The sequence below is a fragment of the Ochotona princeps genome, chromosome 20 (assembly GCF_030435755.1).
Source record: "Ochotona princeps isolate mOchPri1 chromosome 20, mOchPri1.hap1, whole genome shotgun sequence".
Classification (NCBI taxonomy): Eukaryota; Metazoa; Chordata; class Mammalia; order Lagomorpha; family Ochotonidae; genus Ochotona; species Ochotona princeps.
Window position 1 is genome coordinate 9,073,889 of NC_080851.1, and position 574,149 is coordinate 9,648,037.

The 574,149-nt window shown below is 43.5% G+C and overlaps 11 protein-coding genes, 2 long non-coding RNA genes and 1 other non-coding gene across 31 annotated transcripts; 7 read left to right on the forward strand and 7 right to left on the reverse strand.

Moving 5' to 3' along the window:
- Positions 1-47,927: 47,927 nt before the first annotated feature.
- Positions 47,928-108,972, reverse strand: MTERF1 (mitochondrial transcription termination factor 1). 3 transcript variants are annotated; one of them, XR_009247256.1, is made up of 4 exons: positions 108,910-108,942; positions 108,599-108,672; positions 49,020-49,101; positions 47,928-48,040 (listed from the first exon to the last, which is right to left on the reverse strand). XR_009247256.1 is itself a non-coding variant. In XM_058678077.1 (3 exons), exon 3 carries the CDS (start codon positions 103,300-103,302, stop codon positions 102,169-102,171), a length of 1,134 nt encoding a protein of 377 aa, XP_058534060.1. In that variant the 5' UTR covers positions 103,303-103,333; positions 108,599-108,672; positions 108,910-108,968; the 3' UTR covers positions 101,911-102,168. The 3 variants fall into 3 exon arrangements, 2 of the variants coding, with proteins under 2 accessions (XP_058534060.1, XP_058534061.1); XM_058678077.1 differs by lacking the exons at positions 47,928-48,040; positions 49,020-49,101 and adding an exon at positions 101,911-103,333 and having other exon boundaries at positions 108,910-108,968; XM_058678078.1 differs by lacking the exons at positions 47,928-48,040; positions 49,020-49,101; positions 108,599-108,672 and adding an exon at positions 101,911-103,333 and having other exon boundaries at positions 108,910-108,972.
- A 694-nt stretch (positions 108,973-109,666) lies between these two features.
- On the forward strand, positions 109,667-109,770 carry LOC118758190 (U6 spliceosomal RNA). The gene has a single exon (XR_004995583.2). It is a non-coding gene; the product is annotated as a U6 spliceosomal RNA (small nuclear RNA).
- Positions 109,771-111,941: 2,171 nt separating this feature from the next.
- Positions 111,942-118,665, forward strand: LOC131482740 (uncharacterized). The gene is made up of 3 exons (XR_009247257.1): positions 111,942-112,099; positions 116,656-116,894; positions 118,352-118,665. It is a non-coding gene; the product is annotated as an uncharacterized LOC131482740 (long non-coding RNA).
- A 15,712-nt stretch (positions 118,666-134,377) lies between these two features.
- On the forward strand, positions 134,378-257,692 carry AKAP9 (A-kinase anchoring protein 9). Of its 10 annotated transcripts, none has more exons than XM_058678301.1 (50): positions 134,378-134,661; positions 156,275-156,520; positions 161,741-161,785; positions 171,042-171,095; positions 171,464-171,634; positions 172,961-173,116; positions 173,921-174,118; positions 177,019-179,406; positions 181,110-181,323; positions 182,855-182,934; positions 184,260-184,398; positions 184,882-184,967; positions 190,681-190,792; positions 191,482-191,665; positions 193,710-193,806; positions 194,458-194,550; positions 197,932-198,288; positions 199,660-199,884; positions 200,917-201,057; positions 201,512-201,618; positions 204,018-204,223; positions 209,352-209,584; positions 216,839-217,001; positions 217,959-218,171; positions 220,408-220,640; positions 221,460-221,579; positions 223,708-223,884; positions 224,482-224,586; positions 229,466-229,618; positions 230,110-230,232; positions 231,147-232,214; positions 233,379-233,519; positions 235,334-235,663; positions 236,193-236,256; positions 236,384-236,493; positions 237,316-237,507; positions 237,714-237,902; positions 239,060-239,204; positions 244,301-244,520; positions 245,215-245,365; positions 246,952-247,620; positions 247,865-248,073; positions 248,368-248,473; positions 249,421-249,603; positions 250,481-250,681; positions 251,941-252,173; positions 253,638-253,723; positions 254,486-254,615; positions 255,145-255,284; positions 257,167-257,692. In XM_058678301.1, exons 1-50 carry the CDS (start codon positions 134,614-134,616, stop codon positions 257,202-257,204), a joined length of 11,472 nt encoding a protein of 3,823 aa, XP_058534284.1. In that variant the 5' UTR covers positions 134,378-134,613; the 3' UTR covers positions 257,205-257,692. The 10 variants fall into 10 exon arrangements, with proteins under 10 accessions (XP_058534284.1, XP_058534280.1, XP_058534281.1 ...); XM_058678297.1 differs by having other exon boundaries at positions 134,379-134,661; positions 230,053-230,232; XM_058678298.1 differs by having other exon boundaries at positions 134,379-134,661; positions 201,515-201,618; positions 230,053-230,232.
- A 4,575-nt stretch (positions 257,693-262,267) lies between these two features.
- On the reverse strand, positions 262,268-278,037 carry LOC101517639 (lanosterol 14-alpha demethylase). Its single transcript, XM_004582516.3, has 10 exons — positions 277,517-278,037; positions 276,042-276,140; positions 271,901-272,077; positions 270,821-270,947; positions 269,368-269,542; positions 267,060-267,179; positions 266,609-266,804; positions 266,122-266,217; positions 265,409-265,577; positions 262,268-262,619 (listed from the first exon to the last, which is right to left on the reverse strand). Exons 1-10 carry the CDS (start codon positions 277,688-277,690, stop codon positions 262,441-262,443), a joined length of 1,512 nt encoding a protein of 503 aa, XP_004582573.2. The 5' UTR covers positions 277,691-278,037; the 3' UTR covers positions 262,268-262,440.
- A 302-nt stretch (positions 278,038-278,339) lies between these two features.
- LOC131482791 (uncharacterized) lies at positions 278,340-304,861 on the forward strand. Its single transcript, XR_009247286.1, has 3 exons — positions 278,340-278,435; positions 285,752-285,828; positions 304,731-304,861. It is a non-coding gene; the product is annotated as an uncharacterized LOC131482791 (long non-coding RNA).
- On the reverse strand, positions 295,126-311,056 carry LRRD1 (leucine rich repeats and death domain containing 1). 2 transcript variants are annotated; one of them, XM_058678248.1, is made up of 5 exons: positions 310,933-311,056; positions 303,202-303,356; positions 300,072-300,270; positions 297,196-297,357; positions 295,126-295,362 (listed from the first exon to the last, which is right to left on the reverse strand). In XM_058678248.1, the coding sequence occupies exons 1-5, from the start codon at positions 310,976-310,978 to the stop codon at positions 295,349-295,351; spliced, it is 576 nt and encodes a 191-aa protein (XP_058534231.1). In that variant the 5' UTR covers positions 310,979-311,056; the 3' UTR covers positions 295,126-295,348. The 2 variants fall into 2 exon arrangements, with proteins under 2 accessions (XP_058534231.1, XP_004582574.2); XM_004582517.3 differs by lacking the exon at positions 310,933-311,056 and adding an exon at positions 295,912-296,029 and having other exon boundaries at positions 303,202-305,185.
- Positions 311,057-317,005: 5,949 nt separating this feature from the next.
- KRIT1 (KRIT1 ankyrin repeat containing) lies at positions 317,006-351,930 on the reverse strand. Of its 4 annotated transcripts, none has more exons than XM_058678249.1 (17): positions 351,618-351,930; positions 348,051-348,154; positions 347,002-347,161; positions 343,819-343,911; positions 340,563-340,692; positions 339,761-340,004; positions 339,481-339,596; positions 338,704-338,847; positions 334,072-334,228; positions 333,086-333,193; positions 330,628-330,784; positions 329,737-329,888; positions 325,439-325,605; positions 324,748-324,835; positions 324,061-324,267; positions 318,444-318,560; positions 317,006-317,969 (listed from the first exon to the last, which is right to left on the reverse strand). In XM_058678249.1, exons 2-17 carry the CDS (start codon positions 348,150-348,152, stop codon positions 317,901-317,903), a joined length of 2,211 nt encoding a protein of 736 aa, XP_058534232.1. In that variant the 5' UTR covers positions 348,153-348,154; positions 351,618-351,930; the 3' UTR covers positions 317,006-317,900. The 4 variants fall into 4 exon arrangements, with proteins under 4 accessions (XP_058534232.1, XP_004582350.2, XP_058534233.1 ...); XM_004582293.4 differs by having other exon boundaries at positions 351,320-351,930; XM_058678250.1 differs by lacking the exon at positions 324,061-324,267 and having other exon boundaries at positions 351,320-351,930.
- A 30,909-nt stretch (positions 351,931-382,839) lies between these two features.
- On the forward strand, positions 382,840-459,126 carry ANKIB1 (ankyrin repeat and IBR domain containing 1). Its single transcript, XM_004582518.3, has 20 exons — positions 382,840-382,995; positions 388,876-389,158; positions 397,888-398,188; positions 407,134-407,316; positions 415,192-415,309; positions 418,883-419,091; positions 420,221-420,309; positions 424,210-424,354; positions 427,798-427,964; positions 437,703-437,791; positions 442,865-442,995; positions 448,246-448,380; positions 449,165-449,251; positions 449,347-449,413; positions 451,352-451,497; positions 452,377-452,555; positions 453,336-453,387; positions 457,136-457,247; positions 457,916-458,049; positions 458,392-459,126. Exons 2-20 carry the CDS (start codon positions 388,971-388,973, stop codon positions 459,124-459,126), a joined length of 3,267 nt encoding a protein of 1,088 aa, XP_004582575.2. The 5' UTR covers positions 382,840-382,995; positions 388,876-388,970.
- An 11,634-nt stretch (positions 459,127-470,760) lies between these two features.
- Positions 470,761-487,977, reverse strand: LOC101518375 (protein lifeguard 1). The gene is made up of 10 exons (XM_058677957.1): positions 487,834-487,977; positions 481,591-481,856; positions 480,003-480,081; positions 479,416-479,469; positions 478,368-478,458; positions 476,883-476,920; positions 476,709-476,796; positions 474,599-474,688; positions 472,807-472,854; positions 470,761-470,913 (listed from the first exon to the last, which is right to left on the reverse strand). The coding sequence occupies exons 1-10, from the start codon at positions 487,842-487,844 to the stop codon at positions 470,761-470,763; spliced, it is 918 nt and encodes a 305-aa protein (XP_058533940.1). The 5' UTR covers positions 487,845-487,977.
- A 943-nt stretch (positions 487,978-488,920) lies between these two features.
- Positions 488,921-496,337, forward strand: GATAD1 (GATA zinc finger domain containing 1). Its single transcript, XM_058678043.1, has 5 exons — positions 488,921-489,368; positions 489,679-489,804; positions 490,703-490,762; positions 493,735-493,918; positions 496,039-496,337. Exons 1-5 carry the CDS (start codon positions 489,126-489,128, stop codon positions 496,227-496,229), a joined length of 804 nt encoding a protein of 267 aa, XP_058534026.1. The 5' UTR covers positions 488,921-489,125; the 3' UTR covers positions 496,230-496,337.
- A 7,289-nt stretch (positions 496,338-503,626) lies between these two features.
- PEX1 (peroxisomal biogenesis factor 1) lies at positions 503,627-538,597 on the reverse strand. Of its 2 annotated transcripts, none has more exons than XM_058678106.1 (24): positions 538,377-538,597; positions 537,699-537,842; positions 536,005-536,088; positions 535,553-535,667; positions 534,701-535,461; positions 533,271-533,390; positions 530,751-530,874; positions 530,106-530,215; positions 528,555-528,637; positions 527,346-527,478; positions 526,506-526,602; positions 525,408-525,578; positions 523,200-523,354; positions 520,569-520,758; positions 519,887-520,053; positions 518,738-518,872; positions 516,116-516,180; positions 512,794-512,936; positions 512,602-512,705; positions 510,556-510,732; positions 508,932-509,162; positions 507,184-507,342; positions 506,872-507,002; positions 503,627-503,711 (listed from the first exon to the last, which is right to left on the reverse strand). In XM_058678106.1, the coding sequence occupies exons 1-24, from the start codon at positions 538,503-538,505 to the stop codon at positions 503,627-503,629; spliced, it is 3,813 nt and encodes a 1,270-aa protein (XP_058534089.1). In that variant the 5' UTR covers positions 538,506-538,597. The 2 variants fall into 2 exon arrangements, with proteins under 2 accessions (XP_058534089.1, XP_004582353.2); XM_004582296.3 differs by having other exon boundaries at positions 507,184-507,340; positions 508,903-509,162.
- A 108-nt stretch (positions 538,598-538,705) lies between these two features.
- On the forward strand, positions 538,706-545,088 carry RBM48 (RNA binding motif protein 48). The gene is made up of 5 exons (XM_004582297.3): positions 538,706-538,939; positions 539,402-539,592; positions 541,490-541,635; positions 542,302-542,846; positions 544,694-545,088. Exons 1-5 carry the CDS (start codon positions 538,829-538,831, stop codon positions 544,778-544,780), a joined length of 1,080 nt encoding a protein of 359 aa, XP_004582354.2. The 5' UTR covers positions 538,706-538,828; the 3' UTR covers positions 544,781-545,088.
- A 4,370-nt stretch (positions 545,089-549,458) lies between these two features.
- FAM133B (family with sequence similarity 133 member B) lies at positions 549,459-567,573 on the reverse strand. 2 transcript variants are annotated; one of them, XM_058678186.1, is made up of 12 exons: positions 567,252-567,573; positions 561,158-561,255; positions 559,266-559,344; positions 558,692-558,766; positions 558,521-558,553; positions 558,154-558,216; positions 557,344-557,436; positions 556,294-556,344; positions 553,507-553,599; positions 552,063-552,110; positions 550,054-550,182; positions 549,459-549,891 (listed from the first exon to the last, which is right to left on the reverse strand). In XM_058678186.1, exons 1-11 carry the CDS (start codon positions 567,486-567,488, stop codon positions 550,096-550,098), a joined length of 957 nt encoding a protein of 318 aa, XP_058534169.1. In that variant the 5' UTR covers positions 567,489-567,573; the 3' UTR covers positions 549,459-549,891; positions 550,054-550,095. The 2 variants fall into 2 exon arrangements, with proteins under 2 accessions (XP_058534169.1, XP_058534168.1); XM_058678185.1 differs by having other exon boundaries at positions 549,459-550,182; positions 567,252-567,571.
- Positions 567,574-574,149: the final 6,576 nt, after the last annotated feature.

Sequence of the window (574,149 nt, forward strand, 5' to 3'; positions counted from 1 at the left end):
CTGGTTGTCTGCAACAGTGTGCACACCCACACAGCTGGTTGTCTGTGAACAGTGTGCATACCCACAACTGGTTGTCTGTTAGCAGTGTGCACACCCACACAGCTGGTACACAGCCGGTTGTCTGTAACAGTGTGCACACCCACACAGCTGGCTGTGTTAGCAGTGTGCACACCTACACAGCTGGCTGTCTGCAACAGTGTGCACACCCACACAGCTGGTTGGTTGTCTGTTAACAGTGTGCACACCCACACAGCTGGTTGTCTGTAACAGTGTGCACACCCACACAGCAGCAGCCCGAGCAGATTGCTCTGCTTCTAGCCTCTCCATTTCTCTACTGCCCCTCGTGAGCCACAGACTTTCCCACAGACCCCAGGCTCACACTCACTGTTTCTCTCACTGTAGCCATTTCTTTTTTCACTGACTAAAATGGCTGGAAAACACTTTTCACTCCACAGTTTAACACACAGCACTGTTAATTTTGAGGATGAAAAACACATAAAACCATGTATTTCACTACTCTGTTAGGCTAGTATTCTACTGCTCATACCATGTACACTATCCAGAAGTGTTAAAACCTCACTGACCTTGTGGAGCTTTTCTTGACAACTGTATCATCATAAAATGTATTTTTGAAATATGATTGGGAAGGACACTTCCTATGTCTGCTTAGCAGTGTCCTGGACCTTTGTCAGGTTTGTTTTTTTTTTTTTTTAATCTGCATGAAGAACAATAAGTTTATATACTACAAATTAACAGCTTGTCATTCACATCACTGAAAGATGCCACCAGAATGAAAGGTTAAGATCCTTGAATAGGGGGCCAGCGCAATAGCCAAGTGGCTAAAGTCCTCGCCTCGCATGAGCCAGGATCCCATATGCGTACCAGTTCATATCCCAGCTGCTCCACTATCCTTCCAGCTCCCAGCTTGTGGCTGGGAAAGCAGTTGAGGACGACCCAAAGCCTTGGGATCCTATACATGCATGACAGACCCCAAGGAAATTCCTAGCTCCTGGCTTTGGAACAGCTCAGCTGTGGCCCTTGTGGCCACTTGGGGAGTGAATCAACGGAAGGAAGATCTTTCTCTATTTCTCCGATCTCTGTAAATTTGACTTTCCAATTAAAAAAAATCTTTAAAAAATATTCTTCTGGACTCTATGTTTGGTATATGCTTGCAATGAAGGAAACTCAACTGAACTTGAACTGTGGTTATGCAACAAGGTGGAGGAATCCACCATGGGGGGGAGGGTTTGGGGAGCGGTGGGGAGAATCCCAGTACCTATGAATACTACTCAGCTATTAAACAAAACAAAATGCAGTTCTTTGTGGCCAAATGGGCCAAACTGGAAACCATAATGCTAAGGGAAATGAGCCAATCCCAAAAGGTTAAATACCACATGTTTGCCTTAATTTAAGATGATATGATGTTATGTATAACAAGTTATGTTATGAATGTTATATGTTGTGTATAAACCTAAATTGAAATGTCAATGAGGTGGTCACAGAAGGTGGATAAGAAATCGCATTTACTTTTACCATATTGGTTACTCGTTACTATGTCAATTAATTCCATGGTGATGTAAATTTTTGCTGATGGTATGTCGGAGCTTTTAATTGATCGGGATGATAGTCTGCTGGCTCTGTCTTCAGACCAGAGAGTGTATACCTAAGAAGCCGTTGAACTTATCTGGACAATAAGATGCTGGACTCTATGTTTGGTATATGCTTGCAATGGGGGAATCTCAACTGAACTTGAACTGTGGTTATGCAACAAGGTGGAGGAATCCACCATGGTGGGAGGGTTTGGGGAGGGGTGGGGAGAATCCCAGTACCTATGAAACTGTGTCACATAATACAATGTAATTAATGAATTTAAAATAAAATTAAAAAAAAAAAAAAAAAAAAGAAACTATGTTACATAATACAATGTAACTAATTAAGAAAAGGGAAAAAAACAATAAATAAAATCTTACAATAGAAAAAAAAAATATTCTTGGATTTTTTTAGCTTTTACAAGTTATTTCATCCAGTAGGCTGGATTCCAAGAGATAGGAAAAGACTGGTGTAAAACAATTGCTTTCATATAGTTTCCAAAACAGAGTCACTCCAAACACGGAATTCCTCTTAAGTTCCTCTTAAGCTAAGAATGAAAATGTTGATCACCAAGTTACCAAACTAGAGACATTGAACATTATCTGCAAAGGCCTTTAAGACCACTCAGCAAAGATGGATAAGCCTTAATTAGAACAATTCCTCAGCCCCGTTTACTTTGAACGTTACATCACAGGCTCCTTCTTTTTTGCTTCATCTGCCTAAGTGAAACAAAAGCAATCTGGCCACTGCTTTTGTTGTTATTGCTACAATCACTACATTAGTCTTTCAGCCCACATAGCATAACTTTCCATGAAAGGCACTGAGCCTACGTGAGGTTGTCAAAAATCCTTTAGAACACAGGTTTTAGTGGGAGCAACCTGCCAATAATATTGAGCCAGCTAAATAAAGAAGAAGGGGTGAGGCAGACAAACATGCAAGCTCTGAACACACTGTCAATGTGGCAAGACATCAGTTCAAAAGATCATCTCCTCAGCAGCGGAAAAGCCAAGTTCAAAGTGAATGTTCCAAGGAAGCTAATTTCATGTTTGCGTTTAATCTCCATATTAAAGAAACATCAGACAAGTGGAAACTCTAAGGTTAAATCCAAATTCTAGGACTTGAATTGTGTTTGCCATTTGGGAAAATAACCATTTAAGAGAAATAACAATAAATTCATAAATATTTTCACAAAGGACATTAGATTTCTCTACACTGTGTGCACCCAGAAGAAGAAAATGAGAGCGTTCTGTCTCCTGATGCACTGCACTAACAACATTCATGACTCATGAGGGATGGCTGTATTTGATATCTTTCATTAAAGGCTGCCTGGTTCATTCTACCTTCTAGAATATTCCAAATGTACCAGGCCGCTGCATCTTCTCTTCAAAGTGTAAAATATTTCTGGACAGGTAAAACAGTCTCTGTCATGTGCCTTTTACCTTGAATACTTGTATTCCCTATGTAATTTTAATGTCTCCATGAACCAAAAGCATCTATTGGGAACAAAGTGGTCCTGAGGTCTACTGATAGTCTATGGTATCAGGTTTGGAAGCTGCTACTGCCTGTCGAAGGATTTTACATCTTCAAGGTGGCTTCTGTGTGAGCTGAAATACTGAGCTGCCAGCGACCACTACTGAACTACATTTTCATGAATAAAATTTGGTATTGACAACAAAATGACTTTCACTGAAGCAAGTCTTCGATTTGAAATAATGGGAACAGCCCAGACAAAATTCATGAGCAAAGCTTTGTTATACATACAATTGAGTCAATTCAGCCCACTTTACATCCTGCTATTGATTCTGCAGGCCCAAGTACTGACCAGTTCTAGCCAACTTCAAATGCCTGAGGACTGGTTCACTGATATTTCCCAGGGTACAAGCAAAAAGTTGGTCCTGCTGAATACAACTCAGGAAGGACATATTGCTATAGCTACACAGAATATATTCATATTCAAGCAGAAGAAAATGGATTTGTTTGATTCTTCTCAAGACTTTAGAAAGGAGATAAAAATAAACATAATTTTTATTCAGTTAGAAAGTGAAGAAAACACACAAACCCAGCTCCCAAAACTGAGGCAGGAGAGATGAGGGCCAGTGCTTGCGTTGCTAGCATCTTCTATCAGAATGCCTGTTTGAGAATGCCTCTCCTCTTCAGAACCAGCTCCTTCTAATGTGCTTGGGAAGACAGTAGAAGATGGCCCTCCAAAAACCAGGGTCCGGACTTTGAACTGGCCCAGCTCTGACCATTGTAGCCAGTTGGTAAGTAAAGCAAGGGATGGACAACTTTTCTTTCTGTCACCATGCCTTCCAAATAAATAAGTAAGTATTTTTCAAATAGAGAAACAGAGAAAGGAAAACAAGAGGGTAGAAGTTAGCTCTATCTTGCTTTTTTCCACAAAGATGGAAACTGATGTAGAAAATGTTAGTGAAGTGATTAGGTGTGACTAGGAAGAAAGGCTATAATTCAACCCACATGACTACCACAACTGAGCTCCATGCTTCTTTAAAAGTGTATCAAAAGAAGTGCAGGATGGCAGTAGAGCCATTCTCAGAGAACAGGAAACATGCCAGCATGGAAGTGAAAGCAAATAACTTACTACTTGCAATTTTTCATCAAATGTTCTATGAATCACTACTGGTTGTAGTGATAGAGATCGGTGTGTCTGACAACACTCTCAAGGCAAATGTGGCCACGGGTTTTGTATGTGAACCCATCACAGTTCTTCAGAGACACAGATTCCATGGAAGACAGATTTCCAGAAACTGGCACATGCCGTTAGGCACATGGGCAAGTCCATAGCCTGCAGTGAAGGATGACAGGCTGGCAAGGTGGGTAAGGGGCCACATTAAAGCTGAATGTCTGACATTTGTAGGGCAAGTCAGAAGACTAGAAATTCAGATAGAATTTCTAGGACACAGGCTTCTTTCTTCTCCAGGAAACTTTCAACTGATTGGAGGAAGCTCACCTCATGACTAGAAATCTCCTCTACTTGCAGTCAAATGGATTATAAATGGATTATATATTTTGAACACGTCTAGCACCAACTAGACCACTATTTGACCAAATAACTGGGTACCACAGCTTAGCCAAGTAATACGTAAAATTAACTACAACAATTAGCCTTGTTTTAACAGCATCTCATAAAATTTGAGGACACGCAAGCAGAAAGCAGTTGTATGAGTCATAGTAATTAGAACCATAAGGAATCACGTGAGTAAATTAAAATATATTCATGCAATGAGGTATGATGCAATCAATAAATGCTACAATTCCTATTCTGGACACAAGGAAACATTTCTGATTTAAGAATAAGTACAAGAAACAAAATTTTTAGAAGTATATGTAGTATGATTCCTAAATTACACAATAGTTATTGATGTTTAAAAACAGAAGGAAACGATCCAAAATTCAAACAGCATTATGTCTGGATCACAGATCTATGAGAGATTTCTGCTTTTTTATATGTTTTATGATTTGCTTAAAATACTCTCATAATTAGAAAAATATATTTAAAAATAAACAGTTTGAGATGACGGAATTTTAAGACCGTAATCCAGATTGTTTCATGGCACACTGACCCAGCTCTTCAGAGAGGGTCACCGAGTGCTAGCCAGTCAAGACAAGGTTCTCCTGCAGAAGCAGCTCCAGACATACATATTCAGTAAATTCAGAGCTTAAAATCTGTCATCACATATCGTCTCCAGAACTAGTTGACTCAAAGTTGTTTTCAACACAAAAGCTGTCTATCAGAGTAAATAAAATTGTCAGCACTGCACCAAGGAAATGCCTGGTTGTCAACAGGCTTCCAGGAAGCACCTGGCAGCTGTGGCTGCTCTCTAGGTTTCAACAAGGCCGCTCAGCCGGGTGGTGAAAGCTCCAGGCCTAGGATCAATGAGCGCCCTTCCCGTGCATCTCAGTCTCGTTTAGGGCAGGGGCTTTTCCCTTGCCACAGATCTGCTACTGCCCTCCTTAGGGGGTTCCTCCCTCTGGAAGGCCAGAGCTCCCAGAGGCCTGGCACCCAGGAACCATGGTTTGCCTTCACTTTCTGTCATTCAGACCTCACCCCAGATGGAGGTTGGCTGCCTCCTTCACGATGAGGTCTTTTGCTAGATTTCTTTGGACTCACATAATTCTGTAGAATCTACAATGCAGGGGCTCCCAGAAACAACTCTGACAAGTAAAGCTTACCACAAACTATAGTACCCACCCATTTGGATTTATTTCAGCCTTTTCACAAAGGACATTCACCCCCCAAATTTTCTCCCCACTGATCAGCCACAGTGGATGAAATTCCGATCATAGCATCTATTCCTTTGGGTTAAGATATTGTCTACAAGACACTTCTTTTAAAATGTAAATGACCCACAGGCTAATTTCTTAGCATCCTTTATATTTGTTTTACTTTGGAGGGGGGAAAAAGTAAGTAGAATAGACTCCAAAAGTGATTTAAGACTTCAGAGTTTCACATAAATGTGTCCCTAGTACATTTAGTCAAAGTATACTGCCCATGGATGTCCAAGAGATTCTCCTATAACAGATGTCACTTTAGATAAACATGTCCTTTTTTCGTCAAAAGCTACAGCAACTCCGAAAAGACATCACCAGGATCCACAATTCCATCACTGCTGGAAACAAGTTCCATCCATATTTATTCCTGGAGACATTTCACGAGGTTTGTTTGCATAGACATACAAGCAGTTCGGTATGTGTCAAGGCTGAGCTGCATTCCATTTTATACTGGCTTATGTACTAGCTCCTGCTATTGTGCTCCTGGGGGGAGACAGCAGCCCTGGCTTGCATATGGTGCTGGAGGCCAGCTCCAGATGAGTTCAGAACTCAAGAAGGGTGCGTGGAGTAGGCGTAAAGAAGAAAGAAATGGATCACTACAATTTCAGGATCATAATGGACAATGTGAGAAAGCTGTCCCCTTTATTTACACAGAAGCAATCACAAACTCTGGCATCAACATTTTATGTCATGGTCAAGTGGGTGTTTCCCAGGATAATTCTGCTGTTTATTTTACCTTAAAGCAGGATGTTAAACATCCTGACCCTGTGGTCAGGAAGTTCTCAATAGATGGTGCATGTCAACCAGTAACACATTCCTACTACAATCCTCGTTCTGCAACTTAACCTTGAATCAGTTAAGGGAGGAAATGCATTACAGAAGGAGGGACCTAAAGGTCAAGGATGGTCAGTGGGGGCAGCAGAACCAGAGACAGCAGGAATTGTAAAAGGCCCTTTTGGTAAGACGTTCTCAGCAACATCAACTTCCAAGCTCACATTGATAGCAAAAACCAACTACTTGGGCCTGACGGAGTGGCCTAGCAGCTAAAGTCCTCACCTTGAACGCGCCGGGATCCCATATGGTTGCTGGTTCTAATCCAGGTTACCCTGCTTCCCATCCAGCTCCCTGCTTGCAGCCTGGGAAAGCAGTCGAGGATGGCCCAAAGACTTGGGACCCTGCATCCGTGTGGGAGACCTGGAAGACGTTCCTGGTTCCTGGCTTCAGGTGGGCACAGTACCGGCCATTGTGCTCACTTAGGGAGTGAATCATCGGATGAAAGATCTTCCTCTCTGTCTCTCCTCCTCTCTGTATATCTGACTTTCTAATAAAAATAAATAAATCTTTAAAAAAAAAGACAGCCCCCCCCCTCAAAAAAACCCAACTACATGGCAAATGATGCCTCAATAGATTAGAGAATTCTCAGCGGGTTGGTCCAGTGTCCATGCAGAGGGAGGTACACCTGCCTTAAAGTGGTTGCAGAGACATCCACAGGGCTCTGCCATGCAGCGGGAAATTCCTTGCAGCCTTGCCTGCAATGTAACGGTTCTCTTCACACTTTCATGTCCTCCACACCCACTGCACAGACCCCAGCAATATGGAAAATCTGGATTGAGTTCCCAGCTTCAACTCAACCCAATCCAGCTTTGGAAGGCATTAGGGTAACCAATCACAAAATGCAAGATATCTCTACCTCTATCTCTTTCTCTCTTCCTCCCTCTCCCTTTGTCTCTCCCCAGAAAATATTTTTAAGAGAGAAAGAAGGAAGGAAGGAAGGAAGGAAGGAAGGAAGGAAGGAAGGAAGGAAGGAAGGAAGGAAGGAAGGAAAGAAAGAAAGAAAGAAAGAAAGAAAGAAAGAAAGAAAGAAAGAAAGAAAGAAAACAAAAGAAAAGGAAAGGAAAGGAAAGAAAAAAGAAAAGAAAATCAGAGAAAGAGAGAGAGAGAGAGAGAGAATTCTGGTTTAAAGGTTTGAAGAGCTTCATGGATTGTATGAGGAGTCCATGAGAGCTCCTCAAACATTGGCCTGTGCATCAAGTCTTCCATATGTCCCTCAGACATATCTTTTTATACTAAATGGGAGAAGGAAAAGCACTCCCCTGAGTTCTGTGAGCCCCCCTTTATAATGTGTAAAAACCCATGGAGGGGGCACAGAAAACTGCAGTTGCAGCACAGGTTAACAATCTGAAGTTGTGATTCACTTCTGAAGTAAAAGGCAGTCCTGTGGGACTGAATCCTTAGCCTAGGGGATCTGTGCTAACTCCAGTAAGTGTCAGAATTGAGCACACCCAGCTGGTGCTGAAAAATTGCTTGATGAAAAAGAAACCCACACATCTGGTATCAGAGATGAGCATTGAGAATGGTCAGAGTGGTGAGCGGGAGAAAGCTATTAGGTTTCCTTAGTTTAACATCACCCAAACTAAGTGATTTTCAGCAAATTCTTCAAAAACTCCATCCCCTAACTTCCTCATTTCTAAACAGAATGTCTGCTTTCCTAACCAACTTGACTTTTGTAAAGATTAATCTGAATTCTAAATAAACTTGCAGAGTTGCTTAGAGATGAGTGCTATATATATATAACGTTTTATAATACATTTTGGATCTCTGTGTGCTTGCATCTTACCACATCAATTCCAGATTTCCTGCGAATGCATGGCCATTGTGACTTCTGTCTTACAAGCCTGCTGCATCTTCCTCCCTGCTGTTTTTGTGAACATTCTTTTCTTGTCCTACCAACCACTCATTATCTCCTCTTCCCTGCAACTGCTCCTTCCACAGACACACTCCATCAAAAGTCCCTGCAGCCATGCTTGGAACTCTTTAAACCACTGACATATATACTATTAAATAGATTATGATTTGTCCCAGAGTAAAATGACCTTTAAATCTCTCTTTTTATAGAATAAGAACTCAGGTCTTTCTGAGACCTATAAATACAATATGCTTATTTCTGGCTACAAAAAAATTAACTAAAACATATTTGCATCAGTTCCCTGGATATGCCACACAAAGCCATATTTGATGGTCAACCACTACATGACAGGGTGAAAGGGCATGCTCTCCACTGCCCAAGGGAACAACAGAGTGTCCTGCCTCATAGGTTATAACGTAGGGCCCACTAGGAGAACCTGCCAGTGCTATACACGGTAAAGAATGTATTTCTGATAATATTTCAGTTGGGTTTGGACCAAGGCCAAGCGTTTCTCTGGCAGACTAAAGCAACTTGACTAACGCTTTACTTTTAGCAAGAAGAGTCATGATAAGGAAATATAAACAAGACATCTTGGGTCCCCCAGTCACACACTCTTCTACCTCTTTTCACGGGTGAGGAAATGTTCCCAGGCAATTAGTCACGACCCCTCTTCTACCTCAGTCTCTCTTCTGATAGTTTTTACTAAGAAAGTTTGCTTCAAGGGCTTTAGAAATTTAGGGTCTATTTTTGGAAGATGTCTTATAAATATTTGAATATCAGCAAAATGCCATCTGTTTTAACATAACAATCCTCCCCAAATGCAAAACATTGTCTTTTTAAAGGAAACTTTTATTTAAGATACTGTATAAATGAAAGATTTCATAATATAAATCATAACAACGTTTAAGAATGATTTCCAGGAAAAGAAATAAAACCCATGTGAACTGTGTATTACTTTGTTTTGCTACTTAACATACTCAAGAATTGTGATTTGCCAAACCAAGGGGGCAAAGCCTCCAATTTTTTATCTTCCTTTAGCCAGGCCAAAGTGGGAAGCCTTGACTCTTGTGATAACCATGTCAAAGGATGAGAGTTGAATCTTACGTGAGGACACAGCTGAACAATGCCTTCACTTTAGGCATGGAGACACTTAGGTTCACCAAGGCTAAGATTCCTTAGAAGCAATCCTGAAAGGGGAAAAGAAGTACTGATTATAAATGCTTCCCCTTTCCCCACTTATGTGACCATAAGCAAAACGCAGAGCTTCTGTAAGTCTCAGCTTCCTCATTAGTAAAGAAGGGCCGAATGATCATGCCATCTCTTACAAGTTGTGGAGGGTGACACTTGCAAAGATGTGAACCGTTTGGCCTGGTACAGGGGAGGAACTGAATGAAAAGACACCAGTATAATTTTAAGAGGTAGGGCAGGAGGAAGAAACAGAATAAGGGAACTAAGCCTATGTGTTTTGTTTTGTTTCATTTCTGATTATCTCCCTCTAAGATTTAATCTTGCATAGAATAAGAGAACAAGAAATACAGTTCAGAAAAATCTTTAGTATAACACCCAAATTTGGATGTAAACTAGAGCATTATTACCTATTACACAGATAATAGTCTGGTTATTAAAAGCACGATCTCTTGAGCCTGGGTTCAAGTTCTAGCCACTTTCCTTTTCAGTTGTGTAACCTTAAGCAAGTTATTTAAAATTCCTGTGCCTCGTTTTCCTCCTTTGAAAAAGGAGATAATACAAGTACCTATTTCTTAGGGTGGAATCAACTGAATTAATATTTGGAAAACAGCATAATGTCTGCGCCAGTGTTGTAAAATATTAGCCATTATTACATTCATATCACAGGACTGCTTGGCCCACCATCCATGATACTTCTGTACTACAAATACACAAAGAAATGTATCAGAACAATTGTGCATTTAACAGCATCTGGAATGCGGTCTTTGATGATAAGATACATATAAATATTAAGCATAATATAAAAATAGAAGCATACATAAATATTGTTAAGAGATATTTTGGGGTTAAGGTGTATTTTTGTACATTAAAAAAACATAAGATGACTCCAATATAACAAGGTAGAAATAGAATTTGACCCACTCAAAATTTAAGATGCTATTTGCCAACTTCTGGTCAGTAAACTAGTACAATTGAACATATGTACTTGAACTATGATTAAGCAACAAGGTGGAGGAACTCACCATGTGGGGAGGGTGTGGGGAGGTGTGGGGAGAATCCCAGTTCCTACGAAATTACAACACAATGTAATTAATGAATAAACTTAATAAAAAAATTGAACATATGTGGAAACTGAGATCTAGGAAGGTAATTGACTAGCCAAACACAGCTTGTGAATAATGAAGGCTTTGCAAAATAATATTTTAAGGACATTAGTCTTCCATCTCTCATGATGAGCGTTCAACCTTCAAACTATAAATCTGATTAACTTGGTACATATTTTATAAATAAGTAGCTAAAAGAGTAGCAGTATTTTGCCCAGTTGAACTTCAAATTACTTTAGATCAAAGTAACATATCTTTTTTGGGTATCAGACTCTTACTTAAAAATTTATGTACTTTAAAATTCCTGTTACAGAGAACATAAACAGTACATTGAGTTTGATCAGTCAGTGAAAAATTAATCTCAGGGGGTAAATGTTTCATCTTTCAGGGCATCGGAGAACTAAATAACAAGTACTTTAGTGAATTCTGGCCTAGTCCTGAAATCATATGCTGATGTCATGTGGATGAGTAGTTGCTCCTAGAGGCAGGTAACTCCCTAAAGAGCCCCCTCTAAGGCAAGGCTTTGTTGCAGACAGTCATTGCAACACAGCACCTCTGCTGTCACCACAGTTCGAGCAAGCCATAGCTTTTGCCTTTTTCTAACCTAAGGTTTTCAGTTGACTTGATCATATCTCTCAATTCATGGTACACCATGCCCTAACTTCACAAGACCTAAATCATGTTTTATTTATTTTATTGCTTTTGCCTTTACTTCTCATCCCAATTTCTATTCTCTTCTCTGCTAGAGACATCTATTCTAATGCTTATAAAATATAAGTGTATTTAGCTATTGAGATGGTTGAGTCTGTAGCCTGAGGATAAGCCACTTTCATCCAGTGTGAAGAAGTACCATCCAGTCAGCTGAGGTTCAAGAGAGAATAAAAAGGCAAAAGACAGAAAAAAAGCATTCTCTCTCTCTCTCTGCCTCTCCCTCGCTTTTTCTCTCTCAGCATCCTTCCTCTCCTGACCTTGAATACCAGATGGCTGATGGATCCTGGGATTTTTCTCGGTGGTCTCCAAGTTCTCAGGCTTGGGAGTTACATACTCAACTCTCCTAATTCTGGTGCCTCTGAACTTGAACTGAGCCACATTACCAGTTTCCCAGGTCCTGCAGGTTGCAGACAGCTGTCATAAGGTTTCTCAACTCCATAATCACATGAGACAATTCCTCTAGTAAACTCTCCTACATGTATATCAATATCCATGTTTACATCCACAGCTACAGCTATTTTTGTACCTACAGCCATAACTGTATCTATTATCTTCTTACTGTTTTCTCTCCAGAGAACCCTGAAAGATGCGTGTTTGCATTCTTCAGGAACAAATAACGCCTTTGAGTTATTATATGTATTTTATTTATGTAAGTATAATCATGCTATGGGAATGTTTCCTTTTTCACTCAAAATGTTTTTAAGATCTATCATGCTACTCTGTGTACATCTAGATCATTAACTCTGAGTGCAACAACAGAAATCTCTATACACAACCCAGAAATAACTAGTACTTCCACCAGAGATGGACAACAATTGCCCCGCAACACCCTCATCAAGTAGAGCATCACTAAGCTTGTTCCTCTGAGGCCCTTGGAGAGAGGGGTCTAAGGTATACCAGGAGTAAGAACACTGGTTCTCAGTGTGCATGACCTGATTTCTCCAAGCACAGCCAGATAATTCCCCAGTACAGAGGAGCCAGGTTAGACTTCCACCAACACAGCAAGCGCATTTCCCAACTTCACGGGAGTTGTGACTTTCTGACATAACAGAAAGTTCCTGGCCCTGTTCTGGATTAGTTACTGTACCAGTTCTCTCAGGTTTCATTTTCCTCCCCTTTGATTCATGACAAATTCTGGATCCTGTCCAGTCTTGCTTAGGTCCTGGCAACTAGAAATGCTACCTGGGGCCATCTATGTAGACCCTTCCCTCACTCTGTTTTCTTTGTCACGCAGCACCATGCATATCTTAAAAGCTCTTGGGGAAAGGGAATTCTAGAGTCCCTTAAGCCCTTTTATGACATTCCTACCCACCATGGCGCTTACATCACCACATGCAGCCAGCACCCTTGTGCATAATCTTGTCCTCTGTCTCTTCTTCCTCCCTCCATTCCTTCCTCCCTTTCTCCCCTTACCAACTGACATCTAATCTCCCTTTGACAGATAAAACCTGTCTCCCTTTCTTATTCTCCCTGTGCACCCTAGGAAAAAGAATGGATAGAAGACGGTAAGAATGAGGTGGGGACACTGGAATAAAACAATGGAAGAATGCTGAGATAACAGGGACTACATATATTTCCCATTTCATATGAGTAATACTTTGACCATTCCAAAGCACATTTGCATATCATTTGACCCTCTGAAAAATCTAGATAGTGAAGTTAAGTACCATGAGTAATCAACAAAAACTAAACAACAAAAACAAGGCAGTAAACCAAAAAATTTTGTGGAGGGAAAAGAGAAATAACATGTATATAATCCATTTTGAATGAGTTTATATGTCAGCTATGATTTCCCTCCTCAACAGACTGCAAATCTTTTGAGAACAACAAAATCTTCCCTGTTTCCTTCTGTAGATCTAATCTTGAAGGTAAAAGAGGTTCTGGCACAAAAAAAGAAGGCTGTTTTATCTCTGCTTTGCCGCAATAAGCTCAAGTTAATGTAATGTTAGTGTTAAGCATTTACAAGAACCTCTGAGTTTTGGAGGCATTACTGAAAGTTCTCTTATAACTTGAAAATACTTTAAACTATTATTACTGTAATTTTAGTAACCAAGCAAACAGCCTACATTTATTAAATGACAGCTCACATTAATATAGATTGTGAGTTTAATTATTTATGTGAGAGGATGTTTAATTCTCTGGGTATAGACATATATACAATTTATTTTAATCATGTAATTATGTTTACTTTCAAGTAACTTAAGCTTTAAATTTTTATTCAGAATCTGGAAAGCAACATACTTCTCCTACCTATTTCTATTTAAAAAAAAAAAGTTAAATAAACTCAAGCCTAGTGGTTAAGGTGCCTGTGTTCCATTTTGGGTCCCTGGGTTTACTTCCCAGATCCAGCATCAGCTCCTGACTTCAGAACCCTGGCAACGTTCTCAAAGGCAGCAGATATGCCTTAACTCACTGGGTTCCTACCACTCAGATATAGATGCAAGGTCAGGATTGGGTTCCCAGCTCCCAGGTTAGGCTCAAGCTTAGTTCCAGCCTCAAGAAACACCTGGGAAAGAACGAGAGGATGGCAATGCTGCAGTGCCTGTGTGCCCACGTATTCTCTCTCTCTCTCTCTCTCTCTCTCTCTCTCTAAGTAAATAAATACCTTTTAAAAAATTGATCTGTGTAGGGCCTGGCATGGTAGCCTAGTGACTAAAGTCCTTGCCTGCACATGCCAGGATCTCGTATGGGCACTGGTTCTAATCCCGGCAGCCCCTCTTCCCATCCAGCTCCCTGCTTGTGGCCTGGGAAAGCAGACAAGGAAGGCCCAAAGCCTTGGGACCTGCACTGCCTGGGAAGTCAGGAAGAGACCTGGCTTCTGGCTTCGGATCCACACAGCTCTGACCATTGAGGTCACTTGGGGAGTGAATCATTGGATGGAATATCTTCCTCTCTGTCTCTGCTCCTCTCTCTGTATATTTAACTTTCCAATAAAATAAAGACAAATCTTTATTTCCAATAAAAAATAAACCTTTAAAAAATTCATCTGTATAACAATTTTGTATTTATCCTGACAATTTCTTCTTGATGGTTAACAAAGATCCCCTTCGTCTGAAAGGAAACAGTTTGGGCTAAGCAGTCCTCTGCATTACAATCCCACTAACTGTGCAGCTTTAGGTAAATGGTTTCACCCCCAAACCTCAGTTTTCTGGAATAATACCTATTATGCTCAAGTATTACTATGACAATTAAATGAAGGTGAAATAACAGACATGCAGAAAGCACTAAGAACATAAACACAGAATCATCAAGGACCCTCCTGGTTATACTCCAGAGGTTAAGACTATTTCAACTCTGACATAAACAATGGTATCAAGTTTTCACATGATTTGGTCTCTGAATACATGGTCTGGTTTTGCCCTCAGCACACAACAGAAACTGTACGCTTGCTGAAGATGTGGCATCAGCAGCAGCAGAAGGTAAAAATCTACATCAGCCCAGACCATCGATGAATTGTTTTCAATCAAACTGAAACACATTGGGCATATCCTTTCCTCGCTACACTGTGGGAATTTCATGCAGATGAAAAACACCCTTTGAAGTTAACAAGAGCCTCTCATACGGATGAGCTACCCAGGAACTAAAGGGAAATAAGAGAAAATACAAGGCCTTATGTATTTTTTAAGGTAGATCCAGGTATTTAATGTAGACATGGTTTCTTTTTACATACAGGGCTGAGGGCTGGATATTTTTTAGAGTCATCTAAACAGTAAAGTCCAAGATCCTACACAAGCACTATGTGACTGCCATTTATATTCCCATTGTCTTCCTCAATTTCCCTTAGCCAAGCATGATAAACTGTTTTAGAAATACCTTTATTCTTAACTTGTAGCACATATCCTTTTTAGAAAAATTATCTTCTTTTTACATATCCTTTTTAGAAAAATTATCTTCTTTTTACATTGAGTAGGCCAAAAACAGCATCCTGCTTTTATTTCAAGAAAAGAGGAGTTAGCAATTAGGTCAGCAATTAACCAAAATAAAAGCTCCCCTCAATGGTTGCCCCACACCCTGGCCTTGCTCCTGAGAACTCAGGCACCAAGAGCCCCTGGAAGAAGCACCGCAAAGTTTACTCTGGATAGAAAATAATGTGTAACCAAGCCAGTCTAGATTATCCCAAAATCTGCCAAGATCAACAAAATTATACTTCAACACAACAAATGGCTAAATACTAAAATGAAATAGACACGAGACAGCTGAATGGTACCCTATAGCCATTTTAAGGTATATAGCAGCCGGTCCGGTCCTGTATATAAACTAAAATTGAGATGTCAATGAGCTAATCATAGGTTGTGGTTAGGACTTGTTTTTTTTTTTTTTTTTAACATACTGGTTACTCAAAACCATGTCAATTCCATAATATTGCAAATTGCTGTTGATGTTATATTGGGACTCTTAATTGACTGGGATGATATTATACCAGCTCTGACTTCGGACCAGAAATGGTCTCCCCAAGAAACTGTTCAACCCATCTGGACAATAAGTAGCTGGACTCCATGCTTGGTATATGTTTGCAAGGAAAGAATCTTGATTGAATTTGAACTGTAATGCTGCATCAAGGTGGAGGAATCCACCAGTGGGGAGGGGAGGGGGAGGGGTGGGGGGATTCCCAGAGCCTATGAAACTGTCACATAATGCAAAATATTAATAAAAATATTAAAAAATAAAATAAAATAAATAAAATGCATCACCAACTTAAAAAAAAAAAAAAGAAAAGAAAAGAATGTGTGACAACACAGAAGCTTCACTCTTCCTGCAGCCCAGAAAGCAGCTGGCAAGAAAGGGAAGCTCAACTCAATATTTATCACCAAGCACGATGTTTTGTTGAAGGTTCTAACAACACAGAACATTCTACTCAATTCCTAGAAGGTCTTAATAAGGAGTTTTGAACCATCAAGACACAGCCAGTTGTCCTCACTGAACTTGATCTCCTCACTTTATGGCCTTAGACTTGATGGGTGAACAGCAAATTTGCCTTGAACAACCCATAGATTTCTAAGCAGATCCAGGCTGAGCATTCCCACCACTGCATGACACACAGTAGGCACCACCCAGTGAGTTGGGCTTCCCTCTTACATATGAGCCAAATGTTTCTCACACTGTTTTTTGTTTGTTTTAAAGATTTATTTATTTTTATTAGAAAGTCAGATTTACAGATACAGGAGAGACAGAGAGAGAAAAATCTTTCGTCCATTGGTCCACTCACCAAGTGGCCACAATGGCCAGCAGTGAGCCAATCCGAAGTCAGGAGCCAGGAACTTCTTTCGTGTCTCCCATGTGGGTGCAGGATCCCAAGGCTTTGGGCCATCCTTGACTGTCTTCCCAGGTCACAAGTAGGGAGCTGAATGGGAAGTGAAGCAGCTGGGATACCAATAGGTGCCCATATGGAATCCCAGCGCATGCAAAGGGAGAACTTTAGCCACTAGGCTACCTGTCAGGCCATCACACTGCATTATTAATAACAAAATGCAATGGGTATGAGAAGCTCCAAAGTGGGATGTGGGCCAGGGTGGCTGAAAGGGCTGAAAACTCAGGTCAGTGGAATAGATGGTGACAATGGGTGAGAAAAATAAAATCAGGTGACCAAAGGATATTGTCACTGCAACGATGCCTGCAGAAGGGAATCTGTTCTAAATGGGAGTACCGAATGCTATGCTACTGTTGAGGCCAAAAAGCAATAAAAGCATCATCATAGCTTTCATTCATTATTTACTATCCTGTGCCAGGCATTGCTTTAAGACATGTAACATTCACTAACATACTTTATCTACCCAGCAACGCTGAGAGAGCCATCATTACTATCACGACCCTTCTATAGATGAGGAGACTGGTGCACAAAGAGGTAGAAGTGACACAGCTAGTAAATGGTGGAACTTGGGTAAAGACTCAGATAATGGAGCTCAAACCCCCCTTGTTTCACTGATATACAAGCTGGGGGCCTGTAAATCTTGGTTTAACTTCTATGGTAATAGCTCACACTTGTGTCTGGGTCACTTAGTTACAAGCGGAAGCAAGGATCCCAGGCAGCATGGTGGTCCTCTCCAACCCCTCACTTTCTGAAAATTGCCTGTCACCACCCACAGGAGGAAACAGGCTCTCTTTCAGACCAGGGTAAGGGTAAGGTATGGGTTATGAAAAAGTCCTATTTCATCCCTTCTTTTTGACCCACTATTTAGCTCCCCCATAAAGCTTCCTGGTGACAGGAAAGCTTCCTTAATGAGAAATTCCCCATGGGGGCAAAAGTGTCAATCTTTCAGGCCAGATTGTCATGGAAACTTTTATGAAGAAGAGCCCAACACTCAAGTTTTCAGGCAGCAAAAGAATCCACACAGTTGTTCTTTTGTAAAATTATACAAATTTATTCATCACAACAAGGAAGGCAATGACACAAGTTCCTTTCAGTGATGAACAAAGTTAAAATATAATAAGAGGAACACAGTATTTCATTTCTCCAATCTTGTGCCCCTTGGATAGTGCCCATCTTGCCACCCTCAAATGGTCCAAACTATGATTTTTTTTAAATAACAATCACTGGGTCAGAATTATAAAACAATTGTGTGTGGAGAAAAAAAAAATGCCTTGCTCTTCAATAAAATACTCACACATTTTGGTGTATAATAACAGGCTCTTAAAAATTCCAAAACAGGTTCATCAAGCAAAAACTATGGCCCTTGGGCTAATTTTGACTCATAGTGTGTTTTATGCAACCCAGAACTTAACCTGATTTTTGCATGTTCAAATAGTTGAAAAGACAATGAGAGGAAAAATAATATGCTGTTTATAAGAAATACAATGCATAATACATGTAATACATAAGGCTTAATTGATTGAAATACAGACATACTCATTCATTTATTTATCACCTATCCTTACAAACGTTCTAAGCCTGAAGTATTTTCTCTCTGGCTCTTTTCATACAAAAGCTTATGGGCGCCTTTCTAAAGTGATAAGTGGTAAGTATGTTTTCCTGACAAATTTCTCACCATCTCACCATAGTTTCTAATTGTTGGGAAACAGTGAGACATTTTTTTTTTACAGTGAGACATTTTGTGACCTGTTCCAGTAATTAATTTCTAGAAACCCTTTCTAAGTTGACGTTGTCATCTATTATTCATTCTAATGGTAAGTTCTAAGTCCTTAATCGTTTCGGGGTGTGTGTTCTCCCTAATGCTGAAATGATATATGACTGAGTGATACAGACCAGGGCATTTCTCAAACACCTAAGTCAAACAGAGCAGAAAACCTCCCGTGCACATGTACACTCCCTTGGCAGGAACATTCTGCTGCTAAGCCTGAAACCAAAACAATTAAAGCTAGTAAAGACAGAGTATGTGAGCTTCTGTTCCTGCCTCTTGTTCCAGAATCCTTAAATCCACCGATTTTTTTTTTAGTGGTGCAGGTTTTCATTAAGCATTTCAAACGAAAAACTGGGTACCAGCCTTCCTTAGAAAATGTGTGGATTGTTATTGTTTATGGCTACCCTTTGACAGTGGTTGAGCATACTATTTGTATTTTTCTTTAAAAGGAATGATCTGTCACAGCAGTTGACTATCCTGTTGTCCTTTTATATGACATGTGCTCAGTGCAAATGTGTAATGTTCTGCAGTCTGCAGATCCAATCTGATTCTCATCCATGCTGCTCCCTGAACACGCACCTCGAGAATTCTTCCAACTCAGGCCTCGTCCTTGACTTCAAAAGTTGCTCCCCAAACAAAGGGTTTGGAAAAGACACAAAACAGATTAATCAATTATCATAATCTGGCATCTCTGAGGACTTCATAAATATGCTGTAATAACTTACGGATTTTATCTCCCTGTGCTATATTAAAGTTTTATTTGTTTTTAAAAGCAGCATCTTCTTAATGGGAGAAGCCAGCAAAAACAAGTCCTCAACGGAGAGCCTGGGAACCTGTGCTCCAGTCCCAGGTCCTCAGTGAACTGGGACACTAGAGAAAAGGTTTTACGCTAATGTCAAATCCACATTGTTCAAAAGTACTTTTAAGGGTTTGTAAAATTCTGTGGAGACCTCTGTCTTGTGATCTTAATCAGAAAATTATTCATGACTCAAAGATCCCAAACATTCCTGTAACTTTGGGGAAGTTATTTTTAAAAGATTTCCTTGTGCTCGCTTCAGCAGTACATATACTAAAAGAGTTCCTTAAAAAATTACAGTCAAATGCAACATTTTTCCAGAGAAGATAAAAAAAAATTATTTCCAACTGCCATTCAGTCACTTTAAGAGATATTATTTTACTCCAGAAATACATTAATTCATTTTCAGGAGTTTTTCAAAGAAAAAGATCTGCAAGAAAATCTACTTAGCCAGCAAAGAGTTTTCACCGTTGTGCTGAGCTACTAATGCCACTGTTTGCTTTTGCTAGTCAGTACCAACTCTGAGTCAAAGAGAAACAGCTTTCTACCACAAAACCAGATTTTTTTTGTTCAAAATCGAGCCAAAGGGAATCCAGCACATACTTAATTAGGTCTAGGCTTGCTGCCTGATTTTCATTAGGCTCTGCCTGACTCTGATTTGGCCCACGCTGTCCTTTAGGCCACTGGGCATGAGGACCAGTGCTCACTTTCATGGCTGTTTCAATTCATCAAGAAAATCCTTTGAAAGATGAAAGAAACTTCACATTTTTTCACCTGTTGTTCTTTCTTGTGTGCTTGTCACTTCGCTAGCCAAACTCGCTTCAAGCCAAACCAAATGCTTTCCAAACCTCTATAGTATGCCTTTGAAGATCTTAAGTATTTTCTTATGCTGACCGGCATAGTTTCCAAATAAGGAATAAAAAAATAACGTAGCTCTTTAGTTATTTAAAAAAATACCAGAAATGCAAAAACACATTCCAGTGTGTGCATAAAAGCAAAATTTCTCTTCCCCAAGTTGAGAGGTCTTGAGCCAAATACACCTGAAGTTCATTACCACACCCACAGTACATTGCTTACGTATGACAGAGTTCCTGCAAAGACCAGATGTTGATTTTTATTACTGCCACTTCACAAATTATCCCAGGCTTGCAAGAAAATACAAGTATTCTATAAGACTAACTCACTGAGTGGGCTCATCTTACTGCACTGATGAGATTCAGCCTCATATTTACCTGATTAGCAATACACATCTTTCCTTATTTCCAACAGCACGGCAATTAGGACCCTAATCTGTCACCACTAGCTTCAAGTTTTGACTTTCATGAAAAGAAAAGGAATTTGCCAAGGAGGGAAAACACAACCCTGCCTTTCAACTAAAAATAGTACTGCTTCTAGACACTCTACACTTTCACATGGTTCCAACAGACCTTCCTTCACACAGTTCGCAAAGGAGACACTTGGAAGAGTAGATGGTAAACCTTCAGTTTAGGTGCTCGTTTAGCTGAAACAGATTCAAATAATCAAAAGTGGATACAAAAAGGCAGATCAGACAACCCTGCTGATGCAAGAAGAAATGAGTCCTCTAATCCGTTGATTACTTTCGGAGGCAGGCAGAAGGGATGAAACAGAACCACTAGGTATGGCAAATACAGCAAAATGTAACACCAAAGACCTTATAAAACTTCTAGAGTTCTGAAGGTTACATTAGGTATTTATTCCTAGGCAAAAGGCCAACTAAAAAACAAAGTGGAGCCAATACCATAAAGAGATTTTATTTATAATAGTTTTATTATCTAAAAGATGATTAACTGTTAAATACCATCCAAGGACCAAGTACAACTATATATACACATTGTCTTTTTAATAATTTCCCTAGGGAAATTAGGCAGTAGATATTACCTTAATTTTCTAGAAGAATCTGAGACTCAGAGATGTTATTTAACTTGCCCAAAGACACACGGTTAGAAAATAACGCTGATTAAAGTACTATTCACCAGTACATGTCTTCACCTGAGCTTTCACATTAACAATGTTATCTAGAAATCAATGGGTGTTTTTCTGTCACATGAGTTTATTTCTGTGAGACACAGCAACTAAGAAAGAAATAATGACTCCCTCACCCCAGAAGGACAAGGCATTCCTCATCAGTTAGTTACGCAATTCTTACTCTTAACATTTATCAAATGTAAATAAAACAAGTTCATTCTGTGAACAGCTGGTGTGCGCCTCCTATGGACCAGTCTATGCCTATCCTAAAATCGTCTATGGAAAAGCTAAAAAGCTGTCCCTATCAACCAGAATGCTCTCTCATTTTCCCACTTTTCATCAGCCTGTAAGAAGCCTGTAATCAGCTACTCCAGATTTCAGTTTTTCTCCTCAATACCATCCATCAAACAACCACTGCTCCAGAAACCCTGGCAGAACTTCCTGGGGCTGTCTCCCCTATACTAACGAACCTTGTGACTCCAAGTCCTGCCCTTTCCCAGCTCTTCCCGAGCACACCACTGGAGCCTAAAGAGAAGCCTTCCTTCTTCTCACTGTATTACATTATTAGCAGGAACTCGCAGTAGTCTTGCTTGTACCTCAATAGTCCATCAGCTTTAGCAAAGTAACTTCCTGAGTATTTGTTTCTAGGAGCACTTCAAAAATACATAACCTGCCCCCAGCCCTTGTCTCAGACATGACTGAGAGAGAACCCACTCTACCCGTGTCTTCTTTCGGATAAGATTTCTTTCAAACCAACCCATTGTATACTTGCACAAGAAAGTAAAAAGAGTGTAAAGAAAGGAAAACTAATTTCAGAAACTTGATGACTTCACATGAGCCCAATTTCATCACTTAGGAAACGAATTTATTTCAAAGTTAAAGAAGAAAGAAAAAACGGACAGCAGTGTGGCAAAGCAAGTAATACCCTGCTGTGATGCTGGCATCCTATATGGCCTCCAGTTCATGCCCTAGCTGCTCCATTTTCCATTCAGATCCATGCTAACGACCTGGGGAAAAGCAACAAAAGACAGTCCAAATGTTCAGGCCCCAACACGCATCTTCTCACGGCTCCTGTCTGCAGGTTGGCCCAGTCCTGGACTGTGCAGCCATTTGGAGAGTGAAGCAGTGGACAGGGGGGAGGAAGGAGTCTCTTTCTCTCACATAACATATATATTATTATATAAATATAATAGGGATATATGAATATATCCCTATAACTCTTTTCAAATATGAAAAATACAGGTCTCCAATCCTTCCCGCACCCTGGCCAGCTCGCTTGTGAAACATAAAAGAGCTTATTTGAACATTGAGTGGCTCATGAAATGAGTAGCTCCAGATCACAAGCAGTTTGAGGGCTGCATTAAAGGGACATGAGGAGGAAGACTCTTTAGGATGCAGAAACTAGATGAAGAAAATACCTGATTGGGTAAAATGGAGAAGTAGCCTCTTCCAAATCATTCCACTGCAAAGTCCTGGTTTTTATTGGGTCAGCACTTTATTATTTATAAGTTGGGTCCATCCCCCCTCCAGTTTGCTGCGTAAGAACGCAGGGCAATGGAACTGCAGTCTAACCGGCACTTTGCTCCACATGGAAGGTCAGGGGATGTGTAGCACGCATGTGCTGCTTTATATATACAGCTGGAAGTGTTGATCTCTGCCCTTGTTGAATTCTCAGTGCCTTGTAGTTCTGAGAATCTAGTCCACACAGGTCTTTTCTAAATGTATTCCTAAAGGAAATGATATTTTCTCTACCAGCAGTTTGCAAATCTTCTGTTCACATTCCCCAAAGTGCCAAGCCCACCTACAATTCCTTATAAAGTCGTTGGTAATAAAGCATATTTAGTCATTTAAGTCACTGCCTTTCTTTTTCACACTGTTTTCTTTTTTCCATAACCAAATGTTTCAGTGCTGACAGACAGCCCAACCATCTCATTAAATCTAAGTATCACTACAGAGTTTTCCAATGTAACCTTGCTTTTTAACAAAATACAACTTTCAACAGCAGTTACTCCGGTGAGGTCAGCTGGAGTCCTGTGGAGCAAGTGGAACTCTGAAAGTGTTCTGAAGCTCTGGAAAATGTGCAAACCTCTGCTCTATGCATGCACTGGCCGCAGCTCCTGTGTTGCAGGCCCATGGCCCCTCTACTCATTTTCATGCACCTACCCTCAGCCATAGCAAATTTAAAATGCGAACAATTTGTGTCAATTATCTTGGCAACAAGTTATGACTTTACTGAGCAAGGAGATATTTCTTGCTGCTGTCTCTTAAAGGCTTCCTGCTGCGAATACTGATCAAGTGTGAGCATCACGCAGTGGGGAAGGTGACCAAGGGAATGAGTGAGAAGAAATTGGAATGCAACTCCACTGCCTGTTCCTCTCATAAATGGTGGGCTCAGCAGCTGCAAGGATTGTCATTTATTGTCCTTTATTTTTCCAAAGGCCATTTTGTCTTATCTGATGTTGAAATTCTGCCACATGGCTTTGAACATCAAAACGTAAGAATAAGAAATCAGCTGGAAATGTGTTCATGTCTCTTTCTATGGTTGACATTTCCACACTGATAAGGTACAGTTAAATATTGACTTTTTGGTTAAGTTCAGATTAAGTGTCTGGTCTGTAAGCACTGACTGTGAACCACTGTCTTTCTTCTCCTTTAGGGCACTGAGTTCTGTTACAAAAATACAAAGGACTAAGAGGTGAGGGAGAGAGATTGTTAGCTAAATACTGTCCTTAATTACCTGAAGGTCTTTCCTGCACTATGACAAAGAAATCACCACTGACTTTGAAGATACAGATATGGGAACATATTCAAGATGGTATTGGTAAACATTAGTACATACTAAAAATCAGATTTTTGTGCTTGTAGCTTACTTTGGATTCATCCACTGAATCCAAAGTGTTATGCTATTGTTAACCTCAGTGCACACACCCGATAACCGGCTGGTTCGGTGTGCTCTCTGTTCCCAAGGAGTTTATAATTTATTGAAAATGCAACAAAGAGTTGCTCATTTCAAATTATAGTAGAAAGGAATAATCACTGAGTTTGGTTGGAAGGACCTTCCCAGGCCTGCAATGACAATGATGGGTGAGATTTGCACTGAGTCCTCAAAGCCTGGATCTAAATGAAGGATGAAGGCATCCCAGTATTTTGGGGAGGCAGCACGTTCCTGTTGCAGTGTTTTAACCATAATCCCTCAAAATCAAAAATATTTTATGTGAGAAAATAACCTAGGTTTTAAGATCCACGTGACTAGCTTGCTTTTGTTGCTTTTGTTGTTGTTGTCATTTTCTAAGGAAAGGAAACTAGACATTATTCTTTGTTATTATTTTGATATGGCAGCCAAATCTGAAATATACATGTAAAAACATACATGAGCCTATATGAGCTCCTGATATTCATGCACTTTTGGCCTGCAAAAGCTCCAGTGTCACATGATTCAACCATGCATATTATATATGTGTGAGCACACACACAGATACAAATACCTAGTCAATGTAAAATTTACTACCTTTATTTGAGTAAAGTTCCCTTATTGTGCTGATTATTGGTTATATTAATATCTAACAGGCAAGTGATAAATTCTCAGTAAAGTCAACATTATTAGCACATATCAACGATAAAGTTTGCTCTGGTTGTTTGACCCTGGTTTACCAAAAAGAATATTTGATGATCCAGGTTGTGAATAATGAAACAAAGAAATTTATTCATTTTCAGACAGGCAGTTGCATTAGCCCTTCACACTTAGAACTTCATACCCAAATCCACCAGAAATCATGACGGACAGAAAATAGAAGTCTTAAATATGTCATCCGTGTCACAAAAACACCACTGCACAGATTCAAGAGATGCAGCAAATGAATCTAAAATAAAAGAGGTGACTTACATTTCTTGAGCTGACAAGAGCAGAAACCACAGGGAAGTCTGACAATACAACAAAAGACAGTCCAGTTCCCTGATTTTTTTATAACAAAGAAATTGACTTACACCCAAACCAGGCAAGCCAAGCAAGAATTCCAGAATGTCTATGTAGCTCACCTGTTTGGGTAATCACTTGTTCTTGCAAAATCAGTTTACTCCAGAAGTCATGGTCAAGGTCAAGGTCTTCCTTGAGCTCTAAATCTATAGATTTAGATCAGAGTTTCTCAAACTGAGCTGGCTGATCCATTGGGGCAGACAGTGAAGAATCACATGTCCTATTTAGAATATATTATGAAGAATTCAATAATTTGTGCTATTTGTCTCACTGAATAAAGTAAGTCCATTTGAATCATGTTAGTGACCTCTTGATAAGCTATGCCAATTCACAGGCCCAGTTCCCTTTGGAGGCCCACTTTAATTGACTCCGGCTAATTAGCAAAGCACATAAGTAGAATTCAGAGGCAAATGATGCTATTGTACCACATGGGCCAAGATGATTTCACCTGCACTAAAGGAACAAGGATGTTGTATTGTTTCAGGTAGAAAAGAGTGGCGGGGAAATTATATCAGCTCTAACAGGGAGTGGAAAACACCAGCCAGATCCAAGACAACCTGAGCCACAGTCCTTGACAGGATGCAGCATGTTGAATTACTTACACTGATTCAAAGTGGTTTTGCCAAGGAGATCCTTACAGGTAATTTGTATTTTTGTTTTGGTAAGAGGTAAAAGCATACATTTCTTCCTAGTTTCATATTTAATGAGCATTTTTAATTCAGAGCATTTAAATAATCTATTAGGCAGCATGAAAAGTCTTAACAGATGCTTTAAATATAAACATTTTCTTTTTTTTTTAATATAAACATTTTCAATGCCACCATACAAAACCTGGCAAATCCCTTCACATGTCTACTTCCCATCACGTACCCTGGTTTTCTTTCTTCAGAGCACTTTTTCTTATCAAACATTTTATTTGTTGCAATTATTTCCAGTCTTCCACTGCACGACTAATAACACATTCCTCCAAATCATACACTTCATGACAAGAGGAATTTTCACCATCTCATCTATGTACAACAGAAGGAAAATTCAGGGCCCAGCACAATAACCTAGTGGCTGAATCTTTACCTTGCACATGTCAGGATCCCATGTGGGTGCTGGTTCATGTCCCAGCTCCCTGCTTCCCATCCAGCTCTCTGCTTGTGGCCTGGGAAAGCAGTCGAGGATGGCTCAAAGCCTTGGGACCCTGTATCCACATGGGAGACCTGGAAGAAGCTCCAGGATCCTGGTTTCAGATCAACTCTGTTCTGGCCATTGTAGCCACTTGGGGAGTGAACCAGTGGATGAAGCCCTTTCTCCCTGTCTGTCCTCTCTATAAATGTCTTTCCAATAAATATAAATAAATCTTTAAAAAAAATAAAATTGGAAAAATCTTAAATGTCCTCAGTACAGGAATGAATAAGTAAATGTTGATGCATTTATACAAGCATACTAGCTTATCAATTAACACAAATTAAACTGATTAAATACAAAAAATCAAAAGTTGTGCTGGAAGAAAAAAAAAGCAAATTGCAAAAGCAACATGTAGTGACATAAACACGTCCACATAGTTAGGTTCACATCAGAACAAGGGTAACTGAGGAACGGCATGGAAGGTCAAGGAAAATTTAAGCGTAAGTTTTTATTGTAATTGTTATTATTACTTTAAATGTTTTTCCCAGAAGAAAATAGTGTGAAGATTATCATTGCTTAAATCTTCACAGATAGCACGATTGCATGTATGTTTTTCTCTGCAATTTTCTAACATTTAAAAGTGTTTTAAAATAAGTTAAAATCCTGCTAATTTCTTTTCTTTCTCTAACAGCAACACCCATCTTTTCTATGATAATAATGGAGCAAAGAAGACAATGGAAGAGGAAGAGTGCTGTTCCTATTCTTTTTCTTCTGTAAATCCTATCAATACCCACTGTCCCATTCCTTTTTATATCATACTCCTTTCCAAAATTGAGATGGCTTATAATAAAAGATATAAATAAAAATCTAGCAAGGTTGAAAGGAAGGTAAAATCTAAATAAGCTATTATTCAACATTAGTGCCATAATTGAGCTTTAAATTTTGTTCCAAGCTTCTTTTTAAAAATTTATTTATTTTATTGGAAAGGCAGATGTACAAAGAGAAGAGACAGAGAGGAAGATCTTCAGTCCACTGCTTCACTCCCTAAGTTGTCACAATGGCTGGTGCTGCGCTGATTTGAAGCCAGGAGCCAGGAGCTTCTTTCTGGGCCTCCCAGGTGGTGCAGGATCCCAAGGCTTTGGGCCATCCTCAACTGCTTTCCCAGGCCACAAGCAGAGAGCTGGATGAGAAGCGGGGCTGCCAGGATTAGAACTGGTGCCCACATGGGATTCTGGCACATTCAAGGCAAGGACCTTAACCATTACACTATTGTGCTGGGCCCTGTCCCAAGCTTCTTGAAGCTGAGATTACAAGCAAGCACAAGCAAGCAACTACATAGCCCTCATTGTCAAAAAGGGTACCTTGGGAAAGACAAAGCTTTATTCCTAGGATTCAATTCCCAAAGAAATTTCTTATGTGTGACTTTACACTGGAGACACTAAATAGGCAATATCCTTAAGAGCATTTTTACTAAAATTAGAGGTTGATTTCATATGCTTTTTATTGCAGCCACTTTTTTTTTGAAACTAAGGATATTATATCTTAGTGCAGTTCAAGGAAGGACATTCATTCTTTGGAAGTTAAAATAACAAATGTCTTTAGTCATCAAAATAATGCAAAGATAAAATCCCCGTGTGAGTAGATAGGCAGGATGTCTTTTAAATAATTGTTCCTAAATGTAATTTCTTTTAGATAAATCAATGATAGATGGAAACCACACATCCATCATTAAAGATTGTGCTCATTTTCTTGGAACTGTAGCTAAGTTTCTGAGCAAGGGTAACTGGCAATAATGTTAAACATCACTTGCCTCCTTTAGAAATAATTTTTACAATAAAATTACAAATAAAGACCTGATTTATTATAGCTTCCAACTGATAGGATTCTGTGTTTCTTTTATTTGTCTATTTCTTAAGTCTAAAATAAACTGTTATTTGAAAGTCCAAAGTCCAAACTTGGTAGGGCCAAATACATACCAGGGGATACTATGGTTTCTTGGTACCATTTTTTGTACATCTTTTCAATCCATGTAATATGAGGATAAATTACAGGAATTTAGGACTGGGTTTATCCCAATAGATTGTAGATAAAAACACTGATTGTTTATGCTATCACCAGAAAGTAAGGGGGAAACAGCTTACATGCAACAGCATTGTATTTAATAAATACATAGACCTGTGGTGAGAATAATCATTTAAGGCTATGTATGGTCTCAACCAGTCCTCAGAAGAACCCTGTAAGATGGTTAGGAATGGTGAAAAGCATTGAAGAGAGGAGGTTAGGTGAATAAAAGATTCTTTTATAATTTTTAATTTGTTTTTAGCAAATTCAATATAGCTCAAAGTTCATAGATACAATTTTAAGAATATAATGATCTTTCTTTTTTTAAGATTTATTTAGTTTTATTGGAAAGACAGATTTAAAGAGAGAAGGAGAGACAGGGAGAAAGATCTTTAATCCACTTGGTCACTCCCCAAATGGCCACAATGTCCAGAGCTCAGGCAATCCAAAGCCAGGAGTCAGGAGTTTCTTCCAGGTCTCCCATGTGGGTCCAGGGTCCCAAGACTTTGAGCCATCCTGACTGCGGTCCCAGCCCACAAGCAGGGAGCTGGATGGGAAGTGGAGCTGCTGGGACACAAACAGACACCCACATGGAATCCCAACATGGGCAAGGTAAAGATCTAGCCACTAGGCTACCACACCAGGCCCATAATATTTCCTTTATCCCTGTCCTCTCCAACCCTACCTCACTTTCTCTTCCCTGCTTCCTTTCTTTTGTTTTGAAGATAACATATTTTAAATTCATATTATGTGAAAACGGCTTAATGCTTCACCAAATAAGTGTAACAAGTAAAAAAGCAGGGCCCGGCGGCGTGGCCTAGTGGCTTAAGTCCTCACCTTGAAAGCCCCGGGATCCCACATGGGCGCCGGTTCTAATCCCAGCAGCTCCACTTCCCATCCAGCTCCCTGCTTGTGGCCTGGGAAAGCAGTCGAGGATGGCCCAATGCATTGGGACACTGCACTCGCGTGGGAGACCTGGAAGAGGTTCCTGGTTCCCGGCTTCGGATCGGCGCAGCATCGGCCCGTTGCGGCTCACTTGGGGAGTGAATCATCGGACGGAAGATCTTCCTCTCTGTCTCTCCTCCTCTGTACATCTGACTTTGCAATAAAATAAATAAATCTTTAAAAAAAAAAAAGTAAAAAAGCAAAAAGATCCTAGCTTAGTGAGAACATAGAAAACAACTATAAACAGTCACTGAATGGAAAAATGACCATCTCATGCAAATACAATAAATTTTTAAGTAACCACAGTTAACTAAAAACTTCAGTAATATCATTTTTAACAACTCATTAACATTGGTTAAGATGATTAACTATTGTGGGCAGATCTTGCGCTGGTCTAGGGTGGAGGCTTGGGATTTTTGCTCCCCCAGCTGTTTGTCTGTGGCTGGGGTAACTTGGGCAGGGCTGGGCTTTAGGCTCAGGATTTTAGCTCCATCCATCTCAAGCAAGTCTGGGCTTCAGGTCTGGAATTTTTATCCATCTACTGCTGCCATGCAGTGAGTGGATCTTGAGCTGGTTTGGGCTGGAGACTTGGGATTTTGGCACCCCTGGCTACGTGTCTGTGGCTGGAGGAACAATGACACCAGACCAAGACCTCAGGCTACAGGTAGGAGTGACCAGGGACCTAAGGGTTCATGTCCAGGTAAGGAATGACTTCCAAGGGACTTCCATGGACAAGGTCACTGTGCTCAAAGGCTAGATCATGGAATCCACCAGTGAGTGTTGGAACAGGTAATGTGAGGCTGCCATGAAACCAACAAACACATGAGTGAATCATGTCTAGGGGACAGAATCTGCAGGAGTATGTGGGCTCACCCATGTGGAACAGCAATCTCTTTTGGCACACACAAGATCTGTGGCTGGGAACAGGCCTGGTTGTGGAGCTTAGGGGACACCCACCTGGGTTGGAATTCCCTCTGATAAGCACAAGAGCCAGAATCGGGGCATTGGATTGGGTTGCAGTCTCCCTCAACATGGGTGTAGACTGGATCTTGGCCACCAGACTGGACTACACTCCAGAACCCATTGGTGCTCATGAGAGCCAGGATGGGTGTAGGATGGGCTGGGCTAGGTCTCGGCTCCTGCTGAACCACGTGAGAGCTATGTCTGGGAATGGACCAGGTGTGTCTGAGCTGTAACACCCAACAGTAACAACCTTAAAGAGTATGGGCCAATTGGGCAGGGATACCGTTCGTGCAAGGACAAGAGGTAAACAAAGTCAACCTGGGCCAAGGATCCACTGGTGTGCAAGATCTGCCACGGGAGGAGATCTGATAGAAGAGCTTGGGGAACTCCTTTATCAGGGTGCAGTCCCTGCAGGTAAACACAAAATCCAAGGCTGGGAACAACCCAAACCAGGCCAGACTAGGTCAGTTCATAACATCCACTGGCAGATCTGAGAACCAGGATGGGGTGCAGGAGGGACTGAGTAGGGCTGCAACACCAGCCAGTTTACACTGGAGCTGAGATGGAGGGCTGACTGGGCAAGGTTAGGTTGCAGCACCAACCAGCATAAGCTGAAACTAGGGACAGGCTGGACCAAACCCTGCTGAAGCACCCGAAGTGAGTAAGCCATGTCAGTTTGGGGGCGGTGGGTGCAAGGTCAATGAGCCCTAGAGCAAAGGGGTTCAGTGGGGCCCAGATCAGCCGACCCAGGCCCTCTGGCCTGCCTGCGAGGCAGGTGCTGGGTCCGTGAGTCCCGGGTGTGGGTCTGACGAGGCCCCAGTTGCTTGCCCAGGATCCTTGGGCCTACCTGTGTAGTAGGTGCCAGATCCATGAGCCCTGGAAGTGGGAGATTCAGTGGGTCCTGGGTCGTCTGGCTTGGGACCTTCACTCAGACTGTGTGGTGGGTGCTAGATCCATGAGCACAAGCATCATGGGGGCTCCAGCTGGGCTTAGGTCGCCTGATCCAGACACTTGGGTCCACCTGCATGGTGGGTGCAGAGTCCATGAGCCCCAGATTTGGCTAGGGTTGGGAGTCCAGTAGGGCCTAGGTCACATGGCCCAAGTTCCATGCCCACTCATGAGAACTGGTCCTCCTCAGTATAGAGGATGGAGTGTTAGATGGCAATCCATGGTGCAAAAAGAGGATATGGCAATCCACTGGGGCCTGCAGAGAACATCTAGTATCATAGTAGAGAATGGAGAATTAATTGTATGGACAACTACTGCAACCAAACAATGACAGCAAATATCTGGGTGAATGGAGACTATACTATTGAGCAATGTGGACATTGGAAGGGTTACCTCATACATAATTCGGTGAGATGAACAGCATTTCAGAACTATAGCATCTACCTGGGCAGAACCCTCAGAGCAAGTGTCATATTAGGATCCTGGGTTGATATCAGGCGGCTGTTCCCCAGCCCTGGGTACTGGGATGGTAGAGAGGCTAGGAATAGCTTCTCCCCTTATCTCCCCAAGAAATGGGAAAAAGAAATAGAAAGTTTGGAAACAGTGATCACAACCACTTTTCCCTAACCCTAGATCCTGCCCATACTGATCAACTATGTAAATATCATCTAAAATTTAAAAATGAAAATAAATTAAAAAGATGATTAACTATTGGTTAATTATTCTCAATCACTGGCTGGACAAAAGCACAAAGCACAATTTTACAAAATTGTATTTGGAGCAATACTGATACATAAAAGCATGCCTCTTTTTACTTTTTGCTTTTTCTTATTTTTTAAATTTTCACACCCACATATCATGCTGTGTCCCATGTCATTCAACATGATGTCCTCCAGTTGCAATCATTTTAATGTAAGTGCCGGAAATTGATTTTTATAGATAAGTAATATAGGTCCTATATACCAGATTTTCTTTATCTATTCATCTTGACTGATAACAAATTCTGACTATTGTAAACTGTTGCTACAAAACACAGTTGTGCAGGTATCTCTGCTACAACACACAACATGTTCTTTTAGTTATCTACCCAGCATTGGGATTGCTCAATCAAATCTATTTCTGGTTGGTTTTTTCATTTTTGCAAAAAAAAATATCTATTTATTTTTATTTATTTATTTGAAAGTAAGAATTAAAGAGAAACCGATCTTCCACCCTCCGGTTCACTCCTCAGATAGTAATAAGGCTAGGCTTGGCCAGGCTGAAACCAGGAGACAAGAGCTTCATCCAGGTCTCCCATGTGACTAACAGAAGCCCAAATACAGTGGCTGTGGTAACTTACATTCCCATCAACAGTGTATAGGAGTTTCTCTTTCTCCACATCCTCACCATCATATGTTACCTTCTAGGTTTAGGGATTTTAGCCATTCTGGCTAGAGTAAGATGACATCTCATTGTGATTTGGATTTCATTTATCTAATGACTAGTGACACTGAACATTTTTTTTCTTAAATTTGTTTTTCTTATATTTCTTATGTATTTCTTATATTTGTTTCTTATATACATTTTATTTCCTTTTTTGAGAATTGTCTTTTGAGATCTGCTTCCCCCTTCTCCACTGGATTGATTGTTTTTTTGTTACTAGGTTTTAAAGTTGCTGATATATTCTGAATAGTTTTCCTTTGTCAGATAAGTAGCTCAGAAATATTTTTTCCCAGTTTCCCCAATGTTTCTTCAACTGGAAATTCTTTCCTTTACAGTGAAAAAGCTAACTTTGCTATAATCCCATTTGCTTAGTTTTTCTTTTGTTACCTGTGCTCCACAAGTCTTATTTAATTAATTGTTCCCTACACCAATGTCTCCTCTATGCTTTCTTCCAGCCACTACATAGTCTCTGATCTTAAATTTAGTCCATTAATGCATCTTGAGTTGGTTTTTGCGTACATTAAAAAGTCAGAATCTAATTTCATTCTTCTACATAGATAAATCAAGTTTTGCCAGCACCCTCTGTTGAAGAGATCATCCTTATTCCACTGCATGGTCTGATCACTTTGGTTAAAAATCAGTAGGCTGTATATGTGTGGGCTAATTTCTGGGGTCTCTATTCTTTTCTATTGGTCTATGTGTCTGTTTTAATGTCAGTATCAAGCTGTTTTAATTACTACAGTTCTGTTATATACTTTCAAGTCTGGTATTGTGATGCCTCCAGCTTGATTTTTCTTGCTCAAGATTGTCTTAGCTAGTGTCTTCTGTGATCTCATGAATTTTAGAATTGTTTTCTAATTCTACAAAGATTGTTGGTATTTTGATAAAGATTGAATTGAATCTGTAGATTGCTTTACATAATATAAACAATTAAATTATATTTATTCTTCCAATCCAACAGCAAGTTGTATCATTCCAATTTTTGCTTTTTTATTAAATTTTGAATTTTTGTGTCTTTACTGATTTCTTTCATCAATTTTGGATCATTTTCATTGTAGAGAATTGTTACTTCTTTGGTTACATTGTATTCCACATATTTTTCTTTTGTAACTTATGAATAGAATTTCAGAACTTTTTTTTTAATTCTTTGGTGAACTGGAAACACAATTAGTATAATCAAAAATATGAACAGACACATATCTAACAGCGGATGGGTGCTCGCATCCTGAATAACACGGAAAGCCTGGTCCTTCAGAAAAAAAGTTCAGAGCCATTAATGGGTTTGCAAGCAGATTTACAATGATTATTTTCAAGCTGAGTTTGTTTCTCCTACATTTGAAACTCAATGTTATGAGATATAATTAATACCTTCAAATATGGGATTTAGCTTCAAATTATTTGTTAAGGGTGTATAAGATCATAGGGCTTTGCATACCTGAAATGAGCATATTTTCAACCTCTAGATTCTCGATGTAATATTTTCAATCTCTTTATATTTCCAAGGAATGAACATCCAGGCTAAAACAACATAGGAAGGTTTGGGAACATACTGCATTGTGGAAGCAAGACATTCTTGTCTATAAGTATCACAATCATTTACCTTCAAATGCCAGATCAACATATCTAAGGAATGGGACAGAAGACCTAAAGTCTAGCCAAGAAATAGAATAAGTAGTTTGTTTAGTTTTAAACTAATATTTACTTCTATACAAATCCGTAAGTCCCACTAGTTTCTGTCACATTCATACACACATACACACACACACATATGCACTTTCTTTTCCTCAAATGAACAGTTGTCACACTTAAGAACACCAGATGTCAAAGGTACCTAAACTAGGTAACTAGTTAACTAAGGTCTAGTTAACTAGAGGTCTGTTACTTGTCAAATTTAAAAGTTAAGGGAGGAGTCCTAGTGCAATGGCCTAGTGGCTAAATCCTCACCTTTCATCCACCATGATCCCATATGAGTGCTGGTTCAAGTTCCACTTGCTCCATTTCCCATCTAGCTCCCTACCTGGGGCCTGGGAAAGCAGCAGAGGATGGCTCAAAGTCTTGGGACCCTGCACCTACATGGGAGACCTGGAAGCTCCTGGCTCCTGGTTTTGGATCAGCTTAGTTCCACCTTTGAGTCCGCTTGTGGAGTGAACCAGTGCAGGAAAGATCTTTCTCTCCATCTCTCCTTCTCTCTGTATATCTGCTTTTCCAATTCCCCGTGGTCTCCTTGGCAGTTGGGATATAGCCCTTGGTGTCCATACTGATAGTTCTTGGTGAGGATCCGGGAGACTCCTGCTTTATGCTAATGCACCTGGGAAGGCAGCAGGATATGGCCAGGTATTTGGCACCCTGACATCCCTGTGAGAGACCCAGAGAAAGCACTTAGCTTCAGATCGATTTAGCTCTAACTATTTCAACCATTTAGGGAATGAACCAGCAGATGGAAGATCTCTCTCATCTCTCCTTCTCTCTGTAACTCTGTCTTTCCAATAAAAATAAATAAACCTTTTTAAAAATATTCACTAAAAATATGATTAAAGTAGTATTTAATGGAAAAGACAGTCCAAAGAGCTTATATCCTCCTCTTCTTCATTCTGTTTGATTCTTCACCCCACCAATTATTCCACACTCTGCCCCAAAGACTAGTTAATAGTCCCTAATTGCAAAGCCAGACAGAACAAGGTTTTGGAAAAAGCATATTTGTAAGACTGTGACTTCAAGGAAAAAAAATAGAAGCAATAAATAAGAGAAGTAAAAGACAAGATATCCCAAATAATAACAGAGCCAGCAGATGGGCAATCTCATGCTCTTAGCCATGCACATTCTCAATCGCCAATGCATACTTTAACTGTAACTCTGCCAAACAAACAAACTTAAAAATAACATGTCATGCACCTTGAGAACTACTCTTCTGAGGTGATCCCAGGTAGGTAGGTAGGTAGGTAGGTAGGTAGGTAGATGGATAGATAGATAGATAGATAGGAGTATATAGATAAATAGGTATGAATGTTTATAATTTGAGCTGAGAGACTGACCACATATTTCAAATCATTTTTGTCTCACACGAGTTTAACACCTCAGAAATGAAACTTTAGTCTTAAAAGTGAGTTTTTCCTTGTTTTTCATCTCTTTCAAGTTTTATATAAACAGTGCATATTATTTTTTCAATTAGAAAAATATATGCCTTTTTTATAATAACTTTCCTTATCACTATAAACTACCCTTCCCAAAATATTTCTTTTAATTTTAAATAGACTGTCTGGTGAATGTCATTGCCCCAAACCAGGGTACCAGCAGGGAATTTAGCAATGAGAACAACAGTTCTGTTCAACATAATCCAGAAACAGAGATGATCAGGAAAATGGATTTAAAAAAAAAAAAAAACTTCATGCCTGAAGAGAAGCTGTTACTGAGCAGTAAAATAATATTCTAGCTAATCATCTTAACTTTTCTTATTTCTGAAGAAGTTTCACGTATAATATTAACATTATACAGCAAAGAAAGCATCTCTAGAGACCATCTGCTTCTAAGCAACTGAACATCCAAGTCCTCCAGGGTGAAAAGTCGTCTAACTCCTGAAGCTCTCTGTAACCTCCCAGGACAATCCATTCCAGTACTCTGAGGTTATAATAGTGACAAATTTCCTATCATATACTTGATTGCAAAATAGATACTATAGGAGCAAACAGAGGAGAGACAAACAGATTATGTCTGAAGTCCTAAATCCTGATGGATGCCTGGCTGAGAAGGCAAAATGATGTCCACATAGTACTGTGTACAAAAATCTGAGAAATCTGGGGTTAGAAGCAGAGTAGAAGAGATGTTTCCTTTTACAGGATCCTAGCTAAAGGATATCCGAGAGCATCCAGTTCTGGTGATGAAGTAAGATGTAAAGATGAGCAGTGCTTTGGGATATTCAGTCATTGCCAGTTGGAGAGGAGGCTACTTGCTTTTTTTACAACTCAGGGAAACTCATTTTCTATGAATAAACTTACCTTCAAAGGGCCAATGAACATCATCAAAGGAACTGTGCAAGACAACTACTCATCTCCTTTTAATGGAGTGATATTATAAACAGTAAGGATGTACTTGATTGCCAAATTGTCATTCTCATGTAGCAAAGCCAAATAACTAATCTTTGCTATGTGTGTGGGCAGATCAATTATCACTTGAAAGCCATTTAATTATTATCCCTTCATTATTAATTAAGGTTTAGATTACTTACGGTACATTATTTTGTGCTCCCAACAGTTCTGATGAAATCATTACTACTTTTGTGAACTGTATTAAGTAGATGATTGTCCTTGGAAAACTGTCTTAGTTTGTCACTGATATAATATAGTTCTTTGGAGAGGTGTCCTCTACAAGAATCCAACAATGAATCAAGTCCTCACAAGCAACTGCTTTTATTAATGAGCATTAATTAAATGTTTATCAATATTAATAATTAAGTGGTTTCTCCTTCTCCTTTCTAGACATTGCAAACAATAAAGATCACAGATTCCATTATGGTTTACAAAGTATACATTAGCAAAGCAATCATAGCAGCTAAGAAAACTGGAAAAAGAAAGATCTTCAGCTGCTAAAACGGGCCCTTTAGCACACATTTTTGGTGTTTGTTTGTTTTAAGCAAATACCTAGATCTTTCAGACGTTTTTGCATTAGCATGTTGCAGGGTGTCTGCAGAGGTGCCCTTCAGAGTATCTGCAGTATCATTATCATTTCTCAGCATGTTCAAACAGCCAGTTCTTAGGCTTTCTTTCCAAACTGTTGAAAGACTGGCTTATTTTCAATCCAAGAATGTATAATGATAGGGGCTGCATGGAACCGCTTTATCTAACATCGCTAATAATACACCACAAACTACTTAACTAATATTTGTTGACTTGTCCTTCTGACAAGCTCAAAGTTCAAATCACCAAAATAGTACCATGTATTGATTCAGAACATTACTCAACAGCTGCAGGTATATTATATGCCCATATCTTCCTACTGCATTTCATACATTCATGATTAACCTCCTTTGGGGCTCACAGCTGGGAAAGAGGCAGACAGGAGCCTGTGAAGGATCTTATGTGAACTCTCAGTCATGCTCTCTGTAAGTCCTCTCTTATTTAGATAGCTGTGCAGATGGACATATCATAAAATGTGCTCACAGCCTGAAAGTGTGCCAAAGAGAACAAGCAAGTCCTAGCTTTGGTCTAGAGTCAAAGGTAGGAATGTGGATATGATCCAGGGCATTGCAGTGCTGAGCAGGCAGAGTGGACAGACATTCAATAATTCATCCAACCAGTTCGCTTTCAGCAGAGCTGGAAAGGCATCAGCCACTGGCACACTTAAACAGGTTTTATTCCCCCTTCCCCCAGAACTTCAGGCATTGAAACAAAAAGCATAGACTAGGAATTAGGCGAGTAAGACAAGAAAAGAACTGTAGTGTTATTTGGGCACTACCTTATTCTGCTCATCTGCGGTTAGAGAAATTGTTTCCTTGAATTACACAGGCCCATCTTTTCGAGTTATATCAAGGATAAGATATTATTCTTTTTTTCTTTTTAAGTGAAACTCCTTTCAACAAACCTTTATGTTAAAACTTTCTAAACTCCATTCTAGGGCTTCATTCCAAAATGGAAAAGGGGCCCTTGTCTAAAAAAAACCAAAATCTTTAAAATGAATTATCACCCAGGAAAAATATTTGTGGTTTTTTTTTTCAGAGAATTTTATCAGCAGTGGAAGGAAGCACCAAGAAATAACTGGAGAACCTCAAGCCCTGAAAGTACTTATGTGCACACACAAACACAGTAGTCCCTTCCAAGTCACCCCAAATTAGACACACACTCCTAAACAGAAACCCTAGACTGGTTCCTCAGTGACATCACCCTGTACCTACTCATCTGCCAGCCACCTCAAGCATGTTGTATCCGGGATTCCTAAGTCCTAACAGCTTTGCTTTTCTTCTTTCTCTCCTCTCTCCATCTCCACCTTTCTTAAAAGTTTCAAACAAAAAATTCTTACCATTTCCCTTCAAACTTCCTGCTACAAAGATGAAGGCATTAACAGAAAAAAAATCGGTGAAATGTTTAGTGGTTATCCCTAAACTTCAATTAACATCTTGTTTTCCTTTTTTTTCCCCTTAGGATTTATCTTTGATGAGCAAGATGCAATACAATATCATCATTGCTGTGGCTAATAAAATGTCAAATGCTGGCTAGGAGGTTGCAGTAAATGATAAAATACAGAACTAAAGGGTCATCATGACTTACCAGTGCTGAGACCATTGCCCTAAACATGCTTCAGAGGTTCTCTTTATAGGTATCCTTGCTTGATGTCAATCCTCTGGCAGAATGAAGTTCTCCTCTGTCCCTACAGCACTTCATTTGTGCCATTAATATATTATTTTAGAGGTAGCATCTTGGTGCAGTTATAATAATATCACTTGAGGTGCTCATATCTTGTGAGGTAGAACCTGGGTTTGAGTCCAGGCTCCACTCCCAATTCCAGTTTCCTGTTAATGCATATCCATGGGGACAGTAAATGACGGATAAAGTGTTTGGATTCCTGTCCCCCACATGAGAGACCTAGACTGAGTGGTCGTTGACCTAGTCCAGCCCAGCTGTTGTGGGCATTTTAGGAATGAACTAGTGAATCGGATATCTCCATGTCTTCCTTTTCAAATAACGAAATAAATAAAATTATTTAAATAGATGTCACTATATATTGTACTAGCTATTTATTAATATACTATGTCTCTCCTGAGATCATGATATGCCTGAAGGCAATACCCATAACATATTTATCTTTCTATGACAACCTGTTTATAGAAACCTTATCAATAAGGAAGACATGAAAATATGTTTTGATTAAATCTATACAATAAATGAAATCTACCTCTCAAAAAGGAACCTTTGAACCAAATCTGACAATTTTAGAAACTATCTTTTCAAAGTATGGTAGATGGGATACAGATAGATTTAACTGGAAAAAATTAATAATATGAAATCAAAAAAGAAATAGAGAAAGCAAAGAGTATGTTTTTCCAAAATCTCTATGAAGTATCAGCATTACAACCTAATTAAAATCACATGTAAAGATATATATGCTTTAGAATTATTCATCATGACTTCATTATCTGAAAGTCTGTCTGGAAGTAGACTCTACCACCTGGAAAAGAAAACAGAAATATTAAGTGGAAAGGACAGATGAAATCAATTGGAGGTATTCACAACAGTCCACCTATCACCATGGTTTCATCTGCTGAAAGTCCATCTGTCATCTTGGTTTCCTATGTTGAAGGGATCACTGGGCACGGTAAGAATCCACCAAGAAGCAGCAAGATGCTAGTGCATTTCCCAGAAGAGATCAGTCTACTGGGTGAGAAATAGTTGTTCCATTTTGGAGTCCTTTTTTTTTTCTCATTTTGGATTCTTTTTCCAGCTTCTATCATGTGAATCCAAATAATCATTCACAAGCCATGAGAAATCATGGCAGGAAAGAAGCAAGGTGGCACCAACCATGAGAACCACAGGCATCAGTTGGCTCACTTAGGTGAGTGTAAGAAGGAAACCTGGAAAAAGAGATATTTCGAAAAGACAACGGGACTGAATAAATGGAAACATCTAAAGCAACCAGATGTAGATTTCAAACATGTACTACCCAAACAATTCAAAACTGGAAACTCTGACTTATTGTTACTTAGATTGTTTGAGGGTTGATTTCATATTACAAAATAAATTTGTGTATTACTATAAAAAGGAATTTTTTTCATGCTTTATTATCAAAAAAGAACAAACCTCTAAGAGTCTACATTGGCCAAGACTGATCCTTCAAGATATGAAATCCAGCTGTCCAGAAGAGATGATCTAAGACTTGCTTTAAAAAAAAACTCTCTCATTTTTATTTTAAAGTCAGAATTACAGAGAAAAGGAAAGACACAGAGAGGTCTTCCATCTGCTGGTTCACTCCTCACATGGTCGCAACTGTTGGAGCTGAACCAATTCAAAGCCAGGAGCTTCTTCAGGGTCTACTATGTGGGTGCGGCAGACAAGTAAATGTGGGTTGAAATACATTTTTCCTTTAACTCTCTTCCAAAATATGTTTATTGAGGAAAAAAAAACTTTCAAGTGTTTATCTAGAATGAGAGATAACTAAACTCTACCTTTGAGAATCACCATCAGTCGCAAAATCACTGTAGGGATTTAGAAACCAGATGAGTAGATTCTACATCTTTGAATGCCAGAAAATTCAACATGAACCCTAAGTGTGAAAAAAGATTGTTAAGCTGATTTCAAATCACAGGCATATGTTTGGCTGGAAAAAACATACTGGAGAACACACACTTCAAAGCAAAATCCTTTAGAAATGGAATCACTGGCACTATACCCAGGCCTGTTATTTGCCCAGAAAGACTGCTTCACAGATCCTCAGCCCTGTGCCCCTGTAACCAAAGCAGGGATATTTGGAAACAGCCTTAAAACTGTAACTTCACTTGTGATACAGTCCTTTTTCCATAATTCTAGCCAAAAAGTCTAACTTTCTAAGGAACCTAGAATGAAACAATCTCTTTCCCTTGATGTGTCCCCAATCAAGCAAAAAGGAATTTTTAACAGTGATTAATTTTGAGACAACCATAACATAAAATCACTCCACGGTTGCAACACTATTTTTATAGCCATAATCCTATCATTTTAGAGTTGTGATTTTCTTGTAGGCTCATTTATATGCCATCTTTGTGATTAGTATATACTTGTATCTGTGTGTATATATATGCACCCATATGTACAGCAAAAAAACTTTAAAGACTTAAAATCAATGACCGTTTTTATACTACATGACAGAAGGCCTAAGCGAAGTTTTATCTTTCAGTTGCTTTCTACAAATCAAGTATATATTTAATTCTCTGTATAAAACAGCATAAGCTTGGAAGAAAGAAAGTAAACAGTAGAAGACTAGAATAAATTGTCTTAAAATATTTTTAAGATTTTTCACACATGCCAAATGACAAATAAGCCATCCAGACAAAAACACTCTCAGTTGGAATATAAATTATACATGTGAACAAGAATTATAAATGGAAAACTCATTATGTACATATATGCACATTTCTGGGTGTTTACGTTCCTAATAAAAAGACAACTCCCATATCTCTATGTGCTACAGGGATTGAAATCATTGAGCAACATAAATTTCTGCAGGTTTGTACAACCAACCCTTTTCTGTATATTTTACACACACTAAACTAACTTTTTACACAGAGCTTTGAATTACAGCACTTGTACCCATGGAACAAGAAAAGTTCCTTGAAAGCTAAATGGTCTTTCTATTACTTTTGCACAAAAGCACATAAATTGGTAGTCTTTGAAAGAGTTTGCTCCTTAAATTTTTTCCTTCTATGCATATTCATTCAAACAGGCAACTATGTCTTAATCCCTGCTCCCTGACCTGAAGAATTCAAGGCATGGGAAAAAATCAGCAGAATATGCATAGGTTCCAAATAGCCACATCCTTGATACTCAGGAGTTCTAACTGCCTTCAGTACCAAAAGCAGCAAGGCAAAGATTCCAAAAGCAGTTGCATTGCGTGCTAGGAAACAACAGCCTTTTCAACAAAGGGCAATTAATGGCAATGAAGCACAGCGAGAGACCCTCACTACACCATCACTACATTCCAGAAACTGTCTCTTGATATTTGCTTATTGCTTAAAAATGTAATCACTGTCCTGGAATTCATCATCCTCTTTCCATGCTCAGATAACCCGCACAGTGACATTATGACAGGCGCTCTTTGTGAACCCAGTTAGATAATGTGGAGTCTTGGTTCTGCTTTTGCCAAGTGAAATGCAAAGCAATGGAGGAAAGAGGGTGACATAAGACATTCACCACCCAGACGTGTTCTGATTCTTCAGTCTCAAGACTGGATGACAATAGGACACAAAGTGATAGAAACTTAGCCTGCTCTCATTACACGCATAGGTTATCAACATTAACTACATGTCTCAGCAATTAGTTGTAAAAACTGCAACTTTGCTGATCTTTGGTTTTCAGAGTTTTTGAAATGAAAAAGAAACAGCCTTGAAAGAATAAAGATAAAGACCAACTGGCAGAAGAAATTAGTTGTCTGGCAGACATTTCCTTCAGATTAACGTGCATATTTTTGTCCTTGTTTGGTAAAGCTCAGATCTCTCACATTCCCACCCCCCAACTCCTTTCCGTCACCCACACTCCACCACCAAGCTGGAATGAAACTCATTCTTAGATTCCCACAGCATTTTGCTCAAACCCTCATTTCCATCCTGCACTACCTCTATCATAATTACATGCATATCTTTTCTCTCCCACCAGAGAAGTTGGTTATGATTAAATAGTCTTCATTCCATCTTCTGCTCTCCAATGGGCACAGCAATAAATGTGTACTGGATTAACTCAAATTAAAGACTATTAAAGGTATCCAAAGTAGTTGAATCCCTCCTGTAAATAGGATATTTCTTATTAATGGTCACTGAAATTGAAAAAACGTTCATGTGAAAAATTTGTAGAAAAAACTGAGACCAATAAATAACCTATTATGAGGATCAGGAATGCTTTTAAGAACACAGGCTCATATTCAGAAATCAAGATGGGCCTCCTATTAAAAACCTATTAAAACCAAAACTGACTAGGAACCTATTAAAAGCAAGATTTCAGGGGGCCTTTCTAAGGTAAATTAATACAGCTACCAACTAAGTAGCAGTTAAGAATATGGGGTCTAAACCAAAGGATCTCCAGGGACAAAATTAGGGTATATCTGAGTAATAACATAATTACAGAGCTTAACCTATAGAATAAATAATGCAATTCCTACTGATTCTTTCAAAATTATAAATGAAAACTACTCTTGCCTACAACAGAACTATACCTAATAAATGTGGAAGGAATGATGGAAACAGAAAATCACACAGTGAGTATCATCAGCACTATAACTGCCATAAGGTGAGTGTTGGCAATAAATAGTGAAATTGGGGATGAAATAAAAAACTTAGATGGTCTTGGGCCCGGCGGCGTGGCCTAGCAGCTAAAGTCCTCACCTTGAATGCCTCGGGATCCCATATGGGCGCCGGTTCTAATCCCAGCACCTCCACTTCCCATCCAGCTCCCTGTCTGTGGCCTGGGAAAGCAGTCGAGGACGGCCCAGGGCTTTGGGACCCTGCACCCGTGTGGGAGACCCGGAAGAGGTTCCTGGTTCCTGGCATCGGATCAGCGCGCAACGACCATTGCGGCTCACTTGAGGAGTGAATCATCGGACGGAAGATCTTCCTCTCTGTCTCTCCTCCTCTCTGTATATCTGACTTTGTAATAAAATAAATAAATCTTTAAAAAAAAAACCTTAGATGGTCTCAAATGTCAGTTAACAGCAAAGGAGACTTCTTTAACAAATTAAACTCTACATCTAGTGAGTGATCCTGAAACACTGCTTTGAGAGACTAAATATACTTACCCCCACAAATTAAATTTTTTAAACTAAATGTTCAAATGCTAAGATCAGAAATGGTATATTTTGTTGCAGAATAGGGTGATGACACATTAAAATGGATAGAGAAGGATTAACCAAGGAGAGACAGAGAGAGTGTGATCCTGGCAAATAGGAGGTAGCGGGCTGATGTCAGAGAGACACCTGGAGACTCATGGACACCGAGAACCAGCAGAGACAGCGGAGCGGTGCTGCAGTGAGCAGATAAGCCAGCAGCAATCGGAGCTCCAGGAGCAGTCAAGTGGGAAAAGGGAGATCACCAGGAACATAGGAGGTGTATCCAGCCATAGAATTGTGCTTCCCAGTGATTTTTTAGACCAATCATGAGCATGAACAAAGTGTCTGTGCCTTATCAGACGGGTGTGGGAACAGGATGGATTTCACAGCTCAGAACCTCACTAATGCCACAACAAGTGCCATTTTTACTTCTGCAGAAAAGTCCCTGTTGGGGGAGCTCACTTCTGCACAATGTATTGTACTGGTGCTACCAAGGAAATAATGCTAACTTGGCATCCCAAGACTTCCAATCAAAATAGGTCCAGGTTACACCCAGATCTAACTGGGTGTAAGTAAGAAGAGGAAAGAGAAAAAAAATCCATGCAACAGGTACCACTAACAGCCTTGTGATCTAGTTTAAAGTCACAACTGGGGTCTCCCTAATCCCAGGTTCTGCTGGAACTGTGAGTGGGAGAGAGGCTGAGCAGACAACCATGTGGCCACAACATGGGAACACAGAGGTGGAGAGTGGTGACTTGGGAGCCCCAGCTGTGAACTGTGGAAGAAGCATAGCACGGGAGCTTGCACTGAACCTTGCAGGAGAGAGTGGTGCCAGTGATGCAAATGGAGACCCAGGCAATGAATGGGATCAGTAATGTCCACCTATATACATGTAGATAAACAGCTTAAAATCAGCCCTAAGGAAAAGAATCTGCTACTCAGAGTTGCAATTCCCCAGGGCACAAGAAGAAGCATAGTCACAACCAGTGAGGTTCCTAATGTCTCCTCTGCAAAGTAGCAAAAGACTATTTCAGCTTCAGAATTAACTGAGGAAAACATTGAGGAACTGTTGAATTAACTTTTTTAAATCATCATAAAGCTCCTTAAAAACAATAAGAAGCATATACAACAGTTCAAGGAATTTAAGGAATGTTATACAAAGGAAATCATAACACTGAGACAAAATCAAACTGAATTATTAGAAATGGAGATGCAATACAGCAAATTAAAAATTCAGTGGAAAGCCTCGAGCGTAAGGACATGTTTAAACAGACAAAGAAATATTAGCCAGCATGAAGCAGAGAGGGCACATACCAGGAAATAGGAGAGGACAGAACAACAGCAGAGGAGTACCTGGAGACTGACAGACACAGGAAAGCAGCAAAAACAATGGTGTGGTGTTGCAGTGATTGATAGCCAGTAGCATTCAGCTAATGGCAATCTGAACTCCACCAGCAGCCCAAACCCCACCAGCGACAAGTTGGGAAGGGACTTTACCGGGAACTCTGGAGGTGAACCCAAAGAACTGCTTGTCCTGCTGGTTTACTTGATTTGACCATGAGCAGAGACAGAGTTGCAAGTTCCAGACAGGCTCTGCGGAAAAAGGGTAGATTTCACAGCCCTGTCTGCCCCCCTGGAGCCGAATTATGCACCATTTTGTTTAAGGAGGCAAGGGCTATAGGGCAGGATTGCTCATGCATGGAGCTGGGAGTGAACTGATTTCTGACTCAGTGCACTGCAATAACGTGGCATCCTACAGGCTCCACCCAAGACAGGTTCAGATAGCCCTCAGACCTGACAGCTAGCAGATCAAGAACTCTAGTAATGGTACATCAGGCGCCATTTCTTACAGTGTGGCAAAGAATTTAAGACTGCAGGGAACAACAGTGAGCTGAGCATGCACTGAGTTTGGTGAGAACTCACTCAGCTCAGTCTTATATAGGAAACTCAGAACTGGAAGACACCTCCTGGGAAAATGCTGAAACAGTAATGAAGCTGGAAGCAGAATTGAGCAAAGATAAGAAAAGCACCTAGGAATTAAGGGACACCATCAAAAGACAAAACATAAGAATAATGAGAGCTCCAAAAGGTTCAGAAAGAGAAGCTGAGTTAAAAGATGCATTTCATGAAATAACAAAAAAGAACTTCCCTAATATGGAGAAATGGAAATCAAACACAGGAGGGGCACAGAACCCCAAACAGGTTCGACCAAAAGCCATCCTTGCCAAGAAGAACAATACCAGACTCAGAGCTGATCCTTGAGAGGAAACCTTTCAGGCCAGAAGAGAATGGAGTGATGTATTCCAGAAACCAAAAGAAAAAAAAGGTTAGCCCAAAATTACACACCCAGCAAAACTTTCCTTTGTACTTGAACATGAAATTAGATACTTTCAAAGCAAACAAAAACTGAAAGAACTGGCATCTGCCAGACTTGCACTACAAAAAATATATAGATAAAGGGTACCTCAGGCATACATAGAATAATAAGGAACTATTACAAACCACTATATGCCAACAAATAAGAAGACCCGAAAGAAATGGATAGATTTCTGGGCACGTGCAAGTTACCAAAACTGAATCAGGAGATAATTAAAAATCTTAATAGACCTATAATGAGGACAAAGATTGAATCAGTAATTAAATCACTCCCAATAAAGGAAAGTCTATGGCTTTTTTCAAACTGCATGGCTTCACTGCTGAATTGTACCAAACATTTCAAGAGGAACTTACCCCAATTCTCTACAAGCCATTCAAAGCAGAAGAAAGGAAAGCAAACCTTCCAAATTTCTATGAATTATAATATCTTGACATAAAATGCCAAACCTGGGGGCAGGCAAGGCATACAGCAGTTAAGTCATCACCTGGTACAGCAATATCCCATTCCCAGATTGCCCAAGTCAAGTCTCAGTTGCTCCACTTCCAGTGCAGCCCACTGCTAATGTGCACCTCGGGACGCAGCAGACACGGTGTCAAGTACTTTGTTCACTGTAATCCCTGTGGGAGACTGAGCTGCAATTTCTGGTTCCTGATTTCAGTCTGGTTCAACCTTCATTATTGTAGGCATTTTGGGAAGTAAACCAGCAGATGAAAAACTTCTCTCCATCTCTTCCTCTCTCTCTTTCTCAAATCAAATGAAAACAAAAATGTTCCAAATATCCATTAGGAAATATCAGAAAAGCCCAAAGCAAAAGAGCATACAATGAATAATTGGTCAATAGGCTTGAAAAGTGCCATGACCATGAAAAATATTAACTTTTTAGACTAAGGAGATTAAGGAAACATAACAACCAAATACAATGTGTATTTGATCATGGACCAGAAAAATTCTTAGTGGAGTAACTGTCAAATTTTTAACTAGGTTTTCAGATGAGCCAACAGTATGGCAGCAATGTACATTTCCTGATTTTGATAACCATACTTTGATGGTAGAAGATGTTAACATTTTAGGAATCAGAATAAAGAGTTTACATACATTATTTGAGTGATTTTGGCAAAAACAGAAGAGTGAGGCTTCATAACTATTCTGATTGACATGGTAGCCACTAAGTCACATGTGGCCATGAACTGAAATGTGCCTAACTCAATTTGAGGTGTGCTGGAAACATAAAAAACATACACACTTCAAAGACTCACACCTTGGGGCTTTGGAATATTTTTTAATTCCTTCTTCAGATTTTCACTCAGGACAGGTTGCTGTAAAAAAAGAAAGATTCTTTCTGTATATCTGTCTTTCCAATTAAAAAAAATGGAAAGAAAAAGAAAAGAGATCTATTAATTTAATAGGTTAAGGAGTTTTTTATTATTTTAATTGTAAAATGAAAATTATATATAGTATAGACATGTTATGAATTATGAACACAATATTTCTTTTCAAAAGTCAGTGGTATGCACCCATACTGACCACATAAACCACTTTCTAGACTTAGTTCTTAATTGCTGCACTTCTCCAAAAATTCAGTCTCTGCCTTTAAAATATTTCTGCTTTCTTGAGGTTCTAAAGAAATGCCTTGTTAAACTGAAATAAACATAGTCCCTGAAGAAGAGAGCTTTGAACGAAAAATCATATTTCAGGCATATAGATTCTAAATTAACGGGTTTTTTTTAAAGAAGAGTACATTTTACACAATTTTATTTTTGTTAGAACCATCAAACTTTATGAAATAGAGGAATAGCACTTTCTGCTTTTTTATTGTACAAACAATATACAATTGCTGCTGTTAATTTGATGTACAGATAAAATCAGGGATCTTATTCTTAAATATTTTAAAGCAAATATTTTACTTTTTGTTTAAATACATTCAAACTGAGGCTTGGGATAGTGGGTTGTGGGATGGGGGGTTGTTTTGGTTTGGGTTTTTTATTGTTTTTTGTTTTTGTTTTTGTTTGTTTGTTTGTCTCCAAAGAATATACTGTACCCCTTGGGGTTGCTGGCAGGGCTTTCACAAAACCTGAGCTGGAAATTATACTCCTGAACTAAGACTCCAGCAACACAGGATTACGGAAAATCACGGTATTATTTCAAGTCAGGATTTCCTTCCATATCCAATTTCACCCAAAGTCGAGCATTAGTCAGCCCGCACCTTTCACATAGCAGAAAGGAGATTTGATTAATGTGATTTCTTTGTAGAAAATTCTAAGAAGATTAAGGCACAATGATATAGGGAAAGCATACCCTTTCTCAACTCTGCCTTCTTCAGCACTATTACAAATGTCTGAAGATTTCCTAGTCATTAGATTGCTCACACTAGCTGCACCTGAAAGAAGAAAAAAATCTATTATCAGAGAAAACTTTCAATTTTTCACATTTCAGTTTCCATCTCATGAACAGGTCAACAAATCTAGAGGTCAGTATTGATTTCACTCCATAACTAAGCAGGAAAGGGCATCATTCAAGGAAACATTTGCCAATTGTTTCTCTAACTACCTCACCCTCTATTTGATGCTATGTTGTGATGATCTGTGGGGAAGTTAGAACATTCCAGATTATTTCTGTTCTCAGTGAAACAATGTAAAATAAATTCATCTGTGGTTATTTCCATTAACTATTTTCCATCTGTCTGATCTGAAAATCTAACACTAACCAGGAGACATGCTTTCTGGAATAAGGAAACTAATTTAAACCCGGATATAGGGCCCAGCGTGGCAGCCTAGTGGCTAAAGTCCTCACCTTGCATGCGCCAGGATCCCATATGGCCACTGGTTCATGACTTGGCTGCTCCACTTCCCTTCCAGCTCCCTTATGGTGGCCTGGGAAAGCAGTAGAGCATGGCCCAAATCCTTGGCACCCTGTACCCACATGGAAGACCCGGAAGAAGCACCTGGTTTCAAATCAGCTCAGGTCTGGCCATTGTGGCCACTTGGGAAATGAACCAGTGGATAGAAAATCTTTCTATCTCCCCTTCTCTCTGTAAGTCTGACTTTCCAATAGAACAATAACTCTTTTTTAAAAGCTGGACACACACACACACACTCACACACATATATATGTATCAAATTCCATCTGCCTTTTCCATTTTCATTTTGTATGTTTATGTGAAAAGAATATATGTTGAAAACAAAACAGTAAAATTACAATTCCTTGCCCTGAATTTTTAATGTTTAGAATATGAATATTATATTCCACTTTAGACCAATTAACAATGTGATAATGAGGAAGTAAATTACTTTCAATAGACCATTTCCAGAGTTGTTTCCTCCTTAGACTATCACATGTCAATTTGATAGATATGAGTTTGAAGATTCAGTAACAAAAGCAAGGGTTACAAGGCAGAACTCACTGTGCAGCCGTCTTTGCACATCTCCGCCGCCCAACCAAGGCACCTCAGTGCTCACAACTTAAAGAACCCCTACTATACCAGTGAAGGGCCTCTTGATCCCAGACTCTTCAGAAATCTGACAATCCACACATGGTTACCTAAATGGACTCCAAAACTATCTTAGTTCTGGAGGAAAAGAAATTGATAAAGGTAGTATAAAGTGTCCATACCCTCAAATACAAGGTATACTGTGAAGTGATGACACAAACATTTAACTTTTGAAGCAATACAGGTTTTTGATAGTTGCATTTCTGACATGTTTTTCTTTTGTACGAATCCCACAGTTTATCCAGTCCATTGTTGATGACCAAAGTGATCTTTTTAAAATGTAAATAAGATCAGCTAGTTTCCCTAGTTAACCCTTCATATATTTAATTTTACTTTTTTTTTAGGTTTTGTTGTTATTGTTGTTGTATGTTAAAGGCAGAAAAACAGAGACATACAGAAACATCTTCCAACTGCTGGCACATTCCCCCCCCCCCCCCGCCCCATACCCAAGTCAAAGCCAGGAACTCAGGATGCTGTTCAGGATGCTGTTCAGGATGCTGTTCAGGATGCTCACTTAGGTTTCAGGACTCTACTGCCTGAGACATCACTTGTGCCTCCCAATGCACATATTCGCAAAGGAGCTGGAACCAGAAATGGAGCCAGAACTCCAACACAGGCACTCCAATACAGGATGAGTGTTCCAGTTGATGTTTTAACCACTGGGCCAAACACATATCCCATTAATTCTTTTTAAAACAGAGCTCCAGGCCCGGCGGCGTGGCCTAGCGGCTAAAGTCCTCACCTTGAACGCGCCGGGATCCCATATGGGCGCCAGTTCTAATCCCGGCACCTCCACTTCCCATCCAGCTCCCTGCTTGTGGCCTGGGAAAGCGATCGAGGACGGCCCAAAGCTTTGGGACCCTGCACCCACGTGAGAGACCCAGAAGAGGTTCCTGGTTCCCGGCATTGGATCGACACAGCACCGACCCGTTGCGGTTCACTTGGGGAGTGAATCATCGGACGGAAGATCTTCCTCTCTGTCTCTCCTCTCTGTATATCTGACTTTGTAATAAAATAAATCTTTAAAAAAAAAAAAAAACAGAGCTCCATATGGGACAAAATATAAATGAAATTTAATATCTAGGATGCAGCCAAACTTTAATTCATAAATTAATTCAATCAATCCAGTAGAAACATCATTCTAGTTGGCTTATATAACACAGAGCCTTTTGTAACAGTTAATAATTTTTTACTTTTCAGCATATGGCTTTGAAATTACCATCATTCAATGTAAGAACTAAGGGATCCAAGAGTTCCACAACTGGAGAAATGGTCAGACAAAAGCATTAAGAGTGCATCTCCAAATTCCCACAGAACTGTAAAGAGCTCCGGCAACAAAAAATGACCTCCTCTGAAGAAAGGGACATTTTACATGGGGAAGTATTTACAATGTTTCTACAGGGTACAAAGTATTTTTACATAGGGAAAAAAATGAAGTAATTTTTTTACTCAGTTTTCCAAAACTAAGCATTTTCAATAGCAAATAGAGAAAGTAAACCAGTACATTTACCCAATTTGCAAGGCCTGGACAATTTTAATTAAGCAATGAAAATTATTTTTTAAAGTAATGTATTTTTGAAGAGTAGTAGGAAAATTAAATATGTTCAGTTGAGTTTAACTTCATGAAATAAGCTTCTTATCCTGGTAAGAAATGGGTCATAGCAATAAAAGTATGCTGTAAATTCAACCTGACAAATGAGGAAATGAATTCCTGAGGGTAAGGCCTATTAAAGGAATATTTTAATTTAATCGTGCAATGAATATTTCTGAGTAGCTTCTATATATGCAAGAACCTGCCTTACATATTTTAATGGGGTAAAACATAATATTATTTAATATAGTAATGATTTGTTCTATTACAAACTTCTCAGTCATAATATAGAAAGATCAAATATAAGGAAAAAATTTAAACACTTCTATTGAGATGCCAGCTTCTAATATTTGCTTATAAACTCCAAAATTCAATAATGTGTTTCACCCACAGCTTAACGACATATGCAATACATTAGTCATTTCAGTGAACAGAACACTGACTGCTTCCTCAGCATAAAATGTGATACAATGCCACCTCATGGCTGAAAACTAAACACTACGGTTCAGGATTGATAAATAGTCATTTTCAGGTGTCCTTTATTTGCCAGGAAGCAATGTTGAATTCAACTAGGTCTATAAATTCTGCATAAATGGAAGCAACTGAATCCTGAAATGAGAATATGAAACACTTAACAATATAAGCACATGCTATCTGGGAGATGGGGGAGTGCCGATTTAGGTAGCACTGTGCCCACATTGCTCATGACTGCCACTGTAGGTATTTTCACAACTGTCAGCTGGATTTTCTTAATCCAAGTGGCTATTTTTAATACTAGCTGCTTTGATTTCCAAGTTAATCAGAACAACAAAAATATATGATGAAGGTAAGAGAAAGTTTTTCTTTAATTAGCCAGACATAGTTTACAAAATATTAGGTTTAATCATTTAAGAGTGCTGTTTTGGGGCTCAGTGTGGTGGCCTAGCGGTCTAAGTCCTCTCCTTGAATACACCAGGATCCCATATGGGCGCCAGTTCTAATGCCGTTACCCTGCTTCCCATCCAGCTCCCTGCTTGCAGCCTGGGAAAGCAGTCGAGGATGGCCCAAAGCCGTGGGACCCTGCACCCGCGTGGGAGACCTGGAAGAAGTTCCTGGCTCCTGGCTTTGGATTGGTTCAGCTCCAGCCGTTGTGCTCACTTAGGGAGTGAACCATCAGACGGAAGATCTTCCTCTCTGTCTCTCCTCCTCTTTGTATATCTGACTTTGCAATAAAAATAAATAAATCTTTTTTAAAAAGGTGCTGTTTTGTGAATCAAATACTGTCAATCACTGGAAATTCCAAAAAGTTCCTTATATTGTTACCTTAAATATCAATTCAAACTTAATAAACTCACATAATAAGTAAGCATAACTGTAATGTTATCATCCAATATTAAATGTCAATCTCTCCTCACTAAACCACTACACCCGAGAATCCTGCATGGTCCTTCCCAAGAACCTTTATCTATGGCACTGTTCCGTGGCATCTTACCCTCACTCACCTTGGGCACCACTGTAACCCCAAGTCCTATACTGGCCTACCATTTGCAATGAAGACATTTCCCAGTCTGCATTGCTCCAAGTTCTTGGAGCCTTAAAGTCGAGCACCATCAAACAAATATTTGTAGTCCTGGTTAACTCTGTTTATGTTTACTATCGAAAAAATCCAGGGACTTCGAGAACACAGTCTATAAAGTACTGTTTCCAAACTTCTTTGTCATTTTGATATTGCCATAAAGCCTCAATAGCTCCTGGGAGATTAAGTAACTTCCAGCCTAGATACTACCTTAAAAGGTTCTAAATTACTTCCCTTGTCACACTATCAAGTATTTTTCCTCCTTATCACTTTTCCATCAATAACTGTGGTTAAAGCTTTCCAGCGACTTCATAACCACAATTTCCAATGTTCAATATACGGGTTATTCTATCTTAGCACTAACTTTGAAAAGTCCAGAAATAAATTCATTTGTAAATAATATTATATTTAAGAAGCAACTATGCATATAAAATTATTTCAGGAAGCAGGTGCTCAGCCTAGCAGTGATGACTTCCGTGTCCTACATGCGAATACCTAGGCTCAATTCTCTGCTCTGCCTCCTGAGTACACTTGCGAATGCAGACCCTGGGAGGAGGTAGCAGTGACAGCACAAGTAACTGAGTCACCGCCACCCAAGCGGAGATGATCGCCAGCCCAGCCCACAGCCTCAGGCCTGCCCAGGCTCAGGTGTGGTGAACATTTGGAGAGTGAGCCAGAGATGAGAGGATTCTCTCACTGTCGCTCTCGCTTTCACTCTCAATCTTTTTCCTTTCTTTATTCCCCCCTTCCCTCCCTCAATCATTTATCCATCCATCAATCAAATTTATTGACAGGAAAACAAATGTAAAAACTTGGATTGGGGTCCTGGGAACTCTGAAGAACCTTTGCAAATCTTCCACATAATTGAAATTATTCCAAAAGTTTACTAAAAAAGATAAACAAGTCAGGGAGTCAGAACCAAAATCTCAAAGATTAATGTGTCTCCTCTCCAACAGCTTTTCCAGATCAAGATCTCCTTCTTTCCCTTGCAGAGAGATTTATGTATTCTACACACAGAGACTTCTTTACAGCTGGTAAGGGGTTGGAGCTATCACCCTACTCCTGAAGAGAAAGACTGGCTTGATGGCCTCTATGCTCAAATTCCCTGTTCAAATGCTCTGTGAGCTCAGGCAGGTCACTTCCCTCTCTGTGCTTTGCTTTCATTCTGTACCTAAAGGAACAGATAATATGTACAGTCACCCTCTGCAGGGAAGGTGGAAGAGTTATTCTGACACATTTTAAGTGTCCATTTTGTACACAGTACAGAATGCTAAGATGTACAGTTTATATCAGTACAGACACTGAGAGTGGACTCTGTCAAGGATTTCTGGTTCCATGAACTAGTGAATTCTTCGGAGTGCCTTCACTGCAGTGATGCCAATCCTTCACTCTCCAGGTTTACTCCTGAACTTGCAGAGCCATGTGTAGCAGTCTTTGTAGTTACCCACGGGTACACCAAGATTAAGCATGTACCTGTTTCTCCCTAAATATGTGTTTTACTTCCAGTAGTGTATCTTTGGAACACCAAGTCCTGGTAAAGGGCTGCACTATCAGAGACATCTACTCCAGGGCATACTTGGGAGTGCTCATTTGGTTCCTGCCGCTCCTCTGTGTAAGCTTGTGGCTCCTCCGGAGAAGTGGCAGAAGCCACAGCATGAGGAGCAGAGGCTGTTAGAAGTTACTGAGATCAAAGAGCTCCACCCTGTGTGAACAGCACTTCTCTCTTCCTGGGCAGTTTTTGCTATTGCTAACTGTGGGGCAGAGAAGAGAAGAGAGAATTTCTTTTATTAATCCCAAGCTGACAACTTCAGAGGAGGAATTTAGAAGTTTCACAATGAGAAAAAAATGCATGACTTCATGCTTGCTGGTGATACATGTGGCCAACTCAGGGTGAGAGACAGAGCTTAAAGATTCTTACCCCAAGTGAAATACCGCCTAGGTCGTGGAGCAAGAAATGTGCTCACCAAATGTTAGCTCCCTGCCCTCCTCTTTCTGGAGACCGAAGATGTGCTGCTTCTAGGAAATGATAAACTTTGCTTTCCTATAGGCCGAGATCATACATCATTGAGCCTGGAGAAACTGAGAACTTCCTGCGGCATCACTTCCAAGAGCCCCTTTCAGTCCTGTGCTACTCCACCAGACAGGTGATTGTCACATTCTAGAATTACTCGAGGACAGGTACCAGTCCTTCCCTAGCAGATGGAGCAGCAAAAAGCTCCTCCTACCTTCTCCAGGTGCCAAATAAAATCTAAGCCCACCCCTTCACTTGTGCTTCGCCTCAAGGGGAGAAGTACAACACAGTGCAATATGCAAAAGAAAACAAAACAAAACACTATCACCTTGGCAAGAAGGAAAAAACAGTGAGATGTACCAACAAAAAGAAAAATCTTTTAAAAATCAGGATTTAAGGATCTGTCATAGTTCAAATATCTGAAATTTAGAGCTTTGACTTCTAACACAATAACCACAAGCCATCTGGCTGCTATTTAAATTAAATTACAGTATATTGAAAAGTCTGTCCCCATTCCCAAAAGCCATCAGCAACTTGTGCTGGACAGCCCCGATTCAGAACACTTCATTTCTTATACAGAGTTGTACTGGACAGACTGATACAGAGAGTACAGGGAGGTACATTTGAGCACTTCAAATCCTTCTGTCAAGTCCCAATCCTTTCAGTTAATACTGATTTAGCATCTCCTAGTGCAAGATTATGGACAAGGTACAGGAGAGCATTAAAAGATGAACATGGCATAAATGACCTTATGTAGCTTATATTTGGGACAGAAATGTGTAAATATTACTATTATTATGATGATAGACATATGGCAGCAGAGCAAATGAAGTGCTATATTCACATAAGAGGAGACTCAGGAGGGGGCCACCCACAGGGATCTTCAGAATTCCAAGACAACGAGCACTGCCCTGGTTGAGGAGCTGCGTGTTTTCACTGTTGGCTCCATGGAAGCACAGTCACTGGATGCTTCATTGAAACTGCTTTGAAAGCAAGTCTAAAAACAAGCATCAGACCAAGAGAGATGCCATTTGAGAGAGACCCTTACTGTGTGACCTTTGGTAAATCACCTAACATGTCTGAGTTTCAGGGTCCTCACTTTCAAATTGGGGAAAATACACCCCAGCTCATCGTTCCCATAAGTGAATATGGTAAACAATAAACAGTATACTGAAAGCACCTCAGAAACAATAATATTACATTGCTATTGTTATTACTGAAAGCAACATGAAATTTGGATGGTCATATAAATCCATTGCAGGCACATATATTTAAAACTTCACGTGGAAGGTTCAGGTTTTGCAAAAAGAATTCAATCAAATTTCCAACTTACAAATCTGTTTAGATTTTTAAGTGAAAACACATACTCCGCACCAGCACTCTTAGCTCCCGTTCTGGGGCTAAGCCAAGTTAATCACATCTTAATCCACAGCGCAATTTGCCCTGTGCCAGTGTGAAGGAGTCTATAACACCAAGGATGGGTTTACCTTGGATGACAAATAATTAAAATTATCCAGGGGAAATAAACCAATGAGCAGGAAAAATAGTGTGGGTTTGTTTGACATGGAGAGCAGACTGGATTTGTGGGCTCATCGCCATGCTGTAAAAAGTGGCAGGAATGGACAACTTGGCCCAAGTGCTTAAATATGTGTTCTGTTGATTTCACGAGGGATTTTAATAAAATTTCGCACTTTGGAACCACAAGCTTTTGAGTCTGTCCATGAAAATGCTATATGCTTCTGTAAATGTAAAATGACACCACTTTTACTTTTTCTTTTCTGAAACTACCAGCAATAAATAGCATGGGATGATCCCTTTCAAGCTGAGAGTGTGACTGGATGGTTTTCTCCCCCAGATGTTCAGAGAATGGTTTCAATTACATGGTGCTGTGCCGTAGTGTTTGAGCACCCCCCTAGAAACTATTGGGTTTGGCAATTCCAGCAAAGAGTAGAGCACAGAGGGAAGGGGCCAGTCAGCCATCCAAGCTATGGTTTTACCAGGCTCACCAGGGAGCTGGCAGAGACTCACACAGCACAGAACAGAAATGCTTATGCTGGGATTCAAGGCACCAAATAGCATAAATTTTAAACAAGGAGGTCTAAGGTTAAAATAATAAACTTTAAATGATGTACGCCACATGTGACATTTTGATTCCAGACGTAACAAACCCAAACCAAAGTCTTCTGCTTGACAATTCCAAGACAATATTACTCTCCGAGGTTTCTGATTTTGATTTGGCCCAATTGCTCACAGATTACACTCTGGCAAACGTGGAGACAACACAGTACTGTTTCAAATGCACATGCCGGGAAGCCTGCATGGTGATCTGCACTAAATCATCCCTGAATTCTTCATTACTGTGGTCACTTACCCATTTCCACAAATGTGGCACCAGCTTTTCCTTCTGCAGGAGAATTTTAGATAATAACTCTAAGTAGTACAGTGAGCTCTCTCCTTCCTCAGACACAATAAACATTTGTTCCAATATAATTGGCTCATTTACCATGAAAAAATTTTCAAAAGAAAAGAGACTTTTGACAGATACAGTTATAACCTTTTTGACTTGATGTACTGTGATCCCCCTAGAACAAAATTGGAAAAGAATCACTAAAATGAAAACAAATGCAAATTATAAAAATAAATAATTAATTGGCCTATTTATCCACAATCTCAGCAATTTGGAGTTCAACTGCCTAAATTGCAACCTTCTAATAATAAATTATTATAGACTTAATGTCTTAAAAAATACCAGAATTAGGTTCCAAACTTTGGTATGTATTTCATAAACCAGTTGAAAGATCCAGTAGTCCTTCATTTCTTCTCTACTTTGAAGTTCTATTGTTAAATGGTTTTGAAGGCTTTGATATCTGTATTTTACCTTGAAATGCTTTACCCTTAATGTCCTGGAGTTTAAGAATATAAAATAATCAAGGGGATAGCTATCATCTGGTTTTCTGCTCTATCCCCAGGTCTTGGAGAGGAAGCAAAGTCACTGAGAACCCTCTTTTCATTATATTATAATGAAGTTCTACTGTGAAACCTAAGATAAAAACAAGGCATTAATAATGAAACCAAACAGATGTGAGTATTTAGAGACTTGAAGGTCACCTTATTTAAAAACATAGTGCTGACTTATTTCATTCTTTAGTTGAAATATATAAGTATAGAAAAATACATAATAAGACAATAAGTATAAACATGAAAATAAACCTGAACATGAATATGAGCAATAATAAAATCAACCAGACTATTCCTAAATCATTGTATAGTAACTAGCTGAATGTTTGTTTAAAAATACTGCTTGTCTGTTGAATTGATCTGGACAATAAGATGCTGGACTCTATGCATGGTACATGCTTGCAATGAACGAAACAAGACTGGATTTGAACTGTAACACTGCAATAAGGTGGAGCAATCCACCATGGGGTGAGCGTTCGGAGAGGGGTTGGGGGAACCTCAGAGCCTATGAAACGATGTCATAAAATGAAATGCAATAAAAAAAAATATTACTTGTATCAGTAAAATACTGTAAGAGTGAATAATATACTGTTAGAAGAAGAAAAATGAAAGTCAAATACCTGAAATTTCAGAGCTAGAAGGATCAACAAGCTCATCTTTTCTAGCATTTTACACATGAGCAAAATGGGTCCCAGATAAGACCAAACCTGAGAATACAGCAGCAGAGCTGGGAACTCTCTTCAGCCAAAGCTCACTCTATTGGACCTGGTCTTGATTCTACTTCTGGCCATGACACCCACTTGTCTATGAGTAACACTGAGCAAATTGCAAAATTCTGCCATGCCTCTGTTTTCTCTTCTGTAAGAGTAGGATAATATCAACTACTCTGTTGTCTTCATAAGATGAATGTGCAACGTTGTTATATAAATAATTAGCATAATAAAGTTACACACTCAAAAGGATGAAAAGGAAGCATCAAAGCAGTTTGTTTTTTAAAGACTATTTGAAGCTACAAATAGAAAAGAAATTCTCAAAGTTCAAGGCCCTAAAGAAGAACATAGTAAATCCACAGACCGGCCACAAAAGAAAGATGTTTTATCTTCTTTCAAATGCTAGTCCAAAGCTACCCAAAGAAAACCATGGCATCTGAGTTAATAAGCATTGGACATTTAAAACAAAAACTGCAATAAATGTGCAAATTTAAATTTAGGAATTCTCCTCTGTATTCTCCTCATAGTTATTCATGATACAGGCAATATCACTTGCAAGCAAATATAAATACTCTTTACTGATGCCAGCAAACATTCTTTGTAGCAAAAACTTACTAATGAACATCTTCTCACCAGTGGGCCCCTACCTCTTACCAAGAAGAAAAGTAAACTAATTATTTTCTTGAAATTTTTCAGTCTTATATTATCTTTTATATATTAAGCAGAAAGATGGCTGGATGCCTCCGAGTCCTTTTAAATTTCTGCTTCTTGAATTTTTCTTCATCTAGCCCTATCATAGAAAGAGACCATTCTTATTGCTATTTCTTTATGGAGTATAACAAAATATAATCACTTTATATACTCTGGTTGCTCTTCAGATTGTATAAATCTTTCGCCTTTTACAAAATATAATCACTTTAACCTCAACATATATTGATATTGGCACATAAATTAGTTCATAGCCTTTTTCATCATAATATGCTTATTATGAAGAAGACAAAAAATCTGAAAGATCTTGTGCCTGGAAGGATTTCTTCCATACCCACACACATACACACACACAGTCCTTTCCTAAGTAGGCCTTCCTAGACTAAAAACATGCAAATGAGCACAAATTCCAATAACAAATATAAGCAACCAGTAAATTGTTTAAAATCAAGCCTGATTAGAAATGAGCCCATCATATAACCATTATGACCTAGAATCTCAATACATCAAGCATAAAATTGTGAGCACTGTTTGTTACACAAGACTTCAATCGCTCTGTTTGCTAATGATAGAGTTATTCTCAGATCCATAGCCACTATGCCACTTAAACCCTGAGCTTCAGAGTAGCTTGGGGGCCCCACACGGTGGCCCAGCGGTTGAAGTCCTTGCCTTGAACGCGCCGGGATCCCACATGTGCACCGTTCACGTCATGCCAGCCCTGCTTCCCAGCCAGCGCCTTGCCTGTGGCCTGGGAAAGCAGTCAAGGACGGCCCAAAGTCTAAGGACCCTGCACCCACGTGGGAGACCCAGAAGAAGCTCCTAGCTCCTGGCTTCGGATTGGCTCAGCTCAGCCATTGCGGCCACTTGGGGGAGTGAATCAGCAAATGGAAGATCTTCTTTTCTGTATTTCCTCCTCTGTATATCTGACTTTGCAATAAAAAATAAATAAATCCTTTAAAAAAAAAGAAAGAGAAGTTTGGAAGGAGTGTGCGGTGAGAGCAAAACAGTACTGAGGGGGTTTCTTCAAGGTCAAGGCTCTGTGGCAAAGTAGCAGGGACCAAACGTAGGAGAAAACTTCCACCTCTGGCTATGGCAGAAAAACTGTTCCTCTTAGACTATTGTTACACTAGACAAGACATGTGAAACAACCACATTCAATTTTGGACAGCAGGCAAAATCTAATCCATGAGAAAAGGCAAGCAGATAAAGTGACCCCAGAAATACTTCACAAAATTCAGTGTAGGGTTCTGATGAAAGAGAACAGAATTAAGGATTCCCTGAGGCAGCTGGAATTCACTGGACATGAAATGGGAGAGCTCTGAATGCTCTGTAAACTGCTTGTACAAATTTGTAATTCACAGTTGAGGAAGTACTATAAGTGGATTAAAAGGAGTTCCAGAAATCTGCACTAGGGTCCCCACAATTAACACCATGCAATAGATATGTTGAACATTTTCTTTTTTCTTTTTTTTTTTTTAAGATTTTATTATTACTGGAAAGCCAGATATACAGAGAGGAGGAGAGACAGAGAGGAAGATCTTCTGTCCGATGATTCACTCCCCAAGTGAGCTGCAACGGGCCGGTACGCGCCAATCCGATGCCGGGACCAGGAACCTCTTCCGGGTTTCCCACGCGGGTGCAGGGTCCCAAAGCTTTGGGCTGTCCTCTCCTGCCTTCCCAGGCCACAAGCAGGGAGCTGGATGGGAAGTGGAGGTGCCGGGATTAGAACCGGCGCCCATATGGAATCCCGGGGCTTTCAAGGCGAGGACTTTAGCCGCTAGGCCACGCCGCCGGGTCCAATATGTTGAACATTTTCACAAAGCCTTGGAAAGAACTACAGGGGGCTGTGGAACAGCCCTACAAGACTGTGCAAGAGCCCTACAAGACAACCTCTGGAGCCCTAAAACACTAAAATGTCCAAGTTCAAGCTGCGAGGTGGAGAGGTTTCACTCAACACCATGAGTGTCACACAGATCCTGGAAAGGGAGACTCCACTGTCCCAAAACAGGTACACTCTGCCTCTGTAACAAATATGAGACAGATCTCAAAAGGATCCAACAAGGGCTGCATGCCAACCATACCACATACTCTGTGAACACTTTATCAAATGTAAGGTGCATCTTGCGATTGATTTAAGGACAGTGTGTATTTTTCAATCTTACTCCAGATCTACAGGAAAAATCCCAAGTGATCAGAAGTACCCTGGACAGAAAATAAACAGTATGTGTTGTTTCTTATTTGGTGGTTGTCAAAACCAAGTCAGAAGATGTGGTTTGCAAATACAGCATAGTCTAGCAGGATCGTGAATTAATCCACTGATCTTCTCAAGCAACCCTAAAACCCATCTCAGTTTTTTCACCAATCCTCAAACTTTCAAACAATCCCTAAACTCCCTTCTCTTGATAATACTAACACTTGAAGGGGTTGTCCATGACTGGCATATGCTGAGTTCTTCTTCCATACACTTTCATCTCAATGATCTCATGAGTTGGAATTAGTACTCCTCTGATTAGGACGTGAGAAAAAAGGGGTCGAGAGGGATCGGGTGTCAGGTACTGAATGTCCCAGAAGTGGTAAAGAATAGAAGAATGCTTGTTAACTCACAGTCAGGTCCTTAATTAAAACTCAAGTGACTCCCTGTGCTGAGGTTGACATAACAGAGTCTACTCCCAGACACTCACAATCCATTCCCACCCAAAAAATCCACAAAGATATAGCAATCAGGTAAGTAAATAAACTTAAAACTTTGCTTTATGCTGCTTGCCTGAATTTTTCCTTGGACAGAATAACTGCATGCATTTTCATTTTGATATGGGTATGTGCAGAAAATATGGTAGCATTTTTAAAATTATGGGTTCTGAAACAATTTATTGTGGCTTTTTCTTTTTAAATCAAAAATGACCATTTCCATTGGGGGCTAAATTCTTTAATCAGTCTGTTCTAAGTTCTCATCTGCAATTTATTCTATACATAACTTTCCCTATTAATTTGGTTAATCATTTAAATATGCCATAGGCACTATTTTTTTAAGATTTATTTATATTTATTGCAAAGTCAGATATACAGAGAGGAGGAGGAACAGAGAAGTAGATCTTCCATCCGATGATTCACTCCCCAAATGACCACAACGGCTGGTGCTGCGCTGATCCAGAGCCAGGAACCAGGAACTTCCTCTTGGTCTCCCACAGGGGTGCAGGGTCCCAAATGTTTGGGCCGTCCTCAATTATTTTCCCAGGCCACAAGCAGGGAGCTGGATGGGAAGTGCAGCTGCTGGGATTAGAACTGGCACCCAAATAGAATCTTGGTGCGTTCAAGGCGAGGACTTAGCTGCTAGGCCACAGCACCGGGTTCTGCCATAGGCATTCTTAAACATTGATTCCTACAAAAGCTCACAGTGTAACTTTACCCAAGTCAGTGAATCTTCCTGGGTCTGTTTCCTTATATAATAATGACCTTGAGCTACACTGAACCACATTGGCATTCCTTGAATTACACACCACAGAGTATTAGTCCAAAGGGATACTTCCCTCAGAAAAGAAGTTCCAGGTCAAAGAAATAGGAGGAGGACACCATTTAGAGATTCATAATGTATTAATAGACAACCTGTTGGCAGAAAAGTCTCATGGTAAGGAAATCTTTTCAACTTTGTCTGATCAAAAATGTTTCAGATTTATTTCATCCTGAAGCTACATTCTACAAAACCTGTCTAGGAAATGCTCATGGAAGTAATGTCCACTCATTTCCCCCTGAGGAAAAAAAAACTATTTGTTAATTATCTGCTGTGTGCCAGACACTGCACGGGGTGTTAGTAATCATCCTTGTTCTCTCAGAGCCCAGAGCTTTGTTAGGAAGACAACAAATAAGCAAGAGGTATGAGTTCCAGTTGAGAAAAGTATGACAAAGGAGATGGACATGTTTTGTTAACATGAAATAATGAGAACAGTAAGAACAGGCCATTCTAATGTCATATCAAGAAATCATAGTACCTTAAATAATGTAACTTATGAGATAAATGTAATTATTATCATAAGATCGTATTTGAAGAATGAGACTGGGTCTGAAGGAATTTGAGACAAACTACCAGCATCTGTGAAAACCTCAGGGAAGGAAACGCCATAGCAAGTTTAGAGAATGAAACGGCCAGTGAGACAGAAAGTACAAGTGACTCCAGGAGAGAGTAGGGAAAATGCCAGAAGCCAGATCATGCACACCTTCTGGACCAGAGAGAAGAGCTGAGATTTTACTCCAAGTACAACGGACAAGAGTTTAAGCTTGGAAGTAACCTGACAGAATTTTCTTTCTTAAACTATATTCTCTCCCTTATATGTGGGAGTTAAATTCCCCTCCCCCAAAAAAAATGCTTGTGTTCAGCAGTTTTGCTACAAATGTAGGGTTTGGCAAACTTTGCTTTAAATATTAGTAAAAACAAGTTACTAAGAACTATGTGCTACTTACTGTACTTCTAATAATCTGTCTTAAAATTTATTACATAGCAGTGAAATTGATCTTTTAATTTGACTATTATACTATAGCCTTTGTTTAGATTTCCGCTAAACCTAAGTGTTTTTATTTATTGAATTCTTTATGTAGTGGAGCATTAAATCTTGAATATAATATAAATTGAAAATGTAACCTCAAAAATTAGAAAACTATAGATATGTTTAAGGCATGTTTGGGACACAGTATCAACAGGTTATATAGTAACCATATAAAAGGTGGATAAAAGAGAAAGGGGATCAAGACAGTTTCCTAAATGTCTGAACCTCCTCTCTATAACTCTACCTCTCTAATAAAAATAAATAAAATTTAAAAATAAGTAAGAGAGGGCCCGGCAGCGTGGCCTAGCGGCTAAAGTCCTCACCTTGAAAGCCCCAGGATCCCATATGGGCGCCGGTTCTAATCCTGGCAGCTCCGCTTCCCATCCACCTCCCTGCTTGTGGCCTGGGAAGGCAGTTGAGGACGGCCCAGGGCTTTGGGACCCTGCACCCGCGTGTGGGAGACCCGGAAGAGGTTCCTGGTTCCCGGCATCAGATCGGCGCACACCGGCCCGTTGCAGCTCACTTGGGGAGTGAATCATCGGACAGAAGATCTTCCTCTCTGTCTCTCCTCCTCTCTGTATATCCGGCTTTCCAATAATAATAAAATCTTTTAAAAAAAAAAAGTAAGAGAGAGAAAGGAGACAGGGAGGAAAGTATTATAGTCTTATATAATAGTGGCATAGCAGGCTTAGATGCTACCTAAAACATCAGAATCTCATATAGTAGCCAATTCAAGTCCCAGCTATTTCACTTATCACCCTGTTCCCTGGTAATGTGCCTGGGAAAGCAACAGAAGATGTCCCAAGTGCTTGAGCCCCTGCACCCACATGGGAAACCCAGATGGAGTTCGAGGCTCCTGGGTTTTGGACTGGCCCAACCCTAGCAGTGAAGCTCTATGAACTTCATGAAATCTGTCTTTTATATTAATAACTAATGAACATGAGAGTAGATAAGAATTGTGTTACAGAAATTATCATGTATTTGCTTATGAATGAGAACTGTATTAGAGCAATTATCATACATATGCTGTGATCCTGAGAACCTACTTTAATATCTTTAAATACAAAAACTTAAAATTGCTCAACTATAAATAAAGAAAGGGACAGTAAAAATTTTTTTTTAATTGCAGAAATAAGGACAAGGATCACTCACCTAATCTTGAGAATCACCTATGACTGAGGAACTTGAGGGGAAAAAAAATAGCTTCCAGGGAAGGCAGTTTCTTTAGGGAACGATCCCTTCCCACAGTCACCTGCAAATCAAACTTTGTCACAAGCAAATCAAACTTTCAGCAATTCACACTTGCAGTTGATTGTGTGGTGACACCCCAAATGAACAGTGACCTGCTAACACAAACAAAAGTAACTGAATGAAAAGTGCTGGAGTACAGCAGGGAGCACACCCAAGGTGCCTGCCCAGGAGGGGGCACATCTGAGCTCAGCCATCTCATTACCCAGGGCTTCTCCCTTTGGGGGACCTCAGTGGCTTCCAACCTTGCTGTGGACAACCACAGTCTTTGATGATGGAGAATCCTGCATTCCTCATAAGCACTGAGTCCAAATGAGGGAGCTGCCTGAAGTTCACACAAACAGACTGCTTCAGAGCAGAAGCTCGTGTTGTCCCACCCCTTCCAGTGCCCATCTGGAGACCGGAGCCACTTCAAGAGCACATCCTGCTTTAAGGGGCAGCAGCATTCCTGAGGCTCTGCTATCACTAACCATGTCCACACACACATAGTGGCATACCAGTCTCCAGTCAACATGCTGCAGCTCCATACCCCTACAACAAGCTGCCTGAGGAACTTGACCTTCCCCTTCCCTTGGCCCCCTGCACCTAGGTATTCAGTGTAAGTTCAGGAGAGCGACTATACCTTCAGTACTCAAAGCAATACGGTGCTGTGCCCCTGGGAAACAGGTAAAGAAGTCATAACCCAACAAGAGGACCTTGCATGCCCCCTAGGCATCTGGATGAACCTGACCCTCCAGCTTCAAGGAATTGGAGATTCTGCCCAAAGGAACCAGTATAATCCCAGCATTCAAGCTCCCACTTCCAGCTTCCGGCTTCCGATTTTTAGTATATTGGTTTTGCTTTTTTAGCTAATACAAAGCGAATAATACTGGGCATGTGAGTTTTTCGAAGGTATACTTTTTCTCCTTGGTGAAATCTACAAACTGAGTACATGATCTTCCAAATCTATCTTGTGTTACTGTTCTAAAAGCTCAAATATTTGGGGGGTGGGAAGGAAGAGTGGATCTAGAAAGACTGGGGTATTTCAAAAAGGATTGTATTATAATTAATATTTTTCACACTGCATTAAGAAACAGTTTCCTCACCATGTCATAAATGTACCCAGTTTTGTTTTGTTTTGTCATCACCACGATTTAAAGTCATTCTCACTCTCTCACAGACTCAGAAATCCTATAGGATCATGCCACGGTCCATCGGTCTCATGCCCTTTTCAGTTATCCTGGGCCTTCATGGACCCACTCCTTGCCCAGTCTAAATACCAAAGTCAGTCATTTAATTAAGCTTCTGTATGACTCTCAACTATCATGCTCCCAGCCCCTCCTCTCCAAGTCACTTTGCAAAATCTCAACCCTCATTAAATCCTATCCTGCCTGCTCCTAACTGATGGATCTCACTTTAAATTCATGACTACTAACTCCCAATGGGTCCTCTATGCTACCTGATAAAGACAGTTCATTTCCTCATCAAATCATTTCTCCCACTCTGCTAGGAAACTGCATGACAATCTCCCCTTCAATCTTCTGCCAAGTTCTCCCTTATCCTTCCTCTTAGCAGTTGACCTTGGTTCCTATTTCAATGACATAAATCAGAGAGTGTTCTTAGTGTACAGTTAACTCTCCAGTGATTCTGTTTCTATTGTATAGTAAATTCCAGAACCATTACAATGACCTCCACGGTTTGACCCCATTACACCTCTCACCTTTGCAGTCTGGCACATCACTGCTCCCGTCCTGCCAGGCTCGCTCTAGCTCAGCTGACACGGCCGTGCACTTCCCGACTCCCAGGCCTTTGCACTTGCTGTTTCTGATGCCTGGGACACTCTGCTCTCACCCTTGTACCTCATTTCCCTCACTCCAAATATCTCCTCCGTGAGATCTTCTTTGAATTTTGTATTTGAAGTCCTTCCTTCACCCCTTTGCTGCCTTATTTTTTTCCATTGTCATCAGCACACTTACTGCAGCTGGTATACTTTACATTCTATTTACACATTTTGTTATCTACATCACTCAATAGCAAGTAAATGCGGGCCTATGGGCTAGGATGGTTTCCTATGTTATGCACCACTGAAATCATAGTGCCTAGAACAATATTTGGTAATGTGGTTGGCTCTTAATAAGTATTTGTTGAGGGAATGACCAAGTGTGAATGAATGAAGCATCTTATTAAAGGAGATATGTTTTAAGTTTTGTCTGTCAAATGTCTGGTTTATGTCACACTGTTTCCTGTGTAATTACTAACAACAATGCTTACATCTAAATTCATATGTGATTGGCAAAAAACAAACCAGTAAAATCACAGTTATAGGGCCCGGCAGCGTGGCCTAGCGGCTAAAGTCCTCGCCTTGAACGCCCCGGGATCCCATATGGGTGCCGGTTCTAATCCCAGCAGCTCCACTTCCCATCCAGCTCCCTGCTTGTGGCCTGGGAAAGCAATCGAGGACGGCCCAAAGCTTTGGGACCCTGCACCCATGTGGGAGACCCGGAAGAGGTTCCTGGTTCCTGGCATCGGATCGACACAGCACCAGCCGTTGCGGCTCACTTGGGGAGTGAATCATCGGACGGAAGATCTTTCTCTCTGTCTCTCCTCCTCTCTGTATATCTGACTTTGTAATAAAATAAATAAATCTTAAAAAAAAATCACAGTTATAATTATGTTGTGCCAGAGTGGGGCAGCTGTCACCAATGCGGTGCCTACCAACAACCTCAGTGAGCAGTGTCCTTGACCTGGAAAAGAGACATCCCTGGTTACTGCAAATACACAGATATAGGTAAATATATGTTATCAATGCTAAATAAATGTGACTGAAATTTACACTACCATTAATTACTGAAATGTCTCTTATCCAGTTTATTTTTTCAAAGATTTATTTTATTTGGGAAGGCAGAATTACAGAAAGATCTTTTGTCAGCTGGTTTACTCCCCAAGTGGCCACAACAATGGAGCTGAACCAATCCAAAGCTAGGAGCCAGGAACTTCCTCTGGGTCTTCCTTATGGGTGCAGGGTCCGAAGGCCTTGGGCCATCCTCTACTTCCTTCTTGGGCCACAGTAGGGAGCTGAATGGGAACTGGGACATGAACCAGCACTCATATGGGATCCCAGCAGTTGTAAGATGAGGATTTGGACACTGGGTCACTGTGCTGGGCCCTTTTATCTAGTTTTAAAGATAGAAGCAAGTTGTATAGATCTCTGTCATTGATACATACTAATCTGAGATAATGGGTAAAAGATTTTAATTAGGTAACAGTTTCAGTATTTTTTGAAGGGAAAAAAAAACAGTAAGTTTCCTTTGCAGCCTTATAGGTAATAGGGTGTTACATATAATACTTACTTTATAAACCAATTTTTAAAGTTCCCTCTTCCACTTCAGTACTCAAAAAAACTACCAACGAAAACACTGAAAAACGTCAAACCATTAAAATAAAATTTGCCTCTTAATTTTTGAAAAAATGTACAATAAAAATGTCAGTCTGATATTAAGTCAATACAATTAATAAGTCTCCATCCTAAAGGAGGAAAGTATGGACTGAGGTATAGAGAATCGGAAAATGCTAGAAAAACTAAATCTGCCCTCAGAGAGATATAGTTGGGGATCACTGTTAAGTCACAATAGAATAGCTACATTCAGATATTGTTATTCAACTTGTAGTGTTCTTTTTTTCATCATGGCATTGGAGGTACTGGCATTGGTGACAGCTGTTGTATTGCAACTGATAGCCATGACTATGAAAACAGCTGATCTGTCATGCCTTCTACATGAACCATGGCGTTGATTCAACAATAGGCAGAGTTATATGGGAAGACATGGAGTGCAGAGGTGAGAGAGGTAGCCCTTATCCTGCTTATAACCCTTGCCAAAGGAGTCATGCAACTCAGTTACCATCTTCGCGTTTTCCCTATATTGTGAGCACGTCTTGCCCCCAAAACTTGTGCCCAAGAGCTGTGCTGGGAGTTTCCTTATGTCTTCTCAAAGGATGCAAGTTCCTTAAGGTTAGGATCATGACTGAGTCACCTCCAGTTAATCTCTCAAAATGAGTTTCATTAAAGGCATAAAAGTATATGCTCCCTATTAAACAATAAGCCTTTAAGAGGAAAGAAAATCTGGTCTGATTGATCTTTTATTCCCTAGCAGAGTAACTTAATCCTTGCTGGCACTGAATAAATACATACATAAATGTGGGCTCAACGTTGAAATGAATGACTGGGTAACAAATGAATAAACAGCAAAGGCTCTCCAGCCTCTTGACAACAGAGCTCAGGGAAAACCTCTGTACAGCAGAGCAACTTGGTGGCCCTCCCCTCCCTGCCGCCTCCTCCCCACCTGGAGAATTCAGAGCTGGGTATGCTACCTTGATTTCAATATGGCTATGACTATTCCTGGAAGAACTTACAATAAAGTATGCCATCCATGTTCTAGAGCTAACATTTCGAGCTGATAAGAAGGAAAGTCAAACTTTTAGTATTTCCCTATTTTTTTTAAAGATTTATTCATTTTATTACAGCCAGATATACACAGAGGAGGAGAGACAGAGAGGAAGATCTTCCGTCCGATGATTCACTCCCCAAGTGAGCTGCAACGGGCCAGTGCTGTGCCGATCCGATGCCGGGAACCTGGAACCTCTTCCAGGTCTCCCACGCGGGTGCAGTGTCCCAATGCATTGGGCCGTCCTCAACTGCTTTCCCAGGCCACAAGCAGGGAGCTGGATGGGAAGTGGAGCTGCCAGGATTAGAACCGGCACCCATATGGGATCCCGGGGCTTTCAAGGCGAGGACTTTAGCCGCTAGACCACGCCGCCGGGCCCTATTTTCCTATTTTTTTATATATATATTTTTATTAATTATTTTGCATTATGTGACAGTTTCATAGGCTCTGTTTTCCTATTTTGTTTTAAGCAAAAACTGCATTTACCACTAGAAGGCATTTGTAGGCGGGTATACTTCAGAAGATCCATGGAAAAAAAATGGAAGAGAAATAGATTATTTGATGCAGAAAAATTTTTAAATTCATGCAAATTTTTTTTAATTTATTAGCATCCCATGAACATTGTGAAGACCCTGGACATTAGCCAACTCTCTGGTTTAGGAAGAGACAAAGTCTGAAAGTTCTTTGGTGAATATGGTAGCTTGAAACTGTGAAAACATTCATTTAAAACGAAGTAAGTAACAATAAAAGAGTCTCCCCAAAAAGCTTATGGAAGATAACTAAATATATAATTTGTTAGTATACTAAAATCTATTAAGATTAAATTACATTAAATTACAAGGTAGTTATTTCTTACAGTATTGCCCAAACTGTGGCTCCAAGAGTTTGTAAAAACAAAGAAAAAGAAGAAGAAAAATGAAGTAGAATCCAAGGCTTGTTCTAGACTTAGGAAATCCAAATCTTTGCATGCGATCTGAGAAGATTTTTTAAAAGAATTTCGTTAGTTAGTTAGCTAGTTAGTGAGTTAATTGGAAAACAAAGAGACACAAAGAGAGAGACTGTTGGAGATGAGGAGAGCCATCTTCCATCTGTTGGTTCACTTTCCTAATGGACACATGGCACAGGTTGGGCCAGGCAGAAATTAAGAGCCAAAAACTCCATCCTGGTCTCCTACATGAGTGACAAGGACCCAAGTACTTAAGCCACATTCCATGGCCTCCCAGGCAAATTTGCTGGGAGCTGTATCAGAAGCAGAACAGCTGGGACTGAAAACAGTGCTCAGGCATGGGAAGCCAGCATTACAAGGAGCAATTTAGCTTGCAGGGCCACAACATCAGCCCTGAGAATGTATATATAAATGAATGCCTAAGGGATTTCTTGATGAATCTTTTCCATAGCACATTTCTACTAAGGAGTAAAGGAATGCATTCTCCACTACTGAAGCATTTTCTTATCACATTAGAAATTTCCCATTCCTATCTATGCTCCACATTCCCATTGACACCTCTCACCTATAAGACAGCCTCCAGCGGCCAACATCATGACATCAGAATCCCTTTAGGGCAGTCATTTCTATCCCAGCTGCCCCACTTCAGCTCCAGCTCCCTACTAACAGTTTGGAAAAGCAGCAGTGGATGGTCCGAGTGCTGTGGTCCCAACAACCCACATGGGAGACCCAGATGAAGCTCCTGGCTCTTGGCTTTGGCCTGAGTGAGACCAGTTCATTACAGCCATTTGGGAAGTGACCTAGTAGATGAAAGATCTCTCTTTACCTCTCTTTCTGTTACTCTGTATTTCAAATAAAATGGATAAATGGTGTTTTCTGTGCTATAACTATGTCCCACTTGGTATTTGGAACATTATGAGGGATCTGTATGTTTTAAAAACAGGAAGAGTGTCTCCAACAGGGCTGAAGGACAAAAGCGAAGCTGAGGAAGATTCCAGAGCACGGATGAGGGGCCCTGTAACACTACAGAAACACTGCTTCCCTGTCGTGCCTCTTCTCTCAGGTCAAGGCCATTTCACCCTCAGCTACTGATTGCCTTACTACCTTCCATGGATATGCAGCATATTTTTTTCTCTTTCAGTGCTTCTTTATAAAACATGACTCTCCCAACTTTTTTCCAACACCTGAATCTAATAATGCCTGTCTGATTTCCTTATTATCAGCACCCAGGATGAATGAATATCAGCTAAAAAAAAATCTCTTGCCTCACTCATTGTAAGTAGGATTATCAATAAAATGTAGTTTGTCCAGTTAAATATAAATTTCAAAAAATAATTATTTTAGTGAAAGTATGAGGGTACTTCATAAAGTGGTGAAAATTTTTAAATTAAAAGGTAAGTTTAGGAATAGGTTGGGCCAGAATAATTCATTAAGCCCCCACTGTGGACACTCACATCCCATATAGGAGTACCTGATTTGAACCCATTATTCTATGCTTCTGATCCAGCTTCCTGCCACTGTGCCTGTGAGGCAGCACATGAGGCCCCAAGTACCTGGGACCCTGCTCCCTGTGTGGAAGACCAGGATGGAGTGCATAGCTCCCAGCTTCAGCATGGCCAAGCCAAACTATGGCAAAATTCTCTCTCTCTCTCTCTCTCTCTCTCTCTCTCTCTCTCTCTCTCTCTCTCTCCTTCCCTCCCTCCCTCCCTCCCTCCCTACCATCCTACCATCCTACCTCCCTCCCTATCTGTTTCTCTACCTATCCCTCTCTGTCACTTTCAAATACATAAATAAATCCTCTTTTTAAAAATAAGCTTTGGCCTGGTGTAATGGCCTAGTAGCTAAATCCTTGCCTTGCAAGTGCCATGATCCCATACGAACACCAGTTTGTGTCCTGGCCACTCCACTTCCCATCCAGCTCCCTGCCTGTGGCCTGGGAAAGCAGTCAAGGATAGCCCAAAGCCTTGGGATCCTGCATCTATGTGGGAGACCTGGAAGAAGTTCCTGGTTCTTGCATTCAGATGGGCCCAGCTCTGGCTGTTGTGGCTACTTGGGAAGTGAACCAACAGATGGAAGACCTTTCTTTCTGTCTTTCCTTCTCTCTGTACATCTACCTTTCCAATAAAAATAAATAAATATTTTAAGAAAAAAGCTTATTTTTGTGGAAAATAATATTGAAATCCATACATTGTTTTCCTTTTCATCATATGTATTTTCCACAAACTCTTTAATTATCACTCATAATGCTCCAATATTAAGTGGGGCATAGTTTTAGTACAGAAAGCACCATTTGTCCAAAATTCAAATTTAATCAGAAATCCAGTATTTTTATTTGCCAAATCTAATAAACTCTAGTTGTAAGAGAAGAAAGTAGAGTGGCCAGATGCTGGCAAGGGTTTGGTGCCTGAAGGACGACAGAGGGAACCATCACACTTCAGGGAATCCAGACTTGAACCCCTCAGAGCATGCCAACACTCTGCTGAAGATGGAATGAGCTTCCTAAACTAGTGGAACCCAGTATTGAAGCAGCCAAGACTATAGAATAGAGCAATACAGAAACAGCACAGCACAAACAACACAAACATATAGCATGTTCAGCAATGGCAATTATTGTTCCATTAATAACAGCCATAAAATTCTTATGTTTGCATGTAAGAATTGGTGTTGAGTCACAACAGTGTAAAATACATTTGCTACTGGAGTACAAACAAAAAGATGTGACAATGGCTGCCCTGTGGCCACCTTGAAAAGCAGCTGTCCTTAGGACTGCCTTAACCGTAAAGGGCAAATGAGAGGGCCTCAGAAAATTCATGGAAAATGTAATTAAAAGATAAGCTTATTTGGGGCCAAAGAATTTTTAAATCCATGCCTATAAGAAAGTCTTCAGAAAATTTAGAGAAAATGCATATGATGAAAAAAGCATGCATGGATTTCCCTGTTGTACCAGAATGAATGTATTTCAAGTTTCATTTCCACAAACTTTTGATACACCCTCACAGAAATTAGAAAATATCTGCTATATGTCAATTTATTTATTTATCAGTTCCTTCTCCTGAGTACATATGTTTGAAATGAGCAACTTAAAGAATAAATCAGCAATTGTGGGAGATCAGTCCACAGCTCCCAGATACTCAAAGTCCAGAGAGATCTTGGGGCTATTTCACGGGTGGGATGTAGGAGAGGAGTAGTATGTGTCACCTCCAGGGAGGTGGGTTAGAGCTTGTGTGCCTCTTTTCCCCCATTGGGAAGGTCAGATGTAGACTAAATTTCAAGTCCTTAGCAGGCGCAGGATGGGTACTTGAAAAAAGTTGTAGTCCCTGCATGAAGTAGAGGTCCAGTGTGTCACTGAGACCTGTGTGGGCTAGGATGGGAGTGCAAAACCATCCTTCATCAGACTGAGCCACATTTGCAATTGTTTCAGAGACTAAACCAACTATCCCAACATTTTACTCACACAGAAGGCACATACAAGAGCCCAGAGCAATGGCTCATTGCCTAACCCTCCAGCTCCAAGCCCCGGGGTCCCATAAGGGTACCGGTTGTGTCCCAAATGCTCTACTTCCCATGTGCCTCCCTGCTTATGACCTGGGAAAGCAGTGGAGGATGGCACATAGCCTTGGGACCTGTACCCATCTTGGAATTCCAGAAAAAGCTCCTGGCTCCAGACTCTTGCCCCCTGCCTCTTAGCTTCAGATCAACTCAGCTGCAATCATTATGGTCATTTAGGGAGTGAATCAGTGGATGAAAGATCTTTCTGTCTCTTTCCATAAATCTGCCTCTCCAATAAAAACAAACAAATTTTTTAAAAGGCACATAACTTATAACTGCAAATATTCTCAAATCAGATACTAAACTGCTACTGGATAGATTAAACAAAAACACAAGAGCCTTGAACCAACTGTGTCAGGAATGTTTTTCATTTCTTTAGCATACTGACAAATTTACAGTTTCTTATGGTTTTCTCATTGTGAATGTGAATTATCAATAGTATTAGTTTGTTCCTGAGTTTCTGTTTCTATACTTTAATTTCTGTAGGAATGATAATAGGAAAACAGAGTTGCTCAAATGGGTTGTTATTCACACACACAAAAAAAAAGAAGAAAACTCTAAGTGCCAAGAGAGTAAAGAATAGACCGTAGATATCTGATAGTCTTCAAAATCATCTTCCGTAAAAATACAATCCTAAGTCCATTTAGCCCCACCTAGCTTTCTTGATAGCAGGATTAACTCTCTTAAATTATTTATAATAGTAACTAAATGAAAGCAGTTGATCTGTGTTGCTCCCAACCTCCAGGATAAGATCCAAAACCACAGCATGTCATGCCCTTCATGTCTCTGCTCATCTCCTTTGTCTCTTTCAGGGTAGCAAGGCTGAATGACCTGCAGGTTGGACAAGTCAACATATAGGCTCCTGTAAAACACAAATTTCTGGGAAGTCCGCACTAGGGCTAACTTGGTATATCTAAGAAGAGACCTAATAAATACCTCAGTTGACTCTGATGCAAGCAGATTGAAGATTTATTTTTGAGAAATAAAGTTTAAAACAAATGATAATACTTAGTACTTGAAAATATTTTATATAAAGGAATTTTAATGAGAAAATCTGTACAAATGTATTTCTTTCTATTATTTTAAACACATGAACAGTTTATTTTATTCATGCATGAAATTGCAAAAACAGATGTCACAGTGCCAAAATAACTACTGAATTTATTTCTAACTGCTAAAGCCATTTTCCACATTAACATAGCACTAAAATGTTCTCTAATATCAATGTCTATGCTTTTAAAAATCATAAGCCTGTTTGTTAAAATATAAAATATTGGGGATGGGCATTTGGCACAGAGGTTAAGATCTTGGGATGTCCCTCATCTCATATCAGAGTTCGTGGATTCAAGTTCCAGCTCCGCTCCCAATCCCAGGTATCTGCCCGCACACATGCAGCCCAGTGGACAGGCAGATAATAGCTCATGTACTTGGGCTCCTGTGTGCCTGGCTCCAGGCTTAGGTCTAGTCCAGTTGTGGCTTTCATGGGCATTTGGAGAATGAATCAGGAGATGGAAGATATCTCTCTTTCTGAATTTCAAGTAATTGAACAAATGAACAGTTTTTAAATTTTAAAACAATACAGAGAATACTGGATCAATTTCTATATTACGCTGATCTTTTAAATAATACGTAGTAGTAATGTATATCAATCATTTGAAACATCAAAAAGCATCACAATGGGAAAAAAATCCTCTGACAGACTTCACTAAGAGAGTATAAAAAACTGTTTTTCAAAATTGGATTTTCTGGGGCCCGGTGCTGTGGCCTAGCAGCTAAAGTCCTCGCCTTGAATGCACCGGGATCCCATATGGGTACTGGTTCTAATCATAGCTGTCCCACTTCCCATCCAGCACCCTGCTTGTGGCCTGGGAAAGCAGTTGAGGACAGCCCAAGGCCTTGGGAACCTGCACCCGTGTGGGAGAGACCCGGAGGAGGTTCCTGGCTCCTGGCTCCGGATCAGTGCAGCACCAGTCGTTGTGGTCACTTGGGGTGTGAACCATTGGACAGAAGATCTTCCTATCTGTCTCTCCTTCCCTCTATATATCTGCCTTTCCAATAAATATAGATAAATCTTTTTTCAAAAATTAGATTTTATTCAGGAGGACAGCCCCATACATACAAGCTATCCAGGCCTTAGTATAACTTCTTGACTACTGGTTTAGCTCCCAGTTGTTGACTATCCTTAGTGAAATTTGGAAGCACAGACCTTAACTGTCATTCCTTGTTTCACTTTCATCTATGGTGTAATTGTTTACAAATGACTCTTCTTTCCTTTTTATATTTTTCATCCATTAAATAAGAATAGTTTTATGTCAATAACCTTGAGATTGAAAAAAAATAGATAATCATGTCTCTAACAGAATTTGAGACTCCAGGAAATAAATCACTGGCTTGAAATGCAGAATGTACTTATCCTGAAAGTTTTCCCTGTTGCAGTTCCCTGTTGCAGTATTGGTAGAGTACATATTTCAAACATAAATATTGAAAAGGATTATTCTTATTAACATTAATAAATATTTATTGAGGTATCTATTGGGTATTGGGCTAGTTAATACTCTTACATCAATATTGAAATAAAATTAGAGTGTCAGAAACTGAATATTGGTCATATTTCCCTCCAGGAAGAAATAATTTGAACACATGAAGATTGACTGGCTACTTGCGAACTGGACACAAATCTGTTCAGCTGAGATGAACCACTTCCCCCATGTCAATCCAACAAGAGAAGCACAACCACAATCCCCAGAGCCCCTGAAGGAGCATCTCCCCTGCACTTCAGGACTTGGTTCTCTGAAGTCTGTGCAGTATATCAGCTCTTCTCCATGGCCCACAGAGCCTGGTGGCCTAGGGTAATCTGTTAAAATACATGGCTTCTCAGATTAAGCCAATTTGTAGAGATTTAGTCAAGACAGGAAATAACACGTTGCAGGAAAATCATGCCAGGAATTCCATGTCAGAGGCTAAAAGCCTCCTTCTGCCTTTGACTCATTCTGGGAGCTGTGAAGGTGACTTCACTTCTCTGGAACTCTTTTCTCCCTCATTTAGAAAATGGAAAGATGAATACTAGCCTGCTTTGATCACAATCTTGTTATATGGAGGGAAAAAAAACCTATAAAGGTCTTTGGAAAATACAAAAAGCCATAGAAATGCTAAGTAACAAAGTTTTTGTCTAATCAAGACTAAAATGGCCAGTTCTTCATTTTCACCTTCTGTTGAACCACCTTCCCTTTTAACCACAAAAGGAACAGCCTGCTTTTCCTCCTCAAGGATGCTTTCTTAAAAACAAAATGTTAAGTGTATTTTATGTTCAAGCTCCCAGTTCTCCTGGAAGTGGGTTTTTACCCTACTGTCATGCATCCAAGAGAATGAGACTTCAGAAGAAGCACAGCCTGGCCCCATGACCAACAAAGACAAGCCCAGTTCATGAGAAACTGGAGAAATCTACTTCTTTCCACAGAAGCACCTAGATCCCTCATCTTTTCTCACAGATTTAAGGTCCTGAGCCCTTCCACAAACCTTCATGGAAGAAAGACACCTCTTCAAAGGAACCTGAATTTCGAATTGGTTGAATTCCTCACCAATTTGGGAGGTTTTCTTTCTTTGGGTTATTTCCTGAAAGTAACTTGTTTCCTTCCAGTCTATAGTTTACAAAGCACTTCTGTATGTTTTAACATGTATATAACCAATGCAGATCACAAGGAGTATTATTTTAGTGGCATCAACATATGTATGAAGTTATCTGTCTATGTAAGTAATAAGTGGACCTTAAGACAAGGAAATGAAAAAAATAAATAAATAACCAGCTGTTCTTTCCCAGCCCCCAGTTGTATGCGTGTTTCTGGTGGCAGAGAGAATGAGTTCAGCCACGATATTTCTAGTATTTCATTTCAACCTTATGGAAACAAACTGAAAAGCACCAAATAAAAAGACAATTCTTGAGTTTTAAAGAAAAGTCTTACCTTAATCCCTTTTACCAATCCTGAAGTACTAGGTGAACATTTGACAATAACTGTCATTTTTCACATGTCAGTACTTTTTTTTTTTTACTTTTTTTTTTATCATGATAGTTTCTTAGGTTCAGGGATCTCCCTATTGTCCTCTTTCCCTCCACCCACACATTTTTCCCTATATTATAACAACAGTATACTCCTTCAACAACAATCACAAGACCACCATTCTTTTTTTTAAGTGTATCATGGCATTGTATGTACAGACAGTGGCAGAAACGCCAGCATTCTACGTCCAGTTTTACTGGGAGTCCATCTTTTATTCAGAAGCAAAGATGCATATGTGACGTATCTCTGCTACACAGCATACTTGCCACACGTCACTACTTAGAGGAAACATGCTTTTTACAAATATTATGGCAATACATCACAGTAAGACAGAAACACGAAATCCTTAGGGGATAAATTATTTTCAACAACCTCATGAGGCAGGCAAAGCATCTATACATATCCTCGGTTTTCCAATCATAAACTCAAACTACATGACATGCTCTTGTCTGCTTAGCAGCAAGAAGAGCTACAGATCAAACCTACGGCTGCGTTTTCTGTGGTGCACAAAGATGCTCACCTCAGTCACTAAGAGGAGCAGAAAACAGGCAGGGACTTGATCTTGGAGTGCCTTGAGTGACAGGAATGCACAAGCATCCAAGGATTCTTGTTGGTTCTCATTGGCTGGGGGGAGGGTACTGTGGTGGTGGTATTTTAAATCAGAGGTGATTAGTCTAATCTGGCAAAACATAATAGATTAAGGAAAAGACAGTATGTCAGCTAGAGTGAATTGGGAGACAGAAAAGCCACATAGTCATGTGAGTAAAAGTTTAGTTTTAAAAAAACTATGATAGAAATGTAAGAGGATCCTGAAGATAATGTTTGATGGAGTACATGAAGGAGAAATGTGAAAGCAGGGCCTCTTCCATAAGCAGTGTCTCAGACACTATAGCAGCCCAGTAAAAATGAGGTTTGCTGGATTGCCCAGACTGGCGTTGGACTACAATCACTGACCAGCAAGAGATACGCTGGTAGGGTGCAACTGAGCCAAGACTGACAGATGGGCACACACAGAGGGGATCAAGGCATTACCACCAGCACAAGGCTTACAGTACATGTTACGGCAGCATGTCCCATAGCAGAACAATAACTGAAACCAACCTTCTTTTCCAAAGCTTTTTGTATCCTCCCGTACTAGTAGAAGGCAATTATAAACAGGGAAAGTAGAGGTGGCATTTGGAGATGTGTCTAGCAAAGGCTTCTGTCATGTATGCCTGAAACTGACTGACCATGCAAGCAAGACCAACTGGGATTCCAGTTAACAACTTCTCTGTGCACCAGTCACTGATTCTCTTACCTGGCTCACAAATACTTTTGGCTTAAAAAAGGAGGATCAAAAACTTTTCCCTATTGATCTCTTCAAACTTGGTTACACCCATTCAGGGAATGAAAGAAACTAAAGGCATTGGGGTGATTAAGGCGGATAGTCTTATTAGGCAGGCATTGCAAAAAGTTTATCTTTGCTCATAGGTCTGTAAATAAAAGAAATATCTGGTACAAGTTTCTCCACCCAGAATGTATATAAATGGATTTCTAGAAACTCTTTAATGTTCAGTACTCTAAAAATCTTGATTGAGGCAAGAAGTACAAAGAGGGAAGAACAAAACAAAACTATGAGATCTTCCACATATGTAAGACATGAACTGTTTTTTCCGCAAGTCATCAAGTCCCTTAATTTTCTGTTAAAGTGATTCATGCTTTACTGTAAGAACACCACCCCAAAGTTTAACAATATGCCTTCCTCCAGAACTTTAAAAAGTCACGATATTCTTCAGTGAAATAGTTCCATTTGAAAATGGTGGGCCTGGCATGATAGCTTAGTGGCTAAAGTTCTCGCCTTGCACACACGGGGATACTATATGGGCTCCGGCTCTAATCCTGGCAGCTCAACTTCCCATCCAGCTCTCTGCTTGTGGCCTGGGAAAGCAGTTGAGGACAACCCAAAGTCTTGGGTTCCTGAACCCACATGGGAGACCTGGAAGAAGCTCCAGACTCCTGGCTTTGGATGGGCTCAGCTCCAGCCTTTGCGGCCACTTGGGGAGTAAATCAACAGACAGAAGCGTTTTCTCTGTCTCTCCTCTTCTCTGTATGTTTGCCTTTCCAATAAAAATAAATAAAATCTTAAAAAAAAAAAAAAGAAAATGTTGACCACTAACTTCTTCTAGTTAAGTCTATAGTGCAACAGTCTCCTAATTTTCTTCCCATTTCATTCTTAAAACTTTGAACTTCTCAGAAATTTTCAGCAAGCCTCCTCTCTTCACCCTGATCACCTAGCTCTTCAGTTACAAATTCCATAATTTATCACCAACATTCTGATGCTGTAAACCTGTTTCTGCAGCCTACATATGTCTGCTAAGCAACAGACATCTCAATTCAATCGATCAAGCAAAAGGGAAATCTTTCCAAGCACCTCAGAATCAATGTATCCAAACCTACAGTCATCATTTTGTCCCCAAATCTTTTCTTAGTCTTCTATTCTTTAACTCAGTAAAGAGCATCAGCTCTCGACCATTTACCAAGCTAGAAACCTAGAAGTCATTCTTCATTTCTCATCACCCCTCACCTCCCCAGGAAAGTCCACTTCCTGAATATTCCAAAAATTGGCCCACATTTCTCCATCCCCCTAGTACTATAGTTCCTTGGCATTATTATCTGATGCCACTTGAGAAACTCTTTTCATACAACCCAACAGTCCAGGACATTCTTATAAATCAAAATTACATCACATAATTCCATGATGTCAAGAGCTTAAAACCCTCTAGTCACTGTTAGGATAAAATCCAAACTTTAATATGGCTTTAATATTTACCTCTGTTGCTACAGAATAAACTCAAAAACTACATATTTCTATTAATTAAAACTTTTTCCTATCCTTGATAAACATAAAACACAAGAATATTTCATCAAGTGATTATAATTAGTAACAATATGGAGGTATGACCAAGCCCTTTATACTTGACAACCATCATTTTGCCTGCCACATTCACAGCCTTGCAGGTGGCCATTTTTACACCTTGTGGTTCAACTTTTTCCATGCTCCTCCCTTTCAGCATCATGTTCTTATCTAGAGATAAGCAAGGGTACCTAATCCCCAAGAAGCAAACTGATCAATCACAACCTTATTAGTAGAGTCCTGGATAGCAAAATACTGAAACTAGGCAGATAATAGAGAGAAATGAAGCTGAAATGGTGTGGAAAAAAATATTACAAAGTGAAACAAGCACAAAGAACATTCTAAAGATGACTGAACAAGGTAGCTAAAAGAAACTGAGAACATCGTGATGGGGATCACATACTGACAAAAATCGGAATTACCTGTGATGGCTCTTTAAAGCTATGGCCTGTCCCATAGAATGGGATATAACCAATATGTATATTCTGAACATCTGGTATGTGCCAAGAACTGTTATAGGCACAAGATACTGTTATTAAGAAAAAGACAGGGCCTGACACAGTAGCCTAGCAGCTAAAGGCCTTGTCTTATACATGGCAAGATCCCATATGGGCACCAATTCATGTCCCAGCAGCCCCACTTCCCATCCAGCTCCCTGCCTGTGACCTGGAAAGCAGTAGAGGACGGCCCAAAGCCTTGGGACCCTGTACCCACATGGGAAACCCGGAAGAGGCTCCTGGTTCCTGGCTTCAGCCCCTGCCATTGCAGCCACTTGGAGAGTGAATCATTGGACAGAAGATCTTTCTCTCTGTCTCTCCTCCTCTTTGTGTATCTGTCTTCTCAATAAAAATAAATAAATCTTACAAAAAAGAAAACAGACAAAAACCCTTCATAGAGCTCTAGTACATGTCAAAATCAACAGGGATAGGACTAGACATGTGTATGGGTTAAAGCTCTTTAAGTGGCTTTGACTCAAAGTCAAGACAAAGTTGGAAGGAGGAAAATGGAGATGACTAAAGAAGAGATACTGAGACTCACTAAGCCACATTAAAGGAAAGAACTGAGTTTAAACACCTGTGAACATGTTCACTCCCATGTTATTGGATAATTCAACAAGCCACAGAGTACCAAACATGCCAGACACTAAGACAGCTAGGAAAATAACAGTTCTTATCCTCATAGTGTATAGGTCAATTAGAGAAAAAGAGAAAAGAGTAAACAAAGAAATTGCCAATATGACAACAGATTTTGAAAAAGACTGAAAATAGTAAAGAAGTGAAATTAGCTCTAGACGGGTTGTTTAGGGGTGACATTACTGGACATTCTATTAGAAGATCTGAATAAAGGATGAAAAGAAGCCAGAAAAGGAATAGCAAATACACTGAAGTCAAAAAATTAAAACCTCATTCAACTGAGAAGGGTTAGGAAGATACTAATTTGATCAGACAATTCAATCTGGGTTGTTGCTTTTATGTATATGTAAACTATGACTTCCATATTTTATTTCTTTTTTTACAATGCCTTACTTTCAGTTTATTTCATAATCACAAGCTCAACCCCCCACTAAGTAAAGAATTCAACAAATATTAAGTAAAAGAATGAAACACACTGCCCTCAAGAATCTATATAAAGGACTATAAGAAAATCAAATCTCAAAATGTCAATTTTGCTCATACAGATCATTTTTTTTTATAAATACTTTTTCTTTTTTTTTTTAAGATTTATTCATTTTATTACAGCCAGATATACACAGAGGAGGAGAGACAGAGAGAAAGATCTTCCGTCCGATGATTCACTCCCCAAGTGAGCCACAACGGGCCGATGCGTGCCGATCTGATGCCAGGAACCAGGAACCTCTTCCGGGTCTCCCACATGGGTGCAGGGTCCCAATGCATTGGGCTGTCCTCAACTGCCTTCCCAGGCCACAAGCAGGGAGCTGGATGGGAAGTGGGGCTGCTGGGATTAGAACCGGCGCCCATATGGGATCCCGGGGCTCTCAAAGCGAGGACTTTAGCCGCTAGGCCACGCCGCCGGGCCCATACAGATCATTTTTTTTACTCTGTATCTTAGTTACGACAAATTATGGAAATAAGCCAATATACTTATTTCACTAAGCATAATGGCTTCCAGTTGCATTCATTTTGTTGCAAAGGACAGGATTTTATTATTTTCACAGCTGAATAGTATTCCATAGTCTGTGTGTGTGTGTGTGTGTGTGTGTGTGTGTGTGTGTGAACCACATGTTCTTTATTCTATCATCAGTGGATGGACATCTGGATTGATTTCACATATTAGCTATTGTGAATTGAGCTGCTATAAGCATGAGGGCACAAATAACTCTTTCCTGCGCTGGCTTCATTTTAGGGGGTAAATTCCCAGTAGTATAATGGTTATATCATATGGCAAATTTATTTTGAGATTTCTGAGGAATCTCCATACTGTCTTCAATAATGGTTGTACTACTTTAAAGGGTATCCCCACACACATACACCATCCTCACCAGCATCTATTGTTTTTGACTTCCACAAGATAGCCATTCTGAGTTGAGCTGAAATTTTAGTTTTTATTTGCATTTCCCTGATGGCTAGCAATCCTGAGCATTTTTTTCACGTGTCTATTGGGCATTTAAACTTCATCCTTTGAAAACTGCCTGTTCATGTCTGTTATCCATTTCCTAACTGGGTTGGTTGTTTTGTTAAGTTTCTTAAGCTCCTTATAGATTGCGGATATTCATTCCTTATCAGTCGCAGTTTTCTAATATTTTCACCCATTCTGTAAGTGGCCTCTTCACTTTCCTCAGTGCTTCCTTTGCAGTACAGAAGCTTCTCAGCTTGAAGTAATATCATTTTCTGTTTTTCCCTTTATTCACAGTGCTTCTGGGATCTTTTCCAAGAAGTCTTTACTTATGACAATGTTTTGTACAGCATCCCAGATGCTCTCCTCTAGTTATTTGATATTAGATCTGAGATTTAGATCCACTTGAATTTATTTTGTATAAAGTATAAGGTAGGATTCTTATCTAACACTTCAGCACACAGAAACACAATTTTCCCAGTAACTTTTTTTTCATTATTGGAAAGTCTGATATACAGAGAGGAAAAGAGACAGAGAGAAAGCTCTTTGGCCCACTGAATCACTCCCCAAGTGGCTGCCATGGCCGGAGCTATGCCCATCCAAGGTCAGGACCTTCTGTCAAAGGTGATGGCTAACATGATCAGGCTCCTGCCACTGAAGTGAGATGCCTGGACTGAGCCACCCTCTCAGTTTCTTTAGCCACCTTCCTCTATACCTCCCCTCACCCCCACCCCACACACACATCTGGTTGTGAACAGTTGGGGAATGAATGGTAGCTGGGAGCACGTTGTCTCTCTTCAACAGGTAGATGGGAGCACGTTCTCTTAAAACAGATTTTTTTTGAAACTTTAATCAGTCATGTGGTCATAACATTAACAGGAAAAAATACAGATGGGGGAAAAAGTGACCAGAAGCTAAGTCAGCCAGTCTGGGGCCAGTTGTGGTAGGAAGGTTTCTCCAGAAGAAATGTTTCATCAGGAAAATAAAACCTCTACTTTCCTAACATTCCCCTACAACTCCTAGATGTTAGAAAACAGTTTGGATAAGCTTCTCTTTGGAGATCTGAAAACAGTACCCTAGAAAAGGTCAATTCTAAAGGAAGCACACACATACACACACACAACAGACTACATAAGAAGCCAAGCATAATCTTTCTTTGATGGTACTCACTGGGCATCCTCTGAATTTACAATCAGGAGCTTCTAATTGATAAAGCTTTGATAGCACCAAAGGTCATCACAGATAACTCAGTCCTGCTTTGCAACATACTGTGCTCTTCACATTAGCAATTAACTGCAATAAATAAAGGCATGAGACACCCCCTACAAACACAGGACAGCATCCAAAGCTCTTACCTGCAGTAAACAGCGGTTGGAACTGGCCTTTGATGTAAGCACTTTTCAGTTGCTTCCTAAACCACAGTTAAATTCACTTCTGAAGCTTTTCTGACATTTCTATCCATCTAATATACATATATTTGTAGTGGGGTCTACTCCTATTGCCCTGCATCATAAAAAAATAATCATGTTTTAAAATTTCTGCATCATAAGAAATGTTTGTATGAACCTGCCATTTTTGTAAATCTCTTTAGTTAAATTATTCCTCTTTCAAGCAAGAACTCTTTATTGTCCTAATGATTTATTATTTTAATTCAATCCAACTGGCAAGAAGAAATTAGGTACCATTCTTTTGTAACATGTCTCTTTCCTATTCTAATTTTGTTCATAATAAATGAGTTACAGTTCCTCCATTGGCAGTCAAGGAAACTTCATACAAAAGCAGCATTTACTTGTAGTTATAACAGAGCCAACCAATACATACGCTATTTGACAGTTTGGAATATGTGTTTTCCAGCATTCATGTGGAGCTGTTATTGGAACCATTAAAATTATTCTTTTACAGTTTTTAAAGGTCCAAGGCATATTAATTTACCCTGATGGATGGTAGAATGTGTTCGTGTAAAAGAAAAACAAGTGTTACATAAAACATGACTAAACTGTCAACCACCTCCTCTTTACCTTGCTTTTGACTGTTTAATTTACTCTCATTGAAAATGGCAACTAGCAAAAAATAAAACCCCCATTTTGATTTACTTCTTACTTTTCACACTTATCATGCTGAGCAATGCCATTTTTAATCTGAAATAAGACTGAAACTTTACTTTCACACAAAAGTAAACACAGATGTTCTGATAATGTTAGAGAACTTACACAAACTGCCTCATTTAAAGCAGGCCCATTTGATGCCACGTTTCATTAAACATTGCCTGACTTAAATCAGACAGGCTCTCCTACAAGGAGCCAATCCCTATCTTTATTTAAACACAGAGTGTGTGGCTTGCCTGTCACATAAACGACTTTGCCTTCTTTATACAGGGGCAGACATTCAAGCTAAAGAGCAGGGTGGGCCTCTTGAATCCAGCCAGACCAATCCAACTGACAGACTGCATGCAAAAGTTCTTTCGTGTCTATTGTGGAATTCATAAATTTTGCATTTTGTCATAGAAACAATGTTCTATTCAGTGGGTTAGGTTTCTAGTAAAAGCCAAAGCAGCTAATTCACCATTAATTGTGCTAACAATTTAAGAACCAAAATTCACCTGTGCTAAATTATATTATAGAATGGTAGCCAATACTATTTCTGTAAGAAATACATGACAAAGTCCAACCTTGTGTGCCTGGAACACAGCTTCGCAGGAACATTCCCCTAATTTTCTTTTGCATACACCCCTCACCAGTGGGCAGCAGGAATTGTACTTCCTTGCCCTAACCACAAGCCACCAGTGCCAGTCACTGTCATGAGAAGCCATGAATTCAGCCTAGCAGAAGATTCACATGATGGCTGAGGAACACAGACACTGGGTCTGAGGGGTGTGTGTGTGATACGGGGTCTCAGAGGCCACACCTAAATGTCTCCCCAGCAATACCCTTCAGACCACACTTGCTGATCCACCCCAACACCACCATTCTCCATCATTCTTCATGTCACATGAACCCTGGGATTGCTCTGGTTCCCCTTCAATGGCTACCACCTGTTGCTTCCACCAAGGTCTCTGGTCTCTTCCTCTGGACTGTTAAACCCAAGGACAGCAGTGTCAGCTTTTCTTCCTTCTGGGTTTCCTTTGACATTCCCCGAAGATTGCTATGGTGGTTAACAAGAGCAGTCAGGAGATAAAAGTGCTCTCCTAAGCTCACCTTCCACAACTTTTCTTTTTTATTTAAACTAAGTTAAGAAAGACAAAAGTATACCTGGATGGACAGTAACAGTAATTTGAGGGGGACAAAAAGAAAGGTATGGACTTGTTCCACAGCATTCAAGACCAAGAAAGTTCAAGTTAAACAGACAGGTTCTGTTCATGAAGAAGCTGGCTCTGCTCTCACAGGCAAAGGTATCAAAATATTCCAAGTGACTCTGAAACTCTCCCTTCTCCTTGTCATCCTCCCTCAACTCCAGAATGGCAGTCCAGGTAGCACCCTGAAAGTAGAATAAGTAACTCCTGTTCCTATGCCATCATGGTCAAACATAAGAAACCCATTGCTTAAGCCCATCAGTATATTTTGAGATGTGACCTCAGCCTTGGGGTCAGGGAGTTTTTGAGCCTACTTTCATGTCAATGTTCATTGGCCACTGCATCAACACGCCGCCGGGCCCTGTAATAACATCTCAAGATGGAGAGTTGAGGGCCCAGCGCGATAACATAGTGATTAGAGTCCTTGCTTTGAACGCCCCGGGATCCCATATGGGTGCCGGTTCTAATCCCGGCAGCTCCACTTCCCATCCAGCTCCCTGCTTGTGGCCTGGGAAGGCAGTCGAGGACGGCCCAAAGCTTTGGGACCCTGCACCCACGTGGGAGACCTGGAGGAGGTTCCTGGTTCCCGGCTTCGGATCGGCACTGCGCCGGCCGTTGCGGCTCACTTGGGGAGTGAATCATCGAACAGAAGATCTTCCTCTCTGTCTCTCCTGCTCTCTGTATATCTGACTTTGTAATAAAAATAAATAAATCTTTTAAAAAAAAGATGTTATTACAAAAGCAAGGTGGACAGGCTCCAGCCACTCATAAAATTGTCAGCAATCTCCCCCATCTCAGAAAGCTAATTCCATTCCTGCCATTCTGTATTCACTGCCTTCTGCCCACTGAAAGGCTCCACGTTCCTTCTCCCATGCTACCCCTTGCCTCCCTTCAGTATTTCCAATCCCAAAACAAAATCACAGGCAGCAGCTTTATCCCAGGAGCCAAGAAACTTCCATTTTCCTCCATGATCTTTATCAGGCCTGCCATATAAAATCTGTTTATAATCCTCTAAAGATAGGAAGCCCAGAATAACAGCTTCCAGGGACGGTGGAAAAAACAAAACATATGCCAATAAATTATCCTGCCAAGTATACTTGAGAATAACTTCCAGGCTCAGGGTTTTTCAGCTATTTTATGATAGGTCTTCTGGGAAGACCAGGCCAGGACCTAAGATATGGGTACTGAGTGAATGGCATCGGGGTGAGGGTGTTGTCAGAGAGAGGAGCATACTGGGCCTAAGAGTACCCATCAACCACAGAAGAAAAAAATCTGACTCTACTCTTTTCTTTTCAACCCTCTTTCTCTCTCCCTTATAATCTTGCTATCCACTAACCTGTAATATAATCTCTACAGCCGGCATTTATAGCAGGTGTACCATTTGCCAGGCAGTAAAATAGATGATTACTCTGTATTATTTTAATCAGTTCTCACAACCATTGAATGAAGTAGGCTACTACACTAATTTTCAATGAAGAAACTGTGACGGAAGCCTCAGGGAAAAAAAGCAAAATATTATGTGAATTTATAGTTACAAAAATGCATGAAGAGAATAATAGCCCTCCAAGTTATCAGAAAGAAATCAAAGAAAATAAATCAAGCATAAGGCAAGGGCCCGGCGGCATGGCCTAGCGGCTAAAGTCCTCGCCCTGAATGCCCCGGGATCCCATATGGGCGCTGGTGCTAATCCCAGCAGCTCCACTTCCCATCCAGCTCCCTGCTTGTGGCCTAGGAAAGCAGTTGAGGACGGCCCAAACCCTTGGGACCCTGCACCCGCATGGGAGACCTGGAGGAGGTTCCTGGTTCCTGGCTTCGGATCGGCGCAGCACCGGCCATTGCGGTTCACTTGGGGAGTGAACCATCGGATGGAAGATCTTCCTCTCTGTCTCTCCTCCTCTATGTATATCTGCCTTTCCAATAAAAATAAATCTTCAAAAAAAAAAAAGCATAAGGCAAAATGACTTTTTAAAGTAATAAACACAAAAAGCATAATCTAAAATACAATGTTCAAAACAGAGACAAAAATGCATGTTACATATCTAAATGAGTACAGGATGAGCTCTATTTAAATAGAAAGGCTCTGTTTCCAATAAGTCTAGGATTTGTACCTCACTGAGAAAGCTGAGCCTTTGTTTGGAGGGTGCTGCTGTCCCAGGAACATTTAATGATTCTGACAGGGACAAATGGGAGGACAGACAGGCTCTTGACGGCACTAACCAAGGGACAGAGACTAACCTACAGAGCCTGAGCAGAAAGGAAGGCTGATGAATAATCTTTATCTTGGGTTCAGACCAAGAAGAGAGATACCCTAGAAGCATGGTAAACCAGAAGGAGACAAACCTTCACAGTGTCTCAATCCTTGAAATTGGGTTGAGGTAAATCACAGATTGCTACTGCCCATGGGCATCTGGCAGAAATAAAACCAAATCTTGTTCAGCTTTGTGACATTTGGAATTTATTTGATTATTTGCAAAGCTGCATAAAAACTACTGAGTCTTAATGCATCCTTCATAGGAATATAATTTATACCCTATGAAAAGGATAGGACAAGACATATTATTAGGGACTACATAGATCAATACCATCATTAATTTATACTTTATTAAGCATCATTTAAATGCATACAGTTGTTTTCTTAGACTGAAAAAATTTTAAAACATCATACATAGCAAATAATATTTGTTACACTAGCATACTTTAAATACATGTGATTACTTTATAATTTACTGTACCTAGGTGAAATGGTCATTTTTCTATTCAATTGTTGTTCACGCCACTGTCTCGATTCCCATTAAACTCATGCCTTTTGCTTTTTACTTTTTAAACTTCATACTTAGTAAAATATTATACCTTCTACTGTGGTGGTACTCCAGAGTATGTTTTTCTCAGAAGTTTAAAAATAAAGACAAGAGGGGGAAAGAAAAACAGGAACTGGAGATGGAGGCAGAAGGGGAATGTCATTGTGTCCTTACAATTGTATCTAGTCTGTTAAATATTAATTAGAAATTAAAGTTTTAAAAGAAAAACCATAGTTCCCACTAAGACACAGTGTTTATAATAAGCCAGTGTATTATGATACCAATACTTGTATTAAAACTTATAAGCAACCATGTTTTTGGCATGATAAAATCATAGAATTAAAAACATTGCTATGGTAAAATCATGTCAAGTATGTGTTATCCATATAGAAAAAATATGACTATATATTTGGATAAATGTTTAACTGTATTGTCCATGAATTTGGCTAATTTATGTTCACTTTTTATTTAGGTAAATTTCTATTTTTTATTTTAATTTAAACTTCATTTTATTAAATTCACAAAACATATCATTAATGTCTTTAAATGTGATGGTGGCTCTGAAGACATATAAATCCAAATTAATATTAACAGGTATTACAGTTTGGATATATAAGAATGTTTCCAAAAGTTTATGGAAAGACATAAAAGAGGAGTTTACTCCGGTGCCAGAAATTCTGAAGTCCATGAATATTTATACTACACATTTTCCATGAAATTTTTGAAGGTGTTTCAAACATAATTAATCTGAAAAAATTACTAAATGATGTCAAAGTAATCTTGGTTTGCAATGGTAAGTAGGGACACAGGGTCCAGTATTGTGGCATAGCAGGTAAAGTTGCTTCCTGCAACACCAAATCCATGTGGATACTATCTCATGTCCTGACTGCTCCGCTTCCCATCAAGCTCCCTGCTAATGGCCTGGGAAATGCAGTGGAAGATGGTCAAAGTGCCAGGGTCCCTACCACTACCTACGAGGTCCAGATGAAGATCCTGGCTCTTGCCTTCAGCCTGGCCCAGCCCTGGTCCTTGAGGACACCTGGGGAGTAAAGCAGCAGACAGAAGATATCTCTCAATCTCTCTCAATTTCTGTCTCTCTGTGTGTGTGTCACTTTTCAAATAAATCTTTTCTAAAAGAGTAAGTAGGGATTTAAACAAAAATGTCCAATCTTAAGTAGATAATTGCTGAACCAGATGATGATACATGGGTAAGTCAATACAGAAATTGAGAGAGAAAGCCACTGGGTTTTTCTAAAGTAAGCCTGAGGATTTATGGGAGTTGCTCAGCTACTTGAGTTCGGAACCTTGAGGGTCAGAGTTGAAATCAATACTGCAGATTCCTTCAATCTGCTTCTTTAAGTTTAGCTGATATATATGCTTCTGTACAAGACAAAGTGAATGGATTTGGTTATAATTGCAATTGTTCAGATTAAACAGAGTAGATGACACAGTGGTATATTCATGAGGAGAATCACTAGAAACCAGAACATTGTAGAAACAAGGGAGAGATTTTGTTGGGAAACAATGAGTCTCTCTCATTTGTGCACATCTTGCAAGCTGAGGCACTAACTTCATGTGTTCTACCATCTTTCCAAGGATGTTTGCAGTTAACAGCCTTAGAATACGGAAACAGTAATACCCTCCAATACTTCAAAGGATGAGCCCATCTTTTGGGATATGATACAAGTTTCAGATTTTCTAAGCTGAGGGCTCCTTTCTTACAGTGCAAGTCAATGTGTATGCAGAGCTTACCTGTATCACTCCACACTGTCCTGGGGAAAGTGGGCCCTGGAGAATTGGAACAAATGTTCATTTTCTGGCTGCTGTTATTGCTGTAAGGAATGAATAGCCCTTTGTCCCTGACCCTGGAGTTTCAAGTCTTGTGTCAGCATTTGTGAAGTTGTGGCATGCTATCTTATTAGGTAAAATCTAAAACCTTTAACCAATCTTGGCACATATCTAGACAAATAAATGACAAGCAGATTTTTGGCACAGTGATTAAGATGCGACTTTGAATGCCTGATCCCCAAGTAGGATGCCGGGGTTCAACTTCTGGCTCCTGGTAATGGGCACCTAAAGGTAGCAGGTGGCAACTCAAGTACTTGAGGCCCTGTGACCCATATGAGAAATCCAGACTCCAGCTTCAGCCTGCCCATTTGTTGCAGGCATTTGAGTGTGGGGGCAGTGACCCAGAGGAGGGAAGATCTCTTCTGTCTGTCTCTCTGTCTTTCAAACAAATTATAAAACTTAATTATAAAACCTTTTTATACCAGCACCTAAGAAATGCAGTTATTATTTATTTATTAATAATAAACCCTTTAGGAATTGAGAATTTAGAAACGAATGAAAGCATCACACTAAACGTACACAAAACAGATATAATCTTTATACATCAAAAATAGCATACGAAGAATATTTCAAAAAGCTGTTTGAGAAATTGGATTGGAAGAGAAGCTTAAAGGTGGGCAATCTGCCTAACAGCTAAGACACTTGCTGATGCCCACGTGCCATGTCAGTGCCTGGGTTTGACTGTTAGCTCTCTTTCCTAACTCCAACATTCTGTTAATGCATTAGTGAAGCCAGAAGCAATGCCTCAAGCTTTTCAGTCTCAGCCATTCTTTTTTTAAGATTTTTTTTAAAAAAATTTATTATATTTTTATTGGAAAGTCAGATATACAGAGAGGAGGAGAAACAGAGAAGATCTTTTGTCTGTTGATTCTCTTCCCAAGGGGCCGCAACAGCCAGCACTGAGCCAATCAGATATCAGGAGCCAGGAGCTTCTTTAGGATCTCAAGGTTTGGGGCCGTCCTCGTCTGCTTTCCCAGGCCACAAGCAGGAAGCTGGAAGGGAAGTGGAGCACCCAGGATACGAACTGGCAATCATATGGGATGCTACCGCATGTAAGGCAATTTTAGCCACTAGGCTATGGCACCGGGCCTGGTCTCTGTCATTCTTGTAGGAGACCTAATTGAGATCCCAACTCTGAGCCCACTCAGCTGGGTCATTTCTGGCATTTTTTAAGCAAATTTAAATGGATGGGAATCTGTCACTTTCCAAAGTGAAAAAATTACTACAAATGTTGTAAATAAACAAAAGCTTATGCCCCTTAAATATGTACGTTTACTTTGATACAAAAAAATTTTTTTTGATCCATGCAGGTTTTTCAGAATACTTATTTCCCAAGAACCTTTTGAAGTATACAAGTTGGCACCAAAATAAATAAATAAATAAAAATAAATCACATAGCAAATCAGACAGCTCTCTGCTGCTCTAAACCACTCTCAAAATTTTGAATATAATTTGACACTTTATATAGTTCAGTATCAATTCTCCAAGCTCCTCTCCTCCCACATAAATATGATCAAATGGCCTATCTGACATGCCCATTCACATGTTCCAGAAGAATCTTGTCCAGAAAAGGGATTCTGATATACTAGAAAGCATCACCTGGGGAAGAACAGAACCAATCCAAAGGCAAAAGGCCTATCAGTTACATGGACTTCTCATTCTGTAGCCATCCTGTGGAGAAGCAAGCTTAAGCCAGTGTACAACTGGACATTCTACGGATATATCCTCCAATAAAACCAACTCTGCCCCATTTTCTCTTAGTCTTTAGAGAAGTGTCTGGGTACAAATAAAATACATGTCAAGCATCTGGTTTTCAACAAAGATGTGCACCAGTGCTGCGAACAAGTTGATGATACCTGGAGATCTTTTGGAGAGGGACATTGAAGTTTGGCTCCTCTGACCAATGGGAAAAAAAAAACCAACACTGACAGCTCATTGCTATCCAATCATCAGTCTTTTTCTCCATACAACTCAAGTTTTAACAAATCCTTTCTCTTCCCAAATTTGTTACCACAAAAGGTATTACCCATGTTCATAGCTTAAGCTAAAACCCTAGGAGTTATCCTTGGTTCCTCCCTCTCTCTTCATATCGAATCCATCACCAAATTTTTTAGGACTATATGTGCAATATGGTGGACATAGCCATATATAGCAAGAGAGCACTTGAACTGAGGCTAGTCCAGCTGACATGTGCTTCAGGTAAAAAGCAGACAGCAGATTTTGAAGACTTAGCACAAAAAAGGAAATGACAACTATTCCATTAATAATTTAATGACTGTACATTAAAATTGTTTTTATATTGGGTTAAATATATTTTTAATAAATTCCACCTACTTCCTTTTTCTAATTGTGTTTACAAGCAAACTTTAAACACATGTTTGGCTTGTATTTCTGGACCACTTTATAATCCTATGAGACACGCTTCAATGGGACATACCCAGATGGGACATACCCAATGGGACATACTCTTACCTCTATTTTCACTACCCTAATCCAAGTCACCAGCATGTTTTGCCTCGATTACTACAATGACCTCCTTCTTGGTCTCCGTCCTTCCTCAACTGCTCCATTCCAAATGATTCTCCTTTCCAAATGCAAATCCTTTTCCAATTCTTATTTGCTTGACATGGCTGAATAATTTCTCATTGCCCTTAAAACCCAGTCTTGTGATCCTGGGCTCTGAGGCCCTAGTATATTATAAAAACATGACTCAGCCCTCCTATCCACACTTACCTCTATGACCTCATCTAAATCCAAATGCCCCTGCTCCTACTATTCTCTAACCACATCTGACATCCTTCAGTTTTTAAGCCGTACCACAATCATTGTTTCCTGTGTCCTTGGCTCTCTGGCCAACTCAGCTTCATCCTTCAACTGTTAAGACTGTATAATGGGGTGAGCACTGTGGAGCAGTGAATTAAGGCACAGCTTAGGATTCCCATGTCTCATATTGGTGTGCAGGTTCAAGTTGCAGCTCCAGTTCCTATCCAGCTTCCAAGTAATGTGCACCCTGGGAGACAGCAGAAAATGATTCAAGTACTTGGATCCCTGTACCCACATGGGAGACCCAAATGAGCTCCTGGCTATAGTGCCTCTGCCTGGCCCAATCCTGACTATTCTGAGCCTTGGGGAATGGACCAACAGATGGAAGCTCTCTCTCCCTTTTCCTTTCCTCCCTGCTTTCACTCAAACTTTTAAGTAAAACAATAATCTTCAAAAGATTGTATATTAAAATATTGTAAACAAATGAAAATGCAAAAGCACCATAAGTATATAATTTCAGAACTATCAAATTATAAAGTGGTATTTGTTGAAGTGAAACGAATAGCCATTAAAAGAAAACAGCTTTTACATTCTAACGACATTAAACTAAGAAAGAAAAACAAGTACTATATAACAGTATCAGTTTCTTTTCTTCCAGCTTGAAGCTGACAGAAACTTCAGATACAACAGACTACTGCCAAGCCTCCTCTGGTGTTTATGGAGTTGAATTATTAGCCAGCCTTACAGCTAGCTGCATTTAGAAAACCGTAAAGTCAAATCTGTCTGCAGTTCCCCCTACAGTTCAAGAAGTTCTGTGCACAAATAAACATGGTGACTAAGAACAAATTTTAACCCTTTTATAGTTACATGTAATCGACAGTTTTCAATTATTAATCATACTCTTCAATTCTGGACGTTTGTCACACTGAGCTAACACAGTAAGGTGGAGTCATATGTGTTTTACATCTATTGGATACAGTCACATAGTTTGTCAGAAAACTTGGGCTTTTTAAAGAAGTCGAAGATAGCTTCAAATACAGACTGTGGAATCGAAAAAGGCTGACCTATGGGTGCTAATTCTGTTACAGACACTTGAGTTAATATTAAACAGCCAGTATTCCCTACCTGCAGGGAAACCAAATGAAAGGAATGTCTCTAACTTTGGTCTGTGTGTCGTATCTTCCTCAGAAAAGGAGGCTGTGTGTGTGGCTGTCAGGGGAGTAAATCGAGTTTACTGAATGGAGGAACCTACCACTTCTGCACAAGGCATGGGACTTCACAGGAACCTATGTTTGCTCTGGGAATGGTCAGAGTGAGCAGCGGCAGCTATTCTCTTGGTAAGTCCCAGTCCACGTGCCCCAACCTAGTGTACAAGTTCTACAGAAGGATGCTAGGAAGATACTGATGCTAGACACAATGTCTGACTCATGCTTCACCCCGACTTGACCAAGATCAAGGCAGGGGCTTGACTAACTCAAGGTTCATGGTCGCTTCACTGGGATTGGTATACAAAGATGAATCCATCAGTACTTTTTCTAGATGGCTTTCCAGCCCTCCTTACTCCTTTACTGAAGAGATACTGCTGAATTCTTCATGTTGATTAATACAAGGAAGCTTTGAAACGTTCATGAAAAACGGGTGCTATGATGAAGCTATGCATGGATTTAAAACATTTTTATACAAAACTAAGTAACTCTTTAACAGTTTTCATATCTGTTTATTTGAAAGAGTGTCTGAGAAAGCAAGACAGAAAGAGATTTTCCATCTGCTGGTTCACTCTGCAAATGACTGAAGTAGCCAGGGTTGGGCCAGGCCAAAGCCAGGAACCAGGAACTCCACCTAGGTCTCTCACACAGGTGGCAGGGTCCCAAGCACTTGAGCCATTATCCATTACCTTTCCAAGTACATTCGCAGGAAACTGGATAGGAAACAAAACAGCTGGGAGCTGAACTGGCACAGTGACATGGGATACAGGCATCACAAGTAGCAGCTTAAACAACTACACTACAATATTGACCCCTAAGCTTATCTTTCAATTTAATTTTCCACAAACTTATTGGGAGTATTTTCACATAAAGTCAAACATAATTGGTTAAAAGAGTTGAACAGGGTCTAGAAACAAATACATACAGATACGGAAATTTACTATCGGGTAAGGATGGCATTTCAAATCAGTGTTCAATGGACAGATTGTTCAACCTCACTAGCTAATGCTCCACCTTGCCCATTTGGGGAAGTTTGGCTGCTCCATGTCCCATGCAGCTCCCTGCTTGTGGTCTGGGAGAGTAGCAGCGCCATGGGACCCCACCAGTGTGGGACACCCAAAGGGGGCTCCTGGCTGTGAATCAGCTTAGCTTCAGCCACTGCAGACATTTGGACAGTGAACCAGTGAATGGAAGATCCTTCTGTCTCTCTGTAAATCTCCTTTCCAATGAAAATAAATAAATTCTTTATATATATGAGGGGGCCAGCATTGTGGCAGTCAGTAAAGCCACCTGTGATGCCAGCATTCCACATGGCCACCAGTTCAAATCCCCGCTACTCTACTTCCAATCTAACATGCTGTTAATATGCCTGGGAGGGAGGGAGGAAGGGAGGGAGAGAGGGAAGAAAAGGATGGGTCAGTGTTTAGGATGCCACCATGCCATATCAAAATCCCTGAATCTGAATCTGAGCTTTGCTCTCCTTTCCAGCTTCCAGCTAAAGTATGCTCTGGGTGATAGCAGGTGATAGAAAACCTGGGCTGAGTTCCCTGCCCAGTCCTGTTTGTTGCTGTAAGCATTTGGAGAGTGGATCAGCATATACAAGTTTAGTGTCTATTTATTTCTCTCTCTCTCTCTCTCTCTCTCTCTCTCTCTCTCTCTCTCTCTCTCTCTCTAATAAACAGCCTTTACACAGAATAATTGTTCACAATAACATGCAAAAATTTAATCATTTGATACAGTCTAACCTATGTATACATGAAACTATCTCAATCAAGATGATGAGTACCTAAAACACTTTCAAATTGTTCGTTGTGTTTCTCTGTGGTCCTTCCTCAGCCTTCCCCCATCCACCCTTATCCCACTACCTATTGTCTTTCTGTTACTAAAGACCAGTGAGAATTTCCTAGAATTTACATAAGAGAAATTATACTGTAGTACTCCCTAGTTTGACCCCTCTCATTCAGCTTAATATTTTGACATTCATCCACACTGCTGCACTAACTAGGAGAAAGCTTTCTATTTACCAAACAGATAGAAGGCAAAAGACTTTATCTAAGTCTCAACAACAACTTTCCGTTAATGTCAATAGCATATCCTGAGCAAGACATCAGGCCTAGATAATTTTAAGAAAGAAGTTCTGCCAAACTTCAAAAGAATGGATAAGTCTCACCATTTTCAAACAGTTGCAAAGTCTAAGTGTAAATCTATAAATACATCAGTAAGCTTCCAAATCAATTTTGTGAGGATAGTACAACACTTAACCAAAAACCTGACAAAGTGTCTTACTCTCCCCTAACAAAAAAACATTCCCACAGAAAAAATTCTACACTTAAACAGGGCAGGGAGCAATTCACAGAGCAATCTTCTTTATGATTACAAGTGAAAAAAATCAAAATAAATTGAACATGGCATATGTTTTAATAAAACAAAGGATGACATGAAGAAATCCACTAATGTTATTTATGAAAGAGTTAACAGATGATTTCTACACTTTTTTCAAAAGTCATTCATCTTTGATTTAAATAAATGAAAACCTCCTATGAAATAGTAACAAAAGGACATGATAAACAAGTCAGCTAAGACTTTGTTTTGGGCATTGTTCAAAGATTTTCACAATGATTCTGGACTAAAAGGGAATAGATGAAAATGAGCAAGATACAGATGACCTAGTTATAACATCCACCACAGTACCCTCTCCAACTCCGGAACATCAGTCTTATCACTCCTTGGTTCTACACCAGGTTCCTAAGGTTCCTGGGACAATGACAAATAAATTAGAGCACGAATGAACAGTTTTAGCACAGGGAGATGGCCAGTCCAGAGCTCATTATCTCCCAAGCCACTCGGACGCCAATCAGCTCCAGGAGCCTCATTTCCAGAGTTTGTAGCTACATTTCTGCCATCAGCAGATTCTCCCCTAGATTGCTACTAGATCACACTTCTGGCTATGGAGTATTGGGGCATTGAAGTCTAACAAAAAGAGGGCCAATACTCAAGTGTTTCACATGAAAACCATATGACTGGATCAGCAGTCAAAGACCATACTCCTCGTCTTAGAAATATGTGAGGAAATGACAATCTGCCAATAAACACTTTTATAAAATTAATTTCTACTTAAATACACTATGAAAACACTCACTTTTATCTTTTTCATCCTTGATATTGTCCCATTTCTTAGTTATTAAGTCTCAAGGCCAATACAGGATTCAGATGGTCCCCATTAATAGAAATTTCATAGACCCATATAACACATAAAAAACAGCAAAATGCAGTACTCTTTATCATTTGCATTTTCCAGAGAAAATTCTTACTATATAAATCTATCATTATTTGCCACTTGGACAACTGTATCCCATTATCACAGTGCTGGCATTTGAACCCAGCTTCCTGCTGACACACACCCTGCGAAGTAGCAAGCGATGCGTCAGTATCTAGATCCCTGCCATCCGCATGGGAATCCTGGACTGTTTCTATCTCCAGGTTTGGCACAGTCTAACTGTGGTCATGGCAATCACTTAAGGAGTAAGCATGCACTCAGAAGGAAACATGCTCACTTGCGTCTCCCAAGTTGTCCCTTCCCCAGTCCCCACCACCTGATAGTCAAGTGCTGCATTGTGCTTCTGTTCAGCACAGTTTCCATGGACACTTGCAACAATTGTCGTTCCTCCATTTCCCATCCATCGAATGTGCTGACTCCACCCCTCCCGCTCAAAATCCTTATAAACTTGTTAGAATCCAAAGGAGCATCTCAGAAAGTGCTACAATTAAGAGGACTTACCGAATATTGAGTTAACTATCAAGAAAATGTATTCCCAATGCTACTACCATATCCACACATGGAATATAATTTGGTAACTGCAAGTAATTAAACAATGATATGAGCCACATGGATGAACCTTGAAAACATGCTCAGTGAAAAAGTTAGATGCAAAAGACCGTATAAATACTACATGGTTCCATTTATATGAAATGTCCAGAACAAATAAATTTATCCATATTCATTCTTGCTTAGTGCTACAGAAAATAGGAAGGAAATAATGGAAATTGGCTAATAGCAGTCTTCTTTGGCGAGCGCAGGGAAGAACTTATTCTAAAATTAGATTACGGCAACAGTTGTACCCTAAGACTGTTTTTTAAAAGGAGTTGTGTATTTAAAAGGATGAATTGCATGGCAAGTGAATTATCTATCAATAAAACTGTTAAAATACTACTGTAACTTTGTATTACTATCCTTGAACAAACAGCTATAAGTATTATGTGCAAGGGACTGGCCCTGGTAGTACTTCAATCCTACCAACATTACACGATCAATTTTCAGTCTTACAGATAAGAAAACAAGTTTAGTGAAGTTAAAATATTTATGCAAAGTTAAGAGTTACAGATGGCTCCCAGATACAGCAGTCCAAATAAATGAATCAAAGGCTAAAGTTTTTCTAAAGTACGCCATGCTCGCCATTGGTCAGTTTAATAGAAGTAAGAGTATTATTAAACATGCAAATGACCTTAGAAAAGCAAGCATTTTATATCTATCATTAGCAACTTTTTTTTTTTCTTTGAGACATCATTGAGAGCAAACAGGGCTTAACTGGGCATCATTGTGTAATTTAACATTCCTATTTAAAAAAAAATGCCTCCAGAAAAATAACTGAAACCAACTGAAGGCATATAATCTGTCTCCTTAAGCCTACAGACTATATGTTCCAAGATAATGACATCACCTTACCTGTCATTTCTTTAAATCAATGCCTCATTCTTTATATTACATGAAATGCCAATATACAAATTATTTCTCTAAACTATATTAAACAAAAAATGCTTTATCATTTAGTTACTACTCAGATTTAGTTGTGCGTTAATATTTATTTATTTGAAAAGCAGAATGACAGAGAGGCAAAACAGCTCTCTCACCTGCTATGTCACTCTTCAAATGTCTGCAGCATCCAGAGCTGGGTCAGGCTGAAGTCAGGAGCCTGGAATTCCATCCAGATTTCCTACGTGAGTGGCAGAAACCTGAACACTGGAGCCATCAGCGCTGCCTCCTATAGTGCACATTATCAGGAAGCTGGATTGGAAGCAAAGAAGCCAGGACTGGCTTCAACCAGTACTCTGATATAGGGCACAAGTGTCCCAAGCAGAGGCTAACCCACTGTACTACAATGCCTGCCCACTCCCACGTCTAGTTTTTGGTCCACACATTCAGATGATTTCTAACTTGTTAGCAATTCCAGAATGCCAAACAACTGATTTACTGAAACATAGTTGATCTTATAGATGAAATATTACATATTATATATTAGGACAGCATTTTATGGCTACTCCTACAAAGTAACTAGTCACCTATTTGGTTACCTTATTCATCTATTTGCAGCTATCACAGAGTCACTGGTTTAACACAACATAAATTTCTTAGATTTCTCCAGGTCAGATACTTGACACAGGTCTCACTGGGCTAAATTTAACGTGCAGCATGCCTGCACTCCTTCACTTTTAGGAAAAATCTGCTTCCTGGCCTTTGCCAATTTTGTGTAGGCCACTTGGCTCCTTGGCTCACAGTCAATTCCTCCTTGAAAACCAGTGAGTCATTTGTACTGCATCACTGTCATCTTTTGCCACCTCCTTCTTCTTTTAAGAACCCCTATGATTACATTGCTCCACCAAGTAGTCTCCCCATCTCAAAACACCAAAAATGATTCACATTTTGACGTAATCACATCTGCAAAGTCCTTCAGAGATGCTAACATGACATCTTTAGGTGACCATTGTTCTACCTATCAGTTACAACTGTATTTAAAGAAATCAGGATACATCCACAGTAAATCCTGCTGGACATGACAGGAGGATGCACGCTGATGGTTACAATGGAGAATGTGGAACTCGGATTTTTTTTTTCAGATTTTTACAATTTTTACTGGTATTAGACTTTGAAGATGAATCATAATTAGATACATGAGAATAACAGAAGAAACAAGTTGTCACTAATAGGAAACTGTATTATCTAAATCTGTCAACTTCTTAATCTAAAAAGAAAACCACAAAAGCTTATTTCATATTTTCTTTTTATGTATTGTTCTGTCAAGGCACTCAAACAGAACTGCGTCTTCACAGCAAGATAGCCCATACCACATAAAGGTTTCACACTTGAGCATACCAACTGGTGAGTTTTTACTATCCCACAGAACAAGGTATCCACAGGATCATTATGTACCTGTGGCCAACAAACCATACCTCTTCTTTCTGACAGGCCAAAATTCAAAATGAAATATTACTAAAGAGACTTTTTACAATCCCCACAATGCTCTATTTACTTAACTTTTTCAATTTAGCTTTATATCTTTTCTGACTCCAAGACAGAAGATTGATATTCGATGTACTTAAGTCATAGCCAGCATGTATCAGTTCCTTGATTCGACTTCGTAAAGTACTTATGCTTGAATCTAGAATGCGAGGATTTTCAATTATTTGTGAAATACTAATTTTTTCTTCTATGAGACAGTCTATTTTAGCATTAAATTTTTTCTCTGCCAAAAAGATCATATCAGGATAACTTAAGACAAACTTCTGTACCTCTTCTTCAGGACATCCAAGAGAAAACAGCTTCTCTTTGATATTTGCATAGTTTCTTTTGGCATAGTCATTGGAGAGGTCTAAGATTTCAGCTCCTGAACCACATAACAGAACGAGCAGTTCCTCATTGTTCAAACTGAAAGTTGACTGTAAAAATTCAATGTTAGCTTTTACCCGCTTGGTGCTCTGAATTAAGATGAAAGGGTTTTTAGAAATTATCTTCCTAACAAAATCAGTAGGATCCTTGTGACCCAAGCACACACAGACTTTCTGCAAAAATTCCACCATCTGTTTATTCAGATCAACACTATTAGAGAAGGTACGAGGGGCATTAGTCAACAATCGACAAAGGCATTTTCGGGTCAATCCAACTGAGTAAAGGAACTTGATATTATTCTCTAAGTTCAAGTTGTTATTGGATCGAAAAAAGGATTCAGGAGAACGTTCCAAGATATTTACAATTTCAAGGTCTGATGTCATAATTTTCCTCCATATATTCCACCGTTCCGAAAGACTGTCAGCAGTGCGGGTTATGGCTCGTGGATATCTTGATATGATGCTAGCAATTGCTTCTTTGCTTGCTCCTTTGGAGAGAAGGAACATCTTCAGATCCTGCTCATTAGTAACCATCCTATGAAAAACCCCAGGCTGCCGTTTCTTTGCCATGTCAACATCTACTCCCATGGTGAGCAAGTTTTTCAGTAGGTCCTCATTCTCCAAAGGCTCACCATCCACATGATGACACTTGACACCAAAAAGCCTTAAAGAAACGGATTTAAAGATAATTTCTACTGAAAGTGGAACCATCCAACATCTTGAACGAAAGGGAAAGTTAGTTCTCATATACCAGAGGTTTCTTGACGCCATAATGATCAGGTGGCCAAGACTTTTTGGAATTCTGCGTAAAACAAAACATATTGTATTATATTGTATAAATACATGTGGCAAACAGCTATGATGCCAGGTCAACACTGTGATCCCACAAGCACATGGTTATTTCAATCAGCCAACACTTCTACCTCAAGCTTATGGTGATGTGGTGACACTGAAACCTCCCCACTCACCCTCCCCAGCCCCCGCTCACTCCTTCTGCTGATTATCCAGGGACCCAAACATGCCTCCACTTTTAATACAAAGAAAAGCAAAAATGACACTATCACAGCTCCCAGAATTACTCCTTCTTAAACCTTGTTCTTATAATGTGGCCTGGCCTGTCTTAGCTCCCCAAAACCAATTGTCCCTTTCCATCTCAGCTCTCTCCAGCTTTCATTTTTACCTTATCATCCAACTTCCCAAACCTCTGACACTCCCCTGCCCACACCCAGACTTCTCTGCCTCTGGCCTCTTGGTTCTCAAACTCTAAACACAGCCCTGAAAACAACACCTCAGACTACCCAGTCTTCATCTTGAACAGCTTTTTTCTAGATTCATGATACCCTTTTGCTATCATTACTCTTAATTCTTAGCTTATGTAAGACTCTGGTTCACAGTTCCTGACCCCAATCTCTACCTCATTCAATCTACCCAACCGCTCCCTTGATGAAGTGCATTATTTCCAAACCCATTTTCATCTTCAAAATGATCTCATTGGGATATATAATCTACATAGTCTATTACATGTGGAACTGTGCTGAGACAGCATGTAAACACTAAAATGTTACATTTACCATTCTCCTCTACCCCTTCATCATACCACACAAGCTCAACCCAGAGCTGTTGGCACCTGTCTATAGCGCTCAGCAACATCCAGCGCCCAGCAAGTGACTAAAAACTCAGTTAACTCATTTCCCTGATCATTTAGAAATGGAGCACAGTGATAAACAAGGCTGAACATTCAACACAGAATATTCAACAGAAATTCTACTCATGAAAAACCAAAAGCAGGGGCCAGCGCAATGCATCAACTGGCTAATTCTCCACCTTACAAGCATCAGCATCCTATATGGAGCATAAATTAGAGACAGATGGTGACTACCCACCACTAAGGTTTTGGGCATTGATATGCCTTCAATACTACTTTCAAGAAAGTCTTTTTGTTTCTGTAATTCCCACTGTAATTTTAACAAAAAAATTTTCATTACTCACAAAGGCTTGAAACTTCCCTATGGCTTACATAATCTACAGATTCTCAAAGAATCAGGAAGCAGTTCCAAAATAGAGAATCAAGTAACAGTCCACTTCAAAAGCAGGATACTTACAAAGTAAACATCAAGAACAGGCACATTTTAGACTAACCCATGCTCTACAGAGTTCACTATCCTGCTCTTCCCCACAGTCACATCTAACTCCCCAACTATGTGTACTTCCAAAACCAAGAACCTGAAAAACAACCTCCTTCTGACTAGCCTGCCTCACAGAGCTGAATAGCCAGTTCTGTTCCAGTTGCTCAAGGGTGACCTCTGCTGGTTAACAGGAGACAACAGGGCTGCTGGTCAAAGAATGTGGTGCAAGATGATCCAATAGGATGGGGTGGGGGGCGGAGTAAAACTCTATATTTGTCCCAGCCTTCAGAGTCCCACTTCTTATACATGTTTTACAATGTGAACAATATAACAATATTAACATATGGAATGATCAACAAATAAATACACAACATATAATAGGTACATTCATAGTTTTTATTAATCGTGTACATAGTCAAAACAGTTTAAAGACTACTGCTCCAGAGAACACCACAGTGGCATAACAAGCTAATCCTCTGCTTATGGTATAAGCATTCCATATGGGTGCCACAAGTTCTGTTCCAGCTCCCTGCCAATAGCCTTGGAAAGCAGTGGAGGATGGCCCAAGGCTTTGGCCCCTGTATCCACATGGGAGATACAGAAGAAGCTCTTGGCTCCCAGTTCTGGACCAGTCTAGTTCTGGCCATAGTGGCCAATTGGGGGAGTGAACCAGTGGCTGGAAGATCTCTGTCTCTGTCTCTCCCTCTCCTTGGTTCTGACTTTAAAATAAATTTTTTTTAAAGAAGACTATACCTCCAGACAACACAGTCACCCCTCTTGAAATTATTAGCATCATGATAAACAGGGCTGAACATTCAACATGGAATATTCAACAGAACTTCTAAGAAAAAGACTAAAAGTAGGAGATGGCACGATGCCTCAACTGGCTAATTCTCCATCTTGCAAGCACCAGTATCCCACATGGGTGCTGGTTCATGTCCCAGTTACAACACTCCCCATCCAGCTCCCTGCTGGAGGCCTGGGACAGCAATAAAGGACAGCGCAAGCCTTGGGAACCTGCACCCAAGTGGCAGACCCGGAGAAAGCTCCTGGCTCCTGGCTTCAAATCAGCTCAACTTTGGCCACTGCAGTCATTTGGGGAGTCGATCAGCTAATGTAAGATCTTTCTCTCCTCTCTGTAAATGTGCCTTTCAAATATATCTTAAAAACAAAACAAACCAAATAATAATAATAATAATAATAATAATAAAATTAAGCAAAGGTAAATGGCAAAATTCTCAATGGAAGAGTAATAAGCCTATTAAAGCGTCTCCTAAATCCACCCCAAGTAGATCTTTGTATACTCATTCTCCCCTTCCACATGAACTGATATGTGTAAAATCTGACCATCTTCCTTCCCAAGCTCCCAAACTTTTCCCCTGATTAATTCTATTACTATCCACATCCTAAGTCTTGAGAAAAATCCAAGTGAACTCTGCCTTCACCCTCTCCCAGCCAACAGTGAACAAATCTAGGTATTTTTAGCATCTCTGAAAACCCACGTCTGCATTCTCGTTATTCTCACCCTTCTAAACCTGTATTCCTCCCTCTAGGCCTGCACAGGTCATATAGCTTGCTTTTATAACACCAACTATTCAAAACTGCTACCAACTGATTCTTGTGAAGTCAAGATGTGATGACGCTCATTCTGATTAGAGACCTTCTGCAGTGCTCCCCCAGAGAGCAGAACCTTCAGGCTGACTTCCAAAGCCCTCACATTTCAGTCCAATCTTTCCAGCTACCCCTTTTATTCTGAAAACTCCCCACCCAACACCACGGCCTGTCAAATCTCTCATCTAAACATCCTTGTCCATCCCAGCCTAACTTTGCTCTTACTTCCCCAGAAAGACCAATCCTCATAATGGCTTCCTAGAGTAAAGATCTCATACAAATTCAATCCTCCCTGAAATCTTCAATTTCATTTAAAGTATTTTCAGAGTGAATCATCTATTTTGTAACAATTTACCTCAAAAGTAAGTATGGTTTATATACATGGGAATAGAGGAAAAACTGAAACTGACTTAGAACTGGTCGATAAAGCTTGCTTTCATTTTGAAACTGAAACACACACATACACACAACCACCAAAATGATTTGAGTGGTCTCAGCTATACCGAAAATCAATAGTAACTAATAATATTGAAAATTGGCAAAAATATGAGGGAACAGAGAACTCAAATTGACACCATAGATCACAATCTTAGGTGCTCATAACATTTTATCTTGCATTCCCTCTTTGGAAGTCTGTATGGATATAAAAGGACAAGAATACATGTTTACTATGAAAGAAGGTGGATGCCCATAACATTGTCTGGTATTACAAAAAAAAAGAACCCCAAATGATTAGCAGCAACATGCTCAATAAATTTTATAATTGTACATAGGGTGGTATGATGGCTCAATTAGCTAATTCTCCCCCTGCAAGGGCTGGGATCCCATATGGGCACCGGTTCATGTTTTGACTGCTCTACTTCCCAACCAGCTCCCTGCTGGTAGCCTAGGAAAGCACCTTTGTATCTTTGGTGTATGGCCCAAAGCCTTGGGACCCTGCACTCACATGGGAGACCCAGAAGAAGCTCCTGGCTCCTAGCTTCTAACCTGCTCAGTTCTGGCCATTACAACCATTTGGGGAGTGAACCACCAGATGGAAAATCTTCTATCTCTCATTCTCTCTATAAATCTGCCTTTCCAATAAAATTAATCACTTTTTTAAATTGTATGTAGAGGCACTAAAAATGAGGCATTCCTATAGTGATGGCATAATAGACTATCATATCCAGATATGAAAATACAATGCAGTATGCATCTCTACTTCCAAATCAAAGATGGACTCCCAATGAAACTGCTGTACATATCTAGACAATAGGATACTGAACTGTCTGACATTGTCTGTACCAACAATGTCAGGGTACATTTAAATAACAGACTGATGAACTGCTTAAGAAGGACTACTACAGTAGTAATATAGGGTAATCAGCCAAGGAGTGGGAACTTGGGGAGGGGGTAGGGAAATCCCAGACCCTATGGAATTGTACCACAAAATTCAAAATAAGAGAAAGATATCCTAAGTGACAAACTATCTAACAGGAAGGATAATGCCACTTCCGTCCATAGTGGGTGGAGGCCAAAGATATGCAAAAAACGGGAACAATAGTTATCTCTGAGAGAAGAGATAAGTTCTGTTGAAACACTGGGATTGTATTAAGTGAGTATTTTTTTTTTCAAAAGACGAGTTAAACTGGCCCAGGGGTGCAAATAACACTAGAAAACATATATTACCTTTATTCTTAAATTTTCGCCACAAAAAGAAAACAAAAAAACAAAAACCAGTGATGTGGGGCTAGAACTTGGTGCAGCAGGTTGGGCCACATGCATACTAGTCAGGTTCAAGTCCCAGCTGCTCCACTTCCAATCTCTTCCTGCAAACGGCCTGAGACAAGCAGCCCAATCCTTGGGCTCCTGCCACTCACTCAAGAGACCCAAAAGAATCTCCTGGCTTCTGCCTGGCCTAGCCCTGGCCATTTTGGTCATTTGGTGTAGGAACAAGCGGATGAAAGACCTCTCTGTGTATAACTGTGCTTTTCAAATAAATGTCTTCAACAACAACAAAAAAAGAGTATCAGTGAGGTGTTATATCAGCAGCTGATCTCCACTCAAAATATTCCTACAACATCCAGTAAGGTTAATGAATATCAACAGAGCCAAATGCAAGAGGGACTGACAAGTTTTACAAGTAACTTCATGACTGACTTCTCTCAGATTTGACAGTCTTAATAAACCAAAACCATCGTCCCAAGAACTAATGCCCCAACTGAAGGAATCCCGTGGAGATCCCTGTCTTGGCACCTGAGGCGTCTGAGGGACGCAGCAAGAGGACCCACGTTCCCTCTGCCCGCGACCCGGGCAGCGTGGAGCTGTCTCCACACCAGTGCGCTCCTCACCTCGCTTCTCTTGAGGAAACATCCCCTCACACCCCGCCAGAAAGGCTGCAGGACAGCTGTCTCTTCAAACGACACTGAAGAGAGAGAGAGGGTACTGTCAGGACCGTGTCACACGGGACAGAGACCCACCCCGCAAACACTGCCCACAACGACGACTTGGCGGGAGCTGCCAACATGACAGCGTCACAACTCGGGAGTGTGCGACTCAAAACCACAGCCACCGCGCACCCTGGAGGCTCTTCCACCCTTCTTCCCGCCTCAAGGACCTGCGCTGTAGAGCAGGCTCACCCAAACGCAGAACAACGAACCACCTCACGCGGATCCGGCTCCACAGCCACACGAAGGAGGAAGCGGGGAGGATGAACTTCCGCCCTCCCGCGGCGCACAGAGGTGACGTAGCAGCGCTCCGCGCCCGGGCGGCCGTGCCTGCGGCCTCTGTGGCCTGAGCGAAAGGACCCGGTAGGGGGCGACAAGAGACAGCCGAAGCAGGCAGGGACCTCGAAGTAGGCGGGGTTTGAGCGCGTGGGAAGCCCGGTTCCCCCCAGGAGCAGAGTGGTACCGGAGTTGTGCGACCTGGGACGGCCGTGGGCAGCACAAGTTCGCTTCTGGTTGCTTCAGGCTTTCTAGAGAGTAGGGAAGGGAGGTGATCTTGATTTCAGCAAGAAATCGTTTCAAAGCTACATTGTCTTTCTCCATGTGGGCGTCTGACAGAATAGTCGTCCCACCTCTATAATGACGAAACAATTACGTCTTGTTTCTCAGTTTCCCAGAAATTCTTCCCAGCTGATTTGTCGACTCCTGGTTTTGAATTACCTTTATTTTGTTGATTTCTGAGGATAAACATTTATCTCTAGATACCTGATTTACTAATAACCACTCTAAAAACAGCAACTACTTATTGCTGGTAGCAGTAGGAATCCAGAAACTACTTCCTAAGAATACAAAGGTAATCAGAAAAGAATTGGAAAGGATTTCTTAATACGTACAAAATATGTAAATCTCTGTGTGTGTGCAAGCAGAATACAAGCATGTCAAGAGTCATTACGTTTCAGAGTTTAAGAATATCTAGTGCTCGCTTCGACAGCACATATACTGCAATTGGAACGATACAGAGAAGATTAGCATGGCCCCTGCGCAAGGATGACAGAATTTAAGAATACTTTGCTGTTATCATCTTACAGAGAATGCTGAAATCCTGGCATTTCTTACTCATCCGTGGCTTTGTTACACATCCTTGGCAGCAAGTCTTCTTGTTGGACTGGCTGTTGGGTTGAGCCACTCGTTTGCCGGGTTTCCCCTGATGCTCCAAATTCAGAATCTTTTCTTTCATACTCCCCATTCCTTTCCTGAAACTTTCCCATCTTATATTTTAACAGTTGACCTAACGTTGGGCGTTTGTTTATTTGTTTTTTCAAGATCCTGCTTAGGAGAGCTGCCTTGGGGCCGATTCCAAGCTCCTCTGATCCCAGCTTACCTTGCCAGCGCTCCTACCACCAGCTCTCTCCTGCCTCAGGCCGAGCTTTCCCTAGACCCCGGAGGAAGGCAAATTTGGGTCCTGCTTCCTTCATCCATTACTGGTCTGTAGTAAACCTTCCCCTTCTCTGAAGACCAGCGTCACAGAGGATCAATGTGTGCACAACGGACAGCCGTGGACCAACCCCAAGAGGTGACAGGCTGACGTGGGTTATGAAGGGATGCTCCTGGCTTACTAAACAGACATCACTTTGTTTTTAATGAAATCTTGTAGGTAAAGGTAAAGTTCTTGGGAATAAATAAATAAGTTCTCTGCAAAAATTTTGTTACAAATATATTTTAGTGGCATATCATAAACTCCTGAGTGAATAGCCATGAAAGTTGAAAAACAGATGCTGTATTATCAATTGGGATTTTTCTTCTTATATTTTTACAATGACACTTGAAATGTTTCCATTGCCTGTAGGAAGAACAATGCCCTCTACCTCATTGTCGTTTCTGATCTGTGAGACCAGAACCTCTGTTTTCTTCGCTTATGCATGAATATTTATTGAGCACCTGCACACATCAGGCCCTGTTTTAGATGCGGATGCACGGTAGGAAAGAAGACAAAGCCTTTGCCTTCCTAGACCTTCTTTCCAGTGCTAGGTCTCATTCACCCCCGGCATCCGCTCCTCTGCAGGCCCCTGTAACCCTTTCCCAAGACCACCGCAGGTCCAAGAGATTGCTAAGGTCATGAAAGTGGAGTTGAAACATTGGAGAGCTTAGGATTAGGGACAAGAAACAAAGGTAGGGAACGGCGAAGAAGCTAGGAGGGAAGCAGGATGAGACCAGGCATACGGAATTGTGAAGACCGAGTTTTTCCCAGCGGCTCTTCTAAAATCTTTACCTTTCTGTGTTTTGATGAAGGCGAAGTTAACTTTCTATGTAGAATTTGTGTTGTCACTAAGTATGTCTCTTTTCTGAGTCCCTTTATCTTCTGAAACAATAGTGCTGTGGTCTGACCCTACTGGGGAGAAGGCAAAGTTCAACAGTCTGTATTGGAGCAATCTACTCACCTACCCCGCCGCCCTTTTGCGCAGGAGGAGCACACAGCTCTAGGGCCTGCCTGCCCACACTGGGCCAGAAGGGAAGTGCAAACACAGAATCTGGACTGTGTGCACCGTCGCCTCTGCTGTCTCACAGCTCAGGATTTGTGTGTTGTGCCTGTGCGACTCACTGTGTCCCAGAGCTTCACAGAGGCTCAGCTGACTACTCAGCTTTCGGTCTCAGCACACCCAATTATTCTCAAAAAAGGAAGTGGCCCTGAGTTTCCCTTACCTTCGCCCCTAATTTGATAGAACAACCCCCACAGACTCATGAATTCAACAGACACGTGTCCCTGCCCCCTGTCACCTCGGCTTTCCTGACAGACGTGCCAGCTTCTGCCAGCCTCGCTTGAAGGCCCTGAGAGGAATATCATGTTTCCTCTCTGTTCCCCATGATAGCTTGTGGCTGTTTTGTTTGTATATGAAATGTGAAAATATATTTGTATGTGAAACCAGATGAAAGGCTGGCTTAAAGCAGGAAAGTTACCCAGAAAGTGTCAGGCCAGACAAACAAACAAAAATAAAGCTATCCTCCCCTTTAAAAACAAATATATTTTACAATCTTGATTTTTTTTAACAGTTTGACTTCTGACCAACTTTCTTTCTCTGAAGTGTGCCCTGGCAGTGACTAGAAAGAAAACATCCTGACTCAGCATTCCTACTCCCACACTGTTTCCCACGGGGTCTGTGGTAAAGAATTGGAATTTGTCCTGGTAGTCTCACGGATTCCAGATCCAACAGAGTCCCGTGTTCCCACAGTGATGGGGCTGCCTGCAGCAGCAGCACAGGGGTCTTAGAGAACCCATGCAGCTCCACGGGTTGGTCTTTTCTGGAGTGTGATCGTACAGTTCCATGCCTTCAACCCAGTTCTGTGAAGTTGTTTCACTGGAGAACGGGGGCAAATGTTCACAAAATGAAATAAAATCTTCCTTTTCCAGAGGTGAGTGTTTGACATAGTGGTTATAACAATGCTTAGGACATCAGAAATTTATATTAGTGTGCCTGGTTCAAAACCAGGCTCCACTTCCAATCAGGCTTTTTGTTAATACATGCACTAATATGCATAATTCAAGTGCCTGAAGAGACCTCGGTTGAGATTTGGGCTCCTGACTTTGGCCTGGTTCTTGTGAACATTTGGAGTTGAGTCAACAGGTGCAAGCTCTTTCTCTCGCTTGTTCTTGCTCTCTCCATATCAACAAAAATGAAAATAATTTTTTTAAAGATTTATTTATTTTTATTACAAAGTCAGATATACAGAGAGGAGGAGAGACAGAGAGGAAGATCTTCCATCCGATGTTTCACTCCCCAAGTGAGCCGCAACGGGCCGGTGCGCACCAATCCGAAGCCGGGAACCAGGAACCTCTTCCAGGTCTCCCACGCTGGTGCAGGGTCCCAATGCATTGGGCCATCCTCCACTGCTTTCCCAGGCCACAAGCAGAGAGCTGGATGGGAAGTGGAGCTGCTGGGACTAGAACCAGTGCCCATATGGGATCCCAGGGCATTCAAGGCGAGGACTTTAGCCGCTAGGCCACACTGCCAGGCCCGAAAATAATTTTTTTAATTTTAATCTTCCCTATCCAAAACTGTCTCTCTTCCTATTTGCAGTATGTTTTGAAATTCCATCATGAAAGATGTGTTCCTTGTTGTTTATACAATGTTAATTTTAAATTGCAATGTATTTGAAAAAGAAACAGGCTGGCGTTGCAGTGCAGAGAATTAAGCTGCCCCTGTGACACCGGTATCCCACATCAGTGCCAATTCAAGACCTGGCTGCTTCTCTTGCAGTCCAGCTCCCTGCTAAGCTGAAGAAACACTCCCTGGAGTGAGTGTTTGGTACAGTGTTAAGACAATACTTGGGTTACCTGTATCCCATAATGGAGTGCCAGGGTTCTAGTCCTACCCCTGCTTGATTTCCAATTTCCTGCTGCTGCACATGTGGCTAAAGTACTTGCACTGTTATATTCATGTGTGAGACCCTGATTGAGTTCCTAACTTCTCACTTCAGCCTGGCCTAGACCAAGCTATTGCAGGACTTTAAGCAGTGAATCAACAGATGTGTAATCTCTGGCTAATCTCTTCAGGCTAAAAGAAGAGCTAAACCAGGTGATACTATGCTAAAGTTCTGAGACTCTGTTAAATGGGGATTTTCCCTCTAAGTGGTGGAGTTATTTGCCAACAAAATGGCTCATTTTCCCTCTGCTAAGCACTCAAGTGAATGCGAAGAGATGGTTCTGATGATTCCTGCTTTTGTTTGGCATCGGGAAGGCAAGACCAGTGCTGTTTATCAAATAACCAACTTACTAAGAGGAGAATACAGGGCTGTCCCAAAGCAAAATAACAAAGAATGGGAAACCTCAACCAAGCTTTCTTCACTGTGCCCTACCTCCAGTGTCTGCTACATGACTGGGGTCCTAAGATCCCCTTTGACCAGACCCGCCAAGCATACAGTGCCCTGCTCTTGTACACCTGTCAAGATTCCTTTTCCCTTTTACTCAGAAGATGGAGCTTGACTTCTTCACCTCTGTGTGCCTTGTATCTTTCAGATCTTGGTCCTAGTTGCATATTGGCATCACCAAGGGAGCATGTGAAAACCACTCAAGCCCAGCTCTCCATCCCCAGAGATTCTGATTTAATTGGTTTGGCACAAAGTCCAAACACTGGTCTGGACCAATGTTTTTGTGTTTTCTTTATTTAGTTTAAAATGTATCACCAGAATTGAGATCTCAGGCTTTGAAACCAGAGTTGCTCTATTTTCACCTGCCGTTGAAGTCCCTAGTCTGGATTTTGGGCCAGATTCCATTTCCATCAAGAGAGAATTCAAAGTCTATAAGGTTTAGCAGCCCAGCAACTCAATGTTCAGGGCCTAATCCCACGGTGGCCTGGTCCCCACAGTCAGTAATTACAGGCTGTTGTTCGTAGAATTAAGTTCCTGCCCTTCCCAACTCCCCAGGGAACATAAGAGGTGGAAGAGAGACTGTTGTCGAGCAGGCAATACAGCAGGTATTTGATGCTCAGCCACTTATTTCAGCCCTGGCTCAGACCATGTTAACAGTGAGCAACGTCCCTTGGTGACAGGCATGGGTTGGAAACCTAAGCTAACACCTCTTCAGCCAAGCTTATGTCAAGCTGACAAACATTTGTTCTGTTAATTTCACTACCTGCACCTGTATTCAAGATACCTTACTCAAGTCTTCCCAGAGACCCTTCTTTCTTTCCCTTTCTTTCTTCCCTTCTTTTTCTCTCTTTCTCTTTCCTTCTTTCTCTCTTTCTTTCTTTCTTCTAATTTGTATGTAATTAATTCCAGTATCTTATCTTCTCTCTTAAACCATTTTTTTTAAAGATTTTATTATTATTGGAAAGCCGGATATACAGAGAGAAGGAGAGACAGAGAGGAAGATCTTCTGTCCGATGATTCACTCCCCAAGTGAGCCGCAATGGCTGGTGCGCGCCAATCCGAAGCTGGGAACCAGGAACCCCTTCCGGGTCTCCCACGCGGGTGCGGGGTCCCAAAGCTTTGGGCCGTCCTCGACTGCTTTCCCAGGCCACAAGCAGAGAGCTGGATGGGAAGTGGAGCTGCCGGGATTAGAACCGGCGCCCATATGGGATCCCGGGGATTTCAAGGCGAGGACTTTAGCCGCTAGGCCACGCCGCCGGGCCCTTGAACCATTTTTTAAAATAATTGTTTATATTTTTATTGGCAAGGCAGATTTATACAGAGAAGGAGAGGCAGAGGCAGATGGAGAAGAATCCTCCATCTACCAGTTCACTTCCCAAATGGCCACAATGGCAGGAGTTGAACCAATCTGAAGCCAAGAGCCCCCTCCAGGTCTCTCATGCTGGTGCAGGGTCCAAAGGCTTTGTACCTTCCTTTGCTGCTTTACCAGGCCACAAGCAAGGAGCTGGGCGGGAAGTAGAGCAGCAGGAAACACAAACTAAGCACCCATATGGGATGCCAGCCCTTGCAGGTTGATGTTTGGCCAACAGAGTCATCACACCAGCCCATCCCTTGATCCATTTTTACAAATCTCCACTATATGACTGTAACCTCCTCCATATCTCTGTAACCATGTGCAAGTATGACTAGTGTCAGTGGTATATTTAAGCCAAATAAATGGGAAACTGCATTTTTTCCTTCCAATTTTAGTATATGTGCTGCCAAAGAGAGCACAGAAACTGCTCTCTCAGAAATGAGAGACAGAGAGGAAGATCCGTTCATTGATCCACTCCCCAAGTGGCCACATCAGTTGGAGCTGAGCCCATCCAAAGCCAGGAGCCCAAAGACTCTTCCAGGTCTCCCATGTGAGTGCAGGGTCCCAAGGCTTTGGGCCATCCTCCGCTGCTTTCCCAGGTCATAAACAGAGAGCTGGATGAGAAGTGAGGCTGCCAGGATTAGAACTGGCACCCATATGGGATCCTGGCATGTGCAAGGTGAGGACTTTAGCCACTAGGCTACAGCGCCCGGCATGGAAACTGCATTTTTTAGGGATGGAATTTTGACATGAAATTAAAGAACAACCTCTTTAGTTCCTAAAAATGCTAATAAAGTCAATATTTTATTTATTGCTCATTAATTAAACCTCTTCAGAACCAGCATTCAATAACACAACATCATGACATAATGACATATTTAATCAATTTGTCATTTTCTACACATTGACACTTATTTTGCATCTGTTTTTTTCCTTAATATTTTTTCAGCTGTTTTTTTTTTAACAGCATTTCATTTTGTTGGGTACTTGCAGAACATTAATACTATCTATAATGTTTTTACTGGAAAGTCTCCAAGTACCATAAAGCTTTGGAAACCAACCCATCAGTAAATGGAAGACTGTGGGAACAGACCCAGCACTCTACCTGATCCTGCCTTAACTAGGAAATCCACCTTTGCAGAGGGACAGTCCCTCAGGACTTCCAAAGCTGAGGGGTGAATATGAGGGCAGATTTAGTGACACGCCTTTCTGTTGCTAGGTTACTTCCCTTCTTCAGTGAGATGAAGGGTTTGCCCTTGTCTGCATTCCAGTAGAATCTGCTCAAGATGAGTTTCCTTGCACCAACGGGAGTGTTATAGACACAGTACCCTTTGTACCCAGTTAGAACAGCGACCTGAAGAAGCAGTCCCTATTATAATGACTGGAACTGTTCTCAAAAACGTACTTTCAAAATTCTAATATTTTCTATTTGTAGACAAGAGCTCCAAAATATGTCCATTTGTCCTGACATCACATATAAGCCTGATTGATTCTATTTTCAGTTTTGTGATCCTGTGTGGTCCTGCAAAGTCAAACAAGAATTTTAAAATGTCTTTCAGGACGTCAAACAAGTAAATTTTTCTCATTTGTGCATTCCATGTTGTCCTTTAGAATATCACAGTTACAATTTGTGATCTGCATGCATTCCTTAGTAGATATTTAAATTAAATTCTTTGAATCAGGTACCCCAGGATCATCTAATTAACTGCCTGCCTTGTCTACCCCTCTACTTAAATTTCTTCCCTAGACATAGTACTCCTACAGACTGAATTATTCATCTTGTCAAGTTTCTGACCCAACAAGATCACTAGCTTTCTAGCTAGGCTGCGTTTGTTAAAGCAAGTGTCAACTCAATAAATACTTTTGTTTAAAGAGAAGAGTAAGGATCCACCATGTCTAAAAATAGACACTTGGAGCTTAGAATCTGCCAGACCATATGCTGTACAACTCCGAGATGCAGGACCCACAGACACCCTTCTCCTGGGGGTAGGTATTATTACAGTCGTGCTAGGGGCTTAAGTGCCAGTTCTGCTCTGTGAATGTGCAGTCATGTAAGTGTCTTTAGAAGAAAAACACATACGAAATCCTGGGGAGGGCCTAGGGAAAATATTAGCGAATTAGCACTAATCTCATCTGTGTGTATTTGTGCCTGTTATGAAAGTGTGAATGTTTTTAGTGCTCTTACTATTATTTTCACAAAATGACCTTATTTCTTACCAAGAGTCGATGAAAAGGCTGTGAGATCATATTCATCAATACTCAAGATAACAGTTACATGTTGTATGTGTATTCTGTTTTGAAATCTTATGATTTTTCTGTTGAGTGTATCACTTTACTCTTTTGAAGTTTAAAAACTTCTCTTAAAATTTTCTAATACATTTTTCAAACCTTTTACCAGTCACCTCTAAATATGTTTTAGGTATACAATGTACATTTGATAATATTTTGAATGCTTCAGGTGGAGTAAACTCAGACTTTTTCTGAGATGTAATTGCAGTTTATGCTAGCCAGTCATTCTAAGACTGTACATGCTAGACCTTAGTAACATAGCAGTTACTGAAGGTAGATCACCAGCAGTTCCAACACCCAGGGGGTACTCTCTTTGTAACTTTCTTTTTTTTTTTTTAAGATTTTATTATTATTGGAAAGCCAGATATACAGAGAGGAGGAGAGACAGAGAGGAAGATCTTCCATCCGATGTTTCACTCCCCAAGTGAGCCGCAACGGGCCGGTAAGCGCTGATCTGAAGCTGATCAGGAACCTCGCGGGTCTCCCACGCGGGTGCAGGGTCCCAAGGCTTTGGGCCGTCCTCGACTGCTTTCCCAGGCCACAAGCAGGGAGCTGGATGGGAAGTGGAGCTGCTGGGATTAGAACCGGCACCCATATGGGATCCCGGGGCGTTCAAGGCGAGGACTTTAGCCGCTAGGCCACGCCGCTGGGCCCTCTTTGTAACTTTCAAATCTCCACTTTTCTTTGACTTGAGAGACCCAATCACATCCATGTAGTTACAAAGCCAAATAAAGTAGAAGCACCTGTTATTTGTCAACTAAAGAACTTTAGGACTTACCAAGTGAAGGAGGAAATACAAGGAAATCAAAAGTAATATCACATGACATATTTGAAAATTTGTGTACAGTTGCGTGTGTGTAAAAATACATACGACAGTGACATGAAAACCTTTGTGCTGGCAGCTGAGTTTCTCTGCTTTTCCTCAGTTAGCCAGTTTTGCTCTTTTGAGACAGACATTGCACCCAATTTAATGGAGGTTTTTTTTCACATGACAGTCCAGGCAATGGCCAACATACATGCATAGGCTTCTCATTTCTCTCTCTGTTCTCACACAGTGTGCCATAGTCTTTGCTCTCTCCCTGAATTTTTAATTTTGTGAGGGTTGTTGTTTTAGTGTCTAATATTACTATTCTTTCCTGCCGGCTAACCTCCAGGTGGTCCAGGAGTGGGTTGGATACACCCACATCACACACAGAAGTCTAGACCATGCCCTGTCAATACCATTTCTTAGCTATTTCTGTATCAGAACTCAGAAGCGGCATTAGAGAAAATCTGCTCTTCCGGTAAGATAAAACCAAAGCCTAAGGAGATTAATTCTTCCAGGAAGGTCATTTCTATTCAGGTGGATACTAGATTTAGATTTTAGGATGGGAAACCATTATGTTATCATATTAAAACACAAATAAGTACACTTTCTCAAAGTGGTTAGATTCTTTCTGTTAAAAAAAAATATATCCTGTCAAGGTGGTCCCACTGAGAACGACTAACTCACAATTACTTTTAGTCCTATTTTATTGTAGTCCATTCTCACCTGATAGGATGATCAATTTTGAGGGGGGTCTCATCCACTTATTTGTAATTTAATTGCAATCATGCCTGTGGTTGGCCCCTGGTCCCACTTTCTGGGGGTAACCACTTTCTCCTACCACCTGTGTGTAATTCTTTTTATTACTTCTGTAATTCAAAATAACATTTCTAGCATGATCTTTTAAAAAAAAATTTAGATTAACTTGTTAAAATTTAATTTTATATTTATCAAATTGTATTTGTAACTTAAAAAAAAAGATAAGCCTCTAGAGCTTATCCTAAAGAATTGGGGCTTTTTATGACTGCTTATGAAGGACTATACTATTGTAATAATATGTGGAAATCAGTTGGGGGAGGGAACTTAGGGAGGGGATAAAGGAAATCCCAGAGCCTATGGGATTGTATGATAAAATTAAAAATAAAATAGAAGGGAAAAAACAACAAAAAAAAGAATTAAGGGTTTTGGGGGGCCTGTCCCTCTCCATATCTCACAACTAGTCTCAACTTTTCTTGTCTCTGTTTTAGCTTTGTGTGTTCGCAGTTCCAAATGATACACTGATACTGCTCTTTACAGTAGTCCAGTGCGGATATTTGTAAATGAACTTCTTACTCTGGAAAACGTGGATTTGGCTCCTGTACTTTACCTCCCCACATTCTTCTCTACCCAGCCTTACATGACCATATATAAATAAAGTCACATATGGTTGTTTAATTTTCTATTTACTTATTATTAACTATTCATGAACTTTCCAACAGGTCTGTGGAAGTCTTCTTGTTCCGAGTAAACATGAGCGTGTCAGGGGAGCTATCAGTTCTGGCCTTTTTCTTGGAGCCATCCCACTTAAAAGCTAAGTCTTCCTGCAGTAATCTGTAATGCTTGTTCTTTCTAGACCTGCACAGCAACAGCGTAAAAATTTCCTAAATACTCATTCCTGCCCTTCCCTTTATTTCCTGTGTTGAAATACCTTCCTGGAAACTATGCCTTCTTTATTGATTTTCTTCCTCATTTTGGATATATCACCTGATATTATCCTTTAAAAATAGTTCACTGGGCTTGGCACAGTAGCCTAGTGGCTGAAGTCCTCACCTTGTACACACTGGGATCCCATATGGGCACCGGTTCTAATCCCGGCAGCCGTGCTTCCCATCCAGCTCGCTGCTTGTGGTTGGGAAAGCAGCTGAGGACAGTCCAAAGCCTTGGGACCCTGCATCCACATGGGAGACCTGGAAGAAGCTCCGGGCTCCTGGCTTCTGATTGGCTCAGATCCAGCCATTGTGGCCACTTTGGGAGTGAATCAACGGATGGAACATCTTCCTCTCTGTCTCTCCTCCTCTCTATATATCTGGCTTTCCATTGAAAATACTAAATAAATCTTTTTCTAAAGTTCATGAGAATATTTTTTGAAATCTTGCAAATCTAAAAGTGTCTTTAATTGACCCTTGTACTTGATTACGATTTTCTGGATATAAAGTCCAGGGAGGCTGGGAATCAATTTAGCCTCTATTTTTTATGATATTGATCACCTGTATTGCAGCTTCCAATGCTGAAAGGCACGGCGCCATTCTGCTTCCTGGATTGCTTCTTCTTTCTGTCAGGGCTTTTACTGAACTGGGCTCCATTTTAGATGCTGGGGATCACAGCATTGAAACAAGAAAGGCACACATCTTTGCCTTCTAGGAACACATATTCTAGTGGAGGAACAAGTAAAAAATAAGTAAAGAATCTTCTGTATCAAACTAAGATATGTTCCCAAGCAGAAGAGGAAAGTCTATGGCATCTGGGTGGAAATCTTGGTGAGAACGAGCTTTCGTAGGAGGAAGCTGTGAGTAAAGACCTGAAAGAAACAGGTAAGCAGGGCTTGCAAATAGCCAGCACATCATGTTCTAAATCGAGAGAACACGAAGTCAGCGCGCTGGGGCAGAAGGCAAGAAGACAGTCCAGAAGCTTGAACTGAGATGTAAGCTTAAGATTCAGTCAAAATCCCCTGGTGTTCAAAGTCACGTGACTAAGTCAAGTCACCCAGACAGATACAGAAAATTAGATACAGAAGTTCAAACACTCAAGCAGTTAGAACATATCGAGAAAAAAAAAAAAAGAAAAAGAAAAGAAAGAAAGAAAATTAGGGCCCAGCCTGGTGGCCTAGCGGCTAAAGTCCTCACCTTGAACACACTGGGATCCCATATGGGCGCCGGTTCTAATCCCGGCAGTCCCGCTTCCCATCCAGCTCCCTGCTTGTGGCCTGGGAAAACAGTCGAGGACGGCCCAAAGCCTTGGGACCCTGCACCCGCATGGGAGACCCGGAAGAGGAGCTGGGCTCCTGGCTTCGGATCCGCGCAGCACTGGCCATTGCGGTCACTTGGGGAGTGAATCATCAGATGGAAGATCTTAAAAAAAAAAATTTCATATATATACGCGCACACACACACACACACACACACACCCCTTGGCAATAGGACCCTCTGGCATTGTCATGCCTGCAATAATGGATGATGGACTTATGACTATTTATGAAGAACTATACTATTATAATGTTACAGAGAAAATCAGTGGGGCGGAGGAGATATGGGGAGGGGACAAGGGAAATCCCAGAGCCTATGGAACTATATCATAAAATGCTAATAATAATAGAAAAATAACAATAAATGAGATGTAGATTATGTTAAGAAACCTAAGGAGAGGGCCCGGCAGTGTGGTCTTGCGGCTAAAGTCCTCGCCTTGAACGCGCCAGGATCCCATATGGGCGCCGGTTCTAGTCCCAGCACCTCCACTTCCCATCCAGCTCCCTGCTTGTGGCCTGGGAAAGCAGTTGAGGACGGCCCAAAGCCTTGGGACCCTGCACCTGCGTGGGAGACCCGGAAGAGGTTCCTGGTTCCCGGCTTCGGATTGGCGCAGCACCGACCGTTGCGCTCACTTGGGGAGTGAATCATCGGACGGAAGATCTTCCTCTCTGTCTCTCCTCTTCTCTGTATATCTGACTTTGTCATAGAAATAAACAAAATCTTTAAAAAAAAAAAAAGAAATTTAAGGAGAACAACGCAGGAAGATAATGGCAGATATTGGAGACATATCTGTAAGCCAACAAATGCCAGATAATTCAGCTAGTCACCAGAACATAGGCCACATTCAGTCTGCCAGCCTCAATAAGGACCAACTCTACCAGCACCTTAATCTGAGACTTTTATCCCCCAGAACTGTGAGACAGTAAATTTCTGCTGAGTCATCCAATTTGCTGTTCCTCATTAAGACAGTCCCATGGTGATACCCTGGACCTTGGTAAAGCATGAACTTAACTTTTCATCCTCTTTTTTATTTTCCCACAAAGGAAGGTAGAAATGAGATGGCAAAAATCTAGGTGAACTAGCCAGGCAAGCTAGAAAGAGAAGACCCAAACACATTATGAGGAAATGGCTGTTTGTAGCTCCTGAAGCCATCTTGACATCCTCGAATACTGACCAATGCATGAGCCTGATAAAAAATATTAGTGTCTCTGGCCCTGCTGCTCTGCTTTCTACAAATCCCTCCTACCCATGTCCTTGCCCTGCCCTTGCGTCTTCATCCAATGAATGTTCAAACTCTTTTAAACAAAAAATCTTTTTTCTCATATTAAAATGTTCTATTTTTTTCTTCCTTTAACTAGCTCATCTTTCACTTCTTCAGCAAAAGTGCTTCATCCTAGAGGACAGCTGCACTTAGGAGGAGTGACATAATTCAAAGTAAACCTCTGATGGAATTCGAAGGAGAACATTTTTGAGTTTGAAAGTTCTCCATTGTTCCTTACCTATTACGTTTTTCCCCCTAGAGCAGTTGTAACCGAGTGCTATAATGAGTCACGTCTTTGCCTTCTAGCAACCTGTATGCGTTCCAATCCCAACTTACTATATCATGGAAAAATGATTTCAACCTTCTCAGTCTATTTCTTTAATTGCAATATTTACTTTCTGATAATATTTCTTTCACAAAGTTGTTATGAGGACTAAATGAAATAAAAACAAAAACTTCTAGACAGTGCGCAATGTTATGTCGCTTATAAAATGAATGTCAGTTCCTGTGCCTTTCCTCATGAGTCAGAGTAAGATTATGACATCAGCCATAACACAGCACCCCCACCAGTCATCACTGGTTCTCAACAAGGAGTTATGGCTTAAAGGGAAGTCATGCATCCATCCAGAGCATTATGCTTGTTCCTATTATCAAACCAGAATTTCAGTAAGTGCATGACAGCTTACATGAGCAATGCTATATTCTCAGTGGATGGGAGTTTTCACTATAATCATTTAGTGGCTGCTGTTACACATCTTTCTGTGACATATTTTAATATTCAATCACTTGGGTATAGGCATTTAACCTTGTAGTTAAGCTGTGTGTGCCCCATATGGGAGTATCCAAATTCATGTTCCTTAATAAAAAGTAGCTTAATGTTCTTGCAGATTCTGGAATGCAGCAAATATTGGCTCAGCTAAGTGGCTCCCCGCTGCGTCTGTGGGAGGTATGGATGGGACCCTCAGCTCCTGGCTTTATTCTGTTCCACTGTAGGCATTTAAGGAGTGAAACAGTGGGTGGGAGCCTGTGTCTACAGGTCTCTCTTTAATATGACGACGATGATGGTGATATTGATGGTAAAAAATCTCTTGGATTAATATAGCATAGCAGCTAAATTTCTTCCGCTTATTTCTTTCTCATAAAGGTAGAATTTTCTTTTAAGATTTATTTATTTTTATTGGAAAGAAAGATTTACATAGAGAATGAGAGACAGAAAAATCTTCCAACTTCTGGCTCACTCCTCAAATGCCCCCAAGAGCCAGAGTGTAGCTGAGCCAATCCGAAGCCAGGAGCCAGGAGCCTCTTCTGGATTCCCCATGCGGGTGTAGGATCCCAAGGCTTTGGGCCATCCTCTACTGCTTTCTCAGTACATAGGATCCCAGCACCTGAAGGTCAGGATTAGCCAACTGAGCCATTGCACCGGCTCCAAAGGCAGAATTTTCACATTTAGCTTTATGACTTGCTGAGCAACAAAGATTAAGATTCTGAAAACAAAATGAAGAAGTAATTTTACCTAAAGTTTCAATTTCAATAAAATCTAATTATTTAATCCCTAAATGACATCTTTTTCTTTTTATAACTGTTGAAAATGCTTCAATATGGGTGACAACTTCCCTGTTATTCTAAACCATTTTTTTTTTGGCTTATTTAGTCATGGGAAATCATTACTATTTTTGTGCCTTGGAAATTACTGCAGAAATAATATCTTCTCAATAATCAAGTAATGCCAATGCATGTCATGGTCTCTGTTGTCATCAGGTCTAGTTTTGCTACATTGCTGGATTTTTTTCAGTGAGGTCATTGGAGCTGGACCATTAAATATATTCAGAGTACCTCGAAAAATGGTGTAACTGGGTTTACAAAGCAGATTTATTTTGATAGGAAAAAAAATGAAATGCCTGTATAGTATTTGCATAACATATATTTTATGAGCTTTTAAAACTACTCATATGTATGGATTTTTAAAAAATTTGTACCAAAATGAACTTATTTTTAATTCCCATTTTCAATGAATATTTGAAGTACCTTTGTATCTATATAAAACTTACAGAAGAAATTAAAAAGAATTCTATTAAACAATACTTCTTAACTCCCTGTCTCTTCCCATTCTCCAGCTCTGCAGAAAATAAACAGCCAGTTGTAAATGTTGTTTCAACTTTTTACGAATGAAGGGAGGATTTAGTATGTTAGTGAACTTCAAGACTTGACAAAGAAATACATTCACGGGCCCGGCGGCGTGGCCTAGCGGCTAAAGTCCTCGCCTTGAAAGCCCCGGGATCCCATATGGGCGCCGGTTCTAATCCCGGCAGCTCCACTTCCCATCCAGCTCCCTGCTTGTGGCCTGGGAAAGCAGTTGAGGACGGCCCAATGCATTGGGACACTGCACCCGCGTGGGAGACCCGGAAGAGGTTCCAGGTTCCCTGCATCGGATCGGCGCGCATCGGCCCGTTGCGGCTCACTTGGGGAGTGAATCATCGGACGGAAGATCTTCCTCTCTGTCTCTCCTCCTCTGTGTATATCTGGCTGTAATAAAATGAATAAATCTTTAAAAAAAAAAAAAAGTAACCCCCTAGTTCTGTGTCTTTAGTGAATGTTTTTGCAAAAATCTTCCAATTTTTTCTTAATTGACAAAATTAATTGTATTTTTTGAAAATTCATTTATGTTTATTGCAAAATCAGAAATACAGAGAGGAGGAGAGACAGAGAGGAAGATATTCCATCCGATGATTCATTCTCCAAGTGACTGCAATGGCTGGAGTTGCGCCAATCGGAAACCAGGAGCTAGGAGCCTCCTCCAGGTCTCCCACTTGGGTGCAGGGTCCCAAGGCTTTGGGCTGTCCTCGACTGCTTTCCCAGGCCACAAGCAGGGAGCTGGATGGGAAGTGGAGCTGCCAGGATTAGAACCGGCGCCCTTATGGGATCCCAGTGTGTTCAAGGCGAAGACTTCAGCCTCTAGGCCAACGTGCCGGACCCTATTATATCTTTTGAAATAATTTTATCCTAACTTTGATGAATATTTTTACAGTTATGCTTCTAATAACTTTGAAAGATTGTAAAGATAAAATTGCAAAGCTGAACTATTCTAAATATATTTAGAAAGTTTTACTGTAAATATTATACATCATATTTTAAGTCTCTGAAACTTTATAATTTAACTTATTAGGAAATCATTACTGCTCATTATTCTAATATCTCTTTTCTAACTTTACTGAATCATATTGATATAGAATATTCTGAAATCTTATGTCAATTTTTACATTTAAATGCTAAGTTGAGAACAGATTATAGAATGTGTTATCAAATTGTGATGTGATCTATACCAATTGTGATTATGAGTCATGATATTGTCCTTCAGTTCAAAGTTAGATTATCTTTCAGTTTTTCTAAGGAGATCCAGCATGTGTTTAACTGTAGTAAGAAAGCCTCACAAGGTCAGAAATTGTCGAAGTCCTTTCCGTCTATTTGTTACGGAAAAAAATTCTGTCTTAAGCACAGTAAGCTGTGATTCATGAGTCTGTGTGGCAAGGACAGAATAAACACAGCTTTGGTTAGTGTCACTCACCTTACGGTCTGAGCAGCCCAGGCTGAACGCCTACCTCCATTTTGTACTATCTCGTGACTCTGAGAACATTACTCTCTGGCACTCGAAATGGAGACACTACATTCTTCATTGAGATGTTAGGATTACCTGGAGATAATGCATAGAAAGCATTTAGTACATGACAGGCACTTAGGAAGCATTCACCAAATGTCAACTCTTGCAATGATTTTATGGTAGGCAATTTGAGCTTTTTCAGCCTGTATCATTTCTTCTCATTTTAACAACTGTAGTTTTGTTCCCAGTTAGAAACTAAATTTTTTTTTTTTTAAAGATTTGCTTATTTTATTGGAAAGGCAGATATACAGAGAGGGGGAGAGACAGAGAGGAAGATCTTCCATCCGATGATTCACTCCCTAAGCGGCTGCAACGGCTGGTGCTGCGCTTCAGCCAGGAACCAGGAACTCCTCTGGGTCACCCAAGCGGGTGCAAGGTCCCAAGGTTTTGGGCCGCCCTCCACTGCTTTCCCAAGCCACAAGCAGGGAGCTGGATGGGAAGTGGAGCTGCCGGGATTAGAAGCGGAGCCCATTTGGGATGCTGGCGCGTTCAAGACGAGGACCTTAACTATTACGCTATCGTGCCGGGCCTGAAACTAAATTTTCAAAACAAAGGTTTTATCACATCTTGTTCTTTATTCTAATTTGTCCTCTTTATTATTTTTTTTTCCTCCTATTTATTTTTAAAAGCAATAGTTGAGTTTTACAGGTGTGTGTTCTAATTTGTCACTAGTAATGTTTACTCAGTAACAAGACAAGTGTCTCTTCCACGGCTGAGCAAAAACCAAGGTGAGGGACATTGGTGGCTTGGACGTAGGTGGAGCTTGTGGAAGTGGGAACAAACGGCGGGACTACAGATGTGTCTGAACACAATTTGCTACTGGACTGAGTGTGGATTATGAGAGAAGAGACAACAATGACTCCGTGAATGGCATCTGAGGAACTTCCAAAGTAAAACTAACATTTATTGCGATCGAGAAGACTATTGGAAGAGCAGGTTTTAGGGGGAAAAAAAATCAAAAATTTGATTTTGGATATACAAGGATACTTCAAAAACTTTGTGAGAAAACAAAATGAGTAAATAAGCATATTTAACTGCAAAATGTTTTTAAATCCATATAGAATTTTCTTTGTTCTGTGCATTTTCCATGACATTTTTGAAGCATCCTCTTAGTTGGATGTATATAAGTCATTCAGGTGCACGGGTCCGGGGCCAGTATTGTGGCGTGGTAGGTAAAGGCTCTGCCTGTGAAGCCAGCATCCCATACGAGCACTGGTTTGTGTCCCAGCTGTTCCACTTGTGAGCCAGCTCTCTACAAGACCCTGGGAAAAACAGCAGAAGATGGCATAAGTGCTGGGCTCCAGCCGCTCACAAGGGAGACCAGATGAAGTTCCTGGCTCCTAGATTGATCGCAGCGAAGTGGGAAGGAACTTGCAGATGGAATCTCTCTCCCTTTCTCTGTCCCTCTCTCTCCTTCTAATTCTGACTTTCAAAGTGAAAAACGCATTTGCAAAATAAGTAATATGATACACGAATTTGGAGTTCAAAAGGAAGATCTAAGTTTGAAGCATATAGATGGCATTTTAAACAATTGCACCAGATGAGATCACCAAACTAGTGAGTAACACAGAGGGGAACACATGAAGACAGATCCTAAGTACTGAGCATTTAGAGGCAGAAAAAATCACCAGGACCCGGCATTATGGCCTAGTGGCTAATCCTCACCTTACATGTGCCAGGCTCCCACGTATGGGCGTGTCCCAGCTGCCCCACTTGCCATTCAGCTCCCTGCTTGTGACCTGGGAGGGTCATAGATTACGGCCCAAAGCCTTAGGACCTTGCACCCATGTGGGAGACCTGGAAGAAGTTCCTGGCTCCTGGCTTCGGATGGCCTCAGCTCTGGCCATTGCAGTTACTTGGGAAGTGAACCAGTGGACTGTCTCTCTTTTTCTCTGTAAATCTGCCTTTCCAATAAAAAGAAATATTATTTTTTAAAGAAAGAATCATCAGTGAGCATTGTATTTGGCAAGATGTCAAACACAGATGACCTTGACCAGAACAGTTTGGGTAGTGAGAAGCCTGCTCCAACTGGGTCTAACAGGGAAGAGAAACAGGATACGATCAACAGATCCTCTGAGCTGTTTTTATTGCAAAAGGAAGCACAGGAATGATATGATAACTCAACTGACATGTGGCATCAACAGGTGTTTTTAAACATCATTTGTTTTAAAATAGGAGGTGCTATGTAATTTATGCATGCTGATGGTAGAGGGGAAAGTGCCCCCAGAAAAGACAAAATTTCAGGCAAAAGAGGAAACAGTTGTTAAACTGTTCCCTGGAGCGTGAAGGGCATAAGGGAACCTGTGAAAGGTTTAATAGAAATCATGTCATCAATGTTACAGGAGGAAAGGTTTGGAGAGTAGTTACAATGCAGATATATATACAAGGATGCTGAGTGTTGTGTAGGGGCTGGGGTGTGTGAAACTTTTCTTCTAGCTATCTATTTTCTAAGTGATTACGACTCAAAATCATTATATAAGTGAGGATTGTGTAAAAGATGACTAGATAAAAAATTAACTGAAAATATAGTAAGCAATAAAAAATAAAAGGGTACAGGAGCTGGCATGATGACATAACAGCTTGATCTTCTACTTGCTGGTTCAGGCATCCAATATGGGCACTGGTTCATATCTCAGCTGTTCCATTTTCCAATCCAGTTCCCTGTTTATGTTTCTGGGAGAGCATCAGAGGATACCCCTGCACCCAATGGGAGATCCGGAAGAAGTTCCTGACTCCTGACTTTGAATCGATTCAGCTCTGGCCATTGCAGGCATCTGGGTAGTGAAATAGAGGGTGGAAGATCTCTTACTCTCTGTAATTCTTTCTAAGTGAAGTAAATAAATTTTTTTTAAGATTTATTTATTTTTATTGGAATGGCGGATATACAGAGAGGAAGATCTTCCATCCGATGGTTCACTCCCCAAGTGGGCACAATGGCTGAGCTGAGCCAATCTGAAGCCAGGAGCCAGGAACTTCATCCAGGTCTCCCTGTGGGTGCAGGGTCTCAAAGCCTTGGGCCATCCTCGATTGCTTTCCCATGCTGCAAGAAGGGAGATGGATGGGAAGCGGGGATGCCGGGATAGAACTGGTGCCCATACGGGATCCTGGTGCGTTCAAGGCGAGGACTTTCACCACTGCGCTATTGCGCCGGGCCCCAATAAATAAATCTTAAAAAAAAAAAACCAAAACCAAAACAAAATAAAGGTGCAAACTTCACTATTGTAGAACTCGGCAATGTAACAGTAGGTGAGCACGGCTGGGGTAGGACAGAAAACAGGATCACTGCAGATAGAACACCGAGTAGCTGAGAAGTTTGGGATGCTAGAAGGCTGGTCTATCCAGATGCCGACTTCACTAGCAGCTGTGTCAAGTCAATGATAACAGATCTAAAAGGAATAGTGGCTGGGAGCTGCCATTTGGAGAATGGATAGGTAGAAAATCTGATGGCATGGAATTTGAAAGTGTCTAGGGCACTAGTGACTTAGGGTGCAGTAAGGGGCAAGGGTACCCTTACTCCACCTCAAGACCCAGTCACACAGAGTTCAGCAAGAACTGTGTTTGGGAAAATAGTGTTCTAGGAGAGAGCTGATTGTCAACAGACCAGGAAAAAAGGGGGGAAACCAGAGGAAAAAACTTGGTAGCTGGGCTTTTTCTACTATTTGTGAATTCTAAAGGTGACATTGGAAAGGTTTGATTCAAAAGACAAAAGAGGAAAGGGTGAGTGAGCAAACATGTCTCTGAAAGCATGTGCAAGGTTCTCTTGCATTTTAATTTTGTTCAAAGAAAAAAGAAAAATAAAGCTATTAGGTAGACGATTCTGTTGTTTAGACTGCCAAATCTTCTTTATCATTTTAATTCTCCAGTTTGGCTTGTGTTATAAAAACTTTCACCAAAGATGAAATATAAGATTAAAGAAAATAAACCAAAAACTATATACAGGCTCTATTGATCCATTCCTACTACCTTCTCATCTCTAGTTCCCAGGAACTCCAATGATCACTATAATAGTTTGAATTGAAATACACATAACGGGCCCGGTGGCGTGGCCTAGCGGCTAAAGTCCTTGCCTTGAAAGTCCCGGGATCACATATGGGCGCCGGTTCTAATCCCAGCAGCTCCACTTCCCATCCAGCATCCTGCCTGTGGCCTGGGAAAGCAGTCGAGGACGGCCCAAGGCTTTGGGACCCTGCACCCATGTGGGAGATCCAGAAGAGGTTCCTGGTTCCTGGCATCGGATCGGCGCGCACCGGCCCGTTGCGGCTCACTTGGGGAGTGAAACATCGGATGGAAGATCTTCCCCTCTGTCTCTCCTCCTTTCTGTATATCCGGCTTTCCAATAACAATAAAATCTTAAAAAAAAAAAAAAAGAAAATACACATAACAGAAATTGCCACAAGAAACTTATCAAAAGCCAACTCATGGGCCCAGCGTGATGGCTCAATGGCTAAATCCTTGTATCTGCACCAGGATCCCATATGAGCTTGTGTCCTGACTGCTCCTCTTTCCTACCAGTTTCCTGCTTATGGACTTGGAAAGCAGTAGAGGATGACCCAAGCCTTGGGACCCTGCACCCACATGAGAGACCCAGAAGAAGCTCCTGGCTCCTGGCTTAGGGATTGGCTTAGTTCTGGCTGTTGTGCCCACTTGTGGAGTGTGCCCAAGCAGATAGAAAGTCTTTCTATTTCTCCCTTTTTCCATTAATTTTTAAATGTTAAAAATGAATACACACAACAGAAATTGCCACAAAAACTCATTAAAAGAAAACTCGGGTTTTTAATTAACTAGAAAAGCGATAAAAAGTAAAGGGATCACATACTGCACGGTAATATTGATAATAGAGTGAATGATTTACCCCCAATTTTATGTTTTTATATCCAAGAGTTTTTTTAGGGAATCTCTTGGGCAATATTTATATGCAGGGTTGAATTTCACTGATATAATAATCAGCATTATAAGAATGCAAAAACAATGAGAGATGAAAATAAATTTTGTGTAAAGCACTACCTATACCAATACATACAAATATTTTATTATATTTTGTATTTTCTGTAAAAAATAAACTTAAACAAATGAGTTATATATACTGTTTTACTAGAATTTTTGAAAACTATTTCGGTATCTTTATTAAAAACTGGTTGATGGTATGCTCAGCCAAAGACTTTTATAAAGAGTGAATATCTGGGGCCCGGCACAGTAGCCTAGCGGCTAGAGTCCTCACCTTGCACACACTAGGGTTCCATGTGGGTGCTGGTTCTAATCCCAGTAGCCCCACTTGCCTTCCAGCTCTTTGCTTGTGGCCTGGGAAAGCAGTCTAGGACAACCCAAAGCCTTGGGACCCTGCACCCACATGGGAGACGCGGAAGAGGCTCTTGGCTCCTGGCTTTAGATTGCCTCAACTCTGACCATTGCGGCCACTTGGGGGAGTGAATTAGTGGGTAGAGGATCTTCCTCTCTCTCTCTCTCTCTCTCTCTCTCTCTCTCTCTCTCTCTCTCCCCTCCACTCTGTATATCTCACTTTCCAATAAAAATAAAATAATGAGTGAACATCATGCTAACGAAAATACTTTTTATGCAGGAGGATTGGGAACTGGAAAAATTTGATGATATTCTCTTCTTAAAGTCATATAAATACCTTTAAAGTAATAAAATGTATTTATGAATGCCTCCTGTATTAGTTTATTTTGCTTATAAAAACTTGCATTTTATAAAATTAGTAAAAAAAGTAACATCTGATACTCAGTTCATGTCTTATTAACTTGTATTATCTCAAAATGAAGTTGTTTGAATTCAAATAAGGCCATACGAACATTATTTGGTTATGTATCTTCTACTTTTTTATTCCAGAATTATTTCCTTTTACCTCTCCTTTACAACAAAAACCATGTAGAAAGTCACATGGAATGTCTCGTGTTTGGGGTTTGGACAACTGCTTTCTTATGATACCTTTTAAACCTTTTAAAAAAGATTGATTTCTTTTTATTGACAAGACAGATGCACACAGAGAGAAACAGAAAGATCTTCCATCTGCCAGTTCACTCCCCAGGTGGTCACAACTGGCTGGAGCTGAGCTGATCTGGAGCCAGGAGCCAGGAGCTTCCTCTGGGTCTTCCAAGAGGGTGCAGGGTCCCAAAGCTTTGGGCTGTCCTTTACTGCTTTCCCAGGCCACAAGCAGGGAGCTGGATGGAAAACGGAGTAGTTGAAACACGAACCCAGTGCCTGTATGGGATCTCAGAGCATGCAAGGCAAGGATTTCACCACTGAGCCATAAAGCCAGGTCCCTTCTCATGATATCCTTTAATTTATTATTTATTACTTCGATTTCCAATAAACCATTGTTTAATTTCATAGGCTTCGGCAGGTTTTAGTTCTTTTTGAATTAGTTGATTTGAGTGCCAGGGAGATACAGACAGACAAGGCTCACATTAACTAGTTCTTTCCCAAGCACCCATGATGGCTGGGATTGGGCATTCTTACCAGCAACCGGTGAGAATAACTGCTACCCCAAATCCTTGACAAGCTAATAGGTCATAAACTTCTGGACTTTTGCTAACCTTGAAATGGTACTGTAGGTACCCAGCCTTTTCTCCTTGTAGCAGCCAGATATCATTTAATAATGTAAGCTGAACCTGTCATTCCTCTACTCAAAATTCCCCCCAATCACCCCTGATGGCAAGCAGAAGAAAAGCCAAAGTGCTTTGTCACCATGAACTTCTGAACGCTACAGAATCCGACCTGTTCCCTCTTACTCTAACACCTAGTGCTCACTCCACTCCTGCCATCCCAGGCCAGCTGTCCTCCAGCTTCAGTGCCTTTGGATTTACCAACACCTCACTCCTCTCCATGGTTCACTCGCTCTTCTTAAGTCTTGGTGAAATAGCATCTTCCTTGGGAATGACTTGAATGAATGAGTGATATGACATGAACAGGTGTCAGAGGGAAGAGTCGGACTGGTAGGGCCACATACTTGCCCATCTAATAGAAGTCAATATTTAACGTTCTTCAAACACTCATTGTTTGTGTAACAGACACATAAATGATTGTGATTGGTGAGGGGAAACATTGAAACAACTTCATTGCTAGTTCTAGCTCTATTTTAGCTTGCTGGTGACTGAGTAAATCACTTCTCCTTTTATTACCTTGATTATTTGATCCCGTGATAAAATGTTTAATCTTACCAGTCTCTCGTTCAGGTTGAGATAATGAGACAATATATACTGGGGAGTTGTAAGTTGCCACTATTTTGTATATGTACTGTGGAACTTGATGTTTTTAAATATAAGAATGTCTAAACTGGGACTATATAAAAACCAATCTTTGTGGTAGACTTGAGGTCTTTGGTTTTTCCCTTTTTCTTTCCTAACTCCAAGATTCACTTGCTAGCAGCATGTCTATGGTGGGACTCACAGTCTTTTCTCACTCCGGCAGCTTTTTCAGCCCAACCTCACTCAGAACAAAGGAGGGGCCATGTGAGACTTAAGACATTAAAATCTGTTCCCCTCTAGGTTGGAGAATAGGGAGAAAAAAGGAAGGATTGTGGGGAAAAGGAACAAGTAATGACCAATTTGTAGACATGGCTGAGTCACTCCAGCAGTGTTTACTCGCAGCAAAGGGCTGTTCTAGCCATCCTACTGTCGCCAGGACGGAGCTGAGTGCTGGTTGTCAAGGCGCGGGCAGTGTCAGGTGACCCAGAAAGCATATAAGCTGTCAAAAGGCCTTGCAGAGGACACAAAGGAAATTCAAGAAAAAGAAAGCCGACACTAACTCGGGACGAGTTAATGTAACAGGGGCAGTCATAAATATTAACCAGCCTCCCCCCAGCCCCAGGTAAGCTCCGGGAGGACATGTTCTGGGAGGACATGTTACTAGTTTAATGTAAGAAGACCAAGAAATCTAGTTGGAGTGCACTGGCCTCGTCCCCAAGCACCGCTGTCAAAGGGAGGCTCCGCAGAGAGGGGATGGGAACGTAAGTTTTTGGCAGGGACGAACAAAGAGATAACAAAAGCTGTGTGTGGGTGGAGACCTGTGAGGTGGGACTTGAAGGACGAACCAGAGCGAGGGCAGGAACCAGACACAGATGAAGGGCCAGGCAGGCCAAGGAATTCATCAGAACTTTCGGGGTTCCTCTCCCAGCTTCCATCTAGGCTGAAAAACTGAGGTCCAGCGAGTTTGTCTTTCGCTTCTTTCCCACCGGGTTTCTCAATTCCTTTAAGCATCATGCTTTCGTGACTTGAAAAAACTGCACAGCTTAAAGAGCACTGAATCCCTTGCACAGTTGGGAGCCCCACCGGCCGAGGGCAGCCCAGGCACGCCCCCGCCTCAGCCCCTCAGCCCGGCCGCCTTCCCGGGGCCGCCCACCCGGGGAAGACGCTCGCTGCCGCCGCGCGGCCCCGGGAAAGCGGAGGGGCGGGCCCGCGGCGCACCTGCCCGGCGCGGCGGCTGCGCGGGCCGACGTGCCCCCTCAGCCTCCGCCCGCCGTGTGTTTACGTGGAGACCAAGATGGCGGCGGCGGTGACGGCGCCGGCCGTGCGGCCCGGGGCGATCCGCCAGTGAGCGCTGAGGCCGCTCCGCTGCGGGTGGGGCCGCGCCGTGCCTGCTCGCCGGGCCGCGGAGCTCGCCGTCCCGCGACCGCCTGAACCGACCTCTGCTTTCTCCCCCATCCCCCGCCAGCTGCTCCGCCGCCTTCCGCAGAGGCCATGGAGGACGAGGAGCGACAGAAGAAGCTGGAGGCCGGCAAAGCCAAGGTAGGAGAGGCGGAGGCTGCCGGGCCCGCGGAGGGAGGCGGCGGCCTGGCCGGGGTGGGAGGGCGTCTGGGGAGCCGAGTGGGCGGCGGCGGGAGCCCCGGGTACGCTCGCGGGTCTGAGTCTGCCCCTGCACCCGCTTCTTCCACCAGGAGGAAGAGCCCGGCGCGCCTTCCTCGCTGGCCAGACTTCGGCATGGAGTGAGGGACGTGGTTCCTTTCTCGTAAATGCCCAAAGAAAACACGCTGCTTTACGTGATTGCCATCAGCTGGCATTTAATTGCTGCGAAATCCTCAGCCTTTCACATCTGAGAGCGGGGTTTGTGGGAAGCGCCCGGCATTGTGCTTCTCAGGGTGGGGAATTCGGCTTTTCTTTATTTGGGGGGATTGGTGCGCGGCGGCCGGCTCGTCCTCGTCGGTGGCACGCTGGCACTCCTGGGCGTGCGTGATTGGCCTGTGACAGCTGCCCCGACAGTGGCTCGACTGTGCCACAAGTGCCACTTGTGAACTTGGCTTGTAGGGGCGTTGGTAGGAACGTGTCTTTGTATGTTTGTGTTTGGAGGTCTTTGTCACGGCACGCGTTTTTTTTTTTTTTAAACGGCACGCGTTTTTGTATCGAGTGGAGAGCAAAGGCTGCCTGAACGGAACGTGTGGGGACCGGGACGTTCTGTATTCCAAATGACACCTATAGATTTTCTGTTTTAAATAATCTCATTGTCATCTGTTTCTGTATGGTGAGCCCTTGTGTTTGTGTGTGTGTGTGCATGCGCGCGTGCATGAGAACGCATGTAAAGCAAACAATACAGTCATGCACAGGTGTCATTCGTTGGGCTTCATGAAAAATCTGACGCAGAAGGATACGTGGAATAATGGAATTGTTTAAAAAATGACACGTTTGACATGTCCTTTGGTTGGTCTCAAAGGCCCGTTTGTTCCTTACAATGAAATGACCTTTACATAGGTTATCTTCTATCTCTTTTGAGGTAATTGTTAGCAGTCCTCCTTGAACCTCGGTTAAATTAGAAGGGAGGTAGCTAACTGTTTCCCTTGTCTTCCCCTCTCCCCACTTGGAGAGGAGGCTGGGTCCGTGGCTTCAGTCCCCAGGGCAGGTCCGTCCTGCAGAGGTGCAGGCCCAGTGCAGCCCGCCATGGGGAATGTGTGTGTGTGTAGCTTTGGATTGCTGAAATTCAGCCGGCTTTCCAGGACGCTCCGTGTGCCTGAGGTCAACGTCTGTGTGTGGCCAGGGGGATTTTTAGGATTTATAAAGGGAGGAAAGGGGCCCCTGGGGTTCCTCCAAAGCCCCCCAGATGGCTCACATTCATTCCTTCAGTGAGGGGGACCAGCTGTGCTCCCTTCCAGAGCCCTGAAGTTCTAGTTTGTCTCCTGATGGAATTTTTACTGCTTGTGTCGAACACGTGTGAAACAGTCCCATGGAACATGGTTTCCTTTGCACAGACACATGGCGGATTCAGTTAAACAGTTCCAAGTGGTTGATTGGCGAAATCGACTTCTGAATCACTGTGTGTTTGTGTGTCTTTCAACATTCTACCAATGGGATAATTTTTTAAGATTAATTTGTGTTTCAGAAGTTTGTCTTCTTCTGGAGTTAAACCTGTGTTTTCCAGGGAGAAGTAAATCTGGGACTTACAAGGTTGGTACGTTTGGAGGCAAATGTGTTAGCTCCGCAGTGAAAATACTGAGAGGTCTTCAGATACAGTGTGCAGAGAGTGGTTTTCTAAGCTGTAAAAATGCAGTGGAATATTATGTAGCCATTAACATCAGGAAGACACAATAGAAATGGCATCATCAAATATTCCACACAAATTATTTTCCTTATATAAATATGTGCTTTTAGGACCTAAAAACTCTGGATTCTAAATGTGGTCATTCAGCAAAGCCATCTTGAACTGCCATTGTATCCCTGGGTTGGGAGTAAAGACATGGTGACATTCTGGCGTTCCAGTTGGGTTGTGGTGTGTTCCACTTGACACCTGTCAAGTATTTGCTGAATAAGTGACTGAGAAAAATGACTGATGATTTTTTTTAATGTTGAATGTATCTGGACAGTTAGATGCTGGACTCTTTGCTTGGTAGATGCTTGCAATGAAAGAATCTCAACTGAATTTGATCTGTAATACTGCAACAAGGTGGAGGAATCCACCATGGGGGGAGGGTATGGGGAGGGGTGGGGGGAATCCCAGAGCCTGTGAAACTGTTTCACATAATGCAATGTAATTAATAAAAAAAGATTTTAATTTGAAAGGCAGATTTTACAATGAGCAGAACTAGAAATAGAAATAGTGCCGGTTCACATCCCAGTTGGCCACAGCGGCAAGAGTGGAGCTGAAGCTGGGAGCCAGGAGCTTTTTCCCAATCTCCCACATGGATGCGGGGTCCCAAGGATCTGGGTTGTTTCCTGCTGCTTTCCCAGGCCACAAGCAGAGAGCGGGTTGCACGTGGAACAGTAGCACGGGAACTGGCGCCCGTATGGGATGCCAGCACTAGCAGGCAGAGAATTAGCTCCTATACCACAGGACACTGGCACCATGAATTACTAATGAGTGCTACTTTACTGGAGTGGCTGTAATTTAGTAACAATCATCCAGAACCCTTATAATTAGAAGACTCACTGCTGGCATCAAAAACCGCTTAGAGTGATCGTTCTCCAAAATTTGTTCAGAGGCTTGGCTTTTCAAATGTCTGATCTGTGCGGTAGATTTACCTATGTATTGCATTCAGTAGTCTAGTTTTTGTCTCGTTTTTTTAAAAAAAAGGTTTATTTATTTGAAAGTCATCATGGAGAGAAAGGGATCTTCCAGCTGCCAGTTCACTCCCCAAATGGCACAATAGGTGGACTCCATGAGTGCCAGTAACCCAAGCACTTGGGCCATGTCCCATTGCTTTCCCAGGCACATTAGCAGGGAGTAAACAGGACTTGAACTGTGTTCATGTGGGATGCCGGTGTTACATGTGACAGCTGAACCCACTTTGTCACAACACTGGCCCTGACAATAGTTTTGAAACTACTACTTTTAAAAATATTTTTCTTGTTGATAAGTTCTTTCATATGAAAATTTCCTTTTTGTATCTAGACCTAATAAATGATCATTTTGAGTTTAAAAAATGCTCACAAATAATAGGCTGAGAAAAAATTACCATAACGTATTTATATGTGTATTATAAAAATACACCATGATAGAATTGGTGATTATTTGTGGGTAGTGGTTATAAGCAATTTTCATTTCCATTTTTAGTATTTTCCAGTTCTCTATTTTATATAATCAGGAAAGGCATTCAAATGGCATTTTTAAAAATAATAAAGGTTTATGAGCTGCTCTATTATGAAGAACATGTTAGGTTTATGTGACCACTCAACAGAACAGAGAACGAGCAGGGTGGAGTGGGCAGTGCGCTGTGCTAGCACAGAAACTGTGACGGCGCTTGCACCAAACCTGAACGTTCCTGGGTTTCAGACCTCACTGTAGCTCCCTGTTAATGTTGGCCATGGGATGCAGGGTGACCGCTCAGGTCACTGACTTCCTGCTACCCATAGGGAGATGTTCCCAGCTCCTGACTTCCTGCTACCCATAGGGAGATGTTCCCAGCTCCTGACTTCCTGCTACCCATAGGGAGATGTTCCCAGCTCCTGACTTGGGTGTTTGGGGTAGTGGACCCGCAGATCCATAGCTCTCTGCTCGTGCTCACATACGCGCGCGCGCGCACACACACACGCACACACACACACACACATTTTCTGTTTTAGCATAGCCCAGTGCTGTTTGTGTTTACTTGGGATCCTGTATCACCACACTTAGGTCTCTTGTTACTTTCCTTCCTGCTTGCTGACAGCTCTCATGGCCGTGGAGAGGCTGATGTTTTGGCTCATTCCTTCTCATCCGCTCCCCCTGATTCACTGCTTCAGATGTGCTGTGACGAAAGAACCTAGAATGAGGTTCATAGGGTGCTTTGTAGAAACAATCCAGAGCCCCTGGAGCTGCTGGGGTGTGTGGCAGTGGAGTCTGCTGCTTGGCGGTGTTTGGTTTGGAAGGAGCCGCAGCTAGGTTCCCAGTGTGGTGCAAGAGCCTGCCGCGTGGACCCTGAGGTGTCGGCAGGTGATGCAGGAAGCGCTGGCAGAACAGGGCTCCCCCGTGTCTAGCCTGCTGGCGGAAGCAGCACCACAGGAGTAGCTTTGTGTTGAGCCAGGCTCTAATCCTGTCAGCACTTCAGGTGACTTAATTGTTCTCAAGTAAATGTGTTATTTACAAATTATAATAAAATTGCAGTATTAGTTTCAAAATTAAAGGTCAGTTTTGTATTTAGTATAATATTAATACTCAGATTCACATTAGATGTACTTTTTAGTGTTCACTGACAAATTCCAACAAAATATTTATACCATTTATCATTTTGTGAAATTAATATTATTTGTTGAATAATTCTTACAGTTTTTACCTGTTGGATTCCATGATCGATAGGGCCAGTATGTGTAATGAAGGACCATATTCCATACAAGCCGTGTGTTCAGTTATTGATGGCTGCACTTCTCATTACTGTTTGTACTTGACGAAGTTAATTATGTTGTGAAATTGTTCTTTGCATATTTCAGATAGACTGTTAAAGACTAAGACAGTGTTTTTCCTCCCTATTTCCTCTGAAAAAATTTTTTCCATTTATTCATTTAATGGCAGAGCATACTTAGCTTTCAGCCCGGAAGGAGAGTTGGTGCCTTAGTCAGCATTTATTGCAGCAAACACTGGTGCATTCCTGTGACTTAGAACTGCTTTATGCCCTTGAGGCTTTGCTGAAACAAACCACGGTGTTCAGAGAACAGGGCAAGGGAAGAGTGGGCGGGACAGGCTCTGGAAGTGGGATTGGAAGCAGGTGTTGCGGGCACACAGGAGTGGCAAGCAGGAGTTGGCTGTGCATGGTAACAGTGTTCGCCGCTCTGCAGTCCTGTGTCTTCACTTCCTCGCTTGCATGCACTGTCATTGAACTTTGTTTCACTGGCAGGGCCCCGTGGGTTTCCCTCGCTGAATGGTAGCACAGGGAAAAGAGGAAGGGAACGTGATAGGATACATCCAGGGAACTAGACAATGAGTGAGGTGGGACGAGCACTGTTTTCGAGAAAAAAAAAATCTACTTTTATAAATAAAAAAAGTATTAGAACTAAACTGTGATAACAAGATATGTTTCTTTTATGGTTTACTGGTTATTTAAATGTGAGTGAATTTCTTCTAGTGTGGCAGCTACGAAGTTTTCCTGCTGGATTATAAAATATTCAGTGATAAGGGCAGTTCTGCTAAAAACTAGGCATCTTATTTAATTGGTTAGCATTTTTTTAAAACGTCTTTAAAAAGCTTAAAATGGGAAAGCTATACAATTTTTGAAAGTTTGCTGTTAAAGGTTGTTTTGTGTTTGCTTGTGGGAGGAATGTGTGTGAGGGAGAGGAAGAAGGGAGTGGGAATGAAAGGATAGGGTTTATGTGGTGCTTTTTGATCTGGTAGGAAAACACCAGACTGCGTTTATGCGCCTGTTTGTTAATGCAGCATTTTTGAATAATTACAACTGAAGATATGGATTTTCAAGCAAGCATGTGTTTCAAGTTCTAAACTCTGTGTATTGTGGGTATAATTCTGTCACATGATATAGGAATCTCAGCAGGTGTTTTGAAGGACAGATTAAATCATGATTGAAAACTCTTTGGATCCTTCTGGTACTAGATATAAAGAACCTATAGTTATTTTTAAATTGAAGTGAAACTCACTTAACAGAAATTAGCCATTTTAAATAGCAGACATCGTGTCATTGTAGTGTTATGTAACTGTTGTTTCTATCTAATTCTAGAACGTCTTTTGTCATCCAGAGTAAAACCTGTACCCATTAAATAGGTGATCTTGGTTCCCTCCCCCTCCAGCTGCTAGCAGCTCTCAGGTTGCTCTGTTTGGTTGACCTGTTGCCAGTTTCTCATATAAATGGAAACATGCCCACGTCTGCATCTGGCTGCTGTAACTTGGCATGACGAACATAGGTTCATCCGTGATGCAGCATACATCAGTACTTCATACCAGTTTAAGTGTGAATAAGAATTCATTGTGAGGCTATCACAACTTGTTTATCCATTTATCCATTGGTGGGCATTTGATTATTTCAACCTTTTGGCTATTTTGAATATTGCTGGTGTGAAAATTTGTATATGAATATTTATTTATTTATTTATTTTTTCAAAGATTTATTTTTATTACAAAGTCAGATATACAGAGAGAGGAGGAGAGACAGAGAGGAAGATCTTCCGTCCGATGACTCACTCCCCAAGTGAGCCGCAACGGGCCGGTGCGCGCCGATCCGAAGCCGGGAACCAGGAACCTCTTCTGGGTCTCCCACACGGGTGCAGGGTCCCAATGCATTGGACCATCCTCGACTGCTTTCCCAGGCCACAAGCAGGGAGCTGGATGGGAAGTGGAGCTGCCGGGATTAGAACCAGCGCCCATATGGGATCCGGGGGCGTTCAAGGTGAGGACTTTAGCCGCTAGGCCACGGCGCCGGGCCCTGTATATGAATATTTAATACTAGTTTTTCTTTTTCTTGCAAACATACAGCTAAGAGCGGAACTGTTGCATCATATGGTAATCCTGGTGGTTTTCCAAATTTATGTTTCCATCAGCAGTGTATGAGGATCCACTTTCTCTGTATCCGTGTGAACACTTGTGTTGTCCAGGTTGTGTTACAGCCCTCCTGGGAGTTTGAAGTAGTATCTTGTGGTTTTGATTTGCATTTTCCTAGTAACTACTTATGTCAGTCATCTTTTCATGCACCTCTGAGCTACTTGTAGATCTTGATCAAATTTTTTATATCTTTTAATTGGGTTGTTACTAATTTTGATATAGTACTGCATCCTTTTGGATTATCTTCCGTCTTGATTTGTTTAGTCATTTGGGCTCTGCCAAAGTGTAAACTGTTGCTTGCTGTACATAGTAGTTTCTTGGTAAAGTGATAGATCCTGATGGTAAAGTTTGATCGTTTTGTGGGCCAGTAGTTATTCCATTCCATGGCCAGCTGGTTTTGCAAGTACATGCAGTTGGTCAAAGGGGCACCTGTTTGGGATTTTGGTTTGATCCTTACCACCCCATACCCACTGTGGAGGAAAATGGCTTCGTTTTTCGTAACAATCCTGGCATTTTTATACAAGAGCATAATAGAGCCGTGGGGTCCTCGTATCATGTAGCATGTTCTTTCTGTCATATTGGCTCTTCTGGCTTCTCATGGCAGTTTTCATCAAAGCACACCTCAGGGTGCATAATGCTTTTTAGGAACACTGTTTTCACTTAGGTTGATTTGCACATGGTTTAACACCATCCAGAAGTGCTGATTGTTTAGGCCATTGAAAAATTTAGCATTGTTTCAAAAATAGTTTGGCTGGTTCACAAGCATACTTCACAAAGTTCATGGAAAATGGAATTAAGGATAAATTTATTTTGGGACAAAAAATTGAATCCCGTGTATGTGAAGGTCTTCAAAAAGTTCATAGATAGCAATATTATGAAAAGCTATGCATAGGGCCAGGCGGCGTGGCCTAGCGGCTGGAGTCCTCGCCTTGGATGCCCCGGGATGCCCCGGGATCCCATGTGGGCGCCGGTTCTAATCCCGGCAGCTCCACTTCCCATCCAGCTCCCTGCTTGTGACCTGGGAAAGCAGTCGAGGACGGCCCAATGCATTGGGACACTGCACTCGCGTGGGAGACCTGGAAGAGGTTCCTGGTTCCTGGCTTCGGATTGGCGCAGTACCGACCGTTGCGGCTCACTTGGGGGGTGAGTCATCGGACGGAGGATCTTCCTCTCTCTCTGCTCCTCTCTGTATATCTGACTTTGTAATAAAAATAAATCTTTGAAAAAAAAAAAAAAAAAAGAAAAGCTATGCATAGACTTCAGATTTTTGAAACCAGAATAAACTTGTAACTACATTTTTCATAAACCTGTTGAAGTTCTCTTGAATCTGTTTAAATCTGTAGATGCTTTTGTCACGTGTAAATTCTTTTCTCTATTCATGAACAATGCAATATTTGTTTTTGGTTTCCATCAGGGTTATGATTTCTGGTTGTTTACTGAGATTTTTATGTGTAGCAAAAGTTCCTCTGCCAATCTAAGGATTCTTCTCTTTTAAGAAAGGATTCCTTAAAGCCCCCAGTATTATTCTGACTATTTAGAACGGTACTAGACTTTTATGAAGTCTTAATCTGCGGAGCTTTGAATGTATAAATGGTATTGGGTGACTAGGTTTTCTGTTTTACGCATCTCTGAAAAACTAACAATATAAAATCCAAGCTTTCTTTCCTTCTCTTTCTTGGCACTGATCACTGTGGATTCCTTGTTGTTTTATGAAGAATCACTCATTGTGGGCTGTATGCTTAGGCTGCATTTATTCGTCAGGGGCTCAGTTCTGTTCAAGTTCAGATTGTTTTACTGTTTCCCAGGGAAGATAGGAACAGGGACCAGTTATAGTTGTGATAGTAGTTTGCTGTATTTACCAAGAATGAAGCTTTCTTAAGATTTCTTTTTAAAATTTCTATTGGAAAGTTAGATTTACAGAGAGAAGGAGAGACAGATCTTCCATCTGCTGATTCACTCCCCGTTGAAGCTGGATGGGAAGTGGAGCTGCCGGGAGTAGACCCGGCACCCATATGAGATCCCAGTACATGCAAGGCGAGGATTGAGCCAACTGAGCCATTTGCACATAATCCAAGAATCAGATTTAATTTGTGAGGAAGAAGGGAAATTGTGGCTTTGGGAATGTGATCTCAGTTAATTCCCATGTCATTTACAGTCTGTTGATTATCCATGTTCATTTCTTGAGAATCAAATTGATTAGATATTCTAAAGGGCAGGGTATCAGAAATGTGTGAAACTGCATTAGCAAGTATCTACTGGAAGTTTATGTATGAAATATTGGATTTTGGCTGAAGGTTATAGGAACCTTCTATTCATTGAATCTTTTAGAAATTTTGGAAATATTTTTGGTGTGAAATCTTTCGTATTTGCCAAACTAATATTTAACTTTGTTTTGTATACATTCCTTTCCTAAATGAAAACTCATGACTGAGCATGTCTAATGATTTCCCTTTGATGGGAGAATTCATTTTTCTACCAGAACCAATAACAGTTTTTGCAATTGTCCCTTTTGTGAAAAAGAAAATTTTATATTTTTATTGAGAATTTGTTTTATAAATTTATAAGGTGAAATAAGCAATTCTAATAGATTCAGAATTTTAATCTCATGACATAAGAGTCCTAATATGCTTCCTTTTCTCTAGGATTTGGACCTAACTTTTTTTTTTTAATGTTCTAGCTTTTTCTGTTTTTTGTTTGTTTTTATTATTGTTGTTGCTGCAGTTGTGTTAAGGTTTGTTTGTTTATGGGGCCAGCGTGGTTGTATAGTAAGCTAATCCTCATCCTGTGGCACTTTATCCTATGTGGACACTGGTTCATGTGCTAGCTATTCCACTTCCCATCTACCTTCCTGCTATGGGCTGGGAAAGCAGCGGAGGACGGTCCATGTCCTTGGGACCCTGCACCCATGTGGGAGATCCACTTCCCATCTACCTTCCTGCTATGGGCTGGGAAAGCAGCGGAGGATGGTCCAAGTCCTTGGGACCTCGCACCCATGTGGGAGATCAAAAGGATGCTCTGGCTTCAGACCAGCTTAGCTCTGGCCATTGTGGCCATTTAGGGAGTGAACCAGGGGTGGAAGACCTCCTCTTTCTTTCCTTCTGTCTGTAAACCTGCCTTTCCAATAAAAATAAATAAATCTGGGCTTTTTTTTATGATTTATTTGAAAGTTAAAGTTACACAGAGAAAATAATCTTTCATCTGCTGGTTCACTCCCTAGAGGATGACAAAGGGCAAGGGCTGGGCCAAGTTAAAGCCAGGAGCCAGAAGCTTCATCTGAGTCTCTCACATGGGTGGTAGGGGCCCCAAAACTTGAGTCACCTGCTGCTGCTTTTCCAGGCCATTAGCAGGGAGCTGGATCAGAAGTGAAGCAACTGGGATACAAACCGGTGCCCAAAGGGGATGCTGGCATTGCAGGTGGTGGCTGTATCCGCTATACCAATGCCAGTCCCAAGGTTTTAAGTACTTTCCTTTATCTAATGGGCCATGAAACTCTTCAGCTTGATAGTCATATATACTCTGAAAACATCTTGTTTGAAAACTTCCTGAATTATTTTGTTTATTTTATTCTTCAAATTCACAGGCAAATTCAGTTTTAAATTCAAAATGTATCTCGTGCTTATTCTTTTTCTTTCCATGTTAGCACCACAACCCAGTAAAACCATGCCCATATTATCTCCCTTATAGCCGCCAGTGTCCAGCCTTTTGCTCTCTTCAGTTCTGTCCATTGTCACTGCACTAATCTTTTATTTTATTTGGGAGAGTTAGAGGAAGACAGAGATGGAGATCTTCTGTCTGCTGGATTGTTACCCAAATAGCCACAAGACCCAGAACTGGGCCAGTTGAAGCTGGGGGCCTGTAGCCTATTCTGTGTTTCCCACCTGGGTACAGAGGCCCAGCATCTGGGACAGGAACAGGCACCCATATGGGATGCCGGTACTGCAGACAGATTAGCACGCTACACTACCACACTGGCCCTTACTGCATTCATCTTTTTTTTTAGGATAGATTTATGTTTATTGGAAAGGCAGATATACAGAGAAAGAAAGATCTTCAATCTGTTAATTCACTCCTCAAGTGACCACAAAGCCAGAGCTGAGCTGATCCAAAGCCAGGAGCCTCCCCTGGATCTCTCATGTGGGTGCAGGGTCCCAACGCTTTGGGCCATCCTCAACTGCTTTCTCAGAGCACAAGCAGGGAACTGGATGGGAAGCGTAGCAGCTGGGATACGGGCCAGCATCTTTGTGGGATCCTGGCTTGTTCATCATAAAATGTTCCTGTGGAGGCCAGCATTGTGGTGTTACTGGTTAAACTTCCACCTGTGCTGTCAGTGTCCCATATAGGCTCTGGTTCACTGGTTCAAGTCCTAGCTGCTCCACTTCCAATCCAGATCCCTGCCAGGTGCCTGAATAGCAGTGGAAATGGCCCAACTGTTTTGCCCCTGCACCCACACACACTGGAGAATTTTCTGGCTCCTGGCTTTGGCCTGGTTCAGCTCTAGCTGTGCCTCTGTCTGGAGAATGGGGATTCCTGACTGGTATTGGGATCTAGCAGGTAAAGATGCAGTCTGCCCTGCCAGCATCCCACATGGGTGCAGGTCGCGCCACTTCTAATCCAGCTGTTTGCTCATGGTCGGCAAAACAGCGGAGGATGATAGCCCAAGTGTTTGGTCCTTTGCAGTGTGTGGGAAACCCTGGAGAAACTGCTGGCTTTGGTTTGGTCCTTCCCTGGGGAATGAACCAGCAGTGGAGTTAGCCAGTTGCTTCCTCCCTCCTTCCGTCCCCCCACTCTGCCTTTCAAATAAATAATTTTAAAAACTAGAATAATAACAGTACTGCTAGTGCCTGGGTACTTGGGGTGTTCTGAGAATTCAGCTAATGACGGTAGCACACTTAGGACTTTGTGAGAACGTGAAAGGCTCAGGAAATGTTAGCAGACTGGTTTATAGGATTAAATTATGTAGTAGAATATTAGATGGAGAAATAAGGCTGGGATCAGATAACAAGGAGTCATGTGTCACTTAAATTAGTCTTGTTTTTACTGTGAAAGTAGCAAAAATCTTAATGATTTGTCATATTTAATCCAAAATGTCAAAAATCACACTTAAGTAGGTATGCTGCCACCAGGTGGTGGTTATATGCAATTGCTACGCAAAGGAAGCAGTTAAGTCGTAATTTTCTAAAATTATAAAACGCTGTTTCATTAAGACTGATGGAGTTAAGACACTAGTTGGGATGCCAGCATCCAACACCGGAGTACCAGGGCTTGATTGCTTGCCCTGCCCTGCCTTCCGGCTCCTGTTGAGGCAGCAGCCATGGGTCAAGTAATCGGCTTCCTACCGCCCGTGTGGGAGACCTGGGTTGAGTTTCTGCCTTCCAGCTTTGGCTCTGGCCCAGCTTACGTCTTGGTGACATTTGAAGAGTGAATTGCTGGACGGGGATTCCCTCGCCTCCACCGTCTCCTCCTTCCCCGCCTCTCTCCATCTTTGTCTCTTCCTTTCTCGCTGGTAGATAGAAGCAATCTAAATCTGGTAGGGTTCTTTTGTCTCTTTCCCCAAATAAATATTGAAAAAGCACTCCTGCATTAGTTGAGTGAAATAGGGAAAAAGATGCAGAGGCTGCGAGGAAGGGTGGGGATGGACAGAAGAGGCTGGTGCTGTTCCTGCCGCCACCTCTGCGCTGACAACACTGTGTTCTTTCCCTACAGATTCCTTCGCCTGCATGCCACTTGGTGCTTGAGTAAAAATTATGGATGATTCCCGGAGTCTGTTCTTCCAGTGGAGGTTTTCTCGCAATAAAGACACTTTTAAAAGCCAGGGAGGTGGACAGAATTGCATAAACAGCAGCAGCAAGTCCGCTTACAGAGTAGGCAGCTAGCGATCTGGCTCCAGATTTTGACTGCATGTTAGAAGCACCTGCGAGGCTGATTGTTTTCTGACCCATGCCTTGGTATTTTTTTTTTAAATTTTTTTTTGCATCTTTAGACTTTTTTTTTTTTATTGTTTACATTGCATTATGTGACACAGTTTTATAGGCACTGGGACTCCCCCCACACACTGGTATTTCTTTTTTAACATCTCAATGAGCAGTGGGGTTTAGGACACAGTTTCAAATCTTCTCTGCGATTCTGCAGCACACAGTAATTATGACTCCTGACCTCTTAGGAGGCAGCAGCCTCTTCACGTGGTGTGCAAATGAAGGAGCAGGAAAGAACACTAGATGCAGAGATGTGTCTGTGTGCAGACAGCTCACTGGGCCGTCAGAGAGACTGTCATTTGTGGTGATGCTGGGAGTATCTGCAGGTTTTTATTGTTTCCTGCAGTGATTTTAGAATCCCTTGTATAATGTGCCTCTCCGGCATGGTGTCTTTCTGGACGCCCTTCCTCCTTCCTTGCTGCCTGGTGCGGGGGAAGAGTCTAATTGGCTTAGCTTTGTTCTCAGCAGACGAGAGCAGGAGGAGCAGGAACTTCAGGGTAGCAGGGGCTGGGGGCACTGGATCGGATGCCTCAACAGTGTATACTTAACATTTAAATACTTGAGTCCTGCGCTTAGGAAAGATATATAAAAGGTACTTAGATGATACAGATGAGTGATAAAAAGCACCCTGTGTCTGCCTGTTTTTCAGCTAAGAAGCAACCATGTACAAATACATCTAAAACCATAGCCTGCCCATTCTCACCCGGATGTGTGCATAGGTAATTGATCAGTTTTGCTGGGTCTGAGTTTACTCATGGCATCCTGCATGCAGTCTTCAGGGATGGCTCTCTTCTGGTGTCAGGATCTGCTCTTCCTGTGAGGATTTGGGTGGTTTCCATTTTCCCAACTGTTGCAAGTATGTCGCTGCTGTATTCATGCATGTGCCAAGGGTTCAGAGATGTGCAGGGTTTGGAATCCCATGATTCAGCAGTCCTTGAGGAGTAGGAAGTGTCTGGGGAATGAGGGAGGAAGGGGGGAGGAGGTAACAGTGATGGATGTGTGTTTACTGTGGGCCTGATTGCACCCAAGGGACATCCATCTTGGACTGTTGAACTAACCAGATGTAGCAGGTCTATTATTTTCATAGTTACTGTTCCTTACAAAAACTGTATGTGTGTCAGAAGAGATCATGTCCAAGCTAAGAGTATAAACAGTGTGGCTTCAGGTGGTAAACTTGTGTGAGTCCATTTCAGAGGGATATGCTTCGCGTAAGCTATTCAGGGTTATCTTTACTTACTCTTAATGATGATGAATTTTAAATAGGCATAAACTAGATAAGGTTGTGGACAAAATGCCCCCTCCTCACTCTCCAGTAATCACAGTTGCTAAGATGGTTTTGGGCTGCCCTCCACTGCCTTCCCAGAGCGCAAGCAGGGAGCTGGAAGGGAAGTGGAGCAGCTGGGACATGGACTGGCACCCATACAGGATCCCAGCACACGCAAGGTGAGGATTTAGCCACTAAGTTATCGTGCCTTGCCAAGGTGCTACTTTTTTTTTAATAATTTTTTTATTGATTACATCGCATTATGTGACACAGTTTTATAAAGGTACTACTTTTTAAAAAGTTTTAATTTATTTGGCAGAATTACAAAGAGAGAAAGAGATTGATTTTCCATCTACTGATTCACTCCCTGAACAGTTGCCACTGCCAGGGGTAGGCCAGGCTCAAGCCAGGAACCAGAAAAGGTCTTCCCTGTGGGAGCAGGAGTTCAAGCTCGCGGTCTGCGTTCCACTATTTTCCCAGGTGCGTTAACACAAAGGTAGATCGAAGTGGAGCAGTCAGGACGCAAACCGGAACCCATATGGGATGCGGCTACTGCAGGCAGCCACTGAGTCACTGTGCTACAACACTATCCCCAGATTTTTTTGAAGATTTATTTATTTTTAGTTGGAAAGGCAGATATACAGAGAGGAAGATCTTCTATCCAGTGGTTCAGTCCCAAAGTGGCTGCCACTGCTGGAGCTGAATCAATCCAAAGCCAGGAGCCAGGAGCCTGGAGCCTCTTCTGGGTCTCCCACGTGGGTGCAGGGTCCCCAAGGCTTTGGGCCATCCTCAACTGCTTTCTCATACCACAAGCAGGGAGCTGGATGGGAAGCGGGGCTGCCAGGATTAGAACTGGAGCCCATATGGGATCCCGGTGCACTCAAGGTGAGTGCTTTAGCCTGCCGGGCTATCCTGCCGGGCCCCATCCCCAGATTTTATATGTATTTTTTTTCTCTCGGTATTTCCCGACTTCTTTTCACATCTCTGTCAAAGTTGGAGCTTTCTGTTTTATCTCCTGTTAGTATCTCTACTTTTTCTTGAAGGATTTTTTTCATTGCTTGACAGAATATTTTGTCACTTATGTGTGTTTGTTTGTCCTCCATGGATTGTAGTTCAGGGGGTAGGATGTGTGTTTATTTTACCTGTAACTACCTCCTGCCCTAACGTGGCTGGAAACAGCGTAAACAGTTGGTAAATCCGTGCTGCAAAGGTGAGTGACTGCTTCCTTCCTAACACACACAGCTACTCTGAAGTCTCCTCGGAGAATTCTGGGACAATGAACATCCCCATTCCATCTCTTTTAAAGTGTATGTAGCACTGTTGAGTTTGTGAAATTGTATTTTTTCATTTCATTTATTTCTCATAATTCAGCAAGTTAATAGCCTGGCCTAGACACGCATGTCCTCCTGTTAAGAATATTCTGTATCTTCCACCTCATGCCTGTCATATGTGTGGCATATAGCGAGTCTTCATCAGCCCCGTGAGACCCTGAAGGAGTCCGGTGAGCCGTTTCAGAGTGCCATTGGAGAAACGGTGTATTTTTGCATGTTGCGTAGAGTCCTTGTTTTATTGGGAATTATTTATAAAGTTACAAATCTTGAGTTTTAGGAATAAATTCTTTCTGTTTAGTCATTTACTGATGTTCTGGTCAGAATAAGACATTTGCTTAGTATGAAAGAAAAGTGTGTATGGACATAATATCTTTCCAGTAAATCTTGCAGCTATTTCTGTAACTACATATGTTAACATTTTTATGACTGGCTTCCAAATGACAAACACAGATGGCTGTAGTCTGAATTTTCAGCATGTTTTAGAATAAATGTTTTCTCAGTCATTTAAAGCGCATCATTGCAGTATCAGACGATTACCCAGTTGAGTAGAATTTTTTGGCTTATCTGTTTGCTTGCCATTTTTCAGATTTAAAATAAGACTCGCTTGGGGCAGACATGTGACCCAGCAGGTCAGATGGCAGTTGTGACATCTGCCTCCAATAGGAGAGTGCCTGGCCCAGGTCCCGGCTTGCCTCCCAGTGCCTGCTTCCTGCTGCTGTGCACCCTTGGGTGCGGTTGGCCCTTGTCACCTGTATTGGAAACCTGAACGGAGCTCTTGGCTTCTGGCTTTGGCCTGAACCAGCCCTGGCTTCTATAGGCATTCAGAGATTCAGTCAAAAGGTGGGAGTTTGCTTTGTATGCCTTAAATAAATGAATAAATAAAATTCTAAAACAATAAAAACTAAAATAGCCTAAATAGCTATAAGAAATTGAAAGTGTGCTGTGCTGTTATTCTTGCTGTCCCATTTTGCCCAACATAGCTCTGATAAAAAGCTGTTGCAGAGGCCAGTATTGTGGTATAACAGATAAAGTCACCACCTGTAATGCTGGCATTCCATATGGGTGGGCACTGGTCCATGCCTGATGTTCCATTTCTGGTCCAGGTCCCTGCTAATGTCCTGAGAAAAGCATAGAAGAGCCCCTGGTATATGGTACCTACCAGCCAAGTAGAAGACCTGGATGAAGCTCCTGGCTCCTGCCTGGTCCCAGCACTGGCTGTTGGCCGCCATCTGGGGAATGAAGCGTGCACAGATCTCTCGGGGCAGGTGTGATAGCTCAACTGGCTAATCTTCTACCTTGTAGTGCCAGAATCTCATATGCAAGTCAGTTCATGTCCCGGAAGATCTTTCTCTCTGTCTTTCCTTCTCTCTGTTAATCTGCCTTTCCAGTACTTTCCAATAAAAATAAAATAAATCTTTCCCCCTGCCCAGCTACAGTCAACCACCTACTTTGCAGTGTACCTAGGCAAGTGTTACAGTGTTGGGAGAAAAGCAGCTAATAGCTGATGGGCATCCTGGGCCTGGTTAATGCCAAATTTGTGTTAACTTGCCAGCGTAGTTGCCTATTCTGCTTTTTACTTCTTCTTTCATGGCTTCTTGGCTTCTTTTTTTTAATCCCTGTGGAGCAGGTACTGGGACACCATCAGACAGCATCTAGAGACCCATGTGTAACTTTGTGTGGGCTCTGGGTAGGTAGGCAGGGCTCCAGGTTGTCATGGCTTGCTGCCACAAGGCTGTGCTTCGGCATCTGCATGCTTGTGGGCATGGAGTCATGGAGTCGGGGGAGGGGGTTGTGGATTACTCGGGGAAGGGATGGAGGGGTGTGTGGGAGGGAGGACTGCTCAGAACATGACAGGCAAGAAGTGGCTTCTAGGGGACTTCTGCCAACTGCACTTGAGGTAAATGAGGGGCTGAGACCTGGTGGTTTGGTGGAGGGAAACCAGAGGACCTTGCAGGGTCAAACCAACACACCCACCCACGTGGGAGACATGATCTGGGCTTATTGGTATCAACCAACACCTACTGGCATACATGAAAGTCATGGCTGAGGGGCCTGCCTGGCAGGGCTTGACCACAGAACCCACCAGTGAGTGTCAGGGTAGGGTGTGGACCATGTTAGGCTGGGCCACGACACTCATCAGCTCACAAGAGAGCAGATTCACCTGCCATACCAGCTGATTTCCTGTACCAGCTGGCAGTGGTGATAGGCTGAGCTAGGAATGACCTTGGAACTCACCAAAATTCCCGAGTACTGGGGTTGGGCTGGTTCAGGCTGTAGACCCACAGGCGCACCCAAGAATTGGATGTGGGGCTAGCTAGACCATAACATCCACCAGCAAACACAAAGGCCTAGCCTAGGGGGCAGACTGTGCTGGGTAATGGCTTAGCACTACTGGTGGACCATTGATCCTGTTAGTGAGCATGTGGTTCAGGCCTGGGTGTTGGTCAGGCTGTCGGCAGGTGTGTGGGTTCACTCTGGGGGTACGGGGCAGACCAGGCAGGACTGGAATGACCAAATTGTAGCACACTGGCATCTGCAGGAACCAGAATGGAACGAAGACCATGCTGGGCTAGGCTAGGCTATCAAAACTATAGGTTTGCGTGAAGTCCTGGAATGGGGGCAGGCTGGGTAGGCTGGGTGTGGGCTAGGCCAGGTGAGGCTGTCTGAGGTGGGCAGGCATGGGCTGAACCACAGCTTCCGTTGGTTTGCATATGAGTCCCTTTTCTTTGGAGCATTGAAATCGGCAGCAGCTCAGAACTATGAGAACCACTTAAGCAATGTCCTCAGAAAATGCTCCACATCAGGGACCCTGGGATGACATCAGGTGGCCGTCCCCCATTCTGGGATTGCTGGGAGCAGCCCTCTCCCCTTCTCTCCCTACCTCCCCAAGTGCAGGAAGGAGGTTGGAGGCAGTTGTCTCATCCACTTTCTCCATTCCTCATCCCTCCCCACCGTAATCCGTGGTCCACATGGGCATGCCTCTCCCAACTTTGTTAACATCATCAAAAATAAAATGAACTTATTATTTTAAAAAAATCTCTTTCTCTGTAACTCACATAAATAAAAATACTTTTTTTTACAAAAATATTTTGGTTTTTATTTGTCCAAGAATTTGATGTCTAAGAACTTGATGGAGGAAGGAAATTGTACTGAGAGGAATTGTTTAGGTTTTAATTCACTTAGTACTAGACAGATGTTCGCTTTAATTTTGAAACAGTGAAACTATTAGATATGCCTCTTATATCTTAATTCTCAGGCTCTGTGAAATGCTGCTAAAAATTATTTCTTTTGGTGACTTTTCTGTAAAAAATAAATTGCTTTCTAACTCAACTTGTGTTTATTGAGTAGTGAAGAAAACACAAATCCGTAACCTCAAGAAGCCTAGCTTTGGATGAGCTGTCCCGGGGAAAAAAAAAGATGACATATAATCAATTAACACAGGCCTAAAATAATGTCATTGATTTTATGACCTGAGGAATGACTTGTCCTTAATACCACAATAGAAACTTTCCACTTTTTATTCTATTTCTGTTATGTTCATCACTTGGATTCATTTAATGTGACACTAATGTCTCATAACTTTTTAAAAATCAAACCTTTTATAATGCAAAGCATTTGTTTGGTAATATATGTGTACATTGTAATAATTGTTAAATATAGATTATTAATATGGTCTAATAGGGTTTAAATTTTAAACAAAATTTCATCCTTATCCAGATATATTCTAATTTTTTCTAAAGCAAGCAACATAAGGGTTTTAAAAAGTTTCTGCAGTTGTCATTTCAAGAATGATGTTATTTTTGGTTTTGACACTCTGCCTGAGGAGTGTCTCTAAATGATGTGCTTAGATTTCTGATTCTGTTTGCAGACAATACATCCAGTAGTGTTCTCGTTGGTTTATTTGTAAGAATGAGCCTGCTGTCCACAGTAGTAAGGATGCATTCCAGTGGCTTAATCCTGTATCAATACAGGCAGCTGGTCTTGCACCTGTTCCTGAGGGAGACAGGAGGTGGGATAACAAGGTCATTGCTAAATAACTTGGAAAAGATTTAAATGTGATATAATTTATATTCTGCAAGGAGGATGGTTAGCTATGAGAGTGCTTTAAGGAAGTTTTGGAAAGAAGGAGTTAAAGACAAGTTTATTTTAGTGCAAAAATTTTGGAAATCCTGCAGTTTTTTTCATACTACACATTCTGTGAACTTTTATAATATTTTTCTATTTTCTTGTATTATTGTTCTTGTGAATTAAACATCTTTGTTAATTAAGCTACATTTTTTCACCTTCCAAAAATAATATAAAATATTATGTTTTATCCTATCAGTAACACTTATCATATTTTGATTATCATCAAGATTTTACTGGCCATCTTTGTAATTGGCCTAATTAACAGTTACGGTAATTCTAGCAATGTATTTCCTCTTTTGAAGACACAAGGGAGCTTGCAATTCTTTGTTTATTTTGTTTTTAAGATCTGTTTATTTTATTGGAAAGGCAGATTTACAGAGAAGAGGAGAGACAGAGAGAAAGGTCTTCCATCCACTGGTTCACTCCTCAAAAGACCGCAAAAGCCAGAGCTGAACCTATCCAAAGCCAGAAGCCAGGAGCCTCTTCCGGGTCTCCCACATGGGTATAGGGGCCCCAGAGCTTTAGGCCGTCCTGCAGTGCTTTCCCAGGCCACAAGGAGGTTGCTGGACTGGAAGTGGAGCAGCTGGGACAGAAACCAGCACATGTATGGGGTGCTGGTGCTACAGGGCGGAGGATTAGCCAGTTCAGCATTGCACTGCACCTGTTGTTTTTCTTAAAACAATTAAGTGCTCAAACTTAGGGATTAGGTAGTGAATTGTTGCCTCAAATACAAATTGGAAAATGTATTGCATTAAAAAAGGAAGTTTCTGAATAATCAAAAGCCAAAACATTTATAACCTCAGTTCCACTAATACTGCTGTGGTTGTATTCTTCTATATTCATTTATTGTGCCTAATAGTACCACGTAACTAAAGAAGACTTGCTTGACCTTGCTCAAAAAAGGTATACATAATTTTTCTTTCATAAAAATAGATTATATTATAGTACCACCTTATACCTACTAATATGCCATGGTTATCTTTATTAGTGATAATAGCTTACATTAATCTTTTAATATGTATTTATTTGAGAAGCAGAGAAGAAAAGGGTTCCCCTCTCCCAGTTCATTGTTCAGATGCCCTCAGTGGCTTGCAGGGCTGATGCCAGCATCTAGGAATTCCGTCCAGTCACCCACATTGGTGGCAGAGGCCCGGTCCCTGGAGCTGTCACTGCTGTCTCCCAGGCCTGTGTCAGCAGGAGACTGAAGTCAGGAAACAGAGCCAGAAGTTGAGCCTGGGCATTCTGACAGGGGACACAGTGTCTTAACCGGCATCTTCACAGCCCGGCCGGACTCCATTGTGTTGGTCTCTCCAGTGTGGATTTGCTGGCTGACCCAGTACTGCCTGAGTGATGTTAGGGAGTGCTCTGTGGTGAAGAACATAGGATAATATGGAAAGACTTGTTAGCTTTTCCAATTTTCTTTTAGTTCATCTGCTGGTGATAGCCCAAAGTCTGTTTCATTCTCATATAACCTTAACAGCCTGTAATATTTGCCATTTCTCTCACAGCCTTCAGTGAGAATCTAATTAAAATGCGGGAAATAACTTTTTTCATTGTGTTTGCTTACTTCTTTAAAAGATCATAAGTGATATTTCTAATTTAGACTAAGGGCTGAAAATCTTTTCAAATAAAAGTTTTGAATAAGAAAAATACGCTAGTTAAAACATTGACTTAAATGATACATGTAAGTACCCCTAAGCTATGGCAGAAACTCTGGTGATGATATGCAAATGATTCAGAATTGGAAAATACCTTTTTTTGATAAGTTTAAATTATTTCTATTTTTTCTGCTATGAAAAGTCTGACCATATGTATAGCAAAATATTTTTGCATTGGCTAATTTTCTTTACCGTAAAGCAGTAGAGCTCCCGGAAATCCTACAGTTCAAGGGTGTTAGGAACTGCGTTTGTGTGTGTGGTGTTCATGTAATCCAGAGCCCAATGCTTGTAGTCGCACCCAAGGGTGCCTCAGAGATCTAACTTCCCCTCACTCTGCCTGTGGGCTAATTCTCTCTGTTTCTGGAATCACGTTTTGAGCTCTAACTTCTTGAAATTTGAATATGTTCACTCAGAAATACCTAGTTCCTTTGGAATCCAATACTTTTTCTTCTGCAGTCTCAACTCTATCCTTAATTTAAAGATTTTAATAGTTCTTTATTTTGTCATCATTTTTATTTAGAGTTTGATCTCTTAAAGGAACTCCACAGCAATAAAGCAAAATTATCTTTTTGACATTAACAGAAGTTTCTTTTTTTCTGTAGCTTGCCCAGTTTCGACAAAGGAAAGCCCAGTCTGATGGACAGAATTCTTCCAAGAAGCAGAAAAAGAAGAAGAAAACCTCAAGCAGTAAACAGGACGTGTCGGCATACCGTGACCAGTCCCAGAAGGAGGAGAGGTGTCTGAGCAGTTGTCAGGGGGTGGGACCCCCTGGGACTCCGGAGCCCTCAGCAAGGGGAGCCCTGCGCAGGGGGGAGATGGTGCAGGCCGACCAGGTCTTCTCTGCTGAGGTGAGTGACCGTCTGGGTTGGCAAACGTGAGGTTGTAGATGGGAAGTAGTTGGGACGACAGCAGTCACCAGCACCCTGTGGGATTTCACTTGTTGGTGATTTTTGTGGCCTTTTGAAAGTTGTGTTATTGTGTTAGCTAAACAGTCATGCTTGAAATATTCAGTAGCCTCTGGAAAAGTTTTTGTGCATAATTGAACTTCCTGAGCAGCTAATACAGCAAGGATTGAGCGCCGGCAATGCAAGGATGAGTGTGACAGGCCTCACCCTTTAAGGAAGTCATTCTTGCCCAGGATGCAAATAGGAAGATAATGTGGTCAGTACTCTGATTGGAGCTATGTTATCAGCAGGGTGCACAGCATGTCCAAGCAAGTCTAGTGTATGACATTCAGAAAGATGGGTAATGAAGCCGTAAGAGAGCTGGGCTTTTCAGTATGAGTTGAAGTTAACTAGAACCAGAGAAGTGGAGAAGCAGCAGTGTTTGCCAAGGCAGGAGCAGTGGTCATGATTTTAGATGGCTCTTGAAGTGGAAGGGCAGTGTGGTGGTGGTGCTGAGGGGCTGGAGATCACACTTGGCCAGTTGTAGCTGCTTCATCAATGTTAATTCCATCCATCCGCCTAGCCTGCTCGAGGATGTCATGTTCCAGGGTAAAGAAATGGAGGGAGCAGGTACTTGGTGCAGTAGTTGAGGCCTCTTCGGATGCCTGCATCGCATATAAGAGTGCCTGGATTCAAGTCCCAGCCTCGGCTCCCGAATCCAGCTTCCTGCTGATGCTTACCCTACAATGCAGCAGGTAATGACTTAAGTCCTGGGTCCCTGACATCCAGGGAGGGGGACCCAGTTTGAGTTCCAGTCTCCTGGCTTTGGCCTGGCCAACACATGGCTGTTTGAGGCATTTGGGGAGTGATCCAAGTGACCGCCTCTCTGTCACAGTCTCTCTGCCTTCCAAATATGTGTATTTCTGTTTTAAAGTAAGCAGATTAAAAAAAAATTCTGATCATCATTTTACAGAAAGAGGGGTGAGAGAGAAGGTAAGGGTTTGTTGGATGTGAAGGTAAGGGTTTGGTGGATTGCTTAGGTGGAAGAGTGCTGGATGGGGAGGGAGATAGGGTGCTTTGGGATTGTGCCTTAGCCAATTTCTGTGGAGTCAGCAGGATTTGGATGCAGAGGTTGAGCCTTGAGGTGGCCGTGGAGGGTGTGTTCTCCATCCTTAGGGCGGGAGAGCTCATCATGGAAGAGTAAGGATGCCATGGGAAAAGAATGGGTTGGAACTTGGAGACAGTTCTGAGACAGAACTATGGGTTTTGTCTCAGTTACTCATTCTTCAAATACAGGCATGTCTTATTGTTTAGTGTATTTTGTGTTCTATGGAGTTACTTGAGTGGTGAAATAGCAAATACTGATTCTTTGCTGCTAAGGGAAATTACTGGTTCCCATGAGTCACTGGACACCACATTTTTATCAACTAATTGATGTGTAATCATCTTTTTTTATTATTGAAAAGTCAGAATCACAGAGAGAAGGGGAGACAGAGAAAAGGATTGTCCAGACACTGGTTCGTTTGAGTGTTTGTCTGTTTCAGGATTGTGGTGCGTTTACACTGCACCCTTTTCCACCGTCAGTGTGCCTCACCTGAACAAAGCTTATCTAATACATATGTTCTTCACAAAGCATACGCAACCTCCTGCTCTTAGGATCAGTAGAGAGCACTTTAGCTGGGACTATTTTATCGGTGGAACCATCAACAGAAAAGCACAGAAATGTGACACCAGAAAGAATAGCAGGGGCACAGGGGCATTACAGAGCTGAAGTAGGAAGGCAGTGTTGCCTTGTTTGGCCTCAACTAGAAATGTGTGCTGCTCATGTCTGCAAGTGACCATGGATGTGCTGCAACTGTTGCTGTGGGGATTGCCAATACATTTCACCAAGGAGGTGAACTCTCAGATGCGGTCCGTGAATAATGTGGCTCAGCTGCATTCTCAGTGAACACATGATGTGCTATTGGAATCTTTTACTATTCTCTGTCTCTCTTGGTGTGTCCTTGCATGCACTGAGTTTTAAATGTTGATGTAGTTACTTGTATTTTTCTTTAGTTGCTTGTGCTCTTGGTGTTAGATACTAAGACTACAATTGTCAAAACCAAGATTGTGAAGATGAACATCTACATTTAAATTATTTTTTAATTTTACAATTTTAGTTCTTACATGTTGGTCTTTGATCCAGTTTTTCGTTTTTGTATTTGGCATGAGGTAACTCTGCATGTGGATGTCTGGTTTTCCCAGCCCTGTTTATTGAAAAGACGATTTTTCCCCCCAATAGTTGTCAGAGACTATGAAAGTCAGGATTTATGTATTTGATTCAATATGAATTATAGTCTGTATTTATGTGTGTTGCCTTTGGAGATAGACCCCAAGCTCGAGTGCTGTAGCTTCAGAACATGTTTTGAAATCAGTACTTGTGTGAGAGTCTTTCAGCCTGATTCTTTTTCAGGATTGATGCCTTGAATTTCCACATCAGTTTTTGGATAGGATTTTCTTTTTCTCTATAAAAGATAGCAAGGGATTTTGACAGAGGTGGTGCTGAAGCCATAGTTAAGTATCGCTACGTTAATAATATTGTCGTCCAGTCTAAATGCAGGATATTTTTTCATTGATTTAGGCCTTGAACTTGTGGTAATGTTATTTTTTAGTTTTCAGTGTGCAGTTCTTGCACTGGTTTGGTTAAGTCTGTTGCTAGGGGCTGGCACTATGGCACAGTGGTGCCCTGTATCCATGAAGCTCCTGGCTTCAGACCCACCCAGCTCAGGCCAACAGGATCAGTCAGTCTCTCTCTCTCTCTCTCTCTCTCTCTCTCTCTCTCTCCCCCTCCCTGTTTCCTCTTCCGCCTTCCTCTCTCCCTGTGTTCATCCCCTTTCCCTTTCTCACTGCCTCCTTCCCTCCCCTTCTCTGTGTCTCTGTAACTCTTTCAAACAAATAAATCTTTTCTAGAAATATTTATGTTTAAGTATTTTATTGCTGTTTTATCTCTAAGCATTTTGTCACATTCTGTTGCTGTTATAATTTGAATTCTTTGTCATAACTGGCTGTTTGTTTCTCATGTATAAAAACGTAGCTGATGTTTGTGTGTTGATCTTGTTTCCTTCATCAGCTTTAATAGTTTTCAAACATTTTTTAGATTCTTTGGATATTTTTCTAGATACAAGGTCATGTCAACTTTAACTTTCACCTCCTTTTCAATCTTCATATATTTTGTTCCTTTGTGTTACTTGGTTGCTGTAGCCAGCACCTCCAGTGCAGTTTTGTAGAAGTGGCAGAGCTGGCATGCTTACATTCTGTGTTCTTTGGGGAGAAGGCCTTCAGATTTGCACCTCTGACTGTTCTACCAGCTGCTTGTTCTTGCTTTAGAGTCCCTTCGTCAGCTCGAGGGAGCTACCTTCCATCCCTAGCTTATTGAGTGTTGAATTTTGGAAAAGCGTTTTCTGTGGCTACTGAGATAACTTAAATACGAAATCTATTATTTGGGGCAAAATATGTTAGAGATCACATTTTTTATTTCAATTTCTTTAAATATTGAAAGGTTTTATTTCTTGAGTTTTTAAAACAGGATGGATTTATTTATTTATTTATTTATTTATTTATTTATTTGAAAAGCAGAAATAGATCTTGGGGTTGTCAGCATAGGGCAAGCCTCTGACTTTGGTGCCAGTATCCTGTTTGGGTCAGTTTAAGTCCTGGCTGCTCTACTTCAGAAGCAGCTCTTAGCCTGTGACCTGGGAAAGCAGTAGAGTCTGGCTCCAGGTGCCCCTGGACCCATGTGGGAGACCTGGAGGAAGCTCCTGGTCCTTGACTTCAGATAAGCTCAGCTTTGACCCGTTGTGGCCATTTGGGGAGTGAGCTAATGGATGAAAGATCTCTCTCCGTGTTTCCTTCTTTCTCTGTAATTCTGCCTTCCAAATAAAAATATTAAAAAAACATATAGGTCTTGTATCCACTAGCTAACAACTCCAAATGGTCATGTACTCCATCGTAGTTTCCCACAGGGCATTACAGGGACCCAAGAACTGGAGCCATCTTTTCTCTACTTCCCAGACACAATAACAAGGAACTGAATCAGAAGTGGAGCAGCCAGGATGTGAAGCAGCATCTGCTATGGGATAGCAGGATCACAGGTGGAGACTGAACCCGCTGTGCTGTGACACCTGCATTATTACTGAAGCTTTTAAAATGGCCCCGGTATAGTCTTTTTCTTTCCCTGTTTCAATTGATCTACCTTTAATTTTGCTGCTACTTTCTTCTTTCTGCTTAGATTATCTTGTTGTGTGTGTGTATAATAAATTAGCATTTGGGGTCTTCACTATATACAGTAGTAAACTTGTGGGCGTCTTCAGTTTTAGTGCCACAGTTCCTAGTACAGAGTACACACCTAAGCAGTCCCCATGGGGAGCTGTGGCATGAAAACGCTCTGGATTTTAGAGAGGGCTCTGCCTCCGAGCCAGGAGCCGCTGTTAGCAGGATTTTAGAGAGGGCTCTGCCTCCAAGCCAGGAGCCGCTGTTAGCAGGATTTTAGAGAAGACAGATTAGTTCTGTTCCTGGCACAGTTAATGCCTCAGGAAGAAGGTCAGTTAGAACATGGTCTTGCATGTTGAATACCTTGGGTAAGAGAATGGAGACGGTGACAGTGTTTGGTAAATGAAAGGATCCGACTTTCCGTACATCAGTCGACAGGGTGCAGGTGCCACGAGCGGGCAAGGACGAAGGGACTGCCTCCGGAATCAGGAAGTTTGGATTTGTTCCTTGACTCTTCCTACAGCTTCTCAGCTGAAGGGGAAATTGGAAAAATCGCTCACTTTGGAAAGTGGGTTTGTTATTTTTCAGTTTATTACCTTTTAAGCATGAAGATTTGGTGACTCTTGAAGAAATTGAGCTTTTCTGACAGCGTGCTAGGACTTTCAAAGAAGCGCAGATATTGTAGGAATTGTGTTTATTAATATTATGGAGCATCTAGGACCCTGTGTGGTAGTATCCTGTGATACTGCTGCATTTTAAATACTGCCTAGTGAGAAGCATTAAATGTACTAGTTAGCCATTTTGTTTCATAATTCCAGTGCATTTAAAATATTTGAATAATTTTCACGAGTTTCTTTTTAGTATTTTACGTAAGTATGATACTTAACAAGGGAAAAAAAAACACATGATTTTAATTGATTTTTGCTTTTGTTTTAGCCAGAGAGTGAAATTTCAACTACTGCAGATGATTACAGTTCAGAGGTAAGACAATTATGATTTAAAATGCATAAATAGCATTTATACTTTATATTACTGACATTGGTTGTTGGTGCTTTATTTCTTGTAACTTGCTCACTTGTACTGTAATTTGTAATACAATGTAGTATGAACTAGAAAACTTGAAGATTAATGTTAGCTTACAGTTAAGGTCTCAAGTCTGTTTGAATAACTCAGTCCTTAATTAGGTATAAGCCTTGTTTTAGTTTCTGGGCATGCGATACTGGATTTCTAAGATAAGTTACTGTTGAAAGGTGTTGGTATTTAGCACAATAAAAATTTTATGGGATACTTTGTTTTGAATGATTTTTTAAATGCTTGGATTCTGGGCCTGGTGGCGTGGCCTGGCAGTTAAAGTCCTCACCTTGAATGCACCAGGATCCCATATGGGCGCCACTTCTAATCCCAGCAGCTCCACTTCCCATCCAGCTCCCTGCTTGTGGCCTGGGAAAGCAGCTCAGGACAACCCAAAGCCTTGGGAACCTGCATCTGCATGTTGGGAGACCTGGAGGAAGTTCCTGGTTCCTGGCTTTGGATCAGCACAGCACCGACCATTGTGCTCACTTGGGGAGTGAATCATTGGATAGAAGATCTTCCTCTCTGTCTCTCCTCCTCTCTGTACATCTGACTTTGTAATAAAAATAAATAAATCTTTTTAAAAAATGCTTGGATTCTAATTAATCATATAACTCACTTATTGAAATTAATGTTGGTGATTATAATTGTATTTCAGGTGGTGAAGACTAATCTATGCTCTGGTGGCATTATTGTGTCCTGTCCTGGTACTTTATGTCATTTGTTACACATTTTTTGTTATTCTTTTAAATATAAATGTCGTTTCTTTTTTCCAGAATTTGATGCATGGAAAACATGTATTCATATAAGAACAGGATTTTTTTTCCTCTTACCAAACTACTCTAAATTGGAACTTGTGAAATACGCGACACTGTTGAGCCATGCAGAGGAGGGGAGAGTTCTCCGTGTTGTCAAGGTGTTAATGGGAGTGAAACTCGTACACTTCAGAAGCTTATGTGTTTAAAAGCTGAGAATATACTTAGTTTCCGGTCAAGGAAATAATTAGCCAGTGTTAAATAAGTAATCAGTGCCTAGTTTAAACTGTGTGAAGTTGTCCTTAGGGGAAGTATCTTGAGTTGAAATCTTCACTTGCAGTTCAGAATCTGTTCTGTGGCTTTACGTTGCAGCTTGTTTGTGACAACACCTATTCTAAGTGCTTTAACGTGGAGGTTTTTTTACATACCAGTTAGGCATAAATTAGATTATTGCTTGCATGCCACAGAATTTGGCTGATTTTCTCACATTGGGGTAATAGAGAAAAAGTTAATTTTATTAATACAGATTTGAAAAACTGAACACATCAAAAGATGATAATTTTTATTTTTTTAAAGATTTGTTTCTTTTTATTACAAAGTCAGATGTACAGAGAGGAGGAGAGACAGAGAGGAAGATCTTCCATCCGATGATTCACTCCCCAAGTGAGCTGCAACGGCCGGTGCTTCGCTGGTCTGAATCCGGGAACCTGGAACCTCTTCCGGGTCTCCCACGCGGGTGCAGAGTCCCAATGCATTGGGCCATCCTGAGCTGCTTTCCCAGGCCACAAGCAGGGAGCTGGATGGGAAGTGGAGCTGCCGGGATTAGAACCGGCGCCCATATGGGATCCTGGTGCGTTCAAGGCAAGAACTTTAACTGCTAGGCCACGCCACCGGGACCAAAAGATGATAATTTTTAGATACTCTGTATGAAAGTTTAACTTAATAGAGGATTCCTATTACAATGCAACATTACTCTTCTACATTTTTTAGATTAGAAAATTTTTGCAGATTATGAAATCCAGAAACTTAAATTGAAATTATTTGTGCGGCTGGTGCTGTGGTATAGTACGGTAAGCCTCTCCATCTGTGGTGCTGACATCTCATATGGGTATCTGTTTGAGTCCCGGCTGCTGTACTTTGATCTAGCTTCCTGCTAATGGCCAGGAAAGCAATGGAAGATGGCCCAATGACTCGGGCACCTGGTTGCTGACTTCTGACCAGCTCAGCTCTGGCTGTTGTAGCCATTTGAGTAATGCAGCAATGGATTAAAGATCTGTCTCTCTCTCTCTCTTTCTCTCTCTGACTCTCTCTCTTTGTCCTTCTCTCTAACTCTACCTTTCAAATAAAAAATAATTTTTAGATTAAATTTATTTGTTAAAAAATAAATAATAGTTCTGGAATACCTAGCATATATGGTGTGTTCAAAGTAAGGCACAAATGGGTTTTATTCAAAATTTTTTTTAAGATTTATTTATTTATTTATTTTAATTGGAAAGGCAGATATACAGAAAAAGTAGAGACAGAAAGGTCTTCTATCTGATGGGTCACTCCCCACTTGACCACAATGACCGGAGCTAAGCTGATACAAAGCCAGGAACCAGGAGCTTCTTCTGGTTCTCCCATGTAGGTGCAGGGTCCCAAGGCTTTGGGCCATCCTCTGTTGCTTTCCCAGGCCACAAACAGGGAGCTGGATGGTAAGTGGGCAACCAGGACATGAACTGATACATGTATATGGGATCCCAGCAGTTGCAAGGTGAGGACTTTAGCAACTAGGGTACTGCGCCAGACCCTATTTCAAATTGTTTTACTTTTTTTTTTTAATATAGTTAAGTGGGATGCATGCCCGTGTGTGCCTCTCATTAACTCATTAGAGTGGGGAGAGCCAGGTATGGAGGAAGGTGGGTGGGACGTGTGTGTGTGTGTATATTTTCCTCCTGTGTAGAACATACCTTTCCGTTGTTATTTTCCCCCCTCCTGTGTCTGCAGGAAAGGATGGGGAGAAGGTCACTCCTTGTTGTCAAACTGCATCAGCAGTGGGGATGGGGAACATTGATTGACGCTTCAAAGATTCCCAAGTGGGAAGGAATGTTTCAAGGGTGTCACTTGAGCAGTTTTGGTGGTTCTTAGAAGCTGTTAGTTTTGTTGCTCCAGGGTTGAGAACATCTTTCCAAGATCTATTGGTTGACAAAGTCCGCCTTAGTGCATCCACAGACCCAGGAACAAACTGCAAAGCATGGCTACAAGAGTTGTTCAAACTGTTCTTCTTAACTTCCTCTCACTGGGCAGTTGATGTACCCTACTAATGTAGATGAACTTGCCATCCTGTCCCCATGTGCTTCTGGACTTGCTGCCAGCTCACAGGCATCAACAACTGAGGAGGCCTAGTCCTGATATGTGGACCCCAAGCTTGGACCACACATCATGTGATTTTCCCTGTGGCCAGGGCCTGAGTCCAGTGGTGTAACTGGGTAGTCTCATGAGAAACCTCACCAGGGTGACCTCAGAATTGACTCTTAGGTGTGTCAGCCAGCACAAGATCAGATTCAGACTGTCACCTGCATCAGTCAGCACACATACCAGTGGAAGCAGCTGCCTAGTGAGTCTCCACCTCAGTCCATCTCTCATGTGAACTGACAGGTGCTGTGGCCCAGACCAGCCTGCCACAGACCCAGTCTACACACATACCAGTATGTGCCATGGCCAAGTCATGGAAACCCTCAGTAACTCCCACCAGGCCTATTCCCAGCCCTCGATTTTTTGTGTGCCAGCCTCTGGTGTGGCTTAGCTCTATATCCCATCTGGTTCTCATGCACACCTGTGGGTGCTGTAGCTTAGTTCAACCTGACCTACCCCTGGACCCAAACCTCACGTATGTTGACAGGTTCATGTGCTCACAGCAACAGATACAGGCTAGCAGGGCAGTGCCCACAGTTCTCCTGCCAGGCATGTTTCTAGCCACAGATTTTGTGCCTGCCAAGGGTTACTATGGTCCAGCCTGAGATGACCTGTACCCAGTCCCGGCAACTAACTGGTGATCTAGCCCGGTTTGTATGCATTCTGGCTTTTTGTACCCCTTTGAGTGTTGCAGCCTAGCCTAGCCTGGCCTACACCAGACAACCTGCCCCCAGTCCCAGCTTTTTTTTTTTTTTTAATTGGAAAGGCACATTTACAGAGAGAAAGATCTGTCTGCTGGCTCGTTCCCCAAATGGCCACAGCAGCCAGAGTTGAGCCAATCCGAAGCCAGGAGCCAGGAGCTTCCTTGGTGTCTTCAATACGGGTGCAGGGTCCCAAGGCTTTGGGCCGTCCTGGATGCTTTCCCAGGCCACAAGCAGGGAGCTGGATGGGAAGCAGGGAACTGGATGGGAAGCAGGGAGCTGGATGGATGCTCTCCCAGGCCACAGGCAGGGAGCTAGATGGATGTTCTCCCAGGCCACAGGCAGGGAGCTGGATGGAAGCGGGGCAACAGGAGAATGAAGTCACCAAGAGGAACATTTATCAAAACAAATCACCATGATTAGGTGAGACATGACTTAATTATGGCTATAGAAAACATTGAATAGCTCCTGGCTATTCAGACTTTAGCCAGTCCAGTTAATGATGTTAAGATCAGCATGTCTGATCTAGGATTTTGGGAGACTTCATTTTTTTTTAATAAAGATTTTTTTTTTATTGGAAAGTCAGATACTCAGAGAGGAGGAGAGACAGAGAGGAAGGTCTTCCATCTGCTGATTCACTTTCTGAGTGGCTGCAATGGTTGGAAGTACGCCGATCTGAAGCAGGAGCCCAGAGCCTCTTCAGGGTCTCTCACGCAGACGCATGGTCCCAAGACTTTGGGTCGTCCTTGACTGCTTTGCCAGGAGGCCACAAGCAGGGAGCTGGATAGGAAGCGGGACTGCTGGGATTAGAACTGGTATCCATATGGGATCCCGGCACATGCAAGTAAAGACTTTAGCTGTTAGAATACCACACTAGGTCGAATTTTGGGAGACTTCTAAGCCACGTTTATACGTTGAGGAGGCAGAAGAGGGTGAAGTCCTCACGTCAGGCGTCAGGATCCCATATGGACACTGGTTCGTATCCCAGCTGCTCAACTTCCCTTCCAGCTCCTTGCTTGTGGCCTGGAAAAGCAGTTGAGGACGGCCCAAAACCTTGGGAACTTGTGCCCAAGTGGGAGACCTGGAAAAACTGGTTCCTGACTTTGGATCAGCTCAGCTCAGCTCTTGCTGTTGAGGCCACTTAAGCAGTGAATCAGTAGATAGAAGCGCAATTAATTAATTAATTAATTAAAAATTTAAAGGAAACAAAAAGACAGCAGAACCCTCATAAGATAAAATATGTGGCCTGGGGAATAAATATTATTTAATACTTTCATACTGGAAATTTTACAGAATTATGTCACCACTAAACCTCCTCCCCCCCAGCCCATTGAGTTGTAACTTCACCACAAATACCAGATATATAGAGTTAATGAGCCTGGCTTGTCTGACTTGCATTTGAATATTCTTAAATTTCAAAATCACATAATTTTAATCATAAGACATAATTCACACAATTATCTTGTATCAAGTGTCTGAGTTTATGAGGAAAATGTATTATGAAAAACTCTGCATGGGTTTCTTTTTTTTGCAACGGGTTCAAGTTGTCTTTTTATTTTGATTTTCTATGAGCTTTTCTGAGTCCCCTTTTTGTCCCAGTATCTGTACCGTTTCTTGTGTGCAGGGAAGTGAGGTGACGTGAGTGAGCAGGAGCTTGGGTGTCAGAGCTTCTTACTCAGTTTAGCTGCTTAGCTCATCTGCATCAACTCAGACACATGAATTGTGAAATACATGTGGGTGATAGTGGGTACCTTCCAGAATACTTACCTCACTATAAACCTGAAAATATTCACAACGCTTGACATATAGCAGACATTCAACAAAACTGTTACTGATCTTCACTGGAAATGTTTTTTTTTCTTTTTTCCACACTAGGTTTATCTGCAGAAGTGCTGAGGTGCTTTGAACAGGTTATTCTCAGAAGGCCTTCAGATCCTAATAGCACAAATGGAGTTTCAATGTTTAACTTTCGTTTGTTTGAACAAATAGCTCTAGCATTTATTGGTGTTTACAGGAACTGACTCGGAGATAGAGTCACAAGGGCTCAGTTATCAGAAGGATAAAAAGTGCCTGGTGTCATTAAACAGTGTTCTGGGGATGACCCTACGGAATGGAAATAAAAGGGATAAATCTGAAAAAAAAAACAAACCAAAATTCACAGGCAGTCAGAAGACACTGTCAGCTAGAATCAGAATAATTCCCAGATGTTAACCCCATAAGAAAGTTAACTTCAAAGAGTCCTAGTCAAAGTCAGTCAAATCTTTGACAGTCTTCACGTGACAGTGTTAAATATGGAAGCTCATAGAAGCGGGTGCAACTCAGAATAAGCTTTGTGCCTGTTTGGCTTCTTCCAGAGAAGTTCAGATAAGCCTAACAACTGTTTAACATAGCCGCAAGTATATTCGGTGGAAACACGGCTTTTCTCAGTGTTTAGTGTTTTTGACTTCTGTGGTTAGATTGGAATAGGAGTTCCATCATAGAAAGAGTTAGTCAAATAATTTTATTACAGATCTCTTCTGCATAAATATTCAAATATGTACACTAGAAAAATAAGACTAAGTGAAAAATGCCCTTCACACAACTTAGATGACCTACAATCATTTTGAATAGTTTTTGTTTGTGTAGTTCATGTTCATAATACAATTATTCTTTAAACCCTTTGAACAAGGTTATTTGGAGAAAGTTGATAATACTGTGGGTGTTATAGATGAATCTTGAAAACAAATATGCTTTCCTAAGTATAGGAGGAAGAAATAGTAAGGCATACTCTCATTCTGAATTTCATGTGATTATGCTTGTAGGATTCAAAGCATTTGCAAAATGATTTGTTGAAGTTAGAGACATAGCTTATAACTATATAGTAAGATGGATTTTCAGTTTGGAATTTGGATTTTTAAAAATTTTTGTTGTTGTTATTGATTTTATTTGAAAGAGAAGTGAACAGTTTACTTCCCAAATGTGTGCAACAGCCAGGGTTGGGCCAGGCCAAAACCAGGAGCCTGAAGCTCAGTCCAGGTCTCCACAGGCATGTCAGGGACTGAGGTACTTGAGCCTTCACATAGTGCACTGGCAAGAAGCTGTAGAGAGGCAGAGCAGGTGAGACATGCGCCAGACACTGTGGGGGGAGGGGTACCGAGCGAAGTCTTAACCACTGGGTCAGACCTCTGCCCCTCAGTCAACCTGCTTGGTTACTTGACCAACTCTGTGAGGCAGTTAAACTTTTATGAATCATCATGCTCTTCTTACTTTTTATTTAAAATTCATTATTGTTTTTGACTATGTGTATTTCCAAATTAAGCATAAGAATGAATTCTTGAGCCTGGTGCAACAGCCTAATGGCTAAATCCTGGCCTTGGTTCTGCTGGGATCCCATATGGGCACCAGTGCTTGTCCCAGCTGCTCCACTTTCCATCCAGCTCCCTGCTTGTGGCCTGGCAAAGCAGTAGAGGACAGCCCAAAGCCTTGGGAACCTGCATCTGCAGGTTGGGAGACCTGGAAGAAGCTCCTGGCTTTGGATCAGCTTAGCTCCAGCTGTTACAGCCACTTGAGGAGTGAACCAGCGGAGGGAATATCTTTCTCTCTGTCTCTCCTTCTCTCTGAATATCTGCCTTTCCACTTAAAAAAAAAGGTCTTAAAAAAGGAATAAAGTCTTAATCATGAATAAAGGGTGAGTTATTCTTTAGCATTTTTAGGTTAATGTCCACTCAAAGAATGAGATTTGTGTGATGACTGTTTAAAAACTGTATTTCTTCAGATTAGCTTGCCTAGGATACTCAAAAGTTTTAAAGTTTAACATGTATTTCACTTGTAGGTTTGATATCGTTCAGTTGTGTGTAAAGATGAAATAAGTCTTCTGTAACTTAGAAAACACGTAGAAATGTTAGCACGGCATAGAGGCTCAGTGACTGGCAAATGCTCTCGTCTGCGGCATTGAGGACAGCTGGCTGCTTTTACTGATAGAGTCCTATCATCCACACTTCATGCTTCAGGTTTCTTGCATATCACGACCACCACATATAGTGTGAGAAATCTAATATTAGAAGAAAGGCTGCTTTCTACTTTAATTAGCAAGAAAATAATTACATTAAAAATAATTTAACGCTAATTATTAATGATTGTTAATATTCCTTTGAGTATCCCTGTTCTGACTTTGGAATATAGTTTGCTTTTGTTTAATTTGGGTTAGTAATATTTTATAGTTTATTTTTATGTGCAAATTTTAATATTGACAAGATCTTTATATTGTAATTCAGTCAAGTTTTAAAAACTAGCCATGTAGTTTAAGAAGTTAAAATATAAAATTTGCTCAACTATTTTGGGAAAAAATTAAGCTGAACATTGACTAGATTATTATAAGCACATATGTAATATGGGAATATCTCCACTTAAGTATCTTATTTAATATGATACTTGAAGATATTCATAATCATTTTATTTTGCTATTATCAGAATGGTTCATTTTGGAGTTGAGAAAAGTTAATTGAAAATTATATGTGTTAAATTTGGAATTTACTACATATGACTTGTGTTAATAGTTAATTTAATTGATACTCCAGCCTGAGATGGCCCTATTGGGCTGAGCCAGGCAACCAAAGCCTGGAGCCAGGAGCTCCTTTCTGGTCTCCCATATGGGTCCCAACCCATATGATCTAAGGCCCAAACCCTTAGACCGTTTTCCACTAATTTTCCCAGGCACATTAGCAGCAGCTGGATCCCAAGTGGAGGAGCGGACAGGATTCATGATAGTGCCTGTATGGGATGCCCATGTTGTAGGCGACAGCTTTACCTGCTGTGTAGCCCTGCTTGAGCCCCAAGGGGGGACTGTTCAGTGACATGCTGTGCCTCTCTCCCTCTCCCACCATGGATGCTCTGAGGCAGAGCTGAGCAGTGCAGGTTCAGGACTGGCAGGCTGTCAACAGTGCTGCCTCAGGGAAAGTGCTTAGGGGGTGTTTGTCCTCACCTTCTCTCCTGCTCCTTGAAGCCTGTGTTAACAGAATACGTATTAGTAGAAAAATAAGTGGGCTTCACCAGCAAACGATGAATTTTAAGGAAGTATTTCATAGAACAGGGCCTAGTGACCCTTGTGAAGATCAAACAGAACTTAGAACGCTGATCCACTTGCAGTGTCATACATTATAAGCACGCATATGTTTCAGAATTATTTTCATTTGAAACGATCACAATGCCTGCTAGTTAAAGCTAATCATGTATCTGTTTTGCGTAGCCTTCAGAGACACATAAATACACTTAGCAGACATATTATTAGCTAAATAAAATTGTAAGATCATAACATATCAGGAAATTATTTTTATACAGGTTAATGGTTGCAGTTTTGTGATGAGAACAGGAAAGCCTGCAGATTTATTAAGGGTACAGTATTTAAAACTACTTGTGTTACTAATGTTTTATACTACTTGAAAAATCTGGCTTACTAACAAAGCTTTTTCTTGCATGTACTTCTTTCTCTGTGTGATTTCTAAATGCACTTAATAAATACCTGATAAAAATAATTATCCACCCTTTATTATAAAACTCAGTTGTAACAGAGTATACACATGCCCTGTTTACGCCTTTGAACTATAAATTACATCTTCAACAATCTAGGTTGCTGTGCCAATAACTTCCTGGTAATGAGTAATAGTTTTAAAGTGGAATTTATGTTGAAATTCAGTATTTGATTCCTTCTCTCTGAGTAATGTTCCAAGTATTGGATTATTAAAAATCTTGGCTCCATTTAGGAAGAAGAGTTTGGTGTCGATGATTCTTATTCTGAACCAGGAGTACAGTACAGTCAGACGCACCTAGAGATGATGGAAACTGAATTGACTGGGAAACAACAAGAGATTGAAGAGCTAAGTAGAGAGTTGGAAGAGCTCAGGGCCACTTACGGGACTGACGGACTGCAGCAGGTATGATTGCCTTCCTTGCCTTTTGATTTACTGTTATTAGGAACAGAAACCTGGAAGTTTGAATGGTAGTGGGTGTTCATTCTTTATGGATGAAGTGTTTCAGTGGTCACTTAAAGTCATGTAATCCTTTTTGTCCTTATTCAAAGCATAAACAGCCCTATTTAAAACCAGGAATCCAGAGCCAGCATTGTGGCGTTGCAGATAAATCTACCAACTATAACACTGGCATCCCATATGGGTGCCAGTTTGTGTCCCAGCTGCTCCACTTTTATCCAGCTCCTTGCTATCAGCCTGGGAAGGCAGTAGAAAATGACCCACGTATTTGGGTACCTGCTAGCCACATACCCAAAAGAAGGTCCTGGTTCCTGTCTTTGTACTGGCCCAGTTCTAGCCATTGCAGCCATTTTGAGAAGTGAACTAATGGATGAAGATTCATATTCTCTGTCCCTCTTTCTTCCTTCCCCTCCATAAACTCTGCCTTTCAAATAAATAAATCTTAAAAAAAAAAAAAAAAAACTAGGGTTCTACTAATGGTTAAAACAATGTAAGGTCATTTATTTCACATTTTAAGATAACAAAGCTGAAAACACTTTGTAATCAGCATGAAAGAAAATTAAGGTGCAAAATGTTTCAAAATATTACAGCTTAAACCCATGAACTGTGTCAGTGAGTCTTCGTCAGTTACCTTGTGTGATTATGCGGTGGCATCTGTTGTCATTGCAGTTAGTCACGGAAACATGTATTGGACACCGAAGATGTCTGAATACATTTTTGTTTCATCCTCTGCAGCAGCAGGTTGGGACTGGCCCTCTGGTTGGTGGTGTGCTCTCGGAACAGGCTGAGGAGAGCACTTGTCCTTCTAGAAGGAGATACGTGTAAACAGCCAAATGTACTTTCTGTATTTCAAATGAAAATTTTCAGGGTTAATTTGGAAATAAAGCCACTTCTTGTAAGCTGATAGCTTTCCAGAATTCTGTGATGTGGTCTGAATTTCATATTTCTAAAAATTTTAATTAATATGTAACAGGTATTCTAACAATACAGCGACATGCCCATCCTTCCTGCCTTTCCTCCTCCTTCTAAACTGTCTTCCTTCTACTCCACCCCTTGTCTTTTGAGATAACATACTCTGGAGTTACATCATGGTACAAAGGCCTTGCCAAGAAGTTTAGTAAGTAAAAACCAAAAAGACCTTACATTAGTGGTAATAAAAAAAAATGACTAAATGGTGAATCTCATACTTCTGAAGAGCAGTTATGTTTAATAATCATCAATTCTGTTTAGAAAGTAACTTCAGTACTTACTGTTTTCTCTGGTTTCCTGTAGTTACAAGAATTCGAAGCTGCCATTAAACAAAGAGACGGCATCATAACCCAGCTCACTGCCAATTTACAGCAGGCAAGAAGAGAAAGGGATGAGACAGTGAGAGAATTTTTAGAGTTGACAGAACAAAGCCAAAAATTACAGATTCAGTTCCAGCATGTAAGTATTACCAATAGGACTAAATGTACTCAACTTTTAGTAGTTTTTTTAAGAAGCTTCACTTTCCCCCCAACATCTAAATTTATTTAAAAAACCTCTTACTTATTATTATGTCATACACCAAACTAGTTCATCTATATTGTTAACTAAGAATTTATTCTCACTACTGTAGTGATTTCCAGCTATTAATTTTTCTTGTATTTCTTCCCTATCACTATTTTTGAAATCCTACAGGATTTTATATGGTTGGTGGAGGGGAAATTTGCAGAAATTAACCTGTAGGCTATCTTTGCCAACCCTGGTAAGACTTTAATTAGGTGTTAAACTGTTAACCAGACTGAATATACTTTGTTTCTTTCTAATTAGAACCCCAAGATTCTGATTGCATTAGTCAGACTTTCCAATGGCAAGTAACAGAAGCACTGACCCAGTACAAGCAGAATGGAGAATTTTAATGTTAGGATACCTGTATTGAAATACAGGTAAAACTCAGGCCTCTTAATGTGACTGGAACTGAAAATTAAAAGATCATCAGAAATCCAACAAGTACTGTCTTAGATCCCACTTCTCTCTCAGTGGGTCACAGTCTTATTCTGTAACTAGAACTGCTTCCCCTGGTTTTTCATGGGAAAGCCATTTTCTTGGCTCACACTGGGTTGCTTACCAGTCCGCATGGCAGCCCGTTGCGTGGGGGCTGAAGCCGAGGAATGAGCACAGTTCCCGAGGTGTGTTGTCTGTAGTGTCCATCCTCCAGGGTTGCCCCCTTTGTGCTGGAGTGGTTTGGGAGTTCCTTCTGTTTTCTAGTTACAGGCCAGTGAAACACTGAGAAGCAGCACTCACAGCAGCACAGCTGCAGACTTGCTACAAGCCAAACAGCAGATCCTCACTCATCAGCAGCAGCTCGAGGAACAGGACCACTTACTAGAAGACTATCAGAAAAAGAAAGAAGACTTCAAAATGCAGATTAGTTTCTTGCAAGAGAAAATTAAAGTATATGAAATGGTATGTTTATTGTAAGGAGGTTAACAAACTTGTAGTAGCTTTGCAGTTTTAAAGTTTTTGGTTCAAATATGTATATTTTTGTTATGCAAGTGAATCAGTCAGCACCATCAACATATTGATTTCAGATTACTCATTAGTTTTGACAGATTTGTAAATATGGAATCTGTGACGTGTGTAGTGCCTTTTGTATACTTACAGAGATGCTTCCACAGTAGGGTACGATGTGACTATGAAAACCTGTTTAAGGAATTAAAGTATTAGCTGCATTTATTAAGTACTTACTCCACACCAGGGATAACAATACATCTTGCACACAACATTCATTACATTTTACATTTGCAGTGAGGACACCAAGGAAAAGCAAGATGAAAAAAATCACCCAGGTACACAAGTAATGAGTTGATGGAGTCAGGTTTTAGACCTCATTTGTCTGACACGAGAAACAGGTCTTTGAAAAACAGGAGAGGCACACAATGAAGACGTGACAATTTTGAGAAACACATACTTGACAATTCAGATAATATAAAGGTTATTATGTAGACATTCATGGAATACTTGTAACAGTTTCTTGGCAAGAATGATGACAATATCCTGGAATGCACTGGATCTCATTGTTTAGTAGGGATTAATGTTTAAAGCCTGAGCGTAAGATCATTAATTTACAATGAGAAGTACTTGTCATGGGACATGTATGTTTCACAGTCAATGGATTTTATTTTCTTCCCATAGAGAAATTAATTTAAAAAGCCAACTGACAGTAAGGAGTGTTGTGTCCTAAACCCTGTGATCAAGGAGCAATAGTGGAAGAAGATGTTCCCTGGCGTTGGACTGAGATGACTAGAATTGTTCATCCCACAGGAAGCAGCCACAGCTGTAGACTAGACTTCTTAAATGCAGTGTAACCCCCAGCAGTTTTTTTTTTTAAAGATTTATTATTATTATTGGAAAGCTGGATATACAGAGAGGAGGAGAGACAGAGAGGAAGATCTTCCACCCGATGTTTCCCTCCCCAAGTGAGCCGCAATGGCTGGTGCGCGCCAATCCGAAGCTGGGACCAGGAACCTCTTCCGGGTCTCCCACGCAGGTGCAGGGTCCCAAAGCTTTGGGCCGTCCTCAACTGCTTTCCCAGGCCACAAGCAGAGAGCTGGACAGAAAGTGGAGCTGCCGGGATTAGAACCGGCGCCCATATGGGATCCCGGGGAGTTCAAGGCGAGGACTTTGGCCGCTAGGCCACGCCGCCTGGCCCAGCCTCCAGCAGTTTTTAAAGGTTAAGAATTTTCCAGAATTTTTGAAGGCTGATGGCACCTTACCTGTTCTATGCTTGACTGGGCGCTGTCCTCAGTTCCCTCTGAACCCTGCCTTTTCGTGGATGTTGACATCCTTTAAGGAAGGCTAATACAGTCAGCCTCTGTGAAGCTGTGGTCTCCTTAGGCTGATTTTATTTACCTGCTTCTGCTCTTGATCCTTTCTTTGTGCTTTACAGTACTTAACTGCCAAGACTGATCTCAGGGCTTCCACGTGCTGTGCCGTATCACTGTAATAAGAACTGTGCCTTGGCTTTAGCTGTGGTTCCAAGACACAGTCCTGAGTGGAAACTGGGGAAACCTGTCAGTGCTGCTTCCAGATTTTACTTGAACCCAAAGTCTAGGGCCAGTTGCTAGATAATGAATTGTCTTTAATATTACTTGATGTTCAGTCAATAAGCATCATATAGCCCTGAATTACTGATTTACTTAAGAGCCCAGGAATGAATTTAAAGTAGAACCATAGAAATTGTTTTCATTGCTATTTTTATAGGTTTTTTTTTTTTTTTTGGATTTTATTGATTTTACTTGAATGTCAAAATTACAGAGAGAAAGAGAAAGAGAGACTCGTCCTTCTGTTGGTTCACTCCCCAGATAGTCACCATGCCCAGAGCTGGGCCAGTCCAAAGATGGGAGTCAGGAGCTTCTTCCAGGTCTTTCATGTGGGTACCGGGGCTCAAGGATTTAGACCATCCTCTGTTGCTTTACCAGGCTATAAGAAGGGAGCTGGATCAGAAATGGAGCAGCTGAAACTAGAACCAGCACCCATATGGCATACTAGCTACACCACTACACTAGCCCCTTCGCTGTTCTTTTTTTCTTTACAGAGCACTTGCCTGTAAATACCAAATCACTATAGTATACAAAAGGAACTTAATTTATTTTATTTTATTAAAGATTTATTTTTATTGGAAAGGAGATATACAGAGAGAAGGAGAGAAAGAGAGAAAGATCTTCCATCTCTGGTTCACTCCCAAATGGCCACAATGACCGGAGCTGAGTCGATCCAAAGCCAGGAGCCAGGAGCCTCTTCCAGGTCTCCCACATGGGTCCATGGTCCCAATGCTTTGGGACATCCTCTATTGCTTTCCCAGGCCAGAAGTAGAAAGCTGGATTTGAAGTGGAGTAGCTGGGACACAAACCAACACCTATATGGGATCGTGGTGTCAGTGAGGCGAGGATTTAGCCACTAAGCCGTCACACTGGGCCCCCTTAATTTATTTTTAAGGCTTTTCTCTTTAAAATTTCTAGATAATATGTGATATTCTTTACTAGCTACAGAAAGTACCGAATAGTTTTGGAATGTTTACCCAATAAAAAGGGAGAACATAATGGCTTAGAGACTTTTCATCAGTTGTATTTTTAAGTTGAAAATTTTAGTCTTAGAAGTGGAAGAGAAATGTTTTTCTCCCAAGAAGTCCCGAAGTGTTGTCATGTTTACTGTCAGACAGTGTTGCTTGTCCAAGTTCTTACCTGACATTTGGTAAAGTTTTGATAAATAATTAAGTATTATTCCTATCAGTCTTTTAGTAATGAGGCTAAGAGATATCAATTCTCAGAAGCTAAAAATCCATTTCTTATATTTTTTTCCAAAAGGAGCAAGATAAAAAAATAGAAAATGCAAATAAAAAAGAAATACAAGAAAAGGAGGCTATCATTGAAGAATTAAGTACAAAAATAGTAGAAGAAGAAAAAAAAACTCTTGAACTGAAAGATAAAGTAACAGTTTCTGATAAATTATTAGGAGAATTACAAGAACAGGTTGTACAAAAAAACCAAGAGATTAAAAATATGAAATTAGAGCTGACCAGTTCTAAGCGAAAAGAAAGACAATGTTCTGAAGAAATAAAGCAGTTGATGGGGACAGTTGAAGAACTTCAGAAGAGAAATCATAAAGATAACCAATTTGAAGTTGATGTAGTGCAAAGAATGGAGCAAGAAACACAAAGACAGTTGGAACAGCTTCGAGCCGAGTTGGATGAGATGTATGGGCAGCAGATTGTGCAGATGAAACAAGAATTAATAAAGCAGCACTTGTCGCAAATAGAGGAGCTTAAAGCACAACATAAGGGAGAAGTGGAGAGTGCTTTGAAATCATATCCACATGCTACTGTTAATGAAGATCAGGTTAAGTTAATGACCATGGCAATAAATGAGTTGAACATAAAATTGCAAGATACTAACTCTCAAAAGGAGAAACTCAAGGAAGAACTGGGAGTGATTTCAGAAGAGAAGTCTGCTTTACAAAGACAGCTTGAAGATCTTTTTGAAGAATTGAGCTTTTCAAGGGACCAGATTCAGAGAGCAAGACAGACAATAGCTGAACAAGACAGTAAACTGAATGAAGCGTACAGGTCCCTTAGTACAGTGGAAGATTTGAAAGCTCAGATTGTTTCAGCATCTGAATCCAGGAGGGAACTAGAATTAAAACATGAAGCAGAAGTTACAAATTACAAGATCAAACTTGAAATGTTAGAAAAAGAGAAAAATGCTGTATTAGACAGGATGGCTGAGTCACAAGAAGCCGAATTGGAGAGATTGAGAACACAACTTCTGTTTAGTCATGAAGAGGAACTTTCCAGGCTGAAGGAAGATTTGGAAGTTGAACACCGAATTAACACTGAAAAGCTTAAGGAAAACTTGGGCATTCACTATAAACAGCAGATAGATGGCTTACAGAGTGAAATGAGTCAAAAGATAGAAACCATGCAGTTGGAAAAAGATAATTTGATAACAAAGCAGAATCAGTTGATTTTGGAAATTTCAAAGCTAAAAGACTCACAGCAGTCCCTTGTGAATTCAAAATCTGAAGAAATGACCCTTCAAATCAGTGAACTTCAGAAAGAAATCGAAATACTCAGGCAGGAAGAGAAGGAAAAGGGAACACTCGAACAGGAAGTTCAAGAATTACAACTTAAAACTGAGTTATTGGAGAAGCAAATGAAGGAAAAAGAGGATGACCTTCAAGGAAAATGTGTGCAGCTTGAAGCGGAGAATAGCATTCTGAAAGATGAGAAGAAGACTCTGGAAGACATGTTGAAAATACATACTTCTGTTAGTGAAGATGAAGGAGTGATTGTCATGGACTCCGCTAAGTCTAATTCCAAAGACTGTAGCTGGCAGAAAGAAATAGAAATACTCACTGAAGAAAATGAGGGCCTCAAACAACAATGTGTTCAATTAAATGAAGAAATTGAAAAGCAAAGAAATACGTTTTCATTTGCTGAAAAAAACTTTGAGGTTAACTATCAAGAGTTACAGGAAGAATATGCTTGCCTTCTCAGAGTAAAAGATGATTTGGAAGACAGTAAGAATAAGCAAGAATTAGAGTACAAACGTAAGCTTGAAGCACTTAATGAAGAGCTTCATTTGCAAAGAATAAATCTACCCACTGTGAAAATGAAAAGCTCAGCCTCTGAAGATGACAAAACCATATTAACAGAGCTGTTGGAAGCCAGTGAGGTTGTTGAGAAGGATACAACAGAACTTATGGAAAAACTTGAGGTCACCAAGCGAGAAAAACTGGAACTCTCAGAGAGACTGTCTAATCTTTCTGAACAGTTAAAACAGCAGCATGTTGAGATTGGGTTTCTGAATGAAGAAGTTAAATCCTTAAAGCAAGAGAAAGAGCAGGTTTTATTGAGATGTAGAGAGCTGGAAGGAATACTTTGCCATAATAGGACAGAAAACAGTTATATGGAGAACACTCAGTTAAATTCTCCAAGCAACGAAATTGGTCCTGTGACAAGTATGGATGGTGGAGCATTGGTTTCTCACACAAAGAAAGGTTCCAGTGAAGAATTGAGACTAACAGTGACAGACAAAATTCCCTTTGCTAATCTGCCTGTTGGAAAAGCAAGCAAGCAAGAACAATTGTTTTTGGATCACTTGCCCTTGGTAACAAAAGAATCATCGCTTGGGACAACTGAACCAAGTGAAAGCGATAAACTTCAGCAGGAACTCAGTGTACTTAAATCAGAACAGGTACGTATACTTAACTGTATCTGGGAAATCACAAAACGCATATCTCATATGGCAGGTTTATACATTGTTGAAACAAATTCACATTCATACAAGAGAATGAAGTTTAATTTTCAGCCACGCTTATCATTTCTTTACCATTTACCTTAGCTTTTTCTTTTTCTTAACCATCTGTGGTCTGTGCTTTAGTTAATCTCTTATATGTTCTATTCAGAATATAAAACATACTGATGTGTCCACATTTTCTTTGAAAAGACAGTGTTTAAATGGCCGTTGAGAATCTCAGCTGTAGAAAAGTTTACACTTGGTTGGTAGTTATGAAATTGTATTTCCCTAGAGGAAAAAGTAAAGATTGGAGTTCTTTCAGAGTCTTGTGATTCCTGAGGGAAAGAAAGCAGAATTAATTCTGAATATATCTAAAGAATTGAAAAAATGTATACAGTGAATAATATTAGGGGACTTCTGATCAGTTATCATTTGCCAACTTTATTATTTTAGAATTCTTTTAGAATTCTTAGTAAGTTGATTTGGCAGCAGTAGATATGACATAAAAATATAGAAAACCAAAACTTGAGACCTATGAAAGATGTTTTGAGCTTTTGTTATGAAAATCATTTTTGTAAAGATGGATTTATTTTTATTGAAAGGCATAGTTAGAAGGAGAGAGAGAGATCTTCCATCCGCTGGTTCACTCCCCAAGTTAGCTGTAACATCTATATTTGGGCTGCCCAGAAGCTGGAAACCAGGAGCTTCTTCTGGGTCTTCCTTGTGGGTGGCCAAGCACTTGGGCCATCCTCCACTGCTTTCCCAGGCCATAAGCAGGGAGTTAGATTGGAAGTGGAGCATCCAGGACACAAACTAGCACCTGTTTGGAATGCTGGCACTATAGGCTATGCCACAATGCTGGTCCCCCCAAAATTGTTTTTACAAGATGGTCATAAACACCTGGCTTTGTTAATGTGCATCATATCAAATAGTAGAAAGATACAAAGGAAAATGTCAGCTGTCTACACCTTACCTACTTTCGTTGTAATTTTGATCAAACTTCCAAAAAAGTTTTTTGATGATCTTGAATAAGAGGCTCTAAGTTGAGGTAGAAAAGTAAATATTCAGCCATGGCTAAAAACATAGTAGAAAAACATGTTTCTTATATTTGAGCTTATAAAATTGTAGTGGTTGTGTGATTTGAGGTTGGGTTGGACAGATACGTCAGTGGAACGTTATGGAAAGCTCACAGATAGTTTCACATCCTGGTGATGTTTCAGGCATGTGATGAGAAAGACTTGAAATCAGCATTTATTTCGTCGTGCTTAAAGAGCCCGTGCTACATTCCAAGGTTCTGTTTTAGGCTCTGATCACAGAACAGTGAATAAAAATAGGCAATTAAGAACAAAGCTTATATTTTAGGGGAGCTAAAGGAACCTGAAATATGATAGCTAAATAAACACTATGTACCAGGTGGTAATAAATGTTGCGGAGAAAATTTAAAAATCCAATGTCAGATTTTGCTGTAATATTGGGGTAATACAGACATTGTGCTGTTTTTCTTGAAAAAGTCCAGTAGAACAGTGCAGTGGAATGAAGAGTGAAAAAAAGACTTCAGTTCTCAAACTCATGTGTGTTTCCCCCTTGTGGTTAGTTAGAAGTAGAAACTAAATTTTTTGTCCTTGTGTCATTTTCTAATGTTTATATGCATCTACTTTAAGAATGACTTAAGGCTGCAGATGGAAGCCCAGCGCATATGCCTCTCCCTCGTTTATTCCACTCAAGTGGATCAGGTTCGTGAGTTCATGGAAAACGAAAAAGATAAAGCTCTTTGCAGACTGAAAGAGGAACTTATCTCTGCTCAAGAGGAAAAGATCAAGGAACTTCAGAAAATACACCAGTTAGAACTACAAAATACAAAAATACAAGAAGCAGGTAAATTGTTTTCACTTAAAAGTGTCAAGGATCAAGTAAGTTTTCACTGAAAGCCTGCCATTTGATTCTGTCCCTGTCTTAGAATTCTTTGAGGAAGGTGATTTGGGTGTCCCAGTCCTCTGTACAATAGTTTGCATAATCATTGGACATCTAAGTACTTGAAAAAGCTAAAGTCCTGGAATCATTTTACCACCAGAAGCCACAGTCTGTTGGGAATGCATTTGTAAAGTAAATGGACAATTTCTGAAATAGAAGAATGAATAGAAAGAATGGCAAAAGGAAAGTCTTGTGCCTCCTAGGAGGGTGAGTAGAGCGAAGCAGTGGGCAGGAATAGAGGGGTTGGCATTTCAGGGGGAGCTCTGGAGTCTTTAAGCTCTGGACGTGTTAGGAATTTGTCTGTTTTGGATAAATAAAAATTTAAATTATATGAAAAGTAAATGAGTGAGGTGGAGCCAGAGAGACTGGAAAAAGCTTGATTAGAAAATGCTTTATGCACTCAGAATGAAGCATATTTAAGCTGTATACTGTTGATGATCAGACTTACTGCAGGATTTTATTTATTTTTTAATTTGAAATTTATTTGAGAAGCAGAGACAGAGTTAAAAAATAAGAGAAAACAAGCTCCCATACACTAGTTCACTACTCAGATAACAACAATGGTCCTGGGTTTGCAGCTAATGCAAGAAGTGCAGAGCTGAATCCAGACCTCCCACTGTTTGGTAGCAATGGAGTTGCTATTATCATGTGCTGCACAATAGGGGGCACATTACCGGAAGCTCTGATTGGGAGCAAAGCTGGGACTTTTAATCCAGGCATTCGAGTAAGAGATTGGGGACAGAGGGACCTTCTAAACAGTGAGCCACACACCCAACCACCATTAATCTTTTAATAGTTACTTAATATTATGCCTTTAACCAGGTTTCCTGTGTTCAAGGTACTTTAGGCCTACATAGGCCGACACCTTGCCTTTAAGATGGAAGTGATTCATGAGTTTTTCTGTTGGAACTGCCAATGCCAGTAGCATACAATTTCAGGAATGATTTTACACAAAGGATACATATTTTTTTCACAAAGGAGTTCTGGGGGTTTCTGTTTAACAGGATTTGAAGTATGGTTTTCATGATTGTTTTCCAAATTCTAAATTAATGAGTCTATTAATGGCCAATGAAGTCAGTTTAATGTAACTTTTTTAAAATGGGAGAATGGAACAAAAGACATTGGACTATATAACAAATAGTAAGAGTAATATTGATTTGGGAATTTTTATTTTAAATGCATGCATATGAAAGATATATATAACTATATTTCTTGTAGCAAAAAAAATTTTGTAGTCACTGCTATATACCATTTGTACACTGAAAATTGAAAATCTTACATATCATTTGAGACAGTTGACATTGAGCAATTGAAAAGTAATTCTGAAAGATTTTAAGACTATTACAACAGAGAGGCTTCCAGGAGAAACCTAGGATAATGATAGCTCACTTAAATATGTTAGCTGAATGTCTCAATGCAGTGTCTGTTCCATTAGGCAATGAAGCGAAGCCTTTACAGGCACTCCTTGGAAAACTTCAGGAGGCAGTAGCTGAGGAATGTTCCTGTATTTCACAGGTAAGAGACTAGACAGAAGAAGTACCTTTAGATAAGAAGTGCTGAATCCTAAGTTACTGCTGCTTTGGTAAGCAGAATCATACAGACTGGTTTTTCCAACTGTCTTACTTCGTATTCATGTAGGGAGTAAGTGGAGATTTAAGCTTAAAACAAACACTTAACATTTTTCTGATAATCAGTTTGAATCAAAAAGTAAATTATCTCACCAGTTGAACAGACTCTAATAGTCAATGTTGCCATGACCAACCTTCTTAATTTTCTTAGGTCCTTGTTTCTTCATCTAAAATTGAGTGATTAAGGTTTCTAAAAGGAACTCTAATGGGATCAAATTCTGTCTTCAGGGCTGTGCTGAAATTTAATAAACTCAGTTATTAATGGACAGTGTAGGTTGACTTTTAAGCAAATCTCACGAAAATCCAGCAGACTTGGTTGCTGATAGATTTTGTGTATAAATCTGGAAGTTGTTAATGGTTACTTCTAGTTGTGTGAAGAAGAGAGGCGAAGCTTAGCAAATGATTATGTGGCATATGTTGTTTTATATGACATTAATATATTGTTGAGGAGGACAACTGAAATAATGCGTATCAGACATTTTTAATTTTCTTGTATAAAGCACAGAGGACTATTTTTATGCTATGCAAAAGTAAATGAATATAAAATCATCTGCTTGATAGAGCGTGATATAGACTGTATTTTAAAAATTACTTCAAAAGCAGAAAAAGAAGCAGAGCAAGAATATCACACTGCTGGTTCACTTTCCAGATGCTCACAATAGCAGGGCTGGACCGGGTCAGAGACTGGACTAGGAACACAGTCTGGGTCCCCCACATGGGAAACGGGGACCATAAAGTACTCGAGTCACCTGCTGCTTTGCAAGGTCTGCATTGTCAGGAAGCTGGAATCTGGACTCTTCATGCTGTGCCCCTGGACTTCTTTCTGATCATCATTTTCTGAACTTCCATTTTTGTCCTGTGGTGTTTTTTTTCCAGAAGTAGTTAATATTATAGCGATTCCATCAGAACAGGATGTAAACTAGGTCATGACTAAAGATATGTTTTATCATGGAAGGAAACAGAAAAATTATAGTATTGTCAGTGAAGCTTAACAGTGTTTTCCTACTGTAAAAAGATTTCATGTCTTGCACATAGGGGGAAAAAGTTTAGACCTGATTATTTCTTATGAAGATTGAATTGGTGTATGGAGGAATATTTGCTTACTGTGGTATTTTGAAAGTTTTTGCATCTAAGAAATTGGTGTTTAATGATTTTTGGAGGCATAAATCAAGTGTTAATTTCTTTAAAAAGTTTTGTTGTTACTGTTAATAGACTTTATGCCATGTCCTTGGTGAATATTATACTCCTACTGTAAAATGTGAAATAAATGTAGAAGGAAAAGAGAATCCTGCCAGTCACACTTCTGAATGTCCAGAATCTCAATTTCAAGATTACAGATGTAAAGTTCAAGGTAATAAAAGCTTACCACATTATTGAACTGTGTTGAATTTCCTAATTAGCAGCTTTCACCTTTAACAATGATTCGATCGTTTGAGGCCAAGTTAAGTTTCTCAAGTTAAATTTGCCTTTTCATATTTAAAAGACCTATACTTGATCTTAGCCAGAAGGCCGAGAAGCGATCATATTTATAAGACCTTATATTTAATATATATCTGTTGTTTTTATTAGCTGTGAAGATTGTTGAAGCTTTCCTTTTTCCTGTATTTGATGAATGTGTTTTATGTCAATGGTTATTTTAAAAATGAGTATAAAATGAGAAATAAAAATAATGTGAAGAAATATTTGCCTTAGTATTAAGTCCAGCATTAGTTTATGTTAGTTACAAAGTACGTGAGGTTTATTTCTAGTGGACAGCTTTCTCAAGATGAATATTTATTGGAAGATGCAGAATTTTACTATGGACTGAAATTATGATTGTTTGGTTACCATCTAGACTTTCAAGAAAACATGCAAACTCTTCTCAATCAAGTAACAGAGGAATACAACAAACTCTTGGTACTTCAGACACGAGTAAACAAGGTTTGTAAAGTGGAAAATGTATTTAGAATATTTTCACGTGTTGTATTACCTGACTTTTGTAAGCTGCTTTATCTAAAAGTTAACAAGGGGCCAGGTAGCGGTTAGGATGCCCATCGCCCACCCTGCCGTCCCTGGGTGGTTCCTGACCCCATCTTTCTGCCAGTAGAGGCCCTGACAGACAGTGCTGATGACCCAAGCGACCTACGTGGGAGGCCTAGCTTGCCATCCCAGCTTCGGCTTCACCTTTCCTCCACCTCCCCGTCATGGCAACTATCTGGGGACTGAGCTGGTGGGTAGCAGCTCTCCACCTTCTGTCTGTGTGCCTCCTTTTAAAGAAAAAATAAACATGTAAGAGATTAGGAAAAATGCTGTAAAGAACTTCGGTCAGCAACATGAAAAGATTTAAGGAATTTCTGTAAATTGAGTGTTTAACTTCTTTTGAGAGATTTTGAAATCATGATAAAATACTTTGTAAGCATTTCAACAGCTAATATGTTTTGAATTTTTCCCTTTCTGTTTTAAAGAAGCTTGATGATTAGATATTTAACACATAGTTCATTAGTTTCACACTGTGTTATATCAACCTTATTTTCAAGCAGTTTTAAAAATGTATTTGTAGAAAATAAGTTTGAGTCTACATGGCATGGAAGCTTATGAACTGTATTAGAAAAATGAAGCATATACTAGCATTGATATGTGCTGTAAGTCTCATGTTACAGAAATATCTTCCTGGGTTCTATTTCATATCAATTTATATTAAAATGTTTAGGCAGATCTGAAATATTTAACTGATAGGCAGTGAAAGCTACATTGCTGATGAGGAATATTTGGTTAAAATTCTGCTCTGCCCTTCGTGGCTCTCCCTTTCTTGCTGCCCGTCCCTTTCTGTGCTATTACACACAGCCTTATCCAGCTTTTATTAAAATCTGACGCGTACTCCTGTATTTTTTAGGTAATTAAACAGGAGGGCCAGTAGGCAGATTCAAACCCTTTTCTAACTGGACATTTTTGTACAATTGTTCCTTTTCGCTTCCCTTCACAGTGTACTGTCTTCATCGCATTGTTTGCTTGCCAGGACCCCAGCCTTCCACACTTGTGGTCTCTCTGCTGCCCTGGTGTAGGCTGCATGTGCCCTTCTACCGTCCTGCTCCTTGGCTTCTAAGGGCCGCATGACCTTCACAGGGTCACCATTGAGTGACCTCCACTGGACCCTCAGGGTCGCTTGAGGTGTCTGATGTTCATGCTGTGATTGCCTCTTCAGTTAGCATCCTTCAGCCGTCCGTATTCTTCAGGCGCTGTGTTCTGTTCGGAGCCGCCTTTATCCCTCACGTCTCCCTGTGTATTACTTCAGCTGGCTTACTCAGGACCATGTGCGCTTCTCTCAGCTTCATTCTGCCCCAGAAGTCACTCTTTTTCAATAAAGAGGTTATTTTATTTCTTGTGCTCCAGTTGATATCCTCTTTCTCTTGATTTCTGAGATTTCTTTTGTGTTTCCTCCCTACCTTCTTGTTGCTTTCAGGCAAATTTTTCTGTTTTTCTCTGTTTCTGTCGTTGTTTTTCCTCTATGCTTACTCTTCGTGTTCCTCGTCTCTAGAACATAGCTGATCCTCTCAGTGTGACACTTCCCTCTGTTGTCTGTGATTCTCTTTCTTTTTGGATCACCTGTAAACAGAATTTCCCATCTCTCACCTCTCCCTGTCTCAGTCAACAAGCTTTCAGCTTTTACTTCTCTGACCTTGCCTTGACAGAAGTCATGTAATTCCTTAATTATCACCTTTCTGCTTTCTTTCCATTCTTGTCTCCCCCACCCTTCAGGGTAATACGTATGGTGTAGTATGGGAGAGCTTATGATAACAAGAAATGTACATAGGTATTTGCCGCTTGGCCTAATTCTTTTTAAGACAGTGAGCAGCAGCAACAGCTTGCATTGATGAGAGACACCTCGCTTCCCTGGTTCCAGAATGTGTGCATCTTTACTCTGGAACACCGACATCCAACAAGTTCTTCCAATTTTGTTTAAAAACTTTGGCCGTCAGATTTTTTATTGACTTGGTTGGCACAAAGGGGTGTACAATGGTTAACTGAAGTTCAGGGTGCTTGTTTCCCAGTCCACTTCCTCATCCTTACCACTGTGCATTTTTCTCTGAACCTGAGGCCCCTCTGTGTTCTCGTAAGCAGTGCACACACTGTGGCTCTGCTCAAGGCTGATGCTTCTTCATGCTTCACCAGTTCCGCCCCTTTTCTTCCAGAAATTGCTTGAAATCTCTTAGTCTCATCTTTCTTATTTACTGTGGATTTGTACTTTTTAAAAAGATTCTTTATGTATATCCCATCCCTCTCCACTTCCCACAGCTTCTAAGAGGCAGAAAGGAAGAATTTCCATCCACTGGTTCACTCCCCGGATGCCCACAGTGAGCTGGACTAGGGCCAGATCTAGGAACCAGGAAGTCAGTCTGGGTCTTGGGTCTCCCACATGGATGGCAGGGTCTTGGCCACCGTTATCTTCAGTGTCTCCCATAGTCTCCCAGGCAGCTGGGTTCAGGAGCTGAAGTTGAGAATCAAATCCAGGCACTATGCTGTAGGATGCAGTGTCTTAACCACTATGACAAATCATCACTGGTTCTCTCATTTTAGCTGAGCTATGAGAAGACAGGAGGGGTGTACTGGAGGTTGCAAATGTAGTGCCTACATAAACTGCTCATGAAAGAAGGCTGAGTGAATCCTGGAGAAGCACTCAAAGGGGCAGAGCCTGTTCAGCTTCATTTTCTTCATTTGGAATGGGGGCCCCATGTTGCTAGTCCTTTAAACTTATGAATTTTATATGAAATCTGTTGCTTTTAAAAATATTATGAGATAGTCTAAAATAAACACAGTTTGGGGGTTTTATTTGTTTTTTGAGTTGAGGGACAGTTCAAAGAAGCTCAACAAGAATAGTTTTGTCTCTAAAAGAATTCATCTTTTAGCCTGGATTTAAAGTGCAAGCTCAGGGATTAACCCAAGCCGTGCAGTGGCTTGACCCGTCTCCTTGCTGACTTAGTGACTGTAGGGTCGGTTGAGCTGTTTTCTTTCCTTGAGTGGCCGGTCAGGCCTCTGTGCTGCCCCTGTGGGTGTAGCAGGGGAGTCTGCGCGTGCTTCCCCTCTTCCCTGTGCTGCGCTCTTCCATGTCAGTGGTTTCTAAGGCCTCTGTGCCGGTCGGTCCCATCATAGTGGGAAGAGTCCAGTTGGAAATCTGCTCAAAGGCCATTTATTATGTCTCAGCACATGGAAGTTTGAATTAATTGACACCTTACCCTTAAAATTGCCATTCCTCACTTCTCCGTTTGGAGAATGACATTCAACCAGAAGCTTGGGTTTTCTTAAAACTTCTCTCCCCAGACCATTAATCTTGTCCCATACAGAAATATATTCTGAAGGGAGTACAAAAGAAAGATAAATAGCTTGTTCTCAGTTATCCCATTGGCACAGTGAGCCATGCTTTCTGCTAAGCTGGGTTTTACATTACGAGGAATTGTTTATTCCTCAAGTTCCAGATTCCAGCCAAGGATCAAACTTGGAAGCAGACCTTTCTCAGCAGAGGCCTTCTCACAGCTGCTGTGCTAACTCTTTTCAGCACAGTAGGGAATAAGCAAATTTCATATTTTTTTTAAAAAAATTGTTTATTTGAAAGGCAAAGTTACAGAGAGAGAAGAGAAAGAGAAACAGATCCTACATCCACTGGTTTACCCTCCAGATGGCTATAGTAGCTGGGCCTGGGCCAGTCTGAAACCAGGAACCTGGAACTCTGTCTAGGTCTCTCACATGGGTGGTCATGGCCCAAGCACTTGGGCCATCTTCTGGTGTTCTCCTGGGAGCGTTAGCAAGGAGCTGGATCAGAAGTAGAGCAGGTGAGACTCAAACTGATACTGTGTGGGATGACAAGCATTGCAGGTGGTAGCTTAAACCACTGTGTCACCACATTGTCCTGTGATTGTCATGCTGTGACACAGCATCTTCTCTAGAGTTTGCAGAGGTATCCAAAGTCTGGTTGAGATCAAGGTCAGGCTGGTAACATGTAATCATAGCTTTTTAGTGAACACCATTTTTGTTTACTTACTTGGAAGTCAGAAAGGTGGAGAAAGAAGAGTAAGTTCTTCCTCACATAAGCCACCTGCACTACTTTAAAATGCTCCGATCTTGCAACACCTTGGCGTGTTCTCCGTGTCTTCCTTCCTCAACCCCTCGTCCCCAGGCTGCCTCCTCTGCATCACCTTTGTTGACTGTCTCAGATGTTTTTACTTTGTTTGCTAACACCTGTACAAACTTGTGCTTTTGGTTGCTTTAAATACTTGATTATCCCTTTCTTCCTGTTCCCAAGGCTAATTCTGCAAATTTACACTTGTATCACATTACTTTTCGTGTTATTAAAAATATTTTTTCTGATTCTTTAACCAGATTTGAAGCAGTTCAGCATTAGAGAATCTTTTATTTCCTCCTCTTAGCACAGTGCTGATTTAGCATGTGGCAAAGATTTGTTGAAGGAATTAGGTGAAGATTATAGCATGATTAGTCAGGAACCTTAAGGATTTACCTCATGCTCTATTTTGGCTGCGGAAGCAGAAGCTAGATTCTCTTGAAATATGCAAGTGATAAAGAGTCAGAGTGGACTGGAAAGGACTTCCGGAGAAGGCCAGCTGCTTGCGAGCCATCCTAACCTGCTGATCATCTCTGCTGCCAGTGTGCTGTGCTCATCTGGTCCTCCTTGATCTGGATTAAAACGCCTCCTAAGATCGGCATATCTTCCCTGCTTGGGCATAGGTTCTCTCACGGATGCTGTTGTTCTTCCACTTAGCTTTCCCAAATCATTACCAAAAGCATTTGAGATCCAAAATTAAGTTTGACTTCCCCGTAATTACTGAAATCCACATCAGACTTCCTTCTGTCTCAACACTTCTTTAGACAGATTTCATAATTCAGCACTTCTCATCGTGTGAATATATTTCTCCAGCTAATTGATAAAATCTATAAGGACAAGTATACATACACTTATTTTACTGATTTTATGTTCTTACTCCCCTTTCTCCCTTGTCATAATGTATACTATTCACTATTTTGTGAATGGACAAATTAATTCCAAATACCTTCAACATTGCTGTCTGGTTTTAGCAGTGAAAAAAATAGGACTCTATTTTCATTATTTTTGTTCTTTGTGTTTACTGCATAGAGTAGCATAGTTTTTTCAGTTATTTAGTTGTGCGTAGTCTGGAAGGGTTTCAAAAATTTCATGAAAATTTTAAATTATATTTTAATTTTAATTTCATTTTTCCCATGTAATTTAGAAACCCCTTGCATATATTCAGTGATAATTTATATTATCATGTGCTGATAATAAAAAATTCAGTATGTGAAAAAAATTTCACTATGTGTAGTTGAAGTTTAAGATCAACTTATAAATATTATGAGTTTCCTACCAAAATTCTGTGAAGCACTTGATTTGTAAAAATTAACTTTGTTCTAAATATGGAAGCTCGTTACTAAGATAATTTCATAGCTGTGAAAGGGATAAGTTATTCATCATCGTGTCAAAAGAGTATGGGATAACTTAGAAGGGAAGATTCTTGTGGCAGAGTGTCACATTGTGCAAAAACATCTTAACCTTAAAAATTGCTTTAAACTTGATTTCCAGGTACTGGATTGTGTATTAATGTCACTGCTTTTTTTCTGTTGTTCTCAATAGATTAAGGGACAGCCAATAGACGGTGTGGAACTTGAATTTGCGGAAGAAAACATACCAAAAGAGAAGGGAGACTCGTCCCTTCACTCTCAGATGAGCAACTTACAAGACATTGGTGAGTTTTCAACATATACCATAATATCTTTAAATGATGTTTGAAAAGGTTTATTGGTTTTTATTTGAAAGGTAGATTTTACAGAGAGAAAGCTCTGTCCAACGTCCCACTCCCCAAATGGCCGTAGTGGCTGGAGCTGAGCCAATCCGAAGTCAGGACCCAGAAGCTTCTTCGGGGTCTCCTGCATGGGTGCAGGGTGTCAAGGGGTTGACCCATTCTCCCCTGCTTTCTTGTGCCATCAGCAGGGAGCTGGGTAGGAAATGGAGCACGCAGGACATGAACTGGCACCAGTACGGGATCCTAGCACTTAAAGGAGAGAGGATTAGCCAATTGAGCCATCATGCCATGCCCTCAATTTTCTTATCCTTACAATGAAGGGGAATCCTTTCCTGGATCCTTATGATGAAGTAAAGTTCCATCCCACTTTTTACATTCTGATTCTAACTTGTTTTAAATTTAAAGACATAAAATTGTCAGGATTGAGGGTGCTGCAGCTATGAGGAAAGAAAAAATGATCTTGAATTATACTGTTTTCTTTTTATCAAATTAGTTCAATTTTAAACATGAGTTATTACTGCTTAAAAGGCTTTTTTCACATAAGAATGAATGTTTTTTGTGTGCACAAATAAAGGATTGTGGTATTTCCCTAAGAAATTCGTATTCAGCACTTTCTTCTGCTTGTATGGTAGGTGTCAGACATGGAGGCAGGTTACCTTCTCAGCAAGCCTCTGAACAGATGAAGCAACTTGGAGATGAAGTCCAACAGCTGGAGCACTCCAGATCCCCTTTGCAGCCACAGTTGGAAGAGGTTGATGGAAACTCTGGGGTCCAAGTCCGCTGTTTGCCGAAGAGGCTTCAGCCTATTCAGCCAAGGTAGCCCTCTCCTTCCGGCCCCAGCCAGCAGTGTTTGCAGTTTTAACATCAGCCCAGCCAGCAGTGGTTGTAGCTATAACATCTGCAGCATCACCCAGAGGATTCTTTTTCTTTTTTTTTTTTTACTTTGAATCTAATTTTCATTTATTTATTAACAGACACAAGTTGTATAGGTTTATCGTCATGTTTTGTTTTTAAGCATATGTAAGTTGAGGAATATCAAAATTTAGCTAATAGGCATTTGCATTTCATCACAAATCACTTTTTTGTGATGACAACACTTCAAATCCACTCTCTTAGCAATATTTTTCTCTTTTTAAAAAATAATTATTTTATGATACAGTTCCATAGACTCTGGGATTTCCCCTCCTTCGCACCCCAAATCCTCTCCCCGCCACTGGTTTCCCCTATATTATTACAATAGTATAGTCCTTCAGAAACAGTCAAAATCCATCATTCTACTATTTAAATGTATCCTGACATTGTTGGTGTGGATAATGGCAGAGCCCAGCATTGTATTATCAAGATATATTTAACACTTGCATTGGAAATTCACCTTTGATTTGAAAGTAGAGATGCTTACTGCATTTTATTTTCACACTTAGATATAATGGTCTGTATTGTACAGTTCCTTGAAATGACTATATTGGTTCTTATAAGTTCAGCAAAGAGATAAGATATGCCACCTTTTTAAGAAATAAAGGCAGGAGATAACATCTTTGAAATGTGGAAAGTATTTTTTTAAATGTTTATTTTTATCTAAAATATACAGTTATGGGCAGGCAGAAAGAGAGAGAGAGAAAGAGAGAGAGAGCGAGCGCTCTTCCATCTGCTGGTTCTCTCTCCAAATGGCTGCAACAACCAGGGCTTGAGCCAGGCTGGAGGCAGAAGCTTTTTCCAAACACTTGGATTATCTCTTGCTCTTTCCCAGGCCGTTAGCAGGGAGCTGGGTTGGAAGTGGAGCAGCTCCAGCATGAACTAGCCTCATAGGTGGTGGCTTTAACCACTACGCCAGCCCTGAAATGTGGAAAATAAATGTTGCTATAAACCAAATACACTTCTCTGTAAGAATTTTACTCCCACATTTATTTTGCGAAGATTCTACGTTAAATCAAGTCTCGTGCTCATATTTATCATATATTCTTTTCCCATATATTCTTTGCTGCTTTGATGTAGAGGGTTTGCAGGGAATCTAAGGGATTTTTCACATGCTCTCTAAATTTTCTCTGCATGATTGTCTCTCGCTGTATTGCGCCACAAGCAGAGTAGAGCTCTGCATCTTCTAAGAAATTGCTGCTGCCGTCACAACCCTCAGTCTGTCACAAATCTTGTCTCGCCACCATTAAGGTGCGGATGACCTGCCCCCTCTCCTCCTTCCCCACCTGCTCCCTGCCCTCTCATATCTCACCTGGATTACCCGAGCTTCCCCTAAGTCTGTTTCACCATGACCCACACAGGTGCCAGAACATACTCTGAATTTAGAATGGCTAGTGTTATTCCTGTGTTCTTCCTTACGGGGCCTTACTGGGTCCCACGTGATGTGTTCTTTGCCTCTTTGACTGTCATCTCTACTGATTCACTCATTGCCTCACTAATCTTAAATCATGCACTCTTCGGGGGTCTGTGAGTGAACGTATTGGTACACTTCTGCTCTAGACGCTTCTCATTGGCTGTTTCTTCCACCTAGAATAATCTTGCTCAGATATTTGCATGTGAAACGTCCTCACTGCCTGTGGATCTCTGTTTCTGTGTTCTCATGAGCCCTTTTTCGGTTACCCCACATAAGTCTCCAGAATTGTGTCTCCTAGATTCCTACTTCATTTTCTGTAAAATGGCACAAAGGTGATGTATTTAAATATCATTCAGTTGTGTTACTTTTGCTTGGAAAAATGAGTTAAAATATGATTTTGAATTATAATGTCTAAAAACCCTAGACTGCCATTTGTGTCTTCCTTACCCCAGTACACATTTTACGTATGATATAAATTCTGAACAAACAGTAATGAACACACACAATAATACTTTTTTTTAAATTTATGTTTAGCTTCTCCAATGATTCAACAGTAATTGTGGACTCAGAACTACAGAGAACAATGTATCCTGCAAATTGTCCAGAAGACAGTACTGATGGTACAATAGAGGTATTGTAGTTTTAATCTTTAAACTATTAGGTACACTGATTTTATTTTTCTTTTAATTTTTGTATCTGTGATTTAGTAATCACCTAGTAAATAGTTGCTGGGAAGTAGGCATAATAAATATTAGGTTCTCTTAAGTAAAAGAATGTATAGGTAAAGATGGGAAGTTAAAGTTGAGACTCTGCCCAGCATATGGCAGGGTTTGACGTGTGTGCTGTCTTTTTAATTGGCTTCTGTGTCCTGTTCAACACAGTTCTTCCAAGAACTGCCAACTCTACAGCAGGATTTAGGAATCCCCCAAATCTAAGATGCTGAGGCCAAGGTAGACGATAAGGTCCTGCAGCCCAGCACATCCCCTGGAAAAGTCGCTCATCTTTTTGAGCACATACCAGGCCACCTGAGCCACCTGCTGCCTGTCCTCACCTTGTGGTATTCCCAGTTCCTCACACCTGCACCTGGAGACTCCTGTGTGATCCTCACTCCGGAGATTTTAGATTCCTGAATCCTAGAGGAAAACTAGAATTTATACTTTGCTAAGACTGCATAGAAGATTTTAAGAAAGTGATTTCTTTAAAACTTTCACAGAATAGAAGTTTAAAAATAAATGCTGAATTTTTAGTGTAAATAAACATGTCATTTTTCTTTTAAATTTAGTTTTCTGGTGAATCTCAAGTGAAACCAGAAACAAATATGGTTAAGATGCTGGAGAAACAGTACCAAGAACGATTAGAAGAAGAAGTAGCGAAGGTAAATTTATGGTTTATCTGGAGGATTATGTTGCTGTACATAACTTTTCAGTTTTCAGAAAATGTAGATTTTATGTGGAATGTCCTTTTAACTGTATGTTTCATGTACGTTTCATATTTACATTTTCAGGTAATGCTATCACCTAGATTTGCCTTTAGGTGAAGTATTCTGTAGATTTTTCTTTGAGAAGGAAAAGAGGAGATGTTGAGTCTCTGTATATTACCTTCTGGATAGTAACTGCAAATACTAAGGCAGGATTACCATGGAAAGTTAACTCCTGGCTAAATGCAGGAGCTTATCAAAGTGAGTCTACTTAGGCTGCTTATCCCTACCTGCTACCCAGAGTCATCCTCTAAGCTTTGACTATCAGCCTGTATAACCTGCTGGTTATCCCTACCTGCTACTCAGAGTCATCCTCTAAGCTTTGACTATCAGCCTGTATAACCTGCTGGTATATGATTCCATTTCTCTGTCTTTGTGTATCCTTCCAAAATGCATGTACCTAACTGGGTGTATGTTAGACTGTTGAATTATAACTTTGCTTTTCATTGTTTATAAGAAACTGTTACAATGTAATAATCACAGTGGAGCATATATAATTTAAAAGAATGTATTTAAAAGGGGGTGAATTAACAGGACATAAAGGAAATGTATAAAAAAGTTAGGGCAAATCTAAATGAGATCAAGACCCAAAGAGATCTGGGCGGAAAGATTTACTTATGTCTGAGATGAATATACTTAGCTCCTGGAAAGAAGTGAAAACTGGAATGCTGTCATTCCATAGCTGTCATTGTTAACATGTACAGAGAGGAGGAGAGACAGAGGAAGAAGAGGAAGAAATTAACAGGCAGATCATATTCAATACAGAAATTAAAGCATAAACTTATTTTAAGGTCATGAATTCTAGCTAGAGAAGGTTAAAAACATTGTTTGCTCAGTTGTAATATCTGGTTAACTAACTCTTCCATCTGCACAATTTGACATTTTGCTGCATAGGCCTATGATCCAGATAACAGAGCTACCAGACCTTCCTTAAGCATTCCAGAAGGTTTGGTGTGGAGAAGCAGGATTGCCTGAATAGAAGCAATATGGCATGCAAGCATGGTATTTATGGTGCTGCAGTTAGACATACTTTGAGCCAAATCTATTGTATTATTATTATAGCAATAACAGTGCTTACCTTGCAGATATAATGAGAATTAATTGAACTTGTGCAGGGGCACAGTGAGAGTGGCCGCCTATGTGGAGTGTCTTGCTGTCGTTGGGTTACCTTTCCCATGCAAATGCTGCAGGAAGGAGGCAGTAGGAATCACTTCCCCGGACAGGCACATCATGTTCAAGTCAGGAAGTGAAAGAGGCATGCATTGCTGTGCTCCACACCAGTGAGGAAAACGGGAAGGTTGCGGCTCACTAGACATACAGGTTTCTAACCCAGGATCGGCATTATCTCTGAATTGAAGTTCAGTCACATGGGCTAGAACAATAAAAGAGTCGGAGAAGGCTGAAGGTCAGCAGGCATTGAGGTTTCTGATCACATGAGTGCTTTATCCTGGACTCCAGATCTGGCTACGTGACCTGGACCAATAAGGAAATCAGGTAGAAAAGGCTGAACGTTACCCAGCACAAAGTGTCTCTAACCCCAAGCACTTTTTTTTCCTTGGCTTACAGACTCCACACTTCTCTCATTGCAAGTTTTCTATGAAGATGTCACTTGAAATAAACGTAACCCTGCAGTTAGTCCTCAGAGGCCTAGAAACCTGTCAGCCAAGTCTGCTGTTTGAATTTGCTAAATAACTTTGTTTGTTAGAACTCGAATAGATGGTGTCTTGTGATCCTAATTATAGCTGAAAGTTAAACTGGATTATGTTTAAATGTATATAATCATACATAAAAATAATACAAATGAAGTATCACATCTGGAAATTTATTGTGAGGAAATAAAGAATATGAACAGTAATGCAATTATTAAAAAGATTTCATCACAGTGGCATTTAAGATAGTATAATAGTGGAATTATTCTATGTGTCCAATGGTGAAAAATGATAGAATAAACTTCTACGTCTATACAATATGAAACTTTAAACACTTAGGAAATTATATAGAAATGTATTTCTTGATTTGAGAAGATATTTAATGTTGTTAAGCTGAAGGACCCAATTATAATGTTTGAGTATGATCACATTTTTATAAAATGCATATTCATATCTATGAGTAAACTTCAGAAGGTTGGTAGAAAAATTGAATCAACAGGTAGAAATGAAATATGAACTTTATTTGTTAAGATAGGTTCTTTGGATTCTTCTTTGTCTTCAGGATGCTACTGGTGAAACCCTGTCTCGTATCCTGTTAGCAATTCTTCAACTCTTGATCCCACTGTTTTAAAATTTTCCTTAAGATCTCTGGTCTGCCGAGGAAGGGTGGAAGGAGAGGCCATTGTGTTCTCAGAATTGTTTCTACAAATTACATTGAATCTTTTAAATAGTAATTTAAATTTTTAAAAAAAATCTCTGGTTTGTCTGCAGCTGGTCTGGACACAACAGTTTGGGCGTACAACCAGTGAAGTGTGCTTTACTCTAATGTTTCAGTCAGAATTGTGTCGGCCGAGCCAGTTGAGATGTCTGTGGTGGTAGTTGCAGTTTCTGCTGTTTACCGTAGATCCTCTTTAATCTGGCATGAACAAGAGTCAAGGTTTTCCTCACCAATATGTGGTTCATCTTCTCCAGTGAGCTTCATCTGTGGCATTATCTGGTCTCTTCTTAATTTGAGTCACCCACTTCTAAACTCCTGATTGAGGAGGGGAGGGAATTATTCCCATAAGCACTTTGCAGAACACCAAAGATTTTACTGTTTTTCTACACCGCACATTGAAGATTTGTTCTTTAATTGTTGCAAAATTCATGTTGCTCTGATACAGGCTCTTTTCAAACTGATGCCTTATCCTTCTAGGTGCCTGAAACTATAATCCTATGTAACATGCTGAAACAAGTTAGTATAAGTTTATCTTGGTGCCAATTTTCCTTGGAAATTTTGAAGAGTTATCATATTTGTAAAGAAAAGAAAGGAGGTTTACTGAAGTGTGTATCGTGAATTTTTTTGGAAGAAGCAAACTTTTATTCTCTAATTTTCATATTGAAATTGTTTTGCTATTTCCACTAAGAAAAATATGCTGATTTGCAGAGTCAAGCAGTGAAATAAATGACATTAGATTCATTGCAAAACAGTCTGTCTCTGTATCACTTTGTCATGGGATCACTTTTGCTTTTAAAACCATAGTGTCTCTTTTTTTCTATTTCATGAAGTTTTAGGGGAGATACTTGCCTTTATCAATTACTTGTATTGATAAATACAATCCTTTTTGGTTTGCTTACTCTATGTCTTTAGGTCATTGTGTCAATGAGTATAGCATTTGCTCAACAAACTGAACTGTCTAGAGTGTCTGAGGGAGTGGAGAATGGCACCGCATCAGAGCAGACACGTGCTCCCTGTCATCAGGAAGAACAGCATTTTAAGGAAAAGCAGTTACCAAAGGGCCAAGCTGTTCTGCAGACTTTAGGGGGAACAGATACGAAGCTTAAAGAAGAATTTAAACCACTTAGTAAAGAGTTAGGAGAAGACCAAAAGGAAGTTCTGTTATCAAATGATGAGGATCTTGCTCATACACTGGACTCAGAGGACCATGAACTGACTATTTCAGAAGAAATGTTCTCCAAAGATAAGACATTTGTAGTCAGAGAATCTGTAAGTACACTCCCTTGAATATATTTTTTTAAAAAACTTACTTAAAAACAGACTCTTTTCACCATAAAAAGAAAAATGTTAATACTGCTTCATGAAGGAGCCAAGTATCAAATCTAGTCTTAATTTATTATTCACATTAGTAGTATTGCTTTATTGGTTGAAGAGTATATGGTCAAGTTGCTTACTACTAAATAAAGCAGGTCTGGTTCCTAATTCTTGCTTGTCTTGGACTTTATGCATAGTAAGGTCTCATTGTGCTTCATGTCCATGCTGATTTTGTTTCAGCTAGCTAAAGATTATACTGTGAATTAGCAGAATCTGTGAATAAAAGATCTACTTCATTAAATACAGCATTACAGGGAAACAACTGCCTGTTTTTATTCTCTATGTACTAATTCTTTCTTTATTCAATAATTATGTTACTCTTCATGATGTTATGCTTTGTTCCAAGAAATACTCGGAGAAAGTTATCAGCTCTATGAAATTCCAAACTTGTGAGGGAGTTACAAAAAGCTTTTTAGTTTACTAGGAACTATTCAAGGCAAAATGATTCTTTTAAGTGGTGTAAATTTTTTTCCTTTCTTTAAAAAAAAGACAATATTTATTTATTTAGAAAATCAAGTTACAAAGAGAGGGAGGGAGATCTTACCTGCTGGTTCAGTCTCTAAGTAGCCCTGGCAGCCAGCCCTGGGTGAGGCCAAAGCCAGGTGCTTCGTCTGGATCTGCCACATTGGCAGGGACCCAAACTCAAGGGCCGCCTTCCACTGTTTTCCCAGACAGGGGGTTTTAGCAGGGAGTTGGATGGGAAGTGGTACACTGGGACACGAGCCAGTGACTGTATGGGATGCCAGCAATGCAGGTAGCCGCTTTTTCTACTATGCCACAACACTGGCCCCAGTATGAGTATTTCTTCAGGAATTTAACTGTTCATTGGATCCACAAAGGAATTGACTCCTTTGGAATGTGAAAACTATAATATAAAGATTTTTATTTCCAAATAAAATATCATATTTATTATGAAGCCGTTCTCTGTAGTAGTAGTAATAATCACTGCATAATGTAAATAAAATAAGCTTCTCGGGCCTGGCGCCGTGGCCTAGCGGCTAAGGTCCTCACCTAGAACGTGCCGGGATCCCAAGCACCAGCCGTTGCAGTCACTTGGGGAGTGAAACAACGGATGGAAGATCTTCCTCTCTGTCTCTCCTCCTCTCTGTATATCTGACTTTGTAATGAAAATAAGTAAATCTTTAAAAACAACAACAGGTGCCTTATGAGGTTAGCAGAATTGCTTTCACATTTAAAGCATCTGTGCTGACAGATGTTCCCAAGTTGTGTTATGGTGGATGAATTGATTGACTTATTTTACTACAGGTTCATGATGAAATTTTGGTATCAAATATGGATGCTTCTAGACAGCTAATGCTGAATGAAGAGCAGTTGGAAGATATGAGGCAAGAGCTTGTCCGACAGTACCAGGAACATCAGCAGGCGATGGAGCTGTTAAGGCAGGCACACATGCGGCAGATGGAGAGGCAGCGGGAAGACCAGGAACAGCTTCAGGAAGAAATTAAGAGACTTAACAGACAATTGGCCCAGGTACAGCCCTTACAGTCCATTTTCTTCCAGTCTAATTTGTAGCACTATTTTATTTAGCCTTTTAAAGCATAATCACGATTGTTTCAAATACAAATATTTAACATTACGACCACACCCGTCCTGCACAATGGGCTTAGATCCTGTTAGGAACTTGTCATGTAGAAAAGCAACCCTGGTCTTTTTTATCATCCTGTTGACCATACGCAGCAAAGCAAAGGCACCTTAGCAATTTGGAGACACCTTGTGCTGAGCTGCTCAAGTGTGTACTGGCTGTCTTTCCCTTTTCCCAGGTTTGTTTATAGTTGTGGGAACCCACAAACTAACTTCTCCAGGGTTTAACTTTATCTGTCTGTAACCGTCCTTTTAATCACCGTGGAAATCTACTGAAATGGTATGTTTCTGGAACTTTCTCCAGGGAAACATCTTAATTTAAGAAATGCAAATTTATGTAACATTCTTATCCCTTTCTTGACTAAATTTGATTACTCCTTAGTATTTGGGAGCTGGGTTCTAGTTGATTGCCGAATAAAATATACTCACAAAATCATTGCAGAAAAGCAGAGATATTTATGTACAATTTTTATGAAAATAAATTCATTGAATTTAATTCTGAAAACTAAAATTAAAAGGAGAGATAGAAATTACAGAATACTTAACACATATATACTTTCAAATGTAAAATAATAGGAAAACTGAGTTAAACCTAAAGCATATTTTGAGAAAATTTGTTTTGCTTTTCTTCATTGTATTTTGTGAATTCAGACTTCTGAATTTTCAATGCAAAATAGACTTATAAAATTACTAATTGAACTCTACAAATTCCTAAGTATTTAAAGTTAATTAGCTTTTTTTCTGATGTTTCAGATTTTGCATTGAACTTTGTATATGCCTTTTAACCCCTTATTGTGGAATATGAATCATCAGTAGAACCAGGACCTGTGGGTCCCAGGGGTTAAAAGAAATCTGCTTAATGTTTCTGCTCTTTTCCTCTATCGCAAACAATATTCTCTCATGACCTTTTTTCTCATTTAGAGATCCTCAATAGATAATGAAAACCTGGTTTCAGAGAGAGAGAGGGTGCTTTTAGAGGAGCTGGAAGCACTAAAGCAGCTGTGTTTAGCTGGAAGAGAGAAGCTGTGTTGTGAGCTGCGCAACAGCAGTACGCAAACACAGGTAGTATGGACTGTGGCCCGTCTAGGAACAATGGATCAACAATGCAGTAGGATTTGTCTGTCTGTGTTGTTGCTGTGAGATATATTGGTAGGTAATAAGCTTAACGTGTTTGTGATTGCTTACATGTAAGGTAGGTGGAGCTAAAATGCCTTACATTCTGTCGATGGTAATTTGCATTTGGCATTGCTCTAGTAAATACTGCTTCATCAAGAAGCAAATCGCTTCTTTATTGTTGCACTTTGGCATGCATTATATTGAACCCGTTGCAAGTTTTTTGTCTCTGCGCTAGAATGTTTTATCTTTCTTGGTAATGCTAATTTCCAGATAAAATGTAGTTAAATATTAATTCAGGCAGTGTCTGTCTCGCCTCAAACCAGTAGAGAAGGGCACTACTGCCTCCCAGATGACGGGCTTTCTTTCTGTCTTGTCCTCTCTGCCGCTGAACAAACTTCAGCAGGATGGAAATGAAAAACAGCCAGAAGCGGAGGAACAGACGTTCAAAGAAAAGGAACTGGACAGAAAACCTGAAGACGTCCCTCCTGATATTCTGTCCAGTGAAAGGTATACAAAATACGTTCTTATTCAGTGCAAAGTAAAGTCAGTGGTTACTTCAGTCTGCTCAACTTTTTCTCGTCTTATTATATTGTAGTTTTTTACTTTGTCTTAAAGATCACCACACTCTGTTTATGAAACTAATTCCTGTGTGTGTAAAATGTGAAGGATTATCAATTTTTGTCATTAAATACTTTAAAGGATATTTTATATGTGATGTAGTTTTCACTGGATAATTGTATTTAACTATAAATATTAGGGTATTTATTGGATATCACACCTTTCATGATTAATTTTATTCCTCTTATGTGGTTTTTTTGTCCTAAGAGATAATGGTACTTGTCAGCTTTATGCTTTGCTCCTGTTGTGTGAACAAGATGTTGCCATGCCCTGGCTTGTTTACATAGAGAGGCAAAGTCATCTGCGTGTCAATACTCACATTTACCTTCTCATATTCATAATGCACATACTTTGAATCCATGTCCCAGTTATATAGAGGAATAAATTAATCACCTGGTGTTAATAGAACTTTTCTTTAGTTGATTTTGTAGAGGATAATATAAAAGTATAAAATAATAGATGTAAATAAATGTCCCACATTAATGCTAAGGACTTTTTAAAGCACAATATTTTAAAATTTGTTTTGTTCAAATGAAACATTTTAAGACCTAACTACTAACTTGATCTCCTCCTTTTCCGATTTCTGTGACTGCCCTCTTTGTGTGCTCCTAACCCTCCCTCAGCTTGCATGGAGGAATGTGGCCCCTAAGATTTTGGCTTCCCCATTGGATCATCAGTATGGAACGCAGTCAGTATGGAGCTCAAACAAGAAAGACAGTGTATGAAAACCTAGAGTTGACCGTAGCAATATAAAATAAACACCATGTTTATTTTATATTATCCATCTCTAATTGGTGTATTTTTAAATTATGGAATATTTAATTTAAAAAAATTTATAGTGAGTGCTTATAAAATGAATATTCATCTTTATTTTTACCATTGTATTAATTTTAACCATTTATCTTAAATAGAAGTATTTTCACATTATCCTATGGTGAGGTTTAAAGTTTGAGTAGAACCTCATAAAAAGCAAATGAAATAAAACCCTTAAGTTCCTCATAAGTTTTTTTTAGTTTTATTTTTAATATTCTTGATTATATAAGCAGAGAGCTTGATCTGAGTACAAAAATAGAACTGTCTCAACTTACACTTGACAAACACTAACTAAAGCTTTTCCATTTGTTACCTTGTCTTAAAATAGATGTGCCATGTGCATAGGAAGCACATCTTTTAACCTGGCTGTTGGGAAACTCCTCTGTTGTGAAGCTAAGAGATAAAAACTATCTTAAATCAGGATATCTTCACAATGTCAATTTGATTTGGTCCACATTTATTAATTTTGTCATATTAGTACCTCTGTCAGATTAAGCACTAGAGTGAGTTTCTTAATTATTCAGAAAAGTGGCCTGGTAATCTTCTGGGTCACCAGTGATGGACGTATATTTCTTAATGAGTGTGTGTGTGTGTATATGCACCTGGATGTATATATATACATACACACATACACATTTACTCATTTGAATCTATAAGTAAAGGTATTAAAATGTTAATAGTGATTAACTCTGAGTGCTGAGATGTTTTGGGGTGTAAATAGCAATATTGTGTTACTTTTTTTAGAATTTAAGAATATGTTGTCTTCTGAAAGGTAGAAGCAGTCCATTAATTCTGTGTGGTTGGAATGAGTGTAGTGTGTGTAGGGTGTGGCACTGTCTGTGGAGCAGATGTGATGGACAGCGGGCTGTGACGTTGCTCCCTCTGCTGTTAACAGATGGAAAAGTCACTGTAAACCTTTGTGAAAGCATCTCTGCCCATTAACCTTTAGTGATTTGATTTAGTTCATCACCATGAACTTGTAGAAATACTGCCACAATTTCTTTTTTTCCTTGTGGATTGTTTTCATTTATATTTTTAGAGTAGTTTTTCATACACATAAAAAGGTTGAATATAAAAAAACTATGTGAGTCAATAGGTATGAACAATAATTTCAACTTTAAAAATGTGAATGCCTAGATACTTTGCTACTTTTTAAGACTTAAAGTTTGTATCCGCTTAAATTTTTCTTTTTATCTGCTTAGTACTTAAGTGTTTTGTCTTCTTCCAAGTCAAAATGCTAAACATTTTTTAGAACTGCCAAACTCTTTTTTTGAAAAATGTAAAATTGGCTGTAGTTTTTCAGGAACAGGTCATGTCAAGTCACAAACAAGAAATCGCTGTAGGTACTATTGCATGTTATTTAATCAGGGAGGAGCATAGGGTATTTTTCAAATCAAATACTTCATAGTATGTATTTGTAGAATATAAGCAAAGTGCTGTAGAGATACTAAACATTTTTGTAATTCTTGATGCAGATATGCACTTCAGAAAGCTAATAACAGACTTCTCAAGATCCTCTTGGAAGTTGTAAAGACAACAGCAGCTGTTGAAGAAACTATTGGCCGCCATGTCCTTGGAATTCTAGATAGATCTAGTAAAATCCAGTCATCTGCCAGTCTGATGTGGAGATCAGAAGCCGAGGCATCTGTAAAATCATGTGTCCACGAGGAACATATAAGAGGTACCAGTTTTATCACCATTTACTGCAACAACTCTTGCTGAATTCAAAATACTTGCCTTTGTGTTGAAAATAACAGAAGAGAAACTATCCAAGTATTTTCCATTCAAGAGATGTCCAAATAAATATACATTACAACCACTCTGCTCAGAACATCTTACTGTATGGCATTTGCAAGTGGATTTGTTAGAGTTGTCATACAGACTCAGGGTCACTACTGGGAGATCCTGTTTTATTTTTCCACCAATAAAAAATTCCACATCACCAATCAGGATTGCTGGGAGACATCCTGAAACTACCCTAGTGAATTACAGGAAGCTTGGAAGTAGAGAATTGTGAGCAATCCAGCCCCATTTCGCTTACTTGTTAAGATGGTTAGAAGTCCATATGCAGGGTTCGGTCTTGTCTTTGCTACATGTTTTCTTCTTGAAAAAGTGGTTTGAAAGATGGCAGAACATGTGTGGGTCCAGAGAACAGATCCTGACGTGACAGCCATCTTGCTAACTTGTCTTCTTCCTCCAACTTTGTTGGTTTATTATGTCACATTACCAACCTCTAGCCTCTCTTGTCTTTCAATTCCTATCCGTTGCTGGAGAAGGAATCAGGAAATGAACAGGGGGCAGTTTTGTCAGCTGGGGAAAGATAGGATCTGGACTTGTGGATCAGAAGACAGACCCTGCAGTTCATATCTGTCTCCAATTCCTGAAGATGCCAGTTCTTGTCATTTTATCAACAATGATTTATCCATTTATTTGATAGAATAAATAAAGAGGGGTCTTTCATCTGCTGGTTCCCTCCTCCTGTGGCTGGAACAAGCAGAGCTGGTCCAGGCCTGAGTCAGGCTTGTGCTAGGAGCTTCATCCACATAACCTCTTTTCCTAGGCTATTAGAGAGCTGGGGCAGAAGCACAGCGACCAGAAATGGTGCCCATCTGAGATGCTGTCATCACACATGGCAGTTTTACCCACAATGCCAGCTCCCCGGTTCTTGTCATTTTTAAGACTATGCTATTTGTTGCATTTCCTGCGAAGAAAGAGGTTGTTATTCACTTAGAGGTAGAAGGCTTACATTTATACATGTTGGCAAATAGTGTGTTTCCAAGTGCAGAGAAAAGCTTTACTTGGGATTTTAAATAAATTTATTTAAAAACATTCTTTCAATTTGAAGTGAGATCCCCATGGAGTCATAATATTTAATATTTACTTATGACACTTTAGGTGTGGTTGAGTCAGTTAAGCTCTCCAAGGTTTTATTTCAGTGTTGATGTCTGAGTGAATAGTATTGGAATGCAAGAAGAAGCATGAAATGCATAGTTAAGAAATACAATGTAGCGAACAATGCAAAAGATCGTTTTGCTGGCATTAGCATCATAGTTTATAATGTACAGTTTTCATTTAATTCTATGATTTGATGTTTAGCAATGATATGTTAATCTTGCCAATGACATTAGGATGACCATTTATCAGCTTAATTTTTCATCTTGAAGGATATGTTGACTCAATAAAATTTTAAACTTTTAAAAATATACCTTAAATAAAAATTTTAAATTCTGACACTGCTCTAGAAGTAAGAATTTTGGGCATTGGCGGCTGGCACCTCTGGCATCCCATTTGGGATCTGGTTTGATTCCCAGCAGCCCCACTTTCAATCCAGTTTCATTTTAGTTCATCTGGGTAGCAGTACTAGTGGTCCAGGTGCATCCATGCACCCACCAGGGAGGCCTGAGCAAAGCTCCTGGCTTCATGTGGCCCAGCCCCACTGTTACTACCATTTGGGGGGTGAACAGCAAATGGAAGATTCCCCCTCTCTTTTTTTCTCCTTATCTCTCCCTCTCTTTTCTCTGTAACTCTGTCTTTCAAATAAATAGAATTAAGTTTTTGTAAAAGGGTTTTTTTCTGAGATTCCTTTGTATTTTAACAGAAGCATTATTATAAAAAAAACTAAAACGTAATGTTGAATTTTTCTATTTCTTATATATTAGAGCATGGTTTTTAAGAAGTTTTATTTATTTTTATTGGAAAGGCAAATTTACAGAGAGGAGAGACAGAAAAACCTTCATCTGTTGGATCACTCCCCAGAATGCTGCATCGGCCGGAGCTGAGTCAAAGCAGGCCAGGAGCCAGGATCTTCTTCCGGGTCTCCCGTGCAGGTGCAGGGTTCCGAGGCCCTGGGCCATCCTCTACTGCTTTCTCTGGCCACGGGCAGGGAACTGAATGGGAAGTGAAGCAACTGGCACACAAACTGGCACCCATATGGGTTCCCAACACTTGAAGGAGAAAGATTAGTCAATTGAGCCGTCGCTTCTGACCCATTACTCAGTTACTATGTGTGACTTTTTGTTGTAATATTTCTGTTCTGTTTTCAAGCTTCAGATCTGAACTAGTTTGTATTGTAAACATGCATCAACTATTTAACACTCAAAAAAATAAATAGTTATTCCGTGACCTAGTTCTTGAAATTGAAGGGAAGTTTTGAAGGGAAGTTTTGAAGCAGTGTGAAATCACTTGAACCTGAGTAGATATTGGATGAGCCATCCAAATGAGTTCCTTAGGTTGTGTTGAAAGAAAATTGCCTTTAGGTTTACAGCGGGATGGCTTCACGGCAGGAGGCTGCAGGAGGATGCTGGGGTAGTAAGGAGAGGCCTCCATTTCTTGCTGGATCACTGTGCCGTCTGACCCTCTGCATGTGCCAGAGTTCATTACAGTTTCTCAGTGTTGGTGCTGGGTCAGAATAGGGCCCACTGTTCTCTGGTAGGAGTCCAGGAGACCTTTGGAGTCATGGAGGCAGCTTGCCCACCCTACTTCCTGTCAGGGAAGAAACATAAGGGAATGGAAGGAACATGAAAGAGAGGCAGACAGCACTGCAGGGACCCTCGTGTGCCCTGTCCTTAGGACTGCCCTGGAGAGTTCGGCAATCTGCAATGATTGAACAGTCGGCATGCGATGAATCTGCCCTGTTGGTTGGTGTTATCCTGATTTTTTCCACCCAGGATGAGTTATTACTGTGAGCACAATGTCTTCCTCATTCCTTTGTATTATAGGGCTATTAAAACAAAATCTGGTTCATCACTGGAATATATTCAGATTATGTCAAATTGTTAAAAACTTTAAACTTTTTAAAAATAAAATATATCAGAATTGACATCTTCATGTTTTCTAGATTCTTTTTAAGATTTATTTTATTTTTATTGGAAAGTGAGATATACAGAGAGGAAGATTTTTTGTCCATTGATTCACTCCCGAAATAGCCACAACAGCCAGAACTGAGCCGATCCGAAGCCAGGAGCCCAGAGCCTCTTCCGGGTCTCCCACGCAGGTGCAGGATCCCAAGGCTTTGGGCCATCCTCAACGGCTTTCCCAGGCCTCAAGAAGGGAGCTGGATGGGAAGAGGGGCCACTGGGATTAGAATAGGTCCCCATATGGGATCCTGGCACTTGCAAGGCGAGGACTTTAACCATTGGTCTACCATACCAGGTAGATTCTTTAATGTGTTTTTTAATTAATCATTTTGAAAACTTGTATTCATTGGTCTTTTATCAGTCACTTTTTTGTGAGTCTTCTCTGTTTTGTCCATCAGGTTTGCTCTCATGCTTGTCTTCAATTTTTCCTATACCACTATTTGCTTCAATGTGCCCTAGAAACAATGCTGGTATCTCCATACAGCTTAAAAAAAAAAAAAAAAAAAGGAAAGGGCCCAGTGCGATAGCCTAGCAATTAAAGTCCTCGCCTTGCAAGCGGCAGGATCCCATTTGGGCACCTGTTCTAATCCCAGTGGCCCTGCTTCCCATCCAGCTCCCTGCTTGTGGCCTGGGAGAGCAGTAGAGGATGACCCAAAGCCTTGGGACCCTGTACCCGTGTAGGAGAGCCAGAGGAAGTTCCTGGCTTCAGATCAGCATGGCTCCAGCCGTTGTAGCCACTTGGGGAGTGAATCATTGGATGGAAAATCTTCCTGTCTGTCTCTCCTTTCTGTATATCTCATTTTTGAATAAAAATAAAAGAAATCTTAAAAAAATAGTATAAAGAAAAAGATATTGGTCTCAACTTAGTTCTCCATAAAATAAATTCCAGCAAGCTTGGTGAGAGAGTAGACCAACACCTGCATTCGGCAGCTCTGCTTTCGCTTCATTGTGAGATGTTTTCTTGTCTCCTGGTTGTCGCTCCTGTTGGTCTCTGCTGTTTTCCTGTGCTCTTAGCTTATGATGCAGGAACTCACCTTAGGCTTTGTTCTCTCACTGAATATTTCTCATAAAACAAATGCATCCATTGGCCGTGTTCCAGCTCTCCTCTTTCTCTTACAAGGCTTTGAAGACCAACATTTCCAACAATTGATTCACATAGTCCAAAAACACTTCAGACTAATGATTTTTCATGCTTACTATATAACTTTCACCTGGCCTTAGGTGATTTCTTCATGACTGAGATTTGTCACCTAAGAGTCATCTCAACTGGAAGCTCATTTTCCTGCCTATCTTAGCTACTGCATCTTCTCAGGCTGGGCCTTCTCCTGACCCCACACCCAAGCCGACCCTATTTTTTCAGTCTTTATCACTTTGCTACTTTCCTTTCTTTGTTTCTTCTTTCTCTCTTTCGCTTTCTTTCTTTCTAAGATTTATTATTTTTTTACTGGAAAGGCAGATTTATACTCCCCAAATGGCTGCAGAAACCAAAGATGAACCAATGTGAAGCCAGAGTCAGGAGCCTTTTCCAGGTCTCCCATATGGGTACAGGGCACAAAACTTTGGGCCCTCCTGCACTGCTTTTCAAGGCCATAAGTAGGGAGCTGGATTGGCTGTAGAGCAGCTGGGGCACAAACGAGTGCCCTCATGAAATGCCATTGTCACAGGTAGAGGATTAGCCTCTTGAGCTATTACAGCAGCCCCTTGTTTTTATATTCTCTTCCTTATCTCGCTCTATAATATCTTCCTGCCCAGTTATCTTCTTTTAGCTCTGCCCCTCAGTTCATCTCCGCTTTCAGTTTTGCCCTGAAAGCCTGGAATACCTGTATTCGCATATTTTGTTCTGTGACAATGCTTTTGTGAAAAACGTTGTCGTTTTAAATCTTGATTTGATTTTGTTACTTTATAATGCAATCAGTATTATTAACTTATGCCTTGAAAATATTGTTATTATAGTTACAGCTGACTCCATTCCCTCTTACTCTGGAAGTGATGTGTCAAGGAGTGACAGTAGCATGTGGTCCAAAGTGACCGAGGAAGGAGCAGAGCTGTCCCAGCGGCTTGTGAGAACTGGTTTTGCTGGATCTGAAATAGACCCTGAAAATGAAGACCTGATGCTGAACATCAGTTCTCGACTCCAGGCAGCAGTTGAAAAACTCCTGGAAGCCATAAGTGAAACTAGCAGTCAGGTAACCTCTTTTTATTGCTACTACATGCTGAGTCTGCATTAGTCTTTCAGTTGGTAAGAGTTAATATATACTGATGGCCTCTTCCAGTTCTTAACTTTACTGTCATTTTATTAATTTGTTTCTTTGTTTAAAGATTTATATATTTTCATTGGAAAGGCAGATTTACAAAGAGAAGGAGAGACGGCAAAACAGATCTTACATCTGCTGGTTTACTCCCAGTTGGCTCCAACAGCCAGAGTTGAGCTGATCCAGAGCTAGGAGCCATTTCCAGATTCCCCACATGGCCACGGAGGCCCAGAAACTTGGCCGTCCTCTGCTGCTCTCCCAGACCGTAGCAGGGAGCTGGATGGGAAGTGGAGCAGCCGTGACACAAACCCCTGCACATTTGTTTTGCCATTTGTGTGCAAGTGGAGGATTAGCCAATTGAGCCATCATGCTGGGCCCTTCACTGTCATTTTAATACTCACATCATCTGTCTAGACCCTTAGACATTATGCCACCCAGATCTCCCTCCCAGTTGACAAGGGCACATGACATAGGCCACCTCCTACTGTTTTCTCTGGTGCATTAACAAAGAACTGGATTGGAAATGCAGCAGACGGGACTTAAACCTTTGCCCTTAAAGGATGTGCATTCCAGAGAGTGACTTAACCCCTAGAGCCGCAATACTGGCCTCAGACATTACTTTTTATTGAGCAAAAAAGAATTTAATTTTGGAACTATTATATGAAATTGTCTCTTGAAGTCTATATTATTTGTTTGAAATAATGCGCAGGGAATCTCCAAAATCCAATACTGCAATATATTATGACAGTACTGCAATATGACAAGTCATGTGTGGTTCCTTTGCATGCTTGTTTGCATCCATTTTACAGATAGGAATAGATGACTTCTGTTTACGGGTGTCTCCTAGTGGAAATCAGGATGTGGGGTAGTTATTACATCAAAGTACTAGTTTTTCGACACTTAAAGTACTTTAAGAATTGTGATATTTTTAGAGTGATATTTTAAAGTATACTTCCTATTTAAAACTTTTGCTTCATGGATGGTAGCTTTGTCTAAAATTATCAAGCACGGAAATTTTTAAAAGCATTTTTATGAAGGGAGATACATATATATATTTAAGATTTATTTATTTTTTTATTGGAAAGTCAAGTTTACAGAGAGGAAAGACAGAGGGAAAGATCTTCCATCCCTGGTCCACTGCTGAAGTGAGCACAACGGCCAGAGCTGAGCTGATGCGAAGCTAATAGCTAGGAGTCTCTTCTGGGTCTCCCACGCAGGGCACAGAAAGATTTTGTTTTTATGAATATATACTACTTTGAAACGAAGAAATCTAGTTTTTAAATGTTTAGCTTAACTCTGGAATCTCATCCGTCATTTTAAATAAGTGTGAGTGCCACATTATTGTTAGCTATAAGGCACATGTCAACATTTTTGCTGATAACTTTTTTCAGCGTATTCTGGGAGCATCATTCTGTCAGGTACAAGATCTGGTCCTGCTAGACAAGCCCCCAGCCTTAGCTTTTGCATGGATTGGTGTACAGTGGTCAGCATTGTTCAGTGATAACAAATTCTACACAGGACTCAAAGGAGGCTGGAGTATCAGTCTGACCCATGAAGATCATCTGGTCCCTCTCCTCCAAACTACCAGATCTCGGTACCCTTGCTTACCTTCAAAGGAAAAGTTACTCTGTCATTGGGAGTCTTCAGGATTGATTCTCAACCCAGAAGCACAGTGGGCTGAACATGGAAGTACCTAGGCAGCAATTCATAGCCCCAGAACCTCAGAGCTCACTTTTGGGTGGCCAGCAGGTATAGCCTGGCGCCAAATGGCACAGTGGCTGCCCTGGGACAGATCACCACATGTTCATGGTCACTGGAATCAGGGCTCCAACTATGGGAGTTGGACCTGGCCTGGAACCTGCCAGTAGCCAACAGGCTGCTGAAAGTTTTAATCTCCAGACCCGAAGGTCACCCCTTCCCAGTCCCATCCACAGCATGATGTTGGTGGCAGGTGGGACCCAGGCCCACCCTGTTCTCCAGATTTCCTCTCTCAGTGTACTCACCAGGAAGGGAGCAGCCTCTGGAGCTCAGGCAGGCCTGGGTACAGCTTAATGAGTGCTCGTGGTGGCTGGAATCAGGGCTCCGAGCATGGGAGTTGGACCAGGCTTAGAACCTGGATTTCATTACTGTTTATCAAGGGATTTTTTTTTCTTACAAGGTTTTGTGTTTGATTAAAATACAAGAAACTGTAAACCAGGTTATCATAGAAAACTATAATTTGCAGAGGGAGCAGAGAAAGAGTATAAGGTGCTTGATGGGTCCCACTGGATTGTAATGCGGAGTGACTGAAATATTGGTAGTCTTATATCTATTAAAATCCATTTAAGTGACCTTGGCTGTGCTATGTGTAATTACAACATCTTCACAGACCAACTGTAGTCTCATGGAAGGAACAACAATAAGTAAAAGTGGGTCAATACCTACTCCAGAGTTTGAATCGGTACCTGCCCACTCCCTTGCCAGGTTCTGGAATTCCTACAGAAAGTCAGCGCTCCTCTGCGCTGATTAGTTACCCTGCTTTGAGGGACTGGCTCCTGGCTCCTCCAACAGCTTTGTGCAGGAGGAGTACCTGCTTACTATCCCGTGTGGAGTTTTTCATTGAGATAAGGCTTTGTGGGTTTAGGAGATTTAGTTACTAAGCAGAAAGACAAAGGCACAAGATGAAAACTTTTTCCATCACTTAAAATGTTTATGACAAATCCTTTATTTTAAGAAGTAAGTCGTGTATCTTTTATAATTCTTACTCATTTATTCACTGTTGCTGAGATTTTTGGAGCTAGACTTAGCCTGACCTTTTAATTTTAGTCAAGGTGTACTGGATACCTTCAGTGGTATAATTGCCAATTACACAATGCAGCTCTCAGAAGATTTATTTTTCCTTAACATGCACTGTGTAAACAATTTAGTATGAAAATAGCTTATAACCTGTCTATATTTAGATATAGTGGCTGTTTCAGAAGATGAGTGTCATTTCTAAGGAAATATCGAATGGAAGGTCAGTTTTGGTTTTCCAGAAATAGTTAATATTATTTTATATTCTTGAATAATTGATTAACATTCTTGATTTTTCATGCTTTAAAAAAAATCAAATTGCTTAATGGGATGGAAAAATACCAGCCTATTTTAGAAACATCATAAACGTGGCTGAATCACTTTTCCAAACCTTTGACGTGGAACTTGGATCCTGTCGGGCAGGCTTTTATGGGCGTACTAATTCGCATTCCACCTGTCGCTGTACCTATAGGTGGACTTTAAACCACACCCTGTGTTTTGACCTTTTTCCCCCGGGACACTGACACAAGCACTCTTTGGCTGAGCCTGAGAGGCTGTTTGAACAGCTCAGCTCTGAAGAGCTTTTCCTTTTGAATAGAGTGAAGCAGCAAGAACCAGGGGAAATACCAGTGTTGCAAGTACATTTCTCAGAACTGCTGCTATGGAAATTTAAAACTTGACCTTCTCTGCTAGGTTCTATTTGGAAGGCTTACCTAAGACATTCAATACGGAAAGCAGCCTTATTGCTCAACTAATTAGATATGTATTTTTTCATTCTTTGGAGATTTAATTCTGATTTATAGAGGTTTTTGTTGTTGTTTATTAGCTTGCTTTGCTTTTCTTATTTTTTTGATTTTTATTTTATTTTTGGTTGTTTGGATGAAAACAACTGAGAGGTGTTTTGTTTTGGATTTTGTGTGTGTGTGTGTTTTGGTTTTTTTGTTTTGTGTTTTTTGTTTGTTTGTTTGTTTGTTTGTAAATTTGTAAACTTTTTCCCCCTGTGGACCTTACCACCTTTTTATTGCTCGGGTCTGTGAATTAATCTTATAGTGGTTTCTGACAGTGCTAGAAAGACATTTTTGTACTGCTGTTCTGTCTCTTGATGAGCTAAAAAGAGCGTGTTGATGTAGTGGAAAGCTGGTCACGTAATGAACAAGCTTGGCAACTGTGTCTACTGGGATGGATTCTTACGGAACCTACCTGGCAACTCTCCAACTCAATGGCTCTTGGCTGGAAGAACAAGATGAAGATATTTATGAGGTTGAATCTCGTGTGCCTTTGCCGTATCCTTTTCCTCTATGTGAACATTTGGATGAAAATAACTCAGTAATTATTAATACATCCATTTTCCATTTTATTCATAAAAGAAATGGACACATTTTAAAGCTTATTTCTAAAATTTCACTGCCTACTCCTCCTTATTCAGTAAGTATAAAAATATTCTTTTAGATTAAAGACTATATCTTGAAGAAAACATTTTCAGAGTGTTTGATAAGTCAATGAAATAGAATTTTGTTTTGGTGTTTGATGTGTCTGCTCATTCAGCCTGGATGTATTAAAGAGCTAAATTTGGTTTAGGAACCTCAACTTGGCTGCGTTTTTAATTTTGAAACGCCGAAGGAGTTACTGTTATATTCCTCCAGTGATGCCAGGCAGGCTGAGAGAAGGTCCTGCTTGGCCCTGAGATGCATGCTTTTGTGTGCTAATGAGGACAAATGGAATCCTTAGGTTGGAAAGGTAGACACTGTGATTCCTAAAATACCTAAGAGGATTGTCACAGAGCCAGTTCGGAAATGTTTGCAATCATATGGCCAGTTGGCTGTGGCTCCAGACAAGGAAAGAGGAAACTCGATTCTAAACGTCTTAATATACCTGTTACTGCTTTGGGCAAAAACTTTTTTTCTTCTGCTTATTATGTGAGAGATACTTTATGAACATTGTTAAGGAGAGCACTTTGTGTAGAGGCCCACATGCTTAGTATCTAAGGTTCCTTTGATATTTAAACGTGTTTTAAATAATTCGTTGCAAGTTATTCAGCACCTTTATGACTCTTGAGGCTTCATCTGTACTGTACGAGCTAATATTTAACAAGGCAGAGGCATTTCATGATAGTTTGTATTACCTCTTAGAACTTTCACATATAGTGAAAGAATATTGAACATACTTTTAACGTAATAAGTTGCCTGAACCTTTGAAAATACTTATTTTGAAGCATTTGTGCATTTCATGTTAGTATAAAAATGAGGAGTAATCATATCCTAACTGGATAGAATATACTTTTTAGATATTAAGCATTTAGTAAAATGAGATTCTATCTGCTATAATAAAGTTTGTTTGCTATATTTATTGTAATTGATTGATTTGACTTGTGTTGTTTTATAAAACAGGATTTTTTATGTGTTTTTATGATAAATATTTAAATTACTCTAGGGCTGGTTTATCAAGAAGCAAAACACAAACAAAAGCAACGACTAATCCAAAAACCAGGACCCAGGAGCTTTCTCTGGGTCTCCCATGTGGGTGCAGGGCCCAAGGACCTGAGCCATGCTCTGCTGTTCGCAGCCATAATTAAGGAGCTGCATTGGAAGTAAAGCATCTGGGACATGAACTGGCACCCGTTTGGGATGCCAGCGCTTGCAGGTGGAAAATTAGGTTTCAACACTATTGCCCAGGCCCTGGTCATGTTTTTTATTAATACAAATATTTATTATTTCTCCACATTAGCAGAAAAAAATCCATGTGCCAGTTAAAAGTAAAAATATAAAGTTTTACGCTTTTGGAGAAAATAACATGCCGCAGATACTTTAGAAAGCAATCTGGAACTTGAATTTTATTCTCTGTTTTCTATTGTGAGCCTTGTGTGCATTCCTGTTCAGATAAGTTGATGTGATATTTAAAACATCCCGTTAACAATAATTGCAGACTGGGTATTTTGGAATTGATCTAAACTATAGCAAGTTTTAGTAACTGGGAAACCCATTTGCTCTGGTAAATGCCATTCAGCTTTGAAGAACAGGAATCTTTAGTTTAAAAATATAATATTCAGAAAATTATGATTTTATAGAAGTTGCTGTTTTGCTATAAATTACAAACCAACATATTTGATTGTTTTTTAAGTTTAAAAAGGAAAATAATGGTAACATAGTGGCTTAAGTCCTCACCTTGCACACACTGGGATCCCATACGGGCGCTGGTTCTAATCCCGGCAGCTCCACTTCCCACCCAGCTCCCTGCTTGTGGCCTGGGAAAGCAGTCAAGGGCGGCCCAGGGCCTTGGGAGCCTGCGCCCATGGGAAACCAGGAGGAGCTCCTGGCTCCTGGCCGTTGTGGCCACCTGGGGAGTGACTCAGCTAATGAATCTTTCTGTATCTCCAGCTTCTCTCTGTAAATCTGACTTTCTGATAAAAAAATAAATTTTTAAAAATAATGATACACATAATGCATTTATACATTTAAAATTTTTGCAGCATCAGCACATAATATAGTAATTGAGGCTTTGTAGCATCAGTATGTAATATAGTAACTAATACCTGTTATCATTCCTGTTTAAAGTTTTGGTAGTAAGCAGTATAAATGTTTGAACCTGATTTTCCCCACGTGAGGTTCTTGGTAGAACAGATGCAGGAGCCCGTGGCACCGAGGCAGGCCCGTGCTTCTCTGCGGTGCGTGCTGCGCCGCAGGCTCAGTGTCGGAGAGCCCGCACTCTCCTTGGCCGTGTTGTCCTTGAGTCTGTACTGCCCTCCTGAAAATCTGTTAAAGAATGTCGTTGGAGTGTGTCAGTGATAGCATGTGAGGGAAGCTGCGATCATGGCTAATGCCTCTGAATTCCAAGGTTTTAAAAAGTTGAATCTTCATAGAGACTCTAAATCTTTCACAAATGGATAGTAATGCATGGCTTTGAGTTAAAATGTGTAGTTTACAAATGCACTTTGATTTGTTGCACCACTGTGATTTTGTTAACTGATAACCATGCTGTGAGTGTTAATTGTGTATTATTAATTGCCTATAGTGTACAGCAGATACTATAGGGTCACAGTCAATAAATTTTAAGTATAAAATTTAAAAAGACTGTCATAGGGCACACACCTACAAAAAGTACTTCAGTAGATACAGTGAGGACCTGTGCTCCGTTAAACCTTATACTCCCCTTTATGTGACAGAATGATAGGCATCCATTGATTTGAAAAAAGTATATTCTGTTGTTCAGTAAAACTAGGCTATTTTATTGGAAGTTGTACCCAGTTAATATACCTTTCTTCTATTACATATCTACCTGTTTATGTTAGCATATATCAGCAATACTTCAAAAGCTGTAATTCAGTTGTATTACTTTACTTAAAATCCTTTTCTAACATAAATGACACTGCTATTCTCAATACTTTATCTGCCTTTCTGGATTCTTCTACCCCTTGTTTAGCTTGAACATGCAAAAGTTACCCAGACCGAGTTGATGCGTGAGTCATTCAGACAGAAACAAGAAGCCACAGAGTCCCTGAAGTGCCAAGAGGAGCTGCGAGAACGCCTGCATGAAGAGGCCCGGGCCAGAGAGCAGCTGGCTGTGGAGCTCAGCAGGGCCGAGGGTGAGCACCTTGCCCGCGGCTGCAGGCTGGAGAAGGCCTGCGGCAGACGGATCTGATGCACAGCCAGGCGTGGGGAGCACCATTCAAGGCTGACTGAGAGCAGCCATTGAGAAGGAGTTCCTCCCTGCAGTGCTTGAAAACATGTGTAAGCTTGATGATGAGAAGAATGTATAGAATCCCAGAAAACATTACAGATTTCAGAAAATACAGAAATGGCTGATGGTGAATTATTCTAACATCATCATCCTGAGACACTATTTGCAGCTTAAAGGAAACTGAGGCAAAAAGTATTATTAATTGCTTAAAATCTCTGTTCAGGGGTGATTGCAGGGCCTAAGCTGCTGTAGCCCCATGATCAACTGCGTGTCCTTGTTTTTGCACCCCCGCCCCCTCCGGCTCCTTCCTTCCTTCGTTGGTGCCTTACTTTCATTCCGATTTATTTATTTGAAAGAGTTCTGAGGAGATCTTCATCTGTTAGTTCACCTCCCAGATGGACACAGCAGAGTTGCTGCTTTAGGATGCAGTGTTACGTGCAGTGGCTTAACTGGCTATGTTACAGCACCACACACGCTCCTCCCCGCCACCATGAGCTTGTGTTTTCCCATGCTGTTATGCTCCATGGCCGTTTTAGAAACCCTTAAAATGTCTACCTTCTCTAATGATTTAAAATATGATTCCATTCACATGCATCTGAAATATGTTAAGCTTTCCGAGGACCTGTTTATATCTGTGTGAGAAAGTCAGCCAAGCCTAGAGGATGTGGTACTTAAGCAGAACAGAGTACTAAAAACTGCAAAGACTGCCATGAGCTTGCCATTTTAAGGCAGAAGATTCAGGCATAGCTTGTAATAGATGGCATGATTTAAAGCTTCATTGACAGTATTCCTTTTATTGTTCATATTGAAGCTTAAAGGTAAAAAACAATTCCTTTCCCTGTGTGTTCATGTTGTCTCGTAGGTGTCATTGATGGCTATGCAGACGAGAAGACAGTGTTTGAGAGGCAAATTCAGGAGAAGAGTGATCTGATCGGTCATCTTGAGCAGGAGCTGTTGTGTGCAGGCAGCAGACTGCGGGAGCTGGAGGCAGAGCGGCAGCAGGTTCAGGAGGAGAGAGAATTACTGTCGCGACAGAAGGAGGCCATGAAAGCCGAGGCGGGCCCCACCGGGCAGCGTATGTATTTTTGTGCTATGTATGAAACATCCTTTTTTAAATTTATGTTATTTAAAATTTCAGCCTTACTTCCCCACCCCTTTCCATGCCATTCTTGACATATTGAAGAGAATGAGGAAATTGTAAGAAAACCTGCCTTATAGATGAAATGTCTTTTTAGCCAATCATATGGAATCATCATTTTTTTTCCCGTCAGCTCATGTGTACAGAAAAAGATGTTCTTCATTCACCCTTAAACTTTTGCCTCAAGAGATAGCTGCAAATAATGAGACATGATGTTTGTTAAGTTCTCTAAGATGTGGTTGTTTTAATAACAGACAAGATGTATGGCTGAGGGTTCACCAGCAGAGCACTGGTCTGGCATGTGGTGGGAGTGAGGCTGGGGACTGCTGGGCATGACGTTAAGTTATGCAGGCATACCTTGGAGTTCAGGCTTTCTTCACAGTAAGTGACAGTCTTTGTAATGATTGAACTTTTTAAATCCTGTTTATATTAGACATGTAGTTGGAATTTTAAGTGGGTTTCTCTAATTTCATTTTGCCTGTTTAGAAAATACATTCTATAACAGAGTAAAGTTTTTCTGGTTAGAATTTGAGAATAGAATTAGAATTTTTCACTCTGGAAATTCTTAGAAATTTTTTATCTGGATGTAAAACTTCAAATGTTACCAATGTTAATAGCTTTTGCTTCTACTACTTGTGTATATGTGTGAATTACCGTATTTTAAGAACTAGAAGACTTAGGAAGTGTGTTTCTGTCTTGTCTGAGTTTGTTTTTGTTCTCATAGGACTGGTCAATGCTGCAGTCGCTGCAGCACCTGGAGCAGGTGTGTGTTCACAGTTGCATGGCCAGTCTCTGAGTGGTAGACTTACTGCTTCTGAATTGGGGTGACCCTTGGATTTTCAGCCCACTAACATGGCTAATTTTGCAGTTTGCTGTTGTGTTCATATTTAACAGGGTTTTTTTTTCTGTAGTAACAACAAAAAACTACATTAGAAGCACATTTTTAAAAAATAACAACTGACATAGTGACCATCATCTTATTATATTTATTTTTCACAGAGCCTACACTATTTTAAGAGAACATTGAACATTTTTCAGAAAAAAAATTCCCTCAATAGATATATTAATCTTTTCCATTCTGTTTTCACTGTGTTTCCTTCTAAATCAAACTATATAAGATGATGGTAGCTAAAAGATTAATGAAATTAGTAAGAGGCTTTCTGGTTTGTTTACTTCTTTTTTAATACCCATGATCAATATATGTTACATAAAATATATTTAGCTATATTTAATATAAATGTATTTGGGTATTTACATATTAAAGAAGTTTTAAAACTAAGCTTATTTCAGCAGATTCCTAGTGCTTTGCACAGTGTTGGCACACCAGTTAGTACCAAGGTTCTGAGAGATAGTCTTTCCATTGTTTTCATTAGAAGATAGTTTGATTACATTTACTTTATTATTAGTGAGAATTAGCTAACTCATAGTGCTTTTCAGACTCCTGGCACTATTCTTTGCATATATTAACTCCTTTGATTTCAAGATAATACTTAAGAGGCTGGTGATAATATTGGCCCCCATGGACAGCTAAGGCACCTGACGGGCATCACGCCGGGAGAGCAGGGGCAGAGCCAGGATCTGGACGTGCCGTCTGCCCTTCAGCACCGCACTGTGTTCCTCTCATTCTTGTCAGCATGCAGCAGCAGCTCCGCAACGTGCACCTGTGAAGAGTTAGACCAACAGGAAGTTCTGATTAGAGTTGTATTTCTGTAACTCCTGACTTGCCTTGGTTAAAGATTTACAGTGGTTGCTCTTTATATGTATTGTGTGTGCCTATATGAATTCGGAATGAATTTTTTGCTCGAAGTGTATAAAGTGGTATGCTTTTCCTAGGCTTCAGTTCAACTGGACTTTGTTCTTTTCCTATTACTAAAAATAGGTTTATGTTTTCATTTGCTGTGTTGTTTAAACAAAAATGCTGTTTTTAGTGACAAAACATATTCTTTTTTGTTAATTTCACATTTTATTAATAGTAGTGTACTTATTTATGTAGAAATGTGGTAAGATATTTTTATATTTTCTTAAAGAGAACATTTTTCCTTTTTTAAAGTAATTTGCAGTTTCATATTTATTATATCCCATAAGTGTAAAATTTTAACACAACCAAGGGTGATTTTATGATCATAACATCATTAACTGTTTTAACGTAGTGCACTTTGGCATTTGTAAACAGAATTTCTACAAGAGACAGAAAAATTAATGAAGGAAAAACTAGAAGTACAATGTCAAGCTGAAAAAGTACGTGATGACCTTCAGAAACAAGTGAAAGCTCTGGAAATAGACGTCGAGGAACAAGTCAGTAGGTTTATAGAGCTGGAACAGGAGAAAAATGCTGAACTGATGGATTTAAGACAGCGAAACCAAGCTCTGGAAAAGCAGTTAGAAAAAATGAGAAAATTTTTAGATGTGAGTATTCTCAACATTATTTGGATTTGGATTACTACTTGTAACTGTTCTAGGCTCTGAATTTTAAGTTACGAAGAGAATCTTGAATCATTTTCACCTATATGTGAATTCTGCCAATTGGTCAAAAAACACTATTGCAATAAAAACTCGAGTAATTTTGTGTTGTGCATCAATCAGAATTGAAAGCAGTGCAGGCAGTTTATCAGCGCACCCTCCCAGGCAGTCTTTCCAGATCCAGAGTTTGGCAGCTTGTCCTGACACATTGTGTTTAGTCAGAAGTCACAGTAGCCCATTGGACACCTCACACTCAGACACTACACACAGTACGGGCCTGGGATAAGGAGAGCCTGTGGGCCACCACACCGGTGCTGAAGACTTTACATGGATTGTCGTCTTTCAGATTTTCTGTAAACCTAATGCTGTCTTTATAGATCAGAGTGTTGAATTTTTATACATTTTATGTATAAAATCTACATGAGAGTTAAAGAAATTAATTTACCAGTTTGTCTTACTTATTTTGTTTAGAGGTTAAATTAGTAATGGAATTCCCCTTTTGGTAGAAAAAAGTGAATTTGTTTTAAGGAAATGATTTTCTCATGTTATATTTACCATTACCTGGATAAAAGTGAAATGTACTTCAAATAATTTGTTTTAAATATCTAAATCATGTTGAAGAGTCCGAAGAGGCTATGTACCATAGGAAATGTTACCTTTTTATACCTTTGTGGTTTGGAGTATTCCATGATCCTTTGTCTTCAAGCAAAACTAACTGTAATCATCATTGAATCTTGAGTTCCTGTTATTATTTTTAAACTGTAGGAGCAGGCCATTGATAGAGAACATGAAAGAGATGTATTCCAGCAGGAGATACAGAAACTGGAACAGCAGCTTAAACTTGTTCCTCGCTTCCAGCCTGTCAGTGAGCATCCGACCAGAGAGGTGAGAGCTGTTTCTGACGCTGCCTACCTTAGACTCATTGGAATTTGAAGTATAAAAAATAAGGGGATTATCAAGGAAGACTTGAAAGTGAGTTTTTCTATTGTGTAAAAAATCTTCAAAATCATAAAATCAGATATTACCTAAGTATGAAAGCATTAATTCTAGAGATTGAGTAGAAATTTAGAATCACTCATATATGCATGTATCTTTTGGGATTTCTCAATTAAATGAGCTTCCCTGCTAATGTATCCACTCCCATTCTAAAAAAAACCTAATTGAGAGTTGTCTGTACTTATTTTCCCAGATCCTGTTCTCAGTATACGCCAGTGTAGTTTTAATCCCTCTTCTCCATGTATGTGTGTGTATTTTAATGTTGTATATTTGAGGTCAAGAGAGGCAGGCAGAGCTCCTACTCATGCGTTTACTCCCCAGATGTCCTCAACCCGCAGGATTAGGCTGGGGCAGTGGCTGTGAGCTGAAATGTAATCCAGGTCTCTGTGAGTGGCAGAAACTCAGTAACTTCAGTTAATCACAGTTGCTTTTATTCCTCCTAATTAGCTTCTCCCGAGAAACACAAGAATAAAACCTGCCCCTTCTTCATCTGCGTGTATTTTAATCTTTGATTCCGCTTTTTCTCAGTGCCTGTTTCCAACCGATTGTTGAGTTAGAATATATGCTGCATCTTTATCTTTCCGTCAGCATTGAGCTCCCTTCTCCCTAGGTGTCTTAACTGCTTGCTTGAACGATGTGGGAGCCTCCTAACTGGTCTCCCTGCTTCTACTTTTTCAATTCTGGCGGTCTATTTTCTTAATATAGATATATAGTTATGGTTCATCATTTACCAAGTGTATGCTGCCTGGCTGAGGGAAGATAGATGTATGTGTGCCAAAATTTGGCTTGACCTGGTGACTCAGAGATTGTGTGTGGACTGAGGCAGTCCCAGTTGGGATTATGTTGTCTGATTTAGTAAGGATATAGTGAGGCCTAAGTAACTTCATCGCTCATGTCTCTATCTAGTCACCTAAATAGAAACTGTAACAGCACCTCCCTCAGGAGTATTGGTCTGATACCTAGGGAATACTTCAATTTGGTATTCTGAAAATGATATTTTATTTCTAAAACTCAGTAATACTCAATAATTTTCATGCAGTATACTGGATTTCATCCCGGAAATAGGCATTTAGCGTAGTGTGCGTGCCTCAATTCAAGCCCCAACTCTGCTTTAGGTCCTGCTATCCGCTAATGCATACCCTGGATGGTGATGTTGATTCAAGTAATTGATGCCTGCCACCTGCATGGAAGACCAGAACTGAGTTCTCGGTTCCTGGCTTCAGCCTAGCCCACGGTGTTGCGGGCATCTGGGGAGTGAGCCGGCACACGGAGGCCTATTTCTGTCTCTCTTTTTTCTGCTTTCTATTTTCTTCCATCTCTCAACTTCTCTCTTTCTGTCTCTTCCTGTTTCTCCCTCCCCTTGTAACTGCCTTTCAATTAAATAAAAAATATTTTCTAAAAATACAATTCTTTTCTTCCTTGGTGGAAGCAAATCTTAGTCTAAAGAAACAGAACTTTTTTTAACCTTTTTTTTTTTTTTAATTAATATTGCTTCTTTTACTGGACAACGTCTCCTCCATTGGAAAGGATCTTCAAAATTTCATAGAAAATGTGTATTATAAGAAATTATGTATAGAATTCAGAATGTTTATGTCAAAATGCACTTAACTCTTAATTTCATGTTTCAAAAAACTTTTCCCTTAAGGATTTGTTTGTTTGCTTGAAGGTTAGAATTAGTTCGCTTCCTAGAAATGGCCTCAGTGGCCATTACTGAGTCATGGAAGAGCCAAGAGCGTCATCTGAATCTCCCACTTGGGTGGCGGGTGGCCACACATTGGAGCAGTCTCCTGCTGCTTTCCCAGGCCATCATCACCGAGCAGATGGGTGGGCAGTGGAACAGCCAGGACCTACACCAGCGCCCCAGTGGGAGATTAACATAGCGAGTGGCTATCTGTCAAACCACAATACCTGCCTCTCACAATTGAAAAAAAAATGTTTTATGAAATAAAAATGGATAGCTTGAATAGCTTGCAGAATTGTTTTTTTAAATTATACTTTTTGCTCATTATATTTTCAGGTTGAACAGTTAACAAACCATCTGAAGGAAAAAACAGATAAGTGCAGTGAACTTCTGCTGTCGAAAGAGCAGCTTCAGAGGGACGTCCAGGAAAGGAACGAGGAGATCGAGAAGCTGGGGCGCAGAGTACGGGAGCTGGAGCAGGCCTTACTCACTAGCGCGGACACTTTTCCAAAGGTGTGGCGGTTTGTTAGCGTTAACTCCATCAAATATTCGGGTGAAAATTACTGTTCATTGCACAGATAGATGCCAGTAGGTGACAGGTTTTTTTTTAATGAAAGCGTGCTGTTGACATCTCACATCCATTAAAAAAAAAGTTTGTTTATCCTTATTTTAATATTGCGTACATACTTTAGGTCTTCAAAAAAATATTAACACTGAAAATTATCTCTTAACTATCACTGAAAGCTAAGTGAAATGGATACTAGTTTAGACTGATGGTTTGACCCAAACTAAAAAGTAATTAAATCATTCTCCATGGTCTACAAAGAAAAAATATGAATTAAAGAAGTAAAGCAGGATAAGTAAGCTTGAGGCAAATACTAAAAGGCTAAGCCTTCATTTTAGCTGAGAAGTTAATGTTGATTCAAGTAGTTGAATGTTAAGCATTAGAAATTCTTGTTGCAGTTTATGACAAATACATTTAAGACTGATTCTTTAGCATTATGAGTGTTCTGCTTATGAATAGAATTGAATAAAATTCCACTCCTGAAAACATACAATAATCAGGATTTACTGTGTGAAACTTAGTGTCTGAACATTGTCTGTTTAAAGGTGGAGAACCGCAAGCAGTTTGGAGCTGTAGAAGCTAAAGCAGAATTGTCCTTAGAAGTACAGTTGCAGGCTGAGCGAGACGCCATAGACAGAAAGGAAAAAGAGGTAAGGATTATATTTTTATGTGACAATCTGTGGTTTGAATTTTTTTAAGTTTGTTACTTTGAAAATGTGATTTGAGGGCTCAACTGTTAATCCTCTGCTTACAAGTGCCAGCATCCCATACGGAAATTGGTTCATGTCCCAGTGCTCCGCTTCCCATCCAGCTCCCTGTTTTGTGGCCTGGGAAAGCAGTGGAGGATGTCCCAAAGCCTTGGGACCCTGTGCCTTTGTAGGAGACCAGAAAGAGGCTCCTGGCTCCTGGTTTCAGATCAGCTCCACTCCGGCCATTGAGGCCACTGGGAAGAGATTTTTCTGTCTCCTCTCTCTGTAAATATCTGCCTTTCCAATAAAAACAAATCTTAAAAAAAGAGAAGTAAACGTGATTTGAAAAGAATGTGATTTGGGACTTAGAACTAAAAAGCGAAGCTGTTTCTTAGTGTAACGTCTCATTGCTGTGCAGAGACAGTAAGCACATGCAGAAACAGGCAGAAAGCATAGCAGTGTTCCTGGTAGAGAGCCCAGGTTACATGCAGGCCTGGAGCAGGAAGCAGCATGGAGGAACAGAGAAGTGCACGTGTGTGCGTGTGTGTGTGTGTGTGTGTGTGTGTGTGTGTTCAAGGTTTTACTCTGCAAGATTATAGTGCTATCTATAGAGCTAACAAACAGTAACAGTTATTTAATGTTCTCCCGTTTCTCTGCTCACTCCTGTCCAGTAAAGACAGCCACATTTTAGAGCAGCAACTTTCTAGTTCAATAATAATTTATGTAAGCCTTTCTCTACTCATAATTTCCCTAAAATAACTCTGCTTAATCTGTATCATTACACTTGAAACGTCTGAGATTGTGTCATTGTCTCTTTCCATGACCTTCAATAAATTTTAATAAATAATTATTAGACTGAAATCATGTAGAGGTGTCAGTAAGTGCTTTGCGGAGTTCTTTACACGTCTGCTAATGCTATAGCTCAGAGAACTTTTCATTTAGAAGGAAGAAAAAGGTACTGATACGACTGTTGTTGAACTGACCGTCTCTGGGAGCAGCATTCCTTTCTCGCCATCAGTAAAACTGACTAGTGGTCTACGGGGGAGACTCTTCCTTGTTTTGTTTTGGGGTTTATTTCTTGAAAAATATGCGCACTTTTTTTAATATATATGGACTGTGCAAATTGGCATTCACAGATTACCTTGCACTGAGTTATTTGCTTCCTGCAATGATGGATCTTCAAACATGGAGCCCAGAGCAATAATTCATTATGGAGAGGTGGGGTTATACTGACTAATTTTATACAGTCATTATCTTTAGAAAATAATGTACCACTACCATCCTAACCTCCTGAACTGTTCTGCTGCCTTGTACCTAGACTTGTAAGAAACCTCAGAGAGCATCTGTGTGCTGACTCCCAGTTTGCAGAGTAAGGATCAGGCCAGACATGGTGCATGGGTGTGCGGTGAACCTGACAGCTGACTCCTAGGCACTAGTTTTAGTTCCTGCAAGAGGTTCTCTGTCAGAATTCGTTCAGTTACCTGTGACAGGGGATGGAGGCTGAGAGGCAGGAATGCAGATGAAAATGTGCCTTATTGTAAAAGTAACTCAGTCTCCTTTTACAGTTTTGTTTAAAATTCTTGATAAATGGAGAACGAAGTTTTAAAGAGTTCCAGGACTGTAAGAGAAGCAGAATAATGTGGATAGAAATACACTTTGTTTTAGAACCAAGATGCCTGCAGTAGGTGTTATCTCTGAGGAGATAATGAGATCTGTGCTACAGCCAGCAGTGATAACTGACTGACAGTAATGCAGAACTGGGTGCTAGAAAAGACTCAGTACTCTAAGGCCTGCAGACCTTCATGCCTTCATCTGTCCGGGGACAGGCAGGAACGTCCCCATTTACAGACGGGCAAACTTAGGAGGAATAACCTGGCTAGGGCCACAGCTCGTCCTGGAGTCCTGTGCTGCCTCCACACATGTGAAAATCTAACTGCATGCGGAGCACTGCTGTCCTGTAAGGCAGCCCTTGACTTCAGGGCATCTGCCTGTTCCAAAGAGGTTGAAAACACAGCCACATACAAGTAGATATAAGTTAATGTAATTCAGCCAGTTGTCAGATAAATTAAACCAGAGCAAAACAAACATGAACAGTCATGATTGTTCTGCTTTGGAGGTTGTCATAGGCTCAGTAAGAAGATATCTTGTCACAGGATGTGGCTCAGTAAGAGGAAGGAGTGCCCTATGGTATTATTACAGGGATTGCAGTCTCTGATGTGATGCCTTCAGTTCAGTTACTTACAAGGTTGGTGATTCCAACCAGAGCTTCTCAGACATTAATGTGCACGTGAATTGTGTGGAGATCTTGTTGAAATGCAAGTCTGGGGTGAGAATCGTGAGATCCTCTGCCTCTGGGTGCTCTTGTGTGATAGTAGCTCAGCTGCTCCAGAGACGCACAGTGGAGCACAGGGCTTTAGGGCACAGGTGAAAGTGACCAACTACTGTTGGTGAAGGAAGGAAGAAACGTCCCATGAGGGAGAGCAGCAGCTTTGAACTTAAATAATGGCTATAACGACTGTGCATGTTAAAGCAGTGCCCTGTCTGGAGCTGGTGTGGCGGTGTATCAGGCCAGTCCTCCTCCTGCCAGCATCCCACGTGAGTACTGGTTCGTGTCCCAGCTTCTCCACTCCCCATCCTGCTCCCTGCTTCTGGCCGGAACTAGTACTTGGGACTCTGCACCTGTGTGGGAGACTGGATGAGCTCCTGACTCCTGCCTTCAGATCTGTTCAGCTTCCGTTCTGTGTCCTCTGTCTTTAAAAATCTACCTTTCAAACAACAATAACAACAAAATTAATGATAATACCTTGTCATCAAAAGTGGCTGAAGAAGATAAGGATAGGTGTAAGTAAATACTATTATATATTAGATAGCTTTGAAGAAGACATAATCATAACAATTTTCAGCAAGCTAACTTCATAATTATATATGCACATACACTTACCATACTTAAGTATCTACTAAATATGCAACCAGTGTTACCCAAGAAAATTTCATCTATAAGTCTTAGACATTAGTTATTAGAAGCAGGATAAATGGTAGTGTAAAACGAAAGACTCCAGAGATAAACTGCCCACGTTCAAAAGCTGGCTTCTCCACCTACCAGCTGTGTGACCTCAGGGTAAGCTCCTCCTCTTTGGGGCACCCTTCTCCAGCTCTGAAATGGAGCTAAAAAATAGATGAGGCCTTTTTGTGGCTGAGTTTAAGAAATAATACATGCAAAACACTTCGTACCATGCCTAGCCATAGCTTGTTTATGAATCATGACTTGTTATTAGTATCGATAGTGCTTCTCAAAAAATAGCAAGCTGCTGTGTAAGTCAGTCTTTCCTTGCCCGTGCTGTGATTCTAATGATATGGTGTGTGCACGGTGTGTGATTAGCCCCATGTATCCTTTCAGCTTCTGAAGCACTGAATGAGTTACAGGCTGCTGTCTGAGCCAGATGCCTGCCAGGAAATGCTGCTCCTGCATCTAGACTTTAAAAAAAAAAAAGATGTATTTATTGGAAACACAGATATGCAAAGAGGAAGGTCTTCCCTCTGATGGTTCACTCCCCAAGTGGCCGCAATGACTTGAGCAGAGCCAATCCGAAACCAGGAGCCCGGAGCTTCTTCTGGGTCTCCCATACAGGTGCAGGATCCCAAAGCTTTGGGATGTCCTCAACTGTTGTCACAGGCCACAAGCAGGGAGCTGGATGGAAAGTGGGGCCGCCGGGATTAGAACCGAGACCCCATCCAAATGTTTTTGGTCATCAGGCAAATATATACATTTGGGAAACTAAGCATTAAATATTAAGCAGCTTCACAGCAGTGAATTAAATGACTATTAGCGGTTCTCAACCAGACCTAGTTTTTTAAAGCATAGCAAAAACTGAATTTTAGTATTTACCATTAATTCCATTTCAATGTGCCATCAAAGAGCAGTTCCTTTACCGTTCCTGAAACTCTGTCCCCAGAAATTAGCTGAGTTGCTATTGTTCTTTAAGCACTCTCGACTTTTCTTCTGAAAGTGTCTTGTTAGCTTAGGTTTCTGTAATTGAGACCTGAGGATCTGTTGACCCAGGCGCCTGCCTTTGCTGCCCTCTGCTTACACACCGTCCAGCAACCACACATGCCAGAGGCCGCGTTAGATGTTCTTGGACTGTGTTTCAGTGGCTGAAATAACTCACTTCACTCTCCAACTTTCAGGAGCCTTTGAATGACAGCTGAGTTTAGCACCGGCTTTCTCCTGTGGCTTGCTGTGCTTCATCAGAGGATGTTTTAGGTAGCAAGCAGGTCATGTGTCCTTCCTCAACACAGCTCCTCTTTGCTTTGGGAAAGATAACTTAAGAAGGTTAGTTTGATATGCAAGGCCTGTGCAAGCCATGTTTCCTGTATCCACAGGACGTAGTTTTTTTTGGTTTTTGTTTGTTTAGATTTATTTTTATTTTATTACAAAGTCAGATATACAGAGAGGAGAGGCAGAGAGGAAGATCTTCCGTCCAATGATTCACTCCCCAAGTGAGCACAACGGCCGGTGCTGCGCCAATCCGAAGCCGGGAACCAGGAACCTCTTCCAGGTCTCCCACACGGGTGCAGGGTCCCAAAGCTTTGGGCCATCCTCGACTGCTTTCCCAGGCCACAAGCAGGGAACTGGATGGGAAGTGGAGCTGCTGGGATTAGAACCGGCGCCCATATGGGATCCTGGCGCGTTCAAGGCAAGGACTTTAGCCACTAGGCCACGCCGCTGGGCCCAGGACGTATTTTTAAGCATACATATTTTGTCCAGCTAACAGAGCATCCGTCATGATATCTCAACAAATAAGCATTTATTTAAATGTTCTCAATAATTTTGATTTTAAAGATCACAAACTTAGAAGAACAATTAGAGCAGTTTAGAGAAGAACTAGAAAATAAGAATGAAGAAGTCCAGCAGCTCCATATGCAACTAGAGATACAAAAGAAGGAATCCACTACTCGCCTACAAGAACTTGAACAAGAGAACAAATTATTTAAGGTAATTAACTGAGAGAAACTGTTCTTGTAATTTTCCCATACTTTTGGTCCTATGTAATTTTAATTGCCATTTGCTAAGCTGAGCTGTCAAATAATACTACCAGGGATGTGAGCAGGCAGGTGGATTTGTCAAATAATACTACCAGGGATGTGAGCAGGCAGGTGGATTTGTCAAGTAATACTACCAGGGATGTGAGCAGGCAGGTGGATTTGCATGAAGCTTATTTTTCAGCTCAATCTATATAATTGAATTCACCACAAAGGAAAAATTTTGAGAATTTTTATCAAAATAGTGTAAGAATTATTAGCGTACTGTTTAACTACACAGTTGTAATAGTTTCACTTGTATAGGTGATGTATCTTTTGTAAGAATGAATTGAAAGGGTGTTCTGGAAATATGTGTCCAAGTTTGATGGTTATTTTTTTTTTCCCTAGGATGAAATGGAGAAACTGGGATTTGCCATAAAGGAATCTGATGTTCTATCTCCTCAGGACCAACATGTGCTGTTTGGAAAATTTGCTCAAATAATACAGGAAAAAGAGATAGAAATTGACAGATTAAATGAACAAATTATAAATCTTCAGCAGCAACTTGAAATCACAACAGATAACAAGGTATACCCATTTAAAGTTGGATAACATCTGAAATTAATATGAATCAGAATTTTAAAGAGGAAAATAGTTATTTTTAGTTTCCCATGCAATTAAAAGAGCAAATCTTCATTTTTTTTTAATTTATGAAGAGAGATAGGCTTTAGCTTTGTGAATTTTTGTCCTCTCCTAATATTGTCAAAGGGTGCTAATTGAAGACTTTTTGAGTTGGAATTCTTATCATCCTAAATATATTAAAAAGTCATCTACTTAATATGAGTCAAATAGGATGTTTACTTTTGGGTGCCACCTGTTGTAGAATTTATTTAAGTATTTTCGTTTTCAGTTAGAGTTTATCAGTACTAACTAGTTTTGGGTCTGGCGTGATAGCCTAGCATGCACTGGGATCCCATGTGGGCACCAGTTCGTATCCCGGCAGCCCCACTTCCCATCCAGCTCCCTGCTTGTGGCCTGGGAAGGCAGTCGAGGACATCCCAGAGTCTTGGGACCCTATTCCCAAATGGGAGATGCAGAGGAAGCTCCAGGCTCCTGACTTGAATTGGTTCAGCTCCAGCCATTGCAGCCACTTGGGGAAGGAATCAACAAATGGAAGATCTTCCTCCTTGTCTCTTCTCCTCTCTGTATATCTGACTTTCTAATAAAAAAAAAAATACGAAACTAATTTCCTTAAAGGAAATAAGCTACTAAAAACAAAAACTAGTATATATTTAGTAGGACTTCCCAGATAGTTCTAAATAAGGTCCTTATTTAATCTGAGGGAGCAATGTTGGTCTGTATTGTTAGTAAAGTGACATGGTTTGTCTGATAAGGGCGCCGTTTTTTGTGCATGATTATCTCTGAAGTCTTGCCCTAAAATAAAATTTGTAAAATATACATACATATTTACTAGGTGCATTGTATTTTTCAATCATTAATAGGTCATTGAAGAAAAAAATGAGCTGATAAGGGAGCTTGAAGCACAGATAGAATGTTTGTTGAGTGACCAAGAACGTGTGAAGAAGAATAGAGAAGATGAAATCGAGCAGCTGAATGAAGTGATTGAGAAACTCCAACAGGAACTGGCAAGTATTGAACAGAAGACATCCATGGAGCCTCCCTGCCTCCCCGAGGCAGCCGAGAGCCTGAAGCAGCAGCTGGAACAGGTGATCGCTGAGAAGTTGGCCTTGCAGCATCAGGTCAAAACTACCAAGGAGGAAGTGGCTGTCACAAAAAATGTACTTGAGGAAACCAATTTCAAAATGTATCAACTTACTCAAGAATTATGCAACTTAAAGAGAGAACATGAAAATGTGGAAAAAATCCAGAGAGTACCAGAGAAAAGCATTAATGTGAGTGTGGGTGATCTGAGCAAAGATAAACCTGGGCTGGACCTGATCCCTGCTACAGACACCCAAGCACTCCTAGAAAACCTCAGGTCTCTGGAAGAAAACAGCAAAGTTTCCATAAGTAGTTTGGAAACAAAGTTGCTCCAGCTTGAGAGCACTGTTAGTACAAAGGACTTGGAACTTCTCCAGTGTTATAAACAAATAAAAGACATACAAGAGCAAGGCCAGTCTGAAACAGAAATGCTTCAAAAGAAGATTGTAAACCTACAGAAAATCCTTGAGGAAAAGGTGGCTGCTGCTCTTGTGAGTCAAGTTCAACTTGAAGCAGTTCAGGAGTACGTGAAACTCTGTCAAGATGAGCAGACAGTCTCATCAGAACCCGCAAGGACAGACACGCAGGATTTAAGTCAACCGGTGACAGACACAGTGGAGTCAGATGTATCTGCACTGACTTTGAGAATCTCAGAGTTAGAAAGCCAGGTGTTGGAAATGCACTCTAGTTTGATTTTAGAAAAAGAGCAAGTAGAAATCGCAGAGAAAAATGCTTTGGAAAAAGAAAAGAAATTGATGGAGCTGCAGAAGCTTTTGGAGGACACTGAGAGAAAGCAGGGAGAGAAAGAAGGGGCAAGCAACGCCCCAGGAGATGTGGAAGTTCTTAAGGTTAGTGGTCCATGTGACTGTCTCACTGAAACACCCCGAGAGAAGCATTCCCCTTGTTCCTTGAGCTGATGGCTAATGAGTAAATATTTAACAATGTATGTGTAGGAGCTTATATTTATCATATATGTAAGTACTGTTGCACTACTCTTACAAGAAAAACTGTAAACAAACTGTAATACTGACTGAACCAGACAGCACTGAGGACCAGAAGAGGTTCAGGAACCCGCAGTCAGTAGCGGTACGAGTATTTGCAGAGAGAAAGCCCAGTGCGTAGAGGTGGGATTGGTTACACCCAGCTGTGTCCTTGTTTGGACATGGTCCTGTGTTCCTCGGCCAGGACTCGAGGTTCAGAGACCAGCGCAGACCAAATGCAGCTTAGCACTGTGCTGTCGTCCTAACCACCAGGACAGTGCATGCGACTGTGTTCTGTGGGTTTCAAACATGACATTTATTCCACTATTTTTGTCATTAAATGCAACAATCAGAAGAAAGATAGACCATTCAGTATAATACATGCTTTCTGCATATGCATTTCATGGCATAATCCCTTTTAAGTAATGAAGAAATACAAATTATGTTAGTATTTACCTGAATTAACATTCGAGCCTTTCTCCGCTGTTCCGTAGGGAGTTAGATCAGAAGTAGAGCATCTGGGACACGAACCAGGCTCCTATGGGATGACAGTGCCACAGGAAGAAAGAGGATTAGCGTGCTATGGCACAGCTGTCATGGCCCCAACTTTTCATATTTACTGAAAGAATACTGATCATTTTAGCTCCCACCTAGCAGTCATTCCTGGAGAACTTACGTTGAAATGTGTAATTGCCTAGCGTTCAGCTGTGTATCATTTTCAATTTTTTATTTGGGAGGTAGACAGAGAATTCCTATCCTTTTCAAAAATGTCCACAACAGCTTAAGAGTCCAAATATAGCCAGAAATTCGATGCAGGTCTCCCCCGAGGGTTTCAGTCCCACGGCCTGAGGCCTCCCTCCCAGAGTTTGCATTAGCAGGAAGGGAGTCAGGAACAGGAGCTAGGTATTGAATTCGAGCCTGCAATGTAGGGCACAGACTGGTGTCCAAACTGATGTCTTAGCCACCAGTCTAAACATCTACCCTGGCTATAGATTTTTAATAAGTGCTTCTTACTTTTCCACTGTCATTCAGAGAGCTACTGAGCTAACTGATACAACTAAAGAAAGTAGAATTTTTGGAGAACTGCAGACACTTAAAGCTGAGTCAGCAGCTACCGAGGAAGAACTTCCCAGCTACAAAGAACTGGCAGAAAAACTTCAAGAAGAGCTTTTGGTGAGATATTTAACATAGCTTTTAGCTCATTTATTCATCCTATCTTGATTTTATTTCATAATGTATACCTGTTAGAGTGGGCCGTCGTGTAAGGTGCTGGTTGAGACATCTGCATCCCATGTCAGAGTCCACACTTGGCTGCTGCCTGCTTCCTGCTGGTGCAGACCCGGGAGGCAGCAGTAATGGCTCAAGCAGTTACATTCCTGCCATCCGTGTGGGAAACCTATTCCTGGCTTGAGTTCCTGGCTGGAGTTCCCAGTTCCTGGTTTCAGCCCCAGCTTGGAGCCATTTGGGAAGTTGGGGAGTGAGCCAGCAGATAGGAGGTCTCTCTGTGTGTGTGTGTCTCTCATTCTTTTTTTTTTTTTAATTATTTTTTAATAATCTTATTTAGTTGATTAGGGAACAAAGGGTCAAGGGCTACAGAGTGAAAGTGGGTTATACCATTGTTTCCACATCAATATCATTTTTCCCTGTATCTGGGGTCAGGGGAAAAAACAAAGGGAAAAGCTCCACCCAACCTCCCACCCATCCGAGATCCCCAATGGGAGGAGCTCTCTGAGGGTCCTGCTCATACAGTTTTGTTAGTTCATCAGTTCTGGATTGCTGCCAATCAGTTCCAGTCGCAATGAACCCTATTCAGAATCCACTGGCTGACAGTCTCTTCATGGGTGTCTCTCATTCTGTACCTCTCAAATTAAAAGGGAAAAAAACTAGTATTATCAGGCCCAGCGTGGTAGCCTAGTGGCTAAAATCCTTCCCTTGCATGTACCAGGATCCCATTTGGGTGCTGGTTCTAATACCAGCTTCTCCACTTTCCATCTGGCTCTCTGCCTGTGGCCTGGGAAAGCAGTTGGGACGACCCAAGGCCTTGGGACCCTGTGCCCACGTGGGAGACCCAGAAGAAGTTCCTGGCTCCTGACTTTCTATGGACTCAGCTCCAAGCTTTGCGACCACTTGGAGAGTGGACCAGTGGATGGAGGATCTTTCTCTATCTCCTTCTCTCTGCATATCTGCCTTTCCAATAAAATAAATTATTTTTTTAAAAATTGATATTGTGGGGGGAATCTCAACTGAACTTGAGCTGTGGTTATGCAACAAGGTGGAGGAATCCACCATGGTGGGAGGGTTTGGGGAGGGGTGGGAGAACCCAAGTATCTATGTAACTGTGTCACATAATACAATGTAATTAATGAAGTTAAATAATAAATAATTAAAAAAAAAAAAAGAAAGTGAATTAACAACAGAAAGACCTCTGATTCTCCCTCTCTCTATTACTCTGCCTTTGGAATAAATAAAATAAAAATAAAATAAAGCTTTTAAAAAAAAATTGATATTGTGACCTGTAAAATAAGCCCATGTTTATAACTTAAAAGCTAGAGAAGGAAGAGAAAAAGAGGTAGGAAAAAAAACAGCAAAGGAAAAATTTTGTGGACTTGATGAAAAAAAAAAAATCCCATTGTTAAAATTCCTTTCCAAGCATCTCCTTGATTGGGTTCCCTGGGAATCTCTGTTAGGATGCTTTGGCTCTCCAGTGTTAGTGAAGGAGAAGGCCCTGAGAAGCACAGGAGAGCATCTCCCTGGAGTGATCTGTGACCACGCACACATGCTCATAAACTGTGTCTCTGAGATGTTTCTTCTGTTATTCTGAGGGAAATGAACATTTCAGCGTGAATTACACTGTGCCCTCACCTGCCACCCGCAGTTCTAGGATTGCTGTGGGAACGTGAACTGAGTGCTGCCCTGTCCCACTCACTGTCCTAGGATTGCTGTGGGAACGTGAACTGAGTGCTGCTCTGTCCTACTCACTGTTTTAGGTAAAAGAAGCAAATATTGCATCTCTTCAGAAAGACTTAAGCTGCATTAGAGAGCAGCTTACAGAGGCAGAAGACAAATTATCCCGCTTCTCAGAAAAAGATAAGACCGAGGAACAAGGAGATGGGAGGGTCTGCGTACCGGAACTCCCTGCTGGTGAAGTTGGTGAAAGCATTGCCTCCCAGACAGAAGGCGCTGTCCAGGTGAACAGCCGCGCCCAGACTCCACAGACTGCGGTTAGAAGTGCGGGGATCCAGACAGGGCCACGGAGCCACGGTTCCTCTGAAGAGGTCGCAGAGATCACCGCTCAGTTTCCTGACAGGGTTGAGCAGGTGCGAGAGCTGCATGCTGCCGGGGGTTTGGATGTGGAGTCTAGACACATTTCTGAAACGGAGGCTTGGAAGAGGGAGCGCTGTGGTGCTGTTCAGTTACTGACGGAGGAGTGTGGTTCCTTGAAATCTGTGATACGGGGTCTGAGAATGCAGGAGGTATTTGGGTTTAATATTGCATAGTTTTTTGTTTGTTTTTTTTTATAGTGCATAGTTTTTAAGTCTGATTTTTTCAAACTTTTAGGAGAAAAAGTGAGAAATAGTCACATGATCCTATCACAATTAAATATTTCATTATGTCAAGCTAGATAATGAAATTCTGATATAGATTTGGGCACTCTGTGTCAGTGTTTAATAGTCACAAAGAAAAGAACTCTAGATGTGTTTCAACCAGTGAGTGGTTTCATTTATCATGACAACATGATAGATTTGCTTTCTTTTATATCATTTTAATGCAGCAGAGCAATTCATTGAGTACTGTTTGTATTAAAGCAAAATAATAACAATGTTTTTTCTTTCTTTGTATAATTAGGGATCCCCAGTTCCTGAATTAACACATTCTAAAGCTTACCAAACTAAAGAAGTGGGTTCTAGTGGTAAGTGATACAGTAAGTTGGTAGTGTTTACTTAAAAAATGTTGAGTTTCTTGAGGAAGGAGAGGGTGTTTATTTGTTTATTTTTAATAACAAATGCTTGTTTTCTGCATTTTCAACACTGGATCAGACTGGGGTCAGGAGATTTACCTCACACAAAGTCAGCCATTTGACCCAGCATCAGAAGGCCATGGTGAAGAAGACGAAAGTTGCACGGATTCGTTTCCCAAGAAAATAAAGGTACTAAGACTTACTTATCTTTTAGCAAACTCAGTGTCATTTCTCTGTTGAGTGTTTTATTTGAAGTTAAATAGCGGGATCATCCTCAAAGAGAATTTTCTAGACAGAAAGGACCTTGCAGAGCTGTTTAATTTCCATATTTTACAAATAATAGGGTATAATATATTCAGTAAATGCATGTACAAAGAGTGCTTTAATAATTTTAAAAAACGTCTACTTATTTATTTTACTTTCCTTTGAAAGGCAGAGGCAGACCCACTACTCGCTGGCTCACTCCCCACTGCTCATGTGCAGCTAGGGCTGCACCAAGCCTAAAGCGAGAGCCGGGACTTGGTCTGAGTGTGCTGTGTGCGAGGCAGGGCTGCCTCCCCCAGGATGCTCACCAGCAGGAGTCTGGACTGCAGTGAGGAGCCAGGACTCCAGTCAGGCACTCCAGGGTGGGATGTGTGACGTGCATGTCCCAGTTGCTTCCTCTAGAATGGTGTTCATTCCCAGCGTTTGAGCTGCTGTAATGGAGTGTTTGTCCCACCTCTGTTTTGTCCACATCAGAGGTTGTTGATTCAGGCTAGAAGAGTATACAGCCACATAGAAGGAGCTGAGACATGAGAGCTGTGACAGGTTACAGGCTGTCACTTAGGGCCACGTCCTGCTTGGGAAGATGGTGTCAATGACGCAGAGCCAGGCAGGTACTGTCTGTAGGGACCTTCCTAAACAGTAGCTGTGTAAAGCCCTCTTGTTTATCAGTTACTTATCATTCTATGTCTAATTGCGCAGTCCTTGGAGAAGCTGACCCGGTTCTGGCTCTTGGGTTTTGGCTCCTAGGGATTGCTGAGAGCCGTGCACAGTGAGGGCATGCAGGTGCTGTCGCTCACCGAGTCCCCCTACGGCGACGGAGAGGACTGTTTCGGTCTGCAGTTTGCAGAATCATGGCGGGAAGAGAGGAGAGCTTACCTCAGTACAATCTCGTCTCTCAAGGATCTCATTGCCAAAGTGCAGGTGCAAAGAGAGGCTGAGGTACTCAAGGAATGGTACACATCTACGTAATTGTACGTTATCTGTAACATGTGTTGTATGAATTATGGTATTTTTTTTCCACACTTGAAAATAAATTCATATGCTCTTAGATTGTTAGCATTTATTTTAGTTAGTAGACAAAGATTTTTAGAATGTTTTAAAAATGTGTCTTTGAAAACTAACTCTTGCTGCTTACACTTTGCTAGGTTTTTGACAGTTCTCAGTCTCATGAGAGCGTCTCGGATTGGCGCGGTGAGCTCCTTCTCGCCCTTGAACAAGTTTTCTCACGGGAGCGCAGCGTGTTGCTAGCCGCCATCCAGACCGAGCTGACAGCTCTAGGTCCTAGAGACGCAGTCGGGTTAATACACTGTTTGGAGCAGCGAATACAAGAACAGGTATCAAAATGAAACTTTGCTTTAAATACCATCTTTGACAGTAATAAGAATATGGATTTTTGGTTACTTTTATTCTGAAGTGTGTCAGTTAATGTAAGGGGCTCTCGTTTTGCTCTTTTGTGACTTTCTAGGTTAAATGGTTAGCTTTTTCATATTTCACTTTTTTCTTTTGTAATAGGTAAAAAATGTAATGCAGTCTTTTTTTCTCCTGAATCACGTCGTTTCACTTCAGCTGTTCTGTGCGCAAAGGAGCATTTAGATTTTTTCTGTTCTGTGTGTGCATGTGACCAGGAAAGCACCAGCAGTACTGAGTTAAGAATTGCAGCTGTGTTAGAATGAACAGGCAGCTCTGCAAACAGAGACAGTGTTTGTTGGAGGCGAGGGTTAGCAAGAGGGTGTGGCTCTGACTGTGCTGAGGAAGTAGTTCTGCCCCCCAACTGTGGTGTGTGTACTGCACTGTCCATGGGATACCATACCTCAGGAAACAGTGAGTGCATTTAACATCTGCTGTAACAAATGAACCTGTACCTCAGGAAACAGTGAGTGCATTTAACATCTACTGTAACAAATGAACCTGTACCTCAGGAAACAGTGAGTGCATTTAACCTCTGCTGTAATCTAAAGCAGCCCTGGAGGTTCATTTATGTCCTGGTAGCGTCAATTTCCTTATTTCAGTAAAAGCGCTTTGGCTATGGTTTCGTTTTCTTGAGAGGTTCATAAAATGTTGGATTAATTTATCCTAAAACAAAAATATTTTGCTGACTTGAAAAAAATAAGACAAAGTAGGTAGTCTGTTCTTCAAAAGGTAGGGTCACAAAAGACAGCAGCACTGCGCTTTTTCTCCTTTACATTTGGCAAACTTTGAATAAGCTCTGTGTATTAAATGACATTATTATAGTAGTGTAAATTCCACATTTGATAATTGTACTCTCATTCTGTGGAGAGTCTTGTTTTTAAGAAATGCACTCTGCAATATTAACAGGCCTAAGAACTTCTGTCTGCAGTAGATCCTTACACATTTTTAAAAAGGAAAATGCTGAAATTTTTCAAATAAAAATTTATCACATGCATTTCAGTCATTCTTTTACAGTCTTCCCACTTGTTAATCTTACTTTCTTGATAGCTCATCACATATTTTTTATTTTCCTTTGTTACAGAATATTGAATATCAGGCAGCTATGGATTGTCTACAGAAAGCCGACAGACAGAGCTTGTTGTCTGAAATCCAAGCGCTCCGTGCTCAAGTGAGCGGTAGGAAAATGATTCTGAAAAGAGAACACGAAAGCAGTAAACCAGGCCAGGGTATGTTGTACGACTAGCTCATTTGTTCATGTAAATAGATAAAATATTTCATTTTGTTTATATTAGTATTATTTATTTTTAAGATTTATTTATTTTTATTGGAAAGTCAGATATACAGAGAGGAGGAGAAATAGAGAGGAAGATCCATCCGTCCGATGATTCACTCCCCAAGTGAGTGCAACAGCTGGAGCTGAGCCATTCCGAAGCTAGGAGCCTCTTCCAGGTCTCCCACATGGGTGCAGGGTCCCAAAGCTTTGGGCTGTCCTCAACTGCTTTTCCAGGCCACAAGCAGGGAGCTAGATGGAAAGTGGGGCTGCGGGTATTAGAACCGGCATCCATATGGGATCCCGGGCGTGCAAGGCGAGGACTTTAACCACTACACTATCGCGCCAGGCCCAGTATTATTTATTTAAAGCATATTTCCTCTTAATCAGTTTCCTGATTATTATAGTATTAAGGAGCTGGCCTGTGTTAATTGCTGCAGGGCCATTCATTTTAAGCAGCTACTTTCCATGTTGAAGGAGCAGGCACTGCCTTGGCCAGATTGTTCAGGCCGCAGTTCATTATCTTTCTTTGTTTTAAAGCTGTAAGGAAAGCAGTCTTCCTGCATTCCCTCATGAACAGGAAAAGGAAATCCACAGCTAAAGTGGCTGTTTTGTTTTAAATTCTTTTTAAAAAACTTTAAAGGTTGTAACATGTGGAAAAGTAAGATGCAAATATGCAGTATGAAAGAGTATTAGTACATAATTATTGGTGGAAACATCACCCATGTCAAAAAGTCAGATAATGCCTATGTCCCTTGTCAACACACGCACTTCTGTGATAACTTCAAGGTAATCAAGTTTACTTCCTTTTTATACCTTCATAAGCAATAGGTTTAAATTTTTGTCCTGATTTTTTTTTCTTTCATCTTTTTAGCATCCTTTCAAGTTACTGCAGCTATCTTGGGCTCATTTATTTATTTTTTTTTTCAATTCTTTTTTTTATTACATTGTATTATGTGACACAGTTTTATAGGTACTGGGATTCCCCCAACCTCCCCAACCTTCCCCCAATGGTGTATTCCTCCACCTTGCTGCATTGCCACAGTTCAAGTTCAGTTGAGATTCTTTCATTGCAAGCATATACCAAGCACAAAGTCCAGCATCTTATTGTCCAGATAAGTTCAGTGGCTTCTTGGGGAGACCATCTCTGGTCTGAGGGTAGAGCCGGCAGAGTATCAACCTGATCAATTAAAGGCCCCAACATAACATCAGCAACAATTTATAACGTTATGGAATTAATTGACATAGTATTGAGTAACTAATATGTTAAAAAAAATGCAAGTTCTCAACCACATCCTGTGACTTCTTCATTGACATTTCGATTTTAGTTTATATACAACTGGGTTCTATACACCTTAGAATGTCTATAGATTACTATTCAGTTGTCTCGTGTCTATTTTCAGTGCAGTATTTAGCTTTTTATAGCGTTGAAGCATGATTTTGGTGAACCTGGCTTTTTTTTTTTTCAGGATGACTAGACTGGCTTATGACTCTAACAAGACATATGTCAACAGTTTAGGTGCAGAACAGTTTTATGGAAGGGTGTACAGAGAAATCCTCAATGCCCTAGTGAGGAGTAACTAATCTTTGTAAGGACACTTTTAAATGGACGGAGGAACATTTAATCAGGATGAAGCAGAGAGGACACATTCCAGGAAATAGGAGAGGATAGAACAATAGCAGAGGGGTACCTGGAGACTGAAAGACATCGCAAAGCAGCGAAAAAAAAAAAAACGGTGGGGTGTTGCAGTGACTGATACTCCAGCAGCATTCACCTAACAGCCATTTGAACTCCACCAGCAGCCGGAACTCCATCAGCAACAAGGTGGGACGGGACTTTCACCAGGAGCTTGGGAAGTGAACCCAGACAAAGAACTGTTTGTCCTTCTGGTTCCTTGATTTGACCAGAAGCAGAGACAGAGCAGCAGACCCCAGACAGGCAGTGCAAGAACAGGGTGGATTTCACAGCCCAGTCAGCCCCCTGTAGCTGAATTGAGTGCTATTTTGCATAAGGGGGCAAAGGCAAGGGAAAAGACTGAGCATACGCTGGGGCTCATTTATTTTTGTTGCCGTACAGGATTGTCTTGTGTGGCTATCTTCAGTGATGTAGTTAATTCTCACATGGTGATTGTATAGTCGAATTTTTAAAAATAGATTGCCATGTCTTTTGTTTCTGTTTATGTTTTTGTTTGGAAAAAAAGACAAAAAACTCACATGACTTGGTTCACACTCTAAATGTCCTTAAAAACCAAGGCCAGGCCTGGTGAGTGCCAGGAGCCAGGGGCCAGTCAACGTCTCTATCATGGGGAGCAGGAGCTCCGTCACTCCAGCCATCCTCCTTCCTCCCAGGGTCTTCATTGGTAGGAAGTTAGTCAGGAACCAGAATTGCAGTCAGTGCTGCCGCTGTGGGGTGTAAGCATCTTAGCCACTAAGCTAAGTACCCACTGCCCCTGGTTGTAGTTTTGCTGTTGTGGTATTCTTTGCTCAAGTCTTTTTTCCTACTTTGCAGTATCAGTTTCTGTTACTTTAATTGACCTTCAAGTGGAAATCACTAAAATGAAGTCTGTTTCCTAATATCTAGAGAAGCCATGCGCTTCAGTCCTCAGTGATACTGTTTGATGTAATAATAGAAATATCCAAGATTCGGGCCCGGCAGCGTGGCCTAGAGGCTAAAGTCCTCGCCTCGAATGCCCCAGGATCCCATATGGACGCTGGTTCTAATCCCGGTAGCTCCACTTCCCATCCAGCTCCCTGCTTGTGGCCTGGGAAGGCAGTCGAGGACGGCCCAAAGCTTTGGGACCCTGCACCCACTTGGGAGACCCGGAAGAGGTTCCTGGTTCCTGGCTTTGGATCGACACAGCACCGGCCGTTGCGCTCACTTGGGGAGTAAATCATTGGACGGAAGATCTTCCTCTCTGTCTCTCCTCCTCTGTGTATATCTGGCTGTAATAAAATGAATAAACCTTTAAAAAAAAAAGAAATATTCAAGATTGCTTCAGATTTATAGAGTCACAGCATAGGTTCACATTGGGATGAAGTGGTCGTCACCTGGGCTGCCGGTACCCACATCAAAGTGCTTCGCTCAAGGCCTGCTGCTGCGCTTTCAGTCTAGCCTTCTGCTGAGAAGCACCCTGGGAGGCAGCAGGTGAGAGCGGAGTGCCCAGGACCCTGCCACCCATGCCGGAGAGCCGAGTTGAGCACCAGGCCCCTGGCTGGCTGGTGCCAGCACTTGGGAGTGAACAAGCAGATAGAAGATCTGTGTGTGTGTGTGTGTGTGTGTGTGTGTGTGTGTGTCTCTCTCTCTCTCTCTGCCTTCCAATTATGTTTGGAAATTAAATAATGAAGCAGAAGTGGGTTATAATTAAAGAGATACATTTAATGGAAAATTATGCATGTTCTTTTCTAGACAAACATAATTAAAGATTGTTTTTAGAAATGATTCAGTTTTTGAGTTAATAGAATTCCATTGGAAGCCTAATTAGTGTCAGATGAATTCATATTTGTATATGTAAAGCCTTCACTGCGTTAGGGAATAGGGTTGTTTTGTGTTTGTGTAAGACAGAGAGAGACAGCTCCCATCACCTGATTCACATTGCAAAATGCTGACCACAGCCAGGGCCGGCCACAGCCTCAGCTGGCACTAAGAGACCCCAGCTCAGGGGTCCCACCTGGGTGGGAGAAATCTGGTCATTCCAGTGGTCACCAGAGCCTCCTGGAGTGGAAAGCTGGAGTCAGGGGCCAGAGCTGTGTGCCCAGCCCAGAGGTGGAACATGGCGTCTGCTCCGGAGATAATTTTAAAAACCTAAACTAATACAGTTGATTATCATCTAGTAACAATGCCATTTCAGTCTCCTAGCATAAATAGGAGTCAATGAGCTTTGATGGAACTTTTTGTTAAAGCAGTGTATTTTTTTTTAATTTTTTACTGCTATTCTTTCCCGTGATATTTTTACAGGTATAGGGGAGGAATCCATTCCCTTCTTCCCACCCCACCATGTTCCCCCATATTATCACTGAGTATAGTCCTGTAGTAATAGGCAAAGGCAGAAAACCTAGTACTATACTAAACATTTCATTTTTCTTAGGATATGGTGTTTGTTGCATGCTTATGGAAGAACAGACAAAGGAAAAATAAAAGTCACCGCTTGGAGCAGGGTCGGGCCCAGCGGGCAGGGTGCTGCCATGCCACTTTGGAGTGTCAGGATGGAGTCCTCACCTGTGCATCCTAGCTCCAGCTTCCTGCCGCTGGAATCCCCAGGAGGGGCAGCAGTAGCTTAGGTCATTGGTGTCCTGCCACCCAGTGTGCCACCTGAATTTTTCCACAGTTCTTGGCTCCAGACGTCAGTAGAGCAGACCCCTGGGGAAAGGCCAGTGAGGAGGCGTCCTTCTGTCCAGTCTCTCCACCTCAAATAAGCAAAAGTGAAACTTTTCGAAATTAACCCTTAGATAACCTAAATCCTAAAATAATGACTAACTCCAAAATCAGTATGTTTCTAGCCTATTTCCCATGGCATTTGTACCTAAGTTTATGTTTGTCATGGAAACATGAACTGATGCATACCATGTTCTTTTAACATCCTTAGAGGTCTAAATTTTGTTTCCATTTTAACAAACGACTCTTACAGTTTGGGTTGGTTTTTAATGAAAAGCATCAGAATCCAAACTGGAATTCACACTGCCCTCTTCAGGGGAGGGATCAGGGTAAATTTCCTGCAGACTGTCTACAGAAAGCGATGCCTGCGACTGTGATGGCTCACGGCCCCATGCTTTGCAGCAACCCACTGAACCTTAAATGCATGAGTTCCTGCTTACTGTGCTTTTCCTTTAAATCTTGCATCCTTTAGTGTTATCTGCGGAATTTTTAATTCTGAAATCCTGACTGCTAGTGTAGTGTGGTCACTTGGAGGAACACATGGCATTTCTAACTTTTAGGAGTGTAGTGGGCTTATATTTGTTTCACCTCAGTCACCTAGATTAGCCAGTCAGTTAGCACGGTGTAAGCCCACTGTGATAGCTCAAGCATGTCATAAACTCTCCCCGCATCTGGTGCAGAACTCCTGGAGCACAGCATGCAGCAGAAGCAGGCGCAGTTGCTGGAGCTGCAGGTGGAGCTGAGCGGTGCACAGGAACGCTCTGCCGAGCTGCAGGAGCAGCTGAGCGCCGAGAAGCTGGTGGCGGCGGAGCTCAGGAGTGAGCTTGCGCAGACCAAGCTGGAGCTGGAGACGACGCTCAAGGCTCAGCACAAGCACCTCAAGGAACTGGAAGCTTTCAGGTGTGCCCGCCTTCCTGGGGGAGGGGGCTGGAGGCCCTGGGTCGGGAGTGCTCTTTAAAAAGGAGAGCTCATGCGAGGCGTCGGAGACTGTGTTGCTTACAAGAAGAACTGCAGAAAGGGGGCAAAACTCTGGGTGTGTCCAGCTAGTCAGTGCACAGTCCCTGCCAGGGCTTCAGCCACACTTGAGGCTTGTTGTATAAGATGTAATCTGGCCTTCATTTCACCACCAACTGAATCAGAGCAATGTTTAAAATCTCAGTTGACTTCATGGTTTTTATTGGCAAAATTGCACAATAATTAGTATAATGCAAACTATTTGAAAAGATGCTTTAAAAATGGTTATTGGTATAAATATGAAAATATTCTGGTTTCCAGAGACACATTGCAAACCCAGTCATTTTCATTTTGAACACACAAATATTCATTATTGCCATATTTAATGAAATCTGAGACATTTTTACTAGAATTACATAATAAATTCCATAGTTTGCAATGGTAAGTAATAAGTGATAATTCTGCTAGAAACAGTTTATTTGATGTTAACTACAGTCAATAATCCTTAGTCTTTCCATGGTTTATAGTTTCCTATCAGGTTGTTTACAGTATGCCCCAAATTTTCAGTAGAAGTGATTTCTCTCTACATTTTATGCGCTTGGTCAAATAGTGAGCTGATGGTTCATTTTCTGTGACCTAGGTTGGAGGTTAAAGACAAGACAGATGAAGTTCATTCACTTAATGATACACTAGCAAGTGAGCAGAAGAAATCGAGGGAGCTCCAGTGGGCATTGGAGAAAGAAAAGGCCAAAGTGGAGCGCAGCGTAGAACGGGATAAGGAGGAACTTGAGGTATGCTCACGTGTGTGCGTGTGTGTGTCTGAAACGCCCCTGGATTCTGCATTATGCAGAGTGCTATCGTGTTAGCTAAGCTGGTTTATGAGGAAGTGCTGGTAATGTATAGTGGTTGTGGTCTGGTCATTGTTTTACGACATCCAGGGGTACACAGCCTGTTGGACTGCAGCTGGCATTGAGGATGTGAATAAACAGGCAGCTCATGTCGATTTAACACAGTAGTAGTGTCCGTTTTTTCTTTCTCCTGGAGGAGAGAGCAGAGATACTTTTCTGGTAGCAGAAGCTCTCGTGGCACTCCTTGGTGAGAACACCCCGGGGGGCTCACCACAGCCAGGGACAGCTCTGAGCTCCAGTGGGGTGTGCTGCAGGCAGTGGCAGCTCAAACAGTGGCCACCAGCACCAATGGGCTCTACTCTAGCTTCTGTGCCCTGCTGTTTCTTGACTGTCCGCTGTGGGGGCCGTCAAGGTAGAGTGAACTTTGTACCCAGCAGGAACAGGTTATGTTCCCCGGTAGTGGTTTTGCTTGTTTTGTTTTCATTTTTTACTTACTTGAGAGGCAGAAAGAAAAAATAAGAAATGCCTGCAGTGGCCAAATCTGGGCTGAGCCAGAGCCAGAGCCAGAGCCAGGAGCACAATCCAGAAAGCCCAGTGGGGTTTCAGTGACTCGGCCGTGGCTGCTGGTGCAGGCTGTGTGTTCACAGAATGGAGGCAGAGGTCAGAGCTCAGAAACACAGTGCGGCCCATGGACATCTAAGCCATTCTCTAGGCTAAGTGTCCCCTTGTTACTATTTTTTCATTAAAATTTTTGTGATTTATTTGTCACTAGCCCTGCTTTTCCAATATGCTCTATTTTTAGCATGTAACACTGCAAAACATAGAAATTTACAAGAATTTCTGTGGCTTTATATTGGAAATACTTTTTAAAATTTGCTATCTCCCTTCATGTTTCATTCTTGGGAAACATATCTTGCTTTATATTCTTTTTTTTTTTTTTAAAGATTTATTCATTTTATTACAGCCAGATATACACAGAGGAGGAGAGACAGAGAGGAAGATCTTCCGTCTGATGATTCACTCCCCAAGTGAGCCACAACGGGCCAGTGCTGCGCCAATCCGATGCCAGGAACCAGGAACCTCTTCCGGGTCTCCCACGCGGGTGCAGGGTCCCAATGCATTGGGCCGTCCTCAACTACTTTCCCAGGCCACAAGCAGGGAGCTGGATGGGAAGTGGAGCTGCCGGGATTAGAACCGGCGCCCATATGGGATCCCGGGGCTTTCAAGGCGAGGACTTTAGGCGCTAGGCCACGCCGCCGGGCCCTTGCTTTATATTCTTTAGTCATGTAGGATAGATGTTTTGAGGGAAAAAATTAATGTTTTAAGCAAATATCTTACCTGTTTTTTTATGCCTTGTTGAGGATCAGCCATCCATCCAATTAATTCTGTTCTGACCACTGAAAATTTAAGTTATTACCCTGGGCCGTCACCTCTGTCTTCTGTTACAAAATACCTAGTAAAACCACAATGTATACGTAGAGTAGTCTTAATAATAACAAAAGTCCTTAAACTTTATTCTCTGCTCCAAGGATTTGAAATTTTCACTTGAGGATCAGAAACAAAGGAATGTTCAACTAACCCAACTTTTGGAACAACAGAAACAACTACTCAGTGAAGCACAACAGAAAATAGAATCCCAGAGAATGCTGTATGACACCCAGTTATCCGAAGAGCGAAGTCGAAGCTTAGAGCTTCAGGTGCTGCTGGACTCCGAGAAGGGCCGGGTTCGGGAGATGAGCAGCACCCTGGAGCGGGAGCGGGAGCTGCATGCCCAGCTGCAGGCCAGCGCCGAGAGCAGCCAGCCACGGCCTGCCGTGCCCTCCGAAGAGCTGCTGCGGGAGCTGCAGAGACAGCTGGAGGAGAAGCACGGGCGCATAGTGGAGCTGCTGGGTGAAACCGAGAAGTACAAACTGGACTCTCTGCAAACGAGACAGCAGATGGAGAAAGACCGGCAGGTGCACAGGAAGACGCTGCAGACAGAACAGGAGGCCAACAGCGAGGGACAGAGGAAAATGCGTGAGCTGCAGTCCAGGGTAGAAGATCTGCAGCACCAGCTGGAGGAGAAGCGGCAACAAGTATATAAGTTGGACCTCGAAGGAAAACGACTCCAAGGAATCATGCAGGAGTTCCAGAAGCAAGAACTGGAGCGAGAAGAAAAACGGGAAAGTAGAAGAATTCTGTATCAGAATCTTAATGAGGTAGATTGAACTTGGGATTTTCAAAAATATTTTCAGAAGAGAATTACTGCCCCTTGATCATAAAATTTTGGTAACATTAAATAGTATGTATAAATCCTTTTAAATTCTACCTATAGAGAATTTATAGAACCTATACAGGCTTGTTTAGCACTACCTCATCATCATAATTGTGATTCCTTACAAAAGAATGTGATCTGCTGTTCATTTACAACTGCGGTCTTCTTTTTCTGTCCAAAATAACCAGCCAGCCATGTGGAGCTTAACCAGTGACCGAACTAGAAACTGGGTTCTTCAGCAGAAAATAGAAGGCGAGACAAAGGAATCAAGCTATCCTAAATTGATTGAAATGAACGGAGGCAGAGCTGACTGTAATCCTGAATTAGAGATGATCAGACAAAAGCTTCAACATGTGGCTTCAAAGCTGCAGCTTCTATCCCAGAAGGCCAGTAGCAGGTGAGACCCTCTGCCTGGTCTGTGATAGAAGCGGTCCTGGGCTAGCTGGACTGTGTCCCCCACTAATAGCTAACCAAGGGTGGAGAACTGCTGTTTGGAAGGGAGTGGGTGTTTACATAAGCAGGGCTTTCCTTAGCAAAGGCCACACCTCCGGAAACAACAGGCACGTGATGTGGGGCCTCAGGGACCTTAGGATCAAGGAGAGGTGACGAGCGCCAGAGCACCCCCCCTTGTCATGTTCCCGTCAGCAAACACCTGGAGACTTACTGTCATCGTCTTGTCTTTTTCTTGAAGACTACAGTTTGAAACAGCAGATGATGAGGATTTCTTTTGGGTTCTGGAAAACATTGATGGAATTATTTTGCGGCTGCAGAAATTAACTGGCCAGCTATATGAAGAGGTAAGTCTCTCAATATTAATAATGCTGTTAGCTTATCCCACGAGGAGGTGGTGAAAGGCTGGAGTAGGGCAGGGATCAGCTTTTACACTTGTTCTTGAATGGCTGAGGGCTTGCTGTATTGAGAGAGCAGCTTCCACAAAGACCGTGTGGCTGTGCCCTCACCCCTTGGTGCGACACCTGCAGCTGCCACCTGCCTTCACGGATGACTCACCCGGACAAGCTGCACAGGTCCTGGCTTTCTAGACTTCTTTGAAGCTTTTGCAGTTTTGACCTCTTCTGTCCTTGTAAAACCCTTGCTTCTTATGTCAATGTTTTCTTTCTCCCTTCATCTGTCGCCTCAATGGTAAAACTCGTTCCTCCCCAATGTGTCACTGTGCACCAGCAGCTGCATTGGGTTCTGGGGATACCGTGATAAATGACACAAAGGCTCACACTTTGTAGCTTCTCTCCTGAGGCCTCATAGTGAACAAATGGGTGAATGAGTTTTTGCACGTCTTTGTGCTCCCAGCTTGTCTCTCCTCAGCATCTTTCACTGGGGAAATGTACCTCATGGTGACCCCTGATGGAACTCCAGGCACAACCCAAATTGAACATCATCCTCCCTTTCTGCTTCCTCCCCCAGACTCCAGCATCTGTCTTCCCCATTCAGGAGGCTGGGCATCACCACAGCCCACCTTCCTCACCATCCCCTGCACATCTAAGCAGGCACCAAGTCCTGTGCCTTAGGCCTTGTGCCCTTGACCCTACCCCTCAGTCATTGCTTCACTCAGGCCTTCACTGTTCCTTATCTAGACTAGCACCGTAACTTTCTCACAGTCTGCAGAAATCTGCTTGTGCCGTGCTCTTGCCCAAACCCATTGTCTGCCTGTAGGGCTGTTTACCAAGCATCTGTTTACCAAGCACATATACCTGTGTTTATGTGACCTTGTGCCATTTTGTCTTTGCAGCCTAGCATAGTGTCCCCAAGTACTGCTTGTGGCTCACTGACGGAAAGACTGCTGAGACAAAACGCCGAGCTGACAGGCCACATCCGCCAGCTCACGGAAGAGAAGAATGACTTGAGGAGCTTGGTGATGAAGCTGCAGGAGCGGGCCAGCTGGTACCGGCAGGCGGAAGCCAGCAGAGATGCCGTACGTGTGTTTAGCCTGTCTGCCTGGGGAGACTGGAGCAGTTTGAGTTTCTGAATATGATCCTGTCTGAGTGTCAAGGATCTGGTTCCTAGGCTCTTTGGAGATTGTTACAGGGATATTACTGCTAATGATTAATGTTACGGGAAGCCTTCTCTGTACCAGACTGTGAAAAAACTGAACGAAAATTCTAGTCTGAGAACTAGTGCTTGACTTCCTCGACACTGACAGCAGCTGCATGGGAAGCTGAGTTCCAGTGTGAATCTTGATGCTCTGTTCAGTTATTTGTCAGTGTTTGTCACTGAAAGATGCCCTTCTCTTGTGTATTTCATTCTAATTACCCTGGAAAATTGTTTCCATCTAATAACTACAGAGCAGGTGACTGCTTGCTGGGATCCCCCAGAATGGCACAGCCCTGTGAGACAGCTATACACTCCATGGGTAATGCACGCCCTTGCAGCCTCCCCAGGACACCACTTACCCATGTATCCTGGGCTGGTTCTCTCCCACGCTCGTGGTGCTCAGCATTGGAACCCAGACGGGCCATCATTCGTTAAGAGTTGTGTTTTAGTTCCAAGTTCTGCTAAATCTGCTCAGCTAATTCTGTGGCCGGTCCTTCCCCAGGACATGTGGCTGGGCTGCTTAGCAAGGACTGCAACTGAGTGAGTTCAGCTAAGTTGTCAAGAATGGTAACTGAGTGGAGTCATTCCAACTTAGTGAATATTGTATAATTTCATTGAGGTCAGCTTGGAACCTTCACTGACTGAGGGTAGGAAGCCGGGACAAGGTGTCCACGATGGGGAGCCCTTTAACAGGTTAATCCAGGTTTCTTAAGCAAGCAGCTCTGGCAGGTCATGTAAGTGGACTGTGCTCTGTGCAGTCTTCTAGGTTTGCACTTAATGGCGGTGCCAGTCTTGAAGCCATCATTGCTTCTGAAAAAGAAGTGTGGAGCCGAGAGAAGGCAGCACTGCAGAAGTCCTTGAAAAGGGCAGAGGCGGAAGTGTGCAAGCTGAAAGCTGAGCTAAGAAATGATGCTGTGCTTCAGAACCTGAGCCCTGCCTCCGAACACATCGCCTTGAAGGTAGGCCACATCCTCCGCCTGAGCCCGCACTGCCACAGCTCCTGCCCTCTGCCTTCCGCCACGCGTCCTCAAGCAAACAGGGGACTAGGGGTCGCTTGGCCTGTGTCTCTGGCTCTGTTCATCTAACAGCTGATCATGGGGGATTTGTAAAGAGGCCTAGGCCAAGACTGGGACCAAGGCTGTTCATTGTGGCTGGGGCAGTACCCAGAGCTGCTGGCCATGCTTCCCCAAATGTTATTTTCTCAGCAGAAATTCCATGGCTGGCAGGGTGAGAGCTGGCTGCCCGCAACTCAGAATGGGGACGCAGTAAAACCTGCCTTAACCAGGTGACACTGAATCCAAATAGAGAAAAGAAAAATATTTAGTTCATCTGTGGAGTGAACGTAAATTTAAGGCTCGTAAAGGGAAAGAAAATGTTAAAACAATTTAGTGAGTGTAGTGATCAACATAACCACATAATTCACACACACACACACACACACACACACACACACACACACACACACTCAGGCCAGCATGAGAATGTGCCCTTGAAGTTGAAACACCCACATTCCACATCTGAGTCCCCATGCTGCCCCAGCTCCAGCTCTGACTCCAGCTTCCAGCTGACACAGACCCCAGGGCCTGTCCTTGGTCTAGGGCTCGGGTCGCTGCCACACCCCAGGAAACCCTGATCAAGCTCCCGCCTCCGTCACTGCCAACACTTGAGGAATGACCCAGCTGCTGGGAGCTTGCTCTTCTCTCTCTCTCAAGTAAATTGTTTTAAAAAAAAATCACATGATAATGGGATTACAAAAATCAAAAATATATGCAGCAAACATGAATAGGGTAAAAATTCAAAATTTTCAGAAGCGGAGCAGGTATTGGGCACAGCAGTTAAAACACCTCTTGGGCCACCTGCCTCCGTGTGAGAGTGCCTGCTGAGTGAAGTCACCCTAGGAAGGCAGTAGGTGATGCCACCCATGTGGGAGATGGCATGCCTGATCCTGATCTCAGCCTGGCCCACCCTGGTTCATGTGGTTCACTGACCTGAGAGAGACAGATAGCACTGTGCTTTTCACACCTGTTTTTAATGCCTTTGAAAAGCATAGTATGAGACCCCCACAGGTTAAGAAAGGCAGTGGATCATGTTGGTAGCTGTAAGGGGCCTGCCCTGCTGCTGCTGTTACTGTTGTTGCTGTTGTTCTCAGGGTCTGGGCAGCCTTCCCTGGAGAATAGTGTGAATAGCTTCTTACACTTGTTTTTCCTCCTGTGAACAGAGAATTTACAGTAAATACCTGAGGGCAGAGAGCTTCCGAAAAGCCCTCATCTATCAGAAGAAATACCTGTTGCTGTTACTGGGTGGCTTTCAGGAGTGTGAGGACGCCACCCTGGCCCTGCTGGCCCGCATGGGGGGACAGCCGGCCTTCACGGACCTTGAGGGCATCACCAACCGCCCCCGGGGCTTCACCCGCTTCCGGTCAGCTGCCCGAGTGTCCATCGCGATTTCGAGGTACACTGCCTGCACCCCGGGATTTGTGGTCAGAGGCTCTGAAACAGTGTTCCATGTCTCGTGCCTGCATTTCTTTTGCCCTGGTTCTCTGCCCACATGGGAGGCGTGCGCTGGGGCTGACCCATGCTGCTGTGCCTTGTGCAGGGCTGTGGCGTGCCTCACTGCGTGGACTCCATGGCAGGCTCTGCCCCGCTAGTCTGGGCTATTGTCCACAACAAACAAGCAGGTCCCCGACCAGCTCAGGCATGTAAAGGTCACGCAAGGAAAATTACCCCTTAGGCCAGGGTCCGTTTGTGTTCCTTGTTTCTAAATCCCACAGAACCTGGCGCCCTACTCCACGAAGCCCTGGGCCAGCTCTGCTGTGGGTCAGAGGGCAGCCTGGCACTGTCCTCCCTCCCCTTGTGGGGCCTAGTCAGGAGCTGTAGTTCTGCTGCCAGTGACTGCAGCACCACCTCAGGGCCTCTGCCTGGGCAGCTACCCCACTCCCAGCCCCACTTTGATTCTCCAGAAGCCAGGAGAATTGCAGAGGAATTTGGTTCTTTGAAAATCTAACCATCAAGTCACATCTGATGTGTCAAAAGGTTTTGCCCCTTTTTCTTGTTTTGCATAGAAAAGCATCATGTAAGCTTTCACTGGGAGCTGAGATCAGATGAGGTTGAAGAGGTGTCGATGCCTGAGTCCCCAGGCCTCCTCATGGTGGCTCAAAAGCTTTAGCTGACCGCTGATCCTCCTGCAGCTTCTTTTCTTCCATTGCCTTTGTCCCTGGGCGGGGCAAGCTAGGCGGGGAGTACAGAAGTGCAGCCCTAAAAACTGGATCCCTGCCCCCATGCCTCCCCTTCAGGCAGCTCACTGTCCAGCAGCGAAGGCACCAGGTTGGGCCTCACAGGAAGGCAGCAGTGCTTGCGCTGGCAGGCGCGGAGGCGGCTTGGAGAGCACCAGTGGATGCTGCTCTGCAGGGCTTGGCCCTGCCCCCTCCTTCTGGTTGTCTTACGTGCTCACTGTGTTTTAGCTCTCCTTCAACTTGCTGCACAACCCATCAGTGAGGAAATCAGCACTGACACTCCAAAACTCCTCGGGCCAGGGCAGGGCACGTTCTTGCTGCTTTGGAAACCAGCAGCTTTTGTTTCCCATCCCACGGTCTCATCCCCTGCAGCTTTCTCAGCTCACCGTGGGGCTGGCCAGCGGGCTGGGGGAAGGTGCTCTTCAGTCTTGGCTTCTCATCTGCCCTTCCAAATCCATTTTCTCTTCTTTGCGTACTTCTCACCCTTCCTTTATCCTGGAGCCCTCTGCTCAGTCTGAGAGCAGCAGAGCAGAGCCAGGAGCCCTGTGCTGCCTGCTGGTGCCATGAAACAGGGGCATTCCCCTGGCTTAGATGAAGCAACCATGTGATTGTGTTGAAATTTTTCCTGTGCTCCTATTGAAGTGTAACTGTGCTGTGAAATGTTATCTCTGAATCTTTTGTAGAATGAAATTTTTGGTTCGACGATGGCATCGAGTCACAGGTTCTGGTTCCATCAATATTAACAGGGATGGCTTTGGACTACATCCAGGTGAAGTCAAAACAGCTTGTTTTCTTATGACTCTGTAAAATTACTGCTGAGTAATACTGTGCAAATAACGAATTCTGGAACCACTGTTGTCCCAAGCAGAGCCCTTGTAATGGACAAAGCAGGGCCTCAGGCTTTAAGCAGAAGGATGACAGCTGTTCCCACAGGGCGTGTGGCTGGCCCAGGCCTAATCTTGCCCTCCTGTGATGTACTAGTTACTGTCCTCACGCTAGTGAGGAAACACTGAGCCGCGGCATTGCCGCATTAGGAGAGAATGCTCTGTGCCATGGGGAAAGAGTGATTGAGGCTGTCACAATTCACCAGTGCCGGAGTCGGTTTCTTAGCTGGATGGATTGCACGATAATGGTTACCATTAGCGTCTTTACTCAAAGAAGTGGGAGCAGATCCTTGGCTTGAATATTTCAAGGGTAAGATGAGGTCAGAAGCTGGAGGCTTGTACTTGCCTTCCCATGGTCTACCAGTGAAAGGAGAAATACTTTGCACCCAAGTGAAGTATTTCAACATATGTAATGCTACAGAGAAACAGCTGGGATGTGTTCCATGATGGGTGCTAGGTTGTATAACAACATATGAAAGCCAGTCATTGTTCCTGTTTGTTCTGCCCATCAGCAAGACTTGGACATGACTGGAGACAGGCGTGCTACCGAGCACAGTGTAATGCAGTAGTCTCCCAAACATACTTTGTAGAAATCTCAAGTGCTTGCGACTGGTTTTGTTTACCTGCTGTGTTTTGGATTACTTCAGGTGCTGACAAGACAGACTCGTTTTATCATTCTTCTGGTGGGCTGGAGCTGTATGGCGAACCAAGACACACAGCCTATCGTTCAAGATCGGATCTGGACTATCCTAGATCACCTTTGCCATTTCAAAATAGGTAAGAATTTTAACAGACCTGCCAGAGCCGTTACACACTAGTATCCGACAGAGAAGGATGGCCACTTGTCTTGCATTTCAACTAGCTAGGCATCTCTAAGTGATATGTACTTTATAGAACCTCAGGTTTAGCATCACAACCAGGTTTTTTTTGTTTTTTTGTTTTTTTTAAATCTGTTTTCAAAGGGCATAGGACATTGCTAATGTTATTTAGTGTATGTTGTGCTTAGACATTGGGAAAAAAAACTAAAATCGAGCATCTCTGGCCATTATGAAAAACTCCATAGAGTCTGTATGACAAGATACACCAACAGCTATTAAGGATCTTGAGGACAAACAATACAGTAGACATTAGTGACAAAAGTCACCTCTTGGAATTTCCTGAAGTTCCTTGTCATCCCCACACAGGGATCACAGTTAGGCCATGGACAGGTGGCCCATCTTTCGGGGCAGGGAGTGGAAGCAGTCTGGTAAATTCATGGCACTGTTTCTCGATCATTTTTGTTCACATGTCTGTCTTCATGTTGCAGGTATCCAGGCACCCCTGCGGATTTAAACCCTGGCTCCCTGGCATGTTCACAGCTTCAGAACTATGACCCTGACAGAGCCCTGACGGATTACATCACCCGGCTCGAGGCGCTGCAGAGACGGCTTGGAACCGTACAGTCAGGTGCTCCGGCCTCCCCGCATGCCCTTCCCCTGGACCCTTTACGGTTAAGATACTCACATCTCGCATCCCCGTCGAGCTAGCAAAGCCTTGACTCTGTAACTGACAGAGAAACTTAAGAATTTAAGTCGAGGTGTAATTTCTCCCTTTGGATTCTCCTCTCCCCGGGTGATTGCCTGCCATCCTCATTCAGCAGGTTGAGTAATCAGAACACCTGCTGAGCACCCGTATGCTAGGTCCTCATAACACAGCCAGCCAGAGGGTGCTTGCTGAGCTCGGCATGCAGTGCTCTCCCTGCCCCTGGGCTGCACTGTTATTTCTAAGCCAAAACCATCCCATTTAAAAGAATTGGTGACAGGCTCTTATCTCTGCTCACGTAAACACAGAGTTTTCCTATTTTACAGAAGAGGTGGGTTCCGTGGTCACTAACGGGACCTCTTTTCCCTTTCTCACCATGCACCCACCCCCAGCCCATTCAGAGACTGAGTCAGTCTGTGCTCTGCCAACTTTTGTATTTTTACTTTTACTAATGACTCATTTTTCCTACTGTCCTACAACTATGGCCTCATCACAGGTGATTGGAAGTGACTTATCTCTTCAAGGGTGCAGTCACATTAGTGGCAAAGATACCTGCATCCCACAGGGAGTGCCTGGGTTCGGGGCTTAGCCCTGGCTCGTATCTCCAGCATCCTGCCAATGCAGACCCTGGGACGCAAGAGTGATGGTGCAAGTACCTGGGTTCCTGCCACCCATCTGGGAGACCTGTCGTGTTCCCTGCTCTGTTTCTGTGCTGGCCCAGCCCTGGCCATTGCAGGCATTGCACAGCGGACCAGGGCATGGGGACTCCCTGTGTCTCTTCTCGCAACCCTTGTCTACTTCTCAAACAAATGAAGCCTGGTTGTTTGGTTTTTGTTTTTAAGATTTATTTATTTTTATTGGAAAGTCAGATATACAGAGAGGAGGGACAGAGAGGAAGATCTTCCATCCATTGATTCACTCCCCAAGCGGCCACAACAGAGAGAGCTGAACTGCTCTGAAGCCAGGAGCCAGCAACCTCCTTCTGGGTCTCCCACGTGGGTGCAGGGTCCCAAGGTTTTGGGCCGTCCTCGACTGCTTTTCCAGACCACAAGCAGGGAGCTGGATGGGAAGCAGGGCCTCCAGGATATGAACTGGTGTCCATATGGGATCCTGGCACATGCAAGGTGATTATTTTAGCCACTGGGCTACTATGCCAGGCCCTGAAGCCTAGTTGTTGGGTGTTTCTTTGTTTTGTGAAGCCTAGTTTTTAGAGATGGTTTACGCAAGCAGCTTGAAGTTAAAGAAAACATTTACCGTCATAGCTGAGGCTTCATTTTTTTTGTTTTTTTGTTTGTTTGTTTTTGCTTTTGTTTTTTTCTATTCTGGGGAGTCAGAACTGCAGATCAGGATTTTTGTAGACAAATATTTCATGAAAAATGGTTTATCTGGGTACAAAGATAAAACCCTGCCCTAAGTAGTTTTTTCTTACGTTTTCTATTGACTTCTTTCAAGAACCTGCATGTGTTTCACTGTTTTTGCACCAAAATAACCTTATCTTGTAATCCCATTTTCCATGAATTTTTGAGGTACGCACAGGTAAGGTACTTGAACCTCCAGAGCACTTTAAAGGAAATTATCCTTAGGTACAGTGGCCTTGTTATAGCGACTTTTCAGTATGTTTTATTTCTCATGATACAGTTCCATAGGTTCAGGGACTTAAGTATGTATAGAACAGTTTGTTTGAATAAAGTGTTTAAGAAAAGCAGCATGTTTTCTGGCTGGGGAACAGTCGCCTGCCCTCTGAGCACGGCGGCCGACGCAGACAGCAGTCAGTGTGCAGTGCTTCACATGTCCGTTTCTCTCCTAGGTTCGGCTCCTCAGTTTCATGCTGGCATGAGAAGATAATCCCCCGAAACATCATTCATTGAAGTGATTTTAAGCAAACTCCCTTTTGTAAATCAACGGCTCTTTTGTGCTTTTGTATTGTGAATACTCACGGGACCAGTAGGAACACAGCTTATGATTGTATACAAATCCCTTGCCAGCACATTAATGCAAACTTGAATTTGTATATATGCGCATTGTGTATGTAGCCATGCACAATCAGAGTACATGTATATTTGTGGAATGTTAATTTAAATGATTAAATTATGGACTCGTGGGTGAGAAGATTCAGGCATTGTGCGTCATGCTGCTGCTGAGCGTGTGCCCGCCGTGCCCTTGCCTCCCAAGGCCACGGCAGGCACACGTCTGCCTAACACATTTCTACTGGTGATGACGACAGACACTGTCACTTGTAGAGCCCTATTTTTGTATTAATGGTAGAAGTTTTGAATTTTATGGGGTATTTTGCCAAGTACTGAAATAAAAACGACTTCACCATTTTCACCATACTGTGTTCCAACCTCTTCATTGTTAAATGAGCTGCAGTTCTTGGTGTCTATCATCTCATTATTTACATCACATGTAGGACTGAGGGTCTGGAGAGAAAGTTGTTCTGATTTTTTTATTTTTTGATGTTTTCACATAGTTGATTACGGTGGTTGGGTCAAGGGCTACAGAAAGGTGGGTGAGATCACCATTTCCACATTCTCTTTCCTTCCTGTATCTAGGGGAAGGAGGAAGACATGGAGAGAAGCCACACCCAGCCTCCCAAACGCCTCTGCACCTAGAATGGAGGAAGCCACCGGACACCACCCCAGGGTCCGCTGGGGCATGCTCTGAGGATCCTGCTCATGAGGTTTCAGTAGTTTAACCTGACAGAATTTGCCTCCCGTGCCAGCATCTGCCAGCTGATGCTGCAGCAAAGCCGACCAACCCACACTCACTCTAACTGATGTTATGTATCAGTAGGAACAGTCAACCCAGCCTGGCTTTCCCTTGATTGAGCCCAGTAGGTGTTGTAGGCCTGGCCAGCCTGGTCTTCCCCTCTCAACTCAGGCTATCCAGTAGAATGGTGGTCCAGCAAGGGAACCTTCCGCAGCCCCCCTACTGGCTCCACTCCCTGCCCGGCCAGGTCTCATGTGTTCTGGTTGGGTGCTGCGGCCCAGTCTGGCATGGCCAGCCTCACCTGACCATTTGCCAGTGGATGTAGACTGGCTGGGCCCAGCCCACCCCCAATGCCAACTCATGCTGGTAGGGGCTACAGTGTAGTCCAGCCCAGTCAGCCCCAAGACCTGGCCCTCATGTGAACTGGCTTGTGTTGTGACCCAACCCAGCCCAACCCACACTCCATTCTGGTGCTTGGATTCGCCACAGGTAATACAAACTGGCCCAGCCTGGTTAACTTCCAACCTGCACCAAATGTATGCTGATGGGTACCATTACCTAGTCTGGTCCAGGCTGCTCCCTATTGTGGTTCTTGCACTCACCTGCAAAGACTGCGTCCCAACAGAGGAGTTGCCCAAGCTCCACCATCAGAACCTCTCCCAGTGCCAGATCTCACGTTAAAGCATTGGGTCCATGGGCCAGTCCTACTTAGTACACCTCCTGTTCCAGCAGGAGCAATGGCCTTTCCTGACTGGCCTTCACCCATTCTGGTTTTTACTGTTGGGTGTTACAGCCCAGCTAAGCTTGGTCCAGACCTAGGCACAGGTCACACATGGTTCAGCAAGAGTCGAGACCTACCCTAGCCCGTCCTATATCTACCCTGGTTCTCACAAGTGCCAGTAGGTGCTGGAGTCTAACCCAGTCCGACGCACCTCCAACCCACTCCTCATTTGTGCCAAGGAATACTACAGCCATGTCCAAACCAGACAGCAGTCCCCACTCTGGCCTTCACACCTGTGGGAACCACAACTCAGCGAGGGCTTTCCCTTTGCTCCCTAACCAGGCCTGTTCCCAGCCATAGATCTTGAGCATGCAAATGGTTGCTCTGACCCAGCTTGGCATATCCCCTCACCTGTCTCGGCCTTTGCCTTTGGATGCTATAACCTGGCCTGACTCAGCCTTGCCCCCAGTCCCAACTCTTGCTGGCAGATGCTGGAACCTGGCCCTGCTCAGTCTGCCCCCTTCCAAAACCAACCCACACATTAGCCAACAGATGGACCTACCTCGCCCAGCCTGCCTGATCCCCAAGCCTAGACCACATGCTCACCAAAGGGAGCTGTGACCCACTTGGGGAGTTTCCCAAGTTCCCCCACTCAATCCACTCCCAGACTCACACATGCCAGCAGGTGGTAGGCCCTTGCCCAGCATAGCCTGCTCCTCCATCTTGGCCTAGTATGAGCTGGAGAATGTTGTGGCCCAGCCCACCCCACACCGTTTTAGGGTGCACATGAGGGTGCTGCAGCCGGGACCTGCCCAGTCTGTTCTTAGTCCCTGTACTCATGAGTGTTGGCAGGTTCCATGGTCACAACCTACCTCAGCTCATGACCACCCCAATTCTTGAGCTAACCAGCAGGACTTGCATTTTCACAGGGTTTGGCCCATACATCCCCCACAGAATCTACCCCTGGACCTCATTCTCTTGCATGGTGGTGTCATGGCTCTGCCTAATGTGACCTGTCCTCCATTTCGACATTCAGGTACTGGAATCTAGTCCTGCTAGACAGGCTCCCAGTCCTACTTGTCATGTACAGTGTTCCATGCTAACAAGCCCAAGTCCAGATTCCCATGTGAGCTGGTGCATGAATCTGACCCATACAGATCTCCCCTCCAAACCACCAGGTCTCAGTCCCCTCGCTTACCCACAAATACAGTAACCCTGTCATCGAATGTCCCTCAGGATTCATTCCTCACGTACATGTCTTGTGGCCTTATCCAGGAATGTCCCTAAGCATTAATTCCAGACCCCCAATACCCCAACACCCCTGGCTCACTGCCAGGTGGTGGCCAGCAGGCAAAGCCTTGCTCCGTTGTCGTTCTGGCTGCCCACAATCCCAGGATTCACCCATCGCTTGGTAGTGGTGGACAGGAAGCTAGGATCCCCAGTAGGCAGCCTGGCCGACACGGGTCTCAGCCACAGCTATGTGGATGATAGATTCAGACACCTGCACTTCTGAGCAGACTTACCTAGACTCTGCCAGTTGTTTTGATTTTTAAAGTAGATGCCGTTGGGGTCTTTCAGTGTCTCCATTGCATGTGAAAAACAGCAAAGTTTTGTATCAACTTTAAATCTGTACAGTATTTTTAAACCTAGGTCGGTATTTTCATGACCAATATGTATTTACAAACCCCTGGCCACTAAGGTGATTAACACATATTTAGCTCTAAGAATCTTAATACAATCAAATTAAACAGAATTCTTGCATTCCAAGGGAAACTCAAAGCGGATGTCCTCCCAGAGCAGCAGGGCCCCCTGGCAGCAGGTCAGTCAGCCGGAGGAATGCTCTGTGGTACTGCCATCCAGAGAGATCTCACCTTTCTCAGGGGCTGATGTCCACCAACATGGCAGCAAGGTGTGAGTTCTTGGAAATTTCAAAGTACTTCCATTTCCCTACCAGCAGGATTCTAGAAATAGCAAAGGTTTTTGTCAGCAGGCACCACTTGCCATTCTAGGCTGTTCCATTCTGGCAAGAGAGAGGAGGAAAACCAGACGGAGCAAGCACCCTACTCCCAGGCTTTCTCGTGCTGCCAGCTCTGCAGTCACACTGTGAGCTTCTCAGTAACTCATCTGTGATGAAAACCTAAGCTTGCAGAAATCTAAACTCCTTAAACAGAGCAGCCTTACCTTGGGGTTCCTAAGTTTTTGGTGCCATGAATCCCTGGCAGTCTAGCGACACTGTGGTTCATCTCAGCAGAGTGCTTTTAAAAACAGAAAATAAGACTCACAGGAAGCCAACTACATAAATGATTGCCAAATCCTTTTAAAAGCTTGATACATTCCATAGTTAAGACATTTTAAAAGACCCACCAGGATGCATGGTAACTATCATTTCATATGGTAGTGATGAAAATAAGAGGATAACTTCAGGAGATCTGTAACATTCAATTTGATTCACTACTAGCTGTTTCTAGTTTCATAATCAAGGATACTGCTAATGTTAGTATGACTTGCAGACTGAATACAGTGCAAATAAGGACAATTCTTTTCAAAGGAGTCACTGAAACACACTTCACAACTCATGAATACAATCATTCTTCACAGAAAACTTTAATGTGAAAAACTGTCTTAACAGCACAAATTTGGCCTTCACAATTAAAATCTCAACATGAATTCCAGCCTCTTAAAACTGTAATGTACATAAGGGAAATACGTTGGTTTCATCTGGTAAGAACATGACATGGTCAAACCACAGGCAGACTGTTGGCCCCAAGGTGTAACTTCTGTTGAACATGTGCTGGCCACGATGGCCAGGATGTCTGCTGTGTGGCACTTCCTGGCCTCAAACTATTTGAATCAACCAAGTAGTAACAAGCAACCCTGACTGAATCCTGCAGAGGAAATGGCGAAACCTAGAGCCACAGAAGAGAAACACGGTAACTCCCCCAATGACCTGAATTTAGATTTACACCTGGGGTGACCTCTGGTACCACATACACAGTTCTCCATCTGATAATTCTGTAATACTTAGTGGTCAGATGCAGATAAAAAGACCAACTTTCAGTATTACTAATTGTTTATAGGAAACGCAGTGATCAAGCCATGGTCTTCATCGCCTGATGTCCTGGGCCCCTGCTTCCAGGTAAACAAGTTTATATTTTATACGTCTTAAGCCTGGGACACTGCTCTCTTTTATCCAAATCTTTAAATGTCTCTACTTCCTGCCCTTCCATCCTTCTACACAAAAGCTACCAAAGTAAACAAGTGACTAGTGACTTCCCAGTACTTCATTGGGCTTTTGCGACCTTATAAAACTCATCCAAGATTTGGGTTCTCTGTACTTACTTACTAAGAACTCAGATTTAAAATCTTACCTGGAAACTGTACCTAGAATCTGCCAGGGACCTAGTCTCTCTTCATTCAATGGGTTTCCTTAAAGCATCATATCAAAACTATTAGAAAAAAAGTTTCAAATGCCATTAGATTGGATAGAACTATTCAAAGTTAATAAAATATTAAAATCATAAGTTAAACTGGCTTTTAGAATTACACACTCAGAAAAACAGCACACTGCGAGTTGTTTGGTCAAGGCCATTCTCTTCCAAGGCTTCTGCATCCTACAGCGGTGTAACCCACATTAGCTCCTTGCAGCCCCTCTCATGTGGATCTTCGTTTGTAACGGATAATCGGATTTTCAGGGGTGTGAATCATAGTTGTGTAATTCACAGATGGGAAATATCCATCAATGAGATCAAATTCATACAAACGCAGCATGGTGGACCAAATTGTCTTAATCTGTACATAGGCAAAATTTTCCCCAATACAACGATGACGTCCTGTAACCAAGAAATGCATAGGAATCAGGAGTAGTAATATCTAAGTTTTAAATGAATAGCAGATATAGAGTATAATAAATAAAAAACGTCACACACTGTTTTACATAAGACTATAGTTAACAGTTAAATGTACCAGGATATTGTTGATGTCAGCCTTCCGAAACATGAAGGTGGGACTCACGGTGGCCACGTAGTTCAGGAATAAAGTAGGACCCAAGCTAACAAGCGGAGTTAAACCATGAAAGGTCACACACAAGCAGAAAAGCACAAGCTAATTATAAACTGCTTGGAGATAACAAGGGACCAAGGATCTCCAAAACATTCTTCCTTTTTTTTAAGATTTGTTTTGATTGGAAAGGCAGACATACAGAGAGGAGGAGAGAAGGAGAGGAAGATCTTCCATGCACTGGTTGACTCCCCAAGTGACCAAAGGCCGGAACTGAGCTGATCCAAAGCCAGGAGCCAGGAGCTTCTTCTGGGTCTCCCATGCAGGTGCAGGGTCCCAAGGCTTTGGGCCGTCCTCGACTGCTTTCCCAGGCCACAAGCAGGGAGCTGGATGGGAAGCGGGGCTGCCAGGATTACAACTGGTGCCCATATGGAATCCCAGCATGTGCAAGGCGATTAATTTAGCTGCTAGTCTACTGTGCCCAGCCCTCCAAAGCAATCTTAAAAAAAAAAAAAGTTGGAAGACAAACCAACTTCCAATCTGACCAGCAACACAGGTGGTCGGACAGGGCAGGAGCCCCAGACTTCAGGGTGAACCAGTTCACAACAGGAAGTCCAACACACCTCATGGGGAGCAGACCCCACCCTGATTCAAGATGGATGACAGACAGTATGGAAGTCATCAGGAGAACAGGAAATGACCTTTGTAATCTGGAACTAGGTAAAGTTTACTGATAAATTAAGGGGCTGGCTCTGAGGCACAGTAGGTAAAGCAACAGCCTGTAATGCCAACAATCTCATTTGGATGCTGGTTCAAGTCCCAGCTGCTCTTCTGATTCAGCCCCTTGCCAATGATCTGGGAAGCAGTGAAGTGTGGCCCAAGTGCTTGGGCCCCTGCACCCATGTAAACAAGATCATGTGATGCTTCTGCCCCCAACCCATTGGATTGGATCTGGTGGCCTTCTCTGGAAACAGGATCTTGACACCATGACAGAGAGGTCCTAGGGAGGGGGTGGGGCCTCTGTCCAGTGATTAATAGCCCTGTGAGGCCGTGAAAGAATCGAACACTGACAGGGAAGAAAGCTCGTGACCAACAGCACAAAGGATGATGCAACACCGAGCCGAGCATTAGCGCGTGGAGCTTGAGAGAGGCAAGGAAGGAATCTGCCCTGGAACCTCCAGAGGAAGGACAGCCCTGCCAAGGCCTTGGGCTTCTTACAGCAATCAGAGAAGCCCTGGGGAACCAAGTGACGACAACAGGCTGAGACAACAGACCTGCATCCAAATCAGTCTCTCTCTCTCTCTCTCTCTCTCTCTCTCACACACACACACACACACACACACACACACACACAGTATGATCTCTGCACAGACCAGGATTGGGAACTTCCAAAAATGGGATATTGAAAGGAAACAGACTTGGGCAGCACTTGCAGTCCAGCTCCCTGTTAATGGCCTGGGAAGACAGCAGAGGATTGGGCCCTGTAGCCTAATGGCTACTGGCCTCAGATCAGATTGGCCTCAGTCGTTGTGACCATATGGGGAGTAACCAGCAGGTGGAAGATCTCTCTCTCCTCATCTCTTTCTGCAACTCTGACTTTCAAATAAAAATTAATAAATCTTAATGAAAATCTCTTGGAACAGAATTTGAGCCACAGAAGTAATGCCCCTTGCGACCATTAATCATCTCACTCTTTGGTATGGTATGTTATACACACTGCAAGTGTACTAAAGTTCAGATCTACAGTGAGCAAAGGACCTTACCCTTTCCTTATAGGTGGAACTATGACCATTAACAAACATGTGACAGGTGATCTCTTTGGAAGACAAGAGGTCACTGAACATTGTTTCATCAGACAGAGCACCATTGAGTAGAACAATCACTAGAAGAGCAGAGCCTGTTTTGGGATTTTAATGGAAACAAGCACACTTACAAACCTACCTATAACCTGCCAATTTTATCCTAGGCTGTTAAAAGTTAAGAGAGCCAGAGTGCCTCCCATCACTCCAGATAAGCTCCAACTACAAGAGGCTGCCTAGGTCTTGCTCTTTGGGACAAATCCTCTTCCAACAACATTGGGCCCGTGTGCTGTGTGGGTGCAGGCATGCTCTGCGGACGATCAACACAGGATGCCAATGTTCACCATCACCTGGAACGGCCATCAGGTTCTGAGACCCAGAGACACTGCATGGTTCCCTCTAACTGCCCCCAGGGTAAGCGGAGCCCAGGTGAGCCCCTTCTCCAATCTGGCTCTGCCTGCTGCCTTTCCTTGTTCTTATGAAATGCTGGTACCATTACCACATGCAGCCTGAAATCCTTCCCTGAGTGGTATGCTAACCTTAATGGTCCTTAAAGGCATACTCAAACAGCTTCAAATGCTGTTACAAGGGGAGATGAAAATAGGCCTAATAAAATGAGGCAGGTCAGCAGATAACAATAGAGCATTATACAGGATCCACAGAACAATGTCCTTTAGTACCAACAAGAAAGTCATTTTTTACTAAGTTACTAGGGATGTACCTATCAGGGGAAGATGTCTATGAATACACATGATTCCTTTGACCAGGACACACATGCCACCAGGACAAAGATTTCCGACCTACAATGAATGCAATCAACTTACCAGCTCCAAATGGGACATAGGCAAACTTCTCTCCTGATGCTGGGTTATCCTGGAGGTAGCGATCAGGTTTAAAGTCCAAACGTTCTATCCATGAGTCTTTAAGTCTTTGGTTGACAGTGGGAGAGACACATACTTGATGGCCTGGTGGAATGGTGTAGCCTGCTACAGTCTAAAGGGAAGCAGAACATCACAAGAGAGGATTTTAAAATACACTGCTGAATCAACTGGTCACGGTACACACAGCGCAGTTAGAACCAGCTGATTATAAGGCAGGGAAAGGTTCTGTTCCCACCAGGTGACTTCCAGGATGAGCTGGAAGCAGATGCATAGGCCAACACCTTTCTTGGGTGCAAAAGAGCGACTTCAGGAAGCCCTGCCCTCTCCCACACACTGCACAGTCAAAATGTTTTACAAGGAAACATTCTTTAAAAAAAAAAAAAAAAAAAACACACTTTCATTCTAAAAGGCCCAACTGGTAAATGAAAATGCAGCACAGCGTGATAAGAATTTCAGATCAGATTAGCTTTTATAATCTATGTGCAGTCAGGTAAAAATGTTCTGAAGTAGAAAATTCCATAGAAATCCTTACCCCATGGTTTAGATTTTCATTTCAATAACACTCTGATTCTATTACATTTCATCTTGGTCATAAATAAAAACTGGGGCACAATGCTCGGAGGGCGTCTTGGGGGGAATCTAACCAGGAGACTCACCTGGGGAGTTTTGGCCATCCTCATCATGGTCATGATAGGAGGCCTCAATCGCAGCGTTTCTCTGATACAGCGGTCAAGCACATTTAGATCCTTGAGCTACAAAGAGAAAACATCTCTTGATTTTCGTAAATATTTAACTGACTCCAATAGTATAAAATACTGTCCCCTACAAGGTAGGGCAGTGCAAGGGAGCCTGTGTTGCAAGAAGGGGTGCAGCAGCTGCTCCTGTGGGGCTGGGGTCCCCATGACCACCACCTCACCCAGGCTGAGCCCCGAGGCTCCCACACTCCCTGCCTCTGCACGGGCTAATCTAACCTCCACCAAGGGAGGCCAGACCTCAAAACCTACCTGGCAAGGAGCAATATTAACAGCCCATTTTAGCTAAGGCTCCTGGGAGTTTTCTAGATATAGAGAAGCCAGTTGACTTAAGCACAGAGGAAACTGTGCCTTTGCAAAACTGGCAAGGCAGCCAAAGAGGCTCACGCACCTGGTCGTAATTGAGAGGCGGCAGGTCCTCCCCACAGACGGCCTTCTGCTCTAAATAGCACCTTTCCTGAAGCGGTTTGTCTCTGGCCAAGAAGAAGCCCAGCCAGGCGCTGGTGGTGGACGACGTGTGCTGGCCAGCCAGCAGCAGCCCGATGAGCATGCCAGCAATCTCATCGTCGGTCAGCGGACGCCCATCCCTACAGAACAGAGCCCCCCACAGGCAGTGAGCACCTCCCACATCTCACACTCCCCAGCCTTAACAAGCACTGCAGGCACGAGGGGCTCCTGCCTTTGTCCCCCACATGACTGAGAATGCCCCTCCCCACACTGGACCCCCCTCCCGTTTAGGGAATGGACAGACTGTTGGAAAGTGGGGTTCCAAGTACCCAAGCCTCATCATCCTTCCAGGTGACCCCCCTGCACCAACCTGACCCGTGGCTGAACGGCCTTACTTGTAGGTAGAGTCCATCAAGGTCTGCAGGATGTCCTCGAACTTCTCTTTGGACTCTCTGCGCTTCTGGATGGCCTTATAGAAAATATTCTTGATCTCGCGATGAGCCCGGTCTCGGCGCCTAAGATGCCAAGAGAACAACGGTTTCTTACTGTCCAACGACACTTTCAGGAGTAAATGCATTAAGAAAATTAGCACTGAGCTTGAAACCACTGTACTCAACCTAGGTAAAACATGAAAAAACATCAATGTCTTACACTGTGAAGAATTTCTACTATCCTCAAGGGCAAGAATTATGTTCTTGTATCCAGAGTTAAAAGATTTATTTATTTTTATTGGAAATGCAGATTTTACAAAGAGGAGGAGAGACAGAAAGATTTTTCATCTGCTCATTCACTCCCCAAATGACCACAATGGTGATTTGAGCCAGCCCAAAGCCAGGAGCCAGGAGCTCCTCCAGGCCTCTTCAGGCAGGTCAAAAAGCTCATGGAAGTCACATTTCCACGCCCACTTAAAGAGATCCCACCATGGGCCAAGGTCTGCACTCGGCGTCCTAATACAGTATGGGTGACGGCATTTTGAAAACTGCAAAGCTCCTCAGAAGTAGAAGGCTGGAGGAGTTCAGAGAACTCAGAGAATTTCTCCTTGCTCCCGCTTTTCCTCCCACCCCTCTTCTCTTCTGTGACTTGACGCAGAGCACAAAAACGGAAAAGGAGCACCAGTTAACTCCTCTTCATGGCTCACCTAAGCAGAAATCAATCAACAAAAGCACCAAAAACCTACTACTGTACAAGACCCTCCGCTGCACAACAAGTGCTAACGGCACAATCTCTTGGTATCAAGAGATGGAGCAGCCCATAACAAAAATCACACTCCAAGTTGGTCAGAGAAGGTGAAGGCACACTGGGAGCCAGGGTGTGGAGCAGCAGCAGCACCCTGGACAGAAGCATGGTTCAAGGCCCAGCTGCTCCGCTTCAGATCCAGCTCCCTGCTAACACATCTGGGAAAGCGGAAGGAAATGGCCCAAGTCCCTGGGCCCCTGTCACCCAGACCTGAGACAACAGCTGGAGTTCCAAACTCCTCCTGGCTCTGGAGCCCAAGCCCAGCTCGAGCCATGTGGGGAATGAAGCAATGGATGGAAGATATCTCTTTCTGTGTCCCTCTGTCACTCTTTCAAATAAATCTTTTTTTAAGATTTATTTTATTATCTTTTTTTATTGGAAAGGCAGATATACAGAGAGGAGGAGAGGAAGAGAGGAAGATCCTCCGTCCATTGATTCACTCTCCAAGCAGCCACAATTGCTGGATCTGAGCTGATCCTAAGCGAGGCCTCTTCCAGGTCTCCCATGCAGGTACAGGGTTCCAAGGCTTTGGGCTGTGCTCAACTGCTTTCCCAGGCCACAAGCAGGGAGCTGGATGGGAAGCGAGGCTGCCAGGATTAGAACCAGCACCCATATGGGATCCTAGCACATGCAAGGCAAGGACTTTAGCCGCTGGGCTACTGCTCCAGGCCCTCAAATAAATCTTTAAAACAAAACAAAACAAAACAAAACAAAATCTTTGGAACCAGTGGCAGTATAGTAACATAAGCTACATGCTGCATACTGGCATCCCATATGGATGCCAGTTCAAACCCCATCTGCTCTACTTCTGATCCACCTCTCTAGTAACACCTGGGAAAGCAGCGAAGATGGCATAAGTACCCCTCATGTAGGAGACTGGGCTGAAGCTCCTGGCTTTGGCCTGGGCCAGGCTGATGCAGCCCTTTGAGGAGGCAACAAGATCTGTCTTTCTCTCCCTTTCTAACTCTACCTCTCAAACAAATCCTTAAAGAAATGATAAACCGTTGCAATCTTAAAATAACAAAAATAAGGACAAATATTCAAAGGAAAGCAATTTCACAACACATGGATTAAGAAGTTTGCAGAAAAGCAGCATTAAAGGGTAGAATTTTCCATGCACTGGCTTTAGAGAGTACACACATTACCAAACTGTCAGAGACTTTCAAACAAGTGCCCCAAGAGGCCTACATGACTTAGGTATGTTCAAAGGCTTCCCCGACTACAAGTATATGTGAGTTGAACAAGCTTTAAAATACTATCATAAACAATAAATTGGGGTTTTTGTAAATGCAAACTTACTTTAAATGACCTCACCATATAAAGAAAACCTGTCTTGAGTTTTTATAGAGCAAAGATCAAATTCTCCCCCAGTTTGTTCTACCTCTCGTTTTTATCTTTGTTAAAGCAAAGCACACTGACAGTACTGTGAGGCCCAGCTACCCAGCGTAGCAGCATCTTTATCCATACCTGAAACTGGGTAAAGGCAGCCAGCCTGGCAATAGCCAGGCAGCATGGCTAAAACCACCATCCAAGTCCGCATACAGCTGAGCCACCTTCTCATTGAGCTGACTTCTGATTTCTTTCCCATGTAAACAATGACTAGCTGTTAAAATTATGAGCTCAGAAAGTGCTTCAAACACATCTAGAGGGAAGAAAAAAAGTTTCATTACAATTTCCAGTCTTTTGAAATACTGTTTTCTTGAAGATAAAAAAGCACTATGAAGAAAAACAGAACAAGAAGAAACTCTAAAACAAGATACTGCTCATATCAGAAAAAGTCTACATAATATGTGAAAATTAAAAACAAATGGGGCCAGCTTCTGTGGCAGGCTGGCTGGGCTGGACCGTGAGCACCCATCAGTGTATATGAGATATGGGGCTAGGGCCAAACTGACCAGGCAGCTGTACCTGCTAGTTTGTGTACTGGGTGGTACAGGTGACAGAACCTGACCCCGCACTGGCTGGCACACACGAGAGTCAAGTCTGAGGTCACGCCATGTGAGGTTTCTTTGGGGACTCCCAACTAGACCACTAGGCTCAGACCCTGGCCACGAGGGGGTGGGGAATCACAGTATGTGTGGTTCAATCTTGCAGTGAATGTATCAGCACTGTGCCTCCTTGGTTACTGATGCCTCTGTGGTGGACAGCACGACCAGACGCACACAGGGGATCTGAAGGCCAGCTCATCTAGGCCAGCAGGAGCATCAACTGCCTCATTAGAAAGAACAGGTTGGACAACTCTCCTGGCCAAGCTTTGAAGCTTGTTCCAGAGTCTGTGGATGCACTAAAATGGACTTTGTCAACCAACAGACCCGAAAGAAAGCTAATCACCAACTGGCATACACCAACAACATTGGAGAAAGAGGCAACACGTTAGCACGCTTTGATGACAATACAAAGTCATAAGATGGATGCCCAATGGACTCTGTCCTTTAACCCCATGTTCACCAAATGAGCTACCAACTAGGACAGCCCAGCAACAGAAGATCAGCAAATATTCTGGTCTTGCTGGTGCTCTAACTATACTCACATGCTTCAGCATGTTTGTTAGCCAAGTTATTCTATATCACTCATCAGCATCTTGTGAAGTTAGAAAAAAACAGTGCATCAACTTTAGGGGCACTAAAAATAACAAGTTGCTGTGCCTTTTGTAGCAGCTGAAGACAAAACCCAGAAAGTAATGATGTGGGGCCCCGGGCCTGGGCCCAGATGGCCACTACCTCTGCAGGCCACACCTGCTGCAGTCCAGCACCAAGACATGAAGCCTGGGCTCAAGGTTACAATGCCATGGTAACCACAGCTGGTCTCTGCCATGAAACCCAACCCAGTTCTACATCTATGGTAGCCTGCTTTATTTATACACAAGACATACTGACAGTAAAGTGAAACTATAAGGACAAATATAAAACATTTTACTTACTTTTTTCTCCACTTTCTCCCCAACTCTCAAAGTATTCCTTTGTCTCTTTTTCAATTATAGAGACATACTGCCGAAAATGGGCTATATTAAGGCCACTTTTTAACATTTTCTTCTGCTCCAAGAAAACCTTCAAAGAAGATAAAAGGTGAATAAAATTAAAACACTTATCATTAAGATCCATTTAAGTTATCATAACCACATTGACACTTCAAGAAAACAAAATTCAGAAAACCTAAAAAATAGTAAGAGGCTTTTGAAAGAGCAACACCTGAATGGGGAACTTGGAGGACAGCAGGTATGTTTGAAGTAAGGGTACGGAAAGAAGGCAGCAGGGCCTGCACAGCAGGGCTCAGGGCCCGGGAGACTAGGAATGCTGTGCCCTGTTCGCCTAGGACCAGCAGGGCTGCCAGTCTAATCTGCGTCCATCTCCCAACCCAACCCAACCCAGAGCCCAGCACAGCCTGCCACAGGTGCACACACTGCTACATTGATATCAAGACAACCATGGTAGCTTGTGGGGGGAAAAAGAGCAGAGGGATTCTTCCATGACTTTAGCTTTTGGACTGAAGAGAATCTACTGGTTTCCAGAAACATTTGCCATCAACTCTATCTGCTATACAAGGATACGGGTTATGCATGCTGTACACCCAACCCGAGCCCACACCAAAAAGCTGGCAATCATTGGACTGGCATTCGCCATTTTACAACATTTCACATTCAACTGTGGAGAGGATGAAGGGCATGCACACACAAGTGAACCACATCCCTGAAGTAGCTCCAATAAATGGTGACTAACAGGGTCAGAACCTCAGAATCCAACAGCTCTTACCCTAGAGCCGTAGGCAGGAGCTGGCAGGCAGACGCCCTTCTGATGAAATAATGGGACTTACCTGCCACTCGCCCTAATCAAATTCCAATGTGCCAAGTTATCACAGCCCATACCACTAACAACAAAGTACCCATTCATAATTCCTCAGAGTTTTTTAAGCTGGCGAACACAGCGCTTCTACACTGCAACTGTAGAGTGACTATCAGCTGTGCCTAAGACAGGTCTGTCTGTAAGGTCAAGGTGTCACCTACCGCATTAGGCACATCGTATGCGACTCCCTTCCCAAACACGGGCGTGGTGAGCCGGCTGTAGACGTCCTCTGCGTTCAGGTCTTCATTTTTGCTGTTAAAAAGCAGCGCTGCAGCATCACTGCCCAGAAGGTACGTAAACGTCTTGCCCACCATGGTGAAACTAAAGACAGGTCCATACTGAAGAGAAGAACAGCCACAGAAACATTAGCAAAACCCACGGAACACTAAGACACCCATCTCTTGGATCACAACAGAGTGTTGAAAAACTGAGCATTCCCAGATGATAAGTGGTGAAACAACTCCTTCCAGACACTTCTCTCCTAGTCTCACAGCTTTACGCTTACATCCACCTACTTGCAAATGGAATGTAACTTTCCTTTTTTCAAGATTTATTTATTTGAAAGACAGAGTGACAAGAGGGAAGGAGGGAGGGAGGGAGGGAGAAGAAAGATCTTCAATTTACTGGTTCACCCCCACAGTGGCCCCAGTAGTTGGGGCTACGCCAGACCAAAAGACCCTCCCAAACCACTCGAAGAAAATGTTCGTGCAAACAATGGGAAGCTGTGAAGACTGCTGCCGGTACTGGGGGGAGAGACACCAGCGCATGGGCAGAGTTCTCCACTGGCTGTAAAAGGTGCAGCAGGAGCTGAAGGGATGTGGGGAAGACCTGGAGGGATGTGGGGAGCAGCTGGGCCTTCTGCAGAGATGTCATGGCAAGCACGTGTGACAAGCAGCAGCACGACAGGGGAGCTGGCGGTGCCCTGACACAGGACACGCTGGCGGTGCCCTGACACAGCATCCGAGGAGCATCTGCACTCTGCACAGGGCCTAGCTGGGAAAGGCGGCCAGCAGGAAGGGCTCCGTGCTTCTGGCATGCTGCCCCTGCGCCACCTGGAGGAGGGCAGGGAGAACTGACTAATGTTGCATTTCAGATATGCAGGAAACAACCAAGGAGGAATCACAGAGGTCTGCCATCATGCAAGAGGATTAGACAGATCTGAGCCAGCTGCATCTTCCCAGTGATGTGAGCTGCGAGCACAGACGAGATTCCCAAGGAGGGAGACGCCGAGGACGCAGAGAGCCCAGCACTCTCACGCACGCCTGCCTGCCGCCTGTAGGAGACAGCTCAGCTGTCTTCCTTTTTTTTTTTTTTTAATTATTTATTATTTAACTTCATTAATTACATTGTATTATGTGACACAGTTACATAGATACTTGGGTTCTCCCACCCCTCCCCAAACCCTCCCACCATGGTGGATTCCTCCACCTTGTTGCATAACCACAGCTCAAGTTCAGTTGAGATTCCCCCATTGCAAGCGTATACCAAACATAGAGTCCAGCATCTTATTGTCCAGTCCAGTTGTCTTCCTTTTACAGTCCTTTACTGACTTAGCACAGGCATCCGCCCTCCAGTCAATCAGCAAAGAGGTAGACAGAAAAAAGTAGCCACATTTGAGAACACACAGATAACATGGCAAGTTCAATGTAGATTAGTGGCATCAAGCTCAGTGGTAACACCACTAGAAAACCTAAGTTAAAAAGTGAACAGGCATCACAGAACCGGGGTTCACACAGCTGTGCAAGTGGGAAAAGCGTGAGGGGAGATGTGGTGAAGCCCCATTCTGCTCTTAAAGGGGCAGCAGAACCTTTCAGACAGCCTCCGGTACGCCAAGAGGTAACTGAGACCAGAGAAGAATTCAGCACACATGGTTTAAAACAAAACAAAACAAAACAAAACAAACAAAAAAAAAAAACCCGGCGGGCTAGAGCAGAAGCTTCTGGAAGCAGACTTGCTGGGCTCACACCGCAGCTCCTCCACACTCAGCTGGGTGTTCCTGGTCCTCTAGTCAGAGGGCCAGCCTCCCTTCTCTAGAAAGCACTAAGCTGTTAACTAATGTTAACACTAACATTAAACTTCACAGAGCAGCTTTCAAGATTAAATAAATAAATTATACGTACAGAGCAAAGGTAGACGGCCTGGCCACAGTAAAACTTCTCTCATTAACACTGAACGCGTAGGGCTCGGCAGCGTGGCCTAGTGGCTAAGGTCCTCGCCTTGATCCCATATGGCTGCTGGTTCTAATCCCGGCAGCTCCACTTCCTCTCTGTCTCTCCTCCTCTCAGTATATCTGACTTTGTAATAAAAATAAAATAAATCTTTAAAAAAAAAAAAAAAAGAAAAAGAAAAGAAAACAACACTGAACGCGTAGGCTCAGAAATGAGAACATGGCAAATCCTGGCTGGCTTACTGGCTAGTAACAGGCCCAAGTGTTAACTGCGTAACGTCTCTGTTGCTTAGTTTTGTCATCTATAAAATGGATCCATTGGAATGAGTTTCTGGAGCTTCAGAGAGATAATCTATTTAAACTACTGAGTATGTAAATTACTATGTAAATTACTGAGGAAGGAAAGAGAATTTGTAGATACAAGTTTCTGTGTTTATAATTGAGAACATGAGTTTCCACTGAGTGGTTTTTAATCAATCTTTACAAAGGAGAAAGTCATAAGCTTTGATGGAAAGGTGAAAGATTCTAAAGTTTAGAAAAATAAGAGACTGCACTAGTCATTGTGGTAACAGGAAAGTCAATCATGGTTAATAACAACAATCGTTGAGCAATATTCAAACTTCACTGAAAGTATGTAAGAAAGAAGGTAATAATTGGGTGCAAGAAGGAGAAGATGACCAATTACTCCCTCCAAGTTACAGTTTTGTCAGGTGAGCACAACAACGAAGCAGGGGAAAGAGGTTGTCAGCAAGTGTCACTAATGGAAAATGAAGGGCCCTGAGGAAAGGCGGCTGACAGAGTTCATGGGAATGGAGTGAGATCTGATGTCGGCAGAGTGATCAGCCAAAGGACTAACACAAGCAGGCCTGCTGCTGAGGGTGTGGACAGACTGCGGTGTCTGAATCCACACTGAGGGGCAGGTGTTTAACCTAGTGTCAAACACCTGTTAGAATGCCTATGTCCTCCAGCACAGTGCCTGCTTTTATATCTACCTCCAGCTTTCTGCCAATGCAGACCCAGGAAGGCAGCAACGAGGCTTCCCTGCCATGCAGGACAAGTGGTTCCAGATAGAGCTTGTAGGCATTTGAGGACTGAACCAAATTTTAACAAATTAAACTTTAAAAAAAATTAGGGGCTTAACTGGCTAACCCTCCACCTGCAAACATCCCCTATATGCGCCAATTCATTCCTGGCTGCTCCACTTCCCATCCAGCTCCCTGCTTGTGGCCTGGGAAAGCAGCTGAGCACAGCCCAAAGCCCTGGGACCTTGCACCCACATGGGACACCCAGAGGAAGCTCCTTACTCCTGGCTTCAGATCTGCTTAGCTCTGGCGAGTGTGGCCATTTGGGGAAATGAACCAGATGGAAGATTTTTCTCTTGTTATCTCTGCTTTTCTCCTTAAATCTGCCTTTCCAATAAAAATAAATCTTTAAAAAATTTTAATAAGTTAATATTGTGGTGGTCTAACTCTGGAGGAAATGGCTGCATTCACACCCAACAGCTCACTAGACAGGAGAGGGCAGAGACAACTGAGTGGCCAGGTTCACCATGTGGCTCGTCCACAAAGAAAGTGAAGTTGCAGGGGGAGAGCGTAGCTTGGAACATTCCAGCCTCCAGAGTTAAGGAACATGAGGGTCTGCACTAGCGATGTTAGCTACAGTCACAGCACACACAATGTACAGCAGTGCTTTTATACCTTGGCTCCCAGAACTGCAGCTTCCCAACAGCCTATCATCCCAGGTCACCCCGGGATTAAGGAAAAAACAAAAGTGTGGGGTTCTTCAAGCCTCCGCAGCTCTTACAACAGCTGTAATTTTAATTTTTCTATCCTAACCATAAGCCTAAGGTCAAAATGTTACAAAATGGTCTGCCATCTAAAAGTGCTGGCCTCCGGCCCAAAGCTTTGGGAATCTGAACCCACGTGGGAGACCCAGAAGAGGCTCCTGGCTTGGGATCAGATCGGCTCAGCTCCAGCTGTTGCTCTCACTTGGGGAGTGAACCATCGGACGGAAGATCTTCCTCTCTGTCTCTCCTCCTCTCTGTGTATCTGACTTTCCAATAAAAATAAATAAATCTTTAAAAAAAAAAAAAACAGGGCTGGCTTGATTCCTTCTCCTGTATTTAAGATACTTACCTTCTCATACGCATTTTCCAGGAACTCAATTGGACTTTTTCCAAATGCTATGGCATGCCCAAGGAATGGAATCGGAGAGAAAATATAGGGGGGGGTTTTCTACAAAAGAAGAAAAAAGAGCTTCAGTGCCCATCACATTTAAGAGAAAAACCCACCTGCTTTTCACGACTAAACAGAATTTGCCACCAGTACTAAAGGAAACTGCCCAGAAAACGAAGCATCGAAAAATACTGAAGCAAAAAGCCGCACTAGAAATCTCTCAGAGAAGTGATTAGAGTAAAAACAAAACCCCAAAATGTAGTGTAAGATTAATGCCTTGACAAACAGGAAGTCCCTATACCTTTAAATGACTGGCTTGGTCAAGAACACCTCCAACGCTGCTGGTACCTTCAAGCAACTTTTCTAACCAAAACCGGCAAAAAAAAAAAAAAAAATTCAAACCACACTTTCATCACTTACGCTGTCACTCAGAAATCGTGCCTCTTGGTATAGAAAACAAAATCAACAGTAACTTGAGGTCTATTCTATCAGGAAGCGAGCTGCTTAAGTAGCTACACTTTCAACACACTTTGCAAGTGAGCCGCCAGACAATGTAATCCGAAGACTGGATCAGTTCTGGCAGGAACTGGGCGGGTCTGCAGACACCACAAAAGGAGACCTGCACGTCCCAGGAGCTCACACCTGGGGGAGCAAAGGATGGCACCACCACCCTCCCCGCGGCGGCCCAGGAACCCCTCTGAGGGGACCTGGATCCTCCCAAAGCCAATCATTGCTCCCTCAAAGAATATCATGGGCAGCCTCGCGCCCTAGGTGGCTGAAACAGAAACCCTGTTGGAAGCTGCGCGGTCCATGGTTTGCACATGCCATGGTCAGTAAAATAGTTTGCAAAAAGTTGCGCCGTGTTGTTGAGTAAGGATGTGTGCATCAACTTTAAACTTCGTCATTAAAAAAAGAAAAGCACGCTCAATTAGGGAAACAGGTATCTTTAACACCCTTGCTACCCTCTAGTCACTCCCACTCTAACAAAGTGATTTACGGCACTAACCCTAACAGAAAGCGCCACTCCAGCCAACACCGCATCCCACCGGACACAGACCGCACGCGACGCTTCCAGGACGGACGCCCACGGGGGACCCTCCCCACCCCACCCCTCCCCGACCGGGGCCAGAGCGGTCACCTGGGCGCCAGGACCGAGTGCCCCCGCGAAGAGGGCCACCAGAGCCGCGGCCAATACAGCCACCAACCAAGACCACGAACGTGGCTGGCACGGCTCGATCGGGACCAAACGCCCGGTCGGCGAGCGCACCGCGGCGGCCGGCTAGGACCACCGGCAGCCGAGAGCACCACGGCCCCGTGGAACTCCGCACAGGTGGCCGACGCCGGACCCCAGGACCCGGGACGCGACCAGCCAGCTCTTCCGCGGCGAGGACCCAGCCAGGCCAGCCCCTCGGCCACCGCGCGGGGGAGGCACGCACCGTTCCGGCTGACAACTGGAGCAGGTGGCCGACGGCGAGGCGGATGAGGTAGACCAGGCTGAGGGTGAAGGCGCAGGCGATGAGCAGCGTGGACAGGAGGCTGCCGCCGGTCACCTGCTCCACGGCCTGGGTCAGCACCGACCCTCCTGCCTGCAGCAAGCCCAGCAGTACCATCCCGGCCGCCGCAGATTCACTCCGCCTGAGAGGCTGGAGGCCGAGGTCGCCGCCGCTTCTCCGACAAGATGGAAAGCAGAGAAGCTGGCGGATGGGCGTGCGGAAGCGGCCCCGGCCCCCAGCTCGGCCGCTAAATCCACCAGCACCCCCACCCCGGCCCGCTGCGCGCCACCGGCTGCGTCACAGGCTGGGGCGGGGCCTGCCGCCGGCCACGCCTCCTGAGCGCGCTCGACCACGCCCCTGACGAGACTCACGTGACGCCGGAGTCTCCTTGCGCCCGTGGGAGGACAAGGAGGCCGCCGCCGGCACGCGTGGCCTAGGGAAGGCAGAGGACGCAGCTTAGCACTGAACCTCCGTGCGGGGGATGTGCGGGCTTCGGGAGCCTGTATACGGGCGGTGCGGGGCCGCGGGCGCGGCGCGGGAGGGGCCTGGCGGAGGGATCTGGGCGCGGGGCGTGAGGCGGCCGAGGGCCGGCGGCGGCGGCTGCAGCGCGCTCTGTGATTGCACGGCGCGCCTGAGGTGATGTCGGCCTATGTGGCGTCAGCGGGCGCGTGGCTCGGGCGCCGCCCCCTTGCCCGGGAGCGCGGGCCGGCTCGCCGCAGCCTGCCGAGCGCACCCGGTGTCCCTGAGAGGCTCGCCCAAGCCCACGGGGGAAGCGAGGTCGTGAAGACGCCGACTCGGCCCTCACGGGGAGCGCGCCGTGCAGGCCGCTCCCTTCCCACTGCGGGGGCTCTGGGTTTGACAGGTATTGATACTCAGTCACGTTGTTAGGAGGAAGCAGGTCTTCCCGAAGCTTTGCGCGGTCACGGCACGTCTGGAGACAGGTGGGGCCGCGTTCTCTGAGAACGTGTACTCCAAAGCTGGACGCGAGTCCACCTGACCGCACTCACCCGAGTGTGCCTAAACAGGCGGCCCCTGTGACGGGGACACCCTACGGCTCCCTCCTGGCGGACTGTCCGAGCCCCGAAGAGCCAGGTTCGTCCCTAAGCCTGGAGCTGGAGCAGGGCATTAGATAAGACTGCGGGGCCCACAGGGACATCCAGTGGCCTGGAGAGCTGCTGGCAGTAGATCCTCCCGTGAGGCCCCCAGAGACACACCCTTGGCCCTGTTGCCCCCCTTCGGGCAGGACACCTCTCAGTCTAGGGATTCTTTACAAGAGCACCGAAGTTCCTGCTTTTAGTCTGGCCTGTTTCTGCACTGCCCCCGCTTCTTGAATCACTAAAAATTTTGGCTTTCATCTCAAGTGTGCAGTCCCAGAGGATCAAAATCTGTGGTGCCTCAAAACTCTGAAAAAAAATCCCAAAAAGTGTAATTCTGGCAAAAATAAGTTAAGATTTTTTTTAATATCATTTGAATTTTAAAAGGGATCTTATTTGAGAAACGTAAAAGCCTGACAATGCTTCTACACCATCATATTCAGGTACACTGACAGTCACAGGTGAAATCCATAGCACAGTGAATTGTTTTTTTGTTAGTTTTTGTTTAAAGATTTATTTATTTTATTACAAAGTCAGATATACAGAGAGGAGGAGAGACAGAGAGGAAGACCTTCTATCCGATGATTCACTCCCCAAGTGAGCCGCAACGGCCGGTGCTGTGCCAATCTGAAGCCGGGAACCTGGAACCTCTTCTGGGTCTCCCACGCGGGTGCAGTGTCCCAATGCATTGGGCCGTCCTCCACTGCTTTCCCAGGCCACAAGCAGGGAGCTGGATGGGAAGTGGAGCTGCCAGGATTAGAACCGGCGCCCATATGGGATCCCGGGCGTTCAAGGTGAGGACTTTAGCCGCCAGGCCATGCCGCCGGGCCCAGCACAGTGAATTGTTAAAAAAAATAATAAAAAATAATAAAGGCACCCGGTGCGGTGGCCTAGCGGCTAAAGTCCTTGATGGCATCACCTAAGGGTGCCGGTTCTAATCCCGGTGGCCCCACTTCCCATCCAGCTCCTTGCTTGTGGCTTGAGAAAGCAGTTGAGGGCTGCCCAAGGCCTTGGGACCCTGCACCCGCGTGGGAGACCTGAAGGAAGGTCATGGCTTCGGATCAGCTCAGCTCCAGCCATTGTGGCCACTTGGGGAGGGAATCAGTGGACAGAAGATCTTCCTCTGTCTCTCCTCACCTCTGTATATCTGATTTTGCATTCAAAATAAATCATTTTTTAAAATGGGAAAACAAAGAGAAATTTCGAAACATGGCCGTAGGTATTAGAGGGACCGATTGTGGGCAGTTACACGGAGGTGAACCATGAGCTGGCCAGCTTTCCGGTCATGAATTGTTATCTGAAATTTTGCATTCTGAGGATAACCTTTTGTCTTTAGGGCACGACTTTCCTCACGGTATGTTCACATCCACTGTATGTGGCACGGTTCTTTTTGAAATTCTGTGATTCAGTACATAGCAATATGGGCAATTCCTGTTAAATTGTCCTATTTAATGTGCCATGCTTCTGAATTCGTACTAGTATATGCAGAAACATGTTTTGGAGCTCAGTATGGGTATGTAACTAGTTGTTTTATGCTGTTAATGGACTGAACTTTTAATTAGTATTGCCTCACTTCTTGCCATCTTCAAATTCACATTTTTCAAAAAAGATTTATTTATTCTTATTGTAAAGTCAGATTTATAGAGAGGAGGAGAGTCAGAGAAAGATCCTCCATCTGCCGGTTCACTCCCCAAGTGGAGCTGAGCTGATCTAAAGCCGGAAGCCAGGACCCTCCTCCAGGTCTCCCATGCAGGTGAAGGGGGCCAAGGCCAAGGCCAAAGGCAGGGAGCTGGAGGGGAAGTGGAGCAGCCAGGATACAAACTGGCACCCGGTGTGGGATCTCAGCGGCCTGTGCAAGGCAAGGACTTTAGCTACTACGGTACCGCGCTGGGCCCACATTCACATGCTTGTAGTTTCTCAATTTTAATTCCTAGGGCTGTTTTTTTTCTTTTCTTCCTTTTTTTTTTTTTTTTTTTTTTTTTTTTGTTTTTAGTATTGTTATTGCCAAAGTTTTATGAGATGCCACGTTGTGAAAGGGAGTATAGACTTGTTCAGCAGAAGCACAGGCCTGGAGTGGCAGCCTAAGGTTATAGTGGTGCTCATGCAGGAGTGAGCGATGGGCACAATCCTTGTGTAAAATCCTTGTGTAAAACAGCATGGCGGTGGAAGAGAGTTATAGAATAGTTAGGATTTAATGCCAGTTTCTCCACTTGGATATTAACTAACAAATGATTTAAAACAAAACCAAAATGCTCATGAAGCTGTGATCATGATAGTATTGAAAACCTAAAAGCCATAGCTTTCTTACCACATTGCTGTAATGCTGGACTATTTTAAAACAGGGTAGGATAGCCATCAAAACATAATTACAAAAACCCCATAGAAAAGTAGAAAAATGTGAAATATTACATATATATGTATCTTAATGGAAACTAGTCATAAACATGTTAAGCCTCACACACATTCAGATGGTTACTATTTGAAAAATAAACAGAAAATAGCAAGTTTTGGCAAGACTGTAGAGAGAGGTTTGGCTCAGTGAGGAGATGATGCTTAGGATGCTGCTTAGTGCCCAGGTTGGGTTCCAGCTCTGTTTCCAAGTCTAGCTTCTAGCTAACACGCAGGCTGAGAGGGAGCAGGTGATGACTCAACCACTTGAACTTGCCACCCGCCTGGGCAACCTGGATTGACGTCTAAGCCCCTGGCTTCAGCCTGATCTAGCATGGACTGCTGCAGGCATTTAGGGAGTAAGCCACCAGAAGGGTGGAAGATCTCATCTCTTGTCGCTGTCCGCAGCGATGGACTTGGTGCACAGAGCCGATAATAACACGTGTGGACTCTGATGGTCAAAGCCGAAGTTTATTAGTGGCATCAGACTTTATGCACTGAGGGTCATATGGGATAAGGGAGGATGTATTGAGCTTATCAACAAAACCCATCAACTGTTTCTATGCTTTTGTTTGGAACTTCTTTTGTCTTACATATTCCACCAAGTGTTCTCATACACATGCTGTCCACGCAACTGTTCTCATACAAATGATGTCCAATCAGGCATACAAAAGGTATCCATTCGGTTGTTATCATACAAATATTGTCCAATCAGCTGTAATCCTGTGCTCGCTGACCTTCTAAGGTCACAATGTCCTCCTACAATCTCTTCCTGTGTCTTTCCCACTTCCTGTATTTCAACTAAATAAATAATACATTTGCAGACCAGCATTGTGGCACAAGTGAAGCCACCACCTGTCATGTCAGCGTCCCATACCAGAACACCATTTCAAGTCCAGGCTGTTTTGCTTCTGATCCAGCTTTGAACTAATGTGCCTGGGAAAGTAGAAGATGGCCCAGGTGCTTTGCTGTCAACCTACCCCAACGTGAGAGACCAGGATGGAGATTCTGGCTCCTGTGTGTGGCCTAGCACAGCTCCAACCTTACTGGCAGTTTAGGTACATCAGTGTATGGAAGATCTCTTTCTCTGTTTTTCTCTTTCTTTCTCTCTTAGCCTTTCAAATACACAAATGAAAAAAATTAAGAATTTACTTGTAGAGTTACATTTGTGGCATAGTGTACAAAGCTGCTGTATGTGGCACTAATATCCCATATGGGCATCAGTTCAACTCCCAGCTGCAACGTTTCCAATCTAGCTCCTAATATGCTTAGGAAAACAATGGAGGATGACCCCAAGTCCTTGGGCCTCTACCTCTTTGTGGAAGACCAGAAAGAAGCTCCTGACTACCGGCTTTACCCTGGTCCAGCCCTGAAATTGTAGCCATTTGGGGAATAAGCCAATGTGAAGTTTTATTTTTTTTTTAAAGATTTATTTTTATTACAAAGTCAGATATACAGAGAGGAGGAGAGACAGAGAGGAAGATCTCCCATCCAATGATTCACTCCCCAAGTGAGCCGCAACGGGCCAGTGCGCGCTGATCCGAAGCCGGGAACCAGGAACCTCTTCCAGGTCTCCCACGCGGGTGCAGAGTCCCAATGCATTGGGCCGTCCTCCACTGCTTTCCCAGGCCACAAGCAGGGAGCTGGATGGGAAGTGGAGCTGCCAGGATTAGAACCGGCATCCATATGGGACCCCGGCGCGTTCAAGGTGAGGATTTTAGCTGCTAGGCCACGCCGCCGGGCCTGTGAAGTTTTATTTTTAAAATTTATTAACTTGTGAAGAGGAAGAGAAAGACCTTTCACCCGTTGGTTCACTCCACAGAAGGCTACAGTGGTCAGGGCTGGGCCAGTCCGAAACCAGGAGCTTCGTCTGTATCTCCCACGTGTGTGGCAGGGGCCCAAACACTTGGCTCATCTTCCACTGCTCTTTTCGGGCCGTTAAGTAGGGAGTTGGATTGGAAGTAAAGCAGTCAGGACACGAATAAGTGTCCATATAGGATGTCAGCTTCCCAGGTGGCAGCATTACCTACTGTACCATAATGCTAGCCCATAATAAATTTTTAAAAATAAGTTATAAAAATTAAAGAAGTGGTCCTGGTGTGGTAGTCTGGCACCTAAATCCTTGCCTTGCGCCTTCCAGGATCACGTATGGCCACCAGTTCTAATTCCAGCAGCCCTGCTTATGGCCTAGGAAAGCAGTTGGGGACAGCCCAAAGCCTTGGGACCCTGAACCCACATGGGAGACCCAGAAGAGGCTCCTGGCTCTTGGCTTCGGATCAGCTCAGCTCCAGCCATTGCAGCTACCTGGGGAGTGAATCAGTGGATGGAAGATCTTCCTCTCTGTCTCCTCCTCTCTGTATATCAACCTTTACAATAAAAAATATTTTAAAAATTTTTTCAAAAAAGTAAAAAGAAACATGGCACTAATATGATTAGGATTAATATGAAAAATAGTATGGATGTTCTTCCAAAAAATATAAATAGAACTACCATATGGTGCAGAAATTTCACTTCGTACCATATGTGTGCCTCCAAAAGAATTGAAAGCAGACTCAAAGATCTATTTGCACACCCATGATCATTATTCACAATAATCAGGAAATGGAGGCATCAGCAGATGAATGGATAAGCAAAAATCGGTACACAAGCACTGAAATGTCACTCAACCTTGAACAGGAAGTAAATCCTGGCACATGCCACAACATATAAAAGCCTTGGTAAGTGAAGGAGCCAGTCTTCAAAAGACTAACCCCCTAGATTCTACTTCTCTAAAACAGACAATTTCAGAAGAAGTAGAATGATGGTTACCAGTGGATGGGAGAAGGAGAAAAGTGTTATTCCAGTGAGTATGGAATTTCAGATTTTTAGGGTCCCAACACAATGACATAGTAGGCTAATCTGCAGTCTGCTAGTGACAGTACCGCGTTAAGAGCGCCGGTTTGTGTCCCAGCTGCTCCATTCCAATCCAGCTCCCTACTCACAGCCTGGGAGAACAGCAGAGGATGATTCAAGTTCTTGGGGTCCTGCACCTATATGGGAGACAAGGAAGAAGCCCCTGGCTCCTAGCTTTGGATCAGCTCAGTTCCAGCCCTTGTGGCTATTTGGAAATAGTGAATGGAAGATCTCTCTCTTTCTTTGTAAAATCTTCCTTCCAAATAAAAATAAATAAATAAGTCCTAAAAAAGAGTTTCAGGTTTTTTTTAAGTCTTTTTTAAATTTTTTTTTTTTTTAACTGGAAAGTCATATACAGAGAAGAGGAGAGACAGAGAGGAAGATCTTCCATTTGCTGGCTCAGTCCCCAAATGGCTGCAACAGCCAGAACTGAACCGATCTGAAGCCAGGAGCCTCTTCCAGGTCACCCATGTGAGTGCAGGGTCCCAAGACTTTGGGCCGTCCTCCACTGCTTTCCCAGGCCACAAGCAGGGAGCTGGATGGGAAGTGGGGTCACCGGGATTAGGACTGGTGGCCATATAGGATCCCGGCGCATGCGAGGTAAGGACTTTAGTTAGTAGGTAGGCTACTGCACCAGGCCCAGAATTTCAAATTTCTAAGGTGAAAAAGTTCTAGAGAAATGTTTCACAACACTGTTAATATACTTGGTGCTACTGAACTGCATTTAAAAATGTTTAAGAATATAAGTTGATTCTTTTAAAAACACATTTTCTAAAAATTATTATATATCAGCCACAGGTTTATTTAGACAACATTAACTATATTACATACATTAAATCTTTACTACAGCACAGCACTTAGGAATGCTGTTTGTCAGATAATAAAATCAGGGCTGGATAACTTTCACAAAACCAAGTAGCTAATTAACAGCAGAGCAGGGGTTTAAAAATAATTTGACTCCAAAGCATATATATCTACTGCACCACTATTATATAAAAAAATAAGTTATGTACATAAGATTATAAACTTCAAGATAAAAGACAACATGCATTGTTAAATTGTCGTAAAAGATACAATTTCATTTTTGCTGTTTTTGTGATACATACTCATTTGAAAAGCACAAATTAACAAAAATAACAGCTGTCACCTTAGTACCCTAAAATTGATTGATTTGAAGAGGGTGTTGGATTCTTGAAGTTCATCTTCTGCTTTGTCCGAGGGCAGCGGTTGTGGGCGTCAGGGAAGCTCGTAGTGAGGTCAGACCATGGATTCAGTGGGGCTCTCAGTTCCCTTGTGGTGCTCGCTGCTTTCATACAGAACGCCTGACCACTTCTCTCCCTGCCATGACCTACCTAGTCTACAGGGTTGTGGTTGGGGGGGGCGTGCTCTGATGGCCCGGTACCTCCCACCTGGGAGCTGAGCTGGGTTCGCTGGGCTGGCTGCACAGAGGACTGACAGTGCGGCTTCAGCGAAAGTGAACTTCCTGGAGCACGAGGTGACCCAGGGATGACCCACGGAGAGATGTAGCAGGTGGCAGTTTCCCTGGGCAACTCAGTGCTTCCACAAGGGCTGTTGTAACCGCTATTGTGTTGTCTCATGTTTTAAAGCTCCTTTTAATGATTCTTAACCATATTTTCAAATTAAAACATAATTAAGTGAATGTACAATGCACATCATTATCCAAGATAAGCTGTGGGAAATTCACTAGAGAGCTACCAGAGACATGTAAAACAAAACTGTCCTAAAATTAGGCCTAACATTTTACATGACACTTATTAAGCATTTTTCTTTTGGGTATCTCTAGAGAATGTTCCAGCACCTCTCAGCACTGCTTCATTTATCCTACCAATAACGAAGAATGCAAATATGAATGAAGAGAAGGTAAGGGCATTTGTTGCATCACAGAGCCCTTGTGACTTTGTTTCCCTTCTACAGATTTGACTGCAGAACAGGCCCAGAGCTGATCCTTTTTGGGAGTTGCCACAGCTACCAGGGTAGACTAATTGCTGTGCCAGCCAACCCCAAGACCTCAGACTCCCAATATAAGTTTATGCTCATTTATTCAACAGCACAAATTGGTTATTCCTGTTTTCAGAGTCTCTCCCAAGTTTACATTCAGGGACCCGTGCTTCCGAATACTATGGATCTGCCCAGGAAATCCAGAGAGAATACAATGCAGCATCTTTGGGAGATGGGTCTGCCAGCTAGTTACATCACTCTGTCCTCATGTAGTGGTTGAGAAATCCATTGCAGAGCCCCACCCAAGCATTGGGCAGGCTGGGAAATAGTGTCTTCCACCCCCAGAAGGAACGGGAAATGGGGTCTGTTGAAAAGGTGGTGGTTGCTAAAAAAAAGAAAAACGAAAAACCTAACCTGGCCTGGAATGGATGGATGATGCCCTCTCTCTCTGCTCTAGGCTTTAGGAATAAATATTTTCCTTTGGCTGTTGTGTTTCTTTCATCATCAAAATTGTGAAAATACAGTTAGAGGTAAAGGTTGCTGCTTATCTGCTCAGGTTGTAGATCAATACAAATATATCTGATATAGGTTAAAGAAATCTTCAACATGAGTTGGTTCTACAGGCAAATACATTTAGATGTGGCCTCCAAGTTTCACAATAATGTGTGTATTACATGGGTATACCTTGTTTCCATCTGCCCAGAAGCCATGAACTCCACAGTCTCTCAGCTGTACCTCCTTCAGCTTTTTCCCCTACCTGAGATGACTATGGTAGAGCTCCCAGCCAGAGTATCTATGCAAACCTGGCAAAACATACCAGGGACCACACATCGTGACCAGTGATTGGTTTAAAAGATGTGTTCAAAGTGGGAACAAAGCCGATCAGACCCCCTTCCTAACTGTCCAGAGGCAGAGCTAAATCAGCTCCCATGTTATTCCCTTACCATGAGCTATATCAGACATTCCATGTCATAGAGAAGAACCTGAGAAAATGAGGCTCTTACAGCTAAAAGGCAAGAGGCAGAAAAAGAATTATGTTTGCAGTTTCTGAATGTAGCTATCCTTTAGAAAAAAAAATAAAATATAAGGATAAAAGTGTCCTCTTCATGGAAGGAAGTTAAAGCGTCAGACAAATTTAAGAGTGAGTAAAGAATGATTCATGAATCAGGCAACCACTGCAGCAGCCTGAGCAGCAGGCTTTCAGAGGCTACATGCCAACGAAAGACTAACCGTAATGTATTTGGTTAGAGTGGAAAGGCCGCAATGAGAGGTTAGTTGGCAGTCTGTAATTGGTAAGACCTCGTTTCCTTTACAGCTTAAGTTGGACTTCAGTTTGCTTATAAGGAACTTAAAGGGCTGGAGCTTTTCCAGCTTAATGGTGTCACAATTAAAATGTTTAAAAATGATTTTCCACAGGACAAATGTTGTGACACATAGTTAACCCCTACTTGTGTTAAACCCCTACTTGGGACACATGCCTACCATTGTGGAGTGCCTGGTTCAAGTCCTAACTACTCTGCTTCCAACCTAGCTTCCTGCTGATGTACCTGGGAAGCAACATGATGGATCAAGTGCCTGCAACCCCCGCCGCTCGGGACACCTAGAGGAAGTTCCCGACTCCTAGCTTCTGCCTGTTGCTGGCATACCTGGCTGTCAACGGCAATTGGGAATTGGGGAATGCACTAGTCAGTGGATTCTCTTCCTCCCTCTCAAGTTACTGTACATTTCAAATCAATCATCATCCTTATTTTTTTTCCTATTTTTGGTCAGTCTCATATATGGTAGTCCAAAACTTAGGCATGAGTGCCGCTTGCTCCCCTGCTGGTTGCAGTTTCTCTGTATTAGCATGTACTTGTAAGTCATGGTAACAGGCTCAATGAAGAAACGCTGCCCTCGCCATCCAAAGTGAGAGCATGCTGTGTTCTCTGGACGGCACACAACTTAGAGCCTGGGGAAAACGCGCACACCAGGGACATGATAGCCAGGGCTGCTGCACAGGAGAAACGAGCATTCGTAGCCCAGGCCTCCCCAAACCAAACCAACTAAAAGATGAAAGGCTGCGATGATTCCGAGTCCAAAAGGCATTTAGTCAAGATTTCTAGATGCAAGATTGTAGTATGTTTTCCTAGCTTGTGGTTTGAATGTTTGCAGTTAAGTCATCAGAAGTTTTAGTGAACTTGCTGAGTAACCTAGACTTCAGCTGGTATAAAGGTGTCTTCTACCATTTATAACAAGTTGTTCAGCTCCAGTTTTTTGGGCTTCAAGAACAAAACAGTTGATCACTAACAAAATTTTAAGGACAATGACTAGTGCCTGGTATCTATAAGGGTGCATGATCGTTTTCTATTTAAACATTGTTTCTCTATATATGCCCCCATTTACCTGGAAGAATCACAAATAAGTAAGACTAATTTGTTTGCAAAATAAAACTAGTTTTGTTAAACTTAGCCTGATTGTTTACATAGTGTAGCAAGAGAAGTGATTGAGTATATATTCTTTTTTTAAAAAAAAATATATATATATATTTGAAAGGGAACGTTAGGAAGAGATGGAGAGATCTTCCATCTGCTGCTTCATTCCCCAAGAAGCTAAAATGGCCAGCCTGTGGATACAACCAGGCTGAAGCCAGGAACCTAGAACTCCAACTAGGTCTCCCACATGGGGTGTAGAGACCAGGTTGCAAATCAACACCCATATGGGATGTTGGTATTGCAAGCAGCTGTATAACCCACTGTACTACATTGCCAGCCCCTTTATTTATAAAAATTTTAGGGTCCGGTGCAATAGCGTAGTGGTTAAAGTCCTCGCCTTGAACATACTGGGATCCCATATGGGCACCGGTTCTAATCCCGGCGGCCCTGCTTCCCATCCAGCTCCTTGACTGTGGCCTGGGAATACAGTCAAGGACAGTCCAAAGCTTTGGGCCCCTCCACCCGTGTGGGAGACCTTGAAGAGGCTCCTGGCTTCAGGTCAACTCAGTTCTGACCATTGCAGCCACCTGGGGAGTGAACGAGCAGATGGAGGGTCTTTCTCTGTCTCACCTTCTCTCTGTTTATCTGCCTTTCCAATAAAAAATTAAAAAAATTTCAAAATCAGTGGGGGGGAGGGACAACTTTTAGCAAACATGTATTTTTCTAATTTATTTATTTGAACCATTTGCAGATAGTCAGAGATCTTCCCTCAACTGGTTCACTCTGCACATGGCCACAGCATCCCTGGCTGAGCCAGAAGCCAGGAGCTTGTAACTCCATCTGGGTGTCACCATGTTGATGACAGTAGCCCAAGCACTTGGGTCTCCTCAGCTGTTTTTGAACTGGAAGAGAATTAGATCAACCAGACTCGAACCTGCTGATATAGGAAGTTGGCCACATCCAGCCCTTATTTATGTACATATTAAAAACTATAAGATATTTTACATTTTTAAACAGTCAGTACAGAAAAGCAGGAAGTGAAACAGTTCATGACACATAATATAACAAGAATTAAACCTGTAAACTGAATTTCCTTCTGAGTTCAGGGATCTAATTACTGTTTTAAAATTTTTATTTATTTTTATTAAAAAAGATTTACAGAGAGAAAGGCAAAGATTTTACATTCACTGGTTCACTCCGCCAATGGCCGCAATGCCTGGAGCTGAGCCAATCCGGAGCCAGGAGCAGGAGCTCTTCCGGGTCTCCCTTGCAGGTGCAGGATCCCAAGGCCTTGGGCCACTGCTTTCCCATGCCATTGTCAGGGAGCTGGATGGGAGGTGGGGCAGCTGGGACACGAACCAGTGCCCATTTGGGATGCTGCCGCTTAAAGGTGGAGATCAGCCTATTGAGCCACAGCGCCAGCCCATCTAGTTATCTTTTTAATTGTTATGTAGGATAAAAAGTATAACTTTAGCAACTATGGAAATTGGCAATTTCTTAAGAATATGGAGGGAGCATATTGTCTGAAGGATCCAGTCAGTTTTCCACAAGGAATGACTTTGGCTCAAAATCCTATTCTTCCTGTGATACACAAACAGGTGCCAGCACCTCGTCATCTGACCTTTATCCCATACTTCTCATAGGGTGTGTCTAAAACCAGAGCCAAGCAGACTCTGAACTTCTGGGAGTAACAGTGTAAAGCAGGAAAGTTCGAATGCTGTTTTCCTTCTGACCTTGGACAATGAGTTCTTTCTTCACAAATGGTGGCTCCGGGTCTGGGTGTCAGCCAGAGGGAGCACAGCAGGTAACCCCTGGAATGTGCACACTGACAGCTCCCCATGGCTGTGGGGATGCAGCACTGGCACCTGATTGATTTGGGGACACTCCCTGACCGAGGGGGTCCCTCGTGTCTCTGAACCAGAAGACTGTGGCTGCCAAAGGTTAGGTTCAGGAAGTTGGATGTGGGTAGATTTCCCACTTGAATCTCTTGCTAATTCCCAGTGATGAAGTTTCCAGTGGGCTGGGAAACAGCTTTCTGCTAGAGTAGCAAACTGAAATGGAAGCCAGGAAGTGATGGCACTGTGGTCATTGGGCTGGCTGGGCATCTGTGCGGTGTGGCTGATGGGAAGCGGTGGAAATCCATCCTGGTATTACAGGCCCTCCATGTGATGCTGGATGGAATAGCATCTGGACTATGTGGAAACTGGTGGATTTACTTTTCTCCACAAGGAGGCACCAGTAGGTGCAGGCAGTAAACAGGGTTTGCTGGCTGCATCCAGTCTGGGATTAGGTGCCAACCCTGGCTCACGCCATGCAGCAGGGTCTCAGAATGTAAGCCCTTTGACTTTCTTTTCTTTTTTTTTTTTAAAGATGTATTTATTTATTTTTATTACAAAGTCAGATGTACAGGGAGGAGGAGGAGAGACAGAGAGGAAGATCTTCCATCCGATGGTTCACTCCCTAAGTGAGCACAACGGCTGGAGCTGAACCATTCCAAAGCCAGGAGCCAGGAACTTCTTCCAGGTCTCCCACACGGGTACAGGGTCCCAAAGCTTTGGGCCATCCTTGACTGCTTCCCAGGCCACAAGCAGGGAGCTGGATGGGAAGTGGAGCTGCCAGGATTAGAACCGGCGCCCATATGGGATCCTGGGGCTTTCAAGGCGAGGACTTTAGCCGCTAGGCCACGCCACCAGGCACCAGACTTTCTTTCATATTGACCTTTTGCAGTTTCATGAGGTTGGGAAGCCAACCCCAAGATTTAGCAGCAGACTTTACCTGCAATAACTGAAAAATAAATTCTTTTTGTCCTCAAGAGGTTTCTGAGTTCCCTAGCCTTCTTTCCACAGGCCAGGTAACCCTTAAATACAGATACCAGGCTTATCTTTTCCCAAGGGGTTTGTTGGGATTACAAAATTAACCTTAGGTTTTTTTTCAATCATCTAGTATTTATTTTCATTGATTTGAAAGGCAAAGAGATCTTCCATCCACTGCTTTACTCTACAAATGCCTGCAGCAGCTAAGACTAGGCTAGGCCAAAGCCAAGAGCCTAGATGTCCATTGTGGTCTCCCTATGGGCAGCAGGGATTTAAGAGCTAGAGGGATCATCTGCTGCCTCCCAGGGTGCGGATTAGCAGGAAGCATGACACGAAGCAGAGCAGCCGGAACTTGAACAAGGCATTGTGATGTGGGATTCCAAGTGGCAACTTCAGCCCTGTGTTAACTGTCTGCCTCCACAATCGTAGTTTTTAAAACCGCATGATCACATCTGATTCTACCTACATATAAAATATGACATTGGTAATATAACGTTGTCATATGAAAATTCTTTTGTACTTTATGAACTTCTGCAAATAAAAATATTGTCATGAATACAAAATACTCAGTGATAGTTTTCAAATTCTAGACGAATAGGAAGAAAATAGTTTCATTTTAGCTTAGAAAGACACATCCTTGGAGGCAGCATCTGATAGGCCAAATACTTGAATTCTTGGCACCTATATATGAGATCCCCAAAATGAGTTCCTGGCTCCCAGCTTTTGATTTCAGCTTGACTGATCCCAGGCTGAACACATCAGTGGGCGGAGCAGATTTTCTCTCTCTGTGACTCTCTCTCACTTGTTCTCTTGCATAACTACCTCTAAAATAAATATAGACTTTTCAATCAAAGAATAGCATTCTGATCAAACAGAACAAAGATTTAATGAGCACAAAAACAGTATATTTGAAAAATACATTTAGGGAGGAATTTCAAAAGATCATTGAAATAGCGAGTATCTGAGTGACTGGGATCCAGGCAGGACTTGTGAAGGCCAAAGGGGTAGAAATTGTATTCAAATTGATAAAAAGAAATAAAAACGAAAACTTCCCAATCCTAGAGAAAGATACAGATATTCAGATACAAGGAAAGTAAGTGGTCAGCAGTCAACTTGAAGTCAACCAGGCTTACTCAAGACCTGTTATCAAACTCTGCAAGGTTAAAGAGAGGCATCTCAAAGCTGCAAGAGAAAAGATGTAACACATAAAAGCACAACTCTCTTGACTTGGGACATCCTGGCAGAAACCACAGTCGGGGGCAAAGGAAGGAGGCTTTCCCAGTACTGAAGGAACGAAACCGCCAGCCAAGAACACTGGAACTAGGAAAAGTCCTCTGTAGATATGAGGGAGAGAAAAAGATACTCCCCCCCAAAAAATCCCTGAGAGAATGCATCACCACCAGAAGCATCCCGTAGGAGAGGCTACCTGAGGTTCTCCACGCTGGAATAAAGATGTTAGCAAGAAGATAGTGCCAGAAAGCAGACAACTCACTGCAGAGGGCAACAGCCAGCCAGGTGAGAAGGCCCCACTGTGCTACAGATACCGATGTATCCAAGCTAGTAACCAAGGAATCAAAACACAGTGTTAGAGAAAGTCACCTAATCAAAGAGGAAAGTTGTGTGACAAGGAGAAAGAAAATAAAATCCACAAACTGGAAAAGTATTAAATAGCAGTAGCAAGACCTAATCTTTCAATAATTACTTTAAATGTAAGTGAATCCCAGTACTTCCATTAAGTCGTACACTGAATGGATAAGAACACAAGCCTCAGGGCTAGCATCATGGCAAAATGGGGTAAGCCACTGTCTGTGATGCCAGCAACCCGTATGAGCACCAATTTGTGTCCTGGCTGCTTCACTTCTGGGATTGCAGCAGATGACGACCCAAATGCCTCGGCCCTCATCATCCACATGGGAGACCTGAACGGAGCTCTAGCTCCTGCCTTCCGCCTGGCCCAGCTCTGAGTGTTTGCCATCATTTGGGAAATGAACCAGCAGAAGGAAGATCTCTGTAACTCCGCCTTTCAAATAAATAAAATCTTTAAAATAAGATCCAAATATGTATATTGATTACAAGAAATTCTCTTCGCCTCTAAGGACACATATAGACTGAAAGTAAGACAGTGGAATATAATATTCTGTGTGAACAGAAGCCCAAATAAAGCAGGAGTAGCCATATTTATTGCAAATAAAGCTTTATTATTATGAAGTAAAGGTAGAAAAAGAGGCATCACTTCTTGGCCTTTTGGCTAAGATCAAGTGTAGAAAAAGAAAGAGACTCTATCCACTGGCTCTTTCCAGATACTACAGTACCAGGACTGGGCTGGGACACAGCCAGAAACCACGAATTCAGTCCACATCTCCCATTTCAGTGGTTCAATTACTTGATCCATTACTACTGCCTCTCTGTGTCTGTATTAGCAAGGAACGAGATGAGATCCAATCATGGTTATTGACCCCAGGCACTGCTATATGCCTAAATATCCCTCCTCCTAGAAACAATCTATTTTAAAACAAAACTGGCAAAAAGGGACAGATTCGGTCATTATATAATGACAAAGGTCTCGATTCAGCAAGAACAAACAATTATAAATATATATGCAACAATATATAGAGAGCAAATATTAACAGACTTAGATGGAGTCTAAGTCTTAGATACAGTTCAATAGGGACTATATAACACTCCATTTGCAGAAATGAGGTCATCCAGATAGAAAATTGACAGACAGCAGAGTTAAAATGGATTTGAACAAGTGGATCTAACAGACATCTACAGAATATCCACCCACTAGCTGCAGAATATACATTCATCTCAACACACGGAGCATTCTCTAAGATCTATGGTAGATCATAAAACAAGTTTCAACAAAGTTTTAAAAAACATATTTACTTTAAAGGCAGTGCTACAGGAGAGGGGAGAGAGAAAAGGAGAGAAAGAGAGAGAGAGCTTTAATGTGCTGGTTCACTCCTCAAATGGCTGCAATGGCCAGGGCTGAGCTGATCAGAAGCCAGGAGCTGGAAGCATCTACCTGATCTCCCATAAGGGTTCAGGGATCCAACGAACTGATTCGTTCTCTGATGCTTTCCCAAGCACATTAGCAGACAACTCACTCAGAAGTGGAACGGCCAGGACTCAAATTTGCACCCATATGATCTAGCACTAAATGCAGTGACTTTATCCATCTACACCACAGCACTGGCCCCTCAACACAAAATGGAAATTGTATCAACCATTGTTTCTGACCACAATGTATTTTAACTACAAATCAGTAATGAGAAAAACTTTGGGAGGTGTCTAAATACATGAGTATTCACCAGGGGAATTCATCCCAAAAATGCAAGAATAGTTTGGTATATGCAAATCAATATACATTATACATCATATCAGCAGAATAAAAGGAAGGAATTATATAAATTATGCAACTATCATGGAAAACAATATGGAGTTCCTAAAAAAAATACTAAAAATAGAATTAGCACATATCTAACAACCTCACTGCAGAGTGTACCATCTGAGAGAAATGAAACCAACTATTCAAACAGACCTTCACTCACAGGTTTCTTCCAGTACTATCTGCAATAGCCACGACAGGACACAACCTAAGATGTCCATCCACTATTGAATGGATAAAGAAAACGCAGTGTACACATACGGTGAAGTACTGCTGAGCCATAGAAAATTAGGAAATTCTGTCATCTGCAACAACATGGATGGAACCAGAGATCATTGTTAAGTAAAATAATCCAAACAAGCAAATTATTATGTGATCTCACTCATCTAAAAAAAAATCTTTTTTAAAAAGTGATCTCCAAGAGGATAAAGGTGTAACCACTACAACAAATTCGCCATCCCAGTAGAAACTTTTAATGCAATTACTTTAAAACTTGGGTTGTCATTCCAATGCAAAACTGGGTATGTCGTAGTCACAAACTGTCATCATCCTCTAGGAATGCATAAAGATGTGACTGCAGCTCTTGTGTACGATAAAGTACTGGTTCAAAAATATATGTGTATCAGTGTTCAGTTTTTATTGTGGATCAGCTAGTTAGAATTTAATTGCCCGTGTGAAAAGGTTTAGCGCTGTTATTTTGTCCATAATATCATATGCCCCTATCATAGTTAGTGCCCGAACTAGTTGGCCTTTTAAAGCAGCAGCTGTTAGTGATGAGTTGTTACTTTCCATTTTCCATTTAACAAGCGCCTGGTAGACTCTCTCATTTAATGACACAGTGCTGAAAGAAAAATTAAAATACTAATTTTATTCATCATCAGTTTAGGCCATCATTTTATTTAACTACTTAAATATTATGTATCTAGGTTTTTCAAACCAATTTGCCACATTGAGGTGAACCTGAAAGTAATTGGTGAAGAGAGGCTACAAAAAAGGTTGGCACATGAGCCCACAATTTTGCTTCCGTTCAGTGTGCAAGGCGTCCAAACAGTAATCTTGGATTATTTACTGTAAGCTAATATATTACACTACTGTTCTACAGTTCTATGGTTTGATCTCCTTCGACCCTCAGGGCATCTCTCTTAGGTAAGATATCCATTTTACCAGTGAGGAATGAAGGCACAGAGAAGCTAAAGGATCACCCTAGGCCCTGGGCCATGCAGCTGGTGCTCTCAGAGCCCCGGCTCTGTCTCCCCACAGAGATCACAAGTGAGTCTGCTACAGAAAATTAGGATTTATGATAATATGAACATTAAAGACTATAATTTCCATATTATGAAGATCAGAACAGCAGAATGAATTTGCACCAAATGTTGTCATTCATACCCACCTCTTGTGAGAGATATCAATTTCTGAGATTGGCAGGTTCATTTTTTGACACAAAAACAGAAAATTCGTTGCAGTGATGTTGTTGGCAACTATCTTGAATGTCTTCTCTAAAATTTTTTCTATATTTCAATGTAAAAGAAAATTGAATCCGTCACTTTGGAGAAAGATACTCTGTTTTGAGTTAATATGTCTAGTTTTCTCACCTCTATCAAATGTGTATGTGAAGTAAATTTGAACATGACAATGCAAATCTAAAATATAAACTGAAGTGTTAGTTCTGTCCCATTTCTTCTAAAATCTGAAAAATCCTACAGCTTAGTAATATGTTTAAAAGGTTACTATATGCAAACTCAAAGAGATTTCCAAACCTCTTCCTTAATTATTTCAAAACTTGTCACTCTGTCTCTGCCGTTCACCGTCTTAGGAACAGGCTCAATGTCTGGCAACCCAGGCACAGGGAAGGAAGGGCGGATAACACTTCCTTCATGAGGCTCAATACACAAGCCTCCATCTGATTCAATGGGAGTCCATTGCAAGAAAATGCACCTGCTCTCCAAAACAGGAGATACACAATGGAGAGCTCAAGGGTAGAGAGATGAGGATTGTCCCAAGATTTCAGACAGAGTGGGCCCCAAACGAACATCAGCGTAGAGGGTTTATGGACTTCCTGCCAGTCCAGGCAGGTCTTTCAGAACATCTGCATCTGGCAAGCAGATCAGAACAAAGGAGGAAACCCAGGGACAGATTCTCTGAGTCTGGCTGTGACCAGGAAGACAAACCTATTGAAGGGGATCAAGGCCCAGCCCTTCACTTAGATTTGCCTGTTTTCAGTGGTTCAGGCTGGAGCAGCGACATCTAACTTCTTATAAAATGCATGGCAAGGCAGTAGAAAATGGCTCAGTTGATGGGGGCCCTGTCATCCATGCAGGATTCCCTCATGGAGTCTGGGCTCCTAGCTTTGGCCTGGCCTGGCCTGACCTGGCCCCAGTTGACCCGACCATTGCTGCCGCTGGGGAATGAATGGAAGACTTTCTCTCTTTCCTTTACTCAACATACATGCTCTTGTGCATGCACTCTCATACTGTAATTCTCCTTGCAAATAAATAAATCTACACCCCCCCCCCACACACACACGGTTCAACCTCAAGATAAGTTCCTAACCTTCAGGAAAGGAGAGATAAGTATTTTAATGTCTCCTTCAGATTGAATGTCTCAAATTAAAGCAAGCTTTCTTAGTTAACACCTAGAAAATCACTTGTAAGATAGTCCATCAGGCAGCACGTACCATCTCTCTCATCTGCCCTCTGAAGATAGCATGCAATGGTGTGCAGCTGCTTTCCTTTACAGATTTCCATTGGAGGTCTCAGCAAAGGGTTATCATCAAAATTGATCTCCTTCAGTGAAGAAAGATTGCAGATAGCAGCAGGTAGAGCTGTCAGATTATTTCCTAATAGAAAAAAAATATTGTAATTGAATTACATCTTACTCAAAGAATACTATGGAGACAAAGAACATTGCCCGTTTATGAAGTATCTATTATGTGTTGTTGGCAAAGTTCTAGAGCACCTTCACCATGCTGGCAAGTACCAAGTGCTCACTGATACCTTGATGGACTGGAGCAATTCATCCCCCAGGACCATCTAAGGTCATCAAAAGCTATTGTTCTGGCCCCGCCAATGTAACCACTGCCTTGGGACTTGAAATTCATTAAATCTGTAACAGGCTATTTTTTTTAAAGATTTATTCATTTTATTACAGCCAGATATACACAGAGGAGGAGAGACAGAGAGGAAGATCTTCCGTCCAATGATTCACTCCCCAAGTGAGCCGCAACGGGCCGGTGCGCGCCGATCCAAAGCCAGGAACCTGGAACCTCTTCCGGGTCTCCCAAGCGGGTGCCGGGTCCCAATGCATTGGGCCGTCCTCAACTGCTTTCCCAGGCCACAAGCAGGAAGTGGAGCTGCCGGGATTAGAACCGGCGCCCATATGGGATCCCGGGGCTTTCAAGGCGAGGACTTTAGCCGCTAGGCCTTGCCGCTGGGCCCCAACAGGCTATTTTTAAAGTTAATTTTGTATGACCTGTGAAGGATGTTAGCAATAGCCAGATGGAGGATTAAAAAAAAAAAAATAGCATCCACTCCTTACCAATACCAGGCTACAGTGAAAAGGAAGTTTGAGTTCTTGATTTCTGAATTTTATTTTTAGAGTTTTTTTTAATGTATTAAGCAAATATTTTCTTCTAGTCTGCATTTCCATTCTCTTAAAGCTTTTGAAGAAACAAAAATTTCTCATTTTTAACAATCATATTTATTTATGGATTGTAATTTCCATTGCTGTATCTGATTTTTCCTAAGATTATAAATCTTGTATGTTTGTATCTATACATTTTATTTATTTTTTGGCAGAAACACACATACATAGTACTCCCCGGGGACATTTGATGAGTGAACCTATGGATGACAGATTTCTCTGCCTCTGTATCTTTCAAATACATAAAAATACACTTTTTAAAATTAAAACAGTCTCAGTTATAATCAAAAGCAAAAATACTTAGGAATAAACTTAATCAAGAAGGTGAAGAACTATGAATTGAAACAATTCTTGGAAAAAAATAAAGACTTAGGTAACTGAAACACATCCTATACTCACGTACTGGAAACCTTGCTGTGGTCAATATGTCCAAACTACCCAAAGCAATCTACAGATTCAGTGCAATCCCCATTAAAATCCAAAGCGACCCCCCACCTTTTTTTTTAAAAAGAAATAACAACTACAAAAAATCCTATAATTCACAAAGTACAAAGACCCTCAGACAATGAAAATAATGTTGAGAGAAAAAGTGGAAGATTCACATTTCCTGTCTTTAAGGCATTACAAAGCCACAGTCTCTAAAGCAGCACGTAACTGCCATAAAAACACACACACACACACATACATAGTAACAAAACAGGGCAGTCAAGCCCTTCGTGCTTTTGTAGCCAAATGAACTTCAACATGGGGCTGAGACTACTCCACAGGAAATGATGATGTCTTCAACAAACAGTACTGGGAAAACTGGGTACACACATGCCGAAGAATGTACACTGCACAGCCAAGTTACTGGGGCTCCAGGGGTTCACAAGACAAATAGCAGCTGCCTTATATCTAAGTTCTGGCTTACCCTTCTATTAGGAATACCATAGTCCAACAAATGAGCTTTTTTTTTTTTTTTAGTCTAAAGGTTGTCTACATGTAATAAATTCTGGCTATAAATGCTGTTTGCAACTGAAAGATACAATTCCTTAACCTCAGCTGTTCGGGGGTTAGCTGGTACAAATACTAAGGAAATTGTACTTCTAAAATTGGCCTATGCATATATACACTTTCAAAATATATATGTTAGAAGTATAACAAATGCAAACAAAGTTACGGAATAATTTTACAATATGATACAATTGAATTAAAATTTAAACATTAAAAATAATACAGCCTTTTTACAGAGAGAAAAAAATATAGGCAAAAAAGATATATACCAATGTCAGTGTAGTAGCTACTTCTAGCTTAGGGAGAAATTATTTTAAATCTTCACCTCCATTATCTCTTAGCAATAAAAATGTCTCAATTGGGCATCACAAAATATTTGTAACCTGTATCTTGGCATAGGTACACTGGTTCTATGGTGTCTAAGCTTGAAATAGGTCATAACAGGAATTACTGAGTAAAAAGCTAATAAGTGTACTTCAGGAAATGTTTAGTGGTATCTTGAAAGTGAGTGAGTGCCAGCTTTTCTGTCACCTTCATTCTCGTGCTTTCCTTGGTCAGAGGCTGTGCATAAAGTGGTACAGTCCCGTGGGGCATCTGAGGGGACTGACCTGGGGCTGTGCAGGTGCTGCAGAGCGATGGCCAGGAGGAGGCAGGGAAGACAAAAAAGGATGCTTTCTTCCCCCCTGGGTTATCACCTTGTTCAGTGCTGGAGCTGGATCTTACACTTTCCTTTCATTCTTTTTTTCTTTCTTTCTTTTTTTTTTTTTTTTTTTTTTTTTTTTGTACCTGGGATAGTCATTTCCCCTAAGTGGACACTGAAAATGTCCACTGTTTGCTATGTTGTATTTTATCAGCAAAATTTGCAACCAGACACTAATACTCAAACCATGGCTTATACTTACTGATCGTGACACTCACCACTCAGGTTTAGTTGCTGGAGATTATTCAAAGATAGAAACGATGGTGGAAGGTAGCTTATTCGATTATTTTGTGCATATAAGCTAACCAAACTTCTCAATCCCCCCATATTGTTTGGAATCTCTTTGATCGCATTATTTGAGATATCAAGTTTTAGAAGCTGAGTCATATTAGGGAGCTCATCAGGGATTCTTGTTAACTGTAACAAAAATTAAACTTTTATGAATACATAAATATTTGTATGAATAATTAGTTTTCAAAAATTGCACAGGAGGGAATTCTATTTGTTACCTAGCTTAGAAAGGCAGGACTTCCTCTCCTAGCTATAACACACACGGTACTGTGTTGCATATCCAAATACCTCCCAATCTGACCCGTGCTAGAATTCCACCCTGTGGCTGGCTAACTCTCTTCTCTCACTCTCTTAACATTCAGTTTCCTTGCCTCCTGTTCTTTCCTTGCCTCCCTAAAGCTGACTGCTCTGGTTTCTCCTTGAAATTGTAACCAATTACTCTACACTACTTCTGTTATCCTCACTGTTCCTGCTCTTATTATCATTTTTCCTTTTTGGACTCTGTGTGTTTTTCTTGGATTTTAAGTGACTTTTTAAGCATGTTTAAAGCTTTTTAGTGTTTGTGTTCTCAAGCATAATGCCTTGTAAGTAAATATTGCATGCTAGAGTTGGGGCTGACATCGGTGGGTTAAGCTGCTTGGGACATATGAATCCTCTGGGTTCAGTCCCAGCTTCTCCACTTCTCCACCTATCTTCTTGCTAATGCCTTCTGGAAGACAAGAGGTGATGAGTTAATGGCTTAGAACCCTGCCGCTCATGTGGGAATCCCTGATGGAATTCCTGACCCAGCCCCAGCCATTATGGGCATGGGCATTTGAAGAATAAACCAGTAAATGGTAGATCTCCCCACTTCAACCTGCAAGTGTGTGTGTGTGAGACTCTCCCTTGCAAATAGATGAAAATAAAAAAAGGGAAGATCTGTATGTCTCTCTGTCTCTTCATAAATATGATGTGCTTTTCCAATAAAAATATGTAAATCCTTTTTAAAAAAATAGAGGTAAACACCAAAGTTTTAATGTGGCCTCAAATAATTCCTAAAATGTGTTGCAAAATAAGGCCCAGCACAGTAGCCTAGCAGCTAAAGTCCTCACCTTGAACGCCCCGGGATCCCATATGGCTGCCGGTTCTAATCCCAGCAACCCTCCACCTCCCATCTAGCTCCCTCCTTGTGGCCTGGGAAAACAGTAGAGGACGGCTCAAAGCCTTGGGACCCCGCACCTGTGTGGGAGACCTGGAGGAAGTTCCTGGCTCCTGGCTTTGGGTTGGCATCAATGACAGAAAAGGAAAAAAAAACATAATTTCATAATTTGTAGATTTGAATAAAGTTGGCATCACAAACAAAAATGAAGTTTTGAATGGAGTTAACACTAGAAAGAAAAAACAAATTGCTTTTGAGAATATAGAAAGAATAGGACAGACGATTCTCCAGGCACAACTGGAGACTATGAGAGTAGGATACTTGGGCAAAATAATCTTGCATTATGCAACCTGGCAAATCATTTGTGATAGCAGGTATGGTGGGAGACACAAAGGCAGTATCAGAAATGAGAAAATCAAGTATATGATATTGGAGATGCCCACAGTTAAGATTAAGGAGTAGAAAGTAACAGGAGTTTAAGGAATTAACTGACAATTGCAGAACTAAAATGTGCCTCTTTAGCACAAAAGCAACTTTCTAAAAAAAATAATTTTTATTTGAAAGGGCATGTTACCAGAGAGAAGGAGAGACAGAAAGATCCTCCATCTGTTGGTTCACTCCCCATTCGGCCATATGGCCACATGGCCAAGATTGGACCAGGAGTCTAGAACAACAACTGAGTTTTCCTCATGGGTAGCAAGCACCCAAGTACTCTGGCTGTCTTTCATTGCCTTCCCAGGGATGTAAGAAGGAAGCTAGAACTTGAAGTGGAACAGCTGAGACTCGAACCAGAGCTCATATGGGAAGCTAACCTCATCCACTCCTGAAAAGATTTTTTTAAAACACAATTTGTATCATTAATCATCCCATCAACTTGATTAAGTGTTCTCTTGCAGCCTTTCTTGAAATGTATTATATGGCAGATGTTATACTTACAGGGATAAATAAACTGCATGGAATTTGAAATAAGAGACAAACTGGTTTCCTTATTTCATATGTGTCAGAGCTTTATACTGACACTGTTGGTGATTAAGACAACTTAAGTCTTCTCCAAGTCATTTATCCCCAGGAACAGTCCCCTACTCTTAAAACGTAGCATTTTTATTTTAAAGTTAAAGCTCATGAGATCAGAGTTTTAAAGAAACACACTTTGGGAAATATTACTTTAGGTTAATAAAATTAACATTAAAATGACAGATATTGCTACATAACAGCTGTGGTTCATTTCATTAGTTTACTGAGAGCTTAACATAAATCAGTTTTAATTTTCAGAAAGTACTTCCATGAAATTGACTCTTTGAGAAAAAAGAAGTGTGAACACGTTAAAATGCTTACTGTTGTTGATCTAGCAATTCTTCTGGAAAATTTCTTCAGGAAATAGACAAACATGATAAAGACTAGGCAAGTATTTATAAAGAAACTCATCCTAATCTTATTATAAAGAAAAATTCTAAATACTTAATAACATGATTTGTAGTACAAATTTTATAGATTCACAACTAATGACACATTATAGTGTATCAAAGAGAAATGTTTGTGTTAAATGAAAATACGAGAATTCTTACAGGGGTGGGTGCTAAGGCACGGTAGGCTAAAGTTGTCTGCAGGCTGTCATCCCTCATGGGTTCTGGTTAGAGTCTTAGCTCTTGCACTTCCTATCTTGCTCCCACTAATGCACCTCGGTAAGCTGCAGAAGATGACCCAATTGCGTGAGCTCCGTCGACCCAGGTTCGAGAGCTAGATGGAGTTCCAGACTCCTGGCTCTGACTTGGTCCAGCCCCGGCCAGTTGTGGCTGTTCAGGGAGTGAACCAGTGGATGGAAGATAACTCCCTCAAGTTAAAGCACATGCCAGGGCTGAGATTCTGATCCCCATCCAATCCCTCCATCCTTCCACATCTCCCAAATAGCAGTCTCTTACCTTTCTTCCTTTTGTCTGACTTATAGTCAGCTCTTCCAGGGACTGAAGTTGACATAGTTCAATAGGAAAATGCATGAACTGATTGCTGGAGAGATTGAGTTTCTGGATTCCTTTTAAATTACAAATCTCAGAAGGGACTTTCTGTAATTGGTTTTCTGAAAAATCAAGTACTTGCAAATTTTCCAAAGTACACAATTCTATTGGAAAAGTTTCAAACTTGTTTGAGTATAAAATAAGTACCTGGAGTGATACCATCCTGTATATAGATGGTGAAATTTTCCTTATTTGGTTTCTACCAAGATCTAAGTATCTAAGATGAATAAGAGAACATAAATGCTCAGAAAATACATGGAGTTTGTTTTGATTAAGTGCTAAATGAAGCAGTCGTCTACTGAAAGATATATCCACAGGTACTTCAGAAATATAATTTCCATTAAAACTCAAATAATAAAGAGACTCTAAAGCACACAACCCTACCGGAAAATACATTATTTTATTATAATCCAGTTCAACTCTAGTTATTTTTTTGCAGTTTTTTACTTCAATGGGAACATCTGTAATTATATTTCCTGAAAATTCCAGACTGCACATGTTACTAAGATGTGAGATATCTTCAGCTATTTTCACAATATTATTTTTGTTTACATGGAGTTTTCTTAAATTTTTAAGCTTATAGATGCTCTTAGGAAGTTCATTTAATCTGTTGTCACTAAGACTAAGGTATTCCAGCATTCCACAGGAAGAAATTTTCTCTGGTATACTCTTCAATAAATTCTTATCAAGTATCAGAATCCTAAGTTCCTTGAAATTCTCAATTTTGGGTGAAATAAGTTCCAGTTTATTGTCAGCCAATTGGAGTTCCTTTATTTTGATTAACTGAAAAATTTGCACTGCCAAAAAGGTAAGTTTATTGTGATCCAAAAAAAGTTTTTCTAACTGTTTAAGCTCCCTGATTTCTTTTGGTAAACTGTCTATCAGGTTTCCAGCAAGATTTAGTGAAATTAAGTTTGGAAGGAAGCAAAGAGATTTAGGGAATATTGTTAACTGATTACACTCCAGATTAAGAATCTTCAAGTTCTTCAGATTACACACAGTGTCTGATATTTGTCTCATCTTATTTCTACCAAATTCTAGTATTTCCAAGTTTGCAAGACTTTCTAGGTCAGAAGGAAAAGTCTCGATGTGATTATTATTGAACAAGAGTTGCCTAATATTTCCAAGCTGTGATATTTCCTTAGGTATATGTGATATCTGGTTGTGACTGACGTTTAATATCCTTAAATTGTGAAGTAAGTGAATTTCAGACGGAAGCGATGACAATCCATTTTCTTGCAAAGATAGAATTTCAACACCTCGCAGATCACCGGAGTCTGGCCCTTGACAAGTTCTAATTTGATTCTTATCTAAATATAGATATTTTACATACTTGATTTTTAAAATGTCCTTAGGGAATTCTTGCAGACCCTTTGCCTCAAGATTAACTGTAAAGTTATCAAACTCTAAGTCAAGGCCTTCCTGATTTTCCCCAGGGATTTGTGAACCAGTTTCTCTAGCTACTTCACAAGGTGGGACGGCAGTGGAGAGCTGAGAGTCTGCACTTGTTGATGATGACCAGCTTGGTGACATTTCTGTTACTGACCAGGGGGTATCATCTCCAGGGCTGGTGTCAGACACCTGATGCCCTGTCCTGTGGTCTGCCGGTTCCTGAGGCTTGCTGCTAGGGAAAGATGTTGACTCAAGTGTATCCTTCCCAGGATCTGGTTCATGACTCAGACTCGAGGCATCATTCAACAAGCTTGATGTTTCTTCAGTAAGCGCAGGCTCTTCCAGGGACTCTGATCTGGACCCTCTCCTGGACCGAGTGGAGCTGTCCTCCAGCTCTTCTGAAGTAGCTGCGTCCTCAGACATTGGATTTCCTGAGATGTTTTGCGCCAATTCAAGATCTGACCTTGATCTCACTTTTCATGGTTTTCTGCCTTGGAACCTACAAAATAAATGTTAATATTAAAAGAAGAGATGCAATAGTTGTTAGTACTGCAATTGAATTGGAAAGAAGTGGTTTTATTTATAATGAAAATTTTAATAAATATAAAAACAATATTAAAAAGACATGGAGATGCAATAATTTAATGGTATTTTACATCAAGATTTACTAAGCAACTTTTGATTTATTCTTTTTTTTCTTGTAATGAGAATGTAAGAATCCAGCATTTTTTTTAAGTTTTATTTAATTTTACTGTAAATTCAGATAGAGAGGAGGAGAGACAGAGAGGAAGATCTTCCATCTGATGATTCACTCCCCCAGTGTCCGCAACGGCTAGAGCTGTGCCAAGCCTAGAGCTGTGCCAAGCCGAAGCCAGGAGCCAGGAGCTTCTTCTAAGTCTCCCATGCAGGAGCAGAATCTCAAGGCTTTGGGCCATCCTTTACTGCTTTCCCAGGCCACAAGCAGGGAGCTGGATGGGAGGCAGGGCTGCTGGGAATAGAAGCAGTGCCCATATGGGATCCCGGTTTGTGCAAAGTGAGGACTTTAGCTACTATGCTACTGCTCCAGGCCCAATGCAGCATTTATTAGCAGCAACTTGTTACAATTATTAAGGGATCTTACAGCTTCCAAGACTCTTGGCTCATTCCACTATTCACTGACCTTACTAATTTTATTTATTTATTCATTTATTTATTCTGTCAAAGTTTTTTCTTTCTTTAATTTTAGTTTTTAAAAATTATTATTATAATTTTATGATATAGTTCCATAGGCCCTGGGATTTCCCTTTATCCCTCTCCAAGCCCTTCCTCCCCGTCCTCACCAACTGAGTTCCCCTATATTATCAGTATAGTATAGTTCTTCATAAACAGTTGTAAGTCCATCATTGTAGGTATGGACAGTGGCATAGTGTCCAGTATCCTATTGTAAAGATACAGGTAACAGTTTCATTGGGAGTTCCTCATTGAATTGGAAGTAGAGATGCATACTGCATTGTATCCTCACATCTGGACATGACAGTCTCCTTTACACAGTTACTATATATCCCCTTAAATGAAAAGTCACAATACAAAATCAACAACAGGAAGAAAAATTCAAATTTACAAGTCACGAAGTTAAATAACATTCTACTGAATAATTAATGTGTCACTGAAGAAATGAAAAATAAAATCAAGAACCTTCTTGAAGAAAATCATACTACTTTATGATCGGTGAAGAATTTAACAAGAAAGTGTTTTTGAAGAGATGAAAATTTTTAAAAAGTCAAAATCCATGAGATATAGTTTCCACTGATCCTTTTTGGTGAGATATGTCTCCTGTAGGCAACAAATAGATGGGTTTTGTTTTTTTTAATCCAGTCTACTAATCTATGACAATTGGTCAATAAGTTTAAGCAATTTACATTCAGCATTAATATGAATGGGTTGTTATTTTACTGGGATGTTCTTTGCATTTGCCTTTGGTTTTAGTGGGCACTATTCCTTTTCTGTCAAGAGAACATCTTTGAGTATCATTTGTATGGCAGGTTTGGAAGAGGCATATTCTTTTAACTTTTCTTTACTGTGAAAGAATTTTATTTCATTTTCAAAGACAAAGGAAAGCTTTCCTGGGTACGGTATTATGGGCTAACAATTTCAGAGTCTGGAATATGTCACTCCATTCTCTTCTGGCTTGTAAAATTTCCTGTAAGAAATCTCCTGTGAATTTTATGTGCATTCCTTTATGTGTCAATTGATTTTTTTCACATGCACATTTAAGGATCTTTTCCTTATGTTCAATTGAAGAGAGCTTGATTATCATGTGTCATGGTGAAGATCACTTTCGGTCAATCTTGTTGGGAGTACTGTGCCCCTCCTGGATATTGTTTCTCAATTCTTTCTCTATATTAGGGAAAATTTTCCCTTATTATTTCATTAAATACATTTTTAAACCCAATATCTCTTTCTGCACCTTCTGGGACTCCCACAACTCTTGTAGTTAGCCTTTTAATAGTGTCTTTCAATTCTTGAATACTTTTTTTTAGGTTGACAGAGCTCTGCTTCCAGCTTTTTCTTTGTTTCCCCCTGGTGACAAGAAACATCTTCCAATTCTGAGATTCTTTCTTCTGCATCATTCATTCTATTTTGGAGACTCTCCACTGTACTTTTAACTTGCTCCACTGTATTCTTAATTTCTGCTTTATCAGCTTTCATTTGACCCATTTCCTGTGTGACATATTCCTTAAACTCCTGTGTTAAGTGCTTCTTGTTGATAAGAACCTTTATAACAAGTGTTTTGAATTCTGTATCCCTTATTTTCTCAATGTATTTTTCAGTTAGCTCTGAGGTTTGCAAAGGGTATTGCTCCTTTGCAGGGGAATCTTTAGTCATATTCATTGTACCTTTGTCTCTTCTTTTGCTCTTGGCCATTGTACTTCTGGTTAACAGATTTTCTCCTTGAGGCATGTTTCTAAGTGGTGTCACCCAAGGTCTACAATTTGATTTTACTTATTGTGGTTGGTACATGGTTTTTTTGTTTGCAGTCACTTGTACCACTCCCTCCAGCAAGTTCTAGGTCTGGGTTCTTATGGTAGATTTCCACCATGGTCTCCGTAGCCCCAGCTCCTGGGTCACCACTCTCCATCTCCTGTGATTCCGTGCTGAGGCTGCACCATTGTCTGTACAAACTTTCTCCCACTTCTGGTTCAACTGGTTCCCAGGATTAGGGAGACACCAGGTGTCCTATATAGCTAGGTTGCTGATGGTGCTGATCTTGCCAGAACCTATTGGCTTTAGCCACACAGACCTATTTTGACCCGTACAATGCCATAGTTGGTATTATTTTCCCTGTGCAACAAGTGCAGTGCACTGAGCTCAGTGACTTCTCGCTGGGCTCAATGCATACACAGCTCACTGTTGTCCCTGCAGTCGTAAAAGTTTTTGCCATGCTGTACAAAATAGCACCTGATATGCCACTACTAGAGTTCTTGATCTGCAGACCATCAGGTCTGAGGGCTAACCGGACCTATCTTGGGCAAAACCTGTAGGATAACACTTTGTTGCAGTTCACTGAGCCAGAAATGAGTTCATTCCCAGCTCAGTGTATGCGCAGTACTGTCCTATACCCTTTGCCTCTCTATACAAAATGGTGCCCGATTTGGCTCTAGGAGGTGGAGTTGCCTGTGAAATCCACCCTGTTCCTGCGCCACCCATCTGGGACCTGCCACTCTGCCTCTGCTCCTGGTGAAAACAGACAAGCAGGATGTGCAGTTTTTTCTCTAGGTTCACCACCTGAGCTCCTGGTGAACATCTCTTCCTACCTAATGGCTGGTGGAGTTCCGGCCACTGGTGTAGGTCAGATCTCTGCTCACTGAATGATACTGGGGTATCGGTCACTGCAATACCAACCATTGTATATGCTGCTTTCGCGTGTCTGCCAGTCTCCAGGTGCCCTCCTGCTGTCATTCTGTCTTCTCCTATTTCCTGGAATGTACCCTTCTGCTTCACACTGGCTAATGTTTCTACATCTGTTTAAACATGTCCTTAACCTATTCTGCCATCTTGATTCTCGCTTGAGTTTTTATTTATTCTTAAAGCAAGTTACTTAGAATAATTAAATTTTTTTCAAGTCAACTTTTGCTTTTAGGTAAAATCTATATTTCTGGTTGGCTCACTAAAGTTAAAGTAAACTAAAAAATCTCCCCAATATATTCATAACAACCTAATTTTATATACAGTTTCTGGTTAAGGATAGTTTGTTGAGTGCATGTGTTGATCATAAGTAACTTTGGAAAATTATGTTAAATTGCTGAAAAAAGATTTTTTTTAATTGAGAAAGAAGATATAAAGGAATGACAGATCTCAGAAAACATGGGAAGCCATAAAGGGGAAAGGCTTAATGTGCTATATGATCTGAAGACCCCTTGTATTAAACTATAATGATTGCAGTGGTTCACAAATTCTCCCAGATAATAGAAAAAGAGGGCACATTCTCCAGTTTGCTTTTCCTTTTTTTAAGGGTTTATTTTTATTGGAAAGTCAGATTTACAGAAAGAAGGAGAGAGAAAGATCTTCCATACACTGGTTCACTTCCCAAGTGGCTGCAATGTTTGGAGGTGAGCTGATCTGAGGCCGGGAGCCAGGAGATTCTTTCAGGTCTCCTATGCAGGTGCAGAGCCCCAAGGCTTTGGGCTGTCCTTGACTGTTTTCCCAGGCCACAAGCAGGGAGCTAGAAGGGAAGTGGAGCAGCTGGAACATGAGCCAGGACACAAACTGGCACCCTTCTGGAATCTTAGTGCATTGCAAAGCAAGGACTTTAGCCACTAGGTTATCGTGCTGGGCCCTCTCCAATTTGCTTTTATAGAGCTCGCTTCTAACCTTGGTATCTGTAACTAATGAGAGTATGAAAAAGAAAATTGCAGATCAGTTTTACTTACAAATACACATACAGGGGCTGGTGTTGTGATACAGTAGATTAAGCTACTGCCTGTGATGCCAGCATCCCACAAGAGCACTTGTACTAGTTCCAGCTGCTCCACTTCTGATCCAACTCTGCTGATGCTCCTAGAAGAGCGACAGAAGATGATTCAAGTGCTTCGGGCCCTGCACCCACATGGGACACCTGGCTTAGGCTTGGTCCAGCGGTGGCCACTACGGTCATCGGGAAGTTAATCAGTGGATGGAAGATTGCTCTTTCTCTGACTACTTCCATCCCCTTTGTAACTCTGCCTTGCAAATAAACCATACAGAAATTCTAAACAGTAGAAAACTATTCTAAATACTATAAAGCCATGAATAGAAACGATAATATTTAATGAATAAATTTCATTTGTTCTAGAAATTCATGGCTGAACTTTAATAATAGAAAGTTAAAAGGGCTGGCACCGTGATAATAGGAGTAACAGATAGCACAGATCCTTAGGCCCTGCAACTATGTGGGAGACCTGGAAGAAGCTTCAGGCTTCGAACCAAAGCGGTCACCTGGAGAGTGATCCAGCAGATGGAAGATTTTTGTCTCTGCTTCTTTCTGTAAATTTGCCTTTCCAAAGAAAACAAATCTTAAAGAAAAAAAGAGGAAGAAGCAGAAGAAGAGGATGGTTCAAGTGTCAGGCCTCTGCCGCCCTCCTGTGAGACCTGGCTCGTAGCTTCAAACAGCTCAGCTCCAGCCATTGTGACTATTTGGAGAGTGAACCAGTAGATGCCAGATTTCTGTCGCTCATTCTTTCTCTGTAACGCTGCCTTTCAAATAAATAATTCTGTTTTTAAAAAGTGGCTTTTCGAAACAAAGAAAATAAAGAAAAACACAGAACTAAGGCTCCCGAATGGCCAGCAGTCATGCTGTAGGGTGCTGGAGTGCAGGCTGAGCTCTTCATTCTGCAGCTGGCCCTGTGCCCTTGGCTTCAGAGCTCAGGCTTTGCTCAGCCTGACACACACGCGGCTGTGATCCTGATGGCTTGCCACCTAGATGCTGTATCCGGTTGTATCCGGTGCAGTAGCAGAGCACACCCTGGGTCTGACACTAGGTGTGCTGTTCAGGTTGGGCTGCGTGCCCGACCCGGAACCTGAGGCCAGCTGAGCCAGATACTTGCAGGCTGCAAATTGCGCCACTGAAGAATGTGTCACCAATTTTTTAACCATTCAAATGGGATTACTTTACACTCTGGCTACATAACATTCCCAAATAGTACTGTGTGAGTCTCACTTAAAATATCACATCTTAACTCGCTAAGGCAACTATTAGTACTATTAGTGCAAATGAAGGACTCTAGGTACCTTGTGAGCTCGAGGGAGCCACGAGACTTCCTACTGCGCAGTTCATCAACAAATAGTTTCCTATAGTGGGGAAAAGGCCATTCCACAGAGGCTGGGGCAGCCAGGGACAAAGCTCTGGCAGTGCAGGGCATCCGGGAGGAAGGGGCGCACCTGACCTTGGCTGGCAGGGGCACCAAGCCTCAGCTGGGGCCGCTGCGGCGCCGTCCAGAACCGGCAGGGGGCGAGCTCGGTGGAGTGTGGAGATGGCAGGGACGACGCCGTCCCAGGTCCCTGGGCTCTGGTCTACAGGCTGGCAGGGTTCAGGTCCTCGGGCTGCCGCGCCCGCAGTGCGTTTATGAGCTGGCCATCGGTCACACTGGGACAGCTGAGGGGCCGGCCTGGACTTGCTGCCGCAGCCTTGCCGGCATGAGCCTGCGCTCACGGCTGGGGCCCCAGCTGAGTTTCCAGGCATGATTGCAGCTGAGCCGTCGGCGAGGCGGGCAGGAGGGTTGGTGATGGAACTGCAGCGGGGCAGGGGCCTCCGGGCTCCCGGACCACGAACGTGGGAAGGCGACCGCCTGTGGACTGGCAGGAGCATGGCCACGTGTCGGCTGGGCGCGTTTCAGGGGCATCTCAGGACCCCCAGAGGTGGCGTGTGGGAGGCATGCCTGCCTGCCTTTCGGGTTATGGAGAGGATAGGGGAAAACTAGGGAGGGAGTGTAGGGCCAGTAGAGGAGGACAAAGCTCTGGGGTTGACTGGGTCTTCCTGGGAAACATGGACTTGGCTCCAGTCTACCTCAGCCAGGATTCACCAGAACAAGTGGTATTAGTGCGTGTGCATCTGCACACCAGCTGCGGTAAAAATAAAACCGGGAAGATGTGTCAGATGCCACGTGGCATACATATCCCCTACGGCAAAACCGCTGATTTTTCTATTAACACAGTTTTTATTTCATGTAATTTTAACTGATGTAAAAGATTGTTTTTGCATTCTTGTGAGATTTGTTTCATTGTTTTTGAAAGCTGTCTCCATTTCCAAGTATAGGGTTTCTCTTAATTTTATTTGACTACTTACCAATTGAATTTGGCTATTATATTCCTTTTGAATCTTTATGTATTTGCAGAAAATATCCAACTTTTACAGCAAGTTCTGATTATTTTTAGAATTAAAAAATTCAATTTCATTAAAATTGTCTGCAATCATCATTTCTGTGAATTTTGACGAAATCAAATTATCTTCCTTTGTGCATTCCCAGAATTCCTTCACTGTGCCGTTCCTGCCACTTTGATGTTCACAGCCTCTCATTCTACCTGTGACTTCCAGCAGCCACTGCCTGCTTGCTGACCCCACCACTTCACCTTTTCCAGGATTTCATCTCAATGGAAAGCTGTGGTAATGTGACTTTGAGTCTGCCTTCTTTCAGTTAGCACTTTGAACTTCATCCATATTACTCAGTAGTTTATTCCTTTTTATTGCTGAATAGTATTCCAGTATATTAATATACCTGATTTTATTTATTTACCCATTGACGGACACTTGGGCTGTCTCCAGTTTGGGGCAGTTATGAATAATTGTATTTCATTATGGAAACTCAATATTTGCACATGATTTGCATGTTTTTACATGGCCTTTGGTTTCCTGGATAAATACCACGAGCAGCATGTTGGAGTCCGTATAGGTAAGTGTGTCTAACTTATAAGAAACTAGCACTCTGTTCCACAGTGGTTGTGCTTTTGCACTCCTCAGAGCAGCAGAAGTTCCAGTTGCTCCAAATCCTGACTCTTCTTTCTTTTTGATGTTTTATTGTATACATTTAAGACACATTTTAAAACGTATTTTATTCTTTATTGGAAAGGCAGGTATACAGAGAGAGAAGGAGATACAGAGAGATCTTCCATCTGCTGATGCACTCCCCAAGTGGCTATAGTGGCTGGAGCTGAGCTTATCTGAAGCCAGGAGCCAGCAGCTTCTTCCAGGTCTCCCACATACATGCAAGGGTCCCAAGACTCTGGGGCATCCTTTACTGCTTTCCCAGGCCACAAGCAGGGAAATGGAGGGGAAGTGGAGCGACTGGGATACAAACCAGCACCTATGTGGGATCCCAGCAGATGCAAGCTGAGGATTTAGCCACTAGGCCATTATGCCAGGCCCCAGACACATTTTTAAACACTCTTTTATAAGATCAATGTGCTGATACCAAAATTTTAGCCTAATATCCTTAGTGGTATAAAATGTTCTCTTAATTTCACTTTTTTCCCATATAAAATTTATTGGCCGTAACACATGCAGAAAGGAGCCCACCTCTTTGTTTTCCATAGCCACACTGCCTGTCCTGGCGGGGGGTTTCTGCAGACTCTCCTACCTTGCCCTGTCTCACAGGTTGGCATTCCTGGGCTTGCATCTCTGCTCTCTTCTTGGGTGACTTCAGGTCTGTTCCTGTGGTCCGCTGCCTCCGGCTGCAGTCTGCTGCACATCCACCCGGGGTATTGTGCTGCTACTGCACATCTGCATCTGCACTTGCCCTGGGCACCAGGAACTCAACTGATGTCTGTAAGCACCTCTTCTACTCCCTAGCTGTGGCCGTATGTGACACCATCTTGTCAGCTGCCCAGCACAGAAGGTGGGGGGATGTATACTATACTCCTGTCTTCCCCTTTCTTCCCAGACTAAGACCACAGAACGTTCACAACGTCCCTGCCGGCCCGCGGACGTGTTCCTCTCATGGTCATAGTCATGGTCATGACTCCAGCTTAGGCCCCACTGTCTTACGCCCTCTTGGTCAGAATCCCCATGTGGAAGCCTTCCTGACCCTGGACCAGGGGATCTTTCAATGTACAAATCTGAGCTCATCAGGTCCTGAAGGCTTCAATGACTCCCCGTCAGCAGGGAACATGTTACCACTCAAGATTTGGTGTATTCGTTTTTAAAATCTCTACCAGGCCTGCACTGTGGCACTGAGGGTTAAGCCACAACCTGCAGTACCAGCATCACTCATTGGCACTGGTTTGTGTCCCAGATGCTCCACTTCTGGTCCAGCTCCTGTTCATTGTCTGGGAAAAGCAGTGGAGGATGAACCAAGTACTTGGCCCCTGCACCCACATGGGAGACCAGGAAGAAGTTCCTGGCTTTGGACTGGCCCAGCTCTGACCATTGTGGTCATCAGGGCAGTGAACCAGTAGTTGGAAGACCTTTCTCTCCGTAACTGCCTTTCAGATAAATAAAATAAATCTTAAAAAAATAAAGCTTCTTCAGCTACTGCCCCTTTATGCAACTCATATATGAATGCTGAAACCAAACTACTAGAATTTGGATTCAGATCATCCCATTCACTAGTTACTGACCTTACATATGTAAGACAGTCTTCCTGTGTGTGGTATAGAAATTTTTTTTCTTTTGATATCTGATTTTTGTTTTTGATATGTTTTTGCTTTTGCATTCTGTGCTTCTGGGTCTTACTCATAAAATCTTTGCCCATTCAAGTATCCTGAAGCATTTCTGTTGTCCTAACAGTTTCAGACTTTCAAGCTCTCTATAGTGACCCCTGTTGAGTTACTGTTACATACTGTGAAAGGCAGAAGTCTGGCTACAACTCTCTGCATGTGGGTGTCCAGGTTTCTCAGAATGTCAACTCAGAAGCGTGCGTTCCGAGAACCTCTGTCAAAGACCAGATAGTGCAGACGTGTGGGTTTACTTCCGGGTCTTCTTTTGCTGACCTTCCAATCTTCTGACACTTTCTTCTCAAAATCACTTTCTTTGTTTGAAGAGTAATCTGTAGCATACCTTGTGGGACAGGGCTGCTTCTGATACATCCTAGGACTATCTTTGTTTCTCCCTCTGATCTGAAGGGCAGTTGAACCACCTACAGCCTTCTTGGTTGGCAGTATTTTTTCATGCGTACCGAGGGCAGTCTAATCCCACTTCCTCTGGCCTGTAAGATTTCTGCTGGAGAGTGCAGCCAGGCAAGCTGGGACAATCTTCTATACTAGGTTGCTTCTTTTCTCTTGTAGCTGTTTAAGTCTTTTTTTATCCTTGACCTTGGGGGACTTTGATTATAATATATCAAGGGCTAGACTTGATTGAGTTGATTCTTATTGAAGATCTACAACCTTCCTGTATCTGGATAGCTGTTATTTCTCTAGGTTTCTGATGTTTTCAGTTATTATCTCTTTAAATATGCTTTATATCCCTTTGACCTTCTGAAGTTCTTAAACACCAATAACTTGGACAGCTGTTATTTCCTCATTAAAGCTTGCCATCTCAAGGCAAAGGCTGTTTTGAAACATGGGGCACACAAAAGGTACTCAAATTTACTTAAAGAATGATGAAAAGGAAAAAAAATGGTTATCTTTCAAAAGCTGTCTGAGTTTTCCTATCAGTTTTATCGTTGTTGTTTTAAGATATATTTATTATGACTGGAAAGGCAAGTTTACAGAGGATGAAGGAGAAATATTTTCCATCCATTGATTCACTCCCCAAGTGGACACTACGGTCAGAGCTAAGCCAATCCAAAGCCAGGAGCCAGGAGCTTCCTTTGGGTCTCCTATGTGGGTGCAGGTTCCCAAGGCTTTGGCTATCTTCTACTGCTTTTCTAGGCCACAAGCAGGTAGCTGGAGGGGAAGTGGAGCAGCTGGGACATGAACCAGTCCCTTATGGGATCCCGGTGATTAGGTTAACTTGTGCTGGGCCCTTCTCCATCAGTTTTATTTGTTTTGCTATGGTCTTAGAGATAGCGATGGATCTTTTTTTAAATAAATTCTGATTTTGAAACTTGAGTTTTTAATGCTATTTTTTTAAGCCTTTAATAGTTCTGCTACTCTAAGAGTCCCCTCTCCCCTTTGCTGTGTGGCAGCCATAATGTAAAATTCCGGGCAGGGTACACTGTATTATGCAGAGCAGGTTGTTGTTTGATGTGCCAATGCAGTCTCACCTCTTATCTGTGAAGGGGAAAAAATTCAGCTATCTCCTGGATAAATTTGCTGTAACTATAACTTTAACTCCTAATTGCACACAGCTTACTTGAAAAACACAGTTTGTCCTCACCCTGAAGTTATTAATAAAGAACTGGATTTCACCATGGGTTGAAGAGGCAAGTCATGGAAACAGTGTGCTTGAGAATATGACTGAGTAGCAGGAGTGCTTGGACATTACCAGAAGAGGCAGGTCAGATTTTTCACAGAGTAATTGTCCAGGTTCACCTGATGACGGGGGAGGCCTGCTCCAGGCACCTGCTGCACCATGATGTTCACATCAGCAATGGACAGCCCTTAACCATGACAGTGGTTGCAGAAGTTTATATTACATGGTCATGTGGTAGCCTTGTCAGTTTACGTAAATATACAATGATGTTTCAGCAACTATGAGATCACTTAAATGATGCATGTCTGAGAACATATCCCTGTCAGTAAACGAGGCTGGATTGTGCTGCAAGCAAGGAATGAATGAAAATTTTAGTGTGGTTCTAGTGAGCCAGGAAACAAGGTAACAGGGAAAGACTTGTAAGACATTTGACAGGACATGATGAATGGAATGTATGGGATCAGAAAAGAATGAAAAGTTGAAAGTCATACTAAGATTTCCAGGCTGAGCAACTGAACGTAATTTCATGATGCCATTAATCAAATGGCAAATGTGTGTGCAAGGACAGAATGGAACAAAAAGAGGATCTGTACAATCTAGGTCCTCTGTATGCCATTGAGATGGGGCAGAAACGACACAACTTGGAGGTTAAGACACAGTTCCAGGTCGAAGGCAGAGGCTGAAATTTTAAGTTTGGGAATCAACAAGTTATTTGGTAACACTAGAGGCCACTGAAATGGATAAAACTAGACAAGGAATTCTTTATGCAGAATCGAGAGTGTCCAGCACGTAATTAAAGATAAACTAAATTTCTTGTTAATATTACTTATACAAACAATCTTAAGATGGCAACATTACTTATACAAATAATCCTATAAGGTTTAGACATAACAGTATTAAAATAAATAAAAGTTAGCATGAAAAGATGGTTATTAAAATTATCTGCATCCATAGGACAGCTTTCAGTAAGACTGCTGCATCTCTGAAGTGACTAGACACACATCAGTGTCTACTACTATGGCAAAACGGTAGTTTTCAGCTCATTAAACAACATGTTGGTCAAACTGGCTCTTGCCCAATGATGTTAGCACTCTCCTAAATGAAACAACCAGATTTGGTGATCTAATTCCTATAAATATAAAGGCAGTATAAATTTATGTCAACTCATAAAAATACAGTACACATTAATAAGCAAACTCAACTGCTAGTACCTAAAGACTGCCTCTCAACATGCTTGTCCATGTGTGTCCAAGTGCTGGTCAGTTCTGTGAATGTCTCAGGTTTAATAATCTGAATTCCTTACTGGGTTTAGAATTGTTTTAACAGGAAAAAAAAGTAAGATTCAAGGAGTTTAAGAATTATATTCTGAGAAACACTACCTTATTAGATACACATTTTAAGAGTTTTAAAACACATTGAGGAACATGTATAAAAAACACATTAAGGAATATGAATAGGTTTCAGAAAATTAAATAACAGTATTATATGATTCAAGTAAAAAATGTTTTCTTTATTCAAATAATGTTGTCTTCCATTATATTTTGAAATAATTCACAAAGCTATACCAAAGCTACATTTTAATTTCATTACATTCCACTCTAAATTCTTTACCATTTTACCAAAAATAACTTTTATACACCTTCCTGTTCCATCTAATATTATACAGACTATCAATCTACAATTTTGCTTCTCTCAAAAATCAGAACAGCTTATGAGGCTATTATATAAAACTAAATGGTATATTACACACCAAACATAAGTACAGATTCTGTACAATGAAGTAGAATAACATACACACACATATATATTACAATAGACTAAATACCTTGTCAAAAGTAATATTTGAAGACATCTTTCATGGAAAAAGTCTGTATTACAAAATGTGGTGACTCAACTACCAGCTACTTTCTTGTCATGAGTTTCTTTCAGTGGGTATTAACTGTCCATTGAGCTTCATTAACAGTTTTACCACAAGACCAGCCTACAAAATAAAATACACATCACCATTAAATATCAAACATGTTGGAATATTAAGGACATGTGGGAGGTTCTCTAATTAATTGAAAAGGAACTTTCTTTTCAGGAGGCAACTTTCCAAGAAATACAGAGGGAGAATTACCCAAGGTTCCTAAAGTGATGTGAGAAGTGACCCACTGGAGAGAGACTAATGGCTCATACATAGCAGAGGTCAAGAAGAGGGAAGGACTCAACACCTTGATAGAATAGATAGGCTCTACTGACTGGAATTTAAATGTATGATACAAGAATGTATTAAAAAACTGGAATGAATTTTCCATGTCAATTTCTGGCTTTCCTTACTTAGGAAATGCCTGCCTTGATATTAAATATTTTGATTTCACTTAATATCAAAGGTTTCCATTGATGCTAAATGGGCTATGCTCCTAAAAAACAAAAGCTCATTTTAAGAAGAATAAAATAATTGATAAGGGCTTACCTGTTTTGTGTGCACTATAAAGCTCATTTTATTCTCCATACTATGGATTTGAAAACAAGCGTCAGCATCTCCCAGTTGCCACATAAAACAGCCATACTTAAGACTGATGAGCAAAGCCTGCAACATAATTGAAAATCATTACATTAAATATATATTAAAAGCCAACACCTATTTTCTCTATTTACACTTAAATAGGTCTAAACATACTGACTTTGAATGTTATAATAAAGACTGTTTAGAGTACCTCACTAACCTCATACAATTTGCCTTATATATTATAGAATCTGGGGACACTGTCTCGTGCAATGATAATCATAAATCATACTCTTGTCACCAGATCACCACACTTCTTTTTGTTTGTGTGTTTGTTTTTTGAAAGTCAGAGTTAGAGAGAGAAAGAGAGAAGCTAGTTCATTCCCCAGCTGGACACAACAGCCAGGACTGTGCCAGCCAGAGCCAGGAGCCAGGAGCTTTCTTCCAGGTCTCCCACATGGATATGGGGACCCAAAATGGGGGGTGTGCCATCCCCCACCTCTTTCCAAGGCCATTAGAAGGGAGAGCTAGATTGGAAGAGGAGCAGTTAGGACTTGAACTGGGTATAGCCCATAGAGGATGCCAGTGAAACAGGCAGTAACTTTACCAGCTGTGCCACAATGCCAGCACCAAAAAATTTTTAAAGATGTCCATTCTACTAATCAGTGACTTTCAGGAAATGTACTACAAACTTTTATTTTCCACAGGTTAAAAATAATGATCCCTTTAATTTATTAAGTACCTTCTTTTTGAATAATAGCAAAGTATTTTCAGGTCTGAAATTCATGCATTAGGGTAACAGATTGACTTTGGCAATCTTGTCCCACTAAAATAAGCACCTTGACACATTTATTGTGAAAATAAGCATGATTAATCTGTTCTCACACTGTCCAAATATATTGTACTTAAGGAAACATTAGACATATTTTTGATTATTTTCTAATAATTTTCTTAGCAGTAACTTGTATTGTCTTTGCATGCACATATACAAGGGAACTACGATGCCGCTCTTGAAAACACATGCTTTCTATGAATACTAGTTTTCTATGAACAGCAATTCTTGTAACTGAATAAAATATCCTTAAGATACCAAAAAGGCATCAGTTCCGGACATTTAAACCTGAGGTTGTGGTAAATCAAACACAATGAAAGGAAATTAATTTACATGAATGTACATTATCCATAATAAAAAAACTAATTAACATCTAAAAACTAGCTACTACATTCACATTACAAAAAGTCACTTTATATGTAGGATATCTGGCATATAGGTAGAGATAGCAATAGTCACTTAACCAAGGTACAGACTAAAACACTGGGTCAGGACATAACACCTAAAATTGCCTTTTGGGTTAATCGTGTGAAAAATCTTTAATCAAAGCAAGAAAATAGCCCATTATTATGGGTTCAGAACAGTTTAGTGCAAGGAACAAAATCTATCCATGGCACTCTTCACTTACAGGCAAGTCAGGTTTCCAATGGAAGTACTGAGTCCATAAGGTAAAAATAAAAGCTTTGTTAGTAATGGGCATTGTGCAGTGATGAAGGCGTTCTTAAGAAGCCCTAGATAATGAAGCTAGCTAAGTGGAGTTGAAGAGTCAGAGGTCGCAGGTTTAGGTACTCAGTCTGCACAGAAGGGGAAAGTAGCTCCTGGTTGTACATTAGACCCAGTAAGCAAGGTGCTCATGAGGAGAGTAAAAAACAGCAAGAGAAATTGTTCAGAAAGACAGCTGACAGCAGGAAGGGACAGCCACAGAAGTCAGGACTGTCACACTGGTGACCAGCAGGCCAAACAGTGAAGTGAACAGAGTGATAGGCTGGCAGCTGGTTGCTGATACACCCAAGAATGACATGCTGAAACGGCTCCGTACATTACAGGAAGACATATGGTCAATATAAATTGGCATCAGCAAAGGATACTCTGTTGTCTCGGTGCAATAGTGGTACTTTACTGTCATCAAACACGAAGCCACAACTATACATTTATCCACTCAACAGTGCTTACATTTTCTGTAAACAGCCCAGCAGTGAGCTTATGCAACTGGCTGAGCTGTTTTCAGATGAGTAACTTTTATTATTTAAGAGAAGAAGATAAAGAATGTAGAAGTTATTGGTATTAAAGAAAACTATGTATATGTGGCTTTATTCTATGTTTCTTCCTAAGAATTAATTTCTGGGGTAAGGTAGAATTTCAAAGGCAAATGAAGGTGTTTTTGCAGATGAAGTGTTGAGTTTAGCAAAGCCTGTCAACCTCAGCAGACCTTGGTCAATCAAGGACAAGCTGCTGTGCCCATCTTTGAGGACGGAAACATGTAATCATCTTAGAGCTTCCAAAGGTGACCCCAGTTTATCAGTAGCATACAGACCATGTGGTAATAATTACATGCACAAAACACATCTTTAGCCTTTGGCCCAATCATCTTTTTATATACCGAACTACGCACTTCTATTTCTATTTCTAGAAATTGAACATCTTATCCTGACAAAACAGACTGTTCAATAACATCGTTGCTTATCATCCTTCTGTCTGCTACCATTATCTCACTTATTTATCTACTAGATCAGAATATTATTCATAAATGAAGATACTGCTAAACCATCGTTTGAATACCATAAAAACTTTTTAATATTCTCTAAATTTAGAAAGCAATCAAGTCAAACTTAAAATACAGCTCAGACAAATGACAGTGTCACATCTACACTATTACCATCAAGTTCTGTGAAGAAAAATTTGCAAATGTTGATATAAAATATTCTAAAACATCAAAGAAATGATTTCTGTTATCCCTTCCTTGGAGAAGGGATATTTTATTATTATTACTGCTATTACTGTTGTTATGGCAGACTTCAAGAGAGAGGGAGAGAAATTGATCTTCCATACAGTGGTTCAATGGCTGCAATATTAGGTTGGGCCAGGACAATCGGGAACCTGAAAATCTATGCAAATCTCCCACATGGGTGCAGGGGCCTGGGCATGCCAGCCGTCTGCTGTTGCTTCCCAAGCCCATTAGCAGGGAGCTGCATAGGAAATGAACCACCCAGGATGTAAAATGGCATTCACATGGAATTCTGGTGATGCAGACAGCTGCTTAATCTGAAATAACACAACTCTGGTCGCCTCTATTTCTTCTTTCTTCTTTTATTTAAGTTTTTTTTAAATTGGAAAGACAGATCAGATTTATGGAGAGATATGGTTCACTCTCCAAATGGCTGCAATGGCCAGAGCTGAGCTGATCCAAAGCCAGGAGACAGGAGTTTCTTCTGGGTCTCCAACATGGGTGCAGGTTCCCAAGGCATTGGCACATCCTTTACTGCTTTCCCAGGTCATAAGCAGAGAGCTGGATAGGAAGTGGAGCAGCTGGGACACAAATGGTGCCCATATAAGATCCTGGTGCTTGCAAGGTGAAGATTAAACCACTAAGCCATCACACATCAGGCCCCCTCCTTCTTTTTTTTTATATAAATATATTGCAACAGAAGTAGCTGTAATATAATTAGCAGGAAGGTACTTTGCATGAGCAAAAGTTTTAATAAAAAATGATAATCAGAGGTTGGCACAGTGACGTAGTGATTGAAGCCCCAGCCTGCAATGTCACTATTAGAACCTGCAGGTTCTAACCCCAGGTGCCTCACTTCCAATCTAATTACCTGCCAATGCACCCAGGAGGAGGACGGCCCAGGTACCTGGGCCCTTGCCATCCATGTGGGAGACCCATTGGGGTTCCAGGTTCCTGGTTTCAGGCTGGCCTAACCCTGGTTCTTGTGGCCACCCTGAGAGTGAACCTGCAGATAGATCTTTTTCTCTATCATTTCCTCTCTGTAACTCCGCCTTTCAAATAAATAAAGAAGAAAATACTTTTTTAAACTTTTTAAAAAAACATTTATTTATTTTTATTGGAATGTCAGATTTATACAGAGGAGAGGAAGAGAGAACGATCTGCCATCTGCTGGTTCACTCCCCAAGTGAGCCGCAACGGCTGGTGCTGCGCCGATCCGAAGCTGGGAACCTGGAACCTCTTCCGGGTCTCCCACGCGGGTGCAGGGTCCCAATGCATTGCGCTGTCCTCGACTGCTTTCCCAGGCCACAAGCAGGGAGCTGGATGGGAAGTGGAGCTGCCGGGATTAGAACCGGCGCCCACATGGGATCCCGGGGCGTTCAAGGCGAGGACTTTAGCCGCTAGGCCACGGTGCTGGGCCCCACTGGTTCATATCTTGGCTGCTCCACTTCCCTTCCAGCTCCCTAGTTGTAGCCTGGGAAAAGAGTGGAGGATGGCCCAAGGCTTTGGGACCCTGTGCCTGTATGGGAAACTCAGAGGAGGTTCCTGGCTCCTGGCTTCAGATCGGCTCAGCTCCGTCTGTTGCTGCTACTTGGGAGATGGAGCAGCAAATGCAGGATCTTTTCTCTGTCTCCTTTTCTCTGGATTTGCCTTCCCAATAAAAATAAAATCTTAAAAATGCATGTTTAGTTACCAAGTTAATGGACTGGGAAAACTATTTTTGACAAAGCTGAGTGAACAGATTTGATTTTTATTAGCTTCTTGCCACAAATCAAAAGGCGTTCTAGGTTGTTTAAATGTATTAATTCGGTAAAAAAAAATGATAATCCTGTGTTTCATATTATAGTGCTTTGATTAGAAAAACGAGTATCATAGAGGAAGTATCTTTTGATTGTAAAGGTCTTTATTGTTCTAATGGATTCTCATAATCTGTTATCTTGTCCCCCAAAAGTTTATAATCATTATAATTTTCAAGCAAAACCCTTGTATCATAAATTATATCCTTCTTTTAAAGATCTTTATATTTTTTCACTTACATCATCAATTGACGCTTTCCACTGATAATGCAATCATATAGTTAAAATTTTTCAGCTGCACAATGGTATTGTTATGGACTGACTGTTTTATGTTGGCATTCTAACCCTCACCATGATGGTGTTTGGAGGAGATGCCTTCCAAAGGCAATTAGGTTGTAAAGGTGGATTCCTTATAAAAAGGACCCCAGAGTGCTCTCACCTGAGAAGTGCAGGCTGCAGTGCGGAGAACGGTCCTCCCCATAACCCAAGCATGCTGGAACAGTACTATGACAAGTACATTTCTGTTAATCAGAAACCACTTAATTTTTCCAGTATGGTCCTTTGTTACAGCAGCCCAAACTAAGACAGGAATACAGGGGAAAGTTTCCCTTCTACCTCCCATTCCCAGTAAGCTGGGTTCCTTCCCTAATAGCGTATTTTAGATAGTTTTCAATGCATACAAAAGCAACATATATTTATACAAAGATTGATTTCATTTCTTTTCATTTGCATACCAATGATAGCATATCACATAAGTTCAGCCCTTTTTTCCCAGTAACTATATTTTAAAGAAACTTCTATATAAAAATACTCTTTATTCTTAAATACTAAAAGGTATCCCAATGCAAAAATTTACCATAATATTAACCTCCTATCAACAGTTTACTTTTCCCTCTGATGTTTTACAAGGAATAACCTTGTAGATTTACCATTTCTAGATGCTTCCAGTAGGCCAGCACTTTTGTTTTAGATAACAGATGATGTTACTGTTCAAAAGCAGCTAACATTTACCTTAGTTTCCATGTTGAGGAGATGGAGTCCTTTTATGTTCACGCCTACGTACACAGGAATGACCTTGTGATTGCTGGGGCTTGCCTTTGTAAATATCTGTCCTGTGAAGAAAGCTGCCCCGTAGGTTGGAATTTCCCAACAGTTCTGTAAAAACATGCGCTGAAGGTGATGCATCTCCTTACTGACACCCTCACTCGTACTAAGATTCTAAACACAAACAAGACAGAAACAAAAACAAAGCAGATATGAAAGGAAAATACACCTTTGAAGGTACAACAATGCCAGTTTAGCAAGTTATAAAATCAAGGTTGACTCCAAAGAGCAAAATTCTGGCACATTATCCCAAGAGTATGTTCTTTTGTGTTATTAATATTAAAAACAGAAAAAAGTCAAAGTCTTAAACCAGTGTTTGTATAATCTACTAGCTTTCAAGTACCCCACAGGCAAGGACAGTATATTATTCCAAATTTTCAGTTGTCCCATATCTCAGCATTCAGTATAGGAAACTATTTGGTAAAAGATTCTACATTACACTAAAAATGAAGAATGTCTTGCTATTTTAAGTTACAGGAATCATAATCTAGATCCATTTTTCGTTTTCAGAACTATAAATGCATGTTTAAATCATTAATAACATTAATGTCAAGTAGGCTGTGAAATCTCTTTTACTGCTACTAAATTACTTACCTTGTATTCATGAAGTATTCGGTTTGTCCAATGAGGTGCCTTACTTTTCAGTTTGGTAATAGGTACTATGGATTTCAGATTTTCTTCACTGTAAATACACATGCCAACATACTTTAAATGAATCATTTTAATAGCTAAAGTATAATAATCATGTCATAAATGCTTTGAATTAACAATTTTTAAGCTGAAAAATACTGTTGTAAAAATATCAGAACTCTATTAAGGTTTTAAGCAAAAAAGTCACAATCCTAATATCAACACTTTCTTTACTGCAATGTATTTTTAAAATGGAAAATCACGATAAACAAACTTCAGATATACTAAGATCTCAGTGTCCTGTCAAAAACTGAACAGGACATTCGTTTTTATGCTGAAATCGTAAACTGTATCTACAAATTTTTTTTTATTCTTTATTCAAGTCAGGTATTAGTGAAATTATGTAAACATATAGTAAAGAAAGATCAAAAACATATAAAGCATATCATACTACAGTCAAATAAAAGAAAAATAACTTTGGAATATATAAGGATATAAAAATGCCTTACTATAGTAGCTTTATCTCTTTCTATGCCTTGTATTTCAATATTTAATTCAAAACAAATGTACAAATATGTCCTAATAAGTATTTTTTAAACTTGCTTAAACAAGTTCTCGAGCAAAGTTCAAGGTCATGCATCCATTAAATACTTACTTCAGGAAACCTTGCTTATGTTTCTTACTCTCGTAACTTCCATAAACTATCTGCAGCAGCAGACTTGCCAGTATTATTAGTTTAGCATCAGGAGCTGTATAAAAGCCCTTCAGTAAATTATATCTGGCTTCATCAAAGAGAATCAGAATAGCTAGTGGGTCTTCAATCTAAAAGGAGAAAGTATAATTTTGTTGTTAGGCTACAATTTCATTTTACAAGTGTACAACTTGCTATTGTCAATATGGACAAAGCAAAAGTTACATTATGTGTGTTAAATGAATGGTGATGGCTTTAGGGGAGGGGTAAGCAGCATTCCTTAGGCAGGGCCAACCAGCAATAGCTTCAGCTCTGTTAGCCATGTAATCTGTGCTGTGACTACTCCACAGTGCCAACGCAGCCACAGGCAGCGCAGCAGTAAAGGAGTATGGGACCAGGCTTTGGTGTAACCTTATATAGATATTGAAATCAGAACTTCCAACAAAACCTTCACTTAAAATTGATTCTTCCAATTTTTGTTAACCATTCAAAATATTAAAAACTACACTTATCTTGTGGGCTATACAGAATGAGGCAGCAGGCAGGACACGGCCATAGGCTGCAGCTTGCTACCACAGATTCCTGAAACACTTTTCTGTCACCTACGCTTCATGAAACATAGTAGTAAGCTTAAAGGAAGATGAAAGGAAGTGTGTCAATTCCTAGGACAAATGCAATTTTAAAAAGCTTGTTTTGAAATATTTTGTATTTTAGTTGGTATTAAAAGTTACACTTGCAAGTAACATTAGAGTATGCATTTTTTTTTTATTGTGGGAGGATTTTATTTCATTTTCTTTTTTTTTTTAATTATTTATTATTTAACTTCAGTAATTACATTGTATTATGTGACACAATTACATAGATACATGAGTATGCATTTTTTTAAGTTCTAAAAGCTTGAAAGTTTCATTTGATCCAGTAAGATGAATAAAGATTGAGAAATACTACTATACAGAATATATTTCCACTTGAAAATAATCACCTGTTACAAAGTTTCTCAAAGAATATTTAAAGTACTTCCAAATGTAATTTACAATGACCCTAAGTCCTTGCAATTACCAGGGCCTGCCTAATGGGTGATGTCATCACCTGTGTTTGGGCCGCGACTACTCCATTTCCAGTAGCAGGAATAGCAGCAGATAGCCCAAGTCCCTGCCAACTAGGTGGGACACCTGAACGCAGCCTGTGGCTCCTGAGGCCGGCCCACCCCGGCTGCTGTGGACACTAGGGGAGCGAACCAGTGGATGGAAGATTTCCTTCTTTATCTCTCCTTCTTTCTCTCCAACTATGCCTTTCGCATAAATAAGTCTTTAAAGAGTCATTAAATATCGCAATATTTTTTCATCTTACAACATTGTAACACAGTAAAGTAAAACATAATTTCATGAGAAAAAAATAGAATTATTCTAGATATAAAGAGTTAGCCAAACACAGAGCAAGAATCTCGACTAGATTCTGCAGATGGCAGGTGCAAAAGACTTTTTGAAGGAATTAGAAAAATAATTTTGACCCATGACATATGAATTCTTCTACTTTATTCTTCTTTCTTCAAGACTGTTTCAATAATTTGAAGCCTTTGCAATTATTCATGTGAAGTTGAGGCCTGCTTTTTCCACTTCCACAATAAAAGTTACTGGATTTTTGTTAGGTATTATAAGGAATTCATATTTCATCTCGCTAATACTGACACCTAACGATATTAAATATTTCTATCCTTGAACATGATCATCTCCTTTTAGTTTCTGAGGCCCTGTTTAATTATTCAGTCAGATTTTGTAGTTTTCAGAGTGGAAACCTGGAATTATTTTTGTTCATTTTAGTTGTTGGCATTTTATTCATCTGGATGTTATTTTAATGAACTGCATAATTTCCTTTCTGAATTACCAACTGCTAGTATATAGACACATTTTTTTGTATTTTCCTAAGTTGCGTTTATATGCTATAAATCTGCTGAATGTTCTTATTAGTTTCAGTAAGTTTTTTAGACTTTCTTCTTTTTCTTTAAAATTTTTTACATATTTGACATTTACAAATACATAAAGTTTTATTTTTTCTTTTCCAACTCAGACGTTGCCATTCTCTTTCTTTCCTCCTATCTAGCTGCTTTGGCTAGAACTCCCAGTACAAAGTAAAATGACAGTGATAAAAGTGGGTATGTTTATCGTATTTCTGATCTCGGTAGGAAAGTTTTAAATCTTTCACCAGTGAGTACAATGTTAGCTCTAGGTTTTCATAAATGCCCTTTATCATAGTGAGAAAGTTCCCTTTTACTCATGGTTTTTTGAACTTTCATCATGAAAAAATATTAGAATTTGGTAAGTACCTTTTTGGTGTTAATTGAAATAATGATGTGGGTTTTTTCTTTTGCTATATTATTGTGACCCCTTTTTCTTACAAAAAAATTATTTTTTATTGGAAAGGCATATATACAGAGCAAAGGAGAAACAGACAGAAACATCTTCCATTCACTGCTTCACTCCCCAAATGGCCACCATGATCAGAGCTGAGCTCATCTGAAGCCAGAAGCCAGGAATTTCTTCCAGGCAGGTCTCCCACACGGGTGCAGGGTTTCAAGGCATTGGGACATCCTCTTTTGCTCTTCCAGGACACAGCAGAAAGCTGGATGGGAAGTGGAGCCTTTGGGACGTGAACTAGTAGTGCCCATATGAGACGCTGCACTTTAAAGTGGATGATTAGCTAGTAAAGCCATTACACCAGCCCCTGTGACTTTTTTCTTAAGATTTTTTTTGGGGGGAGGGGAGGAAGTCAGATATATAGAGAGGAGGAGAGACAGAGAGGAAGATCTTCCGTCCACTGATTCCCTCCCCAAGTGGCCACAAGAGCCAGAGCTGCGCGGATCTGAATCCAGGAGCCTGGAACCTTTTCCGGGTCTCCCATGTGGGTGCAGGGTCCCAAGGCTTTGGGCCGTCCTCCACTGCTTTCCCAGACCACAAGCAGGGAGCTGGATGGGAAGTGGGACCACCAGGACTAGAACTAGTGACCATATGGGATCCCGGGGCATGCTAGACAAGGACATTAGCTGCTAGGCTACTGCACTGGGCCTAGCTTTTTTTTTTTTTTTTTAAGATACATTTATTTGTTTGAAAGGCAGAGTTACAGAAAGAGATATAGACCCTTCATCTGCTGAGTCACTCCCCAAATGGCTGCACCCGCTAGGACAGGGCCAGGGTGAAATAAGGAGCTGAAACCCCTCTGGGTCTTCCACATAGGTGCAGGGACCCCTGTGCTTGGATCATCTTCCGCTGCTTTCCAAAAGAAAGTGGAGCAGCCAAGATTCAAACTTGTGCCCATGTGGGATGCTGGCACACAGGTGGTGGCTTAACCCATAAGCCACAGTGCTGGCCCCAATTTTCACAGCTGTCATGTTGCATCATCATCATCTCTCAGATTTCTCCCTCACTCTTTTATCCTTCGAACATCATCTCACCACTTTTGTGCATCTACAGCAGTTTAAACTTAAAAATAACTTTATAACAGATGTTTTACTATATACATAGCAGCTTTCTGCTTGATTCAAGAACAGCTACTTCCTGACCTATGAAAATGAGTATGTCTTTTCTGCAAATGTTTTCCTTGCTTTCATTTTGCAAAGTATCTCTTATGTTTGAAATTTACACAACAAATTACCATTTATTATCCTGCGACACCACTTCCTAACTATTGTTAAAATTAACTTACTATATAATTTTTCTTGCCAACTGGTTGCTCACTTTCCTCAGGGTAAGTTTTCTTACTTCTTTTGTATTCTTAGGACAATGGTAGCAGAATGCAAAGGAAAGCGCCATTTACTATAGACATGTAAGAATTGGACAGAAGGGGCCCAGTATGATAGCCTAGTGGCTAGATCCTAGCCTTGCATCTGCTGGGATCCCATATGGGTGCTGGTTTGTGTCCCAGCTGCTCCACTTGCCCTCCAGCTCCCTGCTTACGGCCTGAGAAAGCAATGAAGATGACCCAAAGCCTTGGGACCCGGCACCTATGTGGGGAATTGGAAGAAACTCCTGGTTTCAGATTGGCTCAGCTCCAGCCATTGCAGCCACTTGAGGGAGTGAACCAGAGGATGGAAAAATCTTTCTCTTTGTCTCACCTTCTCTCTGTATATCTGCCTTTTCAATTAAAAAAAAAATTGGACAGAAAATCAGAAACAAAACCCATAAAATTAAAACAGCCAATTTTCTACCTTTGGTGCCTACTCAACAGATTTATTGCACTGATGACAGTGAAAAGATTTCTAAGCAAACCTTTTTTTCAACTTCCAAAGGAAGCCTCACATCTCTTCTTAGAAAAAGCTGTGGCGTTTCCCTATGGGGATCCAAATTCGTCAGTTCAGTGAGTATTTCCGGCCAGTCACGAACATGTTGTAAGGGCTTATGATAAGGCTTGAGCTGAAGGCCTGAAAAACATCTTCCCTTTTATAAGCTATAATATGAAATAACTCAATTACATCAATAAATAGAAACTGTACTAAATATCTGCACATAAGTACACTGTAAGAGCCTACACTGAAATCAGCATTTGAGTCAACATTACTGCCAGATCTGCAGTTAGCTGCTTTTTTCTAAGCCCATGAGAACTGTACCTACTGTATATGCAATTATTAATTGCAATATAGTCTATTTGACATAGTCAGCAGTATTTGATGTTAAAGAGATATGTTAAATTATTAAGTCACTAATGATATCAATTGACTCCTTTATATATTTTCACTACTTTGAGGGACAAGCCTACAGTAATACTAGATTGATTTTGAATTAAAAGTTTGGAAGAAAGTAAATATTTGGAAAAAATTATATTATTTTGAGATAATTAATTAAAACGAAGGCTAGTTGTATGAGCAAACACCGCATTTAGTGTCGTCCAAATTAAACTCCGCTCCAAGAAGAATATGAGATTTTTCTACTTAATTGATTGATTGATTTGCTATATAAACATTGCTTTGAATGAAGCAAGGGAGGGGAGCTTAGGGACTTGTTTCAACAAATGAGCAATAAAAACTGTCTTTTATTTAAAAGAGAATAATACTACAGTATTTTAAAATTCACAACCCAATAAACATCATTATGCTTAAGTTCACCAGTGACACTCACAAAAATAATGCACTTTAAACAACAAAATAAAACAAAATTTCTTACTGAGGTTTTCTGAGCAGATCCAAATCGTGAAATACTGCTGGGTTTCCTGGGAGAGACGCATTCCCTCCATTACCTGCTGCACTGTGGTGTTATTGCCATGTTTCAGTTCAACAGAACGGTATGATCCATCCATTCTGTAGATTCTTACTTTTTCATACTACGACAAGGAATAAGTTATACAACCTGTTTAAAAACTGCAGATCACAAGCCAACAAAATACTTTGAACTTTGTATCTTCTATTATTATTTTTATTATACATTTCTAACATGGAAAGTATCAGAAAAATGCTTTGAGTAAGAAACTGTTGACAGTATTTGAAAGACATTTTAAATGCTGGTGTTGTGGCACAGCAAATTGAAGTGCCACGTGCATGCCTAGTTCCAGTTCTGACTGCACCATTTCTGATCCAGTTCCCTGCTAATGTACCTGGGAAGGTAATGGAAGACAGCCCAAGTACTTGGGCCTCTGCTACCCACACAGGAGACCTGGACGGAGTTTGAGAATCCTGTTTTTGGCCTGGCTGATGTAGCTGCTAAATAAGTAAGTCTTTTCTTCAAAAAAGATTTATTGGGCCCAGTATGATAGGCTAGTGGTTAAATCCTCGCCTTACATTTGCTGGAATCCCATTATACGTGCTGGTTTTCGTCACAGCTACTCAATTTCCCCTCTAGCTCCTGCTTGTGGCTTGGGAAAGCAGTAGAGGATGGTCCAATGTCTTGGGACCCTGCATCCACATGGGAGACCTGGAAGAGCTCCTGGTTCCTGGCTTAGGATCGGCTCAGTTCTAGCTATTGCTGCCACTTGGGGAGAGTAAACCAGCAAATGGAAAACCTTTCTGTATCTCCTCTGTATATCGGACTTTCCAATAAAATAATTTAAAAAATTTATATATATGTATACATATATATTATTTTTTTACTTAATTTGAAAGACAGAATTACAGAGAAGGAGAAAAAAGAGAAAGATCTTTCATTTGTTGGGTCACTCCTGAAGAGTTACAGATGGCCACAACAACCAGAGCTAGGTTGGTCTGGGCTTCCCACGTGATGCAGGGGCCTAAAGATTTGAGCCATCCCCCCGCTTTCCCTTTTTCAGGAAGCTGGATAGGAAGTGGAGCAGCCAGGACATATCTGGCACCCATACAGAATGCTGGCACTACGGACTGAGGGTTAGCATGTAACACCACCACACCAGCCTCAAATGAAAAAAAAATCTTTAAAAACAAAAAATAATTTAATTTTTAAAAAGTTTTTGGGTTATAAATCTTTTTTCTAACTTGTAAAATTTCAAATAAATGATAGTTTTATTAAATCACATACTTTCAGATATAAATCAATTTCTCCTAATTGTTAAGTCTTTTCTACCTTTTATTTACTTATTTTTAAGATTTATTTTCTTTATTTGAAAGGCAGAGTTATATATAAAGAGAAAGATCATCTATTCACTGTTACTCTCCAGACTGCAGCATGGATAGAGCCAGGCCAAAGCCAAGAGTCCAAAATACCTTCTGGTCTCCCACACGGGCAGCAGGGGACTAAGTACTGGGCCATCTACCATTGTTTCCCCAAACATATTAGCAGGGGGTTGGACTGGAAGCAGAGCAATTTCAACATGGGAAGCTGGTGTTGTAGGTAGCAGCTTAAGTCACTGTACCCCAATGTCAGCCCTAACACCTTAATGTTTTAATTTTAACACAATATTCTTTTGTGTTCAGCATTATGTTTATGAGTTAATTTTAGGTGTAGTTAGATGGGAAGACCAGATTGAATTAACACAACAGAAGAATAGGAAGCTACTTACTATGTGTTTGTAAGGAGGAAGATTGTCTGTCATATAAAAACTAACTTGTTGATGCTAAGCTAGTGAATGATGTGCAGTCTGTATTTGCAAATACAAAATGCTGCTTAGAAGGTGTAAGTATAAAGCTACAGTTCAACAAATAGACTTACTGTAACCAGTACAGTCACGTGGCAGATAATGATGTTTTGGACAACGACAGAGCACACAATAGATGGCATCCACCATACAGCCTCAGTGTGTAGTAGGTTGCACCGTCTGAGTGTGTGGAAGCTCTCAGTGGGGTTAGCACAACGATGCAGTCACCTGAGAGCCTTTAATGAGAACTTCTCTCTTTTCTTAGAAGTGTGCTGTTCCATAGTATGTTCTGATAAGTTGACTCGACTATATAATTACACTGCAAATCATATTATCTTTGAAGTTTTATTTATTTACTTTTACAAATTTTGTGATATAAGAATGTTCATATGTAAGAAAAAAAACCAAAAAAGCAAAAAAGAAGAATGTTCATATGTTGTGGATGATAACAAATACAATACATATGAAGCAGTGAGGCTTTGTACTGCTAAAGAAGTTATCCATTTAACCTCGTCAGAGACCCTCAGATTACCTATTACATTGAATACTATGGTTGGCTCTAGCTATGAAGATAATTCTTACTGGTTTGTTAATTGCTTCCTTCAATAGTTTTGCTGCTTCTTCCCAATTGTTTTGTTTGTTTTCTTCACAAATATTTAATGGAGATCTTCCCTGTTGGTCTGTTATGTGCTGGAAATGAAGGAGAAAAAAAAAGATCACTGTAATTATTTCAATTCCAGGAGGAAAATGTTCAATTAATCTAAATTTCACAGAAAATAGGATCTTAAGTGTTCAATAGTAGACATTTTAGCACAAAGTACACTTAAATAAAAGATTGAAAACATTAATCCATGGATTTTTAAAGTTTTGGTAAATATAAAAGGTTTTACTAATGCTATTTTCTTCATCTTATGTATTAAGAATTATAGAAAATGGCTAGAACATCTTCTTGATACTTTTGGGGGAATACACTATAAAACAGTAAGAGGTTAAATTCTGTGTCCAGAGATGGGACACTCATGATGCTTGCATGGTAATGTGCTTGTAGTGAATGGTACTGAACTATATACTTTAAAATGGTTGAAACTATAAATTTTGAGATGTATTTACCACAATAAAAGCCTGTTGTCTGGGGGTGGCCTTTAGCCTGGCAGTTAAGCTGCGAATTGTGAAGTCCACACTCCTGGGTTCAAGCCCTAGCTCTGTTCCGCTCCAGCTTCCTGCTACTACCTGGGAGGCAGCAGCTAGAACTCAAGGAAATGGGTCCCTGCCACTCACTTGGGGAACCTGAATTGAGTTACAAGTTCTTGGCTTCAGCTTGGCCAAGCTCTAGCTGTTGTACACATGTGAGTCGTGAGCAGATAGATGTCTGTCTCTGCTTTTCTCCCTTTCAAATAAATTAATTTTAAATGTATGCGCAAAAGCACAATGAATACACAAACATTACTTCACTAGTTTTATTCTTCAGGTACCTTTCGAAGTGTACCATTACTTAGTGTCATTGCTTGTTACTTTAGCGTCAACATCGAAAAGAAACAAACAAAAAACCAACCTAGAAAATAACTTACTCTGTCAACTTCTGGGTGGTTTAGGAGAATCTGGACTATTTCAGCATGTCCTCCTCCAGCAGCAAAATGAAGAGGGGAACTGAGCTGGCCATTTAACAGGTTTGGATTGCATTTTCCTTTATCTAATAATATACGAGTGGCCTCAACTTTTCCATACCTACAAAAATACAAAACTTATTATGTGAAAGTTATCTGAAATGTCTTCAAAGTTCAAATCTTACATGATGCATCAAATCTAAAATTTTTCTGGGCCAAAGAGCAAATACAGATGTCTTCAGTGCTTGAGAGTTTCTTAAAGAGTTATTATAGTTTGAGCCAGTGTGATGGCTTAATGGTTAAATTCTCACCATGTAAGTGCTGAATCTCATATGGACCCAGTTCACGTCCAGTCTAGTCCACTTCCCATCCAGCTCCCTGCTTGTGGCTTGGGAAAGCACTAGGGGATGTCCCAAAGCCTTGGGACCCTGCACCTGCATGGGAGACCCAGAAGAAGCTCCTGGTTTCTGGCTTCTGCTCGGTTCAGCTCTGGCCACTGTGGTCATTTGGAGAGTGAACCGGTGCACAAAAGATCTTTCTGTCTCTTTCTCTCTGTAAATCTGATCTGCCTTTCCCATAAAAATAAAACTTTTTTTTAAAGAACCACTGGTTCAATTCAGTCTGTTTGTATTTCTGATCAACAGAGAGAAAATGTAACAACAAATAAAGTAGGTAACAGAGAAACATCTCATACGATATGCAAAAGTTCTAAGTTAGATATAGGTTTTAGTCAAAAATAGGTTGAGGATCAGAAACAAATGTAGAAAATATTTTTCAGGTAGGTCTGATGATGATTTACAAAACAGACATAAAGACATAATTCTAATTAGAGTTGTGTCAGGCAATGTGGGAAACACAGAAACAGGGAAGACAGGTGATCCTCCTCTGAAAGGCTTACAGTGTTCTCAAAGGCAGAAAACAAGCATGGGATAGGTTACATAAACGACAGTTGAGGATAACAGCCAACAACACAAGGCATTTCATATTTGTCATGTCAAAGTGCCACATAATTAATGCTTTAAAGATTCCAGGAAAAAACAGATGTGACAGGGCTGGCACTGCCTGCCATGTCACCATCTGCATATGGATGCTGGGTGTAGACTGGGGTGCTACTCTTCTGATCCAACTCCCTGTTAATGCATCTGGGAAAACAGTAGAGGATGGCCCACATGTTTAGGCCCCCTGCACCCACACGGGATACTTGGCAGAAGCTCCTGGCCCTTGGCTTTGGGCCTGCACAGGCTCAGTTGAGGCGGCCATTTGAGGAGCGAATCAGCAGATGGAACATCTTTCTGTGTCTTCTACCCTATGTAATCCTGCCTTTAAATAAATAAATCTTGTGGGAAGGAAAAAAGAAACAAGAACAAGAGAGAGCTACAGCCTCAGCTAGTCCTGGAAAGTGTTTTGATACAATAATCAAACGATTTAAATAGGAAGAATAGGAGAATTTGAAGACAAGAGTATTTAGGCAGGAGAAAGGAGCAAGCAAAGCAAGCTATCAGAAGAGCAGAGAGCATGTGCCAGCAGCAGTGAATCACCCACGAGGTTAAAACGGTCAGGCTGCAATCTGAAGCAGTGGTGTGGAGGGGCTGCCTCAAAGACTAGGACAGAGGCTTAGAGCAATCCCACTGTGGTCTAATTACATGGTCTTCAAAAAACAGTACACAAACCAAAGAGGATCCCTAAACTCCTTCAGGATATTCTCCAAGTCAAATGGTAAAATAATATGTAGATATTGTTTTCCCTTTTAATTTTTGTCCTTAACTGTAGTGTTCTAGAAAAATTATGACATGTAATACTGCAACCGACTGAAGAACAGAAGCAGGTGAGAGGATTCAGCTACTTTCTATTCAGCAAGACAGGAGAGAGATGTGCAGAAATAGACAGCAAAGCTACTCTCCTCACTAATTTTTTTTTTTAATTTTGGAAAATTATTTTCCTAAAATTTGTTATATTAATATATGTGTATTATTGTAAAAGACATACTTAAAGACTCTTGCAGTTTTAATTTCTACTTTGGTAAATACTACTAGATTTAAACCATATAAGCAAAAGCTCTTTGGGATTTTATAACTTTTAGCAGTACAAAGGGGTATTAAGATAAAAAATTTGACAACTACTGAAAACCAATTCAGAGCTTACAAAGATAAGATCAAACTAGGCAGGACCAACCCAGGTACCTGGAGCAGCCCAGTGTTCTCCCGTCAACTCTTACACCAACTAGTACCTAAGAATTCAAGACAAAACAACTTAATGTTTCACTGGCTAAGTCTCTTGTTATTCACATTCACATGAATCAAGTGATACATCTGATTACAAATACTGCAAAGTGAACTATAATACCTCTGGAGGACTAAACCTGACTAATATTTTCAGGTGATAAACATAATTTAAAAAGTACACAGATTAATAAATTTTAAGTTTAGACACTACAATCTTTACTAGTACTTACTAATAAAAGCCAACACTTACTTAGTTCTTACTATATGCATTGAAAGCACTTTATTTGCATTTTCTCTTCAAGTTTTAGGGAAAGTACCATGTTAAGCCCATCTGACAGATAAAGAAACAGAACTTGGAGACTTTAAGCAACTTGGTAATACTTTAAGGAACTTATCATTGGCACTGAAACCTAGGTACATTCCATGCACATCAAATACTGTTATCATATTTTGTTTTCAGCTAATAGGTAGTTGAAAACATTACCATTTTTTTCTTAAATAAAGGGCAATGATGGAGCTAAACATAAATGTGGAATTCCCAGACTGAAATTCACTACCTTTGACCATCCTAATTCCATGGTGTACTTCCCTGAGGTGTAAACTGCACGAGGGTACTTGAAAACATTTATGGGAAAATGGAGCTGAGCTAAGTTGACTTGGTGAAGTGGTGGTTAGTCAAGTGTTTTAGACATACCTGGCCATGCTGGACTGTCTGGGATTGCTGCCTGGCCTTGACTGCTCACTCCAGTTTCTGACAAGGCAGGCCATAGCAGGGGTGTCTGCCTCCTGGCTAAGGACCCAGACCAGCCCGACATTTGGGAATTTGGGGGATGAACCAGTAGATGAGTGAGCTTCCTCCCCACCCAAAAGTTATTTTAGCACAAAAAGTAAAAACATTCCCCCAAAACTGATACAGTTTTTCATAATATGTATTTTCCATGAACTTTTTAGAGACCCTTTACATAATTTCTTTTACTGTTATTTTTGCTATCAATTTGCAACAGCTAAAAACAATTAAAATAACCCTGAATTTTAAATATATTCTAAATTTGAATATATTCATTCATTTATATGGGAACTATAACAGCACTTTTATAGAAAAGATTATATTTTTAAGAAAACCAAAAAAAGACATGCACTAAAAGAAACTATTCAAATTATTTCTTCATGGAAAAATGCATATTGTGGGGAAAAAACTATGCAAAGATTTAAAACAATGCCTTGCATCAAAATAATATATTTTAAGAAATTAATTTATTTAATTTGAAAGTCAAAACTAATGGGTGGTGGAGGGGAGACAGAGCAAGAGAGCGAGAGAGCGACAGCGAGAGAGAGAGAGAGAGAGAGAGAAAGACATCTTCTATCTGCTAATTCACTTCCCAAATGGACACAACAGCCACAGATGAGCTGATGCAAAGATAGGAGCCAGGAGCTTCCTCTGGGTCTCCCACATGGGTGCAGGGTCCCAAGGACTTGAGTCATCCTCCATAGGGACAAGGTTAGGAAGTGGAGCAGCTGGGATTTGAACCAGCACCCATATGGGATGTCAGCACTGTAGAAGGAGGATTGATAGGCTACATCACCACGCTGGTCCCCCAAAATAATGTAAATTCTATTTTCCTTCACCTGTTGAAGTACCCTCATTTAGCAATGTGACCACAAATATTACATAGAAATTAAAAGAATTTTGAATTGAAGATAATTCTAGAAATGTACTAACTGCTGTATTATACATACAGATAAAAATATAGAAATGTAGAGAAGGTAAGTTGCCTTATTCAGTCTGACAACCTAAGATATTATGGATATGTATAGGTAGTAACAGTGTGATAGTTCTTACACAAGCAAAGAAGCTCACTTTAAACAATAGGCCAAAACCAACTTTCACACAGAAATAGTAATTAACAGCTTCCTTAAGTCTTTTAAGGTAAAGGGACACAGCAAACAGCTGACTCCCCCTGTGAGGGCTAAGCACTCAGCCCAAGGAGGAGAGGGCCAGCACAGTGAGACCTACAGTGGGCCACCAGCAGGAAGCGCTGCCCCAGGCCCGGCTCAGCCCCAACAGCTCCAACAGCACGGCTGTGCTTCCAGCAAAGGCTTCTGAAAGGACTGAAAGGGTACCAAGCTAACATGAGTCAAAGCCATTTTCTCAGTAGTTAGCACATGTACATTTTCTACCAAGCATAAACATAATGTTAACACAAAACAACACAAGTGCAGGCGTGACTAAAGTACCTTGTACTGTATGATGATACCAACTAGTCAGGAACTATCCTGCTGTGTGACTCAGCAGTGCCTAGAAACACTGTTTGGAATGGAACTAGTTTTGATAAGAAGCAGTGACACTTTCTTTCAGAAAACAAAATCCACTTACCAGCATGCATAATGAATGGGAGCCCAGTGGTCACTGTCTAATTGGTTTACAGAAAATCTTTCATTGAGAAGTCGGCTTAGTAATTCCGAATCTCCTTCACAGGCACTTCTATGGAGAGGGAAATCATCGACCCACTGGCGTTCTCTAATCATCAAAAAGAAATATCAAAATATAAATAGTACTGTAGACATTCAAAGTTTTAAAACAAATGTGACACATCTATTAAAGCTACATATACCACAGAGCAGCTGCAAACTAAATAGTGGTAACACTGCATATTAACTGCATATATATATAATTAAACAGGAATTTCAATTAGAATGTAAGCCATTAAAAAAAAAAAAAAAAGAAGCAACATGGAATACGAGTGAACAGTACTTGGCACCATAGCCCAACAGACTGATCCTCCACCTTCAACTTCCAGCATTCCATACAGGTGCTGGTTCATGTCCCAGCTGCTCCACTTCCAGCTCCCTGCTTATAGCCTGGTAAAGCGGACGAGGTTGCCTCCATCCTTGGGCCCCCATACCCACATGGGAGACCCAGGAGAAGTTACTGGCTCCCAGCTGGATCAGCTCAGCTCTGACCATTGTGGACATTTGGGGAGTGAACCAGCAGATAGAAGATCTTTCCCTCTCTGTCCTTTTCTCTGTAAATCTGCCTTTCCAATAAAAATAAATAAATGTTAAGGAAGGAAGGCAGACAAAGAAAGAGAGCGAGGGAGGGAGGGAAGGAGGAGGAAAGGAAAAGAAAGTAGGAAAGAAGGAGAGTCAGTACTTGTCTTCCGTGACACTGCTCATGCTTCTCTGCCATTTCTCCTGCTTGGGGATCTGGATTTTTGAGTAATCTGGAGCTCCTAGACCAAAGTATGGGTTTATTACCACTTTATCTACCTAGAAAGGGAAAACAAAACAGACATCTGAGAGCTTTAGAAACCTGTGTGTTGTTATACATAAGCAGATGTGAGTGACATCTTAATGTTCTCAGTTAGAAACAAATATATTTATCTCAGGAAAACATCTTTTGAAACCACATTCAAAATTTATTCAGTTCTTACCCGGTTTGTATACTGAAGATCTGATCCAAACAAAGGGTTGTAAATACAAGTATCTGCTTTCTCTAGGGCTAACATTTTACTCTTGATTTCTAGTGCACTGTAGCCCATATGCACTGAGTTTTCTGTCTGACCTGCTTCGGTAGCATAAGCAGGGTTTATAACGTTGGTCTTTATTCGTTCCAGAGGTGAGGGTCGGAATAAAGCTGGAATAAAGTGAGCCTGTGCATGCCGCTCATCCAACCACCTGGCAAAAAAAAAAAAAAAAATGTGTCCAAAGTAAAGATGAAGAGTAGACACTATCCAACTATAATATAGGATACTTTCTAATATTACCTTCAGATTTCTATTATTTTAATTAGTGTTGGTTAAATTTTTTCAGTAAGAGTTTTATTAATGGACAAATTTAATATAAGCACAATTATAATTTTAAAAGCTTCTTTCAAAATGTATGAAATATTTTTAAAATTCAAATCACTAAGATATAGGCATTCTTAGTCTTATTGTTACTGAAAGATAAAGACAGAAGAGGTTAACTGATAATTATTCATTACTAACTCTAGTTTTATAACAGGGGCAGATTAATTTTTCAGTTGTTTTTGAAGCACAAGATTAACATGCTATAAGGAGACCAGGACAATCTTGTCCTAGGAGTTACTCATTACTGTGTAGTAACTGAAAAACATAGTTTCTTAATACATACTATTTCTAAAATTTTCTTCCAAAGTTATCTGATCTATGGAAACTAATGCTGCTATAAATATGTATTTGATTAATTTAAAATATTTTGAATGCCGTTTCTTACTTATCCAAAGCTATTAACATTCTTGCTGTAAGAGTAGCAAAATGAGTACTGGATTCACTGCAGACTCGCATAATATCTTGCAAGCAATAAAAAATTGGGCATCCTGGAGTATATGTATATTTAGTATTATCTGAAAAAGAAAAATGAAGAGTTATGCCAACCTACAAAAGGTTTACAGTTGCATGTTTCCATCTAAAAATACACTTAAGAGTGGACCAAAGTTGACGTTAGCCTAGTAAGTAGTTAAGTTGCCTAGGTTGCACATGAGAGCGCCTGGTTTAGAGTTGTGACTCCAGGTCCTAACTGCAGCTTCCAACCAATACAGGCCTTGACAGATGGCAGTAGTGGCTCAGGCAACTACGTCCCTGCTACCTTCACGGGCAATTTGAATTGCATTCTTAGTTCCTGGCTCTGGCCCCAGCCCAGCCTCAGTTGTTGCAGGCATCTGAGGCACTAATAAGTGGATGGGATCTTTCTTTCTTCGTTTCTTGGACTCACAAATAAATAAATGAAAATATACAGTATCTTTAAAAAACCAAAACTTATAAAAAGTAGAATATAAATGATTCTAGTTTTGTTACTGTAAGGCCTACATTCAAGTGATAGCTAACTGTGTAATCTTGTCCCTTTGAGTTAATTTAGCATTTAGACTCTTAGAGGATTAATGAAATGGTTTCCTCTTTCTCTATCTTAACAATGTGGTAAAACTTTTTAGTAAGATTTCCAACAGACAAAGTTGCCACTTGGGATGCCTAGGATGGAGTCCCACCTCCACTTTTGATCCACATGTGCCTAAGGGACAACAAGTAAAGGCCCAGGTACTTAGGTTTCTGTTACCTGTGTGGGAGAGTTGGGTGCAGTTTCTGAATCCTGGTTTCCGCCTAGTCCAGCCCTGGCTATTACAGATGGTTGGAGAACAGATGATTGGGTCTATCCCTCTTTCTGACATTGCCTTTCAAATAAATGGCTTTTTTGTTTGTAGTTTTTACTCTTCAGATTTTATTTGAGGGCCCGGCACCGTGGCCTAGTGGCTAAAGTCCTTGCCTTGAATGCACCGGGTTCCCATATGGGCGCCGGGTTTAATCCCGGCTGCTCCACTTCCCATCCAGCTCCCTGCTTGTGGCCTGGGAAGGCAGTCGAGGACGGCCCAAGGCATTGGGACCCTGCACCTGTGTGGGAGACCCAGGAGGAAGTTCCTGGCTCCTGGGTCTGGATAGGCACAGCACTGGCCGTTGTGCTCACTTGGGGAGTGAATCATCAGACGGAAGATCTTCTTCTCTGTCTCTCCTCTCTGTATATCTGGCTTTGTAATAAAAAAAATAAATAAATCTTAAAAAAAAAAGATTTTATTTGAAAGGCAGAGTTAGAGAAAGGAAGCAACAAAATCTTCTAACTGCTGGTTCATTCCCCAACAGCAGCACTGACCAGGGATGGGTCACGCTGAAGACAGGACCCAGGAGCTTCTTCCTCATCGCTCATGTGGGTGCAAGAGGCCCATGTGCTTTAGTCAGTCTACCACTGCCCTCACAGGCCCATCAGCAGGGAACTGCATCAGAAGTGAACAGCAGGGTCTTGAACTGGCACCCATACAGGACACCAGCACACATATACAATGCCAGCACTTCAGCAGGGGCTTAACTCACTCGTAAATAGCTTTAAAAGAAACATAAAATAGGAGCCAGTTTTGTGGTATAGTGGGTAAAGTCACCACTTTGCGATGTTGGTGTCCTATATGGACAGTGACTGGAGATGGATGTTCCACTTCCTATCCAGTTCCCTGCTAATTGCCTAGGCTTCTGCCACCCACATGAGACCCAAAAGGAAGCTCATGGCTTCTGGCTTCAGCCAGGCCCATCACGGGCTGCTGTGGCCATATGGGGCAGGAACCAACAGATGGAAGATTCTCCCTCTAACTCAGATTTTCAAAATACATACATACACAAATAAAGGTTTTAAAAAGTCCATAAAGCAAATATTGAACTTTATAACTTAAGCATACCTGAGAGAATTTCTGGAATGCCGCAGCTGGCTAATTACATAAAAAAAAATCATATTTCTATAAAAGTATCTTGCACATTTATAAAACCTTCATTGGAAAGGATATAATATAGCTCAATTGTAAGTTTTAACTACTGTGTGGCAGGAGAGATTGAAGGGCTCCCACAGCAGCTCACTAGTGTGTCACTGGTACTGCTAGTATCACACCTGAGTCCAGAACTCTAGTTGCCAGAGATTTCAGAGTTGTTAGTTCACTCAATTCTTCCACCACTGTGAGCCAAGTGGGGACAGGTAACAAAACTGTTTCTGTTTTACAGTAAATTAAATAAAGAAGTGATTTGCTCAGGATCAAAAAGTAGAGGATTACTGGGGTCAGCATGGTGGCTCAAATTTGCACTGAAATTCAATATGTTTTTTATAAGAATTATTCTAGGATGTTGAAGACTCAATTAAAATGTTTATTTTAGATCCGTGTTTTTTAAAGTTTACCAGTACAAATGGGCAGAGTATTTTAGAGCTATTACTGAGAGGTTTTATTTTAGGTTTTATTTATTTATTTTTATTGGAAAGTGAGATTTACCCCCAAAAGAAGGCAATACAGAGAGAAAGCCCTCTGTCTGCTGTTTCACTCCCTAAGTAGAATATAAGTGGCTGTAATGGCTGGAGCTGAGCAGATCCGAAGCCAGGAGGTGGGAGCCTGTTCCAGGTCACACACAGGTGCAGGGTCCCAAGTCTTTCAGCCATCCTCTGCTGCTTTCCCAGGTCACAAGCAGAGAACCGGATGGGAAGTGGGGCTGTCTGGACACGAGCCAGCACCCACGTGGGATCCTGGGGAATGCAAGGCAAAGTTTTAGCCACTGAACCACTGTGCTGGATCCCTGCTGACATCTTCATTGTTCCAAATACAAAACAGGCCCTGATTACAATGTGTTAGTTTTCTAGAATATACATCTATTTTCATTCTCTTCATAGAATCATTTGAAGAATCTCTTATTTTAACTTGGACAATTTAAATTACACCTTTGCTCCTCTCTCACTTCTTATCATATTTCCAAAAACCAAACTAAAACATTACCACTCAGCTAGGAAGCCTGTTTATTACTCTGAAATCAAAGCATTAAGTACATTTCCTTTTTTCTATTAATTTAGAAACATGTATTTTACTATGAATTATAAATGCAAACTCCTAAGTTTCTCAATGCACTTTTCCTTAATATGTAAAGCAAACAAAGGTTTATCAAGTAAATGCAGAGTTCACCTTTGACAACTGATGGGACAATAAACAGTGCTGCTTCCCTGCCCATCTTTTCTCCATCCAGAGGAAATGTCTTCATCAGCACGACTCGTTTGCCTAATCATTCAAAAGAAACCAGTAAAAATAACAGACTTTCAATTTTAAAAGTTACCTTGAGAAAGAAAAAATTCATTTTTTAAAAGGCTGTATCTAGAGGAACTGAAATGAAAAACCAACCAGTCTTATGGACATTGTGTGGATAATAAACAAGTAGATTCAGTGTTTTGGTATTACTCATTCCAAGGGAACTTCCTGTAGTAGCAAGGAACACTGACCTACTAAGGATGCCAAGAACAGGTGAACAGCAAGGCACCACGCACTTGTGTGCTCACTCAGCATACAGGCAGTCCAAATTTTTAGTCTGGACTAAGTAAGGAGACCTATTTAAATTTCAAAGTCTTCAGTTTTAGTAGCTTTTCATTTAACATTTAACTTCTACCTTTAATTTTGGTTTTTTATAAAAATATGATTGGGCTATAAACAATTCTTTTGACTTTTAACTATCAGTCTGATTTTGTCAATTTGGCAGGTAGGGGCTATACATCATAGTCTGCAGGTCTCAGGCTAGAAAAGCCTCTTGCTGCAGATCCTTTGCGCATGACTACTGCCTGTCTTCCCCCTGAGAAGGCAACCTTATTCCTGACTCAAGTAGAAGTGCAAGGGGCAGGAAGGTGCCCTCCAGGGAGGGTCAGAAAATGTGAAGGTTTTTAAGTAACTGTCAGAGGCAGTATTTTTGATTATTGAGGTCTATTATAGTCCCGAAATCATTCACATAAAATTAGCACTTATCTGAGATATAACTGTCAGATACAGAATAAAATTCTACTAAATTTCAGAGGCACTGTTCTTTGGTCTGGCTTGAGGTCCTTGCCCTGCTTCACCTTTCCTGCTTTGCTGCTTCCTCAAACCTAACTACTTTGCAGACTGCATGCTCTTACCAAGTGACAACCAATGCCTACATTTCCATTTTGCGGATGTCAAAATAACTTCATAGTAATTCACAAAACCAACTTAAAAATTTCACAAATAAGTAAGTTTGGTAGTACTCTGTGAAACAACATATAGCACTGTACAAAAATGTGAAGTGTAACTTTGGTACATGTGTGACTTTACTGTTAGGCTCACATAAGGCAGCAGACTACTATAAAAATCTCTCTCTTTTTTTTAAAGATTTATTTTATTTTTATTACAAAGTCAGATATACTGAGAGGAAGAGAGACAGAGAGGAAGTGGAGCTGCCGGGATTAGAACCAGCGGCCATATGGGATCAAGGCGAGGACCTTAGCCACTAGGCCACGCTGCCGAGCCCTACTATAAAAATATCTTACACAGTTATGAAACCGCTATTGAATAGGATATTCAGGATATAATATAGCGAATTATGTAATTTTTTATTCAACTTAGTAAATCTTTCCTATTCTAATTTTGTTTATGAAAAACTAAGACTATATTAACATATTTTGTTTATTTTTTATTGGAAAGTCAGATATATGGAGAGGAGGAGAGTCAGAGAGGAAAATCTTCCATTCACTGGTTCACTTCTCAAGTGACCGCAACAGCTGAAGCTGAGCCGATCCGAAGTCAGGAGCCAGGAGCTGCCTCCAGGACTCCCACACGAGTACAAGTCCCAAAGCTTTGGGCCATCCTTGACTGCTTTCCCAGGCCACAGGCAGGGAGCTGGATAGGAAGCGGGGCTGCCGGGATTAGAACTGGTACTCATATGGGATCTGGGCGCATTCAAGGTGAGGACATCAGCAGCTAGACTACCGCGCCAGGCTGCTGTTAGCATATTTTACTTTTAACTGGAGCCTATATGGGATCCTGGCACTTGATGGGATTAGCCAATAAAACCATTGCGGTGGCACCTGTCTTTAACTTTTAATATAAATTTTATTTACTTATTTTTCATTTTATTTGAAAGAAAGACAGGAAGACAGGGGAGTGAAACCTTCCATTGCTGGTTCACTCCCTCAAACTCCCCAACAACTGGGACTATGCCAGATTGAAATCATGAGCCCAAAAATCAATCTGGGCTTCCCTTGTGGTGCAGGACTCACGTCCCCGAGCCATCATCTCCTGCCTGTGAACACAGGCAAGAACCTGGAACTGGAGACAGAGACAGAACTTCAACCAAGGCACTCCAATATGGGACGCTGATGCCCGAGTGGCATATTCACTGCTAAGCTGAATACCTATGCCTAGTTTCTGTAACTTTTGACTATTATCTGCTTCTTCTGATGCATTTGCATGAGAAAATCCATCATTAATTTTTAAGTCACCGTCATGGGCTATACATTATCTAATATTTAATTGGGGCCTCAATCTGTCAGGGTTAATCATTCTACAGAAGCCTGAATCTTTTACAAAGTTTTCATATGACCAAGTGGGCAGAACCCCAGCTACCTGGTATCTTACAAGACTTTCTTTAATCCACAAGTATGAATTTTCAATTAGTTTCAGAGAGAAGTTCAGTTTCCTTTCTCCTGTGGGAGAGGAATAGATAGTAGTCCAAAGATACTTATTGCAGGAAGTATACTTTTAGCCTAGTAGCTAAAGTCTTTACCTTGCACACACCGGGATCCTATATGGGCACTGGTTCTAATCCTGGCAGCCCTGCTTCCCATCCAGCTCCCTGCTTGTGGCCTGGGAAAGCAGTCGAGAATGGCCCAAAGCCTTGGGAGCCTGCACCTGCATGGGAGACCTGGAAGAGGCTCTGGGTTCCTGGCTTCGGATAGGCTCAGCTCCGGCCATTATGGCCACCTGGGGAGTAAATTGATGGACAGAAGAGCATCCTCTCTGTATAGCTGAGTTTCCAATAAAAATAAATAAATTTTTAAAAAATGGCAGGGAAGGGGGCATCTAGGCAAAAGCTAGGATGCTGGGTAAGATACCTGCATCCTGTCTGGAGCGCCAGATCCTGACTGTGGCTCCTGATTCTTGCCTATCACATACCCTGTGAGACAACAGGCGATGAATCAAGTGACAGGGTTCCTGTCACCTACCTGTGACATCCAGATGGAGTTCCTGGCCCCGCCCATTGGGGACATTTTAGGGGCAGATAAAGCGATAACAGCTGCTCTCTGTCTGCCTCTGATATTAACTAGTTACTTTAAAGGGATATAAGCGGTTGGGAGACAAGCTTCCTACCTCTGATACCCTGGTTTGCAGGAGAAATTGGTTTGGTCGTTTCTACCACGTAATCCAATATGCCTTGTGTTATTTCACTATTGCACTGAAGCTTAGTTTCCAACAAAACTTTCTTCCTCTTCTTTTTTTGTCCTTCAATGGGAACTTCATGCAGCAAAATCTGAGACAAGAAAAATTAATTAAGACAAAGTTCAGAATAAAGTTTAGTATTACAATAAACCAGCAGCATTTCTCCCCCTTAGCTGCATATTAGAAGAACTTGCTAAGTTTTAAAACAATGTCAATACCAGCACAAGGAGCTAATGAATGAGGACGTCCGAGACTTGGACCAGGGACTGGCAGTGTGAAAAACTTCAGCGCAGCCAGGGCTGAGAAATGCCAGGCCAGGGCCCTGCTGAAGCAGCTGCCTCTTGAGGGCACATCACAGACATCCGATGACCTTAAACTAGTAGTTCACGCACAAGGCCTGAGAAGGCAGGCAGCTAAGAGAGCATTTCTTAGTGCTTGGAAGTCACTGCACAGAAAAGAGAATGACTCAGGTATCTATCCATTCATCCATCCATCCATCCATCCATCTCTGTATCTCAGTTGCTTGTTTACTAAAACATGCAAATACAAGTACCTCAAGACTAAAAAGAAGTAACTGAATTGCCTAAACGTATGGTACCATATACATTCAAATGAATTGCTAAAAATAGTAATTTAGCCCCCAAACATTCAAGAATAGTGTTTAGCTTAAAACTCGGGAGGGACAGACTTTACAGTGGTTGTCATTTTTCAAGAATCAATTTATAAATCATAGTAAATCCAACCCTATATAAATTTCAAGAAAAACTCAAGCAATTTTTAACATCTGTTAGATGATTTGTTCATGTCAATGACAAGCAAATGGTGAAAAGTCATGCAAAAGACAGACAATCTGATGGTCAGACATCCAGAATAATGAGCACGTTAATAAGAATTTACAGGACAGAATAAGGCTTTATATGTAAATGATAACAAAGAATGGCAGTCAATTGTGTAAGTCAAATGTTATTAAATTTGCTTACTTCATATGACTTGGCTCTGTATTCCCGAGAATTGAGACTGGCAGTATTCTTTGGACGAATAACAGCAACATAAGCATCTTCTATGTTTTTTGGATTTCCCATTGCTTTATAGAGAGACAAAAAATCCTTGGAAATATTGACAAAATTGGTTGCAAGGCAAAAATACAGTATTACATGTTAACTTGCCAATTTATATAATCATGCAGAAAAAAACTTTTCAAATACCGTTTTTTTTTTTTTTTTTCCTTAGAGTATACAGAACCTAAAGGGACCAGCTTTGTAGAGCAGTGGGTTAAGATGCCACCTTACACTGCCATATGAACAAGTGCTGGCTGTTCCATTCTAATCTGGCTCCCTAATAACGCAGCTGGGAATCAGCTGAGGGCTGGGTCCCTGCAACCACTATGAGACCAAGAGAAAATTCCAGACTCCTGGCTTTGGTCTGGCCAAATTCTGACCATCACGGCCAGATGGGGAATAAACCAAGAGACAGAGATTTCTCTGCCTTTCATATAAATAAAAATGTTTTAAAAATAAGTAAATAGAAGCTAAAAGGTAAGCCAGAGATTGTTCTACACACATACTGTGGAACTATTCAACACGTTAGCTTGTAATTTGACAAATTCCTTAGGCTCTGTTAGCCTTTTCTGATCTTTAAGTGAGGATATATATTCTCACAGATCTAAACTGTATAGCAAGAATCCACCTTTTGTGCTTATAAAAGGGGTGCAATTATTAAATATCTTTTAAACAATGACACAAAATAGTGATTTAGAATACATACTTTTCCCCCTTAACCAGCTGGGAAGCTGCTTTATATCCACTGACATTCCTTGTGGAAGCTTTAGCAAGAAGTTGGATGTTACACGTTTCCAGAAGCTAAAGCACATCTTTGGAGGTGCCCATTACAACCACTTGGCCAGCTGACAAAGCTTTCTGATAATGACTTCTGAATCTTCCATTTCCCCTATCCCTAATAACCTCAACCTTTACTTCCAAACATCTCCATTCTCTCTCTGAATTTATATAACTTTTTTTCTCACTAGACTAATTTTAAGTCTCCTCTGGGAAATTTCCCACCAAAAACTGAATTTTAATCACACTCTAAGTTGTTTAATAGCTCTATCACTACTTTTTTTCATGACTAGCCTAAAATACAACTTGATTGCGTTTTATTTACCCTTTTCACAAAAAGGTTTCTTTCACTTATATGCCAACTAATTTCTAAAAGAACATCACTTTCTTTCCAGGCCATATTGAAATTATCTTTCTTCAATGTTTTTAAAAAGCCCATTAGGCATTAAAATGACCTGCTCATATTTAATAAATTACTTATTGCTCTAACTCTCAAAAGAGAAAACTGAGACCATTCTAAAGTCAAGGGGTTTTTCAGCTCTACTTGAAAGGAAATAGAGTAATTTGCTTTGTTTTCTCAGTTGTGATTGGTAATGTCTCTTTGGAACATTCAAAACCATCTTTAAGTAACAAATTTTAAAATGCATGACTTTGAGAAATCCTTTAAAAAGGACTAAAACAACCATTACAATCATTGTACAAGCATTTTAAGTTGATTTGGGACCAAAGAGCTTTAGATATTCCATAAGAGAAACTGCAGTACAAATTAGGATGGTAACATTTCATTTCAAGAAGTTTTGAGGACATATTCATTCTCATTCCAGTCACAGAATTGACTTCAGTCCATGGTTTTCATTAGCTCGTTCTTAAGCCCGCCTCATGCTAAAGGGCTTCCTAACCATGTGAGAAGGATGAAGCCCATTTCTTCTCAGAAGTTCTATACCATTTATTTTTCTCCTCAGATTTATAATGACTTCCAGGGGCCAGCATGGTGGCATGTCATAATAATCCTCCACATGCAGCACTGGCATCCCACGTGGGCACTGGTTCTAGTCCCAGCTGTTCCATTCCCCATCTGGATCCCTGCCAATGTGCCAGGGCAAGCAGCAGAGGATGCCACAAGTCCTTGGGCCCCTGCACCCACGTGGGAGATCTAGAAGAAGCTCCTGGCTTCAGATTGGCTCAGGACTGGTTGTTGCAGTAATTTGGGAAATGAACTAGCAGGTTGAACATCTCTCTTTTCCTTTCTGTGCGCAACTTTTTAAAGAACAAATAAATCTTAAAACAACAGTGATTTCTAGATACTATTTCACAAATTAAGACAGGTATGCTTCTGTGAAAACTGCAAGCCCCCCAAAACACTGTATTTCAGAGCCCTTGTGTAGTCCACAATGTACAGTCACAAAAAAATTTGCTCTATAAAACACCTAAAAGCAAAATCAAGTAATTCCCAGTTTCCTAAAAAAAAACCTGAAAGCAAATTAATGACTGTCTTGATCAATTCTTGCTGAGAAAACATTTACCAGCAAAATGCTTTATTTGTTAACACTCACCGATCTGGAATATTTAGTTTTGAAAAGGTCAACTTTGAAAAGGTCACCATAGGGGATGTGATTAACTCTAAGATCCCACCTCGAGGTTATAGTATTTTGTTTTTAAAAACAAAATGCATGTCCTCACAAAGCTCTTAGAATTGATTATAAAGAAGCGCTGGTTCTTTCAGTGGTAGGGAAAGAAGACCACAAAGGCTTAAGCCAGGAAAAATAAGGAAAGCTTCTAATACAGCTGCAAAGACAGAAACACAGGTGGATGGATAGGAGGAGGGTAAGGAACTGAGATAGTTAGAAAAAAGTAACTAGTTCGCACTAACTTGCTCCTGAGTTTTGCATAAGGGCTCAAGTTACTCACAGGCAATGTGTGGCAGTTTGGCTTACTTTACAGGAAAAATGCTTAGGCACAAATGATAGTGTGCTGCCCAAGCCATGACATCTGATCAGTAGAGTGGCGGGCCTGGTTGTGTGTGTGACCGTCAGAAACACGCGCAGGGCAATTCTGGTTCTCACCACGCCCCGGGGAGGGCATGTCCACTACTGGTCCACAACTGTCCTGTCATCTCCCACGGGGGGTGGGTGGCAGGTCTGCTAGGGACTGTACCCTGGACAGTTTAGCTCCCAAGCCCACTGGTCGAGTGCAGTAGCTTTCCCCCTGAGTGGGAAGGGAATGGCGCTAAGATCCGTTGGATCAGAGACTTCTGATGAAGCTAAAAATGAAAGAAAAACTAGCGGGAGGGGTGGGGGAGCAAAGAAATAAAGCAGGAAAAGACAGAGGTAGAGGGAAGACGGGCTGGGATAACTCAGCTGGGAGTCGCTTTCCCTGCCCCGTTAAATGTATCATGTAACAAAACCCTCAGCTACCGGGGAGGACAGCGTCGCCGCGCCGAGATTCGTTCCCGAAGGGGCGCGAGCTTCTCCGCAGCTCCTTGTAAACAGTAACAATGGTGAAGTCCTTGCCTGCAGACCCCGAGACGTGGAGGCGGTCGGCTTCCCGCTCCGTTCTCTCTCGCTCCTCCTCGGAGTGCTCTGCCGCTCCGGGCGCTGCATTCAACCCTCGGGGAGGGCCCCTCACCGCCGTCCCATCCTCTGCCCTTCGGCCCCAGGCACCCCGCCCGCCCTGGGCGATCCGGCTCTTCACAGAGCTGCCCAGGCCTCGCACCTCAGCGCCTTTCCTTCACCCGATCCCGAAACCAGGGGCTCCCCGGGTCTCTCTAAGGCCTTGACTTTTCCAAGCCGCTGCGACCGGGGTGCGGAAACAGCTTCCGGGTTCACACCCCGTCTCAGCCTCGCGGTTGGCGGCCTAAGAGCTTCCGGGTCGGTCGCCGGAGCCGCTTGTCGTTCGTGCTGCTGCTGCTGCTGCTGCTGCTTGGTGGCCGGCGCTGCTGGCTCCCCGAGGCTGCTGGCCAGCGGCTCCCGGGACTGCGGCGGCGACAGGAGCACCCGCGGCCCTGCCCGGAGCGGGGAAGGGGAGGAGCGCGCGCGTGTCAGGCCTGAAGCATGAGCCGGACTTGACGGCGAGGCGGAGGCAGCAGCCACCGCCCCCTCGTCCCCTCCCTCGAGGGAGGCGGCGCGGCGGCTGGAGAGGGATGGGGGCCGCCCGCCCAGTCTGAGTCTCTCCGCGGCGCCTGAGGCTTTTTCACGCAGCGCTTCCGCGAGGGCCGCCGACAGCCTCTGCCCGTCCTGGGGGTGGGGTGGGTGGGGCGCACCGGCTACCTGAGGTCACCGGGCGGCCGCGGCGGAGGCAGAGGCAGAGCTGTTGACCTGCGTCGGGGAGAGGGGTCCGCCCGACCGTTTCCCCTCAGCCCGAGAAGTAGCCGTAAGTCTCCTCCACTCTTCGACGTTACCGGGGTCTCTTCACCCTTTGGGGAGGAGGTAGGAGGGCGCTAGGCGTTCACCCTTGCCTGGGTTCACGCCCTCTCAGATCTCCGGCGAGGGTGCTTCTGTCCACCCGGGGAGCATTGTCTGTCAGCCCGCAGTCTCGAGCGAGCAGCATCCTGTCTGCCTCCCCCCCCCCCCCCCACAACTCCCCATCGGGAGGCGGATTTGCAAGACTGGGGTGTCCGTGGCGCGCCCTATCCTCCCCATCTGGATGCCTCTGCTTGTCCCTCTGTCCTCCAAGGATCCGTGTCCTCGCTCCTAGCCTAGGGTTCTGCCGATCCTGGGCGGATGGGGCCAGGGCTCTCTGCAGGGCTGGGGTGGGTGGGGAGAGGTGCACGCGAGCTGCGGGGAACCTGTGTGTGCAGCTTCCGCCGCCAGAATCGCCCCTGTGGCACCCCCTTCCTCCTTCCTTGCATGTCTAGGAGCTGTCTTCCGTGGAGTTGAAGGGAATTGGAACGTGCACTGAGGCGTCTCCCAAGGAGACGGTCTCACCGGCTCGGTACCCCCCTCCCTCGCCCTATGGCACACCGAATAAGCTCGTGTTGCAAAGGGCTGTGGATTAGGAACTCCCAGAGATGACTGTGAGGGCTGTTGTTGGCAGATCCTGGGGTTTGGATATCTTGAGCATTTTTCAGTGTTTTCTTTTACGATTTACTTTTTTTTTTAAATTTTTAATGCACTAAGTATATGCACCTGAAATGAGAAATCTTTGCTCTGGAAGCTCTGGGTTTGTTTAAAGAAATGTTAATAATGTCAGAACGGTTTTCACTGATGGTGTCGGATTGTAGTGGATTTTATTTTCACTCCTTGCTTCCAGGGAAGGCTTTTTCACTGATTGCTATCAACACAGTGAGTGCCTGATCTTCCTGCTTAGATTAGAACGAAAACTCTGTGAAGTATCGCCAGTGTATGTTTCCAGGTTGTCAACAGTTTTTTTTCTTATTAAAATGTTATTTGCTTCTTAAACTGCTACTTCAGAACTTTCCAGAACTTACGTTAAAAAATAACTGTCCGTAGTTGGACAGTGCTTTCAACCACTGGTTGGCTACTTGTCAAGGCACCATGGGAAATAATTGCTAATTGAAGATTAAGTTTACTCTGTATTGCAGGTTCTTTGATAAATATCCTACAAACCCCTATTTAATCTAGTAGCTTCCTGTTTTTCTGAAAACGATTTCTTTAAGAAGATAGTGTTTTGAATGCCCCACCAGCAGCCCCTGGGAAAAGCCCTCCTTGGAGCAGTAGATTTGAGGCTCTTGTTAGATTTCTGCTTCGCAGTTAACAGGTTTGGGTGTGAAGTAGACTCAGGAGATGTCGCGCCGACTGTCTCTCTGGAAATGTGTTTGATTTGGCACGGAAGTCAAACATTGTGCTGACTTGAGTGTGTTATTAAGGGTGTGGCTTTAGCTCTGTAAAATCGATTCGTTTCCGAACATGAAGAATAGAGTGCTGTGGTGAGAGAATGGGCAGGAACCTGAAAAAAGTCTTGCTAATAAACAATTCTGTTGATCTCTGAATCATGCTCACGATGGGATGGGCTGGATAGCAACCGTATGGTAACATTGCATTTGCTGCATTTGCCTGCTCCCTGCCTGCCTCTCCCCCAGTGCCCCACAAATTTGAAGTTTGCAAATCTGTGAGATGGCAGTAAGCCAGGGTCCTGACAGGTGGCTGCTAAGACAGGGGATGTAAGTTTTGTTAACCTCTCATACTTTCTGTTTTCTTTCCTCTTTTCTTGGGTGTGCACTCAACACTTGTGAAAGTGAAATGTCATTATAAAATTATATATTCACATCCTGCTTGTATGTGTAAGTTGAGTGCAGTGGATGGAAGAACTGTGATTTAAGTTCATGAGATTCTTCTTGCGTAGAAATTGAGAAAGATTCCTCAATGCTTTGGGTATTTACCACTCCCCCTCCCTTCAAGGATGCTTGCAACATTTATTCATATTAAAATCTTAAACATTTCTCTCACATAATAGGCTTTGTATGTGACACATCAGTCTGAGGGGGAGTTTCCGTGCCTGCCTCAGAAAATGCTTAGATGTTTTCTTTCTTTTTTCAGCTATTGGCTTAGGGAGTAGCATTTTTGGACATTCAGTTTATTTTTTCATGAAACTTGAGACTGCCTCTTTTAAAAAAGAATTTGCCAAATAACATATTTTTCACACTCCCTTCATTTCAGCAAATCTTTACTGAACACCCTATTGTGTGAGCCAGGGCCTGTGTTGGTAATGGAACTCTAAGGTTAAATGTATCAGGATTCCGTTCTTTACTGAATTGATCAGACTGTATCTGTCTGCTTTTGCGGGCTTCTCTAACAGATTTTTAAGTCCCTCGTCTTTCAGGCTTTCACTTTTTAATGACAATCGAACACACTGCTGTTTATTGGGTGTTTATTTGTGCCGGGCACCAGGCTTCTGTAATACATTTTCTCATGTAATTCTTAGAACATTCCTAAGTATTTTATCTTCATTTAAAAACCACATCATTTCTGGCTTATGGGGTTGCTGAATGTTTTTGTTTTGTTGTTTTACCTTATAATATGCTGGAACAAATTTGACCTGTATTCCTGAAGAGAAAGAAGTGAAAATATAGTTATAATAGATTTTGATTGTCTAATATTGCTTCAAACATACAAAATCCTACTTTCATAATATATTAGTATCTTTTGTGTCCTAAAGTAGACATGCTATCAAAATGCAGTTCTTAAATATTGTTTAAAATTTCGAAGAGATATAATCAGCTTAGGTGTTTGGACATGTATAACTGTTTTTTTTTTTTTTAAAACAAGGTAGCATTGGAACAAGAACCTCAGTGAAAGTATTGAGAAATATAGCTATTCCTCAGGAAGTGTTGAACCATGAGATGTTCAGCTTTCAAAGAGTTTTGAGTATAATTCTGATAACGGGCCTGGAAAGTTGGGGTTTCTGCAATGAAAATGCATCCCTTCATATTTGAAAAGGATCTTATTCATATACTGTTAGTAGGATATGTATTTTATTAGCAGTTTTATAGGGTTCAATTCAAGAGTTGTTTCTAGACCCTCTAACATTTCTTTTAAGCAGTATCTTCTCCTGTCAGCCTTTTTCCCTAAAAGCCTTGCTTGTATTCTAAACAATTTTATTCTGTGTTTGTTTGTTGTGCTTCGGGCTGTTGCCTTTTAGCACTGGTTACATGTGTTTCTGTGTGTAGGACTGTGGCAGGTGAGTCACACCCCTTGAGTTCAGATCACCCCTGATGTTTTCCACAGACAGGCTCACTTGATGTACAACAGTCCTTCCTTTTCGTGCAGCAAAATCAGGACTCAGCACTGCTCGAGTCCTTGCGTTTTTGTGATTGGAACGCTGTTGACAATACTGTTCCTGTACCAAGACATAATCCTGGTTAAACTATAAATGTGCTAGGTGCTGGACTACGAGGATGACTCAGTCAAAATTCCTTTCCTCATTGAGTTGTAAAGTTCCCATTTAAAATCCATGAATAAAAAGGGAAGGGCTGTGTGTGTGTGTGTGTGTGTGTGTGTGTGAAGGTTTATTTGAAAAGCAGATTAATATGAGAAAGAGATGAGGTCACTCTCAAATGGCCACCGCAGCTGCGGCCACGCCAGGCTGAAGGGGGGCCCAGGAGTTTCGTCCTGGTCTTCCGTATTAGTGTCAGAGGTCCAAGTATTTGGGTGATTTTCTACTTCTTTTCCAGACACTTCAACAGGAAGCTGGATTGGAAGCAGAGTAACTGGAATTCCAACTGGAGCTCCAGTAGGTGATTCTGTTACTGCTAAACTGCTGCACTACAGGAAAGTTAATTTAACACACTGAGATGCTCTTCGTTCTCCAAGAAGGCATGCAAACATTACCCTTGTTGTTAATGCTTCTCCTGGAGTCTGGTGACATGAAGTCTATATAATCTGGGCGTTCTCTATATCCTGGCTTCAGCTAATAGCTGATTTACATTTGTACTTACACTAGATGTTGTGTATTACATATTTGTTTCAAAGTTGTAAATCATCTTGAAATAACTTCGTACATCCAGAAAAGATACCAAGACAGTAAAAATAACTGTAATTTCTTCACCTAGATTTCTTCCATTGTTTTGTTACATTTCTGCATTGCATACGTGCTTAAGTATGTGTAAATACATATGCACACACCCATTGTCAGTCTTTTTCTAAGCATTTTGAGCAAGGCTGCAGATGTTGTATCCCACCACCCTTAAATACTACACTGTCTGTTTCTTAAAAACAAGGCACTCTTATACAACCAACATAAAGCCCTCTCGGTCAGAAAATCAGCCTTGGCGCACACTCTTATCTACTCCCAAAGGACCTGTGTGAGTTGATCGACTAGGCCAGCAGTGTCTTTTCTCATGCAGGACTCTCTCTGGGCTATATGATCCATTTAATTGTCATCTCTTTAGGCTTCTTCAGCCTCAATGTTGCCTTTTATGTCCTTGACAGGGTTAGGAGGTAGAGGGCCTGCGTTGCGTGGGGCGATGCAGTTTGCTCATGGCCCGATTCAGGTGATGCTTTCCTGTCAGGAGTACCCCTAAAATGGTGTCACATCCTTCTCAGTGCATTTCACTCACAGCCATGGAATCAGATTGGGCCACTAGCACCGACGTTACCAAGAGCATATTTCTGTCCCATTGTGGTTGGTTAGTATTTGTGGAGATGTATTCCAGAATTCTACTGACACCCCCACTTTTCTTTAACAAACGTCCATTCACTAGCTAAATTTAGTGGGTGTCAGTAACAGCCTCTCCACCACCTGAGTTAAGCACATCTATAAAGATTGTTAAATGATAATTCTGTAGTGATTATTCCTTCTACTGTGTTAGTTCATGTTTTATTACTACTTCTTTCTTCCTCTTGTTGTTTTAGATCAGTAAAGACTCATGGGGTTTTATTTACTATGTTTTGATTTGTTACTGTTATTATTTTGCTAGCCAGTGGGTCTTTAAGTTGGCTCCTGTGCTCATTTGTCATGGTTCTGTGTCACTGTGCGTTTCCTTAGGATTCTGGTGAAACAAGCCGTTACTGGTTCATCTTGTGCTGCCTTGTCTAGTTCTAGAATCAGTCAGTTCCTCAAGCAGTCCTGTTGCTTCTGTTTTGTTTTCTTTGATAAAGATGGGATTTAAAAATAAAGATTTAGGGGCAGGCTTTTGGTGCAATGGTTAAAGTGTTACTTCGGGTGTCCCCATTCTATGTTGTGAGTACTGGGATTCTTTCTGGCTCGTTTCAATTTCTACCTTCTTGCTAATGCAAACCCTGGAAGGAGGCAGGTGATGGCTCAAGTACTGGGCTTCCTGCCACCCACGTGAGAGACCTGGATTATGTTCTGGACTCCTGGATTTGACCTGTGCCAGCCTGGCTGATTGTTGAGCCAGGGCACGGAAGATCGTTCTCTCTTAATGTCTTCATTTCTGCTTTTCAGATAAATAATATAAAGAACTTTAATTTAAAAACATATTTGGAGGCTTAGTGTGCTATCCAATGATATTGGGATGCCATTGCTTCTAGGCCCTCAGGGGACATAATTAGGACATGTGTGTGTGTACACACATTTCTAGGATACTTCCAAAAGTTTGTGGAAAATTGATTTTTAAAGAAGATTTATTTATTTTTATTGGAAAGGCAGAATTACAGAGAGAGAAGGAGAGAGAGAGAGAGAGAGAGAGAGAGAGAGAGAGAGAGAGAGAGATCTTCCAGGTATGAGTTCACTCCCCAAATGGCTACCATGGCCAGAGGTGGACCAGTCTGAAGCCAGGAGCTTCTTTCTCTCTGGTCTCCCACGTGTGTGCATGAGCCCTATTCTCGGGCCAGCCTCTGCTGCTTTTTCTAGGTGATAAGCAGGGAGCTGGAGCAGAAGTGCAGCAGACAGGATCCAAACAAGTGCTGATACGGGATACAAGTACTACAACTGGAGATTTAGCTTGGGGTTTTTTGGTGTACAAAAATAAATTTTTTAAGTGTATACATCAAAAAGGTCTTCAGAAAGTTTATGTAGAATTCATACTATGAAAAATTACATGGACTTCATTTAAATTTTTTGCGCCAAAAGAAACTTTTCACTTAGATTTTCCATAAACTTTTTTTTAAAGATGTGTTTATTTGAAAGGCAGAGGAGCAGAGAGAGAGGGGGAGAAACAGAAAGATCTCCCATCTGCTGGTTCTCTCTACAGATGACCCACAGCAGTTAAACCTAGGCCAGGCTGAAGCCAGGATCCAGGAACCCATCTGGGTCACCCATGTGGGTGACAGGAACGCAGAGTGCTTTGGGCTGTCATCTGCTACCTTACCGGTACAGCGGTGGGAAGGTTTCTCCTAAGCACCAGTTAACTGGAATTTGCATTGGTTGCTCCATCTGGGATGTGGATAGCCCAAGCAGATGCTTAATCTGCTGTGGCACAATATCCATTTCTACCATGAAGATAAAATTTTTTTTCACAACCAGATAGAGGGAGAGCTTCCTGTCCTGGCTCACTCCACAAATGCTCTCAGTAGCTAGTCCTGTGCCAGGCTGACCCGGAAACCAAGAAGAAACACTGGTCTGCCAGGAGAGTGTAGGAACTCAACCATTCAAGTCATTACTGCTGTCTCCTAGGCTTACATCACCAGAAAGCTGGATGTGGGAGCTGGAGCTGGGAAGTGAAGCCGAATGCTCTGATGTGGGCTCTGTGTGTCCTATCTGGCATCTACCCTGTAGGCCAAACAACACTCTCACATACATAATTAATTTTATACCCATATGCAATATGTATTATAAAATCACGTTTGTTCCTGTAGTTCCAATTGCAGTTCAATACTCTAGGATTCTTTTCTTGCTTTGCCACTTTCCAAGTTTAATAAATGTCTCTCTGGAATAAGAAACCTGGCGTCACTGCAACCTCAACATATTTATCATTTGTCCAGTTTGTTTTACTTATTTGCTCAGTGTGTTACTGCTCTTGTTGCCATGTGGACCATCTGCCCACCTCTGCTTCCTTGATCATTGGCCATCAGGCCTGCTGGCCTATGCCCCTTTGGAAGTCTGCAACCCCTCATGGAGACCACGCCTCTGTCCACCTGCTGTCCTCACCTCTGGGCTAATTGAGCCTCTCCTCTGCTGTCTTCCTGATTCGTGCCCAGGCTCCTGTATCCTCAGCTAGCATGCTGACTTTCTCGCATGTGTTTCAAGGATTTCCAAACACATTTGTAATGATAAATTCATCATTAAGTGTTATGAACTAATTCAGTGTCTGAACCTTGATTTTTTTTTAAATTCACTTATATCTGGAAAACTTCCCACATGGGCATATAAACAACATGCCAATCTTTTTACAATCCGTATACACACAAACACACTTATACACCTACTACCTGCCTGTGGTGGAATATGTGACCGTCATCCATTTTCTGGTACACATTCCTCTTTGCAGCGTACCCTCTCTGCTTCTTCCATCTGGAAGCACAGTCTGTGTCTATAGCTCTTGTGACTTGACCAGTGAATATGGTAGACGTGATTTGTGAGTGTTGGAGCCAGGTCTTTAAGCGGCTTCAAGGAACACTTTTTTGCTATGCCTAGGAAGGAAGCTGGTCTAGCCTGAAGGAAAATCAAACCACTACGTGTGCGAGTCAGCACCAACCAGCAGACATGAACATGAATTGCTTTAAACCTGCTAGTCCAGCTGACCCTTTAACTGAAGGGCCACGCAGAGGAACCAGAGCTCATGCAAGCAGGGAAACTGCCAACCAACCTACAGGTTGTGAGGAACCATGTATTTATGTGTTGATGTCCCAAAAATATTTAAGGAGGAGCACTCCTCAATCATGTGAGGCTAACTTTTTGTCCTTCCTGTGTTTGGGATGTTTTACTCTGTAGCAGCAAATGTCTGGAACCGTAATTGTGCATTTTAGATATCTATGTTGTCTCTAGACTTCTGTTATGAATCTTAGCAGCAATAAATGTCTTTGTACAGAGTATTATTGATTTATTTTTTATACATAATATTGAGTCATTTTTTAGGAACGTTGACACCGTTTTTATTGTCGTTATCAATGTCTGATGGTCGATCTGTCCTCTACACAGTCACTGTGAACGAGCACTTTTTTGACAGTGAAGCAGACTTTTGCAATTTAGGAGCCCTAACAGTGTGTTTCCCTCTCTCCTTGTGAGGCTGAACGTCTTTTGATGTATTTATCAATTATTTTCATGTTCAGGTCTGCAAATTGCTTATTCATCTGTTTATTCATATTTTTAATATTCTTGTTTCTGACCAGTTTGATGGTGCTCTTTGATATATTATGACTATAGCCCATTGATTTATTTGCAGATATAGTCTGTCCTCTTTTGTGTGTGTATTGATGTCACATAATTTACCATGAATTTTTCTCTTGGCCTTTGATGTGATCATTGATGCCTATTTTTTTTTCTCTGTAACTTCTGATGTCTCAAGGAGTCTCTCCTGTCTAGATTATACAGACTTTTCCTAAATGTTTTCTAACTCCATGTTCTTTCCTGTTAAATAATAATCATGTTCAGTTTCTTCAGGAACCCCCCAAAAAGTCACATAAACAACTTAAGGGAATTGGCTTCCTCGAGGACTGAGAAATTAGCTCTTGATTGTTCAGGGCTCTGTGGGGCTCTGCGGGGCTCTGCAGCACTGTGGGGCACACTGGCCACTTTGTCTTCCTATGTGGGGACCCACACGTGCCCTCTGGGGGACTCCAGAGGGCACTGTGAGCCCAGCAACAGCTTCTGGTCCTTGCCCTTCTGTGACTCAGCCTTCTGTTCACTGGCGAGGAGTCAGACCCAGTTTGGTGACTGTAACCTCTGGGGTGGGACCAAGGCAGACGCCCTCCTACCCCCCAAAATAACAAGTTCTTGTGAAATACTAATTTTCTTTCCCTCGAAAAAATAATCTGGAGAAAAAGTCCCCATAAGTTTTTTTTTCTCACTATAACTTGTTGGGCTGGCATATTTAAATTTTCTTTGTCAAATTGTTTACAAGTGAACAGTGAGCTAAGCATGATTACATTCTTAAGGCAGAAGCTAATGTTAGGGAACACAAACACAGCACTTTATCATTATGTTCAATAAATAATACTTACTAAATGTGTTGTTTGTACCATCAACTATTATGGCTAATGGGTATAAAACTGACCGTGGTGTGATCCTTGTCTGAAGTAGATAAGCATTTTATTATAGTTGTATATGGTGAGTTGAACTTACTATCAAGTTGGAGACAAGACGTCTAGGCTAGTTGAGAATTGGAGAACTATAATCAGAAATAGTCTGATTGCAAGATCTGAATGGGTAGCAGGAGGTTGCCTTTTGGAGAAGGCTTATGGCAGGGGAGGAGAACACTCCAGAGCTTTCGTTCAGTGGGTGGGACTGAGTTATAAGAGGTTGTGAGAGAAATGTTGGTCTTGGCAGAGACTTTTTCTTAGGGCTGGGATCCTTTGGAAAAATTTTCACTGGAATCGAAGATTATCGGGCTTACATTTTGATACGGTTAACCCTGACATTAGTAGGGAAAATGCAGTTGAGAGTGGGATCTAGAAACAAGAGCCCCTATTGAAAAGTTTATGTAATGTATTAAAATCTGTCTCAATATTGGTTAAGTGTTTATTGAACACCAGTGTAATGTTGGAGGTTCTAGAGATGTGTGAGACATACAGCTCCTGTCCTCAAGGAGTTTGTACTAGATACCAATGATGGGAGGCAGTGTATTAATGTTATGACTTCTTTCTTATAAAATGAGGGTAAAGAAAGGTTAGAATTCAGACTTGAAGTCAAAAGATAGATCTTCACGGCTCTGCTGCCCCTCCAGCTGGTCTTTCTATGTGAACCATATGGCCTTCTGCAGCACTGAAGTCCCTTTGTTTGAATTATCCGTATGTTGCAGAGTTCTTGAGATTAGAGTACAATTAAAGTGTTCAGCTTGTGACACAGAGTATCCAACAAACTTGACTCTGCTTTGTCAGGATGAGAAATGGTAGGAAGAATTGCCACATTATATAAATGAAGCTGTTACTGTGAACGGTTCAGAGATTTGTTTCTGAGAAACAGTGCCGCAGTGATAGGAAAAGTGGGGGGACAAAACAGTGGCATGGCATGACATGTCGTGCTGTTAGATAGCTGGAGACACTCTTATTAATGTTGTCTGTTTCATATTTAGTGTCTAGAGCTATGAATGAGAAAAGGGCATGCACTATTGCCAACACATAAATAAGTAACTCGTGGGTTTTGAGTGTTTTTACTTTCACAAAGCAGTTGTAAAAATAAAGACTATTTTTCTTTCACCCTGTGTCGTTACTTCATACTGTTAAACTAGTGATTTAGAATCAGGCCAAGGAAAGGTGGCTAAGGATAATAAATTTATTCTTTGATTTCTTTCCTCGTATAAGAAGTGTGCTTGCCGCGTGATCACTGTGGCCACATTTCCTCACCCATGTACTGATAAACAATCTTCTCAAGTCGTTTCATTGTTTCAAATGTGACTCAGCATCCACAGAATCACTAAGAATGTTAAAGATGGGATATTTTGATTGGAAACAAAAGCTGCTTTTTTTTTTATGTAAAGTAGACTGGGAATAGAGGCAAGGGAACCCTGTCAGGAGAGAAGAATCTGGGGAACTCAGCAAAGGAGTTCATGAGTTTTTGAAAAAAAATTTTTTTTTGGTAGCGTCAAAAACTATAAATGTGCTTTAAATGCCAGATGAATAACAAAAGAGAAAGCAAGATTAATAAGGTCCCAGTGTTTGAGGAGTCTATAGCCTGTGATCACTCTTGGCTGATGCTCCTTGCGAGAATTAAGCCTCCCTGCTGCTACTCAGAGGTTTCCAGAGGGCAGCATGTGTCGCAGTCACCTAAGTGCTGGTGAACACACGGATGTGCAAGGCCCCACCTCAAGTTTCTAAGTCAGAACAGCTGGCTGCGCCCTGAGCAGTTGCATTCCTGGCAAGTTTTTAGGTGCTGCTGGTATTGCCAGTTATCTGTCATTTGTGATGAATTGATTTGTTTCCTGTGCTTCTAGAATAATGTTAGGTACTAGTGATAGGCTTTCGTTGGGAGAATTTCAGAAATAGTTCCTCCAGTCATTTTTTTTCTGTGTTCTCTGCTTTGGATAAGGAGCTGATGGAGAAAGCCTGGGTGGGAAGGAGGAGTTCCAAATAAGGATAAAATAAAAGCTGTAATTCTGAAGCTCAGCTCAGAAGGTAGAATGAAGTTGTTTGTGGCAGTCATGGCAGGATGGGTTGGAGTGGGAAAAGATAGTGTAGGTCCGTGTGCTCAGGAGGGCTTCAGGCACCTGCTACCCAGAGGAAGACTTACAGGAACTCTTTACCTGGAATATTTTGTATTTATACCAAGACAGTTAAACTTTAAGGACCAGTTTTAAGAGCAAATGTCACAAAGTCAGGGTGACAGTTCTGTAACCTTAAAGTTGTACACTTAAGGGCTCGGCAGCGTGGCCTAGTGGCTAAGGTCCTTGCCTTGATCCCATATGGCCGCTGGTTCTAATCCCGGCGGCTCCACTTCCTCTCCATCTCTCCTCCTCTCAGCATATCTGACTTTGTAATTAAAAAAAAATAAAGTTGTACACTTAAATATTGGATGCTCTTTGTAATTCCTCTTACTGCTTTCTTTGTCCATATTCTTTACTCTCCCTAATTTGTATCCAGTTTGATATGTACACAATAAACAGTTTATAATTCAGTAACCTACATAGGAGAGAAATTTTAACATTTTCAAATTGCAGAAGAGTGTGTGGAAGATTTCAGTATGCTTACATCTTTGTAAAAAAAATTTTTTTGGAATACTTTTGTACAAGTGATTTAATGCCATCTATACATTGTCAGCTTCCAAATTGCAGATCCAGCCCAGACCTAAAAGTCATAGTAATATTTCGGTGTGCAACTCACTTTTGTAATTACTTTTTTTTTTTAAAGATTTATTATTTTTGGAAAGCCAGATATACAGAGAGGAGGAGAGACAGAGAGGAAGATCTTCTGTCCGATGATTCACTCCCCAAGTGAGCCACAACGGGCTGGTGCGCCTCGATCCAAAGCCGGGAACCTGGAACCTCTTCCGGGTCTCCCACGCGGGTGCAGGGTCCCAATGCATCGGGCCGTCCTCAACTGCTTTCCCAGGCCACAAGCAGGGAGCTGGATGGGAAGTGGAGCTGCCGGGATTAGAACCGGCGCCCACATGGGATCCCGGGGCTTTCAAGGCGAGGACTTTAGCCGCTAGGCCACACCGCCGGGCCCTGTAATTACTTTTTAAATCATGATTTATATAACTTTATGTACAAGTTCTTTCATAATTCCAAAACTTGTCAATGCCTATTTTAAGCCTACTTCAAGTGTACCCGCTGGAATCTGTTTGGATTTTTGAAGGTTTTGTAGACTTCAGTGTCTTTGGTAACCAGTGCTTAATAACTACTTGACTGGAGTAGTTAAATCCCACACAGGCACCTTTGCTTGGTTACTCAGCTTCTCTTGTCCCAACAAGACTTGAATTTTATGTGCTTGCTGTTAAAGTTCTATGCTTTCGATTTTTCATGTCAGAGATTGCGTCCCCGTGTCAGAAGTTAGTGACAGAAGAACCTCTCTGAGGAGTCTGGGGAGAGCACCTCACTGGCAGAACTTGGCGGGGTAGTTGTGTGCTGTCCAGCAGGGATGTGCAGAGATAGGAAGTGCCACACTCGAGGATTTCCAGGAGTCTACTCATGGAGTGGACTCACACCCAGAAGCCACCTTCCAGATCCCAAGGCAAGTTGTCCCTGAGATGCTACCGTTCACTGTTAGCTGTCACACGTGCAGAGGCCCGCGGGCAGGAGCACAGCAGAGTCAAGAGGAGTCCTCTTCCTGCTCTCATGGTCCTCCTCTTCCTGCTCTCATGGTCCTCCTCTTCCCTCCGCTGGCAGAGCTCAGTGGTGTGACAGCCAGCAATGGCCGCCTTCCTGGACATAGCAGATAATGAAGGGTGAATCTTGAGTGGGAGAGGAAATAATGTGGTAGTTGGTGCTTGTGGAAAGTCTTTGGTGATCTTGGTAAGCAGATTCACTCTCCAAATGGTTGTAATGGCCAGAGCTGAGCCGATTTGAAGCTAGGAACCAGGAGCCTTCTCCAGGTTTCCCACATGGGAGCAGGGTCCCAAGGCTTTGGGCCGGCCTCAACTGCTTTCTCAGGCCACAAGCAGGGAGCTGGGTGGGAAGCGGGGCTGACGGGACATGTATCGGTGCCTGTATGGGATCTTGGTGCATGCAAGGTGAGGACTTTAGCCGCTAGGCTATTGCGCTGGGCTCCCTTTACAGGTTTTTTTAAAAATCATTTATTTTATTTACTGGAAAGGTAGAGTTGGAAGGGAATAGGGGAGGTGGAAATAAAGATCTTCCGTCTGCTGGTTTGCTTCCCAGATGGCTGCAATGGCTGGGGTGGGGCCAAGCCAAAGAAAGGAGCTTCTTCCCCATCTCCCATCTGGGTACAGGGGCCAAAGCACCTGAGCCCTCGTCCTCTGTTTCCCCGGTATGTTAGCAGAGAGCTTAATCAGAAGTGGATCAGCTGGGAATAAAACCAGCCCTCATATGGAATGCCTAGGCAGCAATCAGTGGCTTAGCTGGCGATGCCACAGCACTAGTTCCCTATGTGAATATACAATGTAAGTTTTTACTAACTTCATCCTTTAAAGGGGTAGATATGGTCAAAATGGAAAATAATGCAGCATCTGTTAGTGTTGTCTAGAAAGTTAGTGGCACAGAAATTGGATGGGGTAAAGAGACCATGATTTTTGAAAAGGTGAGGGGGCTGGTGCGGCGGCTCTACAGGCTAATCTCCGGGTGCCAGTTCATGACCTGGCTGCTCCATTTCCCATCCAGCTCCCTGCTAATGGCCTGAGAAGGCAGCAGAGGATGGCCCAAGCATTTGGGCTCACGCACCCATGTGGGAGACCTAGAAGAACCTCCTAGCTCCTGGCTTCATACTGGCTCAACTCCAGCTGTTTCGGCCCTGTGAGGAGTGAACCAGCCAATGGAAGATCTTTCTCTTTGTCTCTCCTTCTCTCTAAATAAATCCTCCTTTCCAATAAAAATAAACCTAAAAAAAAGGAAAAGTTTTTAGTTAAATGCAGATATTTTTAGTTCTTCGAGAAAGAGCTCCCATCTGCTGATTAACTATACCAGTGCCCATAACAGCTGGGCTGTACCTGGCTGAAGTAAGGCGCTAGGGCTCAGTCCAGGTTTGCATGTGACTGGCAGGAATCCAGCCATATGAGCTATCACTCCTGCCACTCAGTGTCTGCATTAGCAGGAAACAGATTAGCGGCCAGAGGCAAGTATAGAACTAAGTACTCTGATGTGGTGCTTCGGCGTCTGCTACACTGAATGCCTGCCCCACAAGAAGTTATTTTATAAGAGAAAAGGATTCATAGTACACATGAAACTTGTGCCTCTGCTTTGAAGGGGATGTACTTTTATTCTAGCCAGAAAAAAAAGAATGAAACCAAGTTCAAATGCAAGGTGTTTTATAGAGAAATGCCTTGCGTATTTATGAGACAAGGGTGGGTCTGAAAAACTATGTCAAGAAAGGGAGTAGTCGTGAGTTTTTGTTGTTGTTGTTTCTTGTTTTGTTTGTTAATAGGTAGATGACCAGTTCAGCACCATTGTTGTGAAAAATTATTTTCCCGTTTGATTCATGGAGCCAACCCTTCACAAGCATGGCTGGCCATGGCTGAAAGGGAGTCTTTCAAAACTTCGGATTGTTTGTGTTAGAGGAGCGAGACAGCTGCGGGTGACGGAGTACAGCAGGTACGGCAGGGGACACTGCATTCCTGTGGACTTCACAGGAAGGATTCTCTTTTGCAAAGCCTTTGACTTGAAAACTGAAACAATCATGTTGTACAAGCTTTATCCTGTTTTAAGATTTGTCTGTACTATTCTTTGCTTTGAACTGTTCATCTTGACTTAATAGCCACATTGACACCATGGACTGTGTATCTCTGCCTCCTTTGCCATACATTAAATTTGTGTTTAGTAAGCTTTATTCGCAGGATTATAAGGAGAAAAACCCTTCATTATTAAAACAGCTTGGGCTAAGGTGTTTAGAGAGGGCAGTACTCTAAAGTATAAATTTCTCCCGTCAAAAAGGTAATTTTGTAGGCGTGGCAGCAGGCCATCGTTTCCTTACTGTACTTAGTGTTTGACTTTAAACACTAAGTACGTGAGAAATTGTTATAATTGGCTCTCTTTCTGGTCAGGTGCTTCCATTGCTCTTGGCTGATCCAGGACAGGTAATCCCCTGAGCATGGTCCCTGCTTAGATAGGACAATGGATATAGTAATGTTTCTGGTTTGTGTACTATCCGGAGTTCCAGGAGAGGTGAGGCCTAGCAGTGATGGAATGTGGGCAGAGAAGCCAGGGAAAGGTGAATGTCTGCAGCTTTGGAAGTGTCTCTTGGGATAGCTTATATTATTGGGGAAGCTGGGACATAGGTCTTCAGCTTAACGGATGGACTTAAGGGTAACGACCATTTGTTCCTCTTGGGGTTATGTTCGATTGGATTGCCGTATGGACTTGTGATTTGCTCCGTTATCACCAAGCTTGGTTAGTAAAGACTCCTTAATAAACCTGAAAAAAAAAAATTGTTATAATTGAAAGTGTTCTACAGTGCTAATAGAATAGGTCTAATGTGAGCTTTCTTTTGTATTAGTGTGTCTTGCCCTTGGACTGAAAGAGGGGTAGTAAAATACCACTGAACTATGCACCAGTTTCCTTAGGTTGAAGGCTGTACTTATTTAATAATGGAAAAATTTGGCTAATATCAGATACACTTATGTTTCTGAAATTATCATTTATGTAAATTAGAAAAAGAAAGTATAAGTCGATGGCAAAAGTCTTAATATTGTCTTGTCATTTGCTCCTTCAGTAAGAGAGTGTTTCTGTTATCCTGTGCTTATTTGACACATAGTGATTCTTCAGTAACATCATCAGAATTTATAAGGAATGTATAAATAAGGGATTTTTATGAAAGCTCTTTTTCTGTTAACATTCCTTGGAGGCCTTATGATACTAATACGGACAAAAATTATTCTGACTTTATTCTGCATAAACCTAAGGAAGCAGCTTCATTGATGTCTTCCAAGGTGTTGCCAAGCACGGACCAGAAGATATTGATTACACTGGCATCACATCCTCCTCCTCAGTACTTGAAAGCATCTGACTTGCCAGCCATAGTGCAGTGTCTACTACTTTGCTGCTGTGACCCATTAGCCAATGTAAGGAACTTGTGTTCTTCAAGAGCGGCTGAAGCAAACAAGCAGCATACAGTAAGGGAGACCCAAGTGTTTTTGATAATTAGGGAGAAGCAGACAGCTTTCAAACGTTACTTTAAAAATTACCATTAAAATGACTTATTTTGGTAGCATACGTATAAGTTAGCATAGTCACTGTCAAGGTTAGAATTCATCACCCTAATGTTGATTGAATTTGAACTGTAATACAGCATCAAGGTAGAGGAATCCACCGGGGGGGAGGGGAGGGGGAGGGGTAGGGGGATTCCCAGAGCCTATGAAACTGTCACATAATGCAAAATAATTAATAAAAAAAAGAAATATATATAGATAAAAAAAGAATCCATCACCCTGCAAAAAGCTCCTTTGTCCTGCCTGTTAATAGTCATACTCTCACCTACCCCACCCATTGGCAAGCACTTTACCTGTTTTGGGGAAGAAAAATATGAAAGGAATCATGTAGTATATAAGCTTTTGACTGCCTTTGTGAGGCATCTAAGTTGTGACGTTTCCAAGTGTGTGATTTCCGGATGTTTTCTCTGTCCCATCCAAGTACTAACCAGGCCCGACCCTGCTTGGCTTCCGAGATCAGACGAGAGCAGGCCCATTCAGGGTGCAGGCTGCAGACGCGCTGATTTCTCTCAGTAGCTTGTTATTTCATCCTCTTACCAGCATTATCTTTTGCAGATTAATGGTTTGTTGTTCTGATTAAGTACAGTTTATCCCTTGGTTTTTATACATGATGCTTTGATGTCATTTTTTTTAATTTTTGTTGTCATTTTAAGAATTTTTTTTGTCTGATCCCACATCCTGAAAATTTTCTTCAAACTTTTCTCCTCTATAAGCTTTACATTTCAAGTTTTACTTTTAGATTTGGGATCATGCTTCATTGGATTGCTTTTGAAACTTTGCTAAAAATTAATTAACTGCACTTGTATGGGTTTATTTTTGGATTCTGTTTAAAGTGTTGTGAAGTTTTGTCTATTCCTTTGCCAGTACCATATTGTCTTAATTATTTTAGAGTTAGAGTAATTCTTAAAACCGATTAGTTTTCCTTCCATTTTATTCTTTTTGTTTTAAGTTTCTTTAAACAAAAATTGTTTTTTAAAAGATTTACAGAGAGAAGGAGAGACAGGGAAGAAGATCTTCCATGCTTTGGTTCACTCCCCAAGTGGCCATAACTGACTGGACCTGAGCTGATTCGAAGCTAGGAGCCAGGAACCTCTTCCAGATCTCCCACACGAGTGCAGGGTCCCAAGGCTTTAGGCTGTCCTTGACTGCTTTCATAGGTCACAAGCAGGGACCTGGATGAGAAGTGAGGCTGCTGGGACATGAATCGGCACCCATAGGGGATCTCAGAGCATGAAATGTGAGGACTTTAGCCACTAGGCTACTGTAAAAAAATTGTTTTGGTGCGGTGGATACTTGACGCAGAAACTAAGATGCCATATCTCATGTTGGAGTTCAAATTCTAGGTTCATTTCTGATTCTAACTTCCTGCTAATCTGTGCTCTGATGGTAGTTCGGTCTCTGCCATTCATATGGGAGACTTGGGTTGAATTTCAGGCACTGGCTTCAGCCTGGCCACACCTTGACTGTCACATGCAGCAGTGGTCAAAGTTGAGCTGATGTAAAGTCAGGAGCTTGGAGCTTCCTCTGAGTCTCCCACTTATGTGCAGGGTCCCAAGACTTTGGACCATCTTCTTTTGTTTTCCCAGGTCAGTAGCAGAAAGCTGGATGGGAAGTGAAGCAACCAGGACACGGACCAGTGGCCATACAGGATCCTGGCACTTGCAATGGGAGGATAGCCAATTGCACCATCTCGCTGGGCCCATGAAACTAGAAAACTTTTAAAAAAGAATATTTAGTGCCAGGTGTTTGGCAGAGCAGTTGAAATGGTGCTTGGGATATCTGCATCCCATATTAGAGTACCTGGGTTTGAGTCCTGGCTCTGCTTCTGATTTCTTACTTCCGTATAAATATGCACTCTTTGTGGGAGCTATTGAAGGCATATAAAGCATGAAATAGCAGATAGAAAATGTTTCTCCCTCTTTTCTTCTCCCACTCTCTCCTTCTCTTTCTCTCCCTCTTCCTCCCTCGCTCTCTCTTTCTTCTTTTCCCTCTCTTTCTCTTTATCTTCCCTCTCTCCCTACCTTTTAAATAAATGCAAAATATTTTTTTCAGAAACAAGTAATGTCTTCATAGATATAAAATGTTAAACCCATGGTGTAAATACAGACTACTGTAGAATTAGCCACAGTGACCAGAACGAGCTAAAGAAATGATTGTGATAACTAGAATTTAAACTCAGTAGAGTAATTGGCAGATAAAATTATGGAACTTTAAAGGAAGATAAAGTTAATGGGATTCTTTGAAAGTAGAATAAAAAGGTGAAGATATAAAAGATTACAAAGTTTCGGAAATTAAAGAAACTAGCCAGCCTGTTATCCAAATAATAGACTGCTTCTTAAAGGTAAAGCAGAGAAATAAAATGACAAGTAGAAATATTCAAAGAATTTGTCCTAGAACTGGAGATGAATCCGCATATTGGGAAAAGTGAATTTAATAAAGAACCACACAACTTCGTAGAGACAGAAAAGCAATGGTAGTTGCTAGAGGCTTGGTGAAGGGGAAATAAGGAGTTAGTATTTCATGGATCCAGACTTTGAGTTTTAGAAAGTAAAAAAGTTATGGAGATATGTGGTGATGATGTTGAAAACGAGTGTGAAAGCACTTAATGCCACTGAGCTGCACAACGAAAAAAATTGGTTTAAATGGTGAACTTTCTGTGAGGTGTATTTTATCATGATTAAAAAAGAAGAAATACACTCCGAGAGATAAGAGATCCTGAGACATTTCAGAGAGAACAAAACATGTGACATAAAATGTATTAGGCATTAAAACGCCCTGCAAAAAAGACTGTAGCTAAAAAGAGAGTCAGTTAATTACTTCAGAATTGTCAGCAACCATATAATGTGAGAGGATTAAAGAAAGGAAAAGGACATGAAAATTTGCCTTTGTAACATTCATCTTCCCCGTAAGTTACTAGAGGATCTGCTCCGATAAAATGAGCACATGGTTCAGGAAAAGGGCAGATTTGATCTAAACCGGTGCAGCAGAACCAGAGTGGAAAGCCCCAGGCAGGCAGCTTTTTACTTGTAAAAAATTGCAAGTATGTAAGAACAAAACATACAGTTATCAATTCCAGGAAAGTTGAAGTTAAGCAAGAAAGAAAAATGTATGTATTGATTAGGGTGCTTCCAGTGTCAAATGACATGCTGCTTATTTAGACATATTCAGTAGGGGCTTTATTTTTTTTTTAAAGATTTATTCATTTTATTACAGCCAGATATACACAGAGGAGGAGAGACAGAGAGGAAGATCTTCCATCTGATGTTTCACTCCCCAAGTGAGCCGCAACGGGCTGATGCGCGCCACGATCCAAAGCCAGGAACCTGGAACCTCTTCCGGGTCTCCCACGCGGGTGCAGTGTTCCAATGCATTGGGCCGTCCTCAACTGCTTTCCCAGGCCACAAGCAGGGAGCTGGATGGGAAGTGGAGCTGCCGGGATTAGAACCGGCGCCCATATGGGATCCCGGGGCTTTCAAGGCGAGGACTTTAGGCGCTAGACCACGCCGCCGGGCCCCAGTAAGGGCTTTATTGTCTCACACAAAATGACCTTGGTAGTGAGAAAGACTTATAATATTATTAAAAAAGATGAATCCAGATAGGATGGTTCAAGAGCTGATTAACTCAGTGATTCAGTAAGGTTACCCAGAACTGGGGTTCTTTGCGTGTTTCTGTCTTCCACATTCAGCTTCTTCCTTTCTGTCTCTAGACAACATCCCGAGACAGAATAAACGATTTCTTATCATGAGTTTTAGTTTATGATTCAGGAACCTTTCCAAGGTCTCTCAGAGGAGTTCTTCATGTGTCTCACGGCCTGGATGATGGGAATTACTCCTAAAAACATTACTGAGGAGGGAATGAAGGCAGGGAGAACAGATGGCGGTCAGGTGTGTACAGTGGCAGTGTCTTGTGGCAGGAAAGGACAGTGAGCCCAGTGCAGTAGCAGTGGAGGTTAGAGCACTCAGGAAGCAGCTCCCTTACAGATGGCCACTGCACACTAGTGCTTAAGACGGTATTTTAAGCATTACGTTTTTCTGTTTCCAATCAAGAATTTATATTACTTCTGTTACCTCTGCAGTTGACATCATTATGTCCCTAATGTTCAAGTGACAATAAATAATTTGCAAGTATATGTACTTACATGGGAGGGGAAGACCAGATATCTGCTTGTGCAGTCCCCAGGTGCCCACTGTGGCCAGGGCTGCGCTGGGCCAGGCAGGACCAAAACCAGGAGTCAGGACCCAAGCCCGGGTAATACATATGGGTGTTAGGGACCTGACTGTCTGAGGCATGCTTGTAAGTAGAATGCTGAAGTCAGGAGCCGGTCTCTGCTACTTGCTAATGTCCTGGGAGGCAGCAGATGATAGCCCAAGTCTTTGGGTTCCTGTCACTCATGTGGCAGAATCAAATGTTCTTTTTATTTGTTTGTTTTGAAAATCAGAACAAGAGACAGAGAGAGATCTTAGTCTACTGTTTGACTCCAGATAGCTGCAATAACTAATGCTGGGCCAGGCTGAAACCAGGAGCCAGGTACTTCATTTGAGCCTGCTACCTGGTGGCAGGGGCATCAACACGTGGGCCATGTTCCACTGGTTTTCCTAGGGAGCTGAGTCTGCAGTGGAGCAGCCCAGACATGTGCCAGACCTACATGGGATGACAATGTCACAGGCAATATCTTTTGCCCACTGTGCCACAACACTGACCCTGAATGGAGTGCTTGACTCTTGGCCACTGGCTGGCTCTGCTCAGCTTATTGTAGGCATTTGGGAAGTAAACCAGCAGGTCTTTCCCTCTCTGCCTTTCCCATAAGTAAGTAAATAAATAATAAGAAAACAAACAGAAACATAGAGACATAGGCATAGTCCCTAACATTAAGAAACTTAAATTCACTTTAGAGTAATAGGATATATATATAAGGCAGAATCAGTAGTAAAGATAGTTTATGCATAGGGTAAAATTAGATTACAGTAAAGAATCTGAAATTGTAGATGCTGTGTTAAATCATTATGTGGTTGTGCCTTTAAAAATGTTTATAATAACTATTATTTTGAGGGATTTTAACTGGGCTGATTGCATTTTGGATGCATGGAAATATTCCACATAAATTCATTGTACACGTTTGTAACCCCAGTCATGTCCCTAAGTTTCTTTTTCAGTTAAAGCAGTGTTTCAGAACAGGAGCTGTAGCTCTGCTGCTCAGGCTGGGGAGAGTAGTGGATTAGTCTCACTCCCTGTAAGACTTTGTAGCCATATCCCATCCTGTGTGGTACAGAGCTCCCTGTGTCTCCTGGTGTAGCCATATCCCATCCTGTGTGATACAGAGCTCCCTGTATCTCCTGTTCCTAAGCATTTTACTGCTCCTTCTCAGATACAGAATTGCATGTGAATGTTAAATAATCCAGCTTTGCTAAACTAGTTACTTTGTGTATTGACTTTCAACTTTCAAAGTTTTTTTGTTTTGTTTTGTTTTTAAAGTGTTATCTGCTGTGGTTTCTCTTACTTTTGGCTTTGTATATTTATCCTTTTTTTTTTTTAAAGATTTATTCATTTTATTACAGCCAGATATACACAGAGGAGCAGAGACAGAGAGGAAGATCTTCTGTCCGATGATTCACTCCCCAAGTGAGCCGCAACGGGCCGGTGCGTGCCGATCCGAAGCCGGGAACCTGGAATCTCTTCCGGGTCTCCCACGCGGGTGCAGTGTCCCAATGCATTGGGCCGTCCTCAACTGCTTTCCCAGGCCACAAGCAGGGAGCTGGATGGGAAGTGGAGCTGCCGGGATTAGAACCGGCGCCCATATGGGATCCCGGGGCTTTCAAGGCGAGGACTTTAGCCGCTAGGCCACGCCGCCGGGCCCTATATTTATCCTTTTTATAATTTTTGCCATTTAATAGGGTTTCAGGAATATAGTAAGTTTTTAGTTGTATTATATTATTAAGCAGTGTAAAACAAAGACCTGTACTTAGTTTTTACTGATACAAGTTTACTTTGAATAAAGCAGGCACATATCTTAAAACTGTTCTCTTCTTGTTTGGAGATGGCAATACTTTTGTTTGTTTGTTTTGTTTTGTTTTTGTTTTTGTTGTAACACTCTCTGAGAAACACCACAGATACCTGTTAGATGGCAAAGACAGTATTGCCAAATGTGAGGATCAGTCCTGCACAAAGAAAATGGGTCCACCCCTAGATAGCAGGAAGATTTAGGTGGATTTACCTGACAAACATGCCACAAGGACAGGCGCATAGAGGAGAAGGGGTGCACCCCTGGAACGGGATTAGATCAAAATTCACATATGAGGGATCTTTAGTTAATGAAAAAGTGTAAAAAAAGAAAAAGCCAAGAAAAGAAAAAGAAAAATATTATAGATTGGTGTCAAATATTTTTTGTACCAATATAAATTCATGCCAACTTACTATGTCTAAACAGGATCCAGTTTGAGGCAGTGACAATGATAAAATATTAGTGTGATAAAAATCCCTATGAGACCAACACAAATTCCACTAAAGTTAAAGCAAGGGCAAACATCTAAGTTATGCCAAATCCTGGGAGGAGAATGGTGAAATCATTGATGCGTTATAAAAAGTTTACCGGGGACAGTTTCTCATAGAACCCAACAGTTTATTATTGGTTAACTGATTTTAAGAAGGGACCAGATGTTGAAGATGAAACTCATTGCAGCAAACCACTCACATCATTTCTGGAGGAAACAATCAGTCTTGCTCTCATTGAAGACAAGCAGTGGTTAACAAGAGAAAGAGTAGTACATATCACAGACGTCGCCCCTGGCTCAGCTTACTTGCGGTTCTGAACCATTAAAGTGGTGCCAGTTTTGCTGCCTGGGTGCCACAACTGTTGTGCCCAGTCTGCTGCAGAAAAAAGCAGAGCTTTCAGTGGAAATGTGAAACAAATAGGATCAACGTTCTAGAGATATTCATTCTGAGGCTTAGAACAGAAGATGAACTGTGGCTTTTAAATACAAACACCAAGACAAAGCCCAATTAAAGCAACAGCTACCAAGAAATGCTGGTGGTCCAAGTGCACCACTCAGGAGCCAAGGTCACGGTCTTGGAGGCTGCTCCAAGCAGTTTGCTTGTTGAGCTTCTGGGGAGCCAACAAATGACAACATCCGGTGCTTGATTGGGGGAAAGTTACCAAAGCTTTAACAGAAAAACAGGAAGACTTCACTAGCGTGCTTCCTGTCCGTGACAGCGCTCCTCTTCATCAGACAGGGACAGATTGGCCGGAGTGTCCCTGGGCATCCTCCCGACGGTTTTGATTCTGCTCCCTAATCTAAAAAAAAGATAAAAACACCACCCAGTTTTCTTTATCTAATAATGTAAGTAAAAAAAAAAACTATACTGATATAGTTAAATTCACAGGACCCTCAATTCTTCAGCAAGGGACTAAATGATTGATATCATCATTTATAGAGTTGTATTGAACTTGATGGAATTTATTCTGAGAAATAGGTTCTGTAAAAAAAAAAAATTCCATTCCATTCCCCACAAAGTGTCTGGAGTTTTCTTTTGCTGACTGACTAATTCCATCTTCCACATGATGTGAAAGAACAGACTTGAAATACCAACAGTTGGGATTTCCTGAAGCAGTGCCCTAATAGGTTAGTCATGGAAGAAATACAATTCCAGAGACCACACAAATAGTTCCTTTGGAAACCATCTTTATTCCTTTTTAAATTCAGGGTGTGTGTGTGTTTCACATTTTATTATTAAGCTTTTTTTTTTTTTTAACATTTCTTTATTTTGGGGCCTGGTGCAGTAACCTAGTGGCTACAGTCCTCGCGTTGCATGTGCTGGGATCCCAAATGGGCTCCAGTTCATGTCCTGGCGGCCCTGCTTCCCATCTAGCTCCCTGCTTGTGGCCTGGGAAAGCAGTGGAGGACGGCCCAAAGCCTTGGGAGCCTGCACCCACATGGGAGACCTGGAAGAAGCTCCTGATTCCTGACTTCAGATCAGCTCCAGCTGTTACAGCCACTTGGGGAGTGAATCAGCGCGCTCTCTGTCTATCCTTTAATTATTTTTATTGGAAAGGAAGATTTACAGAGACACGGAAAGATCTTCCGTCTGCTGGTTCACTCCCCAAGTAGCCACAGTGGCCAGAACTGAGCAGATTGAAGCCAGGAGCTTCTTCCAGGTCTCCCACACAGGTGCAGGTTCCCAAGACTTTGGGCCGTCCTCAGCTGCTTTCCCAGGCCACAGGAAAGGAAATGGTGGGAAATGAAGCTGCCAAGGCATGAACCAGCTCCCAGAAGGTGTCTAGGCAGTTTCAAAGTAAGCATTTAGCTCTTGAATCATCCCTCCAGACCCTTAGTATTAAACTTGAGAAATGAAAACTTGCTGCAATTGTGAGCTGTAAAGCCCTTCCCCACCCAGAAAATCCCACCAAGCCTCTGCAAGTACCCTTCCCATGTTTTACCCAGCTGCTCTCCTGACCCAAATCTGTACCATATGGGCAAACTGAACCCCATAATTATGTGTAGAATCCTAGAAGAATTCCATATGTGAGGAATTCTAAGGAGAGAATTCTGGGGGGCGGGCGGGGAGCAGAGTCTGGGGAAAGGATTTCTGTCTGAGGGGAAAGTAGTGACTGAGGAAGAGAAGGGTCTGGGGGCACAGAGAGTCCCTGAGGACTGAGGAAGCATGGACACTGGGCATGGCCTCAGCACCCTGGTCTAATGGCCCTGTGGTGTAAAGGGCTCAGTTACCAAACCACCCACCACGGGACAGGGCAGACTGCTTCCGGGTTTTGGGAAGCTGTGGAGCCCCCTACTGGCCCTGGGGTTGGCACAAAGTGAGGACAATGGGGAACAGGGCAGCTGGACACAATCTTCACTCAGCCCACCCCTCAGGGCTGCATGACCCTGCCTGGCCCCTTGGCTGCTGCATCAGAAGTAATTTTTCATTGTTAGGATACCACAATTAGCGATAGCAGGTGTGGAAGTGAACAGGGCCTCCCATCCTGGAGTCAGTTCCCAGGGCAGCCTGGTTCCTTCAGGTTAGCATTTGGTTTCCGTCAGCTCCAAACAACTTGCTTGCACCTAGAGTCGTCCTCTGGTCTTCTCTGGATGGAGGAAGCCGGTGCTGCACTGGGCCGCCCCCCGACCCGGCAGTGGGTCTGAGTTCTGAGTGCTGCAGGTGCTTCTCAAGGGTCCTGGGAAGATTGCCTCGGGGGCCAGGGACGCCCTTCCAGACGCCATTCTGGGAACAAAGGTCACCGAGTGCTCGTTTCCATGCTTTCCAGGTGCCGGCATTTTGTTCTGTGGCTGTTGGTTAGAAAATAGGGTGAGCTGTTTAGAAATGAATTTAAGTGAACATCTTTTCAATTATCTGCTGTTGTCACCAGACTTGTAACCTAGAAAGATTCAGTGCAAGTGTCACAAAACTGTTTTTGTAGAAAATATTTTTATACATTTGAACCAGTAAGACATATTACAATACTTTTTGGAATTCATCAGGGGTGCTGTTGAATTTTTAAGATTTTCTTAGGGCCAACACTGTGACTCAGTGGTTAATTGTCACTTTGCAAGTGCTGGGATCCCATACAGGAGCTGGTTTGCATCCCAGCTGTTCAATTTTACATTCAGCTTCCAGCCCATGACCTGAGAAAGGCGTCGATTTCCCAAAGCCTTATGGCTCTGCACCTGCGTAGGAGACCCAGAAGAAGCTCCTGGCTCCTGGCTTCAGATTGGCTCAGGGCTCAGCTCCAGCCATTGTGGCTACTTGGGGAGTGAACCAGTGGATGAAGATCTTTGTCTCACCTTCTCTCTGTAAATCCGCCTTTCCAATAGAATAAGTAAATAATTAAAAAAAGATTTTCTTAATGGATTTATGTAATTCCCACCTCCTCCTTTTATTCCTGACAGGTATTTAGTAAGCTGCTTCATGGGTGGGGAGGAATCCCTCTGGGAGGCATGCTGCGTTTGGTAACCAGTATGTGTACTCCTGGTAGAGACGAGGGTGGAGGCAGGCTGCTGGTCCACTGACCCCAGCTGCAGCTCATCTGGAAGCCTGCGCACAGCAGTAGGGAGCCATCTGTAAGGAGATGGTTAGGAGTAGGTGAAGGGCTCAGATTGCTTGTCGTGGAGCTCCTCCCGCCTTCCAGGTTTTGGCAGGAGTCACCAGTTAGGAATGCAGCTAGCCACTGCATCAGAAATATGCTCAGTCAGCAGCCGGGTTTTGGATTGTCCCATCAGAGAATAAGCCTTTTTCTGTGGGCTTTTGCATGTGACGCAGACGGTCCAGCTGGCATCGTTTCATGTTTTTCGTCGTTTAGGTCGCACAGAGGGATGTCCTGAATCTGTAGCAGTCCCAGAGCATGCGTTGTGCTCGCTGAGCCCATATGCCTACTTGGCGTTCCGGTCCTCATGCTGCGGCTATAACGGCATGCATCAGGCAGTGTTATATTTTAGCTTAGAATCTTAGGATCTGCAAATTCCAAGAAAGTTAGCAGCTAGTCTTTGTATCAGCAGAGCCAGTTCTTTGCCAGGCCAGACAAGCCAGAGTGACAAGTAAGGCTTTCTGAAGCTCTCATCATCTTGTCAGTTTTAGAGTTGAGATTGACTCACTAAAAAAATGTGCACATCAGGGTGAAGAGTCAGCCTGTAAAAGGCAGACATATGATTTCCTAAGAGCTCGTTAGTAACTAAAAGCTGGTTTATAATTCCAGAAGTGTATCTGCATCTGGTCATTGCCTCACTTCCTATGTTGTCTCCATTTTTGCAGACGCACCAACAGACAAAAATGACCAGTTACTGAGGCTTACTGTTTCTAAGGTTCAAAGTGTTTAAAAATCACTTTGCTCATCTGCAAAAGCCAGTAGGAATATGCAAAAAAGTTTTGTGCCATTACCATTTGTTTTCCTCTAAGTTTTTCCTGATTGGCATGATCCCTGTAGCTTTTATGGAATTCTGAGTGTATAATATTTAATGTCTGTTGCATACATTCAGGTACAGTAGCCACAAAATGAAGAAAATTTCATTAAGAAATACCCTTTCTTCACTTTCCTGTAATTTATCTAACTCTCTAGTAGTAAATTTCACCTTATAAGTTCACATTACCTTTGTGGGAGTAGGGGGAGCTTGGTGTTTACACTGGCTAGACTGTATGGGGCTGGGATTGGTTGGACAGCAACCAAGCTGAAGAAGCTATTGGAAGATACCCTGTTCCTTTTTCCTTTCAAAACTGCTCTAAACCTTTAATTCCGACAGTCAGTTTAAACTTTTTTCCTCTCACGTTTTTGGCTCACCCAGAGCTTTGAGACTGTTTGACCATTTTACCTCCCTACTTGCTGGAAAGAATAAAACCAAAGACGTGACCCAGCATGTGTGCCTCCCGCCCTGAGCCCCTGCCTGCGGCCTGTGTGGCCAAAGCCAAGGGCTGAATCAGCAGGCCAGCCCTCCTGGCACTGGGACTGTCAGCCCTGGGTTTCATGGGAAGCTGGCTGGCAACAGAAAGCAGCTCGGTGGGTTCATTCTGGGGGTTACACAGGTTCTCCATCGCAAAGGCTCGTCATCCTCCACCCTGTGGACCTTCTTCTTCCAGACAACTCTTTGGCCATATTTTTTCTCTGTGCTCTGGTGAATCTCACTTTGGACAACAGTGGTGTTTGGTGGGGGAGCCTCAAGACCTCCCAAGCTCAGTGGTTCTCTTAAAGGATTCACAGGATGAGGCCAATTCCATTACCTTTAAAGGATCTGAAGCAAAGTTAGCAAAAAGGGGAAAGACACATGGAGCCAGACCCAGAAGAAACCAGGCACAAGCCTCCAAAAACCATCTCCTTTTGGGGTCACCCAAGATTTGCATAATTCTTCCAGCATTGAATTGTGACAGTGTGCGAGAAATACTGTCTCCGTAGAAACCGGTACCTGAGGTTTCTGTTGAAGGCCAGCCACATATGCACCTTCCCAAAAAGCAGGTGTTACGAAACATATGCCACATTGTTGATGCAAATCATGTGAACACACTGGCTCACTCCTGTGAGTGAGGAGATGCTGGGAATGCCCCAGACCACCACATGCTGAACTAGCAGCCATACATGGTCTGTTTGCATTGCCTGGGCCTTCAGAAGACAGCGTCTCAAGGCTGCGCTGTGAATACTGCTTTCTACCCAGCATGTTCAGAAAAAGGAGGCAAAACGGATAGTAGTGAATAGACAGTTTAACTTGATACGTTAAATTACATTAGTCAGGACAGTAAGTAAAGTGCAAGCTCTTGGAGAGTTTTCCACGTAGCAATCCCGGTTTTAGAGGAGTGCTTTACAGTGGAGAGAAAGCCAGAAAGAATCACTGGCAGGCAGAATGCAGTCTTTTCCAAAAAAGATACTTAAAACAATTTTCTATTTGTTCTTTATAATTAGTTTCAGAAAAAGAATTGTTCCCTCTTAATAGCATTCTGTAATCTCCCCCTGAATTTTGTATCTACAGAATTATTGAGAGATGTTTGGGAGACATTCAATTCCCTGAAGTATAGCTATGTGAACATAAAATTTCCAATTACTATTTACTTTTTTTTTTAAAGATTTATTTTTATTACAAAGTCAGATATACAGAGAGGAGGAGAGACAGAGAGGAAGATCTTCCGTCCGATGATTCACTCCCCAAGTGAGCTGCAACGGGCCGATGCGCGCCGATCCAAAGCCGGGAACCTGGAACCTCCTCCAGGTTTCCCAAGCGGTGCAGGGTCCCAATGCATTGGGTCGTCCTCAACTGCTTTCCCAGGCCACAAGCAGGGAGCTGGATGGGAAGTGGAGCTGCCGGGATTAGAACTGGCGCCCATATGGGATCCCGGGGCTTTCAAGGCGAGGACTTTAGCCGCTAGGCCACGCCGCCGGGCCCACTATTTACTTTTTAAAATTTTAGTTGTTTGGACTGATGTGATCGTTCAATTGGCTAATCCTCCACCTCCAAGCGCTGGCATCCCATATGGGCACCAGTTCATATCCCAGCTGTTCCAGTCCTCATTCAGCTTCCTGCTTATGGCCTGTGAAAAGTGAGGGAGAATGGCTCAAAGACTTGGGACCCTGCACCGTGAGACCTGGCAGAAGTTCCCAGTGCTTGGCTTCGAATTGGCTCAGTTCTGACTAATGTGGCCATATAGGGAATGAGTCCCAGGTGGATAATATTTCTCTCTGCCCCTCTGTTGTAAATCTGCCTTTCCAATAAAATCAATAAATCTTTTTAAAAAGGAAAGAGGCCTTTTTAAAAATGTTCAGCTATTTAATATTGCTTTCATATAGTAAAAATGAATGGTTATTTTTTATAGCAGTATTTGGCTGCAAATTTCTGAACTTCCAGTATATAATTTTTATCTTTTTTTAAATTAAACACATGATAAAAGTTTAGGGAGTCTCATTTGATGCTAAGGGCTTATCTTGTGGAGCATAAATAATTTTTATCAATGTCTCTATTGCTATCAACTCTGAGCACTTGGGATCCTAGTTCTAAGAGAAAAACTTCCAGTTTAACATTGTTACTTAACCATTTTGAAATCAGGACCACGTGTCATTCAGAAATTATTACCAAAGATGGCAGAGTTGTGGGAAATCAGCTGTTAGCTGACAGCGGTGTAGAGCTTTAGTGTCTGAAATATTTATTTTTCAGTCCCTCTATGAAATTCTCAATATGAAGTTTGCATAATAGCTGTGAAGAATGAGTTATGATATAATGTATAACATTTTGAGTAGTTAAAAAATCAAATATATGACAGCTGAAAAAAATTCAGCTATCTGAAAATGTAGTTTAGTGGAGAGCTGTGATCATTATGGGCAATTACGTTTTAACAGGGGAAAAAAAAAGCCAAAGCGGTGTTCTGTACAGGGCTTGTGTCACAACTTTGCGCCGTTTGCCACTTAAAGGCCTTGTGGTAGCTATTCTCGGTGCTCCTTTGCCGGTTTGGCAAAAAGAAGCGGTCAGCTGCTGCTGTTTGCAACTATCTTCATTTGTTCCTTTTCAAACTGCCATGTCCGCTTCTACACTGTGGAAGCTTTTAGTTCTGAGAGAGGCCGCAGGAGCCGGAATATGTTGAAGTATCAAACATACCTCCTTTTCCTGCTTGCGGAGAAACCTCAGGCTGCTAAGCCACAGTTGAAGTTTATTACCATCATGATAATGAGATGTCTTTGCTTTGTAGTCATTTTATTTTTACTGCTGCCTTATTAAGACACCAGAATCAGCAGAGAAGTGGATTTTAATTCTGGAATGCATACTATAGAGAAGTTGCTTTCTTTGTTAAAAGGTTTTTCTGCCTTCAGGTAATTGTCACGAAATTCTGTGATTCTCAGAAGCTTTTCTATTTTAACTATGGGTATATGGGTATTCGTGAACTTCCAAGAAGTCACCAAGAGCAGAGCCACTTTAGACTTCAATTTAATATGCAGTTGGGCAAGCTAAACCCCCAGTATCTTAAACTAGTTTTATTTTTAGCTGTATTTCAGACCTTTGCTCACTGCCAGAAGTGTGTGTGGTGCATATGCTCCCAGTGTGAGATCAGTCTTCCGTTCTTTGCTTTGTACTTTGCAATTCTATGGTTTTTTCATTTACTATTGTTAAGTACAGTTACTTAGCAGAGACCTTGTTAATGCTGGCAGTTACCTAAAAAAATACTGAAAACAGAGTTAATCTTTGTTAAAATTCAGTTGAAAAAACTGATCTTTAATTTGCCAAAGGCCAGGGTCTAATAAATGGTAAAGTCTAGACAAGCAGTTGTAAAACATTGTTGATATAAAACAATCAGATGAAGGGAAGGAAAAGAGGGGAGGGTGGAAGAGGAAAAATTGAGTACCTACTATGTGCTGAGCAATGTAGTACATGCATTTCCTGTGTAATCATGATAATACTGAACAGTAGATAGCTTTCCCCATTTACAGATGAATGAATGAAGGTGCAGAAAGCTTACCTGACCTGTAATAAGGAGGAAGTAGGTGTGCAGTTCTGGTTCTATTGTGCTATGCTTCTACCGAACCAAAGACTGGCAAACACTAGCCAATGGTCCAGTGTCCCTGTTTGTTTTTGTAAATGGTGTTGTATTGGCACTCAGCCATGTTTGGTTTGTCAGGTGCGGTCTGTGGCTTTCCAGCTACAGTAACAGAGTAAAGTATCACCCATGGGTACTTCAGAAAGTTTATCTAAAAGTAGAATTAAACAGAAATATATTGTGTGCAAAAAAAAAAATTGAAATCCATACATAGCTTTTTCATGATATGTATTTTCCATGAGTTTCTTCAAGTGCCCTTGTCCAGTTCACAAAACCCTTTGGCCTGTCTGGCCCTTGACACAGACTGGCTACTGACACCTGCACTCAAAACTCCTTGCCTAAAGGTGCTGCAAGTTAATGCGGCTTCAGGAACGCAAGCCTAGCACTTCCTGGAACATTAGGCTTGAACAAGAACCACAAAGTAGATTCCCCACAATCTAATAAGAAAAGCAGAGTATTGACTAGCCACAAGCCATGAATGTTCAAAACCTTTTAGTGTTAAATTTACATAGATAGACGCGGACAATTTAAACATAGTCCTTTGTATTCCTGCAACTTTATGTATTATAACACACATTTAAAAATCAATACTTACATGACATTCTCATTGGATATTTGTGACATTTAAACTTTCTCTCTCGTTTATGCAAGCAAATTTTTCTTAGTTTATAACATCATATAGCTTAAAATTTAAAAATCCATGATTATGGGCCCAGCATAATAGCCTAGTGGCTAAAGTACTTGCCTTGCATGCACCTGTATCCCATATGGGTGCAAGTTCGTGTCCCGGCTGCTCCATTTCCCTTCCAGCTCCATGCTTGTGGCCTGGAAGCAGTCGAGGATGGCCCAAAGCCGTCCCACATGGAACTTTGTACCCATGCCGGAGACCCAGAAAAGACTTCTTTCTCCTAACTTCAGGTTGGCTCAACTCTGACCCTTGCATCCAGTGTAGTAAACCAGTGGGTAGATCTTTCTGTATCTCCTTCTCTGTGTAAATCTGCATTTACAATAAAAATAAATAAATTTTTTTAAAAAAAATCCATGATTGTAATGGAATTAAGGCTAAGGGTTCTGGAGCCTGACTTGTAGCCTAGCAGCTAAAGCCCTCACCTTGAATGTGCCGGAGTTCCATATAGGTGCTGGTTCTAATCCCAGCTGCCCCACTTACCATCCAACTCCCTGCTTGAGGACTGGGAAAGCAGTAGAGGATGGCTCAAGGCCTTGGGACCCTGCACCCACATGGGAGACCCGAAAGAGGCTCTGGGCTCCTGGCTTTCTGGCTTCGGATCAGCTCAGCTCAGGCCATGGCAGCTGGTTGGGGAGTGAATCATTGGACGGAAGATCTTCCTTTGTCTCTCCTCCTCTCTTTATATCTGACTTTGCAATGAAAAGAAAAATCTTAAAAAAAAAAAAAAAAGACTAAGGGCTCTGAACCCAGCGCAGTAGCTTAGTGACTAAAGTCCTTGCCTTGCACACGCCAATAAAAATAAATACATCTTAAAAAAAAAGAAATTAGCATTGAAACAGTGCTCTTGCCTGTAATAACCTGAGTATCCGTGAATTTTGCATCTCTTGTATTCAATGAGCTAGAAGATCAAAAATATATATTTTAATTGCAACTGTACTGAACTTATACAGACCTCTTTTTCTTTCTTATTTTTTAGCCAGTATGCTATGGCAACTGTTTACATTGTATTAGTTACTATAAATAGCCTATAGATTATTTAAAGTGTGCCGAAGAATATACAAATTATTTGCAAAACTACAGCATTTAAATAAAGGACTTGATCGTGTATGGAGTTTGGCATCTTCAGTGGTCCCGACATATTGACACCAAGGGTCAGCTTTACCATGTATATTTTAATATGAAGTTTCTAGTTTTCCGTTCATGTCTTTTTCTGTTCCAGATCTAGTCTGGGATTCCAGGAAGCATTTAGTTGTCGTTTTCCTGAGTTTCTAATCTGGCCGCTTGTGCAGCCTTCATCCATCTTCCTGCCTTGGCCTGCCCCTTGAGCGGAGAACACTGGCCAGTGATTCTGTGTGTCTTGTTTTGACATTCTAATAATTTCTTACATTAAATAAGGTAATCATATTTGAAGATGTGTAAGTCCTCAGGAGTATGTTTTATATACCTTTTCAGTTCATCGAATTATGATAAATAATGTCACTGTGTCATCAAGCTTGTGTAAGAATGAAATTAAAAGAGAATTTTATTTTGGTGCAAAAATTTTGAAATCCATATAGTTTCATAATGCATAATTTCATGAACTTTTTGAGGACCCATAATATGTTACAAGTGGTGTTAACCATTTGATTGCTTGGTTAGGTTGTTGTCATCCATATTAAAATTGTAATTTTTTGTGTTATGTTTATTAACTAGCTTAAGAGAGATGCCTTGATTCTGTGCAGATGTTCTATTTGTCTTCAAACTTGTGTACACTAATTTAAAATCCATTCAGGTAGTGCAATAGACAAGAAAAAAAGTGAGATGCACACAGGGAGAGTGTTAGGCTTCGTGGCTAAGACGTTCCTTTGGAGTCACCTGTTAAAGTTTTAACTTCACACCTTATTCTAGCTTCCTGCTAATGTACACCGTGGGAGGAACAGGCGATAGCTTACGTGGTTGGACCCCTGCCTCCAATATGAGAGCCCGGAATGTCAAGTTCTTGGTTCCTGGCTTTAGCCTGGTCAAGCACTAGTTGTTGCAGGCATCTGGGGAGTAAATCAGCAGATGTGAGCACTATCTGCTTCCCAAATGAATGCCCGCATGCCTGTTTTTACAGATGATGTAAAGTTACTTTAGATAACCAGCCACCGAAGTCTGCAAAACAGAAAAGAGAAGCTGCTAAAACTAAGTGAAATCTAGCAGGTTTCCAGAGTATAAAGTCAGTGTACAAATTCAATTGTTTTTTTGTACTAAAAATGAGCTCTTGAAATATTTGTTTGATACTATCTATATTTACTCATTTTTACTTATTTGAAAGGCAGGAAAACCTTAAAGAGATGTTGCATCTTGTGGTTCACTCTCCCACTGCCCACAGTAGCCAGACCTGAGCCAGGCTCGGTCCAGATCTCCCACCTGAGCAGTAGGGATCCAGGTACTGGAGCCCTCAACCTCTGCTTCCCAGGGGACACGTTAGCAGGAAGCTGGTGCGGAAGCAGAGCCATCACTCCATGTAGGCATTTCCAAGTGGTGTTTTAAATTTCTGTACCAAATGCCAGCCCCCAGATACCATTTATCATTTATAGTAAGGTCTCCCACAAAGAAATGAGATAGCAACCTAATGTTACAAGTATTTGTGTTAATGTTGCATATGTAGGGCCCAGCACGATAGCCTAGTGGCTAAAATCCTCCCCTTGAACTTGCCAAGATCCCATATGGGCGCCAGTTCTAATCCCGGCAGCTCCGCTTCCCATCCAGCTCCCTGCTTGTGGCCTGGGAAAGCAGTTGAGGATGGCCCAAAGCATTGGGACCCTGCACTCACATGGGAGACCTGGAGGAAGTTCCTGGCTCCTGGTTCCGGATCGGCACAGCACCGGCCATTGTGCTCACTTGGGGAGTGAATCATCGGACAGAGGATCTTCCTCTCTGTCTCTCCTTCTCTCTGTATATCCAACTTTGTAATAAAAATAAATAAATCTTTTTTTTAAAAAAGCAAAATAAATATTGCGTATGTAGTACATGTTGCATGGACAGGTATCCCCCAAGGATTTTTGGTTGAAGCAAACACAGAAGAGTTACTTCAGGTACCAGGAGCTGCGGCTGTGAAAACCATGAAGGGGCACATCCGGCAAATTCTTAGGCAAGCGAGACTTGTCAGATGAACTAAGGGGAATAGAGCCATTACTGTTTTCAATTATGTATTTCCTGGTGAGTTTCAAACCTTATTGATCAAATCTTTAAAGAGAAATAGACTTTAAAAATAACTGAAGGCCACAAAAAGGCTTCTCGGTGCGATTATGCTTTTTAACATTAGGAAAGGCGGTATTTAATGCACAGTTAGAGTATTGTTGGTTTTTAAAAATATCTTGTTACTTTAAACAACTATAACATTACATTCTTAGATATTTCTTTGTAGGTTGGATACAAATTATATTTTCTTATAAAGCATTTTAATAAAGTAGTGCTGACTTGTAAATCAAAGAAACTGTGTTACCAATTAATCTAATTGAGAACTCTAATAACGTTGTTTATAATTTGAGCAGTATTCTATCAGGGAAGATAACACCACAGCAACCGCAAGTTTTCATTTCCTCGGGAGGGACCCCCGAAGTTCATGTGATTTCCTTTACTTGTGGCTATAGATAAGAATACAGAGGTGCGGGCGTTCAGCCCAGTGGTGAAGATGCCAATCTAGATGCCAGGCAGCACAGTGTCCAGTTCCCCATTCTTGCTTCTAACTTGTGGGCATGAGAATAATGACTTCTAGACACAGTGACAATTGTTTGAGCGTATACCAGATATTCTATAAACGTTTACTCTCCTTATAGAAACGATTGTCTTTCTTGCTGTCCAGATGGGAATCTGAGGCTTTTTGAGGGTGAATAATGTACTCAAAGTGAACAGATAGTGGGCAAATGCAAGGGCTTCGGGCACCGCGGTCAGTGTTTCTGTGGCCTCCCGGGTCCGTCTCGCTTGCTGCAGCACCAAAGGCCCACATGACTGTTGTAGTCTCCTAAAGAATTCTTAAATATTTCATGTTTTCGGCCTTGTTTGAATTTCTGGTAGAACTAGTAGTCTTAAACAGGTGGAAACACCATGTTTGTAATCAATGTTAATAGTTTGCTAAGTGTATGCAACCATAAAACTGAGGCTCATTTCCTGCCCAGTTAAAGAGAAAAGCAGGAAGTTTATATATATGTAGATAAGTCTTGTAGTGCAAAGTCCGGTCCTTGACAGCTCAACAGTTAGTTGCATCATGAGAAAAATGTTACAGTTTAACAAGAAGTTAATTTGGACAATACTAAAAATTTCTCCAGGGTTTTTTGTTTGTATCTGTGGCTAAGATGAATTCTGCAAAGTTCAGTATAACTTAATCCACTTCTGTGTGCTTCCCAGACTTCATTAGTGTTCTTCATTGTGATGTTGTTTCTTTAGGATATGATACTGTTTTGATTGGTGTTTTACAAACTGATGTGAATAACTTTTCTCCATCAGAATGTGAAACCATGTCACAGAAGCATTCAAGAAGCAGCTGAAGGAGGAACAGTTAAAGTGCCACTGCCTATCAGGAAAAAAAAAAAAAAAACACCATGGGAAACACAACCACCAAGTTCCGTAAAGCGCTCATCAATGGTGATGAAAACCTGGCCTGCCAAATATATGAAAACAACCCTCAGCTGAAAGAATCCCTTGATCCAAATACATCATATGGGGAGCCCTATCAGCACAATACTCCACTCCACTATGCTGCTAGACACGGAATGAATAGGATATTAGGGTGAGTAGTACTGCAGAGCCACTGAGCACACTGGTGAGAGGGAGAAGTGTTGATGTGCTATGTTCTCTTCTGCTGCCTGACATGCAGTGTACGCTCCATAGTCTGTGTTGCTCTCACCTCTACAATCCTAGCTTTGTTGAAGTTGTCCTACTCCTTTCTTACTTTCCTGCTACTGAGTTCACTGTCACAGCAGACAGTAAAGGCTGTTTGTAAGCATGAAACATAGTACCACTCTGTTCACTTAGTTTTTTTTTTGTTTGTTTGTTTGTTTGTTTGTTTTTTAAAGATTTATTTTATTTTTATTACAAAGTCAGATATACTGAGAGGAGGAGAGATAGAGAGGAAGTGGAGCTGCCAGGATTAGAACCAGCGGCCATATGGGATCAAGGCGAGGACCTTAGCCGCTAGGCCGCGCTGCCAAGCCCTGTTCACTTAGTTCTAAAAAATATGATTCTTTTAACTTTAAAATGTTCATATAATTAATATTATTTTGAGAACTATAAAGGATTTTATGATCAAAAAGTTTCAGTAACACTCAGCTGGTCAGTATTCTTGGTTCTTTTAAGAATTTGAAATGTATCTTCATTACATAGTTGTCCTTCTATTGAATGAGTGTTTAAATTTGTTTATTTATTTGAAAGCGACGGAGAGCGTGCGTATTCTGATTTACTCCCAGGTTGCCTGCAAGAGCCAGAGGCAAGGAACTCCTTTCCTATCTCCTACATGGGTGTCAGTGATGTCCCAAATCCTCGGGTTCCTAGTACCCTTGTAGGAGGCATGGACTGTGTTCTTGGTCTCAGCTCCTTGGCTTCCGGCCCAGCCTGGCACTGTTACAAGCCTCTGTGCAGTAAGCCAGTACATGAGAGCTCAGTCTCTCTACTTACCAAATAACTTCACTATTTTTAAAAGCTGATAGAAAAATTATTATTCTTTGAAGTCTTTATTTATTTGAGGGATTTCTTTCATCTGTTAGTTTACTCTCCAGATGTTCACAACAACGAGGGTGGAGAAAGATCAAAGGCAGAAGCAAGGACCAAAGTGCCCCCGTCCTGGTGGATAGCAGCCCAGGTGTGTGAGTGTTCCTCATGGCCTCCCAAGGTCTGTGTTAGCATGGAGCTAGGGTCCAGGACGGGAGGCCACTCGGCCAGTCGCACAGGCCTCTGTTCTTTCCTAGCTGCAAGTGTGGATTAGTTTTATAATTTGATTATGTGCTTTACACACAACTTTATACATAGGTTTTTAAAACTCAAATCTGGGCTTGGCACAATAGCCTGGTGGCTACAGTCCTCACCTTGCACATACCAGGATCCCATATGGGTGCTGGTTCTAATCCCAGCAGCCCCGCTTCCCATCCAGCTCCCTGCCTGTAGCCTGGGAAAGCAGTTGAGGACGGCCCAAAGCCTTGGGACCCTGCACCCACGTGGGAGACACGGAAGAGCTCCTGGCTCCTAGCTTCGGATTGGCTCAGCTCCAGCCATTGCAGCCACTTAGGGAGTGAATCAGTGGACAGAGGATCTTCCTGTCTCTCCTCCTCCATGTATATCTGCTTTCCAATTTAAAAAAAATTAAAGAAAAATATTTTTTAAAGCTTGAAAGCTTCAGTTTTTCTTGATTGTTTGGAGAGCAGTGGCTCATGATTTCTTCATTAAGCCTTTAACACAGTAAATTAGAATCAGAAATTACTTTATTGCTCTCCTTCCCCAGATATAAATATTCCTAGTTTTTAATCTGTGTATTCTGTTTGACATTTATTTAGATTGTTCATAGCAAATCGCAGATCATTCTTTCCACTGCTTTATTGGGTATAGCTGACTAAAAGATCATATTGGTTTAAGATGTGCAATGTGATATTTTGATGTATTTGTTCATTTTGATTTATATATATGTTGATTACCACAATCAGGCTAATTAACATGTCCATCACCTCACATAATTTAACCATTGTGTGTGTGTGTATGGCAAAAACATATCGGATGAACTACTAACAACTTGTAAGCATACAGCTCATGATCATCTGAAATCACTGTACTATATGTATTTTGAGAACTGTCTTAATCTTCCAACTGAACATTTGTATGCTTTGACCAACATCTCTCCACCTTATCCATCCCATCCCTTGATTCCTGGAAACCACATTCTATTCGGTTTCTAAGAGTTCAGTTGTTGCAGATTGTACATGTAAGTAAGATAATGCAGAAATTGTTTGTCTGGTTCATTTCACTTAATAAAATGTCCTTAAGTTTTATCCATGCATTTCAAGTGGGAGGACTTCCTTTAAAAAAAAAAGATTTCTGGGCCTGGTGCAGTAGCCTAGCAATTAAAGTCCTTGCCTAGCATGCACTGGGATCCCGTATGAACACTATATCTAATCCCAGCGGCCCTGCTTCCCATCCAGTTCTCTGCTTGTGGCCTGGGAAAGCAGTTGAGGATGGCCCAAGGCCTTGGGACCCTGCATGCGCATGGGGGAGCTGGAAGAGGCTTCTGGCACCTGGCTTTGGATTGGCTCAGCTCTAGCGATTGTGGCCACTTGAGGAGTGAATCATTGGACAGAAGATCTTCCTGTCTGTCTTTCCTCTTTGTATATCTGACTTTCCAATAAAAATAAATAAGTCATTAAAAAAATATTTCTATATTTATTTAAAGGCAGGGTGACAAAGAGAAAGTCTTTCATCCATTTATTCATTCCGTAAATGACCACAGCCAGTAGGCCTGAGCCAGCCTGGGTCTCTTCCCCGGTCTCCCGCATGGATGGCAGGACTCTGGATGGCAAGGTCACTCTCCACTGCTTTCCTAGGTGAAGTAGCATAAAGTAAAGCGCCTGTTTAGAATAAAACCTTGCTTTGTAGTCCCTTTTCCTTTAGCTCATGTTCCCTGCAATAGCAGTGTCATTTCCTCTTCTGGACAGGTAAGATGATATAAAAAGCTTAACGCTCAGCATGTGCTTGACCTCTGCCTCTGTCTGAACCCAGACTATATATGGTTTCATACCACCGGCTTCTGGGAAACCAGCTCCACAGTGATAATCATGTAGCAAAAAGACATGGATGTTAAACTCACTGTTATAATTTGGGTATATAATTCTTCATTTGCATCCTGCAGAATAGCTTCCTTTGCTTCTTTAGAAATAAAAGGAGCCTCTATTTGATATCATTAAAGTATGTCTTTAGTAAAAACATAGCAATATTAAGGTCTGTGGACCTTAAGGATGAGTTAAGATAGAGTCTCTGTTGATTTTCGTTTTTTCACTCTTGCGTTTTAGGAGTTAAGTTCTGTCAAAAGAATGTAGTAAAAGCTGCCCCGTGGAAGCCGACAGTGTAAGGACAGGGCCGTTTTGTTTTGTTTTGTTTTTAATACAAGATGCCTAACTTACTCAGCAGTGAGTGCTCAACCAATTCCATAAGAGTAGGTTTTAATGAAACAGGTGTGATTATATAGTGACTGGGAAATAAGATAGTTGTTCTAAAAAATGGAAGGGCCAACATTATAGCATAGCAGGTTACACTGCCACTTGACAGTGCCAATGTCCCATATACTTGCCAATTCATGTCTCCACTACTCCACTTCCAATCCAGGATCCCTACTAATGTACCTAGGAAAGCGGCAGAGGACAACTCAAGGGCTTGGGTGTCTGTAGCCAGAGGAACCAGATGAAGCTCCTGCCACTACTTGCTATCTGGGTTCTGATGCAACTTCATGGCTTCCCTGGTGGATTTTAATATTTTTTTTTAGATTTTTTTTTTAATTTTTATTACAAAGTCAGATATACAGAGAGGAGGAGAGACAGAGAGGAAGTGGAGCTGCGGGAATTAGAACCGGCGACCATATGGATCCTGGCATGTACAAGGCGAGGACCTTAGCCACTAGGCCACGCCACCAGGCCCCTCCCTGGTGGATTTTACACAATTCACAGAAACTGACTCGCTGCAAGCTGGTAGTGTATGTTGATAAGAAGCAGTCAAGGAATTGAAGAATTTGGTTCTTAGGAAATTCCTAACTATATAAAAGAATAAAATTCCAGCATAGTTTTAGGAATAAAGTTATGTTGGAGTGGAAAAGCCAACGTAAAAATTATAAACTGGCCCTTTCTGATTATTGATGGTGAAGCCTCTAGAAAAATATTTGGCTCTTGGATGAGTTATTGGGGTCAAATGAAAGGGATGAAGTTCTTTCCCCCTTAGGTCAATATTTTTCTTTCTATAATTTCCTGCTAATTGTCTGTTTCCCCTTGTTCAGAATTAACCCTGTACATACAGCATAAAACACTGCATAATTATGAACATAGTTACAGAAAGGGCTCTGCCTTAATTACCTGTTTATAATTTTATTTATTTCAGGGAAGAATCAACTTTGAATTTAAACAAATGAGAGGAAAACACTAATGTGAGCCAGTATTTTGTGAATAGTTTAACACAAAATGTTTATGCAAGTATGGGACTGCGTCTGATAAATCTGAGAATCTTTCTTGAGGCAGTATAAAGTAATTTTGATACATTATCTTCAGAATGATACACTTTGTATATTTTGTTTGACCATTTGGAATCTAGCGGGTTTAGATAGAACGGTTAGCAAAGTATCTGATTGTGTCTTTGCTGTTGGGCAACCGCAGAGACGTCTGGATGAAAATGAGGGGCGGAGAACACGCTGAGAGCACTCCCTTGAACTGGCACGCTGCCCAGTGAGGAGGTGTGTTCGCCTGCACAAAGTCCAAGAGAATAACGGGCAGACTGGAAATGAGGATACACAAGAACAGATAAATGTGGCTGTGCAGAATAGCACCGAGTCTGAATTCTTTTTAATAATTTCTTCCTAAATTTTAAGAAAGTGAAATTTGTTTCTGTTGATAATGATGTCTCCGAGAAGTTACTAATCTTAAATGCGCTTTTGAATATGGCTTTAGTTTTGGTCAGCTGCCACATCCAGTTATAATGAATTTAAGGAAGTATGATTGGAAATTTTTATCAGCTATTGTCATAGGAAAAATATATTCAGTAGTTACTGAGCAACATGATGACTGAATAACCAAACAAGGTTATTCATATCCCTGCCTCTCTTAAACAGCTATTAGAATTATTTCGTGTTCTCTTCTAGTTTTTATTCACATACTTTGAGAGGATTATACAGGTAATTAAATTATGTTATTATGTATTCACTTAGTTATAAACATTGGTAAGTTGGTAAATGACTACACTTCGCATGATGTTTTTCCTTTTCTTCTTTATCAGGCATTTTATTAGTTTCCAAATTTTTCTTTTCAAAGTGGCACTGGATCTAATATCATTGTACTTACAGATTTTTAAAGTATTTCCTCTAGTATGAATTGCCAGGAACAAGGTCACTCAGTGGGTTTAAGTTATTAGTTGTTATGAGCAGTTGTATAGCTGTAGTCCAAGATCCTAACGCTGGAAAGTGACACAACTAAGAATACAATCTAGCCATCTGTCACTCACTGCCTTGTTCTTGATTGGTACTCTATACCTGGAGAGGTTCCCATCTCAGGTCGCTAGTCCAGGTTTCATATGCATGCAGTTCCTCTGTCAGAACTGCAGCATGGTGTTGGTACGTGTTTGTTACAGGGTGGGAATTCAGGCTGTGCCTTAGATGCCCATATAGACAGAAGAGGGAAACAGATACATACCTAAGGAAGTATCTGTGGTAGGAGGTAATGAGTCACACAGTTAAGATGCTACCTGAAGACTGAGAAGGGGAGTTCAGCTCGGGGAGGGGAGCTTAGTGTGAAGTGTAATTTGAATGGAATGTGCCTAGATAGCCAGGGTCAGTTCCTGGGCCACGTAACAGAAGTGCTGGCACTGGAGTGCACTGTGGTCATCAAGAATACCATGAAGAAAATCTGAACCTACTCTACTGAACGCTGGGATCTGGGTTGTGCAGATGCATCTTCCAAATTATATTTTGACAGAGTGGCGATTGGGAGTTCAGATTTCCCTCCCAAGAGTTATGTATTTACATTGGAAGCAAAGTCGGGAGGAGGTGAAGACTGGCACTGTGGAAACATTTTCCACGTTGCAAAACCCTAGATGATGTCATTCCTGTACAGACATTTTACGATCCTGAACGCTAGGGACCCAGGATCTTTTCCTAGGAGAATTTATTCATACTGAAGAATAAGATTTCCTTTTTACCCTCCTGTCTGCAGAGAGAAAGAAGTCTGCTGTAGACTGTTCTGTGAGCCCTCCTAGATTGTTAGTTTCCTGTTACTGCTGACTCAAATTACCACAAACATGATGACTTAGAACAGTGTGTATTTATCTTACAGATCAGGAGGCAGAAAGTCTTCACTTTTTTCCCAGCATTTAAAAACTACCTGCAGTGCTGGCATCCCATGTGGGCACTGGTGGAGTCGTAGCTGCTCAACTTCTGATCCAGCTCCCTCTAATGAGCCTAGGAAAGCAGCAGATGGGCCAAGTGCTTGGGCCTCTGCCACCCACATGGGATTCCCAGATGAAGCTCCTGGCTCTGTCTTCAGCCTGATCCATGTCTGTCCATTGTGGCCATTTGGGAAGTGAACCAGCATATAAAGTTCCCTCCTGCCTCTATGTACATTCACACAGACACCTGCCTCTACATACATACATCACACACACACACACACAACATACAAACACACACACACCACACACACACACACCTGCCTCCCATATCCCCTTCCCATCTCTCTTGCTATAACTGCCTTTCAAAGAAATAAATCTTTAAAAATGTGCCTGCATTTCTTTGTTGTGTCCCTTTTCTCCATCTTTAAAACCCATGGCATAACACCTGTCTATTTTCTGCCTCACAGGAATCCTTGATTACATTGGATCTACTTGGATAATCTGGGATCATCCCCCAGTGCAGAGTCCTTAACACATCTGCAGGGCTTCTTTTACCATGGAAGGTACACTCACAAGAATCAGGGTTCAGGACTGAGATATCTTTGGTGGAGGGCTCTGTTCCCTTTACCATGCTGACCTACTGGGCAGAGCAAATGTGTGTAGAGTGACGTCTGATTTGTCTGCTTGCATTGTGACAGTGAGGAAGTAGGGAAATGACAACAGCTGATAAAATTCACAATTACACTTCCTTGAATTCATAATAACTGGATTATGGTAGGTTTCAACAGTTGACTAAAATGGAAGCCATATTCAAAATCTCTATCAGTAATTCTGGTCTTCAGCTGGGCCTCTCCTGAGTTGTTTTTTGGTAAGAGCTTTCCAGCTTGACCAGCTTGGGGCTGGTGGAACAGGCTGTGCTCCTTCCTTTATGTTCAGGTTTTGGTCTTGTTTTTGTTTTTCCTGTGACAACCATATGTTCTAAACTAAGTTAAACTATCCTAAAAGCAGTGCAGCTGTAACTAGGATTTAGGGTGTAGCTTCCTCTTTCCATTGCTATTCTGGACATGGATATAGGAATCCTAAAGGTCTCAAATCTCCGTAATACATGAAAAAGCAGCTATCTTCAGATGCAGGATTTACATGCCTACTTCATGGTGCATTTGTATGTGTGTTTTCTGCCATAGGTTGACAGCAGTGTAGTGGGCTTTTTCTGGCCCTTTTGCCTATGTGCTGTTAGAGCCACTGGATCGATTCAACTATTAACCCTATGTTCCTAGCCCAAGAATATGGTAGGAACTAAGGACTATTAAATCTAGACTTGCCAGTGGCAAAGACAGATCACCTAGACCTATCTTTGGTAAAGGTTGTCACAATGGAATTCGATCTTGGTCTTCTGGAACTAACTACAATTCGTTCCCCACAGAAAGTATGGCCTAAGAATATATGAATATATTCTGTGATATGGTGTAAAATATTTGTCCCTCCCCCAAATTTTATAATATTAAAATCCTGCCCTCAAGGAGATACTATTAGGAGATGGGACCTCTGGCATCGTTAGGTTATGAGACTGGCGCACTCGTCACTAGGATTGCTTAAAAGAACCCTTGTCCGTGAGTCACCTCATTTCCTATAACGTGATACCCCACGGAGAAGGCCTCTAAGGGATGGTTGTAAGCAGACACTGACTCCTGGGGCCTGTCTGTGCAGCCCCCAGATCTGTGAGAAGAAAATGTAATTTCTTAGTGTAAGAACTGTGTGCTGTTTGTAAGCTATCCAATTTACAGGCATTTTTGTCTTGGCAACTCAGGCAAACCAAGATATTGTTTATAAATATGTGCCTCATTGTTTCAACAGCTACTTAGTGAACTTCAGGTAGAGTAACTTTTTCTAGATTTAATCCATAGTTTAAGGTTCGTGCATTACATGTTGTCGTTGTGTCAGGGGTCACCACTCTTACTAAATAGATAAGTGCAAGGAGAAATATGAGCAAGGAAGGTAAAGGAAGACAGTTGTTGTGGAATGCTCACCGTCCCCTCGTAAGTGTGGAGTTGACATATTCATCTGTAAATTACCCTTGCTTGCCCTCCCTTCCTGTTCTCCTACTCCTTTTCTTCTTGTTTTCTTTTTTCTCCTTTTTCCTTCGTTTTACCTCTTTTCCCTTTCCTGTTCATTAGCAACTACTATGAAATATTTCTTTCTCTTTTTCAGTGCTGTTACTCTAGAGTGGAGATTTTTTGTGTTTTCAGCTGTGGTACTTAGTCATTCCACCTCTTGTGACCCAAACTCCTCAGTAGCAACTGGTTTTTCAACTGAAAAATAGAGCTTGTCTTTTGAATTTGTTACCTTCTACATATTTCCAGGTAGGAAAAAAGTGGTTTTCATGCTTCCTTTCCATTTTAGGACTTTTCTTTTTGGTAGAGATGGAAATCCAAATAAGCGGAATGTGCACAATGAAACATCTATGCATTTGTTGTGTATGGGACCTCAAATTATGATATCTGAAGGAGCCCTTCATCCTCGCTTAGCACGCCCCGCGGAAGATGATTGCAGAAGAGCGGATTGTCTGCAGATGATCTTAAGATGGAAAGGAGCAAAACTGGACCAGGGAGAGTATGAGAGAGCAGCTATTGATGCTGTGGATAACAAGAAAAACACGCCCCTGCACTACGCTGCGGCCTCAGGGATGAAAGCCTGTGTCGAGGTAAGACTTGAGGGTACTCTGCATTGTGCAGTGTGTGTCTCAGTATTGTGGAGTGATCGGCATTTGTTTCAATTGTCTTTACAGTCTTTTAATTAATCATTTTTGTCCTTTCTGTCATTGTGAAAAAAAACCAGGGCCACTTGCAGATCATTTATTTTATTATTACAGGGGCGAGAACTCTCACACACAGTTAGCCTTTGGAATGGAGTGGACTCATTTTTCCACAAACTTTGTGAAATATTCTCCCATCATACACTAGTAAACTACACCTCTTAGAGTATTAGTTTGTGGTATTCAAGTGATGTCATGTAACTTAGACTTTGCTTAGTAGTTTAAATACTATTTTTCTGATCATACATTTATACATCATTGTTAATCTGACTATAAAAATGTCCGTGATTAAAAAAACTAACATCTGTGTAATTCCATTTAATTTTCATAGAGCTCATTGGTACCATGCATAGTTTAAAGGTTAGAGGTCATAATGCTGTGGAAAGAACACTGATTTCTGGCCTTGGCCTTCACTGTAAATATCTGCTAGACCTAGTGGGGTCACTCGACCTCTCTGAAAGTCCGCTCTGGGATGGTGGCATAAATAACCTCAAAGCTACCTCCAAAACTTCTCTTAGCACTAATATTCTACTAGTCTGTGATTGAAGATATATTCTATTTTCAGTGTCTAACATTTAAGGTTAAAGAAATCATTTTTTTCCTATGTTTTATTCTTTGTATGTTTCTGTAAGGATAAAGTTGATGAAGTCATCATTTGACAGTTTCATATGTACGTTCAATCATTTAAACAGGTAGGTTCCTGTGGCCCATTGTCTGTTTTAAAACTTCCTTTTTTCCTTGTAATGATTTTTTTCTACAACATAAAATTACTACCCCTGTGGTTTTGCTGGGACCCTTGAGGTGTGCAGGGACATGGCTGTGTGTAAAATCTCTTACGCCAAGCCCTGCTGCTGGGTTGACTTCCTCATCTAGGCCACCAGCTGTCTAAGATGCAGCATTTCCAGCCTTCTCCACCTGTTAGCTTCCCCCGACTCCCTTATTTCCATTAATTATGCTACCATTATCCCTATAGCTAGAATTTTTTTAAGATTTATTTATTTTTATTGGAAAGTCAGATATATACAGAGAGGAGGAGAGACAGAGGGGAAGATCTTCTGTCCGATGGGTCACTCCCCAAGTGACCACAACGGCCAGAGCTCAGCCGATCCGAAGCAAGGAGCCAGGAACTTCTTCCAGGTCTACCATGCGGGTGCAGGGTCCCAAGGCTTTGGGTCATCCTTGACTGCTTTCCCAGGCCACAATCAGGAAGCTGGATGGGAAGTGGAGTAGACAGGGTTAGAACCGGTGCCCATATGGGATCCTGGCACATGCTAGGTGAGGACTTTAGCTGCTATGCCACGTCGCCAGGCCCTAGTTTTTCTTTAAGATTTATTTTAAGGTTTATATAGCTTGGAATTCAGAGTTAGAGAGAAGGACAGACAGATTTTCTGTCTGCTGCTTCACTCCCCAAATGGCCATTGCAACCAGAGCTGCATCGAGTTTCCCACATAGGTGGCAGGGGTCTTGACATTTGGATCATCTTCTGCTACTTTTCCCAGACCATTAGCAGGTAACTGGATCGGAAGGAGAGCAGCAAGGACACAGACTGGCACCCATGTGAGATGCTGGCGTTGCAGGCTGCAGTTTAACTCACGGTGCTACAATGCCAGCTCCTTTGACCAGTCTTGATACCTGAGCCTATCTTGGATTCTTCTGTTTTTTTTTTTCTTCTTTGGATTTTATTGCATCAAATTCATACCTCCCATAGACAGAGTAAAACTCCATGGTTTTTTTAGCCAGACCTTTTATTTATTTATTTATTTTTCTACCAAATGGCTATGCTAATATCAACAGATTTATGTTGAATCCTCATTTGGTGTATTTTTTTACAGTTTCTGTAAGTGATAAAATCTGCAATTTCACAAGTATTAATTATTCAAAATTATTTAGGAAATAGAAGTAATGCAAAGGAGTAATCTTCAGTTATTTCAAAATTGAAAACACTTACATTGATAAACCTTTATTTAGGATAAACCAAAAGGAAAGCACCTCTAATTCGTAAACAGGCAGCAGTCTGCATTTGACCTGTAAACCTTAACTTGTCATAAATCCAAGCATTATGTAAATATTTGATGAAGCAAAGGTTTTCATTTTTAATGTAGAAGTTATTAATGTTGTGATTATTGTTGTACAGTAGATTAAACGCCCGTGCAAGGTGCCCAGGTACCATTTTCAGTGCTGGCTAGAGTCCCAGCTACTCCATGTGGTGACCTACCTCCAGTGGATGCATCCCAAGGGGCAGTAAATGATGACTCACGTGGTGTTCCAGGCTCCTGGAGTCAGCCTGGCCCAGCCCTGCCTCATGTAGGCATTTGGGGAGTAAACCAGCACACTCTACCTTTTAAATGATTTAAAATCAAGGTTTTTTGAAGATATTTTTATTGATAAGGCAGATTTACAGAGAGAAGGAGAGACAAAGAGAAAGATCTTCCATCTGCTGGTTCACCCCTGAAGTTTCCACAATGGCTAGAGCTCAGCCAATCCGAAGCCAGAAGCCAGGAGCTTCTTCTGAGTCTCCCACATGGGTGCAGGTCCCCAGGGCTTTTGGCCATCCTTTACTGCTTTTCCATGTCACAGAAAGGGAAGTGGAGCTGGGTGGGAAGTGGAGCAGCTGGGACATGAACTGGCACCCAAATGGGATTACAGCATGTGCAAGGTGAGGATTTAGTTACTGAGCCATTGTGCCATACCATAAAACAAAATATTTTTTAAATAAAAAATAAAACAACATTATCAGTGTATAATACATCTATATACTTTAATCACAAAAAGGACTTGAAAAACCAAAGCAAAGTTTGGAGCTGGTGTTGCAGCACAGCGCATTGAGCCATTGATACTGGCATCCCATGTGAATGCCAGTTGGAGTCTTCACTGATGCCTTTTGATGCAGGTCCCTGCTACCATACCTGTGAAGGCAGCAGCAGGTGGCCCAAACATTCTGACCTTTTCCACTCACATGGCTACATCTAAATGGAGTTTTGGGCTTGCCTGACCCAGCTCTGGCTATTTTGACCATTTGGGGAGTGAGCTTGTGAATAGATTATCTCTGTCTTTCCCTTTCTCTCACTCTGGTTTTCAGATAAATTAATTAAATTTTAAAAACATAAAATGTAAAATAATTTTTCTTCATTAGTAGGCGTTTTATTTTCTGGGTTTTTTTTTTTTTTTTTTTTTTTTTTGCGAGAATAGGGCACTGGAAAGAGGTGATGGCTCAGATGTGTTAAAACATTTTATGCTACTTCTGCCTTAGTAAACTTTTAGAACCAGCCAAGTTACTAGGTCTCTTTTATTTGAATCCATGCTTAACCTGTAATAATAACTCAGCAAATGATAGATGTGTTAGACGTTGGATCTTTTTGCTAATCTTCATCTTTGTGTGAAGTATTACTTTTAAAATGAGTGTTATCTCAGATGGCTGCTATGTACTCACACCCCCTTGCTTACTCAGAGCTTTAAGTGAAGATGCCTAGTGACAGATCAAATAGAGGTCACTAGAAAACCAACAGTGCTAAGTCACACTGGGCTATAGTGCTGACGCCCGTCTGACACTTTCAGAGCATTTCACACTTCATTGAAAAACCGTAAAATAGTCATTTACAGGTCAGCATTTTACCAGGTTATATATCATTTTTAGCACCTGCAGTTTTAAGGGTAAAGAATGTAGAAATTATAGTCTCAGCTCAGCAGCTGAGCAGACATTAGTTTTCTAATACTTAACCAAGAGAGTTATGGTCTCATTATGATCCTCTCAAATATCATGGTGCTCTGGACTATATTAATTATTCAGGTAGTAATTATTTGCAGGCATTGAAAAGAAGTGGATATCATCTCAATTATAAATATCCTGGAAGATTCCATGGGGAGTAGTAGGGTTTGAGTAGGTAAGATTTTACTAGAAGTATGTAAGAGGCCTGTCATAATGTGACTGACCTATAACATCAGTACAAATTCTTAAACCCACCAAACCTCCAGATTCCAACAGAGAATCTCTGGGACTACTCATAGGAACACCTTAGCAGGTTCTCCTGGTAACTGTTTCCCATGGCAGAATTGAGAACTACCGTTATAGGTCGCTAGCGTATACAGTTAATTTTTGGAGGTACAAGACGACAGGTGACTTAAAAGAACAGAGGCCATACCATGGAGAAACCACTAAATACAGAATTTTTTTTTTTAATATAAAAATTTCAGTCAGAAAATTTTTGGTAAGAAAAGTGATACTTTGAAAGGAAACATGATCAGATTGGTCTCATAGTTGCACTGTGGAATCGATTTGAATGAAGTAATTCTAAAGGAGTGTTTCTTAGCTACTCAGAAAATGGTCCTTAACTGGTACTGACAGTAATCATCTGGGAATGTGCTGGAAATAGACTCTCAGAATCTCGGGCTCTGTCCCAGATCAACTGAATCACAATTTGTAGTTTAAAAAAATCGGGGAGGACTCATGGCCTGTCAGTCTGCTCTTGCACCTGCAGCAGCAGCACCCCATAGGAGCTCCAGTTTATGTGCTGCTGCCCCACTTCTGATCCAGTTCCCTCCTAATGGCCTTGGAAAGCAATGAAGCACGGCCAAAGGCCTTGTGTCCTGGACCCACGGGGGAAACCCAGCAGAAGCTCCTCACTCCCAGCTTTGGACCAGCTCAGCTCTGGCTTTTGTGGTCATTTAGAGAGTGATCCAGTAACTGGAAGATTCTTCTCTGTGTCTCTCTTTCTCTCTCCAAGGGCAAATAAACAAATCTTTTTTAAAAATCTGAAGATGATTCATATTCACATGAAAGCTTGTAAAACCCTGGCGTGGAGCATAATCTGTGGCCAGCTTCTTTAGAACCAGCTATAAAAGTGTGCATATCTTTTGTCATCCCCCTCAGAGTCCATGAACTATAACTATCAAACCACCTAGATGGTTCCAGCAACAGCTATGCAGAAACCTCAACCAATAAAATGAAAGGTCTCGAGTGGACTACAGACATGGGCATTTTAAAGTTCTCCAGGTGGTTCCTGTATACAGCCAGTGTTAAATACCAACATACTAGCTACCGTGTCTGCTGAGAGTTAAAGATTATGACAGACACCTGGTGTGAACTGTTATAGAGCCTGGATTTGTACAGGCATTGGAAATGAGGATGAGGCAAACACAAGAGATTTTGTAATGAACGGTAGCATTTTGTGACTTGGTCAGTGATAAAAAGAAAGCAAAGGATAGAAATAAAGTGACAGAGCCTTTAAACTGTTAATATTGGTAGTGGTAAGCTATCTTTGGATGATAGAATTTTCTCTTTGATTTTTCCCCTACATTTTCTATAATAACCTTCATTCAGACCTATAATTAGACTAAAACAAATTAGCTGAATTTTTTAAATCAAGTGAACACAGTTTTAACCCTGAAGGACTTTCAAGCCTGTAACAGTTAGCAGATATCTGTAAAATGAAAGTAGGGAAAGGATTTGGTTAGAAGGAAGGGAGAATATATGAAGTTTTCATTTAAAATGATTCAGATGAGGAGCCTAGATCACACACCTAAAATGGTGGAAAGGCAATTGAAAATTAGACCTAAATGGAAATAAAGAAAATAGATTTATGATTGAATGTCATTACAGAGTTGGCGACTAAAAGCAAGATAATATGTAGATGAGAGCCAAGGAAAAAGCTTTAGGTGATTGATCAAATAATAGAGTTAAGGTCACAGCGTCAGTATAGGGAAGGACTATCTTTAAATGCCTCTGTTTCCATGAGAAATAGAACCTGTGAAGCAAATGACAAAGGCAGAGAGGTAAGATTATCAGGATGATACGATGTCAGGGATGCCAAGAAGAATTTCAAGGAGAAATGAAATGCTGTAGGAGGGTGCAGGAAGCGGAGGTCTGAGGAAGGCTTATCAGTTGAGAGTAAGAAGCATGAACTATTTTCAGGAATATTTTTCCAGCGAAATGATCATGGTAGAAGTCAGGTTGCTGGGGATGGTTGAGTTATTGCTTTACTGAGGAAATAGGCACTTAGTGTAAGTGATTAATTTAAGAAATGTAGCTGAGAAAGAGAAGTATAGGCATGCATAGCTTAATGACAGGGATATATGGTGAGAACTACATCATTAGGCAGTTTTGTCATTGTCAGGCATCATAGAGTACTCTGACAAACCTACATGATGAAGTCTACTATGTATCTGTTGTACATAATTGCATGTGCTATAATCTTGTAGGACTGACTGTGCTGTAGATTTGCTTACCTCAATGTCACCACAGATGGGAGTAGTGCCTTGCTCTGGGATGTTACGATATGTGCAGTATCAACTGGGCAGCAGGAATTTTTCAGCTGCATTGTAATCTTGCAGACCACCATCATATATGCAGTGCGTTGTTGGAACAAAGTAGTTATGTGGTTCACAAGGCTGTTGGGAAAAGCACTAGATGGACAGCAGGATTGAGTTAAGAGACCAGTGGGCCAAGACCCAGTAGAAAGTGAAGGTAGAAGGAATGGGGTGTATAATGAATACTCGAAAGCATATAGGAAATAGATGATAAAAGGGTAATTTTGAACCAGAACCTTAGGAATCATCTTGTTTTGCATCTTGCCTCAAAATTACAGTTCTCATTTTGCATGTAGGCCTGCGTTAAATGACCCTTTAAAAAGCGCTTGCTCAGGAACAACAGCTGTTTAGATTGTGGGTCAAAAGGGTGGAGCAGGATTTATATGAATACTGAGGGCTGTCCCTGTTGAAGCCCCTTACCCTCTTCCTCTGGGATTGCAAAAGAATGGTGAACTAGAAGAACAGACCAGTTGAGATACTTTTATTCAGATGTTAGAACATTTATATATCATCAAGTAATTCCCAAGACAAGATAAAAGCCACACTTGAATTCAATACTTCCTTCAGTAGCCAATCCTCTTTGGCCAATTTGAGTGAGAAAAATGGTAAGTTAGGATACTTTGAGCATTTTAAAAGTGCCTCTAAAAAAAACAAGTATAACTCCATTGTGTCAAAGCAAAATAACTGATTTTGTACAGCAACAGTTTTTTAGTAAGATTTATTATTATTCTGCAACATTCAGAAGCATGTAGTTCATTTTTTGTGTGTAATGGATAACCTGTGAGGCAGAGAAGCTAAAAACTACAATAGATCGTGCTTTGAATTGTGTATCCATCCCCAGTGTTGAGTAGATTAGTTATATGAATGTGTCAGCATCTATAGCCACACTGGCTTTACTCCAGGGTCATTGCTTTTCCACATGTATTGTTAGGTACATAAGAAGCTTCTAGATGTTAGGATCTGATGCAGTTTTTGAGGCTCGGGATGAGAGCAGGTTAGGTGGGAAGTGTGGATTATGCTTTTATAACAACATTCCAATGATGCTACTGGTCCAGGCCACTCTCTGACTGAAAGGTCCTAGCGGTAAACAACAGCTGATGCGACTTCGCTGTCCAACTCTGAAAGTTATAAGTAACAATGACTGAAGAGCCATCCCCAGAACATCTTTTCCTGAAAGGCCAGATTGTAAATCTTTTAAACTTTCTGACCGCAGATCTGTATTTTATGTACTTGGTTTATGTATTTGCTTATTTTCACAACTTAAAACTTGTTAAAACTATCTTAATTCTGAGGCATAACCCTAGCCTGGGGTAGCAAGACCGCAGCTTCCAGGCATGACACTACACTAGTAAAACCCTTGTTCTGTCTTAGGTGACTGTAGGGCAGCCATAACGAGATCTGTTTCAAAGATCTTTGCGAACAAGGTCCCTGTGTGTGTTATAGGGGTGAGATGGAGAAGTGAAATCATTTGGAAGAAAATACAAAGTAGTTGTTTTTGATCAACCATCATGTAAAATGGACTCTAAACAATCTGCACACTTAAGTCATAGAGTAGCACCTGTCAGAACACCAAGATGATCCAGGCTGTATTTGACTCCTTCAGTCCATGTGATCAGTCTGTACTGTGCCACTGTAAAATCCAGTCATGATGACAGATTTGGCTAAACTTATCTCTAAACTGGCTTGGTAACTTTGGTCAAGTTCTTTAACTTTTCTGACGTATGAAAATACTGTCATCACATGACACTGTTCACACTGAGAAGATCTATTATAAGTTCTTTCTGTGGTGCTTGGTATCTAGAAAACAGTGAATTGAGGGTGGCTGTTCCTGTTTTCCTGTGAGTAGGACTGAGTCCTGTAAAAGCATTGTTGTTTCAGGATTGTTCCTAGTGAGGCTGCCTGGTTGTGGGATCCATGCCCTCACTCGTGTGTTTACGGACAAATGGAGAAGCTTGAACACGCAGACTTTGGTAACAGTGCACCTAAACTTCAGAGCGCCCTGAGACCTGAGCAGCGAACAGTCATTGTTCCATTTGTCTCCCACCTGATGTGTCAGCCTCCCTTGTCTTCTCTGGAGGGATGCTAAAAGCAGCTTTCCCTTGGTGACTGGCTGACTAAATGTGTATCAGTATCTCACTGCCAGAGCGTTCAAGCAGTAGTCGGTATGGTAACAGTATTGACAATTTAAGAAAGATTTGTAGAAATTGTAAGCATAATTTTAAATTTATAACATTAAATGTTAATTTCTTTTATCTTTGAGTAAAATTATAGTTTTAGACTGGGAAAAATCCGTTGGAATTTCTCTTTGAAGCTGAAGAAACCGGCTTTTGGGGTTGTTGCAGTTTCTGTTGTTTTAACCAAAGGCTCTTTGTATTACTGAAAAATAAAAACAATTATTTTGACATTGGGAGTCACTGGTATCTAAATAACCCATTCTGTACGCCCTATTTGTTGTTGCCATGTCGTTAAATGTGTTTGAATATGAAGCATAAAATAGCTTGATTGCAAACTTTTGAAAGAGACTTTTTTAGCTTTTAGTAAAACATGGAGGAGATTTGTTTGCTGAGAATGAAAATAAAGATACTCCTTGTGATTGTGCTGAGAAGCAACACCACAAAGACCTGGCCCTCAATCTGGAGTCTCAGATGGTGTTCTCACGGGACCCGGAAGCTGAAGAAATAGAAGCAGAATATGCTGCATTAGACAAACGAGAGGTAAAAAAAAAAAAAAAAAAAAAAAATTTTTAATGAATCATTGTGATAATTGTTTTTAAGTTGAATTTTAGTTTGTTTTAAAAATTCTGTATAATCCTCTTGGCAGTGCGCTAAATATCCTGTCTTCTCCATAGTCAGAAATATAAAACCATATCTGGAAATCCTGGGGTGGGAGAGGTTTTCTCTCTCCTAGGTGAATGTGTTTACTTTCATGTCAAGAGCACATTGAGGTGTAATAGGAGACCTTCAAGGCGCTAGTCCTCTTCCTCTTCATTCTTTTCTTTTCTAGATGTTCTTACCAATAATCGTGCTTTGACAACTCCCCATTGAGCACGGGGAAAGATAGGAATGTAACCTTTCTATTAAGATGGCTATGTTCCCAATCAAAATGCCTGAATTTGAAACAGCTTCCTCCAGCTTTTTGCTAGTAAAGACCCGGGGAGGCAGTAGTCATGGTCCAAGTCACTGAATCTCTGTCATCCATGAGATGACGTGAGAGAACTGACTTTAGTTCCTAGCTCCTGGCTTTGGTCCTAGACCAGCCCTTGCCACTTTGGATATTTGCAAAGTAAATCAAATTGATACTAGCACTCTGTCTCTGCCTCTCAAGTCAAAAGATTCTAAAAAATTAACAACCATTGACCATGCTTTCCCAGTATCTGCTCTTTATATGAGAGAGAAAACTTAAGAGTCATTTATATATATCCACTTAGCCATCTTACATCCGGGCCATTGCAACATAACTTTCCTTCTGCTGTGATGGAACATCATCTCTCATAGTCCCATGTTACCAAATCCAGGAAGTTTCCTCTGCTTATCATTCTTGAATTCCACACAGCACCTGACACCACTGGCTGCACCAGAGTTAGTGAAACATCCTTTGCTTGCTTTTGGGGAGGACATTCTCTTCTGGTTTATCTGTTCTGCTTCCCTGCCTACATCACCTAAGTCCTCTGTGTTGCTCAATCTTAAATGTGGCAAGCATTCTAGATTGCTCACGTCTCATTCATTCAGGGATTTCCCATCATTTTACCCTCATTGGTGTGGCCTTAAACCACTTGCTCTTCCAAGTCTCCACTTCTGCCTCCCTAGGTCCTTACCACCTTTACTTCTGAACTGTTATCGTAGCTTTCCAACTGGTCTCATTCCTTATGATGCCTTTAGAATCCATTTTGGACACAAAAGCCAAAGTGACATTGTTTAAACCTCAGTTGTATCGCTTAAATCATTTAAATGTTTCATTACGCTAAGAATACAATCTGAATTATTTGTTCTGAGTATTTACCCTGTATGCAAGGGTACTTCACAAATTTCTTAAACAGGCGGACACTGTGGTACAGCAGTTACTTGGCTACCACACTTCCCACATCCCATATTACAGTACCTGGGTTTGAATCCTGGCTCTGCTTTTGATCCAGTTTCTACTAATGCATGCCCTAGCAAGAATGGAATTCCTGGCTCTTGGCTGTGGTCTGGCCTATCCCCAACTGTTCCAAGCATTTGGAGAGTGAGTTAGCTGATGGGAGCCAGAAACAGAAGCTCCCATCTGCTGCTTCACTCAAAGGCCTGCAACAGCTGGGGTTGAGCCAAAGCAGAGCCAGAATCTAGGCCTCCCATAGAGGTGACAGGAGCACAGCTACCTGAGCCATCACCTCTACTTCCTGTGGCTTACAACAGCAAGAAGCCACGTGAGGAGCTGGAGACCTGACATTCCACTGTTGGATGTGGGTGACTTAACCACCAGGCCAAACATCTGATCCTTCCATGAGTTTGTGGGGGTATGCTTGTATAATTACAATTATTTTTTCTATTTTCATAGCATTTCCTGAAATATATAATGAATGTTTATTACTAAAAATGAAAATCGTTTTCCTTTCTGACTCTACCTCCTAAGAGGTGAAAGCTTATTATGTGTTTGTTCTCCCAGACTTAAACAAATGTGTAGACATACTTGGTTTTTAATGAAAAGGTAAAGTAATATGTGTTGGCTCCTAAAATATTTTTTCAATTCAACCATATATTGTGAACGGTTTTCCCAAGTGAAAACATGTAATCTACATATTTTAAGCTGGTTTTCTCGATAGACATTTAAGTAATTGGATTGTTTACCTTTAAAAGCATAGTGGAGTGGATATTTAAAGTAACTTCTTAGAATTTTTATGTCCTAAGTTTTTAATTTGAAAGATATTCAGAGGTGCCATTTTACATGGCTGTAAGTCTGTGACCTGCTAATATCATAACCATATGATTCTACTTTATACTTTTTAAGATTTATTTGAAAATCAGAATTGCAGAGAGAGAAGGAAAGACAGAGAAATGAAAATCTTTCATCTGCTAATTCACTCCCCATGTGGCCACAGCAGCCCGGAGCTGGGCCTCCTGCCAGAAGATCAGGGGCTTCATGCGGGTCTCCCACATGGGTGCAGAGGCACAAGCACTTGGGCTGTCTTCTGCTTTCCCTGGCTCTTTGGCAGGGAGCTGCATTGAAAGTGGAGCAGCTGGGACTTGATCCCGTGCCCATAGGCTATGCTGTCATTGCAGGTGGCAGCTTTACCTGTAATGGCACATGGATGGCCCCTCATTTTGTAGTTTCGGATCTATATTGGATTTGCTTTTATCTACTACTTTGGTAATATAAAGAATAATACTTTTGAATTCAAGTAACTGTCTATACAGAAATGTTTATAGCAGTAATATTCACTGCAGCCAAAAGATAAAAGCAACCAGAATGTCTTATCAACAAATAAATGGCTAAACAAAGTGTGGTATATACACACACAGTGGAATACTACCTAGTTATAAAAGTGAACAAATTGCTAATAAAAGCTTTATTGTAGATCAACCTCAAAAAGTTGTGCTTGATGAATGAAACCACTTACAAAAGGCCACATATTGCAATGATTATGTTGAAATGAAATATCCAGAATACATAAACTGGTAGAGGCAGAAAGTATGTTGGTGTTTGCCAAGGGCTGCAAGGATTGAGGGATGATTAGTGACTGCTTAATGGATATGGGATTTGCTTGGGAATGATGAAAATATTTTGGAATTAGATTGTACAACACTGTGAATGTACTGGATGCCACTGAACTGTATGCTTTAAAATGGTTAATTTTATGTTGTGATTTTTACCTCATTGAAAAGAAACGTCCTCATGCACCAAAATGATGATATTTTCTTTAAACTTCATCTGGGGATGGGAGCAGGCATCTAGCAGTTACAGCCCTAGTTAAGATGCCCAGATCCCATGTTGGCAGTACCTAGGTTTGATACCCCATTCTAACTGATTCCAGGTTCCTGCTAAAACAGATACATGATAGTTAAATTTCTGCCACTCATGAGAAAAAACTGAACTGGGTTCTGGGCTTGTGACTGTCCCCCGGGTAGGGGCCATTGTCAACACTCAGGGAGTGAGCCAGCAGCTTAAAAGTCTCTCTGCCTCATGTTAGTAGTTTTACATTACTTGCCATGTAGTTAAAATGTAATTAGATACTCTTTAAAATTTAGATTTTTAAGGTGGAATTATATTTTAAGTATTTTTTTTAAAGATTTACTTATTTATTTGAAAGGCAGAACAGCAGAGAGGGAAAGACAAAGCTGAATCTTCTGTCTGATGGTTGGCCAAAACAGCTGGGGCTGGGCTAGGGCTGGGCCAGGGCTGGGCCAGGGCTGGGCCAGGGCTGGGCCAGGGCTGGGCCAGGGCTGGGCCAGGGCTGAGGCCAGAGCTGGGCCAGGCTGAGGCTAGAGCTGGGCTAGAGCTGGGCCAGGGCTGGGCCAGGGCTGGGCCAGGCTGAGGCTAGAGCTGGGCTAGAGCTGGGCCAGGCTGAGGCTAAAGCCAGGAACTCTATCTGGGTCTCCCCTGTGGATGTCAGGGACCCAAGGATGTAGGTCATCTTCCACTGCCTCCCAACCCACATTAGCAGGGGCCTTGATCAGAATAGTACAGCTAAACTTGAATTGGCATCACAAGTGGCCAGTTAACACGCTTTGCTATAGCCTCTTAACTAATTAGTGATTTGATTGGAAATCCAAATAGTGGTTAATGTCTCCGTAATTTGTCCTTGATTTGTCTTAATTTAGTTCTTCTCCCTTTTCCCCCAAATGATTCATTTTAATGAGTAGATCTGACTTCTTAACCTCTGCTATTCAGGAAAAATCTATGTGAGTGCTCTGCCAGCTACCATTTTAGGTTCTTGCAGCAACAAGGAGGAACAAAGATAAGCATCTGCTCTCTGGGTTTTGATATTCCAGCAGAGGAGGAGAGAGACAGAAAGAGAGAAACACACAAATAAGTTTATAAATAATGTCAGAATGATAATGCTGTAGGGACATAAGGCCAAAAGTGATGACTTGGAAGCCTGGGTTCATTTGATGTAAACCCAAGGAGAGCACAGGAAACCCAGGGAGGATCTGACAGTGTGAGAGTTAGGAAGGAAAGGTGAACACTTTTCCCCTTCCCACCCCCCAACCTGCAAGCCCAGGAAGGCCCCCATTTCTTTCCATGGACTGTGTTGGAGGTTTCCTAACTCGTTACCCTGCTTAGCTGATTCAGTCTGCTGTTCTCTGCAGAAGCAGTTTTCTTCCTGTTGGGTCGAAGTAAAGAATAGTCCTGATCTTGAATCCCAGGCAAGAACCGCTGAGTGAGAAGACAGGAAACAGAAACAAAGGGGAGCATTTAAAAATTTAAAGACCGTTTCTAGCTGTTTTTTCCCTCTCCCTTCCTGCCAAGCTCATGGATCAGCTAATGGGAGATTAGTATTAAAAGGGAATGGAAATACATAACCTTTCTCTCCTTGGGTAAATAAATAACTTTCTCTCTCTCTCTCTCTCTCTGTCTCTCATACACACACACACAATGAACATCTTTCACATATTCAAATGGGGCAGGGAATAAAGCAAGAGTCTGTTTTCATTTTGGGAGGAAAACACTACTTTCATGACAGGCAGTGTGGTGCAGGTGGGTAAGCAGTTTGATGGGATCCCCACATCCAATATCAGTTCCTGGGTTAAAATCTTACCTGCATTTCCAATCTAATTTCCTGCTTCGGCCTGTCCTGGGCCCAAGTACTTGGGTTCCTGTTATCCATGCAGGAGACCAGAATTGAGCTCCTGGCTTTTTCCTTTGGGCTGGCCCAGCCTTGGCTGCTTGTATCCATTTGGAGAGAGAACCATCAAATGGAAACTCAGTCGATCATTTTCTCTCTCTCTTTCCCCCTTTTCCTCTTTGTCTACCTTTTTTGACTCCCCCTCTCTTTCCCTGCCTGTCTGCCTCTCTTGCTCCCTCTCCTCCTGCCTACCACTCTGCCTTTCAAATAAACAAGTGTTTTTAAAAATGCTACTTTTCAATTCCTTTATGCCATAGTTTTTGTGAAACAGTCTTTGAAAATGACCATCACTTTCCCAAAACAGTGCAGTTTGTGTGTTAGACTGTGTCATATTTCTCCGGTAGTCCACTGATGCAAAAAAGATAACCATATTTCACTGTTTCTTTTTAATTTGCTTTCCTTTTTCTTTCTTTTTATCAGAACTGTCTGCCTTGAAGGTTATTACTGGTTTGTGTTTAATCTGAAAATAGAAGCAGTTTATCTTTGTAACAGGAAAGAGAAAGGCACCTTCATTTTAATCCTTCCTGCAAAAGAGAAAGCTAGTGCCCACTCGGGACTGAGCAGGGTATTACAATGCCTCGCATGACCTAATTACAGTTCTGTGCTGAATCAGAGTGAATATATCACCTATTCATGAAGGCAAGATTTTTTGTCCTTCAAGAACTGTATTTCTTAATTTTAAAACTACATGCATTTTTAAAAACTTAATCTATGCAGATTAAATGCATTATAGTATCTCTTGTTAATATATCTAAAAGCAAATCTTTTCACTATATAATATCAAAATTGTAAGGAAAATTATTTCCCTATTATTACCCACACTTTCAGTTTCTAGATGACACTAATTTGTGAGTCATGATTAAACTCACTATCTTCTCTCTACCTATGTGGTTCATCACAAATGAGGGGGAATTATAGCTAATTTGAAAAAAAAATTGAAGAACTAAGAGCAGGAAACACAGATGTGACAGGTAGGAGTGTCATGAAATACTCTGGTTGCAGAGGCAGGGAGAGGTAGCTAAAATCCCAAGTCAGGACTTGGAGTGGATTTTCTAGAAGTAACATTATATATACACAGTATGTAGCTTTCATACTGGAATGAACATGCAGATTTAATCACTGAAGTAAGACTGGTTTTTCATAAAATAGATTAAAAGCAAACTGCACATGATATGGTTTGAAACTTTCTGAGAGAATTTCTGAAAATTCCTACACCTAAAGTGCCAGATCAAAAAATGATTTTTTTAAAGCTTCATGTTAAAAGATGCTTAGTTATTAAATGATAGACTGGTTCTAAATTTTATTAACTGTATATCTGAGGAACAGATCGTTGAAATTCACCAACATTGAGTATGCTGTCTTTCCTTCTTTTTTAACTTTGACCAGTTTACTAGGTAGAATTTGTATCTTTAAGTTAAGTTTTTATTTAAGATTGTTAACCTACTGATTATTATAACATTACTGACTGCATTGAAGGTAAAATATGTTTCTGTCTTGGTAGATTTCTATGTGGTCAACAGTGTTCATCTTTCAGGTTATCAACATACTCACTGTTTTTCAATGCATCCCTAGCAGAAAATGCCTAAAGATCAGGGTGTTAGTCTGGTCAGAATATCCAACTGGTCACTGCTAAATAGAACTAGTCATAAATAGAACTTGTTTCGTGAGAATTGGTAAAATTGTTACTAGGAATAAAGCCAGTATCTGAGTATGAAATATCTCCAAGTCATTCATAATGGCTGAGATTACTTTTTAACTGCCCGGAGTGCTCTGATAACTATGATAGATGCTCTAAAGTACATCCCAGTAAGTGTTTTCCCGGGCAGGAGTTGGGAATTTTTAAGCTAGAACCTTTGATTCTACACTTTTCACAGAAAGCTGGTTACTTCCTGCTTAAAAGAGCAAAATAGATGTAGATGTGTGTGTGTGTATAATTAAAGGTAAAATAATAAAGAATAAAATATAAGAAAACAAGTTGCCTGGCAATGTGTACAATACTTTGCCATAAATGTATGAGTCTATGAATGAAATTCTTGATAGTGATTGTCACAGGACTGAATGGTAAGGCAGTTGTGATTTTTATTCTTGTGCTTTTTATTAGAAGTTAAGTAAATGAAGGGCACCAAAGGAATTCAGAGGGAAAATAAAACAAAAAATCAAGCAAACAAAAAACCTGAGATGATGCACAACTTTCAGGAAGCAAACCAAGGGGCAGTGAGGAATCCAGCCTGAGGAAGTCCTGGGGACACAGCCTGGTCACTGCCCTCCAGATTCCCCGCCAGCTGTCGTGGGAACCCCACCAGCAGCCTGGTTAGATTTGGGTTGGAATACATGTAGCTGCTTTGATGATTCAGTGACTCAAATTCTTACTTAAATGTACACGTATTTCACACATGCTTGTATTGCATAAAGAACAGAAGTGCGTGACAACGTGAGTAACGATTACTGCTTAGTAACAGCATTATAGATTTTTCTTTCTGTTGCTCTTTTGGTGTGATCCAGCCTTACAAATTGTGAGCTCAGTCAGTCTTGCCACGGTAGGATGGTGCTTTCACTTTCAGAGCAGTAAGACGTGTGAGCCAGCACGTGCTTTCCAGGTCCAATGGGGTTTTGTGGAAGGGTAGTTTGCAGTGGACTTCTGAAGTTCAGCAACTAAATGGAAACTAGAAGACTGAGTCAATGGTAATCATACATATTTGCTTATGGGTATTTTGATACTTATTAAGAGCACCATAGTTAATCTAACTTTATTTTTTTATTCTTTTTGAAGCCATATGAAGGATTAAGACCTCAGGATCTCCGCCGATTGAAAGATATGCTTATTGTGGAAACCGCAGACATGCTCCAGGCACCTCTGTTTACTGCTGAAGCTTTACTTCGCGCTCATGGTAATAATAAAAGTTAAAAACAAAAAATAAAAACATCTCCTACGTTCTAATACCATGGCTGCCTTTTGAAATTTTCAAGTTAAAAGATGGCTCTATTCGGGCCAGGTGTGGTGCAGCAGGCGAAGTCAGCGCCTCTGATACCAGCATCCCACGTGGGTGCCGTAGTCCTGGCTGCCCCGTGTCTGAGCACCTGGAAAGCAGCACAAGTGACTCCAGTGCTGGCGCCCCTGCCCGCCCCGTGGAAAACCCAAAAGAACGCAGGAGCGTCTTCCTGTCTGCAGGCTGGCTCAGCTCTGGCGGTTACAGCCCTTTGGGAAGTGATCCAGAGCATGGAAGACCTCTCTCTCTCTCTCTCAATCTCTCTCTCTCTCTCTCTCTCTCTCTCTCTAACTATGCCTTCCAAATACATAAATAAATTAATACTTTAAAAAAATAGGTAACACTTGTCCTTTTAAAAGAAAATGATGGCTTTTTTTTAAACAGGCCTAAGATTTCTTAGTGCTGTGGTTTTTAAAGTGCTCATCATTTTCATAACATCTTGTATTTTGCAGTGTGTTGATTGACATTTTCTTTTAAACTTGGAGCTATTAAATGAACTTGTACCTGCAGTTGGTGGGATTTGTAGTCCTAGTCTTGCTTTTGACAATAGTTTTTGCTGAAGTCACTCAAGTATATAGTTGAATTAAATACCTAAGAATTGTGTTACTAGGGCCCGGCGGCGTGGCCTAGTGGCTAAAGTCCTCGCCTTGAAAGCCCTGGGATCCCATATGGGCGCCGGTTCTAATCCCGGCAGCTCCACTTCCCATCCAGCTCCCTGCTTGTGACCTGGGAAAGCAGTTAAGGACGACCCAATGCATTGGGACCCTGCACCCGTGTGGGAGACCCAGAAGAGGTTCCAGGTTCCCGGCTTCGGATCGGCGCGCATTGGCCCGTTGTGGCTCACTTGGGGAGTGAATCAATGGACGGAAGATCTTCCTCTCTGTCTCTGCTCCTCTGTGTATATCTGGCTGTAATAAAATGAATAAATCTTAAAAAAAAAAAAAAGAATTGTTACTAGTTTTGTTAACTGCACTTACTTTGTGTAAATATGGTTTCTCTTTCTATAAAATGCACGAAATGAAGTTAAGGTGTCAATCTGGGAATGGTTTTGGTGGTGGTAAGGTTTTCTTTTTCTATTATTATTATTATTGTTAAAGAAATCACCAAGTCCCAGGTTGTGTTCTAAGTTCTCTGTGTACTTATATGTAAATAGAAAGGCAGTTACAAAGAGAAAGAGACAGAGAAAGATTTTTCCATCTGCTGTTTCACTTCCCAAATGTACACAACAGTCAAACCTGGTGCTATATCCTGAACCTGTTACTACATCCTGATCTCCCACGTGGTTGATAAAGGGCCCAAATATTTAAGCCATCTTTTGCTGCTTTCCGAGGTGCATTAGCAGGGAGCTGGATTGGGAAATATAGAAACGGGGACTCATACCGGTGCACTTAATGGGATCCCTGATGGTATGGCAGTCAGTTGCTTAACCTGCCACAGCTCCTGCCCAGTTCTCTGTGATTAAGATAACCATTCTAAAAGTTGTCACATGTTGAGTTGGACCCCTCTGGTTGCCCATTTGGTATGTGATATGTAATATGGTTTCAAAGAATCGTATTTCCCAACTGTGAAAGTTTTTGTTAAAAATAAAAAAGCAATGGCTGTCATTCCTAGTCACTTCAAGCCTTTGCTTTTCTACCCTCACAGTAAGTCTGTCATCTAATTTTAAATACCAACATCTAAAAATCGTATGTCGTCTTTTGATCAGAGGGAAATGTGAACCTGCATTTCCCATCATCCCTTGATTACTTCCACAGGTGCTATGTTGGTAAATACCCCTGTGAACCACTGCCTGCAGTAGTGATGTCCTCCACTCTTTTTCCCGCCCTGAATAGCTGTGGGAATTAAGAGTAATGTGAAAACTAAGTGCAGGCTCCTAAGATCAGTGCAGACTCAATTTCTCAAGTATGAGATGAGGCATAAGAATATGTTGTAAACAAACCTCATAAGTGGATTAGCCTCTGAAAATCATTGTTCCATACATTTTTACAATACTTAAAACCATATGTATTGTAAATTTTATTATAAAATTATGTTTCTCTACTTCTGTCTTTATAAGCCTTGAAGTAAATCATACTGAAAAATTATAGACCTGGGTTAAAAAAAAAACAGATTTAGAAAATTAGAACAGCTTTTGAAAGTCATATTTAAATAACAGATATTTTCTTTTAAGTAATGCTACTTAACCACAGTTTAAAAGTATATATTAAATTGAAAATTCCAGAAACCAACAATTTATAAGTTTTAAGTTGTGCCGTGTTCTGAGTAGTGTGAAGAATTCCCACAGTCCCAACAGCTTAACGCAGTGTTTGGCCAGGTGCCCACTCCTGAATGCCCTTCGCCATCTCTCAGGATGCTCACTGTCAGAGTGGCTCCTGACTGGGATGCTGCTTTCCAGAATTCCCAGTTGCCTTCCATTGCATGTGTATCAGGTGGTACAGTTGCTTAGTGCCTGGGTCCGATACCCATCCCCAGCTATGGCTTCAGCTGTGTGGGAGGGGGATTGTACTGATGACTCGTGTGATTGAGTTGCAGCTACCTGGCTAGAGACTTGAATAGGGTCCCCCAGCTCTCTGCTTCAGTCCTCAGCTGGCCTGGCTGTTGCAGGCTTTTTGGCAGTGAACCAGCTAATGGCAACACTTTTCCTCTGTGTCTCTCTGCTCTTGATTTTGAAAAGCTGTAAAATGTTCAGAGTAGGAAGCTAATCTTTTTCAGTAAAATCAAGTCTGAAGTCACTTTACACAGAATTTATACCCAATTCACCAAACCTTGTTGTAACCCTAATACTTTCAGATGTCCCTGCTACCTTCCTTCAGCCTGTCAAGAAATTTTTAGGACCTGATGTTGTGTTTTGGCATGCTTATAGTGAACAATTTTACAGCCTGACAACAGTGAGGACAATTTCAAAGACATATTTTTTTTAAGGTGGTTTATTCAATATATTTTTTTTTTTAGATTTATTTTATTTTCATTACAAAGTCAGATATACAGAGAGGAGGAGAGACAGAGAGGAAGTGGAGCTGCCGGGATTAGAACCGGCGACCATATGGGATCCTGGCACGTTCAAGGCGAGGACTTTAGCCACTAGGCCACGCTGCCAGGCCCTAAGACATATATTTTTTGAAGGAATAAAGAAGGTTAAATTTAAACCTACACTAATAAAAATTTAGTTTTAAAAGTGACGTGTGAGGCATGTCTGTATATATTAGTAAAATTAACTGGAATTTTGAACATGTTCATAGAAACTGATGTGGCTGATAGCTCCGATAGGTTATAAGAGAGTTTACATCTTGCTTTAGAAGCATTCACAGACTTACATTAGGTACTCATTTGCAGTTACTCCTGTATAAGCACTTGTTTTTCTTGGATGACCTGTATTTCATTTGTCCTCACATTTTCTTTTGTCAAGGTGACATTTAAAATATTACAGTGCCAGATGGCTTTTTTTGAGAGATATCTGTTCTGTTTTTCCTATAGACTGGGACAGGGAGAAGTTACTTGAAGCTTGGATGTCCAACCCAGAGAACTGCTGCCAACGATCAGGTGTGCAGATGCCAACTCCACCGCCCAGCGGGTACAATGCTTGGGACACACTCCCTTCTCCGAGAACTCCTAGGACCACACGTTCGTCTGTCACCTCTCCTGATGAGCTCAGTCTGTCCCCTGGGGATTTAGACACCAGTTTGGTATGGTTTGGTTTTTAGTGCCTTCCCTTTGCTTTGTTGTTAGTTTTTTTAAATATTCAATATTGTTCCATAGAGTGTCATCATTTTTGTAACTGATTATTTAAATGTTCAATTACTTTCATGTTCTAATGGTTATTATCAGAGAAAAAAGATTTTCTTTCTCCTTTCAAAAATGGAAACAAAGTTTGGGAAAGTCATCTACTTTTTTTAATTTGTAACGCCAGGTGCTTAAAGCTTTAAGCATGGTTTACTGGAATATTAAAGGTTGATTTTGTGATAGGCACCTCAAAGAAGAAAAATAAAAGCATGTTTATAATTTCCTGAAAGCCATTAATTTTGAAGCATTTGCAGTGTACTGATTCTGTATTTGAAGGAAACCGGTAGAGTTTGTCTTCTGCATTCCTTTCCAGAGTGTTTTGTTTTTATTAAGAAACTGTACTGTGATTGTCTGCATTTTTAAATTATCATACCATCAGTGTACTGTTTTAGCAAATGTTAATTTTGTTAAATGATTTTGCCACTTAAAATATGTGATAAGAATGGAAGTCATCTTCATTTCATCTAGACCATTTTGGATAACAAATCCTAGTTGTATAATTTGCATATGAAACATAAAGATTGATTGCAGGAAGTCTGTTAGAAAATGCTTGGTTTTCTAGCAGGGTTTCCTGGATAGAAAGCCTCAAGTTACTACTCTGAATATCCTGAGTTACTGTCTTTAAAACAAAAGTTACTCTGTTTTTACAGATTTCCCAAGGTAAGTATAGGGAAAAGGACATGATACTGAAGTGTTGAATTTGCAGCATGTGATTTGATCTTGCCTTGCATAAATTGTAATGATCTCAGAATGCACCATTGCTGAGTATTATATACATTTGGAACTTAAGAGTTTGACTTTGTGTTAAAACATTGAAATGCCGCAGTAGTTGATAATGAGGTCGACATAGCATTTGTTGTTCAAGAGTATCTATACTAATTTTAACTCCCCTCATAACTTGGAGCTGCTTAACTTCTAAAATTTTACTTACTACACTAATATTTTTGCTTTAAACCAATGAACAAAATGAATGCATTGTTCTTTGCCCTGCAATGTGAGACTGTTTCAATTATTGTTCTTCTTCATCTCCAGTGTGACATTTGCATGTGCAGTATTTCTGTATTTGAAGACCCAGTGGATATGCCCTGTGGACATGACTTTTGTAGAGGATGTTGGGAGTCGTGAGTATATAAGCAGCTTAGCATCTTTTATTGCATGGTAGCAGTTTGAGCTGATACTGGAAAGTGCTTGCTTTCAGTATAAAGGTGTGGACTATTTATGTTTCAGAATTACTCTGAAATGTGTTTTACTACTGAGGAAGAGTCTGACATCTTCCTTGCTGTATTAATTAAGGCTGTTTAATGTAAGGCACTTCTAGGAACAAATCAGTTATACAGGAATACAGTTTTCTTGTTCTATTTTATATTGTACCTAATATAAATTTCCTGCCTACCCCTATATATCAAGAATTAGTTTCTATCTTACATCCCAAAATTTGTGTTTTGTTTTGTGCTTTCTCTGAATATTTTATGACAAGCAATTAGCTTTGAAAATCTATAAGAATGTGGATATTTAAAGTTCGTTTTTAAATGTAGAGTTAAATGTCTGCTAGATGTGGTTGGAAGTGGCAAATTCTCTTCCATTTACCTTGTCAAAATGTATATTTTCTCTTTTTCCATTGACTTTGCTCTCCTGTCACACTTTTTGAGGGAGATTTTTAAACAGTGAAGATCAGTATCAGTAGGAGATCATGTTCCCTCTGGACACACACAAGTGTTGGTTTGACAGCCTTCATGAAGCATGTTAATTACTCTAAGGAAATCTGAAAAATCAGAAGTTGTCAAACTTTTTTCATGAATACCAAGAGCAGGGAGGTAAGGAACATCATGTGGGTGAAAAACCAAGAGCCTAAGCAAATATTCTGTTTTGGGTTCTTTAACACTTTTCTTGGAGGTACAGCTGGTATAATTCAACCAAATACACGTGCGCACACACACACACACACACACACACACACACACATGAAATCATCACTACAATCAAGATGATTATATCAGTCAACTCCAGAAATTTCCTCATTTCCCTTTGAATCCCTCCTACCTTTCTTTTTCTGCCTCCCACTTACCCTCCTGCATGCACCTCATCCCCTTTGCCTAGGCGACCTGCTGATCTGTCATTCTGCTTTCATTTTGAATATATTTTCTTTCTTTCTTTTTTCTTAATTTGTGTATGACATAAGATTCCACTAGAAGGGAAAAAAACTTGGATTTAAACAAAATTAAAGGACACAGTGACATATTAGGCTAATGCACCGCCTGTAGTTCCAGCATCCTACATGGGCTCCATTTCTGGTCCTGGCTACTCCACTTTCAGTCCAGCTCCCTGCTGGTGGCTCTGCAAAGCAGTGGAGCATGTCTCCAGGTCTTGGGCCCGACGCCCACATGGGAGAGCAGGAAGAAGCTCCTGACTTCCAGCTCTTGCCATGGCAGCCATTTAGGGAGTGAATCACTGGACAAAAGAGCGATCTCTCTCTCTCCTCTCCCTTTATCTATAACTCTTATTTCTAAGCAAAATAATACATTTAAAAAAAAAAGAGTAACAAGTCATCCCTATTCAACTCTACCATGAGACTAGTTGGGCTGCAATCCCTGCCTGTGACACAGGCAAACTCACTGGCAAGGTTCAGCGCTCACAGTCAGGGCCTTGCTGGACTCAAAGTCTTCCCACGTACAGTGCCTGATTTAGCTTAGAACAGTTGGCTGTCCTAAAGTAGGACCTATCACCTGCATTCTACTAGGTTTGCAGCTGTTGACCTTAGTTTTGGGGTAAAAACTGCACCCTCCAGAAATTTACTTGAAATTTTTTTAACTTCTTTGACTTTTTCTCACCTAATTTCATATCACAGGACCCATCTCCCCTACTCTTCACAGAATAACCATGAGAAATATATAGTAAGGTTTAAACTTGCAAGATGTAATGACCATTTACCTGGTGCCTTAGCAGCCAGTGTATGTAGGAATCTGCCTCCCTGCTTGACCTTGTCTTGTCAAACCAAGCACCAGTCACAACTTACATGTTACATGATTCCAATGTTGATAAAATCACTTGTAACTCATTGCCACCTTTTTGTAGAAAAGAAATGCTTTTGAACATTCTCAGATCACTTGCAAGCTCTTCTTTCTGGTATTCTTCCCAACTCCTTTTAGCAGCCCAACTAGCTGCTCTGAAGTACCTGGCCCAGAGCTTGAACCCTCCAGCATTATTACTTCGTTCCCAGACCACTGTAGCCCTATGACACTGAGAATAAGAGTTCAGGTTCTGCAACTTAGCCAGACTTTTGTTTCATAATCTATCAGAATTACAAAAAGGCTAGCAGAGAAATGATTTGTCTCATTTCTGTCATGTAATCCCCTACAGATCATTGAATCTACTCTGGTGTGCTCAGAATCCATAAACTTCGGGGCCAGCACCATACGTGGTGCATTAAGCCACACATGAAGATACCGCCATCCCATGCAGACCCTTGTTTGAGTCCTTACTGCTTCACTTCCAATCCAGCTCCCTGCTAATGACCTGGGAAAAGCAGGGAACAATGGACCAAGTATTTGGGCCCCTGCTACCCATGTGGGAAACCTCAAAGAGATTTGTGGCTCCTGGTTGAAGATTGGCTCAGCTCCAGCAGTTGTGGCCATTTGGGAAGCAAAACGGCAGATGGAAAGTCTCTCTCTCTCTCTCTCTCTCTCTCTCATTTTCTGCCTCTCTTGATATGTATACATATATGTATATATCCCTCTCTATATATAACTCTTTTTTAAGATTTATTTATTTTTATTGGAAAGGCAGATTTACAGAGAGAAGCAGAGAGAGAATGAGAGAGACTGGAGATGGAAACCCAGTAAACTATTAAAATATAAGGGATCAGGAGTAAAAAAGGGCAAGATTAAAAAAAAAATGCCAAGAAAAACATGAATTTCCTGAACCTGGAGGGAAGAGGTGAAGAGGCCAAGGAAGGCTGCCTGAGGGCACAGCGGGTGCATGTTCATTGAAGTACCAGGATTGAGGGTGTGGTGGGAGGAGAGATATAGAGCAAAAGCAGGAGATCTAAGGTCTAGACAGGCTTTTGGGCTTTGTTTAAGTGCAGCAGAATTAGGAACTGAGAGAACTAAAGGGAAAGGATGCTATCCTTAGTGGAAAAAGCTGTTGATGGTGATGATGCTAGAGTTGTGATTTCATTGTCCAGTTTCCTCTTTATTTTTTCCAGGATTTAGTGTTAAATCCAGTGTAATCTTGGTTTTTCCAAAGGCAGTATTAAATAACATTAACAGTAATAATTCTTAGTGTAATTGATGGGTTTTCCCATGTGCCAGGCCTCATGCAGATATTGCACTTGCACTGCATGGATCTGTATAACAACCCTGTGAGGTATATACTATTTTCTCATTTCACATCTGAGAAAACTAGAGCTGAGAATAAATAAGTTGCTTGAGATCATATAGTTTGTAGCAGATCTGGGATTTTTCTCACTCATAATCCTGCTCTCAACCCTTTAGTTCACCTCAGCTCTATTCTCATTGCATGACCATGCGTTTTTTTTCTTATTGTTGTAACAGGTGGATCTAGAGTAGGACATAACACTGAATTTTTATATTTATTGAAATGAAACACAAAGAGAAAAACGTGAAAATACTTGTGCCATATCCTGTGCTGCTCCCAAATATCTTGAATTCTTTATGCCTATTTCTGTACCTTCCCCCTTTAACATTGAGAATTGAATATGAGCTTTCTACTTCATCATTTCTAAATGCTTACTGTAAAATAAAAACATTATTTCAGATTTTTTAAGAAATTAAAGCGCAACTGAAATATGTAAAAATACATAAAACATAGAAATATGGGTAATATATCTCATCTCTATATAAAAAATCAGTGGCTGGGTAAGTAACTAGGACTACGTCCATCCTTGACACTTTATTGATGCTTTTCAAATGACACAAGTAACAAAAGTAAGCGTTAAAAAAAGGTTTTGGTATGTTCAAGTAACTTGTGTTTGCCCTTCTTTTGTCAACTGATGATGCTGATAGGTTTTTGAATCTAAAAATTCAAGAGGGTGAGGCTCACAACATTTTCTGCCCTGCCTACGATTGCTTCCAGCTTGTGCCTGTGGACATCATCGAGAGCGTGGTTTCTAAGGAGATGGACAAGCGGTACCTGCAGTTTGATATTAAGGTGTGTTGCCAGTCATCTGTCTGGTCTCTGCAATTTTAATTGTATTAGACTTGTATGAATATTTTTGTTAATTTTGTTTTAAACACAATAATGGACTCCAGGATTCATTTCTCAATAAAACTGCAGAAAGGAATGATGACATTAAACTTTTCAGGTGAGGCAATAGTTTAAAAGAAAAGGAAAACTGGGCCCGGCACGATAGCATAGTGGTTAAAGTCCTCACCTTGAACCCACAGGAATCCCATGTGTCCCCCGGGTCTAATCCCGGAGGCCTTACTTCCCATCCAGCTCCCTGCTTGTGGCCTGGGAATGCAGTTGAGGACGGCCCAAAGCCTTGGGACCCTGCACCCATGTAGGAGACCTGGAAGAAGCTCCTGGCTCCTGGCTCCTGGCTTCGGATTGGCTCAGCTCCAGCCATTGCGGCTGCCTGGGGAGTGAAGCATCAGACAGAAGATCTTCCTCTCTGTCTCTCCTCCTGTCTGTATATCCGCCTTTCCAGTAAAAATAAATAAATCTTTAAAAAAGAGAGAGAGAAGGAAAACTGAAAAGATAGTTAAAAAGTTAAATTATTGCTCAGAACTATGTACTGCTTTGCCTATTATACCTTCTGATTGATTGATTGATTGATTGAGGTAATATTAAAAGTAGTACTTGCTTTAGATTTCCCAAAGACATTATATATTATACTCCTTAATGTTTAGAAATAGGAATTCTGAATTTAGAAATGATGATGTTTTTTGTATTCCAAGTAATGGGTTCATACACTAAATTAGAATGTTTATTTCACCTTTTCTGTATATTAATTGTGAAGTTTTATACATGAAGTTTTATTTTATCTACCTTGTGCAAAATTTTCCTAGTGTATGGACTTTTTTTATAAATTTTTTTTTAAAGATTTATTTATTTTTATTACAGCCAGATATACAGAGAGGAGGAGAGACAGAGAGGAAGATCTTCCGTCCGATGATTCACTCCCCAAGTGAGCCGCAACGGGCTGATGCGCGCCAATCTGATGCCGGGAACCAGGAACCTCTTCCGGGTCTCCCACATGGGTGCAGTGTCCCAATGCATTGGGCTGTCCTCGACTGCTTTCCCAGGCCACAAGCAGGGAGCTGGATGGGAAGTGGAGCTGCTGGGACTAGAACTGGCGCCCATATGGGATCCCGGGGCTTTCAAGGCGAGGACTTTAGCCGCTAGGCCACGCCGCCGGGCCCTAATGTATGGACTTTTAAGAAAGGGTCCTGCTTCTTTAACGTAGAAAGCACCCTAATAGAGGTGGGAGTTGTAGCGTAAGGGTAAAGCCCCTGCTTGGAACACCCACATCCCTGTGATGGAGTGCCTGGCATTGAGTCCTGTCTCTGCTTCCTTATCCAGCTTCCTGCTGATGTGCCTGGGAGGCAGCAGGTGGCGACTCTAGGACTTGGGTCCTACCCCACACACAGGAAGCTCAGGTGGAGATCATGGCTACTGGCTCCAGCTAAGCCTAGGCTGTTGCAGGCATCTGGGGAATAAGCCAGCACATGAGAGCTCTTTCTCTGTCACTCTGCCATTCAAATAAAGTACATTTTAAAAATCTCTAACACACAAAAAAAGAAAGTTTTGTAACATTCATTTTTTTTTTAATACAAATCCTGGTGTTTGCCAATGGTGTTTATTTTTTTCTTTTATTTTTAAGACTTAAAAAAGAATTATTGGGAAGTCAGATATACAGAGAGGAGGGAAGACAGAGAGGAAGATCTTCCATCTGCTGATTCACTCTCCAAGTGGCCACATGGCTGGAGCAGAGCGGATCTGTAGCCAAGAGGCAGGAACCTCTTCCAGGTTTCCCTCCCATGTGGGTGCAGGGTCCCAATGCTTTGGGCCATCTTCTGCTTTCCCAGCCAAAAGCAGGGTGCTAGATGGGAAGTAGGTCCCCTGGGACATAAACCGATGCCCATACAGGATACCAGTGCATGCAAGGTAAGAATTTTAGCCACTAGGCTACTGCGCAGGGCCCTGTATTATTCATTTTTATGGATTATTAGCATTCCCTTTAGAAACTTACTTTAATACAACTACTAATTACATATAAGAATCTACTTGTATTTCAACAAAAAAGTGGCACGTTATATGATAAAATATTTATAAATTAAGTATTTTTAGGTAGAGGCCAGTACCATGGACTTGTAGGCTAAGTTTCTGTGTGCAGCATGGCGTCCCGTATAGGTACCACTCCATGTCCCAGCTACTCCACTTCCAATCCAGCTCCGTGCTAATGGCCTTGGAAAGTAACAGAGGATGACTTGAGTCTGTGGGACCCTGAACCCATGTGGGAGAATTGGGAGAGAGGCTCCTGGCTTTGCATTGGCCCAGCTGTTTCCATTGGCAGCCATTTGGGGAGTGAACTAGCAGGTGAGAGTTAGATCTCTTTCTTTGTAACTGTTGCTTTTAAAAAAAAAAGCAATAAAGTATTTTGAGGTGATTGCATTTCACTTGATCATCATTTGCCACTTTGTAGATTGAAAAAATATGCAAAATTCTATCAGAGCCGTTTAGCTTGGTGAGTAGGATGCCCACATTCCCCATCCAAGGTCTTGAGTCGCCTCTGGCTCCTGACTCCAGCTTCCTGCTAGTGCAGACCCTGAGAGGGAGTGCTGATGATTCCTGCCTGTGTGAAAGACCCCAGTTGAGTTCCAGTCAGTTTGGGCATTTGGGGTGTAAGCCAGCAGATGGAAGAGCACCTTCTATCTGTGTCTCTCTCTCTACTTTTTCCCATACCGCCCTCTCTTCCCATACCCCCTCTCTCCCATACCCCCTCTCCCCCATACCCCCTCTCCCCCATACCCCCCTCCCCCATACCCCCTCTCTCCCCCATACCCCCTCTCCCCCATACCCCCTCTCCCCCATACCCCCTCTCCCCCATACCCCCTCTCCCCCATACCCCCTCTCTCCTCCATACCCCCTCTCCCCCATACCCCTCCTCTCCCCCATACCCCCTCCTCTCCCCCATACCTCCTCTCCCCCATACCTCCTCTCCCCCATACCCCCTCTCCCCCATACCCCCTCTCCCCCATACCCCTTCTCCCCCATACCCCCTCTCTCCCGTACCCCCTCTCCCCCGTACCCCCTCTCCCCCGTACCCCCTCTCCCCCGTACCCCCCTCCCCCATACCCCCTCTCCCCCATACCCCCTCCCCCCATACCCCCTCTCTCCCATCTGTCTCTGCTCTGTTCTCACTTTACTCTTCTGCTTTGCCCTCTTTGCCTCTGACTCTCGGATTAAAAGACATATTGTTACTACTTAGTTTTTTCTGTACTCTCCATTATCATCGTAATATTCTTGAAGCTGACAACTCCTTGTTTTATTTCACTTTTTTTGCATTGAAGTAAGTTAGTTTAACAATATACCCTATTTCAAATTCAGATTTTAAATTTTTTCTGTGCTTTTTATTGCTGTTTAAACAGGCTTTTGTTGAAAATAACCCTGCCATTAAATGGTGTCCTACCCCGGGCTGTGAAAGAGCAGTCAGACTAACAAAGCAAGGGTCAAGCGCGTCTGGATCTGATGCACTCAGCTTCCCGTTGCTGCGAGCGCCTGCTGTGGACTGCGGAAAAGGACACCTCTTCTGCTGGTTGGTATAAAACTAGTTGGAATCAGCCTTTCTGCTTTCTTCCATTTTAAAAGAGACTTTATAGCTTTTAAATTGTAGCACACATAATCTAATTCCTATTCATTTAAAAAATATGTGAAAAGTAGTCCAAGTTGGTGTTTAAGGTGTGTTTGTTAAGAACCAGGTACCATATCAGATATGTTTTAAATACTGAATTCTCTCAACAGGGCTGTCTATGAGCTGAATGCTGTTCGTTTGCCCAATTTACAGTTACGGAAATTCAGTCACAGACTTCTGCAGGGTTATGCGGCTCAGAAATGGCAGAAATGGGATTAGATGGGATTAGAGTGTAGCCCTGTATGATTTGAGAGCTCATATGCTTAAACTGTAACACCAGATTGCTGATCAGAGATCAGAAAATGCTTAACTTCTCCATAAAATAGAAGCCTCTTGCAGTAATTCTGAACCAGTGGTATCAAGAATTGCGAAGACTTTTTTCCTGAGTTTTTATCCTGAATTCCCTTGAATAAGATTTTTTAATTTTGCTTTTTTGAGTAAGGCTCCAAAAAAATTGAGATGCTCCCAAGTGGTTGTGATGCCTGGTCCTACCGAAGAGCCAGTGCCTGCAGGCTTGATGTGCCTTGTTTTTAATTCAGTTTTTATCACATGTCTGGATGTATCAGTAATGCAGAGGCTGTGTACCTTCCGTACTTGTTAGACGTGTTTCTCAGCGATTAGCATTCTACTGTAATCAAAGTAGATTTGGTTAATTGCTTTGTTGCACTTAATGAATCAAAAAAGTCATATTTCTGCTTTTTGCTCAATTCTAGAATTACTGCATATGTCTAGATATACTTTAGATGCAAATAGAACTCTGGTTTTTACTTTTATACTTAACTTGAAACCAAAATTTAGTCAGTACTGCTAAATAGTCAATAAAACTGTCCCTACTCCGACAGCTCTGTTTATTATCCCAATCAACATTATTAACTGAAAATATTTGTTAGCTACCAGCTTTTACATAGCACCAAATTCTAGGTCATGGATTAGCAAGCTACAGTCTGTGCCTTTTTTTGAAAATGAAATTTTATCAAATCAGAGTCATACTCTTTCGTGCCGATTTCTTTATATCTTATCTGTGTCTGCTTTGAGGGTATGATAGCTGAATGAAGTCGTTGCAATAGAAGTGTTATTGCTCACAAGGCTGGAAACACTTAGTGTCTGACCCTCCACGGAAGGATTTTGCTGACCCCCGGTACTTGGATTTACTGATACATGAAACAAAAGCCCTGCCTACTACTTTCATGACTAAGTCAGACTGAGCAAAGGAAACAGCAGCAAAATGCTCAACAATTCTTTAAGGTGATTTTTTTCAAAACATGCAAAAGATGTATTCCTCATTTTTTTTTTGAAGTTTTGTATTCTTAGTACTCAGTGGTTGGTTCCTTACTCCACTACCTAACATGAGAGAGATAAGCCCCAAACTATAAAAATAAGCAGAGTTATTGAATACAGTTTAGCTTGTTAGCTAAAGAAGGGAAATTCTGGGCCCAGCTCCAGCCATGCGGTCACCTGGGGAGTGAATCATTGGACAGAAGATCTTCCTCTCTGTATATCCGCCTTTCCAATAAAAATAAATAAATCTTTTAAAAAAAGAAGGGAAATTCTATGCATAGAAACATAGGGTGGAAAGCATTCTCTTCTGAGTCAGTGAGGTTTCTAAAGAAAATTAGACTTAAATTCCCGCAAGCAGCTGTTCTCTGCAGCTAGAATGCTGCTGTGTACTGTACTGGGGACATGAAGAAAGTGACGCTTGACTCATCTTTGGAGTCCTCTGGTTGGAAAGAGGATCCTGACTGAGAAAGTTTGATTTAAAAAAAATGACTGGAGAGGTACCAAAGAAGGAAACTATGATTGAGAAAAATGAATATTACCATGAAAATACGACATTTGCTGAGATCAGTGAACGTAAAATTTGGAAAGACAAAAACTTGTAATTGGCATTATTTTCTTAAGGTGTATGGTTTCTGTGGTCTAGATTGTATTAGTTTTCTTTTTAAGATTTATTTATTTTTATTAGAAAATTGGATATACAGAGAGGAGGAGAGACAGAGAGGAGGATCCTCCGTGTGATGGTTCACTCCCCAAAGTAACCACAATGGCCGAAGCTGCGCCGATCCAAAGCCGGGAGCCAGGAGGTCTTCCGGGTCTCCCACACAGGTGCAGGGTCCCAAGGCTTTGGGCCGTTCTCGACTGCTTTCCTCAGGCTACAAGCAGGGAGCTGGATGGGTGCAGGGCCACCGGGGTTAGAACCGGCGAGCATGTGGGATCCCAGTGCGTTCAAGGCGAGGACCCTAACCACTACGCTATCTGGCCAGGCCCTAGATTGTATTAGTTTTCAATGTAGTTTAGCTTTACTGTCTTGTATTTTTTCCCCATTTTCTTTATATATTATGAATAGTAGTTTTGTTTAGACTGAAGATACAGAAACTATTGGGAAAACTAGCAGTGGACATCATACTGCAAGAACTGTACAAGTATACAAATAGTGCTTTATGAAATAAAATTCTAGATCTATATTTAGAGAAAGGTGCCAGCTTGCTCTTCAGGCTGATTGTACTCATCCAGCGATGAGACCGTGAGCCAAGATCACAGACCTTCACTGGAATTTTACCCTAGTTCAAGGAACCCTGTGTGCAGCTGCTTGAACTAAGACCAGCTTTAATAATGATTTACTTTTTATCCTTTTAATAAGGGTAATTTACAGCTTAGTAGAGTCGTCTTTGCTGGACATGGGCACCTGAGGAGAAGAGACGATGACAAATAAGTTTTAATGATGCAGCATTTCAGATTTAAGTTCTTCAGCTTAATTTTGTTGCCTTGTAGGTGATATTTATTAAGCTGCAGGTTTGTGACAATCTTTTCTACATTCTCAGCTTCCAGCTCATGTAGAACGAGAGCTTCGACTATAATGAGAACTTCCAAGTAGCAGTGTTCGCATGTTTTCTTCTGCCCTTTTATTTCAATGAGACTCAGAAAAAGCAAGCTTTTCATCAGAGGTATCTGTACAAAATAAAAGGATGTAATTCTCATGTTGCTTCTCTTTGTTCCTAAAAGATGAGAAGTAACTATCTAAAGATGATTAACAAAACCACAACAAATGGCACTCACAGTTTTTTGTTTTTATTAACTACAACATGACAGAGCCAGTGGGCCACACACAGGAGAGGTCTACTGAGACAGAACTGAATGTATCTCTTGCAGGCAGAAAGAACTGGTAGGCATCCCCCTTCATGTAAGACAGCCCTTGCTGTTGTATTTTTTGTATTTTGCCAACAAGTTATTTGCCCTTTGTGACTGAACCAGTGATGTTTTCTCACCCTTGCCTTAAAACTTGGGATTTGTCTTTCCCAGCAAAATTATATCCAGATGATATCCAAAACCTAGTTGGACTCTGCCTTTTGCCAGTCACCTTTCCCCTGTATTTCTGATGAGTTAACTCCTCTGCCCTCTGAACTCTTGTCTTCCACAACCCTTTAAAGATTGGCTGTAATTGGGCCTGGCACAATAACCTAGTGACTAAAATCCTCATCTTCCTGTTCCAGGATCCCATATGAATATCGGTTCATGTCATGGCTGCTCCATTTCCCTTCCAGCTCCCTATTTGTAGCCTGGCCAAGCAATAGAGGACCCTGCACCTCTGTGGGAGACCTGGAAGAAGTTTCTGGCTGCCAGGTTCGGGTCGGGTCAGCTCTGTCTGTTGAGGCCACTTAGGGAGTGAACCAGCAGATGGAAGATCTTTGTCTCTCCTTCCTTCTGTAAATCTCTTTCCAGTAAAAACAAGTAAAACTTTTTTTAAAGTACAAATAAATAAAAATTGACTGACACGGTACTTCCTAGGCTGCCAGGTCCTGATCTTTGACAAGCTCAAATTTAACCTGGGACTTGGTCATTTCTGTATTCTCCCCAGTGTCCTCTGTGTCTTTTAATCACCAACATCTCCACTGCAAACTGAGACATATTTTTGGAATTCCTCTTGTAGATGTATTTTGGAGTTATTCACTGAAATTGACTTGCAGGGATATTCTCAATAATAATGTGTTGGGATTTTAAAATCTGTCACTCAGCGACAGAGCATTTATTGAAGGAAGCTGTGCCAAAAGCCTGCAGTGTCACCACCAGCAAGAAACGCACAGAACCGGGAAGTTTGACTCACACGATGAGCCAGTTGAGAAACCACAGGTTTCTAACCCACTGAGGTCTCCGCTGAATTAGAGTACAATGTGCAGACTTGTTGAGCTATTCAAGGAAACCCCTAAAGTGAATGTTGCTCAATTAAAGTTGTCTTCAGCTCTCTCTGTTTTTCTCTGATCTCCGTGATAAGAATCTTGATAGCACCTACTTCCTTGTTAGGCTCATGCATCTTAATTGAATTAAAGCAACCATTTCATGTCTCCTCTCCATTCTCAGAGACTTCACGGGCAAAGAGACCCCAGGATCCTCAGGCAAAATAAAAGAAATTATGTTTTTTTTTTTTTTAAGATTTGTTTTTATTACAAAGTCAGATATACAGAGAGGAGGAGAGACAGAGAGGAAGATCCTCCATCCGATGATTCACTCCCTAAGTGAGCCGCAACGGGCCGGTGCGCGCCGATCTGATGCTGGGAACCAGGAACCTCTTCCAGGTCTCCCACGCAGGTGCAGGGTCCCAATGCAGTGGGCCGTCCTCGACTGCTTTCCCAGGCCACAAGCAGGGAGCTGGATGGGAAGTGGAGCTGCTGGGACTAGAACTGGCACCCATATGGGATCCCGGGGCTTTCAAGGCGAGGACCTTAGCCGCTAGGCCACGCCGCCTGGCCCAAGAAATTATGTTTTACTTGTGGATGTCTTCTTGAAAAATCGGCCTCATTGTAGACAAAGAGATGCTTCCAGATTTCAGATAGTACCTAGCTCCTTGAATGTCATGTTCCTCCCAGCGAGAATATCATTTCCCAGCTCTTTGACAGACCCAGAAACAAAAGCATGATGCAATTTCCTGGACAGAGCTTGGTCTTCAGAACTTGTTCAGATACTGTCTCCTGTATCCACAGTGACAGATGTACCTGTCTACCTAAATAAAATTTACTGAATAAATGCTACTGGAGGGTTTGATGTATCAAATTTCAGCAGAGCACAGACTGATGCTGATCTGGGAACAGAGCTCTCCGTTTGAGAATTAGCTCTGTCACTGCCTTTCTACCTGGCTTGGCGATAAATATGTAAATATGTAAATGATAATAAAACAGAAGCTACTTTATCTGATGTAGTCAGCATAAAAAGTGCTGGTTCCAAGACAAGCTATTTAACTTCAAGTTTTAACTTATCAACATGCTGCTCATTTGACCTTCAACAAATTGCCTGACCTCTCTGTACATTCAAAAGGGGAAAATACAGGGAAACTAATTTTGAGTAGTTGTAGGAGGATTAATGAATCAGTGTGCGTATGGTGTTTAGAACATTGCCTGTGGTCCTGAAAAATGTTGGTTAAAGGAAAGATTTATGAATATGAGGATTTATATTTAATCAACTCAGTATTGTTCTTTAACATAGTCCAAATGACACTGAACTAAAATGTCCAACCTTTGATAGCAATTTATTCCATCAAGCAATGAAGCCTTTGTTCCTTTAGATAATGAAACCTAAAACTTGAGTTGACTTTTTCCTTTTCCAGTCTGCATTGGAGCTGCTATGTATGTTGCTGCTGACAGTTGTGTGTGTTGACATGTTTTCAGGAAGGAGCCATTTCCTGAGCTGTTGATGTTGAATCACCATCCAATCATTTTTGGACAGGGTTGAGGACTTGAGATTGGATAGTCATTTTTCTTTCTTTATGTTTTACCAGGGTAGTGTTATTTTGTTTGTTCTGTTTTTGCTTTTTCTGTGTTTGCTTGATCTGTAAGTTCACTTAAATATGTAATTGGGGCTGGCACTGTGGTATGACAGGTTAAGCCACTGCCTGCCCTCTGCTGCACTGCTGATCCTATTCCTGCTGTTGTTCCTGGGAGAACAGCAGAAGATGACCTCGGTGCTTGTGTTCCTGCCCATGTGGAAGGCTAGAAGAAGCTCCTGGCTCGTGGCTTTGGTTTAACCCGACATTGGACATTACAGCCATTTGGGGATGGAACTAGCAAATAAAAGATCTCCCTCTCTTTCTCTCCATCTCTGTAACTCTTTCAACTAAATTAAATAATTTAAAAAGTACATATATTGACTAGATGTGCCACTGATAGATAATTTGGAAAAGAAAAACTTTTATTAAAAAAAAAAAAAGATGCAGTTGTCTGCTTCAAAGTTTCCCTCCCCATGTGCTTTACTGCCTGTTTTTTTTTTTCTAAGATTTATTTTTATTGGAAAGTCAGATATAGAGAGAAGAGGAGAGACAGAGAGGAAAATCTTTCATCCATTGGTTCATTCCCCAAATGACCACAAGGAATGGAGCTGTGCTGATCTGAAGCCAGGAGCCAGGAGCCTCTTCCGGGTCTCCCACGTGGGTGTAGGGTCCCAAGGCTTTGGACCATCCTCATCTGGTTTCGAAAGCCACAAGCAGGGAGGTAGATGGGAAGTGGGGCTGCCGGGATTAGAACCGGGTTCCGTATGGATCCCGGCGTGTGCAAGGCAAGGCCTTAAGCTGCTAGGCTACCACACTGGACCTGCTTTACTGTCATTTTTAAACAAAGTTTCAACAAGTACCAGACTCTTTAAAATATTTGTCACCAGTCAGTGATTATAACTTTCTTCAGGAATTTAACTTTCTGTTCTCCACAGAACATTCCTCAAGCTCCATTACTTTTCTTGGAATGTCCTTTTACCTCTATTGATAATCCGGATCGCCAGTCACTTATTAATGTCTGATAGCATTAATTATTACCAAGCATGTTTTCCCAGATGCCTTTATTTTCAAGGATGTTTAATAGTATTAAACAGTGGTCCTGGCACAGGACTCAGTGGCTCCATACTTAGCTTACATGTGCCAGGATTTCATGTGGGCACCAGTTCATGTCCTGGCTGCCCCACTTCCCATCCAGATTCGTGCATGTGGCCTGGGAAGACAGTAGAGGATGGCCCAAAGCCTTGGGATGCTGGTCCATGAGGGAATCCCAGAAGGAGCTTCTGGCTCTGGATTGGCTCAGTGCGACCATTACAGTCACTTGGGGAGTGAACCAGTGGATAGAAGATCTTTTTCTCTGCCTTTCCTTCTCTCTGTAAATTTGTCTTTCCAATAAAAATAAAATAAGTCTTTTTAAAAATAGTATTAAATGGCAACCTCTGGCTTTCTTTGTAGTTTACAACTCTTCCTGTAGCTTCTTAATTTATACTCTTATTGTCCTGTGTGGAAAATAATGCAGACCACTCTGTCCTGCTGCAGCCCGCTTCTCGACTGGAAGCAGCTCTTCTGGCCTTCTGTGGGGCTTTAGAAGGGAAAGCCCAATGCTGTCTTGTGCAAGGGCGATTCATAGACTCAGGCTTACTCAGAGCAAACTGGCTGTTCAAATAGTGACTCTGTTCAACTAGTGTTTGAAAATGCTGGGCTTTCTTCCCATAATTTAGTTTCTTCTTTTCTCTGGCAGGAGAACCCAAACACTAGTATCGATTCTTCTAGGAAAAGAATGCTGACTATGATGTTTAATATCCAGGGAGAATTTATTAACCTTATTAGAAATAATTTATTTCATCAACTTCATTTCTTTTAGATAGGGCAGATGTGTAAAGGTATTGTACCCCATAAGACTTTCCCCCCAGCTTGGTGGAGGTGTAATTAACAGAGTTCTCTGCTAAGTCCTGAGAAACATAAACTACATTTCCGCATGGATTGTCCAGCACCATAAGGCAATGCTGTGCCTAGACCTGCAGCATGGTTCCTGGTATAGTGCTTATCACAGCTATCTTTTACAGTTCTGGAAAGCAGCATGGATTTTAATATGCACTGAAGCATATATACTATACCCTGTTCCATTTTTAATGAATCTCATTTTTCTGAATGCCTAAATTACCTCTGTGTTGCTAGGAGCTGTTTAAGACTGCAGGTAAGGAAAATATTACTCAAATATCAGGTTGGGCAGTAAGTCAGGAATGTAGGGCAGCTACCTTATCCTTTCAGACAAGATTGGGCATGTTCAAGGATGCTTTTTGCTGTGTTTGTAACCATGTTTAAGTATACAGTTTTGTGGGACATTCTTTGCACTTAACGGTGCAATGGCCACCCCAGTCTGTCTCTCTCGACCTTCTCCATGCTCTCAAATAGACTGTAAACAGTGCACAGTAACTCCTCACCCATCTCTCTCCAGCTGCTATTACCCCATTCTTTTTTCTGTCACTGCAATTTCACCTCTTCAAAATTTTCACATAATACAATCCTAGTCTTTGTGCTTCTGACTTCGCTTAACAAGATTAAGTTTCACCAATGCTGTTGTAGGTATCAAAATACTGTTCTTATTATGGTTGGATAATGTTCTGACATCTGCTTGTACCATAATTTGTTTATACATCTATCTGTTGATCGGCACTCAAATCTTTTTCACCTTTTGGCTGTTGTGAATAATGCTGCTTCTGAGGGCTGATACACAATCCTGAATCCTTGCTCTCAGTTCCCTAAAGTGTACAGCTTAGAGTGAAATTACTGAATCACAACATGGTAATTTTTCTATTTAACCTTATCAGGAACAACTACACTGTTTCCAGTAGCAGCCACATCGGCTGTTACTTTTCAACCACATAAAGGGTTCCACTTTTTGGAAATAACATTTATAATGTTCCAGGTTTTTTCTTTTTATAATAGCTGTCTTAATGTAGCATGTGATCAAGTTGGCACATTGTTAATAGAGTGAAATGGTACTCATTTTATATGGCTACCTGAGTCTGTTGATGGGTCTGCTTAACAGACTTCGCACTCCTAATCAGGTCTTTATTTAATAATGATGCTGACAATTGTGTCCGTAGTGATGGTGGTATCACTTCCAAATGGTGTTTTTTCCTCTCCCCCAAATAGTGTTTTGTTATTAACTGACTGAAATAATCGTCTTTGCACAAGAGCTGTATGAGCATATCATTACATCTTATTAAAATGAGCAGTCTTTAAGGGCATTATTTTCATTTTAGTGTTTGGCTACCTATATACCTATAGAAGGAATATAAAAGTGATTTGTAAATAAGTTATTTTTTTTATTTATTTAAATATTTTAAATCAAAATGTGCTAAATTTTATTAAAATTATGTTGGTTTGCTCTAGCTGTTAAAACCTAAGGATTCAAGAATAAAATCTAGTACAAGAATGTGATTTAGCACAATACTTCACAGACTTCATAATGAAGATGAATTTGGTATTACTATAGATAAAACAGTCTAAATCAGAGGTCTCATGAGGCCTACTTTTCTGCATATCTAACCCCTAGTAATGGTAATGGTACTAGCCAGGGGAACAAACTTCAGATAAAAGAATTTAAAGTACTTATGAGAGTAAAACCTAATTGATAAGTGTGTTCTACAATTCTTGGTGTACATAAAACTTAGTTACAAATATTATATTGTCTACTTGGAAATTTTGAAATTATGAATGAGTGCATTGAAAAAACTCGTGTGATACCTTATTTTGGAATTGCGGTTTTCAATGCCTCTGTTGAAATGTCTCATTTCCCATGAGGCCCATGTTTGGTTGTTGGTGCACTCCGCCGTGCAGTTCCTGAGGAGCTTTTGACATTGCCTTGCTTGTGCTTTCTTCCCTAGGGAGTGCCTTGGTGAAGCACACGAGCCCTGTGACTGCCAAACATGGAAAAACTGGCTACAAAAAATCACAGAAATGAAACCGGAAGAACGTAAGAGGAATTTTTAGATAGCTCTGCTTTATATTTCCTAATAGCATTCAAAATAATATCTTGTTTCTTACACTCTTCATTTAAGAAGTTGCCACATTACAATTCTAGTGCTGCAGTGTTTGATCTTGCCCCTCTGACCAGCATGATGGAGTTCATGGAGATCATAGAGGTTTTTGCAAGGAGGAATCATGGACTCCATGTTTCTGAAGACTTAACTTTCCAACCTAAGATAAAAGGGTCAGTGGGGTCACATGACCTGCCCAGGAAGCTGCCTTTCACCCTGGGGTGAGCCCGCTAGGTCTTGAGTGCTTCATGAAAGTAGTTGATGATCTGAAGTGAGCAGAAGTTTCTCATGTCCCCAAGAGCTTCCCATGAAGACCAAGACAGGTTTGTCTTGCTGTTCTGGGATTCTGCAGACTTAATTTTATTAAAGATCATGTCTGTTAACCACGCAGGGTCTCTGCATCCTCACAGAAATGCTGAAGTTGCTATTAGTAATCCTGATTTGTAGGTTGAGTTGAATGATGGAGGGTGTGTGCCTGGTAAAAAGTGATCTTGAATCTCTGAAGGGATGCCTTTTGAAAGTTTCTTAATAGCAATTCCTATATTTAATGAGTTAAGATATCTACTATACCATAATTTCCCATTTCCTAAAATGTGCTGTGAAAACTATTGTATTACAAATTAACATAAATGAGAATTAATTTACTTCAGATCTTTTTTATTTTCCTTGTCAACTATTCTTAGATAATGGAGTTAACATTTGAGAATTGCAAATCAGTACCAAAAATACTCTCAGTGAAACCAGGTATTATATAGTTCACTGGGTTAATCCACCCAGACCAGAGTACTGGTTCAAGTCCTAGCTACTCTGCTTCTGATCCAGCTTCCTCCTTACGTGCTCGGGAAGGCAGCAGAAGCTGGCCCAAGTGCTTGGGACTCTGGCTGCAAGGTGGCAGACCAGGAGCGGGTTCCTGACTTCTGCTTCAGCTTGATCCACACCTGGCTGTTGTGGTTATTTGGAGAGTGAACCAGCAGATGTCAGATAGCACTCTGTCTGTCCCTGTCTCTGTCACTGGCTTTCAAATAAATGAATCTTACAAGAAATATATATATACATACATACATACACACACACACACACACACACACACACACACACTGAATGGGTCTACACTTAGGAGCAAAGCATGTGATAAAGAAAAATACAGGGAATACAGAGGCCAGCAGGAAGCTGTCAGGTAATTACAGTGTCACCTGATACTGAAAGAGTTGAGTAATGTTGATAACAGAAACAAAAACAACTACACAAGGTTCGGGGGAAAACATTTGCCACAGGATTTTCCTGGTAATAGTGAGCTGTCAGTTGAGTATTAGTGTATCTGTGAAGACAGAGATGCCTGAAGTAGTCCTGTTAGCACTGATGAGGTGCTGGGAAGGTAATGCAGCCTTACCTTACAGGCTTGTGCTGTAAAGGAGTCTACCATTGCCTGAGGGTTGGTCCTCCACGTTTTAGTCTGATAAGGTTCATTTTGTGCACTAACTCAGGGTTAGTTTAGTCGCTAAATTAGAATGTCAGATTGTTCATTGGTAGTGAGAGAGATTCGTTACATGGTGAGAAGGCTCATGTCCCATATGCAGGAGAGGACAGTCTCAGTGTAGTCCATCATGAGGCCTCATTAAGCATTTCTGTAATGTCCATGCATTCATCACTCATTGCTCTTGGTACCCACCCAGTTTCCCTAGTTTCACAGTTGGGTCTATGTATGTATATTTCACAAATAGATGAGTACAGTTACTCTCTGGCACTTTTTACTATGACAAGAACAACTGAATTTTGCTTTCTTTTCCTGTTTCTAGCAGCTAAAAAACTGTTTCTGATAGGAATGACTTGCATTGCCCTTTTATTTCTGTATACATTTCTTTAGAACTTGTTAAGTTCTAACTTAAGGAGAGAGGTTAGCTAAAGAGAAGACTAAAAACATGTATGTTGCCAGGTTGAGAATGTTTTCATCAAATTGTTCGAATTTATTTTCGCCGAATAAGCCATAGAGTGCTTTACTTAAGTGGGAAAGTGGCATTATCAGAGAGATTTTTATCAAGATAGCTGATGAGATAGACACTGAATGAGAAAGAAAACAAAGCCAGCAAAGTGAGTTTTTGACTTGGGTCAGAGGATAGATCATAATGCCATTAGCAAAGCAAAATATTCAAAGAAAGGGATCACTTAGAGGGAAAAAATGAGGAGTTTTGGCGTGGGCATTTCATTTAGAATTGAGCAACTTGCAAAACATGCGAGTAGAGGGATTTTGCAAATGATCATTCAAAGCTCGGAAGAAATGCTAAGAAAGCTTCTGAAGTTGATGTTAGATGTTCTCTGGGTCATAATTAACGCTTAGTGCTACTGTAAGTTAGAATGTGGAGGAATGGTGCCTGTCATGCTCTGAGGTTTATATAGTAGAAATGCCCACTTCCATATGTAAGAAAAGCTGTGCTGTGAGTGTGGCAAGAACAGAGTGCCTGTGGTGAAGGACAGAGAAGGGAAAGCTGGTCACAGTGACCCCGTCAGGAATTGGTGCTGCTGAGGCTGCGTCCTGAGGAGCTGCTGGCTGTCCCTCCTGTGGGGTGTCCGGAAGGTCATTGCACGCCCAGGCTGAAGTGCCTGAGACTGCAGGGCCTACCCAGAGCTTGGAAAGGTTAGTACCACCAGAGAGGTGACACTGCGGAGCAGCAGTCAGACCAGCTCCTGGCCAGGAGCTGTGTGGGTGGGGCAGTGATGAATGAGGGAGAGTATGGAGACCCTAGGCACGAACTGTTTATGAGACAGAATCAGCATGTCCCAATGACAAGGTAGGAAGCTTTCTACAGTACACGGAAAGTGCAGATGGGACCTGATTGTAGTGTGTACAGAACACTTAGCAGATGGACATTTTTAGGTTGTAGTTGTGTACTTTCTGGTTGCCTGCAAGATTTAACACAGCAAAGAAGCAATTACTCCATGTTGTTGATCTTGAGTAGAAAATGTTAGAAGTGGTTTACATGAGAATAAAACAAGTATTTTGAAATCTGTAGTAATTTTTAGTTATAATTTGCCATTTTAAAGTCGGTTCCACCTTCCCATATCCACAGATAAATTTGTGCCAGGAAAGGAAAGGAGTTACGTGACTGGCTAGTACAATTATTGCTGGACCTCTAGAGGAATATCCTTACATCACAGTGATCGTGATCCCAAAAATTACAGAAAACACAAATATCAGAAAGTGTTGTACTTGGAGAATACACGGTTGCCTCTAATGGCCACATTTGAGGGAGACTAAAACTGAAGATGGCCCTTGAAGAGAACAGTGGGTGATTGTTAGGCTAGGCAAGAGACCAAGGATGCCTGGGTGTAACTTACAGAGAGAGCAGACAGTCCCACCTGCTATACTGCCGTATGCACTCTACATTGCGAAGTGGTGACTTCTAAAAGTGTTAGTGATCACTTTCATGGTGGTAGTGCATGACATTATGGTATAGCAGATAGATTAAATGCAGTTTAATTTTTGCACACTGCTTTGAACCATAGACATTTTTTCTTACATTTTTTGCTAAGGAATCACATGCGTGTTTTTAGTCTAACTGTGGATTTATGAGTTGTTGTTTTTTTTCCCTTTATTTGTAACTTTCAGGAGCTGTTTTTTTTTTTTATTTTTAATTCATTAATTACATTGTATTATGTGACACAGTTTCATAGGTACTTGGGTTCTCCCCACCCCTACCCAAACCCTCCCACCACGGTGGATTCCTCCACCTTGTTGCATAACCACAGTTCAAGTTCAGTTGAGATTCCCCCATTGCAAGCGTATACCAAACATAGATACTCTGCTGGCTCTGTCTGCAGACCAGAGAGGGTATACCTTAAGAAGCCGTTGAACTTGACTGGACAATAAGATTTATGAGTTTTGTTATGTACACCCAGTATTCCAAAGTCTTTTAATTTTGAGACTCAAAAGGAGTTACAATATGTTAGTGTATGAGAAAAAAAAGCAGTAGTAATAAGTTAGAGTCAAAGATTCAGCTGTTTTCTAAGCACTGAAATTGCCTCTGTTGTGTCTTAATCAATGCAGGAAGCAGAAATGATTCTATTTTAAGTGAAGTGGGTATTTTGGGAAATATATAGTTCTTTCATTCTATTTAATAAATGCTTATTGAATGGAATTCAGATTCTCTATTTTAAAATTCAGTCTTAAAAGCAGCTTTTTTATGTGCATACACATTGATTCCACTAATAGATCTTACATTTTATTACATTTTGATACCTTATTAAATGGAATGATGTTTCCAAGAGATCTAGTCACAATAGATGTTTAAGAAAACAAGACCAAGATAAAATAGACAGATGACTGAAGTGAAGGGCAAATTTCAAAAGTCAGCAGGAATAAAACAGGTTCACCGAGTGTATTGGAAAACGATAAGGTACTGAGGATGTTCAGAATGGTGTGTTCGAAGGACAAGTACATGCAGAGAACTAGAAGTAAGACGTCTTTTTCAAACGAGTCTTTATCATTGTACTAGCTGACTATTTCTTGAATGTGATTCCTACTCCACGCTGACCACTAGAATGCACAAGATTAGCAGCTGGCATTCTCTCCTAGGGTGGGAGAGAAAAGCTGTGATGTTGTAGACCACACAGTGCTTTATTTCTTGTGTGGGCTTTTTGTTGGTGGTGGCTTTGTGCTATTTGTTATGACAACGGCCAGTAAAAATCTTAAGAACACGTTAGGGCCTCTGAGTTAAAAATAAAGCCGGTGCCGAGTGAAGGATAGCAGTTATATTGTTTGCTTCAGTTTTGGTCCTCTAGCTTATGTGAACATAAGTTCATGGAGAAATCTCTTTCATACTGGATTTCATGAATAGGATTTTTGGAATGGAGCTCCTCATAATTATGCTCCTCAAAGCCTTCACCATAGATCCTAGTGGCAAAATAAATATTGACAAAAATGGACAGACAACCTGCAGATAAAGGTTAAGTTGTATCCCACTGAAGTTGTGCTCTGAAGCATCCATGTTTGTCTTTGTGCTTAATATCCAAAGTCGTTGGAGTCAGTGAAGCCTATGAGGACGCTGCCAATTGTCTCTGGCTGTTAACCAACTCCAAGCCTTGTGCAAACTGCAAGTCTCCAATACAGAAGAATGAAGGCTGCAACCACATGCAGTGTGCCAAGGTAAGGAGCTGAGCAGGTATTTGCAGGCCTCTTACTTGGGATTTCAGCTTAGTTGGGTTTTCAGTCCAAGGAAGATTAAAAGCATTAAAAACTTGTTAGGTTTCAGATAGGTGTTTGGAGATTCCATTTTACATTCCTTGTAAAATAATTTATAGATTGGTCTATATGACTAAATTGTACACTCGTAGGGAATGTTCAAAGCAAGGGTTAAAAAAAGACAAGAAAAAGCAAGGATAATATTCTGTGCCTGAGTCCTTTTCTGGTGGTTGAAAGTTGTGTGAAGGGACTTATGTCCTTCAAACAGCTAATGGAAAATGGAATTAAAACATAAGTTTACTTTGGTGCAAAAAGAATGTTTGAGATCTATGCAAGTTATAAAGTACTGTGTTATATATATATATATATCTCTTGAAAAACGGGTTTCAATCACAGAGCTTTAGGCTCAGGTAGGCCCACACAGGCCCCGGGCGATGTACTTCAGGCCCAGTCAGTGTGGGGTGTGTTTATGGATGTGTGTGTAAATACCCACAGCAGTGGCCTGACGGTTAAGTCATTTAAATAAATAATCATTTAAATAAACTTTTACCATATGCAAAGTGAAAAAAAAAGAAAAATCCACTTGGCTGAATATAATTAATACAAATACCTGATTATTTACATAATATAGCTGAAGCCTAGACAAATATACCCTTCCAACTTAAACAGAAAGAAACTACCATGTGTTTAAAACAAATATTCTAGATTAGATTAATAACATTTTATGAATAGATGCCAGCATTTATGAATCTTTTTGTTCTAAGACTTTGAGAGTTCAATTTTTTCCTTTATTGAAGTATCATCTGCATTTTAAAAGTGGCTATCTGAGATTTGCAGAGGATAGTGTCATGTTTTCTATTTAGGAAATCAAAGAAATGTAGATAGTTCAGATTCCAGTAAAATACAGCAATATTTCCTATATATTTCTTAGTTTTGAACCACAAAGCTTAATGATCATTACTATGACTTGCAAACGAATACCAGCTACCAGATGGTTTTCACACGTCTGTATTACTGTAAGATAACGTAAGTAAACTAACGTGGTGACATCGCAACAACTTCTTAGAGGCAGAAAGGAAGACCTAGTGCAGTGTTCTGGAGAAACGCTAGCATGTCACTGCTTCACACAAGAATCTTCCCGAATTGTTTTGTCTGCTTGTTTTTGTTTCTAATATCCACGTTCATTTTTTTCCTTGGGAAATCTGATATAGACTGCCAACGTGTGTAGACAAGTGTAGATGAACCATAACATCAGCAGTTATTTACTGAGCCAGAATACACACTAGTTTTATTTTCTTCATAGCCCTACTGATAGTAAGGACTTGGCAAATATGTACTGTGTGATCATGAATTAATTAGTCTGATTTTATAAAATAATCCAGTTTAGACACATTCTGCTCAGTCTTCCTGTTAAATTTAAAATAGACATTTAGATGTTAATGTAAACTTACATGTAAAAGTCATGGATAATTGTATGCTTTTTTTTTTTTTTTTTTTTAAGATTTGTTCATCTAAAAGGCACAATTACTGAGAGCTCTGGTTCACTTCCAGAACGGCCACTATGGCTGGGACTAGGCCATGTCAGAGCCAGGAACCATGAGCCTCATCTGGGTCTCCCGTGTAAATACAGGTGTCCAAGGCCTTGAACCGTCTTCTGGTGCTCGTCCAGGCCCGGGGACGGGAGGTGGAACTGAGCTCCAGTGACGGCCACATGGGATACTGGCAGTGCGGCAGCAACTGCATTGCCAACCCCAAATTGTGTGCTTTCAAAGTATTTTTTAATGAACAAACAGGAAACTAAGGAATGAATTAAGAATATGGCCAAAAATTTGTAAAGGCAAAAATTTGAAGAAAACTGGAAGATGTCTTTTTTTTTTCTTTAAAGTTCATTTACTTGAAAGGACAGAGTTACAAAGGGAGGAGGAGGCAAAGAGAAAGATCTTCCATCAGCTGGTTCAGTCCCCAAATGGTTACAAAAGCTAAGGGAGTAGACCAGGCCAAACCAGAAGCTTCTTCCAGGGCTTGGGCCATGCAGGCACATTAGCAGGGAGCTGGAAGTGCAGTGCCTTGGTCTCAAGCCCATGGGGATGCCAGCACTGCTGGTTTACATTTAACTTGCTGAGCTACAGCTCTAGTCCCAGATTTCAGTTACAAACTGAAAATTTAGTGTAGCTAATAAGTAATCCAAAAATTACTTTTCCACAGTAATCCAAAATACTTTTCTGTGTATTTGAGTTCCTGCAACCCATGTAGGGGACCAGGATGGAGTTTCTAGCTCCTGGCTTCAGCTTGGCTCAGCCCTAACTTGTTGCTGGCAGTTAAGGAGTGAACTAACAGATAGAAGATTGATCTCTCCTTCACTCTGTTACTGTGCCTTCTAAACAAATACCTATTTTTTAAAGATTTATTTTTTATTTTTATTGGAAAGTCAGATATACAGAGAGGAGAGACAGAGAGGAAGATCTTCTGTCTGTTGATTCACTCACTAAGTGACTGCAATGGCCGATGATGAGCCAAGCCGAAGCCAGAAGCCCGGAGCCGCTTCTGGGTCTCCCACACGGGTGCAGGGTCCCAAAGTTTTCTGCCATCCTTGACTGCTTTCCCAGGCCACAAGCGGGGTGCTGGATGGGAAGCAGGGCGCTAGGACACAAACTGGCGCCCATATGGGATCCTGGTGCATGCAAGGCAAGGACTTTAGCCACTAGGCTACCATGCCAGGCCCCAAACAAATATATTTTTAAAAATTAAAAATAAAAGTAGAGTAATAAGGAATAACTTTGGCTAACTCTTGCAGATAAATTTCAACTTGAACTTGGAATGGATCCAATTTATTTTATTTTATTTGCATTTATGTTGATGGTAGTAAATTTGCTTTTATAAGATTTATTTATTTTTATTTGAAAGGCAGTTAAAACAGAGTTAATGAGAGACATACAAAAAAAATACTTTGGGGGGCTTAGTAGGTCCTTTATTCCAGCAGGGTAGGAACAGGAGCCGGGCTGGAGGGGGAAAAAACTAGAAGGGACACATCTCCTGCCATGGTGGCAGGATGGGGGCTGCAGAGGAAGGGACCAGGTGGAGGATGGGGAGAGCGAGGAGAAGGGCAACACAGGACATTTTTGTCGTGTGCTGGTTCACTCCCCAGATTGCCACGACAGAACTCCCTCTGGCTCTCCCACATGGGCGCGGAGACCAAAGGCCTTGGACAGTCATCCATTGCTTTTCGAGGCATTTTAACAAGCAGCTGCATCAAAAGTGAAGCATATGGGACTTAAACTGGCGCCCGTGTAGAACGGTGGCACTGAAGGCAGTCTTAGTGTGCTACCACAGCCCCAAAGCTCTTAAGAAAATGTAAATTCATTAAAACTGACTCTGGAAGAGCTACAATGTCAAAATAAACTCATTTTCATAGATGAAAGCAGAATCATTTTGGAAAGGTCTCCCCATCTTAAATTCTCTTAGCAGTGATGAACTTTGACTGTTTGCAAATAGAAATTGTTAAATCTTTAACAGGTAGATAATTCCAGTGCTATTTCCATGGTTCCTGAAAGTTTGTTTTTTGTCTGTTTGTTTTTACTTTAAAGGAAACATTTAAAATGTTTTTATAAAGTGACCAGAACCTGTTTTCCATTTTTTTCTTCTTTTTGAAGATTTATGTATTCTTCATTCATTCATGTGAAAGACAGTTATAGAGAGAAGCAGTGAGAGAGATCTTCCATATTCTGATTGGCCCAGGCCCTTTGGCTGCATTCTGCTGCTTTTCCCAGCCACGTTTGCAGGGAGAGGGTTAGAAGCAGAGTGGACTCAAACCAGTGGCCATATGGAACGCTGGTGTTACAGGAGATGGTTTAACCCACTCTGCCACAATGTCAACCCCAGTGATCAGAGCCTTGATACTTCTTGACAAGATTATAAAAATGAAACACTAAATTAGTACTAAAATTAACAATGCAGACGTCCTAAATAAGACATTCATGAGAAAAAAAAATCATACAGGTATTAACAGACATAGTCCAGCAGAACATATGAAAGGAGCAGTTTGACCAAGTGGGATTTCCTCCAGAAATATGAGAGTGATTTAGTATTGGGGAAGCTGTTGCAGTATTTCATTTATTGATATATCTGAGGAGGAATACCACTTATTTTATGCAGATGTTGAAAAGGCATTTAACAAAAAATTAACCATCCTTTAGAAAACACTGAATGTGTGCCCAGTGTGTTAGCCTAATGGCTAAATCCTTCCCTTACATCCACTGGGATCCTATACGGGTGCCAGTTTGTGTCCCAGCTGCTCCGCTTCCCATCCAGCTCCCTGCTTGTGGCCTGGGAAAGCAGTAGAGGATGGTCCAAAGCCCTGGGACCCTGTACCTATGTGGTGGTGTCCCGGAAGAGGTTCCCAGCTCTTGGTTTCAGATCAGATCAGCTCCAACTATTGCAGCCACCTGGGGAGTAAAGCATCATATGGAAGATCTTCCTCTCTGTCTCTCCTCTCTGTAAATCTGCCTTTCCAATAAAAATAAATAAATCTTTTTTAAAAAGTTTGAAAAAAAAATGCTAAAAGCAATAGGTATAACATTTCGGACAAATGTTTTGGTGCAGTGAATGAGCTGCCCTTGGGACTCCCATATGCCGTGTTCAGGTAAGTCCTGCCCCTGCTTCTGACCCGGTTTCCTGCTAATGTGCGCAGTGGGAGGCAGCAGGTGGTAGTTCAGGTATTTGAGCCCTGCCACCCAGGTAGGAAACCCAATGGATTTCCTCACTTGGCCTGGCCCAGCCCGGCCTTGGTGGGCTTCTGGGAAGTTAACCAGTGGATGAGAGTTTTCTTCCTCTTAAGTAAATTTTTAAAAACAAAAAAATTAATCCATTTATAGTTTTTCTTCTAATAGCATTCTGCATGTAATCTTTGAAGTTCTTTCAAATGAGTCCATTTTAAAATTTTTACACTGAAATAAAAATCTTTTATGCCCATTTTCCATGAACTTTAAAAAAAATCCGCTCACATTATCATTTACTCTTCAGTTGCACCTTATAATGCAATAATTTTAAACTGCCCCCACATCTTTCCTAAATTCAGAAAAGATCTCCTAAAAAAATATGGGAAGATTAGTTCATGACCACTTAGGCAGGGTTGTTGAATCTTTATGAATTAATGGACTGTTAGCCAATTTTCATGCTGACATAGGGAGATGTATGAATACATGTTTTCTTTTGAAGTGCAAGTATGACTTTTGCTGGATTTGCCTAGAAGAATGGAAAAAGCATAGTTCTTCCACCGGAGGTTATTACAGGTGTACTCGCTATGAAGTCATTCAGCACGTGGAGGAGCAGTCCAAGGAAATGACCGTGGAGGTAAAGATCCCAGGAAGCCACGGCTCCTGCCCCACCCCCTCGGTGCCACAGGATGCACCTTACAGTCCTTCATCTCCCAGCTTTATCATGATGAGACATTAAATTGGATTCTCTTTAGGGGATTTTGTTTATTTGTTTTGGTAAAGATTTGAAAAGCCTGAAAATATCTCAGCCTACTTCTGTAAGACTTAGAAACAATTTTAACATAGTATCAACAATATTCTGTTACACCACAGACTGGCTGGCTTGACAGTCACCGATTTCTCACTGCTTTGGAGCTAGACGGTAGCTGACTAGGTTCTTGGTGAAGGTGTTCTCCCCTGCCCTCACACTCACTGGGAAGGGAGAGTGCTGGTGTCCCTTCTTCCTTAGGAGGCCACCAGCTCTGTTAGAACAGGACCCCACGCTCATGACCATTGTAACCTTCATCACCTCACTTCACAGATCTCCAGATTCTCGTCACAGGAATTTGGGCTTCAACATAAGAATTTTGAGGGTGCCCAAGTCAGCCCGTAGCAGTGAGCAGTGAGCTGTGAAACCCTGAAGACCTTGTAATGCAGGAATCAGGGCCACTTGGCTCCTGCACTTGTGAATCCCGTCGTTTGTCACAGGAAACACAGATGCAAAACTTTGTTCTAGGCACCGGTCAGAGTCACTGCGTATGCAAACAATGGTCTGTTTGCATTCGTGCCTATTATTCATAATTATTTGGCAATAATTCCTTCAAAACAGTTTTAGTAGTTCCTTGCTCTTATAAAATCATTTGTGGACTTTTGTTTCCTAGGCCGAGAAAAAACACAAACGGTTTCAGGAGCTTGACCGATTTATGCACTATTACACAAGGTTTAAGAACCATGAGCATAGTTACCAGGTATGTCCCAGACCATTACTCATGAGCCATGCCGGGCTATACTTTCGTAAATTAATAAAGCAGATAGTTCAAATACTTTGTTTCTTTTTCTTTAGTTAGAACAACGCCTTCTTAAAACAGCCAAAGAAAAGATGGAGCAATTGAGCAGAGCTCTCAAAGAAAGTAAGTTGTATGTGGTATGTGTGATAGTTAATGTAACCATGCTGAGTCATTGAAGGGTAGAAGGTTAGGAGTATATATATCCATAAGCCAATGTGGTACTGTCTTAAGTTCTCTGGAGCCCTAAGCACCTTGCAGGTGAGACCTGTGTCAGTGGGTTTCTTGCTCAGTACCTAACCTGTTACTTTAATGCAGCCTAGATAAATAGAACAACACCTCCAATTGGGCGGGCACCACCCTGCTGGCAGAAGTCATGTGGTGCGTGCCTGCCAAGACAGCTGCCCACGGGCCTTGCAATTCAGTATATCTCTTTGCATGCTAATTTTAAAGGGCCACAAATGATGTTAGAAATATTCAGATGGCCCTCGGTAGAGAAAGATTCTCCTTGCCGGGGAAACTACAATGTTAGAAAAGTGGGTGGCCACTACAGGGCACCCCGACCTAGTGAATGTTGCACAGTTGTTGCGGCCTGAGATAATGGTGTGCAAGTCAGATACAGACCGGAGAGAAAGAATCCTTTTGCTAGTAAATAATCAATGATAAAATCACAGAATAGAGCCGTGTGGAGAGGCTGACTTGGGGATCCTAAACTGGCAGCTACCAAGAGAACACTGCCCAAATACGGCTTCAGCGTGGGTTATGTCAGTAGCATGTAATATCCCCCAGTGACTGCATAGAGCACATTCCAGTATGTTTGCTTTTAAAAGGTCCCATTTTATGTCTATGTATGAAATATATGTTTTAAGCCTAAAAAAATGTGATCGGTTATACTTGTTTTTGCTCTATTTTATGAAAGTGACTATGAACACACCTTCTTCATGAAGACCTTCTAGTCAAAACATAGTATTACATTTAATAAATCAGAGTGAAGAGGAAAGTATAAATACAGCAAGCTTAGTGTCCTTGTTAATTTTTCATTCTGGGCATTAGTGATGAAACTACATCCCACCAGTATCAAACTCTTGAAATATTTCCCATAATAAAATCGCTCGAGTTTCCCTGGTTCTCCCGCAGGGATCTTAACCTCTCATCTCATCACTGAGGTGACCCTGACGACCAGAAGGCACCTGGCAGTAGTCAGCCATCTGCATTTCCCGGTGGGAAGTCCCACTGCTGCTTGGCTTCCGGGGCTTCCGGGCAGGGTGGCCAGAGGTGGGATGAATGGAGAGCTACGGCAGTGGAGGAAGCACTGAGTTCTCACACGTGCCACGATGAGGAAGAGGAGTGTTGCTTTGGTTTTGTCTTGGCATCTTCTTTCAGATGCCTTCCTAGGGACTGTGTGTCCTCAGAAGTGTGAAGTGTCAGGTTTGGTGCCTGTATCAGTTTATGCTTCCAACAGGCATGCACAGTAATCTGATGTTTATAAGTTTTATCAGTTTAGGGTTTTCTGCTTAATTTCTGTTTACTCTAAAAGTAGAACACTGTGATATTTGTGCAAGTAAGAGTCTCAGATATTCCTGTCCTTCCTCCGCACTCTTCCTTTGTTTCCCTCCCTCGAGCTTATTTAACAGCATTAGTTATCCAGTTGTTGCCCAGAAGGTTGTATCTCCTTTTCTGATGTTTTTGGTAATTTTGCTGGGCATATTACAATTAGGCCTCTTTGTATTGAGTTCCCTGAGGGTAATGTGGAAAATGAGGTGAAGCATGGCCCTGTGGGAAGGCCAGAACTGTGTATGTGGAGCAGTGGGGAGGAGCCCTGCAGGGGACTTTGCATACCTTTCTGGCTGCCCTCTGTGGGCGTGGGCTGCGCCTGCAATCCCACGCGGGTTACACACAGATGCTTCCTCCTGATTTACAGTCTAGTTCAAACAAGTGTCATCAGTTTCTTCTTCAGAACCCCTTATTTTTTTCTTTTTTCAAAGGGAACACATGGTGGTTTATTTAATTTTACAACAGTGTATTTGCAAAGAGTGGTTTCACTGTGATCTGATTTCTTTATAGCTGAAGGAGGCTGCCCAGATACCACTTTCATTGAAGACGCAGTTCATGTGCTCTTAAAAACTCGACGTATTCTCAAGTGTTCTTATCCATATGGATTCTTCTTAGAACCCAAAAGCACAAAGAAAGAAATTTTTGAACTAATGCAAGTAAGATGTCTTTTTTAAATTATGCTTAAATGGTAGCAGTTGTAATGAAAGCAGATTTTTAAAAAATCAGTTAACTGTTTTATCTAATTTGATTCTGATTAATAAAATAATAATTTTGTTTTTGTGCTTAAAACAATATTCAAATAAAGGAAAACTTACCAATAATAAGCTGAAATCTTGTGTATAGCTCCTTTTGCAATTAGGAATTTTGCCTTTGAAGATGAAACCAACACACATTACAATGTATGAATAAAAAGTTGATGATTCCCAGTTTCTTGTAAAAATGCAACACCAGAAAATCACAGTATTAACAATAAAAGTACCAGTGCCAGCCGACCTCTGACTTCATTGTACCATCTGACTGTCCTTGTCACAGCTCTTATGTTAGCCCTTTGTACCACAGTCCCATTTGTATCCAAGATTTCCTTCAGAATTAATATCCATTTTCTCCATTCTGCCCTCCAGACCTGCCACACGTCCAGCATGCTTGTCTTGCTTCGGATCTCTGCACCCTTCTGAATAACCAACACTGTGGCATGATGCGTTTGCTTACATAGTACTTCTAATATATTCTTTTCTTCACTCAGTTATCAATTCCTTGTAGGCCGGCAGTGCACTCACTACTACTTTGTAATGTGAATAATTACATTGCTACAAGGTGACTTCCTATATATGATCCTTTGTTCTGTCTCAAAACCTGGAAAAAATGTGCAAAACCACGTTCAAAAGGAAGTTATTTCAAAATGTGGATTTATTTCCAACTTTAGAAGAATTAACTTTAACTGAGAAATCAGATAGACTCTGGATTTGCTATTGATTAACCCACTCAGCCTGTAATCTTTTTCTTTCCCTCTCTCCCTTTCCCTCTTCTGAACACAGACAGACCTAGAAATGGTCACTGAAGACCTTGCCCAGAAAGTCAACAGACCTTACCTTCGCACACCCCGCCACAAGATCATCAAGGCAGCCTGTCTGGTGCAGCAGAAGAGACAAGAGTTCCTGGCCTCGGTGGCTCGTGGTGTTGCTCCCGCAGACTCCCCGGAAGCCCCGAGGCGCAGGTAGGCCAGCGCGGGGTGGAGGGCCTCCCGGCTCCACCACAGTCGCCAGCGTTCCCTGGTTTTACCCACCTAGTGTTCGTATTCCAGTGTTAATACCCAAAGTGGGGGTGGCTGACAGAAGTATGCTAACTTCTTTTTAGTGATTTTTTTTTCCCTGAGTAATATTTCTATTTTTTTTCTTATTTGTTAGTGTGCAGTTCCTCAGGCTAAATTAGAGTAGGTTATTTTTGCATTTGATGTGAACTCAAAACTGAGAATATTAGAATGTGTCATTCCGAATACTTACAGAATATAGTGATAGAACAGTCATGTAACAGTCATAAACAACTTTTTAAAAAACTGTGAAGAAATGAGAAACCAATTTTCATAAAAATGTTTAGGAGACCCAGATTTATCTTTTAAACACCAGTTGAGTTTTACTCTATTCAGATACCTACACTTTTGTCACTGTAAGATGAAGCATGTTATTTGTACTAATTATGAGCATCAGAGTCTTCTTTGACCCTATTTTTACTTAAATACTTATCAATAAATATATACTTAGAGAAGCCATCATACTTTGTTAGAATGTAATGATTTTTTATTTTTCCATCATTTTACATAAAAATAAAGTGACATAAAATTTGAAATAGTTAGAATATCACTTTAGTTATATTTTCATAGTTGATTTATTTTAGTAAAACAAGTTCCAAGTAGAATTAAAATTCATGTTCAGGGTCTTGTTGTGGATACTCTGTAGTACTGATAACAAATCAAATGGTGTGTCTAATTTCTTTGTAGCTTTGCTGGTGGAACATGGGATTGGGAGTATTTAGGATTTGCGTCACCTGAGGTAATTGTTTCGTGGGACTTTGTTTTTTTGTATTTTTCCTAAGTGCCATCCTGCTTGCATTTGCATCCTCATCTATCCCAAATCCTACTGAGATTTTCAGCAAGTCCATCTCGTTCCTTTGTAGCAAAAAAGTGTTGGCATAGCCTGCATCTAGAATATCGTCACATTGTTAAACAAGTCCCCGTTGTTATTATCTCTGTCTGAAAGGAGAACTGGACAAGCTTAACTTAGCAAAGGAGAAAGAGTGCTAAGGATGTCAAATCCGAGATAGAAACCGGCTCGACAGTGTGAGCTTTGCCAGTGTCCTCACAGTCACATGTACGTCACTCTTCTTGTGGCTTCTGGCTCTGACAGCAACCGTGGGAATCCTGAATGTTGAGGGCCTGTGACCGTGTCTGTCCATTAAAACTAATGCAAAATTAATGCAAATTTAAAGAATTTCCACACATTGTGACACTTTGAAATTTATATGACTCTGCCTTAACATAGACTGTGTGAAAAAAAAAAAAACTCCCAACAGATTTCCAGATTAAATTTACAATTTTTTTTTTTTTTTAAAAGATTTACTCATTTTATTACAGCCAGATATACACAGAGGAGGAGAGACAGAGAGGAAGATCTTCCGTCCGATGATTCACTCCCCAAGTGAGCCGCAACGGGCCGATGCGCGCCGATCCGATGCCAGGAACCTGGAACCTCTTCCGGGTCTCCCACGCGGGTGCAGTGTCCCAAAGCATTGGGCCGTCCTCAACTGCTTTCCCAGGCCACAAGCAGGGAGCTGGATGGGAAGTGGAGCTGCCGGGATTAGAACCGGCGCCCATATGGGATCCCGGGGCTTTCAAGGCAAGGACTTTAGCCGCTAGACCACGCCGCCGGGCCCTAAATTTACAATTTTTCCAGGCAGGTTCAATCCCATCTTATTCTCTTTAAACTGACTAGGTCAGTATCAAGCATTACTGGCCATTTTAGCAACTTGAAAGGCAGGAAAGCCCAGTGGGAGGACACACCTGAAAGTCTGAGGGACACCTGCAGCTTAGGTAGCTCTTAGCCAGTGTTCTTCCTTAATTTCTCCTCTTTAAAAGGTGGTGCTGAGACCACTTGAAAGTTCTGGAAGGATTAAAGCACTTCATCAAGTCACTGGCAGAATTGGTGCTCCATAAATGGTGGCCATTATTATTATTTCTTTAAGATTTCTTTTCTTTTCTTTTCTTTTTTTTTAAGGAAATTTTACAGAGAGCAGGAGAGACAGAGAGAAAGATCTTCCATACTCTGGTTCACTCTCCAAGTGGCTGCAGCAGCTGGAGCTGAGCCTATCTGAAGCCAGGAGCTTCTTCTGGGTCTCCCATGCAAGTGCAGGGTCCCAAGGCTTTGGATCATCCTTCACGGCTTTCCCAGGCCACAGGCAGGGAGCTGGAAGAGAAGTGGAGCAGCCAGGATATGAACCAGTGCCCATATGGAGTACTGGCACATGCAAGGTGAGGACTTTAGCCACTAGGCTATTGCATCGGACCTGGCTGTTATTATTTTAAACCAAAAAATTCCAAGTAGCTTTTTTCCCTATAAATCCCTGAACTTTTCCGTCTTTTTTGTAACTTTAACATTCTGAAGCCATTTGAACCCTCTTGACTAAAACCTTTTTTTTTTTTTTTAAATTACTTATTTTGAAAAATTCACAGATTAGGAAAGGAAGGAGGCAGTGGCTGTGGGTAGAGGAGAGAGAGATGTTTTCATCCCCCTGGTCCACTCCTCAGATGGCCATACTAGCCAGGGATATGCCAGGCAGGTGTTAGGAGCCAGGAGCTCACCGACGTCTCCCACACTGCCGTGGGGATAGCAGGAGCCCAGACACTTGGGTCATCTCGTACTGCTGACGGAATCAGAGGTGGAGCAGCCAAGGCACGAACCAGTGCTCGTAGGATCTGTGGGCATCTCAAGCTGTGGTTTTACCTACTGTGCTGCAACACTGGCCCCCTAAAGCCCTGTCCTGCTGACTCACAAATTGTAGGAATTTTTGAAAATTTTGGATAAATTTTACAACAGCAATTTTTTTTTAATCTGTTGCCTTGTGAGAGAATGGCATTTGAGAATTCTCCATCAGAATGGTAAGAAACATAAAGTCTCCTTTTGGCACTTTCTAAAGCTTTATGTTTTTCCTAAACTGGAAATATGTAAGAAATGTGGTGGTCGTCGGCAGTGGTGGTCCAGCGAGCCCTGGTAAGGTAAATCGCCCACTTGGAGGCACAGGCCTTCAGGAAGAACAGGAAGTGATGCCGCAGCCCAGCCCGGAAGCTCAGAGAGCCTGAGCTCACACGTCCCACCGGGCCTGGAAGGGTGCCTTCTAGCACTTAGCCGGGGAAGCAGTTTAAATAAATTTCATTAAAGTGGTTTGATGTGGACTTTTATCTCGGATATAGAATTGGCATTCGCTATTGCCAGTACTTTCACTGTAGAAGCATGTTGAATATTCTAGGGTAACCGTCTCACCAGAAAGCTGAATATCTTCAGGCTGATAACACTGATACAGTGCTTCTTGGCTTTTTCCACTGCTGCCTTGTCCTCTGGGTCTCCTGTTGTCCTTGCTTGTCTGTGAATGTGCAGTTCTTGCCAGAGACTAGCAGGTGTTCTCAAGGCATAGGTTCGTGTAGTTACCGTGCTTTCGAAGTAGTTGTCAGAAATGTAAAGTAGACTCACAGACATTTGCTTAAGTCAGTATCCTTCCTACACACTAAACACTTGCTTTTCCTGTGTTGAGAACAGCATCACATACCAGCCAGGATAGGAACGAAGCCAGATCACACCCTACTTGTAAAGCTAATCTGGGACTGGCACATTGGCTCAGTTGGTTAATCCTAATAATAACGTTTTGAAAAAGTTTAAAAAGAGGACTTGGTATAACGGCCTAGTGGCTAAATCCTCACCTTGCAACCCCCAGGATCCCATGTGGGCGCCAGTTTGTATCCCAACTGCTCCACTTCCTGTCCAGCCACCTGCTTATGGCTTGGGAAAGCAGTAAAGGATGACCCAAAGCCTTGGGACCCTGCACCTGTGTGGGAGGCCTGAAAGAAGCTCCTAGCTCCTAGCTTCAGATAGGCTCAGTTCCAGCTGTTGTGGTCACTTGGGGAGTGACACAGTGGATAGAAGATCTCCCTGTCTCTCATTCTCTCTGTAAATTTGTCTTTCCAATAAAAATAAATAATTTTTTTTAATTTTAAAAGAAAGTTAACCTAGCATTTTTTTTTCTAGTCTAGTTATCTGACTGAGTATGCTGCAAAGTATTCCCAAAGAATAGGAAAGCCAGCCATCTGGCAAGTGCTGAACAAAGTATATGTGTCCTTTTCCCCTGTTGCATCTGTCACAGTCATTAAAAAAAAACACCCAGCTGACAGGGGTGACTAAACATCAAAAAGAATGATATGGAATTAGTAATAATATTAGATAAGAAAGTGCTTGACGTCACAGGGCATGAAGAGAGGGTCTGGTATAAGCTGGCATTGGACCAGACAGGTTATTCCCGGTTATTCCCAATATGTCTAGGCAATGGTAATACTTAATTGAAAATATTCTTTTGCCATTTCACCTTTTCTGTTTCCTTGGCAAGGTACCACCTGAACTTTTTCTAAAACCAAAATGATTTTATAATATGTCTATAAATTGCACATTTTCCCTCCTTGGGGGTAGAAAATGCACTGTTGTTTGCATTCAAAGCCTGGCTTGCTCTCCTGTACCATGTAATCTTTGGTCCCTGCAGGAATATGCTGAGTTCCAGTACCGGAGGCGACATAGGCAGCGCCGCCGTGGAGATGTGCACAGTCTGCTAAGAAACGCCCCAGACTCTGATGAGCCCAGCGAAAGCACCTTAGGTAAGCCCTGGCCTGAGCACACCCCTGCCTCCCAGCTCTCCCAGACGCCCAGTGAAAAGTGGCTGATGGTAGTGTTCTTATGTTCCTAAGGGATTGTGCCATCACAGGATGCAGAACACCACGGGGGTCCCAAACACGGGTGTGGCAAGCAGCCTACCCTCAGGGCTGTGGGACTGTGGAACAGTGCACTCAGATCCCACATTCTACAGAGCGGTCTTGGCAGTGCCACTGCATAGGCTCGTGGGCAGCACTGAACTGGGCACAGATCAGAGGCAGGCACCTGCGGAGCACCCAGTTAACTGCAGCTGTTGGTGGTTACTGCTCCTGTCTGGTCATCTCCGGGAGTCAGTGATGGTCTTTAAAGGAAGGCAAGAGAACTCAAGTTAGGGCTTGAGGGGGAAAAGAGGAACAGATATGCTTCACGCTCATGAGGGAACCCTTCAGAGCAGGAGCCAAGGGACTGGGACGTGAGAGATTGCCAGTGGTAGCATTAGATGCACAGCGTGGCTTATGGTGAGGCAGCAGGGAGTGAGAAATCCCAAGATTGTGTGAGCTGTGGAGGGTGGGGGTTCAACAGCACTGAAAGAAATTGCCCACCTAAATAACGGGGTGCCTGGGAAAAGTGAGTGTGCCTGTCTGTAATCTTGCTGCCCATTGCTTTGGAACAGATATTCCAGAAGGTGGCAGTAGCCGCAGGCCTGGCACCTCCGTGGTAAGTTCTGCCTCTATGAGTGTTCTGCACAGCTCCTCCTTGCGTGACTACACCCCTGCCAGTCGCTCTGAAAACCAGGACTCTCTGCAGGTAGCCTTTGCACGCAGCCTGGCTGCCCGGGCGTTTGCTCTTGGTCTGTGTGGCATGCTGTCCTGTTTTCCCCTTCGCGGCTGTCCTGCGGGCTTCCCTTCCCCCATCTTGATTGTGCGGGGATCTACGGGACGATTCTATTAGTTCAGATTTGTTTAAGGTCTTCCCCCCACCCCCGGGATGAGCAAGGAGAAAATTCATGTAAGATTTGAGTAGATGAAATAACTGGTACAATTAAAAGTAATTCTATTTGGGGAAACAAGCACGAGTGACTGATAGAGTTAACTTGGACTTCGTCTCCTTTAGCCACAGTTGAAGGTGGCTTTGCTTTCTTTGCTTCAGACCCCGAGTTCCCTGGAAGAAGACGACCCTAACATACTACTCGCCATCCAGCTGTCACTGCAGGAGTCCGGCCTGTCCCTGGACGATGAGACTAGAGAACTGGTCAGTAGTGAAGCATCCCTGGGAGCAATAGGCACTTCGTTGCCGTCCAGGCTGGACTCAGTGCCCAGGAGCACTGAGAACCCACGGGCTGCCCTGAGCAGCTCTGAGCTGGCCGAACTCGGGGACAGCCTCACGAGACTCGCAGCAGCGTGCGACCCCTTGCCAGCCGACACGGTGAGTTCACGCCCTCTCCAAGAGGCAAGGAGGGACTTCTGCCCCTCATCCAGTGACCCTGACCCAGCTGGCCAGGACCCCACCATCAGCGACAATCTGCTCGGCAGCATCATGGCTTGGTTTCATGACGTGAGTCCCCAGAGCATTGCCCTGATCCCTCCAGCGGCCGCGGGGCCCAGTGCGGGGCCCAGTGCAGAGCCCGTGCCGCCTTATGTGGAGGCCGCGCTGGAAGGCCTGAGGGAGGTGGAGCCAGCGCGGCAGGGAGAAGAGCCGGAGTGCAGGGCTGCTGGAGGAAGCCAGGGAGAAGGCGGTCAGTTGGAAGGTCGGCTGGCCGAGGAAGCCGCGCCGCCCCCGGGGGACGGCGGGAATGATGCAGCCGGCCGAGGGGGCGGACCAGGGGCTCCAGGCCAGACGCCTCCCACGTCCGGTGACTGGCGGGGGCACACGCACCTGGTGTGAGTGCAGCAGGCACTGAGGCCTGGCCCAGGACGTTGCGGTTCAGTCGTCCCAGCTCCACACTGCACCATGGTAACACCAGGGGCCGCAGCTCGGCTCTCGGTTTTCGTCGTACAGGGAATTTCTTTTGTATTTAATTGGATCGCTTTCCCCCTTTTTGCTGGCGGAAGGAAGAGCAAGAGAGAAAGAAATGCAGAATACACAGGTTGTGTTCCACATTCTTAGAAAGAGCCGTCATCTGTTTAGCCCAGTACTGTAGGGAAAGGCTGCTGTCTTCATCTGGGGCGACTTTCCTCTGAAACCACCCGAATGCCCGTTTTCTTCATCCGAAGGCTCCCCTGGACAGAGCTGGTGGCTGTGTGTCCTTGGGCCCCGGTCCTGTCTCAGCTCCTGAATCGAGCTCTCCAAGCTTCTCTGTAGTGTCTACCATGGGCTCATGAATTTTCATTTTCACATGAATCAAAGATTTCCTTCCCTGTCCATATCCAGCCCAGTCGTGCCAAACTGTTTCGTGCGCTGACCCACAAGGCGGTTAGGTGTCCCACGTGCCAGCGTGTTCCAGGGCAGCGTCAGCCTTCTCAGGAGGACACGGTGCCACTCGGCAGCAAAGGTATTCCAGAACTTCGTGTGCTTCTGTTGCCATGGAGACTGCATTTCACTAAATGTAGCCTGTAGTTTAAGTTAACTAAACCTAATGCTGCTGTTAAAACAGTTTATTTTAATATGAAAATACAGTTGATTAGCAACAGCGGTGCTGTGTTTTAAGAGACACTTTATCAGAAGTGCAATCCTAGTTCTTTGTTTTCACAATTTTACAGTGCATTCTAATTACTAATGGGTGCAATTACTTTTAATGGTGTTTTATAAAATAGAAAAAAAGTGGAGTTTTCATGAGTTATAGTAAATCCCACAATTATTTAAAAATTCAATAAAAACATCCTTCGCAACATGTTTTACCGTGCCTTTGCCTAACCCGAACGGATAGTTGCCAGTTAAATAAGTGAGTAATTCAAATTTCAGTGTCTCTTCTGAAACAACTATGCTATGAATTGCAAAGACCTCCATAAAACCACCCATGGCCTTGCCTTTACAGTAAACATGACAACTCAATGTTCAGTTTGTTTGCCTAAACTGCAAATGCTGACGTGTGTCCGTTCTATTGCACAATACTCATTTTCTGTGTGATTACTGTTCAGTGTTGAAAAATGATCAACTTCCTAGTTACCAGTGTCTTAACGTGAAGAAAACACTGCTCTTAGTTGTAATTAAGATACCATGGTACAGTGTGTAATTAAAACTAGAGAAAACCGTTGGATGGCTGTTTTGCTCACATGTTCTCAGAGCTAGCGCTGCACAAGCAGAGTAGGCCCGTGCAGCGTTCCGTGCGCATTTCCGCGGGTGTTAGCTGACCCCTGCAGAAAGCCGACCTGCAGCGCTTTGTACAGGCAAGTCCTCGGTGGGGTGTCATTGTTGGTATCCACATGAGTGGTGATGATGATTTGTGATTATTTTTGTTTGTTTGTTTTTGCCTCCCCCCCCACCCAACCCTGGTTTTGAAATGTTTTTGTGCTTTGGCTAAACGTGGCAAAAACATTGTTAATTCAAGTATTGAATAGTCCCAGGCAGGTTCTGCCAGGATGAACCATATGGGACTTGTCCCTGCACCGTGGATGTCAAAGGTCTACATTTGATTTTGTTTCTCCAGTTATCAAACACTTGATACCAATCCCTATGGACGTGGGGGTGGGGGGAACTGTTAACTTTATCTGCAGTGTATTACTGTACATGCAACTGAAGTAGTCCATTCAAGGATATTTTTTTTTTTACAAATTTATTTTGGATTAACAACCCTCAACACCACTAATTTGTAGAACATGCTGTGAGTTTCCGATGGAAAGAGCCGTTGCTTCCCTCTGAGGCACCTGGCGCAGGTGCAAGGGCGAGCGGGCATCCCTCTGAGGCACCTGGCACAGGTGCTCAGGGAACTGGCTGTGTGGGAAGCAGCCCTGGCCGCAGCCCGCTTCCCCTGCAGCCTGTGCCACATAGCCTTTGTTTCCATGCCCTTCTCTCCTGAGCGTGAGAAATGATCGTAACCCAGTTTGTATTTCCTTGGTACGTATTTTAAAAACAACACAGTCATTGACTTTACAATTCAGTAATAACGTTTGGCAAAGCCTATTTTGTAAACAAGTTAATTTTATAATGTAAAAAAATGTTAATTTTACCTTGTTACTTGCACTTTCCTAGTCTATACTTGATACATTCCCACTTTATATGCAGTAGGATTCTACAAACGTGCAGATGTTGGCCAAATGAATGCTGTTAATGAGATGTAAAATTATTTGATTAAACATTTATTACTTAAACTACTTCCATTTGTCTCATTACATTATAGACTTTTTTAGCCAAGTCAGGAAGCTGATTTGCTTCAAACTAAATCTCCTGTAATATATGATGGGGTTAATTGGGGATTCTTTTTTTTTTGCATGTAATTGCTGTCTGATACCTTTGTACCAACCCACTTAACTCTGAGCACCCTACACTGCAATTATAAACCCAACAACACATGATTTCAGTGCTGTTTTCCATCTTCATGCCTTTAAGTGGGAAAAACCTTAAGGATTTTCTGTGGCATTCACTAGTAGAAACATATCAAAAAAGATATAATTTTCAAATGTATTTTGTGAAGCTGCTTAGGAAAGTGGGGAAAAAACATATGCTAATTGGAACAAAAATGACCACCTCTCCATCACTTGAGTATTCCATCCATAGGAATTACAAGGCAGACCGGCAAGAGCCCTTTGGGTGCCACGCACAAACTGCAGGCCACCAGTGGGTGTCTAATTGGTAGGTGCCAGTGAACCTGTCTTAAAGCCTTTGAGTGTGTGGATCTGAAGCTTAACTACTACCAGGGTGCATAGATTGCCCTACTCCTTGAGTGGCAGTGTTTATTAAAGCCACTCCATCTCTTTTTTTAAAAGATTTACTTATTTTTATTGCAAAGTCAGATATTTAGAGAGAGGAGGAGAGACAGAGAGGAAGATCTGTCCATTGATTGACTCCCAAAGTAACCACAATGGCCAGAGCTGAGCCGATCCGAAGCCAGGAGCCAGGAACCTCTTCCAGGTCTCCCATGCGGGTGCAGGGTCCCAAAGCTTTGGGCCGTCCTCGACTGCTTTCCCAGGCCACAAGCAGGGAGCTGGATGGGAAATGGAGCTGCTGGGATTAGAACCGGCGCCCATATGGGATCCCAGTGAATTCAAGGCGAGGACTTTAGCCACTAGGCCACCACGCTGGGCCCACTCGTCCCATTTTTGTTCTCTTTTCATTCTCAAATATTTGTCACTTGCCCGTTACTAAAAACCTGAGACTTAGTGGAGTTTGCTTGTAATTTCAAGAACAGTTCTACTTGGGCAACAAAAGCGTATCACTTTGTAATCTGAGTGTCAAATGGTGATATCAATTTGGCGGTTCTGTTTGTTTTAAGGCTGAAAGTAAAAGCTCAGAAAAAAAACTGTCATGTGCTCAGCTGTTGGCTGACTAGAAGTTTCAGCTCAGCAGTGTGCTGTGAATGTAATTATTGGCTCTTTTATTCTTTTTTTTTTTTCTAAGATTTGTTTGTATTTTAGAAAAGCGAGGTTACAGAGAGACACAGATACCAACCATCTGTTCACTCCCCAAATGAGCACAGTGGCTGAGCTGGATTAGTCCAAAGAGAGGAGCCAGGAACTTCTGGTTCTCCTACGTAGGTACAGAGGTCCCAGCACTTGGGCCTCCTTCACTGCTTTCCCAGACCATTAGCAGGGAGCTGAATCAGAAGTGGAGCAGCCAGGACTCGAACGAGTGTCCATATTGGATGCTGCACTGCAGGCAGCAGCTTAACTTGTTATACCACAGTACCGACTCATGAATCTTAACTTTATATTACTGCCTTGACAGGTATTAAAGCCTTCTCAGAAGGGTAGATTCATTCTATTTTAGAGTGTTCTAGAAAGTTAGAAGTGACTTACTAGACTTTGCTACATGACAGTCCTTATTTTAGGCACTAACCAGAGTCACCATTCTGAAAGAAAGATGGACAAGTTCCCTTTCGTTCTCAGTTCGCTTAGGACTGGCAGGTGGCTGACCATCAGAACTATCATGAGTCTTTGAAAACGTAATTTGACAATATTCTTTTTTTTTTTAATTTTTTTTAAAGATTTATTTTATTTTATTACAAAGTCAGATATACAGAGAGGAGGAGAGACAGAGAGGAAGATCCTCCATCCGATGATTCACTCCCCAAGTGAGCCGCAATGGTCGGCGCGCGCCGATCCGAAGCCGGGAACCAGGAACCTCGTCCGGGTCTCCCACGCAGGTGCAGGGTCCCAAAGCTTTGGGCCGTCCTCGACTGCTTTCCCAGGCCATGAGCAGGGAGCTGGATGGGAAGTGGAGCAGCCGGGACTAGAACCGGCACCCACATGGGATCCCAGGGCGTTCAAGGCGAGGACTTTAGCCGCTAGGCCACGCCGCAGGGCCCGACAATATTCTTTTTTCTTTTTTAAAGACTTATATATTTGAAAGTTAGACTTATACACAGAGAGAGAGAGACAACAGAGATCTGTCTGCTGATTCACTCCCCAAATGGCCATGACAGCCAGTTCTGGGTCAGGCTGAAGCCAGAAGCTTCATTCTGCTCTAATGTGGGTCCAGGAGTCCTTGGGCCAGGTTTCACTACTTTCCCAGGAGTATTAGCAGGGTGCTGGGTCTGAAGAGGAGTAGCAAGAACTTGAACCACACCCACAGGGTATGCTGGTGCTACAGGTGGTCCTTAACATGCAACGCCACATCACTGCCTCTTGATGATACTCATCATCAGGTTATTTGTTGTCCCTCAGCCCACTGTTTTGTAAGTACTTGTCACATAAGTGCCTGGCATGATGTGAGGCATAAGGTTACAGTTTGAGAGAGAAATCCACGGGGGGCCGACATGATGGCTCAACTAGCTAATCCTCAGCCTGCAAGTACCAGCATCCCATATGGGCACCCATTTGCTTCCCAGCTGCTCTGCCTCCCATACAACTCCCTGCCTGTGGCCTGGGGAAAGACAAGTATGATCCAAAGCCTTCGACTCCAGCTCTCACGTGGGATACCTAGAAGGAACTCCTGGCTCCTGGCTTTGAATCGGCTCAGCTCCAGCCATTATGGCTGCCTGGGGAGTGAATCAACAGATGGAAAATCTTTCTTTATATCCTCTTTCTGTAAATCTGCCTTTCCAATAAAAAATAAATCTTTGGGGGAAAAAAGGTAACAACCTGAAAGAGTGCAAATAAGAAAATGGTTGTAGTTGGAAGAGACAGTTCTCCCATTTTTTGCCTGGGCCACCTCTCAGGATTTATGTAAATAGTGACCTTGAAGGTAAGGAACAGGCTTAGCCACCTGCTATGGAGGCAGTGAATTCTGTGCACACGGTATCCCTGGGCAGCATCCTGGATCCACCAAGTGCCGGGTGTCTGTCCAGGCCCACCGTGCAGCCCCTGCAGAACTGGAAGTAGGGAATTGGCCGAGATGCCCATGTTCATTGTGCCTGCTGTGCTGAGGGAGAAATGCCTTCACCTCTCACCCGGGAGACTCCTTTGTTGGCACGCCTGGGACTGCCACGGGGTACTCACGTGCCTTGAAGTAGGACAAGAGGCGCACTGAAGATCCGGAGGCTTTGCCCAACAGGACGGGCTGCTGAGAGACATTTTGCAGACAAGCAGCCACAGCCAGGTTCAGGAAGGTAAGATGCCCCATGGTCTGGGAGCCTACGTTCTCTCCAACTTGATGAGCAAGATGTAGGGTTGCAGGAGGCTGGGAGGGTTCCAGAGTGCAGCTTGCGGCAAGGGAGAGGAAGATCCAGCCCGTGGCCCCTGCATGACCTCAGGCAAGACTGAAAATTAACAGTCTGTAGCAGGCTAAATTTTTTAAATAAATTTTTGATGATGTTTATATAGTTGAGAGGGATGTGTGCCCATGTGGACCTCCAGTTAGGGTGGGAGAGCTGTCCAATTTATTCTGCCCTCCATGGTACTAGATGTCCTCTACAGGCCTCAGTGAACTGGTTGTCCTGTCCCCATGAGCATCTGGACATGCTGTCTGCTGCACAGGCCTCAGCAACTGTAGAGACCCAGTTCTGACACAGTCAGACCACAGAACCAGTGATTTTCACTGTAGTTGGAGTTCTGAGTCCAATGACCTAGTTACAGGGGTGGAAAGCAGTCCCCAAAGAAACTTTGCCAGAGTTGACCCCAAAACTGACTTCCATGTGTGCCAGTCAGTGTGGGGTCCAGCTCAGTCCATCACCCACATCAGCCAACATACACATTGATCAGTTCTGTCCCCATCTCATACGCAAACCAGTGGATGCTGTGGCCCAGCCTAATCCTGCCCACCACACATTTGACCCTCACATATACCAGCGGGAACTCCAGCCTAGTTAGAGCAACTTCCAATAACCCCTACTAGGCCTGCCCCCAACCCTGGTTTCTATGCATGCTGATATGTGTAGCAGACTGGTCCAGTCTGTGCCACATCCCATTCAGTTCTTGTACACATTAATGGGGATTGGAGCCTGGCTCAACCCAACAAGTCCCACTATCCAGTCCATACTCATCCTGGCAGGTGCCACTGCCTGTCTAGCCAGGACCTCCCTATCCCTGGTTCTCGTGCTCACCAGTGGCAGCTGCAATCCATCAGAGAGGTGCCCACAGTTTCCCTACTAGGCCCACTCTTAGCCCCAAATCTTGGCACTTTCCAGGTGGTTCTGTGGTCTAGCTGACAGGACTTGCCCCAAAACCAGCACTTGCCAGCTGATGTTGCAGCAAAGCCCAACTAGCCTGCACTTACTCTGACTCATGCAAGCTCTAGTGGATATGGTCATTTAGCCCTGCCTGGCTCTCCCCCTAAGCTGCACACATACAGGCCAGCAGGTATTGTGGCCATGCCCAGCCTGGTCTGCCCCAATCCCAGTTTTCATTCTCACAAGCAGGAGCAGTGACCAGGAGAGGAGCCCCACAACTCTCCAGTGGGCGTACTTGGTATGTTTCCGTGGGTGCTGCCGCCTGACTCAGCCCAGCCTAGCAAGCTAATGTTTCTGTTAATCTTCTATGGCCTGCAAATAGTATCACAAATATCCTAACACCCCTGGCAGGAAAAAGGTTCCCAGCCCCTGGTTTAGAGCCTTGGTGAAGAGGGAGGGACTGAAACAAGCTGTTCTCCACGGGTCTTTGTTGGCACTCTGTGGTCTGACAGGCCGAAGGAAACCTTTTCCGGCCGGGGTCAGTGATTCTGTGGGCCTCGCTGAGTTAAGGCCTCCCCCAGAGTGTCTCAGTGGCCTCACTCTCTGCTTGGGAGCCTGGTGGCATGGTTGGCTGCCTTGCCTACAAGTGCGGAACAGGTTGCACCCCGTCCCTGGCCCCTGCCTTAGCTGACCTGGCCAGCAGTGAGGACAAGGTCCTGGGTGCACGGTGACAAAGGGTGTCTCAGATGGGAAGGTACAAGGGAGAGGGCAGAGGGGAGCGAGGGTCACCACCGTGCTGTGAGAGGACTCTGTCCGGGCAGCCATGCTGCCCACCCTGAGGGACTGTGTGGCCTGGTACCTGTTGGCCATTTCTCACGTCCACCCCGTGCATTCCCTGACTTCACACGTGTCCTCAGCTCTGTCTGCATTCAGAGAGTGGAATAGGCTTCTGGACTTACTTGGCTGAGAGGAATGAAAGATAAAGGGGCCTTGTGGCTGGGGCTCCATAGGGGATTCTGGGTAATACGGCTTCCAAATCTGAACAGAATGTATCCAACCATTTCATACTTACACCCTGGGATTCTTCCAAGGGCTTCCATGAGTAGAGAGGGCCCAATGGGACATATAAATCCTTCCAATCCTAGGTCTCTGCCCTCCCAGATCACCGGCAGAAGCTACCTGGATCCCACAAGGAGAAAAGAAACTGGATTACCTTAGTGACTGGCAGCTGGCACACTCAAGCCTTTTCCTGGGACCACATCGCCACCTGCTGGACACAATCGCCAGTACACCTACTTTGAAACAAGGTAGTAAGATACCCACTGGGACCAAACTCCTGGAAGCCTTGTAACCTGCGGCTCTGACATCGTTGCGCCTTGGGGTCCATCTGCCACAGGGCAGGACTGACAAGATGGGAAGCACCTCAGAAGGTGTTTTTAGTTGAATAGAAATAACGCCTCAGAGGGTGCAGCTTGCAGTAGCTGAATTTTACCTGAAATGTGATACTTTGGGGGGCTATCTTGCACCCGGTTCCAGCACCTGAAACAGTCCCCAGCTCAGTAGAGTCTCAAAATACAGAAAGCCTGAGCTTGGTCCAATCTGCCTGGCCGCCAGAAGTTTCCACCATATCCCAGTCAGGCTCTTTTTGCAGCTGTGGGTGATTGTTTATGTAAGTATGGAAAAGCAAAGGAGCTAGAGTAGCTAAGAGCATTAAGTGGGAGGAATCTCTGTACCCAGTTTCAAGACAACAGTCACGACAGCTGTGATCCCGGAGCGGGGAGGCGGGGGACACATACATCCAAAGAGAGTAAAGAACAAGGGACAGCCATGCACCTCGGCTGACTTTGGAAAGAGCACATGCTGTTTACCGAATGGCGCTGGAACAAGTAGCACATGGCAGGCAGAATAGGAACCTGCAGCTGCACCTGTGCTGCGTCCCACCGCGTGCGACTCAGAGATAGGAACCTGCACTGCGTCCCACTGTATGTGAAATTTAAAGTGGCTCAGAGACTCAGATGTGAAACACGACACCTTACATAAATATCAACTCGGTCAGCAGGCTAGCTTGACACCCAAAACATGGACCAGTAAGAGAAACACTTGGTACACTGGTCTGCATCAAAGCATTAAGGCTTTTTCTCTGATGAAGGAGATGGAGAGAGAACCACCGGCTGGGAGACGGCATTTGCACATCTTGTACCTGGTGAAGCACGCAGATCTGGAATCTAAAGTATTCTTTAAATGAAATCATAAGACAAATGATCCGATATGAAGTGGGGAAAAAAACCAGGAAGGGATGTGTTTTTTGAAGAAGACAAATGACAAGCTCACACAAAGATGTTCAACAGCACACTGGAACTGAAGATGCCTAATGCCATCACAGCAAGACGCTGCGCACCTGCCAGAATGGTTACGGCCGACGGTGGCGGCAGCACCGGGCGCTGGTGAGGCTGCATCTCATGCGATGGGAGTATGAGATGGAGAATAGTACCGTGAATGGTTGTGCTGTGACCCCACACTTACACCCCCTGCGCAGGGTCGCAGAGAAAATGAAAGCTGCATTCACACAAAAACCCGTACATCACTGCTCATCGCAGCTTTATCTGTGGTAGCCAAACAGGGACACGCCAAAATGGGTGCAGTGGATAAATCATTAGCTGAGGCACATCCGTGCCATGAGCCGCTACTCAACAGTAACAAGAATTTCAAGAAGCTGGCATTTGGCCTCGCTAGCGATTAAGGTGCCCATGTTCCATATTGCGACTCCTGGCTCCAGTACCTGCCTTTGCTCCGGATCCCACTTGCCTGCTAACACACCTGGGTGGCAGCGGGTGATGGCTTGGGTAGGTGGGTCCCTGCTCCCTCTCTATAGGAGACCTGAACAGGATGGGGTTCTGACTCCCTGGCTCGAGCCCTAGCTACTGTAGGCGTTTGGAGAGTGAGCCAGCAGAGGGCGCTCGCTCTTTTCTCTCCCTCCCCCAACTTGATTGGATCAACAAGGGCATTAAGGCCCACTTTAAAAAAATAAAGCCAATCTCAAAACTGTCACTTTTGCGTAAATTTTTTTAAAGATTTATTTTTATTGGAAAAGCAGATATACAGAGAGAAAGACGGATCAGCCAATTCACTTCCCAAGTGGCCATAACAGCCAGAGCTGAGCTGATCCAAAGCCAGGAGCCCAGATCCTCTTCCAGATCTCCCACACAGGTGCAGGGTCCCAAGGCTTAGGGCCGTCCTCGACTGCTTTCCCAGGCCACAAGCAGGGAGCTGGATGGGAAGTGGAGCATCCAGAACACAAACCAGTGCCTTTACGGGATCCCAGTGCATGCAAAGCAAGGATTTAGCCACTAGACTGTGGCACCCCATCCTATGTAATATTTTTGAAATATCAAGATTACAGACAGGGAAATAAACCTAGTGATCATCAGGGATCAGGGCAAAGAAGATGGACATGATTCCACAGGTAGCACCATGGGTCACCTGCATGACGGCTGTGTGACATGCACATGTGACAGACCCACACACAACAAAATAAACGATGGGCTGTAATCGGCTTCCTGGTGGGGATGGCTGGAGGGGACCGAGGAGAGGGTCCCTGTATGCAGCCACTCTACGCAGCAGCTTCTGGCAGATTACTTCAAAATGGAGAGTGGAAAGGCGTACCAGTTGGCAGGCAGGCTACCGTTGGCTCTGTCGCTTGCTTTGGAGACAAATGTTACCTAAGTGCATTTTCTGTGCTGTAGATATTGCTACACCTCGGGAGGGTGCTGTTAAAGATACACATTCAAAACACATTAAGCAACAGTACTGATTGTTTTGATCTGTTTTCCTGAAGGAGGCATTTGGCCCGCATCCCAGCTTGGACATTCCAGCCCCCTCTCCCCTCCTAGCCTCGGGATAATGCAGGCTGTGGAAGGCAGCAGGTCGGCTCAAGTAGCCGGGACACCTGGGTGGAATTCCTAGAACCCAGCTTTGGCCTGACCCAGGCCCAAGATGTTGCAGGCATTTGGGGATGCCTGCAGATGGGGTCACTCGCTTGTTTGCTTGCTGTATGTGTGTGTATGAGAGAGACCCTCCCTTACAAGTGAAGATTTACCTTTTTAATTGATACAATTGCACGTAGTTTAGAGGGTACTATGTGATAGCTCACAGCATATATACAATGATTAAGACAAGGGCCAACATGCCTTCTGGTACTGCCAAGCCATGTGCCACAACATATTGGTTACTAACACTCTTTAAGCCTGCAAATGCCAGCGACATGATTGCAGGAGGAATCTGGAGGCTGCCCGGGCACACTTCCCTGACTGCACCCACCCCCTGGAAACCTGGCCAGGAGAGGAACATTGTTCTGTCCTGGCCAACTCAAACCTGCAGGGAGAAGGGGAGGCGAGAACTCCTTGGTTTACCCTCACTCTTACAACTCAGATGCCAACACATCCCCCTGTAACGCCCAGTGAAGAGAAGCAAGTGAATGTAGATTTTTGGAAACCTCTTTATTCGTGGACAGAAAAGTGAGCAGCTCCCACAGTGCTTGGAAAACCTCTACAGAGGAAGGAGCCTCTTGCACGCCTTGGTGAGAATGTCTTCACAGCACACAGGCATCCGAGTGCCTGGCCATGTGACAACAGAATTGAAAATACAACCATTTCAGCTACCTTCTAACTGGGTGTTTGGTTTCAAGAAACAGAAAAATAGAACATTACTAAAGTTTTTATTGTAAACTAAAAGGCTCATGAGTGCTAACCCCTGCCTGTCTTCGTCCGGCAGCACCTCGCAGGGCCCAGAGGCCTCTCGCCTCCCCTCTCCCTCCTCCCCACCCAATGCGGACCCCTCCCTTCATGCGAACAGAGCCAGGCGGAGCAGTGGCCTCCTGACTATCGGGCCAGACCAATCAGCTGCAAGATAAAGAGGAAGAGGTTGATGATGTCCAGGTAGATGTTGAGGGCAGCGAATACGTACTCCTCAGGGTCAAGGTCTGAGTGAATGTGGCGCCCGCCCACCATCAGTTGCACGTCCATCACTAAGTACTTGAAGAAAAGGAAGAACAGTCAGCTGCAGCCATGGCCTTTGCTATTAAAGCAGTGTCCTACATGCTCTGGGAAAAACTAATTCAAGCATCCAGAAAAACATATATCTCTACATAAAACACAAGGTCTGTATTATGAAGATATATGTTAATTTACATATTAATATATAAATTATAAAATCTATACATGATACAAATATATAATTATATATGTGATGTATGTATTTTTAATATTTATAAATTTGTATGTATATATACTATGTATAATTTTTGATAATTTATAAATATATTAAATGTATTTATAAATAAAATATATTTATAAATATATATTCATATGAATATATATTTATATGTTGCATATATAATATAGTCTATATTATATGTTGAATATATACATTTATGATATATTGATTTATATATTAGTATATAAAATAAAAATATTAAAATACATTAAATTTGAAATATATGTTTTTATAGCTTTTTTTTTTTTTAAAGATTTATTCCATTTTTATTACAAAGTCAGATACACTGAGAGGAGGAGAGACAGAGAGAGGAAGTGGAGCTGCCGGGATTAGAACCAGCGGCCATATGGGATCAAGGCGAGGACCTTAGCCATTAGGCCACGCTGCCAAGCCCAATATTTATAGCTTTTAAATATATATTAAAGATCTGCATTTCAGAAGATATATATTAAAGAAGCCAAGTGTTTCATGTGAAAGGCACGAAGACAAGACAAAAAGAGGTCTTGGCGGCTCACTCCTGCAGATAGCTGTGCTGGCTGCGGTGGGGCCAGGGCTGACTTGGCCATGTACGCGGCAGGGATCCCAGCACGGGAGGCGACATCTGCTCCCCCCGCACCCCTCCCCGGGGCCTGCAGCCACAGGGAGCAGGAGCCCATGCCAGGGCTAGAGCACAGACACTGAGGCGGATGTGGGGATTCCACGGGGTGGCTTGGCCACTTGGTGCCCCAGCCGTATCATGGCATCTCGAGTCTGTGCTCTGTAAAGACAAGTGCCTCAACCTCCTGAAGCTTGAGGGACCACGAGGCGGGAGCTTTCCCTTGCTTCCCACCCCCACCACCAGGACCTCAGATGGACACAAACACTGCAGAAGGTCCATGCTTGTGACCTTCCACCTCCACTCTTTCTGAGCAGTTGACATTAAAGTTGGTTCCTGGACGTTGAGGTGACTGCCATATCCAGTCATCTGGCAATGGCTCTATGGGATCGGGTCACCAGAACCAAATGCAAATGATAAGAACAGGGACGTCCAGGGTAAATAACCCCCAAGAGAACATTTTCACTCAGCTGTGTAGGTACAATTATGAGTTCATGAGTCATCAAGTGGCAGCAAGCCAGAGGGCCAACCCTCACTCCTGCAGCTTGTGGCTAAGGGGGTGGCCCCAGGCAGCACACCTGTAGTCTGGACAGGAAAAGGGAGCCCACATCTTGGCCCTCCCTCCTGGTGCTGGGAGCAAAGCCTGGCCCCCAGAGTCACCAGTATTTGGGAGAATCTTGGCCTTTTAACGATTCTTTAACATCATCCCTTTTAGAATAATACCCACTTCAGCGACCCCCAGCCCAGGGAATCCGTTGAAGTGTTCTCCCAGGTTTCTAGTTTCCCCTTGAGCTTAAGGAAATGAGAAGGCAGGAAAGTCTTTGGGGAGGGGCATATAGCCCCTCAGCCACGTGGAATGCCTCGGTTTTCTCCCAGTTCCAGCTCCTGAGCCCAGCTTCCTGCTCCCGTACACTCTGGAAGGCACCCTGCCACCCTTGCGGGAGCCTGATCAAATTCCCAGCCCCCAGGCACTTACAGAGGGAGCCTGCAGACGGGAGTGTTCACTCTGTCTCCTCCCTGAAACCCCCAAATGAAAGAAAAGGGGAAATGAACTTACAAATGAGAAGATCAAAGTGCCAAGCCCGGCGTACAGCAGGTGCAACCACTGCAGAGAAAGGAGACAACGGCCCAGGAGGTGAAGAAGGGCACATGGAATCCTGAGAAGACTCCCCGCGGTCCCCGCTGTCAGACAGGGGCCAATACTAAGTAAGTCAAATCCAGGGGTTCAGCTTTTCCTCAACAGCATCCACTCGATTCTAGAGTCGGCACACACAGGCCAAGGGGCAGCTCTTTGCCAGGGGAGAGGATGTAGAGAAGGTACCCAGCACCTGGGAAAAATGTGGCCTCGATTTCTTCCAGCTGAGAAAGCTGGGCCTTAGAGGGCTGCCCAGGAGGGGGACCCTGGTGAGGGAGGGAGATCAGGAGCGCGGCTTCACCCAACCACCCCCCATGCAGACAATCCAAAGCTGGCAGTTAACAAGTGTGCAAACTCAGGACACCAACCAAGGCTTCCACTCAAACTCAGGTGCAAGGTCATACACTGTAGGTGTGGGGAGGGAAATGAGGCGGGAGCTAGCAACTGCACCTAGGAGACTCTGGAAGGACCTACGGCAGCCCCCGAGCCAATCCCCATGCTGTTGCTCCCAAAATCTCTGCTACCATCCACAGTGACACGTGGAGAGCTTCTGCCTTCAGCAGAACGCTTTGCAAAGCCTTTGAGTGTCTCTCCAAAATATAGACAGTGTGGAGATGCCAGGAGCCAGAGCACAGACAGGACTGCTACAGATGCATCTGGTCACCTGTTGCCAAGGTGACCCTAGCTCAGCCCTTGTTGGCCTTGGGGCCTGGCCTGGCCTCAGTAGACCTGGGCTCCGTAGAGTCTCCACACAGGGGCCACACACAGCCAAACACCTCAGGGCCGGATCATGTCTCTGGCTCTTTACTCCCCTTCCCCCCTCAACTGCCTCCAACAACCTGCCCACGGATAGCGCAGTACAGTGGACAGGGCATGGACATGGGTCCACACGGAGTGGCCTTGGATGCATTTTTTTAAATTTCCTTGAGATTGTCATCTTATCTATAGGACAGCTAAAATATGTACTTTTATTGTGATGCCTGTGTGGAGAATATATGGACAAGTGTCTCATACCTACCAAGCGCTTGGTGAGTATATGGAAAGGAGGGGTTAGAGTTAGGAAGCAAGAAGCTTGCACTAAGGGTGCTGCCAGGAAGGACAGGCCCCACCCACTGGAGGGGGCAAGTGTGGTCCGCCAGCTGGCTCACCTCCAGCCCTATGGGAAAGGAGCAGTCCTGGGGTAGGATGAGGGGAGGTAGTCCTAGGGCAGGAGTTCCAGGTTCATGGTCAAGATCTCCCACCCTGGCTCCTCCCAGCAACCACAGGCACCCAGGATGGGCCCACAGACCTGCAGCTCCCAAAGGAGTGCAATGACCACAGCCAGCTGCCTTGCTGAGGGGAGGCTTGGTTAGGTTAAATTAGGCCATGTTAGCCACCACTCACCTCCAGCTGGGAGCAGCAAGGCCTTTCTGGGAAGACTGACGGCTAACGCTTGCTCAAGGACAGCCGAGGGCCTTGCCCAGCCCCCCTCGGAGCATGCCAGGTCTGCGGGGCTGCCAACCCGCTGTCCCTTCACTCTCACTTGGGGTCAGGGGTGCCATCATGGTCTAACAGCTCTCCTGCCTTACTATGCCCACTTTCTTTTCTCTCCAAAGCCTTGCCTGTGTTACCCCAACTCTGTGCCTGGGACTTCGAAGACCCCCACTGATGCAAGTAGGCACCTCGCCCACACATTCAACAGTTCCCCGAGGTTCACCGGAGAGGACCCACTTACATACGATCGGACGAACAGCAAGATGATTCCATAGGCCATCAGCACGAAGATGAACACGAACAGCACCCCGTTGAGCAGCGTGAAATCCCACTGAGGAGACAGGAGCAGCACACGAATGCCTGCACCGTCATCTTGGGGAATTCTAGGGCGCCTGCCGCCGCTCTGGTCCCCACATGCGCAGAGGCTGCCTGCTGCTAACCGGTCCTACTTGGCCTCGTGGAGGACTCTGGAAAACCATTCACACACCCACCACAAACTTGCACATACCAAGTGTTACAGTGACTGCAACTTGCTCCAGGAGGGAGAGAAGACACGTGGATGGAATGGCAGAGGCCACAAGTTGACAAGTGTTTGAAGCCATGTAACAGATACCGGGGACTCAGTGCTATTCTGTATTTTGTATTTATGTGAAATTTCCCCTAATAAGAGGTTTAAAAAGATAGATTAAGCAGGAAGTGAATTTGTATGTATTATATAACTATAATTATTCAGACACAGAGGTTAAGATGGCACTTGGGACCCCCCGCCATCCCTTTTCAGAGTCCCTGGCTCCACTTCTGACCCAACTTCCTGCTCACACACGCCTTGGGAGGCAGCCAGGGCTGGCTCAAGTACTGGGGTCACTGCCTTCTGTTGACGTCCTCTTGGCCAACACAGGTTTAGAGGACAGTGAATCTGGCCTGTGACGGTGATGCCCCAAACTTACTCCTCACCGGCAGAAAGAGGATGTGGTGGCAAAGCTGACTCCAGCCAGGTTCTGGGAGGATACTGGACTTCAAGGGGCACAGAGCAAGAAGTGACTTGGGGGCCCAGGTGCCTGTCATTCAGAGACATAAATGGGTCTCAGCATCTTTTTGGTAGGTGCCATTAGCTCCCTCAAGCCACACCTTCATTCTCAGATCCTAATGTTGGCAGGAGGCTGAGGGACCAGGCACACAGGAACCACACGAGACTACCCCTTCAGGGGAGGTGCTGTGGTGTTGTAGGTAAAGCCACTGCTGCAAATACCAGCATCCCACAGGGGTCCTGGTCTGTGTCCCTTGCTGCTCTGTTTCCAGTCTAGCTCCTTGCTAAAGCAGTGGAGGATGGTTCAAGTGCAGAATGCTGCCTAACTGAATAGCAGTTCAGCTGCCTTTCAGAACTGCCCGCTGGAATACAGTAGGCAGAATATCCTCAAAGTGGTTCGCTTCCCAAATGCTCACAGGCTCAAGCCTGGAGCTCAGACATCAATCTGGGTCTCCAACATGAGCGGCAGGGACATGTGGCAGGCAGCTGGGTCACAAGAAAGGAGTTGGGATTAGAACTGAGGCGCTCTGATTTGAGATGTGGGTATCTCAAGGGATGACTTAAGCACTGAACCAAACACCCTTCCCTGGAAGATGTTACATGGCTGGACTTAGGCTCTCGGCACCAGATCACCCCCTGTACCACACTGTGGTCCACCTGTTCACAAAGAGGCTGAGTTTTTACAAAGGACCAGCTCTGAGGTGGCTGAAGCTGATTCTGCCATGAATTAAAGTGAGATCTGCAGCCCTAGACGCAGTCTAAATGCCTGCCAGACTCTGGGGCCTAACTCTGCTGCTTTCTTCTTTTCCACTAGGAAAAAAACAAAAATCCTGCTTGTGTAGAAGATCACCCTTGGGATATATGCCACTTGGGAAAACACACTCCTTCTCTTGGTTACTCAACTCACTGAGACAAGTCCATCATCCCCAAACGGAAATGACCAGAGAGGAATGCTGGAAAACCCTCATCCTATCTCAAGGTAAACTCCTAGAGCAGGTAAGGCAGTAGCGACTGGGGCCGGGAAGGTGGTCCAGGGTGGGTCTCTGTGGGATACTCAGCGGAATCTGGTGTGGAGAGCAACACACCCCAGGAACTTGGCCCCAGAGAACGGTGGGACTAGATGGCTCTCTCCCGCCAGTCTCCAGCTGGGGTTCCCTGTAGGTCAAGGCCCATGAACAGCTCCAGCCCACAGGCAGGAGGACTGGGAAGTGGGGTCCCCAGGACAGTAAGGGCCTGGGGAGATGGGGAAGGGGGATTACAGGGAAGGAAGGGTCCCACCCCAACACATTCCCTTAGGACAGAGACACGCCTCCATCATACTCACTTTTGTTTGGAGAGCAAATATAGTGAGCGCTAATGTCACCAGCGTGGTTGCCGCCGTGGCCCATAACACTTCCTCTGCCTTATAGAAGCTGAAACCAAACACTGAGATTATGGGCCACCTGAGTTCCCCCAAAGAGACATGGCACACAAAAGATACGCACTCAGTCAGACTTACACTGATACAGTTCCCAGCAGCAGCCCTTCGAGGATGGTCTGAAAGCAAAATTCACAGTCATGAAGCTGCCCCCACGGAGGTCCAGGAGATGGGGCAGGGCGGGGGGCAGGAGCTGGGGCTGAGAGCTAGCAGGTGAGAGTCCAAGAAAGTTTCCGAGGTCATGCTAGGGCCAGTGTGAGCACTTCCGCATGCAGTGGCCACAGGGGCCTGCAGCATCCAAGCCCATCCCGGCCCACCCAGGCACCTGGCGCTGACCCGCTCACTGGTCAGCCTCCTGCAGCCTGGGGCGGAGCTTGAGGAAGGACGAGGAGCACCGCCAAGCTCGCTTGGGGCTTTTCGGGGGCCCAGTGACAGGCCTCGGGGGAGCTGTGGGCCACCTGGGGTCCCCCCCCACACACACACACATCCCAGGGCTTTGTATTCTGGGTTATAGGAACACAGCGGGCACTGCGCCCCCAAGAGGGGACACTTCCGGGTGGGCAGGTCACGTCCCTTCAACGGCCTTTCCTGTTTCTACAGGACTGCGGGGGTGAGTGTTGGGGAGCCAGGGAGGAGGAGGAAGAAGCCTCTTCTCCCCTCTCTGTCACCCCTGCCCCAGGGCTGCTAGAGCCCGGAGCTTGGGGCGGCCCGCTGCCCGCTCTCCCCGCCTCGCCTCTTGGGAAGGGCTTTCTCTCTGGGCGTGTTTCCTCACGCGTGGCCGGGCGGCCCCTCGGTGCTCTTCCGCGTTCCGGAAGCCGTCACCGCTCAGAGCCGAGAGGAATTCGCGACTCCTCTCGAAACAAGCCTGGGAGCCCTGGTGGAGGCTGCACGGGTCTGAGGGCCGGGCGCTCCCCGTGGGTGGGCACCTGATGCAGCGCCCTCCGACCGGCTTCTCCCCGCCTCAGGCCCGGCCCCGCTCGGTCACCCCTCAGGGCGCACTGTCCGCCCTCTGTTCAGGCTCCTGGGGGTCCCTGGGAGCTGGCTGCCAGGCAGGGGATGGGGGTCACCCCAATTCTGGGCGACCTAAGCGGACCCCGGGGCCACAGAGAGAAAGGAGTGGCGTGGCGAGGTCTGCGGGCTGGGAGGGAGCCACCACAGCGAGGGCTGGGGATCCCAAGACCCCTGAACCAGGGGCCCACCGAGGCGTGCCCAGCTTTGTGCTGCCCCCTGACCCCGACGGGCCGGGCTGTGAGGATGGGGGCGAACCCGAGCTCGGAGACGGCTCCGGCTCCCGGGAGGACTTGACACGGAAACAGAGCACGTGAATGGGAACTGGACGTTGCGGAAGGAGGGGTGGCACCTCCCAGAGCACAATGCCTTCGGGCGTGGGCTGCGGGGAGCTGGCAGGCAGGGCTGCGGGGAGCTGGCAGGCAGGGCTGAGCGTCACCCGTTTCGTCCACAGGCTGACCACCCCCCTTGACAGCCGGAATTCAGCGCGGACGAGGTCTCACGGGCAGAGAGGGTTTAGGCTGTCGCAGGGGAGCCACGCTAACGGGACTGACTTACGAAGAATCCCAGCAGGATGTAATTCGCAGGCACCCGCCGGCGGAGGTCCCCACAGCAAGCCAGAATAATCAGAACTCCAAAAAATGCTGGGCTGCAGGATAATTCAGAATCGTGGTTAGTGGTTTCCAGTGGCTTTGTCGATGTTGCCTTGCAGAGAGGGACAGATGGATGTCATCATGTGATACGACCATGAGTACTATAAATACAAACGTGAGCTCTTTCTTTTTTAACCTTTTTCATTAACTTTTCTCATTGCTGTCCACAGACCGCCTGCGAGATTTTTGTTTGTTTTCATTGTAAAAGAAAAGAATCACAGTAGGTTGCAAAACGAATAGAGGCTTTGTGAAAGTTTCACTGATTTTTCTCAGTACATGTGTACTTGTAGTTCATTACCAAAACCTGTCCTTTGTCTTGGGTTGCGGGTGTCTGTGTAGTTCTGCGACATGGAACCCTGGCAGGTGTCTGTGTGTAGGTGGGTGCGGCTGCCGCCACCACAATCAGGATTCACAAATATAAGCCAGTCCCCCAAGGAAATCAACACGAGGCCTGTGTTGTGGGCTAAGCCTCTGCCTCTGAAGCCGGCGTTCTATCTGAGTGCCCCCCAGTTCCACTACCAGCTGCTCTGTTTCCAAACAGGCTCCCTGCTAAGGCTCCTGGGAATTAGCAGCAGATGGGCCAAGCGCCTGGGCTCCTGCAGCCATGTGAAAGAGCCACATGCAGTCCAAGATGCCAGGCTCCGAATGGCTATTGCAGTCATTTAGGGGAGTGAACCAGTAGGCGGGAGATCTCTGTCTCTGTAACCCTGCCTTTCAAATAGGTAAAAAAATAAATCTTAAATTAAAACCTCAACAACAAACAAACAAACAAATCAACAAGCTCTCCCTAGTGTTCCTTTTACAGGAGCACCCACATACATTTCACTGCTACTTTATTTTCTATCCCTATGATTTGGTTCTTTTGGGAAGGTTGTACTCCCGTTTAATTGTCAAAGAACCTTAATCAGTAGCTAGCAGACAAGCCACACTATACTAAATCCAATGATACTTACAGGAGTGCATAGGTGAACCAGGGGTTTGCAAGCACCCAACTATTCAAAGCCTTCCTGTTAAAACAAAAATCAATATTGTTTTACAGAATAAGCAGCGTATTTATCTAACATAATATTTACATAGAAAAAAAAGTTAAAATTCTAGAAATATACCATCTCCTTAGAGTTGCCCCCATGAAATAAAGCTGTAGAAATGTTATGACAAGGGCAGTATTGTGGCATTGTGGGTTAAACCTGTGAGGCCAGCATGCTGGCTGCTCCACTTCTGATCCAGCTCCCTGCTAAAGCGTTTGGGAGAGCAGCAGAGGCTGGCCCAGGTGCTTGGCAGGATGAGATCTGGAAGAAGCTCCCGGCTCCTGGTTTCAGCCTGGCCCAGCCCCAGCTGTTGTAGTCTTTTGGGAAGAAAACCACTAAATGGAAGATCTCTTTCTCTTCTCCATCTCTCTAACCCTGCTTTTCAAATAAATAAATGTGTCCTTTTTTTTTTTAATGTTATGGCCTATGAATGATTAAGAGAAAAGATAATTTTTTAATGATCAGAAAGAGTGAATGTGATGAGTCCAAGTGCGCATCAAGAACAGACTTACCAGAAGATAAACATGCTGATGATGATGGCGGTGACGGAGAGCTGAGCCGACAAGAGGAGGAACACTTTCATGATAAAACCTGAGGAGGCAGAAACATTGTTTTTATGACACAACAATCAAAAGTAAAAACATCAACCTGGCTTGCTTTGTCTGCTAGCTGACAAAAGGGATCCTTTCTCTGAGTTCTTGGAGGATGGTGAAGGCAGTGGTGGGTCAGAGTGAGCCGATGGAGTGAAGACACAGGCACAGCTCTGCAGAGCCTTGCAAGAACGGCTGATCCAGGTGGTCAAAGATGCCTCCTTGAAGATCTTAGAGCTCATCCATGGATGCAGTGAACTCACATATTTAATTCTTTTTTCTTTTCTTTTTTAAAGATTTATTTGTTTTTGTTGCAAAGTCAGATATACAGAGAGGAGGAGAGACAGAGAGGAAGAACATCCGTCCAATGAGTCACTCCCCAAGTGACTGCAATGGCCGGTGCTGTGCCGATCTGAAGCCAGGAGCCAGGAAGTTCTTCCAGGTCTCCCACATGGCTGCAAGGTCCCAAGGGTTTGGGCCATCCTTGACTGCTTTCCCAGGCCACAAGCAGGGAGCTGGATGGGAAGTGGAGCAGCGGGGATTAGAACCGATGTCCATATGGGATCCTGGAGCATTCAAGGCAAGAACTTTAGGTGCTAGGCCACCATGCCGGGCCCTCAGGTGTTTAATTCTTTATGATACATGTCCCCAAATGCCTGCAACAGGCAAGGTTCGGCCAGGCCAAAGCCAGGAGCCAAGAGCTCCATCTAGGTCTCCCAGGTGGGTAGCAAGAACCCCTGACTTTTGGCCATCATCTGCTGCCTTCTAGGCACAGAGGCAGCAACTGCAGTGGATGCAGAGGTAGGACTGGAACTCAAGCGATGTGAAGTGGGATTGAACATCCTGGATAGTATCTTAACCACCCCCCAAATACCCACCCTAATTGGTGTGAGTCCTGGTGCTCATTGATAAGTGAATGATTTCTTAGATGTAATGACTAAAACACAAGCAACAAAAGAAAAGGAAAATTGAATTTCATAAAGCATGATGGCGCAAGTGTTTGGCATATTGATTAAGAAATAATTTGAGGACCCGGTGCAATGGCTCAGTGGCTAAATTCTTGCCTTACATGTGCCAACAACCCCACCAGTTCATGTCCTGGCTGCTCTGGTTCCCATCCAACTCCCTGCTTGTGGCCTGGGAAAGCAGTCGAGGACGGCCCAAAGCCTGAGTGACCCTATACCCACGTGGGAGACCTGGAAGAAGCTCCTGGCTCCTGGCTTTGGATGGACCCAGCTCTGGACATTGCAGCCATTAGGGGAGTAAACCAGTGGATGGAAGATCTTTCTCTCTGTCTGTCTTTCTCTCCATAAATAAAGGATGCTACTAAGACATCTGCATCCTGTATCAGGATAATGTCCTGAACAGCTTGGGTGCCAACAGCCTGTCACAGCAGCCCTGTCACATTTTGTGATAAAGCGTGATTGGGAAACATTAAAGACAGAATTAGATCTTTTCTGACATTCAGTTGTGAAAGAACACGTGCTCATATCAGCTGCTTGATTCTCACCTTTCCGGACATTTCTGTCAGAGAATGGACTTGAGGCAGGTATGTTGATCTCATTTGGGATGATGTCATCTGAAACTTCTACTACATAGCTATTCTTCGACTCAACGGTCTGTGAGCGTGGATTCCCCTTAGTTGTTCTGGCATGACTGGGAGCTGACGGCTGACCAGATTTGGATTGGACCCCTTTGTCTGCTGCTTTCCGAACAACATGATGATAATCTCCAGCACTGAAGTCTATTGGCTCACCGACCTCCACGTCCATTTGCCTGGAGAGGGAGAATTGTTAATCACATCCTTAGGACTGTACCTTTACAACCTTAGCATCTTCATAATGTGGATGGCATTTACTGAGTCTTAACTGCCTTGGCTCAATGCTTGCCATGTTGGTCCTTAAAAAAGACTTGTTCAGTGAACAATTTTAAACTTGTTCAAGGAATAATTTTAGTGTGAAGCCTACAGAATTTATTTATTTATTTTTAAAGATTTATTCATTTCATTACAGCCAGATATACACAGAGGAGGAGAGACAGAGAGGAAGATCTTCACCCGATGATTCACTCCCCAAATGAGCCGCAGCGGGCCGATGCGCGCCGATCCGAAGCCGGGAACCTGGAACCTCTTCCGGGTCCTCCCACGCGGGTGCAGTGTCCCAAAGCATTGGGCCGTCCTCGACTGCCTTCCCAGGCCAGAAGCAGAGAGCTGGATGGGAAGTGGAGCTGCCGGGACCAGAACCGGCGCCCATATGGGATCCCGGGGCTTTCAAGGTGAGGACTTTAGCCGCTAGGCCACGCCACCGGGCCCAAACCTACAGAATTTAAAAAAGGGCCCGACACAATAGGCTAGTGGCTAAATCCTCGCTTTGCATCTGCCAGTATCCCATATGGGCTCTGGTTTGTATCCCAGCTGCTCCACTTCCCATCCAGCTCCCTGCTTGTGGCCTGGAAAAGCAATGGAGGACAGCCCAAAACCTTGGGACCCTGCATCTACGTGGGAGACCTGGAAGAAGCTCCTGGCTCCTAGCTTCGGATTGGCTCAGCTCTGGCCGTTGTGGCCATTCGGGTAGTGAAACAGCAGACAAAAGAGCTTTCTCTCTGGCTGTGTGGGCATTTGGGAAGTGAACCAGCAAATGGAAAATCTCTCTCTCCTTTTCAAATAAGTAAACTGTGGCACTAGTGTGACAATAGATAAATATATTGATGGGATGGGAAAAATTTAAGAAACAGATGCATATATGAGAAAGTAATATTATTAAAGGTGATATTATTTCAAATTATCATCCTATGGCATTGGAATAATTATTTATTTGGAAAACAAAATAAAGTTCAATAGCAAGTTCACATCTTCTACAGAAATCATTCCAGGTTAATTAAAAATGATATGACAAATAAGATTAGCCTAGAGAAAGGTGTAAGGAGCGTGGGTGAATGTCTGTAGGAATGATGCTGTGAAAGAAATACTTAAGCAGATTTGGGGGCTACGACGCCTTCACAAAGGATTCCAACAAATCTGAAATGCAAAATCATAAAACATTTTGTAAAATTTCCCATATCAGATGAAGAACTTTAAGAAGGGAAAGATGACAACCCAATAAGAAAATGAGAAAAGAACATAAAGCAGCAATTCACAAAGGATTTAAAATGGAGGAGGCAGCCCAGTGCAGTCGCCAAGTGGCCTTGCCTTGCATGTGCCGGAATCCCATATGGGCGCCGCTGCTCCACTTGCCATCCAGCTCCCTGCTGTGGCCTGGGAAAGCAGTGGAGGACGGCCCAAAGCCTTGGGACCCTGCACCCTTGTAGGGGACCCAGAGGAATCCTGGCTCCTAGCTTTGAATTGACTCAGCTCCAGTCATTGAGGTGACCTGGGGATCAAACCAGCAGGTGCAGGATCTTTCCCTCTGGCTCTCCTCTCTGTAATTCTGCCTTTCCAATTAAAAAAAAAAAAAAAGTAGAACATTAAAATTAAAAAAAAAAAAAGTGGAAGAGACAGTAGCTAACCACAAAGAATCAAACAAAAATGAGTAACACAACAAAGAATCAGAAGAAGCAATGCTGAAACGTCACATTTGATATTAAGGTTGCAGAGATAATGCTGAGAGAGATGGACACTCCATGGCCACCCTGGGACTTGCCTGAGCCCTCCCCTCAGGGGTCTCCTCCTTCACAAAAATAACCCAAGCTTCACCTCCTGACTAAATTTCCATAAAGGTGAATATAATCCGTCCGAATATGTTATCTGCTGTATGTTTTAGTTTTACAGCCCATTTCTCTCTCCTGATTTTAGAAGACATTAAAATTATCCTCATGGCTCCTCAAACTTTCACAGGCCTAGGGACTGTGCCTGGTGTGTGAGTCTGTCCTGGGATCGATTCTTGGGAATGTGAACTTTTGGGTGCTGGGCAGCTTAGCAACATTCATCAGAATTCACAAGGTACGTTATTCCAACTTCCCCCCATTGTCCAGTTATGCTTTCGGGAATGTGTCTCACTGACATCGCCACCAAATAGGCAGGGATACATACATGAGCAAGTTGCTGTCACAGTTCATTATTTCCAATTAAAAAAGACTGGAAACAATCAGAGTGCCCATCAACTCACACAGGAAGCAATAGCTATACGGACTGATAGGGAAGATTGATTAGCATACACTTCTCAACTTCAACACAATCAGAGAATAGCAGTAAGGTCACATGAATGTTTTATACACACACACATCTGGAGACTGGAAAGGGAGACTATGACCTGTTGCCGGGTGGTCTCCAGTGTCGGGGAGGACACTGAAGTACGTCAACTTCCACAGTGAGCGTGTGTTACCTGCATCATCACAACGAGAAAAGCAAAAGCATATATTCACATTTTGAAGGAGGAAGTCGTCCTCTTGTGGATGAGGTCTGGAGAAAAGTGTTCCTCACTGGACGCGAGGAGGTACTGGAAGAAACTCAAACCCTGAAGGCTTCTTCACCCGTGTCCTGCACACTGGCAGGGGAGGGGCGGCGCCGGGGTCAGAGTGCTGAAAGCCACACTCAAGAACAGCTAACCAGAGGCGGCTCTCCTTGTGCAACCCCAGCTGCTTCTGACTCCAGGCTTCTGGGCCAGCCCGGTCACCCTGAGAATGAGCAGGCACTGAGGCTGCCAGCAGAGTTCTGAGTGACAGTTAGGGCAGCGGCAGTTGGAGCACAGGGTGCACTGGGGCCCCTGCCACCCTGGGAGAGGGACTCTAGGGCAAGCCCAATGTATGGTAAACAACTATGTCAGCTCCTTGTGCGCCGGGTGTAAGGTGTGCCCACGTCCAAATTACTGAGCCAATGTCATCCATCTCAGGAAGTCTACACCCCCACACATCCCCGCCTCTGTCATGTCATCTGTTTCTCCCAAATAGGATGATGCTCAGGAAACTCCACCTGGGAGCCCACCAAAGACCCTACACAGTGATTTCAAACACAGAAGGGTCACTTAAACAGGGTGGGTGTCGGTTTGTTTTGGAGGAGACGATAATGGTGGTTGCTCCCATGGGATGGGGGAATATTGGCACTGTGGACTGTTGGCCCCAGAGGAACCGTGAAGGGCCTAAGGCTGGCTGGCTGGTGGGAGATGTCAGATGACGGGGGCCAGGGACAGCTATAGCACGAGACCTTCTTAGGAATTCCAGATCAGGGGGGCAATAGGGACAGAAACAGATCCTGAGTGGGGGTTGCCGCTGAACAAGGCCATGCTCATTCAGTTAGCTGCCCATCTGCATGTGAGGCAAGGGGTGGGGAATACATAGGTGCCAACAGAGCGACCCCCAGTGAGCTGGGGGGTGGACCTGAGTGGGGAGGTGAGAGACGGCTCCAAGGTGGTTGATTTTCATAAGAGACAGCCTTGCTGCAGCTATGCCACTAGGCCTCTGCTAGCATGTAAGATGGAGGGTTGCAGAAAGCGGAAAGTGGTAGTTCAACTGCGGATCTTGCTTGGCAAACCCACACACACTGCTTATCTTTGCAACCTTGAGCAATTCTGCAGTCTCTAACCTCCAGATGCCTGGTACACAGTGCTCTTGTGACCCAGCCTTGCTGTTAGCAAAATGTAACACCCCTCCCCTTCCTAAATCACTCATTCCTGTGACCCCCCAAGTTTAGGCACTGTGTCTAACTTAGCTTGTGTCTCCCAAGTTGCTCTATCCATGAAGGACCCCTGCATGGTAGGGATAAAAGGAACCGGGTCTCTGAAGGAGGTGTCTGCTGCCACCTGCTGGGTCACCGCTGTCACGATCAAGATCAGAAAACTGCCCCACTTTCTGCTCTGTCCTTTGGTGGTGGATGGTCTCAGATGGGTTTTATTTCCCACAGGAGGAGGTGCGCTAATGGAGAAGGCGAGAAGAGGCACAGAAGGGAGCAGCTATTGGAACTGAAGGCATTGGAACTTTAGGGTGGGGCTGGAGTGATTCTCAGAAGATGGCTCGGGTCAGACCTGAAGCTTTGGGAAAAAGCACACCCAGGCCCCCTGAGCCAAGGCCCCAAGAGGGAGCCAGGGGCCCAAGTGCCACATGGAAAGTGCCAATCACCCTAAGGTGTTGCAACATGGAAGATGTGGGAGAGGGGGCACCATGTGACCTCCTAAAGTCAGGAGAGGAAATGATGGTGAGAGCATCCTCTGCCCCTGCCTGCCTTGGCTCTTCATCTTTCTCTCTCTTATTATTATTATTTAAAAAAATTTATTTGAAAGGCAAAGTTACAGAAATAATAGGAAACAAAGAGATCCTCCATCTAGAGGTTCACTCGCTAAGTACCTGCAACATCTAGGGCTACACCAGGCTGGAGCCAGGAACCTGGAGCATCTTCTGGGTCTCCCTTGTGGATACAGGGGCCAAAGCACTTGGACCATCTTCTGATGCTTTCCTAGGCAAGTTAGTAAGAAGTTGGATTGGAAGTGGAGCAGCCAGCTCTTGAACAGGTGGCCTTCGTTACAGGTGGAGCCAGCGCCTGCCTCAGCTCTCAAGCTTAACCCTTCCTCAGGTTTCATGGCATCTTTCTCTGTTCAGGCCCCACCATTTTTCTTTAATAAAAAAAAACAAATTCACCTGATTTATATGATCCCATCCCAAGAGTGTGAAAAGTGACTTGACCACATTCTGATGAAAAGGAATATTCCCTCATCTCCTTCCCCATTCTTTTCCTCCTTCCTTCTCAGCCTCATCATCAGCTTTCATCAAGCCCTTCCTAAGGGTAAAAGTTTCTTACAACCTCAGCCGTACTTGACTCACGTAGTCCCCACATGGACCCCTTGAGGTGTGTGCTCTTATCTGACAGTGAATGGACACCCAAGGGGCAGTGTCCCCTGAGACCCCCAGGATCGTCTGTAAGTGGTCAAGGGCGCCTACTTCTCCAGACACAAAACACAGTGGGTGTGATCTTTTGTGACACCACCTTGTGATGTGTTTTTTTTTCTCCCAATATTCAGTTTTAATTCTTGAACCTTGCCAAACAAAAATCAAGAGAATTAGACTGTGCATGACACTGACAATCCTCTGGAGGAATTTGGCTTCCTTCTTTTTCCTCAGAATAAACTTAGACACATGGCAAGTATTTAGTTCTGTGTTTCCAGCTTCCATACCGCCATCCGCATCAGAAGTTTCGGGGGCATGCTGTAGGTTTTGTCTTCATTTACTCCAACCCCACGTGAGGCAAGAAGCATGAGCGGATGCTGGATTATTTGAAGAAGTGGAGAGTTCACATTTACATATGGAGGTAGGCAGTCCAGCAAGGAGAGATGAAGCCCCGCGAGTGGAGTCTCGGCTCAGTGGTCCTCCACATTAGGAAGTGATGCCCCAACAGGACAGTGCGTGTCATGTCCCCTGGGAAGGCTTTACCGAATCCCCATTTGGCGCTCAGTGTACATGGAGCTGTAGAGGTGTCTTCCTGCCGGAGAAGAGCACATGGGGGTCCTGAGTTGGCACGTTAAGGTTGCATGGCTGGAGATGCAAATGGTTGGAAATCTCTGACCCCCTTTGTCCCCGACTCCCTGCTTAGCCTACACCAGTGAGTGTAAAATAAAATTGCATGATGTGAAAGATTCTACGAAATGCGTCCCACCGCACACACCTATTGTTTAACTTCTCTCCAGGAATATCAGGTTTAGGAAACCCAGGTTCATGACGAGGGGTGTGCAGCCACTGGCCTGCCGAGCGAGGCTCCTTTCTCTGGGAAGCTGGCACGGGCCAGTGTCTTTCCGTAACAGATGTGCCTTCTCTGAGTTAAGACAGCACTTACACAGCCAGCATCCTGTGTTGGGTGTCGGTTAGCGTCCTAACTGCTCTGCTGATGTGTCAGGGTGGCCAGTGCGGGGGGGAGGGACGGGGGGGGTGGAAGGGAAGTAGAAGCAAGACCCAGGTACCTGGCTTCCTGCTACACATTGCCAGGATGCGTGCCCAGGCTCCTGGAGGGCCCCAGCCTTTGTGGTCAACTGTTCTGTCTGCTGGGTGGCAAGGACTTGCATCTCAGGTTTCAAGGTGTATGGTTTGCTTGTTTGTAAAGATTTTTTACTTTTATTGGAAAGGAAGATTTACAGAAAGAAGGAGAGACAAAAAGATCCTTTGTTTGCTGGTTCACTCCACAGTGGCCACAATGGATGGAACTGAGCTGATGATCCAAAGTCGGGAGCTTCTTCCAGGTCTTCCATGTGGGTGCAGGTACCCAAGGCTTTGGGGCGTCCTCTACTGCTTTCCCAGACTACAAGCAGGGAGCTGGATGGGAAGTGGAGCAGCTGGGACGTGAACCTGCACCCACATGGGAACCTGGTGCATGCTAGGAGAGGATTTTAGCCACTGAGCCATCGCGCTAGGCCCATATGTCTCAGTTTTAACTTCTGATATATAAATGTGCATTAATAAAAACCACTAGACAAAAGTAAAGGGAGAACAAGGCAACTGACAAAACTTTAATACGATAGAAATTTCCTGAGCCAACTGTAAATAAAAAATACAGGGCTGCAGTTAAACTGGAATTTCAACTCAACGAATGACTGCACAGGGCACAATTACACTGTCAAAAATATTCTTTTGTTAATGCGAAATTCAAGAAGTCGTCTTGGATTTCAGACCTGCTGACAGTAGGCTTGAGACGCGGGCTCCCTGACCATAGCAAGCTGAACTGCACCAAGAGCTCCGCTCGCACCCTGCAGGGCCAGCACTTCCGGTCAGGGGTTCTCGCTGCCCGAGGCGTGGCCCCGCCCCCGCCGGAAGTCTCTGCTGGCTACTCCTTCCCCGGCTCCGCTCTCAGGCCGGGCCCCGGGCGCGGGGTGCGGGGTGCGGGGTGCGGAGCGCGGGGTGCTGGGTGCGGGGTCCCGGGCACGGGGTGCCGGGCGCGGGGCGCCGGGTCCCGCGTGCCCGGCGCGGGGCGCTGGGTGCCGAGCGCGGACCCTGCCTCCGGGGAGAAGCGGCCGCGGCCCTGTCCCTCCGTGCGTGCGGACCGGTCGCCAAGGCCGGCACCCTCGCCGTCTCCCGGGCCGGGCGGCCGCCATTCCCGTGTCGCTGCGCCCGCGGGGGCCTGCCGGGCCTGCCGCCATGCCGCTGGGCCTGAAGCCCACCTGCAGCGTCTGCAAGACCACGTCCTCCTCCATGTGGAAGAAGGGCCCGCAGGGGGAGATCCTGTGTCACCACTGCACGGGCCGGGGCGGCGGGGGCGCGGGGCCGGCGGGCGGCGCGGGGCCTGCGGGCGGCCCGGGGGGCGGCCTGGGCGCGGCCACCTTCGCCAGCACCTCGGCAGCCCCTCCGCAGAGCAACGGGGGCGGCGGCGGCGGCAAGCAGGTGAGCTCGGCGACCCCTTCCGACGCGGCACCCCCGGCCCCTTCCCGAGTTCCCCCGGGGTGGCAGGGCGAGGGCGGGCCGTGCGGTGGAGTGGACAGGTGGGCACCTGCTCGCCCTTAGGAACCCGGCAGTGGCGCTCTGCGTCCCCGGGCCCCGGAGCCTCCGGGCCGACCTGGAGTGAAAGGGAAGGCGGGCTTTTGTTTCCGATGTAGGTAAATGCCCCCGCACAAAGTGCCTGCCTCAGGCGCCTGGTGCCTCTGCGGCCTTCGGTGCTTTGTGTACTTTAGTATTATTTGTCTGGGTCTTGCAGAGTAAGCAGGAAATCCACCGGCGGTCGGCCCGGCTTCGGAACACTAAGTACAAATCCGCCCCGGCCGCGGAGAAGAAGGTGTCCACGAAAGGAAAAGGGAGGAGACACATCTTCAAGTTAAAAAATGTGAGTCCTCTGGAGTGAGTGAGAGAGTGTGTGTGTCCTTTGTCCAGCTCTGGGGAGCCCTGAGGGAGGGTCCTGGCTTCCCCAGAGCAAATGGCCTCTGTTTCAGGAGGGTTAGTATTGAGAAAGTTCATGATACCTCCCTTCCTGTCCTTTTAAGCTCACTCACAAATCATGGTGCCTCACCCAGGCCGGGCTGGGCAGGGCTGAGGCCAGGAGGGGGTCAGAGCTGCACCTGGTCTCCCCTGGGCGCGTGGTTGTGTGCTGTGCCTCCTGGGGGCAGCAGGGACTGGCTGCTGGCTGCGGCACTCAGGTGTGGTGTGGGAAGCGGCCCCTGAGCCACACCTGCCATAGGCTCTCTAATGTTTTCTTGGCTGGTTTCTGCCAGTTTCTATGTAGCATAGTGTTACAACTTTAGGCAGATTACAAGGTAGCAGGTTCCTGAAATCACCTGAGGCAGTCTGGGACCTTAATCCAGGCTGGTTGCTACACTGATACACTTGAATACTGTAGCTCCTTCCACAGGTGGGACCAGAAGAGGTTTCTAGAAGTTCCCTCTGCATTCACCTGCTGGATTTTCTTTTTCGCTACTGCCTCCTGTGGGGCTCAGGCGGAGCCCGTGCTGGTTTATACTCAGGTGTGGAGTGAGGCCCACAGAGGGCTTTGAGGGAGGTGGCAGCGGCGGATTCCTGCGCAGTTTTGAGCCCAGCGGCGGCAGAAACACCGAAGGGACCGTGTCTGCCTCCCCGTGACATGTAGGCGCTCACTCTGGTTGCGGTTCTTGGCACCAGACAGCAGATACTAGTGTTTGTCAAGTCGCCTGGCTCTCAGGCGGGGCTGGAACGGGCTGAACGCCAGGCGTGGCGGGGTGTCCTGACGTGCCCACCTTGGCTTTCCGCAGCCCATCAAGGCTCCAGAGTCAGTTTCCACCGTCATCACTGCGGAGTCCATCTTCTACAAGGTGAGCTCACAGGTGTTGGGTGTTTCAGGGTCTGAGCTGTGAAGTGGGCAGGCCTGTGGGTTAATGTATTCTCCTGGTTCCCAGGAAACTCCAGTAGGCATGCCTTCTGAATGTACCGTTTTGTTGTTAACCCACAGTCTGTGTGGCCAAAAACGGTCTAGATGCAGGCAGACATCTCTGACATTTCGTGCGTTGCTGGTAGTGAGGACAAGCTGAGCCAGGTGCTGGAGCTGTCTGCAGGCTTCGGATCAGGCTGTCTGCGCGCAGGGGCAGGGGGTTATTGTTTATGGTTGAGGACACCGAGAGGGTTGTTAACTTGTCCCAGATCACATGGCCAAGGAAGTCAGATGCCAGAACCTATTCCTGGACCCCACAAAGCTAGCAAGTGGCTGCATGACTGGGCTGAGACTTAGCTGTTTCTTGCTGTGTGAAACAGGGATTGTGGGTTGTCTGACTGCTTTCTTGCCTGTGAAGCACCTAACAGGCTAAGCACTCAGCGGGTGGTGGGAACTGCCATCCTCACATCTTCAAATTAGTGCATTGCTGTCCCTGCTAAATGGACATGCGGTTGGATCAAGTCTGGAAGCTTCTGGGCTGGGTAACAAGTCCCTCGTGCCTGTCACTGTCCTTGTGCTGAGTGTCTCCGTGGAGAGGCTCCTGGGACTTGCCAGCCCTAGTGGCAGCACTTACCTGTTGCGTACTGCTGTGTGCCAGGTGGCCAGCGGCTGTGGAGCGCACAGCGATTACACAGGCTGTCGCAGCACTGTGGAGGCGATGGGGAGCTCTGTGGGAACCCTGGGGCTGATGGCCCAGAGTGGGGGCCCTCCAGACCCTGGGTGATTAAGGGTGCTCCTTGGAGCAGGAGAGGCAGAGCAGCTCTTGTGCTGTGTGGACCCCTTTGCTCTGAGGCAAAGAGGGGACTCCTTAGCTCAAGTGGCTCCGTCCTGTTGTGATGTATGTGGCCCTATTATTAAGTCACCTACTGTGTGCCACCAGAATCGCCCTTGCCCTTGTGGTTGAGCACCTGTGCTGAGCAGGGACAATCCTGCATAACGTGGAGCAGTCATCATACTATGGACATTGCAGCAGGAGCCTCAGGACTCCTGCTAGGAGGCGGGACCAGCAGGTGACGAGTGTGAACCAGCCCGTAGCCGGCTTGCTCTCTGCCTGAGCAAGCAGTCCACCCGATCCAGGTGTCACGGCTGCTCTCAGAGCCGTGCACGAGGGCTGTGTGGGGAGAGCTTGGGCCTCACAGGCATTCATGTCGGAGCTTGGTTCCTGTGGGGCTTCTGAGTCCAGTGCTGGTGAGGCACACGGGCAGCAGGGATGAGCCCTGCGTCACAGCTGTGCTCCAGGACAGGGTGACCTGTGCAGCGCCACACCCACCAGTGGAAGCCCTGAGTGTCGAGGGTTAGAGCAGCATTGTGGATGCTTAATGAAGAGATTTGGGATGCCAGTAGCCTGTGTCAGAGTCACTGCTGGGAGACCTGGCGGCTCTGCTCCTGCCTCCCGCCAGTGCGCGGCCTGGGAGAGGACAGCCTGACTCAAGTTCATGGGAAGCAGGCTTCAGTTCGGGCCTCTGATCCAGCCCCGCTGCGGCGGGTGTCTGGGAGTGAGCCAGCCCATGGAAGAGCCTCATCCTCATCCATATTTCTAATAAAAATGAAAGTAAATACAATTTTTAAAAAGATTTATTTTTGTTGAAAGTCGGATACACAGAGAGGAGGAGAGACAGAGAAGAAGATCTTCGTCTGATGATTCTCTCCCCCAAGTGAGTGCAATAGCCAGTGCTGTGCCGATCTGAAGCCAGGAGCCAGGAGCCTTTTCCAGGTCTCCCACGTGGGTGCAGGGTTCCAAGGCTTTAGGCCGTCCTCGACTGCTTTCCCAGGCTACAAGCAGGGAGCTGGATGGGAAGTGGGGCAACCAGGGTATGAGGCGGTGCCCACATGAGATCCCAGTGCATGCAAGGTGAGGACTTTAGCCACTAGGCTATCGTACCAAATAAACACACATTTTAAGAGATGGTTTCCAATTCAAAAGACAGAGGAAGACGTGGGGTGGAAAGTGGCTGTGTGAAAGGCTTTGCATAGGCCATGCGGAGCTGGGTTGGTTGGCCATCAAGAGAAGACACGGGCCGGGCCAGTGCTTGTGAGGTGGAAAGATGTAACTAATGGGTCGCAGAGGGGTATGGCAGCCTCCAGTTGAGAACACAGACAGTCGTCAAGGATAAGCAGGCCATGAGGGCGGTGCCATCACAGGAGTGCCTGTCATTTCTGTAATTTGAACTTCCACTTGGGGTGGAAGTGTGGAGTGTTTTTCCAGGTACACACTATTCCTTGAGCAGCAGAGAGGCCATGGAGCTGTGTGGGAACCTCGCCTGCAGGTTCCCCCAGCATAGCTTTCCCCGCTCTGCCTGCCCACAGCCTCCTGACTGTGGCGGCAGGAGCGAGAGCCTTTGGGGCGGTCTGTACTGCTAGGTGCCCCAGCCTGCCTGGCACCAGGGGCGGGCGCTCCCGGGAGCCATCATCTGGGGCTATCGACTTGGTCTCTCACTTGCTCCAGGTGTGCCAGCTGCTGTGGAAGTGCTGAGGCTTCAGGGAGCCGGGTGCTGGTCGGGGGGATGTGGGAAGTCTATTTCAGGCTGCTATAAATCTATAACCGCTCCCCCAAAACTGCCTGCCTTCGCCCTTAGTAAGGGCAGTGCTGCTGTGAGAACAAAGTTTTTGCTTTTTTGAATAAACTCTTATCCAGATGTAGATGATCACATATGTGTGTGCCTGGGCACGAACATGTGGATGTTTATCTACTCAGCTCTGGAAATGACATCCAGCATAACACTGATGTACTGGGCCGTCTCAAACACTCGTGGTTGGCTACTGTGCAAACTTGCTTTCCCGTTAAAGCTTTCGTTGCTTGAGTCAGAGTTGTTGCCTTTCCGCCCCCAATGCTGGGATGATTCTGTGTCTCCCCAGGGTGTGTATTACCAGATTGGCGATGTGGTTTCCGTGATTGACGAGCAGGATGGAAAGCCCTACTACGCCCAGATCAGGGGTTTCATCCAGGACCAGTACTGTGAGAAGAGTGCTGCTCTGACGTGGCTGCTCCCCACCCTCTCCAGCCCCAGGGACCACTTTGACCCTGCCTCCTATATCATCGGTGAGTCTGCCCACGGAGCAGCTTCCTGAGCTTGCCTGCGCGTCCAGGGCTACTCGGATGTGTCTGTGGGTCTCCTTGTGCTGCCGCGACAGTGCCACACACGGGATGGTGTACACAGTGGGACTTTTTTTTTTTTTAAAGATTTATTTATTTCTATTACAAAGTCAGATATACAGAGAGGAGGAGAGACAGAGAGGAAGATCTTCCGTCCATTGATTCACTCCCCAAGTGAGCCGCAACGGCCGGTGCTGCGCCAATCCGATGCTGAGAACCAGGAACCTCTTCTGGGTCTCCCACACGGGTGCAGGGTCCCAAATCTTTGGGCTGTCCTCGACTGCTCTCCCAGGCCACAAGCAGGGAGCTGGATGGGAAGTGGAGCAGCTGGGATTAGAACCGGCGCCCATATGGGATCCCGGGGCGTTCAAGGCGAGGACTTTAGCCGCTAGGCCACGCCGCCGGCCCATATATATGTATATGTGTGTGTGTGTGTGTGTATATATATATATATGTGTGTGTATATATATATATTTTATTTTTTTTTTTTTGTGGGACTTGATTTCCTTGCAGTTCCCTGGGTCTCAGGCCTAAGGTCAGGGGGCCGTCAGGGTTGGTTTCCAGTGAGGACTCCCTCCTGGCTCGAGGGGACCTCCTCCTTGTCATGTGTGTCTGGGGCCGCCTCTGTGTCTGCACATGAAGGGAGTCGTCAAGGAGGCCTGTTCCGTGGCTTCAGTCCAATCTCCAGGAACCCTCACTGAGAGGGCTTCCTCGCAGGTCAGTGGGACAGCAGCAAGTCGACAGGGCTGTGTGGAGGGGGCAGGGCATCTTACGTAGCTGGGCTTTGCGAGCGGGCAGCGATGAAAACAGCATGGTTAGGACTTTTCCGAGTCAGCCGGGTTGAGCTGCAGAAGGAACGTACTGCTTGGGAACCAGGTTGTCTGGGTTATTGTAAAAATCTACTCCACGCCAGGTTTTGAAAGAACTATTCTGTTTCTTTGTAACATCACACAGGCTTTCAGTGGGTCGGCCTGCCCTGAGCCTGGCCTAGCCAGCCTTCCAGGGTGCCGCTGCCAGCCGCTGGATGCTCAGGGCTGCCCAGGCGTGGACGAGGTGTTTCACAGAAACTTGCTGATCCCTACAAGTTGGAAAACAGTCAGATTTCTGAAAGTTGCCCTGAACTTATCCAGTTTTTCTGTAATGACTATGCATTATTTTTGCATTTTAAGAAAAAAACATACATATGTTTTTCTCAGAACATCAGGAAGCAGTAACGACCACTGTGAGGCTCACCTGTAGGCTCCATTAGACACCAGCCCTCCCTTCAGTAGGACAGCCCCGGTGCGGGTGGAGGCGGGCCGCTTCCCCTCCGCTCCGCCTGCTCCCTGGTGCGGCAGCGCAGCGGGCCCATCTCGGCCCCAGCCACCTGCTCCCTGCTCTGTGGCCTTGGCAGGGTCCTCGGTCTCCCTTGCTGCACTTTCCTTCCATGGCGAATGGGAATAATGGTGGAGCTTGCCTCTGAGGAATGCGGTGTGGAGACAGGTGACGAGCACAGCACTGTGGTGCCTTGGAGCGCCATCCCAGTGCTCAGTGTCGCACTTGGCTCCTGTCCTCTCCTGGCGCCCTCCTGTAGGGAGAAGGGCAAGGCCTCAGGCATTTTTTTTTTTAAAGATTTTTTTTTATTATTGGAAAGCCGGATATACAGAGAGGAGGAGAGACAGAGGAAGATCTTCCACCCGATGATTCAGTCCCCAAGTGAGCCGCAGCGGGCCGATGTGCGCCGATCCGAAGCTGGGAACCTGGAACCTCTTCCGGGTCTCCCACGCGGGTGCAGTGTCCCAAAGCTTTGGGCCGTCCTCAACTGCTTTCCCAGGCCACAAGCAGAGAGCTGGATGGGAAGTGGAGCTGCCAGGATTAAAACCGGTGCCCATCTGAAATCCTGGGGCGTTCAACGCGAGGACTTTAGCCACTAGGCCACGCCGCCGGGCCCTACCTCAGGCATTTAAAGAGGAAAAATTCAGAGGAAAAATGCAGACCCGCCCCGGGGCATGTCTAGGAGCCTTAGCATGTGATGAAAATTGTGTGTGTGCAAAAATGCGACTGCCCTCTCATTGTGTGCCTTCCAGGGCCAGAAGAAGATCTTCCAAGGAAGATGGAATACTTGGAATTCGTTTGCCACGCACCTTCTGAGTATTTTAAGTCCCGGTCATCACCATTTCCCACAGTTCCTACCAGGCCGGAGAAGGGCTACATATGGACTCACGTTGGACCTACTCCTGCCATAACTATTAAGGAAACCATTGCCAACCACTTGTAGTTTACAACTTAAAGCGGACTCGTGTCTGCTGTGACCGGGAGGCTGCCGGCTGGGAGGCCAGTGTCTGGTCTCGGAGCACCTGGGACCGAGGGCTCCACTCACGTTCCAGCGTGGCGCTGCAAGTGCGTCCCGGAAAGGAGCAGGTAGCGGCTCAGGAAGCTACGACCCTGGCACCAGTGTGGGCAGACCGGAAGGAGCGCTGCCCTCTGGGGCTGCCTTGGCCCAGCCCTGGCCACTGTGTGCATCTGGGGAGTGAGCTGGTAGGTGGGGGCTGCTCCACTTGCTTGTCTGTCTCGAGAGGAAAAACAATCATTAGAGCTGGATTTTTAGCCTTCGTGTATTTATACTATTATAAGATATACTACAAGTTGTTTTAAATGAAATTTTTAGCTGGAAGGGTGATTGAAGTTTTTTCCCTACTGTCCAGTAATGATTATCGTCTGTATTACTGGCCATTCAGAGAATTAAGAATGGAAAAGAATGAAATGTGCTTTGGGGTGAAGTACTGCCTTCTCTATGTGTTTTGTCAGACACAGGCTGAAGTGCCAGGGAGACCATTAAGAACAGGTAGTATTTATTTTTTCTCCATAATTTATTGCTAGAAGCTCATAAAATGGGATTGTATTTTTCTATAAGAACAAAATATTATGGTTTAGATTTCTGACCAAGGTCTTGGCTACGTCAAATGGCGCTGCGACCAGCAGTGTCTATGGTGAAGCCAGGCAGGCCTTCTTTTCTGATGCAGAAGATGCTAGGCTGGGTTTCTGGCTGCTTCAGCCACGAGCAGAGGGACTGGGGTGATTGCACAGCCTGCTCTTTTAAAAACTTGCAACAGGCATTCAGAGTCCTGTGGTCGAATTTAACAGAGCTGTCCTGTTCCCCCCACCTGCGGCAGAGCCAGGCTGCCAGGTGGCCCCGTGGCAGCGTGCGGAGGACGGACTGCACAGGTCTCACCTGGGACTTGGGTGCCCGTTGGAACTAGCGGTGCCCGCAGCAGTGTTAGGAGGCCTGTCCTTTAGTGAAGGCCTTGGCTGGGGACGCAGCCTGGACCAGGCAGGCGTGTTGTACAGAGTCCAGAATTCAGGTCTCAGTGCAAGGGCATGGCAGTTAAGTAAGGAGCCGCAGCCCTGCTGAAGTGTGAGGTGGAGGTGGACATGTGCCGTCTCCTGTCCTTGTTTAGTCGCAGGACAGTTGGTGGGGGTCTCATCTGATCACGATGGCCTGGAGCTGAGGCGCCTTTAATAACTTGCCATTTGTTTGGGGAAGGAGCAACTGGAGAGACAGCTCACATCTATTCATAGCAGCTGTAGTAAAATGAACTGTAAGTACCATTGTAAATAGGGTTCCAAATGGTTTCTGAATGATAATGTTCACAATTTTGGATTAAAATGTGTTTTTCACCAAGTATTTACTTTGGATTTATTTTCATTGCTTATTTCATTCAAGCAACTTAAATAGCTCTTTCTTCCAAAAATGGGATAAATGGAAAACTGGTATTATAATCCTTAAAATTCGTAGTAAGTTGTCATTGGTAAGTATTTTTTTAAAGATTTATTTATTTTTTATTGCAAAGTCAGATATACAGAGAGGAGGAGAAACAGAGAGGAAGATCTTCCGTCCATTGATTCACTCCCCAAGTGACTGCAACGGCTGGTGCTGTGCCGATCAGAAGCCAGGAGCCAGGAACCTCTTCCAGGTCTCCCACACAGGTGCAGGGTCTCAAGGCTTTGGGCCATCCTTGACTGCCTTCCCAGGCCACAAGCAGGGAGCTGGATGGGAAGTGGAACTGCTGGGATTAGAACCGGCGCCCATATGGGATCCCAGGGCGTTCAAGGAGAGGACTTTAGCCGCTAGGCCACGCCGCCGGGCCCTTTGGTAAGTATTTAGAGCAGATGAAGTAGTCATCGCTATTAAAATCTACAAAGGTTGACAAAATGAGCACTTAACGTCTGTACCAACAAGGAAGGACACTGAGAAAAGGTATGCATAGGACAGCTGGGCAGGTCGCCTGTGCTGTGCAGGACGCTGGCCGTATCTTGTAAGCTCCAGATTGGGTTTTGGTGGCTTTCTCCACGGTAGCTGAAGCTGCTGCCGTCACGTCCAGGCTGTCCCGGAGAGGGTCCGGCCTGCATCCTCGCTGTCGTCCTCCTCCCCCTGCTGTGGCCCCCCAGCCCACATTGCACCTGTTCGCAGACTCGCTTGTGTCTGACAGTGTGGTGGCCATGGCAGCCGTCTGCACTCCGTCCCTGTGTCCGCTGCAGGTGAGCTTGTACATTTCATGCATCCACGTTTGCAATGCACACTGCATCGGCGCTGGGCCTGCTGACGGAGTCTCAGCGTCAGCTCCACACTGGAGTTTTCAGTAAAATGTTTGTTGACATTCTGTTGAGTTCCTAACTAGCTCATATATAAGCTTAAATTTCAAATTCTGTTGAAAATAGCCCAGTTGAATTTCAAATTGTTACAGTCTAGGTTATTATTAGATTGTCTCAAAATTTTTTTTAAAAATTTATTTTTATTTGAAAGGCATATTTTTACAGAGAAAGAAGATTTGATCCTCCCTTTGCTGGTTTACTCGGAAAGTGGCTGCTGTGGCTGGAGCTGAGCTGATCTGAAGCTGGGAGCCAGGAGCTTCTTCTGGATCTTCTGTGTGGGTACAGGTATCCAAGTTCATCATTTGTTGCTTTCTAAGGCAGGATAAGAAGTGGAGCAGCTGGGACAGAAACTCGCACCACTGTGGGATGTCAGCACAGGGCAGACAGCTTGTACGGCATCATGCTGGCTGCTCCGAGATGATCATAACAGTGTTTTTAAGATACTTTGTTTTTCAAAAAGATTGACTTATTTGAAAGGTGTTAGGGCGATAAGGGGAGATCCTCCCTCCCCTGGTTCACTCCCTGGATGGCCGCAGAGCCGGGGGCTGGGCCAAGCTGAAGGCAGGAGCCAGGCGCTCCTTGCAGGTCTCCTACATGGACACACACACTCAAGTACTTGGGCCATGCCTGCTTCTCCAGGCATGTTAGTGAGAAGCTGGATCACAAGTGAAGCATCTGGGACTTGAACCTGCGCCCTCTTGAGGTGCCAGCACTGCAAGTGGCAGCTTAGTCAGCGAGACCACATTGGGCCCAGTTCTCAGATCGTAATGTATTTGAAAAAATTCCCAGCAGTTCAGGCTCTTGGCTCTGAAAAGCTTTTCCAGGAGTTTGCCCTCAAAGCTTGAAAGACAGTTCTGTTTCAGTCATAAGGAAGTGAAACAGCTATGGTGGGACGTTTCTGATATGCCTGTGTCGTGTCCCTGCACGTGCGTGTGTCGGGAGCTGGCTGGAGCAGACGCTCACACACCGCACGGGCAGAGGGCTTGGTGTGACTTCACTGGCGTGGCCTGGGCGTGCTTCAAGCATTGGTCTCGTTTCTCACTTGGAAACAGCCGTGTAAACCATGCATCCGCACATCTTCAGAGGGGAGTGCTTGAACCGCACTGTGGTTGTGTAGCGGAATGGCAGGCAGGCAGGGTGAAAGTTACCAATGATGAGGGAAGGTTCCCAGTTCCAAAGCTGAATACCAGATTACCTGCAGACAAGTTCTGCCAAGAGGCAGCTGCTTCGGTGGGAGGAAATGCCTGCAGAATGTGAACATGCAAGCAGGTTTGCTGGGCCATCCCTTTGTGCTGTGCGTGTGCGTATATTTTTAAGGCTGGATGTGCTGACATAGGTGCCTGGGGGAGGCACTGGCCGGGGTGACTGCAGTGGTTGGCACACTTGTCTTGCTTCCCACCAGTTCCACATCTAGGTATCTGATCCAGACTGCCCGGACTTGCAAGAGAGTCAGGGGCGCAGCATAGTTTAGAACTGTGAAGAGCTACAGGCTGTCAAGAGGAGAATAACTTAAATGGGACATGCAGGCTCAGCTCTCTAGCAGGTCTTCAAAAGGAACGTGTGAATATGGACAAAAAACAAGCTGCAAAAAGACGCATTGCCACCTGGCAGGTGGCTTCTGAAACATTGATGCACAGGGACCAGTGCTGTCACATGGTCCCATGGAGACCATTCGAGTCCCTGCTGCTCCAGCTCTGTGCTAGCGTGCCCTGGAAGCAGCAGGTGGCCCAGGTACCCGGCCCCTGCTGCTCCAGCTCTGTGCTGGCGTGCCCTGGAAGCAGCAGCAGGTGGCCCAGGTACCCGTGCCCTGGAAGCAGCAGCAGGTGGCCCAGGTACCCATGCCCGGGAAGCAGCAGCAGGTGGCCCAGGTACCCGGCCCCTGGTGCTCACATGGGAGACCTGGGCGGCATTCTGTGCTGCTGGCTTGGGCCGACCTGTTCCAGCTTCTGGGATGATCTGAGGATTGAGACGGTGCGCAAATGGACTTTGTGTCTCTCTCTTCCTCTTTGTAATTCTGCCTGTCAAATTAACCTTAAAAAAACTCCAAGGATAAATGGAATTGAAAGATGGGAAGCCCCCTGTGTGAGGTTACCTCAGAGGGTCATGGGAAATGGCATTAGGAGGTCTTTATTTTGCTGCAAGAAATTTCAAAATTCAAGCATAGATTTTGTAATACGACTGTGTCATGAACTTGTGTGAGCTCCGGCATTTGTCCAGCAAATCCAGCCGACCCCCAAACTGTTTGTTTTGGGGCACATATGTCAGGGTGGTGAGCCAAGTGATCCATAATTATTTTCCAAGTAAATTCTTTGCAGTTGCTTTCAGTGGAAATTATGTTGAAGTATTATGTGAAATTCAAAATTACAGAGAAAAAAGTAAGCAATGTTTTCAGTGTTGATACTAAGGCTGCTATGCCAGGCCAAAGCCAGGAGCATCTTACAGCTCTGCCACATGGGTAGCAGGCCCACACACCTGGACCATCTGCTGAAGCCATTAGCAGGGAGCTGTGTTTAAAAGTAGAACAGCTATGACCTAAACCAGTGCCCATTTGAAATGTGGGCATTGCAAGTGGCAGTCCTGAGAGCGAGTTATGCCCACTACTTCACTTGCCAAAAGGCCCAGCAATCGGGACGGGACGAGGCCAAAGGTGGGAGGCTGGAACTCCGTCCTGGTCCCCACCGTGCGTGGCAGGGGCCAAGTAGCCGGGCTGTTGCCTGCTACCTTCCCAGGCCCATCAGCGGGGAGCGAGGTTGGAAGTGGAATCACTGGGACTTGAACTAACACTCCATTATAGCATAACCCAGCGTGCCACAATTCCAGCCCTCAAAGATAGTAAGTACTAACTAATTTTTTTGTGTCAAAATTGAGTTTATTCCCTAGTTTCCAATCTGGTTTATTTTTTTTGCATTTTGAGTGCAGCCGGCCATGCCAGGTTGTGCCCGTGCTGCTCCGCTGTGAGTCGAAGAGCGGGGAGGGCAGTGCTGGTGCTTGCCTGTTGGCATGCTTGAGAGGCAGACACAGCTGTAGAGATCTGCCCTCTTCCAGTTCACTCCCCAGATGCCCATGACGGCTGGGAGCCGCCAGCTCAATTCAGGTCACCGGGAACCTGTCCCCTGAGCCATCCCCGCTGGCCCCTGGGGCGCACTGGGAGCCAGGAGTCAGACCCAGGCCCTCACGGAGCGCTGGGCCCAAGTAACTGCCTGCTCCCAGGGTGACTTGAGTCTTGGATTTGCAGTGGGCTTTGGGGAGTTTCTAAAATGTGGCTGCCAACTTTTTCCCCTTCAGCTCCGTTTTCATTTATTCAAAGGATGGTCCCAATTGAGGTGGAGAAGCAAGAGTAAAGGGTCTGTTAGCAAGTGGCTCCCAGTGGGGCTGTTGTCTCCGTACTGGGGTGGCCCTGAGGGTGCCAGGCCATGTGGAGTGGGGCTCTCGTCGTTACTGGGGTGGGCCCTGTGGGTGCCTGGCTCTGTGGAGTGGGGCTCTTGTTACTGGGGTGGCCCTGGGGGTGCCTGGCCGTGTGGAGTGGGCTGCCTGTGCTGAAGCCACGCAGTCAATGCTGTGCCTCTTCACCCTGGGTTGTTCGGGTCTGGCCGTCAGTGAACACACTATTTCCGGTTGGGAACTGTCAGTACTGGGAGAGGAAATGTGGGGATGGTGAGATTGCCGCTTGGTGCCCGAAGTGAAACGAAAACACCTACTTGTTCTAGGTTGTGCTAGGAGGGCTGTGCCGGCCCGGCCTGGGCAGAGTGTACTGCTGCTGGTGGCCCTACCTGGGCCTGGGGGTGCTGGACGTGGAGGTCTGGGGGTGGTCCAGGATGGGGATGGATGTGGACTGACGAGCCCTGCTTAGAGAACATGGGGTGTAACGTGTCTCGGGCACCAGGAAGCGACAGCACAGGACGTGCGGGGCGGGGATGTCAGCTTGGCAGAGGTGTTGGGCAGGGAGGTCGTGCTGGGGGCCTTGCCATCGTGGTCTGTGGCTGCAAGATGCTGCAACTCCAGGCCTCATACCCTCGTTCTAGAAAGGAAGCCCACCTCAGACTTGTCCTCAAATTTTGTTACGTGGCCTGATACACATTCACTTTCGGAGAGCCGTGGAAGCAGGAGAGCGTGTCGGAAGGCTGTCGTGTGTGCCAAGTCTGATGGCTGCCAGGAACACAGGAGGGGTGCAGCAGTGGAGATGAGCTCGGTGTGCATTCGGGAGCCTGTGGCAGTGGAGGCCAGCTCGGGGTGGGGAGGCCAGTGCACCCGTGGCAGCAGAGCTGGGGCGCTCAGTGTGAGGCGGCAGAGCAGCAGCTGCCTGCCTGGGGATCGCGGGCCTGGCCCCGGGCTGGGCAGGAGTCCCTGCTGCACCTGTGAGCGGGGCACACTCCTGGCTCTTCCCGAGGCCAGGGACCCTGGTGGCCTGCAGGACACAGCCCTGGGGGAGTCTAAGGCGGTGGCGTGTCTTAACCTCTTGTACCAGCCCAACCCGCCCCTCCCCTGTGAATCTGGGCTTCCCGCGACGCAGCTGGTCGAGGGGATGGAGTCCGGTGGGGAAGAGTCGCCAGCACACAAATGGGGACGAGCCCTGGGGTCTGCGAGAGCCCTCACTTGGGTCCTGCATCAGAGGGTACCAAGGTAAGATGAGGCTGGCACTGGGAGCCAGAGGGGCCTCACTGAGCTGCTGGGCTTGTGGCTGGGTGGGGCGGGTACCGGGGAGGGGATAATTAGATTTATTTGAATTTGTCAGAAAATATAAGGTTTACAAACAATTGTATCAGCAGTTAATAGGCTATAAGCATGAAATCTGTCAAATGCTAGAAAGAGGTGCCAAATGTGCAATCATGAGTTCAAAACAATTTATTTGCATAAATTACTTCCATCATTTAATATTACTCATGAACGATTTAATATAGAAATGTTACAAATACCCCAGTTTATTCTGTGTGACTCCCCATACATTCCTGCCTGTTGCAGACACAGCATTTAGGGGTGGTGGAGAGTGACCACGCTGTTCCACTGCCACCGGAGCCGAGTGACTCAGGCTAAAGTCACTTTCTGCCCAGGTCGAAACAGCACAGTTCCACTGTGATTTTTTCTCTTTGGGTTTTGAAAGTTTTCATACCTTAAAAAAGAAATGAGAATGATGAGAACTGAAGAGTTCTTAGAAATAGATTTTCAGAAAGTTGTATTTTAGCCTAATTGCTTTTGGTTCTTTTCATTTGAAAGGGAGAGAGCTGCACTCCACCTGCTGCCAGCTGCCACGCCGGGGTCTGAGCCCCGTCCCAGGGACCCACCCACCGGAGCTGCCTCCCGCGGTGCAGAGCGGCCGGAAGCAGAGTCGGGACACACACCCAGGGCCCTGCGGTGGCCCGTCCTGCCTGCTGTGCTCAGTGTCTGCCGCTGGTTTTGTACGTGAGGGGCAGGGAGAGAGAAGCTGAGGAGGTCTCCAGCCTCTGACCCGCTCCCCAGTTACCTGCGGCAGGAGCGTGGGCCAGGCCAGAGCCAGGAGCCCGAACCATCACTGCTGCTCCCAGGGTCACGTCAGCTGGCACTTGAAGCAGAACCGGGGTCTGCCCACCTAGCCTGCTGAGATCTGGGTCTGCTTCCAGGCTCCAGGCTCGACTCCAGCCTCCGTACCCTGGGGGCAGGGCGATGGCTCCAGGCCTCGGGCTCACTTGGGAGCCCATCACCAAAAATTTACTCCAATAGAAAAGTGAGGAAAGGGTAGAGACAAGTTAGTATATGATTTATATATATTTAAAGATTTATTTTTATTGGAAAGTAAGATAAACAGAAGAGATAGATCTTCCATCCGATGATTCACTTCCCAAGTGACCACAACGGCCGGTGCTGCGTCGATCCGAAGCCAGGAGCCTCCTCCAGGTCTCCCACACAGGTGCAGGGTCCCAAGGCTTTGGGCCGTCCTCGACTGCTTTCCCAGGCCACAAGCAGGGAGCTGGATGGGAAGCAGGGCTGCCAAGACACAAACTGGCACCCTATGGGATCCTGGCACATGCAAGGTGAGGACTTTAGCTGCTAGGCTACTGTACTGGGCCCATGATTTAATTTTACCTATTTAAAAACTATACTGTGTTCCTCCTAGCTTAGCCAAGCTGGGAGAAACACAGCAGTATTCCGTGTGACGAGGGAAGCACCCCGCAGCTGTTGAGTACAGGCGACCCAGCCTGTGTCGGGGGCTCCACATGCCTGCCTTCAACACCTGGGGGTCAAGTGACACAAGCCCACCTCCATCCCAGCGAAGGAGTTAAGGACGTGAGTTCAGCTCTAAGAATGTTTATTACCACTTGGCTTACGGTAAGTGAGTAGTGATTTATGGACAGATGAATGCTGCGTAGTTACTGCAGTGGCCTCATGCAAGATGGATGTGTTTATTTGAAAGGCAGAGAGAGGCGTCGCCCCCTGCTGGCTCACTCAGGTGTGTCCACGCAGCAGCTCCACCCGCCCCCAGGGAGCTGTGGGGTTACAAGGGTCCTGTCACACACACCCCTGCAGGTGCTGCAGTCCAGCTTCTAAAGACCAGGACTAACTCCTTTTCTTTGTCTCTCTCGCACACGTGCACCGGCCAGCTCACCCCGTGAAGGCTGGCTGCCTGAGCTGGCCACTGTCCCCTGCAGGAAGCGTCCTCGGGTGCTGGGCGTGGACACAGGCTCTGCAGAGGGGAGCACGGTGTGTCCCCAGCTATTATAGGGGACTCAGAGCTAGCGACAGGGTCAATGACAAGATTCCGGTAAATCCAACTGTGTCCTAAACGTGGGTTACAAATGAATGACATAAATGTGTGCATCACTTGGAAAGGAAAACAGGTAAATCTTTCCTTTACAAGAACATACTGCAGCCTGTCTTATGTTTTTTAGTTGCTTGGGTTTCTGTCATCTGGATGGTGTTTAGGTTCCTAGATCTGGCCTGACCCAGTCCTGGCCACATCAATTTAGAGAGTGAATCAGCAGCTGCAAGGTCTCTTTGTCACTCTTGCTTTCAAACAAAGTAAATGCTTAAAAAAAAAAATTACAGGGCCTGGTGTGGTAGCCTAGCAGCTAAAGTCCTCACCTTGTATGCATCGGGATCCCATTTGGGCCCAGCTTCCCATCCACCTCCTTGACTGTGGACAGAGAAAGATCTTCCTCTCTGTATATCTGACTTTCCAATAAAAATAGAATAAACCTTAAAAGATTATGGGGGGGCAGAACCAGTGGCATCGCAGGGAAAGCCACCACCTATGACACCAACATCCCACATGTGGAGTCACAGCTGCTCCTTTTGGTTTTTTTCCTAATACTTGTTTCTCTTTCTCTGCAGATCTGCCTTTCTGATTAAAACAATTTCCACCTGCTGGTTCACTCCCCAAATGGCCAGAAACAGCGAGAGCTGAGGTGATCTGAAGCCAGGAGCCTCCTGCAGGTTTTCCACGTGGGTGCAGGGTCCAAGGACCTGGGCCGTTTCCACTGCTTTCCTAGGTCATCAACAGGGAGCTGGACTGTGAGTGCAGCAGCCGGGACACAAACCAGTGCCCAGAAGGATGCCAGCACTGCAGGCAGTTGCTGCCCTTCTAATCCAGCTCCCTCATGCTGGCCTGGGAAAGCAGCAGGAAATGGCCTACATGTCTGGGCCTGGGAGACCTGGGTGTGGCAGCTGGCTTCGGTCTGGCCCATCTGAGGAGTGACCCATTAGACAAAAGACTTGTCTTTCTCTCCCGTAACTCAAATAAATCTTTAAAAACTTATAAATTCAATATCAAATACATTAATGAGAACTGTTTTGACTTCTCAGTTGCAACGATCACCACTGCACAAAATTTTTGAGTTGATTTTTAAATATTCAAAATGATTTTAAATTACATGGTTAACATTTGCACAGTCTAGGGCCCGGCGGCGTGGCCTAGCGGCTAAAGTCCTCGCCTTGAAAGCCCCGGGATCCCATATGGGCGCCGGTTCTAATCCCAGCAGCTCCACTTCCCATCCAGCTCCCTGCTTGTGGCCTGGGAAAGCAGTCGAGGACGGCCCAAAGCTTTGGGACCCTGCACCCGCGTGGGAGACCCGGAAGAGGTTCCTGGTTCCCGGCTTCGGATCGGCGCGTACCGGCCCGTTGCGGCTCACTTGGGGAGTGAAACATCGGATGGAAGATCTTCCTGTCTGTCTCTCCTCCTCTCTTTATATCCGGCTTTCCAATAATAATAAAATCTTTAAAAAAAAAAAAAAAAACATTTGCACAGTCTGCTACATCCTGTGTGATCTCTCCATTGTGAACTGGACTCTGGTACTCACAGCTCGGTGTAAGTCTTCCAGTCTTCCTTGCTGATGGACGGTCTGGTGTGACCCAGGGCAGTCAGTAGGTGTGACTGACTGACGGCCAGACCTGCGCTGCCTGGTCCTGGGGGCTGAAGCGACTCCTCCTCCTGACACAGAGACACAGAGTTAGCTTGGCTGGGGCTGGGAAGACACGGCCAACACTCATGGGGCTGCAGGGGGACCTCTGCCCTTGGCGTCCCCGTGTTCCCGCTTTGGAAGCACAGCTCATTCATATGCAATTAGGAGCTGAAAAAACCGCTTGAAGAAGTGGTCTTTGGTCAGCCTTACCCCGCTGGGGCTCTGGTATCGGCCCTTGATCACGCTGAGGTCTGCCCGGAGCTGCTCTCTCTGCTCCTGCGTCAGGTCCTGGGAGCCCTCCTGTGACGCCGTCTGCAGCACAGGGGGCCGTGCCTCTCTTCTGGGGGCTCCCAGCAAGTCCTGCGAGCTCTGCAGTCGGCGGCAGTGGCCAGACAGCAGGGGGAGGGGCGAGGAAAAGGAAATGCGCTCAGCATGGGCAGTTCTGCGTCTCACTGGGCCAGAGGAAGCTCCCACCGCTGCAGTTTGTTGCTGGGGTGAGAGCCACCCCAACACGCAGGGTCTTGCTCTGACCCTCCACACCAGCCAGCCACTCCCTGGACGGCTCCAGCTTGCAGCAGACAGGGCTACATGGAGGTTCTACAACACTTTCAGGTGCAGTTAAGAAACAGAACTGAAGATGGGAATTAAAATCTACTTTGCTTTTACTCACCTTACCTAAAAGAGTTAGAAATCTTCCATCCACCATTGCACTCTCCCAAATGGCCAGGATGGCCTGGAGCTGGGCTAGTCTGAAGCCAAGAGCTTCTTCCAGGGTCCCTATGTGGGTGCAGGGGCCTAAGTCCACTCCCCTGCCTTCCCAGGCCTTGCCCGGGAGCTGGATCACAAGTGGAGCAGCCGGGACTAGAACTAGTATCCATAGGATGGCAGCATTGCAGGCAGTGGCTTTACTGACTGTGCCAGTGTTGTGCCTATAACTGAACTTTTCTTGAGAATAAACATGAATATCAAACTTGCATATTAAAAAACTTGAATAAACTTGCATATTAAAAATACACAATTCTGGGACCAGTGTTATGGCGTCTCGTAGGTACTGGCCCAGGGTTTGGTCTCCGCACTCCCACAGCACAACCGGGAGCGGAAGGCCTCTCTGTCCAACTCTGACTTTAAAATCAATCTTTTTAAAAAACCCCGTGGTGTAAAGCAAATATACAAAAACCCCAAAAAACGCACTTCAGTGGAAGTGATCCAGGGCTGCTGACAAGGCAGGACAGCCCGCGGGTTACAAGCGTGGCACCGCCCAGAGGGGACCCCCTCCTCACCTGCACTTGACCGCCACATACCTCTGAGCTGACACGAGTGTCACTGTATTTCTGGCTGTTCTAATAAGAATTTAAACTATAAGCTGAATCTACTGCCAAGACTTTTTAAAGCTGTAATGCAGAGTTAGACCCGAAGAAACCAACAAGTAAACCACAACCATTTATACCTTCAATCCCTCCTCGCTCCCATCCTGTCTTAAAATTCTTACCAAGCAATGGAAATTAATAACCAGCATCCTGGGGTCCGGCGGCGTGGTCTGGCGGCTAAAGTTCTCGCCTTGAAAGCCCCGGGATCCCATATGGATGCCGGTTCTAATCCCAGCTGCTCCACTTCCCATCCAGCTCCCTGCTTGTGGCCTGGGAAAGCAGTCGAGGATGGCCCAATGCATTGGGACCCTGCACCCGCGTGGGAGACCTGGAAGAGGTTCCTGGTTCCCGGCTTTGGATAGGCGCACATCGGCCCGTTGCGGCTCACTTGGGGAGTGAAACATCGGATGGAAGATCTTCCTCTCTGTCTCTCCTCCTCTGTGTATATCCGGCTTTCCAATAATAATAAAAATCTTAAAAAAAAAAAAAAAATAAATAAGCAGCATCCTGACAAGGCCCGGAAGGACACATGGCCCAGGAGCTCAGGTACTGTGCACCTGACAGCTGGCTGACGGCGGCCCAAGTACCAACCAGATCAGACGCAGTTCCATTTCCGAGTTCTGACTCATAGGAGCTTCCGAAGTAGAGCCGGTACATGTTTAACCTGCATTCATCTGGGAGGATCGCAGACATGTCGAGCGACGTGAGGGACTGGTGGAAGCCACACTCCCCGTCCCCGGCGGAATCATCTGAGCCGCTGCTGTGGTTCAGCAAGACCATGGGGGACAGGCTGAGGTCACTGTCAGAACTGGAGGGTCCGTCCTGGGAACAGAGACATCGCCTGTCACCACCAAGATGACACGGCTTGCAGGCAACATGGCAGCAGCACCCTCCCTCCCGCGGGCATTGAGACCACTTCCAAAACACTCTGGCGAGGTGGATGGTACAATTTTAACTTTTACAAAAATTTATTTCAGAGTCAGAACTACAGAGAGAAGGAGAAGGCAGAGAAAAAAATCTTCCAGCTTCACTTTCCCTAACTGTGTGCAGCGGCCCGGGCCGGGCCCGGAAGCCTAGTGCTAAGAGTTCCATCTGCATCTCCTGGTGGCTGGCCGGAGCTGTCCAGCCTGAGCTGTCACCCACGGCCTTTGCAGGAAACTGGACCAGAAGCAGAGTGGCCAGGTCTAACTGTGCTCCTACATGTGCCATGCTTCCACAGCGCTGGCCCGATCATCTTGTGCCTGTGCCTTTCACATTTTCCTGACCAACCATGCTGTAGAGTTGTAATCACTGAAGAGCACTGGACAGATACACGTTTTTAAATTATGAATTTTATGGTACAATTCCAAAGGGTCTGGGATTTCCCTACCTCCTCCCCACATACAATTCTTTTAGTAGTGAAAAGGGAGGGAAAATTGCAGGGTTTTTTTTTTTTTCCTTTTTAAATCAAAATAAATAGCAAAAACATGGGAACATAGGAATTAGGAACTTTAGGTTCTGCCAAAATCTCCAAAAAGTGTGGGGAAGGAAAAATATGTAGAAAATCTTTCCTATAACAGAAGAGTTCAAATACCGTCATGACTGGGACCCAAAGTCCTCTTAGAAGGTGCTAGAATACACAGTGTGTACAAGACAAGCAGGAAGGAAGATGCCATCAGACGGGGCCTCTCGGGGCAGGGCCTCTCGGGGCAGCTCAGCCGCTGCCTGTGACGCTGGCTTCCCCTGTGGGTACCAGCTGGCGTCTCAGCCGTTCCCCTTCAGACACCTTAGGAAGCAGTCAGACGCTCTGAGTGCCCGGGCGCCCGCCCCATGTGGGAGACCTGGAGGAAGCTTCCAGTTCCTGACCTGGGCTGGCCAACCCTGCTCACCGCGGCCACTTTGGGAGTAGCCAATGGATGGAAGCTGTAACTCAGCCTTGCAAATAAATCTTAAAAGACACAGCGGGCATGCCAAAGGCATCCTCAGCCAGACTGGGATTGGGATAACTTCAAAAATAACCAAAAGAATTAAAGTATAAGATAAACTAATTTCCTTTTCATATTATCTAATTTGTGATCTCCTAATTTAGATAATAGCTTTTCAAATACCAACATGTTTGTCAATATTAAAGCGATATTCACCTTGTAATTAGGGGTAAATTTACGTTTCTATACAAGTTTACCAAAGCTGCCAAAAGCAATGTGCTTCTATGTTAACTGGGGCTGCCCGGCCTCACCTGCAGCCCGCTCGGGAGCAGACTGGCATGCAGGGCCTCCAGCTGGGCGTTGTACAGGAGGGCTTTCAGATCGGCGCCGGTGAAGGAGTCCGTGAGGGCGGCCACGTGCTGCAGGTCGGCGTCCCCGGCCAGGGGCAGCGAGGCACTGAGCGCCTTTAGGATTTCAAGGCGAGATGCCTGCAGGAGGAACAGCACCTAACTTAAACCACGTGTTATCAATTCTTTATAAAATACGTATCTAATAAAGGTTTGACAAGTGTACTCTGCTACCTCGCTTGGAACTTTTCCCCGGCAGAAGGGACATTGTTTAGTGTTGATTTTATACTCACGCGGTGCTATTTTGCGGATTTGGGAATGTATGCCAAGAAGTCAGGAACGAACAACAAAAAATCATGTAAATGCTATAAGGGACATATCGATTTTATATCTTTACTGCTCATTTATGTGTCTGCTCCTGGTCACTGCTGTGTAAGTCTGAGACAGGCTCTACAGAGAGCCAGGGGTGCAGGCTCTCTAACCTGCTACCACGCCTGCGATGCAGGTCCCCGAGTCTGCTTCGGGTCCCTGGCTGTGACCTCGCAGAGGCCAAGTTTGCTAGGATGGGGTTTAGATGTCAAGTCTCCTGGATCAACCCATGCACTTTTCAAATCTGTGTGAAGGTTGGACTTTTTAAAAAGATGTATTTTTGGGTCCAGCTTGATGGTCTGGTGCTAAATCCTTGCCTTGCCTGCCCTGGGATCCCATATCGGCGCTGGTTCTAATCCCAGCAGCTCCACTTCCCATCCAGCTCCCTGCTTGTGGCCTGGGAAAGCAGTCGAGGACGGCCCAATGCATTGGGACCCTGCACCCGCGTGGGAGACCCGGAAGAGGTTCCTGGTTCCCGGCTTCAGATCAGCATGCACCGGCCCGTTGCGGCTCACTTGGGGAGTGAATCATCGGGTGGAAGATCTTCCTCTCTGTCTCTCCTTCTCTCTGTATATCTGCCTTTGTAATAAAATAAATAAATCTTAAAAAAAAAAAAAGAAAAAAAGAAAAAAGAAAATGCCAATTTACAGAGAGGAAGAGAAAAGAGAGAAAGAGCTGTCTGCTGGTTTACTCCTCAAGTGGCCACAACGGCCAGAGCTGAGCCAATCCGAAGCCGGGATCCAGGAACCTCTTCCAGGTCTCCCACAGGGGTGCAGGGTCCCAAGGTTTTGGGCCGTCCTCCACTGCTTTCCCAGGCCACAAGCAGGAGCTGGATGGGAAGTGGAGCTGCTGGGACTAGAACCGGCGCCCATATGGGATCCCGGGGCATTCAAGGCGAGGACTTTAGGCGCTAGACCACGCTACCGGGCCCTGTAAATTGGCATTTTCAATAAAAATAAATCAATCTTAAAAAAATTACTTGCTTGAAAGCCAGAATGGGGGAGGGAGGCTAAGCGATGGAGAGAGCTCCGATCCCGTGGTTCCCGTCCCAGCCTGGCATGGCCCAGGACAGCCAGGCTCCGATCCCGTGGTTCCCGTCCCAGCCTGGCACGGCCCGGGAGAGCCAGGCTCCGATCCCGTGGTTCCCGTCCCAGCCTGGCACGGCCCGGGAGAGCCAGACCCAGGCACTCATTCTAGGGGGGACACAGGGCGGGGACTCAGTGCTTGAGCCAGCACCTGCTGCTTCCCCGGGTGCTCCGTGGCAGGAAGCTGGAGGAGGCAGTGCAGCAGGACTCCGAGGCAGGAGCTCCCACAGGTCCCAAAGGGGTCCCTGTGTTTGCTTCTCTCTGTACTCCTGCATGGAGTGGGTGCCGTGGTGCTGAGAGCTAAGCCTCTGCTTGTGAGGCCAGCACCCTCTCCTGGACTGCTCTGCTCTCTGGGAAGGCAACAGGGGTGGCCCAGGTATCAGGGGCCCCTGCACCCACTTGGGAGACCTGGCTCCAGCCTAGCCACACCCTGGCTATTGTGGCCATTTGGTGAGGTGGGGTTGTGGGGAGCAGGGACCATCTCTGTCACTCAGCCTTTCAGAAAAACTAACAAACAAAACAACAAAAATGAAAACAAGAAGCCAAGCTGAGTCACCTGGTCTGGAGGGGGACAGTACACACACTTATCGAGGCGCCCCGGCCGCAGCAGGGCGGGGTCGATCAGGTCAGGGCGGCTGGTGGCAGCCAGCACGTAGACACCTGGGGACAACAACAAGACTGTTTCAACCAGGACTGGTAAAACTTGGCGTTGCTGCAGGCAGCCTCTAACTGCATGTCCAGCGCTCACCCTGGAGGCCTTCCACTCCGTCCAGCTGGGTCAGCAACTGGTTAACCACGCGGTCCGTGACGCCAGTGTTATCATGACCTCTTCGAGGGGCAATGGATTCAAACTCATCGAAGAACAGCAGGCAGGGCTTGGCGGCTTGCGCTCTGGGTGGGAACACATGGCACGCGTGCGCATGAGCGTTCTGTGTGTACACAGAAAACCCAGGCCACCAGATGCCACGGCAGATGTGTAATTTCTGTCACACACCCTGCAAGAACGCCACAGACATGCACTTACCCCTCTTTTGGGAAGCTGACCCTTACAGAGGTCAGGGTGTTCGTCTAAGACCCACTACCAGTCTTGGTGAGGGAAGTACTCCTGGGATTCCCGTCCCAGCACCTCCTGCCCACAGGCCTCCCGGCCACCTGCGCTGCTGAGCCTTCTCCCCTTCAGAACCTGGCAAGCGCATTCTTTTCATACAGTTCCATAAAGGAACTGAAAAACAAATGTTATTTTACATATTCCCCCTAATTCACACCTTGACTTTATTAACTAACATTGTTTTAATATAAAAGATAAGAACATTCATTCCCTCTGGCAGCTGGACTGGATGTCCAAAGGCCTTACTGCAGACTGCCCACCCCACGGATGGAGCTGGCTCTGTCGGGGCAAACCCAGCCTGCCATGACCTGCCTCCTGACTGCTGGCAAACTGATTTTGAGATTGATGCTTGAATTGCTTAAAGAATTTTATTTTATTTTATTTATTCATTTTTATTACAAAGTCAGATATACAGAGAGGAGGAGAGACAGAGAGGAAGATCATCCGTCCAATGAGTCACTCCCCAAGTGAGCACAGCAGCCGGTGCTGCCGATCCGAAGCCAGGAACCAGGAACCTCTTCCGGGTCTCCCACAGGGGTGCAGGGTCCCAGTGCATTGGGCCGTCCTCGACTGCTTTCCCAGGCCACAAGCAGGGAGCTGGATGGGAAGTGGAGCTGCCGGGATTAGAACCGGCACCCGTATGGGATCCCGGGGCTTTCAAGGCTAGGACTTTAGCCGCTAGGCCACGCCGCCGGGCCCGTGTTGTTTAAAGAATTTTAAATCAGTGACTTAATTTTTCCATCTTTTTAAGAACTATTCAGATTTTGTTTCTTCTTTGTTCAAGTTTGGTCAGTTATATTTCTGCCTGTGTCACCTACTTTTCCACACAGGGACACACATCTGTTCTTCCTTAGTGCCTTATTATCATTAAGATCTCTTCTGTAACTGGACTCTTCTGAGAGGCAGAGGGGAGAGGCAGCACCCCACCCCCGGTCCTCCAGACGCCTGCCAGGTCAGGGCTGGCCCAGACTGACACCAGAGCCAGAAGCCCAGTCCCCATTTCCCACGCGGGTGGTGAGGCACCCACTGCGTGAGCCAGCACCAATCAGTGAGGAGGTGGGCTGCAGAGCTGGCGCCATGCCCTCCCCAGGGGTGCGGCCGCTGCCCAGCATCTCAGCCAGAGGCTCCTCCCGGAGTGCTTCCAAACACACGCTGACCTTGGCAGGTAAGGGCAGGCTAACTGCACCGGCACAGAACACAGTCCGCACGACACTGCTTCTTTGAAACCTACAGAGACGTTCTTTATATGGTCTTACACGTAGCTAATGTTCAAAAATATGTTTGAACAATGTACTTTCTACTTGTTGGATACATGTTTTAAACATGTTTATTAGAACAATCTTGTTGAATAAGCTGAACAAATGTTCTAATTTTTTTTTACTGTTTTATTTTTGTCTCCATCTAATTATGGAGAACTGTGATAAAGTCTCCACCATGACTTTAGTGGATACATAAATGTTCATTTTAGTTCCTTTAAATTGTATGTGTGTGTACATGAATATACATATATATTTTTTCTATGAGGCCTTGCATGATGGCGTCATGGCTAAATCCTTGCCTTGCAAGCAGCAGGATCCCATTTGAGTGCTGGTTTGTGTCCTGGCAGCCCCACTTCCCATCCAGCTCCCTGCTTGTGGCCTGGGAAAGCAGTCAAGGACGGCCCAAAGCCCTGGGACCCTCCACCCTCAGGGGTGACCTGGAGGAGGCTCCAGGCTCCTGGCTTTGGATCAGTTCAGCTCTGGCCACTGCAGCCACTTGGGAGTGAACCAGCAGACACAAGATCTTTCTCGGTTCCTCCTTCTTTCCTGTAACTCTGCATTTCCAATAAAAATAAACAAATCTCTATATTCTATGTATATTTTCCTAATTGCAAACTTTTTACAAAAAAAGAAATTTTTGTGAGAATGCAATAAAGGGGTCGGACTGCTGCCTGCAGAGGCGGCACTCCAGGCGGCACGAGGCGCAGCTGGCTGTCTCCCAGCCGATCCTCTCTCCATGTGCCTGGGAGAGCAGCGGAAGGCCGCCACGAGCCCACCACGCGAGACCTGGCCGAAGCGCCCGGCTCCTGGCTTCACAGCAGCCCCAGCTCCAGGCTCTGGCAGCCTTTGGAAGAGTGGAGCAGCAGAGGAAGATCTCGCTCGCTTAACTCTGCTTTCCTGCAAGAACATTTTAATTTAAAAACCCAGCATCTCATCACTGTTGTAGCAGCATTGTTTTGTCCTAAACACTACTTTCTGTAGCCACGCATTTTATGTATGTTTAATAATTATACTCTTTAATTATAAGTTGGTAAGAAGGAATTTATAATAAATTAGAAATTGGAAAAAAAAAGAAGTCAGAACTTAAAAAGAAATTAGCATTAATTGCTTCATATTCCCGGAATATTCACTGATGACCACTTTCATCAATATTTTCAATATAAAAATTAAAACTGTTTCCAAAGTTTAATTTCTAGAGTGTTATTTAATTTTAGTAATATTTTATGAAACAGAATCTTTGTTCTCTAATTTAGTAATTCCCACAAATCACAGGTTTCAATTCTTCAAAAAAATGGGGCCCAGGGGGTCCAGCACAGCAACCTAGCGGCTAAAGTCCTTGCCTTGAATGGGCTGGAATCCCATATGGTCACCGGTTTGTGTCCTGGCTGTACCACTTCCCATCCAGCTCCTTGCTTGTGGCCTGGGAAAGCAGAATAAGATACCCCAAAGCCATGGGACCCTGCACCCACATAGGGGACCTAGAAGAGGCTCCTGGCTCCTGGCTTCAGATAGGTTTGACTCTGGCCGTCACGGCCACTTGGGAAGGGAAACAGCAGATGGAGGAGCTTTCTGTCTCTCCTTCACTCTGGAAATCTTAGTTTCCAATGAACATTAATAAATCCTTTTTTTTAAAGGGACCCAAAGCACTGATTGGTAAATAATAATAGAATCAATCACTTAAAAACAACTCATAGGGAACTGACCTCATAAAAATATCCCGAATGGCTTGTTCACTTGCTCCAATGTATTTGCTGAGCAACTCTGGCCCCTGTGAGGTAAAATACAGTTAAAGGTGAGACAGCGTTACTTAATAACAAAATGCAACTTTGGCTTTTTACTAAATCCAGATGAATCATAGGGCATTTTTAAAATGATTCACTGGGGGCCTGGCGCCGTGGCCTAGCGGCTAAAGTCCTCGCCTTGAAAGCCCCGGGATCCCATATGGGTGCCGGTTCTAATCCCAGCAGCTCCACTTCCCATCCAGCTCCCTGCTTGTGGCCTGGGAAAGCAGTGGAGGACTGCCCAATGCACTGGGACACTGCACCCGCGTGGGAGACCCGGAAGAGGTTCCAGGTTCCCGGCTTTGGATCGGCGCTCACCGGCCCGTTGCGGCTCACTTGGGGAGTGAATCATCGGGTGGAAGATCTTCCTCTCTGTCTCTCCTCCTCTCTCTAAATATCTGGCTGTAATAAAATGAATAAATCTTTAAAAAAATGATTCACTGGATGTCTCTTAAACATACTTTAGGATTCCACTGCACCTGACAGCTGCACCGCTCTTCCCTCTGCCGGGGCCGTCTGCCCGAGTCTCCCGGCTCGCTGCTTGGTTTCCCTGAGCTCACTGCCGCCGTGTCGCCTTTCCAGGACACGCTGCTCCAGGGTCTTGCCCGGGACCTCTCAGTCAAACTGCACCCTGCCCCTCTGCTGTCCATCCCACGGAGCACCCCCTGAGGGCGCTGGCTGCCACTTGACCTGGGTTCAGCTTTGCCCACTAGGGGAGCACTGGCTCCAATATTGTGCCCACTCCTGAACATGGGCCACGCGAGGACGGACCGGTCATTTGTGCAGAGAAGGAACGGACAGCCTGAAAAGGGAGCTGGTTTCCCCTCTCTCGTCTCTGGAGACCCACCATTACATTTAAAGATGGGCTTCTCTCCAGCACCTGCACTGACCAATACTGCCTCCGTAGCTACTGAGTGCTTCATCTTCTAACAGTCAGCTGGAAGCACTTGGACAAGTGTTTCCTACACACAGCAAGGTCAGTAATGAGAACAGCTTTTACTTAAGTCAGATTCTTCTGAGTAACAGCCGTGCAGGCCTCTAATGATGTCCAGTGAGAAACTGTGACCAACGAAAGACCAAGCACCGATCCCGGTGAAGAATTTCTCACTCTCGGCCGTCCAGACACCTGTTAATACACTAGTATTTCACCGAGTTCCCTCATGCAGCCAGGGAGCTTCAGGATCGGATGGAACAAGCACCAACAAGGCAGTACCCCAGCCCCGGCCCCACGCCAGTATACGTGCTGGGTCCCCGTCTTCGATGCATGCCCTGGGATCTCCTTAACCCTCAGAACCAGCTTCCTGCTGAAACTCTTCTATTGGGAACGCGACCCACACTGTGACAGGACAAGGGAGCAAGGTATCCTCCCCTACTGGGCTGACCCAATATGCACAAGCTTTAACACTGGAAATTAGGTTTTAAAAACTACTAAGGTTGGGCCCGGCGCCGTGGCCTAGCGGCTAAAGTCCTCACCTTGAAAGCCCCGGGATCCCATATGGGCGCCGGTTCTAATCCCAGCAGCTCCACTTCCCATCCAGCTCCCTGCTTGTGGCCTGGGAAAGCAGTGGAGGACGGCCCAATGCATTGGGACCCTGCACCTGCGTGGGAGACCCGGAAGAGGTTCCAGGTTCCCGGCTTTGGATCGGCACAGCACCGGCCCGCTGCGGCTCACTTGGGGAGTGAATCATCGGGTGGAAGATCTTCCTCTCTGTCTCTCCTCCTCTCTGTATATCCGGCTTTCCAATAATAATAAAATCTTAAAAAAAAAAAACAACTACTAAGGTTATCCTAGCACATGCATAGAGAAGTGCATGGTCATACTTATCTCAGAATGCAGTAACATTAAGGTTCGGAGTTTTGCCATCCCTGCCAGGGTAACCATGTACCAAGCCAGCAAATATGTGTCTCACCAGCCACGACTTCCTGAGCCGCGTGCGGAGTCCGCTCCGCTGGGAAGCGCTGTTGCAGGCTGCCCTTTGCACGCCGCCTGCAAACATGTCTCTGAGCCAAGCAGCCAGCCCCACAAGGGCAGAGTACAACAGACAGACCGGGTCAGCCCACGGGAATGAGCAGAAGGACCAGGAGGAAGTTTTGAAACGAGAGGTGGCTGCGGCTCAGCTCTGTGAATGCACTGAGTGCCAATCACTGCACACTTGAATATGAGAATATAGGGTCCGGCGCCGTGGCCTAGTGGCTGAAGTCCTCGCCTTGAGCGTGTCCAGATCCCTATGGGCGCCAGTTCTAGTCCTGGCAGCTCCGCTTCCCATCCAGCTCCCTGATTGTGGCCTGGAAGAGCAGTCGAGGACAGTCCAAGCTTTGGGATCCTGCACCTGTGTGGGAGACCTGGAGGAAGTTCCTGGCTCCGGATTGGCACAGCACCGGCTGCTGCGGTCACTTGGGGAGTGAATCATTGGACGGAAGATCTTCATCTGTCTCTCCTCCTCTCTGTATATCTGACTTTGTAATAGAAATAAATAAATATTTTTTAAAATGAGAATATAAGTTGTACTTCAAGTGAAAAAAATAATCACCCACACAGCCTACCTTGACACTAATAAAATTCATTCCACTCTCCCGGGCAACGACCCCTGCCAGCAAGGTCTTCCCTGTTCCCGGGGGGCCATACAGCAGCAGCCCCGTTCTCTGTCGTATGGGCAAGTTGGCAAATAATTCTGGATACTGAAAAACACAAAAACAGGACATGGAGCTCAAGTCTACAGAGGTGCCCAAGCAGCGGAGACCAAGCCCCACCCCTCCCAGCACAGCAGCCGTGACGAACACGCCCACTGTGAGTGCCCCAGGAGCCCAAGGGGGCCCCCAGCCCCCCGCCAAGTGCACCGGGTCACACTCCCCAGGGACAGCTCGCTGCTGGAGCTGCCTCCCCAACGGCCTTTTCGCGACGGAAGCCTTACACCAAGGAGACGCAGCAGCCTCCCACAACAAGACCACTGCCCTCCACTCGTGTGGTTCATGGGCCAAGACCAACAGCCCTCAACACTCAACTACTTGTACCCGAGGAAAGGAAAGTAACATGGAAGCGTGCGTGATGGCTCTGCACAGTAACCCCCTCCCAGGGTGGGCGGCTGAGGAAGCAATCTGGCCCTTCCCTGACAACCTGTAAACGACAAGAGCTCGGACAGCACAGGAGTGAGCGTCCAGGAGGGGTGCGTGCTTAGTTCTGCGTGGTAACAACTCCAAACTCGCCACCACTTCCCTCTCTCCCTAAAGAGGCCCTGAGGCAGCAGGCAGACCCAGACATTGTGTACCTGCATGTTCAGGCCTGGTACCCAGCTTCTCCACCCCGTCCTGGGCTGCACTTGGCCTGTCCCTGGCCTTGCCTGTTGCTGGCTAGCAGCTCTCCGGGGGCTGGACACCACGGGCAGGACGCCCTGCTCCACCCAGCACCACTGTGCATCCAGGCAGCCCACCCTCTCTCACTCTCACCTCTTTCTGTCCAAATCCCAGCAGGCAATTCACTTTGCTTTAGGAAAACCTGAACGGATCCAGAGAGACACTATTCACAAATATCTACTGTAAATACCACTGCAGTTTTCTTTCTAGGTTTCTTCAGGGCAGAGAATAGATCAACTCTGTTACCAATCTGTTTCAGGGCTCTGGACACCGGCAACTTGGCAAACCCCTGGACGACACGGAGCTGGGGCAGGCCGCAGGGCAGGGGCTCAGAGCTAGTACCTTGGCTGGCAGCTGGATAGTGTCCGTGAGCATCTGCCGCACGTCGTGCAGGCCTCCAACCTGCTCCCAGCCCACGCCTCGAGGCTGATGCAGGCTGACCTTCCGCAAAGCCGCGGGAACAAATCCTTGCAGAGCCTTCTGGAAGTCCAATGTTGTTAGAACTAACTCTGTTGGAAAAGAAACAAAACCTCTTTTCTTTTTTTTTTTTAAAGATTTATTTTTTACTGGAAAGTTAGATATAGAGAGAGGAGAAGAGACAGAGAGGAAGATCTTCTATCCATCGATTCACTCCCCAAGTGGCCACAATGGCTGGAGCTGCACCAATCCGAAGTCAAGCCCGGAGCCTCTTCCGGGTCTCCCACACGGGTGCAGGGTCCCAAGGCTTTGGGCCGTCCTCCACTGCTTTTCCAGGCCACAAGCAGGGAGCTGGATGGGAAGTGGGGCTGCCAAGATTAGAACTGGCGCCCATATGGGATGCCAGCATGTGCAAGGCGAGGACTTTAGCCACCAAGCTACCGTGCCTGGCCCAAACCTCTTATTTTCAATGTGAATTTTCAAAATCTTAGCTGGAAATGCCAATTTTCTACTGAACCAACTGCTTAGTCAAATACCAAGATGGTATTTGATGCATGAGTTACATTAGAAAAAGGACTTCACGTGGAGTTTGAGTAGTGAAACGTACCTTCCTTGGTGGACACACACTGGTGAGAGAGGTGAGCGTGCACAGCCCGGTCCACGAGCAAGGTGAAGTCTCGGGCCACAAAGCCCTCGGTCTCCTTGGCGATGAACTGCAGGTCCAGATCTGCGAACCTGCTGCTGTCACAGTCCAGTTTGTTGTTTATTATATTTTGCAAAACTTCACGTCTCTGCTCCTAAGGAGAAGGGAGAGGCTCAGTGAGTCTGAGGGGCCCTTCCTGGGCTGACGGCTGTCTCACTGCCTTGGCTGCAGCACGCCTCCAGCAGCCCCTGTCCCTGGCTCCTGCTTTTGCAGCTCATGGCGGCTGCAGGCCAGAACACGCCAAGCTGCTCACACAAGCGTCTCACTTCCTTCCGGTCTGTCCTGTCCGTGCTCACAGCGGCAACACTGGCCGTGGAGTGGCGAGCTTCAGGGCCATGCTGAGCAAAGTGACAGGAGAGCAAGCCCAGGGCAGGAGAGCTGAGCACGGCCTGGCTGCCTGGCTGCGTGGCTGCCACCCGTCTAAGGGGGCCTGCGACAGCCAGGTCCGGAACCACGCCGAGGGGAAGTCTAAGGCCCGTGGCGGCACGCGGGCCTTCCCTGGAGGGCGTGAGCAGCCTCCACGCGCATATGGAGGCCAAAGCCCCGTGGCAGAAAGCAGACTGGCAGTTGTGTGGGGAGGAAGTGCAAGGACACAGGACACGCGGGAGGAATGGGGGTGCTGTCATCTTAACTGAGGTGTGCGCACATGGTAAAAGCGACCAGACTGTACGCCTCAGCTACTTCACTTACATCCTAACTGAATAAAAGTAAAAGGTCACATTGCAAAATTTCTTTCTCCACTATTTTTGGCAGTATGTTTCCTTAAGAGAGGGTGTTTCTCTTTCTTGGTTCCTAAAAAGCTTCATTTTCTAAACTTTGTATTTATTTACCTAGTTTAAACGCAGACAGCCAGAGAGAGAATGAACACTTTCATTTGCTAGTTCACTCCTCTACTACCCCCTAACGGCCAGGGCTGGGAGAGAGCCAGGAACCAGGAAGCAGGAACTCAGTCCTGTCCCATACAGGTGGTAAAAACCTGACTGACTCGGCCATCATCGCTGCCACCAAGGGGCTGTGTGCTAAGGATGGGAGACTCAGCTGGAGCTGGGTGTTATCCACTTTAAGAGGCCCCTGGGCCCAACACAACGGCCCAATCGCTCATCCTCACCTTGCAAGCACAAGGATCCCATATGGGTGCTGGTTTGTGTCCCAGTTGCTCCACTTTCCATCTGGGTCCCTGTTTGTGGCTTGGAAAAGCAGTGGAGGACAGCCCAAAGCCTTAGGACCCTGCACCCGTGTGGGAGACCTGGAGGAGGCTCCTGGCTTCAGATCGGCTCTGTTCTGGCTGTTGTGGCCATCTGAGGAGTGTAGCAGTGGATGGAAAATATGTTTCTCCTTCAATTTGTAAATCTCATCTGCTTTTCCAATAAAAATGAGTTGAAAGGAAGGAAGGAGGAAGGAACAACAGAAGGAAGCAAGGAACGTTAGGAAGGAAGGAAGACAGAAGAAAAGAAAGAGGAAAGCGAGCAAGCCAGCCAGCCTGTAACAGTGAGGGCCAGGGCCAGGCCAAAGTGAGCGCTTCACCCAGGACTCCCCTGCGGGTGCAGGGGCCCACACGCTGACCACCTCCCACTGCTGTTCAAGGCTGCTCAGCAATGGACTGGACTGGACTGGAAGCAGTGCAGGTGGACCATGAACAGGTGTCCAAGTGGGGTACTGGTAACAACTTAACATAGTGCATCATACTGTCAGCTCCAGAATTTACTTTTTAAATTTTTTTATTGGAAACTCAGGTTTACAGAGAGAAGAAAAAAACAGACACATCTGTCTGCGGGTTCACTCCCCAAGTGGCTGCAACAGCCCAAGCTGAGTCAATCCGAAGCCAAGAACCAAGTTTCTTCTGGGGCTCCCACATGGGTGCAGGGTCCCAAGGCTTTGGGCTGTCCTCTACTGCTTTCCCAGGCTACAAGCAGGGAGCTGGATGGGAAGAGAAGCAGCCGGGATACGAACTGGCACCCATACAGGATCCCAGTGCATGTAAAGCGAGGACTTTAGCTGCTAGGCTCCCATGCCTGGCTCCAGAACTTACTTTCTGAGAATCATGTTTGATGAGCAGTATCACTACCTAGTGGTTACACTTACTAGCAGGCATATTCTTTGTTCTTCTGTAAAAATCAATTATCAGTGAGTCTGAATCTTTAACAAGAATCTCAAACATGCTTGGTGGTCCCAGAATGTGTTTCTCAGCTCACTGGTGCTCATCTGCTGGCCCAGGCCCCAGCAGGGCCCGGAGGCCACAAGTGCTGGTGAGGGCAGCGGTCCGCCCAATCACGGGACTGATCAGGACTGCTCAGCAGTTCTCAGAGCTCTCCCTCCCTTGGCAGAAGCGCTGTGGACAGGGGACATGTGGACATGGGGCCATTTCAGAGATTATCAAGGATGCTCTGTACACACAGCCCAACATGCCACAAGTGTTGGATTTTAAGTTTCCTATGATCACTAATGAAAGCATAAGTTCAATGTTATGAGTCATTAACAAAACTGATAAAAAATTCCTGTACAGGAAATATTTCAGCAATGTTTACAGTGTACTACCTGGTTAGGGGGCAGGATGTGCCGGACACACTGAAACACATGATTTCCTTGCGCGGACGCCAGCAGAGGATGCAGCGAGTCCTGAGCCTGGCTCGTGGCAATCAGGGCAACCAAACTTCCCGTGGCGGCAAGCTCCTTGATCATAGCAATCAATGCTGAAATGGAAGAGCATACCACAGCTCAGAAAAGTATACCCAGAAATCAAAGAATATACATTTGTATTAATAAGGAGATTCTAACACCGAGGGTTTCTTCACAAAACACTTAGTATTTGCACAGCAGACCCAACAGAGACAGAGAGAGAACGCCTCCATCCCTGGTCACCCCCACACCGTCCACAACAGGCAGGGTAGAGTGAGGGATTAACAAGCAAAACACAACTGCCACTCCTGTGACTTCCAAGTGACCTTCTCCCACCCAGGACTGTCATCTGCCCAACTCAGCCCCCTGCGGCCTTCCCTCAAACACTGCATTAACACCTGGTTTAAGACCACAGTCAGGACGCTACGGATTTCAAAATCCAAGAACAGCAAATTTCGTAATAACCTACCCCACTCTGGTTTGACTGTCCCTGCTTCATTTCTCAGGAATCCATAGATGACTTTATGTTACACCAGCCTCTGCAGGCCCCCACGGTCCCCATCCACGGGACGGGATGCTCCACCAGTCCCCATTGTCCCCATCCACGGGGCGGGATCTCTGCAGGCCCCCACGGCCCCCATCCACGGGACGGGATCTCTGCAAGCCCCCATTGTCCCCATCCACGGGACGGGATGCTTTGCCGGTCCCCACTGCCCCCATCCACGGGCGGGATCTCTGCCAGTCCCCACTGCCCCCATCCACGGGCGGGATGCTCTGCCGGCCCCCACGGTCCCCATCCACGGGCAGGATCTCTACAGGCCCCCACGGCCCCCATCCACGGGACGGGATGCTCTGCCGGTCCCCACTGCTCCCATCCACAGGCGGGATCTCTACAGGCCCCCACGGCCCTGTCCACGGAGCACTCCCACAACTCCCTGGACTTCTGTCTGCATCTGGTGGCCATCCTTTCTTGGCTTCCTCACCAACCTAAAAATGTTTCTTGTTTATTTCTGCTCCATCAAAAAATCAGTCTGGGCACAGCCAGCATGGGGCAGCGAGCTAAAGACTCAGCACCCCCAGCAGGTGTTGGTCCAGCTGTCTGCTACAAGCGCCTGGGAAGGCAGCAAGAGACAGCCCAGGTGCTTCAATTCCTGTCACTCACACAGGAGAGCCGGATGGCGTCCTGGGCTCCGGGCCGGCCTGGCTCAGCGCCAGGCAGTGAGGCCTATGTGGGGAGTAGACAGGCATATGGGGTGAGCTCTTTCTTTCTCTGTAAGATTCAAAATAATCCATTTGAAAGGCAGAGTTAGAGAGAGAGGTGGGGAGAGATGTTCCACCAGCTGGTTCACTCCCCATATGACAGCAGCAGCCAGGGATGGGCCAGGGCAAAGCCAGGAGCTTCTTCCTGGTCTCTCACACAGGTGGCTGTGGAAGATCTCTCTCCGTACCTCCCTGTCACTCTTTACAATTACTAATAAATCTTTTTACAAAGTAGCTCAGTTATCAACTCCTTTATCCCCAATAAAATCCTTACTCAATGTCACCTTCATTTTGAGTTACACGATGCTGGAAAATGGAGCTAAAAGGTAACTTTATTTTGGTGTAAATAGCTGAGGCCCCTGCTCCATGGCTTGTCCTGGCGCACATGTTACATGAACTCTGAAGTCCCTCCGTGCTGAGCAGTGCCTGCAGGACAGGCCAGCCGAGTGCCCCCTGGTGGCTCAGTGTGGTCAAAGCACCATGTGAGCCTCCACTCAGTGCCAACCTGGAAGCAGCCACTCAGTCCCTGGTGGAAACCATCATTACTAACCTGTTCTGGACTAAGTGTCTCTTTATTTCTTCTTTCTAGATTCTGAGAACACATTGTTCCCAAGCATTAGATACATATTTGTCAAATAAAGAAAGAAGCAGGATGTCATCTGGAATCAACTAAACAGTTTCTAGCAAGTCAAGGAGGATAAACAGGCCATGAGCCTGCAGGCTGGCCTCAGTGTGTCTGCTCTGCACGTCAGCTGCATGCCTGCCAAGCAACCCCACGATCACACATACATTCACACGCAGTGCTCTCCAGGAAGGGCAGCTTTACCAGGAGGATCTAGCATGCTGCCCGACAGCGGCGGGCCTTACCGTGTGCGAGCCGCTGGCCCTGCACGGCGTCGGGGCTGTGCTCATGCTGCGGCCCGGCAGCCAGCCCCGCGAGGAGCTCGAGGTCATCCAGCAGCAGCACCGACGGCTGCCTCCACGCGGCCTCCGAGAAGGCTGCCCGCAGCGTCTTCTCCACGCTCGCCGGCCTTTTCCCTTCACACGGAGATGGGAACGGCTCCATGTTAGTTCAGGGATGCGACAGTCACACCCCCCTTTGAACCCTGCACATCAATCATGGTTCAATACGGTCCTGGAAGCAACCTGAGCCCGGCAGAATGGCACTGTAAATTCTGGACCAACTCATCTGTGCCCACCCCACAGAGAAATGCAGGTGGCTCAGCTAGACAGGGAAACAAAATATATGTGGAAAAACATAAACGAAAGAAGGGGCTACAATTCTGCAAAAAAAAAATCAACACAAATGAGCTGCCTGGTTGCTGCATTTGAATTCCAAATTTGGTTTCAAAACCCCTGGTCAGTTAAAAAGCTTTAAGTTTCAAAGAACAGAAAACACGTAAATTCACAACATAAGCCACTGAGATCTCCTATCCCTGAGAGATAAACTCAAATTTTGAAATGAGGCTTCAAACAAAACTCGTGAGAGCAGGCGTGGCCACTGGGCAGGAGGACACGGCGGCGGGCGGCTGGAGGCGGGCGGCGTACGGCTGGAGGCGGGCGGCTGGAGGCGGGCGGCGGGCGGCTGGAGGCGGGCGGCTGGAGGCGGGCGGCTGGAGGCGGGCGGCGGGAGCTCCCGTGTTTCTTCTAATTGCCTGGATGACAGGAAGCTGGAGACTTCCGAAGGCACCGCCACGGCCTGCCCTCCTGAGTCTCCCCTGGGGACTCGGAGACCACCAAAATTCTACAAGATATTCCAACTACTAACTTTCCCTGCGTGGCTTAAATGGTATTTCCAGGGGTGTAATCTACAAAGACTTCTGAAAAATAGGATCGTCTCCATCAGATGCGGAGAGTTTTATGCAAATTATCAGAAAATCTAAGTCTCACCACTCCTCAGAAACTCCCACAACTAAATGGTGACAGAGGCTGAGGACACCAAGGCCAGGCCGCGTCTGCACGTACCTCGCAGAGCTCTGCACTCCACCACCTCCACGTGCGCGTCCAGTGTGTCTCGGGCCTCTTGACACACTGCCTTGGCCAACGTTGACTTTCCACTCCCCTGGAAAACGATTGCATCAGAAGAAGTCCTGACATACTTAGCCACAGAAGTAAGGTCGAGCAAGCTCAGGCTCACAAAGCGGGCACTGGACGCCAGCAGTGGAGGACGGCCCAAAAGCCTTGGGACCCTGCATCTGCGTGGGAGACCCGGAAGAAGCTTTGGGCTCCTGGCTTCAGACCAGAGTAGCTCTGGCCATTGCGGCCACTTGGGGAGTGAATCAACAGACAGAAGATCTTCCTCTCTGCATATCTGACTTTCCAATAAAAATAAAATAAATCTTAAAAAAAAAATGTGCAGGTAGGATAGCTTCACTGGAGAGTTTGCCAAACATTTAAAGCTCGAGTACCTGATTTACATAATCCCCAAAGAAACACATATGACAATGCCAACCACCCTCACAGCACATCCAAACGCCACACAGAAAGTTAAGACTGATTTCTGATAAACTGAGATGAAAACATAGTATTAGCAAGGTAACTCAGCAATACATAAACAATCAAGTGGTATTTATTATACCTGAGTAAGGCAAAGATGGGCCAATATATGAAACTCAATCGACCCTAACAATAGGCTAAACAGGAAACCTCCTGTAATTCTACAACTGACACCCAGGAAGGGAGGGTAGCTGTGTCACCACTTCCCTAACACCTAGCAGCAGACACACACACAGTGAGCAAACACCTTCCCTGTCCAGTTTAACCATCTGAGTGAGGGCTGGAAATGGACACATCCGAACCACCTACCTTTCCCCCTGTGAGTAAGAGGGCCCCGTTCCTCAGCCCTGCCACCATGGCCAGCAGCGGCCGTGACAGAGGACGGCCCAGGAGGCTGTGTGTGACGTGCTCCATGCAGGAAACACCTAGGGACCTCACGCCTCTGCAACACACAGAGGGAGCTTGGTGACCAGGCTGAAGCAGGCAGAGGGACACACGGCCACCAACATGGCGCCATTCTCCTTACAGGCTAGGTATACAGTATAAAGGTAAAATCTCACAAATTCCATCTGATTTGAGGGGAAGTATGTTGACTAATGCCAATCTGACCCACAGCTTTTGAAGTCAACTTCACTACTTTCAAACGTGCTTGGTAACTAGGAGCTCTGCCCTAGCTGGTTCCTTAGGGAACCCTTCTCCACCTCCACAGGATTTTCAACCTGATAACCAATACGACCACGAACGGGGCCCTGGGGCTGCTTAGGGTTCCTGAAGGCTTATGTCCTTGTAATCATTACCTCTGAAATTGATTCAACATATAAACCACACGAACGTGAACTTAAAGCTAATTCTCGTCCCCTACTGCCATTTAATCTATGGTAACAGAAATAAATCAGTAAATCTTTAGAGTTCAAAGTATACGGTTTCTTTAAATCGACAAATACTATGTTTAAACATTTTTTACTTTATGGTTTAATGCTTCAAAAAAAGACCACAGTATATTATTACAAGAAATCAAAATACTACTATTATGTCTAGGAACAGCCTCTGAGAAATTCTAACAGGCAATATTTCCCTGAGTTTGTCCTACTGTATAAAGAGAGAAGGTTCCTTTTGGATATGTTTGTCTTTTAAATTGAAAACAGTCCCAATTATAATAGAATGTTAGTGAAGGAATAACTTAATTTGAAATATTTCAAAATATCCAACTAATTTTTTAGGGTTAGTTTTAGAGGTATTCCCGATTTGCTCTAAGAATTAGCTGTATCCCCACACAGAGGGTCCAAGGGGTTTCTGGGTGTTCCCTTCTTGCCAGTCAATTCTCAAGGTAACTTCCTGATAAGCCCCAGCCTGCCAGTCGTCTCAGACGCCCAGGCAGTCACCCTGCAGAGGCGGCTAAGGGCAGAGGGAGCTCCCTGGGCGACGCCAATGCCCACCGTCGTCTTCACACACACAGACCTCCCAGAGACAATGCGCACACACCTCTCTGCACATGCTTGTTCAGCCAGAACTTCTTACCCCAAAGAGTTCAGCTTTAAAAAGGGAGGATTTAAGTCAATTTCCTCACTGTTTTCTTCTTTTACCAAAGGATCTAGAAGGACCTATAGTAACAAGGAAAAATTAGTTTTACATTTCAAGGTGATATCTGTTGCCTGTTTTTCTTGGGTTCCACAAACCTGAACTGGTGACTTTGTTAAGCCAGAGAGAACAATGTAATATACATGTTTAAAACAGCTATGATGATGGCCTTTCCTCATCTGGGAGCATAACGTGCATGGTCAACAAGCAGAAAGAGCGGCATGTCCTTAGCACATTTTATAAATACACCTTCAGTTACAATTTTGATTTCTGTCTCATCTGTCCTTTTCATAATTCTGACATCTGTATCTTCTCTGTATATCCCTTCCGTTCCAGTTTGATAATGAAATAGTGCCCAGTTCTAAACCCCTGAAATTCTACATGGCTAAAACATCTCCAACTCTGCAGTGACAAACACAGACATCCTAACGAAAACCGGGCGCCTCCCAAGGCCCACTCGCTCAGCACTTCTGGAAGAAAGGTGAACAGACAACGCCATGAAGGGTGCTGAAATGAAACTCTGCGAAAACAAGATGGGTGAGCAGTAAAAGTACGAATCCTCAAGATGAAAAGCTTAAAACTAAGTTTTCACTTGTTTTTATACTAGAAGAATTGCATTTTAGTTTCACTTTGTAGAGAGGCAGAGATAGAGAGAACCTCTTTTACTAGTTCTTGCCTCAAGTGCCCACAACGGCCAGGGCTGAGTCTGGTCAAATCCAGGAGCTGGGAACTCAATCAAGGCCCCCAGATGCATAGCAAGCACCCAGCACCTTGAGCCCCCAGCGCTGCCTCCCTACATCCGCCTCAGCAGGCAGCTGGAGCAGGTGTGGAACCCATGGACTCCGAGCTGGGACACTGTCTCCCGATGGGTGGGTGGTGTAACTGCATGGCTAAACATCTCCAATACCAGAGTTTAAAACTGGGACCCATTTTTCAGTGAACACAATCAACTCTGCTACTGAAATTTCATTGTGCTGAGATACTGATTTTTAAGTTTAGGATAAATCAATAATTTACACAAGTAATTTAAAGACCTATTTAATGACCAAAAAACGTTTAAAGGAACTGTGTGCTGTGCCATAGCAGGTTAACCTGCTGGCAGCACTGGGCACTGGTCTGGGCCCTGGCTGCCCTAATCCAGACCCAGATCCGAGCTACTGTGCCTGGGAAAGCGGCAGAGGCCTCCGTGCTTGGGAGATCCATCTGGCGCTCCCGGCTTCGCTCTGGCCCAGTCCCAGGCATCGTGGGCAATCAGGATGTGGAAGATCTAATTAGCAGGTGGAAGATCTCTCTGTCCCTCTCTCTCTCTGCAACTGTCATTCAAGTGAATAAATCTTTAAAAAATTTAAAGTAAAATATTTAAAATCAAGTTATTCCTTATCATTCAACTTACTAATGCATTTCAGGATGCAAGGTCTTTTAGTGTAACTCATCAATACTACCACATTTAACAAGTATCTTTCTGGTTAATATTCAACAGCATGTAATTACTTGTACTGTCATCTTCTGCAGCAGATTGGTACTCAACAGAAAAATGTTTTTTTCTTTTTCTTTCTCTTTCTCCCAAGAATGAACTATATGCAGAGAAAATTCCTTCAAACCTATCAAGAAACAAACAAAAGGATATTTATGAAATTAGTGGAATACTTCGATGGTTTAAATATTTTGTGTAAATTAGAAACATTCTTTTACTGTTAAAACATTTAATTTATGTGAAAGGTGGAGTTAGACAGGGAGAGAAAGAAATCTCCCATCTGCTAGTTCATTTCCCAACTCACCGAAACAGCCCAGGCTAGGCCAGGCAAAAGCCAGGAGCCCGAAACCCCACCTGGCCTCCCATGTGGCTGAGGGGTAGGACTGTGTGGGCCATCAGACACTGCTCTCCCAGGCTCACCAGCACACAGCTGGATCAGAATCGGAGTGGCCAGGATTCAAACTGGTGCTCGTATGACATGCTAGCACTGCAAGCTGCGGCTTAAGCCATTATGCCACAACCCAGACCCCAATACTCTTTAACATAAAATTACTGTGTTTCCTTATTGTGTTTCACTGCTCAAATAGGACACAGGTTGAAACAACAAAAACATACCAACTGTTTCAATGGGAAACAATGCCAAACAACAACAAACCACTCACCGCCGTTAATTCCCAGCCTAATGCACTCTTCTCCTGCCGTCGCCAGAGGAAGCTCGGTGCTGGCCGACTGCTGCAGCCAGGAGCAGAATCCAGCTTTGACCTCAGCTTCACTCACGTCCTTAGGCTGCCAGGGAAGGCAGAGAGCTGCAGTCACACCCTGCTGCTGAACTCACACACCGCTGCTGCAGCACCCTCTCCTAGTGCGGCAGCACCACAGACCCAGGAGTACAGCGCCACCCAGAGACCCTTAAGTGCGCTGCAAAGTGCCTATGGTGTGAGGCCAGCAGTGTGTGTGTGCGCGCGCGTGCACGCGCATGAGAGAGACAGAGAGAGAGCCCTCTGCTGGCGGGCTGAGGTCAGCACGGCTGGCAGGTGCAGCACCCTTGCAGGCAGCAGCCTCTGCCTGGGGCCTCCCTGCTTGCTGCAACGCAGCTGGTCTCTGCTAGTACGGCAAGCATCCTCTTGCGCTTGCCAACGAGGAGGGCAGAACACGGCTCTGACGTCACAGGGTCCGGGTCCCTGATGTTACAGGTTAACTACCCAGTAGCTCCTTCAAGCTTCTTTGTTGGGAAGACAAAGACACCCCTTCTGTGCTTGTGTCAGTGGTTGGTTGGTTGGTTGATTTTGGTTCTGTTAAGCTGATCTCAATAAACAAACCAAAAGAAAACTTCCAAATTAAATTCAATCATCTTTTTTTATCATGCCAATTTCAAAAGAATTAGGTGAGCAGAAAAATGATATAGCCCAGCCTGCACTTTTTCCAGGCTACAATATTAATATGAAAAAATGGTAGATGTTTAAAAAAATTATACAGAAGTAATAAAAGCATCAGTCTTTAAAAAAAACTTATTTTCAACTACCTGAAGGAGAGAGAGAGATTTTTATCTGCTGGCTCACTTCTCAAATGTCTGCGGCAGCCAAGGCTGAACTCAGGCCATTGGTTTGTTATCTCCCAGGATGCATCAGTGGGAAACCGCGTTGCAATGGGGGCAGCAGGAAATCAAACTGGTATTCAGATATGGGGTCGGGCATCCGAAGCAACAGCTTAACCCACTGCAACATCAATGCTGCCTCAATATCGATTTTTAAAAACACACCTATCCATATTTTCATCAAATAGGCAGAATCACAGAAGGAAGGAGACAGATGTTTCATCTGCTGGTTCACTCCCCAAATAGCTGCAAAGGCCAGAGCTGAGCCAATTTGAAACAAGGAGCCAGGAGCTTCTTCTAGGTCTCCCACACAGGTGCAGGGTTCCAAAGACCTGGCCATGCTCTGCTGCCCTCCCGGGCCACAGGCAGAGAGCTGGATCTGAAGTTGGGCAACCAAGGACATGAACTGACGTCTATATGGGATACCGGTGCTTGTAGGTAGAGGACCAGTGTGCAGAGCCACAATGCCAGCTTCAATTCTTAAGGAAAATAAAAAAAAGATGTATTTATTGGAGCCAGTATGGTGGTTTGGCAATTTACTTCTCTGCCTGCAGCACTGGCATCCCATATGGGTGCCAGTTTGAGAACTGGTTATTCCACTTCCGATCCAGTGCACTGCTTGTGGCCTGGGAAAGCAGCGGAGGTTGGGCCAATCGCTTGGGTTCCTGCATCCACATGGGAGACCTGGAAGATGCTCCTGGCTTCAGCCATCTGAGAAGGGAATTAGGGGATTCAAGGTCTCTCTACTCCTGTAACTCTGCCTTTCAAATAAGTAAATAAATCTTGAAAACAAACAAAAAACCTAAACAAACTTTCCATATCTAACAGCTCTGTTAGGAAGACGCCCAACGTAACTGCAAACAGAGTCTTGTGCGTCACTGCTGACAACAGCCAAAATGGTGGTGGTCACCAGGCCAAGACGGACAAGGGTGCTATATCACAGACGAGGTGCTACTCGGTCAATAAAAAGGACTGCAGGGCCTGGTGCAGTGGCCTAGTGGCTAAAGTCCTCGCCTTGCACGTGCCAGCATCCCATATGGACCCCGGTTCTAATCCCAGCAGCCCTGCTTCCCATCCAGCTCCCTGCTTGTGGCCTGGGAAAGCAGTTGAGGATGGCTCAAAGCCTTGGGACCCTGCACCCACATGGGAGACCCGGAAAAGGCTCCTGGCTTTGGATCAGCTCAGCTCTGGCCATTGTAGACACTTGGGGAGTGAATCAATGGATAGAAGATCTTCCTCTCTGTCTCTCCTCCTATCTGCGTATCTGCCTTTCCAATAAAAATAAGGAAATCTTTAACAACAACAAAGGACTGCAGCTTTATTATGTGCAAAGAGGATGAATCCTAAACAGGCAGTGTTACATGAAATAAGTCATATCAAACCACTATCATGTTATCCAAATTTCATAAAGTCCCCAAGCATAAAGGAATCTTAGCTCAGAGGGTGACGCGGCAGCCACATGAGCGCCCGTTCATGCTGCACCTGCTTCATGTCTGATCTAGCTCCAGTCTGGGCTCCTGTTCGCACAGGCGAGACTCGGATGGAGCTCCAGGCTCAAGGCGTCTTGATATAACACATCTGAACTTACCAAATCTTCTCTTGGTTGTAGCTTCAGAAGTCTTGGAATCTTGGGGGCCGTTTCCACTGGAGTTATTCTGACAACTGAATGCATCTCTATATTTAGTCGCTTTCTTAGATCATCTGGAATCTGAAATTTAAAAATGAAGGAACAAAATGTAAGTATGGCCAATGCTGGACCCTAACAGATTTCAGAGCACGGATATCTGTGCAAGCTTCAAGCAATCCAGGTGAAATCTTGCCCATGGTCACGGGATTCACGGTTCTCTTTGTTCTTCGTGCTGCCCCAACACGGCCACACAGCTGCATGGCCTCTAACTCCCCAAACGCTACCGCTCGCAGCAACGGTGGCACAGGCCTGAGGCCAGGCACTAGCGCGCCTGGTGTCCAGCCGGGGCCTCTGCGTGCACAGCCCTGACTTGCTCCGACTGCCACAGGCCGGAAGCATGAACACGCGCCCTTGGGTTTCTTTCACGTGGGTGGGCCCTAACCCCACCTCCCACATTCATCTCCTGGGAGGTCAGATTTGAACACGTGGCCTGGGAGGGCTGGGGCGGCAAGGCACCCTGGGTCAGGGCAGTGATGGTCAAACCATGCGGCTGTATACGGTTAGCTTCTGTGTTACCACAAGCTCTTCAATCTCACCCAATTTACTTTCCTTCTCTTTCTATGCCCCCAGAGGTAAAGCTTTAAATGGATGTTTTGACAATCATCATTTAAGCTGCGGTACAATTACATCCAAATTAAGTGCTATTTGTGGGGTCTGGCGCAGTAGCCTAGTGGCTAAAGTTCTCACCTTGCACATGCCAGGGTCCCATACGGGTGCTGGTTCTAATCCCGGCAGCAGCCCACTTTCCCTCCAGCTCCCTGCTTGTGGTCTGGGAAAGCAGTTGAGGACGGCTCAAAGCCTTGGGACCCTTCCCCAGGTGGGAGACCCAGAAGAGGCTCCGGGCTCCTGGATTCAGGTTGGCTCAGCTCTGGCTGCTAGCTCTGGCTCCTGACTTCAGATCAGCTCAGCTCCAGCCACTGCAGTTGCTTAGGGAGTGAATTAATGGACAGAAGATCTTCCTCTACCCTTCTCACTATATATCTGACTTTGCAATAAAAATAAATCTTTAAAAACAACCGTGTGGAGCCAGCTGCCCTGCCTGCAGCCCTCATCCCACCACTTGTCACCTAAGCCACCTCAGCCAAGCACTGTGAGACTTCAAGGTCTACACCTGTCCGAACTTGAACCTGGGGAAGTTTCTTGGCCCCAAAGACTACACGGCAAGCAGAGCTGTGTCACTGACATTGTTCTTACTAGTTTCATAGCGAGATCTATGTTATACATCACATATTATATACCATATATTATAGATACACATAATTCTTGGTCATAATTGCAGTTACATGCATTTCCCTTCTCCCTTCCCTCCCAATTTTAAAATGTATACCAACCCAGACTTTGCCAAAATGGAGAGCTTCTCCATTCCTGGTGTACTTGCCGGCACTGCTCAGCTCCTCCAGCCCGTTCCAGACCACCTTGAGCACGCATGCCCTCCCGGCCTCCGGTGTACCCGCCGAGCCAGGCGGCTTCGTGTCGGGCGCCTCCGACGGCTGCCTCTGCTCCGCAGGCGACAGGCCGTCCCGTCTGGTCCTCCCATGCTGCTGCCTTGGGGAAAGCAGCTTAACCAGCTGCCCGTAGGTCACAGGGAAGCGGGGCTCCATGTCCAAGTATTCCTGGTCCCAGGGAAACACGTGAACGACGGAGTGTGTGGTCCACACAGCAGGTGCTGTGGCGGGGTTGGCACTGCGGGGCTGAGCTCGGCACACTCTGAAAACGTTGTCCAGTGGGACGGCCTGCGACTGCACATTTCTGAACGCACGGACTTCCCTGGAGCCCCAGGAGGTCTCAGGTCTCTTCTCAGATCCAAAAGAAAAAACGCTTCCGATCCTGGTCCACAAGCTTGGAGACGAGTCCTCGGAGACTTCCGGGTCTGCGTCACCGGACCCGGCGCCCCCCGGGGTATCTGATGGATGCTGCTTGGCTGGAAACCCTTTCATGGGTCCTTGTGGGTCCCTTCCCAAACTCTGAAACTCCCCACGGGCGTGAGGTACCTTTGAAAGGGCCTGCTCTTCCGCTGGACGTGTTTTCGGCCGAATCAGGAGTCGCGTGTCCACCTCCAGCCTTCCGAAAGCGGCTGCGGGCATCAGTGCGACTGCGCAGGAAACAGAGCTGGTCAGCGTGCTCCCTGGGTTCGAACCATGGCAAGGGCGGAGAGGCTGCAGGCAAGCGAACGCTGCACCTACCAATCTGGATAAGGAGGTGAGTCTGCTGGTCGACCCACACGGGCAGGACGGCTTTGGGGAAGACCACTCGGATCTGACCCAGAAGGTGCTGCTCCAGGGTGGCGGCGTGCAGCTCCTGGAGGCAAGAGGCCAAGGGGCAGCTCGGTCCCGTCTGCCCCGCCCTGCCTGGAGCCTCAGTGAGAAACACCCGCTACCCTGACTGTGTCCCTCCATGGATTCAGCAGCTTGCTATCCGTTGCTCCCGTCTCTGCAGCTATCTCATGGTCAGAGCCGCAACAATCTACTTGGCTGGCGTCTCAAACCCAATACAATTTTATTTTTACCTGTGCTCCTCATTTTCATTCTCTGATCTCTGACCGCTCCTTCTTATACTCAAACCAACTCCCAACACAAAAGGACACTCGGAGCAGACCCTGAGGCCACGGGGGCTCACAGCAGTGGGCTTTCTTTACCAGTATCTCCCAGTCGTCCACTGACAGCGGCTCCACCTCCACTTGCTCACAGGACACCATGTGGGGGCACGGCCTCAGGAAGACCTGGAAAGGGAGCAGGCAGAGACCTCGCCACACTGGCCTGCAGCAGGCAGCACCAAGTAACTCTGTGTGTGTTGTGTGCGTACTGGTTAGGTGCCCGTTCCAATAAACAGGATCATTAGGAAAGAAATGTAGGTTAAACAAACAAAAATGCAAGAAAAAATGATAATGTCCTGAACTTGGGGCTTGATCTGACATCCAATGCTCATGGTTTCTGCGAGGCTTTGGCTGTGTGAAGACTATGCTGCTTCTACTAAGGAGAATACTCTGAAACAGACAGAGCGCCGGCCTCAGAGCCCCCGGCAACCTTTCAGAGCCCCGGCCCAGCGAGCAGGCAGTGCAAGCGTCCATGGCTTTGACCCAGGCCGCAGCCACGCCCAGGCACGGCCCACAGCCCGGAGCGCTGCCCGCCTCCTCCCTGAGCCACGCAGACCAATCCAAGGAAGACAAGCAGCGAAGCCACGGACCCCTGGGGCCGGTCCGCTTCGTGTCCTACCAGGAATTCTTCCGGAGACAGAGGCCAAGGGGCACTGCCACAGAAGGGTCTCTGTCACACACAGAGCAGGGAGGGGGCTCCGTGGGGACTGTGCAGTGGACAGCCAGGAATCTTCCCCATACTCCCTACGGCAAGACCTCCGTACACCCAGGGGAACGGGAAAGACTCACTTTCACCTTCAACGAAATATGTCTGACTTTCATGAACAAGCACCTTAAATTCATAGGCAAAAGTAGGAAAACATGGGCTGGCGTAGTGGCACTGTGGATTAAGACACCGCCTGGGCCTGGTGCAGCAGCCTAGTGGCTAAAGTCCTTGAAGGCCTTGCAGGTGCCTGGATCCCATATGGGCGTTGATTCTAATCCCGGCGGCCCCCGCTTCCCATCCAGCTCCCTGCCTGTGGCCTGGGAAAGCTGTCGAGGACAGCCCAAAGCCTTGGGACCCTGCACCTGTGTGGGCGACCCGGAGGAGGCTCCTGACTTCAAAACGGCTCAGTTCCAGCCGTTGTGGCTGCTTGGGGAGAGGAGGACAGAAGATCTTCCTCTCTGCATATCTGACTTAACAATAAAAATAAAATAAAACATAAATCTTAAAAAAAGACACTGCCTTGATGCTGGCATCCCACACGAGCACCCACCAGAGTCCCGGCTGCTGTTTCTGACCCAGCTCCAGCGAGGGCACCTGGGAGAGCCCGTGCTGCCCACACAGAAGGCCTGAAGGGGCTGCAGGTGCCTGCCCTGGGCCTGCCGCAGCAGCTGCAACCATTTAGGGTGTTGGTGGTTCTACAGCTGCCTCTTTAATTCTGCCTTTTAAATAAGCAAATCAATCTCCCCCCCCCCAAAAGTGTAAAAATACCCTTTTATGGTGCAACTGATATTTTTAACCAAGACCATGGAAAGCTGGAAAACAAACCTCAGAAATAAGCCTCCAAGTTGATAGCGGAAGAACACTTGCACAAAATACAAGGTCGGAGCCAGGCTGCCGCAAGCCGCCGGCCCGCACCCACCAGCGGCTGAGTCCACCCGGGGCCCGCCTCCTTCCAAACTGCAGGCCCTTCTACTGGCACTGCCCTTCGGGGCCATCAGAACAAAGGCGCCGGTACCACCGGAGCGCTTACCTGCTCTCCATCGGGGAGTCCGAGTTTCTGGCCCAGGTGTCTGCTCATTTCAGCCACATTTTCACCTTGGTCGCTAAAACGCCTGCCTTCCACCCAGCTCAGGAACGCAGGCTGGTGGCCCCAGGACACTTCTATCGCTTGATTCTACTCGGTGAGAAACGGGAAGGAGAACGGTGTGAACCCGAGGCTCGCCTGACTCTGCTCCGCGGGCGCCGGCTGCCCCCACAGTTCGTGGTCGGCTGCACCTCCCGGGGCCGTCTGCACCTCCCGGGGCCGGCTGCCCCCACAGCTGGCAGCAATGCCCTGCCACCCTCCCCGCGGGCTCTGCAACCCCTGCAGCGTTCCCAGGGGCGGGAAGCAGCCCACCGCTTGCACGGCCTTATTCCGAACACAGCGAGGCCTCGGCTCAGACAGACACAAACTCAGTATTTCGGTCCAAGCAGAACCATGTAGATTTAGAACCGAGACACCGCAGCCAGGACGAGGTAACCTCTGACCTTACTAGCGTGGGCAGGCCCGGGACAGTAGCGTGAAGGGACCTGGCGCCGTCACCAGAGCCCACCCGCTCCCGAGGACCCCCGGCCCGGCCTCGCGCGTTTCGCTGCCCCGAGGCGGCGGACACCCCGCAAGGCCCCCCGGGCCGCGGCGGCGGGCCTCCCTTCGCGACCCGCGCCTCACCTGCAGCAGCTGCAGCTGGGCCGCCAGACGCCGCGGCAGGTGCAGGAAGCAGTCCCGAGCGTTGGTGAAGGCCACCGTCACCACCGCCCCGCCTCCCCCGGCCCCCGCCAGGCGACCACTGCCCAACATGGTGCGGGAGCCCGGCCGGCCGCCCTCCCCGCAACCAGCACCTGGACGCCGCGTCTGACCTCTGCCCGAGCAAGGCAGAGGGCGTCGGAGCCCGAGACATCGATCGGCCCCGCCCCCTGCACGCACGGCGCGGAGGCCTGAGCGAGGTCCTGGCAATGTCTCCGCCCATCCGCCAAGGGGCGGTGCAGGGCCCACCGAATCCTCGCCCGCAGGGAACGACGGCCGACGCAGTCGATTCGTCAGCCAATCATGGCTCGCCTCGCCCTATCCGGCTCGCTGATTAGAGGAGAGCGGGGCCGGCGGCCGGATGTTTTCCTCGCGCGATGGCGGCCAGCGGCGGGCAGCTCGGAGGCTTCTTCGAACACCACGTCCCCAAGGCCGTGTGCGACACGCGGGCCAAGTACCGCGAGGGCCGGCGGCCCCGCGCCGTCAGGGTGAGGACACAGCAGGACCCGGCCGCCGCGGGCGGGGAGAGGGCGTCGGGGGTCGCGGAGGGCCGGTGCCCCGGGAGCGGCGGTGCCACGCCGGCCTCGGGGGTCCAGGGCCGGGGGACGCAGTCGGGCTGCGCCGGTGGGCGTCCTGCGGATCGCCGGCCTCGGGGGTCCAGGGCCGGGGGACGCCGTAGTGCGGCGCCGGTGGGCGTCTGCTGAGTGACGGCGGGGGAGGGGGCGTGCTGCGGATCGCCGGCTGCAGGGGGTCGGGAGGTGCCTGCCCTGAGGATCTCCTTGTCACGGCGAGGGGACGCTTAGTGGCCCACGTTGGCATTCTGTGTGGCTTTTGCACGCCCCCCAAGCACAGTATGTGCTTCCCATCCGCACAGACTCCTGGGGCTGTTTGTGAAAGACACTGACCCAGAGAGTCTGTTGCGTTTTGGCCTTTCATTTTATTTTTTTTAGGTGTACACCATCAATTTGGAGTCTCAGTATTTGCTGATCCAGGGGGTCCCCGCGGTGGGAGCCATGAAGGAGCTGGTCGAGCGGTTTGCTCTGTACGGCGCCATCGAGCAGTACAATGCTTTAGACGAGTACCCGGCGGAAGAGTTCACGGAAGTCTTCCTCATCAAGTTTACGCACTTACAGAGCGCCAGGTGAGGCGCGAGCTGAGCGGTGCCCTGGCTTCCTGCGCCCCTTGGGCGACTTCTTGGTCCCGGCTTTCCTCGTGAGCAGCCGAGGTAGCCGGTTATACGAGAAAGCTCGGGCATTTCACAAAGGTCATGGGAATGGCCTTAAGAGGTGGGTCTGCCGCAGTGCAAGTGTGAGCTTCCATGAGACCTTCAGAAAGGGCAGCTTTGGCTTCAATCTGAGCCTTTCAGATTTCAGAACCTTTCAAATCTTCTAATTTTCCAAAAAACAAAATGGAACAAAAGACCATGGAAATGGGATATCATGAAAAAAAAAACTGTATGTAGATTTTATGTATTTTTGCACCAAAATAAAAGTTCCATTTTGCACGATTTTTTTCAAACTTAAAACAAGTTTTAGTTTTTTATGAGGCAGAAAAAGAGGGATGAAAGCCTTTATATATTGGTTCACTCCCCGAATGTCCAGGGCCTCCTGCCTGGGAGGCAGGAGCCCAGGCCTGAGTGTGCCCTGGCAGAACGCTGGAGGTGGGAGTTGAACCCAGGCACTCCCTAAGAGAGGTGGGATGCCACTAATAAACTTTTGACCATTAGTCAGAGTCCACGCGTGTTATCATCGGCTCCATGCACCAAGTCCATCGCTGCGGGACAGAGACAAGTTACAGAGAGCAGGAGAGAGAGCTTCCAGCTACTAGTTCGCTCCCCCAGTGGCTGCAATGGCCGGGGCTGTGCAAGCTGATGCCGGGAGCCAGGATCTTCATCTGAGTCTCCCATGGGCTAGCAGGAGCCCAGACACTTGGACTGTCTTCCTCGGCTTTTCCCAGGCCGTTAGCAGGATTGGAAGTGGAGCAGCCAGGACTTGAACCAGCACCCCTGTGGGATGCTAGTGTCACAGTTAGACTCTTCACACACTGTGTCACAAGGCTGGTGCTGCAGCAGGCCGAGCCTAGGATGCTGGCTCATCTGTAGGCTACTCCAGGGCCCTGGGGCTATCCGGTCCCTGGCCTCCCTGTAGAACCCTGGGCTCTCAGACTGTTCCAGTATACATCCTCTCTGTGGGGCCCTCAGGCTGTTCCAGTCCACAGCTTCCCTCTGGCCAGCAGTATGCTCAGCCTGCCACTGATGCTTGAGTTTGTGGGGAAATAGGAATCTCAGTGCCTGGGAAGTTTTCCATGGTTTTCACATCTCCCTAGTGTAGCAGGTTACAGATTTGAACCCCAGGTCCAGAAGGCAGTGTGAGCACGTGGCCTGTTTGCTGACGCCCCTGCGCTCCCATGGCCCGTTCCCCCATGTTCCTGCTCTCACATGGCCTGTTCCCCAACGCCCCTGGCCTCAACTTCTTTGTGGGGTGGCTTGGGGGTGCCGGGCACACGGGGGAATCTCCGTGTTAGCACTCGCCAGGGGCACAGAGGCAGTGCACTCTCCTGGTGCCTCGACAGCCAGACACACTGGAGGCTGTTCTAGCAGTCCTACCATCGCGTTTCCTCGCTGAGTTCTTGTACATCTAATATTTCCCCAGTTACGGAAAAGTTTTTTAGTGACATCATTCTTCCTATTTTATATGAGTCCCACTGTAGGAACACGCTGTGCTGAAAGGGATAAATTAAGCATGGGGTAAGTTGGATCAGAGAAAAGCTGTTTCATGACTGCTGTTTCTGGATCTCAAGCCAGTCAGCAGGCCCTGGATGGTTTGAGGCGAGTCTAGATATGTAGATGATATCACTGAAAACCTGTTAGTGTTAGGATAGGTGCAGGTGGGCCCCCGAGCACCCCCACACGGTTACAGGGGGCAGGAGAGGCGCACAGCGCATGCTGTCTCAACTAGATCTGCATGTTACAGGCTAGCTGAGGCTTGGTCCTCAGCAAGCCTGTGTCAGTAAGCCATGCTGTGATGTGTCCTGTCCAGGACAGCCAAGCGGAAAATGGACGAGCAGAGCTTCTTTGGCGGATTGCTACACGTGTGCTATGCTCCGGAATTTGAAACAGTGGAAGAAACCAGGAGAAAGTTAGAATCGAGAAGGGCATATATAGCCAGAAGTACCAGAAGCAAAGGTATGGAGGACCTGTGGCTACAGCTCTGCCGGGACAGGCACTGGCAGCCACTCATCCTGGAGTCCCTGGTCTTGGGGGAGCGGGAGGTAGCAAGGTGGCCCTCGCGGGGTCCCCGCCCTGTTGGCCGTACAGCATCCTGCATGACCTGGGCTAGGAAGCGAGAAGTGGAGCTAGTGCAAGATGTCCCACAGCACGGGAAAAGTGGTGGAGTTTTGAGAAAATGCAAACATCACCCTTGGGGGAAAGAAGAGTTGTATTTAACTTCCCAGGGTATAAACAGGTCTCATGTGTTTAAGGAACCGAGTGATACAGGATGCCCTGGGCAGGGAGGTTTTAGCGAGTGATGTGATTAGCATGGACAGGAGTAAATCCTGAGGGCCTGTGTCCACGCCCGGGGATAAGCCTCTGCCGGAAGCAGTGTGGCGGTAGTGACGTGGAGACGGGCCATTTCTGACCTGCCGCCGTTCTACATGGGGAAGTTTGTGTGACACAACTCCCAGGTGCCTGGAACAGGGCCAAGCCCAACACCGTCTCCAGCGTGTAACCCCGTGAGCGTGCCCCCTGATGGAGACATACTAGCGTGCAGGCAGGATGTGTCCCGGGAAGGCTGAGCGCAGTAAACCAACTGCTTGCTTCCTTTGCTCTGTGCTGACTGGTAACATGAAGACTGCTTCCCGACAAAGCGGAGGCCGCTTCCCAAGCAGCAGGACTCGAGAGCTTTCGGACCAGACTTCCGTGCTGATGCCTGCTGGGAAGCTAACAGGAGCACGTCTGCCGGGCGCATGCACCCTACTCTCCCTTATTCCTGCGAACTGCCCCTGGGGTGCTTTGCCGGCTCGCCTGGGGAGTGTGTGGGTGGACCCCCATCCCCCTTCGCGCTAGGGGCGAGCCACTTCGACGCCGTGGGACCACGCCTGCGGGACCTTCCGCGGGAACCATCGGCAGCTTCCACAGACCGGGCGGCCTGCGCTGGGACGCTTGGGGCCATCACTGCTTCAGCTGCTGTGGGTAGATTTATGCCCCGGACAACACAGCTGCAGGAGCGGAAACGCCGAAGGGAAGATGACCGTAAACTTGAAGCGCTGCTTGCAAGGAACCCGAGCAGCACCGAAGTGGTGATTGGGCCTCTGCTGCCGCGGGAGCCCCAGGTGGACATGCAGGACGCCTCGCTGAATGCCACGGCAACCCTCATTCGGAATAAGCTTAAAGAGGTAAGTACATGAAGATTGATCTGTGGGAATTGCAGTACTTTTTTATACGCAGAGAGGAGAGACAGAGGAGGATCTTCCGTCTGATGATTCACTCCTCCGGTCTCCCACACAGGTGCAGGGTCCCAAGGCCTTGGGCCGTCCTCGACTGCTTTCCCAGGCCACAAGCAGGCAGCTGGATGGGAAGTGGAGCAGCTGGGATATGAACTGGTGCCATGAGATCCTGCTGGATGCAAGGCAAGGATTTAGCCATTAGGGTGTCTCGCCAGACGCAGAGGACTGCGTTTTAACTGAGTTTCTTCTTAGAACTAGATTGTACTAATTAGCTAGTCTTTTAAAGATAACGCCCCTTACGTAATCACTTTGCATTATCTAAAAGCATGCGCAGAAGAAAGTTAACATGTGGATGCATTTTTGCACAGGATCTTGATGTGGTTTGGAATGTGGAACTGCGTGAGGGCTGCAGGGTCTCTTGTCACTCCCGAGGGTCGCAGAAGCCGGGCTGTGTCTCACAGCGTGCGGAAGGGAGGCGAAGCAGCTGTGTTTCCTTCCCATTCCTTTGGGTCCTGTGACTCGCTGATTGTTTCATAATAAAAGCCCACTGATTCACTTTGAAGCATGTGTGTGTGCGTGCGGACTACACACAGAGGCCCACACATGCAGAGCCTTCGGCCAGGGCTGACCACACTCTGAACAAACATAAAGTCTCCACTGCAGGTTGCTACAGTATCTAATAACTTCGCAGTTCAATGAGGACTAGCTCATTTGCATAACACTGCCCCCACTGTTTTTTCTGGTGTTTTTGGCTTTCCCCTGTGAAACTAACAACCAAGCCATTTGGGCTCATTTCATCCAAGTCTTCATCTCCCTCCGAGCATCCTATGTTGAGCCCAGCAACTGCTAGCAGTGTTTCAAGAATATAAGCTAGGGGCCCGGCGCAATAGCCTAGTGGCTATAATCCTTGCCTTGCACGCACCTGTTTGTATCCCGGCTGCTCCACTTCTCTTCCAGCTCCCTATTTGTGGCCTGGGAAAACGGTCAAGGATGGCCCAAAGCCTTGAGACCCTGCACCCGCATGGGAGACCTGAAAGAAGCTCCTGGCTCCTGGCTTTGGGTCAGTGCAGCTCCAGCTGTTGCGGCCAGATGTGGAATGAAACAGCAAATTGAAGATCTTCCTCTTTGCCTCTCCTTCTGTCTATAAATCTAACTTTCCAATAAAATATATATATGTATATAAAAGCCAGTATATCGGTGTCCGCAACACAGAGGACTTCTGGTCTGTGAAGAAATGCTCAGTAGCGCACTCACCTACTTCTTCACGCTTATTTCACTGCCATCACTGGACAGTAACTTGCTTTATCCTGAGGTCTTAAGCTGTGCCTTGGGCTTGGCCCAGCTTTGCCTCTAAAGAGAGGACAAGGGCCCAGCACAATAGCCTAGCGGCTAAAGTCCCAGCCTTACATCCTCTGGCATCCCACATGGGCACCAGTTCTAATCCCGGCAGCCCCACTTCCCATCCAGCTCCCTGCTTGTGGCCTGGGAAAGCAATTGAGGACAGCCCAAAGCCTTGGGACCCTGCATCTGCATGGGGGACCTGGAAGGACTCCTGGCTCCTGGCTTCAGATAGGCGCAGCTCTGGCTGTTGTGCCGCTTGGGGAGTGAATCAACAGATGGAAGATCTTCCTCTCTGACACGCCTCCTCTCTGCCTGTCTGACTTCAATAAAAATAAATAAATCTTAAAAAAAAAAGTGAGGACAAGGATTGGGCAGTTGGCTGTCGTCTCTGAACAGCCATCCACTCTCGTACTGTGCAGAATAATGTAGTGGTTTCTTTTTCCTTTTGCAACCAGGTAAGTTCATCTGCTCCAGAGCCTGTGGAGGGCCAGCCGGAAGCGGCTCCCGCGAGTCGCCCGCTAAAGCCAAGACGGAGGATATGAGCCGCTGGCGAGCAGTGCTTCGAAACAAGAGCTCTTCTGATTCTGCAAGATTCTGCTGCTTATATTTTACAATGCACTTTTTTTGTACTTTCATACAAAATAAATGTCTAATGTGATTCATCCTTACTGTCCTTGTGGCGGAACATGGCTGATCAGCAGCTGAAGTCGGCGTGGTTCTGAACACCAGCGCCTCAGGGTGAAGGCAGTTTTATAAAGTAGTTAGTAGCTATCAGAACAAACGTGAAATTGAAACTCATCATACTCTAATTAACATCTAATATACTCGATCTGTGGCTAGCTAAAAACATCAGTGCTTGTACATTATGGAATTCCCCCCTCCTTTCTTTTTTAAAGACTGCTTTATTTGAAAGCAACTACAGAGAGTTACGGGGAAATATCTTCCACCCACTGGCTCGTGCCCCAAATGGTCACAACAACCGGGGCTGAGGCTGGCCAAAGTGGGAGCCTGGAACTCTGGGTCTGTCACATCGACCACAGGGGCTCCAGCCCTTGAACCAGCTTGCATGGTTTTGCCAGGCGCATTAGCAGAGCGCTGGAACAGAAGCCGAGTAGCTGGGACTCGAATCTGTTTCTTTAAGGGACGTCTGCATCGCAGGTGGTAGCTTTATTCCTCTGTACCATGACACCAGTTCCAACTTGTATTACTTCTAGTATGTTCGTGGCTTTTTTATTTATTTCTGTCAGCAGAGCACATCATCACAAATCCAAGTATGTCCAGGCAATTCCATTGCCTTCACTGAAAGAGCTAACTGGAGGGGGTGGGGAGTTCATGCAGTGGTTATGATGCCACTGGAGGGCCTGGCGGCTAAAGTCCTCGCCTTGAAAGCCCCGGGATCCCATATGGGCGCTGGTTCTGGTCCCGGCAGCTCCACTTCCCATCCAGCTCCCTGCTTGTGGCCTGGAAAAGCAGTCGAGGACGGCCCAAAGCCTTGGGACCCTGCACCCGTGTGGGAGACCTGGAGTAAGTTCCTGGCTTCTGACTTCTGATTGGCGCAGCAGCAGCCATTGCAGTCACTTGGGGAGTGAATCATTGGATGGAAGATCTTCCTCTCTGTCTCTCCTCCTCTCGGTATATCTGACTTTGTGACAAAAATAAATCTTTAAAAAAAAGACGCCACTGGAGACGTCCCGATTCCAACAGGTGTCTGGGTTCCGGTGGCAGCTGTGCCAGTGGGCACCTGGGAGGCAGCAGGTGACGGCTCAGGGGACAGTCTCGCCAGCCCGATGGGGGTGAGTTCCGGGCTCCTGGCGTTGGCCTACTTCCGCCCTGGCTATTGCAGGCTTTTGGGGAGTGAAAGAGCAGATGGCAAAATCTGTCTACTTTCCAAATAAAATAAGGGGAAGAAAAAGGCATGGGTGTACTTCAGAATGCTCATAGAAAATGGAATTAAATCGTATGTTTACTTTGGTGCAAAACCCCTTTTTTTCTAAATAGTTCTGTTTGAAAGGCAGATTTTACAGAGAGATTCTTCCAATTGCTGGTTTACTCCCCAAATGGCTGCAACAGCCAGACCTGAGCCAGTCTGACCCCAGGAGCTTTTTCCGGGTCTTCCTTGTGGGTGTGGGAGTCCCTGCTGACGCACCTGAGAAGCCGTGCGGTGAAGGGAGGAAGCACCCCATCAGCCCAGCCCTTTGGCAAGTGAGCGGTTAGGTCTCTCCCAAATAAGAGAGCGAGCAGGGGGCTCAGGCAGGGGTCAGGAAGCGCCTCTAGGGCAACAGACAGGGACCCAAGGGAGGCAGGGCTGCCACGGCTGGGGACCCAGCTCCTCCCCCATAACACCCTGTGGAGTGCAGAGTTCTTCTCCAGTGGCCCTGGCTGAGTAGCCTTCCCTGGGCCACGGCGTGGGACTTCAGCCTCCAGCCATGGGCAGCAGTGGTTCTAGACTGTTCTACTCCGAGGACACCTGCTAACTCCCACGGGCAGTCTGCCTGAACTCTGCATGACAGGGCCATTTCAGAGTTCCTTTTCATGGGATTCTGGGCTGCGAGGTGGACAGAACGAGCGTCTCATGGTACCCACGTTGCACTTTTGAGCCAGTTGGAATGTCCCTGGTCTACAATGCTTGGGCCAGAAGCCTTTTAGATTTCAGATCTGTGAGAGCATTTGACTACAGGGATGAGGTATCTTGTGAATCTGGCACATTTAAGTGTGAATTTACTAAAGAAAAAAAGACTTACTTATTACTCCCCAGGTACAATAGTGATGCCAAGACGGGATGCCAGTGCCACAGGTGGTGCCCACTGCACTGAGCCCGGAGGCAGGGAGCATGCTACCTCCCAGCCTGGGTTCTGGCTCCTTGCATGAGGAGCAGCACTAACCCGGGTCGGATGCAAGAGCCGGCCCCAACTCTACCGACGGGAGTGACCGAGTGCCCACCCTGTACCACAAAGGGATGCCCTCAGGTGGGCCGAGAGGGCCCACTGTGGACCAGCAGGAAGGAAAAGCTGGAAACTCACCAGGCTGCGAGCTGGGCCAGGTCAGTTAGTACGAAGTCCCTCCTGCTGGCTTCTGAGGCAGGGGTGGCGACCAATCAGCAGCCACCGCATCCTGGGAAGGTGGGCGTGCCAGACCACTTGAAGAGCCTGGGCTGCAGGCGTCTGGCTGGGGCCACAAACCATGTCCTGGGTGCTCCACGGAACTGCATGAGGGTGGCGTTTGAGGTCCTGTGAGGGGCTGTGGCCCACTCTCCAACAAACATGGCTGGGACGATGCAGGCCGACTGTGAGAGTTGCGTGAGCTGAGTGGGAGAGAGCTGCATGGGCAGGCTTCTCCCTAGCCACTGTCCCCCACCCTCAAAACCTGACCACATGCCCTGGTGAGACTCTGTCCCCACCAGCCCCTTCGGCCCCTCCGGTGCTGCCTCGCCCTCCATCAGCTCATCTTCCCATGCCGGGATGCAGGCATTCCATTCGCCCTCCAGCTATCTTACTACATAGCCCGTGCTGCTCTACCGTCCCTGTGAGGTCCTCGGGGGACTCCAGCCCCAGCTATGGTGGTCCTGCCCCAAACTGGTTGTGTCTTCCATCTGGACAGAGGAAAAGTCCCTTCATGGCACATCCAGGTGGCAGGCGACAGGTGCTGGCATCTCTGTCAGAGCCCTGCTTGTGTCTGCCCCAGCTTTCTGCTTGGGTACGCTCCAGCGAGCCACCGTCCATGTCACCGGCCCTGGTCACCCCTGCACTGGGCATGGCCTGACCATGGCTGCTGGAAGCATTTGAGGAATGAATGAGCTGATAACAAGGTCTCTGCTGCTTTGCCATTCCTTCAACTGAACTATGTGTACTATCCAGAATTAGACTCAACTAATCAAAAATAAAGAGGTAGCATGGGGATAGAGCCAACTTTCCATCCAGATATTCGTCCTTTTGTTACCCAGCTGCAGTATCTAAACCACATGGCTTGTGCTTGTAAAACTGGCATAGAACTACTCAAGGGCAAGGGCAGTCTGGAGAGGAAGACTTGAAGTTGCACACTGCAGTAACTTTGGAATACACCCTCCGCACCTCATGGGAGACTGCCAGAGGTTCCAGGCAGGGGAAGTCAATCTGCAGAGAACACAACCACTGGCCAGTTCACCTCGGTCCCAGGCTGACAGGAACAGGGGCTCCTGCGCCCCCCCCCCCCCGGGCAGGCCTGCTCCCTCCCTCACCAATGAGGATTCTGAGTCTTCCAATAGTTCTTGCATTCAAGAGAATAGAAGAATAAATCACTTTTATTAGGAAAGAGTATGTAGCTCCAAGCATAAAAGTTAAAGGAATTTCTCAAAAAATGTTATACTTTACAGCTAATTTCTTAGGGATGCCTTTATCTGCCAACTACTTAACAGCGTTGCCTGTCTTCAGATCTTCCCTGGCACCCCCAGGGAGGTAAGAACGCAGCTGGGAGTAAGTAAAATAGCTCTTTATTCAGCCTCTTGTCATGCATACACCACTGTGATGGTACACCCTCTGTAACAGGCAGAACTGCAAATCAAGTTCTAGTTCATTGTTACCTGATTATATAAAAATGTAAAGTGAAAATGATAGGTAAATTCCTTTTAACATTCCTAATAAACAATTCAGCAGGAGATGTGAGGCACAAAATCCTAGTAAAATATCAGACAGGATGAACAATAATGAAATTCTTAAATTTAACCTGTCATAATTTATTAATATACAAAGACAACACACTTTTAAAATATTTTGTTTGCTAAGATTCTGGCAACAGCTTTATGTAACAAAACCACAGCATTTCAGCCTGCCACTCAACTTGTTTGTGGTTAAGTCCCAGCTTCAATATGAAGCTGTTAAAAAAGAAAAAAGAAAATCCTGCTTTATACATGCTAAATATCTTGGCAAGGTGCCATTAAACATAGTAATGAACTTAAGAAAGCCAGAGTAAGAGTTACCAAAAGCTTTACATTGCAGCCTAAGTAAAAGTCATACAAAAAAGAAGCAACTACTATTGGTTACATGAAATTTTGACCGGTTAAAACTTAATATAAAAACATGCGTTTTAGAATCTTTAGCTATCAAGTTCAAAAAGTACCAGTGTCTATTTGAAATGCTTCCTCTCCAAAGCCAAAGTGATGTCAAAATCAATTCAAACGGCAAACCTTTTAATGCTAAAGTGTTCAATTACTGTCAAGTGGAGGGCCGTCCCAGAGACTGCGGCACCCAGAGCAGCGCCCGAGGCTCAGGGCGAGGCTGGCTGCACCCCACCTTCCCCGTGAGGCCTTCCCGGGGAGGCATGGCTATTGTATCCACAGGAGGACGTGTGGAGGACCCAAGGCACACCATTCTGCTAGCTAAAGAGATAGCAACCCCCCAACCCCCCCAAAGTTCATTTCCCCAGGAAAGTACAAGTATACAAGGGGCAAAATTAAAATACACTTATCTACAGAGTAAGGATTCTGGAATATCAATAGAAACCCTACTCAAAAATTGATCTAGAATCATCTGGTGATTTCCAATTACATCTTACGGACATACCCAGAGTGTTTCTGTCGATTCATTGCTAGATAGGTTTAGTCAAAGTTATTAGCTTCCTTCCCAAGTATCTCAGTCACTAGGTATGACTGCAGTGTCTGAGCTCCCAGAGTTGCCAAGCGCTGGAAGGGAGAGAACAGGTGTCAGGCAGTGGGCAGCAGTCACGGCCCTCGCACGCGGTGGCATCGGAGCGGCCACCGAACAGTCCAGGAGTAATTCTACGAACAAGGGAATCATGCATTGTACTAACTATGCCATGGTTTTCACAGTTGAAATTTCCTTACACATTGCACTTTCTTTATAAGCGATCCTGATTGGTTTTGATGTTACGGCGAGTCAGGACTTGAACTTGCAGCCTTCTTTTTCTTCTTCTTACTGTGTTTCTTATGCTTCTTTTTCTTTTTTGTTTTTTCCTGTGAAGACAACCATGTGTAACATCTTACTACATGAAAATAGGCAAACTAAAGCCATCTTTACTACGATACTTCTAAGCAACATTTCAAACCATGCACACAACCAAGAAAACTATTTAAAACATTTTCATCAAGTCTTCACAGGAGTTCCTGGAAAGCCTCCTAAGTCATTAACGTATTAACATGGCTTCTTTTTTTTTTTTTAAGATTTTTTTTAAATTGCAAAGTCAGAAACACACAGAGGAGAGACAGAGAAGAAGATCTTCCATCTATTTACTCACTCCCCAAGTGACCGTAATGGCTGGAGCTGAGCCAATCTGAAGCCAGGAGCCAAGAGCTTCTTCCAGGTCTCCCACACAGGTGTAGGGTTCCAAAGCTTTGGGCTGTCCTTGACTCCCCTTCCATACCACAAGCAGGGAGCTGGTTGGGAAGCGGGGCTGCCGGGATACGAACCGGCGCCCATATGGGATCCTGGCATGTGCAGGCGAGGACTTTAGCCACTAGGCCACAGAGCCGGGCCCTTAACATGGTTTCTAACAAAACTTTCCGTATTAAATCAATTCAATGTACGCATCCTCCAAACTGCTACACTTCATGAATTGTACTTTTTTTTTTTATATTTGAAAGACAGAAAAGAGAGAGATCTTCCATAGTTTGCTTTATCAGGGCTGGGCCAGGCTGAAGCCAGAACTTCATCCAGGGACTCAAAGTACCTAGACAATGCTCTGCCGCCTTCCCAGCCGCACTGGCTTCCTTGCCAGCTCGTCTGCCTCAATGTCCAGCATGTCTCTCAGAGGCTTCTACCACTTGGAAACTCCAAGCTACCTGTCACCGGTCTGTTTTCCAATATATGTTTAAGTACACAGGGAATTTTACAAACAGTTCAACACTGCACACCACTGAAGTATAGGCTGTAGCTAAGCAGGTTCCTCCTCTGCTGGTCTTCTTCTATCACAGGGACCTCTTCATTTCCCTGCTGGCTGTTCCTTGCTTAGACTGCTCAGGGGTCACCTTACTTTCATTCTCTATACTGGCCCAGCTTTAAATTCTACTGAAACACCAGTCTTATTAGCTGCTCTTCCTGCTTCGTCCAGCAGGCATGCTCAGATCTAGTTACCATAACACTTCTCTCCCAACCTAGCTCAGCTCCTATTCCAGTGTCCCACTGACGGACACCCTGGGAAGCAGCAGTGATGGCTCAGGTGACGCGGCCCGTGCCGCCCACGGGGAGACCTGCATGGTGTTCTGCTTCTGCCTGACCTGTGGCTGCTGCAGACACTCAGTCCACTAGAGGGCGCAAGCTCTGTTTCTATCTGTCTTGAAACAAAAAGTTCCCTGGCGTTGGGGTTGGTTGTGGCACAGGGCAGTAAGATGTCTGGTATCCCACATTAGACTGTGAGTCCCAGCTGCTCCACTCCCAGCCCAGCTCCCTGCTGATGCATCTGGCAACAATGGACGGTCCAAATCCTGGGCCTTGGGCCCTTTCAGGTGGGAGACCAGGACGGAGGTGCTGGCTCCTGGCTCCTGGCTCCTGGCTCCAGCCCGGCCTGCCAGTGGCTGCTGTGGGCATTTGGCAAGTGGACCTGCAGGAAGATCTCTTTCTTCTCAGCAGTGGAAAGCCTGATTCTCCCTAAGTCTGCCTTTCAAATGGGTTTGACTTGTATTACTAATGGTGACATCCTGAGGGGAGCTGGAGCTGCTCAGTCCCAGCCTCTTCCTTTCTCGGGGCCAAATCGGATTCCAATCCACGAGCGGGTCAAACTGCCGACCACCAAACCTTTCCAGGTGCCCCAATCAACCCAACACACTTTTGCAGAGCCTGCTAGATGGCAAACCCAAGCAGCCACCCTGTGTCGTGTAGAAACGTAAGAGATACTTGCTGTTGCTTTTTCTTGTTCTTCACTGCTTTTCTTCTTTTTCGCTCGTACCTGAAAATTCAAATTTTTATGTAGAACAAAAGTTTGTAAATTTGTACTCGTTGCATTTTTCCTTCATTCTAATACATCTTACATATTCAAAAATTATATGTAGAAAACATTTTGAAATTCACACGGCATTTTAAATAATTCTTGTATTTCAATGAGAAATATTTGTAAAACATGAGTCCCAAAATCAGACCAACATCTGAATGCTACCTGGTTTCATCATCTACCCTCAAGGGGAAATACCCAGGACACAGTTCTGGTGCTACACACGACAGCCTGTCTCATGTGTGATTACAGATGCCCGGGAGTGGTGGGGCAGGGCTCAATCCAGGTTCCCACCCTGAGCAGCAGGGATCGAATGGCACAAGCCACTGTCTCCTAGGCTTGGCCCAGCTCCGGCCACTGTGACCAACTAGGTGGCGAACTGAAACAAAACAAAACCAAAAAACCCAGGCACTGTGCCGCCAATGTACAACAAAGTCTCAAAAAGGAGAACTGAGACCGAGGGGCACGGAGGTGGTGATGGGGACAGAAGTGCCTGAGGGGCCGAGCAGGGCTGGCTGGGGGGAAGCTGGAACAGAGGGGAAGGGAGCAGGAGACACAGCTTGCTGCAGCCAGCTCCCACCACCACTCGGCACCCAGGGCCAGCTCCACTGGCCAGTTTTAGTGTTGGGGCTGATATGTTCATCTAGAAAGAAAGCTGCAACTTCAAAAGCCAGTGCCTTGGTGCAAGGTCTGGTGTGATGCCCTTGTAACAGCAAGAATTTGGAACTATGTAAACCGCAGGCACCACCTTACTGTATCCCAGATACCATGGGAAACGCTCTGTAGCTTCAAGTTCCTTTTAGTTTTCTTAATAAAAAGAGTTTGACAAAGTCTTTTTTTCAAAGCTGAGACCGAAGTTCCCTGGGAAGAACCTCTACCAGCCACAGCGCAGATTCTGACATGAAGCTGCCCGAGCTGAGAAGCCCCCCCATGAAGGCCCCTCTGCACTGCAGACGGGAAGCCGGGCTACGGCCCACATTTCTGCCCTACCTTACCACTTTATGATCCCCCAAAATCATAGTTCAAAAGCAAAACAAAACCAAGAAGAGCATTGGCTAAGCTGAGGGGGTCCTTGCGATGCTGCAGGCAGGTGGATGAGGAAGTGCTTGGTCGTCAGGGCAGTGACTCGGGCAGCACTTCAGGTAATGAGATCAGAGCGGGACAAAGCAGACGGGGAAGACTAGAACATCTCAACCTGGGAAGGTAGGTGCAAACAGCAATCTTCTGGAAAAGCGCTAAATTCACCGCAAGTTGCTTATTTTTTTCATAAAAGATATTTATGAAGTATTTGTTTTGACTAATTCATATTTATTAAATCAATAACACTATAAAAAGGATTTGATCATACACTCACCTCCTCAATATAATCTGGTTCTGACAACGAATCCGACGACAAAGGCTTCTCTTCAGGACACAGCTTTCTTTTCTTGCTGAGTCCTTTAATGTCCTACAGAATAGAAACACATGTATCTTCACATAAAACAGGTAATCATAAGCCATACAAATTTGTTTCTAAGTTCTTCTTAATAATTGCTCCAATTTTCATATTCATTCTAATCTTAGAAATGTCTAAGTTTATGCCTTTAATTACAATATAGCAAAACTTTTATCCAATAAGGCAAAAGTAAACATGTGTCATACTGATGTAGAAGTCTGCTTGTTTTCTTACATGCAGCCAATGTAACATTTAGGTTCTTCATGTTCTAATTCTTTTTGTTTTTTTTTTCTACTCAGAGTTGGAGCAGACAACCTTGCTGAAAAGAAAATCAATGGACAAATCATCCAAACGGGCTAAATGACCTGCACAAATACTTCCTTTAGTGCCTTGAAGTGTAATCACATTCATGTTGAGAAAGTTACTAACTCTAAGAGAAAGAAGCAAGACAGGGAGTATGTGGGGTCCTGAAAACCGCCAACACAAGTACTTAAAGTCATCAGACTTGCTGAAAACACACAGGAAAATTAAAGCAGGATCTCTACGCGTAAATTACAGGTGATTTTGTTTGGTTTCTGCGGAGAGGTTGATTCTTTTGGTTTAAGCTATAAATGTCCACTGTAACAAAAAGTAGCCAACTCACAAATGCAAACTTTGAGCTAATGGCTGCTCCTAATTTTTTTTTTTAAAGATTTATTCAGTTTATTACAAAGTCAGATATACAGAGAGGAGGAGAGACAGAGAGGAAGATCTTTCATCCGATGTTTCACTCCCCAAGTGAGCCGCAACGGGCCGGTACGCGCCAATCCGATGCCGGGAACCAGGAACCTCCTCCAGGTCTCCCACGCGGGTACAGGGTCCCAAAGCTTTGGGCCGTCCTCGACTGCTTCTCCAGGCCACAAGCAGGGAGCTGGATGGGAAGTGGAGCTGCCGGGATTAGAACCGGCGCCCATATGGGATCCCGGCGCGTTCAAGGCGAGGACTTTAGCCGCTAGGCCACGCCGCCGGGCACGGCTGCTCCTAATTTTACGTACATGTTTGCTATTTGTGGACCATGCACATGGTCATGCAGCATGTTAAGCTACTGCCTGTATCACAGCATCCCACATGGCTGCCAGTTCAAGTCCCGGCTGCGAATGCACCTGGAAAAGATGCAGCAGACGGCCCAAGGGCTTGGGTCCCTGTCACCCACGTGGGAGACCCGGGCGAAGCTTCTGGCTCCTGCCTGGCCCGGTTGTGGCTGCCGAGGCCCCTGGCGAGCAGACCAGCAGATGGACAGATCTCTGCATCTTCCCCTTTTTGTAAATCTGTCTTTCAAATAAGTGAGTAAATCTTTAGTAGACAAATCACATGCATTTATTGAATTCTTTGAATTAACTGAACTTGGGTCAGGATGGAAGTTTTCTCTAATGCTTTAATTTATTTTTTTTGTAAACGGACTTGAACTGCTCTAGTTAATACACCTAGTAGTAAATACTGACAGACACCCGACATGTTCACAAATAAGCTGACAACAGAATTATTTATAGTGAAAAGGTAGAAAACAACCCAAATATCCATCAACAGACAAATGAGTGGACACACACAGTATATACATACAAATGCCGCTTTGCGCAAGCGCTGACTGCGTGTTTCAATCAGGACATTCCACTAACTGGAAAAGCAGTGGCAGGACCCGCACTGTGGAGCAGTGCACTGTCTGTCACCTGCAGTGCCGGCATCCCATCTGGACTCTGGTTTGAGTCCCAGCTGTTCTACCACTGCTCCAGCTGCTTGCTATTGCACCTGAAGGAGCAGTGGAAGACAGTCCCAGTGCTTGGGCCCCTGCTCCCACAAGGAAAACCCAGGAGAATCTCCCAGTTCCTGGCTTCAGCTTGGCCCACCCGTGGCTGTCACAGACATTTGGGGAACGCACCAGAGGATGGAACACCTCTATCTCTGGACTATGCCTTTCAGATAAATTAAATAAATCTAAAAGCAAAAAGAAAAAAAGAAAAGTATAGCTGCAATGATCTATCCGGAAGAGGGACGCTCAGAGACAAGCACACAGGCGCTGCAGAAGGATGAGGATGGAGGAAGACTCCCTAAGGCGCATGCGTCGGAAACAAGGCTGAAAGACGGAGTTTGTACAATCTTGGAAACACAATAAATGTTACTGAACTGTAACTTACAAATGGTCAACAGTATACAGCAGTTTTCAACTCGTTCTTAAACAAATTATGAAAAACTGAATGAAATACAGTGACACAGGCACGCATGCTCTATTTTTTTAGGGTTTTATGTTTTAGTAACTGATACTAAGAAAAAACTTTTAAATGCCAAAAAGAAACTTGGGATGGGATAATTTTAGCACTGACATGGATAAGTCACAGATACAGAAATATCTTTATAATGGCATAAAAACTTCTAAAATCTGCCTATGGTACACTAAATTTGAAACAGAAGTCCATGTTTTCTTAATTAAAAGAGGCTTTTATTTTTAGTCTGAGCTAATCAAAACAAATTCAAAGTCTGTATAAGAAATATTCGTATCTTTTACTTTCAGAAATAAATCCAAAAAGACTTCCTTAAAAAAGGTTTCCTTAAATCATCATAAAATACCATAAAAGCCAGAGTAATAAATCTCTTAAAGATACATGTTGTCACTTCACTGAACTCGTGTATTATGTGACAGACCACCTTAAAGCAACATAAAAAAGCAGTTACCTTTTCTTTCTCCGTTGCATCCCTTGATTTCTTTCTCTTTTTTAAACTGTCCTAAACAAAAACATACAGATAAACCTTAAATGTAAATCACTACAGAACAAGGACAAAATACTGAAAGTGAGCTGCTCACTGTTAAAAAGCTTGCTGTAGTGTTAGCATATCACCGTGATAATGGACAAGAAATGTACATTATCCATGTATTTGCTTAGAAGCAAGCAGGCTTCTTGATTCATTTAGCTGTAGAACACCTACGTCTGCCTAACCTGACAGATGCTGCCTGGAACACTCAGTGTAGCTTCTTTTCAAACACGACTTCCCCTCCTGTGGTCCATGCACTGTGGCTGCAGGTCACAGTGCTCATCTGCCAATTTGTCCACACTCCCCACGGGGAGCAGGGGCAGGACTTCCACCTCCAAATCACTTCCTCCTGTCTACTAACCTCCTTTGGGCCTCAGTTTACTTATCCATACAATGGATCAACAAATAACTACTTCAAATATGTGTCAGCAGGATCAAATGAGCGTACAGTCACGTGTTCAGAACAGTGCCAACTCAACAGGTAGCAGAAACTCAGTAACCGCCACTCCGCTTTCCAAGACAAAGAGGAAGCCAGCGTTTACAGAGGACCTTCTGGAGGACCAGGAGACAACTGTTACACAGCGGGGACAGCGCCTTGGTTTCCCAAGAGCTCGCGGCGGCTCAGGATCACAAACGGCATCCACTACAGTGGTGGAGACGCAGACCAAGACTCCACACGGTAACTGACAAGCTCCACACTCCACCGCACTCGCACTCCTGTCAGTGGAGAGCATAGGTGCCCCCGATGCAGCAGCAGCCGGCTCAGAGGAGACTCAGATTAACCCCTAATGCCCCAACGCCCACACCAATCATACAACCTCAGCAGATGCTTCCCTGAACTACAAGTTTATATAAATGCGAAATAATGTAAGTTATCAATCATGGACATGTGCGCTTTTTGAAGTCAGGGCAACACAACACAGGGAGACTTCACATCGTCAGTGCCGAGCGCCAAGGACTCGGGGACGTTACCTTACAGTCCGACTCAGTTTCCGACATGGAGCTCTCAGAAGATTTATGTGAATGGCTCTTTTTTTTCTTCCTCTTTTTTCCTTGTTTCTTATCCTATAAAAGATGTTTGAAAACTTGATATTTAAAAAATATTGCTTAAGCATTTAACTAATGTCAAGCCTTTATCAATGAGCACAATTTTATGGAAGATCAGCTAAAAACATCTATTTTTCCATAATTATTTATACATAAAATGTAACATTAATATCTTATAAAATTAAGAGCTTTGAATCACATATAATCCCTACAACTAAGCAAGCAGCATTTGATTTTTAAAAAATCTCTCTTGTCAGACATTTTAAAAATGAGCAAATTTAGAAATTTAAGGAATAGATTCACAACACTATTGAAATATCTACTTATCTGCTCATGTGAGTGCTCTAAGTAAGTTATGAATAAATAATGGAAATCCAGAAGTAAAGATTTCTAAGAACTATTTTATAAGAGGGGTCCTCCTGCTATTAATCAGAGGGGGACCAGTGTTGTGATACACTGGGTCAAGTCGCCAGCTGAAGTGCTGGCATCCCAGATGGGCACTGGCTTGAGTTCGGGCAGCTCCACTTCTGATCCAGCTCTCTGCTCATGTGCCTGAGAAAGCAGAGGAAGCCGGCCCAGGTCCTTGGGAAGCTGCTCCCACTGGGAGACCTGGAGAAGCTGCTGCTCCAGCCTGGCCCGACCCAGCTGGTGCAGCCATCTGGGCAATGAACCAGCAGAAGGAAAATCTATCTTAACTGTGCCTTTCAAATAAGCACGAAAAAAAATGGTCCTCACCTCATCTTCAGAATCCGAAGAACTGCTGGAAGAATCAGAGCTTGATGAAGAAGAAGATGAATACTTGACCAAGCACAAAACAATTAAAGCTTGTGAGATGCGGGAATTTTTGTCTTTCGCTAACACTCTCAAATACTTACTGAAGTAATATGTGAGACACAGGACACCCCCTCCCCCCTGCCTTCGACAAAGTGTACACTAATGGTGAACAGTCAGCCGCCATGTTGCATCAGACGGAGCAAAGGCTCAGCCCCACCCTGACCCATCAGAGTCCACATGGCCCTGCGGCAGGTACTCCTAAATCAGTTACTCTTACTTGTTTCTATCTTAAGTGTAATAGTTACAAAAATGGAAAAATTTTGCTCACCCTACCAGATTTCTTCTTTTCTTTTTTCTTTCTCTAAACGGAAATAAAATAAATGTGGAAGGCTATGTAACTTGTTGAAGCTTTCAGACACATTTATTAATATCAGCATATAGCATTATCATGAAAATCCAACATGAGATTAAGAATGGCAACAAACTCAAATGGTATTACCTGTCTTTTTTTGGATGAGCTTTCACTTCCACTTAATAATTTCTCTCTGTGTTTTTCTAGTTCCTTCTTCCAGTTCTACAAAAGAGGTTATACACGCCATCAGTGCTTTCTCTGTCCTCTTCTAACACACTCCTTGTAACGTTACAAGACCACCCGTCTACTCCTTTCCTTCCTCTGGGCCCACCGCATCCCAGCGCCCCGCTGCAGCCCCAAGGGACTGCTGGTCCCCCTGAACACTGTGCCCTGAGAAGAGGGCCCGGGCTGCTGCAGGGGACTTTGGACTGCACAAGCCCAGTAAATCTGGACTATAGTTCCATAATCATGCATGCTTTTCCAAGACAAGCAAACCTCACTACAGAGATCTCAGAGTGAGGAGGGAGGGCACAGAGATGACTAAGACCACCACAAGATGATTATTCTGTATTTTCAAAAGAAAACATACATTTACATAGAAATCTGCACTGAATGTAACAGTAACACCTCTGAAACACAGAGCTCTCTGAACTTCAAGAACTACACTGAAACCCAAGCTACTATTAAAAAAAATCTCTTATTTTGCGAACTATGTACAAACCTCATTCATCTTTTCTTCAAACTCAGCCAAAGCCTTGGAGCCTTTCTTTTTCTTCTCCAGTTGCTCTTTTACTTCTTCCCTTCAAAACAGGATGCACAGATGGATCATCAAGCGATTTAAATCAGAAGGACACTCATGCATAAGACAAAAGTTTCAGAAGCATTTTCATGTTGCTATCTTGCAAATGTCTTTGTTTATGTCAACAAGCTAAAAGCAAGCAAGAAGCTTGAAGCAGGGAAGAAACCTGCACAAGGCCCTAAGCTATCAGGGTCAGGGTTAAAGGCAGCCACCAGCGAGCCCACTGCACTACCACACTCCAGTACTGAGCTGCCTGTTTGATCGCGCACCTGCTGGCGTGACAGAGCAGCTAAAACAGCATGCCTGATTGCTAATTCTTAGGCCACTCAGGAGCCTGGCCATGGAGGGGCACCTGGGAACGACCACACAGGCCTGCAGTGTGTGCACACACAATGTTGTTGAAGCTGAAATCTGCTTTTCTTTTAGGAATCAGAAACTGCAGCACCTAACAGGCAGCAGCTGCACTGCCATGCTGGGCACTTAGTGTCGCTGGGTGGCAGCGTCTGTTGGCACAATTCCTTGCTAATGCATTAACCTTGTGTGACTCCTGACCCTGCATGATGTAGGGGCGACAGTTCTCTTCCAACCCTTAGTTCTGGTGTGGGCTCTTTGCTGGACCCAGTAAGCCAACAGATACAGTGGCTATTACATTGTCACATACAAGATCTTCATAAGGCAGTGAAGTCTGAAAATGACCAAAACGAGCATAATCCTTTCAAATTTTTAGAAAAAGAACAATTACTTTGTTGAGGGGATGACAGGACCAACAGGTATCTGGACTAGAGCAGTAAATTCTAGGGCCATAACAAGCTAAGGGTCATTCCTTCAGAGAGCTGGCTTACCCAGGTGCATTAAAGCCCCAAGTTCCTGTCTGGTGATCAAGGCTCAGTATGTCAGCCTCGGGGTAGGAAGACAAGTCGAGCAGCCCTTTCTGAAGATACAGTTCCGCAATGATTCCAGGGGGCACTAATCCTGGTGGCTTGCCCCCAGCCTTCTCATTGGGCCCCCCAGGCTCCTGCTGATGGTGCCTGGTCTTCCTGCACTATAACCAACTCCACCATGAGGACAGCGACCTGCTGCGGCCTCCAACCAAGGGCCAGCCCCAGGGTTGTCCTCAGGACCTGGGCAGCACACACTGCCCTGGCTGCCGGAGGCCCCTTCAGGTTCGTCCCCTCCCCACCGTACAGCAAGTGCACTCTGTGTGGGTATGACTGGCGCTCAGGTGTGCAGCACAGTTAAGGACAGCGCTCAAGGACGCTGGAAGGGGACAAGCTCACGTTAAGGAAGGACCTGCTAGGGGATACCAGCACACCTTTCACCCACAGCTCCTGGCTTCAGGGCACTGAGGATTCGAAAGCTAACTTTGCAGCGTGCCATCTGCCACTGCAGGAGTGTTATATAAAAAACATCCTTAAAGATAGTATGATCTGCACTATGATGCTTTATTTACAAGATCAGGGACACTCAGCTTTTCTAACTCACTGAAACACAACTAGAACTCAGGCTAAACATTATTCCACCTAACAGCTGGCGATGCTATATACTTCAACGAAGCATAACCTCATTCACGTAAACTATTTCAGACAGTTTATAACACAGTAAGGTTACAATCTGTTACGATATAGAGAGGAGACTGGCATGAAAAAGATGGCATAGCTTGATCTAGAGTTGTACACATGGGTCACAGACTCAAATATAACGCATATTAAATATCACTTTAAAGATTCACCTAAGTTATCTGAAAATTGCTTGGAAAACAAAAATTGTAAGAAAAAACTTTTAAAAGTTAAAAGCAGATAAACTTTCTCAATTACCAGGTAGGTCTTGGCCGATTCAGATAATCCTGGATTGTCGGCCCTGAGGACTGGACTGGACCCCTGGATCTGGCCATCGCTATGGGGTTCATGTAGGCCTCGAGAGAAGGACAGACAGTAATTCAATTACACAGACCACAAAAAAAGAAAATGCGAATGCTCACTGACTCACCAAGTTCTCTCCGTTGCAAATACATCCTATATCCAAGTGAGTACAATCTAACTAGCTCCGCATTGCTAGATACAAATTTAACCCTTTATCTAGGCCTGAACATTTGAAAGATACGTAACAGTACTACCTGAGAGCATGTGTTTTCACCCGAGGTCTGATGAAATACAATGTCCAGGGTTACTCTGCCAACCCAGTAGTCCTGGGAGGGCAGGCACCCCACACGCACAGGCAAGAACCTCGTTCGAAGAAGCCAGAAAAGAGCTAGCTCTAAATTCGCTACTTAGTCTACTGTATTTCCTATGCCAGTAAATACTGTGCCATACTGATATAAATTTTATTTGCAAATTAACAGAAGAAATGAGATCATAAGGTAACAAAACATTACACATTTCTGGTTTCTCTAGCAGAGAAAACAATTTACAACCACCAAATAAATACATATATAGAAAATTACTTCTATTACTTGGGATGAGAAAACAAACTTTTGACAATTTCCCTCCAAGAATGAACACTAGAACCCCTAATGCCAGCGATGTCTATATGGCATCAACTATAAACATCAAAGACCGTGGCACAGTTTCACATGCAGATACACATCTGTATTTATCTGAAAGGCAGCTACAAAGAAAGAGGGAGAGACAGAGATCTTCCATCTCCTGGCTCATTCCCCAGACGGCTGCAACAACTGGGCTCAGGCAAGACTGCAGCAAGTAGCTTCATCCGGGTCTCCCATGTGCAAACAGGAGCCCAAACACGGGGTCACGCTCTGCTTTCCCAGGTGCAGCAGCAGGGAGCTCCATGACGCACAGGAGGGACATGCCTTGATCTGATATGCCAACACTGGCCCCACAGTTCTGTTCTTCCATAAACATGGATGCCCCGAAGCTCCCAATCAATCACACTTTCTTCCCCTTAAAGACTGATTTACTTACTTGACTCTCTCCGAGTCAGAGAGATACCCATCTTCTGCCTGCTGGTTTACTGGGCAGAGGGCCGCAACAGCCCACATCGGGCCAGACAGAAGCCAGGAGCCAGGAGCCTGGAGCTCCTTCCAGGTCTCCCACACCTAGAGCAGGGTTGCCCTAGCACTTGAGCCATCTGCTGCTGCTTTCCTAGGTCTCTAGCAGGGAGCTGGACTGCAAGTGACGCAGCCAGGACAGAGCCCAGTGTGCATGCGGGATGTGGGCATTGTAGGCACTGCCTTTCCCTGCTATGCCAGAGCCAGCCCTTATTCTAACTTTTAAGAATCATGGACATTCACCCTTTTCAATCTTCAACTTTTCTAGCATATATCGTAAACGTACATTAACATGTTTCTGTATCTTAACTTCTACAGTCAAACTGCTTTCCAAAGTATTAACCACTCTATTTTACTTCAGAGCAAATAGTACAGCAGTGCATTCACATGGCAGCACTACAAACCACAGGCAACTAGGTGCACTTACTAAAGCACAGTTGAAATGGGAACGTTTACTTTTAGGCTTTTAACAATAAACATTACTCCCATTCTGTGCCAAGTACACTTTAAATATTTATTTATTTCCGCATTTTGTATGTAGTCCTTCATGAAAAATACTTGATAGTCTGCTTTTACTCATTAAAGCAATAATGCTTTTAAAAACAGACTTACTTATTTGAAAGGTGAGAGGGAGGGAAAGGAGGAAGACAGAAAGAGAAAAATGAACCCAAATGTCCCCATGGCTGGCTGGAGCTGGCCAGACTGCAGGGCCACGGCAAAAGCGGGGTCTCAGGGGCTTCCAACTCATAATAGGATGCAGGGACCACAAGAGTGGTCTCAAATACCACACTACACATCCAAGCCTAGAGAGCTATGAAAACAAAAAACTGGACCTGCGGGGTGGCTTAGTGGTTAAATCCTTGCCTTGCACACACAAGGATCCCATATGGGCACTGGCTCAAATCCCGGCTGCTCCACTTCCCATCCAGTTCTTTGCTTGTGGCCTGGGGGAGTCAGCTTAAGGATAGGCCAAAGCCTTGGGACCCTGCACCCACGTGGGAGACCTGGAGGAAGCTCCTGGTTCCTGGCTTTGGATAGGTTCAGCTCAGCGCTGGCTGTTGCGGCCACTTGGGAGTGAATCAGTGGATGGAAAATCTTTCTGTATCTCTATCTCTCTGTAAATCTTTCCAATATAAAATCAAATCAATCTCTGGGCTCGGCAGCGTGGCCTAGTGGCTTAAGGTCCTCGCCTTGATCCCATGTGGCTGCTGGTTCTAATCCCGGCAGCTCCACTTCCTCTCTCTCCTCCTCTCAGTATATCTGACTTTGTAATAAAAATAAAAAAATAAACCTTATTAAAAAAATAAATAAAATAAAATCAATCTTTAAAAAAGAAAACAAAAAGTTACTACTTACCAAAAAATTTTTTTTTCAGTTATGCAACAGTGTGAAAAATACAGTTTATTTATTTTGAAAGAATCGAGAAGGAGAGCTAGAAATTTTCCACTCACTGCTCACAACCACGGCCACAGCACCAGCACCGGGACGGCCAGCTCAACACCAGGAGCCAGGAGCTTCATCTGGGTCTTCCTGGCGGGTGGCAGAGTCCCAGACACTCGGGCCATTAGCAGGGAGCTGAATCAGAAGCAGGCCAGCCAGAATATGAACTGGTGCCAATCCTGGATGCCAGCTCTGCCTGTCACATCACCATGATCCCCAAATCACGCCTTTCACATTAAGGGGAAGAGCCCCTTCCACCTCAGCCTTTTAAATCCTGTGATTCCATAACAAAACATTTGCAGGTAACACGAAGTACATGCTGCATGAGTTCTGGTGAAAGAAAATGGTTTGGCTTGAAGCTCAGGAGGACAAGTTGGAACCACATGGATATTCACAGGGCAGACATGAAAAGCCAGGTAACAAAGCCGGTAAGGACGCAGGCTGCATAACCACACCTGTCCTTCTGCTTAGCTGCCTTCATCGGGGCACTGCTTCTGTCTTAGTGGGCAGGAACTCAGAAAAGAACATTACACCAAGTTCCAGAAACAGCAGGCAGAGACAGCCGCCATAAGCAACTCAAGTCATTTAAAACTCTCAACAATTACAAGGTTCCATTAAAGTGTTCAATACAATAAAACACCAAGAATAAGCCCTAGTGTAAAACCTAAAACTTCAGGGTGCAAAGGTGGTATTTCCAAGTCACAGAGGAAGCACTACCCTGGTGCCAGCTGCTGCTAACCACGGAGTCTGAGAACACTGAGAAAATGCAAATTATTACCTCTGCCCCATTTTGCTGTGAACCCAAAACTTTTCTAAAAATTGTTTTTTTTCCTTTCCCAATTGTTTTACCTGGGCTGTGGCACAGTGAGTTTAAGCTGCCCTCTGCAGCATTGGCATCCGAAATGAACCACTAATTTGAGTCCCAGCTGCTCCACTTTCAAACCAGCCCCCTCCTGTGTGTCTGGGAAAGCAGCAGAGGACAGGCCCCAGCACCCAGGTTCTGGCCTGCTCCAGCTGCTGTGGCCACTGGGACACCATAGGAAGATTCGCCTCTCTGGAACTCTGCCCTTCAAATATATATATATGTATAAAAGTTCTGTCAAATGTAACAGCTACTTTAGAAAGCAACCCTACCATCCACAGTTGAAGAGCCAGCTAGAATTGTTCTTGAGGCAATTTCAAAAAATGTCAAAAGATTTTACGAGGAACATTGCTATGATTTACTGTGGTACAACCACAGCCAACACAGGATCAGCAGGTTGGAGAAAGGGCTGAGAAGGCGGAGCAGGGAGCCACCGACAGGCCCGAGGGACAGCCCACCAGGGATGGCCCCAGGAAGCCGTGTAGCCTGGGGCGGAAGGCCAAGATGCATAGAGGCCCGCCAGTGTGCTGGGGGGTGGGTGCCAGCTCACAGGCGGGGAACAGCACATGTTGCGGGCACCCCATCCCTCTCAGCAGTGCTGTGACCCTAAAACTGTCCTAGCACACAGTCACAGTACACGAGCTACTAGGTACCGCACCACCAGAGCAGGCAAGTCAGGGCACAGCTTCCCTCCTGCAAGATGCCAGAACCAGAGCTCCCCCTCTGATCTCCCACTCCGAGCCCACCTGAGCCCACCGTGAGCTGGCAGCACAGCCCTGGCAGGAGGCAGCGCCGGGGCGCACTGCAGGATAAAGCTGACGCCAGCTTTTCATGTGCTTTCAATGCATGTGTAAAGCGAAAACTATTTTTCTCCAACAAAGCAAAGCATTCTAGGCCTCTGTAAGCAAGTGCACCCAAGGTCAAGTGTTTCCTAAGCACTCAAGACCAAACACCCTACCACCTCAACCCTGGGGGGCGGGGCCTGCTCTCACTCAGAGGCGATCGAGTGCCACCCGTGGAAAATTTATTCCTCAAGCTGCCACCCTAGCCCTCTCGGCTCCCACTGAGAAGACGACAGCAAGGCAAACTGTGGTGGGCGAGGCGATGCCCAGCAAGTGACAGCGCCTGCCACCCCCGTGGGAGACCTGGCTGGCGTGGCTTCAGGGATGTGAACCTGTGGATGGGGGCTGCCTGCCTGCCTCTTAAACAAAGACCAATTTTTTTTGGTAAGATGTAAATCAGGGACTGGAACGGTGGCCTAGCAGCTACAGCCCTCGCCTTGAACACTCCGGGATCCCATATGGGCTCCGGTTCTGGTCCCGGCAGCTCCACTTCCCATCCAGTTCCCTGCTTGTGGCCTGGGAAAGCAGTCAAGCATAGCCCAAAGCTTTGGGATCCTGCACCTGTGTGGGAGACCTGGAAGAGGTTCCTGGCTCCTGGCTGTGGATCAGCCCTGGCAGCTGTTGCGCTCACTTCAGGAATGAATCATCGGAAGGAGGATCTTCCTCTCTGTCTCTCCTCCTCGCTGTATAACTGACTTTGTAATAAAAACAAATAAATCTTTTTGAAAAAAGATGCAAATCAATCTTTCTAAGATGGGGTATGCTGTCATTTCGAAGAAAACTCACAGCCCAGGCAAGGAAAAAGCTGGCTCATTCATCAACTGAGCCCTCCAGTGCTCCGGCCCACCCAGCAGCTGCTAGGAAGCCAGCCTACCCTGCTAGTCCCTGACCCTCGGCACCTGGCCAGCCACCTGCTCCCCAGGGCTCCCCAGCCACCTCAACTGATTCCTCCTCTTTCCAAAGCCCCCCACAGCCGTGCCGAGCCGAGCCGGGCCTTTCTCTCTCTGCTAGGAGTTGATTCCTAGAAAAAAATATTCAGCTGTTAGCTTTTCTCTGGTGCCAGGACACTTCCGAGATTCACGCACACTTATGTTCCCAACAGGCTTCTCATGAACTCCGGCAAACACCTGCCTTTCAAAATCTGTTGCACTAACACACCTCGGGGTTCCACTGCTCGTTGCTTCTTTTTTTTTTTTTTTAAGGCCTCTTTGTCTCTCTGGAATCTTCATTTACGAGTTAGACTTATCATGCCTGAGAGCGCTCTTTGCCAGCGACCAGCCGTTCGTGCTGTCCACCATTGTGCAAAGGCTCGGGGTCATCATGAAACACACATACACGGGAACCTGCCCTGGGTCCTCTAACTCCCGACCGCGTAAAACCAGTGCGTCGGGAGCCAGCAGGTTTTGCACGACCACCCGTTCTTCCACAGGGGTCTGCTGGGTGCCAGGCGCGGGGGGGGGGGGGTCGCTTCCCAGTCGGCCTCCCCGACCTGGGAGATGCCGAGCACCTGCCGAGCCCGGGGTGCTCTCCAAGTGCGCCAAGCGGGCCCAGGTGCCGAGGGAGCGGCGGGGTGGAGGAGGAGGAGGAGGAGGAAGCACGGGGAAGGAGCAGGAGGGGAGCGCGGCCAGGGCGCCGGGGACCCCGAGGCGCCAATAGCGCGCGCGGCGCACGCGCATCTGCGCCCGCGCGCCGGCCGCGGCTCTCCCGGCTCCACGCCCGAGCGCCGGCCGCCCGGCCCCGCGTCCCCGCCCGGCACTCACCACCCGATTGTCCCGCTTGCCCATGGTGCCCGCCCAAGCGGGCAGCCAAACGCCGAACCGGACCAGGAGCCAGAAGCAGCCGAGCTGGGCCCGCCGCCGCCACCTCTGCCGCCGACGTCGCACGTACGCCGGCCCACCCCGCCCAGAGAGCGGCGCGGCGCCGACCCGACGGCCTCGGCGTCCCGCGCAGCGCCCCCTGCCGCCGCGGAGGGCTTCTGCACGCCCTGCCCCGAGCATTCCGGTCCACGCTGGCCGCTCGGGGGCTTTAGCCTCGGGTGATGCCCTGGAGTTCTCATTCCCCGGAACGCACTGCTTGACAGCGCGCGTGCAGGGCACGGAGTGGAGACTGAGGCCGATGTGGTCCCCCTGGAGTCCCTCAGGCCGACAGGGTCGGCTCAGACGCTGTCTTTGAAGTTCAATATCAGCACGCGCCTCCCAGGCAATCATTCCACTCTGAGTTTGGAGCAACCACCCTGTGCTGTGTCCCCTTGCAGGGTGGCTGGGAGCTTCAGCTGAGCCCTGTGCCTGGTGATCATGCTGGTCACGCCCCGCGTGGCATGTCCTGTTGTGGTTCCATTGGCACAGACGCTGGATGACATGGGTGCTGGAAGAGACACTTGTCCTCAATATAAGAAAGGAAACGCATTAAACGCATCAAAATACCGTGTTGCCTGATCCTGCTCTCCCTCCTGCCCGTTCTCAGCAGCCAAGGTCTTTCTCGAAGCTTCCCAAACTCCAGGGCAACCCTGGATGGTCTACCCCTCACCGCCAAAGTGCTTCTCCCTGGGTAGCCCACCTGGCCTTTCCCTGTGAATCCCCCTCAGACCTTTGATTCCTCCCTTGGCCCTCGCACAGGCTGGAGACTCTGACCAAAGACCGGCTGCTGTGTATGCCCAGATGTGGATGTCCCAAATGCCTGTCCCAGTGACTTTTTTTTTATTTCACTTAAAATTTCGACACTAACACGGTAAGCACATATGCCTGGGTCCCACAACGTGGCATAGCAAACTAAGCCTCCACCTGCAGCACCGGCATACCATATAGACACCACTTCAATTCCCAGTGGCTCCACTTACAATGCAGCTCCCTGCTTATGACTGGGGAAAGCTGTGAAAGATGGTGCAAGTCCCTGGGTCTCTGCACCCACGTGGAAGACCCGGAAGAAGCTCCTGGAACCCAACTCTGGACCAGCCCAGTTCTGGCCACTGCAGTCATCTGGGGAGTGAACTAGTGGATGTAAGATCTCTCTCCTTCTCACTCTGTAACTCTGCTTTTGAAATAAAACTAACAAAAAATATCTTTAATACACATATACCTTTATTTGTCAATATGGCTCCGCTTCCCCTCCCCCCTGTTGGTGTTACTTCCTCTTTTCTCACGTTCTTACACTTTGGGGGGGTTTTAGATAGTATAGTGATTACTTTAAATATATCTAAAGCTTAAATATATTTAAAGATTATATTTAAAGTAATCACTATATATATAAAGCTTTAAGAACATGAGGTCGTAGAGGGGAGAGGCAGTGAGCATGGTGGAGGGGAGAACCCGGGGAGGTCCAGGGCCTGTACAGCGAAGCCTCCTGCGGGAGGAAGGGAGGCGTGCTCTCCCGGCTCCTGCAGCCTGGCACCAGCTCACAAACCCCGGGCCTGCCAGCGCTGTGCCTACACGTTCTTCTAGACGTCTTGGTTACAGCCAAGAGATTGCATTTCGTTTTCCAGATGAGGAAAAGCGAGGTGACAATAAGCCAAGTATGTAGTTGCAAGTCCTGTCTCAGGAGAAGCGAGGCTGAGGCGGCCAGGTTGGGGAGAGCAGCAAATGTGTGCTGTGCTGCCACTGCGCACTGCCTCCACCAGGGTGGGCCTTCTGCGTGGGTTGCGGCCTCGGCCGACTTCCCAAGCCTAGCTGAGAGGGAAGCAGGTTCCAAACAGAGGGAGCGGTCTGGGTGCAAGTGAAGGGGACCCAGCCAGGAACGGCAGCCAGCCAGGGCTGGAGACGCAGGGCCCTGAGCACCAGGACAAGCCGCTTTGCTGTATTCTTGCAGGCAAAGCAGGCTGAAGCCAGGAGCCAAGAACTCTGCCCGGGTCTCCCAGGTGGGAGGCAGACATGTTCCTGAGGCCACAGGCTGCTGCCTCCCAGGGTGGGCACCAGCAGGAAACTGGGACTAGAACTTGGGCACTCCGGATGGGCTTTACTGCTGTGCCACGTGCCCACCCCAGGCAGAGCCCAGTAGAGTAAGGCCCCCAGCCTGCATCAGCTGCAAAGCTCAATTACATGTAGCTATCAGGCTGAGCTGCCGGCCGGGATGCGCCTGGCCACAGAGGGGACTTGCCGTACTTACCTCATCAAAGCCTGCTGAGCTCTGAGTACAGGGACTCTGGCACCCTTCCAATTCTTCCTTTTCCAATTTACTCCCTGCAAGGACTGCACCATCAATGCACTTCTCTCTTGCAAATCCCACACTCATCTATAAAACAGGATTGAAATCCCCATTTCCCCTTCCCCCCCTCTGGCACCAGAATCAGCTGGTGTTTGAATTCCATTTTTCTGTGGGGTTTCAGGTACCTTTCTGTTTTTTCTACACAGAGCGAAAATAATCAACAGTAAATATCCCCTTTGGCTCTCTACAGTTATCAAGGATGAGTTTTACAGCAACATCTGCGTCACGAAGGCCGAGTAGCTTTAGTGCACGTTTGCAAATTCTGTGTGAGCGCTTGCACTAAACGATGAAGGTGCAGGAAGCTCCCACGGACGTGAGTCACAAAGGAGAATCCCAGCTACCCTGGTGGGCGAGTTTGTGCAGGAAGTGTTCTCGCTCCATGGCCCGCCCTGCGGAGACGACCCACGTCCTGTCACAGTCCTCTTCCAGCTGACCTCAGGTGGGCGTGGTTAGCACGGATAGAGGATCTTTACTTTTGGAAAAATCAGCTTTATTGAGACACAGTTTACATGTAAGTCACCAGCTTACAATTCAGTTTGATGAGTTTTGATCGGTGTGCAATTCATGGGCCCACAGTCACCGTTAAGTGAACAACTTCTTCAGCAAAGCGCTCAGGCTCCTGCGGTCAGCTGGCTTCCCTACTGCCCAGCCCCCGAGCAACAAAAGTCTGTTCTGTTGTCACTCTGCCTTTTCTAAAATCTCATATAAATGGCACCATTGCATTGTGTGTCTTTTTCACAATGCATTTGGGTTTTCCTCTGTTGTGGGCTTCAGCTGTTCCCTGCCGTTCACTGCTCAGCAGTACACCACTGGGTTCCAACGTCTTTTATAACTACTGTCTGAAAGAGAAGCGAGGTCTGGACAAGGACGGCATGCTCTCATCTGTGGATTTATTTCCCAAATGCTGCTGGTGCCTCCACAGGGTCGGGCTGGAGCCAGGGGCAGGAATCCCACCAGGGTGGCAGAAACCCCACGAGCGGGCATTGCGCATTGGAGTCTGTATTAGTAGGAAGCAAGCACCTGTTGTTCTCGCCACCAACACAGGCTCTGGATGACATGTGGGTCTTGCATGGGCAGCTTGGACAGAAGTACATGTGTATCAAACCTGTGCCCTGTGAAGGGAAGCCACAGTTCCAGGTACGCGCCGGCCAATCGCCAACTCCTCCACTCCCTTCCTAACTACAGGCCCTCCCTTTTGCAGTGTTTCTACTGGACTAGCTGGTTCATCCTCAGAAAGACTCAACAGCTAGAACTGGTCCAGGCTGAAGCCAGGAGTCAGGAGCCCCAGCCAGGTCTCCCCTGTGGGTGACAGGGGCCCAAGCACCTGGGCCATCTCCTGCTGCCCCCCTAAGCCCAGCCATAGGAAGCTGGATTGGATGGGACAAAGCCTCTGATTGTGATGCTTGCCTTTTAACTGGTGACTCAGTCCTTGAGCCACAGTGTGGACCCTGATTTAAAAACACTGCAAGCCTGAAAAGCGTTCTCTTAAAGCTTCCATACATGTTCCACTAATATGGATCTTTTTGTTTTTGAAGATTTACTCATTTTTCTTGGAAAGGCAGAGTCACAGAGAGGAGATAGATTCTCCATCCACTGGTTTGCTCCCCAAGTGGCCACAATGGCCAGAGCTGAGCCCACCCGAAGCCAGGAGCCAGGAGCCTCCTCTGGGGTCTCCCACAGGGTTCCAAAGCCTTGGGCTGTCCTTGACTGCTTTCCCAGGTCACAAGCAGGGAGCCAGTCGGGAAGTGGAGCAGCTGGGATATGAACTGGTGCCCACATGGAATCCCAGCGTGTACCGGGTGAGGATTTAGCTATCGTGCCAGGCCTGCTAATATTTAATCTTTGTTACTTCAGTTACAGATTCACTTTATATTAAAGATAAAAACATCCAGGAGAGTAAGTCACCTCTGAGAAAGCAGTGTAAAATTTGCTGTTTTATTACTTTTATTGCCTACCAATATTTTTATTGTAAGAAATACAAAAGGCATGACAAATGTACAAACCACTTTCTTTTTTTTTTGCTTCACTCAATTTAGCTTGCACATAAGTGAACACAATGGACAGTGACATGTTAACAATTTTGAAAAAAAGAAAAACAATGAATTCCATTATTTGACAATAAATACCTAAATTTGCATTCTAGCACCCAGTAAGACATCCAGTTTGCAAAGAATCATTGATCTGCAACACTCTGCATTTTCTGGCGACAGAATCCCTACTGCAGATCTTCCCCTCCCCCACCGGCCCCAATGAGGTGTCGTAGTGAGGCGTGGCCAGCAGCAGCTCCCTCTGGCCCCAGCAACCCAAAGGGCTCCCGGCATCCCTGAATTTGGCCTCCTTTTCAGGCGGGGAGAGTCTAGGTATTCTGATCCATGTCTAGCTGTAGGGGACGATAACATTCCACTCGGGGAGCCTTCTGGGGAGGATGGAGTAGTGGGCCCTTTCCACAGTCGCCATCTACACCCAAGGCCGTTTCTCTCTGAAGGCTGCATCAGCCAGGTGGGGAGGAAGTTCTCTGCTACAGGTGGCCTGTCCGAAAGGGCAGTCAGGTGGCGGGGCAGGTGTGGTCCTGCTCCCCCTTGTGGAGAGAGGAGAAGGCACAAGTGGATACCAAGTCATCTAAGCCCGTGGTCCCGGCAGCGCTTGGCCGCACTGCCTCTTGGACCTGATGAACCCAAGGCACCAAAACAGAGCACGCGACAGTGAAACGCGCCAACGGAACGGGTCATTATGCACCTGAAGGGAAACGCACCTTTGGAAGTCTGTACCCTGATACTGACATAGCAGAATGAGTTTCAAGTATGAAGAAATACAGTCAAAGTACAGCCTGCAGATGGACAGGGAGACAGCAGCTTGGAATGTGGTTTCTAGTCTGGGTTAGTTTTTTTTTACTTGGTACCACAGCCAGAGCTGAGTGCTCTGCAGAGTGACTTGGTTTACAGATCAACATGCCTACCAAGACGCTGGAGGGTCATTTCTGAGGGATACCATGAGCACGCTCGGTTCTCCCAGCAGGCACCGTCCCTCTCTCAACATGTTTTCATTTGACAGGCAAAGGGACAGAGAGGGAGACTGTCCAACTGCTGGAGCACTCTCCAGATGGCAGCAAAAGTGAGGCCTGGATCAGCCAGTAGCGTCATTCAAGTCTCCCACCTGGGTGGCGAGGGCCCATGCTTGGGCCATCTCCAGCTGCCTTCCCAGACACACGGGCAGGGAGCTGGACTGGAAGCTGATTACCCTGGATTGGAACTGGCGCTCTGATAATAAGGGACGCTGGCCTCGCAGGGGTGTTTTCACTCACTGTGCCCCAACACTGGCCCCAAGGACTATCTCTTGATCACTGTGACGAGCTAGAGGCCAGTGTGGGTAGCTGCCAAGTGTGGACAAGCATGCTCATTGTGGCTAAAGTATCTCTTACGTCCCCAATGCCCCAAGTCTAGCAGAGGACGGAGAGCAGCACATGGCCATGGCATTGGCAGGCCAATGGCAGTGAGCACCTCAGTGGAGGGGCAGGAGGGGGATGACACAGGGGACAGGGGTAGGTTTGCTGGTCACTGGTAAGTCAGTAAGCATCTGACATGCACAGTCTCTACATTTCTAAAACAAAGAAGCCAACAAGTCGAATGTCTAAATTTTTTTTTTAACTTTTAAAATATTTTTAAGTCAAGAAAAAAAAAAATAAAGCTTACTGTGTGTGACTGCCTTGCTAAAATCAAAGTTTTCAGTGGGTCCTATGGCATCAGAGAAAACACTATCCCACTGTATAGTGAACCCATCCTTTTATGCATCTCAGAGTGGATGAGCCTCCTACGCTCTCAACTTCTAATCTGCGCTCCACAAGAACAGGCAGTGTGCTTTTCTTAACACATACTGCTTTTCTATCCAAACACTTGCCCTTTAACCTTCAGCTAAAACCCAGAGCACTGCCAGCGTGGCAAGCTTCTGAGGTGGTGGGAACAGCTGGCTGCCGGAATCCCTTTGTCCACGATGCCACCTGCGGCCCTTGTTGCTTCTCACCAGAGGGGACCGCGTCTGTGCACAGCCAGGCTGCCAGAATCACACCAACCTAGGACTTCTCCACTGGACACACTGCGGAAGCTACAAGGCACAATGGACCCAGCTCTGCTTCCACAGCACAACTCTCTGGCACTATCTATTCCCACAGCTGCATGTGATACCCCCACGGGCTCCACTGGGCAGGGCAGATGTGCCACCACAAGGCCTGCCCAGGTACCAGTCTCTGCTGGCCATTGGGCACAAGTGCTAAATTAAGGCAGTTTCTAAAATGCTTCTCTATTTCTAGTATATGTGTATATATGCATATGTGTATATATAAAAGCTTGCTGTATTTTCACACTATACTATAGGCATAATTGACAAAAGCAACAACTACAAAGTTCTTTGCTTACATAGTGATAAAATACCTAGACACCACAAACACTACATCTATAGACTTAAAAT

Excerpts from the sequence above, each read along its gene's own strand:
- FAM133B (XM_058678186.1), bottom strand. The coding sequence starts at position 567,488 with ATGCTCGGGGCAGGGCGTGCAGAAGCCCTCCGCGGCGGCAGGGGGCGC. Across the intron at positions 561,256-567,251 it reads GCAAGCGGGACAATCGGGTG|GCCTACATGAACCCCATAGC; the intron begins GTGAGTGCCGGG and ends CCTTCTCTCGAG. Across the intron at positions 553,600-556,293 it reads ATGCAACGGAGAAAGAAAAG|GACATTAAAGGACTCAGCAA; the intron begins GTAACTGCTTTT and ends TCTATTCTGTAG.
- LOC101518375 (XM_058677957.1), bottom strand. Across the intron at positions 476,921-478,367 it reads ACATCCTGCTGGGATTCTTC|ACCATCCTCGAAGGGCTGCT; the intron begins GTAAGTCAGTCC and ends TTTTGCTTTCAG. Across the intron at positions 474,689-476,708 it reads TATTTGCTCTCCAAACAAAA|TGGGATTTCACGCTGCTCAA; the intron begins GTGAGTATGATG and ends CTGTCTCCTCAG.
- KRIT1 (XM_058678249.1), bottom strand. The coding sequence starts at position 348,152 with ATGGGAAATCCAAAAAACATAGAAGATGCTTATGTTGCTGTTATTCGT. Across the intron at positions 334,229-338,703 it reads CCCATTCATTATGCATGCTG|GTATGGAAAAGTTGAGGCCA; the intron begins GTAAGTGGATTT and ends GTATTTTTGTAG. Across the intron at positions 317,970-318,443 it reads TTATAGTGCACACAAAACAG|GCTGGTCTTGTGGTAAAACT; the intron begins GTAAGCCCTTAT and ends TTTATTTTGTAG.
- PEX1 (XM_004582296.3), bottom strand. The coding sequence starts at position 538,505 with ATGTTGGGCAGTGGTCGCCTGGCGGGGGCCGGGGGAGGCGGGGCGGTG. Across the intron at positions 520,759-523,199 it reads ACATCCTGCCCCCTAACCAG|GAGCAGAGACGTGAAGTTTT; the intron begins GTAGTACACTGT and ends CCTTCTCCTTAG. Across the intron at positions 518,873-519,886 it reads CTATCCAGCTGCCAGCCAAG|TATCCAGAATTATTTGCCAA; the intron begins GTACTAGCTCTG and ends TGTGTTTTTCAG.
- RBM48 (XM_004582297.3), top strand. The coding sequence starts at position 538,829 with ATGGCGGCCAGCGGCGGGCAGCTCGGAGGCTTCTTCGAACACCACGTC. Across the intron at positions 541,636-542,301 it reads CAGAAGTACCAGAAGCAAAG|ACTGCTTCCCGACAAAGCGG; the intron begins GTATGGAGGACC and ends GGTAACATGAAG. Across the intron at positions 542,847-544,693 it reads TTCGGAATAAGCTTAAAGAG|GTAAGTTCATCTGCTCCAGA; the intron begins GTAAGTACATGA and ends TTTTGCAACCAG.
- AKAP9 (XM_058678297.1), top strand. The coding sequence starts at position 134,614 with ATGGAGGACGAGGAGCGACAGAAGAAGCTGGAGGCCGGCAAAGCCAAG. Across the intron at positions 171,096-171,463 it reads AGCCTGCAGATTTATTAAGG|GAAGAAGAGTTTGGTGTCGA; the intron begins GTACAGTATTTA and ends GGCTCCATTTAG. Across the intron at positions 249,604-250,480 it reads CGGAAGCCAGCAGAGATGCC|TCTTCTAGGTTTGCACTTAA; the intron begins GTACGTGTGTTT and ends TGCTCTGTGCAG.
- ANKIB1 (XM_004582518.3), top strand. The coding sequence starts at position 388,971 with ATGGGAAACACAACCACCAAGTTCCGTAAAGCGCTCATCAATGGTGAT. Across the intron at positions 398,189-407,133 it reads GGATGAAAGCCTGTGTCGAG|CTTTTAGTAAAACATGGAGG; the intron begins GTAAGACTTGAG and ends AGACTTTTTTAG. Across the intron at positions 419,092-420,220 it reads GGGATTTAGACACCAGTTTG|TGTGACATTTGCATGTGCAG; the intron begins GTATGGTTTGGT and ends CTTCATCTCCAG.
- MTERF1 (XM_058678078.1), bottom strand. The coding sequence starts at position 103,302 with ATGGCGTCAAGAAACCTCTGGTATATGAGAACTAACTTTCCCTTTCGT.
- LRRD1 (XM_004582517.3), bottom strand. The coding sequence starts at position 305,109 with ATGTCTGAGGACGCAGCTACTTCAGAAGAGCTGGAGGACAGCTCCACT. Across the intron at positions 297,358-300,071 it reads CCAGCAACTAAACCTGAGTG|GAAATAATCTGACAGCTCTA; the intron begins GTGAGTGTCACG and ends TTTTTCTATTAG. Across the intron at positions 296,030-297,195 it reads GAGGGCAGATGAGAGAGATG|AAAAAATTTTAGAGAAGACA; the intron begins GTACGTGCTGCC and ends ATTGAAATATAG.
- LOC101517639 (XM_004582516.3), bottom strand. The coding sequence starts at position 277,690 with ATGGTACTGCTGGGCTTGCTGCAGGCAGGAGGGTCGGTGCTGACCCAG. Across the intron at positions 269,543-270,820 it reads GGGAGAAAGTGGAGAAAAAA|ATGTGTTTGAAGCACTTTCT; the intron begins GTAAGTAAAATG and ends TCTTCCCTCTAG. Across the intron at positions 262,620-265,408 it reads CTATGTCCCATTTGGAGCTG|GACGTCATCGTTGTATTGGG; the intron begins GTAAGTTGATTG and ends TCTTGGTTACAG.
- GATAD1 (XM_058678043.1), top strand. The coding sequence starts at position 489,126 with ATGCCGCTGGGCCTGAAGCCCACCTGCAGCGTCTGCAAGACCACGTCC. Across the intron at positions 490,763-493,734 it reads CGGAGTCCATCTTCTACAAG|GGTGTGTATTACCAGATTGG; the intron begins GTGAGCTCACAG and ends GTGTCTCCCCAG. Across the intron at positions 493,919-496,038 it reads CCCTGCCTCCTATATCATCG|GGCCAGAAGAAGATCTTCCA; the intron begins GTGAGTCTGCCC and ends TGTGCCTTCCAG.